Source organism: Rhineura floridana, chromosome 4 (genome assembly GCF_030035675.1).
Source record: "Rhineura floridana isolate rRhiFlo1 chromosome 4, rRhiFlo1.hap2, whole genome shotgun sequence".
NCBI classification, from domain to species: Eukaryota; Metazoa; Chordata; class Lepidosauria; order Squamata; family Rhineuridae; genus Rhineura; species Rhineura floridana.
In genome coordinates, this window is record NC_084483.1 from 134,775,794 (window position 1) to 135,352,509 (window position 576,716).

Consider the following 576,716-nt stretch of genomic DNA (forward strand, 5'->3'; position numbering starts at 1 on the left):
TTTTGAGACGGGCTCCTGCCTCAAAAGAAGCTTATTCAGATATATCAGTCAGTTTTTTCTTTTTTTTTTGACTGATTAAACTTCTCCCGGGTAGGGAGAAACGAAGAGATTAACCTCAAAGCCTATTTTTGTTGGGACGACCAGATCTCATTAATTTATGGGACGAGGTCCAGCCGACGAAGGTGGGACGGATTTTTAACAGCAAGCTCTATCTGATAAAGCGAACGTTCACCTTATCTTCTAAGAGAGAACGCACTAACAGGCAAGCACCCTTCTTTCTATATTTTTCTTTTACTTGACTTAAATTGTTGCTGTTTAAAAGAGATTTGCCAGATTGATCAGTTTTTGACATCTCACTGGGGAGCCATAACTTCTCTCTGCTACGCACTAATTAATAGCTTATCTCTGTTTTTGTTGCAAAAAGCTGTCCTGGATTTGCATTCTAAAGATATACACAGAAGAGGGATTTCTATTCCAGATTTTTATTTTGAAAAATATTATACTGTTTTGAGACTACTCTCTTTTTGGTCTATTTTATTTTGACGAATCTGTTTCTTGACGATTGCCATTAATTGTTTCGATCCTGGGAACTGCATTTTGTTTACTTAACTATTGGAGAGATAAGGCTGTCTGCTCTGTTTATACTGTGATGTCACCAAGTTTGGAGTATTAACCCAATTGTTGCTGAAATAAGAAGTGGTTTTCCTATATTTTTCTTTTAAAATGGCAATTAAGAAAGTGGCTGAAAATCTGGAAATAACTATGTCTCAGAAAATAATGGATGAGATTGAGATAATGAAAATTGAATTGAGTAAAATGAAGCAGGAGATTAAAGATATAAGGGTCCCTGTGAGAGAGGTGACCCTGGAAGGGGTCCCTGTGAGAGAGGAGATCCCGGAGATTGGAACAGGGGTCCCTGTGAGAGAGGTGACCCTGGAGACTGGAATAGGGGTCCCTGTGAGAGAGGAGATCCCGGAGATTGGAACCAACGTGGAACAGGAACAAGATTTGGAGTCTATGGACTTTAGAAATAAAATCTATTGTTTGGAACTCAATGTTATCTCTGAAGAAATGAATGAAGATTCTAGAGATAAAGTTATCAATGGCATGGATAATCTTCTGGACTGGAATGATGTGATGGAGCCCAATATAGAGAAAATCTATGGAATTAACTGCAGCCATGTGACAATGGAAAAACTTTTAAGAGATGACCCAGTGTATTTTGAAAAAAAGAACAGAGATATGATTTTACAGCAGTATTTCAGCAACCTATTCAGAATGGATGGCAAGAAAATATTTGGGATAGAGGTAATCCCCATCAGACTCTTACTATATGACTATGGCTTTGACAGCAAGATTATTATGGAATACTGATAATGGAAGATTGGATATTGAAATTACTGGACTTAACAAGACTACTGAAGATGGAAGATGGAAAATGGAACTAATAGAGATAATAGAACAATGGCTACTGAAATTATTGAACCTAACAGATTCTGATGTGATGGATTAATTGAAATGTTTATTTTGACTATGGTTATGACAATAAGATTATCATAATTAGTAATGAGATGGATTAATCGATATGCTTATCTGGAAAAAAAAATTGATAGATATATTTCTTAAAGAATTGAAACCTCTCTTTGACTTTTTGTGGAAAGAATAAAGTAATGTTTATGAGATTTGATGATTAAGTAAGATAACTACTGGAGGAAAGTGATTTTATAATATGACTTAAGAGACAGGATTGTTATATATTATAGACTTATAACTGATTTGATCTTTGACAAATGGGAAGTCAATATTTTACTCTTTATTTTTTATTTTTGTTTTTTTTTTTCTTTTTTTCTTTTTGTTTAACTATTTTTGATTTTGTTTTTTGTCTTTGAATGTTTTATGATTTTGTCTTGTATGTTTTATGAAAATCTGAATAAAAATTATTGAAAAAAAAAAAAAAGAAATGTAAAAGACACTTTCCTATCAGACAAGTGGTGTTAGGAACACAGGAAGTTGCCTTCTCCAAAGTCAGATCACTAGCTGATCTAGTTTAGTATAGTCTGTACAATGACAGGCAACAGCTGTCCAGGGTTTCAGACAAGTCTTTCCCAGCCCTACCTGGACATGCTGGAAGATGAACCTGGGACCTTTGCTTGCAAAGCATGCACTCTACCACTGAGCTGTAGCCCTTCTCCTTGGCTCTGAAGACAAACATCAGTATGTTCAGAACTCTGGGAGACAAACACATTCCTCTTTCTCACAACCAGTTCAAACATTACAGCCCACAAATTAGCACTGCTGGGAAGAGGCTGTTATGAATTCCATGTGGAACTCTTATAAACAAGTCACCAAGTTGTTAGGGGCCTGGTATCATGGGAGGTGTCTCCTTACCAGCCCTAAATTCCCTTGGTAGCCACTGGCATGGAGATGCTCCACATTATTAGCCCAAACAACACCCTAAGTTGTTTACAGGCATTATGATTTCCACATGGAGAACTACCCCATGGAAACATTTCTTGGTAGCATTTGGTTGGAGGAATGTAACATTTGAACCTGCCCTCAGCTGATTGCCCATGAGAAACAGCTGTCAGGCAATAAACCAAAATTGAGAGAAGGATGTTGTTAACTGGGAAGAGGTTGGAGTCATAAGATACAGACAGAGGCCAAATGGAAAGTAGAAGGTGGGATATAGGAGGGAAAGGAGGGACCTTTGAATTATGGAGCTCAGAATGTGTCATCATGTTCACCACTGGCCATATAGATATGCAGTAGGATGTTTTAGACAGAATTAATGGGCCAAACCCATTTGAAAAAGTGGATGAAGCACACACAAATCCTGGGCAGAGCCTGTTGTCATTGGTCTTTACCAGACAGTTGCTTTATTGCATGGGGAATATACAACAGGTGCACAGCTATTCCAGGTGATCAGGACATCTTTCACTCAGCTACTGCTTTGGTTGAAGGAGAATCCAGATTCCAAAAAGGGGAAGGAATCAGGTTGTTTAGAGCTAGGTGACAAATATCTGGAGAGAAAAATCAACTGCTGTTTTCAGGAGTACAGGCCTTGCTGTAGAATAATAAATGTAACTCTGTCAAGACAACTTACCTGCATGTGCATTTTTCTGTGTCCTTATATCACCTGTTTAGCATGCATATGCATAGATTACTATGAAGGCAGTACCATAAATCCTCTGTGCTTCAAAGGGAAGCTGATCCTGTAGGAGGTTGCCCTCAACAACTCCCTTCCTCCCAGGAAGGAGGAGTGTGAAATAGTGTGTCCAGACTAGTGGTGAGCCCCTGGGCCATTCCACCACCCTATTCATGATATGCAAAATTAGGGGGCACTTGATCATTTGGGAGGCAGGGTGAATGGAATGAAATGTGGGGCAAACTTACTAGCGTAGGTCATCATGCTCCTAAGCTGGCTGGTGGGTGCCATTTTTTTTAACCCAAAAGGCTCCAGAATGAAAGCAAGAATCACTGCCCTCACTCCAATTGCTTCATGATAATGTCACATGAAGACGTGGCACTGTTGTGAAGCCTGATCAAGCCACACTCTAGAGCAGCCTTTCCCAACCTTTGGGTCCCCAGATGTTGCAAGACTACAACTCCCATTAACCCCAGCTAACATGGCCAATGGTCAGGAATTATGGGAACTGTAGTCCAGCAACATCTGGGGACCCAAAGGTTGGGAAAGGCTGCTCTAGAGCCTTATAGATATGAACAAAAACGTGCCCACCAGGATTCCAAAGAGCAGAAAACAATATAATGAGATTTAACAGGGATTTCAGAGTTCTACACCTAGGAAAAAGAAACCAAATGTACAGCTCTAAGATGGAATAATATGAGCCAACACTGTGATGTGGCTGCAAAAAAGGCAAATGCTATTTTAGGCTGCATTAACAGAAGTATAGTTTCCACATCGTATGAAGTACTATTTCCCCTCTATTCAGCACTGGTTAGGCCTCATCTTGACTACTGCATCCAGTTCTAGACACAATGCTTTAAGAGGGATGCAGACAAACTAGAACAGGTTCAAAGTGGGGCAGCAAGGATGATCAGGGGACTGGAAACAAATGAGGAGAGACTGAAAGAACTGGCCATGTTTAGCCTGAAGAAGAGAAGACTGAGGGGAGATGATAGCACTCTTCAAGTGCATGAAAGGTTGCCACACAGAGGAGGGCCAGGATCTCTTCTCAATCATCCCAGAGTGCAGGATACTGAACAATGGGCTCAAGTTACAGGAATCCAGATTTTAAATGAACATCAGGAAAAACTTCCTAACTGTTAGAGCGGTACGACAATGGAACCCATTACCTAGGGAGATGGTGGGCTCTCCAACACTGAAAGCACAAGAGTCAGCTGGACAGCCACCTGTCAGTTATGCTTTCAGTTAGATTCCTGCATTGAGCAGGGGGTTGGACTCAATGGCCTTATAGGCCCCTTCCAACTCTACTATTCTATGATTCTATGAGTGCAACTGACACCACTGTCTGGACCACAAAAGGGGTGGTGGCAATGGTGAAAAAAGGTGAGTGGGGGCAATTTTAGGAAACCTTTCCCCTGGAGCTTCCACTTTCAGGCAAAAAGGCTTAGCTCTAAAGGAGACGCCACTCCAAAGTGATTGTTGGCAAATTGCAATGAAGAAGACAAAGTTTTTGAGCTGCTGTAACTTAGATCCAAAGAGATGGAAGCCACTAAGGATTGCTGTCTTTCCTTAACATTGTTCTGTGTTAAGTGGTGTTTAGCCTTCGGAAACAATCTGCTTGTATTGTTAAAGTTCTCTACTAGAAGACTGGGGGTGGGATAGGATTCATTTTTTTCTACAAAGATTTAGCCAATATATTATTTAACACCTGATAACATATAAGGAGCCATTATAATTGTTTATAATTGTCATTTTTAAAGTATGTTCTGTTTGAAAAGTCCAGAGGTTGCAGAAGAGCTAGTAACATCAATTACATGACACCTGGACGATGGGCAATGTGGTGTGGTGTTTTTGATAAAATGCAGTCCAGCGTTGCTTTTGATTTCCTTGCTGTCTTACTGCTATTCATTGTATGAGGCCAACGTAATATTTTTAGCTTACTGAAGGCATCTCATTGTCTTGCCTTATCAAGAGGGTTGCCTTGGGTCATTCCTACCTTTGAGAATAACAATGACTCAGAGCAAAAGGCCACAGCAGTGAAGAGATGCTTGAGAAAAACTCTGCCAGGATCTCTCTACCTAATGAACAAATCCCAGAATACAGATATTATCCTTCCGAATTTTGATGTAACTGAAGTCATCCCTAAACTGGTCCACCCTAGAGTCAATTTCACGTTGTGGGGAAATTGCTAGCTATTCAGTAAACAAGTTTGGCGGAGTACAGATTTTTTTAAAAAAAATAAGAATAAAACTAAAAGGTGAAGTGGGATATATAATGCATGTCTTTGCATTCCTTTTTATCCCACAGTTGTGATGAGCCTGCTTCATAACTGACAACCCAAATTGCATACAACTTTTCCCCTATCGAGACAGCGATTATGCTCATTTTTCACATTTTATCTGACCTCATTCTTTTTTTAAAAAATAATTCTAATACATAATAGTGCCTCTCTTTTATGGGCAGAGAACAGCAAGCCACCACCCTGGCTCAGCTTTTTACAGTTCTGCTTGTCAACAGCTTCCAGCAAGTCTGCATATTAATGAAAGCACATCTTGTAAGTTTTATCTGAGCGACTCTGTGTGAGAGAAGAAGGGCATATGGGTACAGTATTGCAAATGGGGAAAGTATTTCCAAAGAAGCTCTTCTGGAAACTTTGATGGGTTTCATCTTGTAGATAATACTTCCTATGCATGCACAAAGTGGTTAATGAGCCCTACAAAATCCCATAATGTGGTAGCCCATTATCATTCTCACTTTATATCTTTAGAGGCCAAGAGACAGTTTTCCTAAGGGCTGCCATTGGAGTGGAGCCCAGGCCTCCTTAAAGCAGGGCTGCGCAACTTGTGGCCCATCAGACTGAATGTGCCTGCACACGCATGCGCGCACACACACACACGAGATGGACAAACCTGTCAATTTTGGTTTCTCTCAGTTTCTCGCTTTTCCAGTCTTTGTTCAATTCTCCACATTTCCACATTGTTACACTTAAAAGAAAAAAGTCCTCAAGAATATTCACCCTCATTTTAGTGAGAATTTTGCAGGCAATTTTCCTAACAGAATGCATTTTTCTATATCTTCACCAATATATGCATTTTTATGCAAACCTTCCCCTAATTTACATACTTTGTAGACATTTTGGGGCTGAAGAAATGCATTGCAAAAGTATGGATTTTGCAGGATAGCTTTTGGGAAGTGGGAATTAAGTAGGATCATATTATAATGCAAACTGAACCAAACCTTTTCCCTCTCCCAATCCACTAGTCATGCAGCTGACCCGTCTGATGCTTTTTCATTCCACAGCAGACAAAAATTGGGAGGTTTATTGATTCCGCAGCACCTGCATTTTGCTTGATGGGTCACATGTTATCTATGCTAACTAGGAGAGATACTTCATCCACTGGCCTGATTAGCCAGTTCTGTGCACTTTGGAGTGGCAGATGGAGCAGATGGTTCTAAAGTCAAAGTGCTGAAACAGAGCAGGCAGATTGGTGGAAAACGAATGTGTTATTGCCTTGCCTGCACTTGTAAAGCCTCAGCACAGGAGGGATGGTGCGGAATCTCATGCTGATCTTGGCACTCTACATCCTTGAGTGGCTGTGAACAGAGTCAGCGTTTATGAAAGGGGAGTAGTCAGAGACAACATGAAGAAAACAATTGAGAATTCATTTCCTCCTCCACATTCTTAAGAGGCTATGGAATTCTTTGTTTTACAACTCCTGGGGACAAATCCAATCCAGTTATAAGCTTCCATCAGCACCAAAACGGAATGTGATCCATTTTGCAAGAAATAAAAGGTATATAAAATCCAGTAGCCTTTGTAATGCAAGACAACAATATTCTGTAAGGTAGAGAACACTGGATTTTCAGGTGCCTGAGAAAGTCTGGTGCTGCAACACACAAGAATCAAAGGTCTATTTTGGATCATTTTTAATAAGTTTTAGTGTTCTGAGATAGGACATTTGTGACCTGGAACTCAGTTTTCGCAGTGAGTCAGAGAGGGAGAATGTGGACATGTCATTTGTTGACATGTCAACAACTCAGTTATGCCGCCTCACTGTGAATAATCAGGCACATACAAGTGTGAAAGATAGCAAACAGGCAGCTCAATCCAATGGTCCAGCTATGCCGAGTAGCATCTAACATTAATGCAAATTTGGCAGCTGCAGGCCTATGAAATTTAGCAGCAATGTCAACAGCAAAACAATACTACTAGAAACAAAAGATAATGTAGCAAAGCTAGACACTCTTATAGTATCTATAGCAACACCATTGACACCCAACAATCAAAGTGCTGTGCACAGAAAAAAACCCACATTAGCCAGGCACAAAAAGAACCAATCCATGTGCAGAGAATGTGGAATATCTCCATGAGAGCATTCTGCACCACCACACATATAGTGCATGGCCCAGCAGCTGCAAAGAGACTCCTACACTCTCACAAGTGCAGAGTGTATTAGCACAGCTAGCACAAGCCCTGCAACTGATACCAGTCGCCTCCAGCCTGTTAGCATTTTGTGGAAGAGAATCAAGTGCAGAAATTTAGGTTTGCACAATTAAAATGGATTAAAGTGCTCTGTCACCCCAGCACAACAAATCCACTTATCACTTCATTGTGACCCATTAGTCACCATATAAGTTAAAGTATTACCAGGAGACAATTACCACTTCAGTTGCCCCTTGCCTGTTTTTCATAAAAACTGCCCTCAGATTTCCAAGAAAACAGGAGACTTCACCCCTCCATAGTTATTTCAATTCAATCCAATTTATGCATTACTTCACACTGCCAGAAGGACTCCTGAAACAATTACAGAGACAATAACATACAAAATATATACATTAAAAACCCATCACAATGAAACAAATATACTGGCACAACAATCCAAATTATACGAACTCACTGTAAGTTACATTGGGATAAAATATGTGGATGTAATTTACCCCTGTTCCAAACTTTGTTCAGGAGTGGAGCCGAGTCATCCTGAGCCTGGCAAAGGGAAAACAGGCCTTTAAAATATAGTTTGACTTACACCACCTTTTTTTGCCAGTGTGACTTTTACTGGTTTGCTAGGGCCCATGACCAAGCTGAATGGAATTTGGAATAAGGGCATGTCTCCCCCTGCCCCATCCTGCAACTCCCCTGGAATGCCTCTGTTTGGGGACTTATCCCAGCCTCAGCTCAGATGGCTTCAGTTTCAGCTGAGCCTGAGCTGAGCCAGAATGGAGGACTTATGCTGGGCCATCTCTGGCTGTGCCAGGATGAGGGACTTCAGCTTGTATAGCCCTGGTACAGCCCAGGCTCAGCTGTAGATCCACCTATTCCAAGTTTCACTCATCCCGGCAGATCTTGGGTTTGGCATGCTCCCTAAAAGTGATCATCCACAAATATGACCCAACAACATAAAATAACCCCACCTACCCACTCACATAAAAAGACACCTAATTTTACTGTAATCATCCTGCTTTAAAACAAGGAGATTGATACACATTTTTGCAGTTCAGCATATTGAACTTTTTATTAATTAAGAAATGAATCAGTGCAATACAGTCAGCTAAACTGCTACTTTGAAGCTACAGCAGGGCCCCACTCATACAGCGGGTTACGTTCCGGACCTCCACTGTAAAGCTAAAACCACTGTAAAGCGGAACTCATTGAATAGAATGGCGTGCGATGCCCGAAAAACGCCGTAAAAGCGGAACAAGCGCCGTATGTGTGGGGCTTTAATCTAATTGCGTCTAATTGAGACCGCTGTATAAGCGAATCACTGTAAAGCGGGGCCCTACTGCATTATATAAAGATAAGCATTTCCTCAAATTTCTTCTTCTTCCCAGACATTAAGGGCAAACTCCAGTGGTGTCCATCCACCAGTAGAATAAATGCTGTTGGTGGCATTGATTCCCTCTCCCCCTCTGAAGCAGATGTGGGGGACAGGCAGCGGGTTGGCGGAGGGAGGAGAGGAAGAGAAGTCCATATGTGTAATGTTAAATGTTGTCCTGTAAGTATACACAGTGGTGGCTGGTGTCCACTGAGACTGGTGGGACTGGTGGGAATGCAGGTAGCTCAAACCATAGGTGGAGTCAGAGTCAATTTGTCCTGCCTGAACTCGAAGAACTCAGACACGGCTGTGTTTTTTCTTGTATTGTAGTAAGAGGCAGTTTCAATTCAGTGCGCTTCATGAATCTACCTAAGGCTTACTCAGAACTCAGTAACTAGGCACAACTTTGCAGCACTAAGACACTGACTCAGCAACTACTCCCACCCCTCACTCGGCTTAAGTGAGGTTGGGTGGGCACCCTTCTTGCTTGTGCCAACTGTTACTGTTGGGAGCATGCACACAGGTGAAGACTGTGCCTCAACTGTGTCTATTGAATCTCCTGCCGCATCTTCCTTCTGGCGTGAGGTGAAGGCGGCGCCTCCATCACAGTCCCGTCTTCCCCCTCAGAGGGAGGAGGGCTGCCTGCGGGCGACGTGGGCACAAGGAGAGGGGAAACATCAGGCTGGGAAACAACCAGCTGGTCAGGCTGACTCTTCACAGGGATATCTGGAGCTCCTGGGGTTGAATTGTCAAACTCCAGAGCTGGGGAACCTTCTGAGTCCAACTTCCCGCTCGGCCCTTCACTGGCTTGACCCTCCTCCTTCTCCACTTCATTCTCATTGGTCCACCCCCCTTCAGCAGGGCTCACGACACAATTAGAGGCAGAGCCAATTAATTCTAGCTTTGCCCCAATCTTCCCAAAGCTTGGAAGCAATTCGTTAGAAGAAACGAATTACTTGTAATTTATTACTTTTTTGAGGAATGAGTGGGTAATTTCTTTACATTTTGCTTGTAATAAAACGAGGAGTAATTTCATTAGTTTTGAGCTGTAACTGTAACGTTTCCAGCGTTACTTTGGGGCGTTACTTGGGGGGGAACAGGGGAAACATTCTGCTCCTCTGATTCATGGATGAAAGTCATGTGCCTCTCACTGGGCTTCTGCGCAGTGTCGCTCTTCCCTCGTGCTCTGTGGGTGTTTAGGAGGTGGTGGAGAGCAAGGTGGAGAGCAAGATGGTGGTGGAGTGGAGAGAAAAATTAAAATTATTTCAAAAATGGATGGTGGTGGAGGAGAATGGAGCAGAGGGAGAAAGCAGTCAGAAAGAAAGGACATGGATGAAGGAGGAAAAGGAGGCAGCAGCAGAATGGAGATAAAGAACTGTGGGGGTGAGAGATGATGATGTGCATGTGTGTTAACACTTCCTTTGCACTTAGCTTGCGAAGTGGCCTCCACCCCTCTCCCTAGCTATTTTGCTGCATTTGCAATGTTTAAACTTTTTTTGAAAGTTTAAAGTTTTGAAAGGGAAAATGTTTGCTTTGGCGCATGTGCCTTAGTTGGTGATAGGGCAGGATCCAGGAGGTGGTTGAATCATGAGAGAGACAATGCTTGCTGGCTGAGAGATAGTGTGCATGTTAATACTGGGCTTGCAGTGAGAGTGAGAGAGATGACACTTGCTGCCTGAGAGAGTGAGGGGGGTTGCATTTGGTTTGGCACACGACGCTCTGTGTGGTAGCCTCTGCCTCCCTCCCCTCCCCTCCTCTCTTACCAGCAAAGAGACCACCACTGCTAGCTAGCTAGCCAGCCTGCCTTCCTCATCCTAATAATGTTTGCTTGGGCAGGCAAGCCCCACACATGCCTTAGTTGCTGGCAAGGAAAGTTTGTTCCATATAGTTCCATGAAGAATTAATTGTTATTAATAATATTTTTAAATAATCTTTATTAAGGAAAAGAAAATTACAAAGTAGTACTAAAATAATAATAAAAAAGAAAAAGAAAAGGGAAAAGAAAAATGCTTTACATACATTTCGGTTTCTGCCTTCATCAGCTGCCAACATACAAATGCTGTTACCAAGGTGGCAGTTATAGAGCTTTGAGGATGGGATGCTCAGAGGGGCTTCATTTGCACAAGCTAAGTAGTGGTGGTACTGTCCTCCAGGTTCAGGCCATGTGGTGCCAATGTGTCCAGAGAGTATATCCAAAAGTTCTCCCTTTTGGTCAATGCTGCTGGATCTGCTGGCATCTCTATAGTTGTTATAGAAAAATCCAACAGGCTGTGGCCCTCACTACTGAAATGTTTTGCAACTGGTTACTCCACTTTTTTTGTCAAGATTGCTGATTTGTGGTTTCTGAAGTGTGTGCATAGGTCAGTTGTAGTTTTTCCTGTTTATTGGATATGACATCCTGGTCTTTTGCATTTGATGACATAAATTATATTACAGGACCTGTAGGTGATGTTCTGTTTGATGTAATATGTCCTGCCTGTCCTAGTGCTTTTGAAAGTAGCTGTCTCCCTGAGATACACACAGGTGATGCTGCATTTGGAGTGACAAGGATGAGACCCAGGATTGCCGACAGGTGGCTTCAGTACAGCTCTCACCAACAGTCTGCGCAAATTAGGAGTCTGGCAAAATTCTACAACAGGAGGCTCATTGATGGCTCTAGCAAGATGTTTGCTAGCAATGGGTAGCTCTCTCTGATTGCTCGGTGATAGTTAGGAGATGCTGGATGGAAATCTACCACAAATGGAATCCATTGTTCTTTGACACCTCATTATGATGGAGGAGGTTTTCTCTGGACAGAATGGAGGCTCGGTGGATGTTTCAATCAATAATATGTGGAGGATATACATATATATATGACAAGATATTACTAATTATATATAGCTATATAGATATAAAGGATAAATGGCATTTTGTCATAAGTATTTTTGGCTACATTTTATAACTCTTCCGTGGTGTTAAAAGCTTGGCACGGAATGCTTCTCATGCAGAATTAATTTGAAATGCTGTATATTTATTATCATTGTAATCATCATCTTCAAATCCTGCCTCAATTCATTGTACATGGCTCTCCCCCCACCCTTCATTTTATTCTCCCAATAACCCTGTGAGCTAGTAGGTTAGGCTGAGTGACTGGCCCAGGCAGGATTATACAGTGAGCAAAAATTATCCACAGAGGATCTCTTTTAATTGTGCTATCAGCCTGCTTACTTCCTCTCTGACTGGGGGGATCTTGCAGGATGGGGAAGAGATGGGGGGACACTTCACATGGCATCATAATTGAAGTTCACTCATATAGGAGCATTATCTAAACAAATCTGTCTTATTTATTACAGACAAGCCTGTTGTAGTTGTTGCTGCTGAGAGCAGCAGCCAGTTGATGCAGCCACTTGAGTCACAGCTTGTTGATCCTGAGGTGGTGAATCTAGAAAGTGAAGTTCACAAGGGAACCTCTGTGCATGAGGAGGACAACATGAAGCAGTGCCTGTTGCCAACAGCCACATCTGCAGAACAGCAAGTACCATGGTCTCGCTTTGAGAAAGCTTTTACATTTGTGAGTCACAGTGGGAGAAACATCGTTGTACGATGCAATTACTGCCTTCCAGGGATCAAAACTCTGAGATGAGCTATTTCCTCCTCATCCAATGTGAAGAAACATTTAAAGGTGAGCCTTTGTCATGCTGGTCCTCAAAGAGTGTCCGTTGTCTATTTATGTTTAAATTGTGAAGTGCCTCCTCCATTTTTTCTAGGATTTATGCTTTCATGGATTCATCTTCTTCTTCCTCAGAGGGTACACCCTGAGAAGCTGAGAGCAACTGAAGATGCAATAAAGGCAAGGAGATGTGGCCATTCTGAACCAATGCATGATGCCTCTCCTTCCAAAATGCTGAAGCAGCAGCAGACAACCCTTGAGAGATGGAGATCTGGCAGGGAGGCTGTCACCCAGAGGAATCTCGACAGGAAAATAATTGATTTCATAGTAGAGGAGACATTGCCACTTCAGACTGTTGACAAACCATCATTCATTAGTCTGGTTCACATTGGACTCCCAAAAGATCTCCTCATCATATGTGCCAAGACTCTGAGAGACAGAATTGAGAAGAGAGCATGCCACATGAGAGAAACTCTTGCAAACCGAATGGGTGCTGTGGCATATATAGCAACCATTGCAGATTGTTGGACCAATGGCAAGAAGAGTTACTTTGGGGTAACAGCCCACTGGATCAATCCAACTATCCTGAAACGTGAGGTCAGGGCCTTGGCTTGCAAGCGTCTGAAGGGACACCATACATATGATGTCCTTGCAAAAGCACTGCATGATGTGCATGTGCAGTACAGGATTCACAACAAAGTTATGTGCACTACTACAGACAATGGCTCCAACTCTTAAAGCGTTCAAAGTTTTCATCCAAAGAACCAGCAGAAGCCGCAGACACCCGTGCAAATGACAATGATGGTGATAACCAGGAGGAGGCTGAGGTGGAGTTTGTGCCCATCTGTGAGATCCTAGACACAGGACCTGAGGCAGAGGAAGAAGCTGCAGACTTAGGGAAAGATTTTGTTTTACCACTACACCGGAGGTGTGCTAGCCACACAGTCAACCTGGTGGCAACACAAGATATAGAGGCCATGCTTTCTGACTCCTCCAAAAGTAGTCCTGTTAGTTCTTTCAAGAAACACTTTCGTTCCTTGATGGGACAGTGCAGCAAATTGTGGTCCAAGCAGAACCAGTCAGCACAGATTGCTGAGTACATCCATGTGCAATGTGGTTTGTATATGAAGGTACCAAACAAGACCAGGTGGAATTCCACCTTTGATGCATTGAAGCGACTACATTACATGAGCTCTTGTCAACTGTGCCACTAAAAATGAACACCGTAATGGACCAGTGCTCCTTGTCCCGGATTATAGCTGCTGAGACTGTAGTGGTGCAGGAATGTACAGAGATCATGGGGCCACTAGCCCAGTCCCTAGACATCCTGCAAAGGGGAAAACGGCATGTTCATGGGGTATTTGCTATAAATGCTATACAATCTGGACCGCAAGTTAGAAGGGCTGGAAAACAAACCTGTTTTCAGCTGCTGAGAGATGTGTCCAAAGCCTTAAGAAAGCAGTTTGCAGCTATCTGGCTGGAGAAGAGTCTTCTTCTGCCAGCCTCTCCACACCCTCTCTTCAAACTAGAGTGGCCAGGCAGTCACCCATGCCAACAAGTAAAAACTTTAGGGAAGCCCTTTGGGTTGATTACTCCCAGGAAAATGTTGTCTCAAAGGAAGCATCAGAGGGCTTAAGGTGGTAGGCAGGGGCTGGGCCTTTTCTTCCTGTGTTCCTCATCACAACATTGGGTGCTGCAGGTAATCCTTAAGGGCCTACTGTGCTGCCTCAAGAGTGTGGTAACTTGGTTACCTTCCTGCCTTCCATGTCATCAGCCACAGGCTCAGGCTGACAGTTGGACCCTGAACCAGGGAATATGACAAGCATCAGAAAATCAAGAGCAGATGGGGGTTTCCTAACATATATGTGTTAACATATCCTCTCTCTTTCTTAGATACACAGTGGAAGCCTTGTTGAAAGCTGAAATAAAGATGGGTGCGCTTAATGAGGACAGTGATCAGTCTTCAGACAAAGACCAGGAAGGAGATGATTTGGAAAATGACTTCTTTAACATTCAGCCCCAGGGCAAGAAGTCAGCAGTGGACACTGCTGATGAGGAATTGTTGAGGCACCTGAGGTCTCCCAGCAGAGAACTGTCATCACTCCATGGCTTTCCATGTGTGCTGCGGTGTTTTTTGAAGCACAACACAGGCATGCCTTCAAGCACCACAGCAGAACGCCTGTTCAGTACTGGTGGCAACGTAATGACTGTAAAAAGACATTCCTTGTCTGACGTGCTCTTTGAGCATCGTGTTCTTTTGAGACGTAACAAAAATGTATTGTAAAAGCATTTCAAGTGTAAAATCTGATTTCAAGTGAATTATGTGTGTGTTGGGGTATCATCATTGCTAGGGAGTGGGGGATGTGAGATTCTGTTATGCCATTTTATTAATCTTAGGGATAAAAAAATTATTCTACTACCCTCTATGTGTGTGCTTATTTGTAATGTTGTTTTAGGCTACTTAGATGTGCAGCAGCCAAGGCCAGCACCTGGTAGCCACTCTAGGTTTTTTAAAAAAGTAATTGAAGTGTGATTGTAGTGATTACTTTTGAGTAACAGTAATCAGTTACTTTCAGAGCAATAGTAATTGTAATGGTAATTTATTACTTTTGGGGGCCATGTAACAGTAATTGTAATTTATTACTTTTTTAAAGTAATCTTCAAAGCTCTGAATCCTCCTCCCTGCTGAGTTGTAAGAACGTAAGAACATAAGAGCCTGCTGGATCAGGCCAGTGGCCCATCTAGTCCAGCATCCTGTTCTCACAGTGGCCAACCATGTGCCTGGGGGAAGCCCGCAAGCAGGACCCGAGTGCAAGAACACTCTCCCCTCCTGAGGCTTCCGGCAACTGGTTTTCAGAAGCATGCTGCCTCTGACTAGGGTGGCAGAGCACAGCCATCACAGCTAGTAGCCATTGATAGCCCTGTCCTCCATGAGATAGCTCTATCCTCCATGTAGAAGGGCCACAGTGAGAGTAAGAAAGAGGAAGCTGGCAGGTAGTGCTGCCAACTTTTGAACTGGTGGTAAGTAAGAAGGCTGACAGATGGGGGCTGGATGAGGGTGGCTTGAGGTTGGTGGGGCAGTGCCCCACTTGCCCTAATGGACCAGCCTCCTCTGATCATTTATGACAATGAAATCAGCACTTAAATCCTTTCATGTGGATCAGCCTTAAAAATCCATGTGTTTAACCTATGACCAATTAACTGCTCTGATTAACTGAGTATCTCATTTTTCTTACAGAATGGAATGAATGAATAGTCTCATGAATGAAGCATTCACTTCTATCAAACGTGTGCTTTAGAGAGTAATCCTTCTCAGTATAGACTATGGACAAAATGTTGAGAGAAAAAGACACTAACTGAAGAAAAGGTATAGATTTGAAGTTGATTAAGCATTTATTGGAAGCTAACAATAAGAACATAAGAAGAGCCTGCTGGAGCAGGCCAATTGTCCATCTAGTCCAGCATCCTGTTCTCACAGTGGCCAACCAGGTGCCCATGAGAAGCCCACAAGCAGGACCTGGGTGTAAGAGCACTCTCCCCTCCTGCGGTTTCCAGCAGCTGGTATTCAGAAGCATGCTGCCTCCAACTGTGGAGGCAGAGCATAGCCATCATGGCTAGTAGCCATTGATAGCCTTATCCTCCATGAATTTGTCTAATCCTCTTTAAAGCCATCCAAGTTGGTGGCCATCACTGCCTCTTGCGGGAGTGAATTACATAGTTTAACTATGTGCTGTGTGAATTACTTTCTTTTGTCTGTCCTGAATCTTACAATATTCAGCTTTGTTGGATGTCCATGAGTTCTAGTGTAATGAGAGGGAGAAAAAAAAATCTCTATCCACTTTCTCCATACGATGCCTAATTTTATACACTTCTATCATGTCATCTCTTACTCACCTTTTTTCTAAAATAAAAGGACCCAAGTGTTGTGACCTTTCGTCGTAGAGGATTTGCTCCATTCCCTGGATCATTCTGCCTGCCCTTTTCTGAACCTTTTCCAATTCTACAATATCCCTTTTGAGGCGAGGCAATCAGAACTGTTCACAATATTCCAAATGCAGTCACACCATAGATTTGCAGAATGGCATTTTGATATTAACAGTTTTATTTTTGATACCTTTCCTACTGATCTGTAGCATGTAGTTTGCTTTTTTCAAAACTGCCGCACACTGGGTTGACATCTTCATCTAGCTATCCATTATGACCCCAAGGTCTCGTTCCTGGTCGGTCAGTGCCAGTTCAGACCCCTATGAGCATATGTGTGAATTTAAGATTTTTTGCAGCAACATGCATAACTTTCCACTTGTTTACATTGAACTGCATTTGCCATTTTACTGCCCGTTCACTCAGTTTGGAGATGTCCTTTTGGATCTCTTTGCTATCAAAGTTCACAGTAGCTTAATAGGATTTTAATTGCAACCCCGGTGCCTGTATAAATGCCTTGAGGTCTGGTGTCAAATCAAACTATGATGTAATCATATACAAGGGATGGCCCTCCACATGTTGTTGGACTCCATCAGTCCCATACAGCATAGCCAATACTCAGGGATGATGGGAACTGGATTTGTAGTTCAACAATATCTCAGTGGCCACAGGTTCCATATCTCTGCTATACACTGTGACCTACACCATTAGGAGGTACTTCATTCATAGAATCATAGTAGAGTTGGAAGGGGCCTATAAGGCCATCAAGTCCAACCCCTTTCTCAGTGCAGGAATCCAAATCAAAGCATTCCTGACAGATGGGTGTCCAGCTGCCTCTTGAATGCCTCCAGTGTCGGAGAGCCCACTACCTCTCTAGGTAATTGGTTCCATTGTCATATGGCTCTAACACTTAGGAAGTTTTTCCTGATGTCCAGTCGAAATCTGGCTTCCTTAAACTCGAGCCCATTATTCCATGTCCTGCACTCTGGGATGACTGAGAAGAGATCCCGGCTCTCCTCTGTGTGACAACCTTTCATGTACTTGAAGACTGCTATCATATCTCCCCTCATTCTTCTCTTCTCCAGGCTAAACATGCCCAGTTCTTTCGGTGCCTCCTCATAGGGCTTTGTTTCCAGTTCCCTGATCATCCTTGTTGCCCTCCTCTGAACCCGTTCCAGTTTCTCTGCATCCTTCTTGAAGTGCAGAGACCAGAACTGGACGCAGTATTCAAGATGAGGCCTAAGCAGTGCTGAATAGAGGGGAATTCAATCCTCTGTAGCTTCAGAAGCAAGCATGGAGGTATACAGTCAAACTCTCTTAATACTGTCTGTTAGCTCTGTGCTTCAATTTTACATCTATGTGTGTTTGCACACACGTACACACACTCAGATGTAAACATAAGTGCTTTATAAGCGAAACCAGGTGCAATTTTTTAAAAATGCAAGCAACACCTGAAGTTATTTCCTTGGTTTTATTTATTAATTTATTTATTTTATTTCTATCTCGCCCTTCTTCCCAGAAGGGCCCCCTAGGTAATCTAAGTATATTTTATAGTAAATTGTCCACTCAGCCCAAGAATGGCTTCCTCTTGGAGGCAGCTCTTCTAGACAGGGCATGAGGATGGATGCTTGGCCAAACAAGACTATGTAGTGGTCTAAAGAGAAAGTAAACCCTGGTCTTCATAGATGTTTTCTCATCCAACTGACTAACATGCAAAGTTTGAAGTGGATTCTTAACTAACAATGGTTTTACTGAATTTTCTTAACATTTTACAAAGAAGAATTTAAACAAATGTGGTTTGGGTATTCTTTTGTTTAAATTAATTGTTAACTTTTATCTGACCTGACTTTCCAGTTCTACATTGGGAGAGTCTGTTAATCTGTGACTTCCAGAGAAGTTTGCTCTTATCTAATGTTCTTATACTTTTAGTTTCGATGATGTGGAAAAAGGCAAAGTTCTAGTGTCATGTTTGTTTGAGATAACCATCAGCAGCTCTCTCCTATTTTCTTCTCTTCAGCAATTTAGGCAGAGCCAACATCTGTTCAAATATTCATCCATTCTTCACACTCATACAGTTTATAACTGATTACAGTCCATTACTGGGGAATTAAAGATAGAAATAATAGAAATAAAAGGATATAAAGCACTTGAGGTAAGTTAAAAGCTAAAAAACCTTCTAAAGATACATTATACTCGCAGAACCTACATGAATGCCTTCATTGCAAAATGATAGCTGACATCCTCCAATACAAAAGTACAAAAACAAATTTAGAGGAAAAGAACTGAAAGGGAGGGGGGAAACCCAAGAATAGCTCACTGAGGACTGAGTGTGCTCAGTGACCGTAGAATGCTAACCGATTGTGGGAGGGCAGGGGAGGAGGAATAGAAAACTAGGAGGGAGGGGGAATGGAATGGAATAGGAGGGCACCTCTGGCTAACTGAAATGGAACAGGAGCACTCCACACTGCAACATTCTGTTGCATTCACATTAACATAGGAGTAGGGATGGAAGGATCTGTCAGTTTCAGTTCCCTCAATTTCTCATTTTTCCAGTCTTAAATTCAGTTCTCCACATTTCTGCAGCAATTTTCAAACCATTTTCAAAAAAATCCTAATGAAAATTCTCCAGCATTTTAGTGTGAATTTCTGCTAATGAACACATCTTTGAAGGCAGGTTTGATTAATGTACATATTTTTGCAAGCAATTTCTCATCATATAATGCATTTTGTATGTTATATCCACTAATATTTTCATCCCTACTTGAGAGTAATCCAATATATGTGAATTATATTATGGCAGGGTTTAGAATTAGTCGCACACATAGATTCTTACATTAAATGGCTAGTGTGTGTCTCTAGAGAAGCTTTGCTGTTTAAATGCGTCTGTGCCATGCAGAGTTGAGATGACCTATTTAGGTTCTAGATAACCTGCAAGGCAATGGAGAGACGGGTGGAAATGGAACATTGCACCTGGACTAAATGCCATTCACTTTTATTATTCAGATACAGAATGGCAACACTTTCTTGGCCGAGAGTTAAGCTGTACAACCTTTTAACAATATAAAGCACTTGGAAAGGAAAAAATGTTGAGGCTGAGTGAGTTTTTCAGAGATGACAGAAATGACTGTGGTTGATTGAAATCTCTTTGAAATACTTGGTTGGCAAGCACTTGGTTAGCGGGTGTGATACCCACATGTATTTATTTGATTCAGTTTATGAATGGTTTCCCTTAAAATATCTCAATATGATTTCACAGTACAAACATCAGCAATAAAATCAGTTCCATATGTAAAAACAATTATATATATACAAACAACTAAAAACAAGTCCATATGTTTGGATGATATTCAATGCTAGTCCTACTCAGAATAGACTCACTGAAGTTAATAGACATGACCAACTTAAGTTCATTAATTTCAATGGGTTTAATTTTAAGTAGGACTTTGTTGAATACAACCAATAGAAACAAGTTCATAAATAAAAACAATTTCAAATCCCATACAGATACAGACTGGAATGAATATTTCCACTTAAAAGGCTTGTTAAAAAAGCAAAGTCTTTAATAGGCCCTGAAAAGACAATAGAAATGGTACCTGTCTGATGTATAACAGAAGGGAATTCCGAAGGATCAGCACCACCGCACTAAAGACTCGATTCTTACTTTGTATGGAACAGACATCCTGATAAGATGGCATCTGCAGAAGGCCGGTCTTGCACAGCACAGTGATCAGTTGATTGATTGACTGATTGATTGAGTTTGTTTATATGCAGCCTTTCCACAGTGTGAGCTTGGAAAAGTTACTTTTTTTGAACTACAACTCCCATCAGCCCAATCCAGTGGCCATGCTGGCTGGGGCTGATGGGAGCTGTAGTTCAAAAAAGTAACTTTTCCAAGCTCTGGCTGTGCCCAAAGCAGCTTACAACAGACATTCAAATATCAAAATACAAAACATTGAGGTAACGGAAAGAAGTCAGTTTACAAAACAACCAATAAATAAATAAAATTCAAATAAGGAGGTGATGGTCTAGTGACACCTTCTCTTGACTTGCTCAGCTAAGCCAGTGGTCCAGTTCCTGAGATTTTCAGTCCTACACACATAATCTTGCAAGTAAGCCCACTGAATTCAATGGGACCTACCCCTAGGCAAACATGCACAGGAATGCCTTGAGTTTTCATTATTCTGCAACTCACATGTTTTATAAAGCAAAGTAACACTATCGCATGAAATAGGAGGACATCAAAGTCATTTCCAAGGTCAAGGTGCAAGAGACAGTTGGTGGCTTTGGAAAAGTAGGAGCACATCCAAGAAAAAATTGAATGTTGGGTTTCTTTCTGCACTTGGGAAGTTATCTGATTTCGTGAAGACAGCCAATAAGGTGATATTCTGAAGCGGAAAGAAGCACACTGCAGAAACCCTCTCTTCTCTACTTGGGAAGCCCCAAGAAACCATCCGGAGGATCGTGTGAGGTTGCCGGATGAAGATTTGCACTCTGAGAGGCTGCCTTTGCCACCTGCTACTGTATGTGTGCATGAAATCTCTTGGACTCACTTGAAGTTCTTCTTTGGATTTCTGCTGTGGTTGCTGTGAAAAAGTCCTTGTTGGTGATCCACTTGGGAAATAATTGGATATTTAAGGATGAGATGATCTTTCAGGTATCCTGGTGCCAAGTTGTATAGAGCTTTGTACACCAGAACCAACACCTTGAACTTAATTTGGTAGCTAATTGGCAGCCAGTGCAATTATTTCAGCAGTGGTGTAATATAGCCATGATAGTCTGCCCCAGTGAGCAGTCAAGCTGCTACATTTTGCACTGGCTGCAGCTTCCAGGTCAACCTCAGGGATAGACCCACATACAGCACATTGCAGTAATCCAATCTGGAGGTTACCAGCACATAGACGACAGTGGTCAGACTATCGACATCAGGACATTCGACAGGGAATTTCTCCTATGTGAGCCCCACTGAGATGAATAGCAGTTGTCCAAGAGCAGACCAGTTTTGCACAGCTTCCATTCATTTCAATGGAGACGCTCCTACCCATGTTGTATTATATCTTTGCTTAGCTCTAGTGAAAAGAAATGAGTTTAAATAGCTTTACACAACTAAATATAGTCATCTGGTTCTTTAGATCCATATCAAAATGTTATCACTGAAGCAATAATAAATATTGAAGCCAATCAGTAGCCAGGGACTTTAAGAAACAGATGGTGTTTTAAAAAAAATCACTGTATGATATCACTGTATTACCAAGTTTATTTTGATTCAGTGAGATTGAATCTGCATTGCTATAGTAACCAATGAATTATATTCCATTTACAAAACTTTGACGGCAACAGCAGTTCAATATTTAAAGGTATTTTCCAGCAGAGTCTGAAATCTTTAGCTGCAGTGCATGATCACTTGCGGAAAAGTATAAATCCTTAATATGCTGTCATCAGTGCGTTTACCTGTCAGCTCAAATAGTGGAAAACTAGAGCTATAGCTAATGCGAGGATAGCTACAAGCTAAACTGTAGGCACACGTAAAAACAGTTATATCCCCTCTCATTTTTACTGTCAAAATACACAAGCTATTGGTTGCTTCACTTGAAATAAACATTTATTATGTATTTCACTGTGTATTCTGCATAGGATTTAGTTCTCATCACTTCTAACATATATACAGTACTTTGAATCCAACCACTACTAGTCAACAGGGTTAGTGCTTGCTCTAAGCAGTGCTGACCCCACCATTAGGCAAAGTGGGATGGCCACCTCAGAAAACATGCTAAAGAGCAGAAAACAGACAGTGCAGTAAGAGCCACACACAGCCTGACCTGCACTGCCTAAGCTAGCCTACTGTTCCATTGCCAGTGTTTAAGTGATAGTCAACTGCTAGTCAGGCTGGGTTTTGTACATGGAATGGGTGGACACACCATGTTGCCCTTTGCCTTAGGCAGCAAAATGTCTTGTGCTGGCCCTGGCCCTAATCAAGAAACTGTTCCTATCATTACTGGGTTAGCACATGTAGCTTGCAATCATTTGGTGGGCATCGTGCTAGCAAAGCAGTAAGATCTTTACTTCTGTGAACACTAAGTGGAGTCATCTATGGCTACACTCACATTTTTATGCATCAAAACCAATTCCTGGTGCATTCAGTCTTCGAGATGTGCTCTCTTCTCATCCATCACCCTATATTTCTTCTAGGAGTGTTTGCACTTTTTTTTCTGTAGTCTTCTGTTAGACTTGCTACTACATTACTAAGAGAAGGGACAACTCCTTCTGCAGCAACTACCAGGGGAATTATAATTTTCAGAGCAAACTTTCTCAGAAAGATGGGAAAGAAAAATAATATGGTTGGGTATGGTTTGTAACTCTTCCTTGGCTGTTTTTCAAACCTAACATAGGCAAATTCTGGAATGTCAGTGAAGAATCTGAGGAGTTGGCCTTATTTTATCAGAAGTTACTTTAGGCCTCTTCCTGATTGGTTGAAGCTGAGGAATACTGTAGACCTTAGGGCTATTTGCATCCACCACAGTTTTTGTTGTTATTGTTCTTGGATTCTGATGAGGCATGAAAAAATATAGCACAGTCTTGGTGTTCTTCAACCTTGGGTCCCCAGACATTGTTGAACTACAACTCCCATCATCCCTAACCATTGACTAAATTGGCTAGGGTTGATGGGAGTTATAATCCAGCAACATCTGGGGACCCAAGGTTGAAGAACACTACATGATGAGGCACTACACATAAAATAGCCCACTGTATATTGCAGGGGTTCCCAAACTGTAGTCTGTGGACCACCAGTGGTTCGCAAACTTCATTCAGGTGGTCTGTGTTTTTGTGGTTGAAGATGGGAGATGGCACATCAATTGCATTAAATACCCATATTAATTTTTAATTGTATTTTTATTGTTTTTTTATTTCTCATATTCCATTTAATATATAAGAAATAAAAGAAGCAATAAAATACCATTTAAAATCATATAGAATCTAGCACAGTACATTACAATTGCTACAACAGAAAGAAAAAACATTAAGTGGTCTGCCAAGACCCTTAGCAATTTTCAAGGGGAACCACTGGTGTAGAGGAATTAAAAGCATCCCCTATATGATGGCTTTAGGTGTATGTATTGGAGAACAGAAAGCGTACAATCATAAGGATACTTATTTGGATATAAATCTCATGAAAACCCAGTGGCACTTAATTTTTAGTATATCTGCTTAGGATCATGCTAAAAGTGTTCTGTAGTAAAATGTTTTAAACTTTTCTTTTTGCTAACCTCAACAGTTCTAGCCTGGTAGTCAAGAATAGACTCCGTCTAAGTATTAAGGTCAACATCAGATGTCTTGCTCTTGTTCCATTGTTCAACAGAGGAGGGGCATTTTCTGCAGTGGTACCTAGATTGTGGAACCTCTTTTCAGGTGGCATTAATCTGGCTCCATCATTGCTTGTCTTCTGCAGGGCAGTTAGACTGGACAGTAGATTGGACAAATCTGTCAATTTTTGGTTTCTCTCCATTTCTCCTTTTTCCATTCTTCAGTTCATCCCATTTCTGCATCAGTTTTCATCTAAAAGCAGAAGGCTGCATGAAAGGTTAGGTACGTTTTCATGGACATTTCTCCTAACATACACATTTTTGTATGAAATTTTGCCTTACATATTTGTGCAAGCAATTTTCCCTAATACAATGTATTTTTGTTTTCACTAATACAGACATTTTTGTGTGTATTTTTCCCTAATGTGCACAGTTTTGTATGCATTTGTTTGGTTGGAGAACTAATATTCAGAGAAGTGCGAATATCAAGGGATAACCGCATTTCAGTTCACCCATTGTTTTGGGAAGTGCAAATATGATAGGGTTGCATTAAAATGTGAACTGAAATAATTTCTCCCCCTTCCCTAATTAAGATCCCCTTATTTCAACAGGGATTATGTTGCTGACCAGCTGCTCTGTATAGAATTTGGTTCCCTGATGCAGCTATTCTTTTCGTTGCTGTTTATTTTATGCATGTTTTAAATATGTTGGTTGGTTATATTTTACTGGTTATGTTTTATATTGTACGGTTATCATACAAGCTGCTTTGAATATCTTATTTATTTATTTATTTATTTTATTTGTTTCATTTATAGACCGCCCATAGCGAGTGGCTCTCTGGGCGGTGTACAAAAAGGTTAAAATACAAAATATCAACAATAAAATCAGACAACAAACAATAAACACAAGCAGCAACTAAAGAAAAAATAAAAAATAAAAAAATTAAATTATAACATAAACGCTTAAAATGCCTTATACAGAAACGAAGAGCAAAAATGTATGAAAATAAGTAAAATACACAGCTCTTACATACCTTTCACACTGATACCCCTAATCGCTTATGCCCCCTATTAATACATTCACACCTATTGTTCTCGTTCTCCTCAGGGAGGGGGGCGCAGCAGAATCAACTCTGTATTGATGTTATGTGCAGCACCTCCTATATTTAGAGATAAGCAAGCTAAATTCCCAGGGAATCTCAGCCCCCACGTACATTGTGACATTCCAGCAGTGCCCTACAATATCCTAGAGGTCACTCACTCAGCTCGTCCACAGATGCTCTCTCAGAATACGCTGCTGCCACCACCTATTGACTGAGAGAGCAGTTAAGACTTTCCTTACCCATGTTTGACTACATAAACCAAAATCAGCATGTGGGGTGAGATATGCTATTTAAGCCTTTGCCAACCCAGCGTCCTCCAGATGTTGTTGGATTACAGCTCCCATCAGGATGCTGGCTGGGGATGATGGAAATTATAGTCCAACAACATCTGGAGGGCACTAGGTTGGCAAAGACTGTGTTACTCTATCTTATTTGTGGCCTGTGACAGTAATAAATTGATGATAATATATTCCTAGAATCCACCTATATCAGAACACATTCGTTCATTTCCAAGCATTAAACATATTCATTTACAGAAAATAACACAAAAAATTCAGAGGAGCCTTCTAGATCAGATTAATGGCCCATCTAGTCCACATTCTGTTCTTACAGTGGCCATCCAGATGCCTATGGGAAGCCAACAAGCAGAACTTAGCACAACAGCACTCTACCCACTTGTGATTCCCAGCAAGTGGCATTCAGATGCATACTACCTTTGAACAAATACTCAATTGATAGAGAATAGCAAATAGTTTTATTACCTTAACCTGGTATACCTGTCTCCCTTCCAGTGATCCTAACTCTTTTACCTATGCCCTGATTCTCTCTCATCTCATTCTCTGTCTTTATCCAATCATATTTTCAACTGTAATTCTCAGCTAACACAGTGCACCTGTCACTCACTTTGACTCTACCAAGGATTCCATTGCACAACCCTGCTGTAAATCAGTCTTCCACTCACTCTTCTGTTACACACACATATTTGGAAAAAACCTAAGCGCTGTCTGCCTAGCAGAGTCTGTTCCAGCAGTTTGTCTCACATCCTAGCTACATACAAGAGAAGGTTTCAGAAATAGGGTTTTAAGAATTAAATCAGATTAGAGGCTACAGCGGGATCAGTACAAGCGGTCCTTTCTTGTGTATGAGAGACACATTTATGTCCAATCATGGCCTTTATATGTATAATACTTGTTTTCCTCATGGGAAGCAATATAAACCTACTGAAAGGTGTATAGCAGTTTTAATGAAGTCATCATAAAACTTCATCTGAACAAACAACACATTGTCTTAGGTGCAAAGAAAATTCCAATTGTGTGTCCATAACATTTTATGCTGAAGCAATCAATCTCTACAGGAAATCAATAGTGACATAACTAGGAGTCAGTTATGATGGGGGGAAATTTCTTGAAAAGAACAACATAGAACAAAAAGCCCAGATGTAGATAATACAACTGTATTGTGCAAAGTCTATAAATTGATTGCCAATGATGGCTTACATTACAATCATATTCATGTTATGTAGACAATTATGGAAAGTTATGCACATCAAGCCTGTTATTCATGCTCGGGAAATAATATTTTATCATGGTAATCCTAGGGATATCTGATCTTCCAAAATATGAAATATATAAATTACAAAATGTAAATGCACCAGTGTAACATGATCATTACACCTAATGTCATTTGGTAATCGACAAGCTAATATTTTAAGCTACATGCAGTTTTCAAAGGCAACCCCCCAGCCCGTTAGTTTACTCTGGAGGTTACCAAAGCATACATAACCGAGGGCAGGCTATACCCTCACAGGGTTGTTGAGGGATTAAATTGCCACTCTCATTTTTTGAAGGATGAGAAGGAAAGAAATGTGATAGTACATGGCCCCTGCCAAATATTTGTCACTATTTCAGGGAATTCATCTCCTGCCTGAACAAAATTGGCAGGGGGCTTCCTTATTCAACTAGGCTACTACTGAGGCAACACTCTCTAGATACTTCACTAGCTGACACAAGGTGTGAAATAACAAAACAGAGATATTTGTTCTTGTGACACACTCATGTGGATGGCTGATCTATCAAGGAATCATGTGACTGAGCCAGAGGCCTACAGAAGCCTCACAAAACGTACAGCACAGGTGGTGGCTAAGCTGTGTGCCTTCAGATATTGCTGGACTACAGCGCCCATAATATCTGACCACTAGCCATGCTGACTAGGGCAGATGGGAGCTGGTCATTATCTGTAATGCCAACATCTGTAATGTCAAAGGTTACCCAACCTTGATGTTTACTCAGAAGCAGAGCTTGGAAAAGTTACTTTTTTGAACTACAACTCCCATCAGCCCAATCCAGTGGCCATGCTGGCTGGGGCTGATGGGAGCTGTAGTTCAAAAAAGTAACTTTTCCAAGCTTTGCTCAGAAGGCATGCAATGAAATGAACCATACTCTTAAGTCAGGTGTAGGACTGCAGACCCAGCCAACTCATCTGAGCAACGTAAGGGTCAGGTATGAGAGTGGGATGGGTTTCGATAAAAGAGAAAGGGTGTGGTGGTGAAATTTAACAGTGAAAGCTGTCTTGGGCTAAGAATAAATTCCAGCTCAGATGCTGGGTTGAAGCCAAGGATGGGGAACCTGTGGCTCTCCAGATACTGCTGGACTCCAACCCACCAGCCCCATCCAGCATAACAATGGCTAGGGATGATGGCAGTTGTAGTTTAACAACAGCTGGAAGGCTACATGTTCTCTATCCCTGGCTTATGTGTTCAGTCAGGTGAGGACGGAGATCCCGGTGAAGTGGCTAGGCTCTCAGCCTGAGGCCCTTGGCGACACAACTGCCAAGTAAGGAGATGAGGCTTTTAGGGAAGGGGGGGCACACTTCTTTTAAGGAAATTTCTGCTCTTCCCAACAAGAATTAAAATTACAGCAGGGGAAAACCAGACGGATTCTTCATATAGTCTTCACTAAGTTCTTGAATTAGAGGTGGTGCTGCAAACTCTGAATGCCCATTCACTTTTGTCAGAGCAGACTTTCCCCTTTCTCTATAAATTTAAAACGAGCAATTGAAAGGCAAGTCTCAATTAGCATATTGAGGGCAGTTTATTATTTATGAGATGGAAATCAGGATCCCAGATGACTGAACTCATTAAAGACTCTTTGGAACAGCTCCCATCTACTTCCTCTCCAGCACCCACACAGCAAGTAATTCACACTTTCATTAATGCGGTGTCTTTCCAAACAATGCACACTCCTGACAGAAATCTCTCCTAATGTAACAGAAATAGGAAAGTCACAATATTGAATTGAAAATGAGGCATAGCTGCAATTGCAAGATGTGTGAGCTGAGGCAACAGCAGCATCTGGAATTCAGTTTACCCCAGGCCAAAAATGCAACCTGATCAATTGCAGTGTACCCAGTATCTGCCAGAGGTGCAGGGCAGTGGTGCTTATCTGACCTCCCATCACCATCGCTGCTATGGCTTACCAGGCAGGGGAGGGCCAAAGCAGTGGCAACATTGGTGCAGGGCCATGGCACTGGCGGGAGCACCAGATTGGTTCTGCCAGGGCATTTGCACTGCATTGGTCTCGCCCCTCCCCCCTCTTTAACTTGGTATGCGGCAGCAACACAGGTGACCAGAGGTTAGGAAAGCAATGCTGTCCACTGCTGCATTGCAGTTAGTCAAATGCACACTGAGAGACTCTGCTTTTAATTGCTAGGACAAGTGTTGCAACAAAAGACAGGGTTCTTGTATCTTTAATAGAGGGTTTTTTGCAGGTGCACTTTGTTTCAGCCCCGTATGAGAAGTTGCACCTGCCAAAATTAAATTTTCTGCACGCCCATAAAAAGGACAGAAGTCCTAGTATTCTTTGCATTGGGTTCCTTCCTTAAAAGTATGAACAAGGCTGAACAGTCATTTACAAGACTTACCCAATACTTCATGGTTTTATTCTGATCTAACCACTAACTTTTGAAACAATAAACAACAATAAAATTAAATAGCTTAACCATTAACATCCACCAAAATCCTCTTGAAGTCTCTCAGACTGAACAAGAGAGCCCAGAGCAGCCTGGCTCAGTTTCCATCTTTTTAAAGAAAATATACAATCTTTCTGCATAGCAACCGGGTAAACCAGCTGAAGTATAAACTTCTGACAAAATGCGGTTTGGCTTCCCGAGCTGATGCTAGAGTGCATGCAGTAAAAATGTGTTCTTACCCAAACAAATATTTGAAGCCAAGTTTTATTATTCATAAAAGCTCATCTAATTGTTTAACTCACTTTTGAAACATTCCTGAGGCGCAAAAGGAGCTTTCAGAGTAGAAAGCATTGTCCAATTTTTAACTACAGTTGGCCCCTTGGTGGTTGGCAGCTAGACCTATAAACATGGTATAAAATGTAGCTTTTTAGGTGGAATTGAGCAAACTGAATAAATCTTTGCCAGCAGAGTAAGGGAGAAGTTCAGGGCATTTTAAGGACCACTTGGCGTCAGCAGGAGGTGCAGCTGCTCTGCACAGGGCTGGCACCAGGCATGACTTGGCCCTTGGGCACCAGCCTATCCCAGGCCCACAGCACCTTAGCCCACCTCCCCTGATATAGGCAGCATGGGGCTAATAAACCCATCCATATGCCTCACCTACCTCTCTTGTCATATGATTGATGTGCACACATAGTGTGCATGCCTGCCATCAATCGAGATGGATGATGGCAGGCATGTGTGCATAGCGCACATGGCATTCACACTTAAGGGAGAGGTAGGTGGGCATGTGGGTGGGCTTATTGAAGCCCACAATGCCTGTATGGGGGGTATTTATTTATTTCCCACCCTTCCTCCCAGCAGGACCCCAGGGCAGCAAACAGAAGCGCTAAAAACACATCAAAACATCATAAAAACAGACCTTAAAATACACCAAAACAAAACAACTTTAAAAACATTTTTAAAAGCTTTTAAAACATCTTTAAAAAAGGGTTAAAAAACATATTGTTTTTAAAAAAACATATTAAAAAGCAATTCCAACACAGACGCAGACTGGGATAGGTCTCAACTTAAAAGGCTTGTTGAAATACAAAAGTCTTCAAAAGGTGCTGAAAAGATAACAGAGATGACGCCTGCCTAATATTTAAGGGGAGGGAATTCCACAGAGTAGGTGCCACCACACTAAAGGTCCATTTCCTATGTTGTACAGAACAGACGTCCTGATAAGATGGTATCTGCAGGAGGCCCTCACTTGCAGAGTGCAGTGATCGACTAGGTATATAAGGGGTAAGACGGTCTTTCAAGTATCCTGGTCCCAAGCTGTATAGGGCTTTGTACACCAAAACTAGAACCTTGAACTTGGCCCGGTAGCAAATGGGCAGCCAGTGCAATTCTTTCAGCAGTGGGATGACATGTTGGCAATACCCTGCCCCAGTGAGTACTCTTGCTGCCGCATTTTGCACCAGCTGCAGCTTCCAGACCAACCTCAAGAGCAGCCCCACATAGAGCGCATTACAGTAATCCAACCTGGAGGTTCCCAGTGTGTGGACAACAGTGGTCAGGCTATCCCGGTCCAGAAACAGCCGCAGCTGTGTTACCTGCGGAAACTGGTAAAAGGCACTCCTAGTCACAGTGGTCACCTGGGCCTCTGGCAACAAAGATGGATCCAGGAGCATCCCCAGACTACAGACCTGCTCTTTCAGAGGGAGTACGACCCCATCCAAAGCAGGCAACTGACCAATTATCTGAACTCGGGAACCACCAACCCACAGTGCCTCTGTCTTGCCAGGATTCAGGCTCAGTTTATTGACCCTCATCCAGCCCACCACCGAGTCCAAGCACTGGTCCAGGGCTTGCATGGCCTCTCCCGATTCAGATGTTACGGAGAAAAAGAGCTGGGTATCGTCAGCATACTGCTGACACCTTGCCCCAAATCTCCTGATGACTGCTCCCAAGAGCTTCATATAGATGTTAAACAGCATGCGGGACAAGATGGTACCCTGAGGCACCCCACAGCACAACTGTCAGGGGGCCGAAAGACAGTCACTCAATGCAAGGGTCAAGAGGACATGTTGCTGGCCGCATCAACTGAAACCGTTCCCAAGAAGTTGCAGCAGACATTGCACTGGACACCTCATTGGGGACTACAGTCAATGTGGATGGGGCATCAAGATTGCTACAGAGGCGAGCAACTTTACCCTCAAAGTGCCTTGCAAACAATTCACAGTGGACCTCTGAAGGGTCTAAAACTCCATTTCTTGGAGTTGATGTCAACAGACCCCTGACAATATGGAAAAGCTCCACTGGACGGCTACTTGAGGATGCGATGGAGGCAGAGAAGTGGGCCTTCTTCGCTGCCCTCACCGCCACACAGTAGGCACGGTTACAATGTTTTACCTGTGCCCAATCAGCCTCACAGGATGTCTTTCACCACTTATGCTCTAGCCGTCGTCCAGCCTGTTTCATTGTCCTTAGCTCACTGGTGTACCAAGGTGCAAATTGGGCTCCACAATGCTGGAGAGGGCACTTGGGGGCAACTGTGTCAAGAGCCCGACCTGCCTCGCTGTTCCACAGCATGACAAGGGCTTCAACAGGGTCACCTGCTCTATCTACTGGGAACTCCCCCAGGACATTCAGGAATTCAGTGGATTCCATTAGGCTCCGGGGGCAGACCATCTTAATCTGTCCATCACCCCTGCAGGGAAGGATCAGAGCCATAAGTCTAAACTTCACCAAGAAGTGATCCGACCATGACAATGGGGTGACATCCACCCCCCTATCTCCAGACCACCCCTTCCTCCATCTGGAGCAAAAACCAAGTGGAGGGTGTGCCCTGCCCTTTGTGTTGGGCCATTGACAAGTTGAGATAGCCCCATGGTCGTCATGGAGGCCATGAAGTCCCGAGCCGGAACACTAGAAGTAGCCTCAGCATGGACATTGAAATCACCCAGCACTATCGTTCTGGGCTCCTCCAACACCACAGCAGAGACGGCCTCTGCCAGTTCAGTCAGAGAAGCTGCCAGGCAGCGGGGTGGACGGTATACCAGCAGCAACCCTAGTTTACTGTCTCCTCGGCCCGACACCAGGTGTAGGCCCTCACAACCAGCTCCAAGACAGAGTGGTTTCCTGGTGACAGAGATGGAAGTTCTGTAGACCACAGCAACTGCTCACCCCTGTCCCTGCAGCCTCTGCTGGTGTTGCACCGAGCATCCAGATGGGCAAAGCTGGGTCAGATCAACTCCTCCCAGCTCACCCACCCAGGTCTCAGTAATGCACACCAAATCAGCACCTTCATCCACGATCAAATCATGGATGATCTTATTGTGTACCGATCTGGCATTAAACAACACATACAGGCCAGTGGGCACAGCAGAGGAGCAACAAGGAACCCATCCATGAGAGGAGTGGCAGCAAGGAACAAGGCACGATAGCCTTGCCCTCATCTTCTATGGTAATTCCCCACATCCCCATGGCTATATTTCCCTCTACCCGTGATCACTGAAATTGGGGTGGCATCACCCATATTCCTCCCTACTAAGACCCCTCCTAAACAGCTCATATGGACCCAACACGAGCCCACCAACAAAACCTGTCGGAGCCAATTATTCCAGTAGGCCTCTGTGAGAATTGGGAACAGTCATACGCATTCAAACTTTTTCACACAGGGCCCATCTACTCCCCCTCCTGTCTCACTCTCAGGGAGTGCCAGCCTTCTGCCAGTTACAGGCTCTCACTCTGAAGGCATCTGGTGACTTTCTCCTATCATTGAGTTCATTGCACAGGCTCTCACCCTGTACAGGAACTACACATGCACCACACGCCATCCCCACCACCAATCTCCTCTAGATTAGTTTAACAAGAAACAAATTAAAAATAAAGATAAAAATAAAAGGTAATAGAAGGGGGTAGTGCCCTCATCCTTGGGACTCCCCAAGGGACTCCCTAAGGGGCAATCCCCTTTGGTGTTGCCCCTTTGGTGGCGACCCCGCCGGCGGTAGACTTGCCGCACAAGGGGAGCTGGGCTTTTAAGTCTCCTGCCCAAGCCAGCAGCTGGGAGCTCCCTCTCTGCCATCTGCGGCAGAGTTGAGTTGCAGGACCCAAAGCTATAGCAGATCATAGAACAGGAGCACCATCCTCCCACCCTAAGGAAGGGCCCTTCAGGGGCCCTTAGCCAGGGCCCAGCCTGGCCACCCTCTGGTGCCAGCTCTGGCTCTGCACAACTTCAAGATGCAGCCTCAAGACTCTCTGCTTCACACATAACTGTGCAGCCTTGATTAGTTTGCCCTTTATGGTTAACTAAGTAAGTGGGATACCAGCATTATTTACTGGGAAGAGACTGTTACCACATATGGTGAAAGAAAACAGTTTGAGTATATATATCCTGTGCAATAAACTTCTTGGGTATTAGGTCTACAAGTATAAATATATAAAGATGTACATTAATTGAAGCTGAATTACAGTTGTGGGGTTTTTAGTAATACCACATCAGTATAAGGTATAAAAGAATTATTAGGAAATTATGGTTCTACAGTGGGAGAAAAGAACATGGGGTTTTATCAAGACACAAACTGTGCTATAGAATTGCTAAAATAATGCCAAGATTCTCTCCCTCCACACCCATATTAAAATAGCAAATCCTGATCCTTATTCTATTTTAAACTAACCATCTGAAGACTACAACAAAAGGGGGGGGCAATCTTTGCTGCAATGAGCCTCCCTAAGTCAACAAAACTATTATTTGAGCTTCCCTAGAAATGGCAGTTTTTATTTTTGCCTTTAGTCTGAGAATAAGCAGATTCAAACAAGCAAACAAGATGATTGAGGCCCACAGAGCATTTAGCAAGGCTAAAGGCATCTTTGCAAAACATATTCTTTGCCTCAGTATTTAGTCATCAGTCTGGGAGGAGCTATACACTGTTGCTGAGCTGCTGGCAGCCAAGATGGGTGGGGAACATGACAGTTCTGTAGGCCACAGCAACTGCTCACCCCTGTCCCTGCAGCCTCTGCTGGTGTTGCACCGAATATCCAGATGGGCAAAGCTGGGTCAGATCAACTCCTCCCAGCTCACCCACCCAGGTCTCAGTAATGCACACCAAATCGGCACCTTCTGGCACCCACTGTAACAGGTGGGATGAGCTCACGTATTTCACAGAAATTGTCCCCACTCCCCAGAAATATCTGTCTCACTCTTTGAGAACCTCTGAACCAACCTTTCCTAATATAAGAAATAAAGGCATCAGATACAGAACTTTCCTCATGTCGCTTGCAGGGTTAGTTTCATTACCTGCAGGGCCAGTTATCTGTTGGGGGATTTCTGGTTGACTGCATAATCTCAAAAGGATCCATTTTATATCGCTCATGCTCTTTAGCATATATATATGAAGCCACTGTATAAGATCAGCCAAAGGTTTGGAGGGAGGTGTCATGTATGCTGATGATACTCTATTTCTCTCTGTTATCTGGAGTTAAATCCATTTGTGAAATACTCTCCCTGTCTAGTGCCGCCTCTGACATATTTTTGATACCAGGTTAAGATTTTCTTTTTCACCTGAGCATTTGATGAAATATGATCCAGTTGAGGCAAGGCTTTGGGGTTCTTAATAAGCTCTCCCCACTCTGCATTTTATGCATTTATTTGATTGCTTACATTTTGTTGGTTGTTGTTTTTAACAATTTTGCATATTTTAAAACTCGATACAAACTGCTCTGGGTTCGGCAGCTAACAAATTAATTGAATGAACAACCAAACAAACAAATATCAGTGTCTGGGCTCAGTAACAGGTTAATGAAGACCACTAAACTGAAACTTAAGTCCTGACAAGACAGAGGGTATCATCATTGTTTATTGTCCACCTTTCACCAGTGGTCCCAGGGCGGGTTACATAATCTAAAATACAATATTAAAAATAATTCAAACACATTTCAAGCACAAGAATAGGGTGGGTTCTGAAAACATACATATCAGGAGCCGAAGACCAGGGTAAAGAGGTATGTCTTTAGCATTCGCTGAAAACTGTGGGTGAAGACACACTTACTGTTTTGCTGGTTCCAGTGTGTCTGTCTCCACCTGTCTTTTCTGAAAATGGGGGCAATGACACCAGTCAAACCCCACCCCCTTTTACTGTAAAACCTGGTGGGATCAGCTTGAGTGTGCTTTTTTAAAAAAATTCAGCTTCAAACAGATTTTGCTACTGATTGGCAGATCAACCCATTTCTCCTCCAGGTGTGGCCAATGGAAACACTTTGCTGTAGGTGACAAGTGTGCTCATAGCCTGTATAACGAAACTGGCAGATGCACCTCTGTAGGCAGGGAATTCCACAACTTAGGGGCTGCCAGAGAAAGCTCTCGCCCAGGCCACCATCCCCTGAACCTTTGAGGGTGGTAGAACCCCTCTACTGATCTTAACACTCAAGAGGATCCATAGGAAAGGAGTCAGTCTCTGAGACTGTGGGTGGGTTGTTCTTGGAACTGAGAAATTGGTGTTCATCTTGTTCTGGATGGGGTTGCACTTCCCGTGGCAGAGGAGATATGCAGTTTAGAAGGACCCACTGATCCAGCATTCTCATTGGAGGCCCAGAGTGCCTTTTACTAGCTTGGGCTGGTTCACCAGCTGCAACCATTCCTAAACAGGGATAGCCTGGGCCATGGTGATCTATGCTCCAGTAACCTCCCAGAGGGATTACTGCAATTAATACATGGGGCTTCCTTAAAGATGAGCCAGAAGTTTCATTTAGCACAGAGCACTGCAGTTAGAATGTCAACAGGCACAACCAAAGCTGTTTATATTACATCTATTGTGAAAGATCTACAATAACCGCCTATTAGGTTCTGAGCCCAGTTTAAGGAGCTGTGTTTATCTTTAAAGCCCTAAATGGTTTGGGACCAGAATCCTTGAAGTACCTCTTCCAATACAAACCTGATCATGCCTTAAGAACCTTTGAGGAACCTTGGCCCTCTACCAGATGTTGCTAAACTACAGCTCCCATCATCCCTGGTCATTGGCCATGTTTGCTGGGGCTGATGGGAATTGTAGTTCAGCAGCACAGCACTCTTCAATAGAAGTACATTGTGCTTCCACAAAGGAGAGGGCCTTTTCTATGGTGGTACCCTGATTTTAGAATGCCTTCCGCAAGAAGGCACATCTGGTGTAGGCATTACCACCTTTTTAGAGCTGGTGAAGATCTTCCTATTTGCCCAGGTATTTTAAACTTTAGATTATTTGGAGGAGGGAGGGATTTTTGTCCTTGATGCTAGTTCCAGAATTTTTTTTTGTTGGGGGGGAGGTATGGGCAAAATACCTACAGTGGGGGCCCTCCCTTTGAATCTCCTCCTCTCCATAGTCACTGCTACCCACTCATTTGCTATCTTCCTTTGGGCCCAATCCACAGAACCCTCTAGAGGGGGAGCACAAGGCATGGGGAGGATATTGCTTCATTTCCTCATGTTTGCCTGTTCACAGATGCTGTGTGAATAAGTAGTGACAGTACAGAAAAAGAACAGGGGGGCAGCAGGGCCTCAACAGATACCCAGTGATGCTAACCCCCTGATTCAGCCGGTTTGCCCTATTCTGCTCTTGGCATTTTTGTATTTTTGCACACCTCTTTGTTATGTTTGTTGATTGGTTTCAAGTTGTATTTATAAGTTGTGTGAATTAGTTTTGTGCACACTTTTGTATGCTGCCCTGGAATCCTTTGATGAAGGGTGGTTAAGAAATATTTTATAGCTGCATTTACAAAATCTGAACCTGGACTATTCTTGTTTTTCCTAAAGATTTCTAAACTTATCATATGTCACGGTAAGAAACAGATTAATAAACATAGGTCAGGTGGTATGTGATGTATTGGCAGAATTGTGAATTCAGGGACACATCCTAGCCAGGCAAAAACATTCAAGGAGGGTCTGAAGTAGAGTGGATGAGTGGTATGGCCTGGGCAGAGGGGATCTAGCAGAGGAAGGGGTGTGGCCTGGGGAGAATTCCAAGGGCCAGATATAGAAGGCTGGTGGCCCCGGGGCCTGAGCCCACCCCTGATGTAAGGGATCTAGAGACCACATGGAACAACTTCAGGATCATTTGCAGGATTATACCCTTTGCAGAGTTAGAACAGTCAGTCATCATAAGGCAACAAGGAAAAGAAAAACTAGGCACTGGTAATAAGTGTGGAAAATGTAAAGGATTGTTTATAGGTATAATTCTTTACATTTTATATTTTTCACACTTACTGGGATAATTATCACCTCGTTTTTACTAATGAGGGGGCTTATTTGAAAAACGTGATTCTCACTGCTGGACCAGTAATGCCAGTTTCAGGCTACTGCTCTCGTGAAGGAAATACATGTATGTAACTCACATCCATAAATGCAGGTTTAAAATATCCTCTCCTTATAGCATACTGTCCTCTCTCTCCCCTCCCAGGAAGAACTGAAGACCTAATAAAAAATGACCACCCACCACAAGCCTGCAAAAAGTATACAGATGGTGAGAGAGGCAACAGAGATGAAAACGAAGAGGAGAAGCTTGTCTATTCAGTAGTTTGTTGGGAGGGAGAAGATTGCTTAAAATAAGACCTGACCTTTCAAAGAGACAGCCCTTCAACTCTGATATTTCATTCCAGCATGTCAGTCTGCTAAGCTTGTCCTTTTACTGTCAGAACACTGATTCTGCATTATTAGGGGAACAGGCCTTTGGAAGAACTTGGGACCACTTTTTTAAAAAATCACATTTGAAAGAATCTAGTTTTATCTATTCCACTAAAGACTAGCTGCTGGATCCCCCCCCCCCGATCTCTTGAATCACTCATTTTTTAAGTCTATTTGCAAAGCTGAGTTACTTTTCAAGTATTGTCTTTCTCCACCTGAAAGAAAATGGGTCAAAAGCTGCTCTTAGCAATCTGTATTTTCATTTGGATCCCCAAACCTGCGTTTCCTAGACTCTGGAAAAGAAAGGGAATAATGTTGTTATATAATCTGAAAGACTGAGAATAAGAGCCATTTTGTCAAAAGGAGCTAGGAAAAATTCATAAGTAGAGAAGACACAGAGCTGGGATAGGGAACAGAAGGACAAAAAGACAGGCTGTGGGTACATTTTGTTTATTTATTTATTTCATTTATATCCTGCCCTTCCTCTCAGTAGGAGCTCAGGGCGGCAAATAAAAGCACTAAAAACACTCTAAAACATCATAAAAACAGACTTTAAAATATATTAAAACAAAGCATCCTATTAAAACAAAAATCTTTAAAAACATCTTTTTTTAAAAAAAAGCTTTACAAACATATTAAAAAGCACTTCCAACACAGACACAATTCTACTTAACATGCTTGTTGAAAGAGGAAGGTCTTCAGTAGGTGCCGAAAAGATAACAGAGATGGTGCCTGTCTAATATTTAAGGGGAGGGAATTCCAAAAGGTAGGTGCTCCACACTAAAGGTCTGCTTCCTATGTTGTGCGGAACGGACCTCCTGCAGGAGGCCTCACCTGCAGAGCACAGTGATCAACTGAGTATATAAGGAATGTGTGTATGGAAGGATCAGAGCTTGGAAAAGTTACTTTTTTTGAACTACAACTCCCATCAGCCCCAGCCAGCATGGCCACTGCATTGGGCTGATGGGAGTTGTAGTTCAAAAAAGTAACTTTTCCAAGCTCTGGAGACTCCAGTGGTAAATCAGATACCTGAAAGAATTCAAATATATACAGTTGTATAAGTTCATAGGGTAAGTTAGGCTCCAATCCCATACACACTTAGCTGGGAGTAAGTCCCATTGAACCCAATGGAGCTTACCTATGAGTAAACATGTATTGGACTGCAGCCTTAGTTTAAATTTGGTGAATTCACATTTCAGCAGCCAGTGTGGTGTAATAGTTAGAGTGTTGGAGCAGGACCTAGGGGTCCAAGATCTGAAATGCCACTCAGCCATACAGCTCACTGGGTGACCTTGGGCCAATCACTGTCTCTTAGCTTAACCTACCTCACAGAGTTGAGCTAGTGGGCACATTTGGGATTTTGAGAAAGTGCCATGCATGCCAATTGTTAAACAACTGCCATGGTGGGAGGCATGACATCCTGCCATGGGAGCCTGGCATGACACAAAATGGCTACTGTGGGGCATGACATAATGAAAAATGGATGACTCATCTAAAAGTCCAGAAAAAGACAGGACCAGAAAATATGCAGGCATGTCACCTATCACCACCACCCCGGCCAGCTTTGTTGGGGAAAATGGCACCTCTATCAGCCACCACTGTGCTTGCTCACACAGAGAAGCTCTTTGCACCTCTCCTCCATTCAGAATGGAAGGAAGGGTGGGTGTCCAATCCTGGTATCCAATGAAATGTGGGCATGTTTAAAGGGGTGCATTCAATGTAAGAGAGGCCAAGCCAGTGAAAACAGGAACCAAGTGGAGAAATCCTCTTGGGTATTATAGAGTTTTGAGGGGATATTTACCGAGAATTTTCTCTGGAGGTACTGGCAGACACACTGGCATCCACATGCACCACATTGGTGAGTCCTGCACTAAGCCAAACTATGGCTTAACATGAATGCGTAAGGTCTGGGTAACTGTGGCCACTTCACTTCTCTCCAGTTGTTTTGCTGCTGCGTCATGCTGAGTTAAGCCATGGTTTGACTTAGTGTGTCATCTGAACCCGGGGTTGTGGTTTAGCTCTCTCCAGACTAACTACAAGCTGAAACCAAGGTTTGTCCTATGCTTCATTATTGCAGAATAGCTAGACCATAACCCAGAGTTTAGATGTCACACTAAGCCAAACCATGGGTTAGTTTAGAGCAGTAGCAGAGTGATCGGGGAGAAACAAAGCAGCCATGATCTCCTCTCTGGGCATCCACACATTTGCGCTAAGCAATGATTTAGCAAGATGTGCCAACCCAGCCACTATGTACTCTGGATCTGCTCTGAAGCAACTAATCTACTTATCAATATTTGCCACTGTTAGCTTGAAAGTATGTAAACTGAAGTTAGTGATGAAGATATTCATCTGTTAAGAAGGGATGGCTAATTTCTAAAGGCTAGGAGTGGTAGGCATTAACATTTAAGTCAGTTTAGTCCCTGTAGAATCAGTGACACAAAAACAATGTTATGTTATTGTAACTGGGTTGTAAATCAGGCAACTGTAGGAATTTATTCAGGTCAAACTCAGCCTCAGAATCTGTTTTCAGTGCCAGGACTCAGTCCAAGTAATAAATATCACTTTACTAGGCAAAGTAATAAAGCAGCTTTCTCTGGACATGCGTAGAGTACCTGTCCCACTTTCAGCCACCCCGTGTCAGGAAAGGAGACCGTTCGGTCTCCAGGTGTTGTTGGACCATAATTCCCATCATTCCTGACCACTGGCTATGCAAGTTAGGGCTGGTGGGAACTGGAGTCCAACAACAGCAGGCTATCCAAAGGTTCACCCATTGCTGTCTGATGTATAGGGATTAGGGGTCAAATCTCTCAGACCAGAAAGTATAATTTTAGGGCACTTACTCTAGGTAAAGCCTGATTTAGCTGTGAAAATTGATTCTTTATAGCAATTGAAACCCTCCTTGGCTGCATAGGCTAAATGCTGACTATAAACCATGTAAATATGGGTGAAAGTAAGGAAATAAATATTTCTTCTTAAAATTGTATATTGTGATTATTGGCAAGAAAGGCAGGAGGCAAAAAGACAGAGAAACAGAAGACGGAGGAATTGGTTTTCATGCCCATTTGTCAGAACATGCTAAAAATAAACCCCAGCTTTGATGTCTTTCCATTTATTTTGCTTACTGTCTTGCCACAGTTTCTTTTAGCTGAACAAAACAGCTTTTTAGATGTAAATATCTCTTCACTCATCGTTTCTCTCTTTCAACGTTGCTGGGGCTATTTCGAGACAACAAAGGTGATGATGAAGTGAAGGGAGCCAAACAGCTAGAAAAAACAAACCAATCTCTGCTTCAATTCTCACCTCTCACTAGCAAAGCCCTGGTGGTTTTAGAGTTGCCTCCAGCTAACTGGGAGGACAAATGGGGAAATCATTTTTAAACTGTTTATCAAGCATCCATCCTGATACGTTTGCACAATGTTTGTGGGAAGGTTAAACAACATCTGCCGTTTATTGAGGATTTATTCTGATTTATTTGTGGAGAGGCTGTCCATCACATCAAGCAATTTTATCCCACACTTTCCAGTACACTTCCCCATCACTTTTCTTATCTGAAAAAAAATATCCAATTTTGGTGGGAAGCAGGTTTGTTCTACAAGAGTCTCACATTCACAACCTGAATTTGTCAGTATGTGACTCCAACCCACAAAAGAGCAACAATCTGGAAGCATCCCAAGACATGCTGTTCAAATGAAGGCAAACCGCTCATGGAAGCAATCTTTTGCTTATTATCGGAAACCACAAATGTAAATCGGACCTGTATGTAAATATACATCTGAACGTTTTAACACATCCAAATGTGCATTCTTCTCCACATCCAAAAGGGAAAGCACATTTAAATGTGCATCTGAATCCAGTGAAATCAACAAGCTTCCTAATTCAAGTACACATTTGACCTCCATTCACAGCTTCCAATGTGTACACAGAAGTATGCAGTCCTTCCACATGCAGATTGCCTTCTCTGGATCTCGGCAATGGAGTATAATTCTCAAAAGTCACATGGTTCCACATTGAACACAATATATACAGTAATATCTAAGTTAATGAAGTACATGTGCTCCTGGACATTTCTTCAACTTTGTTATCCGAGGTAGGAATAACATGGAAAGAATAGGGATAGGTTCCTACACCACAAAAAAGAGCAGTTCAACAAATTTCAGCAAACTTTTTATTCAAACTAACAATACGCAAGTCTGAAATGAAACAACCAGGTCAGGTAAGCCTTGCATACAGACCATGTGAAGTCTTCCAATATGCATCCAGGGATGCCTACATTACCTTTTAAAAAAAATCACATAGCACCTTGCTATAGCAATCTAAAGCTTTGAGCACTCAAGCAGGCAGCCACCACCATCATCCTGTGCTTGGTCTCTCTCTCTTTCTACCAGTAAACAAGGAGCCACATTTTGACTATGTCAAAGTATGTGACTCCCATATACCTGCACCCAAAAGACTTTGTTAAAAGGAGTCTTAGAGGTTTGTTAACTGAAGTATTACTGTACCCTATTCATGAATTGACTTTAGCATGTCTTGTTAGTATAACCGTGCTAAGGTTTTTCAGAGGTCTCAAGTGCTCATTTAGCACATGCAACCTCCACCTCCCAAAAACCATCAGACTTAGGGCAATAATTCTCTGGTAGGACACACACAGCAGACAAAGGGAAAAAACCTGTAGGAACAGTCTAATGATATCATTTGTACAGGGCAAGGACATGACTAGCACTTTCTTTTTGGGGTGACTGGTTTTCACACAGGGTGCCAAGACTGCAGTCTTATGCACAGATGCCAAGAAATAGCTCCCATTCGTCTCAGTTCTGATTAAACAGAATCAGAGAGTTGGAGGTGTCCTCAAAGGTCATCTAGTCCAACTCCCTGTCACTGTAGGAAATCCATTACTGATAGGCAACCATATATATTTTTATTATTATGCAAAGCAGTACAGAAATAGGTATTTCAATAGTTTAAATTCAAACTTAAATACCAGCTTTTTTCAGAACTGGAATAAATCCACATAACTGGAAATGCAATACATAATTATATTTTGTGGAAAATGCAGAGTCCAAAAATTAACAGATACATTTGAGCTTAAAAAATCCCCCTGCCCCTTCCCTGCCTCCTCTGAATTAGATTAAATGCACTAGTGTTACCATGTATAACAATGTAGTCCATAGGCTATTCAGCAGGCGTGTGTGCAACAGTTGCTGCCAGCGCCTGGAGAGATGGGTGAGATAAAATCCCCAATTGACTTTGCCCCTTGGGTGCCCCATGATGGTCTTGTGGGGTGGGATGCAGCTCCTATGATGGGTGCAGTCCCTGGGCAAATTGCAGCAGTGAGAGGCACCCAGCGCCCTGTGAGTTTGGAGGGCAAGAGACACTGGGAGGGTTACCTGCCTCTGTTTGGGCCCATGTTTCACACTGGAGATTGTGAGGGAGAACAGAGATTCCTTTCTGCCAATCTGGGTGGGCTAGGCCAGCTAATCCTAAAGAAGATGCCCCCAGATAAAGACTTGTGGCAGGACTTTGATTTGGAGTTTGGGGCAGATGAAGTTGACTGGCTTAAAGACTTTTCCCAGAGCAGAGTGAGAAGAAAATGGCTACAGCCTGCCATGTGCTGATCAGCTTGGACTGGGAATTCAATGAAGCCCCAAGACAAAGGGCCATGTTAGCCACCGCATGGTCTGGGGGTTGGGGTTGTGTTTATGGGACTGTGTACTGATGGGACTGTGTACTGATGTGTACTGATTTGCTGCAGGGATTCTTCTGATGGTATTGCCTTTTTGAAATGCTGTTGATTTGTGTGTGTTTTGCATGCTGGTGGGGATATGAGCTGTTTAATGATTTTTTAGGAATTATGTTGATAGGTTTTTGCAATAAGATTTTAATGTTAAGATTTACTATTCTGTGACTGTTGGATTGTGGGTGTATGTACAACTGTTTAGGGGAGCAAGGAAAAATGTGCATGTGGTTGAGGGCATGCTTAAACATGTCGGGAACTCAGTATCTTGGCCACTGCCAAGTTATGGGGACTGGGTAAGCTGTTTGGATGCAGAACTGTGACTGGGAGCTCCAAGAAAGAAGAGGAAGCCTCAAGAGGGAGTAATTAATTGCAAAAGTGCTGTAAGGGAATGGTCTGTTTTTGTACCTGTGTGGAAATGAGACTGTAATATGACTATGCTTTTAATGATGTATATTTCAATGTCTTACTAACCTGTATCTGTTATTTCTTTGTAGGAAAAGCTGTTATTCCGTTGTTTGCTTGCAGGTCTGGGACAGACCTTTTTCAGAGAAGGGTGTAGTGTTATGAGCATGGGGGTTGGAATGGATGATTCCTGTGGGTCCCCTTTCCAGCCTCTGATTTGGAATCCAATGCCTGGGGGCTGGCTCTGCTAGCCAGATGAATTTCCTTTGTTAATCAAATAGAGTGACCAGGTAAGATAATGGGCCAGTTGCCCAGCAACGGTGAATGGGCCAGGAAGACCTTTTTGTCATTGAAACTCTGGAGGAGAGCATCCCCCCCCTCCTGGAGCCCAGCAGAGGCTTATAGTTTTAGTAGTGTTTTGAGAATGTTTGCAGACTGAAGGCAGGCAGAGAGACTGGCTCTCTGCACTATGGCATTTGGGGTGCCTCCTGCAACCCAGATGGAATAAGCTGGATATTGGACTCCTGATGCCTTGAACCCCCTACATCCTTGAGCTCAGGTTGGAATGTGTGTAAATAATTAAACCATATTTCATAAAGACACCGCAGTCTCCGCTGACCTTCTTCCCAAAGGAAACCAAACCCTGGGGGAGCACAGGGACCCCTGAAATCTCACCGCTCGGAGATTGGGGAAGCCGCAAAAATACTATGAAACAGAGAAGGAATATTTGCTCATTTCTAGCCTCTTCTCTCCATGACAAGAATGGAACACGGTCCTGGTTACGATGGATCAGTGCCCTATCATGGAAGGAAGGGGCCATACCTGGACTGTAGAGCTCATACTTTGTATCACCCCCAGCTGCTTCAGTATGTAACTCTTGTTGCAGCACAGATTCCAGCTCACTGAGATGAATTACAAATAAGAAGAAGCCAAGTCAAATCTGGTTCATTGGCTCAAAGTGTTGAGAACAGCAATCTTACTGTCCGCAAACTAAGTGCCATATGTGAATTATTCACTCCAAATAATTCAAACCCCAAGTGTTTAAAAGTCTTGGATGAAGCCCAAAACACAATTAGATTAAGAATAAATCAGTGAGTTTGAAGGGAAAAATGGTTATGGAATAGTTTTAATTTCTATTCTTATTGCTTAATGTTTTGAACAGTTTGTTAACTTTTTCAAGCATCTCTCTGCACCAATGAGTAATAACAGCACACTTTTCATTCTGAACATTCATGTTCTCAGAAAACCAGTCTGATACAATAACTAAATTGTTTTGTCTGTGTGTGTTGAGTTTCACATTCTATGTTCAATGGTCCTACAGCAGTGGATATGTTCCTTCTTATTACATATCTTCTTGACAAAAAGTAAAAAAACCCCATGATATTCATTCTCCCCTTCCCAGAAGATGGGTTAAAATCACAAAAGCGTGGACCCTTCTTTGTATTGATTTTGAATTTGCAAAGCACACTGCACTCATACTTTCACGCTTCCATGAGCAGATGCAGAACTAGCTAAACTGATTGTTCAAAATGAAAAGCCAAGACTCTCACAGTTTAACACAAATTACATAATTTCATGTTTCAATGAGGATATCCCCTAAATTGTGCAATCTGTACACATAACAGATTGTACACAACATTTATGAAAGCCTGTAGCTAAAGGAATACATGGATTTGTATGTAAAGAAAAGTGTTCCTCTTGTTGATCACGCACCCCTTTCAACACCAACATTTACAATAAAAAATAGGACCACAAATGTGTAGAAAATGCACAAAGACTTGTTTCAATCCAAGGAAAGTTATAAATTTATCCCATTTATTTCAGTTAGGCTGCATGTGCTCACACTGACATCAACAACCCAAAGGAAATTTAATGTGCTTATTGTTGTCTATAATGCGCCTCTAATGTCAGGCTACCAAGAAGAAAACGTTTTTCTTCACTGCTATCTCACAATGCTAAAAACTATTTTTTTCTTTAAACAAGCACCAATAATTTTTTAAACAAATACAGCATGGAGAGGGGGGTTAGATAGAAACCACCTTTCTGGTTAGTTACAGACCCATTGACATTCACAAGACAAACCCCTTTTTGCTGTTGCGAATATTATGCTAGCACAAGCTTTGATCTGTGACAATTGCACATTATCTAGTAGTTCCCCATCGTCTAACATATCTATCTTGTATGCATCCTGATCTTTAATCTTGTATGCATCCTGATCTTTATCATAAACTGGGTAATCCTCCCGCGTGGCTTCCAATTTACAGAAGACGAGTAAGAAGCTACAATTCCCAGGGGCCTTTGCGACCCCGGCGTTTACACGCAGCGACGGCTTCCAGTCGCTAGACAACGGAGGCCAATCGCTTCCATAGAGATAATTATACGCAGAGGTTGGCGCCCCCGTTGCCCCGCGGTTTCTCTTTAGTCTCGCGAGAACGAGCGTCCCGTCCCCCCCTCGTGAGACAGCGCGTTCCCCTTTTCCCTCCCCTCGCAAGCAGGCATGGAGGAAGGCGAAGGCTGCGAAGAGAACCTTTTCTCCCTGGAACTGCTGGTGGAGTCGGCGCGCGTGGAGCCTCGGCTTCTCCCGACGCCGCTGCCTGCCAGTGGACCCTTCCGCCCGGCGGTGGCGCTGCGGCTGCTGGACTTCCCGACCCTCCTGGTGCGCGCCCCGCACTCGGTGCCGGGCCCCCTAGTGCCCTTCGGGCGGGGCAAGTCCTGCCTCTTCAGGCTGCGGCCGGACGCTCTGAAGGGCCTGTTGAGACGCTCCCCGCTCTACGCGCTCCTGCTGGCGCTGCCCCCCACGCCGGGACCCGCCCGCCTGCTCGGGTCCTCCAGTGTCTCCCTGGCGCCCGCCGCCGAAGAGCTGTTGCTGGGGACTGGCCCAGGGGGGCGAAGGGGCCAGTTCCCGCTGCGGGACCTGATGGGGGAGCCAGTGGGGGAATTAAGTCTGAGCTATCGCCTTAGCAACCTGGGCTCCTCCTTGCTGGGGCACTTAGGACAGGGGGCGGCCCCAGGGGAGCCTCACATTCAGCAGCAGCAGTTACCCCATACACTTGGTACCCACAACGACAGAGGACTCAACTTGGAGCTCATCCCAGAAGGAGAGGAGGACCAGCAGGACCCTGCCCTAGAAGGTAGCAGCATGGGGTCCTTCAGTAGCACCCTTACAGAACCACCACCCCACACCCCTGTTTTTCAGGAGGCAGCCAGAGAGCTGGAGATTGAGGGCAATGTCTTCTGCCCCCCACCAATGTACTACAGCCGCCCAACAGAAAATCCTCTGTCCCCACCGAAAGCTACAGCGTCTGTGTTTGTGACAGTGGCTGCAGCTCGTGGATCTTTTCCAGAAGAAGAAATCACCTTTCCTGCTGCTGTGCCTATTAATAAGGAGCCTTCAAATAGCATCCAGGAGACTACCTCCTCATCCCAAATACTTGGTAGCCCTGAGCAGCTCAGGCAAACCTTGAGCCAGCTGCCTCTGCTGAATGCTTTGTTGGTGGAACTTTCCCTGCTGAGCAGCCAGCCCTTGCAACCAGGGCCTTCTACTGTACACCCCCAATTAGCATGGCTATACCAAAATGTAGAAGATGGTTCAAAAGCCCCGCCCCCAAGTGACAAGAGTGTATGTCCCTTCCAGGAATATAAAAAGACCAGTCCTCATCGCAAAGACAGAGGAAGATCTCCTAGCCCTAAGTTAAAAAGAAACCGCCCAGATCATTTAAAATGCATGTATCCCTCCATGCAAATTATCTGCCCTGGTAAAGGATTCACAAAAGGATTCACAAAACCAGCATTATTTGAAAGAAATGGCAGCCCTGATAAAAATAATACTAAGGAAAACTCTCCCCCTAGAAGAAAGCTTACTTATGGCCTGACAAACACTCTAAGACTTCGTTTGCAGCGGTCCAATCCAGGTATGTTGAAAATGCATGAAAAAAGGGAACATCGTAGAAAAAAACAAGGAGACATATCTATTGAAAAGAAAGGCAAATGGTCTTCAACTAAAGGAAAACTGTTCCAAAGCTCTCCTGAACATTATCCAAAGTCTTCTGGGCACTTTGATGAAAAAAGCATCTCTGAACAAAATGCTCAAATAAATGAAAATGTTGAGACTTTAATACAAAGCAATATTGACCAAGATTGCTGTACCACCATAAAGGAAGTAACTTATGGTCTCAAAATAAAAGATGCAGCCAGCAGTGTGAAGAGTGATGAATATGCAAAACGAAAGGGGTCATTGGAAATTATTGGCTCTGCTTATAAAGAAAAGAGTTTGAAAGTCCATCTGCCAAGAGTTTCTTTACAGGATACCGATGCACTTGAAAGTAAAATTGATACAGAAGTAGAAAAATATGTACAGCATGATGATTGTGATATTTCATCCCAACATAATGATGGCCAAAGTAGCCATGGACTTAAGAATTCAAATGGTGGGATTGGTAGCACTGAAAACACGGCCTATTCAGAAGATTTCACCAACGTTGACAGTTCTAGCACAAGCTTAGAAGCTCAAGAGAGCAGCTCTGAACCTTTACTGATAAGCCCAGATCGAAGCCAATCTGTCATAGACTCAGATTCTAAAATGTGTGAAAGAAGTCTGACTGCTGAAAGTATTTCACTTTCCCTTCCAATTTTCTCAGCTACATCTCCTCTCCAGTCTTTTAAAAAGACCTGTGGTTTAAAATCTAATGAAAAAAATATAGGTGCTGCCCTCAACAAACCTGATAATAATTCTCTTCCTGTAAGAGTTTTAAAAGAGGAACCTGCAGGTCAGCAGGCCAAGAAGGAAGAGAGCAAAATTATCCAGACCTTGAGGGATAAACAAGTTCCCTCTAACATAAATTGTAATGAAGAAAAAGGCCAATCATCTGTGGAAAAGAGTCAGTCATTAAGGACGTCTCAAGTTAGTTCTTATTTGCCGTCCAATGTGTCTGACCTTGATCTTAGTGGGTTAGAAGAAAGCAATGCATCTGAAAAAGAAAAAGAGAATGACTTTGAGATAGTGGATATTACTAATCAGTGTAGACACATCAGTGAATTAGTAGTAAGCAAACTTCCAGGATACACAATGTAATTACCAATAATAATGACTGGATCAAAGTGAAAATGTCTTTATTTTTATAAGCAAACTTGTTTTACAATTGTTTTTACTATCTTTCATAAATAACAGATTTTGTTTTATAAGCAACGGGTATGCACATTGTACCATTGGTATTTTGAGGTGAACAGTCTAGAGCCTGTATAATTAACCCTACATTGTTTGGACTAACACACATACATACACACACATTCTACAGTAAGCTGCTTTTAAAACTCAAGCAAGTTTCAAAAACTTGTGATTTGACAGAGGACTGCCGTTCAAATATAAAATTCTGTGGGAGGTATGAACTAACCCATTCTATCAGTGTAAGGGTTTACACTTGTGCATCAAAACATCCCCCCTTCCCCCTGTACCCTCCTCAAATCTGCTCCAGAGGGTTGGGGGAACCGCAGAACGGATTCAGGGGAAGGAGGGGGAAACTCACAAGTTAAATTCTTGCTGTTGTAGAACAAGTTAGTTTGGATATCGCCCAATGTTGGATAAATACCCTATGAGTATTTGGAAGCCTTTGGGTGCACGCAAATAGCTATCTGAGTTGTGGGCTTATGTCACCCATTTTTCTTTCAGCAGTGTCCTCCCATTTCAGGTACCACGTACAGGGGTCTTTGATTCTTATCAATACTATGGCACAAGGTAAGGATTGAAGCTCCCCCCCCCTTGCCATGGTCCTGATCCAGCTTCCTCTCTTCCCCCCCCACCTAGTTGTTTTAGAAGAATACACAAACATGCAAGGCCACATAAAGTAACAGCATGACCAGTTTGGCCTTAAGTCTCTAATGTGTGACCATCTGGTAAAGTGGGGTGGCATTGCTGCAAGTGCAATTTTTTAAAAAAGAATTTATCCTTGTATTTTAAGTATTTGGGCTAGTATGCCAAAAGCTAGATCTTACAGCACCAGTTGCATCCACCAGTTCATTAGTCTCTGAAATAACAAAGGTTTTTCTTGCAGTCAGTGCCCAGTCAGTCACATGAATAGCTCAAAAATAATTTCTAATACTGTTAGTGCAGCCACACTTGAACATCATGTGATTATGCAGTGATTCTACCATCGCAGCTAACATCCAATATTTGTGATATGTTCTCATAGTGGTTATACAACATTGTGAGGTGATGATTGTTATCCTGCATTTTCCAGTGCAATTTTCTGTCACTTTTATCGGACTTCTTGCAATTAGAAAAGTGACAGGGTAATTGGACTAGAAAGTGTGGGATAATAACTTTATTTTGTGGAGCACCCTGTGTTTCATATATCAGTGGTACTGATTTTTGTTAAGGACAGGATATACATGCCTTAAATAAAAACTAGTAAAACCAATTTCATGGGTAAATGCAAATGTGATTTATCCCTATTAACTGTCAGGTCCCATTTCTGTTAGTGCATTTTACATTGCGCCTGCCTGTAAAATCATGTTAGACCCTAATTCAGGAATGCAGAATTATTTAATAAGACATCTCATTCTGCTGGCTGCCAAATAGAAAAGTTTCCCACTCTTTTTTATGGAAGTACCGTAAATAAACATTGATAAGTGCTGGATTAAGAACAAGAAGGGGAAACAAAGTTACACATTAGGGCTGCAATGCTATATTCACGTACTGGAAATAAGAGCTGTGAACTCATTGGGGCTTAGGTCTGAGTAGACATGTATAGGATAGCACTATAAATGTATTAATTTATTATTTTAGCTACACAAAAAGTGTGATGACTGGCCAAATATTCACTGCTGTCCATAGGATTGGGTTGTTAGTGCATCATTTCTAGATGTAAGTGCTGTGTTATAAAAAGACAAATGTTTCTTTAGTTTCATTAGCATAACTCATATTCAAAATGTCAGAAGTGGCAATAGTATCTAGTAGAAGGTAGGAGTCAGTGTTTTAAGAATCAGAAGCAGATCAGGTTCAGAAAAGAGAAACAAATATAGAAATAAAGGGTGTGTTATAGGATAAAAAAGAGTTAAGGAACACTAGAACAAAAGTAGAACAAGAGCAAAGAATGTTGAATTGCAGGAGGAAGATTTCATTTAAGCTGGAGTGGGGGCATGTTGAATTGAGAGTGCCATAGGAGAAGCATTATCAAACCACACATAGTAAGTTTCCATAAATGACGAAAACTTGTTCTCTCAAAAATATAGGCAAAGCACAGATACCGTGAGTGGCTCTGGTCACTCTTGCCACTTGATATGTTACATTTCCTGGAAGAGGAATAACTCAGAAAAGCCAAAGTACATAAAAGTGAGGCAGTTTTCCTATGGCTTACAGGCACAGGAGGGAAGGGAGAAGCATTGACTTCCCAGGAACACACAAATAGCGGCTTTGGCATCTCTCCCTTTTAGTGTAATCTACCTCTCACTTGAGAAACCTAGTCAGAGGGAAGTTGTGGACTCTCCTGTATTAGATGTTTTTGAGAAGGTAATTGTTTTCATTTATAATTTAAGGCTTTAGTTCTGTTCATTTATAATTTAAGGCTTCCATCCTATTTAGGCAGGCATAATTACTTGTGATCTAAGACTTCACTTTTTCATCTTTGCTTCATTTCAGAATGGTTCAGGAGCTGCCCAGTCACAAAGTGGAGACTAGGCCACAGGTAGACTTCAACATACTCAACCAGCCCTTCATGTTGGGGCCTGGTTATATAGAATACTGTCTTAAAGCAGCAGGTTGATTTATAAGAGCTTTGAAGTTCCTTTTGTCCTGTCTTTTAAAAACAGCTTGATCTTCCTGTCCAATTAATTTCTTGTGCTCTGCCATTTTAATTTTCATATATTCGTTACAACTTACTAAGATGCTGAGATGTTTCCACTGGATGTTAACCTAGTTTCACCAAGACAGCCATTCATATATTAATATTCTGAATATATTTAGTATTGGGCTGTGTTTTATAAACTTTTAGTACCCAATGATTTATAGTATTGGGTAAAAACAAAAGGATTCTCAATTTTTTCAAGATCGAAAAATTCCAATTTATTTAATTTCATTTTTTTCTTTCAAACGTTTCAAGTTTTTCTTTACAGTTTCAAAATGTAATAATAGAATTCATTATAATGTAGTTATTGTTTTCTTTTTTATATTTGTTACTGTGTTTTATTCCTTGAAAAAAATAAAATGATTTGCAGTTGATTCTGAAAACACCGTGTGGGTACTTAACTGTACTGTAAACCAACTAGCCCTCAGTTATTTAAAACAACTTATACTTTCTAACATTTTGCATACTCTATGATGCAAAACAGTGTCAGTCTAAACAATTCCTCAACTCTCAAGAGCAGCTTGTTGTGGGGTGTAGGCATATAGTCAGGAGGCAAGAAATCCTGTTCCAAGAGCAGAACTCTGGTCACTGAAGTTAGGACCCAAGATGCCATATATAGATGCATTTTCTACAAACATAGAAAGGAAACATGTTTTACATTTCAATGAGTGCCTAGTTTCCGCTACTTTTTGTCACTTCTAGCGCCCGTTAAAGAAATGTCCACAGTTTTTGTAATTTCTGTAAAGGGAAAAAAAGGTACAATCCCAAGGATATAAGCTGTGTTTAGATCCCATTGTAATCAGAAATGCATGTTTCAATAGGGGGAGGACTTAGGAGCAACAATAATTTTTGTTGTATGGGAGTTTATTTAGAAAACAGGTAATTAGTTCTCATTTTGCTCACATATTTATAACATTTCCTTTTTATTATTATCCCCCCCATCCATATGACCAATCAGAAACAATTTTAGTTATTCTATTCCTTACTAGTGGCAAGTGCATTCTACTAATTCCATAGCTGACTGTTCCAAATGCATAGATGCCTTCTCATAACTAGTTTCAGATTGTTTGTATTTCTATTCATTTTCCTGAGCTTACCCAGGCAGTTGATTGCTTATGTATGGCCGAAATTATGACTAAGCAATGACATGTGCACATGATCTAGTTCCATTTATTGCTACATACCTTTCTTGCCTCTGTCTTATAAATAATGTTTAGCTCCTTGTTTGTTTCAATACTGTGATAGTGAAAATTGGCTTTTCTTTAACAAATCACCTTAATTCTGATCCAACTATAAAGTTACTCAGGTTTTACAGAACAATCAAATACACACGTTTGTGCCACGTATGCCCCTGCCCCAATTCTGACAGGGCTTAAGCACAATTTACTTTAGCTGGCTTGTTTATTTTAAAAGTTCAATTCAGTTTGTTTATTTTATCCATTGGCCATAACAGAACATGATAACGAACTATCAACTAAAAATAATAAATCCAAACAGGGAGTAGCCAAAGAAATACATACAGAACAACTCTACAGAGTTGCACCTGTCCAGTGGCCAAGCATCATTATTATAGCCCACAACATGAGTCATTTTGTATGTTACTTCCTAGCTGCCAGAGCACAAACAGTCACTGTATAAAATTGCCTTGGTGCTACTGCCCAGTAGGAATTCTGGTTTTTTTTTTATTGGACCAGAGATCACAACCTCACAGAAATTGCTTTAGAAGTCTATTCCTAATACTCTTGTAAATAACCCAGTGTAGTATGTAGTGAGGAATGACTTCCAGTGCTTTCCATCTCTGCGGCACAGATTGAAAGGCAGTTTGTGGTACCTTCCATCTACAGTAACCAAAGGCATTTGCAATGTCATTAAGGTTAAAGCCCTCCTTATATCAAACTTAGAACTAACAAGATATTTTCAGTCAATACAAAATTTTATCACAAATCATGGCACTGATTATATATTAGTAAGGACAAGCTGATGCTTAAAACATATCTGAGGCTCACCTTAAACTCCGGTTTAACAGCTATTTACTGCTTTAACTTAAGATACTTCCTGGGAAAGTGATAGGATTGGGTTTAATGGTGGACAAGATGCTTGACCTGGGAGAATTTGATTGACACTTCACTTAAACAGATTTGACAAATTATCTTTCCGTATGTGGTTTATTTTAGGTCAGAAGATAAAACAAGGATAAATTCTCATTTAAAGCAGAAGCATTTCGGTCTCTATTTTCAACTGGACCACATGCATTCTCTAGAATTGTACTCTGGCTCCATGTGCAGTGTTGATAGAGCATAATATGGGAGTTAAGGCTAGGTGACGGTCAGAAGAGATTATTCATCGAGATTACACACACCTCACTAGGTTGAGGGGACAAGGTGTCTGTACGTGGGAAAAAAATAGGCTGCAGTTTGAGACAGACTGAGAAAGACACAGAGCTGAGTTTAGGATCTGTATGTGACCTAGAGGTACTGGCTGACTCCCTAGAGATCTAATGTGGGAGAGATTGGCTTTGGCTGTTCATTGGAGTGTTCAAACCAGAGGTGAGCAACCTTGGTCCCTCAAGATATTATAGGACTCCGACTCCCCTCAGTCCCGGCCAGCGTGGCCAATAGTTTGGGATTATGCCAAATGTAGTTTTAACGATATCTGGAGAGCCACCGGTTTCCATGCCCCAGATTTAAGCTGTGCCTCTATCAGTACTCAACCTGTATATTTTTAAATAAATGCCAGTAAGCGTCCGGTGACCTCCTTCCAAAGTAAACCAAATTTGGGTACGTCTGGACCCCTGGAACTTATTGCCGCTTAAAGAACCGGAGGGGGGGGGACGAGTGTGAGCTTTTATCAATTTATAGAAAAGTTTGTAGTTCATTTTGTTGTATTGAACAAAAGCAAGCAGAAAGGGGCATTGAAAGGAAGTGCTGGGGTTCATGTTAAAATAAATACTTTAAAAAGAAACACTGGTGCTAAAAGACCAACGTTTGGATCCCAGGTTGCTCCTCCACATATGAGCGAGAGCAATTTCTGTCAACTCCCCCTAAATCTTCAGCCTCCTGTACCATGTCCCATATCATCCCCAATCCCCCCCTTAACCCCAAGGAGTAAATTTGAGCAATGGGAACTGTAGAGGGAAAATAAAGTCCTATTCTACGAATGTTCTGTTCATGGAATATCTTTTATTTTTTTAAAGAACCACATGGCTTTGAAGTTCAGTTTTAGTCATATCCCCATCATAGACATGTTTGCCCATATATATCTTATTTAGCTCAATGGAGTTTACTTCCTAGTAATTTGACATTAAGTGGCATAAAACAATGTATTCATTAACTCTGTGGTCCTTAGCATATGATCTTGGAGTTAATCATATATAGGGATGGGGGAGAAATTCAATTCAGTTTGCATTTAAAGCTGAACCTCTCAGATTCACACTTTCCAAAACAATATGAGAAAAATTCAGCCACTTTTCAAAATTTGCACTTAACCAAATTTCACGATGCAGTTCTCCAACCAAACCATGTTTACAAATATATACACAAGGAAATGTGGATAAAAATGAATATATTAGTGAAAATAACCTACAAAAATACATTATATGTGAAGATATTACTTGCAAAAATGTGTGCATTAGTCAAAACTGCATCCAAAAATGCATAAAAATTTGGACTAAAATGCTGAAGAATTTTCACGAAGTTTTTTTTTAAAAAAATCACAAATTGCTGCAGAAATGTGGAGAACTGAATATAAGACTGAAAAAAGGAAATAGAGAACCAAAATTGACAGATCCTCCCATTCCTAATCCTATGCCTCTCTGGGCTCTTTTTGGGAGGATGGGTGGGATGTACATTTTAATAATGATGATGATGATGCTTTATGCCATTTAATATCAAATGTAAGATCATGCCTTGTAACCTCCCATTTTCGATGTTCATTCATTAGTTATTTTATGCCACAGATACTTCCAGAATCGTAAACTGAACTCCTTTCCTGCTTTTTCAAATAAATGCTTGCAAAATGTCATCTGTATTTCTCATGTTGTATTGATCTTTGGCCAGCGCAGTAAGTTCTCAACAATCATTACAGCTCACTAGAAAATGCATGTAATTCTTTAGTATGTTGTGAAAGGATGTGTGTCAAGTCACTTAAAATCATCTATTAGGTCTTTTTTAGCCCATTTTTCAATTTGGTAGAAATGCATTTGTGACTGATAGTTCTTCTCTTTTTAATAAATCATATAGCCTGATGGAGAAAGTTTCTAGCTATCATCTGAGTTTACAGTTAAAAATGCATTCAATTATAGAAATTACATTTTAAAATGAATTCACCTGAGGTTATAAGAGGCACAGAAAAGAGGAAAATAGTTTTTTAAAAGAAACAAAGTATCTTCAACTATACCACAAGTCTTAAGCAATGTATCATAATTATCTTGTCGCATACAATAAAAGTAATTTCAGAATGTTTTTTGTTGTTGAAGCTCATATTATATTTGGCTCATAAACCGGCAGCATTGAAACATTTGTGTATTTGTAAAATTAGATTCTTTCCTGGAGATGGAAAGATTGTCTGTTTCGATTCTCTGTTTCTCATTTTTCCAGTGTTAAATTCAGTTCTCTACCATTTGAGAAGAGTATCACAAGGTAAATTAGTGTTTTAATTTTTTAAAGCTGAGCATTAATGGGTAATGACTGGAGAATACTTACAGAGAGGCTTTCAAATCTGAGATAAGTAATCAAGGTAGTTCTTGGTGGCCATTTTATTCCATATTTTTATTAGTGACTTTGTATTATTATGAAAAGAAGTGAAGATATTCTTCAAGCATTACAGTGTGGGATGGCACAAGTAACGTGTAGTGGTGCAAGTGCAGCTGAGCATTTGCTTTTTGCCATACCATGGAATGTGCAAAACTACCCATAATTTGGCTTCTCTTGATCCATATCATGAAGATTTTTTTTTAAAAAGTATTACTAGAAGGATTCGGGGCACCTTTGATTTGGCTTCATGTTTTTTAATTAACAGAGGTCTTGCACAACTGCATGTGCTGGTGCTTGAATGCATAGATTGGAGTAACTTTTGTGATAACTCTGTCTTGTTTTCCTTTGAGAATGCTTGTACAGTGCCTATGGATAAAATCTGTTGCTTGTTAATGCAATGTTAACCTTTTCCAAAATGCCCTGTATATAAACGTTCCAATGAAACAAGCAAAATCTCTAAGCCCAGGTTAGCATTTCACTTTTTTATTGTGACAGAGGAGAACTAGCAGATGAGATATCTGGGCCTTACGTACCTAATGTTAAAGTCAATTGGCCAGCAATAATGCTTAAATTAGTAAAAGTCTAATAGCACACCAAACAGAAAATAGAGTTAAACCACATGAACAATCAGCCTGTTGTAGTGACACATGCAAGAATTCTCAGATCAGCAGACAGTGGCCAGGTCGCATATAACAAGTGAGCATGTGACTGTTGTTATATGCCTTCAAATTGATTATGACTTATGGCAACCCTATGAATCAGCGACCTCCATTAGTATCTGTTACAAACCACATTGTTCAGATCTTGTAACTTCAGGTCTGTGGCTTCTTTTAAGGAATCAATCCATCTCTTGTTTGGTCTTCCTCTTTTTCTACTCCCTTTTGTTTTTCCCAGCATTATTGTCTTTTCTAGTGAATCATGTCTTCTCATTATGTGTCCAAAGTATGATAACCTCCGTTTCATCATTTTAGCTTCTAGTGATAGTTCTGGTTTAATTTGTTCTAACACCCAATTATTTCTCTTTTTGGTAGGAAAAAACGGCAATTATTCTTCCCTTGTCTTGCTACTGGTTTGGTTTAAGGTTATGTCTGAATCTGGGCTCGTCTTCTGTAATTTTGGAGTTCAGTGTATGCTGGTGATTCCCATCTCTGTATTTGGTTCAGTAAGGGTCCATGAATAGCTGTCTCAGTTCTAAACCAGCACCTGAAAGCTATGAGCAAGCAGATGAGAAAAAACAGATGAAATTGAATACAAGCAATGTGGAGGTACTGCTGCTGATAGGTAATCTCAGTACTCTGGATGGGTGTGGTCCTTCCTATGATAGATGTGCTGGGAGTTTCTCTATCCCAAGGGTGGAGAACCTTCTTCAGCCAGAGAGTCACATTTCCGTCTGAGCAACCTTTGAGAGGGGCTCATGCCTTTAGTGGGTGGGGCCAGAGGCAAAAGTGAGTGGAGCAATGGAAGTAAATTTTACTTTTCACAGTAGGCCAGTTTCTACACACGCACACACACCTCTAGCCTCCATCCAGGCAAGCGAGATGCATGATCAGAGTTGAATGGGCACATTTTAGTCAGCAAAAACATATGAGGAGGGGCCTTATGGCCTGGGAGGAGGTACGGTCTAGGGAGAGACCTAAGGGCTGGATAGAGACGCCTAAAGGGTTGCCTTTGGCCTCCAGGGTTGAGGTTTCCCACCCCTACTCTGTATGATCAGGTTAGGAACCTACAGGTGCCCCTGAACACCACAGTACTCCTGGCTAGAGAAGTGCTGGCAGTGACCAGAAACACCTTTTATCAACCTCACTCTGTACATAGGTTACAAGCCTTTCTGGAGAAGAGGGAGCCTGGCATGCCAATTCATGCTTTTATAACCTCTAGGATTGGGTGGGGCTACCCTTGAAGACAACTTGAAAGTGGCAACTTGTGCAGAATGCTGGTACCGACCTCTTGATAGAAGTTAGAAGCAGAAACACATTAAAACTATTTTGCAGTAACTGCAGTGGTTGCCAGTCAGCTTTGGGACCCAACTCAAGATACCTGTCTCTTTCCTGTAAAGCTTTGGAAATAGGGATGCTTAAGGTTTTCATTTGGTCTGTAGTGAGCAAATCAAGTTTTCATTTCTTGGTCTAATGTGTGGATTGGATAACATCCCCTTATTTTTTGCACCTCTCCAAAATTAGTGATATAGTTCTCTCCTCAAAAAGAGTACAAATTCACATTGGTTAAAATGCATGCAAAAGTAATATTTTAGAATAAAACTTACATTAAAATGCACATTTTAGGGTAAAATGCACATTTTGACAAAAAATAGCCATTTTCATGCAGTTGTGTTTTTTTTAAACCACATTGATGAAGAAATTTGGACTTAGGTTTGAATGAACATATGTGAAACCGATAGACCAGAAATAGACTTATCTGTCCATCCTTAGTTAGAAATTGCCCAATGTGAGTCCAGGTGCTGCCTGTGTTCTGTGAGGTGGTCCCTGCGCTGTGTACCCATACAGCATGAGGAGAGGAGGTATGATACAAGGAGCAAGGCCTTTGCCACACTTTGTTGGAGCCTGTGGGTGGAATGAGACTTACGGCACAATCCAATTCACCTTTCCAACAGGCTGGGTGAGTTGGATGCTGCAGATCTCCGGCAGCAACTGTCTGCCGCGGCTGAGCCGTGGTGCTGCCAGGAGCCTGCCAATGGTGCCAGGGGTCCATCAGGGATGGCTAGCCCAGCAGATGGAGCGCCAATGGAAGCCAGCAGAAACCCCAAAAATGGGGCGTGGTGGGGGAGGAGTCATGGGGGGCTTATGCAAGATCCTTCTCAAGTTCAGAGCCCTCCCCTGGGTCCCGCTCCACCCAGAAACTCTGGCAGCCAAAAGGCCAGCAGAGTAAAAAATTGTAATGGCCTCTACGGGGAGCGCCTACTCCCCAGGAGGCCAATTTGTGGGAGCCAGCGCTTCCCAGCCGGCTTGTGCCCACAGCTCCCAATGGAGCTGGCATTTAGCTGGCCTGGTGGCTTCTGAGTAGGAGAAGGATCCCGCAGAGCTTTCCGCTGGCTTCTCCGCCAGCCCCCCAGCATATGGATTGCTCTGCTAGGCTGCCCTGCTCTTGGGCTTTCTGTAGCACGGGAGCCTCTGGCCAAGGGTCTGAATGTAGTCATCTAGACCTTTCTCTCCAGTCCTCAGAATACTCTCCAGGCCACGTCCCCTCTTCAGGCGATACCAACTCTCCCCCAGCCACACTTCTCATCAGCTTTATACCTGCCTTTCTCAAATCTTGTGCCTGGCTGGAAAGTTTTCTTGAACTATAATGATACCTCTTGCTTGCCTGGATGAAGGATGGAGAATGGTGGGTGGGTAAAAAACCTCTGAATTTTGTGTAGCTGGAATGTAGCTAATTGTACAAAGGTAAGAGTCACATCAGTTGCTCTGTTTCCTTTTGCCTCTGGCCTCACCCACCTCTGGCATGCAGCCCCAGAAGGTTTCCCATGAGGGAATGCAGCCCTGAGGCTGAAAAAGGCCCATCTCCTGGCTGTAGAGGATGTAAAACCTACCTTTTCTGAAAGGTTGTACTCTGTGGAGTGGACATTGTAGCCCTGTGTTGTCGTCGCTACTGCTTGTTGATTCCATTGGAACTGCTGATTACTGCTATTCATTTGTTTTATTGCAGTTTCAGGGCTTTATTCTGATGGGAGCTGTATCAAGCTTTGGACAGGATGTTCTATGTAAATAAAATATATTTCTGAGATAGAACACAAAATCCAGATGTCCTTTATCCTCTTTGAATGTATTTCTTAGCTAAAAGGTTAAGAGGCTTTCTGTGCTGCTTCTTTAATAATCTGTCCTATCTTTATTTGTAGAGGATCACAGGGAAGAACAGTTGCATGACTATTGGATGACCATTTGAAGTCCTTTACAGGAAAAGAGATGGATCTACAAGGTTTCAGACAAACCTTAATGTAGTTCAGTAAGGAAGTCCCCACCTCCCACACACTATTCTTTATATATCTGCATTTGATGTAATTCTTACTTGTCAGACCAAAGAGGTTGTTTACGCACCAGCTGTACCACTCTGATATGTATTTCACAGTGTGACTTTTCCAATTTACCTGCCATATGGGTCTTCCTTTAGAAAACACAACAACTGTCTAAACTGTTTCTTTCTGACAACATGGGGAGCTAGCAAAGAAAAAGAAAAAAGAGCAACATTTGTAATCAATAGGGGTTTACCGGTGACAAAGTTTCATGTGGGATCCATCATTTCTTGGATCTGCTAATAAAAATTGAAATTTCATTCCTATGTAAGCAACTGCCAGGGTAACAGATGGTTTGTTACTGCTATGTTCTCAAACTGGTTTGCATCACATACAATGATTACCAAACTGAATGGGAGGCACGCTTGGCAAATATTTTAAAGACAGAAACCATACTGTTTAAACATTGGAAACACACTTAATTAACAATGTAAAGTGGTGGGGGTGGGGTAGCAACTCACAGGGGATTTCCCCAAAGCAAACATTTATTATTCCAAGCAAATTCTTACAGCTCAGGATCGCCACTTAGCCAGCTGTAGTTAAATTGGATTATCATACAGCATAGTGGCTGCCACCCATTTGTACTGGGAATTATCAGCTACGGCAGAGCGCACAGAATACTATAAACGGATGGCCTGTTGATTAGCATCAGTGGCATCACGCGGGGGGTGCGGACCGCACCAGGTGACACCATCAGAGGGGGGTGACTCTCAGCTTTAATTTTAAAAAAATTAAGTTTCTAGATGGTCTGGTTCTCGAGATATACATAAAAACGTCAGCCACCCCCCAGTGGCGTCACTAGGGGGGTGCAGACCACACCAGGTGACACCATCGGGGGGGGGGTGATTCTCAGCTTTAATTTTAAAAAAATTAAGTTTCTAGGTGGTCCAGTTCTCGAGATATACATAAAAATGTCAGCCGCCCCGTTAAATCTTTTTTTAAACTACTGTATAGCACTTTGTAGCTTTAACCCTGCCCGTTCAGGATTGCCTCCAATCAGTGAAGGGTTTGTTTGACCTGTCACAGTGTCACAGTAAACCTCATTGCAAGGCCAGAAAATGGTAGTTTCCCCCCCCCCGTTTATCTGAAAATCTCATAAATTGGGTAAGTATATATATTTCAGTTTTTTCCCCTCTTGTGTGTAGGAGTCAGATCCTGGGCAGTGTTTTCAAAACCTTCCCAATACTTGCTTTTGTGGGGGTAAAAGCATTGCTAATCCCATATCTCCAGAGTAAATCCCATTGAATTCAATAGGATTTACTTTTGAGTAGACATGGTTATGAATGTGCTGAAAATCAATGGGACTTTGGAGTGAATGTAAAAAAGAATTGTGTTTGTGTTGTCTTTCCGTCCCCCCCTCCTCCAGTCCTATTTTAAAGCAAGTAGGCAGGGCTTACTTAGATATTACAGTTTTTATTCTGTAGGAAACGAATACCGATTTTTTTAAAACTAATACTGATTTTTCTGCAATGACCAACTGGTTTGACAATAAACTATTATATGGGCTGTATGTATTTATACATCTGCAGTGTGTGTGTGTAGTCTTTCCAACAACCCTGTGAGGTAGGGTTGAAAACCAAGGCAGCTCACAACAAGAAATAAAGCCATTTAAAATCCAATAACCATAAAGCAAGAATAAACAGTTGGAAAACAGCCTAAAGCGGCATGATTCTGAATTTTGTGTTGGGTGAATGAAGTTTATTTATTTATTATTTGATTTATATCCCGCCCTTCCAGTAGGAGCCCAGGGCGGCAAACAAAAGCACTAAAAGCACTTTAAAACATCATAAAAACAGACTTAAAATATATTAAAACATCTTTGAAAATATTTTTTAAAAGCTTTAAAAAACATTTTTTTAAAAACAAAGAAAAGGCTTAAAAACATATTAAAAAGCAATTCCAACACAGACTCAGACTTGGATAAGGTCTCAACTTAAAAGAACAAGTTGAAAGAACAAGTTCCTTATCACTTGAGGTTGTAGTTCTCTGCACACTTCCCAGTTTGAGTAACCCCCATTGAATACATTGGGATTGCACTATAAATATATTTACAGATTGTGTAATTCATAAACATATTTGAGAGTCATGTTTATATAAATATTTCTTCATACTGTGTCCCAATAAGTATTTGATTTCACGCTATGGTTGTAGATGATTTTTTCCTCTACATTTTAAGTGTGCCCTTCTTCCTGGGGGTGGTCATGGTTCTCCATTGTTTTCATCCTGAGGAGAGGATAGGCTGAGAGATGGTGAGTAGCACATTTAAGGTCTCTTCACCTCCCCCCCCCTTTTTTATTTGTATTTATTTTATATTTCTCCAATATCTTCCCCTGGCTGTTTTTATGTATTTAAAATATTTTTAGATTAAATAAATAGGAAATCATAATTGTGAACCTCCCTAAAAGCAATTTACCTATCCTTATGTTTTGGCAAAGTGATGGTGTGAAGGCATGCTGGTAGAACAAGAGACCATGTTTGAGGCATGTTATAAGGTGTTTGAGGACTTTGTCACACATTACTTTTTGAGACCTGTAGATTCATGTTGGAAAGAACACATGCACGTATTGAATGGTGGCTTGGGTGCTGTTTTTTCAGTCTACCCTGCATGCGTAGGGAAGGTGATACATCATCTGGCTGCTAGCTTCATAACATGAGAATGAAAAACATTTGGATCACCATTCACTTGTTTTCTTTTCTCACTATTGAGACCACTTCATATATTACTTTTTCATACACAGAAAATTAATCTTTGTATAGGAAAAAGTATATTGTAAAATATGAAGGACAGTGGCTGCCCAGTCAGTATAACCACTGTACAAGATCTACTCAGCCACTGTAATTACCTTTTTGTTTTGAGTGCCCTTTTGTCTGGGTCTTGGTTCAGGTGTGTATCCAACTTTGATGTGCTTATGGAAGGGGTGTGCAAGTAGTGCCCCCCCCAAGTGTGGAGGCTTGGACAAACATTGTGTTATGGAAAACCAAAGTCTGTGTGAAAGTACATATTTGGGAATGCCATCAGTGTAATCCTAAACACATTTAATAAATAATATCGAACTTGCACGTCACAAAATATATTACGGTCATGTCCATAAGCACCAGGAGGGTAGTCACCCAGGGGATCTTAGTCCCTCTGCTTTTTCGGGAACAGGGTCCCTATGTCTCCAAGCATCCTACAGTCAGCATGAAAAGGGAGTGTGTTAGTCAATGAGAAGAGTCTTCTAATAGGCTTCCTTGCCTTTCCTGCTGATTGGAGCCAATCAGAGTGAAAGGAGGTGAGTCAGCCACTGAGAAGACTCTTCTCAGTTGCTAACGCTTTCCACTTACATGCTGATTGGCTCCTAGAGTTGTTTGTTGTGAGAGAATGCATTAACAAAGATCACATTCTTAATTCAGGAGCAAAAAAGGGTGTATGTGGCTGCAACTATCATGAAGGGACTCTGCACTTCTGAATTTTTTACTAAACAACTGATAAATACCTAGGTAACTTTGTGTCTGGAGACTTATTATTAAGAATCACTTTCCATAATTGTAAGAACGTATGTCCACACGCATGCATCCCAGGCACCTAAATGAGGGGTGAGAGCAGCATAGGGACATAAGCAGATGTCTTATACCAGGGGTTCCCAAACTTTTCTTCTACAAAGACCACTTGAAAATTGCTGAGGGTCTGAAAGTATCTGAAAATTTACTATGGGCATATGCAAGATAATTAACTCCCATTAGTAATAAGAGCAAGAATTTGGGCTGTGCGTATGATATTGTAATTTAAAGGTGTAATTTTAATTTTGCTAGTTGTTTATGTCACTATTGCCATTACATTCAGTGATATATGGGAATTACGATTTAGGAGTAACATTAGTACAAAAAACATTACTAAGGATTCTGTATGGTCTGGTACGGGAGGAGGTCCATGGGGGTGACACCATGAGTTACCGCACCGGGTGACACCAACCCTAGTGACGCCACTGATTAGCATTCAACCTGATTTGTTGGAAGAGGGGCTAGATGACATTGCATCAAAGCAAGTGTTATCCTACACTTTCAAGTGCACTTTCTTGTCACTTTACTTACTGCAAAAGGTCCAATCTTTTCGGGACGCAGGGTTGTTGCACAAACCCTCTTAATACATTATAATTTTGAGATCTGAATTTGCTCGTATGTGGTTGAATCTGACCTGAAAATAGCAACAGTCTGGAAGTGCCCTGTATTTTCACTGAATCTGTCAGAGTGCCTCAGTCAAATAGCCTAGTATTGTTGTTGCATAGGAGCTAAGAGATTCAATTGCTAATCAGGAAATCCCTGGTTTCAATTTCACCTCTGCCATGAACTCACGAGGTAGCTTTTAGATAAAACATATTCTCTCCGGTTCAGCCCTCTCCTACCCCCAAAATAATCTGTAGTATAAGTGCAAACAACATACAAAATGCTTTATATTGGGGGGAAATGCTTTGCAAAGTTATGTATATTAGGCAAACATATACAAATTTTCATGAGGACTTTTAAAGAATGTGAAAATTGATGTGGAAATGTGGAGAAGTGAATTTAGGATTGGAAAAATGAGAAACCGAGGGCAACCGAAATTGACCGATTGCCCCTTCTCACTGGTCAGGGAAGATGGGAGCTGTGGTCCAACAACAGCTGGAGGGCCACAACAATAACAAAAAACCCCGCTACATTTAAGGCAGGAACTTCCTGATTATCAAGCAGTTCAGTCCCTCTGCGGTACCAATCAGTTTACCTACCTATAGCAGTGGCAACAAGTGACCTTTTGAATGACTGCCTGCAAGTGGGCCGCTTTTTCTATTCTCTTTTGTGAGTCAGTTTTCTGCATCCGCTTCCCAGCAGCTTATCTGCTTGATCGTACAAGTCTGACAGCATAAAGGAGCAATTTATCATGTGACCATATACAGTCGGAACCCCTGCAGGGTTGACCTTCTGAATTGTCTTTCAAAGATTATTTTTGCTTTAACGCAATCTGTTAGTCCTTCATTTTCTCTTTAATTTGACCCTGAGCCAAGTCCAGAGAGCCCTGTTGCTATTAAGAGCCTCAGTATAAGGCTGTTCCTCTTGCATTCCCATTGAAGAGTTTTCTGGTTTAAGTACAAGTGATTAAAAACACAGATAATTTCTGGCTGGCAGGTTTTATTTTGATGTCTTATACTTATCTTCCTTTTCCATATCGCAGCTTTCTCTTGAACTCCCTCAGCTTGGCTTTTTCACTCTCCTGTTTAGTCCCACACTGGCTTATTATCCCAGGCGCATTAATAATTTCAAATTCTTCAGTGTATTCTTCAGTCTTTCTGGGGGCATTTGTTATGTCTATGCAGCTGCGGACAGAGAAACACAACTTCCGCTAAAAAGGCCTGTAGATAACTGTCCGCTCCTCTTTCCCTTTGTTGCCCCCTCCTCCCTCCAATGATGTGCAGAATTATGCTGACGTCTCAAAAGGACTGCAGGTGCGAAGCTCTTCTTTGTTTATTCTGGCAAGGTTGAAAATAGCAACTGCTAACAAATATTTTGCCCTTCATGAATACTTCTTACAGCACTGCAGCTGTTATCTCATGCAAGTACTCTCCCCAAGGGGAAACAAGGAACTTAATTAAAGAAAAGCTTCAAAATGGTGTCTGCTGTAATAACAATACCCACAGTCCACTGGAGGTGGGGGGGCGGTAGGGCCCTTGAACAGAATCCTTGGTTGTGCTGTGGGGAGCAGTTATTGAAACCTTCCGTTTTTGTTTTGCTTTGCTTACCGATGTCTTGCAGATTGATGGCTTTGGTTAAATCATTAAAAACAAAACTGTAACTTCATTTTCTGCCGGCATTTATTCCCTACAAGGTTAGCAGACATTGCATTGCCATTAAGAACACCCCGAGGAAGCAGGGGAAAAAGAGACTGCACTCAACAGAATGAGTCTAATGGATTTAGGAACAGGGCACAGAGTGTGAGCTCTCTCTCTCTCTGTATGGACATTTTTGTGCAGTGATCATTAAGAACAAAAGGGCATGCCTTTCTATCAGTTCTCAGCATCTTACCATGAGCTGTACTGCTCTGAATCTGATGTCTCAAGCAACAGTGTTTAAAGCATAACCTCAGAAGGAATATGGGTGTATGTACTGAACGTTTCTACAAATACCAGATGTATGATAGCTTAATCAGTGATAAATACAATTTACTCATCTCATGCCAGTATATTTGTGTGCATCGTTTTTCTTCTTGGACCTTTAAAAAGTTTGTCTTTTTTTAGTGGTTGGGCATTTTTGTTGTGCAGTGCAACAACTAAGTCACTCAGTGCCTGAGCAATGGTTTTCAAAATGCACAGGGCCTAACACACATGCACATCATGATGCTGTTACAGCCCTCCCATATTCACCTCTCTGGATCCATCTGTATTATGGAGGTTACAATCATAAGCTCATTACTACACTGCAGTAAGACCCATGGCACTCAGTGGAGCTTATTTCTGAGTAAACAATCAGACTGTCCACATGCAGGGGAGTGAGTAAATAAACAGCAAATGGTGAAACGGTTGAGGGAGGGGCATTGCCTACCACCAGGATGTTTTGAAGGGCCACCAAAATAAACCCTACAGGAAATAATTGAGCATGACTCTTCCTATTGAAGGCAGACCATACACGCACACACATGCACCAATAGCTTAATGTTTAGGCTATTATTATAATGTGCTGTATGTGAAGCTGTGCTTGGACCTTTCAGAAGTTGCAACTGATTCAAAACACAGCAGCCTGACAGTTGACAGGGACAAGCCATGGTCATGCTAAAAGCTCCACTGTCCTTTACAGCCTTAAATTGTCTGGGATCATAGGAATCGAGGCTGCTAGTTACAAGGAGCAGAACCTTCACAGTGGTGCCATCCACTCTTCAGAATTCATTCCCTGAGCGGTCCACCATCTCCTTTGCTGCTGGCATTTTTACAAAGAGACAATGGACATCTTTAGCAGCTGGGTTGCTATGATGAATCCATTATGTTTCAAGAGCTTTCAGCATTGTCTTACTGTCTTAGCACTGTTTTGATTTGTTTTAATTGTATTTTGTTTTCATTGTAAGCCATTGTGCATGTGGGTCTGTCTGCCACATGAAAAGGCAGGCCACAAAATTAGCAAATAAATCAATAAATGCTTTCAAGGTAGTGAATACCACAGCCTACTATGGCCTGATTGAGATGGCATTTATAAGTTGAAAGACTCAGTCAGACAATTATACAAGACAAGCTGACTATATACACCTATTACCATTTTTTCCTGCAAGGCAGTTAAGTAAATAAACCCGTGAAGGAGACAGCAGACAGGCTACAATTTGATCCACATTCCAGAGGTTCACTGAACCACATCCATCAGACTGCCCTAGCAGAACAGTGCAGGCCACATTAAGAACTAGACAAAACACAAGTGAGACCAACAGCAATGCTAAAAGAATACATCTGCAGCTCTTTATTCTAGCAAATTGTGCCCATTAATTAATCAGTTAGCCCAGACATACGGAGGTTAAGTAACCACTATACTTCCTCTATCTATTATATTTACTTTTGAAGGCTTCTCTTGGAAATTAATGAGAAAAGTCAGGAGGTCTCTCAAGATCACCATTGTCCCAATTTGTCAATGCATCTCTTTTTAAATGATGAAGTGATGCAGTCTGGTGAAAAGGCATAAACCCTGCAATAGACCTGATGTAAAACATTTCAGCGAATCCAAATTTCTAAGTACATTTACAGCATTTTAAAAATCAAAACTTTCAGTGGGTGTGTGTATTTCTGTTCTATATAACACCAAGCTATAATTGTGAGGCAGCCTCCCTCCCCGGAACGTTTCCAAATGATCTCCCACACCTCCCACACACCTTTTTATTTTTGACTGCCACACTAAGCTCAGCCAGGGGTTCAGCTCATCCAAAAGGGGACTTGCAGTAAACCACTAAACCAATCGTTGGCTTAGCTCAGCATGTCAGAGCACTAAAAACAAACAGGGATGAACAAAGCAGCTGTGAGCCCTTCTGTAGGAGCGGCAGGGCCGGTTCTAAAGGGCGGCCAGGTGGGGCACTGGCTGAGGGCCCCTGGGGCTGCAGGGGCCCCTGTGGGGCCTCTGCGTTCCCCTTCCGCAATCCGCAGCAGCAATCCTGCCGTGGATAGCAGGACAGGAGCTTCAGAGCTGCCCGCCATTCCCCCACTTCACTTACCTTTCTCTGCTGTTTTTTGTGGCTGCGTGCACTGTGCATGCAGGTTTGCCATCAATCAAGATGGTGGCCGAGGTTTCCCTAAGGGGCTGAAGCCTCTGCCGCCATCTTGGTTGATGACAAACCTGTGTAGCTGATATTCAGTGACATGATAAAAGGTAAAGGTGTCCCCGCACTTATAGTGCGAGTCGTTTCCGACTCTTAGGGAGACGTCTTGCGACATTTACTAGGCAGACCGTATATATGGGGTGGGACTGCCAGTTCCTTCCCCGGCCTTTCTTTACCCCCCAGCATATGTCGGGTACTCATTTTACCGACCATGGATGGATGGAAGGCTGAGTGGACCTCGACCCCTTTTACCAGAGATTCAACTTCCTCCTTCTGTTGGAATCGAACTCCAGCCATGAGCAGGACTTCAGCTGCGTTACCCCGCTTACCTCTCTGCGCCACAGAGGGTCTGGTGACATGATAGGCCAGCAAATACTTATTTAGTTTATTATATTTTTTACTGGCAGGGAAGAAAAAAGGGATTTTCTGATTCAAATGCCAAAATTTCTTGGCCAGCTTTGGACACCTTGAGCTGGGAGCGGAGCAACTTTTTCTGTTCCATCGGGCAGTCAAATGTCTGGAGCCAGCTGGCTAGATGGTGACATTTTACCAAAGGTTGATACCCAAGTGGCATTGTTCCATAAAGCACAATTATATACAACTCCTCTCAAAATCTTGATGCTTCTTTCAAAGCCTTCCCCACCCACTTTGCAGGGCAGCAGGAGCTGGCAGAAGCATTTTCCTGAGGCCCATTAACTCCCACGAGCATCCCAAGGATGGCTGCTGTTGTTTAACAGTGCTTGTCTGCATCTTATATCTTACGAAGTGTTGACATCCCTCAAGCAATAGAGGATGTCATGGAGGGGCGGTGGCACCCACCTGACCTCTGTTTGGTCATGTTCCTAGTACTTACTGGAAAGTAGAAAGGGAGGGGCAAGGTGGTAGCAAGGTCAGCATGGTGCAAATCAGAGCCTGGAAAAGTTACTTTTTTGAACTACAACTCCCATCAGCCCCAGCCAGAATGGCCACTGGATTGGGCTGATGGGAGTTATAGTTCAAAAAAGTAAATTTTCCAAGCTCTGGTGCAAATGTATCTGCAGAGTCAATCCAGTGCTCCTGCCAGTACATTTGCAGTGTGCCAACCTTGCTGCCTCTCCCCCCTCCTCCTCTACCTCCCAGTAAGCAGCAGCAACACAACTGACCAAAGGTCAAGCGAGTGCCACCACCCCGTCACACCATCCTCTCCTGCCTCCAAGGTTGCAAATACACTTAGAATATACAGTGGCTAATATCTGAACAAGGAAGTATGAAAAAAGAAGTCAGAATTTATTGCATTTAATTAAGTTTTCATGATTTAATTAATTAATTAAATTTCTATCCTGCCCTTCTGCCAAAAACGATTTTTTTATATCTAAATTCCAACCCACCTCTCAGGAAAATAGGAAAGTAATAATTTGTGCAAATTATTTCAATTGAATATGCCTTTAAAAATTCATCCAGTGTGTCCCAGTTTCTGATCTTTTCCTAATGGACTATTAGATGCTGAACAAGTTGCACATCTTATATGCCTAAAAATACAGTCTGAAAGTCAATTAAAGTTTGAAATACAATGCAGAAGAGAGAACAACAAGGCTGTTGTCTTATGCATGCCAAAGAGTGCTACATGGGGAAATAATCCACTTTCAGCACTATTTATTTAGTTGTTTGTACATTTAGGATATTTCCATTTGGGCCTTCATCATTGCTGACCCCAGGGTGTGTTACAAAAATATAAAACCATATGTGCAATACATGTTGCAAAAATATACTAAAAAATGATATAAAAACAATACCCAAACCAATAAGATTTATAGGGAAACCAATAAATGCTGCACACGGTTCTGTAAAAATTACATTTCATCATATAAAAGCTTGGGAGAGCAAATAGGTTTTAAGGGTGGCTCCAGAAAGTCAACACAGAGTTGGATTTAGATTTAGTCATGCTTAGAGTTGACCCATTTCAATCAGTGGGATTTAACTTAGTCATAATGATTAATGTCCCATTGATTTCAATGGCTCTACTTTAAGCATGACTAAGGCTGGATCCAACTATGAGTGCACTGCCGAACTAAGTTGTTGATTTCAATTTTGAATCCAGACACCCTTTTCCTTACCCCAGGTGTGTGGTAAGGAGATCTTTGTGTGCTCAGCTATAGGCAAATATCTTGGGCTCAAGCGTACATCATTTACTTCTTCCCTTCATCTGTTCTCATTTTTCTTTCTGCCTAACAGAATACAATGAGTTGACAGTGCAATCCATGTCGCCTCAGTAAGTACTACTGAGTTCAGTGAGATTTACTCCCAGGTAAGTGTTATAGTATTGCAGCCCTAGAGTAATGTTTTCAAACTAATCTGCACAACCATAAAAGGTACATAGCTGATGATTTTTTTAATTAAAAAAATATCCATACACAATAAAATTCTCTAGATAATTTACAAATAGTTGTGTCTTAAAAGTGTATTGTATTTTGTGGGACAATCACAAATGGCAGAATAAATCGATACAAATTGGTTTGATAAGTAACATTTGTACAAATCACTCTGTACGTCGCCTAGAGTGACCGTTAATTCGGCCAGATAGGCGACTCATAAATAAAAGTTTATTATTATTATTATTATTATACTACAGGAATATTTCCTGAGTTAGAGTTGAAATGTGAAAATACACCTTCATTCTTCATTATTTCTGGCTTCAGAATCGTACTCAAAGAGTGCTTATCAATGGTTCCTTCTCAAACTGGGCAGAAGTAATGAGTGGGGTACCACAGGGCTTGGTCCTGGACCCAGTGCTCTTCAACATTCAACTTGGATGAGGAGGTACAGAGCATGCATATCAAATTTGCAGATGATGCAAAATTGGGGGGCACAGCTAATACTGTGGAAGACAGAAACAAGATTCAGAGGGATCTTGATAGGCTGGAGCATTGGACTGAAAACAACAGAATGAAATTCAGCAGGGATAAATGCAAAGTTCTATGAAACCAAATGCACAGTTATAAGATGGGGGATACTTGGCTCAGCAATATGACATGTGAGAAGGATCTTGGAATTGTCAATGATCACAAGCTGAATATGAGCTAACAGTGCGATGTGGCTGCAAAAAAGGCAAATGCTATATTAGGCTGCATTAACAGAGGTATAGTTTCCAAATCACGTGAAGTATTAGTTCCCCTCTATTCAGCACTGGTTAGGCCTCATCTTGAGTACTGCATCCAGTTCTGGTCTCTGCACTTCAAGAAGGATGCAGACAAACTGGAGGAGGGCAACAAGGATAATCAGGGGACTGGAAACAAAGCCCTATGAGGAGAGACTGAAAGAATTGGGCATGTTTAGCCTGGAGAAGAGAAGACTGAGGGGAGATATGATAGCACTCTTCAAGTACATGAAAGGTTGCCACACAGAGGATGGCCGGGATCTTTTCTCGATCGTCCCAGAGTGCAGGACACGGAATAATGGGCTCAAGTTGCAGGAAGCCAGATTTCGACTGAACATCAGGAAAAACTTCCTAAGAGAGCCATACGACAATGGAACCAATTTCCTAGAGAGGTAGTGGGCTCTCCGACACTGGAGGCCTTCAAGAGGCAGCTGGACAGCCAACTGTTGGGAATGCTTTGATTTGGATTCCTGCATTGAGCAGGAGGTTGGACTTGTAGGCCCCTTCCAACTCTACTATTCTATGGTACTTTGATAGGTTGATACTTTCTCTACTCACTTAAATTTGTTGGGGATGTTATCAGTGTACCATTTTTGGAAAGAGTGAGTCAGAGAGTGCTTATCTGTAAGTGATTTTTCCCCCTCAGACAGACCTGAGATCTGGCCATGTTAATCCAGTGTTGAGCCGATTGCGACATGGTCAGTTTTTGAAAAAATATTCAGTAGAAACCTCTGGCTAAAGGTTAACAAAATGGCATGCCAAAAGCACCTCAGATATTCACATCTCTCGAACTGAGTTGTTTGCCATTCCACATGATTAAGACATTGAACTTCTTCCAAGTTTCCATCCTACTCAGCCCCTCTCATCACTGCCAATCCCCTGTACACTCCAGTGATCTAAAGTTTTCTCAGTAGTGGCATAACAACTGTAAAACATTCTGTCCAGGGAGACCAGAAGGTCACTTGTCTTCTCAATTGAAGATGGCAAGTGGAAAACGTTTTTTATTGTTATTGTTGAGGTCTTCCTCACTTTTAACCTTTTCGTTCCAAGCTGCTACCCCAATATCAGTCCCCAGTGTAGCAATTAGTGAATGGGACATTTTTTCCTAAGCCTAATTGCCATGTGGGACTGTGGAGGGAAGGATGCAGGCCAGATCCAAAGGCACTGTAGGCCACATCTGGCCCACTGGCTGGAAGTTCCCCATTCCTGTTTTAGATGCTGATCCAGCTGCTGCAAATGTGGAGCTTTTTCATGCTGCAGTTGTCTTATATTTGTAGTGCAGTATTTTGTTTTTTTTTATCATTAATTTTTATTCAAAATTTTCAAAGACAAGAAACAAAACAAAACAAAACAAAACAAAAACAACCAAACAATAAAATAAAATGTTGACTTCCGATTTGTCGCAGATCAGTTATAGGTCTACAATATATAACAATCCTATCTCTAAAATTATATTATAAAATCACTTTCCTCCAGTAGTTATCTTAATTCATCATCAAATCTCATAAACATTATTTTATTCTTTCCACAAAAAGTCCAAGAGAGGTTTCAATTCCTTGAGAGATATATCTTTCAATTTTTCTCCAAATAAACATATTGCTTAATCCATCTAATTCAAATCTGTTAGGCCCAATAATTTCAATAGCCATTCTTCCGTTATTTATATTAATTCCATCTTCCATCTTCAATAATCCTGTTAAGTCCAGTAATTTCAGTAGCCATTCTTCCGTTATCAGTATCCCATAATAATCTTGTTGTCATAGCCATAGTCCAAGTAAACATATCTATTAATCCATCTCGTCAAATCTGTTAAGTCCAATAATTTCCATAACCATTCTTCCATTATCAATATTAATTCCATCTTCCATCTTCAATAGTCCTGTTAAATCCAGTGGTTTCAGTATCCATTCATCCATTATCAGTATCCCATGATGATCTTGCTGTCATAGCCATAGTCATATAACAAGAGTCTGATGGGAATTTCCCCCATCACAAATATGTCCTTGCCATCAATTCTGAATATGTTGTTGAAATATTGTTGTAAAGTCACATCTCTGCTCTGGGTGCATCTCTGCTCTGTCACATATTTGTAGTTAATTCCATAACCTTTTTCTATGTCAAGCCCCATCACATCATTCCAGTCAAGAATTCTGAATATGTTGCTGAAATATTGCTGCAAAGTCATATCTCTGTTCTTCTTTTTTACAAAATGCACTGGCTCATTTCTTAAGAGTTTCTCCACTGTCACATATCTGTAGCCAACTCCATAGATTTTTTCTATGTCAAGCTCCATCACATCATTCCAGTCCAGAAAATAATCCAAGACATTGATAACTTTACAACCAAAATCTTCATTAATTTCTTCAGAGACAACGTTGAATTCCAAACAGTAAACTTTATTTCTAACATCCATAAACTCCAAATCTTTTTCCAATTTCACATTTGTTCCAATCTCCAGGGCTTGTAGCTTCCCTATCCCATCAAACTCCTCTCTCACAAAATCCATTGTTTCTTTAGGCTCCTGCGTCATTTTGTTAAATTCATTTTTCATCTCCTGTCTACCCTGTCTCAGGGTTTGTTTCGTTATCTCAATCTCACCCATTATTTTCTGAAACATAATTTCTTCCATGGTCTCAATCACTTTCCTGGTTGTCTTTCTTAAAACCACAGAAACAAAAATTATTTCAGCCACAATTGGGTTAATGTTCCAGGCTTGCTTATATCAGTGTAGACAATATAGCCTACCTTATCTCTATGTATTCAGGAATACAAAAACAAACTTAGTTCCCAACATCAAAACAATTAGTGGCGTCGTGAATAAGCAGATTCGTCAAAATGAAATAGACCAAAAAAAAAGTTTTTGTTCCCCCCTCCTCGAAATAGAAATCCCTCTTCCGTTGGTATCTTTAGAATGCACCTCCAGGACAGCTTTTTGCGATAAAAACAAAGATAAGCTTTTTCGATTTCTTTCCTCCTTAATTTCGTTAGTGAAAGAGAAAAGCCATAAACTCACCTAGAAATTCTTCACAGCTGATTCATTGACAAATCTCTTTTTTGCTACACCAATTTAAACCAAGTAAAAAAAGAAAATAGAAAGAAGGATGCTTATCTGCCTGTTGAAGTCCGTTTTTCTTTAAAGAAAAGATAAACGTGTCGCTGTAATCAGCAAGAGCTTGATGAAAGTCCGTCCGGCATTGCAGTTTGAACCTTCTCTCATAAATAAATGAAATCCAGTCCTCCCCACAAAAACAGACTTTATGGTTAATCTCTACGTTTCTCCCTGACCAGGAGAAAATCTTTATCAGTCAAAAAGAGCGTTGTGACTGATTTTAAAGCTGAAAAAGCTTCTTCTGAGACAAGAGCTCGTCTCAGAGGCAGCACAGGCAAAGCAACCCTTCCTGGAAGTCCTGTAGTGCAGTATTTTGTTGTCGTTTTCATTAAGTTCCATTCCTAAAAGATCACCTCACCCCTTGTATACTCAACTGGTCACTGCGCTGTTCAGTAGAGGGCTTCCTGCAGATGCCAAGTCATCTGGAGGTTTGTTCTGTACAGTATGCAAATTGGGCCTTTAATGTGGTCGTACCTAGCCTTTGGAACTTCCTCCTGTTACATATCAGACAGGTGCTGTCTCTGTTGTCTTTTCAGTGCCTATTGAAGACCTTCCTTTTTCAGCAAGGTTTTTAAAGTGGAAATCTTTGTCCCATTCTGCTTCTGTATTGAATTTTAAAGTGTTTTTACGTAAGGAATTGTTTTTAATTGCTTGTATATATGTTGAATTGTTTTTATATGTGGATATTTTATGGGAAGCAATTCATAAATGTAATGAATGAATAAATAATACTCCTCCATTGTTAAAAATTGTAAATCGCATTGAATATGGAATTGTAAAAAGGCCAAAAACTGTAGAAAGAAAGAAAGAAAGAAAGAAAGAAAGAAAGAAAGAAAGAAAGAAAGAAAGAAAGAAAGAAAGAAAGAAAGAAAGAAAGAAAGAAAGAAAGAAAGAAAGAAAGAAAGAAAGAAAGAAAGACTCTTGCCAAAGTCCAGCTCCAATGGCCACTTCAGAGGAAATTAAATTTCTTGCATAAAATCCCATAAACTATGTGTCAGAAGCACACACATGCACCAGAAGGCTGTCACCCGATGTAGGTGCTATGTACATATCATGAAAGACACGTGTGGGTATTTCTCACATAGAATAAACTGCTCTTCTGCAGAACCAGAATATAACAGGGAGTGTCTTCTGAACCACTTTAGGAAGAGGTTTTAAAGTGTGGTAGAAGCTAAGACACACTTGTTGCATTATACAATACTTGTTTCTGTGTCAGAGCATGTGTGTTGACCATTTATTCACCACCCTTAAATGTCCGTCTGTCTTTACCCTAAATCATGTTAAAGTGGGTTTGTGTAGTATTTCTGGTGTAAGCATGCAAAATTCATAAGACTGGTACCAGAAATACATTTATCCACCCTACTTCCAAAATGAATTACAGGTAGAAGATGGTAAAAGTGGCAATTTCTTAACAAGTCATTAAGCAACCACACCATTTCTGTCTTGTAGCCATTAGAATGCATTGATTTAAATAAATTGCTGACTGTAATGTAATTTAATATGGTAATATATTTATGATGGCTTTTTAATCTTGATCATTATAAAGAACAAAACTGGAGGTGTTTAGCCAATCATCCCACCCCATTAATTTAATATCCTCTTGTGTCTTTGCTATGGCTGAATAGAGAAGAGATTGCCTTGAGAAACAATAATTATCTCCATTGTTAACAAGTGCTATTATTTTCTTAAAAGATGTAAACTGGTACATTTTATGTATGATATTGCCTCCTCAAAATTTTGAACTTTTTGTAAAGCTGTCTATTCTTCAAGTATCTCCATTTTTTATGGTAATCAGAATCCATCACTATAGGGCATAATGGAAAATAAACTGGCATTAGGTTCAGAAAATATACATTGATGATGTGGGTTCATGAATCACACAGTGGGGAGAAAACATATAGAAGACCACTGATGTGGGCACCCAGAGCTCCAAGGCTCCTAAAAAAAATAGATCTTCCCAAGCTACACTTTCTTTGTGTTCTAAAACAGGTGTGGGGAACCTTTTGCTCTCCAGATGTTAAACAACTACAACTCCCATCAGTCCTAGCCATTGACTGTGCTTGCTGTGGCTGATGAGAGTTGTAGTTCAGCAACATCTGCACTATCAAATGTTCTCCAAACCTGCATTACAGCAAACTTACAGCAGTTAACAGAAATAGCCACAACTCTTGTTTGAGTAGAATCTAACTTATGTCATAACATCACAACATTTGGCATTTCCCTGCCACCTGTCATTTGGGGTCAATTATATGGTCCTGGGGTATGGTAATGTGGAAAGATGTGACATCGCCACCAAGTATGTTCTACTAGATGTTATTGTGATAGGGAGATATGAAGCAGCTGTCTTTGGTCAGAGCCACAGATTTGCCATGAAGTCTAGTTTGGCCCTTAGAAAGTTGTGCACTTCTCAGGAGATTTTAGTTTCAAACTCTGCCCAGTGCCCATTCACACATTTTCTTCCCCTCTCCCTTCTTCCCTCTGCCTTCCCTCCCTGCCCCTCCCCCAGATCAGTTTCACCTATCCTAACCATGATTGTATAGGAGTAAATCCCACTGAACTCAAAAAGCATGCAAATGATCAAACCTGCCCTCTCCCCTCCTCCCTCCTATCCCCTCCCCCTTGCTTCTTCCTGCCCCTCCCCTATCCTAGTCCCCTCCTCCTCCTTCCCCTGCTCCCTGCCCTCCCCCATTGTCAGTTTTACCTATCTTAAACATGATTGCACAGGAGTAAATCCCATTGAACTCAATAAGCTGCAAATGATCAAACTTGTCCTGTCCTCCTCCTCCTCCCTCCTATCACCTCCTTTTTGCCCCTTCCCTCCCCCTTCCCCATTCCCATCCCTTTCCAATCCCCTCATTCTTCCTCCTCCCTTCTTCCTCCCCTCCCCTCTTCCTCCTCCCCTGCCCACTTTAGCCCTCCCTCCCCCATGGTAAATTTTACATATACTAAGCATGATTGCACAGGAGTAAATCCCACTGAACTCAATAAACATGCAAATGATCAAACCTGCCCTTCTCCTCTCCTTCCTCCCCTCCCCTCTGCTTTTCCTCCCCATCCCCCATTTCTTACCTCCTGGATTAAAAATCAGAAAAATTAACTAATAAGCAAAAAACCTTGTGGTTTAAGAACATACCTATAGCAAACAGATATTTCTATCAAACTTTAAAAAGCAGGGAAACTGGGCAGCTATAGTGAATGCACCAGGGGAGCAGGAGACCTGACCTCCTCTCTGAGATATTGGACTGCCCTACAAATTTGTAAAATTGCAAACACAATTTAGGTTTGTCTTTCACAGTCCAATCCACTTGCTGTGTAGCTTGGAAGAATTTGGTAACATGTGCCTCTGAGCATATGGTGAGTGGTGGCAACACCTGCAATAAGCCAAAATAACAAAAACAAGACATGTGCTGTGCTGATCTTGTCTTAGCAGAGAGGAAGCAACAATATTAAGACAGTTGATATAGTTCAGATGGTCACTTTAAATATGTTTGTTTTACATTGCAATTTTAGTGAACTTTCCTATAGTAAATCATTTTCTTTTCTTCTGTTTCTGTGAATATGTGAAGTACACAGCAACACTTTGCAACACTAGAAAAACTGCAAAAACATTTCTGGAAAAATGGTGCTAAGTATTCTGTAGAATAGTTTCCAGTGGACATGAGGAGTGTCTCAGTTTGCACAAGATCAGACAGTGGGAGGTGAAATATATTCTAGCAAAATTCTAGGTGTGCTCTATGTTTTTAATTGACCATGCCCATCTTTCCTTAAGTGGAGTGGTTTAAGCATAGTAGGCTGAAAACTTGCATCTTGGGCAGACCATTTTTGCTTCTTCTAACACCTAGAGTCATTGCTTAAGTAGCAACATATTGTAGTCAGTCTGATTTTACATCAGACTGCAGTTTCAGAGTCAACTGTTAATGCACCCAAAACAGAAATAGAACATAACCTCCAATTTGAAACACAAAAGTCTGTCTTCACCGTCATATGACATTGAGCGATAAAAAGGCTTTGAAATTAATAAAAATAAATATGACACAGGTTTCTAGGATACATGAGGGAAATATGAGGTTAGATGCTCTGTAGAAACAGTAGTAACACAGGAAAGAACCAAAGTAAGAACACCAAAAAACATACAAAAATGTAATTCTCCATCTTTGGAGACAGCAGGTGTTGCTACCACTCCCCATATACTCAGAAGCACATGCTACCAAATTCTTCCAAGCTACAGATGAAGTGGATTGGACTGTGAAAAACCAACCCAAATTGTGTTTGCATTTTTACCAATCTGTAGGGCATATTTGAGAGGACTCTCCACTCCTCCCCTCTCCATTCCAGCCCTCCCTCCCTCACCCTTATCCTCTCCCCCCCATGGTAAGTTTCACCCTTCCTAAGCATGGTGTTGCCACCATTCACCATATGCTCAGAGGCACATGTTACCAAATTCTTCCAAGCTACACAGCAGGTGGATTGAACTGTGAATGACAATCCAAATTGTGTTTGCATTTTTACAAATATGTAGGGCAATACAATATCTCAGAGAGAAGGTGAGGTCTCCTGCTCCACTGGTGCATTCACTATAGCTGCCCAATTTCCCTGCTTTTGAAAGTTTGATAGAAATATCTGTTGGCTATAGGTACATTCTTAAACCGCAAGGTTTTTTGCCTCTTAGTGGATAATAATAATGGATGTCACCCATTGTGTGGACAATAGCAAGAAGCAATTCAATTACCTCTCTCTGCCTGAACAGAGAGTCCTTTGCTGTCTCCTCGTTTTCTCAATTCTTTAATGCAAGCAAACAATTGTTCAAAAGTCACTGATTGTTCATTAGCCATTTTCCATCCAGTGTTATAACTGGAAAGAAAACAAGTGTAATCACACACATTTCCCTCAGCTGATAATGGAACATCACCTCGTTCAGTAGTAGAACAAATTGTCTGAACATATACATATTTGGCAAGGGAAAAGTCCCAGAATCAGTCTTTGGCATTTTTTTAAAAAAAACACAGCTAGGGAGGACTGAAAAAGCTGATTGGGAAGCAGCTACCCATCAAAGAAGATAGTAGGAACTGGATGAGCTAATGGTCTTACAGTATAAGGCTATTGCAGTGGGGATGCTACTGTGTCAGGTGTTATCTCTGAGCTTCTGGAGAGTTTGTTAGATCACATTTTATGAGTAGTGGATTCCAGCTACTGCACACACTCTACCTGCTTGGTGGGGGCTGAAAGAAGTGGATTGGCAGTTGGAATGTCACCAGCAGGAGACAAACATGTCTCAGTTTTACTACTGCTGAACAAAAAAGGAGCCTGGGGTCACATCTACACCATACATTTAAAGCACTGTTATGCCACTTTATCTGTCATGGCTTCCCCCAAAGAATCCCCTGAAGTTTGTTAAGGATGCTGGGAATTGCAGCTCTGTGAGAGTACCCTCTCAGTACCCTTAACAAACTACAGTTCCCAAAATTCTTTAGAGGAAGCCATGACTATTAAAGTGATATAGGAGTGCACAGACGTGACCTCGGTTGGGCTCTCGCAAGGGCTACTCTAGGGCAGCTCTTTATATACACAAAGGCTATACTATGGTGCACTGAGATTCGATAATCTGTGCAGGAGAGAAAAGAACGCTGGGGTGTGTGCTTTCAAAAATGTCCATCAAGACTCTTGAAAGATTTTGCATTTGGCAAGAAAGAGAAACAAGAAAGGCAGAAAAGGTGAAGGAAGACCCCCCGCCTGTCCTGACTGTTTCCATTCTCCCTTGTGATTCAATCTGCACACACACACTCTGACCTGCAGACAACCTCTGTCAGAGTAGGAGGAAAGAATCCTTCTAAATGTGTTTCTCTTTGAATAAACCATACTCAATCATCTGAGCTGCTGCTGCTGCTTCCTCTTCCATTCATGTTACAGAAAGAACAACTGACTGGTAAAGGATGAAGTGTCTGTAGGAGATGGAGAACAGAGTAAGTCCTTAACTGAAGCAAGCTCCTAGGTTTGTAAACCAACCTAGCCCCAGAAACAGAAATGACCAGATCAAACAAATGGTGACACTGAATTAATCAAAGCTTCACCAAGGGAGAGGAGAGGGAGCCACCAGCATCAGGCACTTCTTGCAGCACCAGTACAAAATTCTGGGGGAGGAATGTTGAAAAGAGTTGTTCATGTTGGCAAGACAAGTGTATTTGTGTGAGGAAGTGGAAGGGAAAGGGAGCAGTAATGGGAAAAAGTAATCACATCTTCAGCAGGGTGTACATGAAGAGGAGACAAGAATTACAGAAGGCATAGTTTCAATCCTGCTGAAAAGTTTGTTTTGTATTACACACGTCCTGTCATGTAATCGTAGCAGTGATTAAGTAGAGAACGATGCTAGGTTGGGTTTGGATTTGCACTAGAGTAAAGGAAGTAGGTGGGTTGCATGTTTTCTTCATGGCTAATTTATAGAGTTTGAGAATGAGTGAAAGGTACACTGCACTATGAAACTAAGGAGACATTGTACAGTTTGTAACAGGCCATTAGGTTTATATAATTTTACAGAGGCCACTGTAGCCATAAAGGCTGCGGCCTGTTCTGGATTATCTCCTGTGGTGTCCACTTATGAATTGCCAAAAAAAGAGCAAATGCATCACCAAAAAAGAGGTCTGCATAAAACTTGCATAGACTAATTTGCATGGGAGAGGCTATGCAAGTCCTGGACCAGTGTCTACATTCGGTGGTGGGCTGGATGAAGGCCAATAAACTGACTCTGAATCCTAGCAAGATGGAGGCACTGTGGGTAGGTGGTTCCTGAATCTGGATAATTGGTGAATTGCCTGCTTGGGATGGGGTAGTACTTCCTCTGAAAGAGCAGGTTGGTAGTCTGGGGGTGCTCCTGGATAGCTAGAGGCCCAGGTGACCTCAGTGGCTAGGGGTGCCTTTTATAAGTTTCAGCTGGTGAGACAGCTGTGGCCATTTCTCAACAAGTATAGCCTGACCACCATTGTCCATACAGTGGTAACCTCCAGGCTGCATCATATAATGTGCTGTATGAGGTTGGTCTGGAAGCTGCAGCTGGTGGAAAATGCAATGGCACAACTGTTCACTGGGGCAGGGTTTCGCCAACATGTCACCCCGCTGCTGAAAGAACTGCAATGGCTGCCCATTAGCTGCCAGGCCAAATTCCAGGTGCTCCTAAAGGACATCTCTTATCAATATGTCCATTTGCAGAACATAGGAAGCAGACCTTTAGTGCTGTGACACCAACACTTTGAAATTTCCTCCCCTTAAATATTAGACAGGCATCATCTCTGTTATCTTTTCAGTGCCTAGTGAAGACCTTCATCTTTCAAAAAGCCTTTTGAATAGAGACCTTAGCCCAGTATGCATCTATGTCGGAATAACTTTCTAAGATGTTTTTAAAGATTTTCAAAAAAGGTTTTAAAAAAATATGTTATTTTTAAAATGTTTTAAAGATGTTTTCAGTGTTTTGTTCTTTGTTTGCCACCCAGGGCTCCTTCTGGGAGGAAGGGCAGGATAGAAGTTTAATAAATAAACAAGTAATTAATTAAATAAATAAATAAATTATAGGCATAGAGGTAGCTTTAGGGGAGGGGAATAGTATAATTGACGCTAGAAATACAATACTCATCATATTGGGGAAGTGACCTATGTGCCTGCTCTGCTGTCTAGTTGGTTGATGGGCAATTTCAAGACTTCTGTTCTCCCTTGTTATGGTCCTTTATCTTTCAACTGGACTTCAACCACTTTCAAATAGAGGACCCCATGACATTCATGGAAAGAAGACGACATTGCCATTCTACAGTCTCCAGAAAGAGCAAGAAAGGAAGTGTGACTCATGCTTCTTCCCCACACACTTCTGGGTCATGTCATAATGGGGATGACTCTCTCTCTCTCTCTCTCTCTCTCTCTCTCCATCCCCATGAAGAGATGCACATACTACCAATACCAGGGTGAAATGCACATCTACCCCTTCAGATGTAACCCAGAAGCATAAGGAGATAAGGAAGCATGAGTTACTTGTACTTCCTCAGTCACTGCATCTAGACAACATCTGAAGTTACCATAGTATCCCTTTCATGTTTTAGAAGTGGGTTTAATTATGGTGCCATCATTTTGTGGGCCTAAATTAACATCAGAACAGCAAAAGTCCTTTACTTTTAAGTTCTACAGAGCAAAGAGGGGGGAATATATTAGAAATGGCCATTATCTGCTTATTTAATAGCTATCAGCAATCTCTCCGTGCTACACATACACTTCTCCTGCCTCCTCCACAGCAAAGTAAATTGATTCACTTAATCCAAATAATGAAAAATGCATTCATTGTAGACATTTTCTGTACATCTCGATCAATAGCTGGATGTTTGACAGCTTCTTTTGAGCCTGTGGAATATGCATGTCAAGATCAGGATTAATAACATCCCACCTTGAAGTAATTGGGAGCTAAGTTCAAAATGTCTGTATATAGATTTGCAGTCCAGTACTCTGCATTGGTTGGTACAGGATCTCTACATCCACATGCAATAAATTCTGCTTTGAGATTCAGGAAGCTGCCTTGTATGAGGTCAATCATTTGTCCATCCAATTCAGTATTGTCTGCAGTGACTGGCAGAGACTCTCCAGGGTTTTTGACAGGATTCTCTCCCAGCTCTACCTGAAAAAACTGGAGATTGGACCTGGGCCCTTCTTCATGCAAACCATGTGCTCTGCTACTGAGCTACAGCCCCTCCCCAGCCTTCATCTATATTGCAATACATCTTCTGGACACTTTAGCTAAATTGCTAAGTGACAGGGGCTAACTACATCACAGAACTTTGGGCAATGTCCTGTCACACTCCTCCTTATGCTGATGAAAACAGGAAGCACTCCCAGAAGATCCAGTGAGGTACCAGTTCCTGTCTAGCCATTTCCTTTCTTTCCTCTTGGCTCCACCCCACCCCCAATAACTTGAATTTGTTTCCATGTTTACACAAACAAGGTGGTGGATAGGACCCCAAATCTTAACAGGTTTTCCCTATGTAATACCTACCCAGATCTGGGAATCCTGGGACAATGCTGGAACAGTTTTTTTCTGATGACTGGGGTGTAAAAAAAAATTAAAAATTATATCTGTAAAGATAAAATCTTGATCTAGATCTGCAGTTTTATGCAGCTCTCACTTTATATATAGACTTTTATAAGCACAATTGATAACTCCATGTGGATACAAATCACTATAAGAAAGACTTGGCATTGGTATATTATCACCACCACTTGATTTCACGATACAGTAGGGCCCCACTCATATGGCTTGGTAGGTTCCAGACCCCCGCTGAAAAGCGAAAATCTCCGTAAAGCAGAATGAATGCCTAATAACATGTTTACACAATACGCAATAGAGCTAGGCCTCAAAAATGATATGAAAAGTGAATACTTGTGGAGCCCCAGTTCCCTCAGGGGGATCAAGGAGGGGGGCTGGATGAGCATCAGCTCCCTCAGCTAGGGCAAGGGGAAGAATCAGAGGGTGTTGAAACTGTTGAGGACATTGAGGGAGGGGGTGTGGTTGACACTGTGCCAGTTCCCACAGACAGTTCTCCTGCTGAAGAAGACTTCGCTCCACCTCCAGACACCCCAAAAGAGCCATTGGGGAATGTCCTGGTGCGCGTGCCAGCTCCACTCCCCTGAGCTCCCCTCCTGACACTTCAAACGCTTCCCCGCTTCCTGAAGCTGAGCTGGCACCTATCGAGCCTGTACTGTCAGATGAGCCAGCGGAGGCGCGCCCCCTCTCGCCCCAGGTGAGATGTCGCAAGAAGCGCTTTGGTCAGAGGGAGAGTCTTCGAAGGAGTCAGAGATTACGGGTGAAGACCTTCCCTACTTAAGGCAGTGCCCCCCTGATCTGGGTGCTGAGTCAACTTTCTTCACATGCTGCAGAGTATGCTTAGGCAGCTTAGTTAGGGACAGTAGTGAGTTAGCATAGCTAAATCTATGAAGTGTGCTGCCTTTGATGTTTCAATTACTCTAATAAAACAAGAATTAATTTCATCCTCGTCTCCGTCTTGTGACTTGCACTCTGGGCAGGACAATACTTTACAGTATACAGTACACACATGCTTACCTTCTATTTGAGTGTTGGCTGCAGCGCTTCTATCCTTGCTGGGTCTCCTGGCACGGTGCTGAGGAGCGGGTTGGGCTGATGCAGGTGTTATTCCGGTGAATGCAAAGGTTAGCGCAGGAGCTTCCTTGTACTGTGATTCTCCGCACCGCCGCATCCAGCTCCAGCAGCTTGGCGAAGGGAGGGAGTCACTCTTTCCAGCGGCAATGGCTATGAAGGAGGTGAAGGAGCCTTCTCTGGGCAGAGAAGTGCTTGGCGTCATCCCCCCGGAGCATGCGTGACAGGGGCCGCTCCACACAGTTGGTGTTGCAGCCGGGGGGTGCCACTGCCGTTCAGGGCTGCGAGGCCGGCTGGCTCTCCGTTGCATGGTGAGCCTTCTCCATTGCCCCTACAGCTGGCACATTTTCATCATCTGACTCCAAATCATCCAAGTCTCCATCATCCGACTCATCATGTTTTGATGGTGGAGACTTGGATGAAGCTCTTGCTGTTGATATTGAAGATTGTTCAAGGCTAGCTGTTGATATCAAAGGTTACGATGGTACTTTCTTAATGTAGGAAAGCAATGAACTTTGCCTCATGATGTGCCATCTCCTTTCCCTTAGAATTTCTTTATAGCATGCAATACCGTTTAGAAGGCTTGCATTCACTTTAGAACGTCTTTCAAAATTTGGATCAATCCCCTCAAAAGCTGCCATCCCCATTTCTATACAGTTGATAGCTTCTTCCAATTCCTTCGTTGTCATTTCTCTAGGCACAGCAGGACTATCATCAGGATGGGACTCCTCTTCGCAAAACATCCTTCTTTGCTCTTCAGTCAGATCTTCATCTGTTAGGGTCTCATCATGAGATACAAGCAATTCTGCCACATCCTCAGGCTCAACTTCCAATTCTAATTCCCTTGCTATTTCCACAACATTTGTAGTAACTTCCTCCACTGGATTCTCAAAGCCTTCAAAATCGTCCATCGTCCATAAATGTGGGAATTAGCTTTTACCAAACACCTTTCAATGTTGTTTCTTTAACTTCCTCCCGTGCATCTCTAATAGTTTTTATACCATCCAAAATTGTGAAGCCTTTCCAAAATGCTTTTAATCTATTTTCTCTTTGCCCAGCTACTGTTTTGCTGTCTAAGGCATTTCTAGCCTTAGCAAACATTCTTCTGAGGTAATAGGACTTAAACGCTGCAATTACACCTTGGTCCATAGGCTGCAGCAATGAAGTTGTATTTGTAGGTAGAAAAATAACATTTATCTCCTTGTACAAACCAATTAGAACTCTAGGATGGTCAGGGGCATTGTCTGCAAGAAGTAAAATCTTGAAAGGAATTTTCTTTTCCTTGCAGTAAGCCTCAACTGCAGGCTTAAAATAGTCCGTGAATCAATTTGAGAAAAGATTGCCAGTCATCCAAGCTTTTGAATTGGATTAATCTGTATGCAGAACATATCATACGGAAAGCGAGATTGGACCAAGATGAAGGAGGTGTGAAAATTGGAGGAAGAAATATCAATAATTTAAGATATGCAGACAATACCATACTATTAGCAGAAACCAGTAATGATTTGAAACAAATGCTGATGAAAGTTAAAGAGGAAAGCACAAAAGCAGGACTACAGCTGAATGTCGAAAAGACTAAAGTAATAACAGAAGATTTATGTAACTTTAAAGTTGACAATGAGGACATTGAACTTGTCAAAGATTATCAATACCTTGGCACAGTCATTAACCCAAATGGAGACAATAGTCAAGAAATCAGACGAAGGCTAGGATTGGAGCAGGAAGCTATGAGAGAGCTAGAAAAGGCCCTCAAATGCAAAGATGTATCACTGAACACCAAAGTTAAGATCATTCAGACCATGGTATTGCCGATCTCTATGTGAAAGTTGGACAGTGAAAAAAGTGGATAAGAGAAAAATCAACTCATTTGAAATGTGGTGTTGGAGGAGAGCTTTGTGCATACCATGGACTGCGAAAAAGACCAATAATTGGGTATTAGAACAAATTAAACCAGAACTGTCACTAGAAGCTAAAATGATGAAACTGAGGTTATCATACTTTAGACACATCATGAGAAGTCATGATTCACTAGAAAAGACAATAATGCTGGGAAAAACAGAAGGGGGTAGAAAAAGTGGAAGGCCAAACAAGAGATGGATTGATTCCATAAAGGAAGCCACAGACCTGAACTTACAAGATCTGAACAGGGTGGTTCACGACAGATACTCTTGGAGGTCACTGATTCATAGGGTCGCCATAAGTCGTAATCAACATAACAACAACAAGCTCTTGCATATTTCTTTAGGGCCCTAATATTTTCTGAGTGATAAATCATCATAGGTGTTAACCTGCAATCATTAACCCCTAACAAGAGAGTTAGCCTGTCTTTTGCAGCTTTGAAGCCAGGCATTGACTTCTCCTCTTTAGCAATTAAAGTCCTAGATGGCATCTTCTTCCAATATAGGCCAGTTTCGTCCATGTTGAAAATCTGCTGCTTAGTATATCCACCATCTTCGATGATCTTTGAAAGCTCACGTGGATAACTTTCTGCAGCTACTGCATCAGCACTAGCTGCTTCACCCTGCACTTTGATGTTGTGGAGATGGCTTCTTTCCTTAAACCTATTAAACCAGCCTCTGCTAGCTTCAAATTTATCTTCAGCAGCTTCCTCGCCTCTCTCAGCCTTCATAGCATTGAAGAGACTTAGGGCCTTGCCCTGGATGATGGCTCGGCTTAAAGGCACGTTATGACTAGTTTGATCTTCAATCCACACCACTGAAAGTTTTTCCATGTCAGAAATAAGGCTACCACGTTTTCTTATAACTGTAGTGTTCATTGGTGTAGCCTATGAACTTCAACACTTTCCTTCAACACTTTCTCCTTAGCGTTCACAATTGTACTGTTTGGTGCGCCAAACCTAGCTTATGGCCTATCTCAGCCATAGACATGCCTTGCTCACTTAGTTTAATCATTTGTAACTTGGCATTGAAAGAAGAGGCTTGCGACTCCTTTTTTTATCACTCGTACTACTAGTAGCCATTGTAATTAACATATATATTATATATTATTATATTACTGTATATAATATATTATTATATATACTGTATATTATTATATTTATACAGTATAGTATATTATAAATTATATATATATATATTATTATATATATATTATTATATTTATATATTATAAATTATTATATATTTTATATATATTTATATACAGTATATATAAATAGTATTGTATAATATAATATAATAACCTTAACCTTTGAAAGTTTGGAAAATTGCCAGAATACAGAGAGATGCAGAGTGCACAAATGCTGTAAACAGACTGAATCACCGACAATAAAATGATGCCCGACTCCCTTCTCGGACTCACCTTTTTTGAACTACAACTCCCATCAACCCAACTGTAGTTTTAAAAAGCAACTTTTCCAATCTCTGTGCGTCATGCCGCAAAACGCCAAAAAAGCAGAACAAGCGCCAAACATAATGAACATGGATATAATTGAAAACCACCGTATTAGCGGAACGCAGAGAAGCAAAATGCCGAAAAGCGGTGCCCTAGTGTATTGAATGTTGAAATATCTTTTGTCTCATTTCCTTTATGCATAATATGCCTGTTTAATACTCCTTCCTTCCTTCTCCTATTTATCAAAGATAATTGCTAGACAAAATGGATTGTAATTTAGAGTCTATTCTCAGACATCCTGGACGCAATCCAAGGTATGGACCACCATGCTTTAACTATCAGAACACTTCTACCACACAAAAATAACATCTGTAACAATGTCATAAGTAAACGGGAGTCATCATCACTGGGACATCATGGAGTACCTCCCTCAAGAGAAAAATGTGATATCCCAAGGCATCCAAAGCCTATTCCTTCCATTAAGTCACATGGTGGCTTATATGAGTTTTAAGGTAACTAGAATTCACATGAAGAGTCTGTAATTGCCACCTACTGGAGAGATGGCTCACTGCAGTTACTATGACCTTTTCAATTCATCATTCCTTCTAACACCAAACTTGATAGCCTGATGCTTATCATCTGGGTAGTGAAAGCCAGCCGGTCACACAAGGCAATGGTTTCTACATACCCAGGAAATTCCACAGGTATGCCAAAAAATATTTGCTTGTAAATTGAAAACAAAAACAAAATAACCCCTCCAAAAGCCTGATGTCTGAAGATGTTCCAAGGCCTCCAAGAGGCACAGAAGGAAATTGGCTTGTCGTATTCCTTCAGGCAGGGATTAGAATAGAGGGCATGCAGAGGGTATGGCTAATAACTGTTTGACACAGGAGTAGTAACTGTGAAGATCTCCATCCATTACTGGACTATAGCTCCCATCAGCCCCATCCAACATGGCCAATGGTCAGGCTCAAAAATATCTGGAGACTAGCACATTGGCTTAAATTATCCTGAAAGGAGGAGTGCAATTAGGATCTGTGGATGTGTGCCTGAGACTCATTACCTGAGCCCAGTTCCATTGCCATCTCTCTCATACATTCTAGAGAGGGTTATGTTATCTCCCCCAACCCCCAATACTACTTAGGTTTGGGGCTAGATAAGCAGCTTCCTTCTCACTTAGCTGCAATAACTCTGCAGTTATTATAGCACTATATTGCTGAGGTTCAGTGTTAGGTGAGCAGGAAGCTACTCATCTAGCTCCCAAGCTCAGCAATCTTGCACTACTACACTGTGGGATGGAATTCCCCTATTTGTTTATCCTGTCTTCCATGATTCCTCATGATCTCTGGACTTCTTGTAGCATATTTTGGATACATTCTTCTTGTAGCTTTCAACAGTCAGGAAGAAACCAGCACAGCTAATGTCAGCCAGTATCTCACAGAATATTTTCTGACTACTTGTATGTTTCCATGCCTCTGTAATCTTTGATCTACAAATATCTGTCAGCAATGTACCAAATATATTTCTTTATAGTAGGGGGCAAGAATGACCATAGAGAAGATAGAAAAGATCCCCTGGAAAATGGTATAACCAATTTTCAGACAGAAAATGTACCAACACTTTCTTCTCTATTCCCTCACATTGGGCTCTGCACTCTCTGTAGAATCTTTCTTGTATGTGTTACCTTGTACCTGTGAAAGTTTTCCACCTGTCTCCCATGGCCTTAAGAATTCATATTGTTCATTTTGCAACCTCTGTACTTAATAGGGCTTTCTCCATTTGCTATCTCTCAGAACATAATGTTATGTGATGTAAAGGGAAAGTGCTAGAGGAGTTTTTCATTCTACCATTTAGTTCTGACATTTCCCCACTAAAATTAATAGAACTTTCTGATTGATGGGGTTTTGTTCAGCCAATTTGCTATAGTCTGGTTAGTGTGTCATGCTGTCTTGGGGGCAGGGAGTTGGCCTTTTGCAATTCTATGTAGCTGATGATTATTAACTCTGCAGTGGCAGCAGCCAATTAAGTACCCATGACATTGACATAATCATAATCCATACTGCATTTGATACCAGCATTAGTTTGGCAGAGGGGGAGACTGTATTTCTTAGCAACTCAGTATTGCGTGTTTCTGCTAGTGAAGTTACAATGTCTCACTAACAGAAGTGCTAGTCATTAAAATATATATAGATTCTCCATGATAATTAGCAATAAGTTCACATTCCAAGCTCATCCCCTCACTCAGTTGTGTAGAACAGGGATGGGTGCATGTGGCCCTTAAAGAGTTGCTGGACTACAACTTCCATCTTCTCTGACTACTGGCCATGATGGCTGGGGCTGATGGGAGTTGGAATCCAACAATATCTGGAGGGCCACAGGTTAGCAACCCCTGGTCTACAAGAGCCTTCTGATACTATGATGGTATCTGCTAACATCCATTGATTCCTTGAAAGATCCATGGATCCTTGGAGCAGATAGCTCTTCAAATAGAGGACTATCCTCAGCAAAGTAGGATGCATAGCCACCCAAGGGGCACACTTTAAAAGCATAATGCATGAAGCAGCCTTGTGCAGAATTCAATAAACACATCATAGTTTGTAGAGACTCTGATAAAAGAATGATTTTATTTTAAATCATAGCTGTTGTGGGTCATTTAGCAAAAACACTTTATTGAGTTGGGGAAAAAACAGTTTGAGTTGAAGCTTATCCCAAAAAGTTTATCTCTCTCTTTCTTGCTCTCTCTGTGAATGAGAGAGGCGGTGGAGGCTCCATTTCTGTAACAGTTTTGTGTGATAATTAAGGAACAAAGTAACAGCCTCTAAAATCTCTTGAAAGTACTCGAGCACCATGGTAAAAGACTGTAATTTACTTGTGCATCAGTTAAATGCAGGAAAACTAATGATGAGGGACAAGAGACATGCAGGTCAAACTTTGTTCCTAGTATTTGCCTTTGTTTCTGATGCACAACAGTCTGAGGAGGTATAAAAGGCCCAGGTAATGATTCACCATTTTTCATTCCAGGATGTTTTCCCCCCAGACATTTAAAGGCACTGTTCACAGTCATTCTGTGTGATCTATATTTGGAGATGGTTCTGTTCTACAATCACTCTGAATTACTGAGAGCTAGCAAGAACCATTCTATGTCCACTCCAAAAAAAAAAAAACCCACAACAAAAAAAATGTAACTGAATGACTCATACCCTCCAAGCAATTCCATTTAAATACCTAATGTGCTATCTGTCTTGAAATGCTGGAAGAACTGTAGGGCAAGAAAGAGAATGTTTTATGTTAATATCATGATGCAATTATTAATCCCATTCATCAAACCAAAAATAAAGACCAAATGCATAGTTTCTAATTCATACTGCCTGGGGGGAAAGGGATGAATTATGGTGCATGGAAGGCAGGCTTCAAATTAAGGTTGCCAGATCATCAACCCTATGGGTATTTTTGTCTTTAAAGCTGTCTACATGGGGGGGAGGCCCCACACTTACCAGCAGGAGACATGAGGCAGCAGCAAAAGGGAGAAAGCAATTCTCTTGGCATCATGCAGCTGGTTGGTTTTTGAGCAGACACCTGCATCCAGTGTGGTCTACTGATCGGAATCGTCATATCAGCATAGCTAGCCAGCCAGTCACGAGCTGTGCACCTCTACGGTGTTGACAGAGCCACTCCCTGCTTCATCTGTCACTTCACATCCCCTCCTGGCAAGAGTGTGAAGCCCCTCCTTCCCCCTCTACTATCACTCAATGGTAGTGGCCCCTTAAGACATCTTGCCCCGTGCCCAGCTAGTTTTAGTAGTGGTAGCTTTAAAGGCACAAATTGTTTCCAGCCTAGCAATTTGACAGGAATGCTGACCACTGCCCCATGTCACTGGAACCTTTCAGTGAAGAACCTTCTGGCCCTGGACTGACTCCATCCATGCAGGTTCCATCCGTTGGCTCCTCCATGGCAGGAAATAGTCTATAAGGAGGACTCCTTTTGCAGTTTACCTTGGCTTGAGCTGTGAGCTCTACCTGAGCTCTAGTCAATCTGGCATTTCTGGTCTTGCTCCAGGGTCTGGCTCTCTGCTGCTGATTGCTCGTGGTTTGTTTTCAGAGCTTCCCTCCTGGCTGCCCTTTCACTGCTAGTTCCTGACTCTCCCCAGAGTGATTGATGCCTGTGGCCCAGCCCTAACACAATCCTACTCCCAAGGTGCCTTTCACAAACCCAAGAGTGTATTTTTAATCATTGTCATTATAATTTGGACTCACTAGCCACCTGCTGCTTCTGTCCTCACAAATTGCAAAGGCAGGATGGCATTGCAGCTCCACACATATTGCAATTACAGCATGTGGTCTGAGGAAAGGTTAAAGTAGCCCAGAAATCAACAAATCTATGATAATTGCTGTCTGTGATGACTGATCATGGTACAACCCCGAAAGGGAAAACGTATCCTAAATATTCTAATATTCTTACATATGCAGAATTGTTACACTCACACATCCTTCTCTAAAGCAATATTTCCAAAATAAGTCTGATAACCAAGACTTTTTTCTTAATTAACATTAGAAGCACACCTTATACTTCAAAAGCTTTACATTTAACCACCCTCAAATGGGGCTGCTTGCCTCCTCTGTGTTTCTGCATGAGTCTCTGCTCTGGGTGTGCTTTCCCATTGGCAGGGGTACCATCAGGCAGGAGTTTGTGCTGAAGTGGGCAGCTGAAAGAGCAGCAGAGCCCCTAACCACAAGAGGACCAGCTTACCACATTTCAGAGTGAAGGAAGACATACAACTATTTCCATAAGACCATTGAGTTCAGTCTCAAATTACCCAACAGCACCCCTCCCCAATGGAGGACAGCAAGTGTTTTATCTCTATGTTGACTGAATTATTTGTCCACATTTCCTGAGACAGACAGACACACAGCAGCATTTCCATCCACCCCCTCTCTGCCAGAGGAGTCTGATTAAAAAGAGATATAGCTGGAGCAGGAGCTCATGGAGAGATGGTGTAGACAACCTCCTTGTGGTTGGGTACTTTGAGCACACAAAGCTTTTAATGATTTAATTAATTTATTCCCTATGGTTTATAACATGTGTGTCCTTGCAAACAGTTCAGGAATGACTAAGATCTACCAGCCACCCTGCCAATTTCCCTGCTGCATTGCTATGGCAACAATCAATCAGTCCATCAACCTTCACAGTTCTTTAGCTTATGGCTACAACCACATTATACATTTAAAGCACTCACAACCACTAACAGTCATGGCTTCCCTGTCCCCCCCCCAAAAGAATTCTGGGTATTGTAGTTTGTGAAGGATACTATAATTCCCAGCACCTTTAACAAACTACAGTTCTCAGGATTTCTTTTGGCAGGGGTGGGGAGCCATGGCTGTTCAAGTGGATGGCTTTAAATGTATGGTGTTGATTTGAAGAGACCTCACTTGACTTCAGCACTAACGTATAAGTGTACACTTCTGAAAGGGGCCTAAGTTTTTTGTCTGGTTGCTCTATACCACTTTAGAGAGAAATATTCAAGTGGACCTTCAGTCTTTTCATCTCCCAGTATATCTGCAGTGAGCTGAATAGCTAGAAATAGTCTTCTATTATGTGGCAAAGGAACATAATTTTGGTTGTGAAAGCTTAATTAAAACAGAGCCAGTTTAATTAATTGGTATGCTTGCCAGAAATTAAATTGTTCAGTGTTGTTCTTTCAGAATGACATCTTAATAAAGACATCCGCTGAGCCATTGACTACTATTAGGCACATAGTTTGCCACTACATTGCAACAGATGTTAATTTCCAAATGCACATTTCCAGAGAATATGGCCATTGTTTAAGAATGTTGTTATGAGAGACCTTTTGGAGTTAAATGGGATCAGTTAAATACAAATGAGATCCCCCCCCAGTAGAGTTAATTACAATGTCACATTAAAGTTGGCTTAAGCGATTTTCATACAAGGAGCATATCCTAATTTGTCCTCATAATGTGGCTGATTTGTTGGTGTTTACATGCAGCTTGAAAGAAAGTTAGCAGTGGCTTAGGCTCATCAAAGGCATGAAAAGGTGTGCCCCTTTAGAGATAGTTTAAAGCATTTCCTGGCTTTTTTTCTTACAGTTGATATAAAACAAAACATGTATTAATTGATTAGTTAATAACAATGGGCCCAATCATGTGGTGCTCTCTTGCACAAAACCCATTAGAATGTACTGGAGCTGCACAAGAGGAACAGTAGCATGGAGCTTGTGTAAGAGGATATGCCTAGTAATGATTTCTTCTTCTTAGGAGCGAACTGACATAAAACCTTTGAGAACACTAAAAAATCATATATGACTCTCCCATTCTCATATATCTTCATCAGAAGTTGAGAACTTACCCAGGCCAGCAGCATGTCTTCTCGACCTTTGCCCTTCCTGGCTTATTAAAGCTTGCCGAGGGGGTCTGACCGAGTGGATCCAGGGTGTGGTCAACGCATCGTTGCAGGAGGGAGTGGTTCCAGCTGCCCTGAAAGAGGCGGTGATCTGACCGTTCCTGCAAAAGCCCACCCTGGACCCATTGGTTTCTGACAACTACAGCCTGGTCGCAAATACCCCCTTTTTAGGGAAGGTGATTGAGAGGGTTGTGGCGCAGCAATTGCAAGTACTCTTGGATGAAACAGATTATCTTGACCCATCCCAGTCTGGGTTCAGGCCTGGTTATGGGACTGAATCAGTCTTAGTCGCCCTGATGGATGGTCTTTATTGGGAGAAGGACAGGGGGAGTGCGACCCTGTTACTCTTACTTGATCTCTCAGTGGCTTTTGATACTATTGACCACGGTATCCTTCTGGGCTGACTTGGAGAGATGGGTATTGGAGGCACTGTTTTACAGTGGTTCCGATTCTATCTCCAAGGTCATTTTCAGAGAATAGCATTGAGTGATTGTGTTTTGGCCCCCTGGGAGTTGTGCTGTGGGGTTCCGCAGGGTACCATCTTGTTTTCCATGCTGTTTAACATCTATATCAGTAGTTCTGAACCTTTATGAGTATGGGACCCCTTTTAAAAGCTCAAAATTTTTTGTGACCCCCCCCACTAATTGTAATTTTAGCCTCTGTTAATTGAAAAAATGGTGCATTGCAAAATCACATCTCCAAATATCCCTTTCCATAAAAAGCTCCCTGCAGACAGGGAGGTGTTGCTTTCTTTTCTTATTGCAAAGGTTCATCAAATTGGAATCCCCCTCCCCCCCACAGTCTGAAGATGTAAAGTCCTGTCTCCCAACACCAGTGGGTTACAGTGTTGGACCAAGAACCAGCTTCAAATCCCCATCCAGCCATGAAGCCCACCGGGTGACCTTGGGCCAGACACAGTCTCTCAGCCTGACCTATCTCACAGGGTTGATGTGAGGATAAAATGGAAAGGGGGAAAACTATGTGTAACACCTTGTGCAACGTAGAGGAAAGGTGAGATATAAAAGCAATAAAATAAATAAATACATTTCAGCTGCAGTACTTGTTCTGAGTAAGGGTGTTGTCAGCAGTGGCAGTACGAGGAGAAGGGAGTCGGTAATAGTAATTTCTAATTCGTGATAGCTTCACACTCAGCCTCCTTTGGCATCTGCCACGTGTTTTATAGGCAGATGCCTGCCCTTGGCATGCCTGAAAGATGCTCTGGCGCTTCAGCAAAAGTCCTCCCCTTTCATTTGGAGCAAGGGTGAGGTGTCGTCTGCACCGGGAGTAGACAGTGTACAGAGAGTGAAGACTTTTTAAAAAAATTAGTAAATAATTAATTTCTTTACTGTTTGCGGCCCCCACTGGATTGCTTCATGCCCCCCCAGGGGTCAAGACCCCTAGATTAGGGACCCTTCATCTATATGAAGCCCTTGGAAGCAGTCATCAGAAGATTTGGGGTGAGGTGTCAACAGTACACTGACGATACCCAGCTCTATTTCTCTGTAACATCTGAACTGGGAGAGGCCATGCAAGCCCTGGACCGGTGCCTGGACTCAGTGGTGGGCTGGATGAGGGCCAATAAACTAAGTCTGAATTTTTGCAAGATGGAGACGCTGTGGATTGGTGGTTCCTGAATTCAGATAATTGGTCAGTTGCCTGCTTTGGATGGGGTTGTACTCCCTCTGAAAGAGCAGGTCTGTAGTCTGGGGGTGATCCTGGATCCATCTTTGTCGCTACAGGCCCAGGTGACGTCAGTGGCTAGGAGTGCCTTTTACCAGCTTCGGCTGGTAAGACAGCTGTGGCCATTTCTGGACCAGGATAGCCTGGCCACTGTTGTCCATGCACTGGTAACCTCCAGGTTGGATTACAGTAATGCTCTCTATGTGGGGCTGCCCTTGAGGTTGGTCCGGAAGCTGCAGCTGGTGCAAAATGTGGCGACGAGACTGCTAACTGGGGCAAGGTATTGCCAACATGTCACCCCGCTGCTGAAAGAATTGCACTGGCTGTTCAAGGTTCTAGTTTTGATGTACAAAGCCCTATACAGCTTGGGACCAGGATACCTGAAAGACCATCTTATCCCTTATATACCCAGTCGTCACTGCGCTCTGCAGGTGAGGGCCCCCTACAGATAATAAATAAATAAATAAATATTCTGTGCTAAAATAAATTTATTGAAATACTTTTCACTAGCCATTGGTCTCAGCTGTCTTCTTGCTACACTTAGAAGGCTTGAGGAGGAAGCAGTCATGGCTCTATCTTCAAAAGTGAGACTAAGACTAAGGCTGCAATCCCATACATGACAGATGCTATTGGAGGTCACTGATTCATAGATTCTTCATAAATCGTAATCAACTTGAAGGCACATCACAACAACAACAACAATTTTGTATAGTACACTGGTTATACACACAGGTAGCACAATTGTATATGCGTTAATTTGGAAGTAAGTTCCACCGTGATCAGTGGGGATTATCCTCAAGAAAATGGGTTTAGGACTGCAGCTAACTAAACTATTTTAGCTATTAAATGAACCAGTACATTAGGAATGTCTAGCAAGGCACAAGCGCCTTGGCTTCAGAGAAAGTGACTAGTTGAACTATGCAAAAAATATTGCAATAACTATTATAAGCTCTAAAAAAATAACAATTCAAATACCTTGATTTTTCTGTTTAATCTTTACTGTAACTAGTAGTTTGTCTTTAAGGCAAAGATGAACAACATGTAGCTCTCACCTTCATTACGTGCTGGTGGGAGGGGAGCCAAACCGACAGAGCAATAGGAGTGGGGAAGCTCTCTGCAAGTCAGTAGAGGCTGGCCCATTAGGACGAATCTGCCCTCAGCCAGTCCCCACCTGCCCAGAGCTTGGAAGAAATTAGTTACAAAAAACAAATTACTTGTAATTTATTACTTTTTTAAGGAACGAGTGGATAATTTCTTTACATTTTGATTGTAATAGGAGTAAGTTTTATTACTTTTAAGGAGTAATTATAATGCCTCCCACTGAAATCTGAACAAAGATACAGTTATGTAATTTTAGACTCTGGACTTAATGGTTTTTCCTGTTTAGGTGGTAGCATGCATTATTTCAATTACTTCAAAATGTGGTAACCCAGCCCTGCTGCATTGGGGGAGGGGCATCCTGCTGTTTCTGCCGAGTGGAGCTCTGGGCTTCTGCTCCAAAACTCTTCCCTGACGGCTCTACTGAATCTGAAGTAGTTCTCCATCCAAGGTGGACTGAGGTTGGGAACCTTCTTTCACAAACAGCATTATTATCCATTCTTATTTTTTTAATTTTTGCCAGGGCAGTGTTGCAATCTGGGCTCATAGTGAAAGAATCACACAACCAGCACATCAGCTATCAAATTGTACATTCGCAACAGGGAATTCTAGAGAGAAGACATATTTCTATATTATATGGCAGGAGTTCTCATATTGTGGTCTGTGAGCTTCATTCAGGTGGTCCACAGTGTGTCTGTGGATTTGTGGCTGAAGATGGAAGATGGCCCATCCATCACATTAAATATTTATATTCATTTTTAATTGTATTTTATGGCTTCTTTTGTCTTTTATGTTGTATTTTATTGTATTACAATTTGTATTCTATGAATATAAGGGGAAAAAAGAAGCCCTAAAAATCATACAGCATCAAGCGTAGAGCATTACAATTGCTGCAACAGGCAGAAAAATAATTAAGTAGTCCACCAAGACTGTCAGCCATTTTCAAGTGGTCTGTGGGGGGAAAGAGTTTGGGTACCCTGGAAGCTTTAAAGGCTTGCTGGGTGCAAGATGGGGAGGGGGACAGAATTTACTGAGGGGGAAAATATGGGACAAGGCACTGTTTAAATCTCACTCTGTGAGGGTGCAGGGGAACTCTGTCAAAGTTCTCCACTGATGGTACATAACTTCCTGTCTGTTGAATAAAGTTACCAAAACAGGAAATGCAAAATGGTGGAGAATGTGGAGGGCTCTTTTATACATATGTGGTGGGTCTGTCCTTTAGTAAATCATTTTTGGACAAGTGTTTTTAAGGAAGTAGAAAAATAACAAACCAATATATTTATTTGAACCTGAAGATTGCATTGCTCTCAACTAAGGTTCAGGATTTGTTGTTCAAAGATCTCATTACCTTCCTTATGACAGTACCCAAACTGACTATTGCAAAGCATTGGAGGACCCTAGACACAGACTTAACAAAGAACTGATATTCCCATGTATGGAACTTGGCCATCATGGAAAAAAATACTTGAGTATGTGCATGACAGAACAATAAAAATAATGATAATTTTTTTCAGTTTTGTGGCTTATGTGGTTTGGAGACTCAGTGTGCTATAATGGTTAGAGTGTTGGACTATGACCTGGGAGACCAGGGTTTGAATCCCCACTCAGCCATGAAGCTCACTGAGTGAGCTTGGGTCAGTCACTATCTCTCAGCCTAACCTACATCACAAGGTTGTTGTGAGGATAAAATAGAGAGTCGAGAACCATGTACACCGTTTTGTGCTCCTTGGAGGAAAGATGGTATATAAACATGTAATAAATTAAACAAAATAAAAATAAACTTTATTCAATATGCAGTGACTAAAGAGCATGGATATTGCTTACCAGCCACACATGAGCAGTTATGGAAATACTTTTTTTTATGGCTAAATCATCCAAGGTATACTGGGCTTGATATTGGACTGACTCCTGGACTTGTTCCTTCTTTTTCTCTCTTTTTCTCTTACATGTATGTTGTAGTTGTAGGTTTCTTTAAAAACTTTTTTTTAAATAAAAAAGCTATCACTGTACATAGATCCAGTCAACCTATATTTCATATTGGCTTTTTGACTCAACTGGGCCTGCTGAATAGGTGTTCATGCTGCTTTTATAGATGTGGGAGTTCAACATTTGTTATGACCACCTGCTAGGAAAATAGGAGATTTCATCTGTTCCAGACTATATGTGGTATGTTTTTGCTTGAGCTATAAAAATCTAGCTATTAGAAATGTACAAGGAATAAAAATGACAGAGAAATTGATAACCAAAAGCAGGGCCAGCTCCAAAGGGTGGCCAGGTGGGGACCTGGCCGAGGGCCCCGCGGCCCACAGGGGACCCTGAAGGGCCCCTCATTATGGTGGGGGAGTAGCATTTGCCTTCTGTGGCAGCCTGACTGCCGTGGATCGCAGGGAGGGAGCTGCCCGCCTGCTCACCAGCCTGTCCGTGCCCGCTCGCACTCCCCCCGCTGGCCTGTCCGCTGGCATGCTCACTCACTCTCCCTCTCTCCAGCCTGCTTGCCTGCCCCCCTGCTTGCTTGCTTGCTTGCTCGCTCTTTCCTCTGCCCGCCTGGTAGGTAGGTAGGTAGGTGGGGTGTGCTTGCATGTGGGCGCCAGGGCCCAGGGCAGACTGGTGCCCAAGGGGCACAGCTAGGGTTGCCAGGTTCATGGCCTGAGGCTGATCCTGTATCTTTAGGAGAAGAGAAAGTCAGCCAAGTGCAGATGTTCTTGCAACCCTGTAATAGGAAAAACCACAAGGTGGAATTCTCCCTTCCCCCTACATAACTTTTAAAGATACAAAAGACCTCTTGGTTGCCGGGCGCAGCCTCCAAGAGGTCTTTTGTATCTTTAAAAGTTGTGCAGGGGGGAAGGAGAATTCCACCATGTGGTTTTTCCTATTACAGAGTTGCAAGCATACCTGCACTTGGCTGACTTTCTCTTCTCCTAAAGATACAGGATCAGTCTCAGGGATTGAACCTGGCAACCCTAGCCCCAGCATGCCTGGGGCTGGCCCTGACCAAAAGGACAAATACATATAGTACTGTTATATTTAGTGCTGCTGTTTCGCAGATGGCCTGAATAGCGCCAAAGACTTGCTGTGTGGCTTGACATAGGACTTGGTGTGTGGCAACTCTTGGCAACTGCAGTCCTCAGTGCACTTTTAGTATCCATGTTCAGTAGGCGTGATGATGCTTAAATATCACTCTAACCCTTAATGGACCACATGCCTGTCTTGTGATGAACTGTAGTTTAAACATTTGTATTTTTGTTGCATGGTTCTTTGATTGTTAGAATCTTTTGTGGCCAATTGCCTGGGGATCTGTTAGCAATGAGTTAGTTATCAATGACAACCACGTTGAATTGGTTTCCAGTGCGGTAACTCTGATAGTTTGTTGCATCTGACGAAGTGGACTGTAGTTCACAAAAGCTTCTGCCATAATACATTTGTTAGTCTTTTAAGGTACCTCAAGACTCTTTGTTGTTTATACTAAATTGGTCATTCTGGGTAATATATAAGTTGGAAAACAATGACCCAGTATTCAAAGCAAGTGTGGAGTTGGTTAGAAGTGTGGTTTAAAGATGCTCTCCTCCCAGCAGGTGGGTTTCTGTAACTGTGTTGATAATAATCACACAATTATTTACTGAACATCTTTCATCCAGAAGAAGGCAACTACACTGGAACACAGCTTTTTCAGCACAGGTAACTCCACCAAATGGATCATGCCACACCATGCAAAAGAGATTGTAACCCAAAGGGTAAGGAGTTGTTTGAGACTACTTATAATTACTCACAGAAACTGGGATTCATGGTATTCAGCTTTCAAAATATGGAATCCAGTCTGTCATGACCAATGTTTATGTTGCAATGGAGAATCTGCCTCTCAGATACATTTTCCCCTCTAAGTATTTTTATCAATATAATAAAATCAACCATATAAACAAGCGTTACAGGATGTAAGAGTCATTATTATTTTGTGAGATTAAGTTTCCAGTTACTATTCAGAGATAACACATGTAAACAAATGAAAAGAGTTCATTTCACCCAAGGGTTTCCCACCAAAATGAGGGCTGTGAAATTGGTGGGCACATCCCAATGACATGTATGAGAAATGGGGACAAAGTGTGCAAAAATCAATTTACACTGGTGAGTTATGGGGTGATTTAGTATGGAGTTTCCCTTTAAGTCTTCTTTTAAGACAGCTGGAAGTAATGGCCAGCTGAAAGGAGTCAACCTATAAAAAGGGATGGGAAGTAATAATGGGGAATTGCTAGGCCTAGCAATTCATGTTCAGTTTAGCTAAAGTTTTTGTGATTTACTTCGGCCTTCATTCTTGGACACAAGTTGCTTTCTCATCCAGTGTCAGCTACCAGATTCTAGAGTACCAGCTTTTGAGAGAAAAAGTGACTACCACTTTCCAGTTATATACAGTTTCCAAACATGCCACAGTTAACAATTTAGTAATTAAGGCTGCAATCTTAATCTCAAACACACGTACCTGGGAGTAAGTCCCATTGAACCCAATGGAGCTTACTTCTAAGTAGACAACTATTGGATTGCAGCCTAAGTCTTTTTACAGTTTTGAGATTTCACCCTTAAAACAGGAGAGCAGTGCAAGAGCAGGATCTCTCTTTGAGATGTTGCATTATATCTTCCCCTGAAGCAAAGATTACAGACCAAAGCTTTGCACTGAAGCCCAGTTCTACTACAGATGAATAAACAGTTCCCAAGTTTGACAGTCTCTTCAGCAGTTGGGGGAGAATGTGCCACTCCTATAAGGTAGTCTGACAGGGGTCAGATACTATCCCCAGGGCCTAGGCTATTTTCTGTGCAGCTTCCTTAACCCATGAGGATGTACCGCCTCTTGGGAACATTTGACAAAAGCTACAAAACAGCTAAAGGTCGTATTTCTTACATTGTTTGGGGTTGAAATCTGCACACATCATATATCAATTAACAAAAGATACAGTCCAGATACCAATTTCCCCATTTTTAAAAGAATTTACTCTATATATTGGCATAATAATATTAAAGTCTGTATTTCATATAACAGTTTCAGCATGTAAATTATTGTACAGCCTTTTGTATGTGAAAGTCTGGAAAATCTCTAGCCACTATTTAGATCCAAAGACAAACACATCATCATTCAGAGTAATCTTTATGGCAAAAACAAAGCCTGCCTAGCAAATAGTCAGTGCTTAATTTGTGGTGCAGCTTCTAGCCCACCATTTGGTGCTAAATAAATTATAAGTAGTAGGTAAATTATCACTAGGATTTGTACTTGTATAGAAACCACGGCCTTCTATACTGAAGCCCTGTGTGCACATAATCACATGTGTAATAATAAGATAGTCCCAACTAAAGTATTTAAAAAACTTCACTGGCTTCCAGTCCAAGAACAATTGAAGTGCTGGTGAGCTTTATATGGTTTAGGAGGATCCATGTACCTAAAGGAATGCCTGCTCCCCATACTCACCCTCCTGTTATCAGGATGCATCCGTGATGGTGCATTTGGCTACATAAACCGAGACACCCTGGAGGAGTGTGGTGGTTGCTCTGCCCTGGAGATGTTTTGGGGGCATTTCCATGATGTCATGGGCATTGCTGGGCAGCTGGTATCTTTAGGTTCATATTTTCATGTAGCCAACCTTTTCACAGCAACTTCTGGCTAAGTGACAAGATAGGCATGGGTCAGGAGCCATCTGATGTAGACCCTGGGGGATGCCTTGTCTGAGGAAGAGGCTTGGGACCTACAGAAAAGCCCCGAAGAATCCATTAAGCAGCCTGATTCACCTTGTCATGGCAACTCCTCTAACAAGCCCCATACAACATCTAACAAGCTCTGTACCGTATTACAGATCCATACTCCCGCAGTTCACTCCTTCACTGTAGCTAGGGCAAAGGCCCAGTGGGAATAGAGCATCACTGAAGACCTTCCTCATGAAGGTCTATTGAAGACCTTCCTCTTTCAAGAAGTCTTTTAAGTTGAGACCTTATCCCAGTCTGCTTCTGTGTTGGAATTGCTTTTTAATATGTTTTTAAACCTTTTTTCAAAAATGTTTTTAACGTTTTTTAAGATGTCTTCAAAGCTTTTATAAATAATGTTTTTAAAGTTGTTTTGTTTTAATGTATTTTAAAGTCTGTTTTTATGATGTTTTAAAGTGTTTTTAGTGCTTTTGTTTGCCAACCTGGACTCCTGCTGGGAGGAAGGGTGCGATATAAATCAAATAATAAATCAATCAATAAATAACTGGAGCAGCCTGTCTGCTGCCTATTTACCCTCAGCCCCTGAAGAATTCCCTGGTGATGGATTCCCAGACTGTGACGCTACATAGATCCTGGCTCTGGTCTGATGTTGCTTTCTCCTCAGTGATCAGTGGGACCTTGAGAGCATCCTGCCCAAGACCCCTTTCATGATGGGCAGTCTATGCCCATTATGCAATCTTGGCTACCTTTCTGGGTGTCCTTACATGTCCCTTCTCAGGATCTTCTGGACCCTCAATGTACACTTCACAGCAATGCATGTTGCCCGGTGGACCCAGTTGTGATGCCCAGCAGAGGCTGCCGCCAAGCACTGCACATGCAACAAATGGTTTCTCCAGTGACATGTGTGCTCTTTTTGGTGCTTGATCTTTTTGGCTCTTTGGGGCTCCTCTTGGAGCTGTCACAGCGTCAAGGCATTTCACTTCCCTGCTCTCTGGCGCTTCCTTCCACACCCACAGTCATTTGGGGGAAGGAACTAGGCTCTTGTTTGGCTTCTGGCTTGGGATGTTGGTGGTGCATTGCCTTGGCAAAACTTCTGTCACCCAACAGTTATGCTTCCCACCCGCCCCCTTCTCTCTCTCCCTTTCCCTCTCCCTCACTGCATTCTCCCCAGCCAACATCAGAGCGTATGTACCATATTTTCCCCTTGGGGTATTTGAACCAGTGACCCTGGGACCATGTGTGAAGGAATGAGGACTGTATTGAGGGAAAATCTTTTAAAAAGAGGAGTGTACTGGATGTCAACATTTAATTACACTTTTAAAAAAATCCCTCACAATACTTTTAGAAAACATCAAATATTCAGATTGCCATCTGGAACCATTCACTAATTTTGGATAAATCTTCTAATATGACATAACTGGCTGAGTGAAACAGAATTCTACACTCAGCATGACACTCCTGTTTGTCCTTCCATAATGTACTATAACTTTTGACAATTGTATCTGATAGATGCAAAAATTCTAAGAAAGCATTTATGCTGTGTTATACATTCTGAGTATTATATAATTCAGTGTAATAAGAGGAAGCCCCTTTTGAATGTTTGAGGGAATAACCGTGTTGCAGGTGCAGACATCTGCAAAGCAAGCTAAATAATCAATTAATTTTTATGACATATACTTACGAAGCTATGCATGTTACATCAGCATAAAAGAGATCTCTGCAGGATAGAACAAACGCAAACCTATATGTTTTTAAAAATTGAAAGGAAATCAATTATGTTCAAAGCATGCTAGCATTTCAAGAAATGACCTACAAAACAATCCTATGCATATCCACTCAGAAATAAGCCCCACTGAGTTAAGTGCAGCTTCCTCCCAGGAGGTGTTTATAGAAATGCAGACTTACAGTGCAATCCTATATACTGTATATCTACTTAGAAGTCTGTTCAATGGGGCTTACTCCCAAGTAAGTGTACATACGTTTGCAGTCATGTGCAGCCCAATTCTATGCATATTTACTCAGAAGTAATTCCCACTGCATTCAGTGGGGCTTGCTGCTAGGAAATAGCGAGCAGTGCGCTTCACATAACAATGCTGCTTTTTAGCTTGGAATCCAGCATGTTACAAATATGTCAAGCCAAGGGCTCCTCCTACAACCTGTTTACTGAGCATTCATTCTGATTTGTTTGCAGGGAGGTTATACAATAATGGGCATTCATCCTGCAGCTATCCTGATTTGCTTGTAGGGTGTTTATACGTATTCTTATTAATTCTTTGTTCATTCCACACGTTGCAGTGCATTCCCCATCACTTTCCTAACCACAAAAAGTCTGCTGCTTTTTTAAAGTAGATTTGTAGGATGACAGAACACTTTAATTGCACAAACTTACATTTCCTGATATGTGCTGGAATCCTTCTGGCAAAATACTAGCAATCTGGAGGCACTCCAAGTTATGAAACAAGAAAGTATTTTGTAATGGAACATTTCCCAGAGAAACCAGAGGATATAACTAGAGAGCAAAGAAAGAACAGAGGAGGGAGTGTCATTGACACCCATGCTCCCATATTTCAGACGTTTGTTCCTTTGGTGCAACCTATATAAATTCACTGGTTCATCCTTAGAAATAACTACATAGACAGAGCTATGTACATCAAGAGCACAAACCTCTTTGGGTTTTTTTAAAAAATACTTGACCAGTGTTGATAGTATTGCTATAGTTATTATGAAGTATAAAAAAGAAACCAGGACAAGTCCTTTTCATCTATAGTTTTTTGCACTTTAATTTTGAATATATCCAAACTGTGACCTTTCTGCAAATTTTGCCCTGTCCTAAATGAAATCTAGTTTTCCCACTCCTGAAAGCTGAAATGTTGCCCTCAAGCAGAGAATTATGAGCCTCAAGCAGAGCTTTGCTTTATAAAATCACAATTCTTTCAGTGGTAAACTACGGAATCCAAAAAGGGCATAGGTCACAGCATATTATTCTCATTCTCTCCCTCCAGTTGCTACTCTAGCGAATAGCAATTGGTTAAATGACCTCTTTTCTCAGCCATTGATTTAGAAACTTGCAGTTAATTGTTTTCCCTCATTCAACCCAAAGCTCTAGAAATTCATTCAGACTTTGCAGTGCGCTGTAGAAGACATACTTCCCTTTGCTTGGCAATTTGCTGGGATGAACTGGAATCCAAATTCCACCCTGCAGAAGAAATAAGATAAATGTTGCATTTTAAATCTACATTCCTACCTAAAGTAGACCTGTGCCCAGGTCTCCCACTCCAGTTACAGAATGTGTTGCGGAGCCTTAAAGTGTGTAGCGTTCATCACTCTCCTTTGACAAATTAGAAGTTACAAAATATGGAGCTGAATCCTTATGGAGAGTTCTACCCTCACCATCTGTAATCTGTTCTATCAACATGAGTCCCAGGTTTGCTAGTCCTCAGCAATTTGATTTATGCTCTCTGGTAAGTATGGGGGATGTAAGGTTCTATTCTTCCCTCTGATTAATTTGAATGGGAACTTTAAAGCGTTTTTAGAAGCTGATGTTGCTTAAAATATCTTGTTATAGTTGGGGGTTTTTTTCCCTTCACTTCTTCCTATGGGATGACCGGAAAAGAGGTGTCTCTGAGCACATGCAAAGTGCCTGTCCCTCAAAACTGATTCACTACAGCAACCCCCCCGTGTCAGATTTGGCTGTTGACTTATTAAGTGGTATTTAAAAGTAAAACCCGGGAGAATTGAACCCAGGGATTTGTCTTTTAGATGCTTGTTTTAAAAACAAACCTACCTTTCCAGGTATAGGCATACTGCCAGTCAGAGTGTATTACTGGCCATCAAGTAGGGATGGGCAAGAAATTAGATTCAGTTCATGTTTAAAGCTGAATTTAACAAATCTGCCCTTTGCGAAACAACAGCTAAAATCCATATTGAATATGAAGCTTTTTTCATCACGATAGAGTTCCACGGTTCACACACGTCTGTCCTCCCTACCTTCCAATTTGCTGTTTTGCATTCACACACATTCACATTTATTAGTATCGCTGTTTCCTTGTGGCCCCGCCCCCAAATTTACATGTTAACTTCATCCAGAACATCTCCATCGCTAACCTAGAAGGGGAGGGGTTTTCTGTCAATTTCACAGTAAGCCAGGAGACAGTGGGGGGTGCAACTGACACCAAATTACTTTTTTTCTGTTGTCAGTTTCATTTCCTCTAGTCTAGACAAAGCCCTTTTTTGTGAAGAAGGAATGAAATGTTTATAGTGTGCAGTGTGTATATTTTTGTGTTTGTGTGTGTGTGCGTGCACACAACCCCTGTGTGAACGAGACCTTAGTTGTGAAAGGGCTTCTGCAGGAGCTTTCTCCTGGCTGTGTCCCGACCAGAAAGTGTTAGATGGGGGGTTGGGTCGACCCACCTCTCCTTCCCCTCCAGAAAACGAAGCAGGGCCGCCCTACTGCATCCCGCTCTCTGGGCTGCATCTCTTCCCTCCTCCTCGGTCACAGGCAGCTTTCACGCTGGCTGTAGGGAAGGCAACCTTCACTGGCCAGCAGGACTGCTCACCGTCACTGCTGCTACCTCGAAGGGAAGGGGTGGGGAGGAGGGGCTGCTCGCCCACCCGCATCCTGAGCACCGGCCTGCGCTGCCTCTATATAAATACACGCCTGGTCTCTTGCCCGCAAACTGGTGCAGAGCAAAGTGGCTCCTCCTCCTCCTCCCCCCGGCAGACAGAGGCGCAGGGGAGAGTGGCAGCACAGCACCCCTTCTCTTCCCTTGCTGCCCCTTGTTGCCTCTGCCCGGCTTGTAAAGTAAAATAGTGAGTAAACAGAGTGCATAGCTGGTTTAAATGACCAAGGGAGGGAACTTGATGGGGGGGGAAGTGGGGGAAAGGAAGGCTAGATCATATGAGAGACAAGGGCCAAGCAGGGGCTCCTCTGCTGCCGCCACCCTCCTGGGGCCACCGAGGAGCATGATGAGGATGCCGGCATATGTCTAAGTATAACATACAAAAATATATGTTGAGAGAAAAGTAAAAATAGCAAGTAAACAGAGCGCATTGCTGGCTTAAAGGACCGAGGGAGGGAGCTTGTTCAGGGGGGAAGTGGGGGAAAGGAAGGCTAGAGTGACAGGAAGATTGTTTGTCAGCGGCAGGAAACAAAATGATGTCCATAGACAGTGTAGGGGTGTGGAGAAAGGATCTAAAATGGCGGGCAACCCGTGCAGCCAAAAACAGCTGAGAAAGCGACTACACAGCAGGTGGGCACCGAAGCGGGTGTGGATTTTCAAACCAATTTCAGATTTTTATCGCATTGATTTAATCCAGATTTAAAGGCAATAGCAGCTGAATGCACTCGTCTTGGCAAAAACGTCATGTAAACGGTCCAAATTAAAAGGGACTGCAAAAAGCACCAGATCCACATTTAACCTCCATGTGAATTGAGCCCTAAGTCAATCTTCAAAATTCACACTTATCCAATAAATTGCTTGCAAAAATGTCTATATTAATCAGAACTGCATAAAAATAGTAGAAGAAATTCTCACTAAAATGCTGGAGAATTTTCATGAGGGTTTTTTTTTTAATTGCAAATTGCTGCAGAAATGTGAAGAACCAATTTAAGATTGGAAAAATGAGAAACTGAGAGAACTGAAACGGACAGATCCTTCTAACCCTACCATCAAGAGACGTTGGAGACAGACATATAAGGCTTTTTGTGCAATAATTATTAAGTAGGGCTATCACCTCATTTAAAGAATGAATTGTATGAGTTTCAGTCAATCTATCCAATTTGCTTATGAGTAAAAACAGCTGTGAAACAAGCAGCATATGTATTTACTTTGGTCTTAAATTAGGGCCGAATGTGTCAAGCAGGCATCATTTTAGAAGAATAATTTTCTCCAATGCACGAGAGAGAAGGCAGAATGCCTCTTTTTAAATGGTGCTTACCATCTGCAGTTTTCGTATGTTATTGTATAAATAATTATGTAAAAATATGTTGCCTGATTATTTAGTGGCACCTTTTTATTTGATTAAAAGTTTGTATTCAGTTAATCAAACTAATGACGGGCATTATGAAGTATGTTATTCATTTGTTGTACAGAATCCAGGTATATTTGTTGAAATAAATGCTTCTGTTATGTGGAAATCACATGCTTCCAATGCTCAAACCATAATTTATTGCTGAATTTATTTTAAAATGCATTTTTAAAAGCCTGGAAAGGCAATCAACACCTGCTCTTCTAGCTATAGATTCCTGCCTGTACCTGGTGTCCCTAGTTTAGGTTCATTTTAAGGGCAGTGGTTGTCACTCTGGTTGGCATCCTGTCATTCAACTGACTTTGCTCCCAGGTCAGGTTCCCTGTCATTTTTGTTGCCATTATTTCTTGCTCCATCTTCAAATGTTCCACTGATTTCCCACTTGGTTTCCATTGTTTTACTGCCATTTTGACCCAGAATCATTCTTTGATTTTCTTTCCATTTAAAATGCTGAATGCATCCCAGCAGCCACACAAGCAGAATGCATACAGTAGTGTGTGTGTGTGTAATCAATGGTGATTCTGGAGTGTAATGTTGGCGATACCCCTGTGGCACCTAATGTGTCTATTCATGTGGTTTTGTTACGATGTTTAATGTTCTTGCTGTTGTTTTAATATGTTTCATAAGGCCAGTTGCCAAGGGAAAACAGGGAATTATTAGAATTGTGAGGGCTGAGAGTTCCGGACAGTCTTGGCAACTGTTGCTAACGGATCTGGAATGTTGGGGAATGACCATTTGTGGACAGTTACGCCAGCAGAAGAGAGGGGAAGAGGTGTAGCAATAAACTACAGTGGAAAAGAAACTGTTCTGGTGAGTTGGAAATGGCTATCAAGTTCTTAGAGTGGCTGTGGAGAAAATTGAGCAAAACAGCTATGGGGAACAGAACAGCTAAGGAGTAGGGGATGCAGCAGCCTGCAGCACCAAGGAGCAGCACGTGAGTGTTGCCTCAGAAGACCACCTGGCCAACACCCCAGCATCCTCCTCAGGGTGGCCCATTGAACTGTGACTCTCCTAAAGACCACCACAGTGGAGGGGATTGCCATGCTGCATGCAAATAATTCATCATTGCTACATACTCTTGAAAAATTAACTGTATTCAGGTCAGTTTTCCATTTTAAGATTGGTATTGTAGTCTGTGGTCTGAAGGCACATAAGGCCAGCTCCCTGAAGCTAAGCAGGGTCAGGTCTGGTCAATGCCTGGATGGGAGACTGCCTGGGAACCACATGTAAGCTGCTTTGGGTTTCATAAAAAGAAAGGCGGGGTATAAAAGTAATAAATAAATAAAATAAAATGCGGAGATTATATTAGAAGCTCATTCTTTCATCAACATGTAAAAAGAAAACCACTAGGAATATGCCAGAAACGTCAAATAATTTTGAGGTAAATTGTTTAATGTTGCCTTAGTAGGAAAAATATATTGGTAATCTTTTCCAGAGGAGCAGCTATGATTGTCTTGTGCAGCAAATACAAAATGTCTTGTGGCTTCTTAAAGACTAACAAATGTATTACAGTATGAGCTTTTGTGGGCTGCAGTCCCCACAAAAGGGTTTGTGTGTGTGATATTGGTGTCATCAGGGTAACACTCCATGCACCTCATGATGTGGATTGTAGCCCACAAAAGCTTAAGCCATAATAAATATGAGAGCCCTAATAGAATACAGTATATTTGAGGTGCCATAAGACTCTTGTTGTTTCATCCTATGCATGTTGACTCAGAAGTCTGTCAGTCCCATAGTGCTTAGTGGAACTTGTTGTTGTTATGTGCCTCCAAGTCAACTACGACTTATGGCGACCCTATGAATCAGCAACCTCCAAGAGCATCTGTCATGAACCACCCTGTTCAGATCTTGTAAGTTCAGGTCTGTGGCTTCCTTTATGGAATCAATCCATCTCTTGTTTGGCCTTCCTCTTTTTCTACTCCCTTCTGTTTTTCCCAGCATTATTATCTTTTCTAATGAATCATGTCTTCTCATTAGGTGTCCAAAGTATGATAACCTCAGCTTCATCATTTTAGCTTCTAGTTATAGTTCTGGTTTAATTTGTTCTAACACCCAATTATTGGTCTTTTTTGCAGTCCATGGTATCTGCAAAGCTCTCCCCCAACACCACATTTCAAATGTTGATTTTTCTCTTATCCACTTTTTTCACTGTCCAACGTTCACATCCATACATAGAAATCGGAAATACCATGGTCTGAATGATCCTGACTTTAGTGTTCAGTGATACATCTTTGCTTTTGAGGATTTCTGCTAGTAGTATGGTATTATTTGCATATCTTAAATTATTGATATTTCTCCCTCCAATTTTCACACCTCCTTCATCTTGGTCCAATCCTGCTTTCCGTATGATATGCTCTGCGTATAGATTACATAAATAGGGTGATAAAATACATCCCTGTCTCACACCCTTTCCAAATGGGAACCAATCGGTTTCTCATATTCTGTCCTTACAGTAGCCTCTTGTCCAGAGTATAGGTTGAGCATCAGGACAATCAGATGCTGTGGCGCCCCCATTTCTTTTAAAGCATTCCATAGTGGAACTTACTCCCTGGTAAATGTGCCCATGTCCATGAAAAAACTACTGTGGGTCTCCACAAGGGGGAAGGAGCGGAACCTCCAGGTGCGGTAGGTACAAAGCTGGAAACGGAGAAAGCAGAGAGGCTGGCAGCTGAGGGCGCAGGCATCGCGGCGTTTCTTCAGCCACCACGCCCTCTTGAAAGTGCCGCTGGAGGAAAGGAAAAGCGCTCCCTTTACGGCAGCCCCCTTCCCTGTTGCCACCCAGACGGAGGCGCCCAACATGGCCAAGCACGTTTTCCTTACGGGACCACCAGGTAACCCCTCTTCCCGCTGACCCGCCACCGGGCGAGAACGGAGAGAAGGGTGGGAAGCCTCGACCGGGCAGGCAACCTAATCAAACGGTCCGGGAAGGGAAGAGAAGGAGGGCGGAGCAGAGCTCAGCTAGAATGAGGCCTCCTCCGGCCGTCGTGACGCCCTCCTGGGGAAAAAGAACGCAATTATCTCGCGGCCTCTGGCCTGCAACACTGTTTCTGCCCTGTCGGCTTATGTCGCCTGTCGAATTTAGTGAGATTTACTTCCGACTAAACGTGGTTAGGAAGGATAAGCTTTGCCGATCCTGCGTTCGCACATATTCTCAGTTCCCCCCCTCCCCGCCAATATTTTGAGTTCGTTTATACTGTGGCTGCTATCCACAAACCTGTTAAAACCTTGCAGGTAAGTACATAGGCTGTAGTCCTCTGTACGCTTACTTTCCTAATAAGTTGAATACCGTCATATTTATTTCTGAGTAAATATACATAGCTGGGACGAGGAACCTTTTTCAACCCCAGGACCGCATTTTCTTCTGAGGAATATTTGGGGCGGCACATACTACTGAGGGGTGCAGCCAGAGGCAAAAGTAGGCAGAGTAAAGAATGTAAAATTCACCATTGTACACTAGGCTAGTGTCTGTCTACACAGGCACTTGCACATCCCTCTCTTTCCTCCATCCAGGAACACGAAAGCCACGATCAGAGTTCAAGGACACATTCTGGCCAGATACCATACATTTAAACCACATTGGGATGTATTCAACTAAGGCCTACTCAGAGTACACCCATTGAAATGAATGAACCCAAGTTAGTCATTTTCATCAACTTCAGTCTTCAAAGTGGGACTAGCCTTGAATACCCCCCCTTATTTCCCCCCAAGAATCCTGGGAACTGTAGTGTATCCCTCACAGAGCTACAATCCCAGCACTTTCAGCAAACTGCAGCTCTCAGGACTCTTTGGGAGCAAATAATGTGCTTTAAATGTATGGTGTTTATGTAGCCAAAACATTATTATCATTTATTTATATACCTCCATCAGAAGCACATGGCACTGTACATAAAAAACAATAAAAACAAGCCCCTTCCCCAAAAGTGGTACAATCTAAATAAAATAAAATGAGGACAACAAACACATATATGCAGTCATGGAGGTGAAGCATGTTTAGTAGGGGACATGGCTGGTGGCCTGGGGAGAGTTCCAAGGGCCAGCCAGAGAGGTTTGAAGAACTGCATTTGGCCCCCAGCCTGAGGTTCTCCACCTGTTTGGTCTATAAGCCTGCGACACCCAGGCATATATACCTAATTGAAATGCAGAGCTTGGAAAAGTTACTTTTTTTGAACTACAACTCCCATCAGCCCAATCCAGTGGCCATACTGTCTGGGGCTAATGGGAGTTGTAGTTTAAAAAAGTAACTTTTCCAAGCTCTGTTTGTATGCCTATCTTAAGCATGTTTACCCTGAGTATAGTGGGTTTATTCCCAAGTAATTATACAGCCACAAGAGTGGCTGTATACTATAGCCAGCGTGGATTTTTCACATTCCGCAATGTTAAATTGAAAATACCCCCCATGCCATTCTGATGCTTCCCATAAGCTCATTTCAAAGCAAAACCTTACAAAACTTACAGCCCTGAACTCAGAAACGCTTGCTTAACAACTCTCTAAATTTTCATGGCGATAAACAAAACAGTCAGAAAGAATCGAGAGTTCAAAGTCTAAAGAGAGACAAAAAAAACCAGACCCCTTTTGGACTTTTTTCTCTGAGAGTTCTCGTAATCTGTTGAAATTCATTACAAACCAGCCATGTTCACAGAGTACCTGTAATCCTGTTACTGACCTTGCCCCATACTCTGACCTTCATCTTCTGCAGTTTAAAAGTTAAAAAAAATGCCTGGCTGATTTTTAATTAATTTAATAAATTTTGCATTGAACTGAATGACAATGTTGGGCATGCTCAGTAAGAACCAACTGTCAGTGTTCTAAAAGTCAGACTCACAGCTGCTGAGCTTGCCTAATCACGGGGCCACACCCACACCAGACTTCGATTTCACAAGAGACAGTCACTGCTTCCCTCAGAGAATCCTTGGAAGTAGAGTTTTTGAAGCGTGCTGAGAGGAGACTTCTGTTCTCCTGACAGAGCTCCAGTGGCCAGACTGGTTTAACAGTCAGCCACTCTGATTGAAGCTCTGCAAGGGGAACAGGGCATCTCCTAGCAACTCTCAGCACCCTTCACTAACTACACTTCCCAGGATTATTTGAGAGAAGCCATGACTATCCAAAGTGAAATAAAGTTCTGGTGTGGATGTGGCTAGGGACAGCTTTGGTTTAAATTTGGGTGGGAGGCTACATGTGTCTGCTGTAGAATAAAAAGGTGGGGAGAACCCTGAAAAGCAATGATACTGTTCACAATGTTTTCCTTTTGGAAAGGAAAGGGGCTTCCCCTCTGGCCAGTGCCCACCCATCCAATCTCTTCCCCTCCCCTTCCTCCTCCCCTCCCTGCCCCTCCTCCAAGTCAGTGTTGGACTACGACCTGGGAGACCAGGGTTTGAATCCCCACACAGCCATGACACTCACTGGGTGACCTTGGGCCAGTCACTGCCTCTCAGCCTCAGAGGAAGGCAATGGTAAAACCACCACTGAATACTGTTTACCATGAAAACCCTATTCATAGGGTTGCCATTAGTCAGGATTGACTTGAAGGCAGTCCATTTCCATTTTCAAACATGATTGCACAGAAATAAATCCCATTAACTCAAAGTATGCAACTGATAAAACCCACCCTCACTTTTCCTACCTCCTATCTCCTCCCCCTCTTGCCCCTCCCTCTCCCCATGGTCAGTTTTACCTAACTTAAGCATGATTCCACAGGAGTAAATACCACTGAATAAGCATGCAAATGATCAAACCTGCCCTCCCCTGCCCATTCCTTTGCCCCTCTCCCTCCAATCCTCTCCTGCTCCCCTCTCCCCTCCCTTTCTCCTTCCCTCTCCTCTCCCCTCATACCTCCCCCATGGTCAGGTTTACCTATCCTAACCATGATTACATAGGAGTAAATCCCATTAAATTCAATAAGCATGCAAATGATCAGACCTGGCTTTCCCCTCTCCTCTCCCTTCCTCCTTCCCTCCCCTCTTTCTTCTTCCTCCTTCCTTCCCACTCCAGCTTTCCCTCCCTCCCCCCTGGTCAGTTTTACCTATCCTAAACATGATTGCATGGGAGTAAATCCCACTGAACTCAATAAACGTGCAAATGATCAAACCTGTCCTTCTCCTCCCCTCCCCCTCCTGCCTACTCCCTTCCCCCTCCTCCTCTCTGCTCCTCCTCCCCTCCCCATCCTCCTCCCCTCCCCATCCTCCTCCCCTCCCCATTTCCTGTGGTCAGTTTCACCTATCGTAAGCATGATTGCAGGAGAGTAAATCCCACTGAACTCAATAAGGATACAAATGATCAATCCATTCTCGGCAAGCTTGCACAGGATCCCATTTCTTACCTCCCAGATTAAAAAGCAGAGAAATTCACTAATAGGCAAAATAACCTTGCAGTTCAAGAACGCACCTATAGCCCACAGATATTTCTATCAAACTTTAAAAAGCAGGGAAATTGGGCAGCTACAGTGAATGCACTAGGAGAGCAGGAGACCTGACCTCTCTGAGATATTGGACTGCCTTACAAATTTGTCAAAATGCAAACACAATTTGGGTTGGTCTTTCACAGTCCAATCCACTTGCTGTGTAGCTTGGAAGAATTTGGTAACATGTGCCTCTGAGCATATAGTGAGTGGTGGCAACACCTGTAATCAGCCCAAATAATAGAAAGAAGACATGTGCTGTGCTGATCTTGTTTTAGCAGGGAGGAAGCAACATTATTAAGACAGTTGATGTAGTTCAGATGGTCACTTTAAATATGTCTGATTTCTTTTGCAATTTTAGTGAAGTTTCCGATAGGAAATCATTTTATTTTGCTTCTGTTTCTGTGAATATGTGAAGTACAGCAACACTTTGCAAAATTTACACTAAAAAAACTCCAAAAACAATTGTGGAATAATGGCACTGACTGTTCTGCAGAATAGTCTCCAGTGGACATGAGGAGTGTCTCAATTTGCACAAGATCAAACAGTGGGAGGTGAAATATATTCTAGCAAAATTCTAGGTGTGCTCTATGTTTTTAATTGACCGTGCCCACCTTGCCTTAAATGAAGTGGTTTAAACATAGCAGGCTAAAAACATGTATCTTGGGCAGGCTAAGTTTGTTTTTTCCAACAGCTAGATTCATTCCGGATATTATAATCAGTCTGATTTTACATCAAACTGCAGTTTCAGATTCAACTGTTAATGCACCCAAAATAGAAATAGAACATAACTTCCCATTTGAAACACAAAAGGCTGTCTTCACCATCATATGACGCTGACCAATGAAAAGGCTTTGAAATTAATTTAAAAAAAATTGACACAGACTTCTAGGATGAATAATGAGAGAAATAAAGTTTGCTAGATTAGATTCTCTGTAGAAACATTAGTAACACAGGAAAGAAGCAAAGGAAGAAGAAAACCAACAAACATACAAAAATGTCATTCTCCATCTTTGGAGATGGCAGGTACTGCCACCACTCACCATATGCTCAGAGGCACATGTTACCAAATTCTTCCAAGCTACACGGGTGTGAAAGACCAACCTAAATTGTGTTTGTATTTTAACAAATTTGTAGGGCAATACAATATCCCAGAGAGGAGGTCAGGTCTCCTGCTCCCCTGGTGCATTCAGTATAGCTGCCCAATTTCCCTGCTTTTTAAAGTTTGATAGAAATATCTGTGGGCTAAAGTTGTTTTTAAACCACAAAGTTTTCTAACTATTAGTGAATCGTACATAGGATTACAGCCTTGTAGTGCAATACTATGGATGTATTTTCAGAAGTGAGTTCCGCTGCATTCAGTGAGCCTTACTCTCAGAAATGTGTGCACAGGTTTGTAGCCTTAATCTATCCTGGTAAAATAAGTATAGTTAGAACTGGATCTAAGCCTGCCCTGCTTTAAATACCAGTACTAAAAAAGGGAAGTTGTTTTCACTGATCATCAGAGATGCTTCTGTTTGTTAATATTTATAGCAGCACATAATGTGTTTTATAATCTTTACTAGACTACCTGCAGCAGAGAAAATTGCCTGATACTGATATTTGGAATTCAGCCTACACCTTCCATGTTGCTTCTTGACCTCCTTATCTCTTTTGTTCTACCTCCAAATACATCTACTGAAATGTTTTGAGGACCCGCTCCCCAAAGCATAGTTGTTTTAATTGATCCAGCCTTCTGTTGTCTTAGTGTTGTACAATTTAGGTATCTAATTTTCTTTGTAAATAATGCAATAATAATAATATAAAAACTTTAATTTCCCCCCCTTAAGACTGCAATGCTGTGCACACATAGTATGGAGAAAGCTCCACAAAATCCAGTGCGGTCTACTTCTGAATAAGTGTGCATAGGATTGGGCTGCACATTATGCATCCTGTAAAGTGTGTGTGTGTGTGTTATATGCCTTCAAGTCTATTACGACTTATGGCGACCCTATGAATCAGTGACTCCATTAGTATCTGTTACAAACCACATTGTTCAGATCTTGTAAGTTCAGGTCTGTGGCTTCCTTTCAATCCATCTCTTGTTTGGCCTTCCTCTTTTTCTACTCCCTTCTGTTTTTCCCAGTATTATTGCCTTTTCTAGTGAATCATGCCTTCTCATTATGTGTCCAAAGTATAACCTCAGTTTTGTCATTTTAGCTTCTAATGATAGTTCTTGGTTAATTTGTTCTAACACCCAATTATTGGTCTTTTTCACAGTCCATGGTATCCGCAAAACTCTCCTCCAACACCACATGTCAAACGAGTTGATTTTTCTCTCATCCACTTTTTTCACTGTCCAATCTTGACATCCATACATAGAGATCAGGGATACCATGGTCTGAATGATCCTGACTTCGGTGTTAGTGACACATCTTTGCATTTGAGGATCTCTTCTAGTTCTCTCATAACTGCCCTCTCCAGACCTAACTTTCTTCTGATTTCTTGACTATTGTCTCCATTTAGGTTAATGATTGCGCCAAGGTATCGATAATCCTTGACAAGTTCAATGTCTTCATTATCAACTTTAAAGTTACAAAAATCTTCTGTTGTCATTACTTTAGTCTTCTTGACATTCAGCTGTAGTCCTGCTTTTGTGCTTTCCTCTAACTTTCATCAGCATTCGTTTGAGATCATTACTGGTTTCTGCTAGTAGTATGGTATCGTCTGCATATCTTAAATTACTGATATTTCTCCCTCCAGTTTTCACACCTCCTTCATCTTGGTCTAATCCTGCTTTCTGTATGAAATGTTCTGCATATAGATTAAACAAATAGGGTGATAAAATACATCCCTGTCTCACACCCTTCCAGTCGGTTTCTCCATATTCTGTCCTTACAGTTGTCCAGAGTATAGGTTGCGCATCAGGACAATCAGATGCTGTGGCACCCCTGTTTCTTTTAAAACATTCCATAGTTTTTTGTGATCTACACAATCAAAAACTTTGCTGTAATCTATAAAACATAGGGTGATTTCCTTCTGAAATTCCTTGGTCCATTCCTTTATCCAGTGTATGTTTGCGATATGATCTCTGGTCTCTCTTCCCTTTCTAAATCCAGCTTAGACATCTGTCCTTTGTTGTAGAATCTTGAGCATTACTTTACTTGCATGGGATATTAAAGCAATAGTTTGACAATTACTACGTTTCCTGGGATCCCCTTTCTTTGAAATTGGGTTGTATATTGAATGCTTCCAGTCTGGGCCATTGTCTTCTTTTCCATATTTGTTGACAATTTTTTTGTCAAAATTTAGACAGATTCTGTCTCAGTAGCTTGTAGCAACTCTATTGGTATGCCATCTATTCCTGGTGATTTGTTTCTTCCAAGTATTTTAAGATCAGCTTTCACCTCACATTCTAAAATTTCTGGTTCTTCATCATACGGTTCCTCCGTGAATGAATCTGTCATCTGGGCATCTCTTTTATATAATTCTTCAGTGTATTGCTTCCATCTTCCTTTTATTTCATCTTGGTCAGTCAGATTGTTCCCCTGTTGATTATTCAACATCCCTACTATTGGTTTAAATTTCCCTTTAATTTCTCTAATCTTTTGGAATAGGGCTCTTACTGTACCTTTTCATTATCTTCTTCTATTTCTGTACAGTAATTATTGTAGTAGTTCTCTTTGTCCCTGTGTACTGATCGTCATTGCATTTAGGGTTCTGACCATGTTTCTATCTCATTTTGCTTTTGCTTTCCTTCTTTCTTTAACCATGTTAAGAGTTTCATCAGTCACCCATTGAGGTTTTTCTCTCTTTTTAACTAGAGGTATTGCTTTTTGCATTCTTCCCTGATAATGTCTCTGACTTCAATCCATAGTTCTTCTGGTTCCCTTTCAGCTTGGTTTAAAGCCTCAAATCTGTTCCTTGTTTGATCTTTATAATTCTTCTGGGATGTTATTTAAATTGTATTTTGGCATTATGATTGCTTTGTTGTTCTTCTTTAGCTTTACTCTGATTTTTGATATTACCAGTTCATGTTCTGTACCACAGTCTGCTCCTAGTCTTGTTTTTGCAGAAAGTATGGAACTTCTCCATCTTCTGCTTTCAATTATATAATTGATTTGATTTGTATATTGCCCATTTGGTGATGTCCACGTGTACAGTTGTCTTTTTGATTGCTCAAAAAATGTGTTTGCAAGAAACAAATGATTGGCTTCACAGAATTCAATACGTCTCTCTCCTGCTTCAATTCTATCTCCTAAGCCCCATTTCTCCACAATTTTTAGTTCTTCTCTGTTCCCTACTTTTGCATTCCAGTTCCCCATGATTATCAGAGCATCCTGTTTGGATGTGTAATCGATTTCTTCTGTACTTCTGTGTAAAATTTCTCCATTTCCTGTTCTTCTGTGTTTGCCCTTAAAGCATAGACTTGTATGATGGTTATGTTGATAGCTCCTAATTGCTTTTGCTACATCACTTCTCACTATTAGAGCAACTCTGTTTCTTCTTAATTTATCATTTCCTGCATAAAATATTTTGTAGTTGCCATTTTGAAAGTGTCCTATACCCATCCATTTTAATTCACTCATGCCAAGTATTGTAATATTGATATGTTCTGTTTCTTGCTTGACAATTTCTAACTTTCCCTGGTTCATGCTTCTCATATTGTAAACTCTGGACTCTCCTTTTGCATCTGTGTGCTTCAGCTTTTGGGCTTCCGTTTGGCTTTGACCCAGTTGCATATTAGTCACAGCACTATTCGTACTTGTCCTTTGTTCTTCCCCAGTAAGTTGCTGAGTGCCATCTGACCTGGTGGTCTCATCTTCCAGCACAATCTTGTGTTGCATTCTGGATAGTCTATTCATAGGGTTTACATGGTAAAAGGTATTCAGAGGTAGTTTACCATTGCCTTCCTCTGAGTCTGGATGCATCTTAGTGTGGTGTCTCAGCTTTGACCATTCTGCCTTGGGTGCCCCTGCTAGGTGTCTAGCCTCTTGGTCTAGACTCCTGACAGCATTGCTGTCAGCTTCTTTGATACTCTCAAACTCCCTCACCACATTAAGGTGTGCATCCTAGAGGGGGTCCCGTAAGGTACACCATTAAAATATTGTTGTGAGTTTCCGGTTGGAATGGATGATCCCTGTGGGTCCCCTCCAGCCTCTGATTTGGAGACTTGCACCTGGGGGGAAAGAAACTCGCTCTGCTGGTCAGATGAGCTTCTTTTGTTAAACAAATAGAGTGGCCATGGGTCTATCAGGTGCCCAGCAACTGGTGAATGCGCCAGGAAGATCCTTTTGTTATTGAAACTCTTCAGGAGAAGCCTCCCCCCCCCCCAGCCTAGGAGAGGCTTGTGTTTTTAGTTGTCTCGGAAGAATTGCTGGGGACTGGAGGCAGGCAGAGGGAGACTGGCTCTTTGCACTATGGCTTTGGGGTGCCTCCTGTAACACTGATGGGAAAGCTGGATATTGGACTGCTGATGCCTTGAACCCCTCCATCCTAAGCTCAGGTTGGAATGTGTGTAAATAAAAAACCATATTTCATAAAGACACCACAGTCTCCACTAACCTTCTTCCCAAAGGAAAGCAAACCCTGGCTGAGCACAGGGACCCCTGCAATCTCACCGCTCGGAGATTGGGGAGGTGCTCAACCATATAGTTTTGTTATTTACAGAAGAAATACAAAACTGGATTTATTTGATAAAACACATGTAAGTATTTTATAGATCTCATATATTAGTATTATTATTAAGGCTGATTTCCTTTTCTTTCCTCAAAGCTTGTGCCACATGTTTTGATCCTTGCAGGTTTTGAAAGGTTGTTTGTCCATCAGTTAAACTGCAAGCACCCATTCTTCCCATTAACATTTAGTTTGTGTGACTTAATTTTTAAAAATGATTTAGTATGTCAAATCTAAATAATGTACAATTATTACTGTCTTCCTACTTTATTGGAGTAAATTGAATTCATGAAAGTTTAAATTATGAGCTAAGGAAACAGTCATTTATCAGTGGATGTTAATATAATTATATAAATGACAGCAATAGAGCTCAGGGTGGGTAGAGGTTATATTAATAAGCAAAACCCTTTTATCATGTAGCATTCTGTATGATGCAGAAATTGAGATGATAGACCTCATTTATCACTTTTGAGGTTATTCTTAAGGGGGGGTACAAATACCTAAGCAGATGTTCTTGCATTTTTACAAAATGTCCCTTTCATCTTTGGAAACTGATACTTGGGAACGTATCCCAAAAAAGATGACATATATCTGTGTAATTACCTAATATTCTACTTGCCTGGGAGCTCCAAAATGCAAGTGGTTCTCCTCTTTGCAGGGTTAACCATTTATCCTTCCTTAAAGCAAATGGAGAATAATCTCTATCCCAATCATGGTGCATAGGAATATTTGCCAGGTGGATCAGGCCTATTGTGCTGTGTCTTCATCTTCCGCCTCATATTTCTGGCATAATAAGCAATAGTGATGGCTCTGGTGTGCATGGTGAATTGTTTTGAGCAGAACTTCCAATTCAGATTGTCACTGGGAGACCACATCCGTTGCAAGGGCAATGTGCGCTTGAGCTAGGAAGAAGGAGACAAAAGAGTCCTAAGCTGTTGCTTAGTTGTTTTGTTGCACATCAGTGATACTGAAAATGAGGCATAACACTGTTTTTGTTATAGGAATTGGAAAAACAACGTTGATCCAGAAGGCCACTGAAATTTTAAAATCATCCAGTGTCCCTATTGATGGATTTTACACAGAAGAAGTGAGAGAAGGTGGCAGGAGAGTAGGATTTGATGTTGTCACGCTGAGTGGAAGAAGAGGAGTTTTATCTCGAGTTGGGTACTGATGTTTAAAAGATACGTTCTGGCACCTAATTTGCAAAGGCCTTTGTAGAATGCACAAATGTCCTTTGAGACTCCTGTGATGCACATTCAAGGGTAATTGGCATCGGGTGAACAGTTGAAGAAGTGAATAAGATTATGAAGTCACTTACGTGGTGACCATCAGTGTGAATGCATTGATTTGTTACTGCCGCATGGCAAAAAAAACCCATATTACTGTAATCAAGAAATATATTAGGGCATAAAATAATGAGAAGCAAGAGAGGGACAATCAGTGTCCAGTGCAGTGCAAATGGCAAAGAACTGTACTTCCAATTAAAATTTACAAAAAATATCTAGAGCAATTATATTGGATGTTTTGGCCAGTCCAATTCCTTTGTTTATCACCCCAGGGTGGGCATCTGTCCTTGTAGAATTGTGCTCCTAGTAGCCATCACTTTCTGGTTCTGGTTGCCATGTTTCATTATGATACCATGCATATATCCTGCCAGGATTGAGATACTAGCAACCACCTGGAGCATCTCAGAAAAGCGTGGGGACATTTTAATGGGAAGAAAGGGGCATGACAAGCAGAGGCATACATTTTTATAAGCCTTATGTGATCTGAGGATTACCTGTTAAGAAAGAGACTTCTAGAGTGCTTTATTGTTTACCATATTTATTATTATTTTTTCTTTATTCAGCTCTGGTCCCGCAGCAGCAAGGTGTGAATACCGTGTTGGCCAATATGTAGTGGATCTAACTTCATTTGAACAGTTGGCTCTTCCTTTGTTGAGAAATGTGAGTCATATATTGGAATTGCTGGAAAACCATGGCTTTTGGTGAATAAATTGTGGTCATGAGATTTTAGTGAAATGAAAATGCATAATCCTGTGTTTTCAGGGAGCTTATGTACGTAACACATGTAAAAGGCAGTAGTTCTTTCACAACCCTGCGATTATGCCTCACTCTTTAGGTAGTGTACTCTTGTGTCTTAGAAAATATCGGATCAAGCCTGCATGGGTACTTAGCCACTGGAGTAGTTAGCGCAAGTGGCAGAGCAACCTTTTGTTGTTGATTTACATTAATGGCAATACCATGTTCTGTATATTTTGTTAACAAATTAAACTTTGTTTCATTGTTGTTTCATTGTTTAAGTACAGCTGGTGGTTTAATCCAAAGGTAGTCTGAAAATCCTATAGTATTTCACACACACACCCCATTCTGCTTTGGACCCTCTAGCCAAGCTGTGGTAGACTCCTCCTGCTCTATATTCAGTAGTTGGTGGCAGTGCATTGGGCTGCTCTGTTGTGGGTTTAATCCGAATGATAAAAGTCAGGCGTTTAGATGCCCAGGTAAATTGGTCTTCCTAGTGTAGTAACCTCCAGGGTGTGCCAGGGTACAGAGAATGGTAAGAACTCTCTTAAGGATCTCTGGGTTCTTCACTCATATTCCATTGGGGATAATCTGTTGAAGGCTGATGGTGAATGGGGCCAGAGCCAAAAGTGAGAGCCAGAGGAAAAGGGGGAAGAATTTGCAACAATGCAGGATTACATAACTAACTCTCTCTCTCTCTCTCTGGTTTCCCCTCTCCCTATCCACCCTCACCCTAGCCTATTAACACAGGTTGGAGCTGCTTGCTTACAGAGATCATCCCCTTCCATTTTCACTTCATTTGATTTATGGGCTTTCCTCCTCTCACCATCCTTCTATCCCTTTGAGCTCCTCTATGCATGGCTCTCTGCAAGATTCTTCCCCACCCCTTCTCTCTCTCTCTCTCTCTCTCTCTCTCTCTCTCTCTCTCTCTCTCTCACACACACACACACACACACACACACACACACACACACACACACACACACACACACTCACTCACTCACTCACTCACTCACTCACTCACTCACACAGACGCGCGTACACACACACACATATTCTCTCATGGCATGGAAGAGGAAACTTTTCCAAGAGGGGCAGGCTGCAGAGCAAAAGTGGACCCACAGCATCTGGAGGATCACAGGTTCCCACCTTTAGTGTACATGTTCAAATCCCTGTTCAGTTATAAAACTGAGCAAGTATTTTTCAATCTCCCTAACATACCTCCCAGTGCTATTGGAAAGCTAAAATGCCATTGGAGGAAGAGTAGAGCACAAATCTGCATATTTACATGGGTGACTAGATGACTGCTCTTATTCAGCACCATTAAGGTTTTAGGTAAATGTTGTTCCAAAATAAATCAGTTAATGAATTACAAACACTTTATGTCTTGAAAATTCTTGATAAAATATTCTGTGTCATAACTAGTTTATTCCATGGAGCTTATCCAGACACAAAGCATTTCATATGAACATTCATCTATTTAAGCATGACTTTACAAAGGCAATACCTGTCGTTTTCCTTATAAAAAGCATCATCGAGTATTTAACAGCAGTGTAAGAAGTGGCTTGGACAGTGAGATAAAACCTGGGGATGAAATAATACCAGTTTAGCTAGCTTTTGCAACCATTATTTCAGCAAGTGCAGGTTCATGTATGTTGACAGGCTAGCATAAAAATAATTAAAAAATTATTTTGAATGGAGGGAGGCGGGCGTGGAGCACCAGAACGTGGCAGACAGATAAATAAAGACACATAAGAACATAAAGGCATGGGCAAGCACTGTAGAAATTTAGTTTGGCAAAGAAATTGGTGATCTCAGAATTAGCAGCAAAGGTAATTATACAGCATTCTGCCATGTCAAATTGAAAATACCTCCCCATGGCATTCTGCTGTTTCCCATAAACTCATTTCAAAACAAAATTTTACAAGATTAGTCCTGAACACAGAAATGCTTGCTTAACAGCCCTTTAAGTTTTCATGGCGATACACAAAACACTCAGAGAGAATTGTCAGTTTCAGTCTAAAACAAGAGTAAAAAAATCCAGACCCCTCTTGGATTTTTTCTGTCAGCGGTTTCATAATTTGCTGAGATTAATTAAAAATCAAAGTACCTGTAATCCTGTTACTGAGCTTGCTCCATACTCGTACCTCCATCTTCTGCAGTTTAACAGTTTTTTAAAAATGCATGGCTGATTTTTAATTTAAGAATATTAACATTGGAGTCAATGATATGTGCAAGCGTGCTCAGTAAGAACCAACTTTCAGTGTTCTAAAAACCTAACAGCTGTTTGGTTTGGCTAATCAGGAGGCTCATATTCCCCTGATAGAGCTCCACTGGCCAGAGTGGCTTAACAGTCAGCCCCTCTTCCTTTTTTTTAAAATAATTTTTATTCAAATTTTTCAAAAGACAAACAAAACAAAGTCAAACAACAAAAACATAACAATACAACAAAGGAAAAAAAATAAAATAGTTGACTTCCGATTTGTCGCAGATCAGCTCTAAGTATATAATATATATCAAACCTGTCCCTTAATATATACATACAGGATCACTTTTCTCCATAGGCTATCTTAGTTAATCATCAAATCCCAATATCATCATTTTATTTTGATCTTTCAACAAAAAGTCTAAGAGAGGCTTCCATTCCTTAAGAAATGTGTCTGTCGATTTTTCTCTAAGTAAACATGTCAATTTATCCATCTCTACTAAGTCCGTTAATTTCAATAGCCAGTCTTCCATTGTTGGTGTTGATTCCATTTTCCACTTTTGTGCATATAATAATCTTGCTGCCGTAATCATATATAATATTATTCTTCCATATTTCTTTTCTATTTGTTTATCCATAAAACCCAATAAAAAAATTCTGGTTTTGACTGAATATTTATCTTTAGAATTTTTTGCATCATCCTACCTATCTGTGCCCAAAATGATTTTGCCTTTTTACACAGCCACCACATATGATAAAATGATCCTTCTTGTTGTTTACATTTCCAACAAACATTAGAAACATTACTATACATTTTTGACAACTTTTCTGGAGTCATGTACCAACGATACATCATTTTATAGAAATTTTCTTTAAGATTATAGCATAATGTAAATCTCAAGCCTTTTTTCCACATATTTTCCCATTGATCCATTTGTATGTTATAACCAAAATTTTTTGCCCACTTTACCATACACTCTTTTACTTGTTCTTCTTCCATATCCATTTTCAGCAAGAGTTTATACATTTTCGCAATTGTATTTTCATCATTTGTACACAAACCTATTTCAAAATCAGATTTACTTATTTCAAACCCATACATTTTCTTGTCCATTTTATATCTTTCTAACAATTGTAAATAGGCAAACCATTGAGAACTATATCCTTCCTTTATCAGTTGTTCTCTCTCTTTCATTATATATTCTCCATGTACATTTTGTAATAGTTCTTGATAAGTTAACCATTTCTCTTTTCCAGCCATTTGTCTTCTGTAAAACGCTTCTTGACTTGAGACACATAATGGTATTTTCGAATAAAACCTTGGTTTATATCTATTCCATATTTTCAACAGAGGACGTCTTATAAAATGATTATTAAAGTCTACATTTACTTTTACTTTGTCATACCATAGATATCCATGCCATCCCCACTTCAGGTTATGGCCCTCCAAATCCAATAGTCTTTTATTCCTCAATAAAATCCATTCCTTTATCCAGACTAAACAGCAGGCAGCAAAATAAAGTCTCAGATTTGGTAATCCCAGTCCTCCTCTTTCTTTGGCGTCTTGTAGTAATTTAAATTTAACTCTTGGTTTTTTTCCTTGCCAAACAAATTTAGAAATATCTTTTTGCCATTGTTTAAAAGGTAAATCAGAGGATATTACAGGTATTGTTTGAAACAAAAACATCATTCTCGGTAATACATTCATTTTTATCACAGATATTCTACCCATTAATGACAATTGTAGTTTATCCCATCTTAGCAGATCTTTCTTAATCTCTGTCCATAATTTTTCATAATTATTATGAAACAACTTTGAATTTTTATTTGTCATAATGATACCTAAATATTTCAACTTTTTCTCTATTGTAAAATCTGTCTTGTCCATTAACTCTTTCTGTTCCCTTAAAGTTAAATTTTTCACCAACATCTTTGTTTTTTGATTGTTGATCTTAAATCCTGCTAACGGTCCGAATTCTTTTAATTTGTCCATCAATACATTAATTCCTTCCAAAGGGTTTTCTAATACAATTATCAAATCATCAGCAAATGCTCTCAGTTTATATTCTTCTTTTTTTATCTTTAATCCCGAAATCCTTTTATCTTGCCTTATATCTCTAAGCAGCACTTCTAAGACCAGAATAAATAGAAGAGGAGATAATGGACATCCCTGTCTTGTACCCTTTTGTATTTCACATGAATCCGTTAAATCTCCATTAACAATTATCTGAGCCTTCTGAGATGTATAAATCGATCTAATCCATTTTATAAAATTGTCTCCAAAATCCATTTGCTCCAAAACCTGAAACATAAATTTCCAATTCAAATTATCAAATGCTTTCTCAGCATCTAAAAAAATCAAAGCTGCTTGTTTATCATTTCGTTGTTCTAAATATTCCAACACATTCAAGACATTCCTGACGTTGTCACGTAATTGTCTTTTAGGTAAAAACCCCGATTGATCTTCCTGGATAAATTGTTGCAATATTATTTTCATTCTTTCTGCCAAAATCATTGTAAAAATTTTATAGTCATTATTCAATAGAGATATCGGCCGATAATTTTTTGTTTTAGTTAAATCTTGCTCTTCTTTAGGTATTAATGTTATGTTAGCATTTTTCCAACTATCCGGTATCTTTCCCTCTTGCAAAATAGAATTCATTGTATACTGTAAAGGTAGCAAGAGTTCTTCCTCTAAACATTTATAGTACACTGCAGATAACCCATCTGGTCCTGGCGCCTTTCCTGATTTAATTTTGTTTATAGCTTCAGATATCTCTCTTGACGTGATAGGGCCATTAATAGCTTGTCTCTGAAAGTCTGTAATTTTAGGCAAATTCTGTTTAGATATATACTCTTCTATTTTTTCAGATGGGATTTCCTGACACTTGTACAATGTTGAATAATATTGATGAAAAATCTTTTTGATTTTTACATTATCTGTCAGCATCTCATCTCCTTCTTGTATCTTTAAAATAATATTTTTTTGACGTTCTTTTCTTAATTTATATGCTAACCATTTCCCCGGTTTATTTGCAAATTCAAAAGTCCTTTGTTTAGCAAAATTTAGTTTCCTTTCAATTTCTCTAACTGTCAGCATTGATACTTGATTCTGTAACATTTTAATTTGATTTACAATAGAAACTTTAGTTGGATTCTTTTTCAATTCTTCCTCTTTTTGTTTTATTTCTTCCAAAATTAATTGCGTTTTCTGTTTTCTTTTTTTTTTAATTCAGAGTTACATTTAATAAAATATCCCTTCATAAATGCCTTACTTGTATCCCGAACAATATTTTCATTTGTTCCTTTATGTAAATTATGTTCAAAAAACTCTTTTAATTTCTTCTTACATTCTTGTACTACTTTGTCATTCTGTAATAAAGATTCATTTAGTCTCCATCTGAATCCAAAAAATTTTTTTTTGAAAGTTAATATCACAGGATTGTGGTCCGAAAAAGTTTTTGGTAATATATCCATTTTAAAAATATCTTTCACTAGATTTTTAGACATCCAAATCATATCAATTATCGAAAATATTTTATGTATTTCTGAAAAATAAGTAAATTCCTTTGTATTATCATTTATATATCTCCAGGTATCCACCAATTCTAAATTTTCCATCAATTCAAAGCAAATCTTCGGTAATTTACCCTGTGTCTCTTTAATATTTTTTTCAGAAAGTCTATCAATTTTTGGTGAGATTACCCCATTCCAATCACCCATGACACACCAATGATCATATGAAAACTCTGACAATTTTTCCATAAGTCCTGTGTAAAACCTTGTTTTATCTTCATTGGGGGCATAAATACCCACTATCAAAATTTTTATGCCCTGTAAAGTAATTTCAACCCCCACAAATCTACCACTATCATCCAGTAATATCAATTTAGGAAGCAATTGTGGGTTAATGTAAAGAACAACTCCATTTTTTTTTTAATCCAGCCGAAATAAATTCTTCACCCAAATTTTTACAAATCAAATATTTGGAATCTTTCTTCTTAATATGAGTTTCTTGTAAACAAATTATATCCAATTTTATTTTTTTCAAATAATGAAACACTTTCTTTCTCTTCTGCGCCGTGTTGGCTCCATTTATATTCCAAGTTAGATATTTGTAATCCATCTTTAAGCGTGTATTTTAAAATGTACCTGATGCTCCCTTTAATCCATCATCTTCCTTCCCCTTCTCTGCATGTTCCTGTTGACTTTGTTTCCCAGGAATTATATCCATATCTTTGAGTTTATCTTCTTCCATGTCTTTTGAAGCTTTTCTCAAGAAATCGCTTGCTTTTTGAACAGTATTCAATCAATATTTCTGTTGTCTGAATGTAAAAATCACTCCTTCTGGAACATCCCATCTAAATTGAATTTTGCATTGCTTAAGTTTTTCTGTAAAGAAAGCATATTCTTTTCTCTTACGTAAAAGTCTAATAGGAATTTCTTTCATCACCAGTATTTCCTTACCATCAATTTTAAAGGTATTGTTGAAGTGTTGTTGTAATACCATATCTCTGGTCGTCTTTTTTATAAAGTGAACAAGCACGTCTCTTGGAATTTTTTTCATTGTTGCATATCTGGAATTAATTCTATAAACTTTATCTATTTCAAATTTCATCCGATCTTCATTCAAATCCAAAAATTTTACTAAAGCATTAACAATTTTATCTCTGATATCTTCACCTGTTTCCTCAGGGATTGCACGGAATCTCAAACAATGTTCTTTATTTCTCAATTCAATCACAGCCATGTAGTCCAAATTTTTTTCTAATTCCAGATTTAATATATCTGTTCTATTCTCTAAGATTTGTACCTTTTCTTTAGTATTTTTTGCATCCTCCATTATTTGCCCAATTGTCCCTTTAATCTCATCCACTTTTGTTTTAATTTGGTCTTTTATATCTTTCAATTCAGTTTTCATCTCTTGTTTTAGATCACTAATCCCTTCCATTATTTTTTGAAACATATCTGGGGGTATAGCCCCTTCCTGTGGATCAATTGAACCTCTTCGCTCCTGAGCCTTAGCTGCTTTTCTAGTTGTCATTCTCAAAAGAAGCCTTTAATTTCTGATATTAACCACTGTTCCAAAACCTAGAGGCAGTCTATTTCTTTTTTTTTCCCTCCACCAACAAAAGAGTTAATATTCCAGGCCTGTTATTATAGTCCGGCCAGCACAGTTCTTATCTACGTCCAGGAATGCAAAACAATTCTGGTTCACAACACCAAGCAATTAGTAACATATACGAACAGCAGATTCGTCCAAAAAGAAATAATCCAAGGAGAAAAATAGTCCAAAATATATTTCCATCAAATAATAATTGCCTCTCATCCGTTTTTTAATCTTTATAACTCCAAATTCAGGCCAGCTTTTTGTCGTAAAAAAAATAAAAATAAATTGTTTACATTTTCTTTCTTCCTTAATTATATTTAACAGAGAAAAAGTATGACTCACCCAGATTTCTCAATTGCTGATTTGTAAACAAATCTCTTTTACTGTAGTAATTTAAGCCAAATGATAAGATTTAGACAGAAGGAGGCTCGCTGGTTAAGAACGTTTTTAAGAAGAAAAAAAAAGCCTCGCTTTTTTTCAGTACAGCTTGTTGGAAGTCCTGACCCCGTCTTCAGCCGATCGGTATGCCTTCTTATCTCAGGGAATTCCTGATCAATTCCAGCCGCCGACAGCTCAACGAAATCCTGTGGAAAATCTGATCGGTTCACCTTTACCTTGGAGAACATTTAAGCCAGTCAAAGTTTCCTCTTGGCTGGCTTTTAAACTGAAAAAAGCTTCCTCTGAGGCAGAGATCTCTCAGAGACAACCACCAGCTGGGCACTCACTTCCGGGAAGTCTCAACAGTCAGCCCCTCTTCCTAGAGAATTCTGGGAACTGAAGCTCTGTCAGGAGAATAACGGTCTCCTAAACAACTCTCAGCACCCTTCACAAACGGCACTTCCCAGATTCTTTGAGGGAAACCAAGTGGACTAAATTTCTGGTGTGAATGTTGTCAGGGGCAGCTTTGGTTTAAATTTGGGTGGGAGACAACATATCTCTCTTGTAGATTAAAAAGGTTGGGGGAAACCCTGAAAAATAATGATACTGATTACAGTGTTTTCCTTTTGGAAAGGAAAGGGGCTTTCTCTCTGCCCAGTGCCCACCCACCCAATCTCCTCTCCTCCATCGCCTCCCCCCTCTCCCATCCATCTTCCTCCCTCTCCTTCTCCTCCCTTCCCCTCCCCATGTCAGTTTCACATATCCTAAGCATGATTGCAAAGTAGTAAATCCCACTGAACTCAGTAAGCATGCAAATGTTCAAACCTGCCCTCCTCCTCCCTCCTATCCCCTCCCTCCTCCTCTTCCCCCTCCCCTTCCCTTCTCCCCCCCACACCCTCCCCTTTTCTCCCCCATTCCCCTCCTTTCTTCCTTACCCTCTCCACTCCTCCAGTCTCCACTCCAGCCCTCCCTCTCTCACCCTTATCCTCTCCCCCACATGGTAAGTTTCACTTTTCCTAAGCATGGTGTTACCACCATTCACCATATGCTCAGTGGCACGTTACCAAATTCTTCAAAGCTACACAGCAAGTGGATTGGACAAAGACAGTCCAAATTGTGTTTGCATTTTTACAAATGTGTAGGGCAGTACAATATCTCAGACAGAAGGTCAGGTCTTCTGTTCCCCTGGTGCATTCACAATAACTGACCAATTTCCCTGCTTTTTAAAGTTTGATAGAAATATCTGTTGACTATAGGTACATTCTTAAACCGCAAGGGTTTTTTTTTGCCTATTAGTGAATAATAGGTATTTAATCTTAAAGTGCAATCCTGTACACACTTAACTGGGGAGTAAGTCCCTTTGAACTCAGTATGACTTACTCCTGAGTAGGCATTCATAGGATTGCACTGTTAATGATGCATAACAGATACACAACTTTTTTCTAGTTAATGTTGATCAAGCCTAGCATGGGCCAGATAATTTGTTTTGCAAGAATAACCCGCCAAACTAATTTATTTCAGAGATTTAAGCTCTTCATACATTTGATTGTAAAGTAGTTTGAAAAAAATGTAACAGTGCAATCCTGTAAATGTCTACACAGAAGTCATTCTCACTGATTTCAGGTAAGTGGGTAGATGTTTCACCTAAACAACAGCAGATTTCAAAACCTCCACATAAGGCATGGCGGTAAAACTAGTTAAATATTGTTGAATAAAAACTTCACATATATATCTCAATTTTTTAAAAAAAAAGTTATAAAGACTGGATATGGAAAACGAGTCTTGGGTAAAGGCAGATCTCTTTGTCCAATGTATTCTACAAGGTTCCTTTGGGGAAGCGGCTCCTAGCAGGGCATGCCATGGAGATGTCAAAGAATGTGAGAACTCTTATGGAGAGAGGTGCTTTGTCCAGACCTGTGTGAGGTTCCAATTCTAAACATCTTTCCTGGGGTGCAACTCTCATTTAAATCAGCTGGACTCACATATGAATGAACATGGTTAGGATCACACTGCAAAGACCCAAACAAATTCCATAAATTGCATCCAGAAGTGAAAAGGAATCCAATGTAATAAATCTAATCTAATATATAAATAAATCTAAACAACAACAACAACAATAATGTAGTTACTGGGAGAGAGTGGGGGCACAGGGGAAAACTTATTAAGTGGAGAAACAATGTAGCCAGTCATAAAGTCAATTTCATTTTTGTTAATTCCTGGCTTGATTTCCTCTTGTCATTTTTTTTTGGTAAGGATCCAGGCCAAGGTGGACTTGGAAAACAAGGGTCAATCACATGGACACAGCAGAACAGCCTTCTCCAGCCTCATGCTCTCCAGATGTTGCTGGACTCCCACTCTTGTTATCCTTGACTAGGGATGGGGGAGAATATTTGCTAAATTGGATTTATTACTGGATTTTGACATAATCTGATAAAATCCACATTGGTTTTGGACAGGTATTGATCTCTTGTGGCGGGACATGGCTGTCACTGGCATTTTTTTTTAATCCACTCTGAATTTTACATTATTATCTTCGGAATCAGCTTTCCTCTAAGCTGATGCATTCTTAACTCAGTGGAATAAGTGCCTACAGCATAAGCATTTTTATTAGCATTTTTGTTACCAATCGTTATTTTTTTCACTGGAACCCCCCCCCAGCAAATCGCCAATTGCGCAAACAATCGGGAACAAAAAATGGCAGATCAGTACTGAAGGCTGGACTGTTGGAATTCAAAGGGATAGTAACCAGCTGCCAAACCCCATCCCTATCCCTAACTATTGGCCCTGATGGCCGATTGGAGATGTACAGAGAGCAGCAGGCTGAGAGGCTGCAGACTAGCCAGGAGTCTATTAGTGGGAGTTTTAAACATGCAGCTTTGCCATTCCATAAGCTAGTTAATAGCTGCCATTCTCTGAAAAAAATGCAAAAGCCTTTCTGTTCCTCTTTTGTGAAAAGTTTTCAAAGAAACCATTTTTTAAAATTGATTATTTTCTCCTATGTAGAATATTGATTTAATTAATCTATAAATCAACTAAATATTCTTTTTGGGTGCTTTGATCAGATGTATTTTTTCCTTATAGACTGATCTCAGCAGCAGTGCAGTGAAAAAGGTCTGCATAATTGATGAGATTGGTAAAATGGAGCTCTTCAGCCAGTCATTTATTCAAGCTGTCCGTCATATTCTGAGTGGACCAGGACCTGTGATCCTTGGAACCATCCCAGTGCCTAAAGGAAAGCCTTTGGGGCTTGTGGAGGAGATCAGAAGTAGGAAGGAGGTGAAGGTCTTCAATGTAAGTAGGTTAAAGACCCATTGAGGAAGTTTTCGTGTTTTGCACATCATGAAGTCTGACACAAATTTTAGTGATTACCACTTACCATCATTTAGTGTGTTCTGGATTGGGTTGCATGCCCTCTAAAGGAACAAGTTTGAGGCTAGGAGTTGCTCTTGTCATTGGAGATGCTGAGGATTGATCCTGGCATCTTCTGTTTGCTAAGCATGGTCTGTACCAAGGAAATGGGGTGTCCTCATGCACCAGTGATGAGAAATTGCTTCCCCCCCTACACAGTCCTGTTGCACAGAAAAATGTTGGATTGGGTTCTAGATTCTTAGTGGGCAGAACTTACCATTATCATTGGCTAATTGTCCATTGGTTTCAATGGATTTCAGATTACCTAATTATAAGTAAGTTGTAATTGTAATTGCATCTCTGCTAAATTACTCATAGATGAAGCATGTAAATTGCAATTCTGTTGGTGTTTCTTTCTCTTTCCCCCACCCCCACCCCCATTTAACGTGAATTTGCTTTGTGTGAAAGCCTTGCTTCCACAAACACGGAGTCCATTGTTGCAGAAGCAGATATCCCAAATGTTCTTGTGGAAGCAGAGCTGCAATTTTATTTTATTACTTTTATCCTCCCTGCTTCCAGTGGAGAACTTTTCAGTCAAGTAGAAGTTTAAAGATAATTGAATAGCTGATGTAAAAAAGAGATGTATAGCAGAAGTCAGATGACACCAGCTGTAACTGTAACCAAACATAGCATCTGTGTAAATCAAATCAGTATGTGAAATTCAGCCTCTTCCATCCCTGCATTGCTTCTTGGCGCTGTAGGGTTGCTAGGTCACTGCCTCAACTGGCACAATCCTCTTTCTGTGTTACTCCTGAAGATACAGCAGCTGCACCAGAACACCAGACTTAATAGTCCTATGCCCTTTTGTCTCCTTGGCCCATAGTCTCTAGCTTTCCAGATCTTCCTTATCTTTCCATTTTGTTCGTATCTCTTCTCTACATCTCAGCCTTAGTTTTTCTTTGGCTGCTTTTTTCTTCAGATCACTAACATTCCCCTTGTTTTCTCTGTCTTTGCTTTACAACATACTACCTACTTTGACTCGCTCTTTCCTCACCCTGCCTGTTGGCTACCAACTCCAGCATTCTGGTTTCCCTTTTCCACAAGCGTACAGCTCCTCCTTGCCTTAAGTGCTGTTTCTTCAGAACCCCTCTCATTTCAGTCTCTTGTCCCTGCTTTTTTTCTTTGTCTTTCTTCTTGACCTCAGCTACCTGTTTTCCAGCTTATTGCTTACTCTGCACTCTTCCTCCATCCACCTTGTATCTGAGCACCTTGTCCCTCTCTCTCAGCTCCCCAACCACCTCAGACTTTTTGCAGTCCAGTCTGCCCTAAAAACGACTTTGAATGCCTTGTATAAGTTTTTAATCACAGCCAAACTTACAATTGGCAAATATTCATTCCCTGAGTGGTTGGCGCCTCATTTCAACCAAAAGGTGGCAGTGGCTTCACCTCCACAAGTACAGTGCAATAACGATTTCTGGCAATGTATGGTAGAGGGTAGAGTTATAAATTTGATTGTCAGTTTCAGTAGATATTCTTGTAACACAAACTACAAATGTTAATTCTGAGCAGCATTTTATCATGAAAAATTGAGGTTAAAAGTATATGCTTCTCTCCCCTCCTTTTGAAACTAACTCTTAAAGGAGTCAATATGTTTTAAATGGGGAAGGGCAGGGAGTGTTTTCTCTCCGAGATGCTTATGAATATGAGAGAATGGGGTGAGGTTTGAGAAACGTATCCTGTTTAACAAGGATGGGGAACCTGTGGGCTTTCATATGTTGTTGGATTACAACTCCTATTGTTCCTGACCATTGGCCATGCTGGCTATAGCTTATGGGAGCTGGACTCCAACAACATCTGGAAGGCCACATTTTTCTTATCCTTTTTTTTATAAAGAGGGTTTCTTGATGGGCAGTAGGATGAGAGAGAGTGCAACAAAGGAGAAAATGAGAAGAGTGGTTACTATACAAAGGAAAGATTTAGCAAAAGGAGTGTCTCGAACTACAGTGCATTCCATTGCTGGCCACTCTTTGTCATTTAAATGTAGCATATGTGACTGTCTTGCACACTGTTGTTGTTAGTAGTATTTGATATTACACAAAGAGGACTTTAATATTAGGGTTAAAGCATAAGGCACAATTCAGGTGCCAGAGATCAAGGAAAAAAGCCATTGAATTCCTACTCTCAACACCCATCACAATAGCCTTAAGAATATACCATGACATGATGTAGAAAGACAAAACAAGATCCTATGTAGTTAAGATTGGCATCCATATAAACATCGGAAATGTGATACTATGGTAATATTTATCTGAACTAAAATCCATGAAATTAATATTTTGTAGCTCTATTTAGTCATATATGAACCTTAGCTATGGTGTTTAGTTAAAGAATAAGACCGGCTACAGAGATCTCTGTTGCTATTTGCACAGGACTCCTGTGTGCATCAGGGGCCAAGCCTACACCCTGGCCAATGATTTGGAGACTGGCTCATTTGTCTGATTTACTTTGTAATTTTAGTGAAGTTTCCTTTAGGAAATCATTTTAATTTGTTTCTATTTCTGTGAATATGTGAAGTACAGCAACACTTTGCAAAATTTACACTAAAAAAACTAAAAAAATAATTGTAGAATAATGGCACTGGCTATTCTGCAGAATAGTCTCCAGTGGGCATCAGGAGCATCTCAGTTTGCACAAGATAAAACAGTGGGAGGTGAAATATATTCTAGCAAAATTCTAGGTGTGCTGTATGTTTTTAATTGACTCTGCCCACCGTGCCTTAAATGAAGTGGTTTAAACATAGCAGGCTGAAAACATGCATCTTGGGCAGGCTAAGTTTGTTTTTTCCAACAGGTAGAGTCATTCCTGAAGTAGCAATATAATCAGTCTGATTTTACATCAAACTGCAGTTTCAGATTCAATTGTTAATGCACCCAAAACAGAAATAGAACATAACTTCCCATTTGAAACACAAAAGGCTGTCTTCACCATCATATGACACTGACCAATGAAAAGGCTTTGAAATTAATAAAAAAAAATTGACACAGACTTCTAGGATGAATAATGAGAGAAATATAATTTTCTTGATTTGATTCTCTGTAGAAACATTAGTAACACAGGAAAGAAGCAAAGTAAGAAGAACACCAACAAACATACAAAAATATAATTCTCCATCTTTGGAGATGGCACGTGTTGCCACCACTCGCCATATGCTCAGAGGCACATGTTACCAAATTCTTCCAAGCTACATATGAAGTGGATTGGACTGTGAAAGACCAACCCAAATTGTGTTTGCAGTTTGACGAATTTGTAGGGCAATACAATATCTCAGACAGGAGGTCAGGTCTCCTGCTCCCCTGGTGCATTCACTATAGCTGCCTAATTTCCCTGCTTTTTAAAGTTTGATAGAAATATCTGTGCACTATAGGTACATTCTTAAACTGCAAGGTTTTTTGCCTATTGGTGAATATATCTTGTATATCTTTGCTTTTCTGGTAATATTCCATCCACATCCACTGCATCTGGCTGCATATTTTCACAACTGCAGCAGCATGCATAGTCTATTTGACCTGATTGTTCTTGAGCAGTCATAAGGCAAATCAAGTAATTTGGAGGTAGATGCCATGGGAACAAGAGGAATATTATCCCAATTATTAACTGAAGGGATTATTATCCATTTTGTAAGCCTTGTGTGTTCACCACTGTTGCAATAAATGACTGCCAATGGTAACTAATCCATATTTTTTCCTGATTCTAGATTACAAAGGAGAATAGAGATGGCATTTTGCAAGATATTGTGACAGCTGTACAGAACTGCCTACAATGAGAAGTTTGTGTTATACATGCCATCTTATGTATTCTTTACAGCCTAGTGGAGCCTCTATCTTTGAGGCTTTATTGACTTTGAATATGCAGGTGTGAGCTGAGCTATTTCAATTTGTTGCCTGCCATTGCTTTTCAAATCCTGCTTACATTTACATTACTCACATTTCCTTCATTTACAGATAAAATAAGGACCAGAAAATTTATCCTAGGATCTGAAAGCAAAGCTATTTGATTTTAGCTTCATAATACTGTGAGGCCAGACGCTGAATTGAATTTTACCTATCTCGGTGCACATGAGAACAAATTCTGCACAGTCCTGTATCAAAATTAGTGGAACTGGGCTGAGACTTTTTCAGTCGTAGCACTTCATTGGAAGAGAAGTTTATCTTGGTCCAAAAGTCTTCCTGACATTTTGTATCTTCTTTCTTCCCCTACCCTGTACATGACTTATCACAAGCTCTGCTTAAATGTGCAGTAGGCACATACCTGAATTGCACATGGAATGCTCTTTAGCTGGATCGGGGATAACAGTAATGAAACACAGAGATAGGTCAGCTTGGCTTCTCAAGGTAAGTGAAAAAGGGAAATATGATGAGTCCAGAAAGAAAGGACGCGCCTACTGATATTTCTAGTGTTATTTTGAGGTTAGTGTTTAAAAGAAACTGCTAACTATTGAGGAGATAGCTGATCAGGATTCTGCCAAGTTTTTCACTAGGCCATTTTTCGTTTGCTTTTTCTTTCATTTCTAAATTTCTGGCAGATATTTCCTTGATATATATTTTCATTAAACTGTGTTGGGGGGTATTTCTCATGTAAATCAATATTTTTCTTTAATTCAGTTTGACATTTGATGGTGCTAGTTAAACAACTGTTGCATCCACTAACGCTTAACCATTTTTGTTTCTTTTAGCACCATTTCTAGTTAATAAAGAAACTAAAAATTACTGCGACAGTTTGTGTCCCATCTGAATAGTGTTCAGGAAAAGTGTTTACCACTTAAATCAGTTTTGCATGTAATGAAAGCTCTATTCCCAGCCAGGTGTACATTTGCTTTCATGAACTATATAGTGTTCCTTGACTCCAGCAAAAACTGGAAAGGCATTTAAGCCCTTTTCTTCCTTCACTCTTGGTGTATGAAGTGTAACAAATGATAAATTAAAGCATTTCTTGGTTAAAGGAATATGGAAACTTGCAGTGTTCTCAATGTCATTTATTTAAATACCAGGTTATAATTTGTCTACAATAGCAAGAGTCCATCAGTATCTTTTTTCATACAGCGATCGTGTTACCAGCTCTGCCTTATTGCAGGTGCTTAGAAGTCTGCCTGTGGACTTGACAGAAATGAGTGTTTTTTCTCCCCATATACTTGAGGTAAAGACTTGGTATAACTGCAGACGTCTACTAGACTTGTGCAGTGTTATAGCCCTATTCAATTTTCTTGTTTCTTAATATTGAGAGCAAGCCAGAAGTTAAAAACTAGCCGTCCTGTTTCATAGATGGTATCTCTGATCATTATATTTGGCATCAAGAAGGAACTTTCCCTGGGTGCAACTGACAAGGGGTTGCCTTTCCTTGCCATGTGTGTCCTGGTTCCCTTGAGAGTCATTTATTGCTATTGGCTCCTTTATGTGGTGCAGGTGTTCTGTGCAGCATTGATACCATTTAAAGACATCAGCTTCCCAACACAGCATGCCTATATGAAACATGTAGCAATGAAGTGAGAAACTGGATTAGGAGGATGAACCTAGTGGTTTATGATTAGTCTAGATGAGCACGTTTCTCACTTCATTATTGCTTTATGAGACCTTGTGTTGACAATAGTATATTATCTGCTGCTTGCATTTGGGAAGATTCAAGAGCACTGTGATACAAGAAATAACAGCCCTACAGCATGCATTCAATATGACTGATGTCCAGTGCACATGATATATCTGCAGAGCTCCTGATTAAAGTTGTGTTGCACCTGTGAATTTTAATTGGTATAACAGGAAGAGAATAATTTGTGCCTGATCTTCTCTACAGGCCTTAGAATCAAGGCCATTCAACACATAGATTTGTAGCAAAGTTAAGCCAGAAAGTGTCCAGATGGTGTAACATAAACAAAGTCTGCAGTATTCAACTTGTACTGGCCTGTTGATGATGATGATTTTGCATTTAAGATTTCTGAAGAAGAGATTAATTTTGTAATGTTTGAACTTCTGCATAGTCAATAAGATGGGATTGTTAGGAGATTCAGTGGTAGAAAATAAAAAAAAAGTTTCATTAAGAACCTAGGATGAGAAAATATAACCATTCAGCTGCAATCTGGTCTTCTAAGTATTCTAACTATTGAAATAGAAATGTACTGAAAGCAACTTTCTTCACCTCCTCTGTTTTTGTTGTAGTTTATCTGCTGCAAAAAAAAAGAGAAAAGCAGAAATTGGCTAAACAATGTATCTGTATTATTTTTTTTAAAATGCCATTTAATAGCCTGAAAAATCAACGAGACTAGCAACGAGACTCCCTTTGTTTCCTTTCCTTTTTACCTCCCCTACACCACACAATCTTACCTGTTCTTAGAAATATCATGAGTTCCCAACATTTCCTCCCCCAAGCAACACCAATCCCACTGCATTTTTTCACCCCACCCTGCCAGTAGTCTTCATGAAATTCCATCAAGCTTCTCCCGGCAAAATGCAAAACATTAGAGGTGGAAGCAGTTCTGTGATTCATAAAACAGTGGAAAAGTCTATTTACATGTCCAGCACCAGATTATTAAGGTATTTCAAAATGGATGGGAGTTGTTTTCACTGAGGAGACATTGACAATACATTTAAGAAATTGTTTTAGTTTTTGTTGAGTTTGTAATGCAAGGTTACTAGGATGAAAACTTAGTTGAACTTAAACAAATGTTGCTAGTGACACTTGGCAGCCAGAGCTTTGTGGCAGAGTACATAACTTTGTGTTCGGAATATTCCACCCCTGCTTTCTCTAGTTAAAGGCTGAAGGAATGGGGTTGGGGAAAAACCTTTGCCTGAGACCCATAATTGCCAGTGCCAGTTAAAGTTAATAATGGGCCATACAGCAAGGGTAATTTTATGCAGGTGGCAAGAGGGGGGGAAATGGGAGGGAAGCAAGAAAGAAAGGGTGTCAGAAGGAGAGAAAGGAAAGGGGGTACACTGTCCACATTTGGCTCCAGCCCTGCCCACTGCCAGCATGCAGTTCCCTAATATACTGGGGACTTTGTTAACTGATAGAAACTGATTTCTCCAAATCAATGTAATAACACAAAAAATAATTTTAGGGATCAGAATGTGGAGTGGGTGACGTGTCAGACTAATTCTGCAATGTCCACATATGTGTGATTGCCATTCCTAGTAGCTTGGCATGCATTATTATAGAAATGCCTAAGTGCTTTTCTTCCATATAGAGGTATAGCACAGAGACACCAGTGCAGATGAATCACAGTTCACTGTTACAGTATTCTTGGAACCTCTAAAGAATCAGGACTGGTGAAGGTATCTCCATTTTTTCACCACTGGCTTCTGTGGCCATAGAAGCAGCACATCTCTCTGTGTGTGGAGTGAAGGATGACTGAAGCCATTACAGCAGTGGTTCACCAACTGAGGGAACACCTGCTGGGTGCAATTGAGTCTAACATTATTTCACTAACACAAGCACAGTGAAAACTTCTTGCATTAACACAATAAATTGAAAATTGATCTGCCCAGCAGTAGTAATGGCTAGCTGTGCCATTTGGCTTCAGAATAGCAGTGTTTACATCCTTAGCTTGTCAGCATTAATGAAGGACAGAAGGTGTCATGCTTAGAGCACTAGACAAGCACCAATACATTACCATCCTCCAATATTTTAAGAACTGAAAGCAAGTTTGTGACTTTCATCTTAGAAAATATAACCTTTGCGGAAAGCAGAAAGCAATTAAAGTACCGAAGAATCTCAGGCTTTTTTTTAATGCTATACAGTATATGGAAAACCAGCATGACGGAGTGTACCTAGCATTGGACTTGACTCTAGGAGTCAAGAGTTGAATCTTGACTAGAATTATTTTTAGATTGTAATCCTATACATACTTACTTGGAATAAAACCCATTCAATACAATAAAATGGCCTTCTGAGCAAACATTCATTTAATCAGCTTAGGTTGACATACCAACAGTTTCTGGGACAGTTATCCACACTCTGGTAATCTCCCATTTGGATTATTGCAATGTGTTACATTTGGAGCTGCCTTTGGAAATGGTCCAGAAATTTCAGCAGGTCCAAAAGCTGGCTGCAAGATGGTTTACATCATGCATGTGCTTACTTGTATGCATTATCTTCTGTTCCATTTCTGCTTGCAATTTGAAGTGCTGGCTTTAAAAGACTTAAAGAATAATCTCATCCTGCATGTACCTATTTGGGCATAAGAACATCCTCTGAACCCTTCTCCAGGTGTCCCTGCCATGCAAGATGAGTCAAGTGGCTGCTACTGAGGGGATCATTTTAACGGGGTTGTAAAATGTCCTCCCCACAGAACCTTGCCTAGTGCCTGTGGTGTTGTGTTTCTGGTTTCAGATGTAAACTTCTTTTTCCTACCCCAAACTTTCAAGTCTTTAAAAAAAAATTACTTTGCATTGTTGAGGTCCTTTGCACTGCCACCAGTTTTACTCTGGTTTTCTTCTGCTGTTGGTTTTATTATGTTTTATGTTTATACTCTATAGTATTAATTTTACTTGTAAACTGTCCAGAAAACTTTTGTTACTGGGTGATACATAAATATTGCGAGCAAAACAAACATGAATTGTATTGGTTTATCAGCCTTAGACATCTCCCCCAACTGAAATAATTAGCTGCTCCACACGGTAGTGGTGAGTTTCAAGGACATTCAAAACATGTTAAAGACTAAAAGAGATGATCTTGTCACTTGACTAGAGTAGCTTTAATTATGCTATAGTAATATACTCTCAGGGTATGGTCTGAAGACATATGACGCCACCACCTTGCTGAAGCTAACTAGGTCTGGGCCAGGTTAGTGCCTGAATGGGTGACCACCCGGGAACCACATGTATGCTACACCATCTTGCATTCAATGATGAAAGAAAGGTAGAGTGTAACTAAGAAAATAAATAAATGGGTACTGGTGTCATTGGTTTTCTTAATGGCAATGTGTAATGGTGGTGATCTGTATTTTCAAGGAGATTGTGCAATGGGTATGTTGCATCTTATGTATCACTCTTTATTCATTTTTAGAGCCCCACTTCTTTGAATGTTTTCCCATACAACAATATATACAATATTAAAGAGTTACAAACTTTCCTGTAATCTAAACTGTATGAGCTCATGCATCCAAAGACCACCATATTTGTCTCATCTGCTACTTTCATTTAGCAGAAGTTATGCCAGAGAGCTAAATGTTAGAGAAGGTGGCTATTACAGAATCCCTTCTCAAATTCCAACCTCCTCTTTTGACACACACTGGACCAAATGTATAGGAGTATGTATGTTCGTATGAGTGAAACTGCACATGTTTAGCACTGCTTTGGAAAAGAGCAACACTTTGCTGCATCAGAGAGGAAGGTGAGATAGTGAAACCGCCTCCCTTAGCTTGGCTGAGACCAACTGCCTTTGTGATTTTACCCTCCAGAACTGTCCATAGGAGTCATTCCATTCCATCAAGCAACCATCACTTAAGATATCATACTTTACTTTAGTTATTTTCCTCTCCCCTTCCCCTTTTTATTTTATATCATGTCTGTTCGACTGGAAGCCATTCTTTTATATCATAAGCTGCATTAAGTGAACATTAAGTAAGAAAGTTGGTAGAAAGGAGAAAATCTATCTTTGCAGTTCTGGGAGTACAAAGCACATAAGGATAAGGAATGTGTAAAGATTAATATTGGGGTAGTGCAGAACAAAACAATATGGATTTTGACAAGACTGCTGGGATAGATGCAGCCTTGTCCTTAAAATCCTGACCAGCACCAACTCAGCCCTAGTGTATTCCACTTGTTTGTGTCTTCTGTAAACAATGCCCTCAAAATCAACATGGGACTGATGTACATCTGGGAATGAAAGACTACTTGAATTCATTCCAGGAAAATTAGCAAACACAATGCAGGTTTCCACAAATAGTTTAAAATCATAGCGAATATGTGACAGGTGTATCATTTTCTGGTTTGCCTGCAACTGTTACAGAATTGCTTGGCATAAGAAAATGATCCATGCAACACTGTAAACCAGTTGTTCATGTGTTAGCTGCAATTATCATATGAATGGCATAACATATTTTTGGCCATGAATATCTGTGCTCGTCTCATAATGCAGCTGCCCTGTGATTAATCATGGATGATTTGTTTACAGAACCTGTACATTAGCCTGGACCCCATTTTGATCCAATGCAGGGTGAAGATTTTTGTATACACACTAAAATATGTGAAATGCAAGGACATGATGAGTGGATTTCAAATGAACAAAGATTTAAATGAGATTATGCAACATTTCTAAACACCAAGCACAATGGTTTCTGGAGAAAGAACGTATACACAGATATGTTAAAAGCATTCACTGATGAATAAATGCAACAAATAGGGCTATAGAATGCTTGTAGGCCTGCAAAGCTGGGCAATTGTCAGGCTTCATTCAGCTCTTTATAGGAATTCTGCAGATCTGAACCAAAGATGAACCCAAAATCTTGCATTAGGCATGGCAGGGTGTTTTTTTAATATATATATATATATATATATATAAATTTAGCCACAAAAAGCACTGGCATTCTTCTGTGGATGCAAGATACATCTCAGTCTATCAGAGCTTCCAGAATTTTACAAATGTAATGCCAGTATCTCTCTGAATACCTGTTGGTGAGGGCTGTTGCCTTCAAGCCCTGCTTGTGGGCTTCCCAGAGGCATCTGGTTCACCATTGTGGGAAACAGGATACTGGCTAGGTGAACCCTTAGTCTGACCCAGCCATGTATGTTTGTGGATGTAATCATCAGCCAGAACTGCCAGAAAGCACTGTGGAAAGGTGCCCTTGTGCTCCTTTCCAATGGCCTTCTGCAAAACACAGTCCAGTGCAAAAGCTGATAGCCACTGAGAAGGGACATAAGAGGAAGTTGATTTGGCTTCAGGAGCTCAAAGCAACAGAAGCCTTTGCTTTTGCTTCTACCAAAGTTGCAGGAGAAAAAGTGCTACGGGAGAAAAAGAGCAGCAGACTGCCATCAGTTTCTCCATCTCTTCCCATTCATACAACCCTTACCAGAAGGAGACAGGAGGCACAGTCCATGTGTGTTTTAAAGAACTTTCCGCCCCTCCTTTCAAAAGTAAATTTGACACAGATCTTTACGATTTTAGAGTTTTTACTTTTTTTAAAAAAAAGAAACATTTCCACCCTAGACTTCATAGCTGTGGATTAATATTTAAAAACATGCAAGCAGTAGCTGCCAAAGACTCGAGTATTCAAGAGACTAAATGCCCATGACCCAAATGTCTACCTGGGATTTGATACAGAATTTGTATTGTTTGGGGCACAGACTTGTATGATAGCAAAGACGCTGAAAAACACGACCACCAAAACTGTAAGCCAACGTATGTGGGACTGACTTTGGGTGTGTATTGATGGAATCCTGGGCATGCAATATAATTCCTGTAGTCCAGTGATTTTCTTGCTCTACAGTTGGCTAAATGTTGCAAGCCATTGTGAGGGAGCCGTGCTTGATAGCCCAATAAACTTTATCACGTTTGCCTCTACTTGTACACCTATGCTTTATTCATGCATTCTTGCAACATACATTTTTGTCTGCTTTCAAGCAATGTGGATGCTTGTCTTTGACTCACAGGACCTTTCAAATTATCCCTGGCTGTGAATTAACTGTCTTGGTTCCTGACAATGGTTGTGGCTTCTTAGTAAAATAAAAAAGCAGAAATGCTGTATATTCTGCAGATATAACCAAACAAGAACATCAAAACCAGACATTGGTAGTTGTAAAGTCTTTAATTACAAAAAAATTGACATGTTTATGTGGATGTGAAAGAGAGTACTATAGTACTTTACAGTTGTGTTAAGTCTCTTGGTTTCAGAAATAGACATGGATTTCTGCCAACCAAAACAGGAGTGCAAGGTTATGTGTAAAAACAACCATTTAGAGAAAGCAGCTTTGTTTGCAAATAAGGAGCACCATTGGCTTTGTGAAGGCTTTTCATGCATTGGCTATATTTGGTTTACAGCAATGTGTAGCCTGGCACTTTCATATACTATTTCATTATGGCTGCATGCAGTGGGCCACCTTCTGGATTAATATGTTGCGGCACTTAATTGCCAGCTGCATGACACTTCAAACAAACAGAAGAATGAGGCTTTCCTTTTGATTTTTTTTTTTAAGATTCATCATACTAATCTTAGAGTATGCAGTTTTCTCTCCTATTACATATTCATTGCTTCAATTAAAAGCAATCCTTTCTGATGCATTATGTATAAAATGCCAGTTATTTTGCATTCAGTCATCTGTTTGGTTATGAGAAGAGACAGATGTCGATGTGTTTTTCATTGAGCTGCATTCAGATTCTCTGTTGCTTTCAGTCTCTGTTCCATGTACACACTGTCTCTCAACCTCTCCTCAAATTTTTTCCAAAATCTATCCAAAAACATATTAGCACTTCTTCAGGGGAAGGAATCTTGAATGGCAAGATAGGTTGTTGATGTTTTTTCAGATCACATTTGAATTTTCAGGAACCTGAGATAAAGTTGCCTTGCATTTTTGGACAGCGCTGAATGCCAGCTGTAGAATATTTTGTTTCTACATTGCAATATTTTTCACTAAAATATTTCTCACTGAAGTGTTAAAAAAATAGAACCTTTACATTTTGCCCCCCCCCCCTTATATTTGACATAACTTTAAAACTTTATCTGGGGCACTAACCTAGTGGTGTTTTGCTTTTAGTTGTACAGAGCATTATCCCTTTTGAAAGTCGATTCTTTACTGCTCTTCTGAAAGACTCTGTTGAGAACCTGTGTCTTCCAAGGCCATGTCCTCTTGGCTGGCTCTTCTACATTCCAGCATGTGGCTCATCAGAAGAGCATGTGTAGGACCATGATCCCTTCGCTGTCTGGATTCAGTAGTGTCAGTTGCTTTGTAATCCTCAGACAGTTGCTTTTAAAAGAGAAACAGAGAGTGTCAGCATCTTTTTGAAATAATATTTTGAAACAATGAGCTAGGACCCAAAATATCACTTGAAGCCTTCTGATGGGCACCAGAGCTCTTCAGGCCTGTGTTCCCACCTTGGTCCCTCATGCCCCTGGAAAAGTCATTGACAGAAGGGCTGTGGTAGGGAGTGCTGCATAATTATGTTTGATATGGCTTTTGCAGAGGCAAAGCAGGGAAAGAGGCAGTGTTGGCAAGGATCCCTTAAATAGCTAACTTCTCAAGCACTATTACTATATTTAGCAAATTATTTTATTTATTTATATATTTAAATGTATATCCTGCCCTTTCTCCCAGAAGGTGCCCAGGGCAGCAAACAAAAGATAAAACACTAAGAACATCTTAAAAACAAAACATCTTTTAAAACATCTTAAAAACAATTCTAATACAGATGCAGACTAGGATAAGGTCTCTACTTAAAAGGCTTGTTGAAAGAGGAAAGTCTTCAGTAGGTGCCTGTCTAATATTTAAGGGGAATGAATTCCAAATGGGGTTTCGGGGTTGCTTTTGAATGGAAGAGTGAAGAGAGAATGCCATAGCTCTCCCCAGTTTGCCAACTTTAACAGCAGACTTGTAATATGAGGTTGCCAGTATATTCCTTAGAAAAGTATCACATGCCTTATTTGAGATGAGAGTTTTAATAACATTGAACGTCCTTTTTTTTAAAAAAAAGGTAAGTTTCTAGCCTTCCTAGAAATAAAAGGTATGAAGCAAAATGTGCAGATTCCCTTCTAAGTGATTCCTGTGAAATGAGCCAGGCTGGCTGCTCCTGCCTATCAGTGTTAGCCAATGAGAGAAGTCCGAGCTGTGTTTGATACGTGAGGTTTTTTGGATAGTAGGTAATAGGAATCCTTGGAGTCTTAAAGAGCTTGTGTTTTCCCCTCCTCTTTAGCACTCTTTTCCTGCTTCTTTCTTATTTTCTAGTCCTTGAAATCTCTGCCCTTCCTTTTCTCCTTGCAACCAGGATGCACTTTTCCTGTAGTAGGTTTATTTGAGATCAGGTAGTCCCTAGAAGATATTTTCCGCAAGTATTACTACACGGTAATGCAGGTGAATGTTAAAAAAATCCTGTCCTCAAACAGCTAATACAAAATGCTGTGCCAGAGCTGATGTCAAAGGCACTCATTAAGAATTCACTGTATAGTTAACTTACAGTACCATGATATACATGTCTATTTCAGAACATAAGAACATAACATAAGATCATAAGAAGAGCCTGATGGATAAGACCAATGGCCCACCTAGTCCAGCATTCTGTTCTCACAGTAGCCAACCATATGCCCATGGGAAACCCACAAGCAGGACCAGAGTGCAAAGACCATTCTCCCCTCCTGTGGTACTGCCTCTGCCTATGGAGGAAGAGCATAGCCATCATAGCGAGCAGCTGCTGATAGCCTTAACCTCCATGAATGTGTCTAATCCTCTTTTAAAGCCATCCAAATTGGTAGCTATCACTGCCTGTTCTGGGAGCGAATTCCATAATTTAACTATGCACCGCTGTGTGAAGAAGTACTTTCTTTTGTTTGTCCTGAATCTTATAACATTCAGCTTCATTGCATGTCCACACTTTTTCTCTACCCCAAATGCTACATTTCCTCATAGGGGAGTCACTCCATCCCTTTGATCATTTTGGTTGCCCTTTTCTGGACCCTTTCCAATTCTACAATATCCTTTCTGAGGCACCAGAACTGTACACAGTATTTCAAATGCAGCCACACCATAGGTTTATACAACTGCATTATGGTATTGGCAGATTTATTTTCAATACCTTTCCTAATGATCCCTAGCATGGAATTTGCCTTTTTCACAGCTGCCACACAGTGGGTTGACATCTTAATTGAGCTTTCCACTATGGCCCCGTGGTCTTGTTCCTGGTCAGTCACCACCAGTTCAGACTTCTTGAGGGTATATGTGAAATTAAGAATTTTTTTTGCTCCAATGTGCATAACTTTAAACTTGTTTACCTTGAATTGCAGTTGCCATTTTTCCACCCATTCACTCCGTTTGGAGGGGTCCTTTTAGGGCTCTTCGCAATCCCTTGTTTTAACCCAGAACAATTTAGTATCATCTGCAAACGTGGCCACCTCACAGCTCACCCCTAACTCTAGATCATTTATGAACAAGTTGAAAAGCACAGGTCCCAATACCGATCCTTGGGGGACTCCACTTTCTAAGGCCCTTCATTGGGAGAACTGTCCATTTATTCCTGCTGTCTGCTTCCTGCAACTTATCAATTCCTGAGCCACATGAGGACCTCTCCTCTTATTCCATGACTGCTAAGCTTACTCAGGAGTCTTTGGTGAAGTACCCTGTCAAAAGCTTTTTGAATGTCTTGTTGCATTTAATGAGGCTTACTCCCAGGTAAGTGGGTACAGGATGGCAGCCAAGGCTTTGGTTTAGGATTGGCATAGAGGAAAACAGATTATTTTGCATTAAACAGCTGTTTCTCCAGAATCAGGGCCAGCAAAACAGCTGAGTTGCCATGGTAAACATGAGGTTGTCAGGGTGGCTAGAAGCAGCAATGACTCTCATCTCTCAAATTTTGTGTTATGCCAAACCCCTATGGCACCCATTCTGTGACTGACACAACACTCTTTCAAAATTCAAAATGTACTCACTGGCCCCAAAGGGTTGGTGATCCCTGGTTTAAAATCATTTTGCTGTAGTGCTCTGGCTGTAGCACTTCACATTGTAGGGAGAAGACTTGTATGAATTAAGTGGGACGCTTGGATGAATTTGTCAATATGACAAATCAATTAGTGACATTTTTCATGGTCTTTTCTTACCCGTATGGTCTCCTGCATAGTACGACTTGCAGCTCTAGCAGACGGGCCCATTGCAATGTTAACACTGCTGGATGACTGGGTATCTGTGGTGTTTCCTCCATCAGCAGCTGAGAGCCCAGAAATAACCAAAGCACTTGAAAAGCTTCTCTTGCCAAACAAAAGACTGAGTGTAGAACTAGTGGAAGAAGCCAGACTAGACCGGAGCATAGCGCCAGCTCTTTCCTGGAGAGTAAGCTGGCCCAGGGGAGGGATGGCAGGAGTCTGGGAGAAGACAGAAGTTGCTGAATTGTGGAAGGAGAGCTGGCTGCCAGAAAGTCCTTGGGCAATTTCATGAGCAGAAGTGGAAGTTTGGATGAATGGCTGGTGACTGTCTAAGATCGGACCAGAATGACTCGAACGAGGGGGCCTTTGATTTAAAGCAGCATGTGTCTGAACAGACTGACTCCTGAATTTTCTTCTGCCTTTAAGAGAGGGGGGGGGGGGAGAGAGAGAGAGAGAGAGAGAGAGGATTATTTTGGGAAATTATATCTTCAGCGATAGCCTTCAAAATGTACAGCTTCTATCCAATTACCTGACAATAGGAAACACCAAGTGCCTTGCTCTTCACATTTACTGTCCTTATGACTGTGGAGAAGCCTAGATTTCCCTTTAGAGCACCTTGGCAGTATTTACTGAATTGGGAAGAGATTAACTGAGCAGCAGGAATCATTTAACTGTAGGGGTAATATCTGGATTTCTTTTTGCCTCTTTCATGACTTGTTGCATTTTGGATACTCTGTTCATAGGGTTTTTGTGGTAAGAGGTATTCAGAGGTGGTTTTCCATTGCCTTCCTCTGAGTTTGGATGCATCTTAGTCTGGTGTCTCAGCTCTGACCATTCCGCCTTGGGTGCCCCTGCTAGGAGTCTAGCCTCTTGGTCTAGACTCCTGACAGCATTGCTTTCAGCTTCTTCAACATTCTCAAACCCCCTCACCACATTAAGGTGTGCATCCTAGACAGGGGTGTTAATTGGGTGTTAGAACAAATTAAATCAGAACTGTCACTAGAAGCTAAAATGATGAAACTGAGGTTGTCACACTTTGGACACATTGTGAGAAGACATGATTCATTAGAAAAGATAATAATGCTGGGGAAAACAGAAGGGAGTAGAAAAAGAGGAAGGCCAAACAAGAGAGGGATTGATTCCATAAAGGAAGCCACAGACCTGAACTTACAAGATCTGAACAGGGTGGTTCATGACAGATGCTGTTGGAGGTCACTGATTCATAGGGTCGCCATAAATCGTAATCGACTTGAAGGCACAAAACAACAACAACATGACTTGTTCAGACAATAAACAAACTCCTGAATGCATAGAACATCTGCTCAGTTAAATGTTCACCACTCCATAACAGACACAGCAGGGATCTCACATGTACCACTTTCAGCTTCCCCATGTTGCTTTTACATCTGGTTTTGAAAGTAACACTGAATGTTACTGTAGGCAAGTACACTTGCAAGACAGGGACACCCACATGACTAGGGCTGATGAGAGCTGGAGCCCAACAACATCTGGAGAGTCACAGTTTCCTCATCCCTGTTGCAAGATATATAATTATTAGTTTTCTAGGGACTCTATGGGTCATATTTTCTTTCTCAGCAGAAGAGCATTAAGTTTTGATCAGCAATCCTGCAAGGAAGAATTTTCCAATTTTATGTGTTGGGGACGATTTTATCGTCCCCAACCTATGGCCATGTGTGCATGGTGGCTTGCACTGACACAGAAAACCAGTTTGGTGTAGGGGCTAGAGCACTGGATTTGGATGAGTGAGACCTGGGTTCAAACCTGCTCAGCTTTGAAGTTCACTGGAGGTGTGTGTCTTGGACAAGCCACTATTTCTTAATCACTTGAAGTTGCACTGAGAATGCAACACAGGCATTGCCTGTCTTCAAATCTGTGCTGTGCAAACGCTTTGTGCGAGATGGTCTCATGATGGACCAGTGCACCTGGATCAGCTTGTAAGGGTAGCACACAGGCACATGCTGGTGTGTCCTGATACAACATTTATCTACTAGTCCAGCAGCTCAAAAGGCTGGGCTGGAGCAAGTGACTTTAAAAGTTCAATTGCAATGGAAATCTTCCCTCTTATCAGAAGGAGGAGTATGGATTATTTACATACAGTATTAAAAAGGAGAGACTAGTTCACATTGTAATATAATAATCCAAATAATACAGGTCACTCACAGGTTCTGTGAATATTTCTATTTTATTAACATTAAAATATTCCAGTACAACAACAATTTATTTGCATTTAGCCATGGGCCATAGCACAACATAGCACAGCAAATTACCAGAAATATTCCAGTAATAGCAAAATATTCCAGTAATAGCAAAACCTATAAATCATTCAAACTAATTGAAATGAACTAAGGGGCATTGTTATATTCTAAATCTAAGAAAGAATCAACTTGCTTTAGGGCTTTTGATACAACTAGTGAGACAATCCATGTGCTGTCAGCACAAAGATGAGGTCACCTTCTGCTAAACCTTCTGGAAAACTAGTCAACTGTTCTCTAGTGCAACAGGGAATTTAACCTCATGGACGCTGAAGGAATAATTTGTGCACATAGTGTTAGTGCTGTTCCTATTTAATGAGTAGCCTTGCTACTTTGAGGGTATATATATATATATTACTGTGATCCTTGGAATGGTGGTGATATCCAGTGCTAGTCATACTCAGGCTAAACACTTTGAAATTGATGGACTTAAGTAAATTGATTTCTGTGAGTCTACTCTGAGTTTGACAAACATTGGATCGACATCATCTTGTAAAGTCCAATCTAGCAATGATGATGATGATGATCATCCATTTGCGGGCCTGCATCTGAGGAACCAAAGATTCTCAGTGTTCCCTGGTAAATGTTAACAATCTCCAGTTTTGATCAACTCACGCTTACAATTTCTTCATCTCTCTATCTAGCTATATACTATTTTTGTAAGCCATGAAATGTCATGCTGCAGTTCATTTTGCCACAGACAGGTGGTGCTGTGAACTACAGAGTGATGACAGGAGCAACAGACCAAGACAGCCCTGAGTTTTGGTTACCAGGGGAGGAGGGAGGAGAGGGTTAGCTTAGAGAACGGGGGGGCGAGGGACAGGGGAGAGCCAGCAGCAGAGTGAGTGAGTGGGCAGTGAAGGGTGGTAGCTTGACTGAGCTGCAGAGCAACAGGATGGGGGAGCTCTGGCAGGTTTCACCATCACTACTGCAAGGCCTCAAAGGAATGAAGCTTGGCGACCATGGGGGCAAAGAGGAAGAAGGGCTTGGCTTCACTACCACAAGGCCTGGAAAAAAAGAAGCCTGGGTGACTGGAAAGGAGGAAGCTTGGTGACCTTGTGACACTAGACTTTATTTGTTTAAGTTAAAAATGCATTTTGCTTATTGTGGCTCTGTTTACTGAAAGTAAAATGGATATTGTGCCTGCTTTGAGATAAAAATGATGCTGACCGCATAGACAGTGCTCTGATAAGAATGTGGAAAGCAACTGTGTTGAAGTGAAAAACAACACCATAAAAGGGCAATGGAATGTTATAGGGAAGCAACATTAAGAAAGATAGAAACTGCACGTACTGATTGTTTGTAAAGCACATGATTTCTTGTAAGGGGCATGTATTAGAATGATGCTTGATGATGCTGATGTAATTAACATATCAAAGTTAATAAGAAGGCTGACTGTGTTCAGCTTCGTCACAACTAGCTTGGCTGTTTCTCCACGTGCACGTGTTAGTAATAAATATACTCTTCCTCCATCTTGTTTCGTTGTTTCTGAACTCTATTGGGGTGAGTATTGGGAGCGAACTCAAGCCACCAGGACCCCTAAAAGGGACTGGGGCGTTTTGTTTGTAACAAATTGGCGACTTCCGCCGGGACTCATTTTTCACGCTCCTCTGTGTGTCTCGGGCGTGGTCCACAGGAGGTTGGGAAAGAGCGCTCCGGGCTGCATTGAGCCCGCCCGAGCCTGTGAGAGCGATCCGAGGCGCTGAGGTGGTGCCACAATGACTCCCTTTTAAAATCGAAACAAGGTTGGAGTGGAGCGGGGGATTGAACGTTCCAACGTCTCTGGTCGACAGTGGTAAGGAGCCCAGTGGGCTTAAATGTGAAGAGAGTGACGTGTGAAAGTGTGTGTATGAGACAGGGCGTATCCCCAGGTGGACTACCCTGAAGTGAGTGCGGACCTGCAGTAGTGCGTTTCCCATACCTCGCGAGAGGCTGGGCCATGAAAACAGGGAAGCGAGTGTTGTACGTCATCTGTCCGTCATTTCATCTCAGACATCTCCCCTGGTAGAAGGCAGGTAGGCTACCCGAGTGTCGTACGTCATCTGCAGAGGGCAGAGGGGACTGGACACGGGAAGGATGGGGAAGGGTGCATCGAAACAGGAGGGGGCAGAGGGGAAGAAGGTTGCGAGGAAGCTCGCAAAGAGTCAAAAGAAAAAGGGCGATTGGAAAATGACCCCCCTTGAATGTGTTTTGCAATATTTTCTTAGATTTAAAACAAGTGTTATTTCTTCCGGAGGGCCGGTCCCGAACGAAGAACAATTGTTAATGTTTTGTGATGAAGAATGGGTGGGGCTGGGAATTGGTTGGCCATCGGGTGTGACATTCAATCTCACTAAGGCTAGACAGTTGGAAGCCACCCTCTACGAGTTGCTACCAGATGAGGCAACCTCATGGTGGTATGCATGGGGTTGGAGAGCCATCTGACTAGAGCCCCCACAAGAATGTGCGCTGACAATGGCGCTGGCTCAATGTAAAATTAATGAGGGGAAGAAATTGAAAACTAAGCCCCCAGTCCTCCAGGCAGAAGAAGAGGAATGTTTAGTTTCACCTATGGCCCCACCCATGATTCCTTTACCGCCGCCTCAGGCTCCGGTGATTCCCCTACCAGCACCAGCACTACCAGTGCCACCACAGGCGGTTCAACTGCCACCAGTTCAGACTCCGCCACCTCAAACCCAGCCCCCAACATATCAACAGTCGACTGCCCCGCAAACTCAGTCTACTAGTTTTGGAACTCCGTCCAGAACTGCAGTAACGTTCCAGGATTTAAGTCAATCTTTAGGGCGGCTAAGACAAGAATATATTTTAGACCGTTATACCCATTCTGTACTACAAAGTCAGGATTTAGGAGCCTCGCCTCAAACAATACAACCACGCCTTCGTATAATTGAGGAAGTTAGGAAAGAGAATGAGGGAATGACCCTACGAAGTGGCACACAGTTAACCTCCACTTTAAAAGGCACAGATAGAGGCAACCCCGAATCGGAAGATGTTTTGGCTGGCGGTACCTTTATGGGACCGATGCGACAAATGCTTGATGGACATGGACAGATTGCTTATGTGCATGTGCCTTTTACTACATCTGATCTGTTTAATTGGAAAAATCAGATGCCAGGTTTGAGAGAAGACCAAGATAAGCACTGCCAATTGTGGGAGACTATTTTTGCCAGCCACCACCCCACTTGGGCAGATATACAGACATTAATGAATACCCTCCTCAGTCCGGAGGAGAAGTCATTGGTACTTTCCCAAGCCAATGCTCTCGCATTAGAAGAGCAGAGACAAGGTGGCAACGCGCCCGGTTTGGCCCCAGCACGTGTTTTACCAACAGTAGAACCTCATAGGTGGATCCAAACCCCAGGAGCAGCGGCCCCTGAAATCACCACGTATAAACGGCTGATTTTATATGGACTTAGGCATGCCATCCCTAAACCAATGAATGTGGCAAAATTATATGAAATCCATCAGGAAAAGGAGGAAACTCCCTCTGCTTTCCTTAACCGCCTCACTACAGCTATGCGGAGATTTACTACCCTTAATCCCGAGGCTGCTGAAAACCAAAGGCTCCTAATTTCTTTGTTTATTGGTCAAAGTTCTACAGACATTCGAAAGAAATTACAGAAGGTGGAAGGAGTAATGGGTATGGGACTTGGACAAATAATAGACATTGCGTTCAAGGTCTACGTGAATAGGGATGAAGCAAGTAAGAAGGAAGAGGGAAAGTTGATGAAAAAGCAATATAGTATGATTGAAAAGCAATGCGACATGATTGCGGCAGTGGTTGGTGTAAATCAAAAAGACAGAGAAAGAGAGCCAAGAAGGAGACTGGAAAAGGATCAGTGTGCCAAGTGCCTGAAGAAAGGCCATTGGGCAAAGGATTGTAGAAATGAGAGGGTTCCTAGGCCCCGTCAAGATGGACGCCGCAATTATAGAGAGGTTTCTGGCTCTCGGGACTATAGGGAACCCAGAATAGTCTCAACTTCTGATCCAAACCCACCCTATGTTCGGATTGTGGCCGCCAGAGGGCAGGAGGAGGAATCAGAATGAAGGTGGACGGGATATGAGGGCGGCTCGTGGGAAGAACCATATGTGTCCCTTACCCTGAATAATTTGGCAGTCCAAGGACTAGTGGATACAGGAGCGGCCTTCTCTATGATCCCACAAGCAATGTCCCGTCTACCCTTGACCCTCAGCAAAGAAACTAAAGATGTAATGGGAATAGAAGGACAGCGCCGTCGAATCCCTTTGTCCCAACCCATACAGGTACACAGGAAGAGAAGATACAGGAAGAGAAGATAAACAACAATATTTTACGCATCAGTTTTTGGTCTCGGATGGTTGCCCCATTGCAATATTTGGAAGGGATCTTCTAGCAAAGCTCCAGGCCCAAATTACTTTTAGAGGAAACACCTTGGAAGTGGTGATACCAAAGCGGCAAGAATGCGCTTTTCAAATGATCTTAAGGGGGGAGCCGGAAGTTAAAGAGAAACAACAGTGGGAACCTCTGGAAGGAATTCACCCTGATGTTTGGGCCAGAAAGAATAATCCTGCTCGTGCGGTCAATGCTGAACCAGTGAAGGTCAGATTGAAGCCTGGGGCAGGCCCGACTCCAGTACGCCAATTCCTTTTGAAGCCAGAAGTACGCCTAAGCTTAAAGGAATTAGTGACAGACTTCATCCAATACCAATGGTTACATCAAACTACTAGTCTACACAATACCCCCATATTTGGAGTTCTCAAGGAAGGCCACCCAGGACAGTATAGGTTGGTGCAAGATTTAAGAATTATTAATGAAAAAGTTCTGGAAGATGTTCCAGTGGTACCAAATCCACATACTTTGTTGGCCCACGTTCCTGGCAAAATGATTCGGTTCACAGTCATAGATCTAAAAGATGCATTATTTTCAATACCCCTTCATGAAGATAGTAGAGATCTTTTTGCATTCCAATGGGAGGATCCAGTCGACCTTCGACAGTGTCAGCTGACCTGGTCCGTGTTGCCCCAAGGGTTTATCAGCTCCCCATCTGAATTTACCAAGGCATTGCAGAAAGATCTGGGACCTTGGTATCAACAACAACCAACGTCGGCATTACTGGTCTACGTGGATGATCTTTTGATCTGTAGCCCAGATGAAAAGAGTAATGAACAAGATGCCGTGAGCCTTCTGAACCATTTGCATGCTTGTGGATATCGAGTGTCCAAGGATAAGGTACAATGGAATCAGGAGAAAGTGACATACCTTGGATACCAACTGTCACGAGAAGGACGCATGTTGTCAACTGAAAGGCGGACGGCGATCTGTGGCCTACCATCACCAACAAATGTTAGGGAGCTGCGGTCATTCTTGGGTCTGGCCGGCTTCTGTCGGCAATGGATACCAAATTATAGTAGTTATGCTACTCCCTTGTATGAGTTGTTGAAGAAGGAAACTGATTGGAAATGGACTAAAGAATGTCATCAAGCGTTTGGAGATATTAAACGAGCTCTACAAAAGGCACCAGCGTTGGCCCTGCCAGATGGACTTAAACCATACAGATTATATGAAGAAACAAAGCGAGCGGTATATGGATGTACTATCTGTGCAGCAACTAACCCTGCTCCAAAGCCACCACCGGCCATGGGAGGAAGACCATGGGCCTACTATCCTTTCCAGAGACTACAGATAGACTTTGCAGAATTACCAAGATGTGTGAGGTACAAGTATTTACTCGTCATAATAGATCAGTTGACAGGATGGATAGAGGCCTTCCCCACGCGAACGGCGACAGCAATTACAGTAGCAAAGATACTGTTGAAGGAAATCTTTCCACGATACTCCATGCCAGAGACATTTGAGTCAGACCAAGGTCCGCACTTTGTGAGTAAGATAATTTGTGCTGTAAGTGCGGCCTTGAGGTTCAAATGGAACCTTCATACTCCTTGGAGACCACAATCATCCGGTCAAGTTGAACGCGCCAACCGGACGGTTAAGACTTTGTTGACCAAATTGTGCCAAGAAACCAAGTTGAATTGGGTGACAGCACTGCCATTGGCTTTGACCATTATGAGAAACACTCCAAGGGGAAAAACAAAATTGACTCCTTTTGAGTCATTGTTTGGCAGACCTCCCATTGAGCCTGGGCCCCAGACAGAGATTAATGGGAATTAGGGAACAGACAGTTGTTGGAGTATGTTACTGCCTTGCAGGGTGTTTTGTCCTCTATTCACAGGCACAATCGTGAGTTTCAGAGGTTACCCCTGGATGTGGCGATCCATCAATACCAACCTGGTGATTGGGTACGAGTTCAGAAGTGGAAGCAAGAGCCCTTGCAGCCCACGTGGGGACCGCCGGAGCAGATCGTCTTAATTACCGAATCGGCAGTAAAGCTCGTAGGCCACAAGCGATGGATCCATGCTAGCCGTATAAAAAGAGCCAAGCCTGTAACTATCCAGGAACCTGAGCAGGGAGTAGCCAAGGACTCCCCACCTAGAGGAGTGAAGGATCAGACACCTGAAGAAAAGTGGCTATCGCAAACTGTTCCGGGTTTGGGCCTGAAATTGAAACTCACCAAAGAAACAAAGACTGATAGTTAATGGGAGGCTCACCACAAGTAGTCATGTTAAGAGCTACTCCTGTGGCCCTTGACCCCATTCGACCAAGTATTTTTGTTACAGTAACATACCACCAGACGTGGTTAAAAAGGCGGGTTAAAGAGAAAATAGTAATAAGGACTAATCTCTACTTCCGAGCTCCCACTTATATGAGAGATTGGCCTACTGTGGAACTAAGAAGAAGTGGATGGGTGGAACACTGGTGCCCAGTGAATAGTGTAAAATAATATATGGGAGGATCCGTACCTCCCTGTCCCCTGCAGACAATAATTGCTCCGGTCCCTGGGGATATTGGACCAACAATCTCAGTAGTGGTGGTTCAGCTTCGACCCCACAGGGGAAGTTATCGGGGGAGGGGAAATACCGTCTTACACCCGGTGGTCCGATGTCAACTGGTCTACCGGAGGCTACATTCTAATTAGAACCCAGTGGATGGGAGACTCTCCTATTCCTCAAAATTTATGACAAAATGGGAAAAATCTTTGCAAGTATCAACTCCTTTGGCTTTAAGCCTGTTTTTGGTATTATCTTGTGTTTTATTTCTCTGCCTTTGGTATATATCTACTTCTCAGCCTCTTTTCCCGCGCAAGAAATGAGAGTATGCAGTCGTCAAAGGCGCTCATTCCAGGAGAAAAGGGAAAATGTGTTTGTTGAACTTGCCCAGGAGGTAGCCAAAGGATTTAACCTTAGCAATTGTTGGGTCTGTGGCAATCCAAGAGGGTTTCCACAGTGGCCATGGATGGCAATACCTCTCAACCCCAAGTGGTTATTAAGTAACCTTAGTGAGGTACATAATGGAACAGGAGCTTGGGGAACGAGTCACTGGTGGTATCTAAATTGGGTTCCTACTGGTCAGTATTGTGTTTCACAGAACTTTACCAAGACAGTGCATTGGCTCGGAAATAGTAGGTGTAACTGGACTCTCCAATATGCTACTCGACATTATCCAGGACCCGGAGAGACCATCACTCCTTGTGCCCTGTGGAGTAATGGAACACATGTGGCATTAAAGAATGGTACCTGGGCACCATGTATTCAGATGAAAAAGAATGGTACAAATGACACATATTCGTGTCGTACCCATTGGAGTAATTTAACTCAGGAGGGACAGTTATGTGCCTGGTTTCAAAGCAGTAAAAATCAGTCTCTCAATAGGAAAGAATGGGCCTGGCATCATCTGAACGGGACAATAGTGAATGGATTCCAGAATTATTGGGCAATTACTAACCATACAGAATCTGGATGTGGCTGCAAATGGAAAAATGAAACAGGATTATGGAGATGTACGATAACTCGGGGAGGGGCTAGTTTAAGTCCTCTTGGAAATGAATCATAATACATCCCATACCAAATTACTGAGTCCACGTTTAACAAAGAGGCACTTCCAGCACTAAAAGGCCATTATTGGATTTGTGGATCTATGGCCTACTCAGTTTTACCAGTCAATTGGACAGGTACATGTTATCTTGGGATTATACAACCCCAATATAGCATAAAAGGTGGAAATTTGAATCCCTTAATTCCAGTATTTGATGAAGAACAGTCTGTGAGGAGGAAACGGGCAATTGATACCTCCTTGACCAAAGGTCAAGGGAATGATTGGGAGGATACTTGGCCTCCAGAACGTATCATCGCAACTTATGATCCTGCCTCATGGGCACATGATGGCACAGCGGGATACCGTGGCCCGATATATATTTTGAATCGCCTCATTAGACTTCAGGCGGTATTGGAGATAATAACCAATCAAACAGCTAAAGCCTTAACATTGCTTGCCGATCAGTCAACTCAAATGAGAGAAGGAATACTCCAAGACAGGTTGGCCTTGGATTATTTGTTAGCAAAAGACGGTGGGGTCTGCGGACTCCTAAATCTGACAGAGTGTTGTTTGAAAATTGATGATAATGGCGAAGTAGTAAAAGATATTGCCAACAAAATTAAGGTACTTGCTCATGCCCCAGTGCAAACCTGGAAAGGAATAGATCTTGGAAATTGGGGCAGTTGGTTCAACTGGTTTGGAGGAATGAAGATAATGATTGTATTAGTTGTTCTGATTTTATTGGGATGTATGCTTTTACCTTGCTTATTACCTATAATCATGAATGGTATTTGCAGTATAGCAGATAATGCAGCAGCTAAAAGTAGTATGCAAATGTATGGCAAAATTATGTATCAACAAGTTATACAGAATGAAGAAGCTATATGATATTAAATATCAAAAAGCTTCTAAGGGGGGAATTGTGACACTAGACTTTGTTTAAGTTAAAAATGCATTTTGCTTATTGTGGCCCTGTTTACTGAAAGTAAAATGGATATTGTGCCTGCTTTGAGATAAAAATGATGCTGACCGCATAGACAGTGCTCTGATAAGAATGTGGAAAGCAACTGTGTTGAAGTGAAAAACAACACCATAAAAGGGCAATGGAATGTTATAGGGAAGCAACATTAAGAAAGATAGAAACTGCACGTACTGATTGTTTGTAAAGCACATGATTTCTTGTAAGGGGCGTATTAGAATGATGCTTGATGATGCTGATGTAATTAACATATCAAAGTTAATAAGAAGGCTGACTGTGTTCAGCTTCGTCACAACTAGCTTGGCTGTTTCTCCACGTGCACGTGTTAGTAATAAATATACTCTTCCTCCATCTTGTTTCGTTGTTTCTGAACTCTATTGGGGTGAGTATTGGGAGCGAACTCAAGCCACCAGGACCCCTAAAAGGGACTGGGGCGTTTTGTTTGTAACAACCTGTCAGGGGAAGAAGAACCTTGGCCACTCATGATGTGGGAAAGAGAAAGCTTCACGGCTTGTGGAGGGGGGAAGAGGAAGCCAGGCACCTCATGTTGGAAAGAGGAGGCTTAGTAACCTGTGGGGTGAGAGAGGAGAGGAGGCAGCTTGGAAACTCCTTGGGGGAAGGAGAGGAGGGGCCTTGGCGAGCCTTGAGGGGAGACCGATGGGGAGCCTTGGGAACCCTTAGAGGGAGGAGAGGTGGGGGCATGGTGAACCATGAGGGGGAAGATGGGGGAGGCTTTGCAAATGGGCCAGCATTAGGCAAGTCAGGTGGTAGCAGCCGCCACATGGCAACACCTCAGGGCCCTGGGATAGTTGGTGGGGGAATACCTGGAGTTCCCATTCCTGGGGTTGGGTTGGGGTTGTTATGCAAAGCCAAATGCATTTGTAAGCATTTCTATTTCTGCTTCAAATAATAAATAGCATACTTTAGAGCTGCTATGACAGGTTCTGGTGACCCCTCAAACTAAAAGCCCCATGATTCCTATTAAATGGGTGCAATGCTATTATTCATTCAGAATACCTATTGAACATGTACCCTCAGATAGCTCTGCAGTTCAGAAGAGGGGGATGGAGGCTTCCATTTTAAATTGTAGTAAGACACAGGTGTTCACAGCAAAGTTCTGCTCAAATAATACCTTTTTTCAAACATCAGTTTCTTGAATTTCAAGGTCTTGATTAAATTCTGTTTCTGGGTCTGTTGATTATTTTAATGTTAATGTCTTTAAATAAAAATTACAGCTAGGAACTGAGATGAGGGAATCTGGTACACTGACACTTGCAGTCAAGTGTGGCCAAACATCTGTTCACAATTTCAGCTGCTAGCCTGACCACTGTCCGAAATATTCTATATTTGCCTCTTAATTAAGTGGTTACAGTGCTACACAATAGACCACCCATATTTTCAATCCCTGCAAACATTTAGGAGACAAAGGCTTTTTTATACACTGTCATAAAGACACTTTTTGGAGGCATCTAACCCACTCCCATGGCACCTGATTGTACTCAGGAGGACATAAACAGCTATAACTGAATTTTGGAGAAGGAAAGACACCTGCCAATACAATTAAATATTAAATTAAGAAACATTTAAACCCACTTGGGCATCTCATGATCATTATATTACAATTAAGCCTACTTCTCCAATTACTGCAGGGTCACTTTACAAGAGCAAACAGTTGTATTTGTTCAGTCATCAGGCCCAATGAGCAGCAGCAGCAATTTTAATCTTTCAGGTTTCATTTACGGGAAGATCTTTTCCAGCCTTGCCCATCAATGACAAGGACAACAAGATCAAGCAAGTAATTGCAGAATCTGGCCACAATCTACTGAGAGTTAAGCATGTTTAAGCCTTGAAGACTTATCAAGTACTTGAAGGCTCAGAAAATACAACTTGCTCCTAATAGAGGATTCCATAGACTTAGGCTGTTATAATGCAGTTCTACTGGTTTCAGTGTATCTCCACCTCTGTGTTGTGAATTTGGGGACACTTTTTTTACTCAAAATCTGAGATTTTGAGATGTGATGTCTTTTTCGTTCAAGCCAGCTTCACACCAACTTCAAAACTGTTTGGTCAATTAATCCATTGTGACTCTGAGGTGTGTCCAGTGGAAACACTTTGCTGAGCATGTTCCTAAAAGGTCTGACATCAGCAGTGTAGGTGGGTGTATTCCAATCAAACAATAAAGATGTGTTGGGTGCAGAATTGTTTCAAACCACACCCAACCAAAATAGTCTCACTGCTTTTGAAAGAACTAATGTGCATGTAGCCTAAATCTTCCCAGTTCTTTCTGGATGTCTTTCATTATTTAATGGTGAAGAAAGACCAGTCCGGAAACATAAGTACCTCCCATGGCAAGCTTTTTGAAGTATTCTTGCTGTTTAGGTGCAACATTAGCCCTCTCCAATTCTGATCTGGTTAATCCATATGAATTTGCTGTTTTCAGGTGCTTACTGTCCCTTTCCTCCACCTGAATGAATGGTTTGTAGGCAATGAGCACTCTGGACCCGTAGTGCTGCAACACCTGGAATATGTCAATGTCTGGAAATAATCTTGTTCTTAGCCTTCATATGTGTTCCACTCTGGTCATTTAACATATTCCCAGATTAATCCAGTCACTGTAATGAAAATGGAAATGGACTGCCTTCAAGTCGATCCCGACTTATGACAAACCTATGAATAGGGTTTTCATGGTAAGTGGTATTCAGAGGTGGCTTACCATTGCCTTCCTCTGAGGCTGAGAGGCAGTAACTGGCCCATGGTCACCCAGTGGGCTTCATGGCTGTGTGGGGATTCAAATCCTGGTCTCCCAGGTCGTAGTCCAGCACCTTAACCACTGCACCACACTGGCTCTCTTCCCTGTAATGAAGTCCCATAAAAATATTTTTGTCTAACCAACAAAACTACCTAGTATACATATAAGAACAACAGAAAAACCTGGGTAGACAACACCATAGTCTGGAACAGATGCCATCTTCCAAAATGGCTGCCGCCAAATTTTAGCTGCGTCCATTCCAGCTCCTAGAACACTTACAGAAGTCATTTCTGGTATCTAAATATGTGTTTTTAGAGTCAAGGAATTCAATTATAATGTTCTTAAATTCATACGGATGTTAGATTTTACAGTAAACAGGTTTCATGTTATTTATTAAATAAAAATGGCCATACACAATAACATATATGAAATTCTTATTACCTGATATTGAAAGTACATTATTACAAAAAATTATCTGTTTCAAGTGGAGGATCACTGAAGAAAAATGGATGATAGACTTGGAACTAAACATGCATCTATTCATCAGGAAGAAATGCAAACTCTATTTGATCTGAAAAAGTGCATTATTTGCCAGACTGCAGACACTAAGAAGAAGTTTTGAAAAAGTGAATCAGAAAGAGCAAATGATTTTTTAGCCACAGCTATTTATTTTCAAGATGACATTCACACTCATGTGGCAGATCTGGAATCAGATACTCAGGTATTTGGTGTGGACATACCGTACCATAAAACATGTTTGGAAGGATATTTGAAGTTGTACGAATATGGTATGTGAAATTCTAAAGACCAAAAAAACAATTTCAGCAAAAGATGTTGCCTTTGAAAGGGATAATGAAATTATTGGCCCTAAGCTTAAAGAAGGATATGGTTTCACAATGTTGGAAATCCGTGATCTCATAAATAAATTGACTGGAGAAGACATAATTAGAAACAATGAAGTTAAACGTAGACTACTAAAACATTATGGAGAAGACGTATGTTTCAGTTCATCTGACAGTAAAAAAGAATCCTTGATGGTGTTTTCAGCAAATCAAGGGACTGATGAAATAGTCCAACACATATGAAAAGTAGATAACATCAAATCAGCTCCAAAGGACATCAGAGAGGCTTTAAAGGAAGTTAATTTTGGGTTTGCAGACAGGTTCTGTAATTCTGAAGACATCTTGGATGAGATGCCAGAAAAAATGTTAACTTTTTATCAGCATTTTTTAACATTAACAAGGGACTACTGATGTCAAATAGTATTTCTCCCGAAGATCAAGAGGACTCAGTGCAAGACCCATCAGAAAAGGGCAGTGATGATGGCAAATGCCATCTATAAAATTTGTTCCAGACTATGGTGATGTCCACCCAAGTTTTTCTGGTTCTCTTATATGTATACTGTCATGACCCCCCGGACCACCAAGGTACTGGGTTCATGCATCAGACTCAGACCCCCACCCTTAGGGAAATGAGACTGGAACCAAAAAACTATTACTTCACCCTTGCCAAGGCTGTGTACGCTCACAACAACCCTGCAAGGTAGAAGGTAGGCTGCCACCACCCCTGTATACTGGTCCACTCAGAGCCAGGGGATCTCTGAGACCAGAAGATATATAAAACCAAGGTCCTAAAAGGCAAGAGTCACAGTTACACTCCTTGCCAGGCACCTCTGGTTTAACACTTAAAATCCAAGCCTTTAACTTCTTAACCCTCTTTGGTAGTTAGTGACTGAGATTGGTCGAGGTACTGAATCCAGAACCACCCCTTCTCTCAATGAACACACCAGGTTAAATAGAAGTAGCTTTATTAAGATATATAAGTGCACATAAGATATAGCAGCAAGTAATCCTTTAAGACCATACACCCAAACAAGGGTTTAGGTTCTTACAAGAGAATTCATACACACAACAAGAAAATAACAAACTAAACTCACCTAACTACTTACACACGAGGTAGTTGGTTGCGTGACACCTCTCCTAAGAGAGATGGATGTTCAACATAAAGCAATGGAACCAGACATCGGTTGCCTTCCCATAAGCAACCCCTGGAACCATAAGGCAGACAGGTTTGGAACTCTGCTGCCAATCAGCATAGGCAGAGAACAAAGGCTATGGGTCTCTAGCCCTATACTTAAAGGAAAAAGATCCTAATGGTCCAAGATTAATTGACCAATCAGGAATTGGCTGATGTAACTTTCTTCTCGATGTTTCTCACATTTTCGCGCCTTGAGGTCCCCCTCCCAACTGTGTTTTCCAACTGTACAGGCCAAGGATGACCTTGGGTACCAGGCACTTGCTAATCAGCAAAGATAAACAGGTGCAGCTTGTTAAGGCTTCTCTAACCATCTTCAGCTGGGAAGTGAAACTCAGATTTGCAAATTGGCAAAGGCTTGTCTTTTCTAACTGTAACCATCTCCCAGAGTCCCTTACGGGAGTCAAAGTATTGCTATTAGATTTTTAATAACTCATGAACATTACAGGTTCATGACATATACTAGGTAGTTTTGTTAGTTAGACAAATCAGAACAGACATTTTTATGGGACTTCAATACAGGGACAGGACTAGATGGTTAATCAGCTGCAGGAATATCCGTATTGTCCCCATGGTATAATGTTAATCTAGGTAACCTGGCTTGGGGCCAGATTACTTGAAGAATCGCCTCTTTCTACATATACCTACTCAGACTTTAAGAACATCTTCTGAGGCTCTTCTTCAGTTGTACCCACCAAATAAGGTGCAATTGGCAGCTACTAAGAAGAAAGCCCTTTGACTGGTGGCACCCTGATTTTAGAATGCCTTCCCCAGAGAAACTCACCTTGTGTCTTGTTCTTTTTGGGGCCAGGTGAAGATCTTTTTATTTTCCCAGACTTTTCAATCTTAGGGTGCTTCCAGATAGGAGCTTAATATTGCAAATAGGTCATTTCAGATACAACAAACATGTTGCAGGCAACAGTTTTTTTAAAAAAAACTTATTGTATTTTCTATGGAAAGGGTAAATCTGGATTGTGGGGGGCACACCGGCATTTTGATGCCAATGACATTGTGTGGACACTACAGATAACTTGCATATGTGAGGAGCACTGATTCCACAACAAAACACCTGACTGGAAATGCTCTTAAAACCTTTCAGGGTTAATTTTGGAACAACTTTATCTGTGATGCTAGCTTAGATTTTGTAGTTTTACTCTTGTATCTAATTGTTTTTATCTTTTATTGCAAGCCACCCACAATAATGTAATTACTGAATGACATACAAATACTCGGGGTGCTCACAACATACCCTGCATCTATCCTCCTGAAAATTTTCAGGTTACTTATCTAGGTGTACCTCGATGATGATGATTTTTATTTATTAAAATTATATCTTGCCCTTCCTCCCAGAAGAAGCCCAAGGTGACAAACAAAAACACTAAAAACATCTTTAAAACGTTTTAAAAACAAAATATCTTTAAAAACATATTAAAACATATTTTAAAAAAAACTTAAATTTTTAAAAAGAAAAATCTAAAAACAATTCCAACACAGTTGGATATATACATATAGACATCGCTATATCAGGCTTACATTTAACAACAGAAAGCATTTAATATAATATTTATTTATTTATTATTAGATTTATATCCCACCCTTCCTCCCAGTAGAAAACAGAAGCACTAAACACACTTTAAGAAGTAATAAAAACAGACTTTAAAATATATTAAAACAAAACATCTTTAAAAACATTTTTTTAAAAGAGCTTTAAAAATGTCTTTTTTAAAAAAAGAAAAGGTTTAAAAATGTATTAAAAAGCAATTCCAACACAGATGCAGACTCGGATAAGGTCTCAACTCAAAAGGCTTGTTGGAAGAGGAAGGCCTTTAGTAGGCTCCGAAAAGATATCACAGATGGTGCCTGACTGATATTTAAGGGTAGGGAATTCCAAAGGGTAGGCACCACCACACTAAAGGTCTGTTTCCTATGTGGTGCGGAATGGACCTCCTAATAAGATGGTATCTGCAGGAGGCTCTCACCTGCAGAGCACAGTGATCGACTGGGTATATAAGGGATAAGATGGTCTTTCAGGTATCCTGGTCCCAAGCTGTATAGGATTTTGTACACCAAAACTAGAATCTTGAACTTCGCCCAGTAGCTAATAGGCAGCCAGTGCAATTATTTCAGCAGTGGGGTGACATGTTGGTGATACTCTGCCCCAGTGAGCAGTCTCACCGCCACATTTTGCACCAGCTGCAGCTTCCGGACCAACCTCAAGAGTAGCCCCACATACAGCACATTACAGTAATCCAACCTGGAGGTTACCAGTGCATGGACAACAGTGCAGGTTATCCTGGTCCAGAAACGTCCACAGCTGTCTTACCAGCTGAAGCTGGTAAAAGGCACTCCTAGCCACTGTGGTCACCTGGGTCTTAAGCGACAAAGATGGATGCAGGAACACCCCCAGACTACACACCTGCTCTTTCAAAGGGAATACGACCCAAACAAAAGCAGGCAACTGACCAATTATCCAAACTTGGGAACCACCAACCCACAGTCTCCATCTTGCTAGGATTCAGACTCAGTTTACTGGCCCTCATCCAGCCCACCACTAAGTCCAGGCAGTGGTCCAGGGCTTGCACGGCCTCTCCCGATTCAGATGTTACAGAGAAATAGAGCTGGGTATCATCAGTGTACTGCTGACACCTTGCCCCAAATCTCCTGATGACCACTCCCAAGGGCTTCATATAGATGTTAAACAGTATGGGGGACAAGGTGGTAACCTGCGGAACCCCACAGCACAAATGCCAGGGGGGCGAAAAAGAATCACCCAATGCTATTCTCTAAAAAATGACCTTGGAGATAGAATCGGAACCACTGTGAAACAATGCGTCCAATACCCATCTCACCATGTCGGCCCAGAAGGATACTATGGTCAATGGTATCAAAACCCACAGAGAGATCAAGTAAGAATAACAGGGTTGCACTCCCCGTCCTTCTCCCAATACAAGACATTCATCAGGGTGACCACGGCCAATTCAGTCACATAACCAGCCCTGAACCCAGACTGGAATAGGTCAAGATAATCTGTTTCATCCAAGAGTACTTGCAACTGCTCTGCCACAACCCTCTCAATCACCTTCCCTCAAAAGGGAGTATTTGCGACCAGGCTGTAGTTGTCACAAACTAATCGATCCAGGGTGGGCTTTTTCAGGAGCTGTTGGATCACTGCCTCTTTCAGGGCTGCTGGAACCACTCCCTCCAGCAATGATGCATTGACCACACCCTGGATCCACTCAGTCAAATCCCCTCTGCAAACTTTAATAAACCAAGAAGGGCAAGGCTCGAGAGGACACATTGCTGGCCACATCATCGCAAGCACCTTGTCCACATCATCAGGCCACATCAGCTGAAACCGTTCCCAAGAAGTTGCAGCAGATGTTGCACTGGACACCTCACTAGGGACTACAGTATGTGAGGAAGGGGCATCAAGATTGCTACGGAGGTGAGCAACTTTACCCTCAAAGTGCCTTGCAAACAATTTACAGTGGACCTCCGAAGGGTCTAAAACATTTCCTGGAGTTGATGTCAACAGCCCAATGACAATACAGAAAAGCTCTGCTAGATGGCTACTTGAGGATGCAATGGTGGCAGAGAAGTGGGCCTTCTTCGCTGCCCTCATTGCCACTCAGTAGTCACAGTTATGATATTTTTCTTGTGCCCAATCAGCCTCACAGCAAGTCTTTCACAACTTGTGCTCTAGCCATCATCCAGCCTGTTTCATTGCCCTTAGCTCACTGGTGTACCAAGGTGGAAACCACGCTCCACAACGCCGGAGAGGGCGCTTGGGAGCAACCGTGTTAAGAGCCTGATGAGCCTTGCTGTTCCACAGCATGACAAAGGCTTCAACGGGGTCACCTGCTCTATCTACTGGGAACTCCCCCAGGGCTTTCAGGAATCCTGTGGATTCTGTTGGTCTCTGGAGGCAGAACATCTTAATCTGTCTACAACCCCTGCAGGGGAGGATTGGAGCCATAAGTCTGAACTTCACCAGGAATTTCACCATGACAATGGGGTAACATACACCCCCCTATCTCCAGACCATCCCTTCCTCCATCTGGAGCAAAAACCAAGTCGAGGGTGTGCCCTGCCCTGTGTGTCAGGCCGGTGACAACTTGAGACAACCCCATGGTCATCGTAGAGGCCATGAAGTCCCAATCTGGAACACAAGAGGCGGCCTCAGCATGGACATTGAAATCACCCAGGACTATTGTTCTGGGCTCCTGAAATACCATAGCTGAGATGGCTTCCGTCGGCTTGATCAGAGAAGCTGCTGGCAGCAGGGTACTCCAGCAGCAACCCTAGTTTACTGTCTCCTTGGCCCAACACCAGGTGCAGGCCCTCACAGCCAGCTCCAAGACAGAGCAGTTTCCTGATGACAGACATGGAAGTTTTGTAGAGCACAGCAACTCCTCACCTCTGTCCCTGCAGCCTCTGCTAGTGTTGCACAGAGTATCCGGGTAGGCAAAGCTGGGTCAGATTAACTCCTACCAGCTCACTCACCCAGTTCTCGGTAATGCACACCAAATCAGCATCTTCATCCATGATCAAATCATGGATGAGTGTGGTCTTATTGTTTACTGATTTGGAGTTAAACAACAACACACACAGGCCAGTGAGCACAGCAGATGAGCAACGAGGAACCCATCCATGTGAGGAGTGGGAGCGAGGAACAAGGCATAGATAGACTTGCCCTCATCTTCTAAGGTGGTTCACCACCTCCCCATGGCTATGCCTCCCTCTCCCCATGATCACTGAAATTGGGGTGGCATCACCCATGTACCTCCTTACTAACTTCTCCTAAACACCTGATATGGACCCAGCAAGAGCCCACCAACAAAACTTACCTGAGCCAGTTATCCCAGTCGGCCTCTGAGAAAATTGGGAACAGTCAGACCCACTCAATATCTTTCACCCAGGGCACATCTACTCCCCCGGTCACACACCCAGGGAGGGCCAGCCTTCTGCCAGTTGCAGACTCTCACTCTGAAGGCATCTGGCGACTTTCTCCTATCGTTCAATTCACTGCACAGTCTCTCACCCTACGCAGGAACTATATATGTGTCATACATCTCCCCAATACAAATCTGCTCTAGATTGGTTAAAAAAATTTTTTTTGATCAATATATTTGATGAAAAATTTGATCAATATATGTATAATCCTTCTCCCCACAAGTCATGGGGAAGGAAGGAAATCCATTTCCTCACCCAAAAGACTTTAGACTCCTCTTGCACAAAGCCCCTTGCCACCTATCTATCTGAAATTTGGCAGGCTTCATCCCTTCAAGAAGGAGCAAGTATGTCTGCACATTTTTCCAATTCTGTCAAGCAATTTTAAAAGATACAACTGTCCCCTTTAAAGACAAACAAACCCTCAAACTGTCAAAGATTGCCCCTTAGGGTCCCTTGACCTCAGCAACCCAAGGGGTCTTTGCTTCTGAGAACCGTCCCAACTTCCAAGGCCCCTGCTTTCTGGGCAAACTCTCACCTTCCCAGGGTCAACCCTGGGAGGAGGTAGACTGCCACCACCCCTTTTTACTAGCTTTCCACTCTGAGTAAGGGGAAACTCAGAGCACTACTTTAAATCCTAGAGCAGAACTATTGTTAAACTCTTTGCTCTGAAGTACTAACCTAAATTAGCCATCAGTAGTCAGTAGCTTTGTGGTCAAGAGCTGGATTTAGAGTCATTAACTCCAGGCAATAAACACCAAATAGATAAGGTAGTTTATTTAAAAAGAAAAGAAAGATACATGTAGAAAAGAGAGCAGCATTACTTTCCTTTAAAGCCCATTACCCACAACTGGGCTGAGCAAGAGATACATTTACATAACACTATGAGAGATTCGAACAGCCAAAGAAAATAACAAAGCTTACCTATCCTAGCTAATACTCACTTCGTAGTCTGATAGCCTGGTTCCCGAAGGCTTTTACAAAAATCCACAGACGAATTGAGATAGATGAAATGGCGGAACAAGTAGCTGAAGGATCACCCTTCATTTTATGGGGTTTGGGGTGTCAACAGGGAGGGGGGCAATTAGCCATCTTAGGCGCCCCTTCCATGATCACCTTCTTTGAAGATAAGGAGGGCCAGACAGTTCAAATCAAGCGGTCCCTGATCTGCAATCTGCAACTGGGTTTGCAGTTTATTGCAGGCAACCAAATACAGGTTTTAGCCAAATATAACACTTATGTACAGAAGTAATATCTAAAACCAATCTTTTACAAAAGTTATAGCATATATAATAACATTTAAAACTCAAACTCAAATCTCAAGGTAAGCTTGCCTAATCTGAGCAGCTTTCACTGCAAATTTTGCTGTGCTGACTATTACAGATCTATCTGGGTTGGTCAACAAATATTTGATCTCTATATCACTGGAAGAGGAAATTGCCACTAGAAATTTCTCTAAATATTTCTTCCTAGGCATCTCATATAGTTTACAATGTAACATATAGTGGATGGTGTCCTCTACCTTTTGGTCACCGCAAATACAGAGGCGCTGATCTCTAGGAATTCTCTTTTATTTTCCTTCCAGGAAGTTAGAGTTCATTGTCTGGCAGCGCAAGGCGGTAAATGGCTTGGGGAGAAAAGGTGGATTTAATTCAGACAGATATTTCTCTGCCTCATGATGCTCTTTTATAAGGGGAAATTTATTTATTTATTTATTTATTTAAAATATTTATACCCCACCCTTTTTCCAAAGAACCCAGGGCGGCTTACAAAAATAATCATGAAGAGTTAAAACAGTAAATATACAGAATTAAAATAGTTAAAATGAATTAAATCAAATACAAGGTAAGAGTTAATTACCAATTCAATTAAAAGCCCATCTGAATAGGATCGTCTTCACCTTAGCATGGAAGGAAAGAAGTGAGGAAGCTAATCGTACTTCACTGGGGAGGGAATTCCACAATTTGGGGGCAGCCAGCGAAAAAGCCATATTTTGTGTCTTTACAAGAGGAACTTGTGAAAAAGAAGGAGTAGAAAGTAAGGCCTCACCGGATGATCTCAGAGTCTGGGCAGGATCATAGGGGGAGATACGATCTAACAGATAACCTGGAACTAAGCCGTATAAGGCTTTATAGGTCAAAACCAGCACTTTGAATTGTGCCTGGAAACATACTGGCAGCGACTTCCGGGAAGGGTGACTTAGCCTGTGCCTGCTTTTGAGACGGGCTCCTGCCTCAAAAGAAGCTTATTCAGATATATCAGTCAGTTTTTTCTTTTTTTTTTGACTGATTAAACTTCTCCCGGGTAGGGAGAAACGAAGAGATTAACCTCAAAGCCTATTTTTGTTGGGACGACCAGATCTCATTAATTTATGGGACGAGGTCCAGCCGACGAAGGTGGGACGGATTTTTAACAGCAAGCTCTATCTGATAAAGCGAACGTTCACCTTATCTTCTAAGAGAGAACGCACTAACAGGCAAGCACCCTTCTTTCTATATTTTTCTTTTACTTGACTTAAATTGTTGCTGTTTAAAAGAGATTTGCCAGATTGATCAGTTTTTGACATCTCACTGGGGAGCCGTAACTTCTCTCTGCTACGCACTAATTAATAGCTTATCTCTGTTTTTGTTGCAAAAAGCTGTCCTGGATTTGCATTCTAAAGATACACACAGAAGAGGGATTTCTATTCCAGATTTTTATTTTGAAAAATATTATACTGTTTTGAGACTACTCTCTTTTTGGTCTATTTTATTTTGACGAATCTGTTTCTTGACGATTGCCATTAATTGTTTCGATCCTGGGAACTGCATTTTGTTTACTTAACTATTGGAGAGATAAGGCTGTCTGCTCTGTTTATACTGTGATGTCACCAAGTTTGGAGTATTAACCCAATTGTTGCTGAAATAAGAAGTGGTTTTCCTATATTTTTCTTTTAAAATGGCAATTAAGAAAGTGGCTGAAAATCTGGAAATAACTATGTTTCAGAAAATAATGGATGAGATTGAGATAATGAAAATTGAATTGAGTAAAATGAAGCAGGAGATTAAAGATATAAGGGTCCCTGTGAGAGAGGTGACCCTGGAAGGGGTCCCTGTGAGAGAGGAGACCCCGGAGATTGGAACAGGGGTCCCTGTGAGAGAGGTGACCCTGGAGACTGGAATAGGGGTCCCTGTGAGAGAGGAGATCCCGGAGATTGGAACCAACGTGGAACAGGAACAAGATTTGGAGTCTATGGACTTTAGAAATAAAATCTATTGTTTGGAACTCAATGTTATCTCTGAAGAAATGAATGAAGATTCTAGAGATAAAGTTATCAATGGCATGGATAATCTTCTGGACTGGAATGATGTGATGGAGCCCAATATAGAGAAAATCTATGGAATTAACTGCAGCCATGTGACAATGGAAAAACTTTTAAGAGATGACCCAGTGTATTTTGAAAAAAAGAACAGAGATATGATTTTACAGCAGTATTTCAGCAACCTATTCAGAATGGATGGCAAGAAAATATTTGGGATAGAGGTAATCCCCATCAGACTCTTACTATATGACTATGGCTTTGACAGCAAGATTATTATGGAATACTGATAATGGAAGATTGGATATTGAAATTACTGGACTTAACAAGACTACTGAAGATGGAAGATGGAAAATGGAACTAATAGAGATAATAGAACAATGGCTACTGAAATTATTGAACCTAACAGATTCTGATGTGATGGATTAATTGAAATGTTTATTTTGACTATGGTTATGACAATAAGATTATCATAATTAGTAATGAGATGGATTAATCGATATGCTTATCTGGAAAAAAAAAATTGATAGATATATTTCTTAAAGAATTGAAACCTCTCTTTGACTTTTTGTGGAAAGAATAAAGTAATGTTTATGAGATTTGATGATTAAGTAAGATAACTACTGGAGGAAAGTGATTTTATAATATGACTTAAGAGACAGGATTGTTATATATTATAGACTTATAACTGATTTGATCTTTGACAAATGGGAAGTCAATATTTTACTCTTTATTTTTTATTTTTGTTTTTTTTTTCTTTTTTTCTTTTTGTTTAACTATTTTTGATTTTGTTTTTTGTCTTTGAATGTTTTATGATTTTGTCTTGTATGTTTTATGAAAATCTGAATAAAAATTATTGAAAAAAAAAAAAGGAAACATACTGGCAGCCAGTGGAGCTGGTACAACAAAGGGGTTGTGTGTTTCCTGAGCCCAGCTCCAGTTAACATTCTGGCTGCAGCTCTTTGTACCAATTTAAGTTTCCGAGCAGTCTTCAAAGGCAGCCCTACGTAGAGCGCGTTACAGTAGTCTAATCGGGATGTAACTAAGGCGTGTGTCACCGTAGTCAAGTCAGACAGGTCAAGGAACGGGCGCAGTTGGCGAACTAATCTTAATTGAGCAAAGGCACTCCTGGCAACAGCAGAAACCTGGGCCTCCAGGCTCAAAGCTGAGTCCAGGAGTACCCCCAAACTGCGCACCTGCGATTTCAGGGGGAGTGTAACCCCATCCAGCACAAGTTGAATCCCTATCCCCTGATCCGCCTTACGACTGACAAGGAGCACTTCTGTCTTGTCAGGATTTAATTTCAGCTTGTTCATCCCCATCCAGTCCACCACTGATACCAGGCATCGGTTTAGAACCTGGACAGCTTCCTTGGCATCATTAGGTGGAAAAGAGGAGTAGAGTTGGGTGTCATCAGCATATTGGTGGCACCGAACCCCAAAACTCTGGATGACCTCTCCCAGCGGTTTCATGTAGATGTTAAATAACATGGGGGATAGAATTGAACCCTGAGGGACCCCATAGGTCAATGGCCAAGGGGTCGAACAGGCATGCCCCATAACCAAGATGTTAGAACTAATAGCATCCATATCCTTCTTTGCAAAGAAATCTTGAAGATGCCTTTTGATATTACATCGGCTGGACAGGATTCCGATCTGCAATACCCAAACTCCTGACTTTGATCTCAGGAAGCAGATAAGAGATAACAGATAGGACTCAGCTGCATCTTCTTGACATTAGCAATTTGCAGCTGTCTGGCACGAAAACTCTTGGGTTTCCCCAGCACAGAGTATCCCAGAGGTCTTTGCAACAAAGCCCCCCAGAATTCCCATTTTAGCTTGACCAAACTGAGCTATTCCTGACACAAACAGCAAAGACAACTCTCATAGAAACTTCTGCACCTATTTGTCTGAAGTTCAGCAGTCTTCATCCATGCAGAAATTACTTCTACCCTTAAAAATGCCATCCGGTTTAATCAAAACGTTATATCCACTTGTTGATTTCCCCATGTAAGTCAAGAGGAGATATAAAAGGCTTTGGATTTTCTGAACTGAGGTTCTAATTTGGACCCAAAGTGAAATGGATCATTCCCAAAGCAGTCCCAGTTGAACTGGTCCACTTTCTCAAGCACCAAACTGGGGTCCAAACTGAATCTTATCTTTGGTACACTCCAGTAATAAATATGGTAAAATAAATCAGTTAATAGTATTAGCATAAATACCTGAGAATTGAGAAACTTGTAAAGAAGGCTGTAGCTGGGGCGTGCTGTTCCTTGTGTGCTGGGAGCTGCTGCTCTGACTTGAATTATTAACTGGATTGCTGCTGGAAGATCCATTTCTACAAGCTCCTTCTTCAAGGTTTCCTCCATTGTTCTGGCTTGGATGGCAGTCTTTCCGCATTCTATTTAAAACCAAGTAAACAGAACAGGACCCCTAAACTGTGAGGCACACCCACAGGTGGGTATGAAAAAGGACTCAGAGCGGTGAAGAATGAAAAGGTCTCCAAGTGGCCATGAGGTACATTTTGTCACAGTGAGCTTCTCTTGATTAGTGGCTCCCTAAATATTACAATGCAAGGAATTCAGAAGGCAATGACAACCCATGACCAGGATAAGTGAAGTAGAACAATAGATATAAAACAGGGCATTTTCAGTGGAATGGAAACCAGCAGTGGAATGGCCTTCCCAGAAGAACCTCCACTTTGGTCCACCTTTTTATTTCCCCATGGATTTCAATCTCTACATTTTAAAGATCTTTTAGTGGATATTTCTGTAGTTTTAGAGAGCCAGTGTGGCATAGTGGTTAGAGTGTTGGACTACGACCTGGGAAACCAGGGTTCAAATCCCCGGTTAGCCATGAAGGTCGCTGGGTGACCTTGGGCCAGTCACTGTCTCTCAGCCTCAGAGGAAGACAATGATAAACTACCTCTGAATACTGCTTACCATGAAAACCCTATTCATAGGGTCGCCATAAGTTGGAACAGACTTGAAGGCAGTTCATTTTTTCCCCTGTAGTTTTAAGATACATGAACCTTTGGTACTGCTGCCAGCTTTTGTTTTATGGTTATTTTCAGTTGCTTTTGTACTGTATAAGGTTTTACAATTTCCTTTGTATGTAAATGCTTATTTGTGTACACAACTGTTTTTAACTTTTACTGTAAGCCACCCAGAGAACTTTAGTTATTGGGTGGCATATAAATACTATAAATAAACAAACAAAGTAAACACAGGGTCATTTGGATTGTATTGTGCTTCAAGAGAAAAGAAGAGCTCCAGGAAGGTAGCAAATGCTGCAACAAGGAGCTTCTCTATTTGGTTCCACCAGAGCAAGATGCTCAGCACAAAGCCCACACAGATGTTGCTGAAAATTACAACTCCCATCAATTCCAGCAAGCATGGACAATGGCAGGGATGATGGGAGCTGTAGTTCAGCAAGATCTGGAGGGCCAAATGTTCCCCACACCTGCTATATAGGTAAAAGGGAGGGGAGGAAGGCAGGAAGCTCAGAACTTTTTCCCCTGATCCAGTTTTAGCTGTGCATAAACTTTGGGCTGGAGTGATGGGACTTAAGGAAAATAGATTGCACATCTCAAAGCAATTTATGTATTTTGAGAGCCCCCCTCCTGCCACAAAAGTACACTTTCTTTAAAATATTGATTGAAGGTTGGTGGGGAAAAGCAATCTGCTTACCTAAGCCACTTGGTTTGGAACCATCTTTTGATGTTGTCCAGGCTAATTGGTCCACCCCAGACATTCTTCAGTTGCCTATGGGTCCCTATGTATGATGTGGTTAAAGGGGAAACATACATGGGGTACCCTAGAGGCTGGTCACATGAGGAGTTAATCAGGTTCCTCAAAACCTGTTTATTGTTCTGGATGCTGCCTCGCTCCGGGTTGCGATTGCGTAAAAAAATCAGTTCCTGTTGCTGTCCAGCCCAGAGCCCTCGGACACATTCCTTGTTAACCTAAAAGCAAACAAAAGAACAGGTCATGTGAAAACAGTGAGCTCTGCAGGGTTGCTTCCTGAAGACCGCATGATAATTCCAGAACAAGCAATTATGGACCTTCACTGTTTTTTTTGCTTTTGCATGTGTGTATCTGAAAAATTTGTGTATCATTGTTAGAAATGCAGGTACATATGAAAGATAATAGAGTTTGAAAGCTTAATTTCTAAAGGACAGAACAAAAGCTATGGAGTAAATTATATGCTGTAATTATGAGTGTAGGCACTTCCAGAAACATGTGTCAGAGCAGATGGGAGATTTGGGATGGGAAATATTATGGAAATACGTATATATATATGCAGAGATCCTCAGTGGTCTGAGCTGCGTGTGTGCCAGTGTGTGTATTTACCTAAGTAGCAGGCTTTTACCATGCATTTAGATCACTGAGACTTAAGACTTAATAAAATAAGAAATGCTACTTTATTTATAGAAATACATAGTAGATAGGAAAGGCATACCTAGTTCTAACTAACTAAGTTGGGGGTGCAATGCCCAGACTTTGGTATTGCCCTCATGGCTCAGGAGAGAGAGCAAAGACAAGATGTCTCCTCTCTCCTCGGACAGTGAAAGAAAAAGACAAAGGAAAGAGGGGCAGATCAGCTTCCCTGAGCATATCAGGTTACAACAGAAGGAAATTAGGTACAGAACAGTACGGGCAAAGGTAGGCAAGCCTAGCTAGCTGGAGGATCCTAACTCTGTCTTCCTTCTGGAATACATACAAAAGAACCCAAACAGGAGTTGCTCTTGCCCCACTTCTAACAGGAAATAGCACCCAAAGTATGGCAACATATTCCCCAACAAACCTTAAGCACAAATTTTAAAGAAAACGTTGATAATCCCCCCCCCCGGCATGGTATTTGACATCTTCAAGGATTAACACAATGTATACAAGAACAAATACTTTGGAGATGCCAAAGACCACATGTGAATATGCTTCTAAATTTTAGACCTGTTCAAAAATTAAGGGTGCAGTCTAACTGCTGTTTACACTGGGCTGAGGCAAGTCGGATCTAGGGGACCTGTGGCTGAGCCGGCTGGGAAGGAGCATTCTGGGGGTATGTCAGAGGGGGCCTTATGTGATATCCAGGTCCTGTTTGTCTCCTTCCTGTGGCTTTCCATCACAGTCAGAAAAGGGTGGCAGATGGAAACATGTATTTTGTTTCCTTCCATTGTGCCCTGCTTGAGCAGCCAGTGTCCTTCCTACCAAGAGGCCTCCGAGCGGCAGCTGGATGTGACACCCCTTCTGCCAGCTCCGTCTTCACTGGCTTCACTCCTGCTGGCCACCCACAAGTTGGATTGCCCTGTTGGTCCTTTTATACAGTTATTATAAATGTAATCAAATTTTTAACAGGATATGATTTGTCTGTAGACCCCCCTAATAACATTGTTTAGTTCTGTGAAAAAATTGGTAGAAGATAGAGAAATGCTAACCCATTTATTAACAGCAGCATGTATGCTCATCCGCCTTAACCAGAAAAAAGAGCTCTTTCAATATGGGAACATTAACTCATATACTGAGGGGCAAGGGAAGGAAGGCAATAAGTAACTTATGAGCAGAGCAATCCAACTCAGGGGAAGCCGGCAAAAGTTGTGCTGGTGCAAAGGAAGTCGACATAAAGTTCCACCACATCCAACAGCCGTTCAGGAGCCTCTGGGTTGGCTGAACGCCAGCTCAGCTGAGAACTGTGCACAGGGACCAGAAAGTAAATGCCTGTTCTCCCAAATACCACTGCCAGGGAGTAAGCCCTCTCCATTGACTTTTATTGCATTTATTTTCTCAGACTGACCTTTTTCCTGGTGTAAATTTACCTGAATTGGGACTTGCAGAAGCACTCCAAACATGAGTTGAATGTGGTCCAAGTCCCCTCAAATCAGCCCCTCCCCTGACAAGCCCCCAACACACCCTTTTTTCAAGACTTATACCGGCTTACAGTGGCTTCACTTATGCTGGTCTCAGCTGAGCTGGCTGAGCCCTGGCTTAGCTGGGCTGAGGGACTTACATCAGCATAGCCCGGCTGAGCTGGGACCCAGCCGGCTCATTTGGAGGTCCGCCACATCCAACTCCCCTCAGCCTAGCGTAAATGCGAGTTGGATTGCTCCTTACATCGTTTTGTGTCTAGGGTTACATATACATCCACCTGTATCTGGGTGGAGTCAGGAGTTTCCTACGTATTTTTGTTCTTTTTCAAAAAATACTCTTCATGAAAATTTATCAGCATAGAGGGAGGCAATGGTAAACCCCCTCTGAATACCGCTTACCATAAAAACCCTATTCATAGGGTAGCCATATGTCGGGATCGACTTGCAGTCCATTTTAATTTTTTTCATATATAATAAGCATAATATATAATATACATATTTTTGCCTAGTATACACATTTTGGCAAAGCAATTTCCCCTCATATAATGTATTTTTGTATATTATTTTTGTTAATGTATGCATTTTTATGCACACAGTACCCCAGTATATGCAGTTGGATGTGGCCTAAGTCCCCTTCCCTCAGTCCCTCCCCTGGCATGCTGCCGGAACACCCCCTTTTGGGGACTTACACCAACTTATGCTGGCTTCACTTACGCTGGTCTTGGCTGAGCCCTGGCTGAGCCGGGCGGAGGGACTTATGCTGGCGTAGCCCAGTTGAGCTGGCTCAGCTGGAGATCTGCTGCATCCAATTCCCCTCAGCCCAGCATAAATGCGAGTTGGATTGCACCCTATATGGTATAGTGTCTAGGTCCACACAAACACCCACCTGCATCTGGGTGGAGTCAGGAGTTTCCTATGTATTTTCTATTTTTGAAAGAGATTGTATAATTCTTGTCTACCTTCCAAACTGGTGAGTCCATGGCAGGGGGCAACTTTTTAGGCAATCAATATTTGTGCATGTGTGAACATAAGAGTCAAATAATGAAAATTAGGCAGCCATGGTACCTTGATCACTTTGAAGCTTAAGTAGCTTTTGTGGAGCATAATAATTTTGTATTCGTCTGTCCCTTCTTCCACCACGTGCCTCAAAGTGAGAAGCTCCTCTTTGTTTGAGAGAATGGCGTTACGCCAGGCAGGATCTCCTTCATGGCAAATTACAACTTTTTCTTCAAAAGACCGAATTGCCTCATAAAGGACTGCAGGGTCCTCATATTCATCTGGACAGGTAAACTGATCCTGGTATTAAATGAAAAGGCATGGCTATGATCAGAAAGTTCTGTAAAGAGATGAAGGTTGTCAGCAGTAGCGTATGCAATCTTGTTCCCCAGGAGGTGTGAAAAAACTGTTTACTTCAGCTCAGAAAAGACTTCATCTGAGATTAACACAGTTAGAGGAAAGGGAGTTCTGAACAGCTACTATCACCTTCATTATCCAGAAAAGCAGAAATCACACCCACTGAAGCCTCTCACGGATTTAAATAGATGTGAAAAACTTATTCTGAAGGCTATTGGAAGGAAATCTGATTAGTTTATGAGCTGCACATCTACTCTGAGTGAGAGGCATAAACGACAACAAACAAATAGACAGAAATCCAAGTCTACCTCAGTGTATAAAACTGAACAAATTCACATTTGTAAAGGCATTCATCCCAGCACAGAGATGGGCTGAACCACTGGATTTGGCTGCAGGCATATGGTTCAGTAGAAATACTTTTCATCTGCATTCTGCTGACCTTTATGAATGTCCTTCCAGATTCTGAAGGTTGGTTCTGCCGCCACACTTGCTGAATCCTGCAAGCTCTGGAACATCACTGATGTTGTAGATCAGGGGTCTGGAACTTTTTCATCCTGGTGGAACGGATCCTGAGGTCCCCCACTCCCAGCAGGATCACCCACCCACCTGCCAGTTATTTTCCATAGGAGGTGGGCCATCACTGCGGGAAATAGTTCCACCTATCGTGCGAAGGGAAGAATGTTTTTGAAGTCAAGACTAGGGGCGTCAGGCCCCTCCCACTCTCCAGTTCATTCTTGCCTTCGTACGAACAAGATTGAAATCCTATCATTGAGATCCTATAGCGTAGCATTTAGCTAAGTTGTTTTCGTATTTGTTTATTTGTTTTGACTGGGTGCGAACCCAGCGTCACTTGTGTGTCTCCCCAGTCCTTCTTTCCCTACTTTGTGTTTGTCATTTATCTCTGTTGCTTGTTTGAGGTTTTTTCCTCAGAGACCGCGGCTGCGGTTCTCCCTGATTTGGCTTTAACCTTTTATTTTTCGTTTATTCTCCTTCTTGTCTGACGACCCCCACAGAGACCGCGGCTGCGGTGTTCTGTGTTTTCTGGCCGTTTTGAGCTTCGGGAGATCGCAGCTCCTTCTCTCCCGTAGCGGTTTCTCCCTAAATCAACCCGCGCTCTGTGGAGCCCTTGGAGAGACCGCGGCTATGGTTCTCTCCCAGGCGGGAGCCTGCGGCTGCGGCTCCCTGCCTTTTTTCCAACCTATTTTTCCCTGCCGGGGTTCTGCCTCCCTGGAGCCTGGTGATCCGGCTCTCTCTCCGCAACTTTAATTTCGCCGCGGAGAGCCCTGCTCCCGGCGGCGGCAGCGGCTTGCCTTCTGCTGCCTCATCACTCACAGGCTCCTCTCGGCACTTTAATTTCACCGCGGAGAGCCCTTCTCCCGGCGGCGGCAGCCGCTTGCCTACTGCTGCCTTATCCCGCACAGACTTCTATCTGCTCTTCTTCTTGGGGGTTTTCTTGGAGCCGCTAGTGTGGCTATCGGCCCCGCGGCTCCCCCTGCTAGACTGTGCTAAGCATCCCTTCCCCCACTTCGTCCCCAGATGGCCGCCATTGCTCCTTCTCTCTCTGCCATTTTTGATCACTTTTTCCCACTCTTTTTCCGGGCGCCATTTTTTTGCTGAATTCAAATTTCCCGCCTTTTTTGTTTGCCTTATTAACCAATGGATACCTTCCCTGCAAGCTATCTGTCTGGGTGTTGTATGTGTGTTGTAGACAGACTTTCACAGGGCTGACTTACACACAAATTTACTGTGGCTGTATCATTAAGTCTGAAGCTTTAATTCCTGTGGCTGACTCACACAAATCTACTGTGATTGTATTATCAAGGCTGGAGCTTTAATCCTAGTGGCTGGATTGTATTTTCAAGGCTGGAACTTTAATCTTAGTGGCTGACTTGTACTAAATCTGATTTATATTCAGTATATCCTGCCCCCTCTGTGGCCGTGTACCACACCTGTAATCCAGCCTACAGCACTAATCTGACTGTACCAAGTCTAAAATACAGTCTATATTAAAACTAACGCTGATACCATTGTGCATCCTGCCCCCTCTGTGGCAGTGCATTTAGCCATCTGCCAGTGTATCCTACCCCCTCCGTGGTCGTACGCTGTGCCAGTTCAGGTCTTTACATCCTGCCCCCTCCGTGGCCGTGTACTGCACCCAAGTTAATATAAGATGGCAGAACAGCCAGGCATGTCGCAATCAGCCAATATGATGCCAGATCAGCCAGGCATATCACAAACAGCCAAGCCACAACATTCTAAGGTGACTAAGACCAGACATGTTAAAGCCCTGGCTAAGACAAAACATCTTTCCAGCCATAGCAAACCAAAGCGCCCACGTTATGGCTCTGTGCCAACCACAGCAACTCAGGCACACATAAGCGATATTCTTCATTCCCCTGCTGCTTCCTCTGACGAGGAAGAATTTGCTGGCTTTCCCACTCAGTGTTCACCTAACGAGCCTCCCTCCGTTTTACCACTCCAAACATCTGTTCCAATAGCTACTCAGGCACAAACATCTGCCACATCCGGGCTGCAGCTGTCTCCTGATTTCCTCTCCCAACTTCAAGCCATGCTGGCATTCTTCACCCAAATGCAGTCACTACCACAAGTTCCTGCCATACCTCAACTCAACATGGACCAACGTGTGTGTCATGAAGTTCTTCCTTCCTGTTCACCAAATCCCTTCGATGTAGCCAGAGGCAGATGTATTGACGAAGCCTCATATGAGGAGGAGCCAACCTTCACTGACCATCTTGAAGAAGGCGACTGGAGCGACTATTCAGATCATGAGGACGATACATCGTATCATTTGTTTAATGCCTCAGACTATCAGCCCCTGGCACGCAGGGTAATTAATACCCTTGGTCTCCAGACTGCGCCTTCAACTTCTTCCGCTCCATCTATCAAAGGGGCCAAGATTCTCAAATCCCCAGCACCTACTGAACGCTACATCCCGGTGCCGGACCCAATTGCCAAATTGGCCTCTGAAGAATGGGCCCACCCATTCTAATCTCGACGCTTCAAGAACCTGGCTGACAGGCTTTACGCCCTAGCTCCGGACTTTGCCACCAAGTTAGACGTCCCTGGCATAGACGAACCAATCGCTCGCCTCGTTTCACGATCTCTTTTGCCCAGGGAAGGGGAATCCCAACTAAAGGATTCTACTGAGCGACGATTAGACTTTGCCCTCCGCAAGAATCACGAGGCCACTGCCTTCTCCATGCGTGCCTCCGCTTCAGCCTCCATTTTCGCCAGAGCATCTATGTTGTGGCTGGATGATCTTCTAGAGGACACTAATCCTGATTCTGTCGCCCTCAGAAGGTCACTGTTAAAATTACGTAAGACAGCAGCCTTTGTGGCCGATGCCACCTTGGATGCCACTCAATTGGGGGCACGAGCCATGATGGCTCAAATAGTCGCTCGACGGACCCTCTGGCTTCGCCACTGGCAAGCTGATTCAGCGGCCAGAATGAATCTGTCCAGGGCTCCTTACTCTGGATCGCTACTCTTCGGCGAGGAAGCTCTAAAGGCAGTGCTGGTTGATCCAAAAGACGCCCACAAACCGGTTCTGGCCACTGTCAAAAACATCGACCACAGGCCTTTCAGGCGATTCCCTTCCTTCCGTACTAACCAGCCCTTTCGTGGAACGCGGCCAGGAGGACGAGGCCGCGACTTCAGATCCTATGACCCCACTTTATTCAGGGGCTCCTGGAACCGACGCTTCCAGGGCAGAGGTCAGTATCAAGGGCGCAGGGGCAACTCATCGTCCTCATATAGGGGAGGTCCTCGCCAACGCAAGCAGTATTAACACACTGCCCATAGGTGGCAGATTACTTCATTTTGGAGACCGATGGCTGCGCCTCACTACGGTCTCCTGGATCAGGGAGCTCTTCAGTCAGGGCTATGCCATAGAGTTTTGGGCAATCCCATCAGACAGATTCCATCCGTCCCCTTGCCCAAGGGCACGAGCCAGGCACAGAATCATGCAGACAGCTATACAACACCTCTTGGACATAGCGGCAATAGAGCCAGTCCCCACAACTGAGAGGTCGGAGGGGGTGTACTCCCTCCTATTTGCTGTGCCAAAACGAGATTTATCATGGAGGGCGGTTTTGGACCTCAAGTTTGTCAACCGTTTTGTAACATATCGCAGGTTCAAAATGGAATCTCTACACTCCATTACGGAAAGCCTGCATGAAGGAGACTTCCTGGCTTCTATCAATCTTAAGGAAGCGTATCTCCATGTGCCCATTTGCATAGCCCACAGAAAGTTTCTTCGGTTTGCTTTTGGCCACCAGCACTTTCAATATAGAGTGATGCCATTCGGCCTCTCCTCTGCTCCAAGAGTGTTTACCAAAGTGCTACTCATCCTAGTGGCTTATCTCCGGACCCAAGGGGTTCATCTCTACCCATATCTGGATGATCTGCTAATACGGGCCAAGTCTGAGGAGCTGGCTCATCATCATTTAACGATCACCCTCAATGTTTTGCAGGCCTACGGCTGGCTTGTCAACTTCGACAAAAGCCATCTCCAACCAACCCAACGCCTACTACATCTAGGGGCAATGTTGGACACCCTGCAGGCAATGGTTTTCTTGGCTCCAGATCGCATCACTGCCATCACAAGCATTGCAAGGTCTCTGATGCAACAAACATCCGCAGACGTCATGCTTCTCGCCAGAGCGCTCGGGATGTTCATCTCTACAATCCACATTGTGCCATGGGCTTGAGCCCACTCTCGGCACCTTCAATGGACTCTGTTACCATTTCAACAGGACATTGCCAGCTCCAACCATCGCAAAGTTCATTTGAGCCCCGCACTGCGCCTCTCCTTCCGCTGGTGGACCAAGGTTCAACACCTCTCCAAGGGCACGTCGTTCAGAGAACCCCGCAGAACCGTTGTAACCACAGATGCCAGCCTCATCGGTTGGGGAGCCCACTGCAACTCCCAGTACGTTCAGGGGGTTTGGTCCACCGCAGAGCAAACTCAAAGCATCAACTGGCTGGAGCTAAAGGCTGTCCACTTAGCTCTACGTCATTTTCAGTCTCTGTTCCCTTTGGACCATGTGCTCATTCGAACAGACAACACGTGTGTAAAATCACATTTGAACAGACAGGGGGGCACCAGGTCTCGTCCTCTGCAGGACTTAGCCTCCCTCATCTTTGTCTGGGCAGAACAACATCTACAATCCCTGAAAGCAGAACATCTCAGAGGGATTTGGAATGTGATAGCAGACTGGCTCAGCAGACAACAGGTCTTTCCGGGAGAATGGAAACTTCATCCAGCCATTTTCCATCGTCTCCAGTGTCGGTTCGGCGCCCTCTCAGTCGACCTGTTTGCGTCCAGTCACAATTGCCAGCTTCCCAGGTACTTTGCCCGATACCTGGACTCAACAGCAGAAGCAGTGGATGCTCTGACAACACCGTGGCCAGACGGTCTATTGTACGCCTTTCCTCCCATACCATTGCTAGCCAAAACCTTGAGGAAGGCGCGAACCGAGAGGGCACAGCTGGTTCTGATAGCACCATTTTGGCCACGCCGACCGTGGTTCTCAGATCTTCTGGCAATGTCAATGATGGATCCTTGGACACTTCCAGTCAGGCCAGACCTCCTATCCCAGGGTCCAGTACTGCACCAGGACCCTACTTGGCTCAATCTAACAGCGTGGCGTTTGAACGGGGACATTTGAGGTCAGCTGGACTGTCTGACGCTGTGATTGATATTATTTTGGCCTCGAGAAGACCATCTACCACTCGTATTTATCAACATACCTGGGTGGCTTTCTCCAAGTGGTGTCAGTCCCACCACCATGATCCATCCCAGGCCACTGTGCATCAGGTGCTGCAATTTCTCCATAGCGGCTTTATGATGGGACTTCGACCTAACACTCTACGTCGGCATGCGTCCACTCTGTCGTCCATTCTCTCAGTGTCCTCTCCTGGAGATCATATTTCCTCACATCCGTTCATCAAACGTTTTTTGAGGGGAGTCGCCCTACGCTCTCCGGCTGTTGTCCATCGGTTTCCCTCATGGAGTTTGCCGAAAGTTCTGCAGGCTTTGCAACGCCCTCCGTTTGAACCCATCAGGACTGTGCCCCTACGTATGCTGTCCTTCAAGGTCTTGTTTCTGATCGCAATCACATCTGCCAGACGCGTTTCGGAGTTGGGCACATTGTCTTCTGCTCGACACCTCTGTGTCTTCCATAAGGACTCTGTTGTGCTGAAGACTGATCCTTCCTTCTGTCCCAAGGTCGATTCAGTTTTTCATTGCAACCAGGACATTGTTTTGCCTTCCTTTTGCCCGAATCCTACCCATCCTCTCGAGAAGGCTTGGCATTCGTTAGATGTCCGGAGGGCTCTCAAGACCTACCTGTCCAGGACCCAAGAGATTCGACGAACGGAGTCTCTGTTTGTATCCTTTCATCCAAGGTCCATGGGACATAAAGTATCCAATTCTACCTTATCCTGTTGGTTAAGGGCATGCATTACTTTAGCATATGAGTCCCTGAAGCTGTCAGTTCCAGCTAGTATAACGGCTCATTCTACCAGGTCAGCTGCCACCTCGGCTGCTTTTGCCACTAATGCTCCTGTTGCCGATATTTGTAGGGCTGCTGTCTGGTCTACCCCACACTCGTTTATAAGGCATTATAAAATTGATCGTTATGCCTCTGCTGATGCATCTTTTGGCAGACGAGTGTTGCAACAGGTTCTTAATGAGGATTAACATGTGGGTGGTCCCTCCCTGTATGGGCTGCTTTGGTACATCCCACAGTGATGGCCCACCTCCTATAGAAAATGTACCATTGGTCTCACCTGAAAGGTGATTTTCATAGGAGTGGGCCATCACGACCCTCCCAGTTGGAGGATGACTAGAGATTTTATCAATGGGTTACATGTTATTGTTACGCTATTATATTTAAATGTAAGAGTGAAGTCAAGACTCTTAGTTCTGTTCTGTTATGTTGTTATCTTAGAGTTATATTGTTATGCATGTGACTATTATGTTATTTTCCTGGCGGGCCTGTTGGCCTTGTTCTTGTATTTTTAGATATCTCTTTTTAGACTCGCTACGAATGAACTGGAGAGTGGGAGGGGCCTGACGCCCCTAGTCTTGACTTCAAAAACATTCTTGCCTTCGCACGATAGGTGGAACTATTTCCCGCAGTGATGGCCCACTCCTATGAAAATCACCTTTCAGGTGAGACCAATGGTACACTTAATGTCACTTTGATGTCAGGTGATCCATTTTTCATTTGCAGTGAAATTTAAACTCTAGCCACAGTGCAAAGGAACATTTTTTTCTAGATATTCTGGATTCTAGTTATATCTGGAATATTCATCCAGAGATCCAGAGTGTGCAAGCATACTGCTCTAACAGTTAGGATGATTTCCTGATGTTCAGTCAAAATCCAGCCTCCTGTAACTTGAATTATTCTGTGTCCTACACTCTGGTATTTTTAAGAAGAGATCCTGGCCCTCCCTTGTGTGACAACCTTTCAAGTACTTGAAGAGTGCTATCATATTTCCCCTCAGTCTTCTCTTCTCCAGGCTAAACATGCCCAGTTCTTTCAGTCTCTCATCACAGAGTTTTGTTTCCAGTCCCCTGACCATCCTTGTTGCCCTCCTCTGAACCTGTTCCAGTTTGTCTGCATCCTTCTTGAAGTGCAGTGCCCAGAACTGGACGCAGTACTCAAGATGAGGCCTAACCACTGCTGAATAGAGGGGAACTAGTACTAGTAGCATTTTGGAAACTATACTTCTGCTAATGCAGCCTAAAATAGGATTTGCCTTTTATGCAGTCACATCACACTGTTGGCTCACATTTAGCTTGTGATCAACAACAATACCAAGATCCTTCTCTCTGTTATGTAAATTTGTATAAATGTTAGCAGAGATTGTCAATGGTCTGAGATGCGTGTGTGCGTTTACCTAAGTAGCAGGCTTTTACCCTGCATTGAGATCACTGAGACTTAAGACTTAGTAAAATAAGAAAAATTACTTTATTTACATAGTAGATAGGAAGGGCATACCTAGTTCTAACTAACTAACTAAGTTGGAGGCACAACGCCCAGGTTTGGGAGTTGCCCTCATGGCTCAGGAGGGAGAGAGCACAGACAAAGGTGTCTCCTCTCTCTCAGACAGTCAAAGAAGAGAAGAGGAAAGGGTGGAAGGAGGAGGGGCAGATAAACTTCCCTAAGCATATCAGTCTAATGATGGAAGGAAGTCAGTCTGAGTATCACAGATAAAGGTAATCAAGCCTAGCCATCTGGAGGACCCTAACTTTATCTCCCTTCTGGAACATGAACAAAAGAACAAAATAGGAGTTGCTGTTGCCCCACTTCCAACACACTCATGTAGTATTGCTGAGCCAAGTATCCCCCATCTTATAACTGTGCATTTGGTTTCTTTTCCTAGGTATAGAACTTTGCACTTATCCCTGTTAAATTTCATTCTGTTGTTTTCAGCCCAAAGCTCCAGCTTATAAAGATCACTTTGAAATTTTCTTCTATCTTCCAGGGCATTAGCTATCCTTCCTAATTTTGTATCATCTGCAAATTTGATAGCAATTTTGTAGTGTTCCTTTGTAGCCTGGCCTTCCCTCCACTACCTACATGTGTCCTTTTTTATTTTCAGGTCATCTAAGCTTTTTGTGAAGCCACTTTGACTTCTGCTGTTTTCCACCTTTTTTCCTTGTTGGAACTGTTTGCAATTGTGAATTTAGAATTTCATTTTTTAAAAACTCCCACCTATCTTGGACTCCTTTTCTCATTAGGATCAGTTAAAATGAGACCTTAACTTATCATGGTTCTGAGTTTATTAAAATCAGCTTCCTGAAGTCCAGGGTATGTGTATGGCTACTCTCAGCTTTTGCTTCCTTTAAAATAAAAAACTCAAGTATAATATGGTCACTTTCTCCCAGAGTTCCCGTAACTGCCACTTAATCCACTAACTGGTTAGAATCAAGTCAAGGATCCTCTAGTTCCTTCTTCCACTTTCTTTAGGGGAAACTTATCAGCAACACGTCAGGAATTTCTTGGAGGGGCCAGTTTAGCAGAAGTTGTCTCCCAACAGATACTGGGGTAATGGAAGTCCCCCATTACTACTACATCATGTCTCCTCCAAACATTGGCAATTTGCTTTTCAAAAGTTTCAGCCTCGTCTTTTCCTTGATTGGGTAGTCAGTAGTAGACTCCAACCCACTATTCCTTACCCAATTAATTTTAATCCAGATACTCTCGATGGAGCCACAGAGCTCATCCTCCTGTATTTCTGTGTAGGGATATATATTTTTAACATTTATTTGTTTATTTATTTATTATTTTATTTATGTCCTGCCCTTCCTCCCAGCAGGAGCCCAGGGTTCCGCCTCCCTTTCTATTCTTTCTGTTCTTTTTGAACAAGTTATATCCTTCAGCAGCTGTATTCCAGTTATGGGAATCATCCCACCAAGTTTCAGTTATACCTATCAAGTTGTATTGACCCTCCTGTATTAAGAGTTCAAATTCATCCTGTTTGTTTCCCATACATCTCCCTCACCCGTAGGATTCAGTTTAAAGTTCTCCTGATGAAGTTCTCCATGCTGTGGCCAAACACATTCTTTCCACTCCTTGTGAGGTGCAACTCATCACTGTCAGTAATCCATCTTCCAGGAAGTGTAGGCCGTGGTCCCAGAATCCAAATCTCTTGCGGTACCATCTTTGTAGCCAGTCATTCACCTGAAGTATTTTTCTTTCCTCTTCTAAGGATGTATGAGAAGACTATCTGGGCTCTCTTATCTGTCCTCCAGGGAGACAGCATAACTGGTGAGTCCATGGGTCTTCTTGGCATACTTGAGTTTCAGTTGCATGCAGAAGGAAGTCTCCTACCACTACTACTCTTCTCTTCTTCTTGTCTTAGGGTGTGGTTTCATTGCCTCTGCTTGACTGAGCATTAGCCTCTTGCTCACTGTTGCATGGGGTCTCATCTAATTCTTCCTCTGCAGGCTGTCCTCTGGTCTCATCCTCAAGTGCCTGAAAGCAGTTCCTAATTCCATCACTCAAGGGTGTCTTCTAGCTCTTCTGCTCCTAATTGTCACCCTTTCCCACATAGTTTCCTCCACTTCGTTTTTCCTCTCCTCAACACTCTCCTCTTCTGCTTCAACCTGCTTTGCTGTTTGCTCTCTTTGTTGTTTCAGTGTTCTAAGAACTGTTCGTCTTCTATTATACCCTTGAGTATGTTTTTCCAACCATGTAACCAACTTGCACTTGTTGCAAATGTACACCATGTTGTCCCCAGATAAGAAAATAAACATTGCACACACTTTGCCCATCAACACCACTGGAATGTCCTTTCCATCCATAATCCCTATTACCATTTGTTTCTCTCTTTCTGTTTGTATTGGAATGTCCTGTGCTTTGTCCTGTCCTTGTAAAGGTTAATAGGAGAATACTACTGGTATATAATGTGCGCTACAAGACAAATGTTTTGTTAGGGGCCTCTGCCTTGACCTCTGCTGCCAAACTCCTGTTAGCTCTCCAGGTTCACTCGCTTTCTGAGAGCTGCCTCACTTGTATATCCTCTGGACCAGCTGAGGCATCTTCCTCTGCTCTTCTCAGTTAGGAGTCAGGAAGCAGAATGAAACTCACAGCACACACAGCTGCTGATAGTTGCATTCAGCAGTTATCAGGTCATGTCCCTTCCATTCAAGCAGCTCTGGAGCTCTTCCGTCTTTCCACCTCCCAGCTGAGCACATGGTGAGAACACAGTGAAGGTTCAGGGCAAGTCACAGCAATATAAAAGACAGCAGTAATACAGTTCAAACAAATTAATCTGGCTTTAACGATGTGCTCCCATTATATTACTATACAAATAAACTTATGGTTGAGTAAGTGTTGAGTTTGAATGTAGGCAAAATGCTGATGATTTAAAAATATGCTTGCTACTAAGTGCAAGATTAATTATTTTAGTTGTATAAGAAAATTTTAAAGAAAACCACAACTGCACATTTGCGCTTTCATTTGGATTTCATTGGCCAATTTGTGAGAATTCTGCTCTTCCTTTTTACATCTACCATATTGTCAGATTATAAAAATTGTATTTAGAAATATAAACACTATTATTAGTAGTACTAGTAGAGGAAAATATATAATGAGCAAAACCTGCCTGATGAAGCTTCAATGACATTCTGATTGCAGGAGCAACAACCTTGTGTAACAAATCCATATCTGCAAACACCCATTCGTCTCTTGATGTGATTCGAAAATCTCCTTTGAACAAGGCATGGAGTCCATGGAGAAAGGATTCTAAACTGTAGAATAATGACATTAGTTACTTCCTGACTTAATTCCATTAGAGCAGTTCAGCATATTCTTAACTCAAGATGCATGTTCTGATCGGTACTGTATCCATAATGTAAACTGATGGTGGTTTATTATTATTATTATTAGTAGTATTCATATATTATTTTTTCTTTAGTTTATTTTTTATTTTTTGTACCTTCAGTATTTTTATTTCATTTCATTTTTCTGTTTTCTTTTTCCTTCCTTTCACTGATAATTTGCAAATGAAAAATTAAATTTAAAAGTTTCTCTTTTGTCTCCTTGGTCATGGCAGCTGCAAACACACACACAGTTACAAGGGATTTATGTTCTTTTGATTTCAGTGCAAGTGTGCTGACCTGTGCACTTGACTGTGGCTCTTAAAAATAATGTAGACAGAGTGGTTACATGAAACAATGTAGAATAGAATGGGGAGTACAAAATAGCTGCCTGGGGCAGGGTTTACCAATCGTTTTGGACCAGGAAGCACATTTCACATTTTGGGAGAGTGCTCAACTTAGTCATAAAATGGCTGCCATGCGGGTCATGACATAACAACAAACTAGTGAGAGTACAAACATTGCTTCTTGTCTCTCCCCTCCCCTCCCCCAACCTCATGTTTACCATGGGAAATCAGCCATGTCCTACTGGTTCTGATTGTGGAGATACAGCTGTTAAAGGCAAAACAACACTGCTATCTCCCAATGCCAACCTTAAACCAAAGCCTAGGCTGCCATCCTGTACGAAGTGAGCAGCGGGGCTCTGACCTCTAGTTTATAGAATCATAGAGTTGGAAGGGGCCTATAAGGCCATCAAGTGCAACCCCCTGCTCGATGCAGAAATCCAAATTAAAGCATTTATTTATTTATTTAATACATTTATATCCCACCCTTCCTCCCAGTAGGAGCCCAGGGTGGCATATAAAGCCCTGAACACCTTGAGACCTAGATATCTGAGAGAACGCCTCCACCAACACCAGCCTTCCCTGGCTTTGAGATCAGCAGAGGATACCCCGCTTCTGGTCCCTCCGGCAAAGGTTGCTTCTTGATGGTGGCACCCCAGTTATTGAATTTCCTTCCCCTAGTGGCACAGACAGCCACATCCTAGATGAGCTTCCGTTGCCACCTAAAGACAATTTTTGTTCGCCCACCTTATAGTGAATCTGGTTAGCTCCTAGGACCTATGGATTTTTTGTTTAATTTTGTGGTTAGTAGGAAACTGCTTTGTGCCCTTTTCATGATGAAAAGTGGTATAAAAATACATGAATAAATAAAAACAAAACAGCACTGACACTCTAGTCTACGCAAATCCCTAGAATTTCTATCATAGGATATGATTCAGACATAGCAAAGCATAACATTAGTTGAGACCAATAGTATTAGGCCCCAGTTTAGGTTACATAACTACTAGGCCCCAGTTCACATTTGTTCAACAAGCATTTCCTACACTTCTCTTAAAGAAGCAGGACACCTCAGCAGCAGAAAATTGAAAGCTAATATATGGGAATGTGTGTGTTGCCTCTTCTTATTTTGTCTGTTACTAGAACATGTCTGAGCGTGTCTTCGTAGGCTTTGACATTGTTTTAAGATGAAATTAACTTTATGGAGTACGAATACATGTCTAGAGCACAGAAGAGAAAACTGAGAAAATATGAAAAAGTAAAAAAAAAAAAAAAAAGGTCAGGCAAGTTTATTCAGCCTGGGCTTTATTTCAAAATCATCATGAGGTGATGAGGGGAATAGTGAAAGACAGTCATTGGATGCTCAAGCATTATTATTAGAAGAAAAAGCAAATGAGGATTCTGCTGAAGTAGAAGAACAGAGATGCTCTAACACTGCTCAGGGTAAGGATCGATTGGCCTCAGATCTCATTACTGAATACTTCATTGTGAAGTTATCTGCCTGTACACTTAACACACCAGGATAAATTGGCATATTTGTACCTATTCTATTTTGAGACTAGAGGCTTTACCCCTATGCACTTTGTGCATCAACCTCCCAAGGCGCTCCCCAAACCAGCCTCCCTCACCTATGGAACTCCCAAACCATCCCCCCATGGCACTTTCAAATCATCACCCCTTGCCTCTGGCACTTTCAAACTATCCCTGCTAGGGTTGCCAGGTAGGAACCATCCAAAAACCTGAGAAAATGGGGGTGGGCCCTAGTGATGTCACGGGGCGGGCCCTAGTGACGTCATGAAGCATGATACATTGTAACAACCACGTGTGCGTGCAGCATAGCATTCAAAAAAAATTTCTGATTGGAAATTAAAATAGAAATCTTACCTAAAAGAGGTCCAGCTGAAGTGACAAGGTCATTCCTTCTCACCATCTTAGTGAGTATGGATGGAAAATGGAAATGGAAAGCCTTCAAGTCGATCCCGACTTATGGTGACCCTATGAATAGGGTTTTCATGGTAAGAGGTATTCAGAGGTGGTTTACCATTGCCTTCCTCTGACTTTGGACACATATACTTTGGACACATAATGAGAAGACATGATTCATTAGAAAAGACAATACTGGGAAAAACAGAAGGGAGTAGAAAAAGAGGAAGACCAAACAAGAGATGGATTGATTCCATAAAGGAAGCCACAGACCTGAACTTGCAAGATCTGAACAGGGTGGTTTATGACAGATGCTATTGGGGTCGCTGATTCATAGGGTCACCATAAGTTGAAATTGACTTGAAGGCACATTAACAACAACAACTGAATTAAAGATACAAAAGAGGAAAGTGGAAGGTGTTTTATTTTATTTTTTACAGCCTGGAGAAGTGGTAAGAGGTAAAGTCAGGAATGAATGCATTTTTTTAATGAACAAGATAGCATGTTGAACTATCTTGTAAAAATGAACTAAGAGTGCTTGCAGCAGCTATGCTAATGCAGAATGAGCCAGTTGTTATCTGCATGGTGCTATGAAGTCAGTTGTATGTTAACTGTATGCTCATGCAACAGATGGTATAGCACAGTGGGGAGGAGAGCCTGGCTGGGAGTCCAGAGTCTATGAGTTCAAATCCCCTCTCGTGTCTTCTGGATGTCAAGGGCCAGCTAAAGATCACCCCCACAGTGAGTGGCTCAGGGGTTATGTGCCCTGCCACCTATGGGCAAGGTGCATAGTCGCAAGGAGCCGTTTCCCCCAGCTGGCAGTTGCGGACAAGGAAGGGACTGGCTTGTGCAGCTGTGGCAAGCTGAGCAGGCCCTAGCCAGGTGGGGAGTACTAGCCTTAGATGGTAAACCGCCTCTGAATACCGCTTACCATGAAATCCCTATTCATAGGGTAGCCATAAGTCGGAATCGACTTGAAGGCAGTCCATTTTCATTTCCATGCATATAATTAAACAGATGCAGTCAAGTTTTTGGACTTTATTGTGATTGCTGGCCAAGCAGGATAGGGCTCATGGGAGTTTTAGTACAATATCTGGAGGATGCTACTTTGGCTGCCTTTGGGATAATAGATGGCAGCCTTAAGTCTGAAATGGTGTTTGGAATTCTGTAGAGACCAGCCAGTACACATTATGTCATAAGGCCAATTCTTAACCATTTGGCTGTGGCAGTTACCTGAAATTGCTCTTTCGTGGGCTCTCAAAAACACCACCAAGCTTCTCTTTTAAAACAGACCAGCTTGTTTAAGTACATACAAAGAATAAAAAAGGAAGTCAACTGACAAGAACAAGACACTTTTTTTCTAAGCAAAATTGATCAAAGAAAAAAAGTATGCTTGTGTGTGTGCCTGTGTGTTTGTGTGTAACACACGCACACACACACACACTTACATGTAGCATAGAATCACAGAGCTAGAAGGGGCCTTTTAGTCCTTCTAGTCTAAGCCCCTGCTGGAAGTCCAAAACCCAGAACAAGATCAGGTCTGTTCGCTTAAATTGCCATATTAGAGACTTAATGAGACAACACGAGTCAGTTTAATGGGAACTTTCCCACAACAGGGTGACCATATGCTTAGATCTGATAGACCTGAAGCAGCTGACAATTTAGGGCAGACTTCCCCAGCTTGGTGCCCTCCAGATGTTAGCTGGTGGCAGCTGTATGCCCAAAGATATCTGGAAGGCACCAGGTTGGGGAAGGCTGCTTTGGGGAGATGGGAAATGTGCAGAAAAATGGAACAATGGCACACATTCCTATTTGTTGTCATTTCAATCTCACTCCCACATCCTGTCAAGAAAAGACAATTACATGATGATTCTGTCCGTTTCCAGCAGTGCAATTATCCAGAGGAAATAGTAAGAAACTGAGGATTAGGGCCAAACTCTCTCTTTCTCTCTCCAGCCTCTCTCTCTTTCTCTCTCTCTCTCCAGCATCTCTCTTTCTCCAGCATCTCTCTCTTTCTCCAGCATCTCTCTTTCTCCAGCATCTCTCTCTTTCTCTCTCTCTCTCCAGCATCTCTCTCTTTCTCCAGCATCTCTCTTTCTCTCTCTCTCTCTCTCTCTCCAGCATCTCTCTTTCTCCAGCATCTCTCTCTTTCTCTCTCCAGCATCTCTCTCTTTCTCCAGCATCTCTCTCTTTCTCTCTCTTTCTCCAGCATCTCTCTCTTTCTCCAGCATCTCTCTCTTTCTCCAGCATCTCTCTTTCTCTCTTTCTCCAGCATCTCTCTCTTTCTCCAGCATCTCTCTCTTTCTCTCTCTCTCTCCAGCATCTCTCTCTTTCTCTCTCTCTCCAGCATCTCTCTCTTTCTCCAGCATCTCTCTCTTTCTCCAGCATCTCTCTCTTTCTCCAGCATCTCTCTCTTTCTCTCTTTCTCCAGCCTCTCTCTCTTTCTTCAGCATCTCTCTCTTTCTCTCTCTCTCTCTCTAGCCTCTCTCTCTTTCTCTCTCCAGCCTCTCTCTCTTTCTCTCTCTCTCACCAGCATCTCTCTCTTTCTCCAGCATCTCTCTCTTTCTCTCTCTCTCTCCAGAATCTCTCTCTTTCTCCAGCATCTCTCTCTCTCTCTCTCTCTCTCTCTCTCTTTCTCTCTCTCTCTCCAGCCTGCCACCCACAGCAGCAGTGGACGCCAGACGGGGCCAGCTCCTTCTTAGCCCTGAGGATGCCCGGCTGCTTCACCCCTCGTGCTGTGGGTGCCGCTGGGCGGCACTGGCCGCGATGGCCCCCCCCAGCCAGAGATGCTACGGCCGCCGCCGCCGCCACTGCCGAACTCCATCGCGGCCACTCCCGCCCAGCGGCGCCCACAGCAGGAGGGAGAATGACAGCGCCATGCTCGCCCGACCGGCCGGCCTTTTAAGCAGCGCCCGTCTCGCGCGCCCAGGGCCAGCCCCTCATTGCCGCTCCCGCCCGCCCCTGTCCAAGACAGGCTGCACCTCTGGCCTCGGCCGCAGGGCATCTCTGGGCACGTGCAGAGTGTCCTGGCCTCGCCGCCTCAGAAGACAGAGCCCGGCCCCGGCGGCACCAGCTCTCCCTGCCTCAATGACAAAGGGCGGGAAGGCGGCCAGCCACACCCGTCACGCATGTGTGTCAATCACGCATGCATGGCTGAGGGGGACAATAAAAAGCCAGAGATCATCCAGTTTAAGCAAAGTATTGCCGGAGGCCGGAGACGGCCCCCTTTTCCCTGAGACTCCGGCAGAAAACCGGAGACCTGGCAACCCTAATCCCTGCTGCATGTGGCACACTCAAATTGTGCCCCCTGCCTCTGGCACTTCAAACCACCACCCCTACCGCTGGCACATTCAAATCATTCCCCGCCCCTAGAACTTTTAATACATCCTCACTGCCCTGGCACTTTCAAACTATTCCCCCCGAGGCAGGTCACTCCCTTTTCTATCCCTCCCTAGCAATACTCCCCAGTGCCTGCAGACGTTGGTGCACCTCAGCCGCCATGGGCCCAAGAGCTCCTTATCTGCCTGCCTTGCCTGTTCCTGTGCCTCTGCAGTCCCCCACTGCTGCTGGCCCTGCCAAACACTGCTGCCTTGCCATTTTGGCTGTTTATGATGCTTATGATTCTGCTTGCTTGGCCGCCCAGAATGCTGCTGCCACTGATGCCCTGCTTAGGTTGCTTCCTGGCCTCCCTCATGCCCCCGTAGCCTGGAGCAAAGAGAGGCCCCTCATGGTAGCTATACTGAGGCCTCTCATGAAGCAGATCTGCAGGTCACCCAGGCCACCACTTGCCGCACAGTCCTGCTGTCTGCTCCGTCTTGCCCACCTTCCTTCCTCTTCCCCCTGCACCTTGAGCCCAGCATGGCTCAGTCACTCTGTGCAGTTTGCAGCAGCACCTGTCTGTGTTTGTGATATGATCTCTGGTGCTTCTTCCCTTTCTAAATCCAGCTTGGACATCTGGCATTTCTCGCTCCATATATGGTAAGAGCCTTTGTTGTAGAATCTTGAGCATTACTTTACTTGCATGGGATATTAAGGCAATAGTTCAATAATTACTGCATTCCCTGGGATCTCCTTTCTTTGGAATTGGGATATATATTGAACGCTTCCAGTCTGTGGGCCATTGTTTAGTTTTCTATATTTCTTGACAAATTTTGTCAAAATTTGGACAGATTCAGTCTCAGTAGCTTGTAGCAACTCTATTTGTATGCCATCTGTTCCTGGTGATTTGTTTCTTCCAAGTATTTTAAGAGAGCTTTCACCTCACATTCTAAAATTTCTGGTTCCTCATCATACAGTTCCTCCATGCATGAATCTGTCATCCTGGCTTCTCTTCTATAGAGTTCTTCAGTGTATTGCTTCCATCTTCCTTTTATTTCATCTCGATCAGTCAGTGTGTTTCCCTGTTGATTATTCAACATCCCTACTCTTGGTTTAAATTTCCCTTTCATTTCTCTAATCTTTTGGAATAGGGCTCTTGTTCTTCCCTTTTTGTTGTCCTCTTCTATTTCTGTACAGTAACTATTGTAATAGTTCTCTTTGTCCCTACATACTAGTCGCTGTATGGTTGCATTTAGGGTTCTGACCGTGTTTCTCTCTCCCCTTGCTTTTGCTTTCCTTCTCTCTTTAACCATTTTAAGAGTTTATTCAGTCATCCATTGAGGTCTTTCTCTCTTTTTAATTAGAGGTATTGTCTTTTTGCATCCTTCCCTGATCATGTCTCTGACTTCTCTCCATAGTTCTTCTGGTTCTCTGTCAACTAAGTTGAAAGCCTCAAATGTGTTCCTTATTTGATCTTTATATTCTTCTGGGATGTTATTTAAATTGTATTTTGGCATTATGATTGCTTTGTTGTTCTTCTTTAGCTTTACTCTGATTTTCAATATGACCAGTTCATGATCTGTACCACAGTCTGCTCCTGGTCTTGTTTTTGCAGAAAGTATGGAACTTCTCCATTTTTTGGTATCAATTATATAATCAATTTGATTCCTATACTGACCATTTGGTGATGTCCACGTGTACAGTCTTCTTTTCGGTTGTTCAAAAAATGTGTTCACAAAAAACAAATTATTGGCTTCACAGAATTCAATAAATCTTTCTCCTGCTTCATTTCTGTTTCCTAAGCCCCATTTCCCCACAATTCCTAGTTCTTCTCTGTTCCCTACTTTTGCATTCCAGTCCCCCATGATTATCAGAACATTTTGTTTTGGTGTATGATCAATTTCCTCCTGTACTTCTGTGTAAAATCTCTTCAATGCCTCATCTTCTGCAGATGCCGTTGGAGCACAGACTTGGATGATGGTTATGTTAATAGGTTTCCCATTTAATCTCATTGATATCACTCGCTCAGACCTTGCATTGCAGCTCCTAATTGCTTTTGCTACATCACTTCTCACTATTAAAGCAAACCCGTTTCTTCTTAATTTCTCATTTCCTGCATAAAATATTTTGTAGTTGTCTGAAAATGTCTCATTCCCGTCCATTTTAATTCACTCACTCCAAGTATTGTAATATTGATACGTTCCATTTCTTGCTTGACAATTTCTAACTTTCCCTGGTTCATGCTTCTCACATTCCATGTTCCTATTGCGTGCATCGTACAACTCCAGACTCTCCTTTCGCATCTGTGCGCATCAGCCTCTGGGCTTCCTTTTGGCTTTGACCCAGCTGTGTCATTAGTCACAGCATTAGTCCTTCATTCTTCCCCAGTAGCTTGGTGAGTGCCTTCTGACCTGGTCTTCATGGTAAGAAGTATTCAGACGTGGTTTACCATTGCCTTCCTCTGAGTTTGGATGCATCTTTGTCTGGTGTCTCAGCTTTGACCATTCCAGGAGTTTAGCCTCTTGGTCTAGGCTCCTGATGGCATTGCTCTTAGCTTCTTCAACACTCTCAAACCCCCTCACCACGTTAAGGTGTGCATCCTAAAGGGGAGAGAGCCTGAGTAAGGAACATTTAATCTAGCCTACTTGATTCTGGCAAGACGGGGTTTAAGTGTCCTCAGGACAGGACAGTCACCTTTCATTTAAAGGTAAATGAAATGCAAATAGAAAAAGAAAAAGAAAAGACAGTGATGATTTTCTAGATGGATTACTATACCAACCACAACATGATTCCTATGAGTAAGACAGAAAACTCAGCACCCCACAACCAGTCAGGGTTCCTAACCAAAACTAAAAAAATCCTAGCAGCCAGTCTAGTAAGGTCACAGAAACCCCCATGCAGTACAACCTGACCCGGAGGCTGAAGTTAGTGCAAAATGCTGTGGCACGATTGCTTACAAGAGTGAGACCTATCAGCACATAATACCTCTGCTCAGAAATCTGCACTGGTTGCCAATTTGCTACCAGGCCAAGTTCAAGGTGTGCTTTCCATGTTATGGGTTCCACATAGTACAGTACTTGTTCTGCTCTTGTAAGAAATCAGTGTGGCAGTATCTATGCTTTGGAACTCCCTGCCTATTGACATTAGGCAGGCGCCTTCATTGTACTCATTTTGGCACCTGCTAAAAGCATCTTTGTTTAGGCAAGCCTACCTAGGCATGCACAAGCTATTATGTTTTTTATCAGTTTTTAACTCATTGTTGGTTTTATTATTTTGAATGTTTTTAAATACCTGTCGTTAACTGTTTTTGCCAACAAATGTATTGTTTTAATCCCTTCTATAAACGGCTTTGAGTTTTTTTGCAATAAAGTTCTATATAAATGTTGTAAATAAAATACAAAAATAACTTTCGGAGTCACTGTGGCCCTTGGGTCTTTTTCCTCTTTTATACCGAGTCAGGCCATTTGATACCATCTTGCTCAGTACTGATGAAATTAACTAGCATTGGCTCTCTAGGATTCCAGGCAACAGGCCAGATATTGAAGGTTGGAGTTTTGCATGCAAAGCGTGTGCCCTACCACTGAGCTAATGTGCTTCCCCTGTTTAAAAAGTATATTTTAAAATTGTTCTTTTCAATTCACTAATCAATGCACAGCATACTAGGGCAGATCCACACCATGCATTTAAAGCACATTCAATATACATTTGAAGGACATGAATCACACCACAGAATCCTGGGAACCGTAGTTTGTTAAGGGTGGTGGGAGCTATAACTGTGCAGGGGAAACTACACTTTCCAGGATTCTTTGGGGGAAGTCATGCACTTTAAATGCGAGTTGGATGTGCTTTAAATATATTATGTGGATCTGTATTACTTCATAAACTTTGCCTGCGTATAAACCATGCTAGTAATAATTAAAATGGAAATAAGCTAAGTTTACTGAATGACCATGGGCTATGCACCATCTCACAGCCTAATCTGCCCCTCAGGATGAAAACAACAGAGGGGAACCATGACTACCCCAAGGAAGAAGGGCACACTTAAAATGTAGAGGAAATAATAATTTACAATCATAGTGTGAAATCAGATACATATCAAGACATTGTATGAAGAAATATTTATATAAGCATGAATGTCAAAGATGTTTATTATTTACATAATTTGCAAAGATATTTATAGTGCAATCCTATACATGTTTACTCAGAAGCAAGTTCCAGTGTATTCAATGGGGCTTACTCAGACATGCACAGGACTGCAATTCAATGATAAGGAACTTTATTCACCCAATCCAAAACTCAGAATCATGCCACTTTAAGCTGTTTTGCAACTGTTTTATATTTGTTTATGGCTACTGGATTTTAAATGGCTTTATTTCTTGTTGTTGGTTTCCAACCCTACCTCACAGGGTTGTTGGAAATATTTCATATACACACACACTGGGGATGTAAAAATACATACACCCCATATAATAGGGAGAGGGAGAGAAAGATTTAGAATACAATCCTTTTCTATGTTCACTCAAATGCCCCATTGATTTTCAGCACAATCCTTACCATGCTACTCAAAAGTAAGTCCTACTGAATTCAATGGGGTTAATTCCCAGGCATGTGGAATTGCACTGCAGCTTTACTCCCAGAAAAAGTTCATATTGGGAAGATTTTCAAAACAGGTTAGGAATAAGACAAATAAACTGTCCTCTTCAACAGTCCAGTAAAATTTAAACTTGCTTGACTCCTGAATTAGAAAAGTATGATACTGCAGCATGTATACTTTTTAAAACTTCTGTTCAAGAATTATTTGAGAGATAAAATGTATAATATGCAATTTTTGCAAGTAATTAAAAAAACCCTGCACGTACACTTTTATGCCTACCAAGATCCTGCTGTAATCTTCTCATGTAGTGCAATACTATGCATGTTTTCTCAGGCAAAGTCATAATCCTGTACAGAGAAAGTACTCTTTATGTTGCTGAAAGCTATATATTTACTGAATTCCTGATGTGAGACAAGCAGGAAAAGGAAGCTGTTCTCAGAACTTGAAATGTGGTTTAGGTATTGCCTGGGGGTCAACAAATCTTGTCAATCACAACCCTGGTTTCACTTATTGGCTAAAAACCTGAAAGGCCAGGGATCAGAGCAGTCGGTACTAACAGAAGGTGGGGAGGGGTGGCTGACATTTTGCTTTATATCTTTTGAACCAGACCACCTAGATATTTCATTTTTTAAAGTGAAAGCTAAGAGTCCAGAGATTAAGGTGACTCCCCTGGAGACCCGGAGAGGACCCCTAAAAATCCGAGTCTCCGGGCAAAAACCAGAGACCTGAAAACCCTAACTATATCATAGCAAATGACATCCACACCACACATTTCCCAGACTGATCCACAGCTGAATATGTGAAAATGTGGGCATCAAAAGTTCCTTAAAATATTACAACCATCAACATATGTAACTTTCACAATTAGGTGCAAAGAGCAGTCTTTTACTCTGAAAAAAGTACCAGGACCAGAAGAAAATTGTAGTATTGATTGCAGTGCAGGGAACATCTTATTTTATATCTTTTTATACAGTGGGGTTTGGATTCATTACTAGCGGCATGCATTTTCATATAATATCACTAATAACATTAACAGCTATGGTAACAGTGAGATATCAGCTGCAACAACAGAGCTCTGGGTGAAAGCTTTTTATTGTACCCACGTTCACAATTACTAGGGATAATTCAGCTTATTATAGAAATGCATTGAGGACTCAGTCTGCCTAAATGAAAACAGCCAGTTCAGCAACTTGAACTTCTTAACAGCAAAGCAGATTCACATCAGGAACAAAATAATAGGAGACAATTATGTAGCTCAATTATTTTAAATATTTTATAGTCTTTCAATGTCATATGATGAGAAATAAAATATGCAAATCTCATGGCTGCACCAAAGTTGTTACTTGGAACTAGTAAATTTCTCTTTTCAATGCATGGCATATCTATTAGTTCAAATCTATTGCATTTCCTTGGTCTAACATGCATTATTTTGAAGACTTTAATAAGGTTATATTGAAGTTTAGGAGCTTTCTTAATCTCAAAGCCCCCCTTAGGGCTTTTTTTCCTCTTTGGTCCTGTTAGCCCATTTATTTTATTTTACTTTATGGATTTTTTTAACCTCCCTTTCAGGAAAATTATTCTCCCAAGGTGCTTTGCAACATAATTATGTGACTTTAACAATACACTAAAATTCCTGATTATGAAAGTACAATAAAATAACAATAAAAATAGCATTGAAATAGCAGCAGCAGTAGATAAAACAATTGTTAAACCTCAGCACCAAAAATTAAACAAATACAGACTGGAATTTTAAAAAGTCTTTAAGGCTCTACTAAAGGTGAACAAAAAGGGGCTATATGCATTTCCTTGAAGAGGAACATTCTACAAATATGGGGCCACCATATAAAATGGCTTGTCCCTGGTACTAACTAATCTGACAACTCTCACCAAGGGCCCAGAGAGCAAGGTCTTTAAAGGTTAATGCCTTAAACTGAGCTTGGAAACGAACAGGCAGCTAATGCAACTGGCAGAGAGTAGATGTAATATGATCCAAAATATTCTAGATGATGCATTCTGCACCAACTGAAGCTAGGGTCACCAATATGGTGCCCATGGGTACAATGGTGCCCAGAAAGACACTGAGTCTCCCTGCCCCCCACTGCCTGCCTCCTTTATCATGAAGTGGTGAGGGTGCCTACCTTTCCCCACTTCAGAAGAACGTAGAGCTGAAGTAGGAAGTAGAAACAGCAATACTCTTTCCTGCTTCCTGTTTCAGGTCTCTATGTTTCTCAGATTGGCACCTGAGCAGCTAATCAGAAAATGGAGTGAAAGGGCGGCATAATGGAAAGAGGAGCAATCTGGAAACCTGGGAGAAGGAAAATGAAGTGGCCAAAGGGGGAAAATGGGGTGCCGCACAAATCAGGAGAGAGAATGGAGAGCCAAAGAGAGAGACAGGGAGAAGGAAAAGATGCACACATATGTTGGATCCAGTAAAACAGATCCTCTTAGAAATTACGTGATTTTTTCATAGGTTCTCTACCACCACCACCACCACGGTCACAACTATCTCCATGGACTGAGCCATAAAAATAATGGATCCAGTGCTTTCCAGTAATGTCATAGCACAAAATCATGGATTCAAGGCACAGATCCTTATAGATCATCCTGTGTTTACAAGAGATCCCCTTAAAAACTCAAATGTCACCTCTGTGTAAACATATGTTCTATGATTTGTTGTTGTCATACTATGTAGAAAACATAAACATCCATGATGCTCCATCCCTTGGATCATTTGTGTGTGTGTGTGTGGTACTGGCAAGCACTAGATCTGTAATTTTTAATGTTTACTCTAACTATGTAAGCTTTAATTTGATGGTGGTTTGGGGGGACTCCCTTTAAAATCATGCAAATCCAAGACGATCCATTTTAATTCTACTGAATCTTTTACCTAGCTTCCTTGGAAAAGCAAAGTGTGTGTGTGTGTATCTGCTTTTTGTCTGTCTGTCTGGGGTGGGGAAGACTGATCAGGTGGAGGGGGGAAAGAAGCAGGCCCCATGGACAAAACAGAGGAACTTTATTTTAACTTTAGTGCATGTATTTGTGAATAAATCCTACTGAACTCAACTCACTTATAGGTCCACCATGTACAATGCTTAATTACTGGGTGGGGGTAAGGTGTTTCTTTAAATTAATTAATTATGTTTACAATTTACATAACTCTTCAGAATGTTCAAATCCCTTCCTATTTACATTCTGAGTAATCCTTGCTTCCACTCTGTAAGGTAGGTAGATCATTATTATGATTTCCATATTGCAGACGAGGCTCTGGGGCTAGAACAGATGGTTAAAAGAGGTTTGATGAAGCAATTGAGGCTCCAGCCAGGCCATGCAACTCCAGCCCAGAAAGTTAAAATATTTAGTTTTGCTTCTTTTTCATTCCTGCATAAAATCTATGATTTAAAAACAGACTCATTTACAGCATGACTTACTGTTGGTGATGTGATCTTATATCAGAATTAACTTCTATAGTTGGGTCCTATAAAAGGCTGTTTAGCTACAACTATATGTATGCTTTCCATAGCAATGCCATTCTTCTTAATTAGCAAATACATTGCATAATTTGAAAGATAATGTTTGACTTCTACTGACATTTACAGTGACAGGTAACAGAAATGTTATTTACATACATCGCATAAGAATATTTACTACCACGGCTTACCATTGAAATATTCTCATTAATTGATTAGACATAATTCATGTGTAAATGAATGCAAATTGCCAGCTTACATATATAATGTAAACTTCACTTTTGATGTAGCATACAGCTCAGCATTGCTCCCTAAACATTAATTTTGCCGTATAATGGTAATGGCTTCTTAATGAATAGTGTCAACATAAAACAAGATATATTAGAGGCCTGATCTTATTTTTTGTCTGCTAAATCCTACATACATTTACTGTGCATAGTAACATTATTCTTTTCTTCGCCTAGGTCTTAGCTGTGAGTCATGGTTCACATATTGCCCTGGTACCTAAGCAATAAGGTACAGAGGTGAGCCTTTACCTTGTGCTGAAAGTGTGGTGTGTTGGTTCTATATAGAATTACACTACGTAACACATAAGACCATCATGTCAGGGCAATGTGCGAACTGACTCATGGCATTCAAGAGCTTAGATTTGAGCATTTCTACTTGATGCTGGGTGGCAGAGACAGAACCAGGATCTTGCTGGTGTATATCATCCACCCTGCTGCCCAACAACCTCCCTAACGGAGCTGGTGGAGGCAGTATTTGGTGTGATGTTGGAGAATCCCAGGATCTGAGCAACTTCAATATCCATATTGATTCCATATTGACTCCACCTTGCATGGGCCAGCTCAGGAGTTCATGACTGTCATGACAACCATGGGTTGCCTCAGTATATCATGTACCCAACACTGCAGACCATATCCTAGATCTGTTTTTTTTTCCTCAGAGGGGATTGGTAAGGGTCTGGTGGTTGGGGAGGGAGGATGATTATTACTTCATTGTCATGGATGGATCACTTCCTGGTCATCACCAGAAAGTAGTACTAGAACACTGTTGCTTGGCCCCATGGCTTTTGAGCTGTGGGTCCCTTCAACTGTCACTATCTCTCCATTCCATCTGAATCAGGAGAGGCTGTGAAGGTGTTGGACAGGTGTCTCAAAGTGGTGAAGGGCTGGATGAGAGCTAATAAATTGAAGCTGAATCCTGACTAGCTGGAGGTGCTGTGGGTGGGGGGTTCCCATGTCCAGGAATTAGGAGTATGACCTGTCCTAGGATGGAGTGCACTTCCCTTGAAGAAACAGATTCATTGTCTGGCAGTAGTCTGGGAGTATTCCTGGATTCCCAGGTTTTCACTGTAGTCTCAAGTGTCTTCTGTGACTATGAGTGCTTATGCCCAGCTTAGGCTGGTTCACCAGTTACGGCTGTTCCTGGACCTAGATAGCCTGGCCTCAGTTGCCTGTGCTCCAGTGGCCTCCTTCTTGGACTTCTGTAATGTGCTCTAACATGTATTCGATTGCTTTTAAATATTTTAGAAGTTTTAACATGGTTTCTTATTTTTTAAAATATGTTTTTATTTCACTTTATATTGTACTGTTTTAACATTTTGCTGTTGCTGCCTTGGGCTTCTTTGGTAGGAAGGGTAGGATAGTGAGAGATGGCCTCAACTTTGTAACAGAGCTTCCTGCTATAGGGCAGTCTAAAAATGTAATTAAATAAATAAATAAATAAATAAATAAATAAACATGAAAGATTTTTCAATGCTATAATCCTATACACACTTACTAGGGAGTAAGTCCCAATGAACACAGTGGGATAACCTTTCAGGTAAAAATGTAAATATTTGCACTGTAAATCACCAAAGCAAACACGATGCAATCTCTTTCAAATTCTGTCAAATCATCCAGAATATTTGGTAGCATTGGAACAAGTTGTATCAGTTGGCATGGTTAAATCTCAAGATAATAATTAATTTTTGTATTCCATTGTATCAGCTTTGCTGCAAACACTGCAGTTCATAACTGCACACATTTCTTTGACAACATTGCCAAGGGTTGTTTTCACAATGATTTTACACCTATTCCTTTTGTTTCTTCTACACCCTCATGACATTGCATGATAAATGGAAAAACAAACCAGTTTCAGATAAATGTACATTTCTGAGCCACCAGCAAACCTTTGTGATACTGATGTAAAATTACCTGATGGCCATATTATGTGATGCTATTCCCAGTGCTCTTCTACCCAAAACGCATAGGGCAAAGGAAAGGGTTACTAAAGGAGAATCTTCATCACATTCTATAGGCTGCAAAATATGTAAGGTTTTCAATTAGTCCTAAAGGAAAACTACATCGACATTGCAAAAACTGATTGAATTGTGATAAAAGTTGGGGGGGAAAGTATCACTGTTGTTTTTGAGACTAAAGTCCTTAAATTCCATAACAATTAAGTGTGTGGTTTACTGGATCACTCTTTCAACTAAAGCTATAATAGGCATCTTTTTATTTATTCTCAGAAGAAAAGGTACAGAAAAAAATGACCAGTGTTTCTTATCTTTGCTTTGTCAATTCCTGTTTGTCCTGTGCTAACACAATGTTCTTTTGTTAAAATTGTCTGGGCTCAAACAGTTCCATAGCAGGCTGTACCAGTAACTAACTACATGCGTACTCTAACACACAGACCCATCCTCCCCCAAACACTTTCCCCATCTCAAGTGTAACCATCATCATCATCCCATTTTCTTCCCAGTTCTTATGAAAACAAGTACCATGTTTACCATAACATATAACTGATTATAATAACTTGTGCTTCAATGTGATAACCTTTCCTGTTTCAGTTTGGAAAAAGGACTCTTAATGTTGGTCCGTACATTTATCCTTAATAAAAATTCAGGTAAAGAACACCAGCACCCCATAAAATTAGCCACATTAGAGATAAATGTACCTCCATTCTTTTTACAGCACAGAACTGAATCCAGTCCAAGTAAACACTGCAGAAGCTTGCCCTGGTGATTCCTTGAAGGCAGGGGATATAGTCGTCATCAATGTTAATATTGAACATTGCAAGGTCACGCTCTATATAATGCCATTTGGAGAAAGGCTGCAGTGTCTTTTGGAATGACTCATCTCTTAGCCAGTGTAGGATCTTGGGGGAACTGACAGTAAAGTATATAATACTCTGTTGATGAAAAGTAAAAAAATGTTATCACTTGTTTCAACAACATGTGAAACCAGAAGTTACGTAATTACTGGAAAAGATGAGAAACAAGCCATCTAAGGAGAATAAAGTGATTCTCTCTAACATCTTTTTGCCACTCTGTGCCCCCTCCCATCTTTGATGCCCCTGAGACTTTGATGGATCACAGGTAAAGGGGGTGATGAAAATGTATCAAATGAATGGAAAGAGCAACTGCAAAATTTGGCGGTATAAAGGGCACAATAGAACAAGTATTATGATTGAGCCTATTTAAAATTCATGGGCACCACCCTCTCAGCTGCATATTCAAATTAACAATTAAATGTAGAAAAGGGCCCCTACTTAGCGTACAGAAACAAAGCAGAGTGATGGATACAAAAACAAGGACAGAATTTTTGTGCAGAGTGTGATAAGCACAGAGCCTTTTAAGAAGAGCTATGCAAAAACAATGGATTTTTTTTAAAAAAACCCACCACACTCAAAGACAGCAGCAGACTTTTGCCTTCTTTAAAGATATTTTTAAATGAATAAATTGAAAGGTGAATGTGAAGGCACTGAGGAAATAAATAACCTGCAGTAACCAGGCAGGAAATTATTTAAAATATATGCAGAAAGGCTACAGGAATTGACCCACTTTATTAGAGAAGATTCTTTTTATGTGGAGAAATAGTCTCCAAACCCCCTTGGCTGTCAAGTGAATGGCAAGTAGGGAAAAAAGGGAATCCATTCAAAAATCCAACTGCTTAGCACTGTTTCAAAGATAAATGTGAAATCTTCAGACATATGATAATATAAAATTAAATATTTTGAAGGTAGATGTTTCTTCTGCTCTTCCAATATGTTTACATAGCAGCATGTGTTCCTCAAAAGAACATAAATTCCTGATTTTTAACATTAGGTCTTTAACTTCTGATTCTCCTTCTCTTGTGCTTCACTATATTTTAGTCTTCTCAATTAATTTTAAATATAGGTTGTGTACAAACACATGCCTAAACCTCAACATTATAAAGGATGAATAGTGAAAACATTCCACTTGTCTGAGATCATACTGTGTTTAATCTTTAATACCAGTATCTATCATGTCCCCTATATCTGGGTCCTAGTGCCACTCTGAGGAGGACTCAGCTTCAGATGACTCACAAGTCACCCAACTCGGAGGAGCAAGGAGGAGCCCTCAGCAGCCCCTTCTACACCATCCCAGGCTGAGGACTTTGCTCACCCACCATCCTCAGACTCTGGAAATGATTCTCCTGCTCTACAACCACACAGGAGTATCTGGCTGCAGAATAAGTTACTGAACAATTGCAGAATGCTCTCTCAGAAGGCACTGGAAGATAAGACCTTTTCAGTCTTTAGACGACTCTGTTCCTTTGCTGAAACAACATCTTTCAAAGCTCATCCAGCAGGGTGCAATGGGAGCTGCTGAGGATCCTGATTTGTCCTTGGTTTGAAAGGCTCTGGTCATACCTGGTCATACTTCCCTAGCAGAATCCCAGCAGAGCAGGATAATATCTTCCTAGTTTGTGATATTATCTAGTTGTCACAGTACATTAATTTAGATATCAATTTTCTAAATAAAGATGCAAAGGAAACTGTCACTGCTTAATGGGTGAGCAATAGCTTGATGGTAGAGCACACAGTTATTTATTTATTTATTTATTAGATTTATTAGTCGCCCATCTGGCTGGTTGTCCAGCCACTCTGGGCGATGTACAGAATAAAAACATACAAATACATTAAAACATTAAAATCTCAACAGTAGTAATAAACCTAACCCACCCCAAAAGCCTGTCTGAAGAGCCAGGTCTTCAAGGCCCGGCAGAAGCTCATCATAGCGGGGGCATGACGGGAATTGTTTGGGAGGGAATTCCACAGGGTGGGAGCCACAATAGAAAAAGCCCTTTTATGCATAACTCCCGCTTATTTCCAGTAGGGGTGAGAAAAATCTCTCTGAAAGCATAGAGAGCTTCTCTGGGTGGCTTATAAAGACCAGGATGAGACATGTTGCAATCTTTATTGCTCTGTGGATTAGTCCTGAACTCAGAAACTCTTGCTTAACAACCCTTTCAATTTTCATGGCGATAAACAAAACAGTCAGAGAGAATAGAGAGTTCAAAGTCTAAAAAGAGAGGAAAAAAACCCAGAGCCCTTTTGGACTTTTTTTCTGTCATTGTTCTCAAAATTTGTTGAAATTAATTAAAAATCAGCCATGTTCACAGAGTACCTGACCTTCATGTTCTGCAGTTTAAAAGTTAAAAAATTGCCTGGGTGATTTTTAATTAATTTAAGAAATTTAGCATTGAACTCAATGATAAGGCCGGGCATGCTCAGTAAGAACCAACTGTCAGTGTTCTAAAAGCCAGACTCACAGCTACTAGTCTTGCCTAATCAGGGGGCCACACCCACTCCAGACCTTTATTTCACTTGAGACAGTCATGGCTTCCCCCAAAGAATCCTGTAGTTTGTGAAAGGTGCTGATATGAGACTCCTATTCCCCTGACAGAGCTCCAGCGGCCAGAGTGGTTTAACAGTCAGCCGCTCTGATTGAAGCTCTGTGATGGAACAGGGCTTCTCCTAGCAACTCTCAACACCCTTCACAAACTACACTTCCCAGGATTATTTGAGAGAAGCCATGACTGTCTAAAGTGAAATAAAGGTGTGGTGTGGATGTGGCCAGGGACAGCTTTGGTTAAATTAGAGCGGGAGGCTACATGTGCCTGCTGTAGAATAAAAAGGTGGGGGGGGGAGCCCTGAAAAAGAAGGATACTGTTCACAATGTTTTCCTTTTGGAAAGGAAAGGGGCTTCCCCTCTGCCCAGTGCCCACCCATCCAATCTCCTCCCCTCCTCTCCCCCTTCCTGCCCTCCCCCTCCCCTCCCTGCCCCTCCCCCAGGTTAGTTTCACCTATCCTAAGCATGATTGCACAGGAGTAAATCCCACTGAACTAAAAAAGCATGCAAATGATCAATCCTGCCCTCCACTCCTCCTCCCTCCTCCCCCTTTCCTCCCCCTTCCTTCACCCCTCCCTTCCCCTCCCCCATCACCCATCCCCTCCCCCTCCTCCTCCTCCTCCTCTCGCTCCCCACTACCATCCCCCTCCTCCTCCCACATGGTCAGTTTTACTGATCTTAAGCATGATTGCACAGGAGTAAATCCCATTGAACTCAATAAACATGCAAATGATCAAACCTGCCCTCCTCCTCCCCTCTCTGCCTGTTTCCCTCCCTGCCTGCTCCCCTCCTCACCCCCTGGGATCAGTTTCACCTATCCTAAGCATGATTGCAGGGGAGTAAATCCCACTGAACCCAATAAGCATGCAAATGATCAATCCATTCTCAGCAAACTTGCACAAGAACCCATTTCTTACCTCCCAGATTAAAAAGCAGAGAAATTCACTAATAGGCAAAAAACCTTGTGGTTTAAGAACGTAACTATAGCCCACAGATATTTCTATCAAACTTTAAAAAGCAGGGAAATTGGGCAGTTATAGTGAATGCACCAGGGGAGCAGGAGACCTGACCTCCTCTCTGAGATATTGTACTGCCCTACACATTTGTAAAAATGCAAACACTATTTGGGTTGGTCTTTCACAGTCCAATCCACTTGCTGTGTAGCTTGGAAGAATTTGGTAATGTGCCTCTGAGCATATGGTGAGTGGTGGCAACACCTGCCATCTCCAAATATGACCTGGTCTCGGGACTGTATATACCAGTGCCTTGCATGTTGATACTAGTATATTACTTAGGAATGCATTGTATGGGCACTTCACTGTGAATTCCCATTACTGAGTGAGTCCTCCACATATTCAGGCCACATGTTATTTCCTACAACTAGTGAGTGGTATCTGCTATTCTCAGGCCCTTCCTCCTTATGAACATAAGAAGAGCTCTGCTGGATCAGACCAAAGCCATAGCCCAGCATCTTGTTTCTCACATTGGCCACTGCTTCAGTGCAGATGGGATATTACTGCAATCACCTCATTTTAGACTCAGTCTCCCAATTAGTAAATTTGATATTCATCAGGAACAGATAAAGAAGACTGTATATTCTCTGGCAGTCATTGAAATGAGAGTAACATCTCAAGAAATGTATCTCCAACACGTCTTTACTAGTCAATATCACTAGCTGATAAAAGTAGTCCATAAACTCTATCTACTGCAGCCTTTCCCAACCAGTGTGCCTCCAGATGTTGTTGGACCACAACTCCCATCAGCCTCAGCCAGCATTGCCAATGGTCAGGAAGATGGAAGTTGTGGTCCAACAACATCTGGAGGCACACTGGTTGGGAAAGGCTGATCTACTGTCTCTATAATTAAGTGGAAGGGAATACAAATGCTTCTTTAAATATGACGACCAAAACCTAACATGATGTGACTTAATCTGCAATATTTTTTTGCTAAAATTATGACTAGTTGCCTGATCTTACTGGAAATGGCTGTTACAGAAGTCGTTCTTTGATAGCTTAATGGGATAGCCTAGCATTTGCTATGCTAGCTGCTCATTGTCCTTTCGTTGACCTTTATGATCTGTGGGCATGCAGGCATTGATGAGGTGGGTCAATGACAATGCCTAATCATCTCTGTGTGCCCGCTTGGTGGGTACTAAGAAATTATAGCTTTATGGGTGCTGTTTCAGTGATGGCCCTTTGCAGTCAAGTAGATATTATTTTGAGATAATACTCATCTTTTGTCATCATCACAATGTTGCATCTGTATGGCAGGGAGGAGATGGGCCTGTTAATTAGACAAATCCATGGGGGATATGACTGTCAATGGCTACTAGCCATGGTGGCTATGTTGTAACTCCACTGTCAGAGGCAGTATGCCTGTGAATACCAGTTCCTGGAGATCTCAAGAGGAGAGAGAGCTGTTATGCTCAGGACCTGCCTGTGGGCTTCCCATAAGCATAAGGTAGGCCACTGTGATAACAAAATGCTGGACTAGACTGGCCTTTGCCCTGATCCAGCAGGACTCTCCTATGCTCATATATATGTCTCTCTGTGTGTGTTTCAATGTATGTGTGCCAGTGCTGTGATACATTATATTACACTAATGCAATGGCCAGTGCACCAAATCCTATTTGTTATTGACCGATAACAGTCAATAATAACAGTTTGAGCTGCCAGATTACAGATCATTCTTCCTAGAGATGATGACAGATACCGCTTTACCTTGATGTAATATCTGACGAGTATTCTTCGCAGATCAAACACTTGCAGCATTGTTGCAGCATTGTTGTCAATAATGCTATACCCTTCCAGGATATATTGAGTCCGTGTTATTTCCCATGTCAGCCATCGAAGGTTAAAAGCCGCATTGCATGATAGCAAGTGAGGCAAATGCCCTGGCTTGCAGCAGCAGCAGCCTTCATCGTCCTCATCTCCTTCTGTTATAGCCTCCACCTCTCTTTGCTGGCAGTATGTCCCTTGGAGTTTTAAAAAAGAAGAAGCACAAACACAGTTATTGGTGAGATCAAAGCAAATGAAACTGTTTGTAGCTAATACTTGGTCCTCCTTCAAATACTTAATAAATGGCAATTAGAAAACAAAGAGGGAGAGCTACAGCAGTGAATAAAATGTGTCAATTTATCTGTGCTCAAGAGAGTGGATGAGATACATACTGTTTATTTCACCTTATAAAGTAAAATATGCTAAATTCTATGCTTCAGGCAGCCTGGCATAAATTACATAAAACATAATTACATCCAAATGTTTTATCTTACATGAAGAATAAGGGCTATACATTTTATAAGTGTATGGCAGACCCTTAGCTTTCTGAATATCTAAAAGATAAACCCAGAGTGCTCTTTGTGTTTTTATAGATCTGTTATATCCAGATGGAACATGTTCACCAACAAGACCCCAAAAATGTAAGACTGCTTTGCATACAAAGGTCAAGATTGTTCTAGAAAAAAACGTGCTGACTGTATACTTGTTCTATATAAAATCTGAGCAATCAATGGAATTCCATGAGCGTACATTTCAATACAAGCTGCCATTTTGGTCACATACGAGAGTAAGTGTAGTATACATTTGGAACAGAGTTGAGAAATCTTATGCCTAGGAGCTGAATGTGGCTCTTCAAGCCTCATTATCTGGCTCTTGGTACATTCCCTGCAACCTCAGGCCTGGGCGCTGAATGTGGTCCTTCAGAACCCACTGTCTGGCCCTTGGCACACTCTCCTCATGCCACACTATTCATATCTTCTGCTCCACACCCTCCTTGAGTGCTTTTGCCTGGCTGAACTGTATCCTTGGACTGTGATCACGCCTCTTGCTTCCCTAGTTGGAGAATGGTGTGTGTGTGTCTGTGGAACTCAGTTAGATTTTAGAGCCTGCTGAAGACCTTCCTCTTTCAACAAGCCTTTTAAGTAGAGACCTTATCCCAGTCTGCATCTGTGTTGGAATTGCTTTTTAATATATTTTTAAACCTTTTTTAAAATGTTTTTAAAGCTTTTGTAAAAATGTTTTAAAGATGTTTTGTTTTAATATGTTTTTAATGGTGGTTGTTTTAATATATTTTAAGTCTGTTTTTATTATGTTTCAAAGTGTTTTTAGTGCTTTCGTTTGCCGCCCTGGGCTCCTACTGAGAGAATGAGCGGGATATAAATCAAATAAATAAATAGGTTCATGCAGAAGTGGAATAACTTCACCTAGTACAAAGGGATTCCCTCTTTTCCCCCCTGCATGCACCCAACGCCAATCCCCAAATCTGTTCCAGAGGGTTGGTGGAAGCCCCAGGGAAAAAGGGTGTGCAGGGGGAAGGGGAAAGGAGAGGTGGAAAAAGTTCCATTGCTCAAGGAAAAATCCTTGCATTGATGGAATGTTCACCTTTGCACTACATGGAATACAACTATACAAATGTAAGAGACACATCTGTTGCTCTACCAACTTTTGCTTGTGGTTTCACCCACCACTGCCATGCAGTTGCCCATGATGGAGTGTGGCCTATAGGCTGAAAAAGGTTCCCTAATTCTAACTAGGGTGTTGGGCTAGGACTGGGCTAGGTCCAAATCCTCACTCAGTCACAAAGTTCACTGAATGATGTTGGGTCAGTTGCTATCTCTCAGCCTAACCTCCCTCATGAGGATAAAAGGGGTGCAACATAAACCACCTTGATTTTCTTGGATAAAAGGTGAGCTATAAATGTAATCAATCAATAACTCTGATGTAGGAGTTCCATTGTGCATGCCTAGAATTCAGCGCATATATGGAGACCTGAACAAACCAGGATTGGCTCATTTATTTCATGCCAGGGAATAATTTGTGTATTCAGTCCCACTGTACATGTAGAGGGTTCCTTGAAGTTGAATGGTGTGGTGGTTTCTTGTTTGAACAAAATTTCATATGCATGGTGAAGGCTGCTTGAGTTTTTAATTATGGCCATAGAGTAAATGCAGAGCTTGGAAAAGTTATTTTTTTGAACTACAACTCCCATCAGCCCAATCCAGCGGCCATGCTGGCTGGGGCTGATGGAAGTTGTAGTTTTAAAAAGTAACTTTCCCAAGCTCTGAATATGTACTGGACCCTCTTGCAGGGGGAGGGGATTAAGCAGATTTTCCAACTGCACTACTATCACACCACACACACAAAAAAGCCAAACAAACACAAAGTGTGCTTTGCTCCTTGCATACACCCTGTATCAGTGGCAGTTTCCCCATATGAGCCAGTAGTTCTTATCTACTATACACTGATGATTCATTTGCCACTGTGGGCTCCTACTGAGAGAAAGGGCAGGATACAAATATAATGAATAAATAAATAAAATTTATGAATCTGCCTTATTTCAGGAACTAACAGGTTAAAACAGGACTCCTTCAAGGGTATTTACTAGGCTGTGTGCCTGATTAGGCTGAGGCCTGAGCCAAATCAGGCCTATTTGGAGGCATGTAAGACTTAGCCGAGTCGGGTTCAGACAGCCTTGGATCTCTGTTGGTCAGGTTCAATGGCTCAGAGTGATCCATATAAGTGGATGGGGCATCAGGCAGAAGAAGAGGCAGGCTTGCACGGGAAGAAGGATAAACTGGAAAAAGAGGCACCTCTTCACAGGAGAAAGTGGGTACCTGTCCCACCTGATCTCTCCTTCTCCCCGGCAGACCTCCCCAAGGCCAGCGTGATGCAGTTGCTGTAACTTTGGAAGCAGCTAAGGGTTTTAAAAGTCCCATTTTAACTTAAAGTAGAGTTTAAAATATGATGTGGGAGGTGGGGGAAGGAGGAGATGCTGCACCTCCCCCCCCAGCAGGAGGGTACAACCAGCATGCTGCAGGATGGAATCCTCCTGCTTATCAGCTGGATGCATGCAGGGAAGACGCCCACAAACAAGCAGTGACCAGCACCACAAAGGATGTATCCTCCCACTTACCAGCTGATGAGCAGGAGAATTCTAACCTGCGGGGCACTGTTCCACCATGAGTGGCTTCTCTGCACGCAGGGAAGCCATCCATGAACAAGCAGTGACCAGGACAGGATGGATTGGCCTTCCCAGGGCCCATAGATTGGGGACACAGGGTGGATAAGGAGGGCTGTGCACAGCCCTAGTATTTACATGGATGTGATGAAGCCTTACGTGCCAAGGATGACGGTGAAGAGGAGGGTCCTGCTAAAAAAAAGGTCTTTTATAAAAGGACCTTGAGCACATTCCACCCTCATATAATTTGTGTACATTGTCTGTCATTTAAGTTCTTAATAAACACATAGACCTAATATGTTCAATTCCCCCCTTTTCAAACTGCACATTATCAACTTTTCAACTGCACAGTTTTTTTCTCAACTCCACAATTTAGTCCCTTATTCCATTCCTTTCTATTCCCAGTTTATTTACTATTATTATTAATAAATATTAACCTTTTATCTCACTTCCTAATTGCCTCTAACATCTTCACTGGCTTCTCTCCTCAGAAAGTGGAGACCATCCTCCATCTTCCCCCCCGCCCCCCACTGAACTTCTCTGTCTCTGAGCCGCCTTTACTCAGCATGCAAGGAGTTGCTGGTCCTAGCATTGGTCCATCCAAAAGGCTATGGCACAACTAAGGGGTGGAGCAGGCCCACTGACTGAAAAACACTGTGCTAGATGTCACCACACATTCAGGATTCACCAAATAGAGTAAGTACCTGCTTATGGCTAAACTTTCACCCCCACCAAAGCCAAAAAAGGGGTGCTGTATCTTTAGTAGTTCTACTGCAGTGAGGGAGTAAATAAAGCTTCATTTCTCCCTGCTGCAAACCTCCTTATTGCAGCTGATTATGATGGTTTATGTCTGGTTTATGTCACAACACAAACGCGTGATAACTGAGATAAAGGTTGGCTGCTGCTACATACCTAATGATACTATATACAGTAGTAATCAATGAGAAGGGAGGACTTTTGCTGAAGCACCAGAGCATCAGGCACGCCAAGTACAGGCATCTGCCTATAAAACACGTGGCAGACTGCAAAGGAGGCTGAGGGTAGAGCTACCAGGAAGAAGAGGGGATTACTATCACCGTCTCCCATCTCCTCGCACTGCTGCTGCTGATGACGTCCTTGCTCAGAACGAGAGGAGAGGGCTTTTCGTGAAGCAAAAAGAAGCAAGGCTGCGAGGAAAGGCTTTTTTCCCCCTTCCTTCCTGGCGGCCAGCCTGCCTGCTTTCCTGGCTCCAGATTCATTGCCATTTCTTTTAAAAAATTATTCTTATTTGCAAGGCTGCCCAGATCTCGCATTTGGCCCAGACGGAGCCAAGCAGCAGTGAGGAAGGTCAGGATTTGCTCGCCCCCCATTTCTGAGGCTAAGTGCCAGCATCTCTCCTTTCTTCCACCTACTTTCCGTCCCCCCATCTCTCTGTCCAAGACGCTGCGGCAGTTGAGGGCTTCCCCCCTCCCAAGTGCCCAAATGCATGCACACCTGCAGATGCATGCTGGAGGGGCAGGTGTTTTTGTGTGCGTGTGCGTTGATCTGCTCCACTCTCATTCTCCAAGTGCATCAGATCATCCTAAAGCCTAAAAGCACTAATACCCCTATCCACCCTTTTGGCTTCACAATCTAGCATCCCCACCATTACCACACTGCTTCTTTTATTATTATTATTATTATTATTTAAAAGCTCAGCAGGTTGCTGAGGCTGGGGTCCACATACTGCAGCTGAAATATATTTAATTATTGCATTTGTATCCCATCTTTCCTCCAAGTTGCTCAAGGTGGTGCACATGGTTCCCCCCCTCCTTTCCGTTTTATCGTTACACCAACCCTGTGAGATAGGTCAGGCTGAGAGCCCGTGTCTGGCCCAAGGTCACCCAGTGGGCTTCATGTCTGGGTGGGGATTTGAACCTGGATCTTAGTCCCACACTACAACCCACTGGTGCTGGGAGACCGGACTGTACATCTTCAGACTATGTGAGTGGGGGAGGGGGATACCAATTTGATGAACTGTTGCTTTAAGAAAAGAAAGCAACACCTCCCTGTCTGCAGGGAGCTTTTTATGGGAAGGAATATTTGGAGGTGTGACTTTGCCACACACCTTTTTTCACTTAACATAGGCTAAAATTACAATTAGCGTGGGAGGGTCACAAAAATGTTTGAGCTTATAAAGGGAATCCCGTACTCATAAAGGTTGGGAACCGCTGATCTAATCCAATGTAAAACCACCGTTCTGTCTTGTGTTTGCACACTTGAGATTAGACACTAGCGCTTCTGCCTTGCAATGAGCAAAGTATACTTCTGTTCCAGGAAAAGCACCATCTTTACCATCTCCTAATTCAGCCTTCAGCTACCTGGTGCCTTCTTGTGTTGGCTGAGGCTGATGGGAGTTGTAGTCCAAAATACCCGTAGGGCACCATGTACTGGCAACAATTTATGACTAAAAGAAGTGTGCCCAATTTTTTTTAATTGATGTAGCAACAGCCCAGATAGATAATTTTGTGCTGCTACCCAGACTTGAAGTTGGCATAAGGTTTAATTATGAGAAGGGCATATCGCAAATGAATTTTCTGTTTTTTTCTATTCTTTGAGCTATATCGGTGCTTACCTCGAAATTCTAGCCCCCTGAGCTGGAAAGTGACGAGACCATTTCCAATTTCAATCAAGTGAACAAAGGCATTCAAATAATCAGATGTCAAAATAAAACAGTCCCCAGAGCTGTAGTTTCCCCAGCGTCCAAGAATCAAATCTCCACAAAGAGACTCCTGCAGAGATCTTGTCAGGTGTTCATAAAAGATGGAGTTGAGGTTGTTATCATCGTTTCCTAAAATCACAAAACAAAGACTATAAAAGGGATGAAGAACAAATTACCAAGCAAAAGACTCTGGCTGTAAACACACTAGTCACCAGATCAAAGCGTTTCCATTAGCCACACCCAGAGAGGGAATGAGTTGATTTGCAAAATCTCTTTGAAGCTGAATTTTTTTTTAAAAAAACACTCAAGCTGCTCCCACTAGGTTGTACAGTAAAAGGGGTGGGTTTGAGTAGCGTCATGTGCCCCCATTTTCAGAAGAGAGCGGTGGGACGCACTGGAAATGGGAAGAACAGTGAGGGCTCGTTCACACGGCAAGTTACTCTGAGATTGGTGCTACATGCACCCCCGTTTAATTTGCAGGGGTCACATGACGTTAGAGGCTAAGAGAAGATAGGACGCAGTTTTCCCCTTTAAATCTGCATTAGACCAATCTGGAGATAATGCCAAAAGTGAAGAAAAAACTGTCTCCGCTTCGCAGTGTTACTCCCCATGTAGGTGCTTTGTTCCGATGTTTTGTGCTGGGGGATGGATAGTCATTTTCAGATACTCCCCTTTTTCCGTCCACTAAATTCTCCATGAATTCCATTTTGTTTCTGTCAGCTTAACAAGCAACTTCCGACTGACTGCTCCTGAACTGCTGCAGCCCTCCTTTCTTTCGCCCCTTCCCCCCCAGTAAACTGCCTTCCTTCACTCCTGTTCCTTTCTTTCTTTTTTACATTTCAGCATGGTTCAAACTCTTTCCACCTAAACTCCCTCGGGCTTTGCAAAAGTGAAGCTGAACTACCCCCTCGACTTTCCAGCACAGCGCCGCCAATCTGCAGGAAGGAAATGTTGGGCTGCGAACCATGTGGCGGCGTTGGCATTGTTACAATGAGTTAAAATTAAAATGTTATAATGAAATCAAATAATGCAAAATGAAACTTATGCTTGTTTTCCTTGCTTATGAAAAGTATGGGAGTTTTTCGCTTATCTGCTTCGCTAGCAATTAAAAATGTTATTCCCAGCTTGTAGCACCAAAGGTCAAGGATAAAGGAAGTCTGAAGATGAGAACAGAGAAGTGGACCAGAATAGACAGATGCTGAGAAATTAAACAATGATGTATTCTTAATGAGCTATGCATTTTTGATACTATGTATGTGACGCATCTATAGCCTATAAATATGATGACTGTCAGCTATTCGAGAGAGCCACTTGATTGGGGCCCTCCCTTTGCAAAGGTTTTAATAAAGGCAAGACTTTGTACTGATCTGGTCTCGTCTCTATTCCTTATTGGCATCTCAAGGAATTGAGAGCCTTTATCGGTCGGGCTTGCATCCAGGCCTGGCTACTTTTGTAACAAAACTGGCGAGCCAGCCAGGAGTGTCCTTTTAGACGACCTCTGCTGTCTCGTACGGAGCTGCAGAATATTGGATGAGAGTGCTCCAGGTCCAAGTTGTTTGGCCTGCATCCAGGCCTGCGGCGAGCCAATCGAGACACCAGAGTATCGCTACCGGACCTCCAGTAAATCGAGACCAGAATCTTCTGATTGCCGGCGCAAGCGGGTCAGACAGGATACCAGAAGACAGGTGAGAATAAATCGAACCTTGGAGGGGAGTGCTGTATGTGTGAGTGTGCAAGAGACAAAGCGTATCCACAGTGGTAATTACCTCGAAGCGAAAGCGGAGTTCTATTACCGCGTTTTCTTTCTCCCGCGAGGGAAAAGACCGGGAAACGGACGAAGCGAAAGTCGCGAGTGTTGTTGTGCCCTAACAGTCCTCTTTAGAGCCCCCAGGATGGGAGGAGCGGGTTCCAAGGCCAGGAACAAGAGGCTAGGGAAGAGTCAACAACAGGACACCCCACTACAGCTTGTCCTCAAAAGGTTCAGTATTATACAGGCAGAAACTCAATACCCGTTAGAAAGAGACAAATTAATATTCTATTGCCAGAAACTATGGCCCACCTTGGGGACCGGATGGCCCCCAGAGGGCACTTTTAAGTTTCAAGCAATAGTTAAAGTCCTAAAAGTACTCACAGACCAAAAGCAACATGATTCCATCCAGTATGCCTTAATGTGGCAAGAATTGGACCGAGATCCGCCCTCTCCAATTGCAATGAGAGTCATGATGCAAAGAGGCCCCATCTCCAAGCCAGTCCAACCAGTACTGCCACAAACAGAAGAAGATGAACTTTTGCCTAGTGCCCCACCATCATATAGGCAACCGCCGCCGTATAGACAACCGCTAGATGAGGGAAGGTCAAGGCCCACCAGCCCACCTTCACTCCCTCCACAACTTATAGATCTAGATAGGCCTCTCAGCACGCCACCAAGCTTACCAGCACCATTGCAACCCAGACCTGCAGAGACAACCCCACCACACCTCCTATACCCTCCAGCGTCTCCAGGAAGTAATCCCTTTCTACCTCAGTCATCCCCATCTTCATCAAGCTCAGTGTTAGAAGACCTTCCAGATTGCCCCTCATGTCAAAAGAAGAATGGCCCTACCCTTTTTCATAGATATCTGCATGAAGTTCGCCAAAGTCCGGCAACCACCCCTCAGGAAAAAGTCTTTAAAGAGCAACGACTGAACCTGTTGGATCAGGCAGTTGAAGCGGCCATCGTAAAAAGAGAGGACCGCAGAGAGCATAGAAGTGGCAAGACCTATCTCCAGGCCCCCATGAGAGAAGTCCTTGATGGACAAGGAGGTCTAGCTTATGTGTATGTCCCCTTCACGACCTCTGATCTGTTCAATTGGAAGAACCAAACACCCCCCTTAAGGGAAGACCCTGGGAAAGCCTATGACTTGTGGCAATCTATATTTGTTAGCCACCATCCCAGCTGGGCGGATATCCAAACGTTAATGAACATTTTGCTAACTTCTGAGGAAAAAAGTTTAGTTATGGGGCAGGCCCGCAGACTTGCTGAGACAGAAAGAGCAGCAGCGGGTGCAGGCGCACAGCCCATGGCTCTCATATTGCCAGAAAGAGACTTAGGCTGGGATGCCGCACCCGGTGGCAGCACTGAACTTGAAAATTATCGCCGCCTCATTCTTTATGGGTTACGAAATGCCATACCCAAGCCAACCAACATGGCCAAACTGTATGAGGTTAGACAAGGCAAAGAGGAAGACCCTTCTTCCTTTCTTGTGCGGCTGCAGGACACTATGCGGAAATACACCCCCCTTGACCCAGCTGCTGCTGACAACCAGAGACTTTTAGTTACACTCTTCATAGGACAAAGCGCCCAGGATATTAGAAAGAAACTGCAGAAGGTTGAGGGAGCTATGGGAATGAATATGAGTCAATTAATGGACATTGCTTACAAAGTGTGTGAATAGAGATGAGAGGGAGAAGAGGGAGGATCAGCGTACGTTTAAAAGGCAGTGTGCAGTAATGGCTGCTGCCTTGCAAGGAGACGGGAATAAGAGGAGAGGAGAAGAAGGTAGGGGACAACGTCCCAGAAGAAGGTTGGATAAGGATCAGTGTGCCAAGTGTCTTAAAAAAGGACACTGGGCCAAAGATTGCAAAAGTGAAGAAAAACAGAAACCCATAGCCCCCCTCCTTCCAGCTTTTGCTGAAGAAGATTCTGAATGAAGGTGGTCGGGCATACAAGGTAGTGATCCGGGAGAGCCGCTTATTCCCATAACAGTGGCCAATCAAAAGCTAAAAGCCCTTGTTGATACCGGAGCTACCTATTCTATGCTTCCAGGGGCGGCACCCCACCACTTGAGCCCCAACTACAGAACCATTTTAGGAGTAACGGGGGATAAGCAAAGATTACCCCTAACAAAAGCAATAGGAATACAAGCAGGGAGGCAAGTCTTTAAGCATCGCTTCCTTGTTTCAGAACAATGCCCCCTACCCATTTTAGGCAGGGATGTCTTGGCAAAGTTGCAAGCCACCATCTCTTTTAAGAAACACTGTCTTCTTGTTACCATTCCTAAAGAAATGGAAGCTGCATACCAGATGGCAATCTTATACCAGAGAGATGAGCGCCCCATATACCAGAGAGATGAGCGCCCCATTTGTGATGATATAAGGAGAAATAAGGATATAAACCCTACAGTATGGGCTGCAGAAGGGAACCCAGCCAGAGCTAAATTTGCTGAGCCTGTGAAAGTTCGGCTAAAGCCAGGAGCAAAGCCCACCCCTGTTAAACAGTTTCCATTAAGAAGAGAGGTGTGGGAAGGCCTCACCGTGCTCATACAGCAGTTCCTTAAAGACAGATGGATACGTCCGGCCACATCTCCCCATAACACTCCAATATTTGGAATTAAGAAGCCAGGCCAGCCAGGCAAATACAGGTTCCTACAAGACTTGCGAATTATCAACAAGCAAGTACAAGAGGATGTTCCTGTAGTTCCTAATCCACACACACTCCTCTCTGGAGTTCCAGCTGAGGCAGCAGTGTTTACTGTGACAGACTTAAAAGATGCCTTTTTCAGCATTCCCTTACACCCTGAGAGCCAAGATTTGTTTGCCTTCACTTGGGAGAACCCCCGAACCGGCCAAGCCTCTCAAATGACTTGGGGGGTCTTGCCTCAAGGATATGTGGGAAGCCCCTCGGAATTTACTAAGGCCTTGCGAAAAGACTTAGAGGGGTGGCACCAGCAGCCAAAGGAGACCGTCCTTTTGGTTTACGTTGATGACCTTTTGATATGCAGCCAAGATAGGCCTTCCTGTGAGCGGGACTCCGTCTCATTGCTCAACCATTTGGCTGAGAAAGGGTATCGTGCTAGCCACCAGAAAATACAGTGGTGCCAAGATGAAGTTAAATATCTAGGGTATAAAATTTCCCACCATGGCAGAATGCTGTCTCCCGAGCGAAAGGAAGCAATTTGCAGCCTGGACCCCCCCAGAAATGTGAAAGAGTTACGCACTATATTGGGACTGTTTGGCTTCTGTAGGCCATGGATTCCTGAGTACGCCAGGATAGTGCTGCCTCTTTATAAAGCATTGGAAACTGAACAATTAAAAGAGGTTTGGCGTTGGACCAAAGAGCAACAGCATGCTTTCCAAACGCTTAAGACTTTGTTAACCCAAGCGCCTGTACTTGCATTGCCAGATGGCAATAAACCATATCGCCTTTATATCTCAGAAAATAAAGGAGTGGCAGCCGGAGTGTTAACACAGAAGTGGGGGCCTAAACAGAGACCTGTAGGATACTATTCCTCAAAATTAGATCCTGTAGCCCAAGGATGGCCTGCTTGTTTAAAAATCCTGGCAGCCGCCTCCATCCTGCTTAAGAAAGCCGATAAAATTATGGTCGGAAGCCCAGTTGAAGTCCTAGGGCCGCATGACCTGAGGAAAATAATGGGAGCTGATGCAGCCAGAGTTTTAAGCCCTAGCCGATTAACCATGTTTGAGCAACAGCTTCTTGGGAGACAGGGAATCACTCTTAGCACCTGCAATACGCTAAACCCTGCAACCCTGATGCCCCAACCAGGACAACTGCTGCATAATTGTGAACATGCCCTTGAAATTGCCACAAAGCCCCGAGATGACCTCTCTGACTTGCCACTCCCCGATGCCCATGAAGTTTTTATTGACGGCAGTAGCAGAGTAGTGGAAGGCTGCAGAAGAACAGGATTTGCCATAATAGAAGGGAGCCAGATATTGTCCAGTGGAAGATTGCCAGATGGCAACTCTGCACAACAGGCTGAGTTGACTGCACTTGAAAAAGCACTCTCTCTGTTTGAGGGGCAGAGGGTCAACATATACACAGACAGTAAATATGGTTTCAATGCGATTCACGCTTTCGCTATGATATGGAAAGAGAGGGGTTTCATAAATAGTGTGGGAAAAACCATTGAACACTTGGACATTGTTAAGAGACTTTTAAAAGCAGTTACCCTCCCTCAAAAAGTGGCTGTAATACACATTTTGGCACATGGCAGAGAAAAGGAAAAGAGATTAAGAGAAGGGAATAATTTGGCTGATCAAGTGGCAAAGGAAGCAGCTCTCTCTGAAAGAAGCCCTACAGTTGCTCTCCAGCTCATCCCTTTGGATGCTTTAAAGCCTCACTACTCACCCGCTGAAACAGAGGATGCTGCCGCCAAAGGAGCATCTCTGACACCGGAAGGGTGGTGGAAGCTGCTAACGGGACAAATTATAGTGCCACGGCCCCTTCTGAGACAAGTTGTACTGGCAGCACACCAGAACACGCACCTAGGGGGGAGCGCCTTAGGAGATTTATTGGTCAGGCAAATAATGGCACCAGGACTTTATGTTGAGACTGCACGAGCGGCAGCGCAATGCACCATATGTGCAACCACTAATCAAAAAGGGCCAACCGCACCTGTGCCAATGGGAGGCCGCCCTTGGGCGTATTACCCATTTCAGAGACTCCAGATTGACTTTTCAGAGCTTCCTAGGAAAAATGGATACAAATATCTTCTTGTAATAGTAGACCAGCTGTCTGGATGGATAGAGGCCTACCCCACAAGGCAAGCCACTGCGGCGGTAGTGGCTAAGACACTGATGAAAGAAATTTCCCCCCGATATTCCCTTCCTGAAACAATAGACTCTGACAGAGGAACTCACTTTGTTTTGGAAGTGGTTCAACAGCTCCAACGGCCCCTTGGATTTAAATGGCGCCTTCATACAGCCTGGAGACCGCAGTCAGCTGGGCAGGTAGAGAGGGCTAACAGGTCCTTGAAGGCCACGTTAACCAAGCTTTGCCAAGAGACTGGACAAAATTGGGTAAGCGCCCTACCCATGGCATTGACAATTTTCCGTTGCACTCCCAGAGGACAGACTAAGTTGACCCCATTTGAAGTTTTATTTGGGAGACCGCCAGTACTGGCAGCTCTCAAGACCCAGCCTCTTGAAATAAATCAAATAGTGGGAGATGCTGTGATCAAAGAATATGTTATTGCCCTGCAGTCTGTTCTTTCCAAAATCTACAGATACTCTCAGGAGTTCCAGAGATTGCCACTGGACGCCGCCATTCACCCTCTTAGACCAGGAGATTGGGTCCGGATCAAGATGTGGAAGAAGGAAACGCTTCAGCCTGAGTGGAGCCAACCGGTCCAGGTGCTGTTAACAACGGATGCAGCGCTAAAGATTGACGGCAAGGCCAAGTGGATCCATCACACCAGTCAAAAAAGCATCAGCACCCATTGGGGTGCAGGAGCCAGAGACGGGAATAGCCAAGGATTCCCCAACAGGTGAGGGACGGAAGAAGATCCCTGAAGAAAAGTGGCTTTCGCAGACAGTCCCCGGTCTGAGCCTGAAGCTACGTCTTCGCAGAGACCCCCAGACTTAGTTATTAGTCCCGCAGTTCAGAATATAGTTAATCCATATTACATATGCATAGCCATAATTATAGCATGTATGGTTTTTATTATGTTGTTTTATCTTGTATTCTATTTCCGGCATGGACACGCCCCTTGACCAGAAATGGGTCGTTGTCACAAACTAACACCTTCCTCAAGCTGGTACAGGAGGTAGTTACCCAGTTCCAACTCACCAGCTGCTGGGTGTGTTCCCCCTTGCAGGTGCAACATGGCCAAATTCCACTATATCCTCTTCCGCTTACCATATTGGAATTGGCTGTGGACCGTCCTGCACACAACCAGACTTGGCCACAAAGGGATCAGGTGCAAGTCAAGAGAAGGAAAGGCTTGTGGTGTTGGGAAAACTATGATAGAACAGGGCCCCAGTTGGGGCATTCCTCTTGTTTTTACACACACAAAAGAGGCCCATGGCAAAAGTGGCCAGGGGGAATCCCTTGCCTTGATTTACAGTATAATGATACCCATATCAATAAGACCAGATGCAATTGCACACCACAAGGCATGAAGTACACGTTCCGGAAAAATCCCCCTTGTCATTGTGGCCATACAGGATTTGACGACTATTGGCAATGGTATGGGTTAACCTTATGTCGTGCTAACAGCTGGACCACCAACATTCCAGACCAAACCACCATGCTTAGATGGTACAAAGGGGATCAGCCCCAAGCTTGGTCTGAAGTGTATATAGCTTCCGACTCTTGGTATGCCAAAGCTCGGAAGGGAAAAGGGATAGAAACCTGCATGCCTACAGCCCCAGGGGTAACTAGATGCAATGCTAGTGGCCCTATATACACTGAGCCATTATTCATGAGCTGGTACTTTATCCCACAGCATGGTTTTCAGTCTCATTTGAATGGAACTATGCAAACCCATCATTCACAAATATGGCCCTTGGGGAAATGTGCACTTAAGCATCATTGGTTTGTTTGTGGAACTACTGCATATACATGCTTGCCCCCCGATTGGAGAGGAAGCTGTTATGTGGCCTACTTAATACCTAACATCAATGTTAAACCCAAAGGGCAACATATCTTTAGACCCCTATACACCAATACCAGAGACAAAAGGCATGCCTTACATGCTGGAGACCATAACTGGGGAAGTAAGGGTTGGACCCCCCAAGATTTGATTGATGAATACAAACCACTGACATGGAGCTCTATTGGGATCGTTGGAGCTAGATCCATGACCAATGGCCTGTTGAGGTTGCAAGCTGTAGTAGAAGTGGTTACTAATGCTACAGGCGAAGCAATACGCACCTTAACGCAGGAAACTGAGCAGATACGTAAAAGATTGATCATACACCAACAGGGTCTCGACCTGCTCCTCGCCAGCTCAGGTGGGCTCTGTGCCACCTTAAACACTAGCGGTGAGTGCTGTGTCGAAATTGGAGATGAATCACAGGTAATTAATCAATTAGTAGACCATGCAGAAATAACAGCGTATGTGGGCGATCAGCAGTGGAAGGGCCTAAATTGGGCCTGGCTTACTAGCTGGCTGCCAAACTGGGCCTGGCTGAAACATCTCTTTGTTATTGGCTGTATTATATTCCTTATTCTTATGTGCTTACCATGTATCATATCCTGTGTATCTGGCATGCTTATTCGGGTCATGAAAAGAAAGGCCCAACTGATGATGTATCAGCAGCTAGCCTTGCATGAGATACAGGGAGATTATACTGAAATGGCACCATCTCATGAGGAGGTATGGAACCATACTGTTTATGCCCCCCAAGCAGTTCCCACCCGAGAGGAAAATGTTTATGCCACCATAGATAATTAAGAAGATACTTTCTCACTCTTTGAAATTAAGAAAGTATCTGAGGGGCAAATGTTACAATGAGTTAAAATTAAAATGTTATAATGAAATCAAATAATGCAAAATGAAACTTATGCTTGTTTTCCTTGCTTATGAAAAGTATGGGAGTTTTTCGCTTATCTGCTTCGCTAGCAATTAAAAATGTTATTCCCAGCTTGTAGCACCAAAGGTCAAGGATAAAGGAAGTCTGAAGATGAGAACAGAGAAGTGGACCAGAATAGACAGATGCTGAGAAATTAAACAATGATGTATTCTTAATGAGCTATGCATTTTTGATACTATGTATGTGACGCATCTATAGCCTATAAATATGATGACTGTCAGCTATTCGAGAGAGCCACTTGATTGGGGCCCTCCCTTTGCAAAGGTTTTAATAAAGGCAAGACTTTGTACTGATCTGGTCTCGTCTCTATTCCTTATTGGCATCTCAAGGAATTGAGAGCCTTTATCGGTCGGGCTTGCATCCAGGCCTGGCTCCTTTTGTAACAGCATCTATGCCCTGGCACGATAGAAATGGCGCAGCCCAGAGTGCATAACGGGTTCCACTGAAATCACTTTTATGACCCAAGCTAACAACTGTGGCAGCTGCATACGAGGTGCTGCTTTTCCCTTCCAGTTTGCTGCACGCCACCCCACTGGAGGGGGAAAGGAGCAACAGATGTGACAGAAGGCACACACACACACAGTCCCCACTATAAAAATTGCATTTCATACTTTTTTTAAAAAAAGGGGTTTTACTTAAAGTATGTCAGGAGGAAATGAAACTGACAGAAAAAAGTTTTTCGTGTCAATTGCACACACCCCCACGCTCTCCTGGCTTCAAGGTGCAATGGACAAAAAAACTCCTCCCCTTCTCGATTAGCAACATGGATACTCCAGAGGGAACAGCTGCAGCACGAGGGGACTGAGGAAGACCCGCCCTGGGAGTGAGTATCCAGCATCTGAGTGCCTGCTACTAGCTTCTTTGGGCTGCTGTCTGTCCAGACAGCTGAGGTCCCTGGTAAGTGCTGCGAGGACAGGGACTCCCTGCCTGGCCCTTGCTTCAGAGAGAGGCTGCAGTTAATCTCGCAGCCCCTTGCAACAGCTGCTGGCTGGGCCAGGAGGCATAAAAGCCTAGCTGCCCTTGGGGAGCCCCTTAGGGATTCCTGAGGGCAAGGGCACTACCCCCCTTCTTACTTTTTCTTCTTGTTGTTTTTTAATTTGTTTTCTGTTAAACCAGTCTAGAGGAGATTGGTGGTGGGGAGGGCGTGTGGTGCATGTGTAGTTCCTGCACCGGGTGGGAGCCTGTGCAGTGAACTGAATGAGAGGAGAAACTCGCCAGATGCCTTCAGAGTGAGAGTCTGTAACTGGCAGAAGGCTGGCCCTCCCTGGGTGTGAGACAGGAGGGGGAGTAGATGGGCCCTGTGTGAAAAAGTTTGAATGGGTGTGTGACTCTTCCCAATCCTCACAGAGGCCTACTGGGATAATTTGTTCCGGCACGCTTTGTTGGAGGGCTCATGTTGGGCCCATATTAGGTATTTAGGAAGAGTCTTAGCATGGAGGAACATGGGTGATGCCACCCCAATTTCAGTGATTATGGGCAGAGGGAAATATAGCCATGGGGAGGTAGTAAGTTACCCGAGAAGGCGAAGGCAAGGCTATCTGCGCCTTGTTCCTTGCTGCCACTCCTCTCATGGTTTGGTTCCTCATTCATCTGCTGTGCCCACTGGCCTGTGTGTCTTGTTGTTTAACGCCAGATCGGTACATAATAAGACCACTGTCATCCATGACTTGATTGTGGATGAAGGTGTCGATTTGGTGTGTATTAGACCTGGGTGGGTGAGCTTGGAGGGGTTAATCTGACCCAGCTTTGCCCACCTGGATACTCACTGCAGCACCAGCACAAGCTGCAGGGACGGGGTGGGGAGGAGGAGGAGTTGCTGTGGTCTACAGAACTTCCATCTCTGTCACCAGGAAACCACTCTGTCTTGGAGCTGGCTATGAGGGCCTGCACCTGGTGTCCAGCCAAGGAGACAGTAAATTAGGGTTGCTGCTGGTGTACCGTCCACCAAGCTGGTGGAGGTCATCTCAGCTGTGGCATTGGAGGAGCCCAGAACGATAGTGCTGGGTGATTTCAATGTCCATGCTGAGGCTGCCTCTAGTGTTCTGACTCGGGACTTCATGGCCTCCATGACGACCATGGGGCTGTCTCAACTTGTTACTGGCCCAACACATAGGGCAGGGCACACCCTCGACTTGGTTTTTGCTCCTGATGGAAGAAGGGGTGGTCTGGAGATAGCAGGGGTGGATGTCACCCTATTGTCATGGTCAGATCACTTCCTGGTGAAGTTTAGACTTATGGCTCCGATCCTTCCTTGCAGGGGTGGTGGACAGATTAAGATGGTCCAGTCCCGGAGCCTAATGGAACCCACTGGATTCCTGAATGCCCTGGGGGAGTTCCCAGTAGATAGAGCAGGTGACCCTGTTGAAGCCCTTGTCACGCTGTGGAACAGGAGGCGGGTCGGGCTCTCGACATGGTTGCCCCCAAGCGCCCTCTCCGGCACTGTGGAGCCTGGCTTGCACCTTGGTACACCAGTGAGCTAAGGGCAATGAAACAACCTGGACGATGGCTATAGCGCAAGTGGTGAAAGACGTGCTGTGAGGCTGATCGGGCATGAGTAAAACATCAGAACCATGCCTACTGTGCGGCAGTGAGGGCAGCGAAGAAGAGCTTTTCTGTATTGTCAGGGGTCTGTTGACATCAACTCCAGGAAATGGAGTCTTAGACCCTTCGGAGGCCCACTGTGAATTATTTGCAAGTCATTTTGAGGCTAAAGTTGCTCACCTCCATAGCAGTCTTGATGCCCCATCCACATCTACTGTAGTCCCCATGGGGTGTCCAGTGCAATGTCTGCTGCAACTTCTTGGGAACGGTTTCAGTTGATGCAGCCTGATGACGTGGGAAAGGTGCTTGCGATGATGCGGCCAGCAACGTGTCCTCTTGACCGTTGCCCTTCTTGGCTTATTAAAGCTTGCCGAGGGGGTCTGACAGAGTGGATCCAGGGTGTGGTCAATGCATCGTTGCAGGAGGGAGTGGTTCCAGCCGCCTTGAAAGAGGCAGTGATTCGACCACTCCTGAAAAAGCCCACCCTGGACTCATTAGTTTGTGACAACTACCAACCGGTTGCAAATACCCCCTTTTTAGGGAAAGTGATTGAGAGGATTGTGGCGCAGCAACTGCAAGTACTCTTGGATGAAACAGATTATCTTGACCCATCCCAGTCTGAGTTCAGGCCTGGTTATGGGACTGAATCGGCCTTGGTCACCCTGATGGATGACCTTTATTGGGAGAAGGACAGGGGGAGTGCAACCCTGTTACTCTTACTTGATCTCTCAGTGGCTTTTGATACCATTGACCACGGTATCCTTCTGGGCTCACTTGGTGAGATGGGTATTGGAGGCACTGTTTTACAGTGGTTCCGATCCTATCTCCAGGGTCGTTCTCAGAGAATAGCATTGGGTGACTGTCTTTCAGCCCCCGGGCAGCTGTGCAGACAACAGGTACATGATGCACCCCAAGGAAGGAGGGAGGTAAAACTGGTGACAACACATTGTTTGTTTAGTTATTTGTATGTGAATCCTGAGTTATACCATTGTATTCTTGCTAAAACAAAGTTTGTTTCTTGGCCGAGCAGGAATTTTTGAACCCATGTCACCCTGGTCCAAGTTCAACCCTTCATTTGCTACTCCACAGTGGCTCTTCAGACTGATCAGACCTTTGAGAACTGTGAAGTCTAATTCGCAAACCTAAGCACTCACAGTGTGCTAAAAGGCAAATTACAATGATAGTCTAAATATGATTAATGAAATGAAGCAAAATCTTCCACATTTGCCAAAACAGTGTCACACAGTCTAACTGACAGTGCCAGTGAGTTTGAATTCTCTTGCCTAATTAACATGGTTTGACTCGGGCAGGGTTTTTAACTTTCTCACATGCATCAGTGCTCACCAATATATTCTGTTTAAAGGCTATCCAAGGTTGTTGGGTCCTTGGAAATGTAGATGTTGAAAACTTTCAGCAAACTTCCCTTTTGAATATTTTGATGAAGATCAAACATGAATTAGAGTGCAGGGCAATGTCAGATACCTAACTAAAATGTGTAGCTACCTTTAATGCCGATCTTCACAGCATCATTTGACTGATGGTGCTCCTCGGCTGACTTAGCCACAGTGAATGGCAATGCTGGGATTCTAAAGCCACTACTGGCTACAGGAGTTGTGCACAAAACCTCGCTGGTGATTCTTAGAATACCTCCCTTCATATTGGCGCAGATGATCCTGGAGTACCAGGGCAGTGAGACATGGTACAAAAGCAGTTGCAAAGAACATCTATGCCAGATTCTCATTCAAACCAAGATAACCTGAAGCAAAAGACAACATAGCTCCTGCAGCTTTAACAGTTATATAGAAGAGGAATTTTTAACAGCTTTGTCACTGTGGCACAGCAAGTTTCATCAATCAAAATTCCCTCTTCTGCACAGCTAGGAAAATACAGGAGCCTTTGCATATAGCCCCCTGTTCAAGCCATAGCTTGAAATGTGCCTAACCAGTTGCTGGTTGCTCTGGACTTACTATAGTTCACAGAGCTACTGTAGCTTCAAAAGGAAGTGTTCTTGGGCATCAACCTTAAGATGCAAGCTGGATTTTGATGTGAGGGTATCACTCAAAGAGAGAACATCAGTATAGGATTTCCCTACACCAGCAAAATTGATAATATCAATGTGATACTATATATATATCCATCTAAAAGAGCCAGTGTGGTATAGTGGTTAGAGTGTTGGACTACGATCTGGGAGACCAGGGTTCAAATCCCCACACAGACGTGAAGCTCACTGGGTGACCTTGGGCCAGTCACTGCCTCTCAGCCTCAGAGGAAGGCAATGGTAAACCCCCTCTGAATACCACTTACCATGAAAACCCTGTTCATAGGGTCGTCATAAGTTGGGATCGACTTGAAGGCAGTCCAAAATGGCTTCTTCCAACGGGGTGATTTGCACCTTGAGAAGTCTTTATAAATCTTTACATAATGAAAACAAATTGCATCCAACATTGCATCTAGAGCACAAATGTTTCAAAATTGAAAATATCAATTAAATAATCTTTATGCCTTGAACTGCAAACAATGGGATGGACCCAGAGCTTCCTTTCTTCAAGTGGAAGATCTCTTTCAGAGGCAGAAAGATTTCCCCCAGCTTAGAACAATTTCTTATGCGAAAAAAGAGAACACAGTGCTTCCCTTAATGCAAGGTGTTGTGTAATCTCTTGCACAAGATCTTGCACAATACTCAAGATGCTAAGCCCATGTTGTACAAAGTCTTCTGATAGCTCTTCCACAACAATTTGCAGAACAGCACCTCTGTCAGAATTTCTTTCACTATTGTGTCTCTGGATCCAACTCAATTACATTTCATATTTTAAATAAGGAGTTATTATAAACATGAGTAAAAGAAATCTTGTTCCATACCTGCATCCTTTTCTATTTGAAGTGCCAGTCTTGTATTGGAATGGTCCGCACGTTTTGTGCTGGAAATAAACAGATACCTACAGATTATCTCCGTCTTCTGTTTCTTATAGGTACAAGTGATGTGGTTTAATTCTTGACCCAGCTTAATTTGGCCACATAAAATAGTACTGTGCAGTATTTCATTTGTACACAACCCAGATTCTTTCAATATCAGCAACACTCCTGCTTTGTGAATTGATTGAATTCCTGGCTGTCTGGGATGGCTGTTTCAGAAAGGTAAGGCATTTCATGTAATGAGCCATCTAAAGCACTAGATCCCATGCCATCTACAGTAGTGTAGCTGACACCTGCCATCACATATTGGAAGCCCTCATTAAAAGAATCCTCAAAACTCAATGTAGATTCTAGTTTGAAAGAAATGTTTTCAGTATCCCCTCTTTCCACATTCAAATCATAATATCTACTCTCATGAAACAAATCATATTTTAAAACTCCCTCTGTACGAAAACACATCAACTCACGAAGGAACCAGACATGGGCATTCTGAATGCTGCCATAGTAACAGGAGAGGATAGAGAGTTCTAATATGACCTTTAAATATGTTGTTGTAGTTAACTTGATTGGTTTATTAGTATCAGGGCCAGCCCATCCATTTTGCTACTTGAAGCAAAAGACAAGATGATGTCCCTGATTCCATGTACAGAAGCCAACTGGATTGGCAGCAATATGATTTCAGCATCCTCCATTGAACCCGAGGACAACAGGATAGTTTAGGGGGTGAAGAATAGTACAAATGGAACACACAGCTCTGTCTTCCAGCAGACAGGAATAGTCAGGGAGACTCAGGGGGAATGACTGGGAAATTGCCACTACTCCCTGCCACAGAAGATTCTGCTGCCTGACAGTTGCCTCACTCTGCTTACTGGTAGGACTGGCCCTGATTAATATTCACTAATAGGCAAAATACCTTGTGGTTTAAGAACGTACCTATAGCCCACAGATATTTCTATCAAACTTTAAAAAGCAGGGAAATCGGGCAGCTATAGAGAATGCACCAGGGGAGCAGGAGACCTGGCCTCCTCTCTGAGATATTGGACTGCCCTACAAATTTATCAAAATGCAAACACAATTTGGGTTGGTCTTTCACAGTCCAATCCACTTTCTCTGTAGCTTGGAAGAATTTGGTAGCATGTGCCTCTGAGCATACGGTGAGTGGTGGCAATACCTGCCATCTCCAAAGATGGAGAATTACATATTTGTTTGTTTGTGCTCTTCTTACTTTGCTTCTTTCCTGTGTTACTATTGTTTCTACAGAGAATCTAATCTAGAAAATTTTATTTCCCTCATTATTCATCCTAGCAACCTGTGTCAAATTTATTTTTATTAATTTCAAAGCCTTTTTTATTGCTCTATGTCATATGATGGTGAAGACTGTTGACCATTGAACCGCACTGTCACTGAGTCTGTTTTCCATCAAGTCTGAAAAACTGTAACTAGGGGGAGTTATGTCTTCGCCCAGTCTGGGAACGGACTGCCAAGGCCGTTGCTATGGTAACCATCGCGATAGACTGGGAAAAGTTCTAGCAGCTATCTGTGTTAAGCTGTGTCTTCTGTGTATTGCCTCTGAACTGAGAGGTTCTCTTCTGTGTTTACCTTTGGAGAGAGATGTACCAGAAGGGGGGTGACTGAAGAAACTCTACATGTATTTACTCTTAAGCCTTTGGCTGTAATGTCTTAATAAAGACTCTTAACATGATCTAATGCTCTGAAGAAGTTTCTTGCTCAACTTAACTCCAACGTAATGTATGCTGTTTCACGCAACAACGCACACACGTCAACAGGGGTTATGGGCCCAGATCCACAGCGCATTACACAGGAGTAAGTTGCTGGTCTGAACGGCAGATGGAGTTCCAGAGGGCAGCTTGATTGATTGTACCAGACGGAGGTGAGCAACATGGCTGTAAACCTGTCTGGGGGAGGCGTGCCAATGGAAAGATTGACGGAAAAGAATTATGGCAGCTGGAAGCTGAGGATGCGGGCTTTGCTGATAACAGAGGATTTATGGGACATTATAGATGGACCACCCCTGGCGGTATTGACCGCGGCCTGGAAGCGCAAAGATCAGAGGGTGCAGGCGTTTATAATCTTGGCTCTATCGGATTCTCAACTGATGTGTGTGAGAGATGAGCCATCGGCCAAACAGATGTGGGACGCGTTGCAGGATTTGTCCCAGGAATGGCAGCGGAGGCAGGAGGCGCAGAGAGCCGAGCTGATGGAAGCTGTCACAAGCAAGGAGGAGAGAAGTGCCGAACCGGAGGAGGCAGCCGAAAGCAAACAGGATTACAAGCAGCAGCTGTTAAAGGCTTGTTATACCTGTGGGGCTCGTGGGCATCTCCGAAAAGACTGTGCAGTCAAGCGAAACTCCAGGGACGGAGGCTTGAAGCAGGGAAGTGTGAACTTTGTTTGTAAACAGAAGTCTCAAGATTTAGGACCTGTTAACTGGATTGTCGACAGCGGGGCGAGCCGTATATTAATTAAAGACAGAAGTTTGTTTTATGCTTCAGAAGAAGTGCAGGATTTTGTGCAACTTGCGGATGGATCACAGAAAAGGGTGGAAGCCCGAGGACTGGTGAGATTTAATGAACTTGGGATAATGTCAGAATGTTTGTTCCGGAATTGGCTCATAATATTTTATCAGTTCAAAAACTGGTGACTTCTGGGTATTGTGTAACATTTGATAGAGGAAAATGTTTTGTGCAGAGAAGAGGCAAAGTTGTCTGTCAGGGTTTTATGACACAAGGGCTGTTTAGAATGTCCATGGGTGTGAAGTGTGCTGATGCCTTGAGTTTAATGGGGCGGAAAGAGAATGACGGTCAGAGCTGTAAGAAGACAGCTGTTAAAAGCACACAGCCACAGTATTCATGTAATGCAGTCAGGCTGATGCCTGAAAGAGTGCATCGCAGCCGAGTTTACAAGCCACAGGGTAAGAGACGTGGCAAACGTGCACCTAGAGCACAAGAGAATGCATATTTCAGAGTTTGGTGTCCAGAAACACAAGCACAAACATTTAAACCAGATCTTGACGTAAATCTGAAAGGCAAACTGGTGACAAGGCTTGGAATGAGCCAAAGTTTGATTGAATAAAGTTCTAGCTAAATGTACAGTGATGTTCTGAAATGTACTGTAATGTACTGAGATGTAATTTGGAACTGTATTGCAAGATGTATTGGAGAAATGTATTGTTGTTATTGTTGTAATGAGTTACAGACATGATGGGAAAAAGGGGGAATTGTTGACCATTGAACCGTACTGTCACTGAGTCTGTTTTCCATCAAGTCTGAAAAACTGTAACTAGGGGGAGTTATGTCTTTGCCCAGTCTGGGAACGGACTGCCAAGGCCGTTGCTATGGTAACCATCGCGATAGACTGGGAAAAGTTCTAGCAGCTATCTGTGTTAAGCTGTGTTTTCTGTGTATTGCCTCTGAACTGAGAGGTTCTCTTCTGTGTTTACCTTTGGAGAGAGATGTACCAGAAGGGGGGTGACTGAAGAAACTCTACATGTATTTACTCTTAAGCCTTTGGCCGTAATGTCTTAATAAAGACTCTTAACATGATCTAATGCTCTGAAGAAGTTTCTTGCTCAACTTAACTCCAACGTAATGTATGCTGTTTCACACAACAACGCACACACGTCAATTTGTGTTTCAAATTGGACGTTATGTTCTATTTCTATTTTGGGTGCATTAACAGTTGAATCTGAAACTGCAGTTTGATGTAAAATCAGACTGATTACAATATGTTGCTACTTAAGCAATGACTCTAGCTGTTAGAAAAAAAAACTTGGCCTACCCAAGATGCATGTTTTCAGCCTGCTATGCTTAAACCACTCCACTTAAGGAAAGGTGGGCACGGGCAATTAAAAACATAGGGTACACCTAGAATTTTGCTAGAATATATTTCACCTCCCACTGTTTGATCTTGTGCAAACTGAGACACTCCTGATGTCCACTGGAGACTATTCTGCAGAATAGTTAGAGCCATTATTCCACAATTATTTTTGGAGTTTTTTTAGTGTAAATTTTGCGAAGTTTTTGCTGTACCTTGCATATTCACAGAAATAGAAGCAAAAGAAAATGATTTACTATAGGAAACTTCACTAAAATTGCAAAGTAAATCAAACATATTTAAAGTGAATATCTGAACTATATTAACTGTCTTAATAATGTTGCTTCCTCCCTGCTAAAACGAGATCAGCACAGCACATGTCTTGTTTCTATTATTTGGGCTGATTGTAGGTGTTGCCACCACTCACCGTATGCTCAGAGGCACATGTTACCAAATTCTTCCAAGCTACACAGCAAGTGGATTGAACTGTGAAAGACCAACCCAAATTGTGTTTGCATTTTGAGAAATTTGTAAGGCAGTACAATATCAGTGTTTCTGAGTTCAGGACTATAAGTTTTGTAAGATTTTGTTTTGAAATGAGCTTATGGGAAGCATCAGAATGGCATGGGGGGTATTTTCAATTTAACATTTCGGAATGCAAAAAATCCATGCTGGCTATAGTATACAGCCACTCACGTGGCTGTATAATCAGGTAGCAAACATGGCTCACACAGAACCTATTAAATCTACAGCTCGCCTTCTCCCTTGCAGGCTCCATCCTGAACTTAGCTTCCCTTTGTGCGGACAGGACATTCCCTCAAATTGCCTAAGGCCTTAACAAGTGAGGGATCAGGCAGCAAGGTACTCATTCATCTCTAGCTAACAATAGCTTGTCTTCATATTGTTGGAAGCCAACTACACTCTGTACTATCTGTGACTCCCAACTGGTAGCTACCGTAACAAGTGGGTGATTCCCAGGGCCCAGCTCATACTTAAAGCTTGTGGCTTTAAGTTTACAATGCATTTTCTTTTAGTTGTATTATGTGTAAAATTTGGACTGCAATCTTAAAACAATGAGCTCTTCTTCACTGTGTATCAGCGTTGGATGGAGCAGCAAAACCAGTTTAACATGTTTTTAAAAATTAGGGCTTAAGACAAAACTACTCACTTTTTTCTTTTTACAATATGGTCAACAATGCTGAAAAATACTTTCCTGTTCTAATGGGATTTTGTTTTGGCACACTTTCTTCACTATTTAAGTTGCTATCAACCTCACTTCCAATTGCCCTCGCTAACATCAGCTAACCTCACTAACGACATCTGATTGGCTACATAATATTGTGATGTCATCCTATTAGCTAAGAACATAAGAAGAGCCTGCTGGATCAGGTAAGTGGCCCATGTAGTCCAGCATCCTGTTCTAACAGTGGCCAACCAGATGCCCATGGGAAGCCCACAAGCAGGACCTGAGCACAAGAGCACTATTCTCTCCTGCGGCTTCCAGCAACTGGTTTTCAGAAGCATAGTGCCTCTATCCATAGAGGGAGAGCATAGCCATCATGGCTAGTAGGCATCAATAGCCTTATCCTCCATGAATTTGTCTAATCTTCTTTTAAAGCCATCCAAGCACATATGTTTTCTTAGGGGGACGCTCTGGGACGCAGCCCTGTTACTATTTTTGCAGCCAAGCCCCTGCCAGCACTTTAGACCCTCTGTCTGTCTCTACAGCCAATCAAGCCACAGCAATTCCTGAACTCTTGAGTGTATGCTTACAAGCTAGGCAACCGGAGAATCAAGCAAGGTCAAGAGTCACTACAGCTAATCAGCAGTCAGCATGAATTGCCTTGCATGCTAATTGGCTCCCACCATCTATAGTTGTGGGGAGGAGAGAAACACAAGGAGGGAGAGAGTCAACAGGAATTAAGAGAGGGAAGTTTTCTGAGGAGAGACAGCCAAGCCTGATTTAAGAGGGGGGTTGCATCAGAATCTTACTAAAATGAAGAGCTTTTAAGTAGTTCTACACAAGCCCATAGGAGCCAACACGGAGGGTAGGTGAAGATTGCCACACGGGGTCAGGGGAGGATGGGGCTAAGAGTAAGGTAAAGCAGCATTTTCTCACAGAGAAGGGGATGAAGGAAGCAAGGCTAAAAGAAGGAAGGCTGTTTGTTTGAAAAGGTGCATTGCTTGTAAAGCATTTTTTCACTCTCACTGGTGCTTTTTGCAGATTGTCTGGGAGAAAGTGGAGGGGGCAGAGAGACAAAGGAATAAGAAGAGGGGGTATTTTACAGACATCACTGTGTGAGATAGAACATCTTCTCATCGCTGATCTACAAAAAGCAGGCTTCTTCCTCTTGTAAAATACAGGCAACCTCATTCTTCTTAGCACTTTGCTCTTTTTGTCTTCCTCCACCCTCTGTGAGGCTCTTCCCCGCCCTTCACTTTCTTACAGACAATCTGCAAAAAGCACATTTGAGGGGAAAATAACTGCTTTACAATCAATTCCCCTTGTATTTTACAGATAGCCTACCTTCTCCCTTCCTTCAGCCTTCCCTTGCCCCCTTCTTTGTGAAGAAATGTCACCTCACCTCACTCTCCATCCCCTCTTCTTAGCCCTGTTTCTCTCTCTCTCCCTGTGCACCCTCCATTTTGACTGCAGTAAGTCTGTGCAAGGAGAAAGAAACACTTGTCAAGCAATGCCCCTTGTATTTTACATCATGTGCAAGAGAGAAGTTCTTCTCTCAGTTGATATGCAAAATGCAGGGGGAAGGAACCTGCTTTTCGCAGATCAGCTGTGAGAGGGACCCTTCTTGCAGGCAGCAATGCCCGTAAAATAGCAGCTTCCTTGTCCCCACCCCCCATGGGGAGAAACAACCACTTTGCTAGCTCTACGTTTGGTGTTTGGGGAAGCAGCGCTTTCCAAGCACCTGATTGCCAGCAGGATGTTGTGGCTTGGGACCCCCCTGCAAGGGGTTTTGATGTGGGTTGGATAATGATGTCATGTGATTGACAGGTGGGTGCCCCCAGTCACATGTCAAATTTGCCCTGTGAGGCCAATCCTGGTGACTCATGATGGGACCCTGGACTTCTAAATTTGCCACTACACCACTGCATCCAAGTTGGTGGCCATCACTGCCTCTTGTGGGAGCGAATTTCACAGTTTAACTATGGGCTGCATGAAGAAGTACTTTCTTTTGTCTATCCTGAATCTTCCAACAAACTTCACTGAATGTCCACAATTTCTAGTGTTATGAGAGAGGGAGAAAACTTCTCTATCCACTTTTTCCATGCCATGCATAATTTTATAGACTTCTATAATGTCATCTCTGATTCGCCTTTCTCTAAACCAAAAAGCCTCAAATCCCTTATTAAGTGGCATCATCTGTATGACTAACCATGAAGGAAGAAGTAATAGCAGCCAAGGGAAACAATGGCACTGAAAAGAAATGAAAGACAGCAAACTTTCAAGTCTTAGGTTTTCAGGAGAAATTTCAACCCTACTGAAATAACTAGTTTTAGCTCAAAAACACTGAAGTGTAGAAGATTCACATAGCTCAATCTGCAACCATCCCAGGTGCTTTTTAAATGAGTTTGCAGTGCTTTTACTGCAGAGCTCTTAGAGATGAGCATTTGTAAGAAGACTCAACCCCATTCTGAGGTTCAGAACTTCAAAACAAAAGTTGAAAGAAGATGGAGTTAAGGCTCCTTCCAAATGTTCATCTCTAAGAGCTCTGCAGCAGAAGCACTGAAAACACATTAAAACAGCACCTGGGATGGTTGTGTACTCAGCTATGTGAATCTTTTTCACTTACAGTGTTTTTGAGCTAAATACATACAGCATATAAAGGTTTAAATTCTATTCAAGGAAAATATGTTCAGCTTGATTGCCTAAATAGTGTGGAAAACAAATATAAAGTGGGTTTTTTTAAAAAAAAAACTCAGTTTCTTTTATGACAAGGAAACCTTGTTTATGATTTCTTGCCCTCTCTTCTAAAACATAATATAATAGAAGCCATCCCCTCCAATGATGATTTCAATTAGGGAAACGGGTAGGGAGGGATACACTCCACCTCCACCCATCCCATGGCCAGATTGAGGTCCCAGTGGCTGCTTTTAAGCTTAAAAAAAAGTACTTGAGAGATCCAATCACAGATCTGCTCCATCAGATGTAGTTTGACCCAAAGGTGTACAACTAAAATCATATAATGCATAACAGACTGGCGAGTGATGAGCTTGATCTCTTCCACTTTTCTGTAAAGAAGGTAAAGCCAAAATAAAGCCTCATTTTCTGCAGAATGGCTTTGTCTCACTGGCCTAGCATATGGTAATGCTTCACTCAGTGGTGGGCTGGATGAGAGCCAATAAACTAAATCCTAGCAAGATGGAGGCACTGTGGGTTGGTGGTTCCTGAGTTCACATAATTGGTCAGTTGCTTTGGATGGGGTCATACTCCCTCTGAAAGAGCAGCTTTGTAGTTTGGGGGTGCTCCTGAATCCAGCTTTGGCGCTAGAGGCCCAGGTGACCTCAGTGGATAGGAGTGCCTTTTACCAGCTTCAGCTGGTAAGACAGCTGCATCTGTTTCTGGACCGGGTTAGCCTGACCACTATTGTCCATGCACTGGTAACCTCCATGCTGGATTACTGTAATGCGCTCTATGTGGGGCTGCACTTGAGGTTGGTCCGGAAGCTGCAGCTGGTGCAAAATGCGGCAGTGAGACTGCTCACTGGGGCAGGTTATCGCCAATATGTTACCCCACTACTGAAAGAGTTGCACTAGCTGCCCATTAGCTTCCAGGCCAAGTTTCTAGTTTTGGTGTACAAATCCCTACACAGCTTGGGACCAGGATACTTGAAAGATAATTTTACCCCTTATATACCCCATATATATATGGCAGATGCCATCTTATCAGGAGGTCCGCTCCGCACAACATAGGAAGTGGACCTTTAGTATTGTGGCACTAACACTTTGGAATTCCCTCCCCTTAATTATTAGACAGGCGCCATCTCTGTTACCTTTTTGGTGTCTATTGAAAACCTTCCTCTTTCAACAAGCCTTTTAAGTAGAGGCTTTATCCCAGTCTGTGTCTGTGCTGGAACTACTTTCTAAGATGTTTGGAGTTCATTTTTAAAGATGTTTTTAAGATTTTTAAAAGATGTTTTTAAAGAAGTTTTGTTTTAATATGTTTTAAAGTCTTTTGTTTTTAAGATGCTTTAAAGTGTTTTCAGTGCTTTTGTTTGCCGCCCTGGGCTCCTGCTGGAAGGGAGGGATATATGGAATAAATAAATAATGCTTCAGTTCTTTGTTTGCCTCTGGGTAGCTGAAAAAGCCCCTTCAGGATCAAGCATCCCAAAGGCTACACATATTAAGAGTAACTAAGCTCTACTTTAGAAAATGTTATGCATACATATAGAGGGAAGCTGGCTAAATCAGAAGGCTCTTTCTATTAAGATTTGAGAGTCATGCGTCACACATTATTGGAAATTCAATATATAGGGTTAATTTCTTGTGATGAAAGAGGGAACACAATATAAAATTACAGATCATGTTCTTCGTGTTGGGGATGGAAATCATGTCAAAAATGGGCCAAAAGAAGTTCACGCAACTGCCACGTAAGGTTTTAAAATAACATGTGAAAGAACCCTACAACTTTACCCCTCTGTAACTAAGAATTGTGACCCTGGCCTTCTCCAGTTGTTTAAAATGACATAGCTGTTGTAAAACAAAATTATAGAGAAACTATTTCACTATCAAAGTTCTGGAAATCTGGAGTAATTTAGCCAAGGGACATCCACAAAGTCTAATTTGGACTTTAAAATCTCCACACAATTATGGCAGCTGAATTGCTGCAACTTGTTAAAAGCTCTAAGAATCTGTACAATATTAAAATTCTAATATCATGTATTCCAGACTCAGCTGCACATTCACCCTTGGGCTTTTAGCTGTCAACTAGGATCTCTTTTAAAAATGAACTTTTGGGACTACTGGGGAATGGGGGCTTTTCTCTGGTGGCTTCTAACATTAAATTTTATTCTTACCACTCAGCCAGGGTGATAATTAGCTCAGTAATTTAATTTCTTCTTGAGTGGTGTTATTCCACCCAAACTGAATGCAGGTCCTTTGGAGTTTGCCCGGAGGAGGAGCATGTGAAAATTGTGAGCATCTTCAGCAGGGAGCTAACTAATTCTGAAAGACTCCACTAAAATGTTAAAATGACTTCACTACTACCTGATAATTTTTAAATGCCCATGAAGGCAAATTGGAAAGGTCTAGCATGCATGTAATCACATTATTTTATTAGTAAGTTTGCATTCTTATGATAATATACATTCCATTTTTATATTGCTAACCAAGATGTAATTTTTCTTGTCTAAGACTCATTTATGCCACCTTGTCTAAAAGAAAGAAAAATCTAGTCATATACCAGATCAAAATCCAGATATTTACAAGTTAACAGACCATAGTGGACGGTTATGGTTAGGTAAAGCGGAAAAGGTACCATGCACTAGGGTGACTATGTGTCTTACTTTGCAGAGGACCATCCTCTATATGAAAGGTTGTCCAATCCATGTCCAGTGCAAAGATAACCCTAAGGAAAAGGAGGGCCTTGAAGCTGCCATGAGCAGTTCACCTTAAGGGTTGTGATGACTCACCTGAGCCGCGAAGGCCAGAGGGTGGCAAGGAGAGGAGCAGCGACTCTCAAGGGGGCCCAGGGAAGAGCCAGATGCCAAAGAGGGTTTGCCCAGGCCTTTCACAGACAGTACCTTCAATGTGCATACCAGGGGTGGGATTATCAGTCCAGAGCCTGCCATTTGGCCTCTCGTCAGCAGTTGAATTTTCTATTTAAATTATAGCAATTGGGCAGGATCCAATTGTGACAGTCCACTCACTGGGCACTGTTAGCATAGTACAACAACCAAACCTAATGAGTGTCTTGTGCTTCCAAAAAGATTTTGCGTAACTTTAGTGCAACCACTAGGATTATACTTGGTGCAAGTTAAGCTTTGTGCGCTACCACCTGTGATATTGCTTGCACAATTACTTGTGCAGCATCAACTCTCAAACTTCTTGTGTCAATGTTACACTAGATCTCATCCAATATTTCTAAATTTGTATCTATACATATAAATTAGCATATGCAAATTTTATGAAGATCTGTGTCCTCTTTTTGGCAATGTGTAAGTGGCCATCCTTCCCTACACATACTCAAAGGCACTGTTTAATTTACTCTTTCCTCCTATATTCTTAGTCTTAACACAAGTTTTAAAAACAAGCCTTCGCTCACACTCATATCTGCATATTTTAAAATTAAAAAGGTTAATATTTATTATTTATTTATTAGATTTATATCCTATCCTTCTTCCCAGTTGGGGCCCAGGGTGGCAAGAAAAAACACTAAAAAACACTCTGAAGCATCATAAAAACAGACTTTAAATTACAAAACATCAAAAACATTAAAACAAAACATCTTTTAAAACATCTTTTTAAAAAAGCTTTAAAAATATATTAAAAAGCAATTCCAACACAGAATCAGACTGGGATAAGGTCTCTACTTAAAAGGCTTGTTGAAAGAGGAAGGTCTTCAGTAGGGACCCAAAAGATAACAGAGATGGCATCTGTCTAATATTTAAGGGGAGGGATTTCCCAAGGGTAGGTGCCACTACACTAAAAGTCTGCTTTTGTTGGTGTGCAGAATGGATCTCCTGATAAGATGGTATCTGCAAGAGACCCTCACCTGCAGAGTGTAGTGATTGATTAGGTATATAAGGGGTAAGACGGTCTTTCAGGTATCCTGGTCCCAAGCTGTATAGGGCTTTGTATACCAAAACCAGAACCTTGAACTTAGCCTGGTAGCTGATAGGTAGCCAGTGCAATTCTTGGGAATCTTGGGAATCTGCAGCTGCGATACCCAGTAAGCAGTTTCGCTGCCGCATTTTGCACCAGCTGCAGATTCTGGACCAAACACAAGGGCAGTCCCACATAGAGCACATTACAGTAATCTAGCATGGAGGTTACCAGTGCATGGACAACAGTGGTCAGGCTATCCCAGGCCAGAAACGGCTGCAGCTGTCTTACAAGCCGAAGTTGATAAAAGGTACTCCTACCCACTGAGATCACCTGGGCCTCTAGCAACAAAGATGGATTCAGGAGCACCCACTGACTACAGATCTGTTCTTTCAAAAGGAATAAGACCCCATCCAAAGCAGGCAACTGATTAATTATCCGAACTCGGGAACCACCAACCCACAGCACCTCTGTCTGGCTAAGATTCAGACTCAGTTTATTGGCCTTCATGCAGCCCACCACCAAGTCCTGGCAGCGGTCAAGGGATTGAATGGCCTCTCCCAATTCAGATGTTACAGAGAAATAGAGCTGGGTATCATCAGCATACTGCTGACACCTCATCCCAAATCTCTTCATGACCACTCCCAAGGGCTCCGCATATATGTTAAACAGCATGGGGGACAGGATGGTACCCTGCAGCACCCCACAGCACAACTGCCAGGGGGCCAAAAGACAATCACTCAATGCTATTCTCTGAAAATGACCCTGGAGGTAGGATTGGAACCACTGTAATACAGTGATTCCAATACCCATCTCTCCAAGTTGGCCCAGAAGGATACCATGGTCAATGGTATCAAAAGCCACCAGGAGATCAAGTAAGAATATACGGTCTTACTCCCCCATCCTTCTCTCGATAAAGGTCATTCATCAGGGCGACCAAGGCTGATTCAGTCCCATAACCAGGCTTGAACCCAGACTGGAATGGATCAAGATAATCTGTTTCATCCAAGAGTACTTGCAATTGCTGCACCACAACCCTCTCAATCACCTTGCTTAAAAAGGGGATATTTGCGACCAGACAATTGTTGTCACAAACCAATGGGTTCAGGATGGACTTTTTCAGGCATGGTCGGATCACCGCCTCTTTCAGGGCACTGGAACCACTCCCTTCTGCAATGATGTGTTGACCACATCCCGGATCCACTCGGTCAAACCCCCTTGGCAAGCTTTATTGAGCCAAGAAGGGCAAGGGTCCAGAGGACACGTTGCTGGCCACATCATTGCAAGCACCTTGTCCATGTCATCAGGCAAGATCAACTGAAACCATTCCCAAGAAGTTGCAGCAGACGTTGCACTGGACACCTCACTAGGGACTACAGCAGATGTGGATGGGGCATCAAGATGGCTATGGAGACAAATAACTTTACATTGAAAGTGCCTTGCAAACAATTCATAGTGGGACTCCAAAGGGCCTAAAACGCAATTTCCTGGAGTTGATGTCAACAGACCCCTGACAATAAAGCTCTACTGGACGGCTACTTGAGGATGTGATGGTGGCAGAGAAGTGGGCCTTCTTCGCCGCCCTCACCAACACACAGTAGGCACGGTTATGATGTTTTTCACATGCCTGATCAGCCTCACAGTATGTCTTACGCTCTAGCCATCATCCAGACTGTTTTATTGCCCTTACCTCACTGGTGTATCAAGGTGAAACCTGGGCTCCACAATGCCACAGAGGGCACTCAGGGGCAACTGTGTCAAGAGCCCGACCTGCCTCGCTGTTCCACAGTGTGACAAGGGCTTCAACAGGGTCACCTGCTCTATCTACCGGGAACTCCCCCAGGGCATTCAGGAATCCTATGGATTCCATTTCTCTCTGGGGGTGGCCCATCTTAATCTGTCCACCATTCCTGCAGGGGAGGATCGGAGCCGTAAGTCTATAAACTTCACAAGGAAGTGGTCTGATCATGGCAATGGGGTGACATCCAACTCCGCATCTCCAGATCACCCCTTCCTCCATCTGGAGCAAAAACCAAGTCGAGGGTGTACCCTGCCCTATGCGTTGGGCCAGTGACAACTTGAAACAGCTTCAGGGTTGTCATGGAGGCCGTGAAGTCCCAATGCGGAACATTAGAGGCAGCCTCAGCATGGACATTGAAATCACCCAGGAATATCATTCCAGGCTCCTCCAATAGCACAGCTGAGATGGCCCCCGCCAGCTCAGTCAGAGAAGCTGCCAGGCAGCAGGGTGAACAGTACACCAGCAGCAACCCTAGTTTACTGTCTCCTTGGCTGGACACCAGGTGCAGGCCCTCACAGCTAGCTCCAAGACAGAGCACTTTCTGGTGACAGAGATGGAAGTTCTGTAGACCACAGCAACTCCTCCGCCCCCCTTCCTGCAGCCTCTGTTGGTGTTGCACCTAGTATCCAGGTGGGCAAAGCTTGGTCAGATCAACTCCTCCCAACTTACCCTCCCAGGTGTCAGTAATGTCCACATCAAATCGGCACCTTCATCCATGATAAAATCATGGATGAGTGTGGTCTTATGTGTACTCATCTGGCGTTAAATGACAGCACACACAGGCCAGCGGGCACAGCAGATGAGCAATGAGGTACCCGTCCATGAGAGGAGTGAGAGCGAGGCACAAGGCATAGATAGGCTTGTCCTCATCTTCTGTGGTAGATCACCACCTCCCCATGGCTGTACCTCCCTATATGTTTAATCTATGGAGCTCTTTACTCACATTTATTTTCTCTGGCTTTGTTTGTTTGTTTTACTTCTGATTTGAAACTTTTCTCCCTTTTCTCCACCATTGTTTTTTCCTTTCGCATCTAATTTTTGAGGTTCCAGTTTCTGCTCTTGTGTTGTTTAAGAGGCCCTCTCCCTCTGAGTCCCCCCTCTTCTGTCTTCACCATACTGCATACTCAAGCCTTCAATGCACTGGAACTGTAAATATCTTTTAATTGACAGGGAACTACCGAACACAAATTTGAATGCACTCCCAATTACTTTTCACAAATCTGGCTTCTGTCTCAAGGTGCGTTATTGGCCCGCACAGGCTAAAGATTAAAAAAAGAAGAAATGTGGCACCAGATAAATGGAAACTAAAGTTTTAAAAGGACCCTTTGTCCTTCCATTTTAATTGTTCTTGGTATTCTTTTAGAGGCTCCAAACATTTACCTATTAATTTATGTCTGTTCTAGCTATCAACACAAAACTCATATTCATCCTATTCCGCTGTAGTCTTTTTTCTTTTTCTTTCTTTTTTTGCCACCGCTTGGTAAGATGGTAATATGCAGAAACACTGTAAATATTTGCCTCATTCCATGACTAAAGGATACACATTCCTGGCTCCCCGTGAGGGTGCAGTGATGAGTTTACAGGGCAAGGAAGGGCTGTAGCTCAATGGTAGAGCATCTGCTTTGCATACTGTAAATGGTTCAGTCCCCAGCATCTCCAGGTAGGGCTGGGAATGTCCCCCGCCTGAAACCCTGGAGAGCCCCTGCCGGTCAGCATATTTACTTATTTAGACAATTTATATTCAGCTTAATTACAGTTGTATCGAAGCCATGTACACAAGACTCAATGCAATAACTATGGAAATGGACCGCCTTCAAGTCGATCCTGACTTAACAGCTACCCTATGAATAGGGTTTTCCTGGTATTCAGAGGGGGTTTACCATTGCCTTCCTCTGAGGCTGAGAGGTGGTGACTAAAAAGGGATTAAAACGATAAAATCAGAATTCATTTAAAAAGCCTGCCGGGAAAAAAGTCTTCCTAAGTGCCAGAAGTTCAACAGGGAGCGCACACTATTGAGCTACATGGGCCGTTGGTTTGACTCTGTATAAGGCAGCTTCCTTGGTTCCAGTGTTGGATGTATGCGTCCAGTCAATGCACTATGTATCCATGCAATTCAGGGAGACAAAGCTGAAAGATAAGTCTGGAAAAGGATCATTTGAATTAGCCCAAAGAAGTGACTCTAACTGTGGCCAACCTGCAAATCACAGCAAATGCAATTTTGCTTCACTTTGCCACACAAGGAGGTAAGCAGGAGCCAAATAAACGTTGTGTTCATAAAGAAAGAAGTACAAGGCTTCATGGTCAACTTTTCCCCAGCAGTGTACCATTCTGAGTGGCAATTTTCAAGATCACAATTACTGGGAGAATGTTTGGGAGATGTTTGAACAGCTAGAGGCCTGTTACAGTTTTTCTCAATACAGTGAGGAAACTTGGACTGCAACGCACAGAAAACTGGCAGTTTAATCTTAACCTCTTTAGAGACACTTAACTGATTTAGTTACACTATGCAGCAATTCACCAGAGACCCCCAGAGCAAACACAAGCTGTGCCACATCCCCCAAAAGAGAAACTGTGACAGATTATTTTGAAAGGGAAGGACAGAAACAGGAAAGAAAGAAAGAGACGAGAAAGGGACTTGCAAACATAAAGTGCAAGATTCCTGGTGGCAGTTCTGTAGCTGAGATGCATCAGGCTCGTGACACAGCATTTATACAGCAGCCTGCTGTTCCTTGGGATCCAGCAAATCCATAGGAAAGAATTGCACTGTCCATTACTTTTAAAAAAGAGGTGAAACAATAAAATGGGGCTGGGGCAAGAGGAAAACGTATAATTCTAACATTAGTGCTACTGTTTAGTTGTTTTGCAAGCTAGAGAACGGTCAGGTTTTTGAACATGCAGCTGAAGATTTCAAGTGTCCACACATTAAGTGTGACTGACTGCCATTTCCTTTTCACTCCTTCTACCTATAGGATGCAATAATTTGAACAGCTGTAAAAATAAGGGGGAAACAGCACCCTCCATACTGGGAAAGGAACACATGCTAACGTGGGAGTCTTTGATTCAAGGCTGATGCTGTTTTTAAGGGAGCAAAGAAGATTTCAGAGTTTGGTTTATACAGTGGCCACTAACGAAGAGATAAGACAGATGGAACAATTCAGTAGATAGACTTTGTTTCCTTTCCTTATCCATGCATTTATGTTTACAACAGACTACTGCCTTCCCTTTTCTCTATTATTATTATTATTATTATTATTAGTAGTAGTAGTAGTAGTAGTAGTAGTAGTAGTAGTATCCTGTCCTTCACCCAGAGGTCCCAGGGCGGGTTACAACAATTTTAAAACACATAATTAAAACAGTTAAAAACAACCAAACAACATCACAGAAAATAGGGTGGGTCCTTAAAATATACATCTTAGGTTTCAGAAGCCAGAGTAAAGAGGTGTGTCTTCAGCAAGTTGCCAGAAAGTTGTACAATGAAGTTGCCAGTCACACCTTGGAGGGGAGGGAGTTCCACAGCTTAGGGGCTGCCAGAGAGAATGCCCTTTCCTGGGCTGCCACCCCCCAAGCTTCCAAGGGTCTCAGAACTACAAAAGAGTCTCCTCTGCTGATCTCGACACCTGCGAGGGACTGAAGGAAAGGAGGCAGTCTTTCAGATATTTGGGACCTAGGTCATTTAGGGCTTTAAACACTAATGCGAGTGCCTTGAACTAGGCCTGGAAACGAACTGGCAACCAATGCAGCTGTTTTAAAACAGGGGTTATATGAGTTCTAAAAGGAATGGCTGCCAATAATCTGGTTGCTGTATTTTGAACCAGTTGAGTTTCTGAGTCAGCTTCAAGGGCAGCCCCAGTACAGTACATTGCAATAACCCAGTTTGGAACTTACCAGAGCATAGAGCACTGTGGCCAACTCTTCTCTGTCAAAAAAGGGCTGAAGCTGGCAAACCAGCCAGAGCTGGAAAAAGGCACTCCTAGCCATGTAGCAATACTGAGAGCTAGTTTGTATTATCACATTGATGCCACTGAATATGGTATCTCTGTAGCCAGTTTGGTTTCCCTATCTGCAAGGAATTCCCTACCCCCTCAAAAAAAAATTCAACTAGTCAGATGCAGTCTTGCCATTTTATAGCTGAAAACAATTACTTTTAGTTATTGCTTGGAAATGTTGAACTGAAATTGAATTTGAAGCCTTAATATACACTTCAAATACAATGTAATTTTGCAAATGACTAAGAGATAGCAGGTGATGATCATGTCCCCAAGCAACATCTGAGGAGCTATGAGGAAACAATATGTTCATCTCTGAGAAAGCACAAGGCACGTAGATATTTGTAAGCAGATCCTCAGATGACTTATATGTAATCCTGCAAGTGTAACCTTCTAGTGGATACATGCAGGGGAATATTTTTCACACCAAAGAACCACCACAGGTATCTGAGCAAAGGGCAGACAGAAGCAGGTTAAGTCCAATGAAATGGCCATGACTGTGAAACATTTTACTATAGTGCCACACAGTCTGAGCTCCATTCAATAAGGGCAGAGGATTGCACCATCCTGAAAATTCAATACCTCCCCTGCCCCCAAATGCAATTCCTGGGGGGGAAAACACTGGCTAGAAGTTACATGAAACAGCACTTACAATGATCCTATAACAGAGTCGCCAGTGAAGCCCTACAATACAACCACATATGTTCCAGCTAGCTGGACTGCGGACTGGCATCAGGCTTTTCTTAAATGATAGTCCTCACCCGATGAAATAACAAAACAGTTCAGTAAGGTCAGGACTAATATACTACGGGAATGTGGGCAGACCCAGAAAAAAAGAAGACACAAAACACTAGTTGCTGTCCCCTATAACACTGCACCAACATATCACCAATGATTTAGAGCCTATTCTGGACAATGATACTTCCTTCTCGCTAAGATGGTATGTCTGTGCTTATTTATAGACAGCCCTCCAATTAAAGCAGTTAATCATTAGAGGAAGAAACCTCAGAGTGAGAGACAGAGAGAAACACAAGAATCAGACCCTGCAACAACTCCAGATGCCAACTCTGTCCACATATACACTCAGGCAATACTGGCACAGGACCTAACATAACCAGAATGTTGGGGGCTCATTCACCACCACATCTTCTACATGGTATAATGCTATAATGTAATGACTTTTCTGCTTTCTACATAGGACAAACAGATCAGTCTCTGTCCAAAGACCTAAATAAACACAAATCTGACTTCAAGGGAATTTCAAAGGATGACTTCAGCATGAAACTATAACTTATAAAGAAAGTTTGATTCTATCCATTTAGGTTTGAACTGGAATACTGATTCCAGGTATGCAGGTAGTAGTGTGTGTGGTGAGGCAGAAATGCCCTCTTGATGCTGGCATTGTTGCTGCTTACCTGGATAAAACTGAGGCTGGGTGGTGGTGAGGTTACATGGCTGCACCAATGGGACTATTGCCACCAATCGAGTGCTCCTGCTAGTGCACACAGCCCTGACCTTGGGGGAAAAAATGGAAATGGACTGCCTTCAAGTCGATCCCGACGTATGGCTACCCTATGAATAGGGTTTTCGTGGTAAGCGGTATTCAGAGGGGGTTTACCATTGCCTCCCTCTGAGGCTAGTCCTCCCCAGCTGGCTACACTGCAGCTGCTAGGATGGTTGTGGTATCACCAATTACAGCTACTGTGAATGGTTACAAACTGTACATTTTACATATCATTGCCATTTGGCCTCATTCATTTCACTATATAGCCATATATATATAGCTATACTATATACTTGCCAACTGAAGACAGCCCTTCATGCATCTGACTGAAGTGGGCTCTGGTTTATGAGATCTTATGCTACAATAAATGTGTTTAATGTTTTATGTGCTACAAGACACTTTGTTGTTTTCAGTGTGTGATAGTTTTGATTCATAAAGAGAGTGCCCTGTAATATAGCTAAAGGTGGAAAATGCACCAGGGAGGTGCTGTTTCATCCCTGTTGGTAATTAAAGAGTAACATGTAGACCAGGTCAGAATCAAATCTAGCATTCATGTAAGACTAAGAACTATTTATTAATGCTGGGAGCTTACTGCTCTATCATTAGTGCTGCTGTAAATGTTCAACAGCCAATGGGATCATGCTGGTCGTTTATTGCTTAATATAATGCAATGCTTATATCAGGCAAAATTTGTTTTTAGTGACAGGTCCAGTATATAAGGTATTGATTAAGGGGGTGGGAGATGGAACAATATGTGATCCATTGACAAAAAACAGTAGTAGTTTGAGAAGTTCTCTTCAATAAATTATACTTCTTCAGGCATGTTATTAAATAAACAAAAAAACTCACACTTTTTCAAGTTCTGATATTTTTGAGCATTCTGCTTCAAAAGTGCAGATTTTTAAAAAGAACAGATTGAAGTAGAGGTAGCAAAAAAAGCAAAACTAGAACAATAAATGCTAGTGATGAAATTGATAGGGACAGTGGGGTTCTTATTATACATATTTAACACAGAATAGGTGGCTCTTTTATTTCAACAAAATATTCTGAATTATAGCTTTGCTTTTCCATAGTAAGGAAACAGCTCATTTTCCTTCTTATGAAAATGGGCCATAATTAATGTTCTGCAGAAAAATTAACAAGATAATTTAACATTATGTGATTAATTAATCATCAAAAGAAAGGTTTTGTAAGACAGCACATCCTGCCATATATGCCCCAGTTGTACCATGAGTCACTGGGGATGGGGAGGGAAACAAAGAGACATAAAGACTCTGGCATCCATGTGTCACCTCTGGGAGAAGACTCACTGACAATCAACACCAGTTCATTCAGCAGTGTCCTCCTGTTCAGACTGAATTGTGTCTTGCCCCATGAGCCTTATGTTGGCCAAAATCCAGATCTATGTGTTTAGAGGGAAGGAGCTGGAGATCTCTCACAGCAACCACCCATGCACTTTTCACTGGGTCATCTACTGATTCAAATATCCAGCCAAAAATACCCACATTAAGAGCCAGAATAAATCCTAAGAATGGAGGTTGTGTTTTTTTGTGCTACTTGGAGAGACGCAATGGGCACTGTTGGTTCTGCATGTAACCAATAGCTTGAGCAAAAAGTGAATGTGGCAGAAAGGAGTAGTAGGATGGCCTCACTCATCCACACAGATCTCTTTTCTAATAGCTTGAAGAATATGGATAATTCACATCCATAACTTCCAATTCCCTTCCCTCACACAGCAAGCGGAATCATGGCCATTTTAGCATTGTAACAGATACTGTAGAGTACCATACTTGTGAAGAAAAGTGGCTAAACAAGTATGGAAATAAACAAAGAACAATTTAATTGGTAATATAAAAAGCTGAAATTAAAGCAGATGTAAAATAGAAAAGTATTTAACAGCATGTGGATAAAAATAAAGACAAAAAGGAATAACTTGATGAAAATAGAAATTAAGAACAAACTGGGAAAAAGTTGTAGATGCATGAAAAGAAAGAAAGCAAGAATCCAGTTAGATCAGCCAAGGGACTGTCCTGAGAAGTTAATGACACGATCATGACATCTCCCCATTCTCAGAAATGGTGACAAACTCTAGTATTTTTGCTATGTGTTTATTTTACAAGGATTGCAACTTTTAAAAAGTAAACCTAAATTTTAAAATGCAGAGACAAACATGAATGCAAAAGTGAACTACAAGGAAAAAGAGCAATTATATCTTCAAGCAAATTTAGGTACAATTATGGGTCCTCGGATCCAATCAAGGGATCCAAGAGAACACATTTGTGGTTTTACATCTACTCTTGAAATGTTGCTTTTGCTGGCAAAAGTGTTGCTTGGCCAACTTTCTGGAGTCATCTGAAACTATTTCTCTTCAGGTACTTTCCGCAATGAAAGATTCCTGTTTTATACATCTGACTGGCACACTGTGTTCTATCTAGATAGCACCGGATCTGTTGGGGGACAGGGAGGGGTTCTGTGTTTTGAACAAAGCAGGTAGATTAGGTCTGAAGGTCTGAACTGCATTCAGACAGTAGTTTATTCCATTTTCCCAACATTTCCTTACCTGATAACTTCCGCATTTTATTTGATCTTTCACACAACATAAAAGCTACTTCTGGAAAACTAGTGGGATACAGTGGAAGTTTAACGCTCATTTCTGTATTAATTGCTTCCAGAAAAAAAACTGTTTGCAACCCCATTAATGCAGAAAATTGTGAAATTTGGAGAGTACACCAGCATACAGTTCTTTTCCACTGTTTTCAAGGTGGAACAGAAGTGTGCATGTGTGGAAAGGGTAGGGAAGTAGCACCATGTCAAATGAAATGACATTTGTTGTTGTGTAACACCACGCCCACCAGTGTGAATGAAATTTAGCATAACATGGTGGTATATTGGTCAAAAAGTCCCAGTTCCATAATGCAACAGGCAGGCCCAACCTTAGCATGTGCGGGGCCCGGGGCAAAAGCATAGTTGGGGACCCCCAAATTATTTCTCTCTATATATATATATTGAGAGAGAGAGAGAGAGATTTTATTTACAAATATATGTAATTATAATATTTACATATGAGACTAACAACCTATTAAATACAAATATGATTACCTTCACTTCAGGGAACAGGCCTCTAGTCAACCTGTTCCATACATATCCATTTCTTCATTGGTCTCTTGACATCTGTCTTCCTTTTGTTGATATCTGCTAGATATGGCAGTCTATTTCTAGGCATATTTTCCCATCTTTATCTTCCTAACTAAACAATTGAAAATACTTTGTGTAGAACCATTGTTTTAAATATCGAGGATGACAGAATTTAATCATTTCTGTAAATGTGTGGGACTGGCTGCTTTGTTGATGGGCAATTACTTTCGGATTAAAATTAAAATAATACAAATATAAGAAACTATATATAACTTCACAGTTGAAGAGCAGCGGCAGCACAGGGAAGCCACTGACTCAGGCACACAGCCGAAGAGCAGGCAGGGGATTCAAACCTCCCGCCTAAAAACAGCTGGCTAAGCGCCGCACACCCGCTTCACAGCTGATGAGCGATGGCAGCACAGGGAAGCCACTGACTCAGTCATGCTGCCGAAGAGCAGGCAGGGGATTCAAACCTCCCGCCTAAAAACAGCTGGCTAAGCGCCGCACACCCGCTTCACAGCTGATGAGCGATGGCAGCACAGGGAAGCCACTGACTCAGTCATGCTGCCGAAGAGCAGGCAGGGGATTCAAACCTCCCGCCTAAAAACAGCTGGCTAAGCGCTGCACACCCGCTTCACAGCTGATGAGCGATGGCAGCACAGGGAAGCCACTGACTCAGTCATGCTGCCGAAGAGCAGGCAGGGGATTCAAACCTCCCGCCTAAAATCAGCTCGGGAAGCTGAAGAGAGAGGGCTGTTTTTTGAGGAGCATCTTGTACCCTTACTTTTTTTCCTATTTTTTTTATACTTCTGAAAATCTTGGAGTGTTTCCTAGCATGCTGATCTTTCCCTCTTGTACGTGGGTAGTTCCAGTATGGCTATGCAAGGCTCAGTACTCAGAGAATGAATGTACTATTCGTATACTGTATAGGATTAAATAATTGCTCCTGTGGGGTAAAAATTAATGACATTTAACATTGGATTCTGAAACTCTTTCTTGAAAAAAATAAGAATTGTCTTAAGTACACAACTTATACTTTTCCTTTAGCCTTTTCCTATTCATATTCACACATGTAAAGTCACTTCTATTCCCTATAACCACAAAAAACAAACTCTTGTTATTGCTCATATTATCCCGCTTTAGGGATAGGAGTTTGAGAAAAACAGACTCTGTCAGTATTTCTGTCTTCAATGTTTGGCGATATCATGCAGCTTGTTGGGGGAGGGAGGGAGGGAGGGGGAGGAGAGAGAGAGAAAGCTCTGGAGATCTGACTTATCCTGGTTATGGAACTAGAGACTTCTTTCCTGTACCAAGCTGCTGATAATGAATGTCTGCAGTGGTAATTATTTACAGTGGAGCTAGAAGCAATTCAAAATGAATGACAGCTTATAAGAATAAGCTGTGATTTTATTATTTATTTATTTATTACATGTATACTCCGCCTTTCCTTCATCATAGAAAACCTAAGGTGGCATACATGTGGTTCCCAGGCGGTCTTCCATCCAGGTATTGACCAGACCTGGACATGCTTCACTTAGAGAGGTGATAGCCTGATGTGCCTTCAAACCATAGCTTGGGACCATAGCCTGACTGACATTAATCCACATGAGTGTGCATATGATTGATTGAAATCATTACAGGCATGGAATACAAACCACCAGGAACATCTCTTGAACAAATCCCTTGAAATTCGGGCTGTCATCCAATTAAATATATCTTAATTAATTGAATGAGTTTGGGTTGATTAATTAATCGATTAGATCTGCATAAATTTGCACATGGATTCTGAATATGAAAGCATTCTCTTTGGCTTCAGATGATGTATGAATATGTCAGAGTATGAGAGACAAGCAGGAATGTCTCTTCTAAGGTGGCATCTGTTTTTGTTTATCTAGGTATATAAATTAAAAATAACCTTTTATTTAAAAAAATGATGCCTGATTAATTGGGGGGGTACTTTTTTAATTAATTGAAAAGTTTTTTATCAATTAATCAACCTAACCAGTCAATCAACTAATTGCTGCCCCTCTACTTAAAATGACTGAAGTTTGTGCAAACTTACAGCCCTGCTCTGTACAATTCCCATTCATTTCACAAGTCCTTGCACATGAGATATTTCCAGTTGTATGCATGGGTATAATAAGCCGTATAATAAGCCTTTCATGAGAAAGGAAGGAGGGAACAATGAAAAACAAGAAAAAATAAAGTTGTTTCTGTTTATTGTCACTTTGATCACATCGCTATGATTTCTGTGAAGGCACACAGTGGTGTTTGCTAATGTGGCTACAGTGACATGTTGTGCTTGGCAAGTGGATCACATATGTCCTGCTATGCATTCCAGTTCTAATACCATTAGAAAGGTTACTAACAGATATTAGGTGCATAGGATTGACTTTATCTTGATGGCTTTGTGGCATATGAAATGCACTTGGAATGTATGTAGGAGGGTAGTTGCAAGTTATGTTCCCATCACACACCCTCTTTGCCCTGTCCCCAATTCATTTCCTCACCACATTGCATATTTGCTCATTCAATTTCTCTTTGCTACATCTGCCAGTGGTGATTGTTTGTGTTGACAACCCAAAGTACATAGTGTTTTTCCAGTCATTAGGCTGTATTGTGATATCAATATGATACCAGACCATTGTTGCACCATAAAAGGACAACTGATGCCAGTGGTTTATGCATTTGGCCAATCTATTGCTACTTTCCCAGACAGAATTAGACTAGTCATGCATTAAAATACAGATCAAACTACATATTGCACACAAGTGGTATAACAAAATTCTGAAGCTGTTTTCGTTATAGAAAAGCTGCTTTTGAGAGAGTGATTTGGAAGCAGAGAAATGGTGGGAGATGTCATGCCTTTTCCTTTTCCTATCTGTTACTTCTGTTCTGTGATTCCCCACCACCCTGGATGGGCTCCAGAGAAGTGCTACATACATGTATTTGGAGCCCCATGGGGCAAAACAATCATGGGTGGTTGAGTTGCTGCAAAAAGACCCAGCAGGTGAGAAAAGGCAGTACCGCCTCCCTATATTGGCATTGAAGATCAACCCTTCCCATCTCAACATTGCTTTTCAGCAGAGAAATGAATGGTTGGAGTTTTCTCACCCATGACTGCATGCAATGTGTAACTTGGCTCTAACAGACTCAGTCGTGAAGGTGAAAGCTTTCCCGCCCATCCAGCACCACATATCTGGCAGAATGTTAACTGGCTAACATAGACTGTATTCATCGCTTTTGACTTCTAATGCCCAAAGGCCAAAATGATTTAGTTTTTAACTGTAGCTGCTGAATCAATAGCTGTTGACGTTTAAGACAGTAATGATTTCCCCCCATAGTTTTGTGGCACTCTGTGACAAGTAAATGGTATGTGACAACTCCACACTGATTATTGTTTAAATGCATTGCTTTTCAAAAATGACTAACATTCTACCAACAACCACTAGTGCAATATATCCAGGAACGGTAGCATAATAAGCAGAGTATCCTCAAGGTCCACCGAAGGCTGTAGGAAATGTCAACGTAGAAGTAATGCTACTAACCTCCCTCCCCACAAATATTTAGTAATAAAGCAAACAGATGTAAAACACTTTGCCTTACTTGTAATTCCTTTCCCAGAACTTGACTGGCCTGGCGTATGATGTGAGAAAAATGACACTCCCTAGAAATGGACTCAGCGGAGTAGAAAAGATTGCAGTGGCCAGAGTTTGAAAAAAGAGCATTGCCGAATCTGAAAATTTCATGTTAAGGTAATACAATGAAGTCACTGCACTTGTTATCCTTAGAGCATCTTCTGACCTATTTATCTTACTAACTTAGCCCCCTATTTATCTTACCCCCAAAGAGGTAGAAGCGATGAAGTAACAGGTAAGAGCTACAGTTCAAGACAACAGCTACAATTATTCAAAATTACCTGATTTGGTTGTGTGTGTTTCATTTACTCCAGACCAGTGTAATACTATCAACATGATTATGAACATTTTCCCAAATGTTCAGTATCCCAGAGTTTGAATGCAAATTGGAAGCAGAATTTAGCCAAAGCACTCTAAAGTGTCACTGAGTTCAATGACAGAGATTGATGTGAGTGCTAACTGCCTAATTGAAATCAATGGCACTTAAAGTGTTTAACTTGTGCTGGATTAATCAATCTGGGGTGCTGTGCTGAAATGTCTCTAAAATTGATTCTTAATATTCTGTCATATATGAGTAACTTCTACTGTCAAAATAACTAACATGAAGACGGTCACGGAAATGCTTTTTTTTTAGAGAACAACATTTCTGTTTTTCTGCAAGGGCTAATTTATCAAACGTTTCATGTTATCTGTAATTTTAATAAATACTTATACTGTAAGTCCTTACAGATATTGAGAGAATGCTCTAGAATGATGTCTGTGTCTATTAGTGAGTATGTGAGATGAGCAGCCCTCAGAGCCTCTCCCAATGAAGAGGATAAGGGGTGAGGGAAATGCCAACAAAGTTCAGTTGCCATAACACAGTGGACTCGTGATTCATACTCGCTTGGAAGGACAGAAAGTCACCACCATCAGATAAGTGTAAGGAACAAGAGAGGTAGAGAAACAAAAGAAGAATGGTATAGGAAGCCTCCTAAAGACTGTTTCAAAATAGAAGGCATTACAAAAATGCTATCTAATGCCAAAGATCTATGCACACTCATGTGCAATGGAAGCACTCAATTCATGCAGGTATTTCTCTGAGAAGTTACAGGAAGGAAACATCAGAGGTCTCTTGCCAGTATGCAACTGAGGGATCTTAGATAACAGGAGGCCTGCATCTTTAACATCTTCAACACTAGCAGGGTCCAGTAGCATTTAATACTAGCAGCAATAACCCAATGAAAGGACTTTGGGGACTTCACTGTGAAAATGCAACATTAAATCTAAAACAAAAGCAAGGTTAATTCCTATTGATTTCAGCTGGACTTGAGTATATGTACCTGTGTGCTACATTGCAGTCTATGACTGAAAAGCTGATTTTTTGTTCCTGTTTGGCATGAGCCCAGAAGCTTTACACACAGCACATGATACAGATCTACATACATCCATACACACACACATGCATGTATGCACACATGTATGAAATTGCTTGAGTTAGTCATGATTACTGATGTCAATGTGGGAACTGGAAACTCACACATCTCTCTCAAAGGGAAATGCTCAAGCTCCACATACATCTGAGATCCCTGCATTCCACATGGAGCAAATAAGCAAGTTCCTGCAGAGGGCTTGTTGTGCCTTGTACATGAAACATAAGAAGAACAAGTAATTTATACAACTTATGTTTTGTAAACCATTTAGAGGTCTTTACATTCAAGGAGATTGCAGAGAAGCTAAATGAATTCTTTGCATCTGTCTTCACAGTGGAAGATATAGGGCAGATCCCTGAACCTGAACTAACATTTGCAGGAAGGGATTCTGAGGAACTGAGACAAATAGTGGTAACGAGAGAGGAAGTTCTAAGCTTAATGGACAATATAAAAACTGACAAATCACCGGGCCCGGATGGCATCCACCCGAGAGTTCTCAAAGAACTCAAAGGTGAAATTGCTGATCTGCTAACTAAAATATGTAACTTGTCCCTTGGGTCCTCCTCCGTGCCTGAGGACTGGAAAGTGGCAAATGTAACGCCAATCTTCAAAAAGGGATCCAGAGGGGATCCCGGAAATTACAGGCCAGTTAGCTTAACTTCTGTCCCTGGAAAACTGGTAGAAAGTATTATTAAAGCTAGATTAACTAAGCACATAGAAGAACATGCCTTGCTGAAGCAGAGCCAGCATGGCTTCTGCAAGGGAAAGTCCTGTCTCAGTAACCTATTAGAATTCTTTGAGAGTGTCAACAAGCATATAGATAGAGGTGATCCAGTGGACATAGTGTACTTAGACTTTCAAAAAGCGTTTGACAAGGTACCTCACCAAAGGCTTCTGAGGAAGCTTAGCAGTCATGGAATAAGAGGAGAGGTCCTCTTGTGGATAAGAAATTGGTTAAGAAGCAGAAAGCAGAGAGTAGGAATAAATGGACAGTTCTCCCAATGGAGGGCTGTAGAAAGTGGAGTCCCTCAAGGATCAGTATTGGGACCTGTACTTTTCAACTTGTTCATTAATGACCTAGAATTAGGAGTGAGCAGTGAAGTGGCCAAGTTTGCTGATGACACTAAATTGTTCAGGGTTGTTAAAACAAAAAGGGATTGCGAAGAGCTCCAAAAAGACCTCTCCAAACTGAGTGAATGGGCAGAAAAATGGCAAATGCAATTCAATATAAACAAGTGTAAAATTATGCATATTGGAGCAAAAATTTTTAATTTCACATATACGCTCATGGGGTCTGAACTGGCGGTGACCGACCAGGAGAGAGACCTCCGGGTTGTAGTGGACAGCACGATGAAAATTTCGACCCAGTGTGCTGCAGCTGTGAAAAAGGCAAATTCCATGCTAGCGATAATTAGGAAAGGTATTGAAAATAAAACAGCCGATATCATAATGCCATTGTATAAATCTATGGTGCAGCCGCATTTGGAATACTGTGTACAGTTCTGGTCGCCTCATCTCAAAAAGGATATTATAGAGTTGGAAAAGGTTCAGAAGAGGGCAACCAGAATGATCAAGGGGATGGAGCGACTCCCTTACGAGGAAAGGTTGCAGCATTTGGGGCTTTTTAGTTTAGAGAAAAGGCGGGTCAGAGGAGACATGATAGAAGTGTATAAAATTATGCATGGCATTGAGAGAGTGGATAGAGAAAAGTTCTTCTCCCTCTCTCATAATACTAGAACTCGTGGACATTCAAAGAAGCTGAATGTTGGAAGATTCAGGACAGACAAAAGGAAGTACTTCTTTACTCAGCGCATAGTTAAACTATGGAATTTGCTCCCACAAGATGCAGTAATGGCCACCAGCTTGGACGGCTTTAAAAGAAGATTAGACAAATTCATGGAGGACAGGGCTATCAATGGCTACTAGCCATGATGGCTGTGCTCTGCCACCCTAGTCAGAGGCAGCATGCTTCTGAAAACCAGTTGCCGGAAGCCTCAGGAGGGGAGAGTGTTCTTGCACTCGGGTCCTGCTTGCGGGCTTCCCCCAGGCACCTGGTTGGCCACTGTGAGAACAGGATGCTGGACTAGATGGGCCACTGGCCTGATCCAGCAGGCTCTTCTTATGTTCTTATGTTAAGCGGTATATACATTTTATTAAATAAATAAAAATAAATTCTGACACTACTTTTCATGATTGAAATCACCCCAAAGTAGTTTTTAGCAATCCACTAGAAAGACTATTCCATATTGGAGAATGACACAGGCTTCTCATCTACTGAAAACTTACAATTAGGTGTTTCCAAAACACATCCAGAGCTTCCCCAACTGCAAGGAATTCCTCATTCATTCCATACAAAGTGACACAAATGCGCATGCTAAGTGATGTAAATATATACTTGCACTTTCTATTGGTTCATTACGGAAGGACAATGACATAAGAACTCCATGTGCTCATCAAGTGTGGATGGACCTCTGGGCAGGTGATCTTTTAAAAATATCCTCTCTTCCTCTTCCCACTAATACACTTATTGTAGGATAGAGATAAAACTGTCAGTTGAGTTTCCTGAAGCCCTTTGGAGCTTTCTGCACAGGTCCTTGTGAATAGTAATTTGTGTTCAAAACTTTGAGGACAAAAAGCAGAACAGTTTTAGTTTTGCATACTTTGCATAGCTGTGCAGTCTGTCTTGCTCCATTGGAATCCACATTAGTTGGATCATAGATAGAAACAGTGCTTTCATAAGGATCCTAAGGACTTGCCATTGAGTAAAGCAGATGCCTAAGCTCAATATGGGCACATGCTATGTGATCAGTGTTCTAGCTGGAGAACACCTAGACAAGAAGTTAGGACAGACATGAATCTAACATCAGAGGACAGTTGAAAGAAGTAGTATACAAAAGCACAAGTGTCAGTGTGGTAGGTGTAACACACCCTTTGAAACTGCATTATACAATGGCGCATATAAGATACACTCACATCTTCACACACCGCTGGATGTGTAGTACGGCCAAAAAGTCCTTAACTATGTGGACCCTAACACAAAGAGCCTGTACAGCAATGTTCTATGGGACACATAGACTCTACATGAACATAAGAACATAAGAACATAAGAAGAGCCTGCTGGATCAGGCCAGTGGCCCATCTAGTCCAGCATCCTGTTCTCACAGTGGCCAACCAGGTGCCTGGGGGAAGCCCGCAAGCAGGACCCGAGTGCAAGAACACTCTCCCCTCCTGAGGCTTCCGGCAACTGGTTTTCAGAAGCATGCTGCCTCTGACTAGGGTGGCAGAGCACAGCCATCATGGCTAGTAGCCATTGATAGCCCTGTCCTCCATGAATTTGTCTAATCTTCTTTTAAAGCCGTCCAAGCTGGTGGCCATTACTGCATCTTGTGGGAGCAAATTCCATAGTTTAACTATGCGCTGAGTAAAGAAGTACTTCCTTTTGTCTGTCCTGAATCTTCCAACATTCAGCTTCTTTGAATGTCCACGAGTTCTAGTATTATGAGAGAGGGAGAAGAACTTTTCTCTATCCACTTTCTCAATGCCATGCATAATTTTATACACTTCTATCATGTCTCCTCTGACCCGCCTTTTCTCTAAACTAAAAAGCCCCAAATTTATTTATTTATTTATTTTTATTTAATTTAATTTATATACCGCCCGAAGCCCGAAGGCTCTCTGGGTGGTGTACATAAAAGGTAAAAGCAAGGACAATATATAAATACAATAAATACCATAACTCAAAAAACAAAAACATACAAACAATACAAGAACCAAACAACATCCTGAATACAACATAGTAATAAAATACTATAAAAATACACTTTAAAATGCCTGGGAGTATAAAAAGGTTTTCACCTGGCGCCGAAAAGATAGCAGCGTCGGTGCCAGGCGCACCTCATCGCGGAGACCATTCCACAGTTTGGGAGCCACAACCGAAAAGGCCCTATTTCTAGTCACCATCCTCCGAGCTTCTTGATGGGATGGTACTCGGAGGAGGGCCTTAGATGTTGAGCGCAGTGTACGGGTAGTTTCATATTGGGAGAGGCGCTCCACCAGGTATTGCGGTCCCATGCCGTGTAAGGCTTTATAGGTCAAAACCAGCACTTTGAATTTAGCCCGGAAACAAATAGGAAGCCAGTGCAGACGGGCCAAAACAGGTGTTATATGAGCAGACCTTCTGGTCCGCATCAACAATCTGGCCGCTGCATTCTGGACTAACTGTAGTTTCCGAACTATCTTCAAGGGCAGCCCAACGTAGAGCGCATTGCAGTAGTCCAATCTAGAAGTTACCAGAGCATGAACGACTGAGGCGAGGTCGTCACTGTCCAGATAGGGACGTAGCTGGGCTACCAATCGGAGATGGTAGAAAGCATTCCGTGCCACTGAGGCTACCTGAGCCTCAAGAGACAGGGAAGGGTCGAAAAGAACTCCCAAGCTACGAACCTGTTCTTTCAAGGGGAGTGTAACCCCATCCAGAACAGGGTAAACATCCACCATCTGGGCAGAGAAGGCACTCACTAACAGCGTCTCGGTCTTGTCTGGATTAAGCTTCAGTCTGTTAGCTCCCATCCAATCCATTATCGCGGCCAGGCAGCGGTTTAGTACGTTAACAGCCTCACCTGAGGAAGATGCAAAGGAGAAGTAGAGTTGCGTGTCATCAGCGTACGGGTGACAACGCACTCCAAAACTCCTGATGACCGCACCCAGCGGCTTCATATAGATGTTGAAAAGCATGGGGGACAGTACCGATCCCTGTGGGACTCCACAATGGAGAGTCCAGGGTGACAAGCAGTGTTCCCCAAGCACTACCTTCTGGTGACGACCCACCAAGTAGGAGTGGAGCCACCGCCAAGCAGTACCCCCAACTCCCAACTCCGTGAGCCGTCCCAGAAGGATACCATGGTCGATGGTATCAAAAGCAGCTGAGAGATCAAGGAGAATCAACAAGGTCACACTCCCCCTGTCCCTCTCCCGACAAAGGTCATCATACAGGGCGACCAAGGCTGTTTCGGTACTATTCGGTATTATTTATTTATTATTATTTATTTATTATTATTTATTTAATAAATGCTGCAACCTTTCCTCGTAAGGGAGTCGCTCCACCCCCTTGATCATTCTGGTTGCCCTCTTCTGAACCTTTTCCAACTCTATAATATCCTTTTTGAGATGAGGCGACCAGAACTGTACACAGTATTCCAAATGCGGCCGCACCATAGATTTATACAACGGCATTATGATATCGGCTGTTTTATTTTCAATACCTTTCCTAATTATTGCTAGCATGGAATTTGCCTTTTTCACAGCTGCCGCACACTGGGTCGACATTTTCATTGTGCTGTCCACTACAACCCCGAGGTCTCTCTCCTGGTCGGTCACCGCCAGTTCAGACCCCATGAGCGTATATGTGAAATTCAGATTTTTTGCTCCAATATGCATAATTTTACACTTGTTTATATTGAATTGCATTTGCCATTTTTCCGCCCAATTCACTCAGTTTGGAGAGGTCTTTTTGGAGCTCTTCGCAATCCCTTTTTGTTTTAACAACCCTGAACAATTTAGTGTCGTCAGCAAACTTGGCCACTTGACTGCTCACTCCTAATTCTAGGTCATTAATGAACAAGTTGAAAAGTACAGGTCCCAATACCGATCCTTGAGGGACTCCACTTTCTACAGCCCTCCATTGGGAGAACTGTCCGTTTATTCCTACTCTCTGCTTTCTGCTTCTTAACCAATTCCTTATCCACAAGAGGACCTCTCCTCTTATGCCATGACTGCTAAGCTTCCTCAGAAGCCTTTGGTGAGGTACCTTGTCAAACGCTTTTTGAAAGTCTAAGTACACTATGTCCACTGGATCACCTCTATCTATATGCTTGTTGACACTCTCAAAGAATTCTAATAGGTTACTGAGACAGGACTTTCCCTTGCAGAAGCCATGCTGGCTCTGCTTCAGCAAGGCTTGTTCTTCTATGTGCTTGGTTAATCTAGCTTTAATAATACTTTCTACCAGTTTTCCAGGGACAGAAGTTAAGCTAACTGGCCTGTAATTTCTGGGATCCCCTCTGGATCCCTTTTTGAAGATTGGTGTTACATTTGCCACTTTCCAGTCCTCAGGCACGGAGGAGGACCCGAGGGACAAGTTACATATTTTAGTTAGCAGATCAGCAATTTCACCTTTGAGTTCTTTGAGAACTCTCGGGTGGATGCCATCCGGGCCCGCTGATTTGTCAGTTTTTATATTGTCCATTAAGCTTAGAACTTCCTCTCTCGTTACCACTATTTGTCTTAGTTCCTCAGAATCCCTTCCTGCAAATGTTAGTTCAGGTTCAGGGATCTGCCCTATATCTTCCACTGTGAAGACAGATGCAAAGAATTCATTTAGCTTCTCTGCAATCTCCTTATCGTTCTTTAGTACACTTTTGACTCCCTTATCAAGGGTCCAATTGTCTCCCTAGATGGTCTCCTGCTTTGAATGTATTTATAGAACTTTTTGTTGTTAGTTTTTATGTTCTTAGCAATGTGCTCCTCAAATTCTTTTTTAGCATCCCTTATTGTCTTCTTGCATTTCTTTTGCCAGAGTTTATATACTATATGTGCATATAGGCCACACCACAGAGTAAGAATATTTTAACCATGTGGAATTCTTAGACCAGCGATGGGGAACCTCTGGCCTAATGAGGCTTGGCAGGGGGCCTAATTTAGCCGGTGTAGTCGTATTCCCCAAGTCCTGCCCACCTGGCCTACCCCTGATATCATACATGATGTCAGGTGTGTGACAGGTAAAGTTGCACCTGCAAAGGAGCAACTTGAAGCCTTAGAATGCACTCCTGATTGTTACTTGGCAGCCAGGGTTTGTATTCGGTGCCTGTTAAATTTGACAGCAAATGCAAACCCTGCTGGGACTGGTTTTGCTCAGGAGCTCCCAACTGGAGGGCCAAAATATGAGTCAATGCTGATCTGGTGATTGCTGGTGACTTCAAGCCCTGCTAGGATTGGCTCCACACCAGAGATTCTGAACAGGAACTCCAGAATGTAGCTGATCCCTGATGAAAGGGAGCGTTGAAAGGAGGGCCAATCAGCTGATCAGTGGTGACTTCAAGCCCTACTGGGATCTTCCTTTGCAGTGTGGCTTGACTTCAAGCCGCACTGCAAAGGAAAAATGGATCACCTGACATTATGGAGATATCAGGTGATTAACAGGTGGGTAGCCTTTGGGATAAGGAACTTCATGATCTGGCCAGCTGGGCTAAAAAGGTTCCCCATCTTTGTCCTTAGATGTATAAAGGGATTTTCCTATGGTACTGCATGCAGGCAACAGCACATCTTAGTTTATTCTAAAGTCTCATTGATTTTAGTGGAATATACTTTTATGTACTAGGCTTTTAGTGTTGCAGCTCCAGCTCTCTGAAATTAATTACCAGCTGAAATCAGACAGGCACCTAGTGCCATGTTTCGGTGCCTACTAAAGACATTTTTGTTTAGAAAGGTTTTCCCAGAGATATGACCCAGTTATTTATGAAATATCAATTTTATATCTGAAGAAAATTGTTTTGCTGTTTTGGAGTTTCTAGGAATGGTTTTATTGTTTTTAGAGTTTGTTGAATTTATTTTGTTGTTTTTAGAGCTTGTGTTTCATTTTATTTTCATCTTGTATCCTGCTTCAATGGCTTTATGCTGTGAAATAGTTTATAAATCTGAATAACAATAATAACAATAATAACAACGACAATGACAACGACAACGACAACGACAACGACAATGATAATGATAATAATAATAATAATAATAATAATAATAATAATAATAATAATAATAATAATGTAGTTAGGGCCCAGGTGCTAATATGCCAAATTATATGCAGCACTGAAGCCTGTTAAGCAATATATAAATTAATAATAATAAGCGGTATACAAATTCAGCAGCAGTAGCAGATTCCTAATTTGCTGTCTGTGACTTTCCAGAATTCCTATTAATGCCATGGGGCAGTCGCATTAGTAGCTTCCCTTTCTAAGAATGGAAGAATGATTAACAGAAACTCCCAAAGAGACTCCTAGCCCAGAGACAAATGCGTGAAATCAGAGAATAGGAGAGTCACTGTCCAGTTTCAGTATCTGCCTCAGTGACAATTATAGATATTAGTCATGCTTGTACAGTGTTTTTGGATAATAGTAACTTCATACTTAAGTTATATGCCCTACTGCACAAGTAATAACATCAGAAGCAATAATGAAATACATTTCTCCGTTCATTACTTTTTCTTATTTTTATCTGTTTAATAATTTATATTCCACTTTTCACAGTATTGTTCAAATCAGCTTTTTTAATATTGTATTTTCTCCCTCTGGAAATACCAATACTTAGCTTCAAAACTTCAACATTTTTCAAACCATTCTTAATATAAACTACCCAAGAACAGCAGTCTTTACTTCACCCTCTGAATACAGAACAAACAGCAGGAACACTTTTATTTTTTAAAAAAGGATACGAGGTATTGCAAAGAGCTGAGCAAACACATGGAATGAAGAGCCCCAAGCAATTTGCCAAGGAGCAATATATGTCAAAGTGAACTGTAATTTTTGCAGTAGATCCCACAGCTGAAAACAAAACAGAAAGAAAAAAGTTATGGCAGCATATGTGAAAACTATTTTTTTTTTTAAAAAGAAGCATTTTACCATATGTATCTTACACAAACACAAAGTGGAGGTTGGTGGCTCCAATAACAGTGGGGCAGTGGGTCCGTTCCAGGTTTTAGCCTGAACTTTCAAGGAGCTGTCCAATGTGCTTCTTGGACAGCTCCTTGAAAGTTCAGATTAAAACACGGAGTTGATTCACTGCCCCACTGACATCGGAGCTACCAGCCTCCACTGCAAACAGATAGTGTCCATGTACCCATATTACAATTATACTTCATTTTAGATAGCTGATATGCAATTAATATAGAAAGTGAAATGGAATTATTCTTTCACAAGCTGAAAACAGGAGCCAAATTAGTCGTATGGAACAACTACCCCTGCAGGCAGGATCGGAGCCATGATTACATTTAATAAATTACATTTATTTAATATATAACATTTATTGCAAAATCCTCTAGTGCTCCAGCTCGGGACTTCATGGCCTCCATGACGACTAAGGGGCTATCTCAAGTTGTCACTGGCCTGACACATAGGCAGGACACACCCTTGACTTGGTTTTTGCTCCAGATGGAGGAAGGGGTGGTCTGGAGATAGAGGGGTGGATATCACCCCATTGTCATGGTCACACCACTTCCTGGTGAAGTTTAGACTCATGGCCCCAATCCTCACTGCAGGGGTGGTGGACAGATTAAAATGGTCCACCCCTGGAGACTAAACATAATTCACAGGATTCCTGAATGCCCTGGGGAGTTCCCAGTAGATAGATCAGCTGACCCTGTTGAAGCCCTTGTCATGCTGTGTAACAGCAAGGTGCATCAAACTCTTGACATGTTTGGCCCCGATCACCCCGTCTGGCATTGTGGAGCCTGGTTTGCTCCTTGGTACATCAGTGAGCTAAGGGCAGGGAAACAGGCTGGATGACGGCTAGAGTGCAAATGGCAAAAGATGTGCTGTGAGGCTGATTGGACATAATTAAAACATCATAACCCTGACTACTGTGCAGGGCACTTCTGTCACCATTGCATCCTCAAGTAGCTGTCCAGTAGTGCTATTCTGTATTGTCAGGGGTCAGGAAATAAGAGTTTTGGACCCTTGAGAGGCCCACTATGAATTGTTTGCGAGACACTTTGAGGGTTTGCCCCAATAGCGATCTTGATACCCCATCCTCATCTACTGTAGTCCCCAGTGAGGTGTCCAGTGCAACATCTGCTGCAACTTCTTGGGATTGGTTTCAGTTGACACGGCCTGATGATGTGGACAAGGTGCTTGTGATGATGCAGCCAGCAGTGTGTCCTCTCAACCCTTGCCCTTCTTGGCTTATTAAAGCTTGCCGAGGGGGTTTGACCGAGTGGATCCAGGGTGTGGTCAACACATTGTTGTGGAAGGGACTGGTTCCAGACACCCTGAAAGAAGCAGTGATCTGACTGCTCATGAAAAAGCCCACCCTGGACCCATTGGTTTATGACAACTATAGTCCAGTCACAAATACCCCCTTTTTAGGGAAAGTGATTGAGAGGGTTGTGGCGCTGCAATTGCAAGTACTCTTGGATAAAACAGATTATCGTGACCCATGTCAGTATGGGTTCAGGCCTGGTTATGGGACTGAATCGGTTTTGGTCGCCCTGATGGATGACTTTTATCGGAAGAAGGATAGGGGGAGTGTGACCCTGTTACTCTTACTTGATCTCTCAGAGGCTTTTGAGACCATTGACCATGGTATCCTTCTGGGCCGACTTGGTGAGATGGGTATTGGGGGCACTGTTTTACAGTGGTTCCAATCCTATCTCCAAGGTCACTTTCAGGGAATAGCATTGGGTGATTGTCTTTTGGCCCCCTGGCAGTTGTGCTGTGGAGTGCCGCAGGGGGCCATCCTGTCCCCCATGCTGTTTAACATATATGTGAAGCCTTTGGGAGTGGTAATGAAGAGATTTGGGGTGAGGTGTCAGCAGTACTCTGACAATACCCAGCTCTATTTCTCTTTAACATCTGAATGAACTCCACCATGCCCCTTCCATGATGAGTTTCCACCAGGCCTTGAAGACCTGGCTCTTCAGGCAGGCTTTTGGGGTTGGCTAGATTTTATCTTCATTGTTTTTAGATTTTTAACGTCTAAGTATTGTATGCCTATTTTGTACATTGCCCAGAGTGGCTGGACAGCCAGCCAGATGGGCGACTAATAAAATAAATAAATAAATAAATTGGAAGAGGCCATGCAAGGTGGGCTGGATGAGGACCCACCTAGCAAGATGGAGACGCTGTGGGTTGGTGGTTCCCGAGTTTGGATAATTGGTCAGTTGCTTGCTTTGGATGGGGTCATACTCCCTCTGAAAGAGCAGGTCTGTAGTCTGGAGGTGCTCCTGCATCCATCTTTGTCACTGGAGGCCCAGGTGACCTCAGTGGATAGCAGTTCCTTTTACCAGCTTCAACTGTAAGACAGCTGCAGCCGTTTCTGGCCTGGGATAGCCTGACCACAGTTGTCCATGCACTGGTAACCTCCAGGCTGGATTACTGTAATGTGCTCTATGTGGGGCTCCCCTTGAGGTTGGTCCGGAAGCTGCAGCTAGTGCAAAATGCAGTGCCGAGACTGCACACTGGGGCAGGATATCACCAACATGTCAACCCACTGCTGAAAGAATTGCACTGGCTACCTATTTGTTATTGGGCTAAATTCAAGGTTCTAGTTTTGGTGTACAAAGCCCTATACAGCTTGGGGCTAGGATACCTGAAAGACTGTCTTATCCCTTATATACCCAGTCGATCACTACACTCTGCAGGTGAGGGCCTCCTGAAGATACCATCTTATCAGGACGTCCGTTCCGCACAAGATAGAAAGTGGTCCTTTAGTGTAGTGGCACCTACTCTTTGGAATTCCCTCCCCTTAAATATTAGACAGGCACCATCTGTTGTCTTTTTGGCACCTGCTGAAGACATTCCTCTTTCAACAAGCCTTTTAAGTAGAGACCTCATCCCAATCTGTGTCTATGCTGGAATTGCTTTTTAATGTTTTTAAAGCTTTTTTTAGAAAAGTTGTTTTTAAATCTTTTCTAAAATGTTTTTAAAGATGTTTTGTTTTAATGTTTGTAAGCATGTTTTGTTTTAATATATTTTAAAGTCTGTTTTTATTATGTTTTAGACTGTTTTTAGTGCTTTTGTTTGCCACCCTGGGCTCCTACTGGGAAGAAGGGCGAGATATAAATCAAATAAATAAATAAAAATCCACCAGAATACTGCAATTATCTTTCTCAAATAAGCTTTATAGCCCAGATGTTATTCAAAGTCACAAGCCTAGAAAAAAACTTTCCTAAAACAAAACAAAAGGGTTGTCTTTTTCAATGACAGTTCTGTCTTTGTGTTGGGGTGGCTCATTCAACCAGGTTCGAAGTTTACTTTCAGTTATAGTGGTTTCTGTTTAGCCTAGAGCAGGGGCCACCCATATATAGCCTGTCGGCATGCATGTACTCACAGAGGCCTTCCCTGCCACTCACATGGTCCCTGCCCCTCCCCAAAGTTCAGATTGAAAGAAGCATTCTATTGTAGCTCACAGAATAGGTTGCAGTGTATGGTGTGCAGAGTGTGTATGGTGCCCATAGTTTCTCTGGTTTGCAGTGAAGGCCCAAAAAGGTTGGTGATCCCTGACTCAGAATCAATGACAATGCTGTTCCACCATGTATCCCATCCCATGGTAGCAAATTATCTTTTATTTGTTCTTTCAACGTGGTCTGATAAATCTGGAAGTCTGACGGAATACTCTGATGACTGCTTCACTGTGTTTCCATCCATCTGGACTAACCAAGAAAAAAAAATCACCATAAACTGAAAATAATCCCGCAAATGGTATATAACTGCTGTTATATCCCTTTCCTATTGCTTGCTTTCTCACAAAACTCTACACACACACAGCACATAAAATTACAGTCAGCTAAGCTCCTTAAGCAAACTGTGCAACTATGCAAATTGTGTGAGTCATGAAAATTCAGAAATTATGTGAATCTGCCCAATTAGCAAAACCTGTATCTGTTGCAACATTTTTTTTGTATTCACAGAGCCTGGGGTGTTTTAATGCAGCATTCAAGATCCCCAGATCCATAGTCCTGTTATAACAACATACCTGTCAGATACCTACTTTGAAACATTACTTTTTCCACTATTGAATTGGAATTACAATGCTTTTCTTTTATGTGTATCCAATTAGAGAGAATATTTTGCCCATTAAAAATCTAATGTAGTGTTTATCTCCCTTAATGTGCATTGTTCATGAATGTTTTTAGCAATCTTTCTGCATCTTTGTAGAAAATTGGCAGAGCTGGGGGACTTGCATGTTGCTGATTATGGAGATTTCCTCATTGCAGTGCCATTTCTTTTCTATAAATCTAGCTTTCCACAAACATCACAAGTCATTTATTGGCTTTTGTTCTTGTCTTTACCTATTTTTCTATACGGAATGACACATTCAGATGAATTATGCTTCTTAATTTAAAAGCTTTAGAATTCCTTTCCTGAATTTGTTGTAATTCTTCTATACATAATGGGCTGTATTCAATAGTACCCTTACATTCATGGAAGGCTCTTCCATGAAGGAAAGGGGAAGAAATGGTTTCCACCAGTTCCTTGCCCTTTTGCAGCTTCCTATGCCCACTAAGGATGGGGGAGAAATTCAATTTGGTTTCCATTTAAAGCGGAATTGATCAAATTCACACTTTCCTAAACAATGAGAGAACCGAAACAGTCATCCTTTAAAACTCGCACTTAATCAGAATTTGCCAATGCAGTTCTCCAAACAAACAAGGTTTGCAAAAATGCATATATTAGGGGGAAATGAGCATAAAAATGAATATATTAGTGAAAATAACAGACAAAAATGCATTCTATGATGAGAAATTGCTAGGAAAAACATGTACATTAGTCAAAACTGCATAAAATGTGTTTAACTGGAGAAATTCGAACTAAAATGCTAAAGAATTTTCATGAGGATTTCTTTTTTAAAAAAATGCAAATTGATGCACAACTGAATTTAAGATTGGAAAAATGAGAAACAGAGAACCGAAAATGACAGAATTTTCCATCCGTAATGCCCACCCATCCACCCTTATTTGCTCTAGCCTCCAGAGGATTGGGGGAACTTTTCACAATAGTGTGGGAGGTGGTGCAGGGACTGTAAGAGAAAGGGGGCAATTTTCAAAATTTGCTTCCCTCCCCCACCCCCTCCCCTTCATAGAAGCCACCACTGGAGCAAAGTGCTTTCCGTGAATGGAAGGACAGCACTGCATACAGCTCATTTTATTTGCAGCTATGGATGTTTCATGGCCACCTCAAGGAGAAGCCTCAGCAGGTAGTTTTGTGCTCAGATTTAAAAAACCCAGCATATTTCTGTTATTGCTGAACGTATCTTAAAACACTGGGATGTTATAAGATAAAATAATCCAAGCTCTTAAAGGACTGAACTATCAGACTCCAGTTTTTCTTAACAGGTGTATTCTGTCTATATTCTGGGCTATTTCAAATTCTGGATCACAGCCAAAATGTATTAGCTGCACATGTAAACTTTGTATAATGTATGGCATAGCAACGAAAGTACACAGATGACAGGACTTCTGAAGACTTTGACATCTCAAAGAAATATCTTTTCAGCCAGGCTTTTGGGAATGTGTAATGGTAGTTTTATTTCCTGCAAATGATTGTATTTGTTGATTGCTGTTCTAACTGTATATTATCTCTATATTACACTTTTACTGTTTTATTGTGCTGTAACCTTCCCAGGACCTTTTGTGATGGGCAAAGTAGTAAATGGGCTTAATACTAATTTAAAAAATAAAAAATGAAGATCGAAGAGGAGCTATGGACTGGGTCAACTTCCAGTTTGCATATGAGACATTAGCTCACCCGGAACAGGAATAACAAGATTATTCTAGAATTTTTGTAATTTTGTGGAATACTCAGTTTGCTGTTATTAGGTATAAGAAGACTGATCAATGTTGTTGGGTCAGTTTGCTTTGTTTTAAAGAACTGACCAATCAAAGAACTTCTGCCTGCTTTGACTAAAATTAGACAGGCATGTCACATTTAAAATAAATAAATAAATTGATAGAGAAGTATTGGATAAGGGACAGAATTCTCAATGTCCTTATGCACAATTTATTTTGGCTTTTTATACAGTGTTCTCGACCACTTTACCAAATTGGGTGTTCCCACATGTGGTAGCTTGTTGAAAAGCAGCTAAGAGGAGGACGCTGCAGATGAAAAAAAGCGGCTATGCAAAGTAATGCCCAGTGAGCAGTCAGGCTGATTTATATTATTAGGTCTCACTGTGTTGCATTAATGAATACTTGGGTCACCGCTGTGGTGCCTGCCAATACACATAAGCCTGCAAAGGCCATTCTCAGCATCCAAAGGGCCCCTCCCCTCTCTCCTGCTGAAATTAGGCTTGGAGGAAGATTTCTATTGTAGCCAATAGAAGGAATTTTTCAAACTTATTTTTTTTGGGAGGGGGTGTTAACTTTGCCCTCCCCAGCTGGGATCTCCATACAGAAAATGCCCCCCTGGTGCCACAATTAGGCTTCGAAGAAACCTTCAATTGGTTATGATTTATTGTATAAATTGCATATATTAATTAATTAATTAAAGTATTTATAAGCCACAATTTTTCGTAGAAGTACATCAAAGAATCATAGAACAGCAGAGTTGAAAGGGGCCTATAAGGCCATCGAGTCCAACCCCAATCAAAGTGGCTTACAACATAAATGACACAGTAAAATTTAAAAACCAATAAAAACATCATTAAAAACAATAATAAAAGCATCAATAAATACTGCATTGGTTAGAGAAAAATTCATGTTAAAAGTCCTGTCTAAAAAGTTAAGTTTTCAAGAGATGCCTGAAAGAAAGAAGGGATGGTTCCTGCTGAACCTCTATCACTAGGGAGTTCCACAGGGCAGGGTCTGCTGCATTAAAGGCTCGGTCCCTGGTGGAGGCCAACTGAACCTCAGGGACGTAGGGAACCACTAAGAGTGCCCCATCAGAAGATCTCTGTGATCACAGGCAAGGTAATTTGGGCCCAAGTTGTTTAGGACTTTGTGAATTAACACAAGCACATTGAGCCTGGCCTAGTAGCAAATTGGCACCAGTGCAGCTCTTTCAGCTCTTTCAGCAGTGGGGTAATATGTTGTCAGTAATCTGCTCCAGTAAGCAATCTGGCCACTGCATTCTGCACTAGTGGCAGCTTACAAACCATATACAAGGGGAGGCCCACATAAAGCACATTACAGTAATCAAGCCTTGAGGTTACCAATGCATGGACAAGTTGGGTCAGGCTGTCATAGTCCAGGAATGGTTGCAGTTGGTGTACCAGCTGAAGCTGGCAAAAAGTATTTGTGGCCACAGAGCTCACTTGAGGCTTTAGTGACAGATGGATCAAGGAGTACCTCCGCACGATGTACCTGCTCTTTCAGAGGGAGTGCAAACCCATCCAGGACAGCAATTGTCCTATGTCCTAGACACGGGAACCACACACCTACAATGCCTCCATCTTTCCACGATTCAAGTTCAGTTTATTGACCCTCATTCAGTCCACCACTGCATCCAGGCACCGATCCAGGACTTGCACAGCCCCTCCTGATTCAGATGTTATGGAGAATTGAGCTGGGTATCATCAGCATATTGATGGCATCTAGCTCAGAAACTCCTGATGACTGCTCCCAACAGCTTTATATAGATATTGAATAGTACTGGGGCCACGATAGTGCCCTGCGGCACTCCAAAGTATAAACACCAGAGAGCCTAGGAGCACTCTCCCAATACTGTTCTCTGGTCCCTGCAGGTATGAAAGGAGCCACCACAACACAGTGCCACCAATGCCAATCCCACAGAGCTAGTCCAGAAGGATACCATGGTCAATGGTGTTGAAAGCCACCGACAGATTGAAAAGGAGGAGCAGGGTTGCACTCCCCCGTCCTCTCTGTAAAGGTCATCCATCAGGGTGACCAAGGCTGATTTTGTCCCAAATCTAAGCCTGAACCCAGACTGGAATGAATCCAGATAACAGCAGAGGGGTGATCTGGAGGGAGCACAGCTGGAGAAGAAAGGATTATCCCTTTCTTCTCCAGCTGTGACCTCCACTACCATTGCAAAGTACATTACCGATGATAGATGAAGTGTCATCTAACATTGACTAACAAAGCTGGAGATGTCTGCTGTGATTTTTTTCAGTGACTTTAGTGACTAGCAGAAAGGAAAATCGATATGCTCTCTCAACCATTGCTTCAATGTGATGCACACATCTTTTTCCACTGAGATGATTACACAGATTTACAACACTTTGAGAAGATTCTTGCAATTCAGACATGGGAAAATTCACACCTTCGGTGAATAATAAGATCCTGACTGTCACTTTCAGAGTTATTTCTACATAGCCAAAGGTGGTGGCAGTAAAAATGTGCTTTCTATCTTTTAAGAATTGTGAACATTGCAGTGATTGAACAGTACATTGACTGAAGCTGTCAGTTTCTTTTCTTGCTGAAGCAGAATAGACCACAAAGAGACGGCTAGTGTTTGATGCTTATCGGAGCAGGAATCTGATAGCTTTTTCATAGAAATATAATTACTTCAAATTAACTTTTTAGAACGCCAGTCCACTGAAATTTGGGGGATTCTTGAGACTTTAGATCCATGTGATGAATTAATAACCTGCAAAATGTAATAATTAATCTTCAAAATCCATCAGTCCTATAATTAGCTTACAGTCTCAATGCAAATCTATAATTACAAGCTCACTGCCTAAGATTGTCGCTTACACTTATAGCCTCAGTGGGCCCAAAACTTTGTATGTGCTATTTCTATTTTACTCACTTGTTTCCTCAGGTATTACTCTCATGGGCAACATCTTAATAGTTTGCAAGAGTTACCTTTAAAGAAATATTTTTACTTTTCTCTCAAAAATAAATGGAACAAACTCACATCAACTTTTAGGGACATTCTAAACTTCTGAGAATAATCAACAGCTGCCTTTTTAAAATATACTTACTTTGCCCATGAGCTATAGTATTTCTTCAATAAAACTGTGATGCATTTGTGGTGATTATAGTATATAAATGGCAATAGTTTCAACGGCCTAAATATATGTGCTATCAGGAGCTCTACTTAAGAAATGGGGCCTCAAAGTCTTTTGCAGACTGGAGTTCCAATTCACTTTCCAAAGCCATGTATTTTCAGAGCCATTCTCTTACAATATTGATGGCCAAATGTTGTACTTCCAGAACCAAACCTACTGTATATATTATACACATTTTTTCAGTGGCAAGGAGCAAGTACTACCAGCTCCAGCTAATTTGCCAGCTACTTCTGTTTCTAGACTGTGATAGCATGGCCATTATTACCCATGCTCTAGATGGCAGCCGCGGTTTCCCTAAGGGGACGACGCCTCCACCACCATCTTTGTTGATGGCACGCATGCGTGCTATGCGCACGCATCTCTGCCATCAAATAAGATGGTGGCAGGGCTTCAGTACCTTAGGGAAATGGCAACCACCATCTTCGTTAAGGGCAACGGTAAAAGACAGCAGACAGGTAAGTGGGGAGATGTGAGGGGGCAGCGGATCACAGAAGGGGAGCGGAGGGGCGGCTGAGGGGCCCCCTGTAGCTCCAGGGGCCATCGGGCCAGTGTCCAACCAGGTCGCCCTTTAGAACCGGCCCTACTGGCTGCCCATATGCTACCAGGCCTGATCTAAGGTTTTGACTTTAGTATATAAAGCCCTCAATGGCTTAGGACCCAAATACTTTATGTAGCACCTTCCCTACTATGTCGTAACCTGGGCTAAGAAATGGGCAGGGGAGGCCCTGCTGGTGGTACCACCCAACAGGTACTGCTCATGTGGCAGGGCCTTCTCCATAGTGGCAAGTATAGAACTCCATCCCATTGGAGATACAATTTCCCCCCTCCGTATTGTCCTTCTCGCACTTTTTGAAGGTCCATCTATTCATTCAGGCCTTTGTGCATGATATTTAGATCTTTAGTGACTGACTGTTAGTCTCTGCTATATTAATATATCCATGATGTTTTAAGATGGTATGCATTTTTATTTTTGTATGGTTTCATATATTGTTGTATATTGCCCTGCAATCTTCAGATGCAAGTTGGCATAGAAATTAATAATAATGCTAATAGCACTATTTGTTTTATAGGTAAATTCATGGAGGGTGACTATCAATGGCTACTAGGCGTGAGGGCTGTATATTGCCTCCAATATCAGAGGCAGCATGCCTGAAGGTACCAATTGCTGGGGAACATAAGCAGGAGAGGAATGTTGTGCTCATGTTCTGCTTGTGGGTTTCCTATAGGCTTTTGGTTGACCACTGTGAGACCAGAATGCTGGAAAAGACAGACAGGGCTCTTCTTATGTACTTAACAGGTCAGAAGGTTGTGGGGCCCAAAAGGAAAAGAAACCCATGGGCTTGCTCTGGAACTAGCTGCCCATTACTAGGCCAAGTTCAAGGTTCTGGTTTTGGTGTACAAAGCCCTATACAGCTTGGGACCAGAATACCTGAAAGACCATCTTATATACCCAGTCGATCACTGCGCTCTGCAGGTGAGGGCCTCCTGCAGATACCATCCTATCAGGAGGTCCGTTCCGCACAACATAGGAAGCAGACCTTTAGTAGCCCCTACACTTTGGAATTCTGTCCCCTTAAATATTAGACAGGCACCATCTGTGTTATCTTTTTGGTGCCTACTGAAGACCTTCCTCTTTCAACAAGCCTTTTAAGTAGAGACCTTATCCCAGTCTGTGTTGGAATTGCTTTTTAATATGTTTTTAAAGTTTTTTTAAAAAGATGTTTTTAAAGATGTTTTGTTTTAATATGTTTTAAGGTCTGTTTTTAAGATGTTTTAGAGTATTTTTGGTGTTTTGTTTGCTGCCCTGGGCTCCTTCTGGGAGGAGAAGTGGGATATAAATTTAACAACAACAACAACAACTTCTCAAAACACGAATCTTTTCACTATATCACAGCAACAATCTCACATAAATGAGCACTCAGTTATCACTGCAATCAATAAATAAATAGGAAGAAAGTTTGACTTCAGAGTCCATTCTGCAGAAGGCGATAAGACTACAGTGATCCCTACATTTGTGTTTAATGCTGGAACATGGCACCTAGCCAATGCTTATGCTAAACAAGAAGTTCTGGACTAGTAATTTTTATGGAACATTTTAAGGAACATAAGGCATAATGTCCTGAAAACAGGGGGAGGGGGATTAAGCCAGACACTAGGAGTGAAAAAATCTCTTATTGTAAACCTGGTGAGTTCTTTGAATTATTTTCTAGAGGCAGTTGAGTCCAAAATCATAAACAGCAAAAGGACAAATAAAAATTAAAGTAGTAAGTTTAGCAAACAGACATTCAAAACTGATGCAGGAAAGGTATGTTCCAATTCATTATTTTTTCTGGTTTTAGAAGTTGCTCTATAGCTGTGAATTTCTACAAACTTGCATCTACACAGAAGTATGTACATTTCAAAGGCATTTCACTTTGAGACTATGGCCTGGTTTAACGTGAACATGCAGAAAAGTTCTTGTACTGCTACTGCTGCTGTTTTGCTGATAGGAAACAAGCCCAAGTCTGGCTTGTCATAGCATTCAGACCTGGGCATGATTTGTTTCTCTCCAAACAAACCAAAAGCAGTAAGCCAAGAATCAACACTGGATGCTGCTGGTGGTTTGTTTGGAGAGAAACAAACCACAAAGTCAGGTTCAGATATCACAACGAGCTAGCCTCTACCTTGTTTCCTGGCAGTACAGCAACAGGAAGAGGAGGAACTTCCATTTCACATTAAACCATAGTTTCCTTTAAACTATGGTTTATTGTGGCATGTGAACTGGACCCATGTGTTTCAAATAGTATGGTAAGATATAGTTATACATACACTTATTAGTTATGGGTTTTTAGTTTCATTTTCTTAAACACTCAAAATTATAATAGTGTTTTAAAGAACAATTCACTTGCCTTATTAAACACAATGGACATTATGAAGAAATTCAGCAAGAAGTTATCGGAGTTACCATAGTAGTCAAATTGGAAGAAGATTACAGTAAAGCTTAATGTAACAAACTGGTGAATGGGATTACAAAATGAAGAACGCAATAGCTTCATTCCCGCAATTGTAATCAGAAAGATATCACAGCTGCAAGAGGAAAGAGAAAAGAAAAATCAGGAAAGTAAAACTAGGATGGTTATCAGGTCTGCTTCTACTTGGTTTAATTAACTGCCACACAAAGCTGACCATTTATTCCTGGCAATAGTACAATTTTATAATTGAGTTTATTGAATCCAGTCAGTATGATATGGCTTTCCATATAATGTGGACCAGTCCTGTATTAAAAACAGGGGATGGCATCCAACATGGCACAAGTAGATTTCCACTTGCATGATGGAACTTCCTCTTCCTCTCCTCCCTCCTTCAGCCCCCTATATGTCCCAAAATTTGTTCTAGAGGGTTGGGAGACCTTCTGAAGCAGAGGCTGGGGGCATGTGGGGAACTATAAGGAAGAGGAGAGGAAGATAAAATTTCATTATACAGGCAGAAATGTATTGTGCACCCAGGTGGACATCAGTGGATGTCACCCAGGGTGGTGCCGTGGGCAGCATTATGTGAGAAACCCAGATTCAAATTCCTGTTCATCCATTAAGCCCACTGGATGGCTTTGGGCAAGTCACTGTTTCTCAGCCAAACCACAGGACTCTTGCAAATGGTGTAGTGTAATTTCCCCCTAAATCTTTTGGAACAAAATTAAAACAAACAACAGTTTACAACTCTAGGGCATGCATGCATGCATCCATCCATGCATCCATCCACAACAGATGTGAAAGATGTACCCATGAATTAAACTTATTTCCTTGCTGAAAGCACAGCATTATAAATTTCCAGAGATCATTAGTCATTCTAGTTGTTTTGGTGTCAACATACTGTTAAGTACTAGAAAATTAGAACAAAAAGAAAGACTGTTGGTAAACTTCCCAGAATTCTTGCTTCTATCTTTTAGTAGGCATTGTTTCCTTTGTTTTACACCTTTGTTTGCACATTGATCCATTTTTGCTACAATATTTTGTGTGTGCAGCTTTCTAATATATATTACATAATAATAGTCTCTATGTCTATAGATATAATGTTATATACATACAGACATTATGCTACCTCTTTGAAATCTTCTATATGTAAATAAAATGGTCAGCATGCTATGGAAAAAGCAGGCTATGGTACTGAATATCCTGGAAGAAGGTAGCTTGCAATATCTGAGGCCCTCTTGTACTTACACATGTGAGACAGGGAGCTACCAGTTGTGGGTAGCAAGTAAAGAAGGGTTCATTGTGAAGAGAGGTTTACTGCAGCCCTTCCCTGACTTTCACACAGTGATCTCAAATATGAACCTTTGCACCATTCAGGTTTAGTTATTTTTACCACACTGGACCTAGCCATTTCCTTTCGGGCTAGAGGCATGCCTACTAGAAAATTTTGGGTACCTTTCATCCATGGGAACAAATTAAGTTCCTCTTGCAGAATTGACTGTTTAAATTGCCCATGTGGAAATTATGCATTTCACCTCAGAGAAGGGATGGTAAAGTGGCGATGGGGAGCCTGTGGCGCTCTCATTGTTGCTGAACTGACTTCCATAAGCCCCAGCGCCACACTGCCAATGGTTAGAGGATAATTATAGGAGTTGGAGTCCAGTAATATCTGGAGGGCCCCAGATTCCTCATCTCTGATGTCAAGTTTTTTGTGCAAGTGCTGCTCACATTGCTTGATAAATAATAATAATAATAATAATATTTAATTTGTTTGTCGCCTATCTGGCAAATGGCCACTCTAGGCGACGTACATTAAAATGAGATAAAATACAACAATAACAATGCAGTCATATTAATAACAGTAAATAAAAATGCTGGACAGTCATCAATACATATAAAAACAATTATATTAACAGCATACGATGACAAGATCAAGGAGATTTACCCTTCCCAAGGACCTCAAAGGCCTGTTGGAATAGCCACGTCTTCAGGGCCTTGCGGAATACCTCTAGGGAAGGGGCATGTCGAAGGTCACATGGGAGGGAGTTCCAGAGAGTGGGGGCCACCACAGAAAAGGCTCTCTCCCTAGTACCCACCAACCTAACTATTTTGGTTGGCGGGATTGAGAGAAGGCCTTGTGTGGCTGATCTAGTATCCCCAAATTAACTGAAAATAAACCACACAATGGCAGAATGTGACAGATGCAAGTTTTTTCAAGATAGTGGTGTAGGTCGTGCCCCTGTCATTTTGGCAGGATTTTAAGCCTGGGTGGATTTTGGTGGCTTTGAATAAAAATGGCACTAATTCTTTTTTCTGTGTCCCTTCATGCAGATCTTTAGCTTTGCTAGAGATGAGGCTACTCCAAACAATCAGCTAAATGAAATGAAATGAAATGTCAGAAATGAAATGTCAGAAACTCTTAGGCTGTCAGAGTTTCTTCTCTCATCCAGACTTTCAGTTTTGAAGGGAACATAAATAAGTACACAAAATTGGTTCTGAGCTTGCTGGCAGGCACATCTCAATGTGACGAGAATGTGTGCTGGGTTTGGTGGACTTGAAGAAGAATGAAGTCTGAGGGAGAAGGAAAAGGAGAAGAGCCTTCAAAATGAAGAAAAGCGTGGTTATAGCAGACTTCCACAACTTGGGATTTCTCAAGCCAAATGCTCTCTACCAGCCACTTACGGCAGCCCACCAATCTCACGTTCTTGCTGCCTGAAGGGTCGGGGCTCATACAAGACATTCTGCTGCCTGAGGCAGAGCTGCCACTGCCCCACATGCCACACCCCACACTGATCTCCTCCTCCTCTTGTTCTTGCCACTGCACCACCAGCAGCAGGGCTTGTTTGGCTAGATTTTCTAGTGCCTCCCAGCCAACGATGCCTCACTCTGATGAAGAGCCCTAGAAGAATGCACAGCCCTTCCAGAGTGAGGCATGGTGAACGAGGTGGCCCCAAAGGGCACTTATACCACTGGCCACTTGTGGCAGCAAACACTATTTAAGGTTTAAGAATAGTAAACTATTACTGTTTAAAGTCTACCGGTAGCAAAACGTAAAAGTCTATGTACTGCTGCAAATCAGCAGCAGTGCAGGCTCTCTCTGAGGTCACTTTGCCCAGAATGCCAGCATTCTGGCACTGGCCCAACAGGAGAACCCTGCAGACAGCTAACTGCTTTGCTGAGTGGGTTGGTAGATGATGGGGTGAGGGCACAGAAATTTGTCACCCATCCTGTTGTGCCATCAGTGTGGCCAATGGGTGAGCCACTGTGTCAGTGGGGGGAAGTCTCTGGTTACAAGATATGCAGTTAGGTGGCATCAGCTTGTGTGAGTGGGGGAGGTCACAAGTTGAGCTGGCCTAAGTTGTAGGCCTGGTACATTAATGATATTGCCCAATTCTTAGTTCTACAAGTAAAGTATCAAATATAAAAGCAACTTACTGTGGGGTTAACCTCTTGTATTTGCTGATTGAAAAAGCATCATTGGTGAGGGCATTCAGTATTATTGCAGGATACAAGATGTACTTTTCAAAACACTGAAGCCACACATAGAGTCTTTCAAACCACATTAAATGGGCAGCACCTGAAAATGTCAAAGCAAAGTGGTGCTCTGTCAAAACATTTGCAGTGTAAATAGGAGATGACTCGTCAGTTTCATACATGCCATTTACTGACTTATTCATTTATCACAATGAATGCAAATTCTGTAATAGGCTCTGGTGAGGAGGGTTTTGTTCTCCCATCAGAATCTGAAATGTTTGCTGGAGTCCCAAAGAGAAATTCCAAAGGTGCTCCAGATCATCTGAGCAACTAGATGTTAAGCCCCATAAACCTTGATTAAATAAGTAGGAGGTCAGAGCTCTCACAGAATGCCAATTTAATGGCAATTATAGAAGCAACAGAAAATAATTGAAGGGAGCACAATAAAGAAAATTAGCCACAGGTAAGGAGAGGCACACACTGTTGCACCCAAACCATAGCATTTTAGATGAGTATCACCCAAACAGCTAACAAATCAGAGAAGAACAAGTCAAGAGCAGTTTGGATGTTATTAAGCAGGCAGAAAATCCAATACCATCTTGAGGTGGGGTGATTCTTTTAATTCAGAGAGTCAAATTATTGTTAAAAAATATATTGATTGCAAGTAGTTATCTTCTAGTACTTGTATTTTTGTTCAATATTTCATCTTCTGAACTAAGCCCCCTGCCAGATTCCCCGATAATTTGAAACGTATCAGATTTCCTATGGAAATATTTTTAAATATTCTGGAAAACAAAGTTGAATCTTATACTATATAAAGGATAAAGCAATTGGTGGAGTGCATTAAGATCCTAGTCTGCTAGTATGAAAACAGCCTGGTTGCTGGTTGTCAAGATTTTATTTTCATCTAGAATTAAAATAATTAAGGAGAGCTATGCTTCCTTTACTCTCTCTTTGTCCTTCTGTAATAAACCTAAATTTGAACTTAAATACATTTTGATATCTAACATGCTGCTTTGAACTGAATTATTCTCCAGACATACTGTATTTCCATGCAACACCCCCCCCTGCAAAGGCATTTAACATCATAATGCATCTTATAAAGACATTTTTTTAAAGAGTATCAGTTGTTAGATTGGTCTCGTGAAGAGACTGAGGTCACACAAGTGCCCAGTTTTTCTGATGTTCTTATCTTCAAACATGTCCAAAACACACATTGAGAATGATTACAGCACAGACCCATTGTAAGTTGACAGCAAGCTTCTAAATTGCAGCAGAAAAAAACAGAGGGTCACTGAAGAACAGTCAATGTTATCAAACACAAGCTGGCTCCTAGTCAAGAGATTTCTAGGACAACTGAAAATAAGTCTGAGTTTTTAAAGTATGTAGAGCTATCCCTGCTGCTCAAGGCACCACCTGCTGAAGTTAGCAATTCCAAATTACCAACAAGTTTGTCCCATTCAAATATAATATCTCTCATGGCAATAAAATACAGGAAATTAAAATCACAGGCTCCTATGCCCTTCAAACTTTATTTGACTCCAAATATCTGAAAAATGATTTTGCCAGAAATGTAAACACTGAAATACATCTTAAAGAATAAACCTTGATTTTAAAAAAATATATATTAGGCATACTGCATAAAACTGATAGAGCCACAAGAAGTAAAAAAAATGTTGTAAGGTTCTTGGGTAAGGGCCATAGCTTAGTAGTAATGCACCTGCTTTGCATGAGAGAGGTCCCGGGTTCAATCCCCATTGAGGGCTGGGAAAGCCTCCCTGTCTAAAACCTTGGAGAGCTGCTGCCAATCAGTGCAGACAATACTGAGCCACATGGACCAATGGTCTGACTCAGTATAAGGCAGTTTCCTATGTTCCTAATAAAGGGAACAGAACAAAGGTTAAGGGGCAGAATAACTATAGGTGCCCAGATTAATTGGCTGACATAAATGGTAAAGACTCTTCTAAACAAAGGGAGCAGCTCTCCAACATTGCTACAGCACAATACCCATTCAAGCCAATTAGTCCTGTACTGGATTTTATTTTATTTATTATTTTATTTATATCCCGCCCTTCCTCCCAGTAGGAGCCCAGGGTGACTGGATTCCTGCCAGGCCGTTGCATAGCAGCAGTGCTTAGTGGGTTGAGGTCACAGAGATAACAACAAATTACTATCCCTTATAACAGTCTACATGCTGAATGTATATGCAAAAAAATGTGTCCACAAAACCTAGTTTTAGCAATTCAGCGATGCTACTTTATATTGTCAAATTTTATCTTTAAAAATATTATTTCCATTTTAATTATCTCTAAAGTCAAATATAAAAACAAGCCACAATGCAGGCCCATCACACACAGAGGGAGAGTAAAAAGCCAGGAAGCAAGAGCTGGCTGACAAACTTCAAGGAAAGTCAAGGAGGAAAAGGAAAATCTGACTTGTTTTATTTCCTGTCGTCCTTGACCTGTTTCATTGTTGTTGCTTAGTAATGGTGCCCATTGGAGATTCCTCCCCAAGTGCATGCAGCAATCTGACTATTAGCACCAGAATCAGGAGCAGCTCTACACACAGCATGGGATTGCTGGAAGTGGCTACAGAAGTACCTCAAGGAGTTCAAGATGCATCCAACTTTACAGATAGTAAGAGTGCAATCCAACTGGCATGTATGCTAGGCTGAGGGGATATAGGATGTGGCAAAGGAGGGAGGAAAGGAAGAGGGAGGGTGCTCACACAACTAGACTGAGCCAGCAAAAGTTCCCCTCTCCTAGGGCACAGTTGCAGCGCAGCCAGGGAACTCCGCTGCCACATAGAGACAGCAGGGGCACAGCTGGCTCAGCCCAGACTGGCAGCAGTGGAAGGCTCCAAAAAGAGGTATTCTGGGGTGTGTGTGTCAGGGGCAGAACCAAGGGAAGGGAAACGTATTCCACATCCTGAGCCCATCTGGCTTGGTTTTGCTGCCTCAGTCTCAGCAGATATGCCAGGAAAAGGGCTGGTGGAAGATAACATGTCTTCATTTTCCTTTTGCCGAGCTCTGCCAGTGCACCCAACATCCTCCCCTCCCAGCAGCTCCTGAATGGAGGTCGGATGTGGTGGCCCCTTCCACTGCTTTCGCTTCTGCCAGCCTCTGCCAAGTTGGATTGTTCCGTAAGCGGTAGGGATGTTTTACTCTAGTTTCTTAAAATATCTATTTTGAGATTTTCAAATGTATCAAGAAACAATTGAACCAAATGCACAGGGAAACAATCTAAAAATAATTTGTAATGAAATCCATGGGATTTCTATTTGGAATGGAGTCCACAAGAGAATTTATCTGCAAGAAACCACTTTGGCTAATTTCAGTGTGAAACTGGCAAACAGAATTCAGATCAGTTGGATTCTGTCCAAATCTTCTTCCTCTTGATGTCCCAGTGTCAAGTACTGACAGGCTTCTGCCTGGTCTCTGGTATGCTATTATTCTTGCACCCAGCAATTGGCATAGAGGTACCCCTTTCCTGCCTGTGTTCATTTTCCTTTGTCTTCTGCAAATGATAACTTACACTCATATACTCAAATATCACATCATTTTAATGTAAAACATATAGACAATGTCATTTAAAACATAAGCAGTGTCACATAAAACATTTTTTCTTTCTTTTTTTTTAAAAAGCCCATCCTTTACACACCTCTCAATTCTCTCTGCTGATATTCTTTATTTTTAAGGATAGGGTGGGAGATCCACAGCCATGGATGGTGCTTGCGAAGCTGAGGAAGTACGTAGTGCGTTACAAATCCCACAGTCCATGCTAAAGCATAAAGCACAATGCTGAGAAAAGGCTGAGTTAAAGGAAAAGAAAGGGGCAAAAACAAAATCTCATTTACAAACAATATTTTAAGTACTATAATTGTATTTTAAAAAAAAACCACCATGATTTTCCTAAAGCTTTTTTCATTCAAGACTTGCCAATTTTTATTTTGGAAAATATATGCTTGGAGGAACAGATGTGGTACTGAGGAAATAAAAGGAAAGTCTACTCTCTCATTTTCTTTTTTTAATGTGCTTTACTATATAAAAAATGCTGATATTTTAGTTCAAGAGAAGAAAAAAGTTGTAGTATTTCATCCACGTTTGCAAAACATTTTTTTTTGGTACATTTACAGCCTAAGGAGTTCATTGTGCTTGGCGAGAAAACACAGAAAGTGTCTCATAAGGGAATACCATCAGAACAACAGGCTGGAAATGCAGAATATGCCAGATACAAGGATGGAGTGCAAGGAATGCTTCAGGCAGTATAAAAAACCTCTTTCATGATAAATATGAACAGAAGTCAGAAAGTAAAGCCAGTAAGAACTGATCCACATGCTATGGCCACCATGTGGAGGTCACTTGGAACTGTTAATATGTGACAGCTTTCCATGTTGATCTTTCTGTTTGCGTGGCCATGGCTGACAGCTGCATATAAACACTCCATATACTGGCCTTATTTGAACATAATGTTAAACTATGACTTAGCATTACGTGAACGAACCTTGGATTCCCCACTCCCCTCCATGGCAACTGCAAAGAGCATATTGGAAACGTTTACTTCCCTTTTCAGTTAACTGCAATTTAGCATTATGTCCAAATCCTGAATTGCATTTTGTTGAAAACAAGCCACTTTCATAACCCATGGCTTAAAGTTGGCTTGTTTTAGTAAACCACAGGTAAGATTTACCACAGTTTGTCTGAATTAAGATATTATACTAAACTTCATTTATTCAAAATGGAAGTGAAAGCTTCAGAGCTCCTCCTCACAGGTATGATGCAGGGAGGAGTGCATGAGCCTAGGGCTTGCTCACATTAATACAAAACCATAATTTACCTTTACATACTAACCAGGCCTATAGAAATGATCCATTAGGTAAGCTGCTCTATATGTTACATCAGCTGAATGAAACCTCCATAAAGCAAAATCTCATTCTGGAGGGGAGCTTTCTGGATACCCTTTTCCTTCCTCACAGCCTGCCACTGTGCCATTCCAATGGTAAATTTGTTGCTGCCCTAGTGGGTGAGAGGAGAAGAAAAGCCTGGTGCCACTACCACTCCTCCTCCTTCCCAGGCTTGTCATTGCCTTGCCCAAGGCTCATCACAGTTCATACTCTTTTGACTGCTGCAAAGATTAATTTATAAAATTCAGCTCCCTCACCCTTCAGAGCTGGCTGTCCCCTTAAGGTTTCCAGTCCAGATCCCCAAGATGTCTTCTGTATTTCTAATAGTTGCAGAGGAGGGATTTCACAATTTTTGTGGCTTTTCCAGCACAGTGCTATGATGATGGGGAAAGCCACACTAAGTAGAATGTTCCATTCTGTGACACACTTAAAAATATAGGAGGCTTTCCCACCCACCCCTTTCTTCATCTCTGTGCTTCCATCCCCCGTTGTCTCTGCCTGCTGTCTCACTTCCCTTAGGCCAGGAGTGGGGAACCTTTGGCCCTCCAGATGTTGCTGAACTACAACACCCATCATCCTTGGCCATGAGCCATGCTTGCTGGGGCTGATGGGAGTTGTAGTTCAGCAACATCTGGAGGGCCAAAGGTTCTTCATACTTGCTTTAGCCAATCTGACTCTCTCCTGGCTCAGCATGCCTGTCTCTCTCTGCCCATTCCTGAAAATGCACCTTCTTTTTCAGTGGTCCCTCACTTTTCAATTCCTTCTCTCCACACTGCCCTCTTTTCATTGGATCTCTCCCTCCCTCTCTATTTCTGCTATCCCTATAAATGATTATTTTCAGTCCATTGCATGTCTTTCTCCCTTCCCTCCCTCCTGCAATCCTTCCTGCCTCTTAGTTACCAGTCTTTTAGTTTCTCTGTCCTTCCTCTCCTGGCAGGGCCTCATTCCACAGGCCTTATGGTGCAATTCTGTACACTGTCTGCTCAGAAGCAGTGATGGAGATGCTTGGTCTGCATCATTCGCAGTTCCTGGGCTTGTACACAGATGGGAATGCAGTTACCAATTGGATTGAGAATTTCTCAGAATTTTGCAATGCAGGTTTGGTTCAAAAATATAAATGCATACAAAAATGTGTGTGTTAAGTAGAAATGCATAGAAAAAAATAAAATGCATATTTTAAGGGGGATGTGTACAAAATGTGCATTTTAGGGAAAGTGTGCACAAAAATGCATACAATATAGCTGTAAACCTTTCATTAAAAATATCAGCAGAAAACAGGACAGAACAGACTTCAGATTGAATCAATATGAAATTGACACAAAATGTAAACATGCTATCTGTCAATCTCTGTTCAGAAGTGTCATATGGAGTCCCATGTATGTTATCCCCAGGTAAATGGGTATAGGATTGCAGACTTACAATGCAATCCTAATCATGTTTACACTGAAGTAAATCCTATTGAATTCAATGGAGCTTAAGTCCTATTGAATTCAATGGAGTTTACAATGGAGGTAAATGGGTATAGGATTGCAATTTTACAGCACAATCCTAACCTGGGCTCCTACTGGGAGGAGCAAGTTATAAATCAAATCATAAATAAATTAAAATAAATTTAAAAACCATGTTTCCACAGAAATAAGTCTTACTGAATTCAGTGGAGCTTACTCCCAGGTAAGTGGGGTTAGGATTGCAGTCTTAATCTCCCTAAGGCTTTTCTCAGCAAAAAACGTTCATTTCAATTTGTGAAAGCCTGACTATTGTGAATATCCTATAGCTCACAAATTTCCTCAGAATTCAGAATATTCATAAATATTCCAAGACATTGCATGAGCTCAATCAGTTTGTACCAGAGCCTTGTCACCACGGCCAAAAAAATCTCTTAGTGCATTATAGCATCTTGCATTCAAAACCTAGATTCTTGTATGTTCTGAAGTGATTTGAAACTCCCATTACCACTTACAAGCAAATATTTCTTCTGCCACGCTGTCTTCCATAACAGCCTATTATAACATCTCATTGCTCTGAATAAGAAAAATAATATCTCAGGAAATAATATAGAAGAATTATAATACTTACCCCTAATGACAAGAAAACCGTACTTGCACTGACTGCAAACGACAGCACGGCAGCTACAGAGCACACAATGAGATCCGATTTCAAGGTTTCCCTCTGTGCATATAATTTTGAAATGATAAAAACTCAAGTTACAACCAATTTGACTTCTTAAATTAAACTACTCTATCTTCAGCAGATGACAGTTGCATTGCAATTTACACCAGTCATTGTTTAAAGCAGGGGTTGCCAGCATGGCGTCCACACATGCACTGTGGGGCCTCCCCTGGCACCCGGAGGTTCCCCTTGCCCTGATCCTCCCTCTTTTCAAATTAGACCTGAAAGAGGTATTCTGTTGTTGCCAACAGAACAGGTTATGTTGTGTGCTTCATTATGTGTGTGGCACCCACTACAGTTTTTTTCCCCAATTAGCAAATGTGCCCATAGGTCCCCAACAGTTGGCAACCCCTGGCCTAAGCCATTCCTGCATCAACATTTGCTCAGCAGGTACTGTTTGGGTAAAAAAAAGAAAGAAAAAGAAAAGGTAAAATGTTATACCAGATAGTCTCTTGTGTTAAAGAAACTCACCTATCGCCCCACCACAAAAGCCTGAAATGTGTGAAGTTGTACAGGAACAGTGCTTACTTAGCAGGCTGAGTAGAGTCAGACTGGGAAGACCTGGGTTGAAATCCCCACTCAGCCATAATGCTCACCTTAGTCATTTCCTCTTAGCCTAGCCTCAGTGCCCTGGGCCCTGCACACACACACACCTACCTACCAAGCAGGTGGGGTGGAACGGAGCAGTCGTGCAGGGTCGGTGAGTGGGTGGGGGAGCAACTGGGCGGGGAGGTGAGTGAGTGAGTGAGCGGATGGGCAGGTGGGTAAACGGGTGGGGTGGCGAGTGAGCGGGATGGTGGAGTGGCAAGCGAGCGGGAGGGCGTGGAGGTGAGCGAGTGGGTGAGCGAGTGGGTGGGGCCCCACACTCCTACTACTCCCCCACCCTAATGAGTGCTACTCCCCCACCCTAACGAGGGGCCCTTCAGGGGCCCCTGTGAACTGCAGGGCCCTCAGCCAGGGACCGACCTGGCCACCTTTTGACAGCGGCCCTGCCTAGCATAACTCACAGGGTTGCTGGGAGGGTAAAATTAGACAGCAGGGATTAACTACATATTGCCCCTTTAGTTGAAGCTTTGCTGCTTTATTTTTATTTATTTTATTTTATTAATCACTTTCCACACATGTGTCTCAAGGTGATGGACAATAAAAAATAGCTAAAGAATGAGTTAAACACAAAAACCGGCAGAAGACTGGGGAGGGTAGCTATGAGAGAACTAGAAAAGGTCCTCAAATGCAAAGATGTATCATTGAACACTAAAGTCAGGATCATTCAGACCACGGTATTCCTAATCTCTGTGTATGGATGTGAAAGCTGGACAGTAAAAAAAGCGGGTTAGAGAAAAAGCAACTCATTTGTGTTGGAGGAGAGCTTTGCGCATACCGTGGACTGCAAAAAAGACAAATAATTGGGTGTTAGAACCAATTAAACCAGAACTGTCACTAGAAGCTAAAATGATGAAACTGAGGTTGTCATACTTTGGACACATAATGAGAAGACATGATTCACTAGAAAAGACAATAATGCTGGGAGAAACAGAAGGGAGTAGAAAAAGAGGAAGGCCAAAAAAGAGATGGATTGATTCCATAAAAGAAGCCACAGACCTGAACTTACAAGATCTGAACAGGGTGGTTTATAACAGATGCTCTTGGAGGTCCCTGATTCATAGGGTCGCCATAAGTCAAAATTGAGTTGAAGGCAGTAACAATTTGGATAGCTGGATCACATCTCAAAACGGATACAGATTTCTGTGCAAATGTGAATCAGATGCTCTTCCACATCTAGTCTGTGTGACTGAAAAGCCTTCTATACTATCTAACCCATTGAAGTTTTCCTGCCTGGGTTAGATCTGGTAGCTTTAAACAGTTTCAGTAGTTTTTCACTGTAAAGGTCAGTCCTATATTTTTGCTGTGCTACCTGAGGGGCTAAAGAATTTGGAAGAAGCCCTACTATGCCGACAGAATGTGAGATATGCTTCTAGCAGGAAAGATATGCCAGCAGAACTGTCCAGATCTGCCAGTAGAATGGAGAGAATGGAAATGCGGGTGATACAGGAAAGGAACTTGCTTACACTATATCCTATATTCCTTCAGACCACAGGCACAACCCCATCCATGGTGGAACTTTACACCATCTCCAAGAAATGTCCATCCTATTGACTTCAATGGAAGGGGGGAAAACAAAATAGCGGCCCCCACACTAATCTTTTTAGCTTTTTAATCTTTTATACTAAGTCTTTATTTTTATTTTCTGTTTAACTGTATTTGTTTTTATGTCATATATGTTTTTGTGATTTTATTATTGCCATGTATGTATTTTACCCTATGCTGTTTACCGCCCTGAGAGCTATTTGCTAAGGGCGGTATATAAATGTAACCAAATAAATAAATAAATAAACAGCCTTCCTGCTCACATTGCCATAACAGAACATAGGATATTGTGTAACTCAAGGCTCAGCCACAGCACACCAGCACCAATATATAAGCCACATACAGGAAGACCATAATTCAGATAACAGGACACCTATCATGGGGCTATATTTATCTTGTCATAAACCAGGGATGGCTAACATCAAGTTCCCAAGCAGATTTTTCTGACCCCTCCAAGCAGAGCCAACAACAGGCCACAGTGGGCTCTTGGGCACCAGATCTCAGCAGGGCCCCACCCTCCTGCATGCACACCCTTAAATGCACCCGGTTGTGCCATCTCTTGCGTCACTGCATCAGCATGTGTGCCTGCCATCACCATGCTGATGCAGCAGTGCAAGTGGTGGCATGACCAAGTGCATTTAAGTGCACGCCAACTGTGTTTGTGGAAGTGGTGTTGCCCAGGAGAGTGAAGCTCCCACTCTGCAATCTGTGCCACTGTCTGGTCGTAATTTACAATCACGCTCCAAGACCTGATACTGGTGGGGATAGCAGAGCAGGTACTCCACCCTCCCAGGCCCAGCTGCAGGGGTCCTCGATCAGTGCCCGCCCTGGCCGCCTGCTGGTGCTGGGCCTGCCTCCAAGACTCCACCAATTTTGGTGGTGGGAGCAAACAGAAGAAAAGTAGATACAGTGCTGTGGTAGATGAAGCCCAGTGTCCCCAAGGACTCCCCAATAAAATGATTGTTTTATGAGCAGAGAGAGGGTGATAACTCCCCTTCCTTAGTGGATCTGCATGGATCCACTGAGGAGGGGAGCTGTGTACCTGTGTATGTGTACATGCAGTGTGTGTGTGCAACGGTATGGGTTGGCTGAACCCACCTTTGGCCACACTCATTGCTGGCATGCAACCTCAGGAGGGTTGGCCAAGGTTGAATATGGCCCTCAGGTCAAAAAAGAAGGTTACCTGCCCTTTGTCATAGATATTTGCAAGGGGAAGTTAATTGGCTGTGTCAGTCTGTTGGCAGTACCTGGGCAATGTTGCCCTGTTTGGTGGGCTTTGGTAGTATTTGCAATGGTGCTGGAAGCAGGCCTGCCCTTTTTACCCATTGGGGGATTTTTTGGTTGTGTGTTTCTGCTTCTAGTATATAGAATACTAACAGCCTCGTACCCACCGTTGCTTGGGAATTGTAAGAAACAAAAAATAAGTGCAGTTTTGAAATTGGTGGTTAAAGTCAGTGCAGTTTTGAAAAGTTTAGTCCAGCATCTTGATTCAACCAGGGGCTGCATCCTTCCTGCCTTCACTCACCAACCCTGCCTACCCTCCAACCCCCAACCAATCCCCCCTTGCCAGCCATCACCTCCCTGTACCCCTCACCAAAAGCCACCTTTCTCCCCTTTACACCTGCTTGTCTTCCTGCATCCAATCCAGCTTGATTTGGGCATGCAAGAGAGCTCCGTACAGGGAACTTTCTCCCTCACCCGAGGGTGCTCTGTTTCGCTGGGTTTTGGAGTCTCAAAGTCCAGACTTCAAACCACCTCACAAGCAGCAATACGCTACTAACAGAAAGGTGAAAACCTTTCTTTTAGCAGCCCATTGCTGGTGAGGTGTGTTTGGGTGAGCGAAGAGTTCCCTGCATGGAGCTCTCTTGTGCACCTGAATGAAGCTGGATTGATCTCCCTTGCATCAAGCAATGTGGGAGAGGTCAATCCTGCTTAATGCTTTGCCCAAGCATTGGGGGGCAGTGAGGGAGATGTCAAAGTTTTCCCTCCCCCCCCCATGCTTGTGGTGGAAAGGGGCAGCTTGCTTTGGCTGTGCATGCCTGTTCCCAGGAGAGAACAGGCACATGTAGCTAAACTCGGAGCCCTTTGCAAGCTGACCTGTACAGCTTCTTTCAACAGCAGAGGGCTATCCCTATGGCTCCCCCCTCAAAAGTCATTTTCTCCTCCTCTTGGGCTCCCCCTCAGCTGTCTCTTCAGCCACCCTCTCCTTCTCCTCAGTCTTCTCTCCTTCTCCAGTCCCTGTCCCACCTCCTCATCCTTTGCTGTCTCACTGCTGCTGCCCTCCTCTCCTTCTCCAGTTCTTGCCTCCTCCTCCTAATTGCCATCAAGGTGTAGTTCACAGGGCTAGCACCATCTGTTTCCAGCCACAGAAATTACACTGTGACACACTCTTACAAGAGTATATATTAGAGAAGTGGCATCCAATTGTATCCAAACATATGCAAAACCCTGTTCCTTGTTTTCAGAAGCCACCATGCAAAAGTTGGTTATTATTATGGAACCAATTACCTAGAGAGATAGTGGGCTCTCCAACACTGGAGGCATCCAAGAGGCAGCTGGTCAGCCTTCTGTCGGGAATGCTTTGATTTGGATTCCTTCACTGAGCAGGGGGTTGGACTTGATGGCCTTATAGGCCCCTTCCAACTCTTCTATTCTATGATTCTATGATATATGATATCTTAAGAGGTGTCCAAATGCATAGCAAACAAACAGCTTTTCAAAGTTGATGGTGGTCTTTCCACTGGCATAGCAGTGGCCTATTCTAATTAAGAGTATAGAATTGCTCTACCCATTTGTTTCTATTTTTGTTGCTCTTGACTGACATCAGGATTGCTAGACATACTTCTTTTTTTCCTATGCTGATTCAACTGCGGATATAAATATTATTTGGTTAATATTTCCCTACTGAGACTTGCTTTAGCATAAATTAACCATGGGGTCACACCCTCCCTGGATAGGGTCTCCCTGAAGGAGCAGATAGATAGTTTGGGGATGTTTCTGGATCCAGCTCTGCCATTGCAGGCGCAGGTGTCCTCGATGGTTAGGAGTGCTTTTGGTTGGTAATACAGTTATGGCTATTCCTGGATTAGGATAGCTTGACCACAGTTGTCCATGCATTGGTAACTTCAAATTTGGACTATTGCAATGTGCTGTATCTGGAACTATCCTTTAGGTTAGTCCAGAGGATGCAGCATGGTGGCTAAGTTGCTTGTAGGGGCAAACTATTGCCAGCATATTACACCTTGCTTGTGGGATTTGCACTGCCTGCTACCAAGGTATCAAGGTGTTGGTATCCAATTCAGTCACTGTGGCCTGTGGGAGACCTTCAAATTCCAAAGGTATCAGAAGCCCACTTCACAGTACCTCAGAGCAGTGCTTTCAGTGTGGTGCTCACAATTAGCACTTATTGGAAACAATTGAAGACATTTTTGTTCCAATGGACTTTCCCAGCTGGATTAATGGGTCTCTGCCATGGATGTCTACTTTTGTTGTTGTTATGTGCCTTCAAGTTGATTATGACTTATGGCGACCCTATGAATTAATGACCTCCAATAGCATCTGTTATAAACCACCCTGTTCAGATCTTGTTAGTTCAGGTCTGTGGCTTCCTTTATGGAATCAACCCATCTCTTGTTTGGTTTTCCTTTTTTTCTACTCCCTTCTGTTTTTCCCAGCATTATTGTCTTTTCTAGTGAATCATGTCTTCTCATTATGTGTGCAAAGTATGATAGCCTCAGTTTCATCATTTTAGTTTCTAGTGATAGTTCTGATTTAATTTGTTCTAACACCCAATGATTTGTCTTTTTTGTAGTCCATGGTATGCGCAAAGCTCTCCTCTAACACCACATTTCAAATGAGTTGATTTTTATCTTATCCGCTTTTTTTACTGTCCAATTTTCACATCCATACATAGAGATCGGGAATACCATGGTCTGAATGATCCTGACTTTAGTGTTCAATGATACATCTTTGCATTTGAGGACCTTTTCTAGTTCTCTCATAGCTGCCCTCCCCAGTCCTAGCTGCCTTCTGATTTCTTGACTATTGTCTCCGTTTTGGTTAATGACGGTGCTGAGGTATTGATAATCCTAGACAAATTCAATGTCCTCTTTGTCAACTTTAAAGTTACATGAATCTTCTGTTGTCATTACTTCAGTGTTCTTGACATTCAGCTGTAGTCCTGCTTTTGTGCTTTCCTCTTTAACTTTCATCAACATTTGTTTGAAATCATTACTGGTTTCTGCTAATAGTATGGTATCGTCTGCATATCTTATTGATATTTCTCCCTCCAATTTTCACACTTCCTTCATCTTGGTCCAATCCCACTTTCCGTATGATATGTTCTGCGTACAGATTAAACAAATAGGGTGATAAAATACACCCATCTCACACCCTTTCCGATGGGGAACCAATCAGTTTCTCCATATTCTGTCCTTACAGTAGCCTCTTGTCCAGAGTATAGGTTGCGCATCAGGACAATCAGATGCTGTGGCACCCCCATTTCTTTAAAGCACTTCATACACCCATCTCACACCCTTTCCGATGGGGAACCAATCAGTTTCTCCATATTCTGTCCTTACAGTAGCCTCTTGTCCAGAGTATAGGTTGCGCATCAGGACAATCAGATGCTGTGGCACCCCCATTTCTTTAAAGCACTTCATAGTATTTCATGATCTACACAGTCAAAGGCTTTGCTTTAATCTATAAAGCACAGGGTGATTTTCTTCTGAAATTCCTTGCTCCGTTCCATTATCCAACGTATGTTGACAATATGATCTCTGGTACCTCTTTTTCTAAATCCAGCTTGGACATCTGGCATTTCTCGCTCCATATATGGTAAGAGCCTTTGTTGTAGAATCTTGAGCATATTTGCATGGGACATTAAGGCAATAGTTCAATAATTACTGCATTCCCTGGGATCCTTTTTCTTTGGAATTGGGATGTATATTGAACGCTTCCAGTCTGTGGGCCATTGTTTAGTTTTCCATATTTCTTGACTAATTTTTGTCAAAATTTGGACAGATTCAGTCTCAGTAGCTTGTAGCAACTCTATTGGTATGCCATCTATTCCTGGTGATTTGTTTCTTCCAAGTATTTGAAGAGCAGCTTTCACCTCGCATTCTAAAATTTCTGGTTCTTCATCCTACGGTTCCTCCGTGAATGAATCTGTCATCCTGGCATCTCTTTTATAGAGTTCTTCAGTGTATTGCTTCCATCTTCCTTTTATTTCATCTCAGTCAGTCAGTGTGTTCTCCTGCTGATTTTTCATTCACGCTGCTTTACCATTAAACATGCACAACAGAACCTGGCAGTGTGAATATAGCAGTGTAACTATGGATTAAGCTTGTTCTGTATGGAATATCCCTAACAGGGAAAAAAATAGCAATAATGGGTCTCATGGGAGAATAGATCGGGTTGTGATTTTGGATAAGTTGGACTTTCTTCCTAATCCTTCTACAATGAAAATATATCTCTCAAAAAGCTCTACCTTGAACCTGAGAGATTGGATTTTTTTTTTTTGCATTTAGTTTTGTTTTGTTTTTCTTTTTTTGGAACTCTGGTTCTCTACTTCTGGTACTTACAGTCCAGGAAGGAAGTTAGGTTTGAATGTAACACATGAATACCATTAGGCTGCTGGTTAATGCCTATAAAATTAATTATAAAGGTAGGAAGTTCCATTTCCAAAGTTGAATGGTCAATTATCCAACACAGCCACCTTGTAATTCCAGTCACCAAGGCTGACAATTGTGATGGTGCCATTCAAGCAATAAAAATGTAGCATAGGTCAGTGGAAAATGCAATGTTAACTTTATTCCTAATATGAAGGGGAACCACAGACATTTATTTTAAATAGTAAATTCCTCTAGATTTGTCTTGGGGAGTGGACCAATTATTGTCAGTGCAAAAGGGAGCTATTTCAAGTCATCCAACTTAAAATAAATATTATCCACAATATTTTATACTCTGTGTGTATGGTGCATATCTGCATGCACACACATACCCCATTAGATATCATGTTCATTATTACTAGACTGAAATAATCAGATTAAATAGGCAGGAACACAAATACATTATATGACTTTTTCAAACGCCAACTTCAGTTTAGCATTTAATGCTTTTACTTGATGTAGCTCGACTCTGCAAGTCAGAAGGGACATAAATCACAGTTAAGGGAACCAAGTTATGTGCAAATCTGGATGGGTACTGCAAAATATGTTTAATTCACCATAGTTAACACTACAGGGGATGTTTGATTTACAAGCGTCTCAAACAGGCAAGGGAAAGGAATTTTCTAAGGTCTTTTGAGAAGTCCCCATTTGGTCTCCAGTACCTAACCAGAAGCGCAATATGTTCTCAATAGTTTATGTCAGATAAACTATTTCATGAAAGCAAAATGAGGCAAGCAATGTATGTGGGGATTTCTCCTAACTCTAAGATTTTACTGTCAGTCCCATAATTGCATCAGTTACAAACTCACTTAGTAGAGGAACAGGAATCATGCTTGTAGCTCTTACAGCTGGTCAGGAAATTTCCTTTAATTAATTTAGGAGAAATCCAGGGCTGGTACAAGACATTTTGCTGCCTCAGGCAGAGCAGAAACCCCTATCCAACCCTCAAGTGTGTGTGTTTATGACTGTCTTATGTGAAAGAAACAAGACCAGTTCCAAATACAAAAAGTTGTGCTTCTTCCAGTTTTGGATTACTCCTATGATAAGAGCATTCTTCAACAGAAAAAAACATGAAAACATTAGCCAGAGATTGTAATATCACCACACTTGATACAAATAAATAAATGATGGACAAAGAGTGCAACTGTGGTTGCTCTGCTTTTGGTTGCTGAACAATGTGTGAAGTAGAAGCTCCTGAATCTCTCCTGTATAATTTCTATAACTCTGTGCAATGGAGGCTGGTCCCTTATGGCTCCTGGGGCACAGCCCTCCAGATGAGAATGTGAAGCAATTTTTTCTCTCCTCAAAACCTCAAAGCTATTTCTGTTCCACACACAGTTTATAATTTCTTGAACATACAGAGGCTTGTGAAGGCATTTTTGTCAATCCCCTGTTCTCTGGCCAATCAACTGCCTGTTGCCTGGCCAGTCAGCTCTCTGCACCATTCAGCAAATCCTAATCCAAAAGTGTCACTGTGGAAATGAGGTTCCATCTAGATTGCCTGCCTGTCAGCCCCACTATGAAGTCTCCTACTCCATCTGTTATTATGAGGCTTATCCAGCACAGTGAATATAGCAGATTAGGGAGGCGTCAAGCTGTGGTAACCTTAGCCTGATTCTGAGCATGCTCAGAGCTGTTGCCCTGAAGGCCAGATCTCTTCATAGCTAACTAGAGAAGCAACAGGGAGTGTTTCCTACTTTGAGCTTTTTTGTTTAGTTTAGGGGGGCTTCTGTGACCTTGCAAGCTAGTGAGCAAGCAAACAAACAGTAGTGAGTCTCTTTTTATCATAAATACTTTTTTTACTTATTCATTGTACATTTATTTTTGTGAATTGGGAGGAGAAATTGTGTATGGCTTGTGTATGTGTTGCAACAGATTCTGTGTTAGCCATTTCCCAGCATTCACTCATTAAAACCTGTGTGAAGCAGGGCAGGTTGACATGAGCCACTTCTGGAGAGGCTTGCGGAATTGGGAGTTGGAGGCACTGCTTGGCAGTGGTTCCGCTCCTACTTAGCGGGTCGTCTCCAGAAGATAGTGCTTGGGGAACATTGCTCGACACCGTGGGTTCTCCAATGTGGGGTCCCGCAGGGTTCGGTTCTGTCTCCCATGCTTTTTAACATTTATATGAAGCCGCTGGGGGCGGTCATCAGGAGTTTTGGAGTGCGTTGTCATCAGTATGCTGATGACACGCAGCTCTACTTCTCCTTTACATCTTCTTCAGGTGAGGCAGTCGACGTGCTGAACCGTTGCCTGGCCGCGACAATGGACTGGATGAGAACTAACAAACTGAGACTCAATCCTGACAAGACTGAGATGCTGTTGGTGGATGGTTTCTCTGATCGGATGGTGGATATATACCCTGTCCTGGATGGGGTTACACTCCCCCTAAAGGAACAGGTGCGTAGTCTGGGAGTCATCTTAGACTCTTCCCTCACACTTGAGGCTCATGTAGCCTCGGTGGCCCGGAATGCGTTCTACCAACTTCCCTATCTGAGTAAGGAGGACCTCTCATCAGTGGTACATGCTATGGTAACCTCGCGTCTGGACTACTGCAATGCGCTTTACGTAGGGCTACCTTTGAAGACGATTCGGAAGCTACAGCTAGTGCAAAATGCGGCGGCCAGACTGCTAACAAGAACTAAGCGGTCTGAGCATATAACACCTGTGCTAGCCCGTTTGCACTGGCTTCCAATATGCTTCCGGGCCAGATTCAAAGTGTTGGTACTTACCTATAAAGCCTTATACGGCGCGGGACCACGATATCTGTCGGAACGCCTCTCCCGATATGAACCGTCCCGTACACTACGGTCTACTACGAAGGCCCTCCTCCGGGTTCCGACTCATAGGGAAGCCCGGAGAGTGGTGACAAGATCTAGGGCCTTCTCAGTGGTGGCCCCCGAACTATGGAATGGTCTCCCCGAGGAGGTGCGCCTGGTGCCGACACTATCATCTTTTCGGCGCCAGGTTAAAACTTTTCTCTTCTCTGAGGCATTTTAATTCCTGTTAATTGTAAATTATTATATTTTGATTTTAGACTGTACAGTTTTGTGTACAGTTTTGTGTTATTTTTATTGTATTTTTAATGTTCACCGCCCAGAGAGCTGTTGCTAGTCGGGCGGTATATAAGCTTAATTAAATAAATAAATAAATAAATAAACTTGTAATTCCAGAGTATTTTCCAGGGTATTTCCAGAAATGGTGTGTGAATCTGCTTCCAACAAGCTCCTCCCTTAGCTTAAGTTCAGCTCATCTTGAATGCAGAGGAAAATGCATGCTGCTATTATTTCTAGCTTGTTTTTTGATGAGTTTTCTCAGAAACTTCTAAAATGATAAGTTTGGGCACTATGCCTGTTTGGATACGACTTCACACCCTTCCCCAAATCTGGAAAATATTCTCCCTAATCTCAGACATAACAGAGGCTGATTATGATTAGTCTGGTTTGATGTACTCTGCCCATGAGCAGAGATCATTTTTCAGGATTGAGCAATGCATTACAAATACCTTCTGCTCTTTTCTTCTGTGACCTGGCTCAAATGAAACAATTTTTTCGCTATTGGTTAAAATACTTTGTTCTTTTAATTTAGAGACAAAAAGTGTTTTGCATAATGAAAAGTTAAATTGATTTTTGGGAGAGGAAAACTGCATGCAACTGGAAGCAAGCGTGCCTCACATTTTGAACGTTTTGTGTGTGTGTTTAGTTTTTTGACAATGGATGCGTAGATGTAATCAATACATGAATTCAAAAGCTTATGTCATGTGTTATGGCTTAATTTCTAAATAAGAGGTGTGCAGTTAATCTTGTCTAAAAATCATACTTGGCCATCTTATGTGGAAGGTCTTTGTGATGTTCTTGCTTGTAGGGTAAATATGGTAAGTGCTGTTTATATAGAAGACATATGGTAAGTGGAGTGAAAGAGGAGGGGGGAGTACATGAGCAGTAGAATGCTGGATGATTGGCTGAGCGTTTGAATGGCTGGGAGTATAAATGGAAGAATGACAGTTGAATCTGGGTGGTGTTTAGGAGGGGTGTTTTGAAGGTGTTTGGAAGTGGTGAATTGAGGAGGTGGATGGTGGTCGGTGTTGTTGATGAGAGTGAGTCAGTTCTGAGGCAATTAGTAAGAAGTCAAGTACCTAACAGAATATAGATGAAACCATACGCTTGTGAAATATTCTAAAAGTAATCTTGTTATTTCTAATTCTTAATAAATATATCACTTGGTTAAACATAAGCCTGATTCTTTCAGCTGGGAAACACATACCAGGGAGGATAGCAAGTAACCAAGGCTGAACAGTTGTATCGAATGGTGGCAGCGGCAGATCGGAGGAAAGTGTATCCAGTCCCACAGAGAAACCCAGGGCTGTATGCTTCAGTGCAAGAGGCTGCAGCGGGGTTTGGAAATTACCTATACCCATAGACACAAGGTATCGAGATAGCCTGGCAGGGACTAAGACACAGTCTAGGTTATAAGAGATACAGAGTGTGGGGTAGTAAGGCCTAGCAGGGGGAATTGTTGAAATCTGTGCTAGAGCTGTAAAGGGTAAGAAGAAAACCTGACGTTCCTGTCTGCTGGTAGCCACAAGTGAGAGCTTCACAGGTGATGCCGGGGGAGGACGTCACAGTCTTCCATTGTCCATAGATGTGCAGAGAATTTATATACATATTAGTGAAAAGACAGGGGCACTCTGCACACGTGTAATGGCACACTTTCCTAAATAAGTGCTGTATAAGTTCTATTGTGATAGAAGCAGCAAGGTTAAAAATTGCAGGCATACCAAGTCAAAATGTTACAAGCCACCACTGAGTATGTGCATACTAAGGGCATGCATCAGATCTGTGTGTAAGCCAAATAATGAGGCAAATTTAAGTGAGGATTGAAGCATAATGTTAATAGTCCCCCCCCCCAAAGTTGGATCAGGGCCCTCACAAAGCCACAGAGTGCTCTGTCACACTGTTTTTCTGCACTTTTTTTTGGAGAAAATAGCTGTATTTTTCATTTATCTTTCTGTCTAGGTCCACGGGTGTTGCAAGAAGTGAAATGTTGCCTGAAGAGCTCTGGATCATGTTTTGTCAAATACAGCAGCAAAGGAGTTTTCTTTTTTTAAGTTAAAAGCTTATTTAAAAAAAAAATCCTACATTGCTCTGCTTTAACACCCGCCCCAAAAAAGAGAGCTTTCCAGAACTTCGCAGAAAGCATTCTAGACAGCATCATATTTTAAAGCTTATATTGGAGGCCTGTAAGGCCTATCAGGATATACAGATGAAGCCTGCGAGGCCTGTTGGAGGACACTGAAAACTAAGGGCAGTGTGAAGCTGCAAGGTATTTTTAAAAAATGTACAAACAAAAGCACACACACACTCATCCAGCTCTTGATTATTTTAAGGTAAGAAAGAACAAGAGGCAACGCTGCTCCCTGCCTCATAAGGGACTATGGAAGAAAGTGAATCCCTTTTACTTCCCCCATGAAAAAAAACCCACTGGACCTATTTGTCTGCAATTTGTCAGGCTTAACCCATTCTGGAAGGGCTCATGTGCCTGTGAATTTCATCCACTTTGGCCAAAAGAGGAAACAGTTACAGCCATTTTTAGGTTCCCCATTATAATGAATGGGCAAACACAGTTTCATTTTATACAGAGTGGCTCAGGAGTAGAATTACAGACTGAAGCCAAGAGTGCACAGAGCAATTCAGAAACAAATCAGAATTTTTAAAAATGCACAGATACAGATAGAAGGCACCTCATCTAGCTCTTCTTACAGGATATGAACAAGTTCCCACTTGTTATATTACACGTGAGATATGAGAGGTGGGGAAGAAAGGAAGCCTGAAGCATGACTGCTGTTGCTGCTTTTCTGAATGCTCAAAGCCCTTCAAAAAGATTATGTGTTCATTGAGTGAAGTCCTCAAGTTCAGAGTAGCCTGTCTGAGGTCCATACGAGATACGCATGAAGTGGGAAATCTATGGTTGTATCCCCTACTTTATTTTTAACTTTAAAGCAGACCCAGGGGTCTGCAATTTTAATTAAAGCAGCAGTGGAGGAAAGTGGTGGTTTAACCTTTTGACTCGCCTGTTTTCTCCATCTAATTCCCCCTCCCATATGTTTAGCCATGCCAGGGAAAAATTCAGGTAGGAATATAGAACAGTGTCTTATACCAGGTCAGCAAATTTATCTATCTCGCCTAATCTTGTCTACTCCAAGAGTGAGGATCCTTTTTGGCCTGAGGACTGCCAACCCTCCTGGGGCTGCATGCCATTCACACATACAGAACACACCCATAAGTCCTGTTCAGGCATTTGTCCTCCTCGCGTGTAAAGAAACACGCAAGAGATGCAAAGCATACATCCAAACTGCACCCTCTCCAGCACATCATCCAGTGTGGTAGTAATAGCTTTCCACATGTTTGAGGACAAAGGTCTGAAGTGGGGAGCCTCCTCTACTTACATGATTTAGAACCCACCCCTGGCCTACAATGAACAGCAATGGCTCTCCAGAGTTCCAGACAGGAATCTTCCCCAGCCTACCTGTCAATGCCAGGCATTGAGTTTGGGCCTTCTGCATACAAGCATATGCTCTACGCCTCTACCACTGAGCTATGGTCCCTCTCCAGTAGAGATACAGGTACCTACACCATGCATGTATTTTTTCCTCAGTGAGCTAATAACCACTCTGGAGGACCAATTTAAACTGCAAAAGTGACACTGAGGAGGAAAGTTAAACCCCCTCTATCTCTGCTGCTATTCTAAGCAAAATCAAAACCATGGCATAACTGCTTTAAAGTAATTTTTATAAAAAACAAGATCATCCCTCTTTTAACCTCAAGTAGAATATAAAACTCCTGTTAGTTTTCTCATGGAAGATATAGCTGTTATTCCCATTCAGACAATATGGGATTGTGCAGCACCGTCAACATTAAAGACTCCCAGCGACTTTCTACCGGCCAAGGAGGAAAGTCAGTGAGGGAAGCAGCCTCGGCCCTAAAACCTTTCTTTCTCTGTTATGCACCTGAAGCAATTCACAGCTCTACCCAGACTTGCTTCTCTGCTAGAGATCAGACATCTTGACACATGGTGCGCAAAATAATATAACAGCATGGCTGTGGGATTTCAGGTGATGCCTTTGCATGGGCTTCCGTAAACTCAAAGAAACAAACCTACCACTGATTCTCTCATCTTCTCAGGAAGTCGATCTGTTTGTGAATCTTCCAAATGTTGATGTAGAAAGTGAGGAAAATATTTACATTGAATAAGTGACCTAGTTAAAAAAAAACTCAATTAGGACATTTTCATATAGCAGCTTGTTAATTACCTATCTATAGGGTTCTACAGAGGAAAGCAATCTAGGCCTATGTTTTCTAACCCGTCTGGGCAAACAATGGGGAATCAGCAGACCAGTATGTGAGCACCACCCAGTCTCTAATGTACCACTGTGACCAGTGGCAGAAGCTTGTCGCCACCCAGCAGACTGTCACATGAGCTGCCACTGGATGTGATCATAAAAGATGGAAGTGTTTCAGGATGTGGCTGAAAGTGGCTGCTCAGGAACGCAGGCCTGAATAGTCCCACAAGCCACTACGGGACTGTTTTTAATACAAGTATTGCCTTGTTCTTTCTTCCCACAGTCCCCACGACTGCGATCACATGAGGGAGAGAATGGAGATGAGGCCATTGGCTTTGCGCCTTCCCACATGTCTCTTGTCACTGTTCCTGCAGCTCTCCACATGTTGGGAACTGAATATCAACAGCAGTGAGCCTGCTCTACTTAAATAGGTGTCCATGCAATAGTAATAATCATAAACCCTGGAAGATCAGGGTTCTACATTGCGCAGGGTGCCTCCTCAAGTAGATCAGGTACCCTGTGCAGGCATTCAGCCCCCAACACATGGTGGGTTGCAGGGATGGGGATATGCAGATGGGATCTATGTTTTTATCCCAGCTCTCCCCGTCATGCAGTGGTTAATTGGGGGCAGAGAAGAGAATGTGTAAATAGGACTTAAATGAACACAAAATATGAGGCAGATCTGTATTATTTCTATGGTGTGAACTTGCCCTCATATCTCACCATATTTACAAAAAATCTTCTTTACACATATGCTGTATGCACTACAGGGAATCACTTGAAAACAATCTGAGAGTAGATTTAGGGTTTTTGTGAAATTACACTTAATTTTAGTGCCTCTCTTCTTTCAAGCAGTCATAATTTAGAGGTTCAAAAACCGTTATATCAGTTGGGGGAGGGATGCTAATTTCTAATTTAGTTTTATGTTCCAGCTTCTTTTTCATCTTCATGGCACTGCATCTCCTCTTACAATCCTTTGAATACCTTTTAATTTAGTTCAAAGTAATTGGGGGGGCGCAGGGAGGATTATGCACTTTAATCATGGTTAGCCCATGAATATTTGATGCTTTTTAAATATCAGAAATAAGTGTTTTAATCCCAAATAAGATATTTAAGAGCAGTTCAAACTGCAGAGATGTGATTAAAGGTATTAGAGGAGATTAGAAACTGTACAAGGCAACCAAGCTATAATGTCAAGGACACAACATTCCTAATTTAAAGAAAAAGGCCGGAGCTTTGGTTTTATAAATAAGAATTAATGAAAAGTGAGTGTACTTTTTAAAAAAAGGAAAAACATATACGTATATTTAGGCATTAGGTGTATGACCTGGTCTGGGAGGGGTTGCACTCCCTCTGAATGAACAGGTTCATAGTCTGGGAGTGCTCCTGGATTCCAGCTTGTCAGTTGTGTGGCTAGGAGTGCTTATGACCAACTGAGGCTGATTCACCAGCTATGGCCATTCCTAGACTGGGATAGCCTATCCTCAGTTGTCCATGCTCTGGTGACTTCCCATCTGGACTACCGTAATGTGCTGTATGTGAGGCTGCCCTTCAAGACAGTCCAGATACTGCGGCTAGGGCAGAATGTGGCTGTTAGACTGGTATGTGGGGAAGCCTGATGGGACCATGTGTCACCAGTCCTGAAGCGCTGCACTGGCTGCCAGTGAATTACTGGGACCAATTCAAGATGTTAATACTAGCATATAAAGCCCTAAATGGCTTGGGACCCAAGTAGCTAAAAGAACACCTTCCCCAATATCAACCGTGTTGGACTCTATGATTGGCAGGCAAAATCTTGTTTGTGGTGCTGCCACAGAGCGTTGCCTGGTTGACGTTGACCCATGGCAGAGCCTTTTCAGTGGTGGATCCACATTTGTGGAATGCCCTCCCCAGAGAGGTAAATCTGTCTCCATCACTATTAGCTTACAGGAGGAATTTTAACACATTCTTGTCTACCCAGGCATTTGATGACTGTAGGGGACTGTTCGTGGCAACCTGAAGATCATTGATGAAAGAATGTTTTTAAGCTGTGTTTTACAATATTTTAACTGTGTTCTGGAATCTTTTAAATTGTAATTGTGTTTTGGAATGTTTTAAATTGTTTTAGTATGTTTTTCTTTTTCTTATTAAATTGTTTTGTTTATATTTGCCACCCCGGGCTCCTTCGGGAGGAAGGGCAGGAAATAAATTCAATAAATAATCATTTTTGGAAGTTTAAAGTGATAATGGGTGGTTATTCCATTCCTGTGCCGCCTACCGCAGAAACTCTTGTTGCAAAATCTGTGCAGACTTGAGCTTCCCAGAGCATCACTGGTACCAGTGAGTCAGCTCATCAGTTGTGTGGATGTGCAAGTACATAAGTCATATGGAGGTACGTTTAGTGTGCCAACCCAGTCTAAGTTCATTTAGATAGAAGAAACTTTCTACATTCTCTCCTAAAGAAACAAGCCTACCATCTCTCTCATAAAAATGTAAAAATTGACTTTCTGAATCTAACCAAAAGTCAGCCTAGCTTAATAGTTTCTAACCATAGGGAACCCTCTCCCTTCCGATTTTCCTGCCAATTTTCCTCCTGCAGCTATGCATTCAGGGAAAACAACAGTAATAGCAAACAAGCAGCTTGTCTGCCATTATCAAAGTTTTTTCCCCAAGGGACCCTTGATAAGCTGCTGAAGGATTCTGAGGGTCTCTTAGAAATACTCTGTTTCTGCATTTCTCTGGTTCTGCAGTGCCCAGCTAGATTATCATGGGAAATTCATAAACATGCCATGAAAGGTATAGACACCCCTACTTGTTTTCCCCCACCATATAGTAAACAGAGAGTTAAAATATGGAATTTGCTACAAGAAGACATGGTGAGGGGTTCCAAGTTCGACAGCTTCAAAAGAGGGTTAGACAAATCCATGAAGGATAATGCTATCAGTGGCAACCCATAATGATGAATGTATTGCCTCCAAGACCAGAGGCAGCAGTATACCTCTCAATACCACTTGCTGAGGAATACCATTGTGAGAGGGCTATTGTGCTTATTTATGCCGTGCTTATGGGCTTCCCACACACATCTGGTTGGCTGCAATGGGAAACAGGATATTGAACTAGATACGCTTTCAGCCTAATCCAGCAGGGCCCTTTTTATGCTCTTATGTGGACGGGAAAATACTTCTGAACGTGGAGGTTTCATTCTTAGTTATCATGGCTGATAGCATGGATGGTTTTATTAATAAGGGTTTTTTATTTATAAAAAGCTGTGTTTTTCATATTTTATTTTGTTTTATAATATATTTTAGAGGCACGTTACCTTGTACTGAAAAGTAAAATCTAATAACTAAATAAATATTCACCAATAGACTGAGGACTAGGACCCATGCTATATTACTCTTCAGGAGGAAACCATGCCCTCATGGCAACCCGTGACCATTAATATCTAGGAGCATACACCATGCTGATCAGAGCTATCATATTATCCAAGGGTAGCCATCATTCCTGACCATGCTGACTATCCTGATGGGTGTTGGAGAACAACAACATCTGGAAGAGACCAGGTTGGCTACCCTTGGTATTATCACTTCCCCACCACCTGCAGCCAATTACATAGAACAGGTTTGGGGACACTCACAAAGTGATTGCCCATACTCACATAGTGAATGCTCCTAGATGTTAAGGAGGTCAGGAGAGGGGAGGACTTGTCAGTGGGATGCTGTTTTTGGTAACATCCCAGTGGCAAATGTAACTTTTCCTCTAGTTCCAACTCTCCATAACTGTAAATAATGAAACAACAATATGCCAGTAGCCATCACATGTTCCAATGGCAATGAATCCCATAGGCTAATTTTTGTACTGCCTGTTTCTGTTTTTCCTGAACCTATCACTAGTTGAGTTCAGTGGATGATCCTAAGTTCAAGAATTTTGAGTAGAATGTCAACTGGGAGAGAATGTTTGGACCCTATCTATGGAAGCCTACCCCCAAATACTGAATATTAAACTTTGTATTTCCATTTTTTCCTCTCACAATCGCTCTCTGGCAAATTACAGTAAAAGCATTACCTGGCAACCAGTTCAATTAATCCATGCATTTGCTACCCTTGCCTCTATCGGCCTTTTGGGCCTTCTAGAAGGAGTTGTAAAGAACAAAAGAACATAGGAAGAGCCTGTTGGATCATGCCAATAGCCCATCTAGTCCAGCCTCCTGTTCTCACAGTGGCCAACCAGATGTCTATGGGAAATCCATAAGCAGGACCTGAACACGAGAGTACTCTCCCCTCTTGCAGTTTTCCCAGCAATTGGTATTTGAAAGCATGCTGTGTCTGACCATAAAGGTAAAGCATAGCCATCATGGCTAGTAGCCATTGATAGCCTTATCCTCCATTAATTTGTCTAATCCTTTTTTAAAGCCACCCAAGTTGCTGGTCATCACTGCCTCCATACATCAGTATTACACACAGTGTGGAGGGCAACCAGCATGTACACAGGTCTTTTATCATTTTTTGCTATGTAAACATTTGCCATGTGGAGCAGGTCTGAGCACTAGCTTAAAACTAGCCTACCACACAGCTCAAAAGCGCATCATTCAATTAATTTTATTTTAAAGGTGCATCAATATACGCTTTAGAAGCAAAGATCATTTTCAAAATTGCTGATGACTTACATTAAAACAGATGGGTCACTACTTTGCCTACTAAGATGATATGAAAGTGCAACTAAAAGGCCACAGAAAGCAGAGAACAATGCAGGAATGTGTTGAGCATCCCATGGCTCCTGCAGAAGTAGATGGGAAAAAATGCCTTTAAGTTCAACGGTTACTCCACTCATTAGAATAATTATATTGTATCTCATTTTGTCTAATTTAATCTTGCTCCAAACCTGTAGACTCAAAAGCACAATGAATAATTTAAAATAAATAAATCTCATTTTCCCTCCAGTGCAGTGACATGTAGTGGTCTAAAATGCAATACCTAAGAGTGCAAAGTAGTCTATAAAAGAAAATGGCTTCTGTCATTTGTTTAGTAGAGTCAACTGTTCCCTTATTCGCTCTATAAAATCACACCTGCATTTTGGATTTGCAATCTAGCCCCACATAAGCAGCTTCATGGGGCAAAACATAGGTGTTAAGTAACTGCCATCATAGTTCTGACCACCAACACAAAGCTAGAAATAATGTAAGTTGTGTTGGTAGGAGTGGACTAACTGGAACTGTGCAGGGAGCTGCCTCACACCAACAGCAAGCTGTAGGGAGCAGCCTTTGAGCATGGGCTTGCATTTCAAACAACTATGGCTATTGTTTGCACATACAAATTGGTCCTTATTATGCCAACATCCAGTGGTTCGTTATTGAATAGGCAGCCATGCCATTCTTCACTTTCTTGTACTACTTCTGCTTTGAGATTAATTTCCCATCAGCTCAATGCAAGAATCGGTACATATTCAAAGCCAAATCTCTCAGGCAGTGGTGGCTGGTGACTCCATATCAGTGGGGCAGTGGAATCCCTTCCGGGTTTTAGTCTGAACTTACAAACATGCACAACACCTTGGACAGATTCTTGTAAGTTCGGACTAAAATCCGGAGGAGATTCCACTGCCCCACTGATATGGAGTCACCAGCCACCACTGCTCTAAGGGAAAGTATGAAGAAAAATCACAACATATTCATTTTGACATCTATGACCATCCTGTCATTCAATATAGATAGTGAGAAAAATTTGAAAGCTATTTCCAACATTCATATCTCTAATAGCTGTAGAAAAGACCTCAAAAGTATCCAATTTAGAGAAGATTTATCAATTTACAACCTGTCTCCAAAACTTTCTCACATATTTTGAAATACTGATAAATGTTGAAAGTGTTTTCCACTGCTTTTCTATCAATGGAACTTAATGGAATCATGGCTTTATTTTAAATATGCATCTGTGGATATCAAGTCTTGTTTTAAAAATCTGCTGTGCATTCTTGCTGCTTGGAGAGTATCTTTACATTCTACACTTTGCCACTCTGAAACTTTAATTAAGACAAAATAGTCAAAGTTATGAATTAAGTTCCTGGTACTAAAAGGCAGGCATTACAAACCACTTCATGCCTCATTAATATGATTGATAAGTGTGAAAGTTTAAATATCCAACTCCACCTGTTAAGAAAGCCTTGAACAGTAACTAGCTATGGGAACCTGTAAATCACTTTTGTGGACATTTCCCTCAGTAATCATGAGAACATATGCACAGGATGCACACTAGCAGATGTACTGCCAAGAAGTGTTCCTAAAAGCAGGGGTAGTGCATCAGTTTCCAGTGAAGACTTAGGTAGTGGACAACACTAGTCGCTTGAAAAGCAGCCAGAATGGTTTTTCTGGCTGTTTTGACGCAACACTGCCCTCCGCTGGGCATAGCTCCCTTCCCCACTGCTGCCTTCAGGCCTTTCAGGACCACCCACAGCAAAGCGATGGGCCAGTCACTGTCTCTACCTGAAACTGCAGCAAAGTGTTTCCATTGGCTACATCTGGAAGACAAAGGGGTCGATCTACCAATCAGTTGCAAAACCTCCCTGAAGCTGAATTTACACACACACTGGAGCTGATCCAATGAGATTTTAAGAGGGGCAGAGTTTGACCAGCATTGTGTGCCCCCGTTTTGAGAAAAGAGAGGTAGATACCCCCAGGAACTGGCACAACACTAAGTGTATCTCTACCCTTACTGCAAAATAAGTAGTTGGACATGAAGAACTAACAATTGTAGACTAACAGCAACCATACCCAAAAGGGTGTGAGGAAGTTAATTGGGCAGCATCACTGACTTCATGAAGTACCATCATAATTCGATGTTGGCACCATGACTTGGGAACTACAAACTGTCACATGTAAGCCTACACTCAATTGATTTTGTGGCTAATTTCATGAGAGCTGAAGGCTGAGGAACACCCCATCAAAAAACTGGAGTGGGGTCTCATTAGGCAGTAGGTGGACAGTCCATGCATCCCATGGTAAAACTGCAAAAAAGATGATGGCTGTCCTTCCTTTGGATTCAGAGGATGGACAGGTTAGAGTCTCCATATCACTGCTAGTTCCCTCACAGAGGGCAGAACTCCTATCATAGTTCTGAAAATTATTCTGCATGCCACTATCTTCTGAAGCCAAGCAGTTGCCAAAACAATGTTTCAGTGCTTATGAGGGTGCTGAAGACTCAGAGGTGGGGCCATAGTTTGGTAACAATGCACATGCATTGCATGCAGAAGGTCCCACCTTCAACTGAATCACATTTCAATACATGCACTAGATTCTAGCTCTATCCAGTGCTCCAAGAGAACTACTCAAAAGCAAGGGTATAATGGAGTAGTCATGAGCTCTGAGACATTCTGTAGCCAAACACAAATCCTCTGGCTCTCTTATCTGAGACATTTAGGTTACATTCCGGGTTGGTGAACTAGTCTCATCAACAGACGGCAAGATATACAAGCCCACATAGGGTGCAGAAATGGGAGCCCTGCTTTCAACTTCACCCGAAAGTCATATATGATGATGTCATTATTATAATGTCACTACACACTAAGGCTGCAATCCAGCACATGTCTACTCAGAAGTAAGTTCCATTGGCTTCAATGGGACTTGCTCCCAGGTAAGTGTGTACTGGACTGTGGCCTAAGTGTTAGAAGGTATGGGTTATTTGTAGCGACATCAAAGAAGCCAACCAAGTTGCTAAATAGATTTTCATGTGGACAGGAAGCCAAGTAGACTCTACAGAGTTTTAAGGGCCCTCCACAGCAATGTGTACTGCCCTAGGATTAACAGAAGCCAAATAAATTAGTAAAAATTTGGAACACAAGAGGAAACATGCACATTTGCATAATTATTAAAGTGCAGTGTGAACACAACCCTGGTTTTATTTCCAGCCATCATCACAGCCCTTTAGCAGAGAGTTCCACAGGTCCCTTATACACGGCATGAAATTGTGTTTTGTTTGCTTTAACCCCGTTAGATCTTACATTTCACAGACAGCAGAATGTAATATGAAAAGGAACATGGGTGTTCCTTCTTTGTTTTTCCCAAATATTTTTTTATCCTCTGCCCTGCATCTGCTTCGTTTTGAAAGTGCTCTGATCAAATTATCTCTGTGCATGTAGAAGACATTCCAGTCCTATTGCCGTGCATTACACTTTTGCTTCCAGTTCTCTCAGATCTTTTTGGAAATGGGATGAAGAGAACCTTGTACCATTGCTCTGTAGGTCAGTTGTATGATACTGTTCCATTTTATTTTTCAGAAATTATTATAACTGATTTTCCTGAAAAAATCAATGCTGGCCACATTATCACCTCATCAACCAAATTGTTCTTCCTTTATTTATTATTTTCATTTTTCTGTGACCACCTGCACTGGTCATAGGGCAAGTAGATTCTCTGGAAAGAAAGTGGTCTTTTGTGTTATTATTTATTTATTATTTATTTGATTTGTTAGTCGCACATCTGGCTGGTTGTCCAGCCACTCTGGACACTCTGTTATTATACATTCTATCTATGCAGACTACAAGGAATACAGACAGCAAAGCACTGTGCAATGTGGGCATCCTTTCTACTGAAATGGGAGCATGTGCCACCCCATTGCAAGAATGCCCTGAAATGAAAATGAAAGACATTTAAGGCCATGTTTAAAAGGAAATCAGGTTTAACACAAGCCTTCACTTCAGCTCACACTGCATAAAGAGGTATGAACATTCCAATGCCAGGTTAGAAGATGAAATAAATTGCATCATTTCTGCTTAAGAGTATATTTTTTTTAAAAAACCACAAGGTCATAAAAATTCAAATTAGGCATAATTTTCCTGTGTGAACAGAAAGTCTGCAGTTAATATGTGTAATTTGCAGCAGATATCTTGTAAATCTTTTGCAGCGCTCTCCAAATTCAGGGTAACATTATAAGCACATTTCAAAGCAGTATGAAGTCTAGCCTATGGGCAAGATTGCTTATCTACAAAGCCACCTGCCTGGTGTAATTTAGATGATTGTTCTGTGAAAAGATGTGCAAATGGCAGAACATTTTTAAAAGGATTGTCCTTAAAGCTATTGCCAAAGAAGATTTGGAAAGTCAGTTAACCCTCAGAGAACACAACTATACAAAGCAACTGATTAATGTACTTGCCTTAGATTATCATTTTCTCCTCCATAATGTCATGCAATATTTCCCAGCTCCTTCCACTTTAAATCCCTCTTTTTCAGTATTCACAAGAGATGCAGCAAAAGGCAAACTCCTCTTTGCAGGGTGGAGGAACAGGCACAAACTCCTTCCTTCCACTGTGCAACAAATGTAATGTACAATGCAGTCTCCTCATAGAAGAGGAGTGCACCAGTTTTCACAACCCCCCTTTTTTGCCAGGAGGGAAAATAATGAAAAATCAGAGTATTGTTTATAGACTGTTTATAGGGGTCTGTGGACAGAAGAAAACAAAAAAACTGAGGCTACAACCACAATAGCTTTGCTAACAAAATCCTTTGCCTCCTTACCTTTACTGCATTGAAACAGAATGCGTACAGGACTATCACAATTATGAAGCTTCGAGAAATACTATATAGAGAAGATATCATCCCAGCAGCAGCTGAAATACAAAAATCAAAATTTACTGCTTCCTATCTGGATATAGCTGCCACAATACAAATCAAAACTATGATAGATTCCCACCAATTTATAACACAGGTTCATCTCAGGCTGTTTTGCCTAGATCAGTGGTTCCCAAATTTTTTTAACCATGGACCACCTGAAAGTTGCTGAGGCAGATGACTTAATGATTTTTTTCTGCCTGCTGTAGCAATTGTAATGCACTGTGCTTGATGCTATATGGGGTTTCTTTGGGGTTTTTTGTATTTTATTGGATTACAGTTTGAATTCTATAGAATTCTACAGAATTCTATAATTCTTCTATGATTCTATAGAATTATTCTTCACAGACATGCCATGGACCACTGGTGGTCCATGGACCTCAGCTTGGGAACCCGTATAAAATCAAACAAGTTATTGGACCCAGAGAGACCAGAATACCAAACTTTAACATTATTAATCCAATACAGATTAAATTGTTTACTGAAACAATTGGGCAGCCTCAGGGAGCTCCATTGGATCTTAGTGCCTGCTCATAAAAGCAAACCCTGCCGTGGATAGATGGCTGCTGCCAGCATTGCCAACAAAGGGACAACACCAAAGTTTCTGTATACTGCCCTTTAAGTCAGTTTTGATTATAATTAGAGGGGTTTTTTTGTTTTGGATGTACACAATATAAGAAGTCACTTACCAGAACCTCCAAATAGCAGCATATCTATTTGTTCCAGGAGATATATGCAGAAAGTGTTTATTTGTGGGAAAAGGCCAAGAAGAGAAATTGCAGGAAAGCAAAATAAAAATCCTGAAATTAAACATGCAGAGAGGCACAAAATTAGATTATTGGTTGTTTACGAGTGTCACATGTGGAAAAACATGTTAGGAGAGTATGTAAACTTTTATGTCAACAAGAAGGGAGAAAAAAAGGGATTTGGAAGAACTGTTGGGATTACATCAATGCTATTACCTGCACATTCCAATTTTGTTGCTGCTGTTATTACTTTATTGAGGAGTTGCCACATAAAGAGATGTTGTAAGATATTGAATATTATAATAAAAATGTTAATAATTGCTTATCTATAATCTAAATAAAGATATGATTTGGTTAACAAAACATATGATACTACCCCCTAAATTCACATTCCTTGTGAACTCTGGAGAATGCATTAGTCTTGTTCCCTAAACCCACACATCCCCTATCCAAGTAGACTAGTAAAAAACACTGAGAGTGACAGCTTTCCAGTGACAAGATGTAGTGAAATGATTATTGGACAGAAAGTTGAACATATACAAAGGACAAACTATTATAGCCTATGGATTTATTATTGTTATTGCTATTAATTAATTATATTTATATCCCGTCCCTTCTCTGAGGAGCCCAGGGCACTAAGCAAAAACACTAAAAACATCTTAAAAACAAAACATCTTTAAAAACAACTTAAAAATAAATCTTTAAAACATCTTTTTTTTAAAAGCCTAAAAATAATTCCAACACAGGTGCAAACTGGGATAAGGTCACTACTTAAAAGGTTTGTTGAAAGAGGAAGGTCTTCAGTAGGTGCTGAAAAGACTACAGAAATGGTGCTTGTCTAATATTTAAGGAGAGGGAATTCCAAAGGGTAGGTGCCACTACACTAAAGGTCCATTTCCTTTTGTGCAGAACGGACCTCCAGATGAGATGGTATCTGCAGGAGGCCCTCAACTGCCGAGTGCAATGACTGACTGGGCATATAAGGGGTAAGATGATCTTTTAGGTATCCTGGTTCCAAGCTGTATAGGGCTTTATACACTACAACCAGCACCTTGAACATACCCCAGAAGCTAATGGGTAGCCAGTGCAATTATTTCAGCAGTGGAACAACATGTTGGCAATATCCTGCCCCAGTAAGCAGTCATGCCACCGCATTTTGCACCAGCTGCACCTTCCAGACCAACCTCAAGGGCAGCCCACATAGAGTACATTACAGTAATCCAGCGTGGAGGTTACCAGTGCATGGACAACTGTGGTCAGGCGGTAGGAAAGAGCTGCAGCTGTCTTATCAGCTAAAGCTGATAAAAGGCACTCCTAGCCACTGAGGTCACCTGGACCTCTAGTGACAAAGATGTATCCGGGAGCATCCCCAGACTATGAACCTGCTCTTTCAGAGTGAGTATGACCCCATCCAAAGCAGGCAATTTACCAATTATCCAGACTTGGGAACCACCAACCCACAGCGCCTCCGTCTTGCTAGGATTCATAGTCAGTTTTTTTGGCCATCATCCAGCCCCTCACCAAGTCCAGGCACTGGTCCAGTAACATCTGAATTGTCTCCTGATTCAGATGTTGCAGAGAAATAGAGCTGGGTATCATCAACTACTGCTGACACCTCACCCCAAATCCCCTGATGACCACTCCCAAGGGCTTCATATAGATGTTATCTGGATTGGGGACAAGATGGTACCCTGCAGCACCTCATAGCACAACTGCCAGGGAACCAAAAGATAATCACCCAATGCTATTTTCTAAAGATGACCCTGATCAGTACCATAGTAAAACAATGCCTCCAATACCCATCTCACCAAGTTGGCTCAGAAGGATACCATAGTCAATGGTTTCAAAAGCTGCTGAGAGATCAAGTAAGAATAACAGGATCTTGCTTCCCCTGTCCTTCTCCCGATAAAGGTCATCCATCAGGGCCACCAGGGCCAATTCAGTCCCATAACCAGGCCTGAACCCAGATTGGAATGTATCAAAATAATCTGTTGTAATTGCTGCACTACAACCCTCTCAATCACTTTCCCTAAAAAGAGGGTATTTGCAACTGGGCAGTAGTTGTCACAAAACAATGGGTCCAAAGTAGGCTTTTTCAGGAGCAGTCAGATCACCACCTCTTTCAGGGTGGCTGGGACCACTCCCTCCTGCATGTTGACCGCATCCTGGATCCATTTGGTCATACGCTTTCAGCAAGCTTTAATAAGCCAAGAAGGGCAAGGGTTGAAAGTACATAAATTTGATGACAAATTACTGCAGTAATGAGATGCATAACTCATTGCAATTTCAGTAGCCCTTGGGAAAACTATACTTCCCAAGGGCTATTGCCAGGCCTTATGGTGTAGTGTGCTGCAGCACACCACACCAGGCACCGGAGAGAGAGGGATGTGGAAAGGTCTCCCTCTCTCCCCTCTCCCTACAGCTTGCTGCTGCCAGAGTACACCAGTAAATGAGGTGAGTAAATGAGAAAGTAGGAAGGGATTGAGGGTTCAGATTTTTGGGGACATAGCTGAGCTTGTTTCTGAGTCAATCTGACACAAGCCAGAGGGAAGTTGCTCCTCTCTATTCCCAAGTTAAAATCTGTAGCAGATAGAAGGGAGCATATTGTGTAATGACAGCATGTGAACCGCTAGTTACACTGAAGCTGTATCATGAGAAATCCAAGAAAAATCTGATCTGGGACTTCCCAGGAGGATCCCTACGCCTGTGCAGCCTCTGAGACAGGCTCCCGTCTTGGATGAAACTCATCCAGTTTAAATTCAGTCAGAAGGCTCTTTTCTGACTGGGAATAATTTCTTCCGGTTAAAGAAGAAACGTGAGATTCCCCACATAGCTTTGTTTTGATTGTTGGAGTCTGGAATTCGTCAGAATTGTCTGTCTTCCAGCAGCTCAGACAGAGCGAGGATTTTTATGCTAGCTCAGCTGGATAAGTGACCCGTTTTTTTTTATACGGATTAACAGGCAAACATCCTCCTGTCTACATTCATCATTTTCTTATCTATACAGCTAAAGAGATTTGTCAAAGTAACAGCAATTGAGATAATCTAGGTGAGGTAAGACTTTCCTTTTTTTGTTCGCGGAGCTAGGGGGGAAGAAAATATAAATAGCTTATCTTTTTTTTTATTGCAAAAAGCTGACATGGAAAATGGCATTCTAAAGATTACAACGGGCGAGAGATTTCTGATTGGAGGAGATAAGAAATCTTTTTGATCTATGGCTGGGACTACTTTTTGATCTACTTTTTTTTTTGACGAATCTGCTCATTCTCTCTGCTACTAGCTATTTCGACGCTGTGAACTAAAGCTGTTCTTACACTTTCAGGCAGATAAGAGATAAGGGCTGTCTAGCGTGTGACGTTAGTTTGTTGGAAAAATTAACTCCTTTGTAACTGGTTAAAGAAATAAGCTGCTCTTTGTTTGGGACATTGAAAATTGAAGGAGTTTTGTTCCTTTGGCTTTAAGAATGACAATTAAGAAGACCATGGATGTACAAGAAGGGACTTTATCTCTAGACATGTTTCAGAAAATAATGAATGGGATTAACTCAATAAAACAAGAACTGAGAAATAATAGACAAGCGTGGAGAATTGAATTTTACGAAATGAGACAGGAGCTGAAAGAAACTCAGGATTCTATGAGAAAGGAGAATAAACATAGATCTGGAAAACAAAAAAAAGATGAAAGAGAAATTAAAGGCAAGGTTCAAACTATGGAGATTGGCTTAATTATGGACATGAAAAAAGATTTGGATTTCCTGGCTGTGATGGATCCTGGAGACAAATATTACAGTTTGGAATTCAGCGCTGTCCCTGAAGGAATTGAAGAGATTAGAGATAAAGATATTATCGGTTCAAAAAAATTCTTGGACTGGAAGGATCTGATGGAACTTGAAATGGAGAAAGTTAACAGAATTAATCCCTGTTTTGTGTCAATGGAAAAACCTTCAAGAGATGTACTAGTGTATCACGTGGAAAAGAGGAACAGAGATGCGGCTTTGCAACAATACTTCAGTGATACGTTTGGATTTGATGGTAAGAAAATATCTGTGATGGAGGAAATTCCTATCAGACTTTTATTATATGACTATGACAGCAAGATTTTTGGGTGCGTAAAGATGGAAGATGGAAGATGGACCCAATATGGATAATGACAGAAGAGCGATTTAAAATCACTGGACTTAGTAGATTTGATGAGTTGGATTAATTGGCATGTTTATTTAGAAAAAAAAATCGATTGACATATATCTTAAGGACTGGAAACTTCTCTTTGACTTTTTGTGGAAGATTAAAATGATATGATGTTAATGAGATTTGAAACCAACTAAGATAACTGTTGGAGGAAGGTGATTTTATAATCTATTAAGAGATAGGTCTGTTACATATTATAGATTTATAGTTGAATTATAGTGTTTTGAAATTACTGGATTTAGTAGATTTGATGAGCTGGATTAATTGGTATGTTTATTTAGAAAAAAAATTGATTGATATATATCTCAAGGATTGGAAACTTCTCTTTGACTTTTTGTGGAATATTAAAATGATATGATATTAATGAGATTTGAAACCAACTAAGATAACCGCTGGAGGAAGGTGATTTTATAATCTATTAAGAGATAGGTTTGTTATATATTATAGATTTATAGCTGAACTATGACAAATCGGAAGTCAATATTTTTAGATATATGTATTTTTTTTGTATTGTATTAGTTATTGATTTGTGTTTTCTTTTTGTATTATTTTGGTTTTGAAAATTAGAATAAAAATTAATTGAAAAAAAGAAAAGAAAAATCTGATCTGAAATCCATGCCGAAAAGTGGGGGAGGTGCCTCCTGCTGAATTACAGTTCTAGTTCAAGAAAACAACAACAATCAGACAGCTATGTTAACAGGAACATTAGTAGGCTGTAGAAACTTGTGCCTCAAATTGCACACCGATTGCTTATTCTGTTTCTGGGGGAAAACAGTTATTTCCAGCCATTTTCCATGTGAACAAACCACTGATAGTTATGCAGACTGGGCAGGCTACATTTTTATTCTAATCTGCATTGAAAATAAAAATAAATGGGGAGAAAAAGCAAAAGTCAGCTTATGTGAATTTGGGGGTTTTACCATACAGCATCTGGCACACTTATTTGGTTCATTCTTTACAGGGTGATAAGTTATTGCTGAGGGCTTTTATCCTATGGTTTTATCCTATGGGTTTTATCCTATGTTAGTCATGCTCACAGTAGACCCATTAAAATTAATGGACATTACTAACTTAGGTCCATTAATTTCAATGGGTCTACTCTGAGTTGAGCATAGTTCATACAACCCAGTGATGATACCCAGCTTTGGATAGCAACTAGGCCATCACATTGAGATAATTAACGCAGAGTGACAAAAGGTTTTATTCTCCTGCACATTTAATAATCTGTAATGTTGCATTCGTAAGAGTTTCTGATTTCATGCACCTTTCCAAGAGAAAACAAAGAAAGATATCAAGGTGTCTAGCATAAATAAAAAGAGAAATACAGATGTGTTGCTGAAAAAAATCAGCCTGGTGAATCATGTGTTTATGCCGGCATTCATTTGCACACCTCTCTTGATCAAACATTCAGCAGGTATATGAGCTCTATTTCTTTATTAATACATATTGTATGTGGCACAAATTAACATCTGCCTACTACCAGATCCTGTGACAGGTATTTCAAGCCTTGGGCAAGGGAACTATAGCTTCCCATTTTTTAGGGACACACAGACTATTCACACTTTGTGGCAGGTAAAACAACTGCCAATTGTGCTGGCTGCCTTCGTCCTCTTCTGACATGAAAAATGGACAGTAATTCCTCCCTGCTTCTGAAGTGTTAAACAGCCCATAAATTAAAACAGCCTTTCCCAGCCTGGCGTCCTGCAGATGTTTTGGACGACAACTCCAGGTTGGGGATCATGGGAGTTGTAAGAAGGGCGGTGCATGTCCTCCCCAACCTGATTTGTGGCCTTGATCTGTAAATACAAATAAAGCCCAATTCGGTCTGTGCATATTTGTAGCTGTTCTGACCTGATAAGAATCTGGATCCAGATATTAAACGAGATTGTGAATGACTGTGGTCATTCAATCATGCCAATGCTCAGGCTAAGAAATGTCCACAAGGTGTAGCTGCTTGGGTAATAATAAAAACTGTGCACCCTCCTAGGCTATATCACACAAGCTAGCTGCTTCCTATGGTTTGTGGTTAATAACTGAAGTAAAATCATCATCATCATCATCATCACCACCACCACCACCACCATCAGCAACAGCAGCAGAGAAGAAGATCTGGGGGTTGTCTTTTCTTTGAGTCCCCTTCAAGCTATAATTCATTATCGGCTTTTTAAATAATATTCATACATGACTGGTAAAGTCTGAGATAAGAACAGCAAATGGGGGGTATGGAAATAAATCTTTCTCAACAGATCCTCAACCATTTCTCTGTGCTGATTTGCAGGAAGAGATGTCAATTAAAGGGAGAGACTCAGTGTTTTCCTTACATGGCGTGTGATCCCACCCAAGAGCACAACGATTGGAAGGCAAGCCCCTCCCCATCCAGGGCTTTCTGTGCTGATCTGCAGGAAGAGCATTTCCCCCCACCCCACCCTGTCATTCATGTCTCAGCATGGTGTGCGCTTGGGTGTGTGTGGAATGTAAAGCAGCTTGACAGACAGCCAAACAGACGTTGACATGAGAGCGCTACTTAAAAAAAAAATCCAAATAAGCTTCATTTTTTTAACTAATATCTGGAAATATGTTTTATTCGCCCTGATTGAGGCAGCAAGTGAGTGAGCCCGATTTGTACCATCAAAAATAAGTCCTGGAGAAGCCTGATTTGGATCTTTAATTGGGCTTCATCCAAATATGGAGCACAGTCCTAGCTGTAATCAAAAATATCTGGCAGTCACCAGGTTGGGAAGACTGCTCTAAAACTTCCCTGAATGCCTAGAGGTTGGCAACCATGATGAATGCACCTCCTGGGCTCTTTGGCTGCCAGGGGGCAATCTCTCCTTCCCCCTCATCCATTGTTGTGCAACAGCAGCAGTGTCTAGTGCACATTGGAACTGGTAGGGTAGAAAGCAGAGAGACCAACACTGGGTGGAGTCAGAGCCAATGACAGAGCTAACTAATCCTTGTTTTGCCCCAATCTTCTTCCCTGAGGAGATCTACAAGGGCAACACTGAGACTAAGGAATAGGAAGCTGACAGGCAATGCCTCCCACTGGACTAGTGTTAAGTAAGAAGACAGGCTGAGGGTTGGCTGTGCACAGACAGGTTGGTGAGGCAGTGCCCCATTTGCCCTAATGGGCTGCCTCTGCTGTAGAACAGCACAGATGGAGCAAAAGATGGAAACCTAAGAACAGGTCATGTTCTGGTATTTAGCATATTCTCATGCTTCACTTGCTCTCACCAAGAAGGTGGAGGGGAAAAGGCGTCAAGACAAAACATAATGCTCATGTGCAGGGAGGGTTTTTAATCATGCTCAGGGTGAATGCCACAACACATGCCTCTGGTTCAAAAAATTCACAGAGGATAATGGCTACAAGTCATTATGAATATGCTACCTCCAGGATCACAGACAATATGATTCATTAGAGAGCATCAGAAGAAGAGGGCTATTGTGCTCATGTCTTATTATTGCGCTCGTGTATGCTTCTGGCTGGTCACTGTGGGAGATAGAGATGCTGAACTAGATAATCATTTGGTCTGATCCAGCAGGGCTCAACCCAGGTGGCATCAAGACAAGGTCAGGCAAAACTACTACATTTATAACAATACTGTATTTATAGTAGGGGTTTCCTCTCAATATACAGGGAGCTGTGATAGGAAATGATGCTACCAATCCAGCTTTACCTTGTATTCATTTAATGAAATTGCGGGAAAGAGACATCATTGGATCTCTGATAGAAGTTTGCTCCAGATGACATTCTTCCTTCTGGTTTTAAAAGTTCCAGGCAAGATCACTGTTCATTTATTCTATGAAAGTTATTGCCACTCTACCAACTGTTAGTTTACTATGAACTGCCCTAATATTTAGCCTCATGATTCCCAAATGAAAAGGCAGATCTCACTGAGGAAGGAAAAGGAGCCACAAGAAAATGGTTATAAGGAGAGACACACTTTGCTTTCCGACCCTCCCCAAACCAGTGTGTTGTTTGGGACCTGACAGAAGCCCTTTCAGATGACATATGGGGAGAATGAATGCATGGAGCTCCTACACAGGGCCAGACTTAGGGGTGAGTGAGCAAGCTGGGTGCTTGATGCCAAGCTAAGTGTAGTGCCTTCAGGCAAATTTACTGAGAGGTAGTTCTGGGCCCTTTTCATAGATACTGCTGGGAAAGCCTGGGAGTAGTAGGAGCTATTATGCTGCTGGGTTGTGCAATCCTGCAAAAATCTCACAACTATAAAACTGATTGGGGGCTCCAAATGCACTCCTGTCCCTGGGAGTTATTTATCCTAGTGCTGGCCCTGATCCTACTCATATACAAGTGTAAGTGTACAGGGTCTTTTCACATTATTGGGAACCCTGAAAAGGGGGATGGAGATGAGGTCACTCCATAAATACTTGGCTTATTGACTTTACATATGCCTCAACATCTCTCCATAGACGCTTTAGGCATCCTATACCCAATTACATGTTGCTTGACCAAACAGAGGTCCAAAGAAGTACAAAGGCACTAGAAGGGCAATCTCTCTCTCTCTCTCTCTCTCTCTCTCTCATTCTCCATGGAACTTACTTTGGAGCCACCAAGTACAGGCCTGCATTATCAATCCAGCTCTCTTACTTGGGAAGATCCACCCAGCCAATTCTGTCTGCTCTGCTGTTTGACCAAATAGAGGCCCTGATCCAGCAGAAAAAGGTTGATGGATCTTCCCGAGCATGTCAGGTTTTAGTTGAGCTTTAACCAGATACAGGGAAACCCAAAATATTTCTGTGCATCAATATATATGCATAGGGAAAATCAAAGGGATGTGATCTAAGAGATGAAAAAGCTACTTCCTCTAATGTGAACTTTCACACCTCCTGAGGCCTAGCTGTGGATGGTTACTCCCTGGTGTTTAATATGATGGCAAACCATCTGAGGTGGACCCAAATCCACACTTGTGAAACTTCTCTGGCAAACGCCCACCAATTTAAGTCTTTGGGAACTTTTTACAAGATTGCTGTCACTTTCTGTTTTGCCCTGGAGCAGAAGTGGCTAGTATGTTAAGTGCCACAGAGTCATCTGAATAGCCATATTGTTGACCCTTACCTGGATGGTGCGGGGTGAGGCTGGTGCTTTGTGGGCACACTGGTGGAGCCAATCCAGCACTCCTGCCAGTGTGCTCATGTAGCCCTGAACTCACTGCCACCGCGCCGCAATCCAAGTAAACAGCACTGACACCACTGCTGGGAAGATGGCTCCATGGCACCGTCCTATCATGCAGACTTCCTCTGCCCTGGAGTGAGCCGACTGTAATTCTTGCTGCGCTTTTTAATTTTCTCCAGTGAGAAGCTTCAGCTCAAAATTACTTGGAGGGGGGGAAGTGCCCCCCCTCCGATTACCACTGCCAGTTTTCCTCTGCCATCTATTATTCAATGGTGGCGGCAGTGTTCCTCTCATCAGAAGTCAGGAGCTGGGCCTGAAATATTTACACAGAATTTCTCTTCAGAATAAAGGTACATGGTATTATAGGACAGTAATTAACTGCATTTTTGCACTAGTGCAAGGATTAGAGCTAGCACAAGGAGATTTTCCCTCTCTTCTCCCCTCATGCACACCTCACACCATCTCCAAATCTGCTCTGGGGGGTTGGAGGAACTCCCAGAATGGATTTAGGGGGTGCATGGGGGAAAAAGAGGGAAAGATTGTTCCATTGCACGAGGAAAAATCCTTCAACTGATAGAACAATATACTTAGGGCTACGTTGAATACAACTCATTGTGGTGTTCTGAGAAGAATTCTTGGGGAAAGGTTTTGACCAGAAAGAAAGAAAAAAAGGTAGATGGAATCTCAAAGGTGCACAGGAATTAATGCTTATTGGCCCAGTACATTTTGAAGCATTCTTCCTAATGGGCACTTAAATGCGAAATGCTATGTTCTCAGACACAGCCTGGCTTAGTTTTGTTTGGCAACAGAGGATGGTAGACAGATTAAGATGGTCCATTCCTGGAGACTAATGGAATCCACAGGATTCCTGAATGCCCTGGGGGAGTTCCCAGTAGATAGAGCAGGTGAACTACTGAAGTGCTTGTCACACTGTAGAACAACGAGGTGCGTCGGGCTCTTAACACAGTTGCCCCTGAGCGCCCTCTCTGGCATTGTGGAATCCAAGTTTGTGCCTTGGTACACCAGTGAACTAAGGGCAATGAAACGGGCTGGACGATGGCTAGAGTGTAAGTGGTGAAAGTGGTTGTTTTTGCTTATTATATTTGTTATGTCACTGTTTTATTATTTTTTGTTATTAGGAAATTGTTTTTGCAATTGTTTTTGAGATGTATTTTTGTTCCCCTTGCTGTAAGCCGCCTTGAGCACAATATTATGTGGAAAGGTGGCATACAAATAAAATGATGATGAAATGATGAAATGATGAAAGATGTGCTGTGAGGCTGATAGGGCATGAATAAAACATCATAACTGTGCCTACTGTGTGGCAGTGAGGGGAACAAAGAAAGCCCACTTCTCTGCACCCTCGCATCCTCAAATAGTCATCCAGCGGAGCTTTTCCATATTGTCAGGGGTCTGCTGACATCAACTCCAAGAAATGGAGTTTTAGACACATCTTTCGGCCCCCTGGCAGTTGTCCTGTGGAGTGCCACAGGGTACCATCATGGTCATCAGGAGATTTGGGGCAAGGTGTCAGCGGTACGCTGATGATACTCAGCTCTACTTCCCTGTAACATCCGAATTGGGAGAGGCCATGCAAGCCATGGACACCCAGTGCCTGGACTAGGTGGTGGACTGGATGAAGGCCAATAAACTCAGTCTGAACCCTAGCAAGACAGAGGTGCTGTGAGTTGGCAGTTTCCAAATTCGAATAATTGATCAGTTGCCTGCTTTGGATGGGGTCGTACTCCTCTGAAACAACAGGTTCATAGTCTGGGGGATATTCCTGGATCCATCTTTGTCACTAGAGGCCCAGATGACCTTAGTGGCTAGGAGTGCCTTTTATCAGCTTCAGTTGGTAAGACAGCTGCGGCCGTTTCTGGACCAGGTTAGCCTGACCACTGTTGTCCACCCACTGGTAACCTCCAGGTTGCATTACTGTAATGTGCTCTATGTGGGGCTGCCCTTGAGGTTGGTCCGGAAGCTGCAGCTGGTGCAAAATGCGGCAGTGTGACTGCTCACTGGGGCAAGGTATCGCCAACATGTCACAGCGCTGCTGAAAGAATTGCACTGGCTGCCTATTAGCTACTGGGCCAAGTTCAAGGATCTGGTTTTGATGTACAAAGCCCTATACAGCTTGGGACCAGGATACCTGAAAGATCATCTTATCCCTTATATACCCAGTTGATCACTATGCTCTGCGGGTGAGGGTCTCCTGCAGATACCATCTTATCAAGAGGTCCATTCTGCACAACATAGGAAGCAGACCTTTAATGTAGTGGAACCTACCCTTTGGAATTCCCTCCCCTTAAATATTAGACAGGCATCATCTCTGTTATCTTTTCAGTGCCCACCTTTCTCTTTCAACAAGCCTTTTATGTAGAGGCCTTGCCTCAGTCTCCATCTGTGTTGGAATTGCTTTTTAAGATTTTTTTAAGCATTTTTAAAAAGATGTTTTTAAAGATGTTATGTTTTAACATATTTTAAAAAAATTATGATGTTTGAGAATGTTTTTAGTATTTTTGTTTGCCTCCCTGGGCTCCTGCTGGAAGGAAGGGCGGGATATAAATTTAATAAATAAATAAATAATGGTTGAGGATCCAGTGTTGTGCATTTAAGCACACCTGAGCAAGATGCTTTCAAAATGTGTTGGAACAATAACATTTAATTTCTGGGCATCTTTGAGATTCCATTTTTCCTTTGCTTTTCTGGGCTATCTTTTCCTTCTCCAGGCTGTTGCCTGCCAAGAAAAGAAACAGTGAGGGGTATTCACACTTTGTCCCCAGCTCCCAAAAATCATCAAATTGCCATACACATCATTTTGCCACCTAAAAATAGAGTGGACATTTTGAGTCAGACAGTTTTTATTGTTTGTTTTAATTAAATGTTGTTTTATGTATTGTATTATGGTTATCATTATTGCCATATGGACTTTGTGCATTTGTGCACAAATGATAGTTGTTTTGTGCATTTCATTCCTGGATAAAAACAGTATGTAAATTATGATGCAAAATATACTGATGTCAAAATACTAGTGAGAGCCTCTTGGGATAGGGATTTTGAAGTTATTTAAATGACTTTGTATTTATATTTAAAGCAGGCATGGGGAACCTGTGTGGCCCATGAGATGTTGTGGGACTTTTACTCCCATCAGCTGTAGTGGCATGGCCAATGGCCAGAGATGACGGAAGCTGGAGCTCAATGACATCTGGAGAACAATAGGTTCCCTATCCCTGGTTTAAAGTATAAATGTGGGGATACGTTTAAGGTGGAAATACAAAGGAGGAAATACTGCTAAAGTAAATTTCTAATTTTATGAGTTTATTTGTATATCTCAGGTGTGGGGAACTTTTCACCCACCAGATGTTGCTAAACTATAACTCCCATAATCCCTGGCCATTGGAGGGTCAAAGGTTATCCACACCTGGTATATGTATTCTCCACTTCCTGAACTGCTTTCACCAGTTCAGGAGGGTGACATACTTTTGAAAAGCTGAGCAGAAGAGGGAGATAACAGTCTAGATGTGGACAGTGTTCTTCAACCTTCAGTCCCCAGCTGCTGGTGGACTACAACATCTTGGGACCCACAGCTGAAGAGCACTGCCCTGTTATCTACAAGTTCAGAGGCATCACCCAAGATGTGCTTGCCACACAGACAGCAAAGGAGAATGGTCCAGGAGGACTACCTTGGTATTCATGGGGTTTGTGACATCATCAGCCAATATATCAACCACACCTCTTACCTTGTATTTTTTTTAATTCTAAGCACTAACTGACAAGCAGGCTGAATCGACAAGTTACTAAGCAACCACAGGAAATAACTAAAGCACATCTGCTGGAGTCAAAAGGCCCATTCTTCAGCAATAAGGGAACCATTTGCCCAATTACACACTCATTAAGAAAGGAAATTAAATCCACCATTAAAAAAGAAGGAATAAGCATGTATTGTGCCCCAAAAGGAAAGAGGTGACCCTTAATAAGAAAAAGGCTAAATGTCCAAAAAATAAACATAAAAATGGGTGCTCATTTAGCAGACAAGTTCCATCATTGTGCAAGATTCAAGACTCAAACGAAAAGATCAACAAGACAACTATGAGTAGCATGTCAGAACTGTAAGATATACTGTTCAACATCTACATGAAACCATTGGGTTCGGTCATCCGGAGCTTTGGAGTGCGTTGCCATCAGTATGCTGATGACTCGCAGCTCTATTTCTCCTTTTCATCTTCTTCAGGTGAGGCTGTCAATGTCCTGAACAGTGCCTGGCTGCAACAATGGACTGGATGAGGGCTAATAAACTGAGGCTCAATCCAGACAAGACTGAGATGCTGCTAGTGGGTGGTTCTTCTGACCGGATGGTGGATGTCCAACCAGTCCTGGATGGGGTTGCACTCCCCCTGAAAGAGCAGGTTCATAGCTTGGGGGTTCTCCTAGAACCATCTCTGTCACTCGAGGCTCAGGTAGCCTCGGTGGCATGGAGTGCCTTCTACCAACTTCAGTTGGTGGCCCAGCCAGAGCTTGGAAAAGTTACTTTTTTGAACTACAACTCCCATCAGCCCCAGCCAGCATGGCCGCTGGATTGGGCTGACGGGAGTTGTAGTTCAAAAAAGTAACTTTTCCAAGCTCTGGGCCCAGCTATGGCCCTATCAGGACAGGGATAACCTGGCTTCAGTTGTCCATGCTCTGGTAACTTCCAAGTTAGATTACTGCAATGCACTCTATGTGGGGCTGCCTTTGAAGACGGTTCGGAAACTGCAGCTTGTACAAAATGCAGCAGCCAGATTGGTAACAGGGACCAGACGGTCCGAACATATAAAACCGATTCTGGCCCGCTTGCATTGGCTGCCTTTATGTTTCCGAGCTCGATTCAAGGTGCTGGTTTTAACCTATAAAGCTTTACACGGCTTGGGACCACAATACCTGATGGAGCACCTCTCCCGATACGAACCCACCCGTACACTACGCTCAACATCTAAGGCCCTCCACCGGGTGCCTACTCCAAGGGAAGCTCGGAGGGTGGCAACAAGGGAGAGGGCCTTCTCAGTGGTGGCCCCCAAATTATGGAATGATCATTCTGATGAGGTGTGCCTGGCGCCATCACTGTTATCTTTTTGGCGCCAGGTCAAGACTTTCCTCTTCTCCCAGGCATTTTAGCATGTGTTTTTAAAAATTGTTTTACATTTTTTAAAGTGTGTTTTAAATTGTTTTTAAAAGACGTGTTTTAAACTTGTACATTTGTTTTTAATGTTTTTAGTTACTGTAAACCGCCCAGAGAGCTTCGGCTATGGGGCGGTATACAAATACAATAAATAAATAAATAAATGCTGATGCTAACCACAGAAAGGCCTGATCATTCACTGGTGGATTTTCCCTGCTGCTGTAGGAATCTCCTAAGCTGTTATAGAAGACAAAGGAGGTCAAAGAGGTGACCTTACAAAGTATACCCAGGGGGTTACTGCACCTCCATATTCCTCTCTAGGGCTACGATTGCCAGACTCCTCTGGGTTAGCTGGCAGAGCCAAACAAGTTTTGGCAGGTCTAGGGACCAAGCCCAGTGTTTTCAGCAGATAAACCGGGGTGGAAGCCAGGACAAAATGTATTCACCAATGGGGTTCAGTTCCAACGCCATCCAGAACTAACAACACAATTACACTACATATCATCTCTGCCACCTTGTCAAACTATGTTGCATCCTTCCATCTCTGGTTCTGAGACAGGGTGTCCTAATTCTTTATTTGATTATCAGAATGAAAGATTGGTCCATTGGACTCACCTGAAGGGTCATTTTCACAGGTACGCCTGCCATCAGATTGGGCTCCACTGCCATCTAGCGTCCGAAGGCAAGAATGTACTAGAGTTAAAACCTGGGCCTCGGGCCCCTCCCACTCTTCATTTGCAACGAGTCCGAAGTGGTATATCTGAAAGGAACTAAAGGCCAAAGGCCGCAGCAGCAAGGAAAATAGAGGTAGGAAAACCGGAACAGGGAACATCATAGAACTTGCTACCAAGAACACAAGTTTTAACTAAGTGAGAACAGAACAGAGCACTAAACTTATAGCATAATTTATCTAGAAATCCCCCACAAGGGAGGGACGTGATGGCAGGCGTACCTGTGAAAACCACCCTTCAGGTGAGTCCAATGGACCATTTTCCACAGGTAGCCTGTGTGATGCGTCCTTCCCTGGCTCTCCCTGTCAGGTTCCTACCTGCTCGTGGTTACTGCCTGTCTCTAGGCACCACCAGGGACTCCACCAGTCCGGACCGCTCTCTCTTATGATTTCTCTCCCCGCTCTAGCACAGATCTCAACAGATCCCCCTGCTAGGCAACCACCAGTAACGTCCCAATACTAGTATTCCCAGAGACTCTGAATACTGGTATTGTTATTCTCTTCACCGCTGCCACCATTTGTTACAGTTCCCCTTCAGCCTTGGTCATTACCTTACCCTCCCTTCTGGTCTGTGAAACCCCAGCCAAGGATCAGGCCTTTGGTAAACCAAATTAAGTATTTATTACAGATAACAAAGCTAACAAGATTAACAAGATTTCTTCTTAAGGCACATAAGCATATGGTTTTACTCAATACTAATCCGAACTCCACCTCCCTCCTTCTTCACTCTCTCCTGGCAAACAACTCTCTCAAACCCCACCAAGCAATCCACTCTTTCTCTTCTCCCCCCAGATTCCACAATTCACCACCTCACATTCACCCAGATTTACCTGTCATCCTTTCATTTATACTGTCAGCCATTTTAAACATTCAGCCAATCATCAAGCATTCTATTGCCCATTCACTCCCCCTCCTCTTTCACTACTTACCATGTATACTCTAAACAACCAGCACTTACCATATATACACTAATATATAGGAACATCACATTTCCCCCCCCTTAAACAACTGCAGAGTATTATTCCTGTTCCAGGATTTATACGTCGCGTTAACAAATAAAAGTCTCTATGGGGAAAATGTGTTTCTTTGTTCCTCTGTCTGGTCACGTCACTGCAGTCCCAGCCACTTGCCTGGAAAGTCCATCGGCCAGTACATTGTCCTTGCCTTTGATGAACTGGAAGTCCACTTGATAGTCCTGTAGGGCCCAGGACCACCTCTGCAGCATAGTGTTATGGTTTTTCATAGTCTGCAACCATAACAAGGCCCGATGATCCGTAGTCACTGTGAATCTTCATCCCCACACGTATGGGCGCAACTTGTTCAGTCCCCACACGACCGCTAGGCACTCCTTCTGGACCGACGAATAGTTTTTCTCCCTAGGCGTCAGCTTGCGACTCAGGTACGCCACTGGATGTCTGGTGCCTTCTCTCTCCTGCAGCAAGACGACTCCCAGCGCGAGGTCCGACGCATCTGTAGCCACGATGAATGGTTTCTCATAGTCTGGTGCTATTAATATGGGTCCTTGGCACAAGGCTTGCTTCAGCAGATCAAAAGCCTTCTGACATTCATCTGTCCATACCACACGCTCAGAACACTTCTTCTTTGTTAATTCATGCAAGGGGGTTGCTATTTCCCCAAAATTTCTCATAAACTTCCTATAAAAACCAGCCACACCCAGAAATGCCCTTACTTGTTTTTTGGTTAAGAGGATCGGCCACGCTTGTATTGCCTCCACCTTGCTCCATAAGGGGGTGATTTTCCCACTCCCCACCTTATGTCCTAAATAGATTACTTCCTTTAGTCCAAACTGGCATTTCTTAGCTTTTATTGTGAGGCCTGCTTTTCTTAAGGCCTCCAATACTGTTGTCAGGTGTTGGACATGCTCAGGCACCGACTTGCTAAAAATGGCCATGTCATCGATATAGGCCACTGCAAAATCTGACATGCCTCGCAACACAGTATTGATTAGCCTCTGAAATGAACTTGGTGAGTTCCTTAGTCCCATGGGTAAGGTCACAAACTCATATAACCCATCTGGTGTACTGAAGGCAGTTTTGGCTCTGGATTGCTCGTCTAGTTCCATTTGCCAAAATCCTTTACAGAGATCTAGTGTAGAGATAATGGTTGCTGCCCCCAATAACTCTAACATAGCGTCTACCCTAGGCATAGGATACGCATCTGGGACCGTAATTTTATTGATTAGCCGATAATCAATGCAAAACCTTGTCGTTCCATCTTTTTTCGGAACCAGTCACTCTCACAAGTAATCTTGTTTTGTTATTTCTGTTTGCCACACCACTGTATCTGGATTCTCTGTTGTTCGTATCCCACCGCTACTGACACCACATGTGATGCGTCCTTCCCTGGCTCTCCCTGTCAGGTTCCTACCTGCTCGTGGTTACTGCCTGTCTCTAGGCACCACCAGGGACTCCACCAGTCCGGACCGCTCTCTCTTATGATTTCTCTCCCCGCTCTAGCACAGATCTCAACAGATCCCCCTGCTAGGCAACCACCAGTAACGTCCCAATACTAGTATTCCCAGAGACTCTGAATACTGGTATTGTTATTCTCTTCACCGCTGCCACCATTTGTTACAGTTCCCCTTCAGCCTTGGTCATTACCTTACCCTCCCTTCTGGTCTGTGAAACCCCAGCCATGGATCAGGCCTTTGGTAAACCAAATTAAGTATTTATTACAGATAACAAAGCTAACAAGATTAACAAGATTTCTTCTTAAGGCACATAAGCATATGGTTTTACTCAATACTAATCCGAACTCCACCCCCCTCCTTCTTCACTCTCTCCTGGCAAACAACTCTCTCAAACCCCACCAAGCAATCCACTCTTTCTCTTCTCCCCCCAGATTCCACAATTCACCACCTCACATTCACCCAGATTTACCTGTCATCCTTTCATTTATACTGTCAGCCATTTTAAACATTCAGCCAATCATCAAGCATTCTATTGCCCATTCACTCCCCCTCCTCTTTCACTACTTACCATGTATACTCTAAACAACCAGCACTTACCATATATACACTAATATATAGGAACATCACAGCCTGCCATCAGACTGGGATGTACCAACGCAGCCCCTTAATAGGGAGGGACTACAAACAGCTTACGAATCAGAAAGGACATGTTGAAGAACACATCTCCCGAAGGAGGCGTCAGCCGAAGTACAGCGATCAATCTTATAATGCTTCACGAAAGAGTTAGGGGTAGCCCATACCGCCTTCCTACATATGTCAGCAAGAGGAGCATTAGTTAGGAATGCCGCCGTAGCGGCAGCTGACCTGGTGGAATGAGCCGTGATGTTAGATGGCACTGGCAGATTAAGAGACTGATATGCGATAGAAATACAGGCTCGTAGCCAACAGGACAAAGTGGATTTAGAAACCTTTTTTCCCAAAGACCTAGGGTGAAAGGATACAAATAATGCTTCTGTCTGCCTGATGTCTTGGGTGCGAGAGAGGTAAACCTTGAGTGCTCTCCTAACATCCAGCGAATGCCAGGCTTTTTCGAGGGGATGGACCGGCTTTGGGCAGAATGAAGGAAGTATAATATCCTGGCCACAGTGGAATACTGAGGTGACCTTTGGACAGAAGGATGGGTCAACCCTCAGAATTACTGAGTCCTTATGAAACATGCAGAGGTGACGGGCCGATGATAAGGTGTGTAGCTCCGAAATTCTTCTTGCAGAAGTAATAGCAACGAGAAAAAGAACTTTGTAAGATAACAGTCTGAGGGGTACTGAAGCAAGGGGCTCAAACGGAGAGCGCTGTAAGGCTTGCAAGACCTTAGAGAGGTTCCAGGAAGGAAAATGGTGGCGTACAGGCGGAGAAAGGCGAGCTGCCCCTCTTAAAAAACGTTTGATGAACGGGTGAGCTCCCAGGGGGGCGACCGATGAGGAAACGGATAAGATTGAGGAGATGGTGGAGGCATGGCGACACAGAGTGTTTGGTCGCAGTCCCAATGTCAAACCTCTGTATAGGAACTGTAGAACATGCTGTACAGTGGCGTGAGGTGCTGAAAAACCCTTGGAAGTGCACCAGTTGGAGAAGGCATGCCAAGTACTCTGGTAAATGCGAGTAGTTGACAGTCGTCTTGGTGCTAAGATAGTGTCTATCACCCCCTGAGAAAGTCCGGCAGTATTCAACTGCGTCCGTTCAAAAGCCAGGCCGTCAGGCTCAGCCAGGTCGGGTCTGGACGCCAAACTGGTCCCTGGGTGAGAAGGTCCGGCCTGAACGGGAGGGTCCAGGGGTCCACAACTGACATTGAGAGAAGGTCCGAGAACCAAGGTCTGCGAGGCCAGTATGGTGCTATTAGAAGAATCCGAGTCCCTTCTTGTCGGAGTTTCGTCAACGTCCTGCCCAGGAGGGATATCGGGGGGAAGGCATACAGAAGCCCGTCTGGCCATGGTGTCGTCAGCGCATCCACTGCTTCCGCCCTCGGCTCTAGGTACCTCGAGAAGTAACAAGGCAGCTGGCAGTTGTGGCTGGAAGCGAAGAGGTCCACCGAGAGGGGGCCAAACCGGAGCTGGAGGAGGTGGAACACTGCCGGATGAAGCTTCCATTCCCCCGGGTTGACCTGTTGCCTGCTGAGCCAATCAGCGGTCACGTTTAGAGCCCCGCTGAGATGTTCTGCTCATAACGACAATAGATGGTTCTTGGCCCAGTCGAAGATTCGGGTCGCCTCTTCCTGTAGAACCCTGGACCTGGTACCCCCGTCTGTTGATATGAGATTTCATGCAAACGTTGTCCGTACGGATGAGGACGTGTTGTAGAGAGAACAGAGGCTGGAAGTGTTGAAGGGCCAGATGAGCAGCTCTGAGCTCCAGCCAGTTTATGTTGTGATTTAGGTCCTGAGTGGACCACACGCCCTGAACGAAGGTGGAGTTGCAATGAGCTCCCCAGACAGACAGACTGGCGTCTGTGGTGATTAGGACTCTGGCTGGGTCCCGAAAAGGTGTCCCCTTGCTGAGGTGGGTTGTCGCTACCCACCAACGGAGTGATTCCTTCAACGATGGGTCCAGCGGAATCACACGATGGTTGGATTTGGTGATGTCCGCCTGAAGAGGTAGGAGGGCCCATTGTAGAGGTCTCAAATGATGTCGAGCCCACGGGACGATGTGAATTGTGGAAATCATTGACCCTACGAACTGCGCCAGGAGCATGACATCTGCCCTTGAGTGATGTATCAGTAAGGTTGCCATGGTTGTGATGGAGGCAATACGATCTGGGGAAAGGAAAAACATGGCTAAAGAGGTGTCCAGTATAGCCCCCAGGTGCTGGAGGCGCTGGGTTGGCTGCAGGTGACTCTTTTTGGCATTGATCAGCCAGCCGTGGGCGTCTAGGGTGAACTGGAGTTGTCTGTTGGCCAGGTCCCGGGAGCGTGCTCGAAGGAGGAGATCGTCGAGATAGGCGTAAAAGTGAACCCCCTGTAGGCGAAGAGATTCCACCATGGTGGCCATCACCTTGGTGAATACTCAAGGAGCCGAGGAGAGGCCGAATGGCATGGCACGGTATTGGAAATGGTGGTGGCCTAGTGCGAATCTCAGCAATCTTCTGTGATCCGAGCAAATTGGAATGTGTAAATACGCGTCCTTCAGGTCGATGGACGCTAGGAAATCCCCTTGTTGTAGAGCTTCCACAATAGACGCCAGAGACTCCATCTTGAAGCGGCGGTACTTGACAAAGCGGTTGAGAAACTTGAGGTCTAGGACCGCCCTCCATGAGGAATCTCGCTTGGGGACCGTGAAGAGGATGGAGTACACGCCTTGCAGCCTTTCGGATGGAGGTACTGTCTCTATAGCGGCTATGTTTAGAAGATGGCGTAGGGCATCTTGCATAGCTGCCCTGCATGACTTGGAGACGGGGGAGAGGCAAAATCTGTCCAGGAGTTCCCTCCAAAACTCTATGTTGTACCCCTGGGTGAAGATTGCCCTGACCCAAGAGATTTGTGTCAGAGTGAGCCAGGAGCTGGAGAAGAAGGAGAGTCTGCCTCCAATGGGAAAAGTGTCAGAACTGCCTGCGCTGACGGGCTCCTCTGCTGTAAGAGGCTGAAGAGGCTTGCCTGCCTTGGTATTGGGCTCTGGGCTGGAAATGTTGTCTGGGCCAGGGTGCCCTGGAGGGACGGAAATCTGTAGGCCTGGTATCCCGTCCTCGTCCACCAGGTCATCCTCTCCGAAAGGGCTGGAAGGAGCGGTAAGGAGTAAACCGCCGCAATGGTCTGCGGTCGTCTCTTCCGACTGTGGCTAAGGCAGGCTTACGATTGTCCTTGGGATCGACCAGGACAGCTTTAAGTGCCAAAGAGCATAGTGCCCGAGTATGGGGCCATGGACAAGTTAGTTCTGGCGGTAGAGTCAGCGTCCCAATGTTGAAGCCATAGGGTTCGACGAGCAACAATGCCAGCCACCAGAGCCCGTGCACCTTGGTGGGTTGCGTCTAACGTGGCATCAGCCACAAATGCAGCAGTCTTGTGTACCTTGAGTAGACCCTTCCGTAGCTTGGCGGGATCTGGGTTAGGGTCGTCCAGAAGGTCATCTAGCCACATCATGGAGGCCCGTGAGAAGATGGAGGCGGCAGCAGAGGCCCGGATGGAATGGGCGGATGCCTCGTGGATCTTTCGGAGGACAAAGTCGAGCCGCCTCTCCGAGGGATCCTTGAACTGGGGCTCTCCTTTCGGGAGGAGAGACCGAGACACGAGATTGGAAATGGGTTGGTCCACCCCCGGGATGTTCAGGAATGACATGAAGTCCGGGGCCAGGGTATACAGCTTGTTGGCCAAAGTGGAGGAACAGCGCGGACGTAGAGGGCGGGCCCATTCTTCTCTGGCCAGCTTGTTAATGGGATCTGGCACAGGGATAAAATGATCCACTGATCTAGGTGACTTGAGGACTCTGGCACCCTTCACCGGAGGGGCAACCGGTGGTGTTTGTTCTGGTTGAATGCCGAGGGTGTCCATTACTCTGCGAGACAGAGGAATGATGTCTACCGGGTTGAAAAGGCGGTAAGAGTAGTCCTCATCTGGGTCAGATTCTCCACTCCATTCATCAGGGTCAGCCTGGAAAAGGTTTAAGTAGTCCTCCATCTGTGAGGATTCCAGGCCCACTCTGCCCCTGACCACATCAAATGGGTTAGGTGAGGGTAGCGAGGCATCATCATGGCAGCTCAGTAGTCTTGCAGAGGTAGACTGCCGCAAAACTTCCAGCTGAGAGGATACATGAGGTGGAGGCTGAGGTTGATATAGGCACCCAAGCATCTCTCGTAACTGTAACAGAAAATCTGGAGTCAGCTGTATCCCTGCAGGTGGAGGTGCGGGTAGAGTATGTTCCTGTGGAGGCGCATGAGGCTGCACAGATGGAGTCAGGTCAGATTGGCGAGGGGTTTAGCTGGGGAAGCCTTCAAACTCATCCTCTGAGGACTCAGAAGGAGACTGAAAGAGCGCAGGCACCGCTGCGTGCAGAGGTTTCTCCGGGAGTGGGTGTGCAATGTAGTGTGCCCTCTTGGGCAGCCCCTGGCCAGACAGGTGTTTAGTCTTGGCTAAGGCTTTAGCGGGCTTGTGTTTAGGTGGCTTGCGTAGAGATGAAGTGATGCCCTGACGATCTGCTTTAGAAGCTTGTGGCACCTCTGGGTTCTGATCTGCCATGTCAAAGTCTGGATCACGCACACAATGGGGAAGGTGCTGAGATCAAGGTCTGGATCACGCACACAATGGGGAAGGTGCTGAGATCGTGGATGTACGCCCACCAATATTAAGCGCCCCACTAAACAATCAGGACTCCAAAACGTAAGAGAGAAGTCGAGGTGTATTATTGGCCACTAGCTAAGTACACGCACACAATGGGGAAGGTGCGGTACCGCCAAAGTGCACTGATGAAAACTAAGCCTCAAATAGTGGTGTACATAAGGGGATACACACACACAATGGGGAAGTTGTCGTATCTCTTGACTATAGGTCGTTCTAAAGACACAGGTCTCACATGCAGAAATACTTTAGAATAGGGGAGCCTAAATTAAGGCCCAACAGGGCTGAGAGAGCAGCCGGGATGAAACGCTGCCTTATAGGGCCTCAAGAAGCCTCAGAAAGGAAAAAACTTCAAAAATGCAAAAAAAACAAAATGGCGGCCATGAAAACAAAATGGCGGCCGCGATATCGGGGTTGCCTAAATAAGACCCCAGGAGGGCTGAAAAAGCAGCCGAGCCTAAATAAAGCCCCAACAGGGCTGAGAAGGCAGCCGGGACAAGAGGCTGCCTTATAAGGCCTCAAGAAGCCTCAGAAAGGAAAAAACTTCAAAAACTTTAAATGTGCAAAAAACAAAATGGTGGCTGCGATATCGGGGTTGCCTAAATAAGACCCCAGGAGGGCTGAAAAGGCAGCCGTAGGCCAAAAAACACTGTCCGGGGATGCGGGAGCGGGCGGAGAGCCTGCGAGGGAGCCACAGCCTCAGCGAAATAAGGACCCAGGAGGGTTGAAAAGGCAGCCGAAACTGAGCGGGGGGGTCCGCAGCCATGGGACCCCTACCCGACAGAAAAACAGCAGCCGCCGCTTAAGTAGCCTCAGCGACGCACCCCCAAACAATCCCAAAAGGGAAAACAAAAAGGGGAAAAAATAACACCAAGGAGAGATAAGGAAAAATATACTAGGAAAAAACAAGAGAAAAATTGCACACCCTCCGAACACCAACGTGGGAAGGGAAACAAACAGGTGAAAAAAGGTGGAATGGAAGAAGGAATAATGACTTATCTATCGCTCTGTCCAACAATTTAACCTGCCTCGGACGAAGGCAAGAATGAAGACTGGAGTGGGAGGGGCCCGAGGCCCAGGTTTTAACTCTAGTGCATTCTTGCCTTCGGACGCTAGATGGCAGTAGAGCCCAATCTGATGGCAGGCTACCTGTGGAAAATGTCTAGCAGCCAATGGAAGGATTCCCCCTCTTGACCCTGCATGACTGAATTCGAGGGCCTACCTGCACATAGATTGATTGATTGATTTCCATGTACTTTATCCCACTTTTCTTTTTCAAAACATGACATTCAAAGTGGCTACCAAAAGCTACCGAAAATATACATCAAACAAAAATAAAATGTATTTATAAAATATAAAGCAAGTGAGAAATGTCATCTCAGAGAGTAAAAATTTATTACATTTATATCCCGCTTTTCTTCAAACTGACTGAAACACAGTATTGTTAAAAATACTATCCTATTAGTTACACACAAGTGCATGTAAGAAAACTCCCAAACCTATTTAAAAGCAGCTTTGAAAGGAGGCAGTTTGGGGCAAAGAAGTCATGGGAAGGGAATGTTGAACCCTTTTCCCCAGGGATGAGGAACCACAAGCCTGGGAGCCAAATCCAGCCCTCCAGGCCTCTAGATCTGACCCTTGAGACTCTTCCAGGCCACACCTTTTTTTGACACTGCTTTGTACTTTCCTTGAGTGCTTTTGTCTGACTGGAATGTATCCTTGGACTCTAACAATGCTTTGTCCTTGCTTGGACAGAGGCTAGAAGGGGTGTACCAGCATATTTAGAAACTAGCCCTGTTCACTTGCTCTGCCCACTTTTGTTGCTGCCCCCTCCCACCGCTGGCATGTCGCCCCCAGAAGGGAATGCTGCCCTCAAGCTGCAAATGGGTTCCCACCCCTGCTTTTCACATTCATTGCTTTTCTTCTGAAATGTCCTCCTCATACTTTCCCCACACCATGGGTCCCAGATGCATATTTTCCCTCACAAACATGTATTTGGAACCGCCTGGGGGGGGGGGGAGAAGAAAGGGAACAGCTTGGGGAGGATGAGCAATGGAAAAAGCAGCACTGAAAGTGATTGGACACAATCTAATAATCTCTCTCCTCCTTTCAGGTTTTTTTTTAAATGAAAGTAAAACAAAACATGATTTTAGATAATAATCACATTAAACAACCTCTGCAACCCTGAGGCTTGGTTGGCCTTCACCAGAGACTAAACCTTTAGCGTGGCAGGTTGTGTCCTGTGGAAGTCCTTGCCAATACAAGTCCAGCAAGAGTCACCCCTGCTTTGTTTTAGAAGTCTTTAAAAAATTGCACTGTTCAGGCAGGCCTTTGGAATTTGATTTTTTTTTTTTTACCAACCTGTTTTTATCTATATGCTACTGGTGCTTTTACCAATGTTATTATTGTTGTATTATGTTTTTATGTTGTATACACCCTTGCTATATTTCCTATGACAGTGTGGTTTATAATTTAAATAAAATAAAATTTCAAACATACTAAAGAACGTCAACAATGATTATCGCTGTAGCAGCATCTTCCATTACAGGGATCAGAAGTGGCTAATAGTGCTTGACCACGTAGAGCACGTGTGAGGCAGGTCTTCTTCACCACATTCCCAAGCTCGGAGGTAAAATGCAAAGTGACTCAGTGCCGTGGCAAAATAAGAGCATCAACTGCACATTAGTAAATTTTAACTCACCTATTACATGATCTCGGGCTGCCTGAAATGATCCAGGTGAGAAGATCTTCAAGTCATATACTGTATAAATGGGGAGACTTGTATTTTTGGATCCTGCATCTAGTAATAAAATAAGGCCACACAATATACAAAAATATACAGGCCTGCTATATGTTATCATCTGGTTGTGCCCCTAAAAAAGCAGACAGACAAAATATATGTTTAATGCTGACATCAAATATTTGCATAAGTGTAAAACATTGTATTTTATATCACAAAATGATTTTCATATCACAAAACTGAATAGTACTCAACTTAGAATATGCATCTTAAGTATCACAGAATAGCAATATACCACAAATAATTTTATTTATTTCAAAATCCAAATGACACTGCCAAATGATTAAAGGTTTTCATAACTATCTAACATCTATTATTCTACAATGGTCTGGTTTGCATATAATGTTAAACCATAATTAAAAATAAATGGTTTGTAAATGAACAGTGTGCTTGTACATGCAGTGAATATAGTGCTCCCGTTGCTCCTCCCCTACACCTGCTGCTGCTGCACCACTGAGAAACAAGACAAAGTCTGTCTTGGTGTGATGTCCAAACCTGGATGTGGTTTCTCTCCAAACAAACCATAATCAGAAGCCAAGGTTTGTTCTGTTTATGGTTCGTTTGATGGAAACAAAGCACAAGCCTGGGTTTGGGCATCATGACAAGCCAAACTGGTTTGTTTCCCAGCAGCATTGCAGCAGTAGGAGTGGGGGAGGATTGAAGCAAGTGCTGTATTAGCTGTGTGCACAACCCTGCTGCTCATTCATGTTAAACCATAGTTTATTTTTAACATGGTTTAATTTCACATGGGAACCAGGTAAATATTAGCTATCATAAATCACTACACTTACATTTCAGCCAGAGTAAAAGGTTAAGTCTTGAGCAATTTACCACTGGTGCCACCAATATAGTGACCAAAGCGTCATGCCACTGCCACCTACATGTTTTTGGGGGGCTCTTGTAACATTATTTTTGGTGGCATGGGAGCTGCTTATACTATGGGTTCTTCCCATGCTGCCTAGTAATGTCAAAGATCTTGGCCACACAATAGGAGCAGCAGCATTGATTCACTTACTGGAAAGCTCAAAAGGCCAGCAGGGGAAGAAGCTGTGGTGTGAACTCTTCCTGTAGACTGTCAAACATTCCATGGTATGGAAGGGCACAGGAAGGAGCCACATAACAGCTCCCAAACATAATACTGGAAGGGGCACTCAGTCTGCAACTAAAAATACTTTGGTAATTTCCAAAACCATAAAACCTACAGAAACAGCCGGTGATGAAAAACACTATGTTTCTCATAAAAAAATCCAGAAACAACAGACCAAACATAATTTCTCCATTATCCCTAACTCTTCCCTTTGTTTTAACACCAAAGGCCACAAATGTGGGGAAGGGCAGGACTTTTAAAATTTCCCTGCTGTTGTATGTCCATGCATTTGCATCAATCTGCCTTGTACTTTCCCTCTAATGCAGTCCTGTGAATTATGAAGGAGTACGATATGGCAGCTGGTCACGCCTACTGGAGCCATTCTTAATGGTGCTCATGCTTCAATTTGCATGTGTGATAAAATGTGAAAAAAAATGTTGGTGCTTGCAACTTCTCTCACAGCACTGCTTCATTTCAGATCCTTTCAGAACTGCTATATGTGCCTTTCATTTTCAGTTTGCAAAGGGAAATTGATATTAAGCTACCTGAAAAATATTAATGAAACTGTAAAAACAAAAATTGTCCAAACACAGATTTTGGAACAGAAGAGAAAGAAGAGAAAATGGAAGCGTGAACAGATTAAACTTTATGGAGCCTCCTTTCAAAGTGCATTCAGATTTTCAGGACGCCGATCAAAACCATTTTCTTTCACAACACATTTGAGGAAGGCTGATCTGGCTAACAGAAAGTTGCTTCTGTTTTTATGATGCTGATGCTTAGTGTGGTACTGATTCAGTTTTAGAAGTCTTATACTTTTCCTGTTCTGAGGCACATATGGCAGGATGGAGATACTGTAGGTGTCAGATCAAATCAGGTACAGGAGAACTATCATTATAATGAATCCTTGGAAGTCAGTAAATGCCGGACAATGTAGAGGTGTTCAAACATAAGATGTCCTCAGGAGGATCAGAACAATTATCCCCCTTGTCCAGCATCTTGTTTCCAGCAGTGGCCTGGCAGATGTCTCTGGAAAGGTCACAAACAGGGCATGAAGGCAATAGGCTTCCCCAGTTGTACATCCCATAGTGTATGACATGTAGAGGTCCATTATCCAGGGACAATCAGCTGGTTTGCACAACATGCTATGCCAAACCTTAATGAGGCCGTGAGAATGTGCAGGCTCCTGTAGAAGAGCCTGCAGCCACATTGCTCCTCCTTGGTCTTGCTGCTGCTGCTGCTGCTGCTGCACTGCGCTAAGCCAAGCCAGGGTTTGACTTAGCATGTCATCCAGATCACAGCTCATGGTTAAGCACTCTCCTCACTAACCATGAGCTATTCGTGGCTACAGCTTGTGGTGAGGAGAAAGCTTAATCACAAGTCCCGATTCAGATGACACACATGGCTAAACCAAACCTTGGCTTAGCATGGCAGCAAAAGGGATGAGGGATGAGCAAAGCAGCTGCAAGCTGCTCTCCGGGAGTCTGTGTGTTTGTGCAGTCTCGCTAAGCCAAGGTTTGGTGTAGCGTGTCATGTGAAGCAGACCAATGTAATTTTTTAGTTCTGTTCTTAATGGTCTGGATCCAGATTTGCCTACTGGAGGAAGGGGGCGTGAAGTCATTTTCGCTGATTTGCCCTTCAGGCTCACCGCCACTACTTTCGACACCATTTCAGAGGGTCCTCCAACACTGCAAACAGATTTCAGGAAGGGCACAGGAGGTTGGAGAGGGAATCAATCTTTCTACCTTCCTCCAAAAAAGCATCTTGTAGGTGGAGTTCCAGCCATGGGTGGTATGGATCCAACAAAATATTAGTCATTTGTCTGGGTAATGTGGCTAGTGACAGGGAAGGACAGGGCACTCATATTACGATCATGATGGGCAGAGGGAGGTACAAGAAACATCATATCCCTCACAGCCATTTCTTCCCAACATTTTTTTCAAAAGAGAGGTGATGTGGGGAGCCTATAATTATACAGTACAGTGATTTATATGGAATAGCCACATTAAAAAAACAGGATAATAAAAATCAAGAATAGGGGAGGTTTTACTGTATAATAGAATTATATAAAAGAAATAACAACTTAGTATTTCAGTAAAACTTTTCTACTATGACTATATTTGGCCCCCAAAATTGCATGAGAAAAATGCTTTCATTAAGATCATTAGGTGCTTTATCTTTGCCACTACTAGCACATCGGGCTTTGATGTTATTATAATGCAATTTTGATTAAGCCAATTTCTTTTCATTTTAAAACGAATGTGCATAGTATTAATGTCTGCCCATGCAGCTGATTTGATTACTGCTTATGGTACTTTATATGGTTTAACTGACAAACAGAACTTACATTTAGCACTGAGAAAATTACCTCTTTAGTAAGGTCTGAATATTTATTTCTTATAAATCACTGGAAACATCATATATAATAATGACTGGAACTAGAAACTAATGTGGTTTTCAATAGCAATGCCCAGTTTGCATCTAAGCATGAAATGCCTTTCAACTCTGATGTATCTAGCAATTCCAAATGCTTTATGAATTATTTATTTATTCTTGCAGGGAAAAGAAACCCAATGAAGTTAAAGATTAATTTGTGTATCAGCTGTGACAATTGTAGGGAACTTTGATAGCAGAATGAAAACATGACTTGGTGATTTGGGATCATGCAGTGTCTCTAGGTTCGAGCCTGAGAGGCTCTGGGTTCAAATTTGACAGTCTCGCTGACTGATGTAGAGGAGGGCCTATACTTAGGAAAAAATTGGGAGGAGCCATGGATGAGCACATACTTTACATGCTAAGATCCCAGATTCAATCCTATCTTCCCCAGTTAAAGGGCAGTATGGTTGGCAAACACCTCCATCTGAGATCTTTGGGTGCAAGAGCCACTCAAGACTAGACAAAACTGGGCTTAGGACCAGCTAACTAAAGGGACCCCCTTAACCCATATATACCTCCTTGAACTTTATGTTCAGCAGGAATGGTACTATTAAGGGTTCCTTCTACAAGAAGGAAGGCATTTAGTGTGTCTACTCTGTGCCTCAGTTGTGAAACTCCTTGCCTATTCATATTAAGCAAACACTATCAGTACTTTGTTTCAAATATTTGCTTCTGTTTGCACAGGCTTTTTCTAATGTATAGCTCAATCCAGTTATAGTGCAGGAGGGCCCCTTGCAAAACAGTACCCACATCCTGCAGGATCTCTCCTTTAGCTCAACAGCTGATAAGCGGAGACATTTATTGTGTGGGGCCTTAGCTGAATCCCGTGCACAGCCCTAATAATTAGCACAGCTAATTGTCATAAAGGACCCTAAAATTCTGCACACTAAAGCCAATTTAAACCGGGAAATCCTCATTCTATCGTCAATATGTTAATGGTTATCCGGATTTCAAGACCCTCTGTAATGGAATGTGGGCCGCTTTGACTATTACCTGTAAGCACCACGAAGTGAATGAGCAAGTAATTGCACAACTCAGCTTACTGGAAAGCCATTTAATATCTAAAGCTGTGACTCACACGTCTCATCTGTGGGGGAAGATGTGGAATTTCAAGATGCACATCTAGCATACATCTCCCCACGGAGAGAAAGATGTGAGTCACTGCTTCAGACAGTGTCTGGAAGCATAGAAAGGAATGTGCAAGTCATTTGCAAAAAATTTTTCAATGCTTCTGGGTAACATCAGAAGCCACACTTTGTCAGCTAGGAATAAGTTAATTTTGTTTCTGCAGTTAGATCCCATGCATCTCAGCTTGACTCAATAAAAACATTGCTAGTATACATCATAACTATCCAGTATTGATTCTTTAATTGTTTCTCTCATTTGTGGTATTTTGGTGTTCAAACAAAAAAGATGATTCAGACTTGCAAAATTACAAACAGCAGGTTAATTTAACCAGGAGAAAATATGTTTCATATATAACTCAGTCAGTCATGTGGTTTTTCTAATTACTTTGTAGCAACCATTAGCAATAGCAGATTAAAAATCATTTTAATGATTCAGTTTTAACCTTTTCATTAAAAATATTGAGTTAGAATTCTAGAAAGATGGGTTATTTCAACTATTTTCCTACTTCTGGAAGGAAGATTGGGATATACAGTACATTTAATAAAATAAATAAATTCAGCTGAACTGATAGAACAGGTATGTTACTGATAAAAGTCATTATCTGAAAGTCTTTATGCTGAAACTTACATGAATAGGTGAGGCAGGGTCAGGCTGAACACTCTAAAAATAAAATAAGATTCATCACATTAGTTATGAGTTTGCATCCCTGTACAAATTACAGGTGAACTGCTCTTTGTTTTATTTTTACCTTTAGAAGAGAGTATTGACAGCTTGCCATGATAAGACAGAACAGGAGGATCCAAATATCTTTATAAAAACCTTGGTTCATAATTACAAAGCCAAGAAAAGAAACAAGGATTACTAGTAGAATTGCCAAAACATTCTCCTTGATATCTTCTGTCCTGCAGAAATAAAATACCAATATTTTTTTCAAGAGAGAAATATAACCATAAGTATAACATTTCTGTATAGCAGTGGGGGTGTATGTAGGGTTGCCAGGTTCAGGGCCTGAGACTGATCCTATATCTTTAGGAGAAGAGAGAGTCAGCGAAGTGCCGGTGTTCTTGCAACCCTGTAATGGGAAAAACCACAAGGTGGAATTTTCCCCTCCCCCTGCACAACTTTAAAAGATACAGAAGACCTCTTGGAGACTGGGCCTGGCAACCAAGAAGTCTTCTGCATCTTTAAAAGTTGTGCAGGGGGAAGGGAAAATATACAGGATCAGTCTCAGGCCCTGAGCATGGTAACCCTAGCATGCACGCAGAAAGTGCTGTCTAGAGAAGTTAAGTGAAATCAATGGATCATAAATCCATAACTGTGCTCTAACATTCCATCTCATTGATTTACATATGGCTTTAATGAGCTTAACTTTCTCAGGATGCCCCAAACCAAATCCCCATTACATGCTGTTGAATATACAGAGCTCCAGCCTTTGCAGGCTTCTCTATTCAGAGCTGCTGCCCCCTCCACTGAAGGGAACAGACAGCCTTTATAGGTAGGAAAGCAATGTGCGGATTTTGTAGGATACCCTACATCTGTAACAGAGCTTGGAAGATTACTTTTAAAGAGTAATAAATTACAGTTACAGTTACATGGCCCCCAAAAGTAATAATTACCATAACAATTGCAATTGCTCTGAAAGTAACTGATTACTTTATTTTTCCTCCAAAGTAATCACTACAATTACATTTTAGTTACTTTAAAAAAACGCCTACAAGGTGCTGGCCTTGGCTGCTGCACATCTAAGTAGCCTAAAACAACATTAAAAATAAACAAACACATACAGAGGTAGTAGAATAATTCTTTTTATCCATAAGATAGCAATGGTGGTCTCTCCGCTGGTAAGGGTGGTGGGGAGGGAGGCTGAGGCCACTACTCAGATCTTTGCACGCCAAACCAAGTGCAACCCCCCCCTCAGCCAGCCAGCATAATCTCTCTCACTTAGCCACCTCCCAGACCCTACCCTGCCACCAACTAAGGGACACTCACCCAAGCACACATTTTCCCCTGAGATGCAAAAAAGTTAAAATACTGCAAATGCAGCACAGTAGCCAGAGAGGGTGGTGGAGGCCAGTTTGTGTGCCAAGTGCAAACACAGTATTCTCATTCACACACACACACACACATTGTCATCTTTCACCTCCACAGTTCTTTATCTCCATTCTGCTTCTGCCTCCTTCTCCTCCTTTATCCATGTTCTTGACCTCTGGATCCTTTCCCCCTCCACTCCATTCTTCACCACCACTATCCGTTTTTTAAAATAATTGTTTTCTCCACTCCACCCTGTCTCACTCTCCACCTTCTCCCTCATCGCCTCCTACCCATCCACAGAGCATGAGGACAGAGCAACACTGCGCAGAAGTCCAGTTTGAGGCACATGATTTTCATCCACAAATCAGAGGAGCAGAAGACTTCCCCTGCTCCCCCCCCCAAGTAATGCCCAAAAGTAATTCTGGAAACGTTACAATTACTCCACAAAAGTAGTAAAATTACTCCTAGTTCTATTGCAATCAAAATGTAAAGGAATTACCCACTCGTTACCCAAAAAAGTAATGAATTAGAAGTAATTCGGTACTTGTAACTAGTTACTTCCAAGCTCTGATCTGTAAAAGACTGCTGAGTCAGAGTAAATGACAGAGGCACTATTTAGAAATAACAGGAAGGCCATCAATAGCCCCCATGTTTTGGATCATATGTGATTATTCCTTAGGGGGGACATGTTTCTGGCAACTCACAGGTTTTGCATAACGACTACTAAGTACGCATTGTCAAAAATATAAATCCCATTGTGTGTGTTTCTCCAGCACACAGCAGTCTTCCCAGCTGCCTGCACTTCCTGATCTGAAACAGCCCCATTATGGAAAGTTACCTCAGGAGGTCTTCTGTTCATCATTAACTGACACACAGAAAGTCAGGGAGGCTGGCTACCAAGTACCTGAGGTCAGTGTGCACACTGATTTTGTTGAAGGAAACTCTTTCCTTTTACCTTTAAAAAAAATCTTTATGTGCTTGTTACTTTAAATGTAAAAAGTCTTTTCCGGGGGGGGGGAGGCCCACAATAAGCAGCTATCAGGAGCACAAGAGACAGCCTCCCTGGATGACTGAATTTACAGGAAAGCCCAGCCAAGGATATCGTGAGGTTTTCAGGAGGTGCAGATGGCTGAAGAATGCAGAGCGCTTGAAGGATAACCTCTTGACCACTTGGAAAGTAAGTTAAGCACAATCAAAGCACTGCACCCCACTCATGAGAATTTATCAGAAAAAATCCTCCCTTTTATAATTTTTGAATGCAATTTCTTTTCTTATCAATGTGGTGGAGAATTTTTCAGCAGAGCACTATTATATGCCAACCCTCCAACTATACAAGATGGCAGGAGACTTTTATTTATTTATTTTATTTATTTATTTTATTTATTAAATTTATATACCGCCCGACTAGCAATAGCTCTCTGGGCGGTGAACATAAAACAGCATAAAAATACAATAAATAACAAAACAATACTAAAATACAAGCAACAATCCAACACAATAAACATTTTTAAAATTAAATCAGTGTAACTTAAAATGCTTCAGAGAATAGGAAGGTTTTGACCTGGCGCCGGAAGGAGAGCAGAGTCGGCGCCAGGCGTACTTCCTCAGGGAGACTGTTCCATAGTTCGGGGGCCACCACTGAGAAGGCCCTAGATCTTGTCATCACCCTCCGGGCCTCCCTGTGAGTTGGAACCCGGAGGAGGGCCTTCGTAGCAGAACGTAGTGCACGGGCCGGTTCATATCGGAAGAGGCGTTCCGCAAGGTATCGTGGTCCCGCACCGTATAAGGCTTTATAGGTTAATACCAACACTTTGAATCTAGCCCGGAAACATATTGGCAACCAGTGCAGGCTGGCCAGAACAGGTGTTATATGCTCGGACCGCTTGGTCCTTGTCAGCAATCTGGCCGCCGCATTTTGCACTAGTTGTAGCTTCCGAACTGTCTTCAAAGGTAGCCCTACGTAAAGCGCATTACAGTAATCCAAACGTGAGGTTACCAGAGCATGTACCACTGATGTAAGGTCCTCTTTACTCAAATAGGGACGTAGCTGGGCTACCAACCGAAGTTGGTAAAACGCATTCCTAACCACCGAGGCTACTTGAGCCTCAAGTGAGAGGGAAGAGTCTAAAAAGACTCCCAGACTACGAACCCGGTCCTTTAGGGGGAGTGTAACCCCGTCCAGGACAGGGTATATATCCACCATCCGAACAGAGAACCCGTCCACCAACAGCATCTCAGTCTTGTCTGGATTGAGCTTCAGTTTGTTAACTCTCATCCAGTCCATTGTCGAGGCCAGGCAACAGTTCAGCAAATTGACAGCCTCACCTGAAGAAGATGAAAAGGAGAAGTAGAGCTGCGTGTCATCAGCATACTGATGACAACGCACTCCAAAACTCCTGATGACCTCTCCCAACGGCTTCATGTAGATATTAAAAAGCAGGGGGGACAAAACTGACCCCTGCAGGACCCCATATTGGAGAGCCCGCGGTGTCGAGCAATGTTCCCCAAGCACTACCTTCTGGAGACGACCCGCCAAGTAGGAGCGGAACCACTGCCAAGCAGTACCTCCAACTCCCAACTCCACGAGCCTCTCCAGAAGGATACCATGGTCGATGGTATCAAAAGCCGCTGAGAGATCAAGGAGAATCAACAGAGTTACACTCCCTCTGTCTTTTTCCCGACATAGGTCATCGTACAGGGCGACCAAGGCTGTCTCAGTGCCAAAACCGGGCCTAAAACCCGATTGAAATGGATCTAGATAATCAGTTTCATCCAATAGCGCCTGGAGCTGGCCAGCAACCACCCGTTCCAAGACCTTGCCCAGGAATGGAACATTCGCCACTGGCCTGTAGCTGTTAAAATTGTCTGGGTCCAAGGAAGGCTTTTTCAGGAGTGGTCTCACCACTGCCTCTTTCAGACAGCCCGGGACCACTCCCTCTCGTAAAGAGGCATTTATCACTTCCTTGGCCCAGCTACCTGTTCCATTCCTACTAGTTTTTATCAGCCAGGAGGGGCAAGGATCCAGTACCGAAGTGGTTGCACGTACCTGTCCAAGCACCTTGTCCACGTCCTCGAGTTGAACCAACTGAAGCTCATCCAACAAAACAGGACAAGACTGTGCTCCGGACATCTCACTAGGATCTACTGCTATAACTTGAGAGTCTAGGTCCTGGCGGATACATGAGATCTTATTCTGGAAGTGATCGGCAAACTGATTACAGCGGGCCTCCGATGATTCCACCGTGTCCGGAGGGTTTGAATGGAGAAGCCCCCGGACAACTCGAAAGAGCTCCGCTGGGCGGCAAAGAGATGATTTAATAGTGGCAGCAAAATGATGTTTTTTAGCTGCCTTCACTGCTCCTACATAGAGCTTAGTCGAAGCACTAACCAGCGCATAATTGTATCCGTCGGGAGTTCATCTCCATTTCCGCTCAAGCCTCCTCCTATCTTGCTTCATCGCTCTCAGCTCCGGAGTATACCATGGAGCTGTATGAGCTCTACACAGGAGAGGGCGTGCAGGAGCGATCGTGTTTACAGCCCGGGTCATCTCCGTATTCCACAGAGCGACCAGGGCTTCAGCAGGAGCGCCAGTCTTATCAGCCGGAAAATCCCCCAGAGCCCTTTGAAAACCTTCAGGATCCATTAGTCTCCGGGGGCGGACCATTTTAATAAGTCCCCCCACCCTTGCAGAGGGAAGAGGTTACTGAAAGTCTAAACTTCAGCAAGCAGTGGTCTGTCCATGACAAAGGGAGTGTTGTAAAACTCCCCACATCCAGATCACTTTCCCCATGCTCAGTAGCAAAAACAAGGTCTAGAGTGTGCCCCGATACATGTGTTGGACCACTAACATATTGAGACAGCCCCATGGCTGTCATGGAAGCCATGAAGTCCTGAGCCGCGCCAGACAAAGTGGTCTCGGCATGAATGTTGAAATCCCCCAGTACTATTAGTCTGGGGGACCTCAACAATATATCCGAGACCACTTCCGCCAGCTCAGTTAGGGAAGCCATTGGGCAGCAAGGTGGGCGGTACACCAAAAGGATTCCCAGCCTGTCCCTCTGGCCCAACACAAGGTGCAAACACTCCAGGCCAGTAACTGAATGAACATGGTGCTTGGTGAGTGAGATGGAACTCTTATAGACGACAGCAACCCCACCTCCCCGACCCTCAGATCTACCATGATGCTGAACCAAGTACCCCGGTGGGCAGAGCTGAGAGAGACCAACTCCTCCCTGCTCACCCACCCAGGTCTCGGTTATACATGCCAGATCGGCTGCCTCATCCACAATCAAATCGTGGACGAGGGAGGTTTTATTATATACCGATCTGGCATTTAATAACAGCAACTGGAGATCTGAGAGTTGGCTGATAGGACTACCAACGACCTTGCGGGTGTGGGAAGGACCGGAACAAGGCACAGCCACAACATGTCTGGACCGCGTTCCCCTTACCTGGCATGTCCTTCTCACAGCGCCATACCTTCCTTTGCCCGTCACTACGGCAATTGGGGCCCCCTCAAGTCTCCCCGCCTGATGGATAAAACTCTCCGAAGCACATAATACAACTAAAATATACAACAATTAAACGTATAAAAACAGCTATATATACAGCCATATATACAGCATATAAACATACACACTCACTCAGACATACATTCATATAATCAGGCACCCATTCATCTCAAATTGCATCAACACACCAACAAAAAAAAAAAAATAAAAAATAAAAAATAAATAAAAAAAAAACCTACATCTGCCTCAATCACATATAAAATGAAGGTGGAGCCTTATTTTACAGAAACGGGGGTGTGGGGGAGGAAAGCTGAATCTTCCTCACGCCCACACTTCTCTGCCTGAAGCATCTTTGGCTGTGAGCACACATCACCTACAGCAAAGGGTTTCCATTGGCCACACCTGGAGGGGCAGTGGTTGATCTGCCAATCTGTTGCGAAATCTGTATGAAGCTAAATAATAATAATAATAAAAACACTTGAGCTGATCCCACCAGGTTTGACAGTAAAAAGGGGGCAGGGTTTGACTAGTGTTGTGTGCTCCCGTTTTTAGAAAAGAGAGGTGGAGACGCACTGGAACTGGCAGAACAGCAGGTATATTTCTACCCTATGTTTAAACAAATGAGCCTCTCATCACCACGTGTCACTTAAACCAGCATGGCTATTGTTTTAAACACTTGAACAGGCCTATGTACTAGGGCTTGTATAACAATGGCACAGATCCCTCTATTTCATCTATTTTTATTGCACTGCTAACAAGACTACTGAAAAATTATAATTAAAAATAGAGTTTTTATGAAGTATAAAACAAGCAAAATCTCACAATAAAAGCTCCTTAAAAATACTGCAATGTTTCACATTTTAATTTCTGCTATATCTGCAAGTATACCTTAAAACATAACAGTGAATTTTTGCCTCCCTCTGAAGCCCCTTTGTTCTATCTCCCAGAATCTGAAATGCTGCCCCTATTCCTCAGAACAGATGAATGCCATTGTAAAAGAATATTTTTAAAAAGGCTTACCTATCTAACAGTGCCAGCAAGGTAAGTCGATCATACCAGATTTTTATCCATTTGCCAGGAAACACAATAAATTTGTAAAACTGTTTAATTCTTTTGTGTGCTGATGAACATGAAGAATCTTCAAGATCGTCACTGAGATGCTTTAAAATAAAATCAAAGATGAATAGAATTGTGTATCGCTTCCATAACACTGTATTAAAAGCTATGCAATTTCATGCCTGTTTCTTTTTTCAGTGAATACTTTTAAACAACTGTCTTTATCAAACTTCTTAAAAGTAGCTGTCATTTTGCTTGTCACCATGAATACAACCAAACATACCTAATTATTCTGCATCGAAAAAAACAGTATATTTTTCAATGTGGTAAGGTTATGCCATATACCATAGGGGTGTGTGTGTGTGTATGCTCCTTAAAAACATTGTTCCATTTAACCATCAGTTAACCTTTAAGAATCCAAACTGCCATCTAAAAAGTTTAACACTTTCTTATTAAAGTGGAAAATCAGCTATGTTATTTGGAACCCCAGCTGGAAAGTTGCAGGCCATACAACTACCCCGCCCCTTCCAAGAGTGGACAATTTCCAGCATAACATTTGCCTCCATGACAGTACTTTGGGAATGACTCCTGTGCTGTATACACATGTAAGACATTATGCCAGAATGAGACAGTCACATGCAATGATACATATTTCAGAGCTTGGAAAAGTTACTTTTTTGCACTATAACTCCCATCAGCCCCAGCCAGCATGGCCACTGGATTGGGCTGATGGGAGTTGTAGTTCAAAAAAGTAACTTTTCCAAGCTCTAATATTAATAACACCAGATAATGGCCTGAAACAAACCCTACAGTGGATGTTCTCTAGTCTAGAATCCCTGAGGTCAAAAGCCTCAGGGCCATGTTATTTCATTTGTTTCCATTACAAAAGTGAGCAGGATTTTGAATGAATGAGTTCTGAATGAAAAAAACTATTTGTTTCACTTTGAAGAAGCACGAGTACAGGGCGAAAGGGACAAACGAGCTAAGTGGAAGGCATGTCAAGCAAATCCTCATCGTGACCATCTTCCATCTGGAAACCTATGTCCTCACTGTGGGAGGCTGTGTGGATCCAGAATTGGCCTCCACAGTCACTTACGGACCCACTGTTAAAGACCTTACCCTGGAAGACAATCTTACTCTGCTACGAGTGATCACCAATCAATCATTCATCATTGGGATGAAAAATTGAAAAGGTGTGCATTTTTAATTGCCTATAAAATGGGACCCCTTTTCCCTATCTATCTGGAATTTGGCAAGTCTGATCATTTGGAGGGGTAGAAGCAGGCTTAAAAATACCATGCCATTTTGATGAAAACACAGAAGTTACAGGAAACACAAAAGCAGCAGCAGCACATCAGCTAATACAATGGGAAATGAAGGGAAGAACAAAAATGAACGAACTCTGTATCAGATATAAAAACAAATGAAAAGCAAATTAATGAATAAGGAAACATATGAATCTCATCCCCATATATAAAATAGAAGATAGAACTTTATCACTGAATTACAGGCCTATCAATCTGATATCGTTGCTAAAATATATGACAGGTTATCTGTTAACATAAGAACTTAAGAACATAAGAAGAGCCTGCTGGATCAGGCCAGTGGCCCATCTAGTCCAGCATCCTGTTCTCACAGTGGCCAACCAGGTGCCTGGGGGAAGGCCACAAGCAGGACCCGAGTGCAAGAACACTCTCCCCTCCTGAGGCTTCCGGCAACTGGTTTTCAGAAGCATGCTGCCTCTGACTAGGGTGGCACAGCACAGCCATCACAGCTAGTAGCCATTGATAGCCCTGTCCTCCATGAATTTGTCTAATCTTCTTTTAAAGCCATCCAAGCTGGTGGCCATTACTGCATCTTGTGGGAGCAAATTCCATAGTTTAACTATGCGCTGAGTAAAGAAGTACTTCCTTTTGTCTGTCCTGAATCTTCCAACATTCAGCTTCTTTGAATGTCCACGAGTTCTAGTATTATGAGAGAGGGAGAAAAAATTTTCTCTATCCACTGTCTCAATGCCATGCATAATTTTATACACTTCTATCATGTCTCCTCTGACCCGCCTTTTCTCTAAACTAAAAAGCCCCAAATGCTGCAACCTTTCCTCGTAAGGGAGTCGCTCCATCCCCTTGATCATTCTGGTTGCCCTCTTCTGAACCTTTTCCAACTCTAGAATATCCTTTTTGAGATGAGGCGACCAGAACTGTACACAGTATTCCAAATGCGGCCGCACCATAGATTTATACAACGGCATTATGATATCGGCTGTTTTATTTTCAATACCTTTCCTAATTATCGCTAGCATGGAATTTGCCTTTTTCACAGCTGCCGCACACTGGGTCGACATTTTCATCGTGCTGTCCACTACAACCCCGAGGTCTCTCTCCTGGTCGGTCACCGCCAGTTCAGACCCCATGAGCGTATATGTGAAATTAAGATTTTTTGCTCCAATATGCATAATTTGTTGGTTAAACTTGAGGCCTCAACAACAGAAAATAATATCTTCATGGAAAAACAGGCAGCATTTAGAAGCAGATTCTCCATTTAGGACAACTGTTTCATGCTGAGCCATAAGAACAAAACAAAATATAAGAACAGCCTGCTGGATAAGGCCAATGGTCCATATAGTCCAGCAACCTGTTCTCACAGTGCCAAACCAGATGCCATCTAATACATAAACATACAAGCCTCAGGAAGGGATGAGTGTATGATTATATTTGTGAATTTGAAAGCTGCTTTTGATACCATAACTTGTGAGCCTTTGTGGTTCAGGCTAGCAGCACCAATATTGAGCAACATCTTCTGATTCCTGTCCGAGCACTTTGTTCTAACATCTCCCTGAATGTAAGTCTATCTTTTAAGGCTCTCTTACTTGATTAATTCCAGCTGATAGCAGGGTGAAACAAGGATATGTACTGGCATCTTTTCTCTTCAATTTTTTCATCAATGACATTGTTCATTATATGAATAATAAAAATTATTTTCTCCAACACTGGTGGAAGAAAAATTCATCTTTTACTATACACTGATGATCCTCCACTCTTACACCTCCAAGCAGAGCTTAGAAGGCTTCTGACCAATCTGGAAATATATTGTCAAGATTTAAAAAATTAAGAATTACCTATAAAAAGATCCAAGTGATGGTACTTCCTGTGCATAGAAACCCCATATTAAAAGCACCAAACTCAAGACTGAACAGACTGTAAATGGAGTTTTTAAATTTTGGTGTACTGCTGGGGGAAGGCTATGGATGAATGGGACAGTATATTTATGGCCCAGGTCAATTTCAAGTGTGTTCATTAATAAGTCTTTTCCATCCCTTTTTTGCATCAATCTGCAAATTTAAAAAAACTGTACAAAAATGTTCATATCATAAAATATATACATGCATATTTTATTTCAGTGTTTATGTTTCTAAACATACCATAATTTTTTATGCATTTGGGGTTTTTTTTGAGCCAAGAAGAGTATTCTAAGATTCCGAAAAATACAAAATCTGAAGGATAATTACATTATGATATATGTGTTAGTTCAGAAGGTGTAATTTAGGGAAAGTTGCTTTATAATGCAGACAAAATAAAATTCTCTTCCACTCCAGGGAAGACAGATTCTCCCTATACAGAATCAAATAAAGTCAAATATTCATCCCCCAATACTGTTTGGTTCAGGGGTTTGTAGTTTTCAAATCTAAGGTGTTAGACGGCATCTAGAACAGAACTATACTGGGACCCATTTATATACCTTGAAACAAGTACCAAACTTTTGCTTGGTTCATGAAGATTTCTCATTAGATATTTAATAATTAGCTAAAACTTAAGGGAATCCCGGACTACCATCTGGCAAAATCATTCCCAGAATTGACTTTCAGTCAAGAAACCCTGGTATCAGAACTTTCTGAAGTAATTTGAGTATTTGGAAAATTACTATTTTTTTCAGAGTAGCCCCCCCCCCTGAGATTTTGGTTTAGCAAAGGAGGAGTTCAAATAATGCACTACTAATAACCTGTTTATGCAGGAAGATTTTGCATCTCTTAAAACCGTAAAGATATCCCCCTGTACAAATTAATAAAATATAATCCAGGCCCAGATGACTCCTTATTTAAAATTGACAACTTCTGTTTGAGGAAGAAGCTCACTCGCGTTAGGTCCCAGTGAACAACTTCTAGTTTCTGAAGGCAAGTTAGCAAAGGTACCATATAACCCAGTGGTTCCCAGCCGCCAGGGACCCACAAAGTAATCCAGAGGGGGCCGCAAACAGTACAGATATGAATTATTTATTAATTTTTGTAAAAGAGTCTTCATTCCCTGGACACTGTCTGCTCCCCACTGCCGCTGCAGACACTGCCCTTGCTCCAAATGAGAGGGGAGGACTTTTGCTGAACTGCCAGAACATCTTTCAGGCACACCGAAGGCAGGCATCTGCCTGTAAAGCACGTGGCAGATGCCAAAGGAGGCTGAGGGTGGAGCTACCAGGAAGAAGAGGGAATTACTATCACTCACTCGCATCTCCTCACACTGCCACTGCTGATGACACCCTTACTCAGTCAGGATGAGAGGAGAGTGCTTTTTGTGAAGCAAAAAGAAGCAAGGCTGCAAGGAAAGGCTGCTTTCCACCTTCCTTCCTGACAGCCAGCCTGCCTGCCTTCCTTGGCTCCTGATTCACTGCTATCTCCTTTTAAAAAGGAGGAAGCTCAGGACTTGCTTGCCTCCCATCTCTGAGGCTAAATGTGTGCGTCACCATCCCCCCTTTCTTCCACCTACACTTTGCCCCCCCAATCTCTCTCTCCAAGATGCTGCAGCATTTGAGGGCTTCCCCCCTCCCACGTGACCAAATGCATGCACGCCTGCATATATTTGCAGGAGGGGCAGGTGTGTTTGTGTGTGTGTGCATGTACTGATCTGTCTTCTGCTCCACACTCATTCCCCAAGTGCACGCTAACCAAGTCATCAGTTCTGATGATCATCCCAAGGCCTAAAAGCACTAACCCGCCTCCTCAGTCTATCCACCCTTTTGTCTTCACAATCTAGCATCCCCACCACTACCATGTTCCTGCTTTATTATTATTATTATTATTATTATTATTATTATTATTAAAAGCTCAGCAGGTTGGCTGAGGCTGGGGTCCACCTACTGCTGCTGAAATGTATTCATTTACTTAATTATTATTGCACTTATATCCCACCTTTCCTCCAAGTTGCTCAAAGTGGTGCACATAGTCCCCCCCTTTTCCATTTTATCCTTACACCAACCCCGTGCGATAGGTCAGGCTAGGAGACTGTATCTGGCTCAAGGTCACCCAGAGGGTGGGGATTTGAACCTGGATTTTAGTTCAACACTGTAACCCACTGGTGTTGGGAGACAGGGCTGTACATCTTCAGACTGGGGGGGGATACCAATTTGATTGGACCTTTGCATTAAGAAAAGAAAGCAACACAAAGGGATATACAAAGGGATATTTGGAGACGTGATTTGGAGCATCAGGGCTCATGAAATGTTTTGAGCTTACAAAGGGGGTCCCATACTCATAAAGGTTGGGAACCACTGATATAACCCATGCTTCAGTTATTGCAGTTCTGATGAGATTGAGGATCTTCCCCATTATCTGTTTAAATGTTTGTTGAAACATAGTATTACACAAAACTATCTTGCTGCTCTGTTAAAAAATTGTACCAATTGGCCAGTGTGTCAAAAGATGCATGTTTTGCTTTTTTTTAAATAAGGATATAAAGATATTGAGACTATATGCTACCTTCTTAATGGCCCTAGCCAAAGCACAAGCCAATTTTTATAAGGCACGTATATAAGAGTCAGCTGGAGAATCTTGATTATTTGAACTATTTTGATTTTAGTTTTTTATGTTTTGTTATAGTTAATAGTTACTAATGAAAGCTAGAACTGGAAACTAATATTTAGGTATGTTACTGGTTGAGCTAGACTTACTTGTAACCAGGTCAACTACCAGTTTTTAATGATGTTGGTTTTTATTGATTTATGCTTATGTTTAATGCTTATGCTTATGAAACATGTTTTATTTCTCATCTCATTTGTTACATAATGTCCATCTCCCCTGTTTCATATTTGTGATGACCTATGGTTTTAACCAAACATCTGAACTTAATCAAAATATAAGAAGTGATTAAATGAAAACATTTTGCTTGCACACCTACTATGATGAGGCAACACTGACAAGACCAGAAAATCAGGTTTTACTATTTACAAGTGGAACCGGCAACAAAGTATTGTAGTGTGGAATCTTTCCGTCCTTAGGATTTTTTTTCTAAAGGTTTTGCAAACGTTGAGGTACTCCCAAGCTTGCTAATACCTCCCTCTTGTGCATGGACGGTGGCATTTTGGCTACATAAGCACTGGCACACACATGCCTGAAATCAGAAATAAAGGAAATGATACCAGATCTGGGCAATTCAGAGGCTCTTTGCTGGCACTCTTTTGGTTCCCTTTTGGGCCTGAAGACTGCCCTTGATCCAAGTGCACAGAGTCCTGGGTAGCTCACTAAGTGAGGCTATGCCACAGACCACAAAACTCCTGATCCAAGTAGTGGCATCCCTGACAGATTAATCTCCACCACCACCACCCCACACACAGGAAGCATAGGGATATGTGTGTGTGTGTGTACATGTATGTTATTGCCCTATGTATACCCACAAAGCAATCATTCTAAAAGCTATCCTCTAGAGTCAATAATTATATCAGATCTGCCCATTCACAAACCTTGAACCAGAAACCTACAAAAGATTCATCTGTACTTCAGCATATCCTACTCAAAAGCAAACTTTCCTTACACATTTCAAGATAAAACACCTTTTCATCAGATGAAATAAAGAGATAATGAACAATAAATGAATATATTAATAAAATGAATACATAATCAGCTTGATCCAGACAATCAACAAGAGTGGGGTTTTTAGAAAAGGTTCTCATTGCCACCATCAGTAAGGAGTGCCTATGTTTTGTCCCCAGCTGGGAGGATTTAGGGGGTCTTTTCCAAATGAGCACGCAAAAAGGAGTCAAATATCCTGATATAATTGTCAAGTATGTTCATCAATATTTATAAGATTATTAAAGATGTCACCCTAATCCCAGCAATAACAGAAAAAAACCTATTTAAAGAGATCTCCCTCTCTGAAACATATTTATGTGAAGTGTTAGGAAGTGAGATATCATATAGTACCCGTTGGGTTTCGGAAAGAGTTCTCCGTGCCACCATCAGTAAAAGCTGCTGTTGCAACACACTTGGCCCATGATCTCCAGAAAATGCTTCTTGGCTCTCTGAGGTAGTAGTACTCGATGAGCTGAAATGGGTTTCACTGTGCACAAAAGGAGAAAAGGGAATAGGATTGTTTTTAAGCAATTGCCTCATTAATGCATTGAAAAGACTAGCGGGATTGAGGAGCTGATTGTACAACTGGAGCTCCCCAAATAATTTGACAAAAACTCATTCCAATTTTTGTTACTAGTCACAAAGTGATGCCACACTGTTAATGGCTTTCAATCTCATATCAGATCATCTTCCTAAGTCATCTTTACAACTGTAAAACTGAGAGAGTTATTAATACCTAGGTCACTCAGTAACTTAAAGGATAATTCCACATTTTGGTCACCACCTAGAAGGTGCATCTTGAAAGGACAGCGTACCTTAGGAGGCTAGCAGGGCAGCTAAGACAGAAGTTGTATATGCTTGGTTTGATGGTAGCAATGCAATAGTCCTAAATCATGAGGAAAGCTTTCTTTGTAGATCTGACGGTATTTTATTTTATGTACCAATTAAATAATCAAAGTTTTAAAGTGGTGTACAAAAAGCATACAGTGGATAAAATCAATTAAAATTAATCATAAAAACAGAAAACGTACTTAAAATGCCTGCTGAAATAGAAAGATCTTCATCAAGTGCCTGAAGTTCATCATAGAGGGGGCCTGTCTGACCTCAGCCAGGATGGAGTTTCAGAGAAATGGGCCCACAATACTGAATGCTTATGGTAGATACGAGCTACGCATCTGAGCCATGGAGACTCCTCCAAAGATCTCAGTAATAAGGCAGGGATAGAAGGAATCAGGTGACCTTTAAGATATCCTAGACCCAAGTTGTCCCTCTGCCAAAGTGAGCATGCAAGTCACCAAGCTTTATTTCCACATGGTGCCCTTTCATCTTTAACTTGCATTACAACTCCATTTGTTGGATATGTTTTTTATTTTTTGTTTAATCACTGGATGCCTAATCCACCAAGTGCATTCTCTACTATAGAGATGCACCAGATTCTGACTGAGTCTTTTGTTGCCCAGCTCAGTTGTTGACATGTTCCTTTTTCTACTCTTATGGTATTCCAATCCTCCTCAGCTACAATGCTATAATATTCATACACTTAACCCTATTTTTAAAAATGTGTACCATCTTGCACAAACATTGAATGCAAATAAGACGTTTAGTCATTGCGTGATTTATGTATATAAAATATGTAATAAAAGAATAAATAAAAGCTGAACAAAAAAGTTTTAAAAAATTATAAAACAGGTTCTTGAAGAGGTTTGGTAGTTTACAAAATCTACTGTGCTATTTAGATATCGACCATAGCAAAGTAGACAATATCTGCAATTGAATTAATGAGTCCATTTTGAAATGTAAATTAGTAATTACAAATCTACTTGATGGGCATGTTATGAATGCATGACCTGTGCAAAAGGTATATAGTGCCCTCTGCTGACAATTTATTCTCAGTGTGATTTTGTATGTAGCTTAATTTGGTAAAAAAAAATATTGAACATAACTGTAACATTATAGGTACACCATATGTATCCATAACCAATATACAGAAAAACTTGTTGCTTCACAGAACATAGCTTGGATGCTTACTTGAGTCTTAGGTGACAATCAAAGCAAGTAAAACTGTAAATTATCATTTTAGTCTAGGCACTGTGGGCACACGGGTTTCTGAAAAAACAGCATGGACAAGAAATTCCACTGAAACAAAAAAACAAGGTTTCAGGGCTACAAGTCTGAAGCACATAAGGGCAGCTCCCTGCTGAAGCTAAGCAGGGTCAGGTCTGGTCAGTGCCTGGATGGGAGACCACTTGGGAACCATATGTAAGTCGCCTTGGGTTTCTATCATGAAAAGAAAAGCGGGGTATAAATGTAATAAATAAATAAATAAATAATAAAGCACCACTTCCAAGAAACCACAGGCAGAATTGTACTGCACATCTCTGCCAATTCTCATTTAGGGTGTAAATGGAATAGCAACATGATTTTTTCAGAAATCAGGCTGCAATGCTATACTCTCTTAGCGGTGAATAAGCCCCACTAAATTCAGTGTAACTTGCTTCTGAGCAGACATACACAGGACTGCACTGCCAGTTAAAAACTGTCTGGTTAATTATTCAGTTAGTAACAGCAATGTGTGAATAATTTGCTGGTGTGTTTGTTGAGAAAGACCATGAGCTCAATCCAACTGCAGTTAAGTCATATCTTCTGTTTACTGCAATAATTCAGGATTGCATCTCAAACAGTTACGTTCAACTTTACTTAATGCTGTTTTTAAAATACTTCAAAATGTTAATAAAGATGATGGGGAAGATGATAATGCTATTCTATTTTCTCAAGAGAGATCCCTCCAGTTTCTTCAGAAGATAAACATTATTCCGTATGACCTTCTAATCAAAATGAAGCACTAAACTTTAGATCACTGCAGAGATAGTTGTTCCATGAAAGTCATTTGCTGCCACCATGTGGAAATGCTTCCCTCATTCCCTTTTTTTCTTTTTCTGTAGATGTGTATAGCATGTTCTAAATTTCTAGATATTTAGTGCATTAACAAGTGCCAATAAAACCTTAATTGCAATACATTCCTTCTTCTCTGGACATCCCATATATTATACGGTATTTGATTTAGGCAAAAATTATAGTTCAAAGTGTCTTGGAATGATACAATAAAGGAAAATAAAAGGAAAAGGAAATAACCCCCTTTTACTTTAGCATTTCTAAGCAATTACTTTTAGACATACTGTCTGAAATCTTACCTTCCAGGCTAACGTATATAGTTTTCTTGGATTTTTCCTCAGAATGCCTGTACGTCTATGTAAATATCAAGCCAGAAAGGAAAACTGGCTGATCTTACATAAGTGAGAAAAACTGCTTGTTTATCAGTAGTAAAGAAATATGGTATCTGAAATAACTCTAAAAGGCTAACCTCAAAAGGAACTTTCCCACAATGTCAGGAGTCACTCAATATGCAATGGACTTACTTCACAGCTTAGATTTCATGTATGTAGCTCAGTGGTTGCTCACATGCTTTGCATGCAGAAGGTTCCAGGTTCAATCCTGAGACGGGAAAAAACTCCTGGGACTGGAAATGACTCGTCTGTAACCCTGGAGAGCCAAACCGGTAAGTGTGGACAATACTAAGCTAGATGGAACGATGGTCTCACTTGGTATAAGGCAGCTTCCATGTTCAAAGCTCACTGAAGAGTAATTCTGTGATACTGGTTTGTGTTAGTAGAAATTATCCATTAAAAAACAGTAGCTATGATTCCGGTCGCTAACTCTTTAAAAAAAAGCCCAGCAACATCTACTGGCCCTTTAACTTGATCTACAGACTTGAGGAAGGCTAAAGCATTGGCTCATAATTTCCACAGATCACACTACTGCTAAAGGCACAGGAGAAGGCTACGCTGGGTTTTCTGCTGGCCTGTTGGTAGCTCCAGTTCCAGTCGCACATAAAGCAACATGGTGCCTGCCCCATTCACTTGAAATTGAGGAAACATACTGAGCCTGCATTTCCTCTGTATGCATGGCCATTTCTCAAGATAAAATGATAGGCCCTGATCTCCCACTTGTATGTGCACATCATCACCCTACCAGCTTCCTCTCAAGCTTTGGATCAGACATATCATATGAACAAAAGTTGTAAACAATAGTAAAGATATTAAGACTACAGTTCTGTATATATGTTCTTATGGAGTAAGCTCCAATGAAATCAGTTAAATTTATTTGCAGGTAAATGTGCACAGGACTGCAGTGTAAAAGTATTTTAAAATACTATGACAATATAAATAAAAGTCACCTAGTGACCCTCCGTGGCGCAGAGTGGTAAGCGGCAGTAACGCAGCCGAAGTTCTGCTCACGGCCGGAGTTCGATTCCAACGGAAGGAGGAAGTCGAATCTCCGGTAAAAGGGGTCGAGGTCCACTCAGCCTTCCATCCATCCGTGGTCGGTAAAATGAGCACCCGGCATATGCTGGGGGGTAAAGAAAGGCCGGGGACGGAACTGGCAATCCCACCCCATATATACAGTCTGCCTAGTAAACGTTGCAAGACGTCACCCTAAGAGTCGGCAACGATTCGCACTACAAGTGCGGAGACACCTTTACCTTTAGAAGCACATAGCTAACTGTTAATAATTAACCCCCCAAATCCTATAGATCCCATGGGTTTTCATTGTGTACTGGTCAAAATATCTGCAGCTGTGTAGCAGTAGAAACCTGTCAAATTCCAGCATTCACTCTGCATCAGTAATACAGATCAGCAGCTTACTGCTGGAACTGAAGGATGTTCTTGTTATTTAAAATCACCTTGGTGACAGGGAAGAAGAGAGGAGAAGCCTGCTTTTTTGATGCCATTCAGTGCTAAAGAACTTTGAAAGAATGTCTGCTCCTGTTTCAGCAGAAAGCCTGGAGTGCAGAGTACATTTTGCAGAGAGTTTGGAAAATATTCTGATGTTGAAAACTGTCAGATGTGAATGTAATTGCCCAGAAGATCTGGTACCATTAAGGGTTTCAGATAGATGTCTTTGTATAGTACAGAACATTCTGCAGCTAGTTACTTATGGGAATGAATCTAAATCAAGTGCATAGATTGACTAGACTGAAACTCTTCTACGTGCCTTCTTGTATTTTACAGTATTTAAGAACTTGCTTTGGCAGTGTTTTAAAATTAACCTAGTCACTTCCAGAGGATTCCTCCTGCAATTAATTCTTTGCAGCCTGTAGGCTTTTATTCCTACTGGAAAGATTAACATGCCCTGAAAACAAACATGACAAATTAATCATGAGGTTTTCAACTGAATTTTCTCTCTGTGATGGAATCCATTTTCCATTATAAAGTTGTCACAAGGCCTGCTGCCAGTCAAAGTAAGGCTCAGTGTGTGAGTGTAACACAAAAAGCAAGCAATCGGGGGGGGGCTGTGATGTTCCTGTATTAGTGTATATATGGTAAGTGCTGTTTGTATAGGAGATACATGGTAAGTGGAATGAAAGAGGAGGGGGGAGTGAATGGGCAGTAGAATGCTGGATGATTGGCTGAGTGTTTGGATGGCTGGAGAGTATAAATGGAAGGATGACAGTTAAATCTGGGTGGACGTTGTGGGTTGTTTTGGTGGGTTTTTGAGAGGAGATTGTGTGGAGAGTTGGTGGATGTGAGGAGAGTGTGGAGTTCGGATTAATACTAAGACCAGTACCTCAGGGATAGATGAAACCATATGCTTAAGTGCCTTTATAAAGAAATCTTGTTATCTTTGTTATTTAATAAATATATTTGGTTTACCAAAGGCCTGATCCTTGGCTGGGGTTTCACAGACCAGAAGGGAGGGTAAGGTAAATACCAAGGCTGAAGGGAAACTGTAACAATTGGTGGCAGCGGTGAAGGGGATAATATAACACCACAAATATTCAGAGCAAACCAGAATTATCTGCATTGATACAAAGGGATTGGGGACAGCTTAAGCACTCAGTCACAGAGGTAACCTGATAGAGAGACTCAGGCAGAGTCTCTGGGAATACTGGTTATAGGACGTGACTGGTGGTGCTGCCTAGCAGGGGGATCTGTTGAGATCTGTGCTAGAGCGGGGAGAGAAACCATAAAAAGGACAGTCCGGACTGGTGGAGTCCCTGGTGGTGCCTAGTGACAGGCAGTAACCACGAGCAGGTAGGAACCTGACAGGGAGAGCCAGGGAAGGGCGCCACATGTGGTGGCACAGCGGTGGGATACGAACCAAAGAGAGTCCCAAGCACACGTGGTGGCAGTAGCGGTGGGATACGAACAAAGGAGACTACGTCACAGGTGTTGGCTGTAGCAGTGGTACGAATACTAGAGAATCCCTAACAGTGGTGTGGCAAACAGAAATAACAAGACAAGATTATTTGTGAGAGTGACTGGCAAAGAGTGTGTGGCAAAGAGTGAGTGAACTCAAACACCATGGCTGAATATATAAAAATGAAAAGAGAGGAGCTGGTGGAGAAGTGCATAACATTCAATTTACCTCACGAGGGTAAAGGGGTAGATGAATTGAGGGTAGCACTTATAGGATTTGCAACTGCCCAGCAAAAACAACCTTTCAGGGAAGAGACCCCAGAAGGATACTTAAGCAATCCCGCTTATATAGAGTATTTGAGAGAGAAGTTAAGATGGGAGGCTGAGGAAAAAGACAAGCAGAGGGAGTTGGAAACTGAGAGATTGAGGATGGAAACTGAGAGAATGAGAGTGGATGCTGAGATACAAGGGGAAAGATTAAAATTGGATAGAGAGAAATTTCACTCTGAGGAGACAAGGAAAGACAGAGATGGAGCAAAAATAAAAATTACTCCAAAGGACTTTGCTGTCTATGAGCCTGGTCAAGATCCTCAAATTTATCTCACAACCTTTGAAAAGGCAGCTCAATTGTGGGGGCTACCTGAAGATAAATACATGCAGTATTTATCAAACCTGATCAAAGGGGAATTGGCAGAGGTATACCAATATTTCCCCTCAGACAGGCCCGTTACCTATGCTGAGTTTAAAGAGGCAGTATACAAAAGATTCAGACTGGGACCTGACTACTTTAGAAAATTATTCCGAAACTGTCAGATCCAAGCAGGGAGGTCTTTTGTTGAACTGGGAGCAAAGTTGATGGATATATTTGGAAAGTGGATGAGTAGTGCAAAAGCTCAGTCAGCGGAAGAGGTAAAAAGCCTCATGATACTGGATCAATTATACCATCAGTTACCACCAGAAATAAGGCTCCTGGTCAAAGACCGTTCCCCTACATCGGTGCAGGAGGCCGCAGAGATGGCGGATCACTTTGCCTCCAATAGAACTGGCTGGGTGGGGAAAACATCAAGAGATTTTAAACCCAGACCATATAGTGGCGGCAGAAAGGATGTGGTGCCACAGCGAGTGAGTCCTCCATTAAAATCTGAAGGGCACAGGACACCCCAGAGTGGATCTGTGTACCCTAAAACAGAGGAGAAATTATGCTATAAATGTGGTAGACCGGGGCACCTACGTTTTCAATGTGAGGTTGCCAACCCCATTAGTAATCCTGCTCAGGCAAGGGCAGTAAAAACAGAACCAAAAGATCTAACAACAAAAAAGGTTCAGTTCTGTCAGATAAACTGGACAGAAGTAAAAGACTTGGATTCGAGTCTAAGAGAAGAAGTGTGTGTTCAAGGGGCAAATTATTGGGCACTGCTTGATACTGGTGCCGCTCAGACATTACTGAGGCCAGATTTAATAAAATCTGAGGAAATATTACCTCAGGAAACGGTGACTATCCAAGGAGTGAGGGGAGATCCAGAAAGCTTACCCATAGCCCTAGTGAAAATGAAATGGAGAAATAAAGAGGGAAAATATAAAGTCGGTATTAATGCCCACCAACAAGAACCAGTGATACTGGGAAGAGATATTATGGAGGCACAAGGGAAAATATATGTGGTGACCAGACAGCAACTTGGCAAAGGAGCAGAAGCCATGTTAACACAGGCTGAAGAAAACAGGGTGGAGCCTGTTTTCGAGCCTCAGGTCACCATAGCAACCACTAGCAGGCCTGCTGAAGGAGACAAACTGTATCAAGTGGTCTCTGATAATAAAGAGACAGAGCATTTCAGAGAAGAACTGGATAAGGATACCAGTTTGAAGCAAATAAAGGAGCAAGCCCTGACCCGACAGATTCCTTTCACTGACAAACTGAGGAATCAAACTGTGTGTGAGAATGGGATTTTATATAGACTGTGGATGCCTGCTGAGAGAAAGGATGAATGTGAACCAGTGAAGCAATTGATAGTACCTAGCAAATACAGAACCAGATTGCTAGAGGTAGCCCACGATGTCCCATGTGCAGGACATCTGGGAATAAAAAAGACCAAGAGGAGATTGGCTGCACACTATTATTGGCCAAACATCTCCAAAGATGTAAAACAACATTGTCTATCTTGTGGTATATGCCAAAAGGTGGGAAAAAGTGGAGTAAAGACTAAGGCACCCTTAAAGCCCCTTCCTATAATTGGACAACCCTTTTATAGAGTGGGAATAGATTTGGTGGGCCCTTTTTCCAAACCCACAAGGCATGGCAAGAAATATCTATTGGTGGTGGTGGATTTTGCCACCAGGTACCCAGACGCAGAAGCACTAAGATCTGTAGAAGCCCCTGTAGTGGCAGAGGCTTTGTTAAAAATCTTTATGAGGCTGGGTTTCCCTCATGAAGTGCTGACGGATCAAGGCAGTGTATTCATGGGAGAAGTGATGCAATGTCTGTGGAAGTGTTGTGGTCTAAAACATCTAAAGACCACTACTTACCATCCCGCCACTAATGGGCTAACTGAGAGATTCAATGGGGTTTTGAAGGGCATGATAAGAAGCTATGTTCAAGATCACCCACAAGACTGGGATGAACGTTTGGGATGCTTCTTATTTGCATACAGAGAAGTCCCTCAGGAGTCAACAGGCTTCTCACCCTTTGAACTGATGTTCACTAGAAAAGTGAGGGGACCTTTGGAACTGCTAAAAAATTCATGGGAAGGAACCCTGGGAGAGTACAAAACATCTGTAGTGGATTTTGTATTGGAATTCCGCAATAAATTAACATCAATGATGGAAGTTGTGAAAGAGAATCTCAGTCAAGCTCAGCAGAAGCAAAGTTACTGGTATGACAGAACAGCCAGGGAACGTGTGTATGATGTGGGAGATATGGTTATGGTGTTCATACCCAGGAAACATGACAAATTACAGGCTAACTGGGTGGGACCATATACCATAAGAGATAAGCTTGACACAGTGACGTATGTAATTACCACAGACCAATTAAACAAAAACAAAGTGGTTCATGTAAATATGTTAAAGCCTTACCATACCAGGGATGCAAAAGTGTTGCAAGTTACCTTATTCCCTGAGGGAAGTGGGCCTGAACTTCCGGATTTGGTACAGGAAAGCAAAGACAAAGGAGGGGTAGATCAAGTGGAATGGTCAGAGGAGGTGAAGGAGGAAGTAAAGGAAGAGATTCTGAGAGTTTTGAAAAACTATGGGAATCTCTTTAGCAATAAACCTGGCCGAAACAGTATAGCCAGACATTCCATTGATACTGGAGATCATGCCCCAATCAGATCTATGCCGTACCGTGTGAATGGGAAAGTTTTGAGTGAAATCAAAAAGGAGGATGAAGGTATGCTGGAACTAGGAGTGATCAGGGAATCTATCAGTCCCTGGGCCTCAAGTATTGTCCTGGTTCCGAAAAAAGATGGAACGACAAGGTTTTGCATTGATTATCGGCTAATCAATAAAATTACGGTCCCAGATGCGTATCCTATGCCTAGGGTGGACGCAATGTTAGAGTTGTTGGGGGCAGCAACCATTATCTCTACGTTAGACCTCTGTAAAGGATTTTGGCAAATGGAACTAGACGAGCAATCCAGAGCCAAAACTGCCTTCAGTACACCAGATGGGTTATATGAGTTTGTGACCTTACCCATGGGACTAAGGAACTCACCAAGTTTGTTTCAGAGGCTAATCAATACTGTGTTGCGAGGCATGTCAGATTTTGCAGTGGCCTATATCGATGACGTGGCCATTTTTAGCAAGTCGGTGCCTGAGCATGTCCAACCCCTGACAACAGTATTAGAGGCATTAAGAAAGGCAGGCCTCACAATAAAAGCGAAGAAATGCCAGTTTGGGTTGAAGGAGGTGGTCTATTTAGGACATAAGGTGGGGAGTGGGAAAATCACCCCCTTATGGAGCAAGGTGGAGGCAATACAAGTGTGGCCTATCCCCTTAACCAAAAAGCAAGTTAGGGCATTTCTGGGTGTGGCTGGTTTTTATAGGAAGTTTGTGAAAAAATTTGGGGAAATCGCAACCCCCTTGCATGAATTGACAAAGAAGAAGTGTTCTGAGCGTGTGGTATGGACAGATGAATGTCAGAAGGCTTTTGATCTGCTGAAGCAAGCCTTGTGCCAAGGACCTATATTAATAGCACCAGACTATGAGCAACCATTCATCGTGGCTACGGATGCGTCAGACCTCGCGCTGGGAGTCGTCTTGCTGCAGGAGAGAGAAGGCACCAGACATCCAGTGGCGTATCTGAGTCGCAAGCTGACGCCGAGGGAGAAAAACTATTCGTCGGTCCAAAAGGAGTGCCTAGTGATCGTGTGGGGACTGAACAAGTTGCGCCCATACGTGTGGGGACGAAGATTTACGGTAACAACGGATCATCGGGCCTTGTTATGGTTACAGACTATGAAAAACCATAATACTATGCTGCAGAGGTGGTCCTGGGCCCTACAAGAATTATCAAGTGGACTTCCAGTTCATCAAAGGCAAGGACAATGTATTGGCCGATGGACTGTCAAGGCAGGTGGCTGGGACTGCAGTGACGTGACCAGACGGAGGAACAAAGAAAGACATTTTCCCCAGAGAGACTTGTTTTACTTATTAACGCGACGTATGAATCCTGGAACAGGAATAATACTTTGCCGTTGTTTTAAGGGGGGGGAAATGTGATGTTCCTGTATTAGTGTATATATGGTAAGTGCTGTTTGTATAGGAGATACATGGTAAGTGGAATGAAAGAGGAGGGGGGAGTGAATGGGCAGTAGAATGCTGGATGATTGGCTGAGTGTTTGGATGGCTGGAGAGTATAAATGGAAGGATGACAGTTAAATCTGGGTGGATGTTGTGGGTTGTTTTGGTGGGTTTTTGAGAGGAGATTGTGTGGAGAGTTGGTGGATGTGAGGAGAGTGTGGAGTTCGGATTAATACTAAGACCAGTACCTCAGGGATAGATGAAACCATATGCTTAAGTGCCTTTATAAAGAAATCTTGTTATCTTTGTTATTTAATAAATATATTTGGTTTACCAAAGGCCTGATCCTTGGCTGGGGTTTCACAGACCAGAAGGGAGGGTAAGGTAAATACCAAGGCTGAAGGGAAACTGTAACAATTGGTGGCAGCGGTGAAGGGAAGGATGTAACACCACAAGTATCCAGAGCAAACCAGAATTATATGCATTCTATATAGATCAAAGGGATTGGGACAGCTTAAGCACGCAGTCACAGAGGTAACCTGATTGAGAGAGACTCAGGCAGAGTCTCTGGGAATACTGGTTATAGGACGTGACTGGTGGTGCTGCCTAGCAGGGGGATCTGGTGAGGTCTGTGCTAGAGCGGAGAGAGAAACCATAAAAAAGGACAGTCCAGACTGGTGGAGTCCCTGGTGGTGCCTAGTGACAGGCAGTAGCCACGAGCAGGTAGGAACCTGACAGGGAGAGCCAGGGAAGGGCGTCACAGGCGCCTAGTATAAGAAGCTGATGTCTGATTATTACCACGTTCAGAGGCAGCATAGGCAGATTATCAGATACTGTAGAGAGACAACATCAAATAGCAACCTCCATCATGACCTGCTCATGAGTTGTCAGATGCATCTAGCTGGTCACTGTGAGATCAGGAGAGAGAAGGACTAGATGGCAAGATAGCTGGTATTATTACTCCGATTTGTATCCCATCCTTTCTACAAGGGGACAGGATGGTATCCATGAAGTTATTATTATTATTGTATTGTTGTTGTTGTTATTTATATTCCACCCTTTCTCCAAGTAGGAGCCCAGGGCAGCAAATGGTTACCCTATTTTATCTTCACAACAAAAAATGAGGCAGGTTAGGATGAAAAATAGTGTCTTTATGGTACCAACATTGTATCCAGTTCCACTACATCATGCTGAATTTCCTCGGCCTTTGACAAGTCATGCCTTCCACAGGCATCTTTTCCACAGGCATCTTTTCACCTAGAGCACCACTTGATCCAAATGAAAATCCCTGTCCCTTTGGAGCTGAAAATCTCTGTCTCTGGGAGAATCTTACATAATGGATTTTCATCTTATCCACCCAACTAATATATTCATCCAAATTAACTAATAAGATCCTTAAACAGTCTTGGTAGTACTTGTTTGCTCGCCCAGGTTTCTGAGACAAGAATGTTGGTGGAAATTTCAGCATTGTTTTAGAATCATAGAATAGTAGAGTTGGAAAGGGCCTATAAGGCCATCAAGTCCAACCCCCTGCTCAATGCACGAATCCAAATCAAAACATTCCCGACAGATGGCTGTCCAGCTGCCTCTTGAATGCCTCCAGTGTTGGAGAGCCCACTACCTCTCTAGGTAATTAGTTCCATTGTCGTATGGCTCTAACAGTTAGGAAGTTTTTCCTGATGCCAAGTAGAAATCTGGCTTCTTGCAACTTGAGCCCATTATTCCGTGTCCTGTACTCTGGGACAATTGAGAAGAGATCCCAGCCCTCCTCTGTATGACAACCTTTCATGTACTTGAAAAGTGCTATCATATCTCCCCTCAGTCTTCTTTTCTCCAGGCTAAACATGGCCAGTTCTTTCAGTCTCTCCTCATAGGGCTTGGGTTCTAGTCCCCTGATCATCCTTGTTGCCCTCCTCCGAACCTATTCCACTTTGTCTGCATCCTTCTTGAAGTGTGGAGACCAGAACTGGATGCAGTATTCAAGATGAGGCCTAACCAGTGCTGAATAGAGGGGAACTAATACTTCACACGATTTGGAAACTATACTTCTGTTAATGCAGCCTAATATAGCATTTGCCTTTTTTGCAGCCACATCACACTGTTGGCTCATATTCAGCTTGTGATGAACAACAATTCCGAGATCCTTCTCATATGTCGTACTGCTGAGCCAAGTATCCCCCATCTTATAATTGTGCATTTGGTTTCTTTTTCCTAAGTGTAGAACTTCTCATTTATCCCTGTTGAATTTCATTTTGTAGTTTTCAGCCCAATGCTCCAGCCTATCAAGGTCCCTTTGAATTTTGTTTCTGTCTTCCATGGTATTAGCTGTGCCCCCCAATTTTGTATCATCATCATTTTGTAAATATTTTCTGGTTTTAGAAATGTATTTATAGTAGTAGTATGAAGATTTCTTGTTATCCAAATGTCTCCAAGTGACTTACAACACATTTAAAATCATAAACATAAATACATTATACCATTTTTAAAAAATCATGCAACACACACCACACAACCCCACACAACAGCTACAGGATTACTGCCCTGGATTCCTGTGGGTGGAAAGGTGGTATAAAATAGGGTTGCCATATTCCAGTTCCACAAATCCAGGCAGGCTAATTTGTATGTTATGCAAATTATTTGCATATTAATATTTGGATTGTCCACTTGTTTTGTTTTCGTGCCTAGGAATTACCACCAAAAACTGGGGAAAGATGGGAGAAATCTTTTTTTTAAAAGCAACATTTTCAGCCTTAAATGACTAGACTCTAGTTTCCAACACTATGGAGTATTTATTGATCGATAAAGAGGATTTATATCCTGCCCTTCTGCTGTTAAAAACAGAGCTCAGCGCAGCTTACAAATATAATAAAAACAATAAAAATACACAATCAATATAAAAACATAATAAAAACACAAAATAGCAACAAACATAAAGTAAGTGAGGGCAGCAGTACGGTTAACCATATACGATATATTTCAAAGATGTGGTGGGTGGAGAAAAACAAGAAGCCAAAATGTTAGGAAAAGGAGTCTTTCACACCACATGCTCAGTTCTAAATACTGTTGCAGCAAGCTTTACAAGTTCCTCCAGTACTCCACTGGTGCACGCACTCAGACATTCAAAGTATCTGTATGTCTCTTAGGTTTTATAAAAGCAGAGCTTTGCTTAACCCAAAATTTCTTCTCCCTTTGATCAACCACATCAACACAGGTTCCACCTCCATACTCAAAATGAAACTGGGCCTGGAAGTGTGCAACAACCCCACACATACCTTGCTAATTAGATTACCAATGCCAGGATGACTGTCTTATCCACTACTCTCCTGCTCCCCCCCCCCACCGGGCATCATGAAAGACCCAGTCCTGGGCTCAGAAAGAAAATAAATATCTGGTCCTCTTCAAAGTATTGATAAGCCTCTTGTTTTAATTGAAATAATAATTATAAATTCTTGCTCTTATCACTAATGGGAATTAATTATCTTGCATATGCTGCTGTTGCTTCTATGGCTGTAACGGAGTGAGGTTAAAGATAAGTGAAATGCAAATAGGAAAAAAACAACACAAAAGGCAGTAACACTTTCCTTTTTTTTTTTTTACAATAATTTTTATTCAAATTTTCATAAAACATAGAAAACAAAATCATAAAACATTCAAAGACAAAAAACAAAACAAAACAAAAATGATTAAACAAAAAAAAATAAAATGTTGACTTCCCATTTGTCACATATCAAATCAGTTATAGGTCTACAATATATAACAATCCTGTCTCTTAAATCATATTATAAAATCACTTTCCTCCAGTAGTTATCTTAATTAATCATCAAATCTCATAAACATTACTTTATTCTTTCCACAAAAAGTCAAAGAGAGGTTTCAATTCTTTAAGAAATATATCTATCAATTTTTCTCCAAATAAACATGTCAATTAATCCATCTCGTTAATAATTATAATAATCTTATTGTCATAACCATAGTCCAAATAAACATTTCGATTAATCCATCTCATCAGAATCTGTTAGGTCCAATAATTTCAATAGCCATTATTCCATTATCCCTATTAGTTCCATCTTCCATCTTCAATAGTCCTGTTAAGTCCAGTAATTTCAGTGTCCAATCTTCCATTATCAGTATTCCATAATAATCTTGCTGTTGTAGCCATAGTCATATAATAAGAGTCTGATGGGAATTTCCTCTATCCCAAATATTTTCTTGCCATCCATTCTGAATAAGTTGCTGAAATACTGTTGTAAAGTCATATCTGTGTTCTTCTTTTTTACAAAATGCACTGGCTCATCTCTTGAGAGTTTTTCCATTGTCACATGGCTGCAGTTAATTCCATAGATTTTCTCTATATCAAGCTCCATCACATCATTCCAGTCCAGAAGATTACCCAAGCCATTGATAACTTTATCTCTAATATCTTCATTAATTTCTTCAGAGATAACGTTAAATTCCAAACAGTAGATTTTATTTCTAAAATCCATAAACTCCAGATCTTTTTCCAATTCCACATTTGTTCCAATCTCCAGGGCTTGTATCTTCCCTTTATTTTTTCTTTTCTCATCTCTGATCTCATTCTCCTCTCTCACAGGATCCCCTATTTCTTTAAGCTCCTGCGTCATTTTGCTCAGTTCAATTTTCAGCTCCTTACTACCCTGTCGCAGGGTTTGTTTCGTTATCTCAATCTCATCCATTATTTTCTGAAACATAGTTACTTCCAGATTCTCAGCCACTTTCTTGATTGCCATTTTTAAAACCACGAAAACGAAGCAAAACAAAAATAAAGAAAAACCACTTCTTATTTCAGCAACAATTGGGTTAATATTCCAGGCTTGATGACATCACAGTATAAACAGAGCAACCTGCCTTATCTCTCTATGTTCAAGAATGCAAAACAAATTTAGTTCCCAGCATCAAAACAGTTAGTGGCGTCGTGAAGAAGCAGATTCGTCAAAATAAAATAGACCAAAAAGAGAATAGTCCCAGACAATATTATATTCCTTGGAATAGAAATCAGGAATAGAAATCCCTCTTCTGTGTATATCTTTAGAATGCACTTCCAGGACAGCTTTTTGCGACAGAAACAGAGATAAGCTGTTAATTTCGTGAATAACAGAGAAGAGTTATAGCTCACCCAGAAGTTGTCCAAAGCCGATCAATCTGACAAATCTCCTTTTGCTGCAACAATTTAAACCAAGTAAAAAAAATAATAGAAAGAAGGGTGCTTGCCTGTTAGTCCGTTCTCTCTTTAAAGAAAAGATAAACGTATCGCTTAAGCAGATAGAGCTTGTTCGGAAGTCCGTCCGGCATTGTTGGCTGGACCTTATCTCATAAATTAATGAAATCCAGTCCTCCCAACAAAAACAGGCTTTTGAGGTTGATCTCTACATTTCTCCCTGCCCGGGAGAAATTTCATCAGTCAAAAAAAAAAATGTTCTGACTGATTTATATCTGAATAAGCTTCTTTTGAGGCGGGAGCCCGTCCCAAAAGCAGGCACAAGCGAAGTCACCCTTCCCGGAAGTCGGCAGTAACACTTTCCTAAATGTAATACCATACCAACCACAACAAGATTCCTATGCGTAAGGCAGAAAACTCAGCATCCCACAACCAGTCAGGATTCATAATCAAAAACCCAAACTAAAAAAATCCTAGCAGGCAGTCAGCCAAGGTCACAGAAATCCCCATGCAGCACAACCTGACCTGGGGACTGCAGTTAATGCAGAATGCTGCAGCACAATTGCTGACATGAGGGAGATCCTATCAGCACATAATACCTCTGCTCTGAAATCTGCATTGGTTGCTGATTTGCTACCAGGCCAAGTTCAAGCTGTGCTTTCCATGTTATGGGTGCCACATAGTACTTGTTCTGCTCTTGTAAGAAATCAGTCCTGTTAAGTGGCAGCACCTACACTTTGGAACTCCTTGCCTATTGACATTAAGCAGACGCCTCTTTTCAGCATCTGCTAAAATCAGTTTTCTTGAGGCAAGCCTCTCCAGGCATGTGGAAGCTATTGTGTTTTTATATCTGTTTTTAACTCATTGTTCGTTTTATTATTTTGAATGTTTTTAAGTATCTGTCCTTAACGCTTTTGCCAATAATTTTATTATTTTAATTCTTTCTGTAAACCGCTTTGAGATTTTTTACAATAAAGTGGTATATAAATGTTGTAAATAAAAATAAATAAATGTTGGAGTCACTGTGGCCCTTGAGTCTCTTCCCACTTTTAGGAACCAAGGAATCTGCCTTATACTGATTCAGGCCATTTCGTACCATGATTTCTTAAATGCAATACCATACCAACCACAACAAGATTCCTATGAGTAAGGCAGAAAACTAAGCATCTCACAACCAGTCAGGATTCTTAACCAAAAACCAAAAATATGATAAATGAAGAAATATTTATATAAGCATGACTATCAAATATATTTATTATTTACACAAACTGTAAAGATATTTATAGTGCAATCTTAGGTTTATTTATTCAGAAGCAAGTCCCAGCGTATTCAGTGGGGCTTACTCAAACAGGGACAGAAATGCAACCTCAAGTGATAAGCAACTTCATTCACACAACCCAAAATTCCGAATCATGCCACTTTACGCTGTTTTGCAACTGTTTATACTTGTTTTTATGGTTATTGGATTTTAAATGGCTTTATTTCTTGTTGTGAGCGGCCTTGGTTTCCAACCCTACCTCACAGGGTTGTTGGAAAGACTCCATACACGCACACACTGCAGATGTACAAATACATACAGCCCATATAATAGTTTATTGTCAAACCAGTTGGTTATTGCAGAAAAATCAGTATTAGTTTTTTAAAAATCAGTATTACTTTCCTACAGAATAAAAACTGTAATACCTAAGTAAGCCCTGCCTACTTGCTTTAAAATAGGACTGGAGGGAGGGGGCAGAAAGAGTCAGAACACAAACACAATTCTTTTTTACATTCACTCCAAAGTCCCATTGATTTTCAGCACATTCATAACCATGTCTACTCAAAAGTCCTATTGAATTCAATGGAATTTACTCTGGGCATATGGGATTAGCATTGCTTTTACAAAAAGCAAGTATTGGGAAGGTTTTCAAAACACTGCCCAAGATCTGACTCCTGCCCACAAGAGGAAAAGAAACTGAAATGTATATACTTACCCAATTTATGAGATTTTCAGATAAACGGCGGAAACCTCCATTTTGTTTTCTAGACACTGCCTCAGGTCAATGAAACTGAAACACAATCCTGGCTTCACTGATTGGCTGCAATCCTGAATGGGCGGGGTTAAAGCTACAAAGTGCTATAGTACTGTATACAGTACTGTTTAAAGAAAGATTTAACAGTCGGAGGGGCGGCTGACGTTTTTATGTATATCTCGAGAACAGGACCACCTAGAAACTTAATTTTTTAAAAAATTAAAGCTGAGAATCCGGGCCACCTAAGGGGCTAGCCGGGCACTGGGTGGCATGCAAAGAATCCGGGTGAAACCCGGCTAACCGGGCAATATGGCAACCCTAGTATAAAACTATATATTAATTTAGTAGGAACAGGAGCCTCCCTAAACTAAACTATACACAACCCAGAACTGCTTCAAAGAACAGCATGATACAAATATGATGGAAAAACAAACTCAATTTTCTTGTTTCTTGATTATAAAGATGGCAGCATTTTTGTGCAGATTATTCTGGTTAATAGTCATTTGGGGGATGCAGATATAATCATGAAACTGGCTCACCACTACCACTTTGATGTGTGTGGCCACATCCCTCTTCTTTGTGTGACTAGCAACACCATTGAAAAGAGATCAGGTGCAAAGATGTCCAAGGCCAGCAACGCAATGGAAGTAAGTGAGGGGCACAGTGCAGAGAAACTAGTCTCTTGCCTGGAGTGAGGGAACCGCAGATGTCTTGCTCAGGGCCCTACCTAGAAGTAGCCCTGAAAAATATCATTTTCACAGTAATTTTCCTATCATAAATGACAGCTGAAAACAGAGAGAACAAAACAAATAAAATAACAAGGAACTGGCAGGAGCACAATTATTTATGAAAATGGAAGTTGGTGCTGCTAAATTCATATATCTCATTTGCATTATTTCCACCAGCCACATCTCAAAGCAAAAGGGGATATAAAATCTTCCTAAATCACCATTTTCCAATTGGTTGCTGGGAAACATGAGCGGGGACAGTGCTGCTGTGCTCATGTCCTACTTCCAGGCTTCGCCTGTGCATCTGGTTGGCTACTGTGAGAACAGGATGCTGGGCCAGGTAGGCCTTTGGCCTGATCCAGCAGGGGTTCCTCTTATGTTCTTATGAGACAGGCTCTTTTCCCTGCTATTCCTGCACAGCTTGAATGCTACCAGATGCATCCCTCCTCTCTCAATCAAAGATGTACACCGCCCAGAGAGCTACTTGCTATGGGCGGTTTATAAATGAAACAAATAAATAAATAAAAATAAAATGAATAGAAAAAGCCATTTGACATATATCATATAATGCACTATACATGCTGATGAGGATACACTATTAAGATTGATCCTAAGAGAAATTAGGAAATGTTTTGACACACAAGCACAAAGCTAAAAGGCAGAAAACAGATTCCAGCAAAGGAGAAGTGAAATGGACAATCCAAGAGGCAATTTTGAGACAGCAGCCTGCTGAATGTATGTGGAATTACTCTTTTCATATACTGTCAGCCTAAAATGTACAGCTCAAAACAACTGCAGTGACAACACCAGAAAAACTATTCTCGCAGAGCTGGCAAGAAAAATAAGTAACATACACACACAAAAAATGGGGCAGCTTCCAGTTGGACTAGAAGCATTTCCAGAACAGGTCCAGCAATTTATAGTGGGTTCTGAGTAGGGTTGTCATATTCTAATTCCACAAATCCTGGGAATCTAATTTGCATATTATGCATGTTAATTGCTGCATTGTCCAGTTGTTTTGTTTTTGTGCCTAGTAATTACCACCAAAATCTGGGGGAGGATGTGAGGAATCTTTTTTAAATGTACATTTTCAGCCTTAAATGGCTGGACTTTAGTTTCCAACACTATGGAATATTTAAAAAGATTTACATCCTGCCCTTCCACTGCCAAAACCAGAGCTCAGGGCAGCTTACAATCAAAATAAAAACAATAAAAACACACAATCAAAATAAAAACATAATTAAAAACACAAAATAGAAACAGACAAGTCAGAGCAGTATTATAACAATTCAGCATAAAACTAAAAGCCTGTAAAACATCTGTTAAAAACAATATTTTGACTGAGAGGTTGTCTGTACCAACAATTAGAAAATGTGAAATGAACAACCTGTAATGCAGATAGAAATCAAGATTTCAGTATTATCTGTTCAGTCAATAATCTTATCTAAAGACAGTAGTGTCTGACCATGTGAGAAGTGTCTTTAGTACACTGATTCTCACATACCAGATCAGGGAGAGGGGAAACGCAGCCTTTTACGATAAAGGCTGGAACTTGGTGGAGACTTGCGTGCTGGCACCTCTTTTTTAAAAAACAAAAATAGAGGCCTGGTAAGATGTGCTAACATTAGACAGGGCAGCTTATAATGAGAAAGCGGGATATACCATACCCACCCAACCATTTTCTGCCTTCCATGAACAATGCTGCTGCTGGGGTCCCCTGAAGGAGCTAAAGCCCCAACCTGCATTTTGCCAAAGAATCTGGCATAACAGTGGGAATGGCAAAGATCTCAGCCACTGCCAGGGGACAGACATGTAGCACAAAGAGGAAAAAATACCACAGAATAAGCAAATAACTTTTCCCAGGGTGGTGAGTCTCAACGTGGGGGGCGGGGGGAGATGTATATCCTGTGTGTATGTATATATGTATATGTGTGCCTTCTATGTGTATGTATTCTGTGTGTATGTATATTAGGTTTGCCAGGTCAGAAGCAACCCAAAACCTGAGATTTGAGGGGCGGGCCCTAGTGATGTCACAGGGTGGGCCCTAGTGATGTCATGGGGCGGGCCCTAGTGATGTCATTAAGCATGATACATTAAGCATCAATCACAGTTGCTTGGAGCATACAATTAAAAAAATATATCTGATTGGAAATTAAGATAGAAATCTTAGCTAAAAGATGGAGCCTGGGTAGGGAACATTTAATCTAGCCTACTTGCTTTCAGCAAGAAGGGTTAAGTGCCTTCAGGCCAGGCCAGTCATCAGAAGGTCACTGTAGGGACAAAGGAGCTTAGTATTGTGGAGATGTGAGATGGGAGCTTTGGGGAGTAAAGATGGATGATCCTGAAGGCTGCAATTCTAAACACACTTACTAAGGGATTAAGCCCCATAGAACTCAACAAGACTGACTTCTAGTAGATATAGTTTAGATTGTGCTGTTGGTAAACCTTGACTAGGGTTCCTCTACAAAGACATCCATATCCAAGCAGGGTTGGCAACGCCCTGCCTGGAATGCCCTGCCCTTATCTTTAACATGGCTGCTCCAAACATCTTTACAAAGTTGACCCTTCACTTCAGAAAGAGGTCTGAGAAATGAGTAAGAGTAAGAAGTATCTTTTAAAATTGTTCTTTTCAATTCACTCTTGAATGCACATCATACCTAGGGCAGATCCACACCATTCATTTAAAGCACATTCACACCCATTTGAAGCACATGAATCCCACCACAGAATCATGGGAACTGCAGTTTGTTAAGAGTGATGAGAACTATAACTGTGAGGGGGAAACGACACTTCCCAGGATTCTTTAGGGGACGTCGTGCACTTTAAATGCGAGTTGGATGTGCTTTAAACGTATTGTGTGAATCCACTTAATAAATTTTGCCTGCATGTAAATTGTTTAAATTAATTTTTCAAAATGGAAATGAGCTATAAACTGTAGTGGGTGACCATGGGCTACTCACCATCTCTCAGCCTATCTGCCCCTCAGGATGAAAACAATGGAGAAGGCATACTTAAAATGTAGAGGAAGTATTGTACAACCATCATGTGAAATCGGATACTTATTGGGACACAGTATGACAAAATATTTATATAAGCATGACTATCAAATATGTTTATTATTTATACAACCTGTAAAGATATTTATAGTGCAATCCTATGTTTGTTTACTCAGAAGCAAGTCCCAATGTATTCAATGGGGCTTACTTAACCAGGGAAAACTGTACCCTGAAGTGATAAGGAACTTGTTCTTTTAACAAGCCTTTTAAGTTGAGACCTTATCCCAGTCTGTGTCTGTGTTAGAATTGCTTTTTAATATGTTTTTAAACCTTTTCTTTTAAAAAAATGTTTTTAAAGATGTTTTATTTTAATATATTTTATAGTTTGTTTTTATGATTTTTAAAGTGTTTTTAGTGCTTTTGTTTGCCGTCCTGAGCTCCTACTGGGAGGAAGGGCGGGATATAAATCAAATAATAAATAAAAATAAATAAACTTCATTCACTCAACCCAAAATTCAGAATCATGCCACTTTAAGCTGTTTTGCAATTGTTTATACTTGTTTTATGGTTATTGGTTTTTAAAGTGATTTATTTCTTATTGTGAGCTGCCTTCGTTTCCAATCACCAACCCTACGTCACAGGGTTGTTGGAAAGGACACACACACACACACACACAGAGGTGTAAAAATATACCCCATATAATCCTAACCATGTCTACTCAAAAGTAAGTCCTAATGGAGTATTGGATTAAATACTTTCATATTTCATAGCCCAGGGTCTGACTCTTGCGCAGAAGAGAAAAAAAAACTTTAAGCCATATTACTTACACAAACTGCAAAATCTGAAAGCCTCCATTTTCTGACATTGAAATTAAGCTTAGGCATGCCTGGATCAAGAAGTCACAACCTGGCTTCATTTATTGTCTAAAATCCTGAAAGGGGGGGTTAGAGCCAGAGCTTGGAAAAGTTACTTTTTTAAACTATGACTCCCATCAGCCCCAGCCAGCATGGCCACTGGATTGGGCTGATGGGAGTTAGAGCTAGGAGCTGTTCTAAACATCTGTAAAACAGATTTAACAGTTGGACGGGGGGGTTGACGTTTTGGTGTATATCTCGGGAACCAGACCACCTTGAAACTTAATTTTTTTAAAAATTGAAGCTGAGAGCCCAGAGATTAAGTGGCACTAGCCAGAGAGCCAGAGGGCCCACCAAAAAACCAGAGACTCCGGCCAAAAACTGGAGACCTGGTAACCCTAATATGTGTGTGTATGCCTTTACCCTGGCCTTCGACACCGATATATATATATTTTTAGGACCCACCCTATTTTCTGTGATGTTGTTTAGGTTGTTTTTACCTGTTTTTAATTATGTGTTTAAAATTGTTGTCACCTGCCCTGTGACCTTTTGGTGAAGGGTGGGTAGTAGTAGTAGTAGTGGTAGTAGTAGTAGTAGTAATAAATGTATATGTGTGTGTATATATACACACACACAAGTATATATATATATATATATATATATATACTTGTGTGTATATATATATCCATCCATCCCCGGGAGGAAATGGTGATTTTTGGTATGGAGATGCCTACCAGCCATTTTGATGAAGCATATGTATTAAAAATACCTTTTAACCTTTTCTGAACTGCTGAACAGAGGTTCTGTCAGGCAACAGGGTAAGTGAGGCTGCATTCCAATGTAACTTTACTTGTGAGCAAGCACCATGTAAGAGTGGGGGCAGGGCTGAAAAATGCAAATGCTAGTAGCTCAGCCTTTTCTACAGAGAGGATTGCTTTTATAACTTGTACTATGTACACCGCCCAGAGAGCCGTCAGACTTAGGGCGGTATATAAATGAAATTAAATAAATAAATAAAATAAAAATTTGTTCAGTGGAGGAAGCATTTGGTGGATTCAAATCCCTTTATTCCATCCTCCATGATGGCAGGCAGACACTCCCATTATATTCACCACTTAAGACACAAACCCTAAGACACAGAGGCAATTGAGATGAAGGCTGTTTCTTCTTGCTGACTCAAACAAAAAGTGAGCTAGAGTCTTTGGATTAAGGGGTGGAGCTGCAAGTGTTGATCAAGTGAGCATGTGCAGTTTTCTAAACTGCCTGAATTCTGCATATGCAACAAGCAGGCAGGCTAAAATTCTTAATTTTCCCAGGACAGCTGTGGTGTTCTTCATTGGCTAAGCACAATGGAAGTCAGTAGTAAGCTGATTTCTCACAAAATGATTGGGCAGAAAACTGCCTCCACATTTTGCCTAGTATCTCTGGATCTACAAGGGCTAGAGACTTGCTATTTTAAAATAAAAGCTGGGAATCTGGGCCATCTAATAGGCAAATTGGGCACCGGATAGAATGGCTAATATCTAAGTAAAACTCAGCTAACCAGGCAATTTGGCAAGCCTATTTCTGAGCCTGTTTCAGAAATAGTCCAGATCATCTTTAGACACATTGGACCCACCTCCATAGCAAGAGGTTTCCATGTGTTGAGAGCAGCTGCAGTCGGCAGGGCAGTGCAGGCAGGGTGGCGTTGTGTGCCTGGCTTCCAAAGGTTGAGCGTTGCTGCTGCTTACTGAGAAAGGGGGGGCCAGGCGCAGGGAGCTCAGTGTGGGGCAGGCATGGTCGTGAAGCCAATCCGATGCTCCTACCGCCACCCTCACACCCTGCTGAGCTTCCCGTGCCTTGCCCCTTCTTAGTAAGCAGCAGTGATGCTCAGTATTAAGAAGCCAGGCACATAATGCCACCCTGCCTGCACCGCCCTGCCAACCAGGTGTGGTTGAGGCGACGGCAGTATTGCTGCTCAGTCAACATAAGTCTCTTCTTATCTTTCTGGACTAAGGGACCCCTCCAAGGCCACACTGTAGACAATATGGAGCAAGAAACAGATATCAAAAAGAAGAGTTTACTTACTGAGCATGAGAAATACAATTATAATTGGATACTGGATTTTGAAAATTTCCTTCTTTTTGACTGCCAGCCTTTACGTAACAGGATCTAATTTCTCCTTTTCAAAAAAAAAATGAGAAGAAAAGCCATACTCAGTTCAGGACTGTACTTATTTGTTTATGCACTGAACTTCAGAACCATGAAATAACAGAGCTGGAAGGGAACACATGGACCAACCCTCCTACCAGACTCACAAATCTTGCCTCTCTTAGCTCCACCTGATAAGATGGGATTTCTTCACCACTATCACTATCACTGCTGCAGCATAGTCTTTCAAATGCTCTCGGGTGCAACATGATTCGGCATGAGTAACGCATCGATTGTGCACTACTCAAGTGTCTGCCTGCCATTTACACGAGGGGTGGACAAAGACATACACTCCAATTAAATAATTCTAAGCCCAGGAATTTGTTTTGAGTATCAAAACAGAATGGAGCTAACAATCTTCCCATACAAATGCATTCTTGGTTACCCTCCCCCTACTTTCTATGTTTCAGCAGTATTGTTTGGGGTGAAGGGGAGTCACTTTGTTGTTGTCAGTGTTAAACAGAAATCCTTGCTGATCTACTTCACATCCAAAGATCTGCCGGTTGATCCTGATCTACCTTCTGACCACTACAGATCTACATTATATATTCTGGAAAAAAGGAGGATCTGATGTGGTGAAGAAGCAGAAGTAGTGCCTTGATGTTTTGTTCAATCTGCTACTCCACAAAGCATCCAGACCTTGACAGAGTAACCACCAAGGTCAGTGAAATGAAATGGACTGCCTTCAAGTCGATCCCGACTTATGGCTACCCTAAGAATAGGGTTTTCATGGTAAGTGGTATTCAGAGGGGGGTTACCATTGCCTCCCTCTGAGGCTAGTCCTCTCACCTGGCTAGGGCCCGCTCAGCTTGCCACAGCTGCACAAGCCAGCCCCTTCCTTGTCCGCAACTGCCAGCTGGGGGCCAATTGGGCTCCTTGGGACTATGCAGCTTGCCCACGGCTGCACAGGTGGCAGGGCACGTAACCCCTGAGCCACTCGCTGTGGGGTTGATCTTTAGCTGGCCCTTTACACTCAGGAGACACGAGCTGGGATCTGAACTCACAGACTCTGGACTCCCAGCCAGGCTCTCCTCCCCACTGTGCTCTCGAATCCACTCCTAGTGAGTTCCAGAATTCACTCAGCTTGATGAGTCTCTCTCTGTGTGTGCACAAATGGATGTACACATCTGTGCATGAGCATACACTGACCTAAGCGATCCACCCAAAGTGTGAATCCCTTTTGTATGCAAGGTTTGGAGCGTGCCTGGTTCTTATATAATAGTCTGCCAATCAAATAAATATAGAATGTGTTTTCTAAAATATAAAGCAACATTTTTATTCATAGAAAGTTTCCTCTTCTCCCCCCTTCATGAGCTTACCATTTTCATCTATGAAGACATGCATTGCGTCTGCAGGCATCTCTTCTTGCATAGAAGCCTCAGGCCCACTTATGACTTGCAAGACGGAACTATCTTGCTGTGAAGTAAGCCGGTAAATGATCTGTCTTTGCGTGGTGCTCTGGTAACTTGACACAAAAGAAGTTTCAAAATGAATATGAGGCATTTTCTCTCTCCCCCCACTCCCCAACTGTTTCTTAACAAAAGAAAAATAGAGACATTAAATAAAAGCTGACATTAATTCTTAATGTAAGCAACTGACATGAACCATTACAGACACAGAAAATGAGAAGTAAACACTTCTTACTGAGCAGTGAACTTGGTGGGTTCTGGGACCATTGGATTAATACTACCAGAGTCTTGAGTTTGTATCTCTGGCTTATCCTGCTTTGAAGAACCATGTACGCTGTTTTTTTCTGTTTCTGGAGATCCTTCATTTTTCTCTGTTGTGCAGCCATCTAAGACACAAGGAGAATGGCTTTTTACACAACTCACTGGAAACGACATTCTCTTTTTTATGAGCAACAATATTTTTTGATGAGAGAAGTACTCACACTTTGAAAACATTCTGGTGGAAAATGTTTGATAATCAATTTATGATTACATGAAATCATTTAGACCACAGAACTTGTAGTCTCCTTGGGGCAAGGATCTGTTTATGTCATGTGAGCTACCTGTGACCCTCAACTTAATTTCATGGGAATGGCAAGGAGATGAAAAACAGGAGGGAAAGGGAAAAAGAGAGAAAGGGGTGGCAGAGGGCAACAACCAGGTGTCCCATCCAATTTTGGCTTCAGTCTCACCCACCTGGCCCTGCCCATTGCTGGCTTCAACTCTTTACTGATTGCCCCCTGGGCAATGAGGGTTTTGAAGGGGGGGAAAAGGAATTATATGAAGCACAATGTACATTGGTGGTGCTGTAAAAGTAATTTACTAATAGGGAAAAAAACCTTTGCAGTTTAAGGTAGTACTTATAGTCAACAGATATTTGTACCAAACTTTAAAAAGCAGGGAAATTGGGCAGCTATAGTGAATGTACCAGGGGAGCAGGAGACCTGACACCCTCTCTGAGATATTGTACTGCCTTACACATTTGTAAAAATGCAAACACCATTTGGGTTGGTCTTTCACAGTCCAATCCACTTCCTATGTAGGTTGGAAGAATTTGGCAACATGTGCCTCTGAGCATATGGTGAGTGGTGGCAACACCTGCAATCAGGACTACACCTCCAAAAATGGAAAATTATTTTTTTTGTATTGTTGGTGTTCTTCTTACTTTGCTTCTTGCCTGTGTTACTATTGTTTCTAGAGAATTATATTTCTCTCATTATCCATCTTAGAAATCTGTGTCAAATTTACTTTCATTAATTTCAAAGCCTTTTTATTGGTCAATGTCATATGATGGTGAGGACAGCTTTTGTGTTTCAAACGGGAGGTTATGTTCTATTTCTATTTTGGATGCACTAGCGGTTGAAACTGAAACTGCAGTTTCATGTAAAATCAGACTGATTATAATATGTTGCTACTTAAGCAATTAATCTAGTTGTTGGAAAAAATCAACTTGACCTGCCCAAGATGCATGTATTCAGCCTGCTATGCTTAAACCACTCCATTTAAGGAAGGGTGGGCATGGTCAATTAAAAATATAGAGCACACCTAGAATTTTACTAGAATATATTTCACCTCCCACTGTTTTATCTTGTGTAAACTGAGACACTCCTCATATCCATTGGAGACTATTCTGCAGAATAGTCAGTGCCATTATTCGACAATTGTTTTTGGAGTTCTTTTAGTATAAATTATGCATAGTGTTGCTATACTTCACACATTCACAGAAACGGAAACAAAAGAAAATGATACTATAAGACACTTAAATTTCAAAGTAAATCAAACATATTTAAAGTGACTATCTGAACTATATCAACTTTCTATTGTTGCTTCCTTCCTGCTAAAATGAGATCAACACAGCACATGCCTTGCTTCTGTTATTTGGGCAGATCTGTTGGCTAAAGGTATGTTCTTAAACTGCAGGGTTGTGTTTTTTTCCCTATTAGTGATTTTCTCTGCTTTTTTAATCTGGAGGTAAGAAATGGGATCCTATGCAAGGGTGCTGAGAATTGATTGATCATCTGCATGTTTTTTGAGTTCAGTGGAATTTACTCTGGTGCAGTCATGCTTAAGATAAGTGAAACTGACCATGGGAAGGGGGAGAAGAGGGAGGGAGGGCTGGAGTGGGCAGGGAAGGAGGAAGAAGGAAGAGGGGAGGGAAGAAGGGAGGTGGAAGGGAAGGAGAGAAAGGAGAGAGAAGGAAGGAGAGGAGAGAGGGAGACGAGGAGGGAAAAGGTAGGTCAGATCATTTGCATGCTTATTGAGTTCAATGGGATTTACTCCCATATACTCATGCTTAGGATAGGTAAAACTGACTTTGGGGAGGAGGAGAAGGGGCAAGGGGAGAGGAGAGGGAAGGAGAGAGGAGGGGAAGTGGTGGGATGGGCAAAGAAAGGGGGAGGGGAGGGGCAAGAGGGAGGAGATAAGAGGAAGGAGAAGAGGAGGGGAGGGCAGGTTTGATCACTGGTATGCTTTTTGAGTTCAGTGGGTGTTGCGTCCCACGTGCATGGAGAGCCAAATCAGGGAGAGGAGTCAGATGAGGAAGATGTCCCTGGGGGAGTTGGAGGAGGGTGGAACTCTGTCAGCCCGCAGACTTCTTCTGCTGGCATCCCCATCAAGGCAGGTCCAGCCCCGCCTGCAAGTTCCCCATCTGAGCTGTTGGGAAGCAACCCCTCATGCGCGCCAACCTGCTTCCCGCCTCCTGAGATCACACCGTCACCTAGTGAAGCCCCACTGTCAGATAGGCAGTCGGAGGCTTGCCCACCCCTTGCCAGGCGTGAGAAGAGGGACTTTCAGAGGGTGAAACTCCAGCGGAGCTGTTGTTTACGTGCAAAGACCTTCCCTACTTAAGCAGGTGCCCTCCCGGATTCTAGTGCTGAGTCAACTCTCCCTACATGCTGCAGAGACTGTTTAGGTAGGCTAGTTAGGGAAAGTAGTGAATCAGAGTAGACAAGTTTATGAAGCGCACTGCTTTGGATGTAACCATCACACTAATAAAATGAGAACTAGAACAAACTTCTCCTCCATCTCGTTTCTCCAACTCTGGGCCAGACAGCTTGACTCAGCCACCACCTCCCTTCACCGACACTCCCATGACCGGAACTATGGAGGCCAGCGGCAGCACCAAAGGGGGACTTCAGAGAACCGTCAAAGCCTTGTATACCGAAGTCCAGAATCTCCGCACAGAAACCTAGAATCTCCAACTCGAGAATCAAAACCTTTGAGCCTTGTTTAACCAAGCTGCCCAAGCAGGTGCGGCACCAGAGGCTGCACCACCCACCAAGACAAGGTGCCAGTGGGCCTACCTCTTCGCTATGCTGGCCGGAGTGACCAGTTCACCATGTTCCTTGCCCAGTGTGAACTGTACATACTTATACGACAAGCCGAGTTTCCGAATGATGATGTGAGGGTGGCGTTTATCATCAGCCTCTTGAAAGGAGAAGCAGCCAAATGGGCTACCCTGTTTTTGGTGAGAAATAATCCTGTCCTGAGTCAATATACCGCCTTCGTTGCAGCCATGACTGAGATGTTTCATGACCCTCAGTGTAAAGAGACAGCATCCTGGCAGCTAGGAGCCCTGAAACAGGGGAAAGTCTCTGTGGGGACTTATACTAACAAGTTTTGCATCCTAGTCCAGGAGATAGATTACAATGACCCTACACTGATGTACTTCTACCAGAACGGACGTAACATGGAGGTGCTGGATGAATTGGCATGCACCTCCCCACCCAGCAGCCTGACACAGCTGATCCAGTTATGCCTACAGATAGACAGCCAGATTGAAGGTTGCTGCTTGGAGCGCAAGGCAGAAATCCCATGTTCACAGGCTCCCACACCTCTCCCCTGTGCCCGTTTCCCGCCTAGCGTGGGAGCCTCAACTTCATAGGGGGTGGAGCCCATGCTAATTGGTGGGGCGAGACCACGCCTGTTGGATGAGAAGGAAAAACGCAGGAGGGAGGGATTGTGTTTGTACTGCGGGAAAGGGGGCACCTGGCCCGAGGATGCCCCTCCAAAGGAGAAAGAGCTTCGGTGCAGGAAAACTCCAAATTCCAGCTCTTGTAGAGGTCAAAGAATTGGCAGCAAAGCAGACACCACGGCCTCATCAGCAGCCCCTCCCATCGCAGCCCACCCTTTACCTGCCAGTTCAGTTGACTCTACCTTTGGGGCAAAGTCTCCAGGTCAATGCCATGATCGACAGTGGGGCCTCCTCAAATTTTATGGACTGGAGTTTTGCCCAGGAGCATGGTGTGTCCACTTAGATGCTTGAGAACCCCTTGTCTGTTGAGAGTATTGATGGGCGCTCCTTAAAGTCAGGAACTGTTACCAGGGCAACGGAGACACTGGGAATGGAAATCCCGGGACATGCGAAGAGACTGTCATTCTACGTGGCATCCCTGTGCCACTTCCTAGTAGTGTTGGGAATGCCCTGGTTGGTTCAGCACAACCCCACAATCTTCTGGGACAAAGCGGTGGTGGTGTTTACCTCGGTGTATTGCCATCAGCACAGCCAACTGTGGAAGAAGACTCCCCTCGACATTGTGGCGGGAGTCACACTGCAGGAGGGAGTCATCTTGCCAGACAAGTATGAGGAGTACAGGATGTGCTTGACAAAAAAGAAGCTGATCAGTTGCCCACCACCACCAACCCTACATCTGTGCTATAAATCTGATGCCGGAGGCGTGCATCCCTTCAGGACGGATCTACTTGTCGGAACCAGAGTTGGCAGCACTAAGGGAATTCGTAGAAACAAATCCCGAGAGAGAATTCATTCTGCCGTCCCAGTCTCTGGATGGGACCCCTTTGCTGTTCATTAAGAAGAAGAACAGGGAGCTACGCCCGTGTAATGATTACCAAGAGTTGAACAAGATCACCATTCCCAACAGCTACCCCTTGCCGCTCATCACAGAGATGTTGGGGCGACTGCGGTCGGCTAAGATTTACACCAAGCTGGATCTGAGGGGGGCTTACAATCTGGTACCAGTCAAGGAGGGGGATGAGTGGAAGACTGCCTTCAAGACCTGATATGGACAGTTTGAGCACCTGGTCATGCTGTTTGGCCTATCCAATAGCCCTGGGGTCTTCTAGAGTTTTATGAATGACATATTTAAGGACTATTTGGACTGGTTCGTCATCGTGTATTTGGATGATATCCTCCTCTATTCGAACTCTCCAGCCGAGCACGATGAGCACGTGTGGACAGTGTTACAACGTCTCAGGGAACATTGCCTCTACGCCAAGCTGGAGAAGTGGCTTTGATTTAACCATGTTGGACTTTTGGGGGTACCACATTTCTCCCACTGGAGTGGAGATGGCAAGGTCCACAGCGTTCTCACATGGCAGCCTCCCAAAATGAAGAAGGATCTTCAGTGGTTCCTGGGGTTCGCCAACCACTACCATCGGTTCATTGCTAATTACTCCAACAAGCCCGCACCCCTCACAGATTGTCTGAAGGGTTCAGGTCCCTTCAACTGGACTGATGCCACGCAAGTAGACTTTGAGGAGTTGAAGATTCATTTCGCCTCTGAACCCATACTGCAACACGCGAACCCTACATGGCCCTTCGTGGTGGAGACAGACTTGTTGGATGTGGCTATCAGTGCGGTGCTTTTACAACCAGCTAAGGCGGGGGCTGAGGTCATGTGCATACTTTTCATGAAGTTGACAAGTTCTGAGCAAAACTATACCATGTGGGGAAAAGAGTTGCTGACCATCTGGGATGCTTTTGAAAGTTGGAGACATCTTTTGGAAGGGGCGCAGCACGAGATAGAAGTGCGCACTGATCATCAAAACCTAGAGAGTCTCCACACCATCCATAAGTTAAACCAGAAACAAGTGCGCTGGGCTCAGTACTTCGCTCGCTTCCATTTCAAAATCCATTACATTCCCCAGGTGCAGAACAAGCAGGCAGACGTTCTGTCCCGCAAACCGGAATATCTGCAGAACCCATCCCCAAGACCGCCACAATGGATTATACTCCTCGAGAAGATTGTGGCAGGGGTGTGGCAGGATTCCTGGTTGGAGGAACTGCATTTGGCACAAGAACAAGATCCGTTTGTTGAGGAAAAGCGTGCCAAACTAGAGGGGCAGCCTCCTGGCAGCATAGAGGGCTTCACGATCAACAGGGGGTGCTGTATCATTATGACACTATGTACGTGTCCCCCGAGGACATGAGAGCCAAGGTCCTGTGGCAATGTCATGACTCCCCCACCGCTGGGCACTTTGGAGTTTTTAAAACCTTGCAAGTGATCGCTAGGGAGTTTTGGTGGCCCCAGATGAAGCGGGAAGTGGAGCACTACATCCAGAATCCCAGCTTGGCACTTCAAATGCTTCCCTGCCAACCTGCTTCCTGCCTCCTGAGGTTGCACAGTCATGTAGTGAAGCCCCGCTGTCGCATGGGTAGTCGGAGGCTCGCCCCCCCCGCCAGGCATGAGAAGAGGGACTTTCAGAGGGTAGAACTCTGGCAGAGCCATCGTTTATGCACAAAGACCTTCCCTACTTAAGCAGGTGCCCTCCCAGACTCTAGTGCTGAGTCAACTCTCCCCACATGCTGCAGAGACTGTTTAGGTAGGCTAGTTAGGGAAAGCAGTGAGTCAGAGTACACAGGTTTATGAAGTGCACCACTTTGGATGTAACCATCACACTAATAAAATGAGAATTAGAACAAACTTTGCCTCAGTCTCATTCTCCAACTCTGGGCAGGACAGTGGGATTTACTCCTGTACAATCATGCTTAGGATAGGTGAAACTGACCTGGGGGAGAGGCAGAGAGGGGGGAGGGGGGAGAAGGGGAGGGAGGGAGGGGAGAGGAAGGGGAGGAGATTAGGTGTATGGGCACAGGGCAGAGGGAAAGCGCCTTTCCTTTCCAAAAGAAAAACAGTGTGAACACTATCATTGTTTTTCACAGTTTCCCCAACCTTTTATTCTATAGCAGACATGTCTCCCACCTGAATTTAAACAAAAGCTGTCCCTGGTCACATCCACACCAGACCTTTTCACTTTAGACAGTCATGGCTTCCCCCAAAGAATCCTGGGAAGTGTAGTTTGTGAAGGTGGCTGAGAGTTCGTAGGAGAGCCCCTATTCCCTCCACAGAGCTACAATCCCCAGAAGAGGGGCTTACTGTCAAAACCACTCTAGCCACTGGAGGTTTGTTAGGGGAACAGAAGTCTCCTAACAACTCTCAGCACCCTTCCCAAGCTACACTTCCCAGGATTCTTTGGGGGAAGCCATGACTGTCTAAAGTGAAATAAAGGTCTGGTGTGGGTGTGGCCACCTGATTAGCCAAGCCAAACAGCTGCAAATCTGGCTTTTAGAACACTGACAGTTGGTTCTTACTGAGCATGCCCAGCCTTATCATTGACTTCAATGTTAAATTTCTTAAATCATTTAAAAATCAGCCATGCATTTTTGAACTTTTAAACTGCAGAAGATGAAGGTCAGAGTATAGGGCAAGGTCAGTAATAGGATTACACGTAGAGATGTAAAATTTCCAGAAATTTTGAAGCCATGGGAAAAAAACTGGGTTTTTTTCTGGTTTTTCTCAGAGAAAAACAGAAATGTTTTGAAAAATTGAAAAAATTCAATATTAGCACTTTTTACAGATTGAAAGTCACTTTGTTACTTCAGGAACATCAAATTGTCCATTACATATCATAAAGTACAATTAAAAGATCAATTATACCAACTGAGGATTTTTGTGTGCAACACATTTTTACATAGTTTAGAGCCTTCTGTATGGCACACTATAGCACTTGGTAGTACAACATTTTCAAAAATCTTGCTACATATTATGGGCATCCCTTACTGTATGCTATTTTGGCTTGATTGACAATAGAGATATGCTCGAATTTTGCATAATTCAAATTTTGACACCAGATTTCCTATTCATTAGCTTTTATCCCCCTTCACAGAATGAGTTCTTTTCTAGTGGTTTTCTGCAGCTTAAGCAGATTTTTTAAAAATTTTGCCTCAAACATATCGATATTGATATCAATATTTTCCTCAACATACCAATATTCATATTGATATTTCCCTCACTGATATTTTGAGGAAAATATCATTTTTAAACAAAATCTATGAAAAATTAGTTTAAAAAATATCAGTATTAATATTTTTGTGGGAAAAACTCTGAATCAGTATTTATCACAAATTACGAACACCAATCCCTTACAAAGCAGTACAGGAAGGAAGTTTGATGGAGCAAAAATTGAACCAACACTAAAATGCAGATCCCATCCCTAACTGGCAAGAGATCTTAATGCAATTAAGTGTTCAGAGGTGCTTTACATACAGAGGATACTAAGAATTTTGAAAACATGCTGCATACCTCCAGTTAGCCCCTTATCGTTTGCAGCCTCTGGTTTCCAATCAGACACTGTTGCTTTTGAGGTATTAATGGATTCCAGCAGCGAGACAAATTCCAGGAAATTAGATTCATTTGGCATCTGTCCTTCTTTAGCTTCCAGGTCAGATTTAGAGGTTGGGAAAAGCTTCTCTTTATCACTGACGGTCTCTGTGGAATTCTTACTTAAAAAAACATCTGTCCCACTGTCCACACTGAGGACACGAACATGCCTCTTTTCATGAGCTGTTTTATAAGAGGGCACACCCAAATTCTGTTGTCGCTCTTTGGAATATAAAGTTGTGACTTCTACTGTCTCAGAAGCATTTTCTGGACAAGTACTTACTTCTTCACAATTATTTGTTGGATTGTCACTGTTTTCTTTTGCTATATTGTCTTGTTCACCAGATTCGTAGCCGGAGTACTGGTTCGATGAGGGCTCTACATTTACATTGTCCGGCATTCTCAAACTTTCACTTATTTCTTGAAAAGCATGGCCTCCATTGTCATCAGGTAGTTCAAAAGTAATGACAGGGATTCTCATCTGTTCATTGTTTTGTTTACTGCATTGATCTGCTGAAGCAACACCAGACTCTAGATCCGAGCTGGATTTTTCAGCACCCAACACTTGCAAATGGTGTAAGCCATCTAAATCAGTAGTCGAGTTAGGGGTACTACTCAGAGTAATCACTATTTTAATTGGTTCATGTAGTGTAAGTGGGTCTCCAGGGAGGGAACTGTCAATGAGAGCAACAGCTACCTCGCTATCTGAATCATCAAGGTACACTTTCATGTCGTCAAGGTAAGAACTTTCCAGAGGTCCATCAGTTCCCTGGATTGCCATAGTATTGAACTGTGGGCAACTAGTAATACTGCCGTCTTGAGCCAAAGCATCCAGCAATTTCTCTCCCCTGAAACACTTTGGGTTGCTTAAATGCTCAGAAATGATGACTGAATTATCAGTGCTCCAAGATTCAAAGGAAATGCCAGTTTTTATAACATCATACTGAGACAAGGAAAGATTTGGCAGTTTTTTAACCACACCTTTATCAAGAGGCATATCCTCCACTCCACTGTGATCAGAAGGTTCCACCTTCTCTTCTTTTTCACTGGTTGCAGTGCTGATAAATGTCTCCATAGCATTTGGCTTGGCCACAATTGCTGATGTGGGTGAACTTGACATAAGTGTCATAGAAGCAGACAGAATATCTGCTTTGGCACAAGATGAGGTAGATGAAACTGGTGGGGCAGGCTGGTCTTCCAAAACCATTACTCCTAATAAGAAGGGACACAAATGATGTCCTGTCATTATAGGCATTCTAGAAAATTCCCATTAAACTCAATGGGACAATGCACAGCTAACCATTTAAGTCTTTCAGTAGGAAATGAACATGTATATGTGTGTGTGTAAACACACACACACACACGTTACAGCCACTAGTTGCTAGAGATTACTCACATCTGTAAAAAATAACAAATAAAAAAACCATAGGAAAAATATACCTGCATCTTTACTCTTTTTTGTGTAATAAAAAGCTAAAAGAAAATCTCATGGTGTCGTCTTATTCTAAATAACAAATGGAAAAGTTTGTCTTTAGGAGAAAAATTGAGTTATCCAAACAAAATATATATAACAAACATTTGTATAGCATTTAGCTGTTCAAAGCACTTAACATTCATGATGTAGTTGTAATCCTTGCAATAGCCCTGTAAGGTATGTCACTATTATCCTGCTTATTACGGATTGGGTGGGGTGGTTGAGAGGTAGTGGCTTGCCTAAGGATATCTAATAAGTTCATGGCTGGAGGGGTGGGATGTCTAGTGATTAAAAACATGCTGAAGAGAACCATCAAAGGAAGCTGAACAGCAAGGAACAAGGAAGAAACTTATGAATATGACTGTTTTTCATGTAGTGGTTGTACAGTAAAACCAAAATGAGTTGTCTTTTTAGGTAAAGTGATAACCTGCCTTGAGTACATTCTGTCTCCCTTACTGCTGACATATGATGCAAAGTGAAGGGGGCCAAAGGAAGGGCACAAGACTCACTGAGACGGCCACAGTGATCTGAGGCCTCTAAGCCATTGCATGTTGTAATGATGCCACCCCTCACACTCATGTGTATACGGGGTGTGTTCGAATGTATTCAAACATCCAATATATCACTTCAGACACTCAAAACATAAATTTGAACACTTTTCAGACATACAAGTTTAAATCAGATCTGAAGGAGTGTCCACATACCTCTGCAGTAAATATACAACTAGTTAAGTATTTCTTATAAATAGTCTTAGATTGAAGGAGGAAAAGTAACTAAAGACTATTATTTTAAGTATACTCACAGAAGATTTAGGTTACAACCTAAGAAGTAAGCCGCACTGAACACAGTAGGACTTACTTCTAAGTAAATATGCACGGGATTGTGCCATAAGCCCCACTGAACTCCGTGGGTGGCTCTACACAACTCTGAAAAATAAGGCCTGAGAGGAAGATCACAAAGCCATTTAAGCAATAGTTTCTTTTGGGTGTCCATCATGAAGTGAGAACAGAAGGGAATGTATCTCAGATTCTTTAAGGAGGACTGGAGACTTAAGAGGGGCAGAGAAGTTTTAATTGAGCTGGAGGAATAAATAATAGAAAAAGAGGCTGTTCATTAAAAGGATTACTTACATTTATATGTATATATATACGTGTATATATATATATATATATATATATATCGCACACAGGATATGCTCTAAACTCTGAGAAGTACTGTTTTCAGTTTAATAATAGTAACAGACATTATCTGTACCTTTCAGATCTTCAATAGTCTCTTGTGCTGGAAGCTCCTAAAATGAAGCAAATGGATAATATGATCCATCTTATCCTTAAAATGTGCAGAATTTAAAACTGACTGTTTCACAGCAGCAAATCATAGTAAGTATAACCCATATGCCACTTAAAAGCAAGGGCAACAATTATAATGACCAATTTTTATAATGACCAAATACTTCCAGTATACAGCATCTTCTAGATATATCAGCACAAGCTGTGTGATCACTGTGCATACAATGGAGGAGGATGTGGCAGCATTGTCACTATTTGTTTTGTTCACATTACATTTTACAAGGCAAGAACTTCTTTTCAGATGTCAAGGGTTAGAAAGCAATAGTTGAAAAACAAATCTAACTGAACAGTTGAAAATGTAAACCAGAGAAGGATATTGCTGTTGCTATTTGACATACATTTGTCCTGCCCAGAGCCAAAGGATTCAGACTGAGGCGAGGTGATGTCTTTCTCTCTTTTTATTGAAGTTATGGTACGCTTCATTCACCTGCCTACTCTGACTCACTACTTTTCCTAACTGTCCTGACTAAGCAGTCTCTGCAATGTTTGGGGGAAATGACTCAGCACTTGTGCCTCCGAAGGCATCGACTTAAGTAGGGAAGGTTTTCGCGTGCAAGCGGCGGCTCCACCTGAGTTTCACCCTTTGAAAGTCTCTTTTCGCACCTCCTTGCACGGGGCAAGGGGAGGTGAGTCTCAGACGGCACATCAGATAGGGGGCTTCGCTAGGTGACAGTGCAGGCTCTGGAAGTTGAATGCTGATTGGCTGGGAAGGTTTGAAGTGTCCGGTGGGAATTCCTGCGTGGCCATGGATGGTGTGATCGGGGAGTCGCTTCCCAACTGCTCTGGCATTGGACTCACAGGAGGGGCAGGAACTGCATCCATGGAAGTGCTGGGCATGGGAGTTTGGGGTCTGCCAGAACCCTCCCCGCTAATCTCCATTCCTCCAGCTTCCCAAGGAACCTCGTCCTTATCTGACTCCACTTCCCGATCTAGCTCCCACTCAGTCTGGAGCACAACAACATTGCACTATGTCTTGATCTCAAAGTTCTACATAATGGCCAACCCTGTGAAATCAGCTTTCCGCTGATTATTTATTATTATTATTATTATTACATTTGTATACCACCCCATAGCCGAAGCTCTCTGGGTGGTTTACAACAATTAAAAACATTAAAAACAAATATACAAATTTAAAAACACTTTTAAAAAAACAATTTAAAACACATGTTAAAATGCCTGGGACGTCAGTATTGGCAACATCTGCATCAGGTGTGGGGAACAAAGGGCTGCCAGTTGTTGATGACCTAAAACTCCCATCATCCCTGGCCATTGCCATGCTTGCTAAGGCCAATTAGAATTGTTCAGTAACACACAGAGGTCCAAAAGTTCCCCACTCCTAATCTACATGTATGGAATAGGAAAAGGTAGCCAGGGATGTCCCTGGCACTGGATCAATGGGTAAGCCCTCACATGCACAGGTGTTCCATATGTGCTCCAAAGCTCCCACATGTACAAAAGCTTTGGGATTTCCTTGTATTGCCACATCCCAGCGGCTCTGAAGCACACAGAGCTGTACACACTAAAGCTTCCCCGTTCTCTTCTGTGACTAAGCAAGTGAACTTTTAAGAACACCAGGAGAAGGAAGCAGGTGCTAGACACAGCCCAAGTGCGCCCTTCCTCTCCTATCATTCCCTAACAGGTCATTAGTGCTATCATAGTAAGCACTGATCACTTCTCTGGGACAAGAGGTGAGATCCAAAGAGTTGTGAAGCTTTTAATTTCCTCTCTCTTTTAAATAACCCTCTAACATTTGGGACAAACATTTTTTCAAATATATGTCTATAACGATGGCCAGAACTAGATGTTATTGAAGTTATACAGGTATCAACAGAAAGAGAAGCCCCACCTCTCCTCCCTCCCTGATCCTATGTAGTAAAACAAATTAGACAGCATAATGCTTTGAATTTCCCTACCCAACTTCACCAGCTGCTGCTTGCAGGTATGGCAAAACTTCACAGCACAATGAAATCCCATCATGCATTTTGTTTTACTAGGCAAAGGAGATGGGAGGTAGCTATTTTTTATAATAAAGTCCATAGTACATCTGTAGTCTTAATAGAAACCAGTGGCATGGGGATATAATTACAGAAAAGGGTTTACTAACCAGTACTCCTGAAGAGTGATGAGAGAGTATAGCCTGAACTTTTACACTGCTGTGGATGGTTGGTGATGAACCATTACACTTGATTTCTTCAGCTGCCCAACTGTCCCCTACATTATTGCTATTCAAAATAATAAAGAACACAGAAGTCAGTGATTATTGTTTCTTACAATGACCACCACTGGTCCTGATTAAAATAAACCCTATCAAAAATTGACAGTCACATCAGAATCAATTATTCTGCTGGGAATAATCTACTTCCCCTTCCTCTCTTGAACAGCTTCTTGGCACCATCCATAATTTTCTGACAGAACCCATTTGCACACATGGCTTTGCTCATAGTAAGTGCTACACATGCAGAGATGTACACCTCTTAATTAGATCACATGACACCAAGAATAATATATGCAATAAGGAAGAAAACTTACCTAAGATTTATATGCTGAACTGCATTATCTCTTTTAGCTTCTTTGTTTTGTTTTCCTTCCTTCCAAGAGACTTTTTGTTGAATCACTTCTCCTTTGTCAAACATAAGATGCATGCGATAACTTATCACTTTGATTATCGTGAAGAACACAGTTACAGAAATACAGTAGACAACAGCTGTGATAGTGTTTGGAGGGAATGCCTAAACATAAGAATAATGAAGAATTAATACAGCTGATCTATTGATTTATCATAAGGAAATGTTCATTTACAGTATGACAATTTTCATTTGTTAAAAAGACTTATTGCTATCCCTGTTAATGTTATGCTAATCATAAATTATAATAATAACAGTATTTACATGGAGCCTTTCCTAAGAGCTCAAAATGTAATTTGTATAAAACCCCTGTAAGGCAGTGGCCTTCCAGATGTTGTTGAACTACAACTCCCATCATCGCCTGGAGTTGAACAGACTTGAAGCTAACAACACCTGGAGGACCAGAGGTTACAGTACAGTAGTGCTGTCCATTTTTCTCATAATCAGATGGAGAGGAAGCACAGAAACTAAAGAGATAGTGGTTTGCCTAGGTCTACTCAGTGGCTGATATAAGATGCGCAACAGGAACTTCTTATCTCCTTAACCACTACCCAAATTGGCTGTGTGTGTGTGGAGTTAGAATGTTAAGCTATGAACTATTACATTTGCTTCATTTTTATATATACACATATATGTGAGAAACCTTTTCTTTGGCCTTGCAAGATATATAACAATTGCAGGTGCTTTGGCCAGAATCCAAAGAGCTACTCAGTGCATAGTCCATATACTGTTGTCAGTCTGTACAGGATCTAAACAGAAAACATGCCTTGGAAAATATTACTTATTTGTTATTTATTAATTAAATTTATATCCCATCTTTCATTCCAAAAGGAGCCCAGGGCAGCAAACAACAAGCAATAACACACACACACACAAATCTTTAAAGCAATTCTAACACAGATGCACATTAGGAAAGCTCTCAACTTAAAAGACTTGGTGAAAGAGAAAGGTCTTCAGCAGGCACAAAAAAGATAACAGAGATGGCACCTGTCTATTATTTAATGGGAGAGAATTCCAAAGGGTAGATGCCACAACAATAAAGGTCCACTTCCTATGTGGTGTGGAACAGACCTCCTGCTAAGATGGTATCTCTAGGAGGCCCTCACCTGCAGAGTGCAGTGACCAAATGAGTATGTAAATGATGAGATGATCTTTCAGATATCCTGATCCCAAGCTGTAGAGAGAGTTATACCCAAAACCAGCACCATGAACTTAGCTTGGTAGGTAATTGGGAGCTATATGGGAGGCTTGGTGGAATGTACTGGCATATTGTTACAATACAAATGTGGTGGTGGGGTTTGAGAGTGTCAAAGAAGCTGAGAGCAATGCCGTCAGGAATCTAAACCAAGAGGCTAGACTCCCAGCAGGGTCACCCAAGGCGGAATGGTCAAAGCTGAGATACCAGACTAAGATGCATCCAGACTCATGCATCTTAGGCAGGCAATGGTAAACCACCTCTAAATACCTCTTACCATGAAAACCCTATGAATAGACTATCCAAAATACAACATGATATAGTGCTGGAAGATGAGACCTCCAAGTCATACGGCACTCACTGAGTTACTGGGGAATAACAATGGACAAGTATGAGTAGCTCTAGGACGAAAGGAAGCCCGGAGGCTGATGCGCACAGTTGCGAAAGGAGAGTCCAGAGTTGTATGACATACACAATAGGAACATGAAATGTGAGAAGCATGAAACAAGGAAAGTTAGAAATGGTCAAGCAAGAAATGGAATGTATCAACATTACAATATTTGGCGTGAGGGAATTAAAATGGACGGGAATGGGACATTTTCAATCAGGCAACTACAAAATATGAAATGAGAAATTGGGTTGCTTTAATAGTGAGAAGTGGTGTAGCAAAAGCAATTAGGAGCTATAACACAAGGTATGAGTGAATGATACCAATGAGATTTAACAGGAAACCTACCAACATAACCATAATCCAAGTCTATGCTGCAACGGCAAACACAGAAGAAAAGGCATTGGAGAGATTTTACACAGAAGTACAGGAAGAAATTGATCACACACCAAAACAAAATGTTCTGATAATCATGGGGGACTGGAATGCAAAAGTAGGGAACAGAGAAGAACTAGGAATTGTGGGGAAATGGGGTTTAGGAGATAGAAATGAAGCAGGAGAAAGACTTATTGAAGTCTGTGAAGCTAATAATTTGTTTCTTGCGAACACATTTTTTGAGCAACCAAAAAGACAACTGTACACGTGGACATCACCAGATTGTCAGTATAGGAATCAAATTGATTATATAATTGGTAGCAGAAGATGGAGAAGTTCCATACTTTCTGCAAAAACAAAATCAGGAGCAGACTGTGGTAGAGATCATGAACTGGTAATATCAAAAATCAGAATAAAGGTAAAGAAGAACAACAAAACAATCATAATGCCAAAATACAATTTAAATAACATCCCAGAAGAATATAAAGATTAAATAAGGAACAGATTTGAGGCTTTATAGTTGACAGAGAACCAGAAGAACTATGGAGTGAAGTTAGAGACATGATCAGGGAAGAATGCAAAAAGACAATACCTATAGTTCAAAAGAGAGAAAAACCTCAATGGATGATTGAAGGAACTCTTAAAATGGTTAAAGAGAGAAGGAAAGCAAAAGCAAAAGGAGACAGAAACATGGTTAGAACCCTAAATTCAATAATTTAGCGACTAGTACATAGGGACAAAGAGAACTATTACAATAGTGATTATATAGGAATAGAAGATAATAAAAAAGGTGGAACAAGAGCCCTATTCCAAAAGATTAGAGAAATGAAAGGGAAATTTAAACCAAGAGTAGGGATGTTGAATAATCAATGGGAATACACTGTCTGACTGAGATAAAATAAAAGGATGATGGAAACAATACACTGAAGAACTATATAAAAGAGATGCAAAGATGGCAGATTCATTCATGGAGGAACCGTATGATGAAGAACCATAAATTTTAGAATGTGAGGTGAAAGCTGCTCTTAAAGTACATGGAAGAAACAAATCACCAGGAACAGATGCCATACCAATAGAGTTGCTACAAGTTACTGAGACTGAATCTGTCCACATTTTGACAGAAATTTGTCAACAAATATGAAAAGAAAACAATGGCCCACAGACTGGAAGCATTCAATATACATCCCAATTCCAAAGAAAGGGGATCCCAGGGAATGCAGTAATTATCGAACTATTGCCTTAATATCCCATGTAAGTAAAGCAATGCTCATGATTCTACAACAAAGGCTCTTACCATATATGGAGCAAGAAATGCCAGATGTCCAAGCTGGATTTAAAAAGGGAAGAGGCACCAGAAATCATATTGCAAACATATGTTGGATAATGGAACGGACCAAGGAATTTCAGAAGAAAACCACCCTGTGCTTAACAGGTTACAACAAAGCCTCTGATTGTGTAGATCATGAAAAACTATGGAATGCTTTAAAAGAAATGGGGGTGCCGCAGCATCGGATTGTTCTGATGTGCAACTGAAACTCTGGACAAGAGGCTACTGTAAGGACAGAATATTGAGAAAACAATTGGTTCCCAATCAGAAAGGGTGTGAGACAGGGGTGTGTTTTATTACCCTATTTGTTTAATCTATATGCAGAACATAACATATGGAAAGCAGGATTGGACCAAGATGATGGAGGTGTGAAAATTGGAGGGAGAAATATCAATAATTTAAGATATGCAGATGATACCATACTACTAGCAGAAACCAGTAATGATTTGAAACGAATGCTGATGAAAGTTAGAAAGCACAAAAGCAGGACTGCAGCTGAATGTCAAAAAGACTGAAGTAATGACAACAGAAGATTTATGTAACTTTAAAGTTGACAATGAGGACGTTGAACTTGTCAAGGATTACCAATACCTTGGCACAGTCATTAACCAAAATGGAGACAATAGTCAAGAAATCAGAGGAAGGCTAGGACTGGAGAGGGTAGCTATGAAAGAACTAGGAAAGATGTAACACTGAATACCAAAGTCAGGATCATTCAGACCATGGTATTCCCAATCTCTATGTGTGGATGTGAAAGCTGGACAGTGAAAAAAATGGATAAGAGAAAAATCAACTCATTTGAAATGTGGTGTTGGAAGAGAGCTTAGCGCATACCATGGACTGCGAAAAAGACAAATTGGGTGTTAGAACAAATTAAACCAGAACTATCACTAGAAGCTAAAATGATGAAACTGAGGTTATCATACTTTGCACACATAATGAGAAGACACACTCACTAGAAAAGATAATAATGCTGGGAAAAACAGAACAGAGTAGACAAAGAGTAAGAGCAAACAAGAGATGGATTGATTCCATAAAGGAAGCCACAGACCTGAACTTACAAGATCTGAACAGGGTGGTTCATGACAGATGCTATTGGAGGTAGCTCATTCAAGTTGTAATCGACTTGAAGGCATGTAACACACACACACACACAAGGGAGCATTGGTGAAATGTACTGGCATATTGTTAAAATGCAAATAGCAATTTTTTTAAATTATAGCAGCAGCTAGCAAGTGGGGGTTGCCATTACAGCTTTATCAGAAGACACCCTCTACTGCCTCCTTGTTAGCTCTTAATTCCCACGAGGATCCTTTCCCGTCATCCTGTCATCTAGGTGTCTCCTGTTTCACCCCACCTGCCCAGAGTGTTTGGCTTTTACGTGGCCACCTATCTCTACCCACATTCTGGGCTCAGGTGGGAGCTCTGCGTGCGTCCCCTCCCGCAAAACCGAGCCTGGTCGTTGCTCTACCCCCTGCTCGTGCTCCTGCCCTCTCCCTCCCCGCCTGAGTCTGGCCCCCGTGGGCGGCTGGGCTTCCACTCTCACCAGGTGTAGCGCCATGGGCAGCAGGAGGAAGAAAAGCCACAGATAGAGATGGCAGCTGTTCGTGAATTTGCTTTGCTCCGGGTCGTGGTACCAGCCTCCGGTAAGTGCTGCCCACACGCCCTGCCGTAGCAGTTGCACGGCTTGGGACACCATGACCACTCGCTGCAATCGTCGCGCCGGCTCACTCTCCCGGCCGTTGCTGTTTCTCCCGGCCACTGTCGCCGCTAAGATGTTGCTCGGAGCCGGCCGCTAGGACCTCCATGCCGGATGCTAGAAGGATTTTCCCATCATGCTCCGAGGCGCCCTCTACACCAGCCGTCTCTCCGGCGGCCGCAAGGCAGGGAGGCGCCCTCCTCGTCTCCGCCCTCCAAGCCTCTACGAAGCCTGCCCACGATACGCTCCTGTTCTGACGCGCGGAAACACGCGGGGAATTCCTACGTCTGGCACACTCTTCCTTTCCACCAGCTTTTCTGCTTTCTTCTTTGCCTGTGACCTCTACGGATGATGATCGTTGTGCTTCTCTGTATCCCGCCCTCCTCCCATTCACCCGTTAGTTATGCCTTGAATTCTGGGTTCTCCCCTTTTAAATATATCTGTCTGAAAGGCATGCCCTTCTCTCCTCCAATCCCTCCCCCGCTAGCGTCCAAGATACATCCAAAGCCATTTATCTTTCCGTTTCCAGCGCAGTCATTCAATCGTCTCCTCCCACTGAATAGCATTAGCCTTTCCCAATCCTGAGCCTCAGATGCTGTTGAACTACAACCCCCATCGTCCCGGGGGTTGTAGTCCACAAAATCTGGGGACCAAGAACTGGGGAACGTTGGGCCCTTTCTGCTAAATACATCTGCACATGTGCACGCTTAAATAATAATAAAAAAGAATTATTTAGAATGCAATTTTGCCTCTGTATAATTATATATTAATATTAAGTATCTGAAGGCTGCACTATGGGCTATGCAACAAATGTGTACTGTGGATACAAGCAAAATAGACGCGAGAACATTCCAGCATCTGAGCTCCTTTGTGTACTTGTGTTTCCACTAGGGGGAGCTATGGGAGAACTTTTCTGTATAGGCCTTACTTTGACAGGAATAGAAAATCTACTTTATTACTTCTCCTGTTTATATTTCGACACACAACTTTTATTACCATTGCTACTATTACTACTACTACTTTAAAACCCAATAATGTATAAGTAATGTCACTATTTTCCTTGTTGTTGTTGTTGTTGTTATGTGCCTTTAAGTAGATTACGACTTATGGCGACCCTATGAATCAGTGACCTCCAATAGCATCTGTCATGAACCACCCTGTTCAAATCTTGTAAGTTCAGGTCTGTGGCTTCCTTTATGGAATCAACCCATCTCTTCTTTGCTCTTACTCTTTTTCTACTCCTTTCTGTTTTTCCCAGCATTACTGTCTTTTCTAGTGAATCATGTCTTCTCATTGTGTGTCCAAAGTATGATAACCTCAGTTTTATCATTTTAGCTTCTAGTGATAAAGGTAAAGGTGTCCCCGCACTTATAGTGCAAGTAGTTTCCGACTCTTAGGGTGACGTCTTGCAACGTTTACTAGGCAAGACCGTTTATATGGGGTGGGAATGCCAGTTCCTTCCCCGGCCTTTCTTTACCCCCCAGCATATGCCAGGTACTCATTTTACTGACCACGGATGGATGGAAGGCTGAGTGGACACTTCTAGTGATAGTTCTGGTTTAATTTGTTCTAACACCCAATTATTTGTCTTTTTCACAGTCCATGGTATACGCTAAGTAGAGTATAGAGTTGGAAGGGGCCTATAAGGCCAACAAGTCCAACCCCCTGCTCAATGCATGAATCTAAATCAAAGCATTCCCGACAGATGGCTGTCCAGCTGCCTCTTGAATGCCTCCAGTGTTGGAGAGCCCACTACCCCTTTAGGTAATTGGTTCCATTGTCATATGGCTCTAACTTAGGAAGTTTTTCCTGATGTCCAGTCGAAATCTGGCTTCCTGCAACCTGAGCCCATTATTCCGTGTCCTGCACTCTGGGACAACCTTTCATGTACTTGAAGAGTGCTATCATATTTCCCCTCAGTCTTCTTTTCTCCAGGCTCAACACACCCAGTTCTTTCAGTCTCTCCTGATAGGGCTTTGCTTCCAGTCCTCTGATCATCCTTGTTGCCCTCCTCTGAACCTGTTCCAGTTTGTCTGCATCCTTCTTGAAGTGCAGAGACCAGAACTGGATGCAGTATTCAAGATGAGGCTTAACCAGTGCTGAACAGAGGGGAACTAATACTTCATGCAATTTGGAAACTATACTTCTGTTAAAGCAGCCTAAAATAGCATTTGCCTTTTTTGCAGCCACATCACACTGTTGGCTGGCTCATATTCAGCTTGTGATCAACAACAATTCCAAGATCCTTCTTACATGTTGTATTGCTGAGCCAAGTATCCCCCACCTTATAACTGTGCATTTGGTTTCTTTTTCCTAAGTGTAGAACTTTGCATTTATCCCTGTTGAATTACATTCTGTTGAAAACCAGTTGCCGGAAGCCTCAAGAGGGGAGAGTGTTCTTGCACTCAGGTCCTGCTTGCGGGCTTCCCCCAGGCACCTGGTTGGCCACTGTGAGTACAGGATGCTGGACCAGATGGGCCACTGGCCTGATCCAGCAGGCTCTTCTTATGTTCTTATGTTTCCTGCATTTCAAATCATTATTGGTTTCTGCTAGTAGTATGGTATCATATGCATATCTTAAATTATTGATATTTCTCCCTCCAATTTTCACACTTACTTCATCATAGTCCAATCCCACTTTCTGTATATGTTCTGCATATAGATTAAACAAATAGGGTGATAAAATACACCCGTCTCACACCCTTTCTGATTGGGAACCAATTGGTTTCTCCATATTCCATCCTTACAGTAACCTTTTGTCCAGAGTATAGGTTGCGCGTCAGGATAATGTTGCACCCCCATTTCTTTTAAAGCTTTCCATAGTTTTCCATGATCTACACAATCAAAGGCTTTGCTGTAATCTATAAAGCACAGGGTGATTTTCTTCTGAAATTCCTTGGTCCGTTCCATTATCCAACGTATGTTTGCGATGTGATCTCTCGTGCATCTTTCCTTTCTAAACCCAGCTTGGACATCTGGCATTTCTCGCTCCATATATGGTAAGAGCCTTTGTTGTAGAATCTTGAGCATTTCTTTACTTACATGGGATATTAAGGCAATAGTCTGATAATTACGCTTTTCCTTAGTGCTGTCTTTAATTTTGGAAAAATAATTATATTTTTATTATCAGGACACTCTCCCTTTTCAGCTCTCCATCTTCACAATAATTCTTTCCCTTCATCCCACCATCAGTGTGATTGCTTCACCTTCCCACTTTCCCCCTAATTCTACCTTTATCTTAGGCCTAGGATGGCAAGGTTGTGCCTGCCCCTTTCCACCCCCTGCACATGTACATTTTGCTCTCCTGTCCCCTGCCCAGGCCTCAGCTCTCCACTCAGTCAGGGAGCCACTCTTGAGCATTCCTAATGGCTCCCAATATTAGTGCTTGTATGGTACAATGTGTATCATAATATACAGAACAATATAAAAGGAAATGTAGTCTTTCAAAGTTCATAGATTTTGCAACATTCTGCCTGAACATCTTCTGGGAATTCATCTAAAATACTGATTTTGATCATTCTTCATCATTTTAGCCAATTCTTTGCTGATGAAATCAAAAGGATCTGCCTGTCATGTGGTCCGACATGGATGATTTTTTACATCACCAGAGATAATGGATTAGCTTTTTACTAAATCAAACTAAAAAAAAAAAGGCGGGGGAAGGAAAGCCAGCACCTGGACTATTCACCAGCCCATTTATAGTATGTGTCTGTAACATAGTAAGGCTGAAATTTCATGTGACCACTTCTGACCCAACAACTGTACAACAACCATGCACACAAGCAAAACTCGCCTTAAACAAGTACCTTAAGAGGTACTAAAATGCAGCATCTGAACAGCTCTGGAATCAGAATACCAGCTGGAACCTACAGCAAACCTGAGTTCTTTTAAACCTGGTTTGTGAGGGAACATATTGACTGACTGATTAAACATCGACCTTGCTCTTCAGCCAAAAAGGCTCCCAGGGCAGCTTACATAAGATCAACAACTCCCTCCTACTGGGAGGAAGGGTAGTATATAAATGTAATAAATAATAATCGTAAATAATAAACAACAAGACAGTCCCTGCCCACAGGCTTATAGTCTGAAAAGGCACAACACAAAAGGGAAAAGAGACAAGGAAGGAGGGAAGGAGAAACAAGTAGGCTCAGGCACCAGTTCTTAAAGTTACAGTACATGGTAGTTGTAGAATGGCCCACTGGAACAGAAACAGTTCAAGGAAAAGAGGGGCCAAATTTGGTTGCACTCTCAGCAGAGCAGATGAGATGGCATCTCTCTCTGATGCAGTCTGATGGAATGGTTGCTGCTGGATGACAGGTGAGGGAGAGGAGGAGTCAACTGTACGAGGAAATTTCTGGGCCAAGGCCCTTGGCACGGTTTTGCTTGAAAGTGGCCTGTTATTGAACTGGTGATCTGCTCTATATACACAGTATATAGACCAAAGGCAAGGCATGACACTAGGAACATCACAAGCCAGATGATCTCATTTTGAAAGCAGAACTAATTTCTGTTCAAGCAGAATTGCAGGCTCTTTGGCGTTAATTCATCCTCCTCAATCATCCATTCAGTTCTACCCAGCTCCCTATTAGCATTACTCTGGAGGCTGGGACAAAGCTTCTCTGTATGAAGCAACTTAAACAAGAAAACCTCAAGATAATAATGTCTCAGTGAACTCCACAGATAATTGTACCTGGCAGCATTTACAATTTTCTCTGGGACTGGCAGAAATTCCTACCAATATGCTCCCCTGAATGAGTTGGACTCCAGAGAGTACATAATTTATTTTAGTCTCTGCAGATTGATAACGATTGGTTGGTTTTGAGCTTTTGCTCTGCTGATGCATTAATTGAAACTGGATGTCAGTGTTTTATCCCTACTTGGATTTTATTGCTGAATTATTGCTGGACTGGCTTTTTTGTTGCATTTGTTGTATTTTTAATCTTGTCTTATACGATCACGGTATGCCATTTAGAGAATATTTTTATTAGGTGACTAATAAATGGAAGTAATAAATAAATACAAATAGAAACTGCCAAGCAAAGGAAGTTTTCTTGGTGGCGGCTAACATCTCCATTTTTACTTGGAAATCATCAAAGCTATGGTGTGGTAATAAATTCCAATGTGGTGTAGGCTGGACTGGGTTCTGGGAAACCAGCATTCAAATCCCCACTTGACCATGAAGCTCATTGGGTGACCTTGGGCTGTCTCTCAGCCTAACCTACTTCACAGGGTTGTAAGGATAAAAGTGGGAGGGGCAAAAACTATGTTTGTACACTACCTTGAGCTCCTCAGAAGAAAGGTGAGACAAACATAATAACAATACATTAAATATATAGTTCCTCCCAGATATCACTCTAATATGCAGAGTGGCACCATTGATCCATATTTTCTTCAAAGCATCCCCAAATCTTGCACCCATAACAGTAGCCTGGAAAAAGCACTAAGGGTGCAGTCCTATGCTTGCTGATCTGGGAGTAAGAACTCAGTGGGATTTCTGAGTAGACATTTAAAAAAATTATTTATTACATTTAAATACCACACATTCCATTGTGTTCTCAAGGTGGTGTACCCTAGACATAAAATAAAAAATACACTTTACAGTAAAAACCTGTAAACAAATGAAAGTGAACAAGGCAACCTCAGTCAAAATCACCACAAAACACAGCAATTGAAACAAAACATACATGAAGCCAGCCCAAGACACAGCAAGGGGGAACTTGGTGCAAAAACCTGACACACCCTATTGATTGTAATTAAAAAGCCTAGACACAGGAAGCTCTTCACTTGGATCACAATGATCCCTGGGTCTACAGCCATAAGATATGCCTGGTTTCTCCCTCATTCATTTCTGCCCTTGTCTCAACACCATACTTTGAATAATACAGCTGGTTTCATCATTGGCTTCCACACATTTTGCAGAAGTGGAGGGAACTAGCATGGACTGAGTATCTAGGTGTGATTGGAAGCATTGTAATATTATAACATATAATCCCAGCCTAAGAGATTTTTACTTCATTGACTGAGGGTGGGGGGCACACATGTTGCAGAGTTCCTGGGGGAATGACCTGTATTTTGCCTGAATGTTTAGCAGAGCAGTACTAGAGATGTGAAGGCCTGGAAAAAAACTGGAAAAATTCAGGAGGGAAAACACAGGTGTTTTTGGGGGTTTTTTTCCCGAAGCCTTTTTGTTTTCCCCCCGAAGAATTGAATCTTTGTCCCCCCCTTTTTTCTCAGTTTATGGGAATGGATGCTTTATGTATGCTTGACACTGTGGAGGACTTGCAGAGACATAAATATTTTTCTTTGTTATTAATGTTGATGGTTTCTTCTGGTTTTTTTAATTGTTTTTTGCCTGCTCCTCATAAACTGGCAAAATGGAACAGGTTCCTTACAGTTCAGGTGTTCCTTACAGTTTCACAAAACTGAAAGTAGGCATAGCTGGGAAAACTCCTCTGGGAAGGTCTCTCTGAATGAAAATGTCTTCAATAGATGTTGAAACCCAGATCGGGTCAGGAACGCCTGTCTGATGATTAACTGGAAGTTTCAAAGTGCAGGTGCTACCATACTAAAGGCCCTGCTCTGTGCTGCCACAGAACAGATCCTAAGGGCATGTGGCATCATCAAAAGGGTCTTCCTTGGTGACCACAGTGACCAACCCAGGGTATTGGGAATAATCTCTCAAGTGTTTTGTTCCAAAGTTGTTAAGGGATTCATATACTAACACCAAAACCTTACACTTTGCCCTGTAACATATTGGCAGCCAATGCAGATCCATCAACAATAGTCCAGGAGAGAGCAGGCTGATCCTTGCTTTTCATCATATATAATGTTGTTTGACTGTTCTTATATGATTCTGAAATGCTGAATCTGAAGAGTGCTACTCTCAAAACCTTGGGAAAACCTCACAATATTACATTTAAACCTGTTGTTGTTGTTATGTGCCTTCAAGTCGGTTATGACTTATGGCAACCCTGTGAATCAGTGACCTCCAAGAGCATCTGTCATGAACCACCCATTCTTAAATTATTGATATTTCTCCCTCCAATTTCCACACTTCCTTCATCTTGGCCCATCCCACTTTCTGTATGATGTTCTGCATACAGATTAAACAAATAGGGTGATAAAATACACCCGTCTCACACCCTTTTCGATTCTCTCATAGCTACCCTCCCCAGTCCTAGCCTTCTTGAGGCAATGCAAATAAATGGAACAGCAGGTCAAAACTGGACTATCTTCACAAGTGATCAACAATTTTATAAAGTTGCTGTCAGTTTTACTTAGGTGGTGCAGCCATTACTTAATAATGTCTTGCTGATGCTGGGAGGCATGCACATGTCTTATGTTCTTTGTCGGTTGTGTTGGTACACTAATGAGTGATAGTGGTCTAGAAGACATTCTAAAGTGTGCATTTGCTGGGGTACCAAATATGCCTTTTGGACATAAGTTTCCTCAAAATGTGAGAGCCCTTAAGGATGGTCCCAGAAGAAATATTGCAAGGAATTATTAGTGACCTCTGAGATTATGCACCTATGAATGATATGGTGGAACTGATAGTCTTAAAGTAGTCACACTTCAAAGCTATGGATTGACTGCTTTCTCAAGCCTGTTTTTATAATGATGAATTTTATCTGTGCTGAGAGAGAAAGTGATTGGTTACTGCATTTATATGCAGTAGAGTCAATGCTCTCATATTTCTTTGCTGCAGGGCATGTCAGCTATGCACAGTATGGGACCTACTACTTGAAAACTATGCAACAACTTGCAGATGTTCATGCACCAAAGGTTGTAGTCATGCATGTGGGTGCAGTAACGTCCAATTAAAGTGTACAATATTCTGCACTTGCCAAGGTAAATGTAGCAATGGAATTACACGTGATGATCTGGACAACAGCAATGAAGATATTTGTGCTGATACTTAAAATTAATAATAGAACTAACCATAGTAATTTAATTCTTAAATTTAGTATTAAAAATACCATCTATTGCTTAAAAATACCATCTAAAATTGTAAATGCATTAATAAATGTTGTTTTTATTGGAATTCTGCATTTTTATTTGAAGGTAGGCAATATGCTTAACATTCTGGAAAAGTGCCCCCTCCCCAACAGTATATTTGGATCCACCACTGATCAATATCCTCAAAATTCTTAATTTTGAGATGCTTATAATCCAAATTAGAGGAGCCTCATGCAGTTGAGTAAAATTAAGTATAAAAGAAAAACAAAAAGGTTCAGTCTGCTATACTGAGAAATTTAGAACTTAAATTGTGAAATTTCCCCAAGGTTTAGAGAGTGGAACTCTTCAGATTCAGCACCTCAAAATCAGAAAAAAAAACAGTAAAAAAAACTTTATATATGATCAAAAGCAAGGTTCAACTACAAGGGCGCTATCCCATACTACTAAGTTGTTCCAGTTAGCAGCTGCGTTGCCACATTCTGCACCAGCTGCAGCTTCCAGAGAAGCCATAAGGACATCTCCATATATAGCCATTGCAATAATTGAATCTGTCAGTTAGCCTCAATTGACGATCCTGATCCTGACACATAAGGCTGTTTAAAGCAAGTTTAATTAATTAATTAATTAGATTTATACCCCGCCCTTCCTCCCAGTAGGAGCCCACGACGCCTGGACCAGAGAAATAGGTAAGTTATTCCAGTGATGAGATCCCGAGCAATGGCGAGTCATTTGGCACAACAGACAGTCTCTCTTTCTCTTGCACGCACGCACACAACGGGCGGCCCACTTAGCAGTCCCATTCATTGAAGTTCAGCCTTCCGGATTTCGTACGAAGAGCGGGCGCTCAAGCTCTCTACCGTCTTGCAGCGCCCGCGGCTCGACCCTTCCCGAAGGGCTCTTCGCTCACGCCCAATTTACACCCGGCGACACCCTCGCCCATCCCCGGGCACCTGCACGACTTCACTCTTTGACCTGCACCCAGAACCTGCCCTCTGCGTCACGTGGCTTGTGCCAGCCAATCCGGGCTGGCCAGGAGTTGTTCGGAAGTTGCTCGCGGCAGCAGAGGAGTTGGCGGACAAGGAAACCTGGGAGAGTTTCTCTTCTTTTTTTCTCACTCAGCGTCGCTGTTTTTGGGGGCTGTAGTGGCCACGTCGGATCGCCTCCCGGTCTCCTTTTACCACCGCCGCCTGGGTGCTTTACCTGTTGCTTCAGCCCCCCCACCTGGTTCTTTTCCCATTCCCCGGCGCTGCATTCCTTTTTCTCCCCCGCTGTGTCGCCGCTTCCTTTTCCTCACCTGGGCCCCTCCTGCCCTCCCTTGGAGGGCCCCGCCAACTTCGCGACCCCGAGCGCTCCGGTCGTGAGCTCCCCTTTCTATTCCCGCTTCGGTGCCTTTAATCCTATCTCCCCGTCAAACCGACTTGCATTTTTCTTTTCCCATCTTCCCTTTTCCGGCCTGTGTGGTCCCCGGACCTTTCTGTTTCCCGCCCACAGTCTGTGAACCCCACCCACCTTTCTTCTTCTTGGTTCCATCGTTTTGAGACCCTTCTACTTCCTTCTTTGCCCGGGCCCCTTTCGATGAGCCCCCCCCCATCCCTCCAACTTGGTCTCCTTGACTGTAACACCCCCATCCTGCACCTTTCATTCGTTTTCTCCCTTCTTGGCTTAGCCTCTTGTGACTTTTGCCCTGACCCGGTGGGATCCTCAGCTCCACCTGCCCTCCACACCCTAACTTCCCGCCCTTGCCCATCCAATGCCCCTGCTGCTGCTGCTTTCCTCTTTGCCATCTGCTTTGTTCCACATCCTCTGCCACTGCCTTTCTCTCCAGTTAAAGCAGTGAGGGGGGGCTTCTTTCAGAGGCTTCCCTGACTGTTCCCAATGCTGAGGCTGAAGGAGATGTGGTTAGTGCTCCCGTCTTGACCATGGCTTTGCTGAGCTCTGAAGGAGCAGCTGAAGGGTCTTTAGGGGTCTGTGGTACCTCCTGTCCACTCTGGACTGTGTTGTATGACTATGAAGCCACTGGGGAAGATGAGCTGAGTTTGCGACGAGGACAAGTGGTTGAAGTTCTCTCCAAAGATGCGGCTGTTTCTGGAGACGATGGCTGGTGGGCTGGTAAAATCCGCCACCGCCTTGGTATCTTCCCAGCCAACTATGTGAGTTACCAGCCAGGATGTTACCAACATCCCCAGTTAGGGTGGCTAGAGAAATCAGGGCATCAAGCCCAAACCCAAGCTATGAAAGATGGGCATCCTGCAGGTGGTGGAGACCATCTGGGTACTCTAGAAGAGATTGATTTCCAGCATCTGGAACTGCAAGAGATCATTGGAGTTGGGGGCTTTGGAAAAGTTTACAGAGCTAAATGGAAGGGGCAAGAAGTGGCAGTCAAAGCAGCTCGGCAGGACCCGGATGAGGACATCATGGCCACTGCAGAGAGTGTGAGGCAAGAGGCAAAACTGTTCTCCATGTTGAAACATCCCAACATCATTGAGCTTCATGGCATAAGTTTGCAGGAGCCCAACCTCTGCCTGGTTATGGAATATGCTAGGGGAGGACCCCTCAACAGAGCTCTGTCAGGTGCTTCCCCCATCACCAGTGGGAGCCATTGGGGCCGACGCATACCTCCTCATATACTGGTTAACTGGGCTGTACAGATAGCTCGTGGGATGCTTTACTTACATGAAGAAGCCATAGTTTCCATCCTTCACAGAGACCTCAAGTCAAGCAACAGTAAGTATTTTGAAGTTAAAAAAGAAATACAAGTTACATTTTCTTTTCCATGTTTTAATGTTGCAATCCTGAACAGCGCTGTGAGAAAAACCTTTTTATTAAATATTGTGGTGTTCTAAATGAAGATCATTAAATACTTTTCTGTAAGGCTTGGATTTGGCAATGCCACAGTGAAGCTCTAACCTCTTGAGTCTAGTTGGAAAAAATAGTAAAGTTTCAAACATAAAAGTAACACTCAAGCAATTTGAAGTCAGTACCTTTTATTTTCCCATTCAGAATCTGCCTTTCAGTTATCCTATGTCACAAGATAATCCAGTTTGGTTGCATGAAGTTTCTTTTCTGTTGTCTCAACGTTACAGATGCATAAGCCGTTTCAATAGGTAGCTGTGTTTGCTTTCTTCGAAAACCTGAACAACCTTCTCTTGCATGGAGAAGGATCTGCATCAGCACTGAGTATTTAATTTTTGGCTTCTTGGACATCAATTACTAAAATGGCAAAATCCTTTTGTGGTGTGAGGAGCTAGATATAAACTAGGACTATTGTTTATATGCGTTGCCTGACTTGTAAACATTGCTTGTACAAAACTGTCTGAATCTGTGGACTGATGTTTCTTGTGTCTTTTTGTTAAAGCTGGTAGGAAGCAAACACACTTCACCAATAATAGCTCATTCTTGTCTCCAGTGTCAACCTGAGGTGCTAAATTTCATATTGGAAGGGGAAAGAGTGAAAAACTGGGCTGTTGCTGGGAGGAAGGGTGGGATATAAATCAAATAAATAAATAAATACAGAAATAGTATCTTGTTTTTACCTGTCCTTATGCACCATGTTTAATGGTAGATGGTGAGAATTAGGATTGTTGGGATGGTCCATAGTACCGGCCACATCTTGAAAGCTCATTATGAAGAAAACAGATCCTATTCCTTTTCAAGTGGAGAAGAGAGAGGAAAAACCTTATCCTCAAAATATTTTGTGGAGAGTTCTTTTGCAATGAGTAGAGCATGTAATGGTGGAACAGTTTGGAAACTAACCTCAAAATCACTTAGCCACTGTGAGGATATTGGACTAGATGAGCCATTGGCCTGATCCAGCAGGCTCTTCTTATGCTCTTAAAATCAGTGAGGGAAACTTCAACATGTTCTTGCTACAACCCACTTTACTTTGTTGGAACAATCTTTTCTATACAGAAGGTAATTTCCCCCCTGTCCTCTAACATCTTATGATGATAGCCTTGTTAGGTTTTTGCAATGGCAGCCTGTTGACTTACAATCTAAAGGCCATTCTCCTCTTTGACCATTTCTTCTTCTTTAGCAGATCTAAGAACAATAAATACAATGTCCATATTTCAGAGGAATCTATAAGATACACTGTTATTTTTCTTTGTTTTCACAATTAGTGGACTGCTTGGACAATCTTCTTGACCGTTTCACATCTGTACGTATATAGCATAAAAGCTGATTTATTTTCTACCAGTCCACAGCTGAACTTCAACCCAGCAAATAGTAACTGGAGTTCACACACTCATCTGTGATCTAGCCATGAAGCCCTTCCCCTGCCATCCCACCCCACAACTGGCCAAAGGAAGCTTTCTTGTTGGGAAATGTAGCTTGAGGAATCTACTGTTCTGCAAACAAAATGCATTGCAACTTTCCCACATGGCTGTATAGTGTTTACTGCAAAAGTGAAGGAAGTAGTGTGTGTGGGGGGGAAGTATTGCAAACTTGCATTGATTTTTGCATAACAATCCATCTATGATCAGTCAGTAGAACTGTGCTACCCATGCTAGTTTGGAATAGTAAACTACAGGTCTTAGCAGTGGGATTGTCACAGCTCCATGTCTATGGTATGTGCCCAGTTGTGTCAGTGTACTCAATACCAAAAAAATCCTCTGTCTGGAAGTAGTTAATTCTTCTTAAGATGATGATAAAGAAAAGAGAGAGGGAAAAGAATGGCAGAGAAGAGAAATGCAGAATGAAGTTTTTGGGAAGTAAAGGGGATTAGATTAGAAACAGCCTTTTTCTATTTAGATTGGCCAATTATCACATCACATAAACTATAGTTAATGTTTACTATGAACATGGAGATCACTCTCACTTCGCTACTTCCCTAGTGCAAATGAGAACAACAAACTACAATTCCTGGTTTAGTGTTACGTCCAAACTAGGATTCATGGTTTGTTACTCACGGAGCCTTGTTTGGTAACCTTGGCTTCACATTGACGTCTGTCTGGAGTGAAACAAATCATGATACCCAGTTTTGATGTAACATTAAGCCAGAGGTCATAGCTTGTTGCTCCCACTCACATTACAGGAGGAGCCATCTGTGCATTCATGGTAAATCACTAACCATGGTTTACTCTGACCTGCAAACACAGCCACTATATTTAGCTTGTCCAACATAGAAGGCTTGTTTATTTCCTTTTTGTGTTGGGTTCAGAAGCCTGTGCCTAAATGCATGTATACACAAACGTTTACACATATATACACTCTACATTCATGTTTTCTTTCACTTGTTTGGGATCTGTGCACACCAACTGGAATGCAGAAGATGCTACCAGAAATGGAATAGAAGGGATCCTCTTAAATCAGGCTCTATGTGTGTAGTTTGTATGAATATCTCTCTGCCATGGTCCATGAATATGAGGCTGAAGACTATTCAAAAATGAAATATGACTAAATGTAATGGGATTATGGGAAAGTTGCAAGAGGGCAGCAAGCGAGGTGGAAAAGCCTCCTTTGACGACTCCTAGTAAGTGATACATTATTATTGAAGAAGTAATGAAAACTCTAAAGATGCAGTTCTGAATATATTACTGTGAAATCCTGTAGAACTTAGTGGGACTTGCATTCTAGAGAAACATGCCCAGGTTTGGATTGGTTAGTCTAAATGTTGGTATGCTGCATTCTATTGTCATCCCTCTCCAGTACAGGGCTGATCACAAGCTACATGCTTAACTCCTCAGTCATGGAAGCAGATTTCATTGATTTCAGTTGAACGCTCTTCCTAATAAGAGTAATCAGCATTTTACATCTAGGCTTTCTTCAGGACAGCAAAGTACATCCCCCCAGTTGTATGCTAGACTTTGCATAATGGCCTCCTTAGTTGCTATTCATCAACAATAGTGTGATTTCCCATCTGCACACAAGTGGGTAGAATCGCCATGCTACATCGAAGACAGCTTGATTATGATGCTCTTTGGTTCTTTATAGATATAAACAAAATCTGGCTAGTTCCCTTCACGGTAGGAGACTGGGATTGCAGAGTTTACAAAGCACAAAATTAGATCAAAGTAAAGATTCACAAAATAGCAGGGCATCTGACCCAGCTTTGCCCACTTAGATACTTGGTGCAACACCAGCACAGGCTGCAGGGACAGGGAGGAGGAGTTGCCATGGTCTGCAGAACTTCCATTTTTGTTACCAGGAAACCACTCTGTGAGGGCCTGCACCTGGTGTCAAGCCAAGGAGACATTAAACTAGGGTTGTTTCTGGTGTACCGTCCACCCTGCTGCCTGGCAGCTTCTATGACTGAGCTGGTGGAGGCCATCTCGGCTGTGGTATTGGAGGAGCCCAGAACAATAGTCCTTGGTGATTTCAGTGTCCATGCTGAGGCTGCCTTTAGTGTTCCAGTTTGGGCTTCATGGCCTCCATGACAACCTTGGGCCTGTCTCAAGTTGTCACCGGCCCAGCACATAGGGCAGGGCATACCCTCGATGTGGTTTTGCTCTAGATGGAGGAAGGTGTGGTCTGGAGATAGTGGGGTAGATGTCACCCCATTGTCATGGTCAGACCACTTCCTGATGAAGTTTAGACTTATGGCTCTGATCCTGCTCTGCAGGAATGGTGGATGTGTTAAGATGGTCTGCCCCTGGAAACTGTTAACCACCCAGAGAGCTTCGGCTATGGGGCGGTATATAAATGTAATAAATAAATGAATGAATAAATAAATAAAGGAATCCACTGGATTCCTGAATGCCCTGGGGGAGTTCCCAGAAGATAGAGCAGGTGACCCTGTTGAAGCCCTTGTCATGCTGTGGAACAGCGAGGTGCATTGAGCTCTTGAAACGGTTGCCCCCGAGTGCCCTCTCCGGCATTGTGGAGCCTGGTTTGCACCTTGGTACACCAGTAAGCTAAGGGCAATGAACCAGGCTGGACAATGGTTAGAACACAAGTGGCAAAAGACCTGCTGTGAGGCTGATCAGGCACGAATAAAATATCAGAACCGTGCCTGCAGTGTGTCGGTGAGGGTGGCGAAGAAGGCCCACTTCTCTACCACCATCACATCCTTAAGTAGCTGTCCGGTGGAGCTTTTCCATATTGTCAGGGGTCTGCTGACATCAACTCCAGGAAATGGAGTTTTAGACCCTTCGGAGGCCCACTGTGAATTGTTTGCAAGGCACTTTGACGGTAAAGTTGCTTGCCTCCATAGCCATCTTGATGCCAAATCCACATCTACTGTAGTCTCCAGTGAGGTGTCCAGTCTACTGCAACTTCTTGGGTACGGTTTCAGTTAATGCGGCCAGATGATGCAGATGTAGCTTGTGATGATGCGGCCAGCAACGTGTCCTCTCGACCCTTGCCCTTCTTGGCTTATTAAAGCTTGCCAAGGGGGTTTGACCAAGTGGATCCAGGATGTGGTCAGCGCATCGCTGCGGGAAGGAGTGGTTCCAGAGCCCTGAAAGAGGTAGTGATCCAACTGCTCCTGAAAAAGCCCACCCTTGACCCATTGGTTTGCAACAATTACCGACAGATCACAAATACCCCCTCCTTAGGGAAGGTGATTGAGAGGGTTGTGGTGCAGCAATTGCAAGTACCCTTGGATTAAACAGATTATCTTGACCCATTCCAGTCCAGGTTCAGGCCTGGTTATGGGACTGAATCGGCCTGGTTGCCCTGATGGATGACCTTTATCGGGAGAAGTACAAGGAGAGTGCGACCCTGTTACTCTTTCTTGATCTCTCAGAGGCTTTTGATACCACTGACCATGGTATCCTTCTGGGCCAACTTGGTAAGCTGGGTATTGGATGCACTGTTTTACCGTGGTTCTGTTCCTATCTCCAAGGTCGTTTTCAGAGAATAGCATTGAGCGATTGTCTTTCGGCCCCCTGGCAGTTTTGCTGTGGGGTGCTGCAGGGGACTATCTTGTCCCCCATGCTGTTCAACATCTATATGAAGCCCTTGGGAGTGGTCATCAGGAGATTTGGGATGAGGTGTCAGCAGTACACTGATACCCAGTTCTCTTTCTCTGTAACGTCTGAATCAGGAGAGGCTGTGCAAGCCCTGGACTGCTGCCTGGACTCGGTGGTGGGCTCGATGAGGGCCAATAAACTGGGTCTGAATCCTAGCAAGACAGAGACACTGTGGGTTGGTGGTTCCTGAGTTTGGATAATTGGTCAGTTGCCTACTTTGGATGGGGTCATACTCTCTCTTAAAGAGCAGGTCTGTAGTCTTTGTCACTAGAGGCCCTGGTGACCTCAGTGGCTAGGAGTGCCTTTTACCAGCTTCGGCTGGTAAGACAGCTGCAGCTGTTTCTGGACCAGGTTAGCCTGACCACTGTTATCCATGCACTGGTAACCTCCAAGCTGGATTACTGTAATGCGCCCTATGTGGGGCTGCCCTTGAGATTGGTCCGGAAGCTGCAGCTGGTGCAAAATGTGGCACCGAGACTCCTCACGTGGGCAGGATATCACCAACATGTCGCCCCACTGCTGAAAGAATTGCACTGGCTGCCCATTTGCTACCGGGCCAAGTTCAAGGTTCTAGTTTTGGTGTACAAAGCCCTGTACAGCTTGGGACCAGGATACCTGAAAGACTGTCTTATCCCTTATATACCCAGTCGATCACTGCACTCTGCAGGTGAGGGCCTCCTGCAAATACCATCTTATCAGGAGATCCGTTCTGCACAACATAGGAAGTGGACCTTTAGTGTAGCGGTACCTACCCTTTGGAATTCCCTCCTCTTAAATATTAGGCAGGCTCCATCTCTGTTATCTTTTCGGCACCTACTGAAGACCTTTCTCTTCCAACAAGCCTTTTAAATAGAGACCTTATCCCAATCTGTGTCTGTGTCAGAAATGGTTTTTAATATGTTTTTAAAGCTTTTTAAAAAAATGTTTTTAAAGATGTTTTGTTTTAATGTATTTTGAAGTCTGTTTTGATGATGTTTTAAAGTGTTTTTAGTGCTTTTGTTTGCCACCCTGAGTTCGTACTAGGCAGAAGGGCAGGATATAAATAAAATAATAAATAAATAATTGTTATTGGTGGAGGGTGTTTACAGAGTAGAACAGAGCCACCAACAAATTAAACAAAAGTATTTACACAATGTGGTGAACAAGAGTTGGTTATGCTGCTGGTTACTAATTGCATCACAAACAATACAAAAAAGTAAAGGTAGTTGTGTTGGCCCATAAGAAATATTCCAAAAGCCATATTGGGGCAATATGTTTATTAGGCCAACCAAACTGTCATGAACTCTTCTGCTCTCTTTTTTCTGTTTTCAGCCTGCTACAGAACCAATGTGTTTCGCCTAAGGGTGAAGATAGACCTGGGTAGCAACTGGTTTTTATATTTCCATATATATAGGGAATATCCATTGTGCATTTCTCACTCTGAAAAGCCTTGATGGATGCAACCTGAAACCTGCATCACACCTATGAGAGCCTTATTTGCATGTCTGCTGTCTCATTCCATGTTCTGTCTCAAGACTCTTACAAAATGCAGAGTCATGGTTCTACACCAGCCAACTTCTTTTATTCTCTCTTCCCTCCTCCAACCTTTTTTTAGCCTAATGAAAAATTGTGGAGAACTCAAAATGTTGAACACAATTCTGTGATATTTTTGTTGGGCTGACTGCCCTAATATGGATTTTGAAACAATATCTCTTTATATATATATATTTATTTATTTATTTATAAGATGCCTTAGCCACCCTTCAACATAAGGTCCCAGGGTGGGTCACAACAATTCATTGTGCAGTTTTTGGCAAATGCTAAAAGTGCATCTCTTTACCCTGGCCTTTGACACTTGAGATGTATGTTTTCAGTACCCACCCTATGCCTGTGATTGTAATATTTAAGAAGTGTTTTTAATATTGAATTTTGAACTGTTGTAACCAGCTGGTGAAGAGTGGGCAATAAATTTATTATTGTTGTTGTTATTGTTATTATTAACAAAACAGACAACGCAATTACAGTTCTAAAACATATAAAACCATTCCAAAAGCACCAGAACAATATAAATTCAGCAACAGAGGTGGGCCCCTGTCAAGGGCCAAGGTAAAGAGATATGCCTTCAGCATCTGTTGAACTTTACAATGAAGATGATATATTCACCTCTGTGGAGAAAGAGTCCCATGATTTAGGGATGGCCTAAGGGAAAGTCCTTTGCTGGGCTGCCATTCCTCACACTTCTGATTTTCAGTTTTCAAATATCTGTGAAAATTGTGCAACCATATTCCACATGGCAGTCACAACAGATGTCTTGGGAAAGAAAGACATTTTCCAGCTTAGGGTGGACAAAATATAAAATGCTGACAACAGAAGTCTTGGTGCAACAAGTGAGAAACAAATGCATTTTAATAATTTTCACAGAAATGTGTTACATAATAACAAGCAGTATATAATTCTAGTCCTTGAGGGACCCGAAGCTGGGGTATAATTTTAATAAACAATTTTTACATTAACATAAACTGAATATTCTTCTTTGTCATTTTAACTTGTTTTGAATGATTGGAAGATTCCCTTCTTGTCCTCCATCCTGCAGCCCACTACAGCCGGCAATCTGGTCTGTAGGAAGGAGCTGCAGGGGACAAAAGAGGAAGGATAGGTCCCATTTGTGCAAGCAGGATGCTGCATCTGAATTTCACCCCTGGAATACAAGCTAAGCACATCCAGCCAGCAAATGTCTATTTTACAATGCAGCAGAAGCACCAAACTGAAAAGAATGGAAAGCCCGGAAGATGGTTACCTTCAAAGGTCGAACATTCTTTACCACCAAGCCTTGATTTCAAAACAATTATTGTTCAAATTCATTTCTTTATTTTAAAGAATTTATATCCCCCCTCCCTGCAATAAAACGAGGGCTCATGGTGCCCTATGTAATTTAAAACAAAATAATATGTCATAAAACAAATTGAATAACAACAAAAGAGACAACTTCATCAGATTAAATGACAGCAGGTATTTAAGGTATCAAAAGAGTCCTAGTCAGGACTCCTTGTTTTTGGTGTTCAGAAGGAATGGCAGGCAACAGTCCCCTTGTGCCTGTAGTCCTTCTTCTTTCCATTCACTCTCCCAGCCTAACAAGCAGACTTGTAGACACAACATTTGGGCGCCTTTTCAGAGAGGGAATAGGCAAGAAAGGCCATGGATGAGGCAGTACTGCTGCACACAGTAGGCAGGGAGAAAGGGATGGGTAACTGTGTGATAGGAGGAAGCAACTAAATGGGAGGGCTAGTGGCAGCCCATATGTAGGTGTTCAGAAAATTGAGGCGGTTAGAGGTGGGACTACTTTGTCAGAGACTCGGCCCACTTTCACCAGCTCAGTTCTAGTTGCCATTCCAGCTACTGCTTTAATTGTTAGGTGTTTTGTAGTGAACAATATCATACCATATGATTTTTTTTAAAAAAAAACTGATGGTAATTGTGTAATGGTTAAAGGTGGCTGCATTTGTGGAGTCATGGGGTTCTGCGGGGGAATTGTTCTGCTTATAGTAACCAATGGTAGAGTGCTGGTCATTTATAGGAACAAACTGCTTCAGTTGGAGTCACCTAAGCACAGGAAATGCCGAGGCATTCCTTTTAATCAGCAAAAGACTATGACACCTAAAACAGAAAATCCCATTGTTGTCTCGCCTTATTGCCAAGTACATACACTAAGATTAGACTGCCTTTCCTGTGAGGTTTAATTAGAAATTATGATAAATGTAATATATGTCTGCATATGCACCCTGTGTTATGTGGACAAATGTTGATTGATTGCTAGGCATTATACTAGTGCTACTTTTGCTCTGCATGAGGACATTCAGTGATGGAGTAGATGCATGATGCATGAGAAAATAATAAGGAAGCAATCCTTTGGAAATTGTATTGATGGCAAAGGTTAATCGCATCCCTTTCTGCTAGGTCTGGCAAAGCCTCTGTATATTAGTAGCAAGTCAAGTCAAGCATTTCTTTGCTTTGATTTTTTTTGTACTTTGATTGGGGTGTGTGTGAAATTAGTTCTGACAAACTAGCAAATAATAGTAGAGGATTCCATCATGGAAGACCTTTGTTCCTCCGAGGACTATTTGACCTGATCTCCAGGTTCCTTTAATATTACTTTCACTTTCCTTGCCAAATATCCAGTGCTTATCTTTGGTTTGGTTTATAAACTTTCCATAGCTTTTCTTTACCTGTATAAGAATGTAAGAATTGCAGTGCTGGATTAGGCTAAAACTTTATCTGGTCCATCATTATATCTTCAGCAGCAGCCAGCCAGGTGTCTCAGGGAGTTCAAAAGTATGATGGAGCTAACCAGATATTGGGGCAAGCAGAAAATGGTAATCAGAGGCATACTGTCTCAGCATCGAGGTTCCATCTTATCAGCCACTGCTGATAGAATTTTCCTCCATTCATTTGTTCCGTTGTGTTTTGTTTTTTAAAAATACAGTTGTTTCTAGTTCCATCACAACATTTTGTATTAAACAATAATTGTACGGTTCAATTACATTTATTTTTATCTATTTAACATAAAAAATAAAAAATGTAAATAAAATCTAAGTGCTTTACAGAAAACAAAATATATGTATTAAAATTGTCAATAAAAGTCAAAGTTAAAAATAATGGTTTTCCCCCCCAAACCACCCATAGAATTTGTAACATTAAAATAGGGGTTGGGGACAAGCCCCTTTCCACAGAGTTTCATCAACAATATCTTTCACAGTTCTCTTTGTCCAAAAACCCATCTCAACTTGTGGCCATTATTGACATATTTGAAGAAGTAAACAAAGGAACTTGTATTCTTATGAGACATGAAACTTTGTTGAACTAAAAAAAATGCTGAATAAAATCCATTGTATGGTCACTCCTCCCCCCCCCTTCCAAGTTGCCTATCTGAGTTCTAAATTGCAATTATTGGTGGCATTAACATTATGATCAGACAGGTAGGTTGCTTATAAGAAGTGGTAGTTGGAGAATTTACATATATGGTATATCTATAAGTATTAATACAAACCTTTCAGCAGTTCTATGTCAGTAGTCTTGCAGTATTCTCATACATTTGTTCCCTCCTTTGAACCTGATCCAATTTCTCTATTCGGTATTTGAAGTGTGGCCCCAAAAACCTGGACACAGAGTTGGTAGACAGTCATTTTGTGGTGGAGATTTATACAAATTTTGGACTCGTGAATTAGCATTTAGTCCTGTGTGGCACAGGCCAATCTGTATGGCACAGACTTTGTGGTAGAGATTTATACTGATTTTGAACTTGTGAACCATATAGCCCAGTGTGATAACAGTCTAATTTGTGGCTGGCTTGATTTCTAAGACTTTGGAGACTACAGACTGAGGGAAAGATGAGGGATGCTCCAAATATTGCCACCATTTATATGACCACTGCCAAAGAGTACTTCCTTGTGACAATGCTCTGCATTAAGGGTGGCTAACCTGTGGCCCTCCAGTTGGTTTTGGGCTACAACTCCCATCATCATCCTTGACTATTGGCCATGGTGAGTGGGGCTTATTGGAGTTGGAGTCCAACAACATCTAGAGGATCATAGATTCTTCATTCCTACATTTGTGTCTAAATACTTCTCTGTCATATAGTTCTGTCTAAACTTCTACCTAAGCATCCTAGGACAGCATTTTGTTTCCTGTGGATTGTTGCTGGAATGTGGATCCTATGTGTGTTTGGCTGTATGCAGTGAAAAGCTTTTAGATGGTACCACCTACACATGGAGTGTTGCCATAGAGATTGGTTCTTTTTAGCGCTTATTTGGGGGCAAATAACATTTTAACCAGGCCCTCAAACATTTGTCTAAAACTTACTCACCACCTGAAAGTATTGCAAGGCGATGCATATGAACCAAGAACATGTCCCTCTTTCCTGTCAAATATGAGTTAATTTGGAAATATTTGTGATTTATTTCTCCTTTATATTGCTTGTCTTTCTCTTATTTCCTGGCCAGTTGTTCCTCAATCTCATGATCCCAAAATTATGCCACTTTATCTCCTCAGGATTTCCTTTTCCCTGATTTGTCACAGATGTGAACAGCGTACTCCTATTCCTTCTACTTTACCAAACTTGGCCTTACCATTGGTTTGTTGGTTACATGTTTAGCTTCTTTTGTTCACTCGTATTTGTCTTATGTACTAATAATAAATAAATAAATAAATATAAAACATTTGTCTTCCAGAGTGGTAGCCATATTATTCTCTTGCAACAAAAACAACAGGCAGCTTTGTGGGACCTTAAAGAGTAACAAATATATTATGACATAAGCTTTTATTGGCTAAATCTAGTCTACAAGTTTATGCCATAATAAATTTGTTAGTCTTTAAGGTGCCTCAAGACTCTTTGTTATCTTGTGTGTTCACATAAAACAAATACTCATATGCAAAATGCAGTATGGTAATGCAGTGATTGATAATATGGGGCACGGAAGCAGTGGCTGAGAGAGCAGAAAAGATCTAACTCGCCAAAACATGCCTTGCTGTATTAGTGTCTGTCTGGAAGCTGAATGCATGCCCCTATGAATCATTTCTGGCATACAGTAGGTTCCATGGGCAGAAAATTCATATAGTTGATGCTATATTGTACTGTTTCACATGGTTAGTATCTTAATAAAGTTATTGTTTGTTATTTATTTATTGAATTTATATCCCACCCTTCCTCCCAGAAGGAGCCCAGGGCAGCAAACAAAAACATAACAGCACTTTAAATATCTTAAAAACAAAAGACTTTAAAACATATTAAAACAAAAGACCTTAAAAATCTTTAAAAAAACAACTTTAAAAACATCTTAAGAAGCAATTGCAGCACAGACACAGACTGGGGTAAGGCCTCTACTTAAAAGGCTTGTTGAAAGAGGAAGATTTTCAATCGGCACTGAAAAGATAACAGAGATGGCTCCTATCCAATATTTAAGGGGAGGGAATTCCAAAATGTCAGTGCCACAACACTAAAGGTCCGCTTCCTATGTTGTGCGGAACGAATCTCCTGATAAGATGGTATCTGCAGGAGGCCCTCACCTGCAGAGTGCAGTGATTGACTGCATACATAAAGGGCACGATGATCTTTCACATATTCTGGTCCCAAGGCGTGTAGGGCTTTGTACACCAAAACTAGGATCTTGAACTTGGCCTGGAACCTAATGGGCAGCCAGTGCAATTCTTTTAGCAGCAGGATAACATGCTGGCAATACCATGCCCCAGTGAACAGTTGGCCTGCCACATTTTGCACCAGCTGCAGCTTCCGGACCAATCTCAAGGGCATCCCCACATAGAACACATTACAATAACCCAGCCTGGAGGTTACCAGTGCATGGACAGCACGCTATCCCAGTCCAGAAACCGTTGCAGCTATCTTACCAGCCAAAGCTGGTAAAAGGCACTCCTAGCCACTAAGGTCGCCTGGACTTCTAGCAACAAAGGTGGAGCCAGGAACACCCCCATTTATCAGCTTTTGAACTTCTGTTCAATCTTAACACTTGAAATACACGTGGAAAGAACTGTTCTCGGCTTCATGTGATTAAGATAATGTACCTCTTAAACAAATGTGTGTGGTGTAGTGGTTAAGGTGTTGGACTATGATCTGAGAGACCAGGGTTCAAGTCCCTACACAGTCATGAAGCTCACTGGGTGACCTTGGGCCAGTCACTGCCTCTCAACCTCAGAGAGAGGCAATGGTAAACCCCCTCTGAATACCGCTTACCATGAAAACCCTATTCATAGGGTTGCCATAAGTCGGCATCGACGTGAAGACAGTCCAAACAAATGAAATACTGTTATGCTTATGTTAGTTTATGGGTCTGTTTAGCCATGACAGAAAAATAAGGAATGTTGAGAAACTGTAATTTAGACATGATTTAAAGAAATTCTGTATAAATACAGAATTCCATTTCCCCCTCTAATAGAATGTGTTTAACTTTTAGTACAGTTAGCTAACTATTTTAATCTGGCTGAGCCAATAACTTCTTTGTTTACCATCACTCCTCTATCTTTCTGAAGAAAATGAAGTTCTTATGTTACTAGGTTTGAATGTAGAGTGCCTTGAAAAGTAACAAAGTGCTTATACAAGATCTCAGGCTGCTACTGATTGTACCTCATTTTGAGAATAAAAGTATATAGACTCTCTATTTGGAGTTATCTGTAATGGTTTTTAAAAGTAATCTTTTAAGAAAAGTTAAAGTAAAATGTTTTCGTAGACTATTTGAAAAACAAAAAGTAGTTTTAAAAATAGCTGTAATCTGTCATTCAGGAGTAGCCATCATTAGGCCCTCCAGATGTTGTTGGACTCCAACTCCCGTCAGTTTTAGCCAGTATGGCCAACAGCCAGGGATGATGGGAATTGTAGTCCAACAACATCTGGAGGGCATCATATTGGTTACTCTTCCTGTAACCCTTCCTATTACTTCCTCATGGGTGGCAGGGTAAGGCATTATGATATACCTGAATTCTAATTCATACCCTACCAATCACTCAGATTTCCATGAAAAATGCCAATCTGATGAATGGTCTGGAAGGTAGCTGAATAGAGAAGCCCCTTGAAACCTGTAATGCCTTGGAGAAGCCAAGCAGAAAGAATGGGCTGAATGGCATGGAAGGCTTAAGAGAATGCAGGTGGGGAAGAGCCTTGGCAGAAGAGGCCAATATATGCATGCATTAGCTGGAGGATGATACAGGATAGGATGAGGTTTTCAGTTCGTTGCAGGAATTTGGTGGATGTGCAGGTACAAAAGGACTTCATCTTTAGTAGATGCCATGAAAATAATTATGCAAGTTCTCCACCATTGTGAGATGGAAGTTTCACAGGGCACAACTTTGTTTACTGGCGTCAAAATATGCACTTACAGAAAAGTTAAATTCATTTTAGCAGGAAATTTCCCCCCCCTCCCTGTTTCATACATGACTCAGAAGTCTATTGGGAAACTCACCAGAGTATTGTAATATGAAAACCCCAAATGATTTACACTTCAAAGTTTATTGCCAAGGGGCTCTTTCTGTAGCTACTGCTGCAGCTTCAGTTGAATCAGCCCCAGACATGCCAGTGCTGGCAGAACAACTGGCTTTGTTCTTTTCACTGTTAATGAAATGTTTGTTTTTGCAGGTGTGCTTTCAGCTCAGGCCTGATAAGCCAGCCTTCTGCTTGCTTCCTGCAAAGCCTTGCACCAGCGCAGCAGCAATAGCAATATCTTGTATTCTGTAGTTTGTTACCCAAGAAATGAAACATTTTGAAACTTTCATTTTGTATAAAGTTGTTGTCAGTATGTTAATTCTCCAGTGAGATAGCTCTAGAATGCTATCCTTTAAGTCATATTTTAATCAATTATGATACAAAGGCAAGATGTTTCTGGAAGCACAGAACTTTGGGATTGGATTCAGAGCAAGTTAAGTCACTGTTAGGTCCCATTGACATTAATGGGGCTTGAGTTTGTTATGACTAACTCTTCATGTTAATTTCAGTGGGATAGAAGTGTTATTAACTTGCTCTGGATCCTTGTCTTTCCTACAAATTATAATCATGGACAGGTCTTCCAGACAAGATATGAAATGCCAGCAGCACTGAGCAAGTGGCTTTTTAAAATAATGGGGACACTTGGATTATTTTTTTTAAAAGGTTTCACCTTCTGGTTGTACAGCTTCACTTAAAGTTGTAATTCTGAAACATTTTGACATACTCAAATCTCTTTACTTGTGTCTTGAACCCAGTCATAGCACTCTTATTCCACTAATTTACCTTCTTTGTGGGAGCATTGAAGACATTTGTTCATTCCCCGCATAATATTTTTAGTCAAAAAGTTTTTGTTTAGTTAAGCATTTTCAAATCCTGCCTGCTTGAAATTCTATAATAAAACTTGGGAAAGATTAGACAGACTATTAAAAATATGACTGGGCATGCTCTACTAGGCTCTTAGGGCTTAGATCTTTTCAGAGGTGGCTGGGAGATATTTAGCCTTTAATTTGCACATGCTTTTAAAATGGGATTATCTGCCATAAATTGTTGGCAATTTATGTTAAGCCCTAGACCTGAAGTTGAACATGAGCAAGATGGAGGTTTGGGGAAGAGAGGACAAAGAAGAACATGATGGTTGCATTAGAATCCCTTCTGAAAGTTTACACTTCCATATAATTTCAAGGGGATATCCTCATTTTTATATGTTACAAATAATCCTTTCTCTCTTTTCTTCATTTGACAAAGAGAGTACATGCACGTGTGAGCTCTTTGGTTTTCTGTGCCTTGCTGTCTACCATATGGATTTCTATAATATGCTAAATTAATAATGCTAAATTACACTTTAGTTTTGTGGATTGAAACCTGCAACTGTTTTGGTTTAAGATAAATACTTTTGTTTATATGCTACCAGTATGATACATTTTCATGGCTAAATGTAGTCACAAATATCTGAAAATGGAAATGGACTGCCTTCAAGTCGATGCCAACTTATGGCAAGCCTATGAATAGGGTTTTCATGGTAAGAGGTATTCAGAGGTGCTTTACCATTGCCTCCCTCTGAGGCTAGTCCTCCCCAGCTAGCTGGGGCCTGCTCAGCTTGCCACAGCTGCGCAAGCCAGCCCCTTCCTTGTCCACAACTGCCAGCTGGGGGGCAACTGGGCTCCTTGGGACTATGCAGCTTGCCCACGGCTGCACAGGTGGCAGGGCACGTAACCCCTGAGCCACTCACTGTGTGGGTGATCTTTAGCTGGCCCTTGACACCCAGGAGACACGAGCTGGGATCTGAACTCACAGACTCTGGACTCCTAGCCAGGCTGTCCTCCCCACTGTGCTATACCAGCTACTAATCATGAAACTACAGAGTTTGTGGTGTTTGGCCCTGACAACAAGTGTGAACAAAAGCTTGAAAGAAAACCTGATTGAATAGGTGGTATCCAGCTTTACTTGCTTGAACACCACTTATTTTGAGACTCCAGCAAATTGTATAGGCAGGCCATTCATACTAATAAGATTAAAGGGCAGGAATTAATAAATTTACCAGGCAATGTGGTGCCAGATTAGCTTTTTCTAACCAATAAAGGTCCTAGCAGTGTATAGTATTGGCCTTAGCAGTGTATGGCGTTGAAATATGGAACCTACTTTGAATTTTGGACTCACTGGATATTTGAAATACTAATGAAGAAGACTGAAATATTGATTAATCTTTCTGTATCAGTTAGCCCCAGAAGTATTTTATTTTGTTGGTAATGCCATTTATTCATCCTTCTTATGAGAGAGTTATACATTTTAAGGACTTAACAGCTATATCTTTATTATTTGGCAATGATGTGGACAGATAACATTCCATAATTCTGATTTTTAAAAACTATATTTTTTCCACTAATGTATTTTTCTGAGGCTTGGGTCTAGAATTCATATTATGTTCCTACTTGAGGAAGGGTGGAATGATTTTTACTGATTCCTCCTTGCTTTTGTGCCTTCTGAAAACTGTTCTGGGGGATTGGGGGACTCTCCAGAACAATTCTGGAGAATTCAGAGGGAGGGAGAATCAGAAAAAAAGGTCTCTCCTCTTTCCTTCATGTACCAGGCATTTCTGCTAGATCTCGGTCCCTTCCTTTTAGAGAGAAGACACTCTTGATCCAACCCAGTGAAAATTTTCTCACTCTAAAAATTAATTGTTCTATAGTATTTATTTATTTTGTGGAAAAAAATCTATGTTGCCAACATTAAGGAGGAGTAAAAATGCATCCATCCAATTAATATAATAAATGGATACAGTAACAGTCAAATTGGGCATTTTTTAAGTTAACTTTTTTCAAGTAAGTATTCTGCAAGATGAATATTATAAATATACAAACAGAGTTGGATTGAGAGATGTCCTGGGCCCCAAGGAGAACCTTTGGCAAGAGTGGAAGGATGAAGAATGGGGTACAGATCTTTGGGAGGGGGTTGCCAGTACTGCAGAAAGGAATGAAGGAGGCATGGGGAAGGTCTTCAGAAGTGTCTGGGCTTGCTAGTCGAATTACTGAGAAAAGCCCAGAACCCTTCCTCCTTTCTCCTGAACCGTCTAGTGATGAATCTGCATGGCCACCCAGTCCAAATTTAGCTGTGGAATAGTTAAAACTCAATGAAAAGCAGAGCACACAAAGTGAAAGCAGTCATTCCAAGCCAGAGTTTACTCCTTTGCCAAGGTCAAGGAGGTTAGACAAGAGATGGCTTCAGAAGAAGGTTTCAGCTCCTAGAAAGAGCCTTCGCCTTATAGCAAAAGCAAGAAAGACCTAGAATTAACCCATAGAAGTAATCCCCCATCCCTTTCTACATTTGGTAATGCCTTTTCAGCTCTGTTGTGGCAACCTCTTGCTGTCGCCGCCATACCTTGTTACTGAGGTAAGTCTAAACTGTTTGGTATACTGAAATATGTTCCAGTATTCTGATTCATGCCTAGAGTGTGATGCTATGTTCCTGTATTGACTTTCTGAATAAAGCTTCATGCAGAAAAATTCAGTCTTCTAGTCCATTGCAGAATGGTGTAGGATGTAGTGTGAGGGGGTGGCAAGAAGAGGTGGAATCAGTGGAAATCAGGTGGGTGCCTTCCACTTGCACAGTACACCTTCTGGTTTCAAGACACAAATATATTATGTGGTAGCCCTGTTTAGTCATTAGGACCACAGCTTGGAAAAGTTAATTTTTTTGAACTACAACTCCCATCAGCCTCAGCCAGCATGGCCACTGGATTGGGCTGATGGGAGTTGTAGTTCAAAAAAATTAACTTTTCCAAGCTCTGATTAGGACTCTTCTCCATGAATAAAATGAATGGGTGGTATTCAATGAAGTAGTTCCATTAGCATAAGGACATTTGGCTGTGCAATGGAACTTCCCCTCCCTCTCCTCTCCTCCTGTACCCCCTAAATCTATTCTGGGGTTCTGGATAAGATTTGGGGAGAGTGATAGAGGTTCATGGGGAGGGTAGAGGGAGAGAAAGTTCCATTGTGCCAGTAGAAATCATTGTGCTAGTGAAAGTACTTCATTGGACACTGGTCAGTGTGTTGGTGGGAGCAGTCTCTACCCCTCCACATTGAAATGCACATCTGCAACAAGTGTACTCAGGAAATGTGTGCTTCAGTACACAGTGGAGCAGTTTTTAATACCATCTTCATGTTCATTCTACATATGAAGTTCCTTATTACTGAACAGGGTTACAGTATTTTTATTTGTGAAGGGGTGGGATACTTTAGAACCAAAGTACAATACTCATAATCCAATATGCTGAACCCTTAACCCAATATTAGGGGATTTTCCAAATCAAAATTTTCCAGGAGAGCCACAATTTGTTTTAAACTGTTTTTAAAATTGTACTTTAAAATTGCTGCAACCTGCCCTGGTACTTTATGGTGAAGGATGGGTAAGAGGAGGAGATGATGATGATAATATTACAAGTGAGCTTCAATTCTGTTTTGAAAGGTTCTCTTTCTTTTTTCTTTTTCAACTGTTCAGTGTTCCTTTATATGGTAACCTTGTGGCCTATGATTACCTTACTCTTTGCACATAATTGTGAACAGTGTCGTTCCTATTAGATTCTTTCAACAACTCAAGACCAATGGTTGACAGAACTGTGCTGTTTCTGCTGCACTAACTCCCACAGTCACTGGAAACACTTAAGAATAGGTGACTTTTAGCTGTAGTAAATTTATATAATGATTTCCAATACGTGTTCATATTGTGTTTATATTTTTTATTTAATACAAATAATAATAGTCTGTTATTGTATGCTTGGCAGTGGCCCATTTTAAGAAGGATGTGAGTGTATGCAGGTTTGAGTATTTTTCAGTACAACTGGTTTGGGTATGAGTAATAATCTTTGAGATGATTAATGGGGTAGTGGTTGTGTATATGGGTGGTGAGGGTAAGTTTGTGTAATGAACTGAAAGGTAGTTAATGTTTTTTTAAAAATCCTGGTCACTGCTGCAACTTGAGGAACTACATGCAACAGTGCACCTTGGAGCACTCAAAGTATGCAAATGTAATGATGTCAGTATATAGAGTCCAAATGAAAAATTATGATTGAAAGTGAGCTGCCCAATTGTATGGGTCAAACCATCTCCCAAAAGCCACACACACCAACTTTCACTTTTCTTCTCTCTCCTGCCCCCTATCCCAGTGCATTGCAGGGACTTAGCACACAGTGGGTGCATTGGTGAGCGTGTATCTGCAATGGGTGGAAATGAAGGGGGACTTAAAGAAGAGGAGATGGAGTGGGAGTTGCACACACACAAAAAGAAAACAGCTAATGCAGATTTAAGAAATGGGGCTCTTTAATCTGTAAAAGTTAGAGGTTAGAGGATTAGAGAGAATACAAGCAAGGCAGAGAGAGAGAGAGTAAGAGGCCAAGAGCTGAAATGAATGTCTAGAAATAGTCACTTTAAAGGTGTAGTAAAAGCTACCAGAAAAAATAAGACACAAAGTGTAGAAGGAACAAAGTAGGTGCACAAAGATCCAAGTGTGTTGAGTAGATAGCATTTTGGTTTCTTTTAAATTGTTTCTCTGTATTTGCTGCCAAGAACGAGCAGAGTGACTCATAAAATCCTGTGATCATCCACCAAGTACCTCAGCGGTACCTCCATTGCTTCATGATTTGTTGTATTAAAAGCTGCATCAAGATCTAATAGGCTTAATAGGTACAGGTAGGACCATGTTAATATCCCACAAGCAGCCACCAACGTTTATGGTGGGGCATCCTTCATAGAATAGTGGAATCTGGTGGCTCCATGAATTTGAGTGGCAGAGATTTGTGATTAGATAAAGCAATGCTCTAACTTTATCAATAGTATCATCTTGTTTTCCCCTTCCCCTCCCCACAGTAAACTGGCCACCTGTAACCAGATTAGTGCAAATAATCAAGCCCAAGGCATATATTACAACAGGGTAGTATGTGACCTTGTATTTTGTACGTTTATGCTGTATGTTCTGCATTGGTTTGGTTTTGCTATGCAATAATTGCACTGTTGGATAATTACCAACAAATACTTTGCTGATTCGTCTGTAATGGATGGCTCTCCAGGAGAAATTTGAATACCTCCTCCCCCAATTTATTTTCACACTTCCAAACCAATGTTATGGACAGATTTCAAAGTCATACCTGCTACTGCATCACAAAACTCTATCTCTGCTCTCAAACTTCAGATTTTTACCATGTGATTGTTTGGTGGAGTAGCTTCTTGTTTCTTCTCCAGATTAATTTAGAGTTTTACAGCCTCTGCTGTGGTCTCTTACCTAAGTGAAACAGAATCCCTTTGGTGATGTTGCACTAGAAAGGCCCATGGAGTGGTAACATGATCCATCAAGTAGTGGGAGAGATTAAATGGAAAAGAGCCACTTACCATTTAGCTGCCTGTACTATGTTGTCCTGTTGATTATGATACCATGGATATTCTTGTAACTTACTGTGTGTATATTGAGTTGATTTTATAATAAAACATTATCACTATTAATCCAAAGGAATATTTTTAAATGGCTTTGTGCACCCAGATGATGATGATTGCCCGCTCTTCACCATTAGGTCCCAGGGCAAGTTACAGACATTTAAAATACAGTATTAAAAACTATTAAAACACATTACACTAAAAAACTATTAAAACACATTACAGATGCTAAATGGGAATTGGTTACCTACTTAAACAGGTCATCATTCATCATTGGTGATCATTCGTGGCCAAGTAAAATTATCTTCCAAGATAAGGTCTAACAGTGGGTCCGTGTGGAGGCCAATTCTGGATCCACACAGCCTCCCACAGTGACGACATAGGTTTCCAGATGGAAGATGGTCATGATGAGGATTTGTTTGACGTGCCTTCCACTTAGCTCGTTTGTCCCGTTTGCCCTGTATTCGTGCTTCTTCAAAGTCCACAGCACCATTGATAATAGCCAACCTCCATTTGGGACATTCATGGGCCAAGACTTCCCAGTTGTCGATGTTCATGTTACATTTTTTTTATTCGCTTTAAGAACATCTTTAAGCCTCTTTTGCTGTCCACCGATGTTCCATTTTCCATCCTTAAGTTGAGAGTAAAGTAACTGCTTTGGAAGACGGTGATTAGGCATTCAAACAACATGGCCAGGCCAGCGAAGTTGATGTTGAAGGGTCATTGTTTCAACACTGGTAGTCTTTGCTTCTTCCAAAACGCTAACATTAGTCCGTCTGTTTTCCCAAGTAATTTGCAGAATTTTCCGGAGGCAGCGTTGGTGGAATCTTTCAAGAAGTTGGGAGTGGCATTTATAAATGGTCCATGTTTCACAGGCCTACAGTAAGGTCGGTAGTACAATGGCTTTGTAAATAAGCATTTTGGTCTCCCTGCGAATATCCCGATCCTCGAACACTCTACGCTTCATTTGGGAGAATGCGGCACTGTTGAATTTCAGCATCGATGTCAGCTTTTACAGAGGGATGGCTGCTTAGATAGGGGAAGTGATCAATGTTCTCCAACGTCACACCATTAAGCTGGATTGATGGTGCTACAGAGGGACTAGTTTGCACCTGTTGATGAAGCACTTTTTTTTTAATATTAAGGGAGAGCCCAAGCTTTCCATATGCTTCTGCGAAGACATTTAGGATAGTTTGAAGGTCTTTCTCTGAATGTGCAGAGACTACATTATCATCAGCATATTGAAGTTCTATGACAGAGGATTACATTACCTTACTTTTTGCTTTCAGCCTACTGAGATTACAAAGCTTTCCATCTGTTCGATATAGGATTTCCACACCAGTAGGAAGTTTCCCCTCAATATGGTGTAGAATCATAGCAATGAAGATAGCAAATAAGGTAGGAGCAATGACGTATCCCTGTTTTACACTTGTTCCGACTCTGAATGGATCACTTTGAAAGCCATTGTTATCCAAAATTGTTCCTGTCATGTTGTCATGAAGGAGTCACAAAATATTTACAAATTTATCAGGGCATCCAGTTTTCAGAAGGATGGTCCAGAGAGTGGTTTGATTCACAGTGTCAAAGCCCTCAGTCAGATCAATAAACGCCATACATAAAGGTCGATTCTGCACCCAGCATTTGTCTTGAAGCTGTCGTGCAGTGAAGATCATGTCCACTATCCTCCTGGAAGAGCGGAAACAATTTTGAGATTCGGGGAGGACATTTTAACATCTTAACATGCTAACAGTTTAATATTTTACATTTAATATACAACATTTTAACATCTTAATATGTTAATCAGTTTAATACTTTTTTAACAGTTTATATTTTAGTACGAAGTTTTGTATTTGTTTATGTGTTTAATTATGTTTTGGTTTTTGGTATTTCATTTCATTTTTAGTTGTTTAATAATGTTTTAATTGTATTGGATGTTTATATGTTGTGCACCGCCCAGAGAACTTCGGCTATGGGGCGGTATAAAAATCTAATTAATAATAATAATAATAATCCTCTGAATAGCAAGAAGAGAAATACCTTGATAGGTCCCGCAATCTGTTCTATCACCCTTCTTAAAAAGGGTGATAATTATGGTGTCTCTAAAGTCTTCTGGGATCTCCTCCGTCATCCAGATTTTTTCAATGAGCTTATGAAGTTGTTGTGTAAGTTCAGGCCCACCTTCTTTAAAGACTTCAGCAGGAATCCCATCAGATCCACTAGCTTTGTTGTTCTTACTGACTTCATCCAAATTAGGGGATACTGCAAGCTCGTCTCTAGTTTGTTGTTGTGGAATTTGCAGGAAGACCTCATCAGCCACTATAGAGTTACGATTAAGGAAGTCATGGTAATGTTCTTTCCAGCACAATGCAATAGACTCTTTATCCTTAAGAAGTTTGGTACCATCCACTGAACGTAAGGGATTTGTACCGTAATTTATAGGTCCATAGATGGCCTTTGTGGCATTAAAAAAGCCCTGTGTATCGTGAGCATCTGCAAAGTGCTGGATTTCTTGAGCTTTCTTTATCCACCAGGCATTCTTCAGTTCTCTAGTTCTTCTTTGGACCTCAGCCTTTGCATTGGCATAGATGTTTTTCTTAGCAGCACAGTTAATGTCTTTCTCCCATATCTGGAAGGCTTTCCTTTTCTTGTCAATGATATGTTCAATCTCACTATCATACTCATCAAACCAGTCCTGATGTTTCTTAGTTTGGTATCCAATAGTTTGTTCACATGGTGCAATAATGGATGTCTTCAGTTTAATCCAGTGTTCCTCGACATTTTCAGGGAGTTCTGTCGGTAGATGTTTCTTGAGGGTTGTTTGAAAGCAGGCTTGCTTAATAGGATCTTGAAGGGCATGGATGTTCATTTTACACCTTGGTTTTCTTCCTTGGAGTCTATGTTGAGGAACAATATTAATGGCCATAGTGGATCGAATTAATCGGTGATCTGTCCAGCAATCATCTGCTGGATCCAGATTAGATCCACATTAGTAATTGGATTTGACACTATAGAGATATGTTACGAACATAGTGCCAGTTCTGCAAGCACACTTTCCTTCTGAGTTCTTTTAGAGTCAAAGTAAATGTTTGCAAAGTGTAGCCTTTAGATTGGACTCATTCTGGGGTTCTAACTGCAAATATTGATGTTTGTGGTTTTAGTGATCAAATTCTACAAATCTGTTTTTTATGGAGCATTCTGCATGCAGAGTTCCTCACCTGAATCTGTAGTATGTGCTTTAAAGTAACTTCCAGATTCTGCATCTGCAGTTTGTGAACTTCAGTCATGTATGGTTGAATGCACAGTATAAGCCCAAGGTTGTAAAGGTCAGTAGTTTTGATATGCAGCTAATGAGGGGCAAATATATGTAGAAATCCAAAAGAGATGGCCTAGTACAGGTTTCTAGGCAACAGACCACAAGAATTTGTTGAGTCACGAGGCCCTGGAGCCTATTTAGTTTGTTTATGTCAAGTAGTCTGCCATCCAGTTTGACAATGAAAGGGTGATTTGTAATTCTTCCTTCTGATTAAGGGAAATTGTTCTGCCCTGCTGTTCCCCCAACTCCCTCTTCCTGGTAAAATGAAGCCTGGCCATATGCCAGTTACTACCTTTCCAAGTCAGTTTGTGTTTGGTTTTGGTCAGACTGACTGACTGACATGGAATTTGTGGAATTTTGCTTTGCGTATGTGGAATGCAAAACAATAGGCCTTTCATTAAAATATAAAGTGTAACGTGTTCATATCATTACATTTACGACATTATCCTGGTTCTAATTATTACTATCATGGGCTCAGAGTTTCAGTGTAATTTTCTTCAGCGTTTTACTTGTGCTACAAGACTCATTGCTATGCATCAGTGACCATTTCTTCTTCTTTAAATAAATACATACATAAATAGTAACATATTAAACATTTTCCACAGTTGCAAGGGTTAGTGGCCTTTTGCTTGAATGCATTCCACAGCCCTAGATAGTTTAACTAGTTACCTGTTAATGGTGCTTTGCAGTTTATGTGGCCAGATTTTTTTTTTATCACAAGTCATTATCTGTACATTGGACTTTGAACTGTGTCTGTCTCAAGTGTGCTGGAACTTAGTTGCTGCTGTTGGCAGAGATAGCCGTCTCCATGATACACCAGTATGTGCAAGGATTCAGCTATGGATTTTCTGTCACTGCAATCTGCAGTGGTGTAATTCATCAACATTTTCTGCCTCATCCAGTAGATTCAACTGTGAGCAGAATTAGCTTCAGAACTGGAAATTGTATCTGCTGTATTTATTGTATTCAGACATCACACTAAGCCACATTTAGTGTAATGTGAATGGCCATAGTGAGCCTCAGATTAATATTTTCCCTCCTTCCTGCACCTCCAGCACGGCCTAAGGAGGTGTTTGTAAACTTTGCTTCCAGTTTTCATTAACACCAGGTTGACATGACATCCGAACTGGCAAACTTTGTTAACTGATTTGTTTGAAACAATCCAGCTTGAAACCATAATTGTTCAGGAAGGGGAAAGGGGAATACATAAGCCTAAGGCTCACTGCAGCTATAATGGCCAACTATGGTTTATTGTGACGTCTGAGCTCTCTCAATTGTATGTGTTTCCTCTTTTGACATTAGCACAGCTTATACAAACAGACCACTAGTATGACCTGTAAAATGTGTAAAACATCTTTCAAAGTTGGCATATACACCTACTCAAAGCCATGCAATCATCAGTGGAAAAAAATAAAGGTGCAGTTGCAGTGCTTGGCAAATTGCGCACTGAATCTCTAACTGTGAGCTGCACCCAAGTTGTCCCAGTTTTATTTATTTAAGAATATCTGTAAAGTTAATTTTTAAAAAAGAAGCATTTGTACCTATGTCTTAAATACAAGTAATGTGTTTGTAACTATATTTTCAACTACAGTTTAAACACAAGCAATGTATCTGGATCTATATTGGGCATAGGCAGATTATGCTTACATTTTCAGGTGAGCCAAGTTAATACTAATGACAATTTCCCCCTTTACAGTTCTTTTACTTGAGAAGATAGAGAATGATGATATTCATCACAAAACACTGAAGATTACAGACTTTGGCTTGGCTAGAGAGTGGCATAGAACAACTAAAATGAGTGCTGCAGGAACCTACGCATGGATGGCTCCTGAAGTTATCAAGTCATCCATGTTTTCTAAAGGAAGTGATATCTGGAGGTAAATATTTTTCAGTATTTTCATTGTTTCAAATAACTTCTGTATTGCTGAATGAAATGTGAGGCAGCCTGAAGCTGTGTGGTTTCCTTGGTTAATGTGCAGCACAGTCCATTGATAGTGGAGATTTTTTTAATGACAAATGCTTTAATTTACTTATTTACAAAATTTGTATGCTGCTTTTCAACCATAATGGTTCTCAAAAGAGTTCACGATAATAAAACTATATTTATAGGCAGGTGCTACCTCTGTCCCAGAGATAGATGTGGTGATGGTATCATGTGGCCCCTGGCTCTGCTCCTCTCAAAGGAGCAACAAAAGGACTCCTGAGGAAGTCGATGTGTTCAGAATACTCCCCAGTCCCACAAGTGTTCCTTTCTGCCGCTCCGGCAGTGCAGGGCTGGTCCTGAGTCAGAACAGCAAATGTCGAGCCTTCCCCCACCCACTAAGTCAAGGTGCATAGAACCAAAGTCCTGTCATCTGGTTTTGGCATTTGATACATACCATCCAACCAGTGCCTCTTTTCCTCCCCAGCAGTAAAACACAATAATAATAAATTAAATAACTAACAATTAGCTGCCCTCTCACAACACTCAAAATCTACTCTGCTGAAGGAAGAGAGGGGAGTCCAAGGCTTGTACCCACTCATGCTCACAGGATACCCAAAGTTTCTGAGATCTGAAGCATTTCTTGAGGGCTAAAACCTTTTTAAAAAGAAAAAACAAAACAATCTCAACAGTTGAATTCCATGTCCAGTTGTTTGATTTTTCTGCACTTCCCTGATTATCAGTTTCCTTTGTAATATATTAAATTATGTTCTAATGTAAAGAAATAGTCATTGTGACAGGACTTTTCATTTTAATCATGCCATCTATATTAAAACTTTGTTACAAAAGCCAAATATTTGATGCTATACACGTTTGTTACTTTATATTGGAACTCTGTTTCTTTTTTGAAAAGAACTATAACGTATATTGTATTAAAAAGCTTGTTGTTAATATTGGATTTATTATTCTCTTAGTACCTTGTCTAGCCTATTAATCATCTTTTATTCAACCACAGAACCGTATTTAGGCTGCAATCCAAAACATGTCTACTCAGGAGTAAGTTCCATTGGGCTCAATGGGACTTTCTTTCAGGTAACTGTTTTAGATTGCAGCCTTAGTATTGTTATGCCTCCATTTACTTGGGAGCCAGTCCTCTTGATTTCAATTAAACATAAACCAGAGTTGTGCTATGAAGAGGTACCATTAACTGAATTTCAGTGAGTTGGGACTGAAAGAATAAATGGCTATAGTTTTCCCTGTATAGCTTAATTGTAGATTCCATTAAAATCTGCTACATTGTTTGAGAGTGTACTTCTTTTGTCATGTACTAAATCATTAACTTAACTTTGAATTCTATTTCTTTTCTCTGCAATTTATCTTGCAAGCTTTTCTTACGTTACAAAAGTAAGTATAAAAAAACGGAGGTTTAACAATTATTCCTATTTTGTAAGGATTATAATGGAGAATTTAGCTCTGCAGTCCTGATCTGCCATATATTCCCTGTATTATTCTCAATAGTTGCCTCTTTTGTAGGCAACTTCTGTGGGTATGGAAGGATCACCATACAACATAACAGAGCCTTTTCCCTCTTTTACCCCCACCCCACTCCTCAGCACTAAACTGGAAATGGGAGGCATTTGTGTACCTCACATATCCTTATTCAGTCCTTAACCCCACTGCTTATTGGGGTGCTTATGTTTCCTACTTCACCAAGACAACTCTGTATTTGAAGGGCTGTTTAAACACTTGGAAGTGCAGAGGTCTTGAAGTTGCCCATTATATGCAAATATAATGTCCTCCTTTTTTAGTGAGATGTTTCCTTTTTTTATAGCCGTGCATGTGGCCATCCTATTGCTCAGTCAAGGACTGTATGCAAGCTCAGTTCAGCAAGGGCTGGATAGGGAATATGCGAGGTGTGCAGTGGCCTCCTGTTTTCTAGTATAGCCTGATGTAGTGCCTGGGTGCATGTCCCCATGTGTACAGGCCAAGGAATGAGGGAGAGACACCACATATGAATATACAACTGTCATGTTCCCAGAGTCCCCTGCAAGGCCCTGACTCCTAGACATCACTAGGTCAGTCACTCATACTTCGCTGACTCCAGACCTCCCTTAATGGTCCTCATGGTATCTGTTTCTGCCATCACCTACTGAGTTCTAGAGACGAGTAGGTCTATATTCTTATTTGAATATTTCCACACAGGACACTTGGAGTGAGATATACTAACTTGATAGTCAACCCAGACCAGAACACAGTTAGTTTAAATTTTCCATATTTATTTATAGAAAATAGTACCCAGAACAAGTAGTCATTCTATGCAGAATACTACAGTAAAAGTTCTAGTATCTTAACCTAACTGCCCCTCCTCCTCAACAGCTATTCTAACTCTTTACTTGGGCTTTCATTCTCCCTCCCATCTCATTCCCTCTCATTCGTTGTCTTCAGCAGTTCTTCAGCTGCCATCCTCAACAGGTGCTCGCCATTTGTCACCACCCACTCTAGCTCCACACAACGTTCCATCACACTCCCCTGCTGTCCGTTGTTATTCCACAGCCACATCGTGTTCAGTGGTTGTTTCCCAGTGTTGGTGGCCTATGTAGCTTGTACCTTATTCTTCTCTATCACTTCAGCTGTGAACAAAATCAAACCATGTTTACATATACATGTAGATTTATTTCCTTGAGTGCATATTTGTGAGGATGACAAACTATCTCCATGCTGTTCAGGGTGGATTCTACTCATGGCACTGCACTTATCTCCTGTTGTATCCATCCTGCAAAATGATTAAGAATAACTAAGTCTCTTTGAGACTTGACAATCATTTAGCAGAATGAAACTGCTAGAATAAATGTCAAATTTGACTGAATCAGTTTCAGATTCAAGTATACATATTACACTACAGTGAATAGCCCATTGGCCTCTTTCATTTTAAGTTACTCAGGTTGCAAAACTGTGGGGAAGTGGTGGAATAATAGGATTTATTTATTTATTTTATTTAGAAATATTTTTAGCCTGGTCTTCATCAACACGTTTTCTCAAGGTGAGATACAATCAAATAATTTAAAATCATAAAAAAGTTTTATCAATAGTATAATTAAAACAAAGGCAGGTAAAAACCAACAACTAGAGCCACAGTAAAACAGCAGCAGTAGCAAGATCAAGCATCCATCTTTAATGCTTTTGGGACTTATTCAGTACCTTATTCTGACTGTCTTTCTATAACTGACTGCAAGATACAGGCTTAGTGCAAACAGATATGATGAAGCAATTTACAAATATGCTGAAAACTTCTTTGTGTAGCTGGATTTACATTTATTTCTAAATAACATATCTAAGACTGAGGCATTTCATTTTGCTACAAGCATGTGTAACATCACAACTGGCGCTGGAATGATATAGAGCATTGTGATAAAAGAGTCTTTGCTGTAGTATTTTTGGAGGCTATTGGCTTCTTTCTTTCTTTTTTTGCCCTTCAGTAAGCTATGTATTTAACTGTTTGAAAATTTGTTTATAGTTATGGCGTATTGCTGTGGGAACTCCTTACAGGAGAGGTTCCTTACCGTGGCATTGATGGCCTTGCTGTGGCTTATGGCGTTGCTGTCAATAAGCTTACTTTGCCCATTCCATCCACCTGTCCTGAACCATTTGCTAAACTAATGAAAGGTACTTGTGCTGCTTATTAAAAAAAAGTTGCTTTGAGATGACTCGCATGTTGGCTACAATTTGTATTTGTTTTTTACTTTTAGCATTTCACTTGGAATTGCACTAACTTCTGTTAAGGTATAGAAAACATTGTCCTTCCATTCCATTGTAGTGCAGTACTAAAAACATTTTTAACACATTCAGCACTAGAATATATATTTCATTTTTTAAAGATGCATTAATCTTTGGCACTGTTTGCTTGCTTATTTTATTTATTAAGTTATATTCTGCTCTTCCTCCAAAGAAGCTCAAAATAGTGGCTTTATTATTTTATTATTTTATTTTTATTTATTTAAAATATTTCTATCCCACACTTCTACCCTATAATAGGGCACTCAGGGCAGCTTAAACTAAAATCGAACACATACATAAAATTGTACACAATAAAGATCACAAAAATATTAAAGTAAATTAAAATACATAAAATACAATATATATACACATGGAAATGAAAATGAAAAATGGACTGCCTTCAAGTCGATTCCAACTTATGGCGACCCTATGAATAGGGTTTTCATGGTAAGCGGTATTCAGAGGGGGTTTACCATTGCCTTCCTTTGAGGCTGAGAGGCAGTGAGTGGCCCAAGGTTACCCAGTGAGCTTCATGGCTGTGTGGGGATTCGAACCCTGGTCTCCCAGGTCGTAATCCAGCACCTTAACCACTACACCACACTGGCTCACTGTCTCCACACACACACACACACACACACACACAGAGAGAGAGAGAGAGAGAGAGAGAGAGAGAGAGAGAGAGAGAGAGAGAGAGAGAGAGAGAGAGAGAGAGAGAGAGAGAGAGAGAGAGAGAGAGAGAGAGAGAGAGAGAGAGAGAGAGAGAGAGAGAGAGAGAGAGAGAGAGAGAGAGAGAGAGAGAGAGAGAGAGAGAGAGAGAGAGAGAGAGAGAGAGAGAGAGAGAGAGAGAGAGAGAGAGCGCTGGTATAACACAGTGGGGAGGAGAACCTGGCTGGGAGTACAGAGTCTGTGAGTTCAAATCCCCGCTTGTGTCTCGTGGGTGTCAAGGGCCAGCTAAAGATCACCCACACAGTGATTGGCTCAGAGGTTACATGCCCTGTCACCTGTGCAGCCGTGGGCAAGCTGCATAGTCCCAAGGAGCCCAGTTGCCACCCCAGCTGGCAGCTGTGGACAAGGAAGGGGCTGGCTTGCGCCGCTGTGGCAAGCTGAGCAGGCCCTAGCCAGGTGGGGAGGACTAGCCTCAGAGGAAGACAATGGTAACTCCCCTCTGAATACCTTAGGGGCCACAGCTGAAAAGGCTCTCTCCCTCGTGCCTGTCAGTCTTTCATTCCAGGCTCGCAGAGGAGACCAGAGGCAGATGATCTTAAATCCCAGGCAGGTACATATGGGTGTAAATGGTCCCTCAGGGACATCGGTTTAAGGATGTTTAGGACTTTAAAGGTCAGAACCAGCACTTTGAATTGGGCCTGGAAACAAATTGGGAGCCAGTGGAGTCGATAAAGCACAGCGGTGATATGCTCCCTGTGCCATGCTCCAGGTAACATTCACGCCTTGCATGTTTGTACAGCCTTGCAACAAACTGTGATGTGGCTTAGGTTGAGAGGTAGTGACTTGCCTAATGTCACCGTCAGTTCCAAAGCAGAATGAGCATTTGAAGTGGGTTTCCCCACCCAATGCCAGCACTTTAGCTAATGTGCCACATTGGCTCGTATGGCAAGTATTTAGTTCTTAAAGCTGTGACTAAAGAATAAGTTAGCAATGCACAATGAACTCAGAAGTGGACATCTAACTCCCTTCACCATTGCAGTTAGCTTTACACACTGAAGAATTCATAAGGGTAAAATGATGGAAACCTTATTTTTAAAAAGACTTGTGTGCCATCCTTCCTTATTATAGGGCCAGTTCATATATTGGCAAAGGGGTAATCTACATCTACATGTGGTGGGGCATGGGACCAGGTCTTGGGATGACACATAGCCACCATTGCATATATGTGATCTGGGTATAAATGCACATGATGGATAAATATGTGATCTGCTCACTCTCTGAAAGTGAAAGGATCACAAGATATTTACAGACCATGCATACATTAATCCATGCATACACCTAAGTAACATCCCCAAGTAACATGCTGCTTTTTAATTGCCTCATTCATTGTAATCTAAAGCAGACACTACTAAAAAAGTACTCTGTTAATTGTTATGAGAGTTGCTTAAGCTCATCTCACTTGGAGCTGTTCCTATCTGAAAGGAAAGAAGGCAGATATAAACATTTTAAAAAAGAAATACTAAACAGTTTAGAATTTGTACAAGTTGCTTTAGTGTCAACTTTTGCTTTCTATTCTTCTGACTGAAACAATTGAATTTTAGAGTGCTGGGCTCAGGATCCTCATATCCGACCATCATTTACCTTGATTCTTGAGCAGCTTACTGCCATTGAGGGGGCTGTTATGATTGAGATGCCTCAGGAATCTTTTCATTCTATGCAAGATGACTGGAAATTGGAAATCCAACAGATATTTGACGAACTGAGGACTAAGGAAAAAGTGAGTGAATTTTAAAGAAACACTAAGAGTATGATACTGTGTGTCAAGTAGGATGATAACTGGATCTTTTAAATATGCAGATTTGGTGCTCTTTAAGTCTTTCAAATTGCTCTTTTTTACTATTTTTTTGTATTTCATTCACTGTCGTGACCTTTATTTTGTGCACCTGGTTGCCATTACTAAAACACGCACACGCATACAGCTTCTCTTAAGAACTAAACACTTTTCTGTTCATTCTGGCTTTCCTTGGCCACTAGTGCTTGTTCCTGTTGTCTCTGCTTACTGTGATGTTGTTGCTGACACATGTTTCTTATTGAATTTTGTTTTGTTTTATAAAGTGAACCACCTTGATATTTTATGGAAAACGAAAGATGGTATAACAATCCTTTTCATAAGTAAATAAATGGAACTAGTGTGAAAAGAACAGATTCAGAGATGTTATATATTCTGGCTCAAGTCTTTAGCTACAATCAATATAGTCTATCTCAGCATTAGAAGGAGACAGAAGACTGCTAACTCTTTTACTTTACTATGTCCTAAACAAAATAATTGCTGTAGTAAAATATTATATATCTTGCTTCATACTCTGCTACAACCAAAAGAGGCTGTCAGATGTCCACATGGCTCATGAAAGCTCTAAGGAAAAACAAAAAGAGCAATTATTATGATTGTTCAGCATTCACTTTGAAGGTCTAAATCTACTACCTTGTTTTTAACATGCTGTTTCTAACATATTGAGATCCTTGTTTTGTGTATTAGTATAATAGAAAAAATAAATATTAATAATTTTACGGAACTGTACATTTTGTGGAAGCAAATTTTTACTGGTGCCTTGAGATTGAATAACACACCTAAATGGAATTAATTTGTATAATGCATGGTCACTTTTATGGTCTCACAAGCCTTTCAGTATTTGCATATTTAAGTTTCAATAATATACAAATGTATATGTAATTGATTAAAAGCTAAATAACTAATCAAATAAAAAACAAAACTTTTATTTGGTGAACAGCTAATTTTGGCCAAAAAAGCTCCTGTATAATTTAAAATTTTGTCTTTTTCTCTAATAAGTGAAAATTCAAGATAAAGTTTCTTGAATTAAATATTTCAGAATATATACAATACACCAGGCTACCTATTATGCTATCACAAATTTTAATGGGAAACTCCTAAGCTACCATTCGAGTTGATTCTCATTATTTACATTAAAATCTTTCATGCAAGACCAATAGAAGAGCCCTTGGGGCACTGATGTGCCTGTTATAGTTTAGTTATGTGGTGTGCTGCTGGAAGCTGGCATTTTTCTTTTCCTTGTCTACAATTCCAGAGGTAGAATTATGTCTGCTTGCTAAAATAATAGTTTAGGGACATATTTTAGAACTTGTTTTTGAGATAAACAACAAGCCCAAGTGATGGGAGAAACGATATCCCAACATAATTGTCTTGTCTTTGATCCAACAAAGCCTAGCTAGATTCTTTTTTTAAAAAAACAAAAAAACTCAGTATATATCTGTTGTTTTTTAATAGTCAGATTGTGATTAACAAACTCTTTCACTTGTAGTAAAAAATAGCCTTGATGGGGGAAAGAAGGGAACAGCAACCTGGCTCTTTCTAGTGTGAAAAGTTGTTAGATATCCTGTCCGTATGGACTTGGGAATTTTTTTCATCACAGCACAGAAGATTTATGTCCTAAGCAGTATTTCTATAACTATTGGTAGGAGCTGAGGTCACGAGAAGAAGAGCTAACAAGAGCTGCTCTTCACCAGAAGTCTCAGGAAGAATTGTTGAAACGGCGTGAGCAGCAACTAGCAGAGCGAGAGATCGATGTACTGGAGCGAGAACTAAATATTTTGATATTCCAGTTAAATCAAGAAAAGCCCAATGTGAAGAAGAGAAAGGGAAAATTTAAAAAAAGTCGATTAAAACTTAAAGATGGACACAGAATTAGTCTGCCTTCAGGTTTGTTTTTCCTCGGTTATATAATTTATTTACAATGGCTACTGCATTTCCTGATTTAAATTACCTGGCTGAAAATTTCAGAGATTACTATTAAAATGTTGGATACAATAGTATCATTATCTAATGCATTATTACAGTAAGAAATGAGCAACACTTTGAGGAGACGAGGGCTAGCACAGAGCTCCTGTGTGTTTAATTTAGAGTTCTGTTCTGCCTTCCAGTCAATCAGACTTCATGAATTAGGGAACCAAATATTCTGGGGAAGGTTGCTTTGAAGTACGACTCAAGTTGTGAATTTGTCTCTTGTCCTGTTGATATCATATTATATTTATGTTCACTTTAATGCATCTATTATTTCTGTCACAAGGGTTTGTGAAAGGATAGATTCCCTCTTCTATTGCTGCAGTTCTGTACCTGCTCATCAGGGAGTGAGACCCACTGAACACAATGGGGCTTACTAGTATTATGCTGTACATTATCTTCAAGTCTACTAAAGTTACCTCTCTGACACTTAATGGCAATTACATAAGAGCCAATATGTACAACAACGTACCACTGACACCTCAAGCTTCAGTTTAACTGTGTTGAAGCCAAGTTGGTCTCCAAGTATTATATCTTTTGGCAGCATTTATATTATTTGTTGAGAATACTTATATCCCACTTTATAATTCCAAGGCTTTATAAGATTCTAAGCAAATAACCAATCCAAATGCTGTGGAGCCGGCGGAAGGAGGGGACAGTGGAGGAGGAACCAGTGGAAAGCTCCACGGGAGGAGCCGCTGGCCTGACTGAACACCAGCTCTGTTGGAAGCTGCATGCATAAGCTGGCTGCCACAAACAGGCCTCCCAGGGAGTAAGCATTCCCTGTAAGTGAGCAGTAATATATATTTTTTACTGTGCCAACCTTTTGGCCAACAGAGTTTCTGGGTGGATCAGGACCTGGGGGAAGGCTACAAACATGAGGATCCCATGTAAGTCCCCTCCCCAGTTCTGCCCTGGAATGCTCCATTTTCAGGGCTTCTGCTGGCTTCTGCTGGCCCTCTGTCCGCCAGGCTGGCTATCCCCAGTAGACCCTTGGCAGCGCCGGCAGGTTCCTGGTGGCACTGCAGCTCAGCTGTGGCAGAGGGCTGCTGCTGACGGAGCCAGGGGTCCATGGCATCCAGGTCCCCCCAGCCAGGCAGAAAGGTGAGTTGGATTTCACCCTAAATATTTTATTAAATAAAACATTCAATATTTATTTAGGGAGTGTGAAGAGGTAGATAAAATTCCTTTCTGATTCATGCATATTTTTCTTCTGTTAATGCATATAAGTCCTTACCCTTCCAGTTGCCAGCATCATATTAACTCATGCTGTTTATGCATTATTGCACAACTTTCTCAGGAGTACCAGTACCTTGCTAGTTACCCGTTCTTCATCTTTTATGCTTGATGTTTTTTTAATGAGGTATAAAACCGATTAGGGTTTGAATCCCCACCTAGCAGTGAAGTTCACTGGGTGACCTTGGGCCAGTCACTGCCACTCAGCCTCAAGAAAACCCTATTCATAGGGTCGCCATAAGTTGGAATCGACTTGAAGGCAGTACACTTACTTACTTACTTAGTTGTTGCTGTGACCAATCTCTAACTACTAGGAAAAGGGGTTTTTTTGCTTTGTTCGAAAGGCAGAATATTTTTCCATTCAGGCCCTGTTGATTTTCTAAGTTCTTGTTATACGATGTCTTGACTGCTTAATCATTAGAGCCAGCGTTGTGCATATCAGATGTATTCACTTGGATGTGGGAAAGCTAGGTACAGATCCATGAAGCTATCTGGGCTATTCACATGCCTCAGTGGGACTTATTACTGAGTAAACATGGTTAGGTTTGTGCTATAAAAATACTGCCCCAAGCTTCTTCCGGGCAGGTAAATTTGCAGGTGTAACAAATACTGGATTTTGTGTTTATACCATTTTTTAAAGAGTCTATTACCATGTAAATCAGGTGTTGGGAACTTTTGATCCTCCAGATGTTGTTGAACTACAACTCCCATCAGTCCCAGCAAGCATGGCCAAAGGCCAGGAATGATGGGAGCTGTTGCTCAGCAACATCTGGAGGGCCAAAGATTCCCCACATCTCAGGTAAATATTTAATGTAAAGTAGTATGATAGTCTGAGTTTGGGTTTTGTATTCCGAAACACTGAAACGTAATATATTATTTTGTTTATAATAGATTTTCAACACAAGATAACAGTGCAAGCTTCCCCGAATCTAGATAAACGAAGAAGTTTAAACAGTAACAGCTCTAGTCCGCCAAGTAGCCCCCCAGTAATTCCTCGTCTTCGAGCTATACAATGTAAGTCTAAATCAGCCTTTCCTTGTTCTCATGATCTTGATTCTCTTAATCTTGAATGATTTTATTCTCTTGCAATAAATTGTTATATGACTGAGACACCAGTCCTATGCCTATTTATCTGGGAGTAAGCTCTATTGAACTCAGTGGGACTTATTTCCAAGCAAATATGATACGAGTGTGCTGTAAAATGCTTTCAGTCAATTGGACATGAAGGTAAAGATAAATGTAAATGATAGTTTAAAGGTGCTGAATAGACTGGCAAAGAAAATAATGAACTGAAGATTCTGTAAATAAATAAATAAAATTTGCTATTGTTCTCAGTTATTAATTTCAGTTACTGCAATGAACCCTTTTAGAGCACACTATGCTTAGCATTAGTCACAGTTAATGTAATGCTGACTTAACCTTTAACTGTTTCTGAGGCTCAATTTAGGCATCCTACCAAACCATGATTTCTGCTAACTATAGTTGACAACCTTAAACCATGGTTTGAGGGTCTTGTCCAAAGTGGCTTAGAGCCGCTTTTCTTCTTTCATTTCCCTCCTGCTCATTATTCCTGTCCCAAGGTGCTTTGACCTTTGGAGGTGGAGTAATGGCTACAACTACAGTTGGTTAATTCATAAATCCTAAGAGACTGTAGCACCTTGGATTTGTAGACAAACCATGGCTTTTGGTTCTGGTTTCCCAGCCTCTACAAACCATGGTTTGTCCATTTTGATTATATAGTACTATGGTTAAGCTCAATTGCTTCTTAAGCTTGATGTCTGAATTGAGCCTAAAACGTAACTATAGGAAAGTGAGTGAAAAAAGAACCAGAGTTCTTTTTTAAAAAAAAGAGATTATGTTTCTCAAATTGTGTCGTATCACTATGAGTTGTATCCAACAAAGTTCTACTCAAAGTAGACCCATTGAAATTGATGGACCTAAGTTAATCATGTCCATAATTTCAGTGAATTTACTCTCAATGTGACTTTCTATGTACTTCTTAACCAGAGAGTTTTTTATGTATAGGCTAAAAGCTATACCGCATAAGGATTTCTGCATATAACACAAGAATGAATGGATATTTTATTACTGTCAATGACCAGCAGAAATCACAGTACAAACTATAAAAACATCATAAAAAAGTTAACAGTACAATAACTGTATACTGATGAGCATATAAACTTAGTCTAAAAAACATTCTTCAAACTGCAACGATCATTGATTTGGCAGCGCTTTTCGATATTTAATTGCCGCATCACAAAAGCTCACGACCTTGGATGTTACTAGGGGATTTTTATCGGCTAAAAGATATTGTACATAAAAAGCAGCATCCCTACCCAGAAATTTCTATAGGATAGGAGTAATAAACCAAGTGCGGAGGGCGTGATAAAAGGAACATTCTAATAAAACATGGCTCACGGTCTCTACAGCACCAGTATCACATGGACAGTGACATTCAGCGAGTGGGATTATTTTATACCTACCCTCTAAGAGTGCAGATGGTAGGACGTTATGTTTGGCCAGTGTGAATGCTTTCCTGAGTCTGGGTATATGGAGGAGGGCCAGGTAACGTGCTGGGGTAAAAACTTTTGAATAAAGACTGTGGTCAGATTTAAGACCAGCAAGGGACAGGTGGTTTTGGAATTCCATATCGAATATTCTCTGCGTAATAGCCGACTTCGCTTGGGAGAAGCCTAGCTCTAGGATAGTAGAGGGAGAGAAACCCAAAACAGAAAGTTTAGTAAGTAAAGATTTCTTCCATTTTGACTGATACCTATCAGATAGCATGAGAGGAGCCAAACCGACTGGTACAAAGATCAGTTTAGCCAATACCTGAATTTGAGCACCCATATACGAGCCTCAATGGTAGGCAGCCCAGCTTCAAGGCGTAATTTGGCATTCGGGACACATGAGGGAGTGCCCAATATGTTCCTTAGAAACTTAGTTTGGATAGTTTCAAAGGAAGTATAGCTGCCATAGACACTTATCTGGGCACCATATAGTAATTGGAGATGACTTTAGCAGAGAATACCTGCAGCGCAGATGGAACAAATTGCCCGCCCTTTGTGTAAAAGAAGGAGAGGAGCGCCTCATAGTGTTTGCCCTAGCATTTTTGGCCTGCAGGTGCCCATATAACACAAGGAAATGGTTTTCACCTGAGAGGAAGGTGGGCTAACTCAGCACCTGCTGCAGCTTTGCACCTATTATATCAGCTCTGCTGATGCCCATGTGTTTAAGCATATGTGGCTGGACACAGGATTTTAGCCGTTATCTGCTGAAGTAGAAGTTAGAAAATGAGTTACATATGCAGAGGTTTATCTTTCACTTCTGTACCTGTCCTGCCCAAAGTCGAGGGATTCAGACTCAGATTCTGCTGTGGTTTTTTCTCTTTTTATTGAAATAATAGATACATCCAAAGCAGTTTGCTTCAGTAACCTAACTACTCTTTCTAGGAACTCAGCTCTGATCTAGCTCTGACTAAGCATGACTTCGTGACTCTTAAGACGTTGACTCAGTAACTGGATCCCCCCCCAAGTCAGCTTAAGTAGGCTTGGATGTGCGTGCAAATGAAGACTCCACCTCAACTCTGACTGTTGAACTTTCCACCTCAAGCGCCTCTGAGCATGGGGCAAAGGTGGTTTGATCTCAACTTCCCCCTCCAATGGAGGGGGGCTGCTAACAATCAGTTCAGGCATGGGAAGCTGGGCAGCACTTGGCTGGGAAACGTCTGACGTGCAAGGTTGAGCCTCTGGTGTGAGCGGTGGGGGGATGTCCAATTGAAGAGTGTCAGATGGGCCACGTGGAGCTTCCACAGGGGGGTCAGCAGCTGAGGGGGCTGAGCTGTCAAAGACAGGGGCTGGGGCACCCTGTGAGTCCACCCTGCTGTCTGCCCCCTCCCCAGGTTCCCAGACCAAGTGCTCATCATCTGTTTTGCCCTTGTCTATCTGCCCCCTCCCTGCATGGCTTGTGACATCATCCCCTTCATGCCAATTCCCCACCCCACCCCGGAGGCTTGGGCTTGTGTGGACAAGCTTCATGGAACACTCCCACCAAATCTGGTGCATGGACATCTGTCGCTGTCTCCCAGGATCTTTCCTGCAGACCGAACCCCCTCCAATGGATCAGATATTTCAGCTTTCCTCAATGCCAGTGGGCATCGAGGATCTGCTCCACTTCATACTCCTCTTGACCATTGACCACAACTGGTGGGGGCAGAGCCTCAGGTGCCCGGTGGGGGTCTGGTGGCTCCTCTAGGGTGAAGAGGGATCAGTGAAATACTGGATGGATCTTTAAGGAGGTGCATAAGCAGAAGGTGACTGGGTTGATTCGTGCCTCCATCATCTGTTTCGTCCATGTCTGTCCGCCCCCTCCCTGCATGGCTCATGACAGTAGTGTTAAGAACTGTCTTGCTGGATCAAGACATGACCCACTAGTTAAGTATTGTTTTTCCAAAAGTAGCCAGCCAGATATTGCCTGAGGTGCACAAGCAGGGCAGGAGGGTGGTGATGATGATGATTGCCAGCATCTGATACTCAAAACTTTACTGCCTCTGAATTGTGAAGTTTTCATGTACTCTCATAGCTAATAGTTATTAGTAAGAATTTAGCCTTCATGATTTTGTCTTAATATTTTTGTAACTGTACATAGTCATAAGCAGAGTCCTGGTGGATCAGGCCAAAGGCATACATAATTCATCTATCCAAAGGCCTATCTATCCTGTTCTCACAGCAGCCAGCCAGATGCCTATGGGAAGCCCACAAGCAAGACCTAGTGCAACAGCACCATTCACGCTTTTGATTCCCAGCAATTGTTACATTGTGGCTATTAGCATGGATAGCCTTATCCTCCATGATCTTGTGGTAGGAAATTAGTTTAACTATTTGCTTTGTGAAGAAGTACTTCCTTATGTCTGTCTTTAATTTTCCAACATTCAGCTTCAGTGGATGGCTCCAAGTTCTAATATTATGAGAGTCCATCCAAATGCATGCAGTCTGGTGGGTCACCTTAGTCAGAAATGCTAAAAGCCATGTTGCAGTGTATAGTCATAATGATCTCTAAGTTGCCCTTGTAGAATTTGAACTTTTTTTACATATAAAAAGAAAAAAATGTTGGATTTCTAAATATGCATTAAGAAGGACTGAAAAATATGTAGACAGTGTTTGCTGGAATGCAACTTGAAATTTCCAGGAGAGAGAGACAGAGACTGTTACATTCAGCTTATATGGTAGTGCTTTCCCATTGCATTCAGTCTAATACTGGTTAATTATTCAGTGTCTTATGTTTGAGGATAATAAATTATCACTCCTGTTTCCCAGAAATGAAAGGGTCTATTGTCTTGCTAGTGGTTCAACCTGGATGTCTTGTAAACAAAAGATTATTTTCTTCTCTTTAAGCAGCATTTTCTTAATCCTTTGTTCCCATTATCTTCTGTTCTTTCAGACTTGATTGATAAAGCTGAAGGGATTTCTTACAGATATTAAACTTGGATACTTCTTTGGCTAAAGCTGAAACTGTTTCCCTACTCATGTATTACATTTTCTCTCCTCACCTGATTTGGGCTGAACTGCAATGGCATAATGGAAGGAATGAGAGCCTCTTCAATACATGTTAGAAACAGATGTCTTTTCACCTAAGAACCTTTCTTATGTAGAAACAAAATTACAATACCTATCGCATCTGTTTTTAACAAAACAATTATAAAGGCTATAAAATATAAATTATTTTTAAACTGTTGGTAATACTTGTAATAAAGTTTTATTGATTCTGTTTTGTAAAGGTTATTACCAACCTTAAGTCCTCCAAAATAGGACTGGTTATAACTCTAAATTTCATTTCTTTGTACAATTATACATTAAGTTTTATGTTGAATGTTCTTTAGTCTGAGAATCCAATCCTGAACATTTCTGAGAGAATCTGTGAAGTGGGCAGAATGCATAAATGAATTTATAGTTCTTTCACTGAACAAGTGAGACTGCAAGCTTCATCCCATTGCAATCATTTTCAGAACATAAAATATTCATCAGAATTGCCTGGGAACAAAACTGAGAACAGAACTGAGAACAAAAGAGCATATACTGGATGCACCGTTATGCAGGCTAACGCACAATCTGTCACATGGGCCACATGCACGATAAACCAAATTGTGCATATAGGTTGTTTCAAGGGCTCCTGGAAACTGCTCTGGAGGGTTGGGGGAACCCCTAGAACACATTTAGGGATAGTGGGGAGGGGGAAGAGAGGGGTTAAAGTCCCATTGTGCAATTACTTGTGTTGACAGGACTGTGACTTAGAGCTGCTTGGATACAACTCCTAGTTAAGAATATTTTCAGTGCTGTTGTTTACTTAATACCAAGATGAAATGCAACTTGGTATTTTCATCTATATTCTCTTAATTGTTTCTTCAGTGATTTCCAAAACTGACCCAAATACAGCTAATGGGCAAAGAAACAGTATATATGTGTACCATCAAGATGTAGATATCACAAGCGAATATGAACTTCCCAGTGGGGTTAAGGAAAAAGGCAAGACCACATTAAATCATACAAGGTGTTGGTTAAATTAATTTCTAAGCTACATTTGTACAAACTGATAGTCTGAGCACTTACTTGGATATCCATTCCAGAGACTGTTTTGGATTAATGCAAATACATTAATGCAAATACAATTGTGTATTATGGCTTTCTCCTGTTAAGTTATATCACAAAAGGCATCCTTCTGTGGATATATCTGATACAAGTGCTCAGTATCTATTGCTTACCCAAATGTATAAAGAAAAATTAAAAGCATGAAGAGAAATCAGATACTTCCTGTTGATTGGCTTAATTTCTTTTCTTCCTTCCTACCATCATAGCTTAAACAATTCTTTGCCTGCTTGAATTTGATTTTATCTTCTTATATGTCCTTTAATGGGGGGAAATCATCTCTTTCGCAGTAGCATAATGTGAATGCTAGAGCAGCTTGCCTTTTTGGAGACTGCCATAATGCCATAATGCTTAGAATTGCTCTTGAGTTCCTTCATCTTTCTGCAGTAACCTCAGATGAGAGCAACAGAACATGGGGAAGAAGCACAGCTTGTTATCAGGAAGAATTCGAAGATGTGAAGCAAGGCTTTAAAAAGAAAGGTTGCACATGGGGGCCAAGCTCTGTTCAAACAAAAGAGCGTACAGATTGTAAAGAGAGGTATGGCTGCTATGTAACATGAGGACTGCAATACAAAATTTGATTGTTTGTTTGTGATGCTTAATATACTGTCCTTCATTCTGTAGTCTCAGGGTAGTTTAGAATCTAATCAAATGATTTTATTACATATGTAATAAAAATCAGTATGCATATATAAAGTTATATGTACATCAAACGTAGAAATGTTATATTTTGTTTGAACCTACTCAACCTATAGTCTTGACTCTTGCCTGTCATGGCTTGTAAGGATTGGGTGACTGGGTCCAGGGCGTAGTGTATGCCTCTCTTATGGACGGAACTATGCTAGTTGTCTTGAAGGAGGTGGTGGTATGATCTTTTCTGAAGAAGGCGTCCCTGAACATTGAAGTGTGCAACACACACATGCACAATCCTCCTGTCTACTGTGCTGTGAGTCATGAAGCTGGCTTGTTTAAATTAACCATAGTTAATGCTAGTCACATTTCCAGTTAGGACAACTCAGGAAGCTGTAGTTAATTAAAATGGGAGTGAAAACATCTAAGCAAAAGAGGGGAAGGAGGAAGTACTCAAACCTGGAGCTCTCTGTGACTCATTCCTGGTTGTGTACATTGCACTAAATCATGGTTTAGTGTGACGTGCAAATATAGCCATTGTGTGGGGAAATCAGAGGTAGTCAACAAGTACCATTGAATTGAACGAGACTTGTAAAACCATACTCCCTTTCCATTGAATAGCACCTAAAACTTTTGCTTGGCCTTTTTCACACTGTGAGTCTTGTTAAGCTGCATCTATCCATGCCTACTTGTACAGATGTAATGAATAAGAGTCAGAAGCTGTGGCAGCACAGTCAAATACTGTGGGGAGGGCAGAAGATAGAGATAAGCTGTTATCTGAAAATATCCTTACTTTTTACTAAATGAAAACACATATGAATTACTGGAACGTAATGGCATATAGTTTAAGGAATGCCAGGGGTTAAAAATTTAGAGGTGTCTCAGAGTAGTTCAGATTTATTCTGAGCAAAGTACACCCACTTTGTTGCTTAGAGAAGATGGTGAGAACCATCTATTATATCAAAGGCCTGCAGCTTAGCTACTGACTCAGAATCTTGAGAATAGGTTTTATCTTTTAACGCAGAGCAGAAAAATTGATATGTTCAGACTGATTAACTGTAACATTTGTAACAGTGATGTGGATTTTCCAGAAATCATTGAATCAGAAGATTTTCCAGTGTCCTAAGAAACTGAAGATCTTGATTTAGCAAGTTAATAGGACTTACATTTAGTAAATGCAGCTAAAAAAAAGTCATGTTCACTTTACCTGCTGTAAAAATGTCTGGATTTTTTTAATAGCCAAAAGTTGTTGAACTGAAATATTCCAAGGGTGGTGATGGTGGGTTCAATAAAGGTCATAAAGAGTGGTTTAAATATTATATTCAAACATATTCTGAGCTTTACATGGAAATGTTTTAAAACATGACAACTCAATAGCATACTCTTCCTTACATTACATTTTAAAACAAATAATGAAAACATTGAAACTATTATACTATTTCTTGCATGCTTGAAGAGTTATGTACACAAATACAGTGCCTTGCAAAAGTAGTCAGACCCCTGACCAATGCTGTCATATTACTGAATTACAAATGGTACATTGTAATTTCGTTCTGTATGATATTTTATTTTCAACACTGACGCTCAAAATCATATCCTGACAATGTGACAGCAACTTTAATGGTTCACAGGTGGAGGTCAATGGTAAGGTCACTGTGTCCTCGATGGGGCAATTTCTTTCATCTGTGTCAGCTGGGAGCTTCTACAGCACAGGGGTTGAACACTTATGCAAGCAACATGTTTCTGTTTTTTTATGTCTCTTACAAACATTTCCCAACATAAAACCAATGTCACCTTACAATAATTGATTTTGACTTTCAGTGTTTCAAAATAAAATATCATACAGAATGAAATTACAATGTATTATTTGTAATTCAGTAATATGAGAGCATTGGTCAGGGGTCTGACTACTTTTGCAAGGCACTCTACACGTGCTTCCTAGAGATAGTTGCCTGAAAAATGTAATTACAACTTTGATTTTATATTTGACATTCTAGTTGCCCAGTTTGACTTGCATTATGTTACTAATTATTTTTATGAAACAGAGCATTTCCAAAAGTGATAAATTTTACACAGAAAAAATTGAGTAATGGAAAACATTCCAATTTAGAAAACTGCCCCCCTTCCGCTGCTCTTATATTATTCCTTGGTTTTAGATACATACATTTACTTATTTTTGCTCATGTACAATGGCTTATGGCTTACACAATGGCAGCATTTGCACGTTACACTAAGGCTTGTGTACAGAAGGCATTTGCATATTACAGTTAATGACTAAGAGTGCAATCCAAATCTCAGCCACTACCTGGCAGGGCTTGATGGAGCAGCAGGCTATCTACATCCACAGCCCTTCCACGCACAAAAGGCAGAGCAGAAGATGGGGGTGAGGGCAAGCAAATTGCTGTGCCAATCTCGAGCTGGCACAGTGATCAGGCCCAGTGTTGTCACATGACAGTAGTAGGGCTGGCTCAACTCCTCCCCACCCCAGAACACTTCATTTGGGGGCTTTTTCACTGGCTGCCACCACTGGGGATCTCCCCAGTGGCGTTTCCGCCAATTCATACATTTGCCAGGTTGAAGGTGGACTCCATACTGGTGCAATGATGCTGGTACCATTCCGCAGGTAGAGGCCTGCAGGACTAAGCAGAGAAACATTTTTGCCCCATTTAAACCCCCCTACCCCAGTGCAAAAGGGAGTTTCAGGTGTACCTCAAACCAAAAGGAAGTTTCAGTTGCACCCACAAAGTGCAATGTGAACAAACAGCAACAAGCCTCAGATTTGCCAGCTCTCCCTCTTCCTCCTGTGCAACTGGGAGGAAGAGTTTGGAAGTTTCCATTTTTGCTTAACCACAGTTTTTCATTACACCAGAACCAACACTGTTGCTAACTATGACTTCTTTCAAGCAAGCCAACTTGAGATACTGCATAAGTACTGCTGCAATGGCCATATCATGTCCTATTGTGCAGAAGAAAATCTGTCCCATTTTTCTTATTCTTTATCTTCTCAGTAGAACATGTTATCTGTTTGTAAAGTGTGATTTTCTTCATACAAAAGATTTTTGCTGATTTCAGAATAAGACCCCTCTCAGATGGCAGTAGTCCTTGGCCAACCCTTTTGATGAAGAATCAGAAAGGTGTCCCATTGGCTTCTTTGTTCATGGACCAAGGTGAGTGTGTATACTATACAGCTGTATATTCTAGCTATATAGAGAAATGCTACTTTTATTTTTCAGGATGTGGTAGAGATCAGCACTCAAAATTAAATTAAAAATTTCAGAGTGCTTGAATTTTGACCATTAGTCAGAGCTTTCTGAGTGCTTAGGGCTTGACCATCTTGCAGATAACACTAGGTACATCTGAACTTCACAAAGCTTGAGGGTGTGTGTGTGGTTGGAGGAATTATGCACTTAAATTTTGACAGAATGGCTACGTTCACACATCTTGATAAGCCAGACTTTTGGCCTTGTTGTGGTTTACTGAAAACAGGCAACAAGCCAACAACGACCATGACTTCGAGTTGGCTTGCAGTTGAGGTTTGTCAGGGAAAAACAAACCACAATCCCATTTGGGCATGAAGCCAAGGTTTCCTAGTTTGTTTATTCCATTCACGCCATGAGGGAGCTATTGAGCTGTGTGAACCACTAAGTTTCTCATTCTCAGTAAACCATACTGAGCCAACATTCTGGTTTATTGTGATGTACAAATGTGGCCAATGTCTCATCCTTGTCATATAGTTTAACCAGCAGCATATTATGATCCCAGTAGTTTTGTCCTGAACCTGAAATCCTTTAAATGAAGGCTTTGGGATCAGTCATGGGGTCTCACAGTCAAATCATGACCTCTTCCACTGAGTAGCAATTCAGGGGTACAATTAGGGGTCTTTTTTTGTTATGGAATGCCCCAGAGGCATTAAAAAAAGGAATAATAACAAAACAGATGGCATAAACATCTTACTATACAGCCAACAGTTGCATTCTGAAAAACCACCAAATCCAAAGAAATTCACCACCTAGCTGTTCAGAAGGACAGTAGATCTGTGTGGCCAAGTCAAAAAGTAATTGCAGCATTTTTTTTACTTACGTCTGGTTAAGGTTGCTATTTCAAGCAAACAAGGCATGAAATATATGATAACCTCTTCTTTTCTTCTTGGTGCTTGGATACACATCACAACTCTGCAGAGATATAACAGTTACAGTTTTCTATAAATTTGCACTGGTAGTAAAAAAAACAGACTGTTACACTTGAATTTTAAAACCTTAACAAATATTGTGTCTACACAGAGCAGAGACTTTCCCCTGAAGGTCTGGATACAAAGCGACCAAAGCAATTAAAATTGCCAAATCAGGCCTACATTGATCTACCTCTTTGTAAGGATGAACAAGGATTTAATTCTGGAAAACAGGAGAACTCTGAAGAAAGAAATTCAGCAAGTTCTGCAAATAGCACTCCACAAATGACACCTACAAACAGCCTCAGTAGAACACTGCAGAAAAAGAAAACTGATGCTGTCCTGTATGGATGCGCTGTCCTCCTTGCATCTGTAGCTCTGGGCTTGGATATTAGGGAGTTGAACAGATTGCAGGCTCCTGAAGAAGGATTGCCCAAGGAGGAAAAGAAAAGACGTGATGGACTATTTCAGCGAGCTTCTAAGTTTCGTAGAAGTGCTAGTCCTGTAAGTTTGCAGCCTAAAAAAGAGGAGTCGCAGATTCCTCGGCTATGTCCATCTTCAAGTACTGTGAATCTTCTCTCTATGTCTTCTGCTTCCACTAAATGCCTCCTTCAGTCTGACAGTGAAGATACAACTATGAGCACACTGCCCATTAACAGAGATATTCCCGTTAGACGCTTTTTGTCTGATAACCCTGTGAGCAAAAGAGAACAAATGGCAAAAGCTGATCCTGCCACTGATTCTAACGTACCATCCCCCAGTCTTCCTTTGAGGCAAGAATCTCAATTCATGGCAAATGCCTCTTCCTCAAAAGGGAGAGTTTTGGGTCACAGACGGACAATGTCAGATGGAAATCCATGTCATTCCACAAGTGAGTAGCAAAAAAAGGTCTGTGATAATGATTCATTTTGGTTTATTGGGATAAATAAATAGCACTGAAATGAACATGAAGCTATAGTGGTATTTCATAAGTAAAGGTAATATTTATTTACAGTAGGGCCCCACTCATATGGCGGGTTATGTTCCAGACCCCCACCAAAAAGTGGAACTCCATCAATAAAATGGCGCCCGATGACCGAAAAACGCTGTAAAAGTGGAACAAGTGCCGTATGAGTGAGGCCTTACTCTAATTGAAAACCGCCGTATTAGCGGAACGCCAAAAAGCAGGCCTCCGAAAAGCAGGGCCCTATTGTATTTATTTATTTTAAAATATTCCTATCCCGCCCTTCTACCCTACAATAGGGCACTCAGGGTGGCTACAATAAAATTGCACACATATATAATAAAATACACAATAAAAACAAATATTACAGTAAATTAAAATGCATAAAATACAATTAAAATACATAAAATGCATTTTGTATACACATACATACAAACATACCTACATGTATATATGTGCATACACATATGAGGGAGTGAGAATAAAAGAACTTAAAAAATAAAAATAAAAGATAAAAAACTTAAAACAGTGTCAGGCTGACCCGTAAGTCCCAACCAAAGGCTCTCCAGAACAAAATATTTTTTACAAGTTTCCAGAAAACCATCAGGGAGGGAGCACAGTGGGCTTCTTGGGGCAGGGAATTCCAAAGTCTGGGAGCCACAATTGAAAAGGCTCTCTTCTGCATGCCTGTCAATCTAACTTCTTTCATTCCAGGCACACAGAGGAGACCAGAGGCAGATCTTAAATCCAGGGTAGGACCATATGGACGTAAGCGGTCCCTTAAGTACACTGGTCCAAGGCCGTTTATAAAGAAGTAATGACTTAGTTCTTAGTTGTACACTACTTGGGACTGAAGGAAGGTCGCTGTGAGTACTACCACTGTTGGCACCATTTTCAATGGCTCTCTATACTACTAGCATGGTGGTAATGTTACCTGGACCTCCATGATGCTGGGGAAGTGAGGGACATATGCCACAAAAATGCATTAGGAAAGTTGTCATAGCCCATTAGTAGAGCACATGTTTTGCTTGCAGAAGGTCCCAGGTTTATGCCCCAGCGTCTCCAGGTAAAAAGCTCAAGTTAGCATATGGTGAGTCACTGCCAGTCAGAGAAGACAACACTGAGCTAGATGGATAAATAGCCTGACCTGACATAAGTGAGCTTCCTGAGTTTTTGGTGTGTTATTCTCTCTATAAACGAAGAATAAATGTGAGAGGAAAGGAAGGCATAGATCAGAGATCTCAAATACAAATATTACAATTACTCAAGTCTAACTCATGCTTTGAGAATTTGTAGTTAGCAGTCCAGAGTTCACTGCTCTTGCCCAGTTTCCTTGGTTGCAACTAGAAATCAGCTAGAAACTAGTTGCAACTAGAAATCATGCCCTGTGTACTACATTCAGGAGACATTATGCTGTTTTCCCTCATTCTCATAAATGAGCTCAGAGATTTGATTCAATCAAGCCTTGTAATTACCACTCTCTTTCCAGGTGTTGATCCACTGGTTATGGTCTGCTTTCAGATGAATAGTAGTGGAAAGGATGTAATCCTGTAGCCTGACCTAACCGTGACCTAACTTAGGACTGTCCTTATGTTTATCCTAGTCACAACTTACATGAACCTCTCCATATAGATTAAGCCATACTAAGAGCGAAAGCACATAAGGCACCCAAACAACTATTCCACAGCTGCTTCATGAAATAGCTTAAATTGATTTCATGTCACCTACTATTATAGAGCTCTCTTACTTCTGAATTAGCTAAAAGCGTCAGCCAATTACTGGTATGGTAACACTGTCTTTTACTGTTGCTGTCTTTTATACCTACTGTCTGTTGCACTGTCATAAGGTTGTTTTAAATTTCTCTTTGTTTGTATTTCTCCTGCACCCTAGCTAATGGAATTGCTAATGGGCCCCCGGAGATTCTTTATGCACCATTTCTCCAGCAAAGAAACCTTCACCGCAGTCCTTCACCTGAAAAGCAAGGAGTTGTCAATATTATACCAAGACCTCGACCCTCTTCTTTAAGAAGTAGGCTAGATCCTTGGCAGGCTATTCCACAAAGTCTGGAGTTGAGCCCTTTTGAGCTGGATCATTTAGCGTGTGATAGAGGTTCAAAGGTTAATACACTGACAGACACTGGTGAGAGAACTAAGTCCCATATGCCCTCTTTACTCGATATCGATGTAGAAGGTCAAGACAGTGACTGTACAGTGCCTTTGTGTAGGATAAAGAGTAAAGCATGTCGACCATCCATCTATGAACTGGAGAGAGAATTCTTGTCTTAAGTGCCTTGGATTTTTTTGGTATGCCCTTTTTTAAAAAGAAAATTAGTGCGTGTGACAACTTTATGCTGCTTTTTTAAAGTTTTGTGATCAATGGTGCTGGTACTACACCAGACAGATTAAATATTAAATATTGAAAGAATATATTGAGGCAGGGTTGCTCTGCAACTCCATCTGTGGTGTTGGTGTTTAATAGTATTCTGAATGAATATAAGCATGGAATTCAATAAAGTCCTCACCATTTTAATTTCCCTTTCCCTTTTTGCAAAATATCAAACCCCCTTTTTATTCTAGTCTAGGCTTTGCCTTTGGCTTTTTTCCATTAACAATTTGATCTGCTATATACTAAGATCCAATTGCAGCCAAGGGATGTTACACCTGAAGATAACTTTCAAGAAAAAGTACTGTTTTGTGAACTGTGGCTTTCTTAAGACACTACTGTGGACATGTACTATCCCATTTTTAATACAGAAATACTGGTGTTTGCTTTCAGTCAGTAAACAATTGGAAGCCAATAAGAATTAATGTTACCTTAATTTCAACAAAGGTAGGATTTTACATAAGTAAATGAAGTTGCTCAGAGATATGCAGCTTTATCGCAAGACGTCACCCTAAGAGTCGGAAACGACTCGCACTATAAGTGCGGGGACACCTTTACCTTTTTTATCACAAGAATATATTCTTAGCTGAAATATATTCTTATTAGGCAGCCTTCAAAGACAGTAACTTGGTTAAAAATATTTAAGAACTTTCATGAGGAGATCCATTATATAGCAGTAAAGATACACTTCAGTGTATGTTATCCATATGTCCAGTTTGCTTCTTAAAAAAATTATTAATACTGGGTGGTATCCAATCCCCTTGTTCCATTAGCACAATGGTTTATGCCTGTGCTATTGAAATTTCCCTCTCTCCTCCCTCCCCCCACCTGCCCTTGCACCATCCCTAAATCTGCTGTGGAGTGTTGAAACCCCTAAAACAGATTTTAAGGATGCGCAGGTGGAGGAGGGGAAGTTGCATTGCACAAGCATAAATCCTTGCACTAATGGAATGAGAGACTTAGTGCTACTTTGGATACAAGCCATTAACATGATCACGATTTCTAAAATCAATGGATGACTTACTGTACTTCTTAGTGAGGTGATGGCGAACAAATTGAAAACAAAGGCACTTTTAAACGGTAAGATTTCCCCCCCCCCCCGTTGTTCAGTGTGCTTAAGGCCATTACAACTGAAAATGCTGTTAGAGGACCTCAATTATTAAAAAAAGTTCCAATGAAATACATACTTTACTTTACTCTTCCAGTCATCATTTTCTCAAATTCCTTTGTCAGTATGTGTTCTTTAAAAAGCTAAAGCCTGATAAACCTGGCTTCTTATTCAGTATGAATATATGTAGAGTAACAATATTACAGTAACAGTTACCTGTTGACAAAGATGCGTTTGAAACTGATTGTGTGAGCAATTTAATTCAATTCTATTTTGGCCAGTTATAACATTACAGTGTTCATGTTAAACGAATTCTTGAAGGTATTTTAAGATATTGAGGCATTATTAAAGTGTAAAATAGTTAGGTTTTCTGAAACTGGCTCTTCTAAATTAGAAGTTGTTCAGACGTGTTATTTTGGTAAATCTGCATTTGCAGCAGAAATGAAATTGCCTTCTAATGAATCATTATTTTTACCTGTATGTCTTCCAGTTTTGAGGACTTTGAAATGCTTTGGTCAAGATCCAAGCAGAGTAGAAAGCCCTTTCTCTCACAGTGCATGTGTGAGCACGTGCATGCATGCCAGTCGTTTTCTATCTGTAGCCTTTGCACCACTTTGAGTCCCACTCTAAAAGGTCCTCTGACATTCGAGAGCATTATGCAGGGGAGAGGGGGAGTCATTGAGGGACTACAGTGAGGAAAGGGATGCCAAGAAGCTCCAGCGTACATGGGGAACACTACATACAATCCTTTGGATCCCACCCTTTGTTTCAGTCCTTAAATGTAAGAGGTTGTATTGTGCATTGATAAACATACATCATGGATTTTGATACAATGGAACCAAGTACTGGAACTGCAGTCCTCTTGTTTCAAAGCCATAGATGGCATTCCACATTCAGTTACGGTTCCATAACAAAAGTCTTGTTCATTCTAATGGACATGAATTGCAATAGTACATTGCATTTTGCTGATGGTGACATATAAAAGTTTTTCCGTTTTAATTTGTTCAGAGTCATGAACAATCTCCTTGGAGGAAAAAGCTAAAAAGAGGAAATTACAAATGTTTCTTTTGACATAAAGTATTATATCTGCTCAAAACTTTTAAGGCACGTTGTCGGCTAGCTGTAATTTGTGTGGTCTCTGTATATTAGAATGTCATTAAGTTATTTTAATTTTTTATTCATTTCTGTTTCTCTTCAAAACTTTGTATAGTCCTGTCAGTTGCTTCTTCTGAAAACCTCAGGTGCTGCGCAGTACTTTTTAAATTGTGCCCCTTTAAATCAGGTAGAGCAGGGGTGGGGAACTGGATCTGGTCAGCAGGCCAGATTGTTATCTCCCCTACCTCCCTGCGGCACTGCATGTAGGCCTTCCAAAGTGGCAACAGTCAACTGACCGGTGACCATTCAGAAGCCAAGCCCCTTTTGGTCCAGCCCAGCCACCTTTTTATCATATATTATATCAGTTGATTGGCAGATGGGCATGGCTTGTCCAATATGACCTGCAGGGCGAGGGCTGGGAGTTCCCTACTCCTGGTGCAGAGTTCAATCGATGTTTTCTGCTTTATCACTTTAAAACTGAAATGATTTAGTTCTGTATATTAAAAGGGGAACACAGATGTATAAGAAAGTCTGGGTAAGTCTTGCACGTAGCTGATAGGTATATTTGATGTTTTAAGATTTGGAGCCACTATGTGTAGTTCTTTTTCTGGAACGACAGGCTAGTTTGAATTATGCAATAATCTCATCCTGTGGAGATTGCCTCTGCCTTCACCATGACTATCTCAGGTTTCATATTCAAATGACTTTTAAATATTTGTTGAATCCATTTCAAAATTTCGTCTTCACAATTAAAGTTAAATGAAGCACATTGAAGTCCTATTTATTTTGAAGTCCCATTTATTTCAATGAGGGGAAGCTGAGCACATGCTTAACCCGCTCGTTTAAAATCATTGGGCTGGATCCAAAGAAGACTGTGCAGAACTCTGCTCATGCAACTCTGCTCCGCTCCTAGTTTCTCCCCACCCCCATAAAACTTTCACAAAAAGCCTGTGCCTCCAAAGCAACTCCCAGGGTCGGTCTTGGGAGACTGGAGCAGGACAGGAAATTTGGAGGAGCTGCAGGAGTTTTCCCCCCACTCATACAAAACATCTGTGCAAGCCATTAAATCTTAAATGTACTTAACTTGGCTGGATTGTACAGTGGATTCTGTCGTCTTGATAAAACAGTATTACCCAAAAAATGTGTATCTGCCTGTCCAAATACCTGTCTAGAATTTATGCTAAATGTCGATGATTATAATGGAGAGCAATTATTTCAAGTAAATGTAAGGAAGAGAAAGAGTTTTGCATGAAATAAACATACATTCCAAAAAGCAAGGAGGAGAGAATAATGTTAATTGTCTACAATAAAAATATTTCCTTTATTGGAAAATTTGAAATCCTAATGCACTGTGCTTTATATTTTTCTATCAAACTGTCTCCTATATTTGTACTGTAAGCAAGTCCTTGTTAATATAAAAGGCAAATATTTCCAGTAAAATTGCATCAATCATCAGGGATGGATTGAGTTGCCTAATTTTATCCCATTTCAATTTTGCTGGTGCTCAGGTCTGTTCTGTTCTGTGCCAATTTTTTGAAAGCAAGCACAAAAAGTCCACATTTAAATTGCACACATTTTTTACTTTTACATAAAACATGCATTTTCAATGCTTCATGATGCATTAGCTGCAAAATGTGCATTTTGTACACGTTTTAAATGTAAAATACATATTTTTGGCATGGCAAAATCTAGAAAAGTGCATAATCTGACTGGAAGTTGCAAGTTTGGATGCATCAGATCAGGTGAGTCTGCTGCAAAAAGTGTTCTGAATGAATTCCCCCTTCATTCTTAACAATAGTACATATACTTGCCAAACATATTCTATAGGCACATCCGTCAGAACAGAAGTGTGACCATGTTCATTCTTCTGGACTTCTCAGTGGCATTCAATATTATCAACTATAGCAACTTTCTGGGCCACCTTGCAGGGATGGGTTTGGGAAGCACAATTTAGGCATCTCAGTTCAGTCTTGGAGAGATTGTTCCATATGGTGGTGTTGGGTGATTACTGTCTTTTGTCTACAGGGTTTCACAGTATTCCATTTTGTTGGTTTTAACCCTTTAAACCCTTAAGGATCTTGGGAACTGTGTGAATTATTTGCAATGCATTCATCTGTAAACGTGAATTTTGTATGCTGCCAGAGTGGCTTACAAATATCTCCTAGTCAGGGATGGGGAATGTGTGGTCCTCCAGATATTGTTGAATTCCAGCTTCCAACAACCCTAGCCAGCATGGCCAATTGACAACTGGAGGGGCACAGGTTCTCCATCTCTTTCTTAGCTAGTAGCCATACACCTGCTCTCTAGCCATGCACCACATTGCCTCCATTTTAGCTATTTGTAAGAGAATAAATTGTTCGTGAAAGAGATCAAACTTTTGAGTAGAATCTAGGTCAAGGGTGGGGAACTTGTGGCACTCCAGATGTTGCTGAACTCCAGTTTCCATTATACCTGACCATTAGCCATGCTTTGAACTTAATACAAGCATGAATGTATGTTTTCATATTGACATTAAAATCATTTATAATCTTGCAAGTAAAAGGAAAAACTGATGAGGCTTGCCTGGTTGCCTTTTGTGCTGTTGATTATTCTTCAACAGTGTTAAAGATGAAATGAAGATTAATCTTTGTCTTCCCTAGGCATACTGAAATTTGGCAACTTTACAAACTGTGGCAAGCACAGTGAGTGAGAAGGAAAATATGATGCTCTGGGCATAATCACCTCCAGCATCCATCCATGTTCACTATGTGGTAGTAATAGGTCTGTCACAACTTCTGCTATTGCACTTTGCACTGCCAACCACTTTTGTCTTATTTGCAAAGAAAGATTTAAGAAAAAATTCAGTGCAGGTTGCCATTCTGGAGTAGTCCTCTATGCTGTGTCCTCTACCACATATTTAAAAGGAGATGGAGAGATTATCTGTGAGAAAACTAGGAAAGTCAATGATTTGGAAACTGGTTCTAGTATTGATCAGTGGCACCATAGATTAAAGCCTACATTTGCTTTGTGGCAAATCAGAAATTGGACTTTTATACTTACGAAATGCTATATTGCTTAAAATAATACTTAGCTGGAAGTAAGCCCCACTGTGGGACAGTCCCAAGTCATTTCGGCATGCCTCATGGGAAGCCATTCATAAATGAAATAAATAGCTTGCATAGTGTAGAATGCTTGCAGTGCAATCTAGCATCTAAAATGTTTACAAAACATTAAATATCTCTCTCTCTGTTGCTTTATGTTAATCAGTTTTTCTAGAGAAGTGGAAAATTAATGTACCAGTTAGGGCCCCCTGGACCAAATCCAGCTATCCTAAATGATTCCATCTGGCTCCCATTTGCTAGCTCCTGAGGCAAAGGGGGAGTATTGTCAATAGTAATGGGACTTGGAAGCTGACCATGTTGGGAAATGGGACTTGGGCTATTGGGCCATCACCAGCCACTTCCTTGGCAAAACTGATTACAGCAGTAACAGTTTCTATGCCAAGTTTAAGGATATTCCCTCTACTTCAGCAGTTATCTCAAATCACTGGGTACATGTACAACATGTACGAATAGGAACAGAACCAGAAATCCCGATCATTTATAAGTCATTCATTCATTCAAAGCATTGTTAGCCTGCTGCAGCTCAAAAAAGTCTCATAGAAACCCTGAGAGAAAAATCAACAGCTCCTCCCCTCATGGTCACAATCTAAAACGGCAAACTCAAGACACTCTTTCCCCCACTCCCAATGCATTTCCTGCTGATGTGGACTTGATTACTGTGGCCACAGTTTAGCTGTAGGTTTCCCAAATCATAACATGAAAAGTTCTGGTACCTGAGTGGGATATTTGGCAGAGCCAAGAAAAGGCATTGTGAAGACCAAGTGGCAGAGGCCACTCATGTGTAGATCTAGAATGGGTCCAAGGACAGACCCAGTCTCTGAAATGGACTTTTAAGGTATAAAGCTTTTTAAAGACAACCCCAAAAAAACCCCTCCTTTTCTGGCAACTAGTATGAAGTCCAAACAACTACAAAAAGGCTAACTGATGTATAGATTTCTGCTCAGCACCTGTGTGGCAAGATGCTGTTTTGAGTTTCCTATCTTCTGAGTGCATGAAGAAGTCATGGGCCTGTTTCATCACACGCCAAGATCCTGATTTGCTATGAAATGCCAGTTGAGCCGGTACTAAAACGCATGATGAAGTAAATGCATGACACACCCAGAAAAACAGAAGCTGCGGCACCATTCACTTTAGCTTACATTGTACCCTGTTAAAAATGTTTTGTGTTTAAGTATGTAGAATTTGCTGTAACATTTTTTGCACCTGTGGAGCAGCCAATCTGTGCTGGAATTGGGGCTTGCAGTCAGTACTGAAAAATGTAGTGCTGACTACAAACCCCACTTTCAGCCTGGATCTTCCTTAAAGTTCAAGCTGGGCTGCAAAGGAAAGGAAAGAATCCTGATTCTTGAAGTTGGGGCAGCTGATGTCATGGTGATGTCAAATGAGAGGTCAGTGGCCCTGCCCATGTGTCAAAGTGCCCAGTGGGGATGGAGGATCTGGCCTGCCTACTGAATTCTATTCCCCCTCCTTCTGTTTGGTGTTTTAAAGTAGCAACTTTAGAAGCATGGTTTTAGTTCTGTGAGATGGTTAAAGCTCCTCTTCCCAGTGCAGCAGATTTAATACGACCACCCTCCCCATGCTGCTTTTAATTTTTTTTTAAGTCAAGGATATCTTATAATTTATTTTGTGACATCACATCCAGTTTGGCCTCCAGGTGCTAGAAACCAAGTAACAGAAGTATTATTTATTTTATTTTATTTATTTTATTACATTTTTAGACCGCCCTATAGCAATAAGCTCCCAGGGCGGTGTACAGCATGATAAAACAGGTTAAAATACAAAAACACAATAAAACATAATTAAAAATTTTCAATTTTAAATTCAAATTTTTAAATTTTTAAAATGCCTGGGCGAAGAGGTAGGTCTTTACCTGGCGCCGAAAAGATAACAAAGAAGGCGCCAGGCGTATCTCATCAGGGAGGGCGTTCCATAGTTCGGGGGCCACCACTGAGAAGGCCCTAGCTCTAGTTATCGTTCTCCGTGCCTCCCTATGCGTTGGGACACGGAGAAGGGCCTTCGACGTCGAGCGCAGCGACCGGGTAGGTACATAGCGGGAGAGGCGTTCCGCCAGGTATTGCGGTCCGATGCCGTTAAGGGCTTTATAGGTAAGAACCAGCACTTTGAATCTGGCCCGGAAACATATTGGTAGCCAGTGCAGCTGGGCCAGGACAGGTGTTATATGATCAATTTTTTTTGTCCCAGTAAGAACTCTGGCCGCAGCATTCTGCACCAGCTGAAGTTTCCGAACCGTCTTCAGAGGTAACCCTACGTAGAGTGCATTACAGTAGTCCAATCTAGAGGTTACCAGAGCATGGATAACTGTGGCAAGGTTCTCCCTATCCAGATAGGGTCGTAGTTGGGCTACCAGCCGAAGCTGGTAGAACGCATTCCGTGCCACCGAGGCTACTTGAGCCTCCAGTGACAGGAGCGGATCTAATAAGACCCCCAAACTACGGACCTGCTCCTTTAGGGGGAGTGTAACCCCATCTAGGGCAGGTCGGACATCAACCATCTGGGCAGAGAGCCCCCCCCACCAACAGCATCTCAGTCTTGTCAGGATTGAGTCTCAGTTTATTAGCTCTCATCCAGTCCATTATCGCGGCCAGGCAGTGGTTTAGTACATTAACAGCCTCACCTGAAGAAGATGAAAAGGAGAAGTAGAGCTGCGTATCATCAGCATATTGCTGGAAACGCACTCCAAATCTAATGACCTCGCCCAGCGGCTTCATATAGATATTAAAGAGCATGGGGGACAGAACTGAACCCTGTGGGACCCCATATTGGAGTATCCAGGGACTCGAGTAATGCTCCCCAAGCACCAGCTTCTGGAGATGATTCTTGAGGTAGGAGCACAGCCACCGCCAAGCAGTGCCTCCAACTCCTAAGTCCGCAAGACATCCCAGAAGGATACCATGGTCGATGGTATCAAAAGCCGCTGAGAGATCAAGGAGAACCAACAGAGTTACACTCCCTCTGTCTTTCTCCCGACAGAGGTCATCATACAGGGCGACCAAGGCTGTTTCTGTACCAAACCCCGGCCGAAAGCCCGATTGACATGGATCCAGATAATCAGTTTCATCCAAGAGAGCCTGGAGCTGGTGAGCGACCACACGCTCTAAAACCTTGCCCAGGAACGGAACATTTGCTACCGGTCTATAGTTGTCAAGATTTTCAGGGTCCAAGGAGGTTTTCTTTAGGAGCGGTCTCACCACCGCCTGTTTCAGGCAGGGTGGTACCACTCCCTCTCGTAAAGAGGCATTGATCACCTCCTTGGCCCATCCGGCTGTTCCGTTCCTGCTAGCTTTTATTAGCCATGAGGGGCAAGGATCCAGAGCAGAAGTGGTCGCCCGCACCTGTCCAAGCACCTTGTCCACGTCCTCGAGCTGAACCAACTGAAATTCATCCAATAAAACAGGACAGGACTGTGCTCCGGACACCTCATTAGGCTCAACTGCTACAATATTGGAGTCAAGGTCCCGGCGGATGTTTGCGATCTTATCTTGGAAGTGTCTCGCAAACTCATTACAGCGGGCTATTGATGGTATTATTGCGTTCTGAGGACCAGAGTGTAAAAGTCCCCGAACAACCTTATAAAGTTCCGCTGGGCGGTTAGAAGATGACTGAATGGAGGCAGCAAAGTACTGCTTCTTCGCTGCCCTCACCGCCTTCACATAGAGCTTGGTAGAGATCTTCACAAGTGCAAGACCACAGCCGTCGGGAGTTCGTCTCCATTTGCACTCAAGCCGTCTCCTTTCTTGCTTCATCACTCTTAGCTCCGGGGTAAACCACGGAGCCAATTGAGCTCTGCAGAGGAGAGGGCGCACCGGGGCGATCGTGTCAACTGCCCGGGTCATTTCCGTATTCCACAGATTGACCAGGGTTTCGACAGGAGCGTCAGTTTTATCAGCCGGAAAACTCCCCAGAGCCTTCTGAAAACCTTCAGGATTCATTAGTCTCCGGGGGCGGACCATCTTAGTAGGTCCTCCACCCTTGCAGAGGGGAGAAAACATTGTGAGCCTACACCTCAATAGGCGATGATCTGTCCATGACAGAGGAATAGATGTAAAATCCCTCACTCCCAGATCACCATCCCCTGCTCCAGTAGCAAAAATTAAGTCTAGAGTGTGCCCCGAAATATGCGTAGGGCCAGTAACAAATTGAGACAGCCCCATGGCTGTCATGGAGGCCATGAAGTCCTGAGCCGCCCCAGACAAAGCGGTCTCGGCATGAATGTTGAGATCCCCCAATACCATACATTTGGGGGATCGCAACACCAAACCCGAGACCACCTCTGTCAGCTCAGTTAGGGAGGCTGTTGGGCAGCAGGGTGGACGGTACACCAACAGTATTCCCAGTCTGTCTCGCTGGCCCAACGTAATATGGAGACACTCCAGACCATTAGCTACCTGGATAGGGTGCCTAATGAGAGGGATGGAACTTCTATAGACCACAGCGATTCCCCCTCCCCGACCCTCGGATCTACCCAGATGCTGAACCGAGTACCCAGGTGGGCACAGCTGGGAGAGATTAATGCCTCCCAGATCGCTCACCCATGTCTCAGTAATAAACACCAGATCGGCCGCCTCATCCACAATTAAATCATGGATGAGGGAAGCTTTATTATTTACCGATCTGGCATTAAGAAGCAGCAACTGGAGATCCGAGAGTCGGCTGATAGAACTACCAGCAATCCTGTGGATGTGGGGAGGACCGGAACATGGTACAGCCACCAATTGTCTGTGCCGAGTTCTCCTCAACCGGCATGTCCTCCTCACAACGCCATACCTCCCATTACCCGTCACTACGCTAACAGGGGCCCCCTCTGGTCCCCCCTCCCAATACCCTATCCTCCCGCCCAGGCACATAATAAAATAAAATAAAAATAAAATAAAATAAAAATACACACACACTCACAACATACAGTCATACAAACATCCACTCATTCCATTCAGGTCTACACAACAACCACAGTCCCGTGCTCCATGCGCACCAACGCAGCTCTCAAACCGTTCTTCCCGGGAAAAGCACCACCTGGAGCCTGGTCCTGCGAGGTGCCACGTGCAGAGCAGGAGCCCAAGAAGGAGAGAGCAGAGATGTTGGCCAAGCAGCAACAGCAGCAAAGCAGGCAGATGGCTCTCCCTCCCTGGGCGGTGATGGTCCTCTTCCCTTGCAGGCACTGGATCTCCCAAGCCCCCTCAGCCAGCCGGCTTATATATCCCCTCCAGAGAAGGGACAGGTGGAACAGTATCAGGCACAGCTGGCTGAGTACCTGGGGCCTGGTCCTGCAAGGTGCCCAAGTGCAGAGCAGGAGCCCAAGAAGGAGAGAGCAGAGATGTTGGCCAAGCAGCAAAGCAGGCAGATGGCTCTCCCTCCCTGGGCGGTGATGGTCCTCTTCCCTTGCAGGCACTGGATCTCCCAAGCCCCCTCAGCCAGCCGGCTTATATATCCCCTCCAGAGAAGGGACAGGTGGAACAGTATCAGGCACAGCTGGCTGAGTACCTGGGGCCTGGTCCTGCAAGGTGCCCAAGTGCAGAGCAGGAGCCCAAGAAGGAGAGAGCAGAGATATTGGCCAAGCAGCAGCAGCAGCAAAGCAGGCAGATGGCTCTCCCTCCCTGGGCGGTGATGGTCCTCTTCCCTTGCAGGCACTGGATCTCTACATCTACGAATTAGCCCATTTCCCTCCCTGTGTCTCTGGCAAACATAGATGGACTATTTTTTTATCCAAATAATATGCCCATTTTAGTTTTACTAAAACCTGAATGGTCCAGTGAAATACTAAGAATAATTAAATCATGTGGTAATGTTAATATTTATTTACAGAGCAGTATATGCCAGCAGTATACCCCAGGAGAAATTGGAGGACTCTAGGTTTCCATAAAAATAGGTCATCTGTTCATACCACCAGAGGGCAGGGGTGGACTATCTTGTTTGATTTAATTTATCACACACTTGTGATTATATTAGATAAATTCTATACTTTTGGGAATTTTGGATGAATTATGTCATCCTTGTTAAGAATCTAAATTTTGAATGTTAAACTTTGCCATACTTTAAAATCCCATCAGAACTTTGAAGCTTCACTCCTGTTTAAACTGGAAGCTAGAAAGTATACTTTATTATTTGATTCTGTTTTAGTCATAGAAGAAACTGGTCCCTTTAATCTCTCTTATTTTGGGAAAATTTATTCAACATCATATTTGGTACTATATTCATGTTGGACCCTTATAAGCCATGCACCTCCTGTTGAGCTGACACCCACCACCAAAATACCATTAATAATCATCAGTTATCTTCTATTTGAATTAATTCAAGAGGAGGTGAGAAGCATTGAAGGAAAACAGATAACCCTGTCTAACTTCCACTGATTTTAAGCTACTGAACTCAACATTTTATTTGATGCATTTAAACTGTTCTCACCTTTTTCTAAAAATTGGGAGTTAACAGGTTAGTGTTTTAATATTAAAATGATCTCCACCCCATGTATCCACTCAGCCAGTCTCCTCTGGCTAGCTTTTTTTAGCCAGAAAGGGCAAGTATCAAGAACAAGTAGCTGGCCAACCCCCTTCAAGCATCTTGACCACATCCTCCAGTTGCAACAACTAAATTGGATCCCCCAGTGCCAGACAAGGTGGTGCGCTGGAGACTTCCCAAAGACCTGCGCCAACTACGATGGCAACTTCCAAGTGAATCAGAACTTTGCCCAGGAAGTGCTTGGAAGTTTATCACAGCAGGCTTCTAAGGATTCTCATATTCCTATCTGTGAGTTGGATTTAACCCACTTATTAACCACCCTGAAAAACTATGCTGGATGGTAGTTTGAGGATGCATTGGTGGTAGTGAAGTAAGCTTTCTTTGCCTCTACTATTGTCTCATGGTAGGCAAGATGATGTGCTGTTACTTGTGTTCAGTCAACTTCACTTATGGGACTTCTGCTATCTGTGCTCCAGCCATTGTCTGGTCTGCTTCATTGCCCATGGCTCCCCAAAGAACCAGGGAGCCATTGGGAGTCCACACTGTTGGAGAGGTGTCAGGCCCAGGATGGGACTCAGGAACCAGGCTTGTGGTTGAAAGCAATTCAGTTTTTATTAAGGTAATATCCAAACATAGACTGCGCCTTCTCATGAAGCAACACAGAGTTATAGATCCTGCGACGTGGAAGAAAGTTGACAGAGCAAGGAACTGCTTTCCCGCCTGTCTCTTAAGAAGGGGGCAAACGGGCGCAGAGCCTTTCGCTCCTCCTTACCGGATCCTCAGTTGCCACCCTCCTTCTCCCCCCCCTTTCTTGTCTCTTCAACTGTCTTCGAGTACGCGGCGACGGGGGAAGCATGTGCCCCTCCTCTTCTGAAGTCTCCGACTCTGGTATGGGGGAAAGGGAGGGGGCAGGCTTTGAACTTCCTTCAGGCTTCTCTGTCTGGAGCAGCCCTCCCTCTTCCCCCGTCTGTTCTGAGCTTCGGAGCAGAGGAGGCGTGGGAACCTCCAGGGGAGATTTTGCAACTGTAAAACCCTCAAGGTCCCCGTTGCTAGGTAACTCTATCTCTGGAATTTCCTCTGCTTCGTCTTCGCTCCACTCGGGCGAAGTGGCCCCCTTCCTTCTCTCCAGTTCTTGTGAATCCCATTGATCTAAATCCCCAGGACCCCAACCCTGCGTCCCGACAAGAGGGCACTCAGGATCTATTGTGACAATGGGTTTCTTCACCTTTCCATAATGAGATTAGGTTGAACTGGTATGCTAGCTAGAAAATCCCCCAGCGCATTTAGGAATCCCTCAGATTCCACAAACTTCTGAGGGTGGTCTTGTGCTCCTTACCCCTGAGAGGGAAAACTGCCACTAGCAATTCAAACTTCACCAGGGAGTGACTGATACAGAACAATGGGGTAATAATCTAAACCCCACCGCACCAACAGATCACTCCCAGTTTGTTCTGTACTGATTTATCGTATTGAGAGTATGACCTGCAAGTATCTCAAAGCATCTTCCTCAGTATCAACCAACTTGGATCCTACGATCAGCAGGGCAAACCCTTGGTGGTGCCACCACCGAGTGCTTCCCAGTTGGTACTGACCTGTGAGAGGGCCTTTTCAATGGTGGCTCTCAGTTTGTGGAATGCCCTCCTCAGTGAGGTGCATCTGGCTCCATCGCTCTGTCTTCATCACTATTAACTTTCAGGAGGAATTTGAAAACATTCCTGTTTACTCAAGCATTTGATGGCTGAAGGGGACTGTCCCTGGCCACCTGAATATTGTCGTGTTTTATAATCGTTTTAATTATCATTGTGTATTTGAATGTTTTAAACTGTTTTTAATATGTTTTTCTTTTTCTTTTTAAATTGTTTATGTTTGCTGCCTAGACTCCTTCAGGAGGAAGAGTGGGATATAAATATATAAAGTGCTGTCCTGGGTTCCTACTTGCCGCCTGGGCTTCTACGGGGGGAAGGGCGGGATATAAATCTAATAAATAAATAAATAAACTACTACTACTACTACTATTATTATTACTGAGGCAGCCCCAAAGTTGCCATGAAGTCCTAAGGTAGCCTCATCATGAATGTTGAAGTCATCAAGACAACATCTCCCAGCTCAGCTCAAGCAGAAATGCATTCTCAGTCCACTTGCATAGGATCCTGTTTCTTACCTCCCAGATTAAAAAGCAGAGTAATTCACTAATACGCAAAAAACCCTGTGGTTTAAGAATGTACCTATAGCCAACAGATATTTCTATCAAACTTTAAAAAGCAGGGAAATTGGGCAGCTATAGTGAATGCACCAGGGGAGCAGGAGACCTGAACTCCTCTCCGAGGTATTGCACTGCCCTACAAATTTGGGTCGGTCTTTCACAGTCCAATCCACTTCCTCTGTAGCTTGGAAGAATTTGGTAACATGTGCCTCCGAGCATATGGTGAGTGGTGGCAACACCTGCCATCTCCAAAGATGGAGAATTACATTTTTGTGTGTTTATTGGTGTTCTTAATTTGCTTCTTTCTTGTGTTACTACTATTTCTACAGAGAATCTAACCTAGGAATTTCACTCATTATTCATCCTAGGAGTATGTTGTAAAATGTGTTTTTTATTATTTTCAAAGCCTTTTTATTGGTCAATGTCATATGATGATGAAGACAGCATTTTGTGTTTCAAACTGGATGTTAGGTTCTATTTCTATTTTGTTGCATTGACAGCTGAATCTGAAACTATAGCTTTGATGTAAAAATCAGACAAATTACAATATGTTGCTACTTAAGCAATTAATCTAGCTGTTGGAAAAAAACAAACTTGGCCTACCCAAGATGAATGTATTCAGCCTGTTATGCTTAAACCACTTCACTTAAGGAAAGGTGGGCATGGTCAATTAAAAACACTAGAGCACACCTAGAAATTTGCTGAAATATATTTCACCTTCCATTGTTTTATCTTGTGCAAACTAAGACACTCCTCATGTCCACTGGATATTATTCTGCAGAATAGTCAATACCATTATACTCCACAATTGTTTTTGGAGATTTTTAGTGTAAATTTTGCATAGTGTTGCTGTACTTCACATATTCATAGAAACAGAAGCAAAAGAAAACAATTTAGGCAACTTCACTAAAATTGCAAACATATTTAAAGTGAATATCTGAAGTACATCAACTGTTCTAATGCTTCCTCCCTGCTAAAACAAGATCAGCACAGCACACACCTTTTTTCTGTTGTTTGGGCTGATTGCAGGTGTTGCCACCACTCACCATATACTCAGAGGCACATTTTACCAAATTTTTCCAAGCTACACAGGAAGTGGTTTGGACTGTGAAAGACCAACCTGAATTGTATTTGCATTTTTACAAATTTGTAGGGCAATACAATATCTCAGAGTGGAGGTAGAGTCTCCTGCTCCCCTAGTGCATTCACTATAGCTGCCCGATTTTCCTGCTTTTTTAAAAAATGGAAATGGACTGCCTTCAAGTCGATTCCGACTCATGGCGACCCTATGAATAGGGTTTTCATGGTAAGCGGTATTCAAAAGTGGTTTACCATTGCCTTCCTCTGAGGCTGAGAGGCAGTGAATGGCCGAAGGTCACCCAGTGAGCTTCATGGTTGTGTGGGGATTTGAAACCTGGTCTCCCAGGAACGCCACACTGGATCTCTGCTTTTTAAAGGTTGATGGAAACATCTGTTGGCTATAGGTACTTTCTGAAACTGCAGGGGGGGGTTGCCCATTAGTGAATCTTATATTCAGACCACATTTTCTGTGCAAAACTGTCTAACATAGCGTGATCTTTGTGATAGTTCCTCATTAGTTGCTTTTCATGGTGGTCAGAGTTCTTCCAGTACTGGCCTTGGTAATACCTGCTGTTTCAACTAAGGCGAAGTAAATGAGCACTTCTGTCTAAGAAAATTGCTTTTGGTGAACAATATGTAGTAGTTAAGGGTAATTTTAACATAGGAAAACAAGAACTCCATCGTTCTGCTTCTTTCCAGGGCCCTTTTATTTGACAGTTTGCCATTTTAAAGACACAACCTAAATTGCAACCAATTGGAAAAATACCTAACTAATTGTTTCAGCAAGAGTAAACTTATGATAAATACCAAAAACATGGCAAATAGCAAACACTTGGGAGGTAAATCTCATGGATTAAGGTTAAGGGACAAAACTCATCCATGAACAGGAGGGGTGCAAGCTAAGAGGACAAAGAGAACTCCCCCAAGAGAGGCAAAGGAGACTAACCTGTTCAGAGCTCATGCTTTGCTTCTTGCAATCACTTATTGGAATTTCAGGCATTCTTCTCTGGTTTCCCATTTGCCCCTATTCAGATCACAATGGGCTTGAGGGGGGTGAAGCAGAGTTAGGAGGAGAATGAATGAGCCAGCTGATGTGTGTGCTGTTTCAGGATGCTGAGGCAACATCTCCAAACATTTTGCTGCTAGTATTTCACACAGGGCTAGCCAATATGACGCCCCCCCCCCAGGTTGTTGGATTATAATTCGCATCGACCCCATCCACCAGGGCCAGTGTTCAAGGATTATGGGAGTTGTAGTCCAACAGCATCTGGAGGGCAACTTACTGGCTACCCCTGATTTAATGCCACATCAGTGCCAACTAACCACAATAGCCCATATCCAACGTTTGTGCCTGCAGCTCCAGTTATATGCTCTCAATATCACCAATCGTCTCCTCAGTGGGAAAGGGAGAGAAGAGGATATATGTGCAGCATCCACTCCCCATGGAGCCCACTCTAGGGGACTTTGGTAATCTGTACCAAGTGGTAAAGAGGGTCTTTTAAAGAGGAGCAGATTCATGTAGAATGTATGGTAAGGTGAACATCAGTATGGAGTCCTCTATGATGGTGTCACTGAATGTGGTGATATTGCTAATTCTGCATTGGGTGAAGAATCTGGATGGTTTCCACTGCCTATCAGCTCTGGCAGAGGGGGCAAAGGATTGTCTTGTAATCCTGGATGTCCCCTGTTTCCCACTGCTCCTTGGTGGACCTCTGGGTTAGTGATCTGTGGAACCTTTGGATTGAGATATTGCTAGGTGTCTCTTTCAGCAGTGACTTCATGTGTCACCCAGGTTCCTCTGCAGCTACACTATCCCTTTCTTGCTCTGCTATAGTCCATTCCCCCTTTTCTTCTTTTTCTTCTATCCCTGGTCTTTTGTTTCTTACTATTTCTGATTATTTGCTCTACTAGCATATTGTCTCCCTGCCTTTTTTCCTTCTTTGGAAGTGGTAGCAGTAGGGAGGGTTGGTTATTGGGCTATTTCTATTGCTCTCTTAAAGACTCACACTTTTTTTATGGCCTACACTTTTGTTGACTACAGTCCACTTCAACAGGTGCATGAAATGTTATCCAGTGTTAGCAAATCTGCATACACATGGAGGCGGAGAGGAAAAAAATGTTAATGAGGTTAGATGGATATAAAAGCAAGTAATATGGACTGTGATTAGATGTATGTAAAACAATTACAGGGTTCCTCTGTTTACCCATGTGCAGTGCTTTTTTTTTTTTGGCTTTAAAAAAAAAAAATTAGGTGCCAGTACTCATGCCTTGATCAAAGTGTTGTGATTGCCAGCACAAAATAGTTTCCATGGATAGCACAAAAGTGTCGGTACTCTGTACCAGTGGTGAGTTCCATCACACTAAAAAGTCCTGCCCGTATATATACATGCCTGTCAACTCAGGATAACATTCCATGCATCTGACAAAATCTACAAAAGCATCTGAAGTAGGTTGTCACCTACAAATACTGGTATATAAATAAGTAAACTATACTATCTAATTCTGTAATAAAAGCTTATTACAAATTTGTCTCGAGGTGCCATCAAACTCATCACAAAGAAGACCTTCATATCATAAACAGGTCCATGTATCCATACAACGGATGCTAGTCCACAAAGGTTTACCATAATAAATTTGTTAAGTCTTTAAAGTGTCACAATATTTTCTATTGGTTTTGCTACCACTCTGGACTAACATGGCCACCTTTCTAGAAAATCTGTTCCCTGGTCTATATCTTTATTAAAACCAATAAAATCTCAATAAGCAATAAAAATAGTGCTAACGTGGTAAAAAGTCCATGTTTGAAATTGTCCTTATTAATTGTTCAAACCTGACTCCTTTTTGGCCAATCCAAACACTAGATTGCACCATCTTCTGTCAGCAAATGCCCATTGTAAGGTTTAATTTGGAGGGGGGAGGGCTGGAACATAGGAACAAAGGAAGCTGCCTTATACTGAATCAAATCATTGGTGCATCCAGCTCAGTATTGTCTATGCTGACTAGCAATGGCTCTATGGAGTTTCAGGTAGGGGACACTCACAGCCCTACCTGACAATGCTGTGATTGAACTTGGGACCTTCTGCATGCAATAGGCTGGCCTATTAATGTAACTGAATGAGAGGTGGTAAAGTGCTAACATAGTAGAATATATTTGACCATTTCAGACTGCAAATGGGGTGTTAAAAATTCCCTAAGTTCAGAAAAACCAGCACATCTGGTTTGTGCAAAGGGCTGGGACAGCAAAGGAGAGAAATCATAGCTCAGTGGTATCACTAGTCCAGATACGCCCTCTGGATGTTTTGGACTACAGTTCCCATCTGCCCCAGCCAGTATGGCCAATGGTCAGGGAAGATGGGAGTTGTAATCCGAAACATCTGCAGAACACCAAGCTTGGGAAAGGCTGGAATACATCATCCTCACTTTATGATGGTCCTGCTTCCTCTCTCTGATAATCTGGATATTATCTGGTTCTCTAGGATACCCAAACAGCCCTATTATTCTACCTAATCTGATCCCATCATTTCTGCATTGCCTGGAGAACATCCCAGATTTGATTCCTGGCATCTTAAGTTAAAAAATTATCAAGTAGTGAATGATGTGAAAGATGCCTGCTTGAGACTATAGAGAACTGCTGCCACTCAGAGTAGGTAACACTTGGCTAGATGGACAAATAGTCTGACTTCTGTTCCTTATGCAGTGTTGCGCTCATTTCCTATTTGCAACCAGCAGAACAGTAGCACCATGGAGGAATATAAAGGTTTGACAGATAAAGAACTTATTGCCTGTTTGAAGAAATACAGTATCCCACATGGGCCTATTGTTCGATCAACCCAAAACTTTATGAGAAGAAAGTCTGTGAGTATGAGACTTAGTGGACACAGTGCCCTTCACCTGTGTGCTCTGTCCTATACAGTGGCCCATCTAGTCCAGCATCCTGTTCTCACAGTGGCCAACCAGGTGCCTGGGGGAAGCCCGCAAGCAGGACCCGAGTGCAAGAACACTCTCCCCTCCTGAGGCTTCCGGCAACTGGTTTTCAGGAGCACACTGCCTCTGACTAGGGTGGCAGAGCACAGCTATCATGGTTAGTAGCCATTGATAGCCCTGTCCTCCATGAATTTGTCTAATCTTCTTTTAAAGCCATCCAAGCTGGTGGTCATTACTGCATCTTGTGGGAGCAAATTCCATAGTTTGACTATGCGCTGAGTAAAGAAGTACTTCCTTTTGTCTGTCCTGAATCTTCCAACATTCAGCTTCTTTGAATGTCCACGAGTTCTAGTATTATGAGAGAGGGAGAAGAACTTTTCTCTATCCACTTTCTCAATGCCATGCATAATTTTATACACTTCTATCATGTCTCCTCTGACCCGCCTTTTCTCTAAACTAAAAAGCCCCAAATGCTGCAACCTTTCCTCATAAGGGAGTCGCTCCATCCCCTTGATCATTCTGGTTGGCCTCTTCTGAACCTTTTCCAACTCTATAATATCCTTTTTGAGATGAGGTGACCAGAACTGTATACAGTATTCCAAATGCAGCCGCACCATAGATTTATACAACAGCATTATGATATCGGCTGTTTTATTTTCAATACCTTTCCTAATTATCCCTAGCATGGAATTTGCCTTTTTCACAGCTGCCGCACACTGGGTCGACATTTTCATCATGCTGTCCACTACAACCCTGAGGTCTCTCTCCTGGTCGGTTACCGCCAGTTCAGACCCCATGAGCGTATATGTGAAATTAAGATTTTTTTGCTCCAATATGCATAATTTTACACTTGTTTATATTGAATTGCATTTGCCATTTTTCCACCCATTCACTCAGTTTGGAGAGGTCTTTTTGGAGCTCTTCACAATCCCTTTTTGTTTTAACAACCCTGAACAATTTAGTATCGTCAGCAAACTTGGCCACTTCACTGTTCACTCCTAATTCTAGGTCATTAATGAACAAGTTGAAAAGTACAGGTCCCAATACCGATCCCTGAGGGACTCCACTTTCTACAGCCCTCCATTGGGAGAACTGTCCATTTATTCCTACTCTCTGCTTTCTGCTTCTTAACCAATTCCTTATCCACAAGAGGACCTCTCCTCTTATGCCATGACTGCTAAGCTTCCTCAGAAGTCTTTGGTGAGGTACCTTGTCAAACACTTTTTGAAAGTCTAAGTACACTATGTCCACTGGATCACCTCTATCTATATGCTTGTTGACACTCTCAAAGAATTCTAATAGGTTACTGAGACAGGACTTTCCCTTGCAGAAGCCATGCTGGCTCTGCTTCAGCAAGGCTTGTTCTTCTATGTGCTTAGTTAATCTAGCTTTAATCATACTTTCTACCAGTTTTCCAGGGACAGAAGTTAAGCTAACTGGCCTGTAATTTCCGGGATCCCCTCTGGATCCCTTTTTGAAGATTGGCGTTACGTTTGCCACTTTCCAGTCCTCAGGCACGGAGGAGGACCCGAGGGACAAGTTACATATTTTAGTTAGCAGATCAGCAATTTCACCTTTGAGTTCTTTGAGAACTCTCGAGTGGATGCCATATGGGCCTGGTGATTTGTCAGTTTTTATATTGTCCATTAAGCTTAGAACTTCCTCTCTCGTTACCACTATTTGTCTCAGTTCCTCAGAATCCCTTCCTGCAAATGTTAGTTCAGGATCAGGGATCTGCCCCGTATCTTCCACTGTGAAGACAGATGCAAATAATTCATTTAGCTTCTCTGCAGTCTCCTTATTGTTCTTTAGTACTACTTTGACTCCCTTATCATCCAAGGATCCAATTGCCTCCCTAGATGGCCTCCTGCTTTAAATGTATTTATAGAATTTTGTGTTGTTGGTTTTTATGTTCTTAGCAATGTGCTCCTCAAATTCTTTTTTAGCATCCCTTATTGTCTTCTTGCATTTCTTTTGCCAGAGTTTGTGTTCTTTTTTATTTTCTTCATTTGGACAAGACTTCCATTTTCTAAAGGAAGACTTTTTGCCTCTAAGAGTTTCCTTGACTTTTCTCGTTAACCATGCTGGCATCTTCTTGGCCCTGGCGGTACCTTTTCTGATCTGCGGTATGCACTCCAGTTGAGCTTCTAATATAGTGTTTTTAAACAACTTCCAAGCATTTTCGAGTGATGTGACCCTCTGGACTTTGTTTGTCAGCTTTCTTTTTACCAATCCCCTCATTTTTGTGAAGTTTCCTCTTTTGACGTCAAATGTGACCGTGTTGGATTTTGTGAATTCACATAGCAGAGAGAACCTCAGCTATGGGCAAGAAGCTCTCAGTTCCACAAGAACTTACTTAAGAGAAAACTATGACTCTCCAAGAACTGAAGCTTACTATTCTCAGTATAGAAGTGAAGATCCAGTCCCACCAGCCCCTACCTGAATCAAAATTACAGTTTGGCTCTCCATGAAGAGAACTCGTGGACATTCAAAGAAGCTGAATGTTGGAAGATTCAGGACAGACAAAAGGAAGTACTTCTTTACTCAGCGCATAGTTAAACTATGGAATTTGCTCCCACAAGATGCAGTAATGGCCACCAGCTTGGATGGCTTTAAAGAAAATTAGACAAATTCATGGAGGACAGGGCTATCAATGGCTACTAGCCATGATGGCTGTGCTCTGCCACCCTAGTCAGAGGCAGCATGCTTCTGAAAACCAGTTGCCGGAAGCCTCAGGAGGGGAGAGTGTTCTTGCACTCGGGTCCTGCTTGCGGGCTTCCCCCAGGCACCTGGTTGGCCACTGTGAGAACAGGATGCTGGACTAGATGGGCCACTGGCCTGATCCAGCAGGCTCTTCTTATGTTCTTATGTTCTTATGAAGGACACGCCACATATACAACAGAAGACTGGGATACCAATTCTCCTGAGGATTCCACATCAACATCCTCCTACTGTTGTTGTGGGTCATCATTAAGCAGTGGTGCATGTCCAGGGGCCCTGAATGCCCACTAACCAATTGCAGAGCCATATCCCTACAGAATGATGTCCCATCCAAGAGGCACAGCAGTTCCTACCAAAGCATCTTCCAGCAGAAATCACCTGGCTTGTCCTCTCTGGGGCTATGCCATCCATCCTGAGTGCTAGGCCCAAGCAGCAGAAAGGGCCACAGGTAGTGATGCGGGAGCCCCTGTTACCTGCCCCTGTGGCCTCAGCTTTTCTTCTTTGTGTTGCTGGCTGGCTTCTTGGCCTTCATCTACTACTTCCTTCAGGACAGTGCTGATGACAACCCTGTCAACAACACCTGGTTTCTAAAATGGTTCTGTGGCAAGGAATTGTGGGGGGAAACATCTCACCTGAAATGGGGTCTCTGAGAGGCCATGAGACAGACAGTTCTCATAGCTGAATTCAGTTAATTAAGCAGTAAGCAAAAACACCTGCTTATCAGCCGAGATTGGGCCTTTAAGGCCAATCAGCCTGGGAAGGTTGGTGAGTGCGTGACCAGTAGGTGCAAAAGCTCCAGAAGATTTCATCATCAGAAAGCCCCCTGATTGGCTAATTAATTCCTGGCTGTTGCTCGGCATTCTTCCATAAGAATAGGACCAAGAGTTTAGGTCTTTGTTCCCCGATGTTCTTTGGTGCTACCTGATGTTTGGGCTCCATATTCCATCTGCTATCCAGGCCATATATCTCTGGGGAGATGTGGAACCATGAAGTTACTCTGCTGGTTTACCTATATTGTGTGAGTATAGATTAGACTAGACAGCTTTATTTTTTTTTTATCTGTGACTGTAACTCTGTATTTTATCTAGTCCTTGGGGGAGTTTGGTTTAAGGCACTATTTTGCTGCTATACTTATTGCACTTATATTTTATTGAATAAAGCTATCCTTTATTTACCAGTGTGTGTTTATTGCAGGAGGAAATTGGCTCTGAATCCAGCACCTTGACCAATTAGCCACAGATTACCGTATATTTGGTTATTTTGCCTGAAAGCTCCAAGACAAGGAGTGCACCTTTGGCTCTTGTCTTCTGGAATCCTTGGCAGGTCTATTTCTGGCACTTTGGGTTTTCCCTTGGCCCAGAGCGGGTGACTAGGATTAAGGAGTGGTGGCAGTCTACCTACCTTACAGGGTTCTTGTTGGTTTACTCAGCCCTGGTAAGGGAGGCACGGGTTGTGCCTGGCCAGGATCAATTGCCCTGGGTTTGGGAGTTGAGTCCTCGTGAGAACTGGCAGCAGTTCATGACAAACCCCTTTGTAAAGTATATTCGGGAATATGACCTCAGCTTTGGGTACATCATACCCCTAGGCTGGCTCCCTACAGAGATCCTGGAATGTCTATTTGCAGGGAATGCTTAATGATGAGGAACATTCAAATTTGAATCCTCACTGGCAGTGCCCTCCACCATGTCCTTTTCATTCTCCAGCATGTGCAAGTAGACTAGACCAGTCCTTCTAAAATGCAGGGCTGCCAACTCTAGGTGTTAGCAGCCCACTAGAAAGCAAACCAATCACGATGATTGGCAGTTGATTATTGTCTTGTTGAGAGTCATGCAATTTTCTCATTTTGGAAAAGGAAAGGGAAATTACAGAAGCAGAACTAATCTGACTGTAAACAAGCAAAACTGCTTCACTTCTGTTGCTGGACAGATCCTTCAAGCCTTGGCTTGCTTCTCTGTATTATTCCTGCTGACAGCAGCTGCTTCATTAAAACAAGTCTGAATTTATTTTATTTTATTTATACCTGTTTCCTGATTGCATTCTCTTCTCTAGAGGAAGACAATGAACAAAAGTTGAAGTACCTCTCTAGGGCCCTTAACTAAGGTTGCAAGCTTTAATTGGCAAAATGATTTGCTAGTGCTTTAGTTGATTAATCACTGACAGCCAATTTTTAGCTGAGAAGAAAAGCATTAATTGTGGGCAGGGATTTAGGGCACACTCATTTATTTATTCTGAGGCTGTTTTGGTTCTGGTGTGTAACTGTAATAGGGACAGTGAAGAAAATATTAGAAATGTTTCCCAAGAACACTAAAATCATTTACAGAATCTCAGTGGTGTATCCTCAGATTAAAGGATACTCTGAAATACTTAGAAATATTCATTGCCAAATCATGACCTCATCTGCAAAAATATGCCAATCATAGCCTGTTAATATTTGAACATATCTTATAGTGGGGGCCAAAGCTCAGTGGTAGAGCTTGGTATGTTGAAATTCAATCCCTGGCAAGTCTAGCTACAAGGATCTCAGATTGCTGCACCTCTCTCTGCTCAGACACCAGTGCCACTGGATGCAGATAGTGTTCTTACTCTCTCTGTATGGCAGCTTTATATCCTCAGTGAGACACAAGCTTTCGGAGGTCGGCAGGATAATCATAAAGTTCATTCTTCTTAAATGCACCCCCATCCCACACCTGCAACCATGACTTGTCCCTCTCCCCTTTAAAGCCACTGTGGTATAATGGTTAAAGTGTTGGACTAGGAGGATGAGAAATACCCTAGTTCAAATTCCTGTTCAGCATGAATCTTACTGGATGACTTTGGTCCAGTTGCACTCTCTCAGTTTAACCTACCTCACAGGGTTATTGTCAGGATAAAATGAGGGCAGGCATCATTGACTACAGGGAATCTGTGCTACATCTTGATTTGAGTTTCCAAATGATTCCAAACCAGCGCTCACACTTTGCATTCCAACCTCTTTTCTGAAGCCTCACATCTGTATCTTTCTGAGTGCTATATACTTTCTCTTCTTGCTCGGTGACTGACTTCATCAGCCATTCCCAAACTGGTGTGCTCCCAATGTTTTGGACTACAACTCCCTTCAACCCCAGCCATTTTGGTCAATAGTCAGGGAAGAGTGAAGTTGTAGTCCTTTGGAAGGAAGAGCAGGATACAAATTCAATAAATAAATAAAACTCCAAACTTCTGGAAGGCACCAGCTTGAAGAAGGCTGGACTACATCATCCACATGGCAGGATGGCCTCAATCCCTCTCTGATCATCCAGATACAATCTGTTCCTCTACAAATCCATGAGCTGCCTCTATTATTCTAAGGGCTCTGCTTGATTCTGACCCCATCGCTAGATATGACCAGCATCAATATGTAGTCAGAGATTTGATTTCAACAGCTAACACAAATCCTTTGCTTTATGTTTTTATTTTCATTAATAGCAGAGTCAGTTTTATTGTAAAACAGTAAGGATATAATCAGGACTGTCAATACAAGTGACCTTCATAAAATTTCAATCAAGTTACAGTGCAGCCCAAAGCCAAGATCCACCAGAATGAGCAAATTTGGAATAGACCGATCTTGGGCTATCCCAGCTGAGCCATGGCTCAGCTGTGGCTATGGCAACATAACGACTTCATCCTGGCTCAGCCAGGATCCACATGCATAAGTCCCTCAACCTAACCTATATGCTGTGTAGCGAAGACTTAGCCAGCAGAATTTATACCAACTTAAGTCCCAAGAAAGCAGCATTCCGAGGGGGGGGGAGCGCGGTAGCAAAAAGAGACACACCTGTTCCAAATTCTTTCAGCTCAGTCTTGTGACCTGGCAACCTGGATAATTAATTATATTAGATATTATCAAAATACATTATAAAAATTACATATAAAATTAAAATATATTTATTTGAAAAGATTTATAGACCACTTAATCACAGAACTCTCTAAGCTCTGTATACAATTAAATTATTAATAAACACTGCTAAAATCCACAAAACTGTTAAAAAACAAGCATACATATGATAATTATCAATGAAACACAATTAAAACAAACATAGATAACAAAACTAAATGGAGAGGGACTACAACTCCCATCATCCCTGGCCATTAGCCATGCTGTCTGGCATGGTGTGTGTGTGTGTGTGTGTGTGTGTGTGCATGCGTGCGTGCGTGTGTGTGTGTGTGTGTGTGTCATCCAACAACCTCTGAAGGCCAACCTGTTTCTCATCTGCTCTAAGCAGTAGCATCTGCCCCACCCCAGTTTCCAACACAGGCACAAGGGCTGTGTGTGAAGGATACAGTGCCTGTGACAAGGCAACAAGGCTTGCTAAAAGTCCATTTTGATTTACATGGAGGCTTGGATGTCCACCCTTCCAAAACTTGCTGCTGACCAGAGGCTGTGGAGTCCCAGTTAATGTTAAGCTGAAAACACACATATATTTGTAGCTAAGAATGAGCTGGTTATTTGTCACCATGGTAACATTTCTTTCTAGGAAACCAACATAGCTAGGTTGTAAGCAGTCATTCAAGTTGCTAAAGATCAGGAAGCCCGAATCAATTTGTCATGACTTTAACTTTAGGTTAACAGTAATTTTATTGCCAATGATGTTTGATCGATTTTAGGGTAACTTTGTGTCACTGATTCCGAATATGGTATCGGTTTTGCTAGATTGGCTCTAATTTTTGAGATAATGGATGCCCCCATTGAAAAACATAACAAATTCAAAAAATTTAATGGTCAGGCACAGCCTACTCATAAATGACATGGAAACTGTCTCAAAACATACAAAAGTAAACACATGAAATACCTAATGGCATTGTACTCAGTACAATAACATTAAAACAAAGTCAGCTGATTCAAATCATCACAATTAATGCATAGAAAAACACTGTGTGTACGATTTTCTTTTATGTGGGGCATCAGGACAAGCACGCTGGAGGCTCCAGCAGTAGTCTGCCATCATGTGTCTGTCCCATCTGCCTTGATACCTTTCCTCCATCACCTTTATATCCTGATGGAACCTCTCCCCTTGTTCCTCACTAAAATCACCAAGATTATCCAGAAATCTGTCTAAGTGGCTATGGAGATAGTGTACCTTTATGCTCATATTAGTACCCAAATGTTTAAAGTTAGCGAGCATGTTTTGCACCAATTCTTCATAATTGTCTGCTTTGTGGTTACCCAAGAAGTTCTTGACAACTGAGACATAACTGCACCAGGCAGAAGCTTCAACATCATTCATAAATTTAGTGAAATTCAAATCATTGATGAGTTTACGAATTTTAGGACCATCAAAGATTCCTGCTTTTAGTTTTTCCATAGTCAGTCCAAGGAACGATCTACAAATATATTTGAAGCAATCACCATCTTTGTCCAAGGCCTTAACAAATTGCTTCATTAGTCCAAGCTTGATATGGAGTGGTGGGAAAATGATTTTTTCTCTGACAACCAATGGCTTGTTAATGATGTTCGCTGCACCTACAGTCATGTGTTCCCTTGAAGGCTTTTGAAGTTCCCTTCAAGTTCCCTTGAAGTTCCCTTGTCACTTTTTTCCAATGATCTCGCTTTGCCCTACTATCCCACAAGCAGATGAAACAAGGGTACTTTGTGTATCCACTTTGCTGCCCAAGCAAGAAGTTCACCATCTTTAGATCAACACAAATAGCCCACTGGTGCTCATGATAGCAGAGCTTCTGCAAGACCACTTTGATATTTTCATATTCTTCTTTAAGTTTTGTTGAGTGAGCAATTGGAAGAGATGCGTAGCGGTTAACATTGTGCAATAAAACACATTTCAAGCTTCTGGTGGAGCTGTCTATAAACAGCCGCCAATCTTCTGGTTGATATTCCGGTAGTCCCATTTGGAGAAGAAGTCCAAGAATGTTATTGCAGTATACAAGTTCTTCATCTTGGCTGAAGTATGCAAGAAGTCCCTCCCCTCTTGTCCGATAAGCTGTTATGTTAGCTTCCGGCTGTAGACAGTTCTTTTCCATTAGCCTGGATGCTAAAAGTTCAGATGCTTGCTTTGACAGACTGAGGTCTCGTATCAGATCATTGAGTTCTTTTTGGGAGAACTGCTCAGGTGTTGAAAAGCTTTCTTCATATCCACTTCCAGGGCTACCGCCTGTGCTACACTCCACATCCAGCATTTCTTCAACATCTGACAATGGAAGGTCAGGCAGTGAGGTAAACACTGGTATAGGAACGCCTTCGCTGTGTGGCACAGGTTGCCTTGCTGAGTCCAAATCAGGATACTCCCACTTATGTTTCTTGTAGCGATTGAAGCCTTTCACATTCACAACACAAAAATAACAATCATCGTGATGGTTTTGCGGCTCTCTCCACACCATAGGCACACCAAAGTTTAAACGTTTCCTTTCTTCATTGTTCCACTGTTGTAGGCACTCCACACAGGTTTTGCAAACCTTATGGGGAGCCCAAGACTTATCTTGATCTCCAGGCTTCACTCCAAAATAAGCAAGATATGCTTGTTTTACAAAGTCAGTGATGTTTTTTCTTTGTTTTTGCAGAGTGTATTCGCCACAAATGTAGCAGAATGCATTAGGGTTGTTTAAGCAGCCTCTTCGTGACTAACTCATATTCCTCTTCAAAAAAATTTAATGTTTTGATGCAGAATCTTTGCCTTCTAGGAAAGTAAAGTATATTTAATGAATGCTAGGAATTGGCCAAGAACACTTCCAATTATATTATCCTATTAACAAGAGGCTCACAGGGGAACATGGTCAATTTTAACATTTAACAGGCATTCAAAGCAAGAGCAAGAAATAAACTTGCAGTCATTAAGTAGAGATAATCAGAAGATGTGTAATCAGCACTGTATTTAGATTAAGATTTTATTTGACTTTTATGACATTTATATTTCTTTAATGTTGTTAAAGCCTAGTCTCCAGGGTGCCAGTGGAACTGTATTGGCTTTAAATGATTCTTAAAATTTTCATAGAGACACTAATGTCATTTTGAAGCCTTGGTTCGGCAGCAACAGCATTTTATTTGATTTCACAAGAATTTGCAAGAGTTAGATGTGGGTGGGGGGAACCCAGCAAAGGAGCTATGGGAACAAAAATTCTTATAAAATGTTTCTTTAAAAAAAATAGCAAGGATTTCCTGAAGTTCTGAGCAAAGATTCCAAATAGCAGACCTGAAACTGACAGCGGGTGGTCTGAAAGTTTTATGTGGGCTATAATAATATGCTGACAATGAGTGTTGGGAACAAACTGTGCATGTGCATGCAGGAGTAGATCAAAACATGTGTTTCACTCCCAGCTGAGCACAAAGGTCTTATGCAAGAGCAGCAGGAACATCCAGCACCTAAGGGAAGAGACTGAACATTAACTCCCTCCCCCCCGTTCTGTTCCTGTTGGACAAGACACCCATGGCCTTCCAGATTTTGTGGAACTCCAACTCTTATCAGCCGCAATCAGCATGGCCAATGGTCACGGACAATGGGAGTTGCCCAACTTGTAGGCTGGGTGGAGCAAACGGTTGACCTGCCCCCAGACCTGACCTCCCCCATTGACATTTTTTGGGGGGAGGAGTTGTGACATGACAGACAATGACAGCCTCCATTTAAAGATTGGCAGCTTGTTTTAATAATATAGTAATAATGAGAGCTCAGCAGCCTTGGGATGCAAACATCAGAACAAGGACAAGAGCATCTTAGGGATATAGCATGATCTGGGAAAGGTGAGGCTGTGTGTGTTTGGTGGAAGGAGATTTGCCTGGAGCTCCTGGCTGACCACTTCTCTCTCTCTCTCTCCTGCCTCCCCGTGCACTGTATTTAAGGCTTGTGCCTGGTAAGGGTGCAAGCCTTTGGCATGAGTCAAAGGGCAAAAGGAAAGTTGTTTTGCAACTTTCTGTTGAGGGTGAGCAGCTGGATTGCGAGATGGAGGACAGGAGACAGGGACTGATGGGCAGGCAATGTCTGGAGCAAACTGAGGGAGACCACAGACATATGGTGCTAGCTCCTTGGAAGATGGCTGCCTTTGGGTGGATTAGTGGGGCTGGATAGCATTTTGGGATGTTGTGGGGGACCTGGGTTGGAGTCCAATAGCCTCTGCGGATAGCAAGAGGAACAGCAGCTGGAATATAATTATAATAATAATTATATTTAATATGTAACTTTAGTATTTTATATTGTACTTTATATTCTATATTGTATTCTATTTTTATATTGTTGTATATTGTATTTTTATTTTACATGGTAAGCCACTTTGAATATTATTGTGACAGAAAAACTGGGTATTAATATTAAATCTAATCTAATCTAATGTCCAGAGCAAAGGCAAGAAATAGACTGCTAAGACATAAAATGTCCAGAGCACTTTTTAAAGTTTAGTTAGCAATGTGCTGTTTATGTTGCACGGACTCCTTTTTTTAATCATATACATTTTTAGACCTCAAAGTGAACAGCTAATTGGACGCCAAGGCCTACATTTCCAAAAAGCTTCTTTTGCCCTCCAGAGAAGTCTGTTGACATGGTGTCATAGCCGCCCTGCAGCAAGGGACGTCGTGCTGTCACTGAGCTAGTGTGCATGGAGGATGACTCTGATAAATGATTGAGCATTTCTATAAGACAGAGAGACATAAGGAAACCCTTAGGAAATAACAGCATCACTCACCTTGAGATAGCTTCTAAGTATATCTAGAAGGAAATAATGTTCTAGAGAAGCCAGATGAATGGTATTAAAAGGTACCAAGACAAACAAATAGGGAAATAGAAAGTCCTTGTGTGCCATTAAACTGTAACTTATAAGGATGAGCTGGGTCCAATTAGGAAGCTAGGAAGGAATTTGAAGGCCATTTCAGGCACCATCTTTACCTTGAGCAGCCATTACTAAGCACACAGAGATTGTTACCCAAGGAGCACTTCCATTATTGATAAGTTTCTCAGTGTTTGCAAAATGAGTCACTTGATCTTCCTCTTTAGTTGCTTCCTGCTCATCATCTCTAAGCCCCATGGTGAGATACTGATGTGCGCTGCATGGGAGCCACTCTCAAATATATAACATTACCACAAAACTACCTTTATAAGATGATTTAAAAAAAAATGTAGGCCACATAATTCTCACATGTGATTATACATAAACATCTTTGCTGAAGTGGAGTTCTGGCTTGAGTTTTTCATAATCAGGAGGAATTTTCTTCATAATCAGGAGGAATTTTCATTTGGCATGCAGGAAGAAGGGCTGAACATTACCAGTGAGCATTGCATCCACTTCCTAGTGTCTTTCTGGACATGCAAATTCAGAAGCAAGAGTTGCTTGCAGGGATTCCAGGCTGCAACCTGGAGGTCTGCTGTACTGTACCTTTTCATTTCAGTGGGAGATAAGGCAGGCATTGCCTCCTCCACCACCCAAAGCTATCATTACTGCTGCCTTTTGAAATGAGCAGGATTCCAGGTGTGCCATGCAGCAGGTGGGGAGAAAGTAGATAACAGGAGCAGTGTAGGAATGGGTGGGAAAAGACTAGGCTGCCTCATCTCCTATTGATCTGAAATCTGAAAGATGTTGTTGTAGGATTGGGAGGTTAGTCTAGATGTCAACTTTGGGGGGATCCTCCAAGCCTACCATTTTATAGCCATAAGATGGAATTCCATTGGAAAAGGGAGTGCTAAAATGATCAGACCAGCCTCTTTGTTAAGTTAATTGCTAAGTCTGTTAAGTATCTCTTTACATGACTGAAGAGTACAAATGATTGGTTGCCACAGAAACTGCTAGCTGGAGGTACTTCCAAAAGGTATGCTAAAGGGAGCAGGCCTTTCCCTCTTCCAAGGCTGGAGATGATGTCATCAGTCAGTGCAAGAGAGCAATAGACCTGAGGCCAGGATAATCTTGAACTGAGCTGGGAAGAGATAAAGAGGGTAGGATTCAATGGTAGTCCTACTCAGAGCAGATCCATTGAAGTTAATAGGCATGGCTAACTGGGTTTACTCTTAGTAGGACTTAGTTGCATACAACCTATAGCCTTACTTGTTCTCTGTGCTGACTCCAAAACTATGGCTTTTTTGGGTGTGGGTGTGTTATAAATCTAATGGGAGATCAGTATTTCTTCAGGTGTTAATCCTGTGAGTTCTTCCATTTTATGCTCAGCCAGTATATATGTGTAAATAAAACCGTATATCACAAAGACACCACAATCTCCTGTGATTTTCATTCCAAGGAAACCAAACTCAAGGTATGTGGTGACACTCCTGTCTTTCACTGCTCAGGGGTTGGGGTCCACATAACAATATAGTAGAGATTTTACGAGTTGCAATGAAATAAAAGGACAAAGGGATTTGTTGGAGGTGATTTAATACAAGAGGAAAGTTTTAGGGCAGACAAGCTCTTGCCCTGGAAACGACAAGTCAACACAGCCAAAGAGGATGTTCTTTGTCCTGCTCAGGAATCCACAGACTGCAGTTAATAGCCCAACAAAAAAAAATTCTTCCTTCCCCTTCCACAACTTTTAAAGATACAGAACACCTCTTGGAGGCCAGGCCTGGCAACCAAAAGGTCTTCTGTATCTTTAAAAGTTGTGCAGGGAGAAGGGAGAATTCCACCTTGTAGTTTTTCCCATCACAGAGTTGCAAGAACACCTGCACTTGGCTGACTTTCTCTTCTCCTAAAGATACAGGATCAGTCTCAGGCCAAGAACCTGGCAACCCTAATTATATGGGATGTATTTTTACACCTGCATATATGTGTGTGTGTGTAGGGTTGGTGATTGGAAACCAAGGCAGCTCACAATAAGAAATAAATCAATTTAAAAACCAATAACCATAAAAAGTATGAACAGTTGGAAAACAGCTTAAAGTGGCATGATTCCAAATTTTGGGTTGAGTGAATGAAGTTTATTTATTTATTTTTATTTATTATTTGATTTATATCCCGCCCTTCCTCCCAGTAGGAGCCCAGGGCAGCAAACAAAAGCACTAAAAACACTTTAAAATTCATAAAAACAGACTTTAAAATATATTAAAACAAAACATCTTTAAAAACATTTTTAAAAGCTTTAAAAATGTTTTTTTAAGGAAAAGGTTTAAAAACAAATTAAAAAGCAATTCCAACACAGACTGGGATAAGGTCTCAACTTAAAAGACTTGCTAAAAGAACAAGTTCCTTATCACTTCAGGGTACAGTTTTCCCTGGTTGAGTAAGCCCCATTGAATACATTGGGACTTGCTTCTGAGTAAACATTGCACTATAAATATCTTTACAGGTTGTATAAATAATAAACATATTTGATAGTCATGCTTATATAAATATTTTCATAGAATCATAGAATAGTAGAGTTGGAAGGGGCCTATAAAGCCATCAAGTCCAACCCCCTGCTCAATGCAGGAATCCAAATCAAAGCATTCCCGACAGATAGCTGTCCAGCTGACTCTTGAATGCCTCCAGTGTTGGAGAGCCCACTATCTAGTAATTGGTTCCATTGTCGTATGGCTCTAACAGTTAGGAAGTTTTTCCTGATGTCCAGTCGAAATCTGGCTTCTTGCAACTTGAGCCCATTATTCCGTGTCCTGCACTCTGGGACAATCAAGGAGAAATCCCGACCATCCTCTGTGTGGCAACCTTTCAAGTACTTGAACAGTGCTATCATATCTCCCCTCAGTCTTCTCTTCTCCAGGCTAAACATGCCCAGTTCTTTCAGTCTCTCCTCATAGGGCTTTGTTTCCAGTCCCCTGATCATCCTTGTTGCCTTCCTCTGAAACCGTTCCAGTTTGTCTGCATCCTTCTTGAAGTGCAGAGACCAGAACGGGATGCAGTACTCAAGATGAGGCCTAACCAGTGCTAAATAGAGGGGAACTAATACTTCATGTGATTTGGAAACTATACTTCTGTTAATGGAGCCTAAAATAGCATTTGCCTTTTTTGCAGCCACATCACACTGTTGGCTCATATTCAGCTTGTGATCAACGACAATTCCGAGATCCTTCTCAAATGTCGTATCGCTGACCCAAGTATCCCCCATCTTATAATTCTGCATTTGGTTTCTTTTTCCTAAGTGTAGAACTTTGCATTTATCCCTGTTGAATTTCATTCTGTTGTTTTCAGCCCAGTGCTCCAGCCTATCAAGGTCCTTTTGAGTTTTCTTTCTGTCTTCCATGGTATTAGCTATGCCCCCCAATTTTGTATCATCTGCAAATTTGATAAGCATGCTCTGTACCTCCTCATCCAAGTCGTTAATAAAAATGTTGAAGAGCACTGGTCCCAGGACCGAGCCCTGTGGTACCCCACTCATTACTTCCGCCCAGTTTTGTCATACCGTGTCCCTATAAGTATCAGATTTCACACTATGGTTCTACAATACTTCCTTTACATTTTAAGTATGCCTTGGGGTAGTCATGGTTCTCCATTGTTTTCATCCTGAGGAGCAGATAGGCTGACAGATGGTGAGTAGCCCATGGTCACCCACTACAGTTTATAGCTCATTTCCATTTTGAAAAATTAATTTAAACAATTTACATGCAGGCAAAATTTATTAAGTGGATTCACACAATACGTTTAAAGCACATCCAATTCACATTTAAAGCTCATGACTTCCCCTAAAGAATCCTGGGAAGTGTCATTTCCCCCTCACAGTTATAGTTCTCACCACTCTTAACAAACTGCAGTTCCCATGATTCTGTGGTGGGATTCATGTGCTTCAAATGGGTGTTGAATGTGCTTTAAATGAATGGTGTGGATCTGCCCTTGGTATGATGTGCATTCAAGAGTGAATTGAAAAGAACAATTTTAAAAGATACTTCTTACTCTTACTCATTTCTCAGACCTCTTTCTGAAGTGAAGGGTCAAATCTGTAAAAAAGTTTGGAGCAGCCACGTTAAAAGATAAGGGTAGGGCATTCCAGGCAGGGGGTTGCCAACCCTGCTTGGATATGGATGCCTTTGCAGAAGAACCCTAGTCAAGCTTTACCAAAAGCACAATCCAAACTATATCTACTTAGAAGTCAGTCCTGTTGAGTTCTATGGGGCTTAATCCCTTAGTAAGTGTGTTTAGAATTGCAGCCTTCAGGAGCCTCCATCTTTACTCCCCAAAGCTCCCATCTAACATCTCCACAACACTAAGCTCCTTTGTCCCTACAGTGATCTTCTGGTGCCTGCCCTGGCCTGAAGGCACTTAACCCTTCTTGCTGAAAGCAAGTAGGCTATATTAAATGTTCCCTACCCAGGCTCCACCTTTTAGCTAAGATTTCTATCTTAATTTCCAATCAGATATATTTTTTTAATTGTATGCTCCAAGCAACTGTGATTGATGCTTAATGTATTATGCTTAATGACATCACTAGGGCCCACCCCGTGACATCACTGGGGCCTGCCCCGTGACATCACTCGAGCCCGCCCCATGGCATCACTCGGGCCCACCCCATGACATCACTAGGGCCCACCCGTCAAATCTCAGGTTTTGGGATGCTTCTGACCTGGCAACCCTAGAGGGGGCAGTGGCTACAAGACTTCCCTCCCTTTAAGCCTGTTTAAACTGCATGTCTGGACACTGCTTCTGTGTTTTTAAGACTAAACCTTGCAAATGTGACACTCTCTTTCCCTCCCACTTCTCTGTGTAGTGTACAGTGGATCCATTTCTTGATCCTAAGGCGGATCACAGAATACCTGGAGTACTTGTGGGGTAGTCCATCTCAAATTTGACGCTGGAGTAGCAGAAGAGAGGGCATGTGTAGAAAATGAGCCTGAGAATGGTGTAATGAGGAATCAAATATTGGGAATTTTAAATCTTTGATTCACCTCAGTGAACCAGAGTTTGGAAAGCCTGCAACAGCAAAGATTCCTGGTAGCCAGCCCCTCTGTGACCTCTGAGTACATATTTTGAAAGCCTGAAGGTATAGACTTCCTGACTCTTATGGAAATTTGGGGAATGTCACCCGGTAAGAACAGGCGCTCCTTTCAAACAAAGGAAATGTTTATGATAATCTAAAACCTTTAGGAGGAGACAGAATAGCTCCTTTCAAACTGGGAAATGTTATGCATTACAGAGCTTGGAAAAGTTACTTTTTTGAACTACAACTCCCATCAGCCCCAGCCAGCATGGCCACTGGATTGGGCTGATGGGAGTTGTAGTTCAAAAAAGTAACTTTTCCAAGCTCTGATTTCTAAGCCTTTGGAGGGGAGAGGATAGCTCCTTTCAAACTAGGAAATGGTCTGCATAACCCTTACGATAATCTTAAAGGAAGAGACAGAACATTTAGGAGTTCACAGGAAGAAGATTACAGTCGTTATCTGGGAATTCCCCAAGGAATGGTTTCTGGAAAAGCAACACATTCCTTGACTGATGATCCTAAATTTTATTTATTTATTTATTGCACTTGTATACCTCCCCATTCCCGTCCATTTTTATTCACTCACGCCAAGTATTGTAATGTTGATACATTCCATTTCTTGCTTGACAATTTCTAACTTTTGTGTGCCTATTGTGTGCGTCGTACAACTCCGGACTCTCCTTTCACATCTGTGCGCATCAGCCTCTGGGCTTCCTTTAGGCTTTGACCCAGCTGCGTCATTAGTCACAGCGCTACTTGTACTTCTCCTTTGTTCTTCCCCAGTGAGTGCCTTCTGACCTGGGGGTCTCATCTTCCAGCATTATCTCGTGTTGCATTTTGGATACTCTGTTCATAGCGTTTTCATGGTAAGAGGTATTCAGAGTTGGTTTACCATTGCCTCCCTCTGAGTTTGGATGCCTCTTAGTCTGGTATCTCAGCTTTGACCATTCCGTCTTGGTTGCTCCTGCTAGGAGTATAGCGTCTTGGTCTAGACTCCTGATGGCATTGCTCTCAGCTTCTTCAACACTCTCAAACCCCCTCACCACTTTTGCATCCTAGAGGGGCAGTTTACTAGAATAGTAGCTTTCAGAATTTCTAGACTGAGGAACACGTTTTAGTTTTCACATCAGCTTATAAGTGAGTTTAGGACTGTAGCGTCACTCCTGCCAATAGCTACTCATTGTCAGCTGGGAACATAGGGAGTTGTGTTATACGTATTTAGACCAATGGTCTATCTAGCTCAGTATTGTCTATACTGACTGGCAGTGGCTCTCCAGGATTTCAGGCAGGAGTCTCTCCCAACCCTACCTGAAGATGATGAGGATTGAACCAGGTATGCAAAGCAGATGCTCTGCCACTGAGCTATGATCCTTAGAAGCTGCTGATTCATACAGAGAACAGTGAGAAGGTGTTGTGGGATTTGTTTGTTTTTGTTCCTCTCTTAAATGTAAGGTGACTTTAAATTTTTTAAGAGTCTGCATTATTTTCCTGCATTTTTAGGTTCTCATTTCTGCGTTTTTAGATTCTTATTTCTCCAAATTTTCTCTGACCAAACAAAAAATGTAAAAACCGTCTGGAACCTTCATTGATTATTTCTGTGCAATATGGCTGGTATGCAGATGAGAATGGTTTCAATAGGAAATTTGAGTGTCTGTGTAGCTGTGCCTATGCTGCTGCCATTGCAACATTATTACAAAGCATGTATTGTTAAACATGACTCCAACATAAAGGAGGCACAGGAGTCTGCCCTAGGCAGATAAATTGCTACTTATGGCATTGTGATTTAATTCCAGAACCACTGTGTTCTGTACCTTTTCAGAGTGTCCTTAAATAGTAGAAAGATCCATGGGAGAAACATGAAGTATGGGTGACTCACACATCTGATCTTTGTATTTCCAGTGCAAAATCTGAGAGGAAAAGCCAGCATTACTGTGGTGAAATGAGTGGATAGATGCAGAATGCAAGGACTGCATCTGCATGAGTGAACAAGTCATTACATTGTACATGAACACTTTTATCTGGTAAATCACAGTCATCTGAGGGCATACTCTGAAAGTCTTCCATTGTTGTTTCTAACATTGCCTTACCTTGTGCAGTTATAGGCACAATTTACAACCACTTTTATGGCATTGCCATTTTTAATTGGCTTTGGAAGTGCTGCCAGTGCAGGAAGAGCTGCATGTGTGAGAGAACAGACAGAAAAGTTTAGGCGTTTGGCATTTTAGGAGACTGTAAATAATAAATTTGGCTAAGGACAAGGAGCTGGCACAGTCTTTAGAGCAAATCTCTGAAAAATAATGTAGATGCTGGAAGCATTTGGCACAAAAATCTATTTCTCAAAAGATACTTTTAGGGAAGACTTCATTTGGAATGGATTTGTGTGTACCTGTAAGCAGCAGCAGTCAGTGGGATGGGGCTGTAGTACTTGCTGATCTCCTGTCTCCAGCATTGCTGCAGCTTACTGGAGGGAGAGGGGGAGGGATGAGGCAGCAGCAAGGCTGATGCGGTGCAAATGCACTGGTAGGAGTGCCAAATTGGCTCCAGTTGTGCATTTGGACCATGGCAACCTCGCTACCTTTCGCCTGCCCAGTAAGCTGCAATGATAGCTGTGATGGGAGGTCAGGTAAGTTCCACTGGCCTGCCCACTGCTACTTCCTGTAATGTGCCAGAATCTTTGGGATTTGCTGCTATTTCCTTCCCCCCCTCAATTGTTATTCCATACTACATACTTATAATAGGGATCATGTCCACAATGCCCGTAGAGATACTACATAACCAAAAAGAAGCTCTGGTGGAATATTTTCCTAATGGGTCATCTCTCAATGTTTCTGGAAATTGCCCCTGTACAGATGAGTTCACACTCGCAGAGAAGGGTTGTAGCTCAGTGGTACAGCGTTTGGGTAGCATGCAAAAGGTCCAATTCCTGGCTTCTCCAGGTAGGGCTGGGAGAGACTCCTCTCTGAAACCCTGGAGAGCCGGTGATAGTCAATGTAGACAATAGTGAGCTAATGGGACCAACAATCTGACTTGGTGTAAGGCAGCTTCCTATGTTCCATGAATTCTCATAACAATGACTGAGTAGGACTTGCACATGCGAAACAATCCTCACAGATCAAACACTACAGAAAAAGCTTCTGTATCACCTCAAAGCTTTCAAGAGAGGCAACCCATGTGTGCAGCTCTGAGTCTTTGTTGTCAAATGAGTGATATATAGGCTTGTGTGAATCAACCATGTGGAGGGTAGTATGCCTAGGACAATACATGTATTTTGGGAATCCACCCTTAGGTGGCATTCTTTTCCAGTTGAATCTCCAAGGAGTAAAAATTTTTCAGCCACTTGCTAGCAGCAGCCTATTGGTATAGGTTAAGGCTGAGTCAAGATTTCCCTAAATAAATAAATATTTTTTTGAAATTTTTCTTTTCAGTGCTCCTCTTGTACTGTTGGAGAATTTAGTCCTCCCTTGGAGAATAATGGTGAAATCTTCCTCCCACCAAATTGGCCATCCACGAATTATGGGTGCAATTGTGGATCAAGTTTGAACATTGTTTAACATTGTTTAAATATTGTTGAAAGAACCAATGGGTTTGGCCCCTCATCCTTCTACTCCTGCTCTCCTAGTGCATTGCTTCTGTCATCCACCAATATGATGAACAAAATATGGATTTTTGTTCATCATTTCCCAGAAGAGAATTTTCAGGGAGGGGGGGAGGGACTGTTAGATAATTTCTCACACACACACACTCAAAAATTGTTTGGCCTAATTTCTCCCTGCCCCAATTTTGAAACCCACAAAAAGCATGAAAATTTTTGAGAAGCCATTTTTGCTCAGCATGAGACTATATAAATATCAATACAATGACATCAAGATGGATCCATCAGTGTGGTCAAAGGGTTCTGGATAAGAGTTCTGGCAGGATTTCAGCCATCACCCACCAAAATCTGTTGCCTGACCCATCATTAGCCTTATTATTGCTTCACAGTGATGCCAGTCCAGCAATTCTGCACAAGAAGCTGGTTTTTATGCTATTAGATGCAGCCTAGTTGGTGATTGCCAAGCACCTGAAGGACCTTCTCAAGAGGCATGGTTCAGTAATGTGTGGGATACAGCCTTATCCAAGCATCTAACACCATAGCACCACCACCCCAGCCAATCATTCTACGCTCTGGAGGGGCTATTTGAATGTGAGTTAACCCATGTTGGTTACTGAGTGTGCGACTGATTTATCGGATCTATTGTGTGTCTGTAGTTGGTGCTCTGTGTTGCTCCGCACAATTGTTGTTGGTTGTTATATTTTCCCCCTTTTTGTGTGTTGACAAAAATAACAAAAACTCTTTTTTAAAAAATGGACCTATCAGTATAGAAAAATATTTCAGTGTTATTGCAACCCTGACAGTTGTCTTACTCTTATCTTGGTTACCTCTGCAGACAAGGGCAAGTACGCCACTCTTGGCACAGAAGAACAGCGTGCTGGCTAGGGATGGATGAATAGGGATGGACGAATCTGTCCATTTCCATTGCTCTTGATTTCTCCTTTTTCCATTCTTTAGCTCAGTTCTTCAGTCTTTATTTTTTTGTCCTCATGAAAATTCATCAGCATCTTAGTGCAAATTTCTCCCAATATATACACTTCTGTGTGTGATTTTCCCTAATATTTTTACAAGCAATTTTGTATGCAATGTTCACTAATTTTTATGCACACTTTCCCCTAATATTCACATTTTTGCATAGTTTATTAATTGGAGAACTGCATCACAAAATTAATAAAAGTGCCAATTTCAAGGTATAGGTGCATTTTGGTTCACATATTATTTTGGGAAGTGCAAATTAGGCTGCACCTCATTTCTTCCTTACTTGCAGTCATGGCTAATGCCTTTTTGTAAACCTAGATTTCTGCCACCCAAATCTTATCTCGTCTATCTAATATGCTTTACAAATCCTCTGGGAAGAGACCATGCCCCTCCTTTTGAGCATCTAGCACACTACTGGTGCTGCTAAATGAATATTAAACAGTAGTTGTGCCATTACCAGTTGTCATAACTCTGGATCTTTGAAAATTACAGAAATTGCAATCACAGTCATACTTACTTGGGAAGGAAGACCCATTGGAACCAGTGAGATTTACTTTCAACAAAACCAGCACAGAATCAGTCTGCGGGTTTTTCAAGCCTAGGAATGCTTCTTGTCTTTTACAGTTATGCTGAGAAATCAAACACAAGATTTAATAGGTTTTGTTCTCGGGCTTCTGCCATGCGACCTCTAGTTATTCCTTGCAGACCAACCTGCTGGAGAAAATGATTAATTTGCCTTTTTCTGGCATCAGGTCATGAGGGGGGGAAGTGCAGCAGTTTCCCCCAAGGGTCTGGGTGAGAGGGTGCTGGAAATGATGGAAGGCAGCAATGTGGAGAGTAAACACCTTGTATTGTATGGGTGAATGGCCTGGGCTCAAGGAAATTTGGAAACAGACAGGAGCTTTCAAAAACAACACCAGCAGAATCAAGGGCAGTATCCAACTAACTCATTCTATCAGTGCAAGGATTTCTGCTTCTTTAACAAAACTCCCCCCCATCTTCTCCTGATGCCCCTCCCCCCACCCTCTTCAAATCTGCTCAGGAGGGCTGGGGGAAAACCCAGAACAGATTTGTTTTTAGTGTTTTCTTGTATGCTTGCTGCCTTGGGCATCTTCTGATAGGAAGGGCGGGATTTATTATTATTATTATTATTATTATTTCACAAGTGGGGAGGAGAAGAGTGGAAAGTTCTGTTCTGCAAGCAGAAATCCTTGCAATGATGGAACATGTAAGCTGGATACCACCCCATTTTCTTTCAATGAGCCAGTTTACTCTGATGCTTTTCTTAGAGTAGTAGCGCAGCCAGGGATGGTCCTACCATTAGGCAGAATGAGGTGGTGGCTATCTGAGGCAGGTGATTTGGGGAAGTGCAGCAAAGTACTGAAATGCATCATTCTTGTATTTTTACTCCCCGAAAGAGGTGTTTGTGGGATTTTCTGCTTCAGGTGCCAAAATAACTATGCCAGTCTTGGGATGGGTGGATAGCAGCCTTTGCTGTTTTGCCTCAGGCAGCAAAGTATCTTGGTTCAGTCCTGTGCACAACTACCCTTACAACCGCTAGTAAGCAGAAGGCTTGCTTGCCCAGACTTTGCTGTTTTTCTCACAGTCTTTCCCCATAGCTAAAGCCGCCGCCAGGAATAAGTTTATATCTCAGAATTCAGTAGGTAGCTGTAGAAAATAGTTGCTGTATTTCACAATTTTCTGGTTGTTGTGTGCCTGGCAATTTATCTGGAGTTTTGTCAACTTGGAACCAATGCCGACCCGATCAACGTGTACTTAAAAAGAAAGAAAAAGCAACAACCAGCCAGCTTACTGGGTTCAGTAGTGAATATGCTGCAATTGCTTTTTGAAGCAGAGGTCCCTTCCAGGTGGAGCAGATGGTGTGATGAAAATCTTTCCCCCCCCCCTTTGCTAAGCATATTTTAGTGCTGGCAGTCAAAATACTGTTAGTCAGCAAATCTGAATATATTCCCACTGCTGTAATGAGGGGTGCTTCCAAAGGAGGAGAAAAAGGACTGTAGTATGCATTTTCATATCCTTGCAAATGGCTTCACTCTTTGCTAGTAGCTCAAATTGTTTTGAAGGGGAAATGTTTTTAAACTGAGGAGACTGGCAAATGAGGATATAAACTGAGGATGTGCATTTTGCAGGAGCAGTTTTCCCTGGTATCATCTACTGGCTTGGAGCCAAGGCCCAGTGTATCTGACAGAAGAGGGTTTCACTAATAGCCAACTCAAAGTGCTAGTTTTGACTTAAAAATCCTGCACAGCTTGGGACCACTTCTTCCCCTATGTAACTGCCCACACAATCAGATAAGAACATAAAAAGTGCCCTGCCGGATCAGGCCAAAGGCCCATCTAGTCCAACATTCTATTCTCACAGCGGCCTATCAGATCCCCAAGATCCCCCACAGAGACCCTTCTTTAAGTGCCCCTCAAACAGTGAGGGGCAGGGCCGCCCAGTTATGGAAGGCTCTTCCCTGAGATGTTCATCTGATGCCTACAGGGAAGGATCGTAGCTCAGTGATAGAATATCTGCCTTGCAAACAATCCCTGGCACCTCCAGATAGAGCTGAAAAAGACTCCTACCTGAAATCCTGAAGAGCTGCTGCCAGTCAGTGTAGACAATATTGAGCTAGATGGACCAATGGTCTGAGGCAGTATAAGGCAGCTTTCTATGTCCCCAGACTCCTATATTTTCAGTGCCCAGCATAACCATTTTTCTTCACCCAGTCTTTTTAGGGGGTTATTGTTTTAATGTTGTAATATTTGCAATTTAACATTGAAAGAATTTTAGTCTTGGTTGGCTGGGTGTGTGTTTTAGCCTTATAAGATTGATCCTGTGCTTTTTCTTTTTGTCAGTGGATATGTGTAGAGTTGCACTGTGCTTCTTGGGTTTCATTTCATTTGTCCATTACTCAGAGAACATTCTTATGGCATGACAAATAAATAAATAAATGGCCTGTTCCCAAATATTGTCAGGATTCTTGCATATGCAGGGCAAATGTGCATAAAAACACATGTATTGGATTGTTATTGGATTATTGTGATGTACTTTATGTGCCTTTGAAAACAGTTCGGAAGCTTCACATAGCGCAGAATGCGGCTGCCCCGTTGTTGACAGGTTTGAGGTGAACAGATCATATAACACCAATTCTTTTACAACCTCAATGGCTGCCTATATGCTTTCCAGCCCAATTCAAAGTGCTGGTTTAGACTTATAAAGCTGTTTATGGCTAAGGACCCCAATAATTTCCGGAATGCCTCCCTCCATATGAACCTACCAGGACTTTTGATATTCCTCTGTGGCCCTTCTTCAGGTCCCCTCTCTGAGGGAGGCTCAGAGGTGGTGACAAGGGATAGGGCCGTCTTAGTTGTGGCTCCCCGTCTGTGGAATGTGCTTCCCAGTGAGTGCCTTGTGCCTTTGTTGACATCTTTTTGGTGCCAGATAAAGACTTAATTTTTCCCCAGGCTTTTGATAGATTGGGACACTCTTTGTTATTAGTGTGGCTGCATGGGAGTTGTGTTACTGTGTTACTGTTTTACATTTTTGTTTTATTATGTGATACATTTATTTGAGTTTTTAACAATGCTGTAAGTTGCTTAGCGACCTTCTGTAACTAACAAATCAAATAAATAAAAATTTGTGAAAATAATGTACAAAAATCTATTATATTAGGAGAAATTTCTTGCAAAAATGTGCATATTAGTCAATGCTCCATATAAAAATGTGCATATTTTGAGAAATCTGCACTAAAATTATTATTTTAAAAGAATAAAAACTCAAATTGCTGTAGAAATGTGAAGAAGTGAATTTAAGGACGGAAAAATGAGAAACCTAGAGAACCAAAATCCACATATTTGTCTATCCCTAAAACACCTTAAGAAAGCCAGTGTGGTGTGGTGGTTAAGGTGTTGGACTACAACCTGGGAGACCAGAGTTTGAATCCCCACACAGCCATGAAGCTCACTGGGTGACCTTGGGCCAGTCACTGCCTCTCAGCCTCAGAGAGAGGCAACAGTAAACCCCCTCTGAATACAGCTTATCACAAAAACCCTATTCATAGGGTCACCATAAGTCAGGATCAACTTGAAGGCAGTCCATTTCCATTTAATTTCAACACAGCCTAAATCGGCCTTCTCAAATTTGGTGCCCTCAAGCACTTTTGGACTACAACTTCCATCAGCCCCAGCCAGCACACATTGCCAAAGGCTGTCCAAAATATTAGGATGGTGTAATATACTCCCATGCACCCCAACCTCAAGCAGCCCTTATATCCTCAAAGCAAGATCAATTAAGTGCTCCTTGCAAGAAGTGGAACTGCAGAATTGCCACCTGGAGCAGTAGCAAGCGGCTTTCCGTCAGAGATGTGTTAGGATTCGTTGATGCTAAGATGCCATGAAAACCTCTTTGCCTCAAGCTAATACTCATAAACATAATCTGTTCTCAGGGCTGGTTCATGCATGCATGTTCTCAGTTTGATCAGTGCAGTAGTACTGTGAGAATGAGGGTTTGCAGATCAAACAGCGCAGAAACATGCCAAAGAAACTGCTTTCAGCAGTATCAGTTCACACAAATAGGCCCCAAACTGATGTGATGCTGAGTCAGAGATACATTATTGGACCTCCTGCATTTAAAAAAAAATGTCAATAGCAGCCATGGGGGTGGGTGGGTGAGTGAATATTTGGATCAGGAGTGCTACACTGGGAATTTTTAACCCTTTCCACCTGTACTGTTCTCCCCCACCCCGAAAGCTATTTGCTTCACAGGAGGAAACTACTGGTACCCGAAAGTCCTTTCCTTATAGGGAAGTTACTACATTCCATTGATCACTTTGATTGCTCTTCACTGTACAGTTTCCAAAATTAGGCCATCATTTTTGAGACCAGAATTGTCCACAGTCCTCCATATATGGTTGTACTACATATACATCATTAACAATGTAGATATCATATTTCCAGTCATGTTCCTAATGAATTCCAACAGCAGGGGCCAACCCTCCTGATGCAAATAGCAGCTTGGGATGAGGGTGATTTACTTGCTGTATTTAATGTATTCTTACTGTTTTAACTTTGCATTTTTATTTCTCTTTTTTTTGTACTGTACCACAGTATTTTCAAATGATGGGCAGTTTATAAATTCTTTTCAGATCAATAGCTCCCTCTGCTTGAGAGCAGATCTGGTGGTGCAGCACTAAGACTTAGAGGCTTTTCCTATCTTCTTGTGCTCAGGTTCCTCCCCCTTCCTTCTACTAGGCTGGCCCCTGTGCATGATAAACACAGGCAGCATGATGGTTCCTTCCTTCACCCCAGCAACCTTCCCTTTGATTCCCTAGGAACTGAGGTTGCCACCTTCCTACTTAGCCTGTCAGCATTTGAGTCATCTGCAGTGTTGAGGCAGAGGAAGCCAATCTCTTCCTTGCCTGTTTGTGCCTGACTGTGTTGCTGTTAGAAGCAACAAACACTCTGGGGCTTTTCCTGCAACTGTCTTTTAAGTTGTTAGCCCCCTCAAACTGATTCCTCCTTTTCAGCAATTCTGTTTTATTTCTATAAGTTGAGAGAGGAGGCATGCTCTCTAGCCTGACCTTGGTTGCCAGGGAAGCTTTCTGTAAATACAGAGGTATGAGCTGACCACAGATGCCTCTTCACAGTCCCTTATTTTACTTTAATGCTTACTAATGTGGCAGTTATATACATCCATATTATGACTTGGCAATACCTTAACTTTAAGAGCATAGGAACAGTAATGGTGGAAATTTAGATATAATCAACTTGAGGGATGTTGCCATATCCCGAGCCAACATGCACTCCAGTGTGTAATCCTACTTTCCCCTTCATGGTATTCCTGATTCTGTCTCACCAAAGGCTTGTTCTTCTAGATGTTTAACAATTCCTGCAAATAATGGTTAGAGGAAGATGCCATATGCCTGGAGGGGGTGGGGGGAATCTAATGAATGAGGATCCATTTGTTCTGGAACTCATAATGAGGAAGTAAACATGGAAAAAAAAGAAGCTGTTATGAACAGTTTCATTGATAAATGTAAGCCACAAGTAGGTACAGGTTTTCCAGTAATAATGCTGTAAGGTACTGTATCGTAGCATTCTTCATTAATTCACTCACATATGAGTGTAGCAGGACAAATATCAAACATTACAGTGCAACATGAAAAAACTGCAATCTGCCATCACCTAACAGCAGCCCAGTGCTGTCTCTGTGCAATCAACTGAGTTGTACCTGATCATTTCCCCCCTTAATCTTTCCTGACATTGCCATTGTACATGCTGTAGACTAGGTGGTCGAGTTTATTCCAACGGTGATTCTTTGCAATACCATTCTTAGGTCAAACTACACATTGTCCTTAATGCATAGGGTACAGCTACACCTCTTGTCTTTCTTAAATTAATACAGCTGCAGGACAGCCCAACTGTTTTCAGGATTACGGGGTGCAAGGATTATCCCTTCTCTCCCCAGTCCTCCTGAAACTCCCTTCTCCTTGGGGATACAAAGTTTTCATTGGTGACTTCTAGCCATGTGGACAGGGGTTGATTTTCAGAGAAGGGAAGGGATAACTTAAAAACAAATATGTGAAAACAGATAGGCACAGCAGCTGCTGAAGGCCCAGAAATCAACAAGTACCTTAGGGAGAGCTGCCAGCAGCCAAGAGTTGGGTTGTCTGCCCTGCACTGTGGCTTGTCACTCCCAGGGCTCTCAGGGCCAAACTAGATGTGATTGGATAGGAGCTTTCCATCTACTGCAAATAGCAAAGACTGGGGTGTATCTGTCTGATGTTGACTACAGTAGCAAAAGGTTAAAGCCACCCCTGACCATGCCACAGATCTGGTTCAGCTTGCCCCCACGATTTTATTTTAAAATGATCTTGCATGCCAGAGCTAATGAAGTGAATAATAATTATTTACTATTATTTATTCAATCTGTATCCTGCCCATCCTCCCAAAGGAGCCCATGGTGGCAAAGAACAAGTGATAAAATGTAACTCCTAATTTGGCCCTAAGTCTATACTTCTGAATTCTTGATTCACACCTGCCTATATCTCCCGTCTCATTGCCCACAATCACTCCAGCCCTGAAAAAGCTGGATTGGAACAACAAACTAAAATAATGCAGAGTTAAAAGGGCAATTCTGCCATCAGTTATGTCTGGATAAAACCCATCAATAGGAAAAAGATTGCAGTCCGTTCAGCACATTTGTAAAAACTAGGACCACTGCTGAAGAATCTAGATACTTTTGGTAGCAAATACAACTCATTGCTGTGTCACTAGTGCCTGATTCTGCACATGCTTTCTCAAAAGTAAATCCCATTCAGTCTCTAGTAAGCATATTTAGCTTTAGATCCTAAATCTCGTCTCAATGCCAGCCTTGCATTTTTCTTGCAAGAGGAAATCATTATACTTCAGCATTAACAACAGCTACACAGTCAGCCTTAGAACTAAGGACCAAGCAAGAGAATACATGCATGTTACTGTGTGTCCTTGTCTATACATGCCAGGAAAATTCCAGTGTACAAGAGAAATGTACAGAGCCCTGTAGGTCCTTGAAGCTTTGTACAACACAAAGCTTCTTAAGCAAGAGGCTTGGAGGGAGCTGTGTATTCCTTTAGGATCATGACTGAAGTAGAAAGCCCAGCATAAAAATAACAAGGATGGAAAGGAGATGGGGAGCAGTAGAGAAGGGCAGTGTCCTGGCTTCCAACCAGAGAAGCAGACTCAGGACTCGAAGGCTAGGTTTTTTTTATAAATGAGCTTCATTCTAGATGCCCGTACAGGAATGCAACCAGGCATTCTAGGCATGATTGAGAATACACAACAAGAGCAGACTAGACATATCTCAGAAGCAGGCTAGGCATTTCTCATAAACAGGCTAGGCATATTTCAGGATACAAACTAGCTAGGTAAAGGCAATAGCAGACTACATATCCCATAATACAAACTAGGCATGTGGAAGCAAGAGCAGACTGTTGTCACAACACCCTATCCATGTCCACTCATCCTTAATATATGAAAGGTGGCTGGTCACATTACTTGTCTGAGCATTCCCTAGTACTTTCTAGCTTTTGCTGCAAGGTGAAGGCTTCTTCTGGTAGCAGAGAACATTTTCTGGAGCTCTCTTTTCTGATCTCCATGATCTTGGCAAAAGAGTAATCTCTGACTCTCACATAATACTTTCACATTGGTCTCTCTAAAAGACTCCAGGTTGCCCAACAGCTAGGTTTGGCCTGGGTGCCTGTGGGAATTCCTTTCTCACTGACATAGATGCAGGGGGACTATGTGCACTGTTCGACTCATCAGATTCAAAGCTACCAGAGATTTCTGGAAACACTTCCCCAGCCCCCTCCATGACATCTGTAACCCACTCTTCATCTTCCCAATCTTGCCAAAGGTTCTCCTTGGGGCCCATGACAAGCAGGTAGGAAGGAAAGCCAACCTGATGAGAAGCTGGAACAATTGGAACTAGTACAGATTCCACAAAGACTGCACACTGAGGACCTAGATGAGAAAATGAATGATCTAGAATATTAGAGAAAATCCAAATGTGCATATCACTGGGATTCAAGTTTCCTGTCATAGGTGATGAGTACAAAGGCATACAGTGTGCAGATAGAATATCATATGCAAATATCTTCTAGAGAGCACTAACCCTTAAGTCAGGACTCAGTAGTAGCCAATGTAGAGTCCTTCAGATGAGGGACTCCAACTCTCAAGTCATACTAATGGGAGCTCATGTGTCTACTGGTGATGACAGGGCCTCAGGCATGGAGCTTCCTCCATCAGGACTCTATGTAAGTCAAATCAAAATGTGTCTGATTTGACTTGATAAGGTTAGAGGAAAAACAGAGGTTTACCTTGGGGGGGGGGAAGTATCACACTGGAATGCATAGCCAGCAAGAGTAATATACCATTCACATGCAACATGGAGATTTCCTGCAATCTCTTATGGCTATTTCCTCAGTCTCCCCCTGTTGCTTTTACACCTTCAACACAGGAACAGCATTTAAATACCATGCAACTAAAGAATTCTACCATAACATTTGCCTAATTTGTCAGCAAGCTGTCTCTAAAGACCAGCATCTGTGTCAACATGTCTCCTATTTTAAACACAGACAGCTACAAAAGCTATATTAAATGTTTCAATATATTTAAACTCCAAACATCTGATTTCTTCTTCTTGTTATCCTGATTAACTGGAAATTTACAGCTTGTCACAAATACTTGAGCATAATTCCCTAGGTAGGGATTTTCTGGGTCTGAGCATTCAGAACTGAAAGCTGCATGCAAATTAAACCAAACTTGTGTTTACACTGCAGAATACCACAGGGACTGAAAGATATAGCTGCTGCGTTCTGTTATGTGGATTATTTCTAAAAGAGACAGGGATTTCTAAAGTAGGGAGCTTTTAAAATTGCTTACCAAGATCCAACAAGCTTGAAATATCTTTGGAGGTTTGTTTCCTGTGCTTTGGTTATTTTGGAGATGAGAAATTGTAGTGCTCCTTCTCATCCCACTTCACCCCTCTGTCTCTTCACCTGGTCAGTTTTTTTAATAGATATGCTCAGTAAAAAAATGTAGCTGTGAACTTGGCTTCTTATTCTTATTGTTTGTTATTGTTATTGCATTTATCAGCTGCTTTATCCAAAAGAAAAAAAGTCTCAACTTGACAAGATAAAATAACACATAAAAGCAATTTTAAACCAGAAAAAAATAAAACAATGAACAATACTGAATACATAAATTGTTCATCCTGTACCATATTAATGATGAATCGTACCCACCCCACTAAAAGATGAGCACCACTGTAGGAGGCAACTAAATTACCAAAAGCCTGGGTAAACAAAAAGGTCTTAGCCTAAGCACAGGCTTAGGTGCCAGGTGCGTCTCCCTGGGGGGAGTATCCCACAGATGGGAGGCACCACTGAAAAGGCCCATTCTTGTTGTCCATCCTCCACACCTCCCTTGGGTGGGCAATTCCACTCACACCAATTGCAACATTTATCTTTATTTATTTGATTCTGTTTATTAATCACTTCCCCTAAAATATCTCAATATTCACGACACTGAAGATTGAAAGTACCAATCCATTCAGGCAATAGTTCCTCCTACCCAACCTATGCACAATGCACAAGAATGCTGTCAGGGAGAGCCCACAGGTCTCCCCTCTCAGAGGTATCCTGTGGCGAGCAATTCAAAGAGCAACAAGAAACACTTGCAGCCTCATGCACCAAAGGCTCTTGCCAGGCAGGACTAGGAATTCCCTCCCCAAACACCAGTAAAAATGTGTGTGTGAAGAGGATCACTGCTTGCTAACCATCATATGATTAGAAGCATATCTGATACAGTTTTTTTAAAACCGTGGAATGAATTCTGATGGCATCACAAAAAATGGTTTTGCCATGGTATTTGTTTGTGCCCCTGAAAATGATTATTCTGACATCACTTTTACAGGTGCAGCTTTCCCCATCACTCTGCTTCCATCTCTGACACTGTTACATCTTTCCCGTCCTGTCTATCATGCCCTTCTGAGCAGCACAGGAGGCTAGTGAGAAAAAAGGTGGCAGCCTCACATGGGTCAGCTGTTTTCCCATTGGTTACTGCTGTTGCCGCAGGCCTTCCTTGCATGGTACTGAGGGCAGGAACACCCTCACTTCTGTGAGTATTTCAGCACCATCAACAGTAATAGTTGCACAGCTGTTCCCACATTTCTTCCTCCTCCTTCCTGCTGCCTCAGGTAGCAAGAGTTAGCAGCCTGGCTACTATTTTGCACCCTCCATAATAACCCAGACCTAGTGTCATTCCAAAGCTCTGTGGAGAGAAAATGCAGCTTTTTGGTGCTCCTTTTTCCAAGCCATACAATCAGAAAAAATAAAAATAAGCTCTGGTAGAGTGGAAGAATAGGGCAGCTTCAGAAGGAGCAGAATAAAATCAGGTCTGGTTGCCCATCTGTGGTGAATGTGTTTAGAAATATGGGAAGAGTGAGAGAGAAAGGGAGTGAGATTTACTATCTCCAAAGAAGAAGGCGAATTCAGGCCTGGTCAATGTGCGTAGTCTCTTGCTGGAAACAATGTCTACTGATCATGCAGTGTACAAAATCCCATTTGGCCTGTCAAATTGATTACACATTCTTGATGCCTTTGTGAAAATCGGTAGTATAGCCAGTCAGCTGTTATTTCTAAAGGCATTTCCAGACAGCTTCAATTAATGTGCAGGAATGACTCATGTGTTGATGGGGATTCAAATGTCTCTGCTCTGTGGCTGGGATATTGTACTTTCTTGACATTCAAACATGGTTCTGTCCTCCCCCCAGCAAGCACATTTGTTGTGATGGTTAGAGAAGAAGTAAAAGAGCATTTTACATGCAGAGGGTGGGGACTGGACCAAATCCCAACTTTCTTTAAAGTATAGTTTGGAGTCAGGAGTGCATTCACATACACAGGTAGTAACTCAAGATTTTGTCTAATAATGCTGCAATTTTATTTCCAGTTAGCAAATCTTTCTGCCTCATTAAAAGTTCTACATTTTTGAAACGTTCCCTTCTGTAGTTTTTATTATAGGCTATTTGAAAAGCGTGCTGGGAAACCTTTTAGACATCAACAAATTTCCTTCTGTCACATCCAGAGCCTGCTATAGATTTGCTAATTATATTGCATACTATTAACTGCAGTAATCGATGCCATCCTCTGAGAAAATTGATCTCCAATGTAATCTGTTATAAAACCAATCCTATGACTTTGCACAACAATGTCATTCTTTCTAACCAGTAGCATTATCTACTGGCCTTAAGGCAAGAGCTACTTGAGCAATATTTTTTTTTTCATTTTCAGGTCTGGAAGGTGACTGATTTCTACCCTCCAGCTGTATCCCCCTGCATTACACCATATGCTGCTTCAGTGTCCCACAACGTTCATGAGAAACTTGGGGTGTGTGTGTAACAGGCTACAATAGAGAGGGGAGGGGAGAAAGCTCTAGTGCATATGCAAAATACTGTACACACACCTTTAGAGCCAAGCCATAGACTCTTATGCACTGAGGGGAAATGGAGTCACACCTGGTCATCACCACCACCATGCATATTGGCTATGTTCCCTACTGGCTCCACCACCACCACGTGCAGTGACCATGTCCCCTGCCAACCACACATATGGTGACTATAAGAAAGGACCAATGTACATGTGTATAGCTCCTCCGTGTGAGGGACAGATCCTGGAACAATCAGGATCCTTACTTATGTGAATGAATTCTACATACCTACACCACATTGGTTCCCGCTGCACATCCCTTGCTAGTTTTGTGCTGTTTGTGCCTCAAAGCTGAGCTTTTTGCTGCCACCCATGGGTTAATACCCTCCACCCCCAAAAAAACACTTCCTTACCACATCCCCTCCAAACCTACACCAAAAATTGAGGGGATGTTTATGGCAGTGGTAAGTAACATCTAAACTGGTGCCTTTCGGTTCACAGCTTACATTCTGTGATACACTAGCTCTCATGAGGAAACATGGACTTTCCCACCTGCCATTTGCTTCCATCTTGTCAAAGCTTCATTCATGCTGTGGATACATTTGGAAGAAATATGAAGAAATCCCAAAAGAGGAGAAATGTTGCAGTTAGTATCTATCTTGTCATCCTCCACAACATCATGATAAAAGAGCCCTTCATTTCTCATATAGACTCTTTAGCTGGTGTTTTAGCTGTTAATTGACGAAGCACCATCTGTCCAAGTTAACACATTACCTCTTTTAGGGAGAACATCAAATTAGCACTTCCTGTGCATTAGCATCTTAGAAACTTGGCAGGGGTGAACAAGCACAATTCACACCGATGACCTCAGTCTGGCTGCTTCATCTCTCCAAATAATTTCTGCAGAGAGGCCCAGTTTAATTTTCTAAGTAATTTCTGATTCAAGTCTTTTGGGGCAGTATGGAAAATAAACATGGGGGGGGGAATCTCCCTAATAAAGGATGAGCACAAGGGTGCTTCTGTATTGATTCTTTTCACTTTGGTTATTTCCCATGGGGAGGTAAAGAATTTTAATCATGAATTTTGAGAGGGGAGGCACGCAGCTTTTGGGGAAAAGATTTTTTTTCATTTACTTCAGAGTATAATTAAAAGTCATTTTCAATATGACCTTTATAAATGACCTTTTTAACCTTTTTTTTTAACTTTAAGCCAAACATTGGATGGACTGTTGGTTAGAGATCAAGATAAAGGGAATATGCTGTTCACAGATTAGATGCAAACTATCCATTGCTGTATTTCCCCCCATTTGATTAAAAGATGCTTGTATTATTAGAATGCCTCAATAACAATAAAAGACCAGTGCCTCAGCTGTGTTTTATATTTCTGGGAAAGCATGGTTCTTAAAATATTTAAAATATTATTTTAATGTGAGTATGTGCCCCAGGATTAATGTTTAAAGAAAGATAGAAATTTAACAAATAAATAGTTGAGGAAAACAATCCAAATAAAATTTAGTGAAAGGGGACAAAAAGCAGCCCACTGTGGAAAATGTATAGAGGCAGGAGACAGCAGGTGAAAAGGTGAAACACCAAAGTCTTTTTAACTGAAAAAGCTCTTTCATCTCTATTTCACCCTTGAGAAATCTTACTCTTTGGCTATTGTTGTAGGTTTCTGGTGGGATTCACCATTAAGCTTCTGTGAAATGTGTGAATCTGTCATTTAAATGCTCAAAGGTGTCATCCAGCCTTTGGAAACAGGTTGCATTGGTGCATACTTGCATGCTAAACCACCCAGTGTGGGTGGAGAGGATGTGGTATCCCAAAAGCCGAGGGTTCCTAAAGCCTTTACAGGATCCTGTGTACTTACTGGGCAAAGTGGGAGGAGGAAGAAACTGGCCAGTCTAGTATACTTTGGCAACCTTAAATCCATCAGTTGCAGAATCCATGGAGGCTGGATATATATCTCTCCAATCAGCTGTTTCCTTCACCCTCCCGGTTCCGAGCCTCCTGGATCTAATCAGTAAGTACAAGGGGCCCTTATCCAGCACGCCCACCAGCAGGATACCTGCTACTGTAACATGCACTGGGTCAGATCTACTACAAGCAAGCTTTGCTCCAAGGTTTGCCCAGGCTTGCAGAGAAAGATGTCCTGCTCTGTGCACATGTATGTATGTGCAGGGAGTCTGTCTTTCCACTCTGTGACATTGTGTGCAGTAGTGCACTTGACCTGGGGTGCCAATGGTCCTTTGCACTTTTTTGCACATGTCCAGCACCTGAAGACATATGAGTCCTTGCACCAGAACATTGGAAGCTGCCTTATACCAAGTCAGATCATTGCTCCATTTAGCTCAGCATTGTCTACGCTGACTGGCAATGGCCTCCAAAGTTTCAGGCAGGGAGTGTTTCCCAGCCCTATCTAGATATGCCAGGAATTGAACCTGGGACCAATTCTGCATGCAAAGCAAATGCTCTCCCAGACCTATGGTCCCTCTACATACAAGAATCCAAATCTTGCATTTCATGTGCACAAATAAGGGATGTAATTGTGTTCATTACTTTTAAGGCATAACTACAAGCAGGCACAAATCATTTTAACAAAATTTTGGCATGTGTGCACTGCTCATACAGAACTAAAAGGAAAGCATCTGGTAATCTTTTGTATCATTGACATCTGTAAGTAAGTCACTATTCAACATCAGGGCCCACCCATACAACTGTATAATCTGCAATGTTATTGCTTTGTGTCCTCATTAATTCACTGTCATCCATATGACGTTGCAAGCTAGTATGGATTTTCGCGTTCACAAATCTGCATTAGAAATACCACCAAAAAACCAATATGCTTTCCTGTATCGATAATCAATCGCATTAATGTGCATGTGCTTGGATGCAGTGCCGCAGACTTTCCTGCAATAGGCAGTCCATGGGCATCCTCCATCATATGCCAAGCCTCCTGTCTCCTTCCCATCCAATAGCACATCCACAAACTTGTGCATGCGTGGGAATTTAAAAAAAGATATAAGTTTCTGTGCTCTTCCAAAAAAGCACGCAAAAAGCAAATGACCATTATGGACCAATCACTGAAAAGGGGTGGACTTAGGGGGGTGGCCAATGCTAAAGCAATTTAGGGGGGGAAAGCTCGTACGTATGATGCTTGATAATTGGGTTTTCACAATAATCCAACCACAAACAGGATATGTATAGATCTCAAGGCCACCAACCAAATATGGAAAACATGGATTTTGTGGTTAGGTATGGATGGGCCCATCAATATATGCATTTGTGGAGTGCATTTCTGCAACGCTTTTGAGTGTTCAAAAAACTTCACATACAATTTTCCAGTAGCTTTTACAAGTCCTGTAAGTTAGAAAAATCACAGATAATATTAACCTAAGGCTCTTTCATAGACAAATATATATATATTGGACTTGCAAGACTGTTTTCTCTCAGGACAGGAGGGTTTCTCCTAATGCTGCTAGCAGTTATTGAACTTAAGAGAAGCTGACCTGCCTTATAGGGTTGTTGCAAGGATGATATATGTGAAGTGTTTTGAACATGCAAAAAACACTGCAGAGATGCTAAAGTTTTGGGGAAGGGCTGCTGGAACACAAGTGTGGCATGCAGAAGAACCCAGGTTCAATCCCCATCATATCCAGACAGAGCATGGAAACACTCATGTCTGAATCTTTGGAGATCCAAATCCTTGGAGCACTGAAAAATTAGATGGACTCATGGTATAAGGCAGGTTCCTCTACTGCTACTGCTACTGCTGCTACTACAATTACATGCAAATAAAGGCTGAGGCCCCAACCATGCAGTAAGTTCATAGTGTGCTTAAATTAATACCATTCTTATTGATTGATTAATTTCCTCCCCATGCTTTAGTTAACAAAAGGCACTGGGGGGGTATCCAAACTAGGACCATCATGTAAGGGAGGAGACTGACACTCCCGCTCTGCTGTTTTCCCACCCAAAAAATGTTTTGTTTTAATATAGTTAAAGTCCATTTTTATGATGTTTTAGAGTGTTTTTAGTGTTTTTGTTTGCCACCCTAGGTTCTGCTGTGAGGAAGGGCAGGAGAGATCTATCTATCTATCTATCTATCTATCTATCTATCTATCTATCTATCTATCTATCTATCTATCTATCTATCTATCTATCTATCTATCTATCTATCTATCTATCTATCTATCTATCTATCTATCTATCTATCTATCTATCTCCGCAATGCTGGTTTGTTGTTGTTGTTATGTGCCTTCACGTTGATTACGACTTATAGTGACCCTATGAATCAGTGACCTCCAATAGCATCTGTTATAAACCACCCTGTTCAGATCTTGTAAGTTCAGGTCTGTAGTTTCCTTTACGGAATCAATCCATCTCTTGTTTGGCCTTCCTCTTTTTCTACTCCCTTCTGTTTTTCCCAGCATTATAGTCTTTTCTAGTGAATCATGTCTTCTCATTATGTGTCCAAAGTATGATAACCTCAGTTTCACCATTTTAGCATCTAATGGTAGTTCTGGTTTAATTTGTTCTAACACCCAATTATTTGTCTTTCTTGCAATTTTTTCTCAAAATTTCAACAGATTCAGTCATTCTAAAATTTCTGGTTCTTCATCATACGGTTCTTCCATGAATGAATCTGTCATCCTTGCATCTCTTTTATAGAGTTCTTCAGTGTATTGCTTCCATCTTCCTTTTATTTCATCTTGGTCAGTCAGTGTTTTCCCCTGTTGATTATTCAACATGCCTACCCTTGGTTTAAATTTCCCTTTAATTTCTCTAATCTTCTGGAATAGGGCTCTTGTTCTACCCTTTTTGTTGTTCTCTTGTATTTCTGTACAATAACTATTGTAATAGTTCTTTGTCCCTATGTACTAGTTGCTGTATAGTTGCATTTAGGGTTCTAACCATGATTCTATCTCCTTTTGCTTTTGCTTTCCTTCTCTCTTTAACCATTTTAAGAGTTTCTTCAGTCATCCATTCATGCTTCTCACATTCCATGTTGCTATTGTGTATGTCGTACAACTCCAGACTCCTTTCACATCTGTCCACATAGGCCTCTGGGCTTCCTTTCAGCTTTGACTCAGTTGTGTCATTGGCCACAGCACTACTTGTACTTGTCCTTTGTTCCACTCCAGTAGCTTGATGAGTGCCTTCTGACCTGGGGGTCTCATCTTCCAGCACTATCTCGCGTTGCATTTTGGATACTCTGTTCATAGGGTTTTCATGGTAAGAGTTATTCAGAGGTGGTTTACCATTGCCTTCCTTTGAGTTTGGATGCATCTTAGTCTGATGTCTCAGCTTTGACCATTCCGCCTTGGGTGACCCTGCTTAGGAGTCTAGCCTCTTGATCTAGATTCCTGATGGCATTGCTCTCAGCTTCTTTGATGCTCCCAAATCCCATCACCACATTAAGGTGTGCATCCTAGAGGAGGCCAGTGCTGATATTTGCCTCCAACGGTACTATTTGCAGCAAACACCAGTTTCAGGAAAGCAATATTCAGCAGAAAAATGGGGGGGGGTTAAGCCTCCCCCCATGGGCCTGATCCAGATCATGAACCTCTGCTTTATGTTAAGAAAGAAGCATGGCCAATTTTAAGCACAGTATTTAAACATGGTATTGACATAACATGCTGTTTGTCTGGTGAGGTCAGCATCTGTCTTTGCCATACAGATGGGCATTTATATGTTTATGCAGATCGTTAAATGCATCACTCAGAATCACAGAGCATTTTCCCAGACTTACTACAGCATCAAAATGACATCTCTTTAAATGACTGGAAAATAAATGCCACTGGATTCAATATAAAGGACAGAATCAATATTTTTCTGGAGCTTGCAAAATCAGTACATACTGGATGGAGGGGTTCTTTTGGAGCAACATAAATTGCATATGTTGCTATGTTAGTTTACTTCTTTTGCTGTGGAATCTTATACTTTCTGTCTTTTCCAGAAGTGCAATTTGCACAGGATTAATTTACAGCAGGTGTGGGGAATCACTGACCTGCAGGCCAGATGTGGCCTCTGGAACTTCCTCATCCAGCCTGTAGCATTCCTCCCTTCCCTACCACAAATAGGTTGGGGGAGGGGAAGCCTTCTGTAGGAATCACCCCTGCCACACCATTGCTTGTCGTCCTCACAGTTTCATAATCTCATGTTTTTCAAAGCTTGTAACAACAGGTTTCTAACTGCCTTTCCTGTGGATAGAAACATTTCCTCATCCTTAGCTTCTGCCTTATCCAGAGTCTGGAAGAAACCTAACAGCACAGAGCAGGAGTGGGGAATCTTTTCCAGACGGAGGGCTACTTTCCAGGGGGCCCTTCCAGTGGTGGAAGAGGGCAGTGTAGGCTGGTGACTCTGATGTTAGTGAGGCAGTGAATCCGTTCAATGAGGTCTGAACTTTCAGGAGCCATCCAAGATGCTGAAATCTGAAAGCACCCCGGACAGCTCCTTGAAAGTTTGGATTCATTACCCCATTGACATCGGAGCCACCAGCTTCCACTGGGTGGAGCCAGAGGCAAAAGTGGCTAGAACAAGTTATATGACCCTTACCTTTCTACAGTGGGCTACACTTCAGCCACACAAATGTCTACACACACTGTATCCTGCAGGCAAGCAAGGAGCTTAATCACAGTTGAAGGACACATTCCAACCAGAGGCATGGTCCACAGATGAACTGTGGACTAGATAGAATCCAAAGGGCCTGATAGAGAGGTCTGGAAGGCTATATTTGTGCCCTTGATCTGAAGTTTCCAACCTCTGTCATAGAAGTTACAAATTTCATGGATGCCATTCCATGGTGCCATTTGGATTTGTCAGCAAAAACTACTTTCAAAAGCAAAGTGATAGTGGGATGAATGTGGATATGCTATGACATAATGGCTGCAATCTTAATCCATTCTTGTTGTTGTTGTTGTTATGTGCCTTCAAGCCAATTTTGATTTATGGTGACCAGATGAATCAGTGACCTCCAGTAGCATCTCTTATAAACCACCCTGTTCAGATCTCCTAAATTCAGGTCTGTGGCTTCCTTTATGGAATCAATCCATCTCTTGTCTGGCCTTCCTTTTTTACTACTCCATTCTGTTTCTCCCAGCATTATTGTCTTTTCGAGTGAATTATGTCTTCTCATGATGTGTCCAAAGTATGATAACCTCAGTTCCATCATTTTAGCTTCTAGTGATAGTTCTGGTTTAATTTGTTTTAACACCCAATTATTTGTCTTTTTTGCAGTCCATGGTATGTGCAAACCACTCCTCTAACACCACATTTCAAATGAGTTGATTTTTCTCTTATCCGCTTTTTTCACTGTCCAACTTTCGCATCCATACATAGAGATGGGGAATACCATGGTCTGAATGATCCTGAGTTTAGTGTTCAGTGATACATCTTTGCATTTGAGGATCTTTTCTAGTTCTCTCATAGCTGCCCTCCCCAGTCCTAGCCTTCTTCTGATTTCTTAACTATTGTCTCCATTTTGGTTAATAACTGTGCCAAGGTATTGATAACCCTTGACAAGTTCAATGTCCTCGTTGTCAGCTTTAAAGTTACATAAATCTTCTGTTGTCATTACTTCAGTCTTTTTGACATTCGGCTGTAGTCCTGCTTTTGTGCTTTCCTCTTTCAACTTTCATCAGCATTTGTTTCAAATAGTTACTGGTTTCTGCTAGTAGTATGGTATTGTCTGAATATCTTAAATTATTGATATTCTCCCTCCGATTTCCACATCTCCTTCATCTTGGTCCAATCCCGCTTTCCGTGTGATATGTTCTGCATATAGATTGAACAAATAGGGTGATAAAATACACCCCAGTCTCACACCCTTTACGATTGGGAACCAGTCGGTTTCTCCATATTCTGTCCTTACAGTAGCCTCTTGTCCAAAGTATAATTTGTACATCAGGACAATCAGATGCTGTGGCACCCCCATTTCTTTTAAAGCATTCCATAGTTTTTCATGATCTACACAGTCAAAGGCTTTGCTGTAATCTATAAAGCACAGGGTGATTTCCTTCTGAAATTCCTTGGTCTGTTCCATTATCCAACGTATGTTTACAATATGATCTCTGGTACCTGTTTTTCTAAATCCAGCTTGGACATCTGGCACTTGTCATTCCATATATGGTAAGAGCCTTTGTTGTAGTATCTTGAGCATTACTTTACTTGCATGAGATATTAAGGCAATAGTTCAATAATTACTGCATTCCTTGGGATCCCCTTTCTCTGGAATTGGGATGTATATTGAACACTTCTAGTCTGTAGGGCATTGTTTAGTTTTCCATATTTCTTGACCAATTTTTGTCAAAATTTGGACAGATTCAGTTTCAGCAGCTTGTAGTAATTCTGTTGGTATGCCATCTGTTCCTGGTGATTAGTTTCTTCCAAGTATTTTAAGAACAGCTTTCACATCACATTCTAAAATTTCTGATTCTTCATCATACAGTTCTTCCGTGAATGAATCTGTCATCCTTGCATCTCTTTTATAGAGTTCTTCATTGTATTGCTTCCATCTTCCTTTTGTTTTATCTTGGTCAGTCAGTGTGTTCCCCTGTTGATTATTCAACATCCCTAGTCCTGGTTTAAATTTCCCTTTCATTTCTCTAACCTTTTGGATTAGGGCTCTTGTTCTTCCTTTTTTGTTGTTCTCTTCTATTTCTATACAATACCTGTTGTAATAGTTCTCTTTGTCCCTAAGTACTAGTCACTGTTGCATTTAGGGTCCTAACCGTGTTTCTATCTCCTTTTGCTTTCCTTCTCTCGTTAACGATTTTAAGGGTTTCCTCAGTCATCTATTGAGGTCTTTTCCTCTTTTTATCTAGAGGTATTGTCATTTTGCATTCTTCTCTGGTAATATCTCTGACTTCATTCCATAGGTCTTTTGGTTCTCTGTCAACTAAGTTTAAAGCCTCAAATCTGTTCCTTATTTGATCTTTATATTCTTCTGGGATGTTATTTAAATTGTATTTTGGCATTATGATTGCTTTGTTGTTCTTCTTTAGCTTTACTCTGATTTTCGATATTACCAGTTCATGATCTGTACCACAGTCTGCTCCTGGTCTTGTTTTCACAGAGAATATAGAATTTCTCCATCTTCTGCTACCAATTATATAATCAATTTGATTCCTATATTGACCATTTGGTGATGTCTATGTGTACAGTTGTCTTTTCGGTTGCTCAAAAATGTGTTTGCAAGAAACAAATGATTGGTTTCACAGAATTCAATAAATCTTTCTCCTGCGTCATTTCTATCTCCTAAGCCCCATTTCCCCACAATTCCTAATTCTTCTCTGTTCCCTACTTTTGCATTCCAGTCCCCCATGATTATCAGAACATCTTGTTTTGGTGTGTGATCAATTTCTTCCTGTACTTCTGTGTAAAATCTCTCCAATGCCTTTTCTTCTGTGTTTGCCGTTGCAGCATAGACTTGGATGATGGTTATGCTGGTAGGTTTCCCGTTTAATCTCACTGTTATCACTCACTCAGACCTTGCGTTATAGCTCCTAATTGCTTTTGCTACATCACGTCTCACTATTAAAGCAACCCCGTTTCTTCTTAATTTCTCATTTCCTGCCTAAAATGTTTTGTTGCCTGATTGAAAATGTCCCATTCCCATCCATTTTAATTAACTCACACCAAGTATTGTAATGTTGATACATTCCATTTCTTGCTTGACAATTTCTAACTTTCCCTGGTTCATGCTTCTCACATTCCATGTTCCTATTGTTTGTGTCGTACAGCTCTGGACTCTTCTTTCACATCTGTGCGCATCAGCCTCTGGGCTTCCTTTCGGCTTTGACCCAGCTGCATCATTAGTCACAGTGCTACTCGTACTTCTCCTTTGTTCTTCTCCAGTAGCTCGGTGAGTGCCTTCTGACCTGGGGGTCTCATCTTCCAGCACTATCTCGTTTTGCATTTTGGATACTCTGTTCGTAGGGTTTTCACGGTAAGAGGTATTCAGAGGTGGTTTACCATTGCCTTCCTCTGAGGTTGGATGCATCGTAGTCTGGTGTCTCAGCTGTGACCATTCCACCTTGCGTGACCCTGCTAGGGATCTAGCCTGTTGGTCTAGACACCTGATGGCACTGCTCTCAAACCCCCTCACCATGTTAAAGTGTGTATCCTAGAGGGAGAGTCCATTCTTAGATTAATCAATTAAAAACATTGTTAATCAGCTAAAGATGCAACCCCAATTAATCTGGAAATATATGGCAGCTCTTAGAAGAGTCATTCCTCATTCACTCTCACACAGTAGAGAAAGCCTCTTCTAAAATGGCATCTCCTGATGTGTGGGTTTTCTCTTCAGATATATTGTTTTGGCTCATAAATACTTCCTAATGGAGCAATCTTCAGTGGGAAAATAGCACAGGAACAGAGGTCCAAGCATTCCCCCCCCCCGACATTTAGTCCCTGTCTGGATGGAAGCTCCTACAGCAGCCATTTGCAAAACTTTTAAGTGACTGGACAGCTATTCATACACCTGTGTAATCTTATCTGGTTAGTCCTGTCACAGACAGAAGTGGGAGCAGGGAACCAGAGATCTGGATTGATGCCTAAAGATGCTAGTGGCAGAATCACTTTGGTGGAGGTACTTTGTCGCTCATTACATTTGAGGCATTTCAGATTTGCGTGGTTGGAAGTTGATTTAACATCATCAGGAAAGAATGCTGTGCAGAGTAGCATGTGATTTGAAACTTCATTGTCTAAGCCTATAATCTATTTCAAGAGAATTTTAGCTGGCTTTCTACTTTATTATGGTTATTTGTTAGTGTCCTAATGGCAGTAATTTTTTTGTCAACTTCAACCCAATTGGTTTCCAGCCAGGATGAGTCTGATCTTGCAAGGCATGAAGCTTGCAGTCATCAGTAAATCTCCTTAATAAATGAGCATATTAATTCCAAACACCCGGCCCCCTTTCTTGATGAGTATTACATTATTTTATTTCAGTAAATATCCTATTCATTTGTCAAATTCTGTCTACCAGATTTTTAACTGACACACATTAAACAGACTCTGCTCCAGTGAAAATCTGTACCGAATGTAGATGTAATTCCCAGTATCATCAAGGTCTCATTAAAAATTATCTCACATCAGTTAACAGTTTAATTAGCTGGGGTTATGGAATTGAATTCATTTATGAAGCCTTCCATGTCAGTGAGTTTAATAATCCCATCCTTCTCCAGTAATGAAATGCACAGAATAATGGACGCTTTTAAAGGAAACAGCCTTGCAGATAAATAAATCAGGTACAAAGGAGGAAGGTGAGTGTCAGATCTGGGATGCATATCAATTTGACAATTATTTAATAACAACAAATAACAGCAAGTTGAGTAACAATCCAGCCAAACTTAAGCACTTTTACATCCCATTGATTTCAGGAACATAGAGATGCACATGCTCTAATCTCTCGTCCATTGATCTCAATGAGACTTAAATGAGTTTGAAGATATTTGACCAATATTGGACCACTGATCAAGTATCTTTTGACCAGACAAATGCCGAAGCCTGGTAGGTGAAGACTGTGAGTTTGTTTAATAGCAACTAAGAAATTAAGATTACATCCGGTAAATTGTGGGCTAAATCAGCTCTTCACAACTTGTGACTGGCCAAATTCAGATCAGCCCACATATGGCAGATTAAATGTGACTCCCACTTTTGCTGTCTGTCTGCAAAAATAAAAGGGCTATCAGGCTTTGGGATGGACCATAGCACTATGGTAACAGAGCACATGCTCTGCATGCAGAAGGTCAGAGCTTCAGGATTTGGCATCTCCAGGTAGACCTCTGTATGAAACCCTGCAATGTCACTGTCCATCAGTGTAGAGAATATTGAGCTAGATGGACCAATGGTCTGACTCAGTATTGTTATGTAAATTTGTATAGATATTAGCAGAGATCGGCAATGGTCTGAGCTGCGTGTGTGCCAGTGTGTGTGCTTACCTAAGTGACAGGCTTTTACCCTGCACTGAGGCTTAAGAGTAAAATAAGAAAAGCTACTTTATTTATAGAAATACATAGTAGATAGGAAAGGCATACCTAGCTCTAACTAAGTTGGCGGCGCAACACCCAAATGTGGAAGTTGCCCTCATGGCTCAGGAGGGAGACAGCAGACACAGGGATGTCTCCTCTCTCTCGGACAGTCGAAGAAGAGAGGAAGGAAAGGGCGGAAGGTGGAGGGGCAGATAAGCTTCCCTAAGCATATCAGTCTGCGATGGAAGGAAGTCAGTCAGAGCATCACAGGTAAAGGTAGTCAAGCTTAGCCATCTGGAGGACCCTAACTCTATCTCCCTCTGGAACATAAACAAAAGAACAAAACAGGAGTTGCTCTTTCCCCACTTCCAACAAGTATAAGGCAGCTTCCTATGCTTCTTCTAGACAGCTACCATAGATGGAGGCAATGATAGGCTGTGTTTGGCCTGGGAATACATTCACTTCTCAGAAGGACTTCCTGAAACCCTGCTAGCTCCATGCACAATATTCAACCCAGTGTTTAAACTGGCTACAACGTGATAGGTAGGAAACATCTGTCAGCAACTTATAGAGCTGCACTTTGGGATCCAGAAGCACACAGTCTCACAGAAGATCCCAGGTGTCCTCCTTCAATTAACCCTGCTGCTTCATTGTTGTCCCTCAAAATATTGCTGCCCCCAAACAACCACTTAGGTTGCTTTTTCAGTTGGACCACCTGTATAAAATCAGACTGCACTTGTACTGTGTTGTTGTACTAAGATGCCTTGTTAGGACTTAAAGCTAAAATTGATTGCCCAACAAATTCATTAAGAGTCCTGCTGGATCTTTCTAATCTAGTATCTTATTTTCAAAAGAGGCTAATAGAAGCCTCTAGGAAGGCTATAAGCACAGCAGTGTTAACGTCATGGCTTTCGACTCATTTGTTCTGTAGCATCTGGTATTCCAAAGCACGCTGAAACTTAAGGTTCTGGTTAGCTATTGTGGAAGTTACATCTGTTGATATCCAGAACCAGTTTCCTGGGGAACATCATCTAGATTCTTGGGTAGGGAGTGTCAGTCACCATGGCATTCAGTGACTGACAGCCTGAGCGTGTTTCACTTTTCACAAGTTGGGAGAGTGCTGTTGCACTCAGGTCTGCTTGTCGGCTTCCCATAGACATCTGGCTGGCCAATGTGACAACAGGATGCTGGACTAGATGAGTCATTGGCCTGATTCAGCAGGACATTTTTCATGTACACAATTCTCATTAATTAATCAATATGAGTTGTGTGCATAAAAATATGGCAAATACTGGGTCCTCAATCTCAAAGGAAAATGAAAAGCAGAAATTACAATGAGTGAATAAGAAATAGGTTAACAAGCACAGAGCACTATGTAGCAAATGTTAAATAATTTTAAATTATATTTGTATGCACTTCCCATATACATACCTATCCATCTCCCCAGGACCCTGGCCCACAAATTTTTGTGTTTTGAGCAGCTGGGGAGGGAGATGTCAATGACGAACACAATGACAATGATGATGATGATAAATGGAATGCAAATGTGCTTAAATTGGACTATCATGGTAATGATTTTTGAAAAGTTATGAAAAATGACTAAGCCTGCGAATACAAAGCAATTCATCAACACATAAGAACATTTTGAAATAAAAGATTGCAATAAATCCTGGAGAGGCTATAAATTCAGCAGTAAGTGTTCATGAGGTTGCTACATAAAGGAATAGTGTTAAGTGAGACTGGAAGTGAAAAGGTATGCAGTACAGCATTAAGAAATGAACTGAGAATGGTGATTCTGTGGTTGAGGGACTTCAGTAAATGTATGAGTTTATAACTGAATCTCATCTGTTGCTATCAGAGGAAAATGCACATATGGGAACTTTCAATGAATTTTGATAATTGAACATCCAGGGAAATGCTTAAATGTACTTCAAGAAAATTTTCAATAAGCAGTTGTAAATGCTTATGGGAATAAAAAAATATTATGGTTTGTTTAGAAAATATAGGAACTATAGGAAACTTAAATCCTATGTAGGCAGAAATGTTGTCTGCTGCTTACAGATTATGGTACCTTTATTCAAAAACAAAATTGATAATTGAAATTAATGCTTTCATGGCTGATTATCTTGCTGACTACCCAAGGTATTGTCTTGATTATATCCCATATTTTGTATTTCATTGTGTATGGGCACTGATTTTTTTTATTATTTTGCTGGCCATCTTTATTATTATATGAGAATACTTATAGGGATTTATATTGATTGTTTACATACATATTAAATTTTTGATATCATTTTATAATTATGTATTTTATGTTTGTACCTTAAATTGTTTGGAGCACTGTGTTTGCGTTAAGGTAGATTTTAACTTCACAGTTTTTGCAAATACGGAGAAATACATGAAATTGGCTCAAGTTGATCCCAGCGCTAATTAAACATAAATTGCATGTTGAACAGCAGGAAGTAGAGTAGAGCCAAAGGTATTTTCTTGGAAAGATTATTCTTAAACCAGTCTTTTGAGGGTGGTTTTTTGTCTCTCTCCTGCTACTAATTTTTATGAGAACTACATTTAGCCTTGGGTTCATTTTTCATCTCATTTCATTTCATTTTATTAAATTTATATACCACCCATAGCCGAAGCTCCCTGGGCGGTTCACAACAATCAGCATAAAATACAATGAAACACATATTTAAAACAGTTTTTTTAAAAAGCTTAAAATTTAAATTTAAAAACATAAACATTTTTACACATACTAAAATGCCTGGGAAAAGAGGAAAGTTTTAACCTGGCGCCGAAAAGATAGTAATGTCGGCACCAGGCGTACCTCGTCAGGAAGACTATTCCATAATTCGGGGGCCGCCACTGAGAAGGCCCTCTTTCTTGTCGCCACCCTCCGAGCCTCCCTCTGAGTAGGCACCCGGGAGGGCCTTCGATGCTGAGCGTAGCGTACGGGTAGGTTCATATTGGGAGAGGCGTTCCATCAGGTATCGTGGTCCCGCGCCGTATAAGGCTTTATAGGTTAAAACCAGCACCTTGAACCGGGCCTGGAAACATATAGGCAGCCAATGCAAGCGGGCCAGAATTGGTGTTATATGTTCGGACCACCTGGTCCCCGTTATCAATCTGGCCGCTGCATTTTGCACGAGCTGCAGTTTCCGAACCATCTTCAAAGGCAGCCCCACGTAGAGCGCATTGCAGTAGTCTAGTTTAGAGGTTACCAGAGCATGGACAACTGAAGCGAAGTCATCCCTATCCAGATAGGGGCAAAGTTGGGCCACCAAACGAAGTTGGTAAAAGGCACTCCGTGCCACTGAGGCTACTTGAGCCTCAAGTGACAGTGAAGGTTCTAAAAGAACTCCCAAACTACGAACCTGCTCCTTCAGGGGGAGTGTAACCCCGTCCAGAACAGGTTGAACATCCACCATCCAGTCGGGAGAACCTCCCACTAACAGCATCTCGGTCTTGTCTAGATTAAGCCTCAGTTTATTAGCTCTCATCCAGTCCATTGTCGCAGCCAGGCAACGGTTCAGTACATTGACAGCCTCACCTGAAAAAGATGAAAAGGAGAAGTAGAGCTGCGTGTCATCAGCATACTGATGGCAACACACTCCAAAACTCCTGATGACCGCACCCAGGGGCTTCATATAGATGTTAAAAAGCATGGGGGACAAAACTGACCCCTGTGGAACCCCATACTGGAGTACCCAGGGTGTCGAGCAGTGCTCCCCAAGCACTACCTTCTGGAGACGACCCGCCAAGTAGGAGCGGAACCACTGCCAAGCAGTGCCACCAACTCCCAAATCAGCGAGTCTCCCCAGAAGGATACCATGGTCGATGGTATCAAAAGCCGCTGAGAGATCAAGGAGAATCAATAGAGTCACACTCCCCCTGTCTTTCTCCCGACAAAGGTCATCATACAGGGCGACCAAGGCTGTCTCTGTACCAAAACCAGGCCTGAAACCCGATTGAAATGGATCTAGATAATCGGTTTCATCCAAGAGTGTCTGGAGCTGGCTGGCAACCACTCGTTCGAGGACCTTGCCCAGGAATGGGACATTTGCTACCGGCCTGTAATTGTTAAGATTTTCTGGGTCCAAGGTTTCTTCAGAAGTGGTCTTACCACCGCCTCTTTCAGGCAGCTAGGGACCACTTCCTCTCGCAATGAGGCATTTATCACTTCCCTGGCCCAGCCGGCTGTTCCATGCCTGCTAGCTTTTATTAGCCAAGAGGGGCAAGGGTCCAACTTAGAAGTGGTTGCACGCACCAATCCAAGCACCTTGTCAATGTCCTCAAGCTGTACCAACTGAAGCTCATCCAAAGAATCAGGACAAGGCCGTGCTCTGGATACCTCATTCGATTCAACTGCTATAACATTGGAGTCTAAGTCCTGACGGATGCAAAAGATTTTATCCTGGAAGTGCCTAGCAAATTCATTACAGCGGGCCTCAGATGATTCCACCGAGTCCCTAGGGCCAGAATATTCATTCATTGGGTACCAGCTCTTTTAAGATCAAAGCATCCTTTATTCTTAAGTTCCAGAGGTGTAGCCAATGCTAGCTGATTTTACAGTAAAAACAACTAGGAGTCATGTAGCCCCAAGACATGCAGTGCATCCTATATGAGCCTACGCAGAAGTAAGCCCTATTAAGTACAACTCGACTTTCTCCTGGGCATGTGTGTACAGGAGTGTCACCTAAGACTGCAATCCCACTCATATGGGATGTTGAATCTTCAGCCTGTGGGCCAGATCAGACCCACCAAGTCATTTGAATGGCCCGCCAAGCTCCTAGCAAAAATGATCCCTTGCAGGCACCTCTTACAATCTTTCAAAAGTGCCTCATCTTCCTCTTGCATGTTGTCATTGCTAGCAGGTTCGAGCTCTCTGGAAACAGGAACACTCCTTCCTGTTTCCTGAGCACCTCCAACTTGCTAGCAATGATGGCCCACAAAAGAAAGAAGTAGCATCTTGCTCCCCATGGCAATGCTGGTCTGGGGAAGAAAATGCCCTCCTTTGTCTGAGTGGCATGGAGTGGCAGAGGAGAGGAACTGTATGTCTTTGTGTGTGCGTATGTGCATGCATGCTGTATGTGACGTCTGCCTGTCTATCTGCCTGACTGTGGTGTGTGTGTGCATGCACGCACGCATGCACATGCATGTGTGCTGTTTGTGTGTGAGAGTGTGTGTGGGGTGGCAATGCCTATTGTGGCAACTCCCACATTGCTTTTGGCTGCTCTCACTGCTGGCATGTGGCCCTTGGAAGGTTGGCCAATAGCATTCAGGCCATAAAAGGTTAGCCAGGGGTGAACTAGATCATTCAAATTCAATAGCCTTTCTTGGAAACTGTCATTTAAATGAAAAACCACTAGTGAAGTTTTGCATGCAATTTTACATGTGATGTTTCACCATACAGTAAAATCTTTGGCTTGCATTTTCTTCATACCATAAATGTTGTATCCAAGTCCGCCCTTTGGCTGAAAAGTAAATAAACATCTTTTAAAGCAGTTGCGGAGAGATCCAGAAGGTAGCACAAAAAAAGTAGAGAATGCCAAGGATCAGGGTGTGCCAGTGGTGCACAAAAAATAGCCTTAATATCTGGAGTTAATTATTATTACTTATTCAATACATTGGATTTGTAGATTGAAAATATATTTTATTATTCTTTTTTGTGTGTCACTGATGCTGAGTCTTTTCTTCCAGTAGAGAACGGAAGTGGCTTCTGCCTAGAGGCTACTTTATTTACAGTCTATTCTATGCCATTGAAAGCTAGTGTGGTGTAGTGGTTAAGATGTTGGACTATGACCTGGGAGACCAGGCTGCAAATCCCCACACAGCCAAGAAGCTCACCTTGGGCCAGCCACTACCTCTCAGCCTCAGAGGGAGGCAATGATAACCCTCCTCTGAATACCCCTTACCATGAAAACCCTATTCATAGGGTCACCATAAGTCAGAATCAACTTGAAGGCAGTCCATTTCCATTTTCCTATGCCATTACACTGCTATAAGAGATGCTAGCTTGCAGTCTATGAATCACTTACTCCATAGCAGTTTCATAGATTCTGGGCTACTCTGAACAAAAAGGCATTATTCTGGAACTTTTTCTTTTAATTTTCAATATGCAATACATACTAACTAGCACATATGTAAAAAGCGAAGGTTGGTCCACAAGAAGAAAGGGGAAAGTCCCTCCATAATCCATAGTTGATCAATACCTCTATTAGGACTAGGGATGGGTGAGAATTTCAATTCAGTTCACATTTCAAGCAGAATTTATTAAATTTGCACTTTCCGAAACAATATAAGAACCGAAACACAGCCATCCTTTGAAATTCACATTTATTAGAATTTTGGGATGCAGTTCACCAACTAAACAACATTTACACAAATGCAGATATTAGGAGAAAGTGTGCATAAAAATGAATACATGAGTGAAAATAACATGCAAAAAGGCATGAAATGATGATAAACGGCTTGCAAAAATGTGTACCTTTGTCAAAACTGCCTACAAAAATGTGTTTATTTGGAGAAATTCACACTAAAGTAGTGGAGAATTTTCATGAGGATTTTTTTAAAAAAACATCCACAGATCACTGTAGAAATGTAGAGAACTGAATTTAACATTGGAAAAATGAGAAACAGAGAGAACTGAAACAGACAGATCTTTCCATCCCTAACCAATCAAAATATCACAAAATAATGGTAAGCTTTGAAATTTTCCAAAATAATAATAATAATAATAATATAATAAATTTTATTTCTAGGCCGCCTATCTGGCCGCACAAGCGGCCACTCTAGGCGGCGTACAAGATAAAGTAAAATACAACCTACAAACTACATAAAAACCCAAGAACTACAATATAAAACGAAACCGAACCCACCCATAGCTAAAACCAATGGCACCCAAAAGAAAACAAAAACAAAACAAAAGACAACAACCCAGGCCACCTCAGCCAGCCGGCTTATGTATCCCTCCCAAGAGGGACAGGTGATGGAAATTAGTCACAGCTGGCTGGGTACCTGGGACCTGGTCCTGCAGGAGGCACGTCTGCCAGGCAGCAGTCCCACTGGGAAGGGTGGTGGAGGTGGTGTTCCAACAGCAGGCTCTCCTTCCCTGGGTGGCGATGTTCTCCTTCTTCCTGCAGGCACTGGGTCTTTCTTAGACAAGAGGTTACACAAAGCAGGAAATAGAGGACTGAGGAAAAACAAAAACAGAAAAAGGACACAAATGTTGCTGAATGTTGCAGCCATTTGGTCAATAGATACTGTGTGCTCACCAGAGTGTTAATGTTTATGTGGGTCACACAGATCTGATTTTTCCCTGTGCACTTTGTGCATGTTTGTCCACATGTGAGCATTTTCAGTTGAACTCTGTCTCAGTGTTTCCTGTCCACACTAGTGGGCAGCACTTGATAGGCTGTATTCACACTGTGCATTGTTGTGTCCTCCGCTCAGTCACTTTCCCACTCCTCCTGAGTTTCAGAAATCTGTATTTATTTACTTGTGAGTATGGCCAATTTTTTTTACCTACAAGTTTTCTGATATTCTGACTGGCACAAAACAGCAGGTTAAAAAAAATGCGTGTGTCACACTTGGCTACAGCAGTAGCCCACCCTCCCTGAGTTCTGGAAACCTGAGGTCCATTGTGGACACGTATGCAGGCATTTATTTACCTTTCCTCATGGAAAGTGATGTTGCGTTTTCAGATCAAATTATTTCATTCTATAGGTTGTGAGCATTTTTAAAGGGAAGATCATACTGATAGTAATCAGGCAGAGCTCGGAAAAGTTACTTTTTTGAACTACAACTCCCACCAGTCTAATCCAGTGGCCATGCTGGCTGGGGCTGATGGGAGTTGTAGTTCAAAAAAGTAACTTTTCCAAGCTCTGTATCAGGTTAAAAGCAAATTACACCTGAATTCTAAAACATTAATGCATTTTATATCAAATGGACACAACAAAGAGTGAGGAGCACAGAAAACAAGAGTAATGAGAGAGCGGGTGTGGGTTCTCTTCATTTGAATTACTTCTCCTGAGTAATGAATTGCCTCTTCAGTTCTTCTTTTCCCACTTTAGTTGAAAGAAAACCAGATGACAAGTAAATTAGTGTATCACTGGTCAACACTAATTTTATTGCCAATGATGTTTGATCGATTTTAGGGTAACTTTGTGTCACTGATTCCGAATATGGCATCGGTTTTGCTAGATTGGCTCTAATTTTTGAGATAATGGATGCCCCCATTGAAAAACATAACAAATTCAAAAAATTTAATGGTCAGGCACAGCCTACTCATAAATGACATGGAAACTGTCTCAAAACATACAAAAGTAAACATATGAAATATCTATTGGCGTTGTATTCAGTACAATAACATTAAAACAAAGTAAGCTGATTCAGATCATCACAATTAATGCATAGAAAAACGCTGCGTGTACGATTTTCTTTTATGTGGGGCATCAGGACAAGCACGTTGGAGGCTCCAGCAGTAGTCTGCCATCATGTGTCTGTCCCATCTGCCTTGATACCTTTCCTCCATCACCTTTATATCCTGATGGAACCTCTCCCCTTGTTCCTCACTAAAATCACCAAGATTGTCCGGAAATCTGTCTAAGTGGCTATGGAGATAGTGTACCTTTATGCTCATATTAGTACCCAAATGTTTAAAGTTAGCGAGCATGTTTTGCACCAATTCTTCATAATTGTCTGCTTTGTGGTTACCCAAGAAGTTCTTGACAACTGAGACATAACTGCACCAGGCAGAAGCTTCAACATCATTCATAAATTTAGTGAAATTCAAATCATTGATGAGTTTATGAATTTTAGGACCATCAAAGATTCCTGCTTTTAGTTTTAGTCAGTCCAAGGATCGATCTACAAATATATTTGAAGCAATCACCATCTTTGTCCAAGGCCTTAACAAATTGCTTCATCAGTCCAAGCTTGATATGGAGTGGTGGGAGAATGGTTTTTTCTCTTACAACCAATGACTTGTTAATGATGTTCGCTGCACCTACAGTTATATGTTCCCTTGAAGGCCATGTCACTTTTTCCAATGACCTCGCTTTGCCCTACTATCCCACAAGCAGATGAAACAAAGGTACTTTGTGTATCCACTTTGCTGCCCAAGCAAGAAGTTCACCATCTTTAGATCAACACAAATAGCCCACTGGTGCTCATGATAGCAGAGCTTCTGCAAGACCATTTTGATATTTTCATATTCTTCTTTAAGTTTTGTTGAGTGAGCAATTGGAAGAGATGCGTAGCGGTTAACATTGTGCAATAAAACACATTTCAAGCTTCTGGTGGAGCTGTCTATAAACAGCCGCCAATCTTCTGGTTGATATTCCGGTAGTCCCATTTGGAGAAGAAGTCCAAGAATGTTATACAAGTTCTTCATCTTGGCTGAAGTATGGAAGAAGTCCCTCCTCTCTTGTCCGATAAGCTGTTATGTTAGCTTCCGGCTGTAGACAGTTCTTTTCCATTAGCCTGGATGCTAAAAGTTCAGATGCTTGCTTTGACAGACTGAGGTCTTGTATCAGATCATTGAGTTCCTTTTGGGAGAACTGCTCAGGTGTTGAAAAGCTTTCTTCATATCCACTTCCAGGGCTACCGCCTGTGCTACACTCCACGTCCAGCATTTCTTCAACATCTGACAATGGAAGGTCAGGCAGTGAGGTAAACACTGGTATGGGAACGTCTTTGCTGTGTGGCACAGGTCGCCTTGCTGAGTCCAAATCAGGATACTCCCACTTATGTTTCTTGTAGCGATTGAAGCTTTTCACATTCACAACACAAAAATAACAATCATTGTGATGGTTTTGCGGCTGTCTCCACACCATAGGCACACCAAAGTTTAAATGTTTCCTTTCTTCATTGTTCCACTGTCGTAGGCACTCTACACAGGTTTTGCAAACCTTATGGGGAGCCCAAGACTTATCTTGATCTCCAGGCTTCACTCCAAAATAAGCAAGATATGCTTGTTTTACAAAGTCAGTGATGTTTTTTCTTTGTTTTTGCAGAGTGTATTCGCCACCAGGGCCGGCTCCAGGAATGCGGGGGCCCTTGGGCATTAGCCTGCCCCAGGCCCCTCTGCTTCCCTTCTGCGATCCCATGGATTGCAAGACAAGCTTCCGAACCACCCGCCATCCCCCACCATCCCCGGCGCTTCACCTACGTTTCTCTGCCGTTCGCGCAGGGTTGCCATCAATAAAGATGGCGGCTGAGGTTTCTGTAAGGGACTGAAGCCTTTGCCGCCATCTTGGTTGATGGCATTGCTAGCCAAAGTGTTGCAAAAGAAAGGAACTTGCAGGTGTGTTTGCAGAAAGAGCAATGGCCACATGGATGGTGTCCCACAGGAGTGGGAGCTCCTGTGAGAGCAGACTGAGAAGAATCTGAGGGAAGACTGGTGTTGCTGTGGACAAGCCAATCCCTCAGGTTCTTCGTGCATGTGAAGGAGAATAGGGGTGGCTTTCTGCACTCAGGAATAACATCCAACGAATGCCAATGTTTCCTGATGCTCGTGCACACATTACTATTGACTTGGTCATATGGTAATCAACACACCAATCTATCCCCCGCAGGCCGAGATTTGTACAAGTTTAGGTGAACACAACGTCTGACATACAAGGATTCTGAATAGCCAACAGGCAAAGGGGAGAAAGCAAGAACCCTCAATTCTGTGCATTCACAAGAAAGAGACTGTCTTGCCAGTTTCAGGTACATCGCCTTCATAGATTCTGGCTGTGAAGCTGTTTATAAATTGGTAAAAGAAATAATAATACAAATTCCACTTGGGAGTTGCTCTTACCAGCAGGAGCAAACTTCTGCCCCCCCCCGCAGGTAGATCTTTCCCTTCACAGGTCTCCTCCAACCCTAGTCTCACAGGGGTTTTGTTGTTGTTGTTTTGAATGCTGAAAAAGATTAGTTGGCTTGGCACAATCATTTGTACATATTGCAATAAAAAGGCATATATTTTCATGAAGTTTTGCTAATGCATCCAAGTCAAAACATTTAGCTAAACTGAATCATGTCTAGACATGTAGGTTTTTTGTTTTGTTTTGCTATGGTGACTGTACATATCTCAGCAGCTTAAATTCTGTTAGGTACAAACGCCTTTTGAAGTTACATAGCTCCTAAATTTCAAAGACTTACATCACATTGACTGACATTAGCAAGGAAGGAAGGCTGAGTTAATTCTCAAGGAGTAAATTCTCAGCTGACAGTTGAGCCACCAGCCTCACTAAATCAACTACCTTTGTTCACTTTCCATTGTTCACTCCCCATCCCCAGGGGGGTAAACTCACTGAGAGGAGGAATTTAAGCCACCACACACCCTGAACTCATTGGCTGGCAGTTACACCTGGAAGGAACCAGCCACACATTAATTTAGAACAGCCTAGCAAGTTAGCCTGCTCCACGAGCTAAAGCAAGTCCCCAGCTGATGAAGTGTCCCAGCCCCAGCTGACATACCATCAAGGCAAGTTAAGCAGCAGAGTGAGTTAGGCAAGAGGGCGAGGGGCTAGGACAACCCCACTTTGCCTGTCTATTCCTTTACCAAAACAAAATCCAAGCTTTCAGTAAATTAATTCAATAAACCACAAAAACAATTATGCAGGTAAAAAGCCAACAGAGGTGTGGGGGCTTTCCAGTGTTTTGCACTGTCTGTAACATGTACAATTATCTACCTATTGAACAGAAGTTGTAGGTGTGCCCTTGGCGCAATGATCTTCCACCTCTCTGGCAACAAATTTGTTTCCTTGAGGCCAATCATGGTATCATACTATCATGGAGACAGGGCCTCAGGAAAGGAGATTGTCTATGTGAGGAACAGGGAAAGTATACCTTAGAACAGAACTCATTCCTTGGGTGATGACCAGATAGCGCCAAGGGTGGAGGGATCCTGGTAGTGGGTGATTTGATCATTAGGAACATAGATAGTGGGGTGTGTGATAGGTGTGCAGACCACAAGGTGATTTGCCTGCTTGGCACGCAGGTTGTGGATGTCACCCATCATCAAGATAGCTTGATATAGAGAGTGCTGGGGAGGTGTCAGTGGTCATTGTGCACATTGGCACCAATGACATGGGGAAATGCAGTCATGAGATCCTGGAAGCAAATTTAGGTTGCTAAGTAGAATGCTAAAAGCCAGGACCTCCAAGGGAACTTTCTTTGAAATGCTACCAGTTCCACATGCAAGGCCAGCTAGATAGGTTAGCGTTGTAGTCTCAATGTGTGGATGAGGTGATGGTGTTGGGAAAAAGGGTTTGGATTTCTTAGGCACTGGGGGATATTTTGGGACAAGCTGGGCCTGCACAAAAGGGATGAGTTCCACTTGAACCAGGATGGAACCAGACTGCTGGTGCTTAAAATCAAAAAGGTGGCAGAGCAGCTTTTAAACTGATTGAGGGGGAAAGCCCACAGGATTCTGTTCAGAACAAATCTCCCTCCTGCGATAAAGACATAAAAATGATGACAATTTAAATAGGGCAGGCCTAGAACTAGACATTGTGAGTGCAGGGGCACAGGACAGCAATTCAGAGAGGCCAAATACCATAGTGCCAAACTAAAAGTGCCAAAGACACTTGAAGAGCGACACTGTATGCAAGTGTTTATATGCTAATGCTAGAAGCTTCCATGCCAGTATGGGAGAAATGAAGTGCTTGGTCTTAGAGGATAGCATTGATATAGTAAGAGTAACTGAAGCCTTGTGGAATGAACACCAGTAGGACACAGTTATTCATGGATATAAACTATATCGGAAGGACATATTAAAGGTAAAATTTCTAAATACCCTAAATGGAACTGACCAGAGGGGCTTGTATGCCCAGGACCTGGTGCTAGATGTAAGCATTGTTGAATTGTTTGGGAATAGTGACCATAGGGCTGTTAAATTAAACATACATGTAAATGGCCAATTGTCAAGAAAATCCAACATGGTCACTTTCGACTTCAAAAGAAGAAACTACCAAAAAATGAGGGGATTGGTAAAAAGAAAGTTGTAAGGCAAAATCCAAAGGGTCAAATCACTTCAGAATGCTTGGAAGCTGTTAACAGAATATTAAAAGCTCAATTGGAGTTTACCGCAGATCAGGAAATGTACCACCAGAACCAAAAGGATGCTGGTGTGGTTAACAAAAAGAGTCAAAGAAGCTATTAGAGGCAAGAAGTCTCCCTTCAAAAAATGGAAGTCTTCTCTGAATGAGGAGAATAAAAAGGAACTCAAACTCTGGCAAAAGAATGGCAAGACGATGGTAGGGGATGCTAAAAAAGAATTTGAGGAGCACACTGCTGAAAATATAAAAACCAACAACAAGAATGTCTTTAAATACATTCTAAGCAGGAGACCATCTAGGGAGGCAGTTGGACCCATGGATGACAAGGGAGTCAAAGGTGTGCTAAAGCAGGATAAGGAGATTGCAGGGAAGCTAAATGAATTCTTTGCATTTGTCTTCACAGTGGCAGATATTGGTCAGATCCATGTGGCTGAACTAACTTTTGCTGGAAGGAAGTCTAAGGAACTCAGACAAATGGTGGTGATAAGAGATGCAATTAAGACTTAATAAAAAAAAAGGTAAAGGTGTCCCCACACTTATAGTGCGAGTCGTTTCCGACTCTTAGGGTGACGTCTTGCGACGTTTACTAGGCAGACCGTATATATGGGGTGGGATTGCCAGTTCCTTCCCTGGCCTTTCTTTACCCCCCAGCATATGCCGGGTACTCATTTTACTGACCACGGATGGATGGAAGGCTGAGTGGACCTCTACCCCTTTTACCGGAGATTCGACTTCCTCCTTTCATTGGAATCGAACTCTGGCTGTGAGCAGAGCTTCAGCTGCGTTACCGCCGCTTACCACTCTGTGCCACGGAGGATCTTAAGGCTTAATAGACAAAGTAAAAACTGACAAATCACTGGAGCCAGATGGCATCCACCCCAGAGTTGTCAAAGAACTCATATGTGAAATTGCTGATCTTCTAACAAAAATATGTAACATATCCCTCAGATCTGCCTCCATATCTGAGGACTGGAAAGTGGCTAATGTAAGACCAATCTTTAAAAAGGGATCCAGAGGGGATCCTGGAAATTACAGTTAGCTTAATGTCTATCCTGGCAAAACAAGTAGAAAGTATTGTTAATATAAAAGCATATAGAAGAGTGAGCCTTACTGAAGCAGAATCAGTATGGCTTCTGCAAGAGTAAGTCCTGTCTCATTAACCGACTAGAGTTCTTTGACAGCATCAACAAGCATATTGATAGAGGTGATCCAGTTACCACAGTGTACTTGGACTTTCAAAAAGCTTTCGACAAGGTGCCTTACCAAAGACTCCTGAGTAAGCTTAGCAGTCGTGGAATAAGAGGAGAGATCAGGAACTGGCTAGGAAACAGAAAGCATGACGTTGGAATAAATATACAGTTCTCCTGGTGGAATGATCTAGAAAGTGAAGTCCCCTAAGGATTGGTATTGGGACCTGTACTTTTTAACTAGCACAGAAATGATCTAGAGTTAGGGGTGAGCAGTGAGGTGGCCAAGTTTGCTGATGATACTACATTGTTCAGGGTTGTTAAAACAAAGAGGGATTGTGAAGAGCTCCAGAAGGACCTCTCCAAACTGAGTGCATGGCTGGTAAAATGGCAAATACAATTCAATGTAAATGTAAAGTTATGCATATTGGAGCAAACAATCTTAATTTCACATATATGCTCATGAGGTCTGAGGTTGCGGTGACTGACCAGGAATGAGATATTGCAGTTGTAGTGGATAACTTGATGAAGATGTTGAACCAGTATATGGCAGCTGTAAAAAAAGCAAATTCCATGCTAAGAATCATTAGGAACGATGTTGAAAATAAATTTGCCGATATCATAACACCATTACACAAATCTATGGTGCGGCCACATTTGGAATGCTGTGTACAGTTCTGGTCACCTCACCTCAAAAAGGATGTTGTTGAGCTGGAAAAGGTTCAGAAAAGGGCAACCAAAATGATCAAGGGGATGAAGTTACTCCCCTGTGAGGAAAGGCTGCAGCATTTGGGGCTTTTAAGCGTAGAGAAGAAAAGATGAGTAAGAGGTGACATGATGGAAGCGTATGGTATTATGCAAGTCATGGAGAAAATGGATAGAGAAAAGGTTCTCTCCCTCCCTCATGACACTAGAACTCAAGGACATCCAATGAAGCTGAATTTTTGAAGATTCAGGCAGACAGAAGAAAGTACTTATTCACACAGTGCATAGTTAAACAATAGAATTTACTCCCACAAGAGGCAGCAATGGCAACCAACTTGGATGGCTTTAAAAGAGGATTAGACAAATTCATGAAGGATAAGGCTATCAGTGTCTACTAGCCATGATGTCTGTTCTCTGCCTCCATAGTCAGAAATGGTGTGCTTCCAAATACCAGTTGCTGGAATCTGCAGGAGGGGAGAGTGCTACTGCACTCAGGTCCTGTTCGTGGGCTTCCCATAGGCAACTGGTTTGCCACAATGAGAACAGGATGCAGATCTAGATGAGCCATTACTTGATCCAGCAATCTCTTCTTATGTTCTTATGTTAGGTTCTCATTAACAGATACTTAATAAGTCCCTGAAAAGCCAAAATTGTGGCATGCTGCTCATTAACATTAATGATGATAGCCCCATTGCAGATTTTCTGTGTCCTTGTGCTAAAATGTATTTGTTCATTCCTTCAGCATATTTTGTGCTCTTTCCTAACAATTTTGTTATCATGCTGATGAAATGTAGTCACCTTTAATTGTTAACTTAAAAAAGAAATAAAGAAATACAGATCAAACTGACGTGAGGCACTGATTCCATGGAAATCTTTTGGAATCTGCACCTCTCTCAAACCAAACGTGTGTTTAAAAAAACATTCTGCACGCAAAGAGAGATAATGGCTAGATTAAGGAATCAATATGGTATAGTGGTTAGAGTGGTGGACTGGTGAGCCTTGAAGCTCTCTGGGTAACTTTGGCCCAGTTCCTCTTTCTCAGGCTACTAACCTACCACACAGATTTGTAGTGAGGAAAAAATGGGGGAAGGGAGAATGAATCACTTGAGTTCCTTGGAGGAAAGGGCCAATATACAGGTACTAAATAAATAAAAGGAATAAATTGCAACTCATGAACTGGACTCTAGCCCATGAAAGCTTATGCTAGAATACTGTATCAGAATCTGATAGTGGAGACTGGGGGCTCCAATGTCAATGGGGCAGTGGATCCACTCAAGGTTTTAGTCTGAACTTTCATAGAGCACCTTGAAAGTGTGGACTAAACTTGGAGTGGCACTGCCCCACTGTCATCAGAGCCACTAGTCTCCACTGGAATCTGACATAAGTCATATTCAAGTTGGACTCTTTGAAATCAGTGGACTAAAGCTAATCATGGGTCACTCTAAGTATGACTTAGTTATATACAACCCTCAGTCTCTTATGGTGCCAGAAGTCTGTTTTATTTTGTTGCCATGCTGTCTCTGTATTTGATAGGATTCAATTATTATACCAGCAAATTCACACTGTGCAATTAGAACTGATTTGGTGCTCTTGTACAACAAACCCATGCCCTCTCCCCAAAACTGGACTTTTTGTGATAAGTAAAGTGATGGGGAAATGCATTGGAACGTGTAGGATAACAACTGCTTGATGCAACATCATCTAACCTTCCAGCAAACAAATCAGAACAAATTCACAATAAATATCTGAGATTGCCTAACCTGCCTGCAAACAAATTGAGATGAATGCTCAATAAACAGGTTATCTGGAAGCAATCTAACAGGGTTACCCCCTCTGGAATGTATAGCTAGACATGTCTAGTGTCAGGCAGTCTAAGCAGATAGTGTATGTCCATTTTCGGAAGAGTTTTGGCCAACAATTGCAACTCACTATCCACAAATACCACTATAACTCATCCTGTAATCCAGTACAACTCATTATTCAAGAAATGGGGGTGGGGATCTGTTCTTCCTATAGTCTGATCAAAACACATTTTTGGCTTGTACCATGGAATCATGAATGTCCTTAAGGAAGCTTATCTATAGTCATTGCTTTAAAAGCTTGGTAATTTATTTCATGTCCCAAATAATACAGTGATCAGTCAGACCCTGGGTGTTAGCCAAACCTACCCAACAAGTCATCCAGAAGAAATGTTGTAGGATGCAAGTCTGCACCATACAACCTGTTTTCTCTGCTGTTGCTTTCCCCTGAGGTTCCATCGCTCTATTCCTGCTATATCTCACTACTAAAGAACTTTACTTTTGTACAATTTCATGTTGTAGTTGCTTCTGGTGTTTTTGTCATGAATGAAGGCCAGGCCATAGAAAATGCATGTTATTTTTGAATCTGAGGAGTCTTTTGTTATTTTAACAACTATTCCTGGCAATTGCTCCTCTCCTTTAAAAGGCACTGTCTTTTAAAATATGGTGGTTGTAATGGCTAGCAGTTGTTTCCACATGGATCATTTATTCTGGGTTTTTTGTTTTTTTTCTGGTCTCCCAAGGCCATAAAAGGAATAGGAGTTGAAAACAGTGCTTTATTTATTGAGCGTGGCGGTGTAAGTGCTGCTGGTTTGTGATGTCTGTGGGGATTTATTTGTTTGGTGATAGGAACATCTGGCTGTGTAAGCAGTTGCGTCCTCTGTATTGTGCTAATGTTACTTCTTATCTGTTTTAAGAGTCTAGACATCAGTCATTGACTCTTTGTGTACTGTATTCTAATATTCAATAAATAACAAATCCAGTGAGATTTTCCAAACTTGACACGTGCTTCTACAAGTTGTTGACTTCTTCTTAGAATTTATTTATTTATTGCCCACCCTTCACCATGTGGTCTCAGAGTGGGCTGCATACAGGTCAACACAATTAAGCCATATATATAACCACAAGCTCACTTTGCTGCACATTTCAAGACTCTGGGTTGCTTGTATCAAGTGCTGCCATTGTATGAGCAGTCCAAACTTCCACTCATGCAACAGGACGGGAAAGCGTTTGAAGTGCCAGGTGAGGAGTCCTGGGGGGGTGGAGTTGGTGCACATGCGAGATCATCCCCCAGCGGCTCTGTTGGGGCAACTGTAGGTGGAGCAAGGTCTGCTTTGGTGGGAGAACTGTCTGTGGGAACTGGCAGACTGTCAACTATACCCCCTCCCTCATTGTCCTCAAAAGCCTCTACACCCCTCCCTCATAGCCCTCGAAAGCCTCATCTGCCTCTGATTCCTCTTCCTGCTCTAACTGGGGAAGCTGGGGCTTGACGGACTCCCCTCCCTGATCCTCCTGGGAGAGCTGGGGCTCAACAGTTATCTTTTCGCATGGTAGAGTGGATATATATGGTCATACTCCACCACAAATATAATGTACCATGCAGCACACATTCTCCATGTGGAGATTTTCTTCAAGTAATTCTTCTAAAAGGTCGTGTGCAAGATCAGTCAGGCCTCTTTGCATCTGGTTGACTGGATCCATGTCACATGTTACATTTTGTGCAATGTTTGTGTGTGTGCACACGCACATGCACACATACACACTCAGAAACCATTGGAAGAGAAGGATTAGCTGAGAAAGTATGTGAATTAGCCATGTTTTGATTATTTATAAGCAGCCCTTCATAATGTGTTGCAACCAAGTTTGTTTCAAAATGAAGGAGAACTAAATTTGATTTTAATTGGGTGAATGCAATTAATGGGCACATCTTTGTTATGTAAGTAACAGCTAGCAGGGAGGGGGAGAATCCTGATCCATCCCAGGACCAATAGAAGCTTTCCTCAATATGCAAATAGTCAGGACTATGGCAGAACAGAAAGAGTTAAAGTTCCTCTCCCCTGAAGCTGCTCTTTACCTAACAAAAAATCTGCACATTAACATCATTGTCTAGTTTGGCCCTGAGGGGCTCCCAGAGTGGTTTGTAATATGGAATGGCAGGTTTTTCAAAGGATTAATCCACTAGGTTTATGTAAGCTTTGGGTTTTCCCAAGTAGCTCTCTGGATCCATGCGTTATCTATTATGTGTGATGAGATCATTATATTCTTGAAAAACCCAGTAAAGGCTTTTCAATGCATATCAGCTAGTAGTCAGTTGTATTTTTAAAGGTGGGAAGAAGTAAAATAAACTTTCTTCAGATATGATTTAATTACAGCTCTAATTTCAGCATTTCTGAATATAATTATATAACCTAGTGATGGATTTATGTCAAAAGAAAATCATGCGAGAACAATGATCCTTTTGTGTATTAGGTAGTGCTTTGTTATCAAAAAGACAGCTTATCAAGTAGTATTATTTTCCCAGATAACGGCTATGTACACACCATACATTTAAAGCTCATGGCTTTCCCCAAAGATTCCTGGGAACTGTAGCTCTGTGAAGGGTAAACTACAGTTCCGATGATTCTTGGGGTGGGGTGGGGAATCATGTGCTTTAAATGAATGGCATGTAGGCAACAATTCTCTATGTACAGCTGATATAGTATTCTGATTTTGTTCTTAAGTTTTCTATACGATCTGTTTGGATTTCAAAACTTCCATTACTTTTTTCCGTTTGATGGCTTGTTCTAAACCACCAGTTTCCCAACATTTTTCTCTGTAGACCATTTGAAATTTGCTGGTGGTTGTGGGGACCACTTAATGATTTTTCAGCCTGTTATAGCAATTGAAATGCACTGTGCTCAAAGTTCAAAGTTCAAAGTTCATTTATTTACAGTCTGATACCAGTACAAAGCCACAAAATACGCAATTAATACTGAACAATTTAAAACATTTGCAGGAGTAAAATCAAAGAAAATTAAAAGACCAGCACTCAAGGTTCTGCGGGCAATTGAGCTAGCAGTGCTCTATGGTGGGTAATTGCTGCGGTGCAGAATCTCGCAACCCTGTTTGTTGTTTGTGGATGTTGGTCTGATAAAAGATAGGTAGCATAAAATGTGGGATCCCTGCCCGGGATTGATTGGATGATCAGAGATATAATTAAGAGGTGAAGATCCTAGTAAAAAGGGTGGTCTTAAAGAAAGTGTGCAACAGATTCCACTCTGCACACACCACAGGGGCAAAGGCGCTCATCCAAGGGAGTCTTGTAGTATCTGCCATCTAGGAGAGCTGACGGAAGTATGTTAAACTTCGCCAAGGTGAATGCCTTTCTAAGCCTAGGGAAGATGAGAGAGCTTAGATATCGTGCCATGACAAAAACCCTGATGGAATGGGATGGGCCGGGAACGGTCGCTGCCAGGGCGCGGTGATTTTGGAGCTCTACATCCAGGATTCGTTGGTGGGTACCTTGGCTCGCTTTGTGGAAGCCAAGCCGGGAGATGGCAGAAAGGGAGAAGCCTAGACTAGAAAATTTCCTGATTAGTAATTTATGCCAATTAGATTGGTATGCATCAAAAAGTACAAGAGGGGCCAATCCCACAGGGGAAAAACATAGTTTTAACCAAAACCTTGCTCTAAGCGACCAAATGCGAGCCTCTATGGAAGGTAAACCTGCTTCAAGTCTCAGGGAATTATTGGAGGCACAAGTCGGAATTCCCAGTATGGCTCTCAAGAATTTCGTTTGGACTGGTTCAAAAGAAGAGGATCGGGAGTAGACCGTCGCCTGGGAGCAATATAGCATTTGTGAGATGACTTTCGTCACAAAGACCTGGATGATGGAAGTGACATGTTGCCCTCCCTTGTTGTAAAAGAATGACAGTGGGGCCTTCGAATTTCTTGAGGCGGTGGTGACGGCATTCTTGGCATGCACAGGCCATGCACCAGAAGAGTGGAAAGTCACTTCCAGATAGCGATATGCAGAAACCTGCTCGATGGAAAGTCCGTTTAGGTGCCAACTACGTTTCTCCTTTTTCCTGGTAAACACCTTTGTCTTGGTGTGGTTGATGATTAGTGATTCCCTAGAGCAGTGATCAGCAAGTGCCTGGAGGAGGTGATGCAGGGCGATACTTGTTAGCGAGAGCAAGACTGCGTTGTCCGCATAGAGTAATATGGATAGAGATCTGTTGGCAAGAGTAGGGGGATGGGAAGGAACCTGCTCCAGTGCTCCTACCAGGGAATTTATGTAGAAGTTGAATAGAGTGGGGGCTAAGACGCAGCCCTGTTTGACGCCCTTAAAGGTGGAGACTGGCTTGGTCAATTGGGCGGCGTTGTTACACCTAACACGTAGTTTGGTGTTCTCGTAAAGGCAACGAATGAGGGTTAGAAGGCGTCTGTCAATACTTGTGGTCTCGCATTTTCCCCAGAGTTTATCTCTGGGAATGAGATCAAAAGGTGTTTTGAAATTTATAAAAGCCGTGTAAAGGCCCCCCCCCTTTTCATTGAATATTTCTCTACCAGATGTTGAAGAACTAGTACATGGTCCGAGGTGGGGCGCTCCATTCTAGACCCAGCTTGTTCCTCCGCCAAAATGTTATCCTGATCCAGCCAAGTTTGTAATTTGATGAGCAAGTGAGTAGCATATAGTTTACTACCGATGTTTAGTAAGCTGATTGGCCTATAGTTGGCTGGATCGGAGCGGGTGCCTTTCTTGTAGATTGGGATGATGGTAGCTAAACCCCAGTCTTCTGGGATACAGGCCGTGTGGTCAATACTCGTGAAGAGTGCGGCGAGGACTGGCTCCCACCACTCAATATTAAACTTTAATGTTTTGGGAGGGATGTTATCCGGCCCTGGTGATTTGCCCGATTTCAGCTTTGTAATAAGAGATGAAATTTCCTTGACTGAAACCGGGGGCCAGTCGGGAAGATTGCTTGGCAGATCCGCTGTATGTTTACTTCGCTTCTGTCCTCTCGAGTAGATATTGTAAAAGTACGTCTCCCAAAATTGGACAGAAATATGGTAGTCCATATTGAAGGGCGGTTTCGGCCAGCCCTTGGCTACAAGCCGCCAAAAGGTGGCTGCATCGTTAGCCCTGGACGCCTGGATTAAGGCGGTCCATTGCTGGATCTGTGCCAACCTTTTTTTTGCCTTAATCATTAGCTTATATTCCTTCTTCAATACTAGGTATTCCAAGGGCAATGAGGGGAGGTCCATATTTCTGTAGGCTTTATAATTCGTGATTAAGAGTTTTTTCAAGGTGTGGCATTCTCGATCGTACCAGGGTTTAGATTTGTGGAAGAAGGAATGGGGCCTAATTGCATGCTCTGGGATTAAACAGTTTTGCAGATCCTCAATCAACTCTTGTTGTGATGAGAGTATGGTTTCCGCAGGGGTCGCTGTCAAGATGGTCTCACGTAGGTGCAAGCCTCTAGTTGAGTGTAGTAATCCTTTGATGGCTAACTTGGAATGAGTTGACCATTTAGCCCGGACAGTTCTTACTTGTTGCTCTGGTTCCGCGACCGATAACCGGCCATCATGTGGGAACACAGACTCGCAGCAAATAGATAAGATCAATGGGAGATGGTCACTCTCCGTGCGGTTGCCAACAGTACAGCTAGATATTGAGCTTAGTAGGTCAGCCGAGACTATAAAGAAATCTATGACAGATGCACCAAATCCGGAGAAGTAGGTGAACTCACCACTTCGGTCGCCGTACACCAATCCATTCAACAAAGTCAGGTTCAGTCTGTGAAGCATTTGGAGCAAAAAGTAGCCAGCATAATTGCAACCTGAATCTTTGGACTGTCTGTCAGTTACGTGGAGTGCCTCATCAGTAAGAGGGGGGATTTCATGGAAATGGGCGTATAACGCCCTGTCATTCGCATCTAATCTGGCATTGAAATCACCAGCAATCAGCATCACTGCTTCTGGGAATAGCAAGGTCAAGTTGGTGATATAACACTCGAGTTTGTGGCTGATGGCTTTTACCAAATTTTTTGGACGGAGTGGGGGCAAATAGATATTTATAAGTACAAGTCATGCCCGGTGGGTGCCGAGGAGTAGTGACATGGCTAGGCCGGGTAAGGGGGCTAGACTGATGATGGAGGCTCGTAGGTTTGTGGCTATCAGCACAGTAAGGCCACCTTTAGGCCGGCCCCCCTTGTCACTTGGCCTAGCCTCGAATGAGTAAGAGGAAAAGCCATTTAGTTTGACCAGATCTCTGGCCCATGTCTCCTGTAGGAGAATAATATCATATCTGTGGAGGAAGTCTAAAAATGTGGGATCCGCTGCCTTGTTCTTCCACCCGGCAATGTTCCAAGACAAAAATGAGAGCCTGGATTTAGTGGAGCTCATAGTGTGTCAAGATAAGGAAGGTTGAGTCCTGGAATTTGGTAGGAAAAATGGCTTTTTAATGTCAATATGAGGCCTGGGTGGTGGGCTAAGCTCAAGCAGGAAGGGGAGTATTGCCTCTATGGAGTTATCCATCCAGCTGACATTTGATGTTATCGCCCTTGGAGCAGGAGAGAAGGGGGCCGCCAATGGAGATTGCTTATATGGGGAACCGAGTTCATCACTGCCCAGATGTCTCATGTCTGCCCAAGACAGAAGGGGACGTGTAGGGATTGGGTGCTTCAAAATTGTCTCCAATACTGGTTTGTAAGCTGGTAGATTGATTTCAGCAACAGTGTGTAAGAGGCGAGGGCTATGATTCACTGGGGGGAGCAATGATGGGGTATTTGAGCTTTCTGTGATGGCATCCTAGAGATCTCCCAGTGCTTCTGTCCAGCAGTATTCCTCATTCTTGGGACAGCTGGCAGGCTCAGATTGCGACTGGCAATCATATAGATGCAAGGGCAATCTCTGCAGTCTGGAGATGATGTCGTTTTGGACTAGAGAAGGGAGGGCACTGAAGGCTGTAATAAGGCTCTCCTCCTCTTCAATAAACCGAATCTGACCTTTCATATTGATAGAGCAATTCTCTGGGGCTTCTTGACTGATGTCGGTCCTGATGCCATGCTTCGAAAGATGTTTACAATTGGAAGAGTCGGGCTTAAGCTCCGCAAAAGTCTTTGTCAAGTCGGATGGTGAGAGTATTGGTCTCTTGGCACTGTTGGAGGAGAGAAGGATTGGCTCTGGTTGCAAAACAGTAGGCCTATTTGCTGAGTCAGAGTGTACCATAAAGCGATGCACTTTAGTGAAAGGATGAGGGAGGACGGACAAGGGCTGAGGCCGAGCAGTATTCTCAAAATGACTTTGTGCTGAAATTCCAATTGCGTGGAGTGCCTGTTTGTTGGCAAGAAGAAGGTGAGTCTTAACAGGGTTACTGAGGGTCACAATTATAGACGCAGTGGAAGAGTTGTAGTGCAAATATTCTATATGGGTGAAGTCAGCTGCGGTAAAAAGACCTGGGAGAATAGTTCCTAAGAGATTCAAGAGATGCTCTATGTGTTCAGACTGCGTATGATGAGCATAGGTTCTGGGACAATTAGATAAAACTATTTTATGGGGGTTAAGTTTTAGTTAACCAGCTATCCTCGGTAGCTGGACTCTGAATAGGTTTAGGGACCTGACATGCTTGAAACCGGTCCTGAGTCTTGGAGGTCTGTCGTTGCAGCAAACTATCTGTATAAAGACGCGGTGATACTGGAGATGCCATTACAGCGGGATGGTTGAAGTTGGTTCTGTCAGTTTTGGAAGACCCATCCTTCTTCTCAGCTTTGGGTTCCTGATTGTTCCTTGATTTAAGTATATAGGGTCTAGTAGTTTAAAAAGTTTGGTGAAGTTCATTTTCCTGACATTATGGAACTTAAAGTTTTTGATGTTCTTGGTCTTTTTGGCGGTAGTGTGCCTTCTTTTTATAGAAGGTCTCTTGGTCCCCTTGGTGACCTTCTTATTGGAACTGATATGGCGTGGTGAATGAACTGAGCCTGTGCTAGATCCATATGATTTTTTAATTGTATCTTTATTGCTGCTTTTATTTCTTATATTGTATTACAATTTGAACTCTATGGAATGCACATTGTAATACAGCAAAATACAACATAAGAAATAAAACAAGCAATATAAATACAATTAAAAATCAATATGAATATTAAATGCAGACATGCTGGAGACCATCTGAATGAAGTTCTCAGACCACTGGTGGTCTATGGACCACAGTTTGGGAACCTCTATTCTAAACAAACATCATGTCTCTAGCATGGAAGACAATCAATGAACTTTTTAAGGTGCAGTCCACATTGAAATCAATGAGGAGGTAAGACCCCTAGGTGAAACTGACTTTCAATGAAAAATTCCCTTTTCATATTGTGCCTCTGTTCCATTACTGCCATAAAGGACATCAGGCTGAAATAGCTGATGACAGAGTATTTGACTGAGAAAAAATCTGATTCCAGTATTATGCAATAAAGAAATGCCTAAAATCATTAAGTACTGTATAGGCAATGTAAAAAACATTTGATATGTGCCAGAATATAATTTCAGACATATTTTAAAAATCTAATCTAATTGACTGAAAAAAGTCTTATGAATTTCCAAGGCTTGTTTGTTATGATTCATCTGGAAGTTAACAGGATCACAGAATTCTTTTTTATGAAATAAAGGGGGTAAGGATTGCAAAATAATATGCTAACTTCAAATAGTGTCTGAATATATTGTGTTAATATGTTTAGCTTTTAGATTGCATGGCTTTAATTTTGACTTGTAAATGCCCCAGCAAACCTACATTATGGAAGAGAGAGAGTACACACACACACACACACACACACACACACACACACAGAGAGAGAGAGAGAGAGAGAGTGAGAGTAAATTAATAATAACTACATATATTTGATTCCAGTATAAGAGGATATATTTTATGGGATGCAAGTCTAAGTGTTGCAATGGTTTTGTAGACTTTGACATGCAGTATTTAGGGGCACTTTTTAAAAAATGTTTTCTTCTGTGTTTTTCCATTTTCCTTGTTGGTTTTGCCAGTCTCCAGGCTGAGCATTCTATGATTTGTGAATGAAAATAAGTTATTTCTGTTTTTTAAAAAAATAATATAAATGTGTTTTCTTTTAATATATTGTATATTACAATTTATATAGGCGTTTGAACCAATAGGTTCTCAGTTTGGTGTATATTAAAAGCAAACATGCCTGTCTAAATATGCCATATTCAGTGAAGCTGAACTGAGGCCAACCAAAGGCATTTTTGAGAGCCTGAGATGAAAAATCCTTTCCTCTTCTCCCAGGCATTTTAGCTTGTGTTTTAAATTGTGTTTTAAATTGTTTTTAAAATATGTGTTTTTAAATTTGTATTTTGTTTTTAATGTTTTTAGTTATTGTAAACCACCCAGAGAGCTTCGGCTATGGGGTGGTATATAAATACAATTTTTGTTGTTATGTGCCTCCAAGTCGATCACGACTTATGGCGACCCTATGTATCAGTGACCTCCAAGAGGATCTGTCATGAACCACCCTGTTCAGATGTTGTAAGTTCAGGTCTGTGGCTTCCTTTGTGGAATCAATCCATCTCTTGTTTGGCCTTCCTCTTTTTCTACTCCCTTCTGTTTTTCCCAGCATTATTGTCTTTTCTAGTGAATCACTCTTCCCTTTATGTATCCAAAGTATGATAACCTCAGTTTCATCATTTTAGCTTCTAGTGATAGTTCTGGTTTAATTTGTTCTAACACCCAATTATTTGTCTTTTTCGCAGTCCATACAATAAATAAATAAATAAATCCAACTAGCACCCACCATATCTTCCTTAATTAATATATGGCACAATCCACAGAAATGCTCACTTATGTAAGCCTCGTTCAAATTTATTTCTGGGGGATTGTGCAAAAGAATATCCCACTGGATTGTACTTACCGAAACATGGCTTTAGTGCTATTTGGAAGATTGCTTGTCCTGCTGAGTAGCATTGCAAAAAGAGCTTTCTCCTGTACCTTCAGGCCCCTTTTGCACTATAAATTTAAAGCAGAATTTTATTGATTTATCACCCATGACTTCCCCTAAAGAATCCTGAGAACTGGAGTTTTTTGTTAACGGTGCTCAGAATAGTTAAGAGGTCTCTGTTCCCCTCACAGAGTACAACACCCAGAGTAGTTTAATATCAATCCCTCTTCCCAGTCAGGCCATGTAGTCTACTATCATCACTAACTGGCAGCAACTGTACAGGCAGGGCAGAGAAAGAAACCCTAGATCCTAGCCTAGTAGCAAAGCACATGCTATGTACAGAGAAGCCATGAAGCCTCTGGCAACTCCAGATAAAAGGACTTTGTAGCAGATGATGTGAAAGACTACTGTTCCTGTGATCCTGGAGAGCCTCTGCTGTTCAGAAAAAATACTGGGATTCATTGACAAATAGTGCAACTTGGTGCAGGCAGATTTCTATGTTCCTATTCAACTGGGAACCATCAGCATGCAAACCATGTCCTCTACCCAGTAGCAGAAGGGTTTGTGAGGGGGGCTACTCCAGTTAGCCACTCTGCTCCTTACTGGGAGGTAGAGTGGTAGGGGCAAGGTTGGCATGGCAGGAGTGCTAGATGGGCTCCACCAGTGTGTTTGCAACACACTGACTTTGCTGCCACCTTGTCCCTCCCCTTCTACCTCCCAGTAAGCAGCAACAATGCAACTGACCTATCCTTCCAAAGCAGGTTACAAATAACATTAAAATACATTTTAAAACCAGGATAGACATTCACTAATAGGCAAAAAATCTTGCGGTTTAAGAACATATCTATAGTCAAGAGATATTTCTATCAAACTTTAAACAGCAGGGAAATTGTGCAGCTATAGTGAATGCACCAGGGTAGCAGGAAACCTGACCTCCTCTCTGAGATATTGGACTGCTCTACAAATGTGTCAAAATGCAAACACAATTTGGGTTGGCAAGAGGACAGTCCAGCTGCAGGGCTCTACTGTTTTAGAATAGCATATAGAAAAATTATATGGGGTACACCTTGCTAAACTTCGATTGTATTCCTCATACATTTTGCCAAGGGGGAAATGCTCTTGCCTCCCAACAGACAGGATTTAGAGCTTTAATCTGCCCATCCATATCCTCTTCTATGTTGAATCTGTTAATTACCAAGTTTATTATACCATAATCTTGGCACCACTTCTTACATTTTGGGGGATTTTTGACATGGATTTTTTCATGTGCCCATGGATGATTAAAATATTGACTTCGTTACAAAGGAATCATAAGACATGACAAGAATGTCTATGTATATCCCAAAAACATTTCAACCATCTTTCTTTAATCATACTGCTGTTCCTCATGATTCTAACACTTGGCAGCTTTAGCTCCTGTTTGCAAAACTGGACCAGCTTCCCAGCAAATCCTTCTGTCTTATGCAGAAACAGTTCCTTTTCTGGAAAAAAACCCCTATTTTCTACATGCCTGCCAGCTTGAGAAAGCTGAACACTTTCTTGGCTTCCCGCAGGATGGCTTTGGTAGTGTGGAAGCAGAAACCACATGCTTGTGGTTGCAGTGGTGGGTGACATGACAGTGATATTGCACTGGCAAGGAAGTGATCCCTTTCTCTAATGCCCTCTTCAGGAAGGGGCAAGGCTGCTCCAGAAATTATATCTCAAGTTATGTAGTAGGGCTTCCACTGATTCTCCAGAGATTCCATTGGGATCAGTTGCACTAAGGTGTTGTCGACTGGGAACTCCCTAGTGCAACTGAGGGGGCTTGCTGTCAACACCAATCAGCTGATAGGCACAATGTGTCTGTTAGCAGGTGCAGTTTGGCTGGGTGGTTAGGTTCAGTTCCCCACCCCTCCTTTAGCCCCTCAGGCAGTGGATCTCATTCTGTTATATTTTAGGGGTGGATTTTGATAACAGGATTTCATCCTTAATGGAAGTTTTGTTTCTAATATATTACCATGAGTGTAACTGAAAAAGATATAAAAATCTGTGAAGAAATGGATTGCTATATTGGCTAATTAAAAACAAAGTCCCATCAAAACTGAACCTCCAAATACCTATTATTCATATTGTTAAGGTGATGACATAGATTCTAAAAATATATTGGTTAATAATTTTGACTGGTATTACACCATGTAAAATCTGAATATTTATTTTCTATGTGGATCTTTTATAAATAATGTTTTTCCCTTTTTCTCTTCTGGAAAGAATTTTATTATCCCCACTCCCTAAACAGAATATATTCACTTCAATCCCATAACTGCTATTTAAAAGACACGAACATTAATGAATATAGATTTTACGTGTTTCAGACTATGACACAGAAGCATTTATAATGCACCTCTGTTCTACCCCAAAACACAAGAGTCCATTTCTTTGTATAATTTATTATCTCTAATAGTGTTTTGAGCAGAGGCTGGGGATGCAAATTGTCCTATTGGCTCCAGAACAAGTAGACTTTTAATACATGTTAGTCAGTATTTTTACCGCTAAAGTTAACTTATAGTATGAAAAGTATGGTTTCAACTAATATGCTGAGATAACTACTAAAATGTAAATTTAACATCTAGCAAAACAACGGTTCCTATATGGGGTTCTCACCCTTTTGTTCTAGCAGGAAGAGAAATGGATAATACAATTGACTGTAGCTGATTTTTCAGCGACCAGACAAATGAAGATGGAGAAAATGTTATAAGATGGGATGAAGGGTGATAGGCAAAATAAATGTTACCCCAGAGCTAATGGTGCCAGCTTAGCTGGACTATAGGATTGCCCTGTCCTATGCTGCACAGCTACAACCTTATCCATATTTAGTAGGGAGTAAGCCCAACATAAACATAAAATAGATCATTTTGGTTAAATGCACATAGAAGTGGAATGCAAGTTTGTCACTTCAACCAGGGACCTCGCTGGAGCAGTTGACCCATAGAATACCAGTTCATTGGACTGAAGGTCAGTGTCATCTACTGGACAACAAAATAGTTGACAAAGAGTACCAGCTTACTCTACCTGGGTTAGAGATGGTGAACCAGATGTTGCTGAGCTCCATCTCCAATTACCCCCAACCAGCACGGCCAATGGTCTGGGATGATGGGTATTGCAGTAAGCCTGAATGGAGGGTCACAGTGGCCCCATCCCCAATCTAGTTACATATTGAGTAAAAGCAATGCTTCTGTTCCAAGAATAGAGCTGCCAGGACACAAGACTGCCTAGACTACACACCCTGTAAACTAAAACCTTCTGGCCTCACATCCCAGAGGAGAGCTAGTACTTGTTGCTCATTGTGACAGAAATGAACTTGGCAAATTCTTGATTGGCTATTGTTATTGTTATTATTAATCTTCAATAGTTTGTTTATTTTTAAAGCCAACATTCAGGACTGACATCAGCACCCAGTGCCCTCAGGCAGGTGCTGTGGCCCAAGCACTCTAACAGGCCTCAGCACTGAAGTCCCATTGGTGTTGACACCTCCTGCCCATTGCCCACCACCACCAGTCATTGGCTTATGTGGCAGCAGCATATGGTTTGGAAGCTGCCCACTAATGATCTAGGACATTTTGGGGCAATTAAAACTAGACTCAACTACTGCTACAAGGTAAGCCTACAATCTGGAAGGTCACTGATCAGGGGACCCACTAACTAGCACTTTGCCAAGTGGTCCTCAGAGCCATCTGTGCACACAGTGGTCTATTCCTTTTTATTCATTTAAATGAGCTTGCTTATTAAAGCAAATTCTAGGGATATAGTATTTATATCACATGGTTGGGGAACCTTTTTGGCCCAGTGGGCCAGATCTTTATCTTCCCCCACCATGTGGGCCAACCTTAACAGGTGGGTTGTTTTGCCCACCTGTCAAAGTTGGTCTACTGGGGTAGGGGGGAGATAGTGACCAAGCAGGATTGAACTCCCTGCACATTAGCTGAGGTGAGGGGAGTTAAAGCCTGCTTTCGGCAGGGTTTGGCCAAGGTAGCGAATTCACTTCCAGGGAACTTGCTCATGCATCCAAACCAAGGAGGAATGAACTCCAAGTCTTCATCCACTGGCTCATGTGCCAGGAATTCTATCCTGCAAGGATCACCTGTGCAAGAAGCCAAACCAACCATGTCTCGCCTGACCCACACGTCATGTCCCATAAGACTTTCTGAGTTAAATGGAGAGGCCTGGTGAGGCTAAATTTGGCCCACAGGCCAGAGGTTCCCTACTCCTGTTAAAACAGAATGCTATACTCAAAAAGGTTTTATGTATGCCACTATGGCTGCAGACTCTAGAAATAATAGATTACAACTGTAATCTGGCATCCACTTTCCTGGGAATAAACCCCCATGAACTCTATGGGATTTAGTTTTGAGTAGAATTTAAAGGATTGTGCTGTAGCCTATAATCTAGTTCTAATGAATTAACTTCCATAGTAAATCCTAAATGTGCTTAAACTCCTCTGCTTATCTTTTTGACATTATTAAATAGAGGCCGTTTCAGTACAGGTCAAAATTAAATTCTGCTCCCTCATCAGATAAATAAATGTTCCTCCAATATTGCATTTTTGGAGTTCATTTTCTTCACTGGCATGTTTCATTTGCTGATAACATAAAAGAGAGTGGCATTAAAATAGAAGGCAGTAATATGAGTCAATATGCTGCGCACTTTAAAATTTATGCTGACATGGTTTATAAATTATTATATGTATTTAAGAAAGTACACTCTACTGAATCTCCTTGCAGAAGGATGGGATGTATGCATTCCTATATTACTACTTAAATTAACAGTTTGTTCTTCTGAAAGTGGTTAATGCACCTATCACATATCATACAAATGTGGACTACCAAGTAGACCAGAAATTTGAGACGGGTTGATATGCAATAGGGGTGTGTAGCAATTCAGATGAACCACAAATCCTGAACAGAACCAAGCTACTTCTGATAATTTCAGTGCTTGTCTGAGCTGGTGGGATCTCTCTGAAGTGCCACACAAATCAGGGTGGTTCAGAGATTCAGACATTTTTTTAAAAAAATCCAGTGCAGACAGCATATCTCCAGAAACAGAAACATTAGGAGTTGTCTCAACTAAGTTGTCTCACTGGCACAAGGACTTCTGCTTGTGCAACAGAACTTCCCCTCACTCTCCTCTCCCTGTGCACCTGTCTACTTCTGCTCCGGAGGCTTAGGGGAAACCCCAAAACAGATTTGGGGGGATGCACAGGGAGAAGAGAGGAAGGAAAAGTTTAATTGCACAAGCAGAAGTCCCTGTATGAATGGGATGACTTTGCTGGATGCAACCTTTGTTCCCAAGCTTGCCATAAAAAAAAATACAAGGGTGGGAGAGGGGGAGGGAGAATTCTTTTGTAACTGACAAGGGTGGCAGCGGCAAACATATTAGCTGCTTCAAAAGCAGCAGACCGTTTTCTCTGGCTTCAGTTTAAAACACATTTAAAACGTGTTTGCCCATGGCTGGACACACTTCCCTTTCCCGCTGCTGATCTCAGACCTTTTAGGACCTCCCACAGTAAAGTGCTGGGCCAATCACTATCTCTGCCCAATCTACAGCAAAGTGTTTTCATTGGACACACCATGGAGAGGAAATGAGTTGATCTACCAAACAGTTTTGATTCAGCTTGAAGCTGATTTCTCAGAGAAACACGCTAGAACTGCATTTCCCCAGGTTTACAAGTAAAACGGGGAGGAGTTTGACTAACATTGTGCGTCTCTGGCTTCAGAAAACAGAGGTCGAGAAGCATTGAAGTCAGCACAAGTGCAAGTGTGTCTGTACTTTGGAAAAAGTTATGTTCAAGTAATCGCCTTGTTCTCAGCCGTTTTGTGCTGTGCTCTTTGCTAGTTCTGCTAATGGTGCTTGCTTAGAAAATGCTAAATGATCAAGTCCTTCTACCTTTGTGCCACAAGCCCACACATCCACTCCTGTCAAATCAGCTTTGCACGTCATTTCTATGACTTTTGTTGAAAATTTAGCCTGAAGCTGTTTTTTGTTCATCATAACTCCCTTGCCCCTGCACTAGAGATGTGAAGGCCCGGAAAAAAAATGGAAAAATTTGGAAAAAAATGAAGAAAAACTGGATTATGGAATGTTTTTAGCATGATGAATAAAATGTTTCATTGAATCTTGGTCCCCCTCTATTTTCAGTTCTTTTTATGGGAATAGATGCTTTATGTCTGCTTGACACTGTGGAGGACTAGCGGAAACGTAAATAATTTTCTTTGTTATTAATGTTGATGGTTTCTTCTGGGTTTTTTTTTACATTGTTTTTGCCTGCTCCTCATAAACTGGCAAAACAAAAGAGGTTCCTTACAGTTCAGTGTTCCTTACAGTTCAGGATCTTGTAGATGAATTTGTTACAAAAAAAAGTAAAAATTTAAAAAAGTAAATTCAATTTGTAATAATTGTTTGAATAAAATGTACCTTTAATATACCAAATGTGATACTTTTATGCCAAACCAACTTGTACATAATTACATTTTATGTTCCTGAAGTAACAAAGTGACTTTCAATCTGTAAAAAGTGCTAATATTGCATTTTTTTCTGAAAATGTCCATTTTTTTCAGAAAAAAAAGGAAAAAAGTGTTTCATGGCTTCAAAATTTCTGGAAATTTTACATCTCTACCCTGCACCCATCCTTCTGATGTTTTGCAAATTAGTTTACTAGGGTCATCTCTACCATACCCGCCATTTTCATAATAAAATTCTGGCCCACAAAGCCACAGAGAGGGAAACAAATACCTTGTAGTATCCCACCCACACAAAATCAAAGTTAAAGGCACCTAGCACAAAACCCCTTGGACACATTTGTCTGTAATTTGGCAGGTTTCTTTTTTTATCATTAATTTTTATTCAAATTTTCAAAAACAAAAAACAAAACAAAACAAAAATAATTTAACAATAAAATAAAATGTTGACTTCCGATTTGTCGCAGATCAGTTATAGGTCTACAATATATAACAATCCTGTCTCTTAAATTATATTATAAAATCACTTTCCTCCAGTAGTTATCTTAATTAATCATCAAATCTCATAAACATTACTTTATTCTTTCCACAAAAAGTCAAAGAGAGGTTTCAATTCCTTGAGAGATATATCTTTCAATTTTTCTCCAAATAAACATGTTGATTAATCCATCTCGTTCAAATCTGTTAGGTCCAATAATTTCAATAGCCATTCTTCCATTATCAATGTTAATTCCATCTTCCATCTTCACTAATCCTGTTAAGTCCAGTAATTTCAGTAGCCATTCTTCCATTATCAATAATCCTGTTAAGTCCAGTAATTTCAGTAGCCATTCTTCCATTATCAGTATCCCATAATAATCTTGTTGTCATAGCCATAGTCCAAATAAACATATAGATTAATCCATCTCATCAAACCTGTTAGATCCAATAATTTCAATAGCCATTCTTCCATTATCAATATTAATTCCATCTTCCATCTTCAATAGTCCTGTTCAGTCCAGTAATTTCAGTATCCATTCTTCCATTATCAGTATCCCATATTAATCTTGCTGTCATAGCCATAGTCATATAATAAGAGTCTGATGGGAATTTCCTTTATCACAAATATTTCTTTGCCATCAATTCTGAATATGTTGCTGAAATATTGTTGTAAAGTCATATCTCTGTTCTTCTTTTTTACAAAATGCACTGGCTCATCTCTTGAGAATTTTTCCATTGTCACATATCTGTAGTTAATTCCATAGATTTTTTCTATGTCAAGCTCCATCACATCATTCCAGTCCAGAAAATTATCCAAGACATTGATAACTTTATCTCTAATATCTTCATTAATTTCTTCAGAGACAACGTTGAATTCCAAACAGTAAACTTTGTTTCTAATATCCATAAACTCCAGATCTTTTTCCAATTCCACATTTGTTCCAATCTCCAGGGCTTGTATCTTCCCTTTAATTTTTCTTTTCTCATCTCTAATCTCATCAATCTCCTCTCTCACAAGATCCCCTATTTCTTTAAGCTCCTGCGTCATTTTGCCTAATTCAATTTTCATCTCCTGTCTACCCTGTCTCAGGGTTTGTTTCGTTATCTCAATCTCATTCATTATTTTCTGAAACATAATTTCTTCCATGGTCTCAGCCACTTTCCTGATTGCCATTCTTAAAACCACGAAAACAAAAATTATTTCAGCCACAATTGGGTTAATATTCCAGGCTTGATGACATCACAGTGTAGACAGTACAGCCTGCCTTATCTCTTATTTGTTCAGGAATACAAAACAAATTTAGTTCCCAGCTTCAAAACAGTTAGTGGCATTGTGAACAAGTAGATTCGTCAAAATGAAATAGACCAAAAAGAAAATAGTCCCGGACATATAATACTCCAAAGTTCATAAATCAAATTTATTTGTTTTTTTTCCCTCCTCGAAATAGAAATCCCTCTTCCGTTTGTATCTTTAGAATGCACTTCCAGGCCAGCTTTTTGCAATAAAAACAAAGATAAGCTTTTTCAATTTCTTTCCTCCTTAATTTCATGAATAAAAGAGAAGAGTTATAACTCACCCAGAAATTCTTTATAGCTGATTCATTGACAAATCTCTTTTTGCTGCAACGATTTAAACCAAGTGAAAAAAAAAATAGAAAGAAGGATGCTTGCCTGTTAAAGTCCGTTTTTCTTTGAAGAAAAGATAAACGTGTCGCTTAATCAGTTAGAGCTTGTTGGAAGTCCGTCCGGCATTTGCTGGCTGAACCTTCTCTCATAAATTAATGAAATCCAGTCCTCCCAACAAAAACAGGCTTTTGTGGTTAATCTCTACGTTTCTCCCTGCCCGGGAGAAAATCTTTACCAGTCAAAAAGAACGTTCTGACTGATTTTAAAACTGAAAAAGCTTCTTCTGAGACGAGAGCTCGTCTCAAAAAGCAGGCACAACCGAAGTCACCCTTCCCGGAAGTGAATTTGGCAGGTTTCTTACCAAGCGGGACCTGTCTTGTGTATGCTATTTTTACACCATTTCCCCCACAAAACAATAGGGTACATTAAATGCATTAACCACCCCAAATCTGTTAAAGCTGCTCATGTAAGAAAACCACTGCAGCCATCCTTCTGAAATGTGACAGGATTCATCCCCTCAGAAAGGATTAACAAGCCTGCAAATTTCATCTAAATCTGCCAAAAAATAAGTTATAGTACAGATCAGGGATTACCAAATTTTCTACCCTAGGACCCACTGGAGACAGCTGAAAATGACTGAGGCCTATCAGCAGTGCTTGCAAAAGTTACTTTTTCAAACTACAACTCCCATCAGCCCCCGCCAGCGTGGCCACTGGATTGCGCTGATGGGAGTTGTAGTTCAAAAAAGTAACTTTTCCAAGCTCTGCCTATCAGTCACAAAACAGTAGTGCAGGAGCAGAACCAGCCACAAAAAGGTGGCAGATGGAGGCAGAATTTGACATAATCAGCTGACATTATTATTATTAATTTTTTAACCTGCCCTTCACCAGTAGGTTCCAGTGAGACTAACAATATAAAATACACCACTCAAAACAATTTAAAACAAATTACAGTCACAACTAGAGAGGGTTCTAAAAATATACACTTCAAGTGTCAAAAGCCAGAGTGAAGAGATGCATCTTAAACATACAACAAAATCTGTACAGAGAAGATGTTAGGTGCTCCTCTGAGGCGAGGGAATTCCACAACTTAGAGCCTGCACAGAGCAAGCCCTCTCCTGGGCCACTACACTGCAAACTTCTGAGGGTAGTGGAAATACTAAGAAGGCCCCTCTGCAAATCTGTAGGGAAGGAGGTGGTCTTTCAGATATTTGGGGCTTATTTCTGCCTTTTAACACAAGAGTAAGCATCTTGAATTGGGTCTGGAAATGAACTGGCAACCAATGCAGCTGTTTTAAAATGGGTTATATATGAGATCCAAATGGAATCTCAGCCAGTAAACTGGCTGCTGCATTTTGGACCAGTTGAAGTTTCCGAGTCATCTTCAAGGGCAGCCCCGCATAAAAGGCATTGCAAGTTACTGGAACAAGGAATACAATGACCAAGTAATCTCTGTCCAAAACAGGCCAAAACTGGCAAACCAACCAGAGCTGGGAAAAGGCACTCCTAGCCACTAAGGCCACCTGACCCTCCACTGACAAAGTTGAATCCAGGGGCATCCCCAGGAAGGAGAAAAATTCCTTGTTCCAAATTGGGATTCAGACAGACCAGAGCTTGGAAGATTACTTTTAAAAAGTAATAAATTACAGTTACAATTACTTGGCCAAAAAGTAGTAATTACAGTTACAATTACAATTGCTCTGAAAGTAACTGATTACTTTGCTTTTTCTCAAAAGTAATCACTACAATTACATTTCAGTTATTTTTTTTAAAAAATGCCTACAAGGTGCTGGCCTTGGCTGCTTCACATCTAAGTAGCCTAAAACAATATTAAAACTAAACACACACACACAGGGGGTAGTAGAAGGGTTCGAATCCCCACATAGCCATGAAGCTCACTGGGTGACCTTGGGCCAGTCACTGCCTCTCATGAAAACCCTATTCATAGGGTCACCATAAGTCGGAATCAACTTGAAGGCAGTACATTTATTTTTTATTTTGAAGATGATGATTGTGATAATGCAGCATTTCAAATTAATTCTGTATGACAAGCATTCCATGCCAAGCTTGGAAAACCAAGGAGGAGGTATAAAATGTAGACAAAAATACTTTTGACAAAATGCCGTTTATCCTTTATATCTATATCTATAATTAACAATACAGCTGAATGATGTATGTAAAGTATTTTTTTCTCTTTCCCTTTTTTATAAGTATTTTAGTACTACTGCTAAAGTTCTGATGAAAGAATAAAGCATGCATTAGCCAAATTCAAATGATTAGAACACATCACATAAATTCCACTGAAGTTGGAGTTTTTGCCATAGAAAAGGCAAAAAATACATACCCTATGATAGCCCAACAGACAATCAGAACTAATATAAAACCCTATTGCTTCTCATTTGCAAATGTTGCAAGATCAAAGGTAACTCTAGATCATGTGAGTTCAGGTGATGCATATTATGTAAATTTGTATAGATATTAGCAGAGATTGTCAACAGTCTGAGATGTGTGTGTGCCAATGTATGCGTTTACCTAAGTGGCAGGCTTTTACCCTGCACTGAGATCACTGAGACTTAAGACTTGGTAAAATAAGAAAAGCTATTTTATTTATAGAAATACATAGTAGATAGGAAAGGCATACCTAGTTCTAACTAACTTGGAGGCGCAACACTCAGGTTTGGGAGTTGCCCTCATGGCTCAGGAGGGAGAGAGCAAAGACAAAGGTGTCTCCTCTCTCTTGGATTACTTTATTGCTTAACTGCATTCTGTGTTTGCCTCTGCAATTCTCACTTTTTTTACCCACTGTTTGAATGTCTTTTGGGAATGCCTACTGATTATTTGTTATCATTTTGGGCTGATTACCTTCAGCTATTATCTCACCAAAGTTGCATACACATGACAGATTTAAAGCACATTTCCACCCCCCCCAAAAAAGAATCCTGGGAACTGCAGTTTGTTACGGGTGCTGGGAATTGTAGCTCTGTGAGGAGTAAACTACAGTCCCCAAGATTCTTGGGGAAAAGCCATGTATGGCGTCTACTGGGAGACTCTTACCGATTGATTCTATACTCCCAGAAGTAAATCCTATTTACTGCTATGGGAATTACTTCCAAGTAAGTATGCTTGGAATTGCAGCTTTTAGGTCATGCTTAATAGCCACCTTGTATCAAATTGAACAGTTTCCAATCAGATTTAAATACTAACCACTTAAACTGGTCAGAGTGTCATTCCCTCTATTTCTGAAGCTCAGGCTGGAAGTGTTGTTGCTTATGTAGCCATGTTATCACCATCCATACCACACATAATAAGGAGTATTAGTGGGCAAGAGGGAACCCCAAGTGTTGCAGTATACAAAAAGTGAGAGAGAAAACAGAAAGGGGATGACTCCCAAAACAGCCCAAATGAGTACTGAGCATGCTCTGTTATGGAATGCTCAGTGGCTGTGTGAGTGAGTGAGTGAGTGAGTGAGTGAGTGAGAGAGAGAGAGAGAGAGAGAGAGAGAGAGGGAGAGAGAGAGAGATGTCTCAGCTAACAGAAAATTATAGAACAGTAGAGTTGGAAGGAACCTTTAAGGTCATCGAGTCCACACCCCTGCTCAATGAAGGAATCCAAGTTAAAGCACACCTGACAGGTGGCTGTCCAGCTGCCTCTTGAATGCTTCCAATGTTGGAGAGCTCACCACTTCCCTAGGTAATTGGTTCCATTGTCATACTGCTCTAATGACTGACAGTCCTTTTTTGAGTGTTGAAAGGTGTTTCAAATAAAATTCTAACTTTTATAATAGTCCAGACTTTTTTAATGTCCATATGATTGATGGGCAGGCTGGAAAGAAAAATGACTCACTAAGGCTACATCCACACCAGACATTTATTCCACTTTAAACAGTCATGATCTCAGAATCCTGGGAAGTGTAATTTGTGAAGGGTCCTGAGAGTTGTTAGGAGACCCCAATTCCCCCCACAGAACTCCAGTCACAGAATTGTCTGAGAAGAGGGGCTGACTGTTAAACCACTCTGGACATTGGAGCTCTGTCGGGAGAATAGGAGTCTCTTAATAACACTCAGCACCCGTCACAAACTACACTTGCCAGGATCTTTGGGGAAGTCATGACTGTTTAAAGTGGCATAAATGTCTGGTGTGGGTGTGGCCAGAAGGTCATCCAGCGAGTTCATGGCTGTGGTAAGATATGAACTCAGAACGTCCCAGCTGCACCCAGCATGGAACTACACTTTCAGCAGCAAATACCAGAAAACCAACTAAATGTGTGCTGTCAATGTGCAAAGCATTTGCTGGGGTGCATTTGGGTAGGTGAAGCAGGAGATAGATGGAAGGGGCTGTTTTCCATGCCTGCCACTTTACCAGTGCAATGCCCCATATTTTTCCTTATTGACCTCCATCAGCTAGGGGAAAGTGGCCAGGGAAGCGATTGCAGATAAAAAGTTTCAGCAGCAAATTACCCCCTCTCATCACTTCTCCCTAACAAAATGCCCCCCACATCAGTAGCAGACACCAGCAGGGAAGTTCTTTTTTGAGTTGTAATTCAGCTCTCATTCTGTTAATTCCCAAACTACACTAGTTGTCATTTTGACCTACATGCATAGGGAGAAAGACAGTGTAAAGGGTGTGCACAAGGGGGAGGGGATGAGAAAGGATTTAGGACTTAAAGATTTAATATTCCATGAGTAGAAAAAAAATACCCTATGCAAATGTCTATATTATTGCAGAAAAGTTCAGTTCTACATATGTTTGCCATCTTTTCCTCAAGCACAACTGTTTTTGAGATAACAGTCTTATTCTCTCTTGCCCTTCACCAAAAAGCCATGTTAGTTGTCCAGTATGTGAAATGACTGCAAGCAGGTGCAGCCCAAGACATTTTGCTACTTGAAGCAGAAGAGCAAATGGTGCCCTGCCCCCAAGTCAAGGTCATAGTACCATAGCTTGAAAAGTTATGTTGGCATTTGAGGCAGAAAATCTCACAAGTACCTCTTCCTGACAGTAAATATACAACAACCAAAAATTAAAATAGCTAATAATTTGTTGCATGGTGCCCCAAATTATTTGCTTGGGGTAGTCATCTCTTGCTGCCTAGTGAGAGTCGCTCTATGAGAGGCACATAACTGAAGCAAAACACACAAACAGAAGTATGAGACTGGACCTACCTCCTAGTCTCTTGCCAGTTCCCAATTTTCACCCTCTCTGGAGGGGTGCAAGGACAAGCGGAAGGGATGCAAAGAGGGTGCAAGGACAAGCGGAGGGGATGCAAAGAGGGTACAAGGACAAGCGGAGGGGATGCAAAGAGGGTGCAAGGACAAGCGGAGGGGATGCAAAGAGGGTGCAAGGACAAGCGGAGGGGATGCAAAGAGGGTGCAAGGACAAGCGGAGGGGATGCAAAGAGGGTGCAAGGACAAGCGGAGGGGATGCAAAGAGGGTGCAAGGACAAGCGGAGGGGATGCAAAGAGGGTGCAAGGACAAGCGGAGGGGATGCAAAGAGGGTGCAAGGACAAGCGGAGGGGATGCAAAGAGGGTGCAAGGACAAGCAGAGGGGATGCAGAGAGGGTGCAAGGACAAGCAGAGGGGATGCAGAGAGGGTGCAAGGACAAGTGGAGGGGGTGCAGAGAGGGTGCGAGGACAAGTGGAGGGGGTGCAGAGAGGGTGCAAGGACAAGTGGAGGGGATGCAAAGAGGGTGCAAGGACAAGTGGAGGAGATGCAAGGACAAGCAGAGGAGATGCGAGGACAAGCAGGGGGTGCCAGGAAGAGCAGAGGGGGCGGGCAAGCAGGCTGAGGGAGGCAGGACGAGCGGGGGGGCAGGGAGAGTAGGCTGGAAAGGGTAACACATACACTCACCTCCACAGCTCTTCACTTCCATTCTGCTGCTTCTGCCTTCTACTCCTCCTTGCCCTCCAGCGCTGTCTGACTCTCCACTTCCTCCCTCATGCCTCCATAGAGCACGAGGGAAGAGCTAAACAGCGCAGAAGCCCAGTTTGAGGCACATATCTTTCCTCCACCATTCCACCAATCTCAGCAGCAGATTATTTCCCCTGCTTTCCCCCCCCAGTAATGTCCAAATGTAACGCAAAAAAGTTACATTTGCAGCTCAAAAGTAATGAAATTACCACTCGTTCTGTTACATACAAAATGTAACAAAGTTACCCACTCGTTATGCAAAATAGTAACAAATTACAACTCGTTATTTCTAACGAGTTACTTCCAAGCTCTGAGACAGACTCAAACTGAATGTGGAAGCCTCTGAAAGACTTGGGACCAAACCGAGCTGTTTTCTGAAGTGCCAAACCATAGTCCAAACCAAATCTTGTTTGGACAGTGCACACCCCAAATATGCAATTTTTGTACATCTAGAGAGAAGAGAGGTAAAGGCAACTCACACACTAGCAGCCACAGCCAAAGGAACTCCACAGCATGCTCTGCTAAAGCACATGTGCACACACATTAAATGCTCTGAAGGTGGCTGCTGGTTCAAATCCCCCCACGAACAAAACATATTTATCTCTCCCACTTGCAAAGCAATGGGAGAAGGACATACTACCAGGAAACAGCAACATGCAAGGGATTTCCATGGCATGGACTGATAAAGCACAAACTCTCTCATACATAGGGTTGCCAGGACAGAATCAACACTGAGATTTCAGGGGCGGGCCCTAGTGATGTCAGGGGGGTGGGCCCTACAGATGTCAGGGGACGGACCCTACTGATGTCACAGGGGTGGGCCCGAGTGATGTCATTAAGCATGATACATTAAGCATCAATCACAGTTGCTTGGAGCATACAATTAAAACAAAAACATTTCTCTGATTGGAAATTAAGATAGAAGGCTTAGCTAACAAATGGAGCCTGGGTAGGGAACATTTAATCTAGCCTACTTGCTTTCGGCAAGAAAGGTTTAAGTGCCCTCAGACCAGGCTAGTCACCAGAAGGCCATTGTAGGAAGAAAGAGCCTAGTGTTGTGGAGATGTTAGATGGGAGCACTGGGGAGTAAAGATGGATGCCCCTGAAGGCTGCAATTCTAAACACACTTACAAGGGGACTAAGCTCCATAAAACTCAACAGGACTTACTTCTGAGTAGATAATAGTTTGGATTCTGCTGTTGGTAAAGCTTGACCAGGGATCCTCTGCAAAGATATCTATATGCAAGTAGGGTCGGCAACCCCTGCCTGGAATGCCCTGCCCCTATCTTTTAACATGGCTGCTCCAAACCTCTTTACAGATTTGACCCTTCACTTCAGAAAGGCGTCTGAGAAATGAGTGAGAGTAAGAAGATTCTCTACCCTTTCTGTCTTCTCTGTCGGCTGCAACAAACTCATTTTGACAGCCAACACAATTCTAGTTAGTAATAATTGAC

At 42.0% G+C, this 576,716-nt stretch overlaps 4 protein-coding genes and 2 pseudogenes across 10 annotated transcripts; 4 read left to right on the top strand and 2 right to left on the bottom strand.

Annotated features, from left to right (window-relative positions):
- Window positions 1-45,970: 45,970 nt before the first annotated feature.
- MAP10 (microtubule associated protein 10) lies at window positions 45,971-51,752 on the top strand. The gene is given in 3 exon segments (XM_061624503.1): window positions 45,971-46,455; window positions 46,457-46,521; window positions 46,524-51,752. Coding segments are annotated over 3 exon segments (2,571 nt in total). The 5' UTR covers window positions 45,971-46,162; the 3' UTR covers window positions 48,737-51,752.
- Window positions 51,753-85,433: 33,681 nt separating this feature from the next.
- On the bottom strand, window positions 85,434-88,299 carry LOC133384192 (tigger transposable element-derived protein 1-like; annotated as a pseudogene).
- Window positions 88,300-111,774: 23,475 nt separating this feature from the next.
- Window positions 111,775-141,228, top strand: NTPCR (nucleoside-triphosphatase, cancer-related). 2 transcript variants are annotated; one of them, XM_061624505.1, is made up of 5 exons: window positions 111,797-112,040; window positions 122,261-122,423; window positions 123,109-123,205; window positions 134,056-134,265; window positions 138,077-141,228. In XM_061624505.1, exons 1-5 carry the CDS (start codon window positions 112,007-112,009, stop codon window positions 138,143-138,145), a joined length of 573 nt encoding a protein of 190 aa, XP_061480489.1. In that variant the 5' UTR covers window positions 111,797-112,006; the 3' UTR covers window positions 138,146-141,228. The 2 variants fall into 2 exon arrangements, with proteins under 2 accessions (XP_061480488.1, XP_061480489.1); XM_061624504.1 differs by lacking the exons at window positions 134,056-134,265; window positions 138,077-141,228 and adding an exon at window positions 131,078-131,546 and having other exon boundaries at window positions 111,775-112,040.
- A 5,806-nt stretch (window positions 141,229-147,034) lies between these two features.
- On the bottom strand, window positions 147,035-409,760 carry PCNX2 (pecanex 2). 3 transcript variants are annotated; one of them, XM_061624508.1, is made up of 34 exons: window positions 409,225-409,760; window positions 404,299-404,498; window positions 403,874-403,991; window positions 401,675-401,711; window positions 398,869-400,158; window positions 390,744-390,894; window positions 390,419-390,564; window positions 388,977-389,070; window positions 364,564-364,699; window positions 357,342-357,481; window positions 350,528-350,681; window positions 350,407-350,439; window positions 345,033-345,204; window positions 319,325-319,435; window positions 318,543-318,634; window positions 313,710-313,819; window positions 308,884-308,980; window positions 293,819-293,911; window positions 290,500-290,650; window positions 286,802-286,943; window positions 283,307-283,484; window positions 271,168-271,276; window positions 261,242-261,371; window positions 235,546-235,604; window positions 220,744-220,959; window positions 214,916-215,169; window positions 209,495-209,728; window positions 208,753-208,856; window positions 192,698-192,842; window positions 181,268-181,498; window positions 178,029-178,303; window positions 176,562-176,740; window positions 150,107-150,567; window positions 147,035-147,269 (listed from the first exon to the last, which is right to left on the bottom strand). In XM_061624508.1, exons 1-34 carry the CDS (start codon window positions 409,375-409,377, stop codon window positions 147,096-147,098), a joined length of 6,369 nt encoding a protein of 2,122 aa, XP_061480492.1. In that variant the 5' UTR covers window positions 409,378-409,760; the 3' UTR covers window positions 147,035-147,095. The 3 variants fall into 3 exon arrangements, with proteins under 3 accessions (XP_061480492.1, XP_061480491.1, XP_061480490.1); XM_061624507.1 differs by lacking the exons at window positions 147,035-147,269; window positions 150,107-150,567; window positions 176,562-176,740; ... (8 more) ...; window positions 261,242-261,371; window positions 271,168-271,276 and having other exon boundaries at window positions 282,327-283,484; window positions 399,928-400,158; XM_061624506.1 differs by lacking the exons at window positions 147,035-147,269; window positions 150,107-150,567; window positions 176,562-176,740; ... (8 more) ...; window positions 261,242-261,371; window positions 271,168-271,276 and having other exon boundaries at window positions 282,327-283,484; window positions 388,977-389,067.
- An 8,155-nt stretch (window positions 409,761-417,915) lies between these two features.
- On the top strand, window positions 417,916-473,615 carry MAP3K21 (mitogen-activated protein kinase kinase kinase 21). 4 transcript variants are annotated; one of them, XM_061624511.1, is made up of 12 exons: window positions 417,916-420,057; window positions 445,634-445,814; window positions 449,373-449,521; window positions 451,900-452,075; window positions 453,794-454,034; window positions 456,243-456,365; window positions 461,756-461,872; window positions 462,380-462,530; window positions 465,695-465,789; window positions 466,903-467,661; window positions 468,448-468,599; window positions 469,624-469,708. In XM_061624511.1, exons 1-11 carry the CDS (start codon window positions 419,253-419,255, stop codon window positions 468,549-468,551), a joined length of 2,901 nt encoding a protein of 966 aa, XP_061480495.1. In that variant the 5' UTR covers window positions 417,916-419,252; the 3' UTR covers window positions 468,552-468,599; window positions 469,624-469,708. The 4 variants fall into 4 exon arrangements, with proteins under 4 accessions (XP_061480495.1, XP_061480493.1, XP_061480496.1 ...); XM_061624509.1 differs by lacking the exon at window positions 468,448-468,599 and having other exon boundaries at window positions 469,624-473,615; XM_061624512.1 differs by lacking the exon at window positions 468,448-468,599 and having other exon boundaries at window positions 417,917-420,057; window positions 466,903-467,678; window positions 469,624-469,705.
- A 15,299-nt stretch (window positions 473,616-488,914) lies between these two features.
- On the top strand, window positions 488,915-492,468 carry LOC133384193 (emerin-like; annotated as a pseudogene).
- Window positions 492,469-576,716: the final 84,248 nt, after the last annotated feature.

Coding starts and splice junctions, on each gene's coding strand:
- NTPCR (XM_061624504.1), top strand. CDS start 112,007: ATGGCCAAGCACGTTTTCCTTACGGGACCACCAG. Junction 122,424..123,108: donor GGAGTTTTATCTCGAGTTGG/GTACTGATGTTT, acceptor TTCTTTATTCAG/CTCTGGTCCCGCAGCAGCAA. Junction 123,206..131,077: donor CTCTTCCTTTGTTGAGAAAT/GTGAGTCATATA, acceptor GCTTTTTTTCAG/TACAGCTTGTTGGAAGTCCT.
- PCNX2 (XM_061624508.1), bottom strand. CDS start 409,377: ATGGTGTCCCAAGCCGTGCAACTGCTACGGCAGGGCGTGTGGGCAGCA. Junction 313,820..318,542: donor TCTGTTTCAATGCAGTAAAG/GTAAGGAGGCAA, acceptor CTACTTCTGCAG/GAGCCATGGGATGCTCAACA. Junction 283,485..286,801: donor TACAAGAGGTTAACCCCACA/GTAAGTTGCTTT, acceptor TTCCTCTTGCAG/CTGTGATATCTTTCTGATTA.
- MAP3K21 (XM_061624509.1), top strand. CDS start 419,253: ATGGCTTTGCTGAGCTCTGAAGGAGCAGCTGAAGGGTCTTTAGGGGTC. Junction 420,058..445,633: donor AGACCTCAAGTCAAGCAACA/GTAAGTATTTTG, acceptor CCCCCTTTACAG/TTCTTTTACTTGAGAAGATA. Junction 467,662..469,623: donor AAATCCATGTCATTCCACAA/GTGAGTAGCAAA, acceptor CCTGCACCCTAG/CTAATGGAATTGCTAATGGG.